The sequence below is a fragment of the Xiphophorus maculatus genome, chromosome 12 (genome assembly GCF_002775205.1).
Source record: "Xiphophorus maculatus strain JP 163 A chromosome 12, X_maculatus-5.0-male, whole genome shotgun sequence".
Lineage (NCBI taxonomy): Eukaryota > Metazoa > Chordata > Actinopteri > Cyprinodontiformes > Poeciliidae > Xiphophorus > Xiphophorus maculatus.
In genome coordinates this window covers 12,386,566-12,952,666 of record NC_036454.1, presented here as the reverse complement: position 1 = coordinate 12,952,666, position 566,101 = coordinate 12,386,566, and the positions used below count along the sequence as shown (strand labels likewise).

Sequence of the window (566,101 nt, the reverse complement as noted above, 5' to 3'; positions counted from 1 at the left end):
CCCTTTGGCATATTGGGATTTCACTAAAGAGTGTCCTCATTGCTGGACTTATTTGCTGTGATTGAACAGCTCTTGTTTTCCATCTGAACAGGAAACAAACTGAAGCTGTTGAGCTGTGATAAGAAGTTATGAAGTTTGATCTTTACACCGCTCAGATGAGACGCTGAGAGCAGGACATCATAAACATGTTGATTGCCGTCATTCTGATTTGAGGATAAAGCCAGTGGATTTTCTTAAGGATGTGTCACTCAACCATACAAACGTTAGCTGTCGCCCTACAGGTTATTGCTCCATCTGACTCCTTTATGGTGCCAGGGGTCACTGCTGGCGTTATTCAATGTGTTGGTAATAGTCAAATCCTTTTTTCTAAAAAATGAGTTAGCATGAAAATGATAAGGGACATTGCAAAATGATGTTTTAATATAACCATGTAATTAAAAAAAGTCTTTTAAATCACATTTGTAAAGTTCTTAAAAACATGTTGGCTATGAAGTTCTGGTTACTGTTTCACCTGAATGTTTATGCTGAAGTGAACCGTCAGGCGTTTTGGACCTAAACGACCTGTCTGGTGCTCGTGACAGACATACGCACAGAAATGGTGTGACATTTGAAGGAGATATAATTAAATAGATACAATTCATGAGACACTTCCTGAAGTTTCTTAACAAACTCTGCTGAGCTGCGGTGTCCTGTTGACATACTAGTTAATCTTTTCTTTGTTTTTATAATGTTGTGGTTGCAACCTTTGACTTGAATAACTTAACTAAACAATATAGTCATAGTCATTTTGTGGGACTATTCATTAACAAAATGATCTTTTTTTGCTCCCCAATTTTCCCTTCAGCTGAACTCTGAGAAGAATGATCTGAGAAGTTTCAGATCATTTCCCTGGATTGCTTGGTTCACTTGGTCTTTTTATGTTTTCTAAAAGCAACTGGTTGAAAACAGTTATCTGTATTGTTACTGAATTTTTTAATAACACTAAGTGCAATCAATAGGAAGAGAGAAAAAGATGGATATGTGTTAAGTATTGTGTTTTGTTTTGGGATGTATTGTTTGTTTTACTTACTCAGAGGTTAGTTTGGTGTAACTTAATTTAGTTGTAGCCTAAATAAGGTAGTTCATTTGTTTTAATTAAAGTAACTTCAGGTTTAACATAAAACAGGATTTATTAAAGACAATTTAACTGTTTTTAGTGTGTTGCAACATAAAAATTTGAAAAATAAATATAAAAACGTCGACAATATTGAGCCTTGATAAAAGACCATCTGAGGAACAAAATATACATTATTACACAAGCAGAACGACAGTGTGCAATATCTTTAGGAAATATTTTGATCTTACTCTGTAAAACGTCTCAAATATAACAGAGGTGTTATTCAGTTCTCTGACTTACTTGTTACACAACCGAACAGTCCAACGTGCACTGAGGATGGACTGCTAAAAGAGCAAAAAAAGCTTTTTGATCCAGAAGCAAAATCATTCAAGTAACTTAAACACACATTTCAGTTTCAACGCAACAGGTTTTTACCCAGTAAAGTCCCAGAAAACCGTGTCCACTGAGACAGTGCAGATTGGGTGTTGATACAGCAGCTGATGTCATTTTGCAGTAAAGCAAAGTCACAAAATTAGTGATGACCATAATTTTTTAGGAACCTTCTCCTAGTTAGTAGTCTTTGCTCTTAGGGAGTTGATTAAAAACCCATTTGTCCTTTGGTGTTGGATGGAACATCTCTTCACATGCGTCCATCTATCTGTGTTCAGTATGGACCACCACGCTGTATCGAGGTGGTTGTTCCCAGCTCCACCTGCAGTCTGGACTCTCTGAACTGTTCTGGGTGTACAGTGGAGGTGCAACATCCAAAACCATGGGAACTCCATCAACTGATACAACCGCCTCATGCATGCTGCCTGGACTGACGTAGCAGGGACTCTGGGACTCTTCGTACGGAGGAGGAAAGGTGCTTGGCCTGCTGAAGATAAGATCTAGGTTCAGATAGAATGGGTTTATCAAAGACATTAACAATTTTAACAATTTTCTTTTACATGCAAGTGTGATCACGTAAAGATTGAGAAAAAAAAATCAGTGCAAGCATTTACAGACTGCTTCACCTTTCAACTGCGAAGATCTGGATGTCACTGTCGTGTCTTCTTCTGTGGTACATCTTGCTCCTCATGGTGTGGCAGAGGCTCCAGAACACCCCGAAGAGCATGGCCAGGAAGCCGAAGGCGATCATGATGTAAACAGGGACCATACTGTGATCAAAGCCTTGCCTGTTCTGCTGGAACACCAGGTAGGCTCCGATGCACGTGAACACAAATCCCACAGAAGGTAAGAACATGCGGGCAAAGGACAACAGCTGTTTCTTCAAATCCATGATTGATCTTCTGAATGTTGCTTCTTCAGTGCAAGTTGGAGATGTCCTCTAAATGACTACGGTGCATTCACATCTCAGATAAATGAATGTGCTCAAAAATGTCTCGGCACCGCTTAGACGCACGTCTCGGTGAGCAGCTATGCCTCCTCAGTTGTAAAAGGAAGTGGCGGCAATGTTCCTCCCAGCTGGGCTGTATATTAACGCAGGGAGGTCACAAGTATGAGAGAGATGTTGTCTGTGGTTTGGCAAAAGCACAAGGGGAAATAAACCCAATAATGCTAGTGCTAAAGGCTAAAGTTTGCTGATGATATGGTATTTATTCTGTAATTTCTTTTATATCTGTGAAGCACTTAAGTGCCCTGATTCTAATGACTTTGAGTCTCATTAGTCATTTAGCATTATTCTTATCCTTTGGTATTCCTTAGCTTGGTAATTTTTTTTATCATTTGAAAACTGCTTTTTATTTACTCAGGTTATCCTTTACTGATATTAAAAGGCTAACAAGTGTGACTGTGGCTCAGTGTGCATGTGAGGTAGTGGGGAGCAAGAGGCAATGAAGGTCTCATGTTTTTTTGACTTGGTAGATGTTATGAATCTTCATTTTTGCCAATTTTGTTAAGAAGGATAAAGTGCTTAATATCTTTTCTTATTGCAATATTTCATCTTAAGCTTTCAGTTGCTAATAACCTGCTGGTTTTATAACACCTGAAATGTATCGGTCAGTAGCGTCGCAAAACAGGTAAGCTAAATATTACAATACAAATAAAGAAACTGAAATACATTTATTAATCTAGTTTATAAACTCATGGTACAAGGTCCAAGTTCAATAAACAGAACTTGGACTGATTTTTTTCTGTCCCCTCAGCTCCACAGCTACCACAAAGCTGTCAGGTTGAGACATTCGGTGCTTAAAGCATTGCACAACATTTTTTCTCAAAGAACTTTAACACAACATTTTGCACAGGTCATGGGTAATATTTCCATAAACATGTTTTCATTAACCAAAGAAAGACACATTTTCCATCTTCTCTGACGACTGCGAAGACACTTGGTTTATCTGTCAGCATACATTTGAGGCTGGATTGTAGGTGCTTATGCTAAAGATCTTTAACCTTTTTGTGAATGTATTTTTTTTTTGTTACTTTTTTTTTTTTTATTGCACTCTGCGTATTCATAATTGCATCCTTAAATAAAGTTACTCAAACCCAACATGTTCTATGAAGTCCTCGGGACGCTTTGGTCTCGATGCTTGTTACATGTTCCATTTGAAACTCTTCTAACTTTCTTGTCATACAAAAAAATGACAGTACTAAACATTTAAATGGGATATGTGGCAGAAAAATGAAGTCAGTTTAACAGGTTTTATGTTGCTCTCATGAGTCTCTGCAGAAATATGAATACACCGTGCAGTGCTTATGGGGTTTGTTATTTGGGACCTTTTTGGGGATAACATTTTTGTAAAGCATCACATATTTGACACAGATCACTTTTTCATTTCTTGTCATTTTTCAGTAGAGCCCTTTGCTCTTGGTATGTTGCACAATATTATCATGGGATCATTTCAAGCACTTATAAATAGTTCCATATTTATGAATGAAATGTGCCACCCTCCTCCATCCTCATCGAGGTTGATTGCTCAATAAACTTTATCAATCATATCAGAGTGCAGTCCAGCTTGAAAAATATCTTGATTTTGCATCAGTGCAATGTCATTCTAGTCAACACACCCCAGTGTTTCAGGACCGTGACATTCAGTGACATGTAAGCGCATTCAGACCACTCAAACCTTTGAATTTTCTCACATAGCAACAGCAAACATAATGTGTTTCATACAATGGATTAAGAAAAAGCAGGCCATTCTTGTGAAGTGGGAGGAAAATTAGACAACTAATCAGACAATCTGAAAATGTGTGGCAAGTGTTATTTCATCTGTGCATTAATCCAGCTGTTCTGTGAAGGTCTCACAGATTTATTAGAAAACGATGATGAAACGGTTTCACAAAGACTGAGGAAGACTGAAGACGTTTCAGAAATCAGATTATGGAGAAGTTTAAAGTGGAGTTAGGTTATAAAACGATTTCTAAGCCTTGAGCATCATATTGAGCAATCCTCAGTTAATCATCTGAAAATGGAAACCATTAGACACAAGTCCAAACCCTCTAATTTGGGCTGCATAATATAAGGAAAACATGTAAATACCGTAGCATTGCTGAACATTGTGACGATGATGCAGATGACAATGAAAAATCCACACAACAGGACAAATATATCACTGGCATGGAGAAATGGTGTGCAGGGCACTTGAAATATATCAACCCATCAAATATTGTATCCAAGCAATCATTTCTGATTGTGATATTGCACACATTGATGCAATGATGAGCATGACTTGTACTCTGTTGTGATTGATGTGAGAGACACACATAAAGGAATGCATAAATAGTAAAGTGGAAGAAAATTGTTTTAAATGGGTATTGTTTTTACAATTTATACTTATTCATCCTCCTATACTCTGATGTTTCAAAATAAATATACATTGCAACCAATTGTGCATGTGTGCTTATGTGTGTGTGTGCACGCCCCCGCACACACACCCACTCACACCTGTTTGCGCACCCCATCTTTGCGGGGACTTTCCATTGATTTCCATTCATTTCTATAGCCTAAACCTTACCCTTACCTTTACCCTGACCCTACCCATTACATACCCAACCCAAAACTCAATTCACACCTTAGTCCTAAATCTGACCCCTGACCCAAAAACAGCATTTCCCCTTGTGGGGACCAGGCTTTGGTCCCCACAAGGAGCAGTGTGTCCCCACAATGTAGTATATGTCAGGAAAATGGTCCCCACAAGGTATTAGAAACAAATGTGCGTGTGTGTGTGTTGTTATCTCAGTATAAATCCATCTGTTCTTTGTAGCTCTGAGATTTGTTGGAGATCATTAGTGCATCATGAAACCCACACAGCAAACAAGTCAGGAATGAAGTAGAGAAGTTTAAGGTGGTGTTGAATCAAAAAACTATATCCACGCTCTGGCACAAGTGTAAACCTACCAACACACCTGTCCCTACGTAAACTGGCAGATTGTCGAAGAAAACTTGTTCGAGATGAGAAAAGACTTGAGATAGGGGTGGAGAAATATCTTTCTGCAGGACAGCATACAGCCACAATGGACAGATATAGATCAAAACCCATTTATGTGTTCCTGTGCCACAGTCACAATTCAATTGAGTACATCTGGAAAGAGTTCAAAACTGCTGTCTTTCCAAACTGAGTTTGAACTGTTTTTCAAAGAAAACCGGGGAAAAATGTGTTTCTAGTTGTGCAAAATTGCTGCCTGGAGCCATTGCAAAAAGATACAGTGCAGAGTGTACTTCATGTGACACACATTTAGTGACGGTGTGTCACATGAAGTCAAAGCAATTTTATTTGTATATCAAATTTGAGCAACAAGGCAATTCACAGTGCTTTACATGACTAAAAAAACAACAACAAACAAACAAGGAAAAAGTGGTAAAATGAAACCTCTTATGAACCCATTATTGGTTATAACAGGAAAACATTGGAAAAGTTCAAGGAGCTTGAATACTTTTGACAGGACACTCTACACAGTACCAGATTATGCAGAAGCTGCCAAACATTAAGTCTGAATCAAGGCATTAATTATTGCTAAGGAAGCCATACATCACTGCTGATGCACACATCCTGCAGCCTGGTGCAGCATATAAAATCATGACAGATGCGATACTGAGCTGCGTTTAACAGCCCAGGAACTTTACAGTGCTTTGAAGGTGATGACGACTTATTTTATCTTGAGCACAGCTATCACACAGAGTCTGGTCTGGTCTGTTGCCCTATGATCATAAATAGAGTCTTTGAATCATGCTGCAGTTTTCTGCTTGTGCATACCACAGATTAAGCTCATATTCAGAGGCAAGTTTCTTCTGATTTCTCCTGGGAATTCATTGGTCTTCAGAGGGACTTCAGTCTGAATCATTACAACAGTTTTACTACAGGTGAGAAATCCTATCCCATAGTGAAATTATTTTACATATTTGGAAAAGTTCTGATTTGGAGCTTTTGTTTTTAAGGCTTTGATGGCCACTTTGAATCGGTGAGATATCATAAAGCACATTAAGTTATAAAATTATGTAAAGGGTGCGTCAGTGGCGCAAAGGGTAGAGTGTACGATTCATGCACGGGCTCTAATAAAGGACACTAGAGCCAAAACTGTCGTGTTCCGTGTTTTTCTGTGTGTTTATTTCGAGTTTTCTGTGTCTCTGTGTTGTCCTGTTCTCCCCTCGATTACTCCCAGGTGTTTCTCGTTCCCTAATTACCTCCTGTGTATTTAGTGTCACCTGTGTGTCTGTGTCTTTGTCGGGTCCTTGTCGCTTGTTCCGTTTTTCTGTTTGCCTGTTCATTTGCCACTCTTATATTCTGTTGCTACCGGTGTGAGCCCTGGCTTCCGCTCAGCCGTGCCGCCAGAATCTTTGTGGACTATGTTGAACATTATTTATTATTAAAATTACCATCTCTACTTCAACCTGGGTCTACAGCGTTTGCCTCACCACCATCTACACCGCACCTCATGACAAAAACAATCCTTAAAAAATAAGTAAATGAATAAATAAAACCATGACCATACAATGTACATACAGTCATATTCGAAAAACAGAAGTATTATTGAAAAATGTGTCTATTTCAGTAGCTCCTTATCATAATAAGAATTTTCTCCTCCAGCTACTGAAAGTAGAGAAAGCAATGTTAATTGTTTTAACATTTAAAGCAATTTTTCAAACATTTAAGACTGGAAAGTTGCATCAAAACAATAAAGAAAAAAAAATAATACAGAAAAGTGGGCTTTAAAAACTAAGTTTAATACCTGCTTAAAGGATCATATTTAAAAAATGTACTTTAATCTGACAAATAAGGAACATCTGAATGTATATTTTAATCGACTGCACTGGAGAAACATTTTGTCTCAGCACTGCTTTTGTTGTCAATTCCTGACCATTTTTCTTTTTGCTTGTTTAGCATCTGAGCACAATTATAAGGAGGGTGTTTAAGTCATTACACATTCAATTTTACTTTTTTAAAAAAAACTAAATTAAGACAATTACCAAATCGAACAAAATTAATACATTAATCAATTACTTCAACCTGTTCTCTCACAGGACATCACAAAGGCACATGAGAAACAGTGCCACAGTTTGTGGACTGTGGGAAGAAACCGGAATACCCAGAGAAAATCCATACGTGTACAGCGAGAACATGGAGGCTCCACAGAGAAAGACTCCAACTCAGCATCTGAACCCAGGACCTTCTTGCTGCAACGCAACACTGCTAACAATTCTTCCACTGTGTGGCCCTGCCCTCTGGAGTATTGTGTTTTAAAAATTAACTTCCTCTGAGTTTGTTTATTTACTCTGAATGCATTTACCTATCGAGGGTTGATGCATTCTCAGTGCTGGAATGAACTAATGCACAAATTTAGGGTGCTCCTTTAAAATACTTTCCCTACTTGGTGACTTGTGTTCCCTCAGTATTCAGCCTTTTTTAAAACAGTGAACTTTTAAATAAATATCTAAAACATCAATTTTGCACATAGCTGTGAAATGATCTAATTTATTCGCATGTTCTAATACAAAAGTGGATGCATGTACACTGCTTAGAAATTCAATGCACAACACACAACTACACACACACATACCTTCTTTTAGATCTCATTATTGAATGATAATAATAGACAGGATGAAGCAGGGAGCCATTAGTAGCGAGGAAAGGAGTGAAGGGCCGGATATTAATCAGATGGACCCTGATGAGGACCTGCCACCCCCCGTTATCAATCAGGGTCAGACTGCATGCTCAGCAGAACACAACTTCACTTGTTATATGGCCACTAACTCAATACATATCAGCAATTTGATTGTTTAGCCGATGGTGTTGTATTTATGCACATAAATCACAGTGTGTGCAAGACTGGTGGAGAGGTACAGATGTAGTTGCACTGATGCTCCACTTGTGGCAGTGTTGGATTATCTTTTTTTTTCCCCGACCACTGCTGCCAATGCAAGAGAGAAAGTTTGCTGTGCTGCTTGGTAATCATGTAGTTTGGGATGTTTTGAAGCAACTGTCTGAAACACACAGTTTCCCCCACAGCAAACAGCTTGATGAGCTCATTTTGAGGTGCTAAAATATACCTGATGCCTTCAGTTATGTATGTAAGTTAATATGAGCCAGCCTGAGGAATAGTGAAGTTTCCAGCCTGCCTGGTTTCAATAACCACCATGATGCTCCTTCACTCTGAAAACTGTGGCCAAGTGTTTTCCTGCCCATTTTGTCACAGATTATAAATCTTCTCAGCTTTAAGAGAACATCTTTATAATGGTGAAACCTTCCACTCCAGTCTCTATCAGCAGTGTCACTATATGGATCTGGAGATGATTTCAGATAGCAGCTTTATAAAATCAGAGCCATGTGTGATGAAGGAAGAAATATTTTAGAAAATTTTCTTAAAGAAAGGAAAGGAAGGGAGGAGATTGGGAGACAACAAAAGAGGAAATGAGGGTTTAAAACATTACATTTACAAACTTCAACATATCTCCAAATTAGCTAATAACTGTAAAGTGGAAAGAAATTGATACTTGGTTTTCAAACCTTGTTTTTTTTGTTTGTTTTTTTTACAAATGCACCCTGAATCATTTGCTGTAATCACATTGGGAGGTCTCTCCAGGTCTCATTTTTGCATATTCTTTGCAAATTAGCTGAAGCTCAGTCAGCCTATCGACTGAGGATGGAGGAGAGCATAATGTGAACATATATTTTCAAACATGAAACAAATCCTCAAATGGATCTAGGGCTGTGCTTTGACTAAGCCATTCTAACACTTGAATTGTGCCTGGTTTCACTTATACCATTTCATTGTACCGTGGCATTATGTTTAGGGGTTTTGTCCTGGTTGACGTTTTGAGCTGCCTCTGAACAGCTCTGTATTTTCCTCCATCCATCTTCCCATTAACTCTTAACAGCTTCCCTGTTCGGTGGAATAAAGTACAACCCCAACATGATAAAACAGCCATGTTTTATTGTGAAAATGATTTGTTCATGGTCTCACTTTATCTTACTACACGTAATGTTTTGTGCATGTAAGGAAATTTTATTCAGCTTTGAACCTGCTTCCTCCACATGTTTTATGTGTTCTCTACGTGGCCTGTGGATAATTTCAAACAGAACTTCTTATGTTGTTTTTTTTCACTATTCAGCATATAAATGCCAGGTATCGTGCAGCTCTCTCAACAGATTCTCCCACCTGAGCTATGAATCTCAGCAGCTCTAACAAACCTCTGAGTCCTTCACAGAACGGCTGGATTTATATTGAGATTAAACAGGCAACTTCTCAAGGCTGTTGGTTGCAGTGGATATTTATTTAGGAGTATCTCAACAGAGGGGGTTGAATATGTATTTTATTTGTAAAAAACCATTGAAAACCATTAATCATTCTCCTCCCACTTCATAATTATGGATTGGTTTATATGGATTGCTCACATAAAATTTCAATAGAGTACAACTGATGGTTTTAATGACAACTTAGCAAAATGTTAAAAAGTTCAGGGGGCGTGAATACATTTCACGCTCCCTGAACAGATAACTTTCAAGCCTCACTTAATATTTCTTCAGCTGCTCCTTGTGCTCTTGTCTGTAGTGCTTCATGGCTCTTTCAGATGGTAGCCGTGTGAGCCCACATGCTTGTCTGGATCGGCCAAGGCAGGAGGGGATCAATGAGGAGATCGATAGGGTCCCTGGGAGTTCTAATAGCCCTGTTACTGCACCCTGACTCCCTGCCTGACTACCTGATATAGCACCACCATGGGGGGGGAGACGACGGGGTGTGCATGTGTGTGTGTGTGTGTGTGTGGGCCATCCTAAATAATGGCTATGAACCCCGCTGAGTCTGTACTTACACTTTGGCCATGATACAGCACAACACGTTGGGTAATTGTACTCACTGATGGAGGTGATTGCCTTGTGAGTGCAGCAAAGCACCATATTGAGCTCAGTTTCATCTTTATTACAAGTAAACATGATGATAAAGGCCCTGTAAAAAGAAAGTTACAGAAGACGAACCTCACACAACTTTGATGAACAAAAGAAACATATTTGTGGAGGAATACAAATCACTTATTATGATAAGTGATCTGCTATTCTACTCTCATATATGAAAATAAGCTGACAGAATGTGTGGTATGCATTATTAAAGGAAGCGTCCAAACCTTTTGGACACTCATGTGGGCCAAAATTGTCAAGTCAAAAGTATTTGTGAACCAAGAATATGTTAAGCATTAAAATGAGGCAGATAAAATAGTCCGACATATATTTTTTATTCAAAAGGAAAGAGATGCTATTAATTATAGATCCAAAATTTTAAAAGGATTTTGCACATTTATTAAAAGACAGGCATATGGTTTTTAAGTTATTTTGGGCTCCATTGAACAAATTTATTTTTAATTATAAAAAAGACTTGGGTTACTTCCTTTAAGATGCTTGCTATATTTAGCCAAGTTTAATAATGTTAATAAAAGCTGATTTGTGTGTGAAAGTTGGCTTTTCAATAAAAGTGTCTCGATAAACATGGTTCTACCTTTTGAAAAATATATATAAAAACATGTGTTTCACTTAATATTTTCCATTGCTAGAAATTATGTCGGTTATAGTTTGACGATTACAAATGGGTAGTTTAAGATGACGATCCACACAGTGCTGAGCTTTGGACTGACATCTAGTGGTATAAACTTCAATTTACAACTGCCAACTGCAGTTTGCAAATTGGCAGATAAGATAAGCAGATAAGCAGATTTATTGTCATTTTATGTTTAGGATAATACAATGAAATTACGTTGACAACGGTCAGTCCAACAGCTGAGAAACAGCAAAGTACTTATAGAAAAGTTTTCAAATATTAAGTAAGATAAAAGATTAAAAACGATCATTATGTCATTCTATACATGAAAGTCACACATAAATTAAGCAGGATGCACATATTTGAGAGTTACAGCAAGTCTGCCCTCTGTTTCTCACTCATCCACTTTCAAAGTGGTTGATTTAACAGAGTATCTTCCATCTAAAAGCCGTTTCTGAGCCGGGTTGTGTGTGTCCTGTGAGCCCTCATTCTGCCGGATGGGAGGCCGGAAGAGTGGGAGCATCCTGGGTGTGTGGGGTCCTTTAGGATGCTATTTGCATGCTTGTGCAGGCGTGCTGAGTAGATGTTCTCAATGCCAGGCTGTGGGGATCTGATGATCCACTGGGTCATTTTAGTCACTCACTGCAGGCTCTTCTTCACCACCACAGTGCAGTCAGAGTAACACACTGTGCAACAGGAAGTCAGTCTCTGTTGTGCATCAGTGGAATCTAGTCAGGAGCTTCTTTGCTAATAAAACAGGCAGCTTCGTTGAAGCTAGAACTTTTTTTTATCAGGTGTGAAGTGTTAAGGCTCAGTCAAGATGTGGACCCCAACATTAATGCATGCGGACTCTTTCCACTTGCTGGCTGTTTATGCTCAATCCTGGATGGATTGTCCTCATTTTCTTGAAGTCCCTGAAGATCATCTACTTTGTCTTTAGTAATCAGGATCAGGTTGTCCTTCCTGCACCAGACTGCCAGCCACCTCCTCTCTGCAGGCCCCAACTTTGTGATCATTGATGAGGCCTGTCATGTTGCTGTTGCGGTTGCCCTGCAATCATGGGTAAACAGAGAGCAGAGGCCACGACTGAGCACTTGGATGTTTCCTGTGCTGAGTGTGAGGTTGGAAGAGGTGGGGTAACCTATGTGGATGTACTGGTGCCTGTTTGTTAAAGTCTCTGATCCACCAGCTTGTTGAGGTTGAGGAGTTAAAGGCCAAACTGAAATCCACAAATGCCATCCTCACACAAGTTTTTGGTAAATGTTGTATCATAAAGACTTTCATTGACCTCTCACCCTTTAAGCGGTGGACGGATGTTGTCATTAAGAACAACTGTCTATTCAAATAGCCGTTCAGTTAACCACATTTTCATACAGATTTTTGTCAATCGTTTAATCCATAAACATAGTTTTAGGTCCTAATTGAGTTGCATTGTCCTAAAATGCTTCTTCAGCATTCATTTACAGAAAAAAATAAGGTATAAAAGGTTAGGGAACACAACATATGTACTTTTTTTTCTTTTTTTTTTTTTTTACATATGATGAATACATTCAGGTTAAATATATTAATCCTTTAGATCACTGGAGCTGCAACACTTACAAATCCAGCTGGATGACATTTTTCCATGTGGAAAAGCAAATACAAGCACACTCAGAGTTGCACCAGGTGTGTTTTCAAACCTCTCGAGGCACACAGTTTTTGATCCTGTTTGTCTTACATTACATTGACATGTGTAAGACAAATCTTCACCTAGGGATGTATTTCTGGTACCTCGCCTTGATATTGAAGTCTACCGCATTGTCCGTGTCATCTAGTCTTTGACAGCTACCCCCCTCTCTGTGTCTGCATTGATATGTGCTCCATGATACAACACTGATTCTCTCAGGGTGCCCACTCAAAAGATGAGTTGTGAAAAGTACACTATATCAGGACCGCCAGAGCTCGCTGCTCACTGAACACCCCGCTGATTTCTCACATTATCAGACTTCACACAGGCTCCTCAGTAGTGGAAACAAATATGAGGGAAGGAGCAACAAGAACATGAGTCCAGACCTTCTGATTTTGCACCATTTACATCACAGTTGCACAGTTTCTTAAATTCTTCACAAATAGGAACAAGATTTTTAGTTTTTCAGCCAGATTTCTTTGGAGTTGGATCATCGCTGCATTTCTCTCATAAACATCAAAACCAGATGAGAATAAAAAAACTGCAAACAGGCATGGAAGTCGCTGTGGGTCCAAGTGGAAAATATCTCACAAAACAAAGTCTATGCAGTGCTTTTAAAAACTACCCATACCACTTAAACCTTTTTCACATTGTGCGTCTTTACAACAAACTGCAATGCATTTGTTCCTCAATGCTTTTTTTTGAGTGTGAAGTTGAAGAAACAAATATGTGATTAATGTGTGTTTGAATTAAAAAATCAACATGCATTGTATTGAGCCTCCTTCCCCATAAATAAAAGTCACCTAATTAGTAAATACCTACTTAGTTCACCTGTGCGTAATTTAATCTCTGTATAAATCCAGCTGTTCTGTGAAGGTCCCAGTGGGTTTGTTAGACAACATCAGTGAACAAACAGCATCATGAAGACAGGGAAGCACTGCATGTTTTTGTATACCATCCTGAACCACATGCAGAATGGTGAGAACACACCAGGATGAGAAAAATAACAAACAAACAAAAGTTTATTTACAGAGATAAAACAATAGGTACAGTGAAAGGAGGCTTGGATCAAAGTTCAGCGTTGTTGTTTCAAAGAAGTGATGTTAAGGGGTGAGTGGAGATCCTGGCTGAGACCTCAATGGCTTTGAGCATACAATGCTGGAGAGTAGGCAGGCAGGTGGACGTTGAGGAAGATGGAGTTGTAGCAGATGGCCACAGAGTGGGTAAGCATTCAGGGGAGATCTGATGTTGAGAGGTTTGTTGGAGGGTCCGAGGGTTTTGATTTGGAAAAGACGTCGTCTGGCAGCCCCTCAAATCCTCTGCAGGCAATGAGGTCGTTGCAGATAGGCATGGAGTCTGCAGCAGGCAGGCCACGCCCTCCAGCAGAGATCATCGGTTCAGAAAAAGAGTCTCACGAACACACAAAACACACACTCAACCAGGATCTTGACAAACACAGCAGAAAGATCAGAATTGTAACAGGTTTAACAGAAAATAGTTTTTACTTTTAAAAAATTGTTCTTTAGAAAACATAAGGAAGAAGTGTTTGAAAGAGAGCTATAAAAAGTAATGTTTGCAATAATTGAAACATGTGACCAGGTGTTCTGGCCAAATAAAAAGAAAACTAAAGTTTTGGCCCACCCTTATGGCACACAACCCGAAACACAACAGCTACATGGTGATGCCTGGTGGTGGCAGCATCATTCCTTGAAAAAGCTCTTTATTATACAAGAGAGATGATGAGTAGATTGGTGGATGGATGGAGCTTAATACAGTACAGTCATGGATGAAGACCTAGAGCCTGGAAAAGACTTCTGACCGGTGAGAGGTTTACTTTACTGCAGAACAACAACTGGAAACATACAACCAGAGATACAAATCCAGTTATATTGATGTGACCCAGTCAAGCTAGATCTAATGGAGAATTTGTGCAAAAAAAGTGATGTGGGCAACTTTGTTTGAGACACAACACTAAAGTAAGTGAAGCAGAAATAGCAACAGAAAAATATTTCTAAATACTACTGACTCAGGGGCACTGAGTACAAACCATGTGTCATCATTTCACAACTATACATTACATTTGTCTTATTTTATCACATAAAATCCTAAGAAAATACATTGACGTTTCTGGATGTGAGATTAAAATGTGATTAAAAAAAACAGTCTACAATGGGTGCGAGTACTTTTTCAAGCGACTCTAAGGTAGGAACTGGATACAATTTCCTCTGAGGTACGGTGACGATCATAGAGAGCTGTGGAACAACTTTGGATGGTTTTACACTTCAGCACCAGGGAGCAAAACTTCAGATTTCCAGTCATGTGGGGATCTGTTTAACCCATAGATTATACACAGCAGTGAGTCCCACACCCGCATCAGAAATTTGCCTCTGCAGCCCAATATAGCTTTCTGTAAATAAACCCTTGCCAGTCATGCACCCCCATACATCACATGCTGTGGATGTAAGCCTGTAAAGTTCAAAGAAACACAACGGAGTCATGTTGAAGGCAGATGTTGTGTTATATATCCATAGCTGGGTGCGTTATGTTCCTCCTGGGTAAGATGATAAGACGATAAGGCCAGGGTCGGTCTGCATAGACCAGGGGGAGAGGTAATAATCACAGCGTATAATTCAGGGTAATGAAGGCTCCGCCACTACATCGGCCATAAAGAATGATAGGAGAGGCAGACGGGAAGCCGTTCACGCATTTGACCTCCGCTGGCTTTCCTCCACCCCCTATAAATTTTTTGGTGTGCTCTGTCTGCAGGCAAAAAAAGAGAGAAGTGATGGTGGAGGAAAGAAGAGGAGGAAGATGGACAGATGTGAAGGAAGGGGGCAGAAAAGAGATGAGTGACAGAGGAAAACAGAGAGAAAAAGAGCAGATGATTTAGCCTTGGCAAAGACGCAAAGGTCAAATCTCTCTCTCTCTCTGATCTTCTGAAAAATATACAGCACCCCTCATGTCCTGTGAGACCTCCGGAGCCAGAACAGTTCACCGTAATGTGTCAGAGTAACAGATCAAAAGAAAAGTCTGTCAAATTTCCAGTGATTGCAGCAGGATTCTATCATATGTGATTGACGTAAGAAAACAACCACATAAATAAACAATGGCGTCCATTACCACCGAGCAGGGAAACGCTCACACTCCTACTCAGGGCATCCCACCTCTTAGCTTTCCTTCCAGTTCATCGGTATGCAGGCGGCGTGGCGATATACTGTGGGCACACTGGGCTGCACTGTTCTCCTCTACATGTCTGCTAAATGACAGTAATTATTTTCCTGGGCTGCAGGCAACTCATGCATGTTTTATTTCCACCTCCACCTCCCCCATCTGCCTTCACGGCGATGCATGGCGCACATTGTGGTGGAATGAAAAGAGTGGAACGGAAAAAGGCAGCAGATTATTTTATTTCTCTCCCTACCGTCGTATGGGTCCCCACTGGGTTCTCCAGTCTCGGTTCTCTCGCTGAGGAGGCTCGGTTTTTTATGGTGCCAGGGGAGTTTTTGCAGGGACTGACAGATGCTGTAGGACTGGTGTCACGATGGTCTGGGCACAGATAAAGACGCCTAATGGTGGTGTGCCTACACTGGCTTATGTTGTAAGCATCGTGCTTCGAAATGGCTATCATGTTTCAGTTTAGAGCCTGCCTGCGGCCTGAGTAATGACACTGTGTTTTTTAGGGCACAAAATGTGTTTGCATCAACAACAAAGCCTTTTAGATTACAACCTGTGTACTCTGAGTACACAATTTTTAAAAAAAGCAAATACAGCATATACACACACACACACACACACACACGCACACACACACACACACACACACACACATATATATATATATATATATATATATATATATATATATATATATATATATATATATATATATATACTGTATATGGGAATTTTCTCTGGTATCATCAAAAGGACTTTTAACTGTAGGGACAATATGCTGGGGAATATTAATCGTTTATAGTATTATAAGACTTTGGTTGACACCCCATTACTTTGTTTTAATATTCCTTGTGTTTGTGTTCTGTACTTTAATATTTCTCACCACTTGTCTCTCAGTCTTCTGCTGTACAGTATTTGTGTTTTGGTGTATTCTTATGTTTGCATCTCTGTTTACTTCTCTTATTATGTTGTTCATTTTGTTTTTCAGTGTTCCCTGATCTACGCGGCAGCTTCCTTCAGAGTCTCAGCTGCCTGCACTCCCCAGCTGTCTCCCATCCGCTTGTTAACCCACCTCTCTTGCATTCCTCTTATCATGTTGCCGAGCTCAAATGCTACTTGGTTCTCATTCACATCCTCTTGGTGTTACCACCAGGCTATTCCTTGTATTCCTGAGACTTAACTTTTTTTTAAAAATTTAAAAAAATAAAAAATTTAATCTGCTTGCTCCCTGGATTTGGGTTCTGCTCTTCACCATTTCATGACAAAATGACCCATACCTAATACCCCAGGCAGCCTTATTGTGCTTTGAGGTCCAAAACATCAGATTTTTTGCATCAGGATACAAAATTCAGGGTACAAACCCTGCCATTAGCAAATAGAATTTGCATGAGTAAGAAGGTTAATGTGAGTGCGGCATAATCCAAAGTCCAGGAAAGTCTTCCAACGGAAATAAAATGCAGCATAAACTCTGTTCAAGGATTTAAAGTATACTTGATTTGATTTCAACTCACAACAGCCCATGTGGAGTGTGAAACCACATGACTTTCCAAATGGCCACGATAAATATTCAGCCCTGACATAACAGTTGATCATCATCGAAACAATAGAAAACCAACCCTGTCAGAGCTCAGTCAAGGTCTTCTGATGAATGCATCCTATTAAAACCAGTGGAGGCTGTGATTTTTTTTCACTTCCTCCCCATCATGGCGCCGTGTTGTGTGTCACAGCGTCCTGTGACATGCAGCTCGTTTGGCACGACTCTGGGGATCTCTAATACCCCTGCAGCTTTCATAATGAACATGTGGCTTTTCTCTCTTGGGCACAATTTAGCGTAATTCATAAGCAGAGGACGGGGCATTAGCCAGATGGTGCTGTGGGTGGCATCCTTTCTCTGGCCATCCATTAGGACTGCGTTGGTGACAAGATTCCAATAAGGAAAGACAGACAAGGTTTCCACTTTCAGAATTCATCCTACTGTGTATAGGTGTGTGTGCGCGTGCGTGGGCGTGTGTGCGTGTGTGTGTGTGTGTGTGTGTGTAGGTGTGTGTGTGTGTGTGTGTGTGTGTGAGTGGCTTGACAGCATTAAATGTGGATAACTGGGATGTGTACCACAAATGCAGTCTTTGGGGACAGATGTAGTGTAATGAATATACATAGATTTTGTAAAAGAAATAAATAAAAATACTAAATGTTATAAACACAATTCCTCTGGGATCTGCACATTAGTTAACAGATTCTCTGTTTAACTACAAAATGTCCTTTTTTCAACAACTAAACATGTTTGGATTGCTTAATGTTGCCTTCATTCACAGGAACAGCTGCATTCTCAAAAAAGCTTGAGTTTATTCAGGGGCATCAGAGGAAAGGGAGCTGAACACAAATACACGCTAATTGCTTGAAAAAAATGAATCTTTATGCAAGCAACAGATCTGAAAGATTCAAAGTAAACATTAAATTTTATGTAAATAGTAGTATAAGACCAAAGATTGCTATTTTTTGAAACCTTCTAGAAATGTAGCATTTTTTCCATCTATTGATCCACTTTCACTACTTTCACAGTTTCTTGGACAGATATCAGATATGTAGTGTGAGGTATGCCCAGTTACTGCAGACCCAGGTTCCTGAGGCAGACTGATGAAGGTTAATAAATAAAAATTTGATTCAATAAAACTCTTAAGGAATGACAGGAAGAGAGTCCACAAAATAAAACAGGACATGGTCACAAAATATCACAACATGAAAATCAGACCAGAAGGAAATCACCAAAATGAGACCAAAAAAAAAAAAAAAAACTGGGATAATCAAGACAATAACTGTAGACAATAACCCCAAAATCCCATCACACATTTATTGTGCTGCAAAGCTCATAGCTATGATCCGTGGTGGATCCTCTACAAATGATACCCAGACAAACTCCTCCTCCTGACCCCACCTATCCGACCATCAAAATCTATCTTCATACAATCCAGTTTAATCCAACTCATGTTATAATGCACTCAGATTTGCTTAATGACGCCAACTGATAAAGTTTTTTTTTTATCTAAGGAAGCTGAGCCAACTGCATCATGTCACTGACTTTGCAGCAATCCTTCATTCTGATCAAGCAAGTGGTGAAAGTGGAAATAAACAACTTCAGTTTGTGCTTTTTAATCCACGCATAGTTATACTTTTGTGACCAAATGCTTGGCGATTGTTATGTTCTGTGTTTTTCTGTGTATTTATTTCGAGTTTCTGTGTCTCTGAGTCTCCATGTTGTCCTGTCTCCCCTTGATTGTTTCCCAGGTGTGTCTCGTTTCCTTGATTACCCTCTGTGTATTTAACCCCACCTGTGTCCTTTGTTCCTCTTCGGTTTCTCGTCTGATGTTCCTCAGGCTGTCGTCTCAGTCCAATCATGTGCCATGTTGCTACCTGCGTAGAGCCCTGGATTCCGCTTAGCAGTGTTGCCTTGGTTTTTGGACTATTTGGATTATTTTGTGTCTAGTTTTTGTTAATTAAAACCACCACTTCACTCCATACCTGGGTCTACGGCGTCTGCCTCACCACCACACCCAGCACTTCATGACAGCGATATTATGTGGCTTCAGCTGCCTGCTGTCAGTCTAGAATTTAAACGTACTGCTATAATAATGGCAGGACTCAAAGTGTGACATCTCTATGAAAAATAATATATTTCAGTGGGATTTTCATTGATTTTCCTGTTGCATATCATAAAATGTCAAACCTAAATAGTTGCGCTTTAAAACAAAACAGTCTTGAATGACATTATGTGAATAAAATGGGTTTTGATGAGGCAGTAGCATATTATATTAATGCGTGAGAAATGGATGTATGAATCAGAAAGGAGCAACTGATTCTAGTCTATTCCGAACTGAGTGATATCTACAGACACACACTTCTTCTGAGTGATTGCAACTGACACAAACCCACGTACGCTGTCACACACTTTCACACACTTTCTGATCAGCGGCTCTGTCTTGCGTGGCTCTCGCTTCGTCAGTGGAGGTGTCAGGGTCCCCATGGCAACAGCATAATGGGCCAGGCCTAATTCAATCCCAGGGGCGATCTGTGGGTCTGGCGGGGGAGATGCAGGAGGAGGAATCGGTCTGGGTCTGAAACCCATTCGAGTCAGGGCTGATGTGTTTTCAGCTGTTATGCTGGGTCACTGAAGAGAAAACATTGTGTCTGCGCTCAACTTTCACATCCACTCTTGATCTCGCCTTTGTTCTCCTCTACGTCCGTTCACGCTCTAATTTATTTTTCCACCACGCTCTGCTTCTGTTTATGCACTCACTTTTCAGTTCCCTCTTCTCGGACTCTCGTTCCCCCATCATTTCCCCCTATCTTGGTCCAGCTTTGGTCTCCGCACGATCAATACTCTCTCAGTCTTCACGCTTCTCGGTATCTCTCATTTTCTCCCACATTCAGGAACCCTGCAGGACTTCATTAGGAGCTCTGGATCTTGTTGCATTATCGTTATCCCTCCCCGAAGAAGGCAGGGATTAGTAGCAGGACTGGAGACAACTTAAAGTAATAAGTTTGGATTGGAACGTCGGCAATCGCAAAAATGCAAGCGCTGTTACGGCTGCAGAAGGTGTGCGGGGAAAGGAAAGATCTAAATGCGAAAGGGCGGAGGCAGCAATCCCACAATTCCTGTGTTGTTATTTCCGTGCAAAACCAATCACACGCGGCTTCGTGTGTGCCGCCCAGAGAGAGTCGGGCTTGCAGCTTGTTATGGAAGGAGCAGTTTGTTACCCGGGGAGAACAGTGCATAACTCCTGTCACTGGTTCTGCATATAGAAAGGCCTGGGACTGGCCTGGGGCTATCTGCTTGCAGATGGGGGAGGGCGAGGGTGGGAGGAAGGATGTGGGTAGATTTGCATCCCTTTGACTGTATATCTCTGAGCACCAGAGGAAGAGGAGAGGAAGAGGTGAGGAAAGAGTGTGCGACTGCACCAGAAAATACACGGAGGAAGCTGCTAGCTGTAGCCGAGGTTCTGCAACTCATGCCATCTATTTAATCCAATCTGATTTACATACTGTAGTGCTCACCACAGTTGCACTTGACATAGAGTGTTTTTCACTAACACAAGCCACAGTCATGAGAGGGAAACTGTTGAGGCAAAGCAGCACTGTTCACACAGCCGTGCACAGGCTCACAGACTGGCCATTACGCTGACTTGAATGGATTTCTTGTGTGCATGAATAGCTCAGTGAGAAGGGGGGAAAAAAGGTCTATGTTTCCTCTCCATGGGTTCATATTGATATTCATAGGGCCTCTCCGCACCGAGAGCACAAATGTCAGTGAAAGCGGCCTTGATATATGCTCTCATTCTCTCCTCTTCCTGTCGCTCCATCCTTCTTTTTCCCCCCCCCATCCCTCTTCCTTCTTCTTTGTTCCCTTTTTGCTGGACACATGCTGCCAGCTGCTGCCGGAAAGAAAGGAAGAAGAAGGCGCGAGGAGATGATGGAGTGAGCGGGGGACATTATGTTGCTTCCCATTTAGGCTTTTAATCAACCAGCACTGGAATGTTAGGACTTTCTCTTCCTGTGGAGCCTTCCCACCTTGACCCTGATGGCTATTAATGCTGCAGTAAGCAGTCTCAGGTCATATTAAATATGAAGTTTTGGTCAACAATACAAAAATTAATGTCCTGCAACCAGTTCCACACTTATGTTTTGTATCTAAGGAACATTTTACAGGAGAGGGAAAAAGGAGTCAAGTGGGTTTTTCCTCCATTTTTCAGCTTTTAGTGTGACAATATATAAACACAGGCAAATAGATTTAGGGTCTTTGGACAGCCATCCGGCAAGATGTTGGCAACAACAGCAAGATATGAAAAATATTTTTGGGTTGGGAGCAGGCAAGGTGCATAAATCTTTCCATATTTGCTAATTGCCATTGGAAACGCTTGGGTGTTGAAATTATTGGCACGGTTTTCTTTCTAGGTGCAGGAGAATGTGAAGCTTGACAGAAGGGATATTTTTGGATTTTTGACATGAGGTTCTGTTAGGTTAGTATCTTACAAGCAGAAAACAAGGCTTCACTTAGTATAACCTGGTACCGGAGGATGAAACTAATGGTCTTCTGCTGCCTTCAGACTAAAAACTCCAGAAGCACCTAATAAGAGCAGTCTGAATCTGCCTGCTCAGTTTCAGACTGAGCAGTCAGGTAAGACATCGTAAAAAATTAACTGAAGAAACAAAGTATACATAATGTGGCATATCATTTTTGCCTTTTAAATTTTTTTTTATATCAGACAGTTTCTATGTTTCACTCTCAGCATGTTTCACAAACAAAGTGTATGTTTGCCTAGGCAAAGTTGAACAACACAGCTACCGGTACTTTAAGCTCTTATATTTGGACTGTCAGTTTTTAATATACTTATCTTTAAAACTGTACTCATCTTCTCTTTCATCCATCATTACAACAAGAACAAAACTCTCTTGTTCAGCCTGAGATTAATCTTGCAATACAGTAGGTTGCAAAGGATACACCAGACGCATTTTTAATATTTAGGGAATGCATTTGTACTATGCATTTTGAAGAGCCTTGGAATTTGGACAGTCTTTGTCATATCTATTTGATGTCAGCAGCTAATTATCTATATTAAAAGTGCACTTACACTTCTGAATTTGAACAAAGTTACAAAACAGTCCCTAAAAAATGTTCACTCTAAGTTTTTAGCCATTTAGCAAATAGAAATAATTTAGGTCATTCTAAATGACCTTAAAACAATAAAAGTTTAGTCTGGTTAAACGACAGACATTTAAAAAAGTGTGTTTGTCTTTTTTGTTTGGCGTGTCTAAATATCTGGTTTCAACCTTATTAATTACATATGGGCTGATATTTTCAGTCATTTATTTTTTTTTAATAATGATGGTTACGACTGTTCTTACTTCACCAGAAAAAATTGCGGTAGGAGGCCACTGTAGCAATTGTTCAGACAGACTTCTCTTGAACAAGAAATTTAATGGCAGTTTATTATTGCGCCAAGTGTTATAGTCACTCCTCACTTTAAAAAATCCTAAAAAATTTCCTTTAAAGCACTTTCTGAAATAAAGCTTTGTTCAAGCTAATTATGGCTCTTCAATCCAAACAAAACTCTGTTTGCCTCAAGTTTGACTATAAAAGGAGACAAATTTTATCATTCAGGAAAGTTGAGTGGAGATAAGACAAGCTGACACGCATGAAACAAAAACTAGATGAGGCTCTTCAGAGTAGCAGCATATTCCAGGCCAAGCCTCACATAATACAAGAGCAGTTCCAGTGACTTTTGGCTGACTTGTCACACAAAGCTCTGTGTATTCCAGTAGCTTATAATAATTACCAATACTGGAACCAGTAAAACATTTGTGGGCCAGAAATTGTGAAAGAATAAAATTAAATGACGTGTGTAAGTTTGTTCTGAGATTTTATGTCCCTCTGAGGCTCGTTGTGCTCTGGCTTAAAATGGTGAGAATGTCAGAAGAGGTAAAAAAAAAAAAGATGGCACCGCAGTGTGTGCTCAGGGTGTAAGTTATGGCCGTAACTTTCTCACTCTGTCAGGCGCTTTAACCGTCTGTCCTGGAGGACACATTAACTTGGTATCCTTAAATAAAGTCCTTTAAATAAAGCTGGGGGAGTTAAATAATGAGAAAGCTGCTCCCACTGTCCTTTCTGCTTTTAAATGAACCTCTGCCTTTCTTATTAATGTCCTCTTATCGCTCATCACGGCCACTGACCCGCTGCTGTAACCCCTTCCCACTCGAGCGCACGAGCAGCTCCGGCAAGTGGTCGGCACAGAAGTAATTGAGGGCAATTTTCAAATTAAAATTTAAACCCCTCGTCCATCTTCGTGCGACGGGTTGGGGCGTAGGGAGAAAGGGTTTTGGGGGGGCTGATGACTTGATCAGGTTTTGCAAGGCGGGCAGGTACTCGGGCTGGGAGAGGTAGGATGATGAACGAGGGGCATTAATCTCTGTGACAGAGAGAGGGGAGTTAGCAGCGGTGATAGCAGCGCTAACGGCTTTAATTAGCATTTAATCAGACGCCTCGGGGCCAATGGAGGGAAGAGAGAGGAGATCAAACTCTAGCGGCCTTCTGCGTGAAGAGATGGGAAGAGAGACGGTCCCTGTGGTGGCTGAGCCGATGCTGGAGGCTGTGCTGAAGAACACATGTCTATGATCCTCTTTTTGTACTCCTGTAATGATAGCAAGCTCGAAGCACCGTTAAGGCCCTGGACCTTTTGTCGACAGAGGCAGAGTTGGATGAACATAGACTGCACTCGCAGATACTGTTCTGGCTGAGAGCTTTTCCTAGCTAGACTCCAGTAGATCAGTGAATGAGCAGTGATAAGGATAAAACTCTGGAGGATTTGGTGGTAATAAAGCTTATTCTTAAACCCTTGTGCTTGAAAATCCCTCTGATTTTGCATAAACCATTGAATGCTTGTGAAATGAAGTGAGTTATCAAGATCCTGGGCATTTAATATCACAATTTGCTTATTGTTTTTCTGTATGTCTGTTTTTCGTAGGTTTCTGAACCTCTCCATTAAAGTGCAATCATCTATCAATGAATCCATTTCTTAACTTGATAATCCTATTCAACTGTGTGGCCCTGAAGAATATCCTAGAAGCAATTGTGGAAAAACATGTTACACCCTGTACTGGTCACCAGTTAATGCACATTCATACTCACACTTAAAGTCAATTCAATGTCACAAATTCACCACTAATACCTGCATGCTTAATTGAAAGGAGAGTTTGCACTCATCTGTGTTGAGAAAAGGTAGAATATATTTTATGTTTTTTGAAGAACCAGCTCAGAATCTCACAACTTCTAAGATTTTAACTAGTTTGGGACCACAGACGTTGGAGCTACTCCTACTCCAATGTCTGTGGGACATTGGAGTAGGAGTAGGTAGGCCTACTCCTACTCCAAAAGGTAGGAGTAGGCCTACCTCTTGGAGTAGGAGTAGGTAGGCCTTCTCCTACTCCAAGAGGTAGGAGTATGCCTACCTCTTGAGTATGCCTACTCAAGAGGTAGGCCTACTTGTGCTTGACATGCCATTCATGTAAGTACCACTACTGAGAGGAAACAACAGTGTGTCATGTTTAAGGAGAACATCAATCATCATTACTGAACTAACAACTTATTTATGTCATCCAAATTCAAACCTTTATGCCATGTACATCCAGCATAACCTCTCAGGTTTCCAGGTAATTTCCTGACAAGCAGGTCTCAGAAAGAGAGTAATGCTTATTTAAAATAACATCCACAACAAAGGAAAATTTGGGTCTCTGTTTGGTGGGATCTGGAGGAAGAGAAGAGTGGTTATAAATGGCAACAATGATATGGAGATGAATGGCTCCTAGTGTTGGAAAGGTGATCTGATGTTAAGGGGGAAAGGAGATCTTGGCAGAAGGTATTTGGTGAAAGTTTGCGTTCCACAAGCAAAGCAGATGATATGTGAGATTCTGAAGGTTACTGAACAGAGTATGTTGGAAAGTGGGCAGGTAAATGGTAGCTGAGGATAAAAAAAGTTGCTGTGGATAGCCGTGAAGGGGATGATGATCTGGCACAGAGAGATTTGGCACAGTTAGCATGGGGGATAAACTGGAGCAAGGAGAGAAGAAGCTTAAGGATGGTAAACTTCTCAAGAGGTAGGCATACTTGTGCTTGACTACAGCAGAAAGACTGATCATCTGGTGAAGACAAGTTGTCTCATAGCTCCTCCAGTCCTCAGCAGACAATGAGAAGATTGCAGACAGGTGGGGAGTGGTAGCAGAATAGTCACGGTTTTCAACCAAAATCTGTTGACATTTGAAATATGAAGGTTAACAAGTTTTATTTTTGAAATTATCTGAAAGATCTGCAGTTGTAAACACGACAATGCAGCTTGTCCCCTGTTGGTTTGGGGGCCCTGAGCACATGGTTTTTTTGGCTGGCCTTCCTATAAGGCTTTTCTTTGTCAACTTTGTATATATCCATCAGGCACATTTTGAACACAGATGTCAATAATCCTAATTAATTCTCCATCAATTAGATGGCGGGCAGTATATGAAAGGAAGCATAAAATTTTCTTTGATTTTATGTGTCAGAAGCAAGAAATAAAATAGCTTAGGAAGAATTGTGATAATTACAAGGTCAAAGTGCTGCAGACATTTAAAGTCTCACTGAACTGGACCTAATATTTTCAGGATTGCAGCTGGTCCGAGGGCTTCCTCCTCAGAATGCATGACTTCCTCCTGCAACAACAAACAGCGATTTTGTAACCCTCTGATTTCTGCTGTTTGCCTGCAATGATGAAAGGTTTGTCAGAGGCAGAAAGCACTTTAGAATCTAAAATCTAAACTGCTTCTCATAGCTGCAGCCTGGAAAATGGAGTTAAGGCATGCTTCAGTGAAAAGAGTAAGAAGGAGAGCATCGCAAAGGGCAAAAAAACATCTGAAAATCAAAACTGTTTTCTCTTGCTGTATGATTAGTTGGGTAATGCAAATGCTGAACTTCACCTGTCCTGTGGGACTCACTCTCAGTTAGGTTTCGAACTATTTTCTTTTTTTTTTTTTTTTTTTACAATTTTTCTGTTTATTACTTATTTATATGGAAAAATATATATATTTAACAAGTAACAGTTTTATACAGCTGTTTCCTCAGGTTTATTACAGTGCAGTTTAACTTTGGCACCATAGTAAACATTGAGGCTTTTTATGCTTTTCATGCAGGATAAGACGCCACGAACACTTCAATGTCAAATGCATCAAATGCATTTTATGAGTCTTTTTTCAAAGCATCTCAAAGAACACTTCACTGTCTTTCTCTTAGAAAAGGCGACCTTATCTGTCATGTAGTTCTGGATGGAGAGTGCCTTGCAAAATTATTCAAACCCCTGGAACTTTTACACATTTTCACACACTGCAACCACAGACTTCAATGAGATTCTACTTTACAGATTGGCAAAAAGTAGAAAATGTTTTGTGGTAGCAGGCCTGAAAGTCTTTTGGGACATGCTTTTACCAATTCCGCTTTGAAAAATTGCTTGTTGTTTTTTGAGTAATAGTCCTGCTGAAAGATGAGCCTCTGCCTGAGTCTAGAGTCATTTGCAGGTTTTTGTTCCAATACTGTCCTAAATTTACCTCTGGCCATCTTCTATTCTACACTGGCCAGTTTGTTCCTGTCTCTGCTTTATAAAAGCATTTCCACAGCATGATGCTGCTATTTTTTCATGTTCATCTTTCTAACAATCTTTACATTTTTATATGATGAATTGTGTGATACATCTTTCGGTTATTGCTTATGACCCTTAACCCTAGCTTAAACCTCTCCACATCTTTATCCCCGATCTGTCTGCAGTGTTCCTTGGTCTTCTTGATGCTGTTTTATCACTAATGTTCTCTAACAAAAAACATCAGATGCTTCCACAGAACCGCTGGATTTATACTGATTAGATTACACACAAATACATTAAACCGTTTAGCCGATTTCTCAAAGCAGTTGATTGTTACCATTTCCAGACTGATAGACGTTAATGAAAGAATTTTTTAATAGTTCTTTCATTTTTTTAGATAAATTTTAGTCTACTTCAGGTTGTCACGTAGGTTCTAGTTAAGTGTTTTCTTGGTTGCTATGGTAAGACAGTAAAGCTACTGAAATTGAATGAAGCTTTCCAAAAGTTTGCTAATCACAGTAAATTCATGATTTAACACAAGAGAAATTTTTGCATAGGCTGGTTAATAAAAGAAACTAACATTTAAAAACTGTACTTCATCCTAACCCACGTTTTACTATTTGTTTGATGATCTCAAACATTTCAATGCAACAAAAAGGCAAAAGGAAGTTGTATGGGGCCAAACTCTTTTCCATAGCGCAGCATAGGAACTCTAAACAATGGATGCTTTCTACAGTATGTATGGAAGCATGCAACATAAAGGACCTACTATATGAGAAAATGTCAAGACCATGATGTAGAGTCATGGTGCAGTGAGAGTGTATGTCAAAGAGAAGCGACGATGAGTGCTCCACATAGAAGAAGTTTTGATGGTGATGGTGAGGAAGAGGGCTTTTGTCATGAAAGGGCCCAGTGTGTGATCATGATGTCATTAGAAGTATAGAATAAGACAGACTGGAGGAGGCTGCTGTACTGTGCTGCACCCAGGGGACGTCATTACCAACTGGAAGTGAGCAGGGACCTGAGTACAGGTCAGACACACAGGAAGTAGGCTAAGACACACACACACACACATAAAGTAAGTGTATGCTTACTCACATCAATACACACAGAGAATTTCTCACAGGCAGGCATCCGTCACATAAGAAATGGACAGTCCTGTCTGGCGTCCGACAGCAGACTCCTGCTTTTGTTACTAAACCTGACAAATTCTTCAATATCTGAGTGGACACCTCTGTAGACAAATGTACCTCATTAATGAGTACCCACAGATGGACAGCACACACACACACATACACGCATGCAGGCAAACCCACAGTCGCAGGCTCGTGCTGCGCTAAGTTGCAGTGTGTACACCGGTGTAGCCGTCTGCGCTTCATTACTGTTCACACACAGACAGTTGCAGTGTTTTTGTGTCAATGTTTAATGAGGGGCTGGGAGTCTGGGGACCTTGCTGCTGTCAGGAGCTCCCTTAGTCTGGAGCTACCACCTGTTCCCACTGGTTCCCTAAAGACCTAAACACACAGACTCACACACACATCATATTAAACCATACACAGACATACAGAGGCATGCAAACAAGAAAACAGCACACAAAAAGCATGTCTACACAAGCGGGCACACACTTGACAAACTGCATACACTGATTTAGTCATCCTGTGGCACCACTGTCAGTGCTGGAAACGTGTAAACAGGTTATTGTGGTTGGCTGAGTCTGGCTGCCTGACAGAAGCTACAAAGACCATGGGAATATCAATTGATACATTTCATATTCCTCATGAGCTCGGCTGAGATGACAGTGTGAAAGCTGCTGCCAGAGGGAGTGATCCATCTCTGCCTTTCTTTCTGACACGGCTGTGTGATGGAGACCTGACCAGCTCTGGCTTCAGCGTGAGCCTGTGGGTTCAAAGGCCGCGTCCCATAATTCTCCGTGACAAACATTCTGAAACAAAATGTTACAGTGTTGATTAGAAATTTATAGATCTTCATTAATTCCATGAATGATGAATAAATTATGTATCTGAATGCACAAGCTGAAATCTATTGTGGCTTTCATCTAATCCACAAAAGGTTCAGAATTACTCCAGAATTTGAGGATATATTCCGCTCCACCCGTAATATTTCAAACAAGCCATGCATAATTACCAATTTAGACATACGCTAGTTTTGTATTATATACTTGTGCTGAAACAAAATGTGAGTGCAGGAAAATGTGCCCAACATATACCAACAGAACTCAAATACTCTCTAAAACTGCCTTTTTCTCTATTCCTACTCTCTTGAAGAAAAAAACTGCATGTCAAATAAAACCTTTAAAATAATCTAAAATATCTCAAGATGACCAAAATCAATCCATCTCTAACTTTTACATAATACTTAAAAAATATCCCCTCACAGCTTCCATCATCTTCTCAAGGCCTCTGGCTTTTGGTTTGGGGTTGATATCTACTCGTTTTGCACCAAATCGGTTCATCTCTGGGACACAGAATTCATCTCCTCCATGAACTTTCTCTTGCAGTTAATTGTTTGAACAGATGAACTTGAAAACTTCAGTTGTCTGGAAGTTTAACCCAAGGAGGAACCAGAATTGTGGAGGTCCACAATTCTCTTGCTTGATCTTTTTGCTGCATTTTTCAATAGTGTCGCACAAGAAAGCAATGGGAATGAACTGTTGCCTTAAAACACATGCTAAAGCATGCCTCCAATTAACTCAAATTTGGTGAATCAGCCCATTGTCACCTGGGCTTAACTAAATTATCTTAAGCTATAGTAAATAACCAGTTTCCAGCTGCAGATATGCAAAGCGGCTTACTGCCGGTATTTTACTGTAAATTAGAGACATTTTTCTTTTAACAGTGTGTTGACAACATAAAATGCTTTAAAACAATTTACAGTTCAAAAAACTAACTTTTATTAAAACAAAAAACAAATCAATTATTGACTCATTAACAAGATTATAAAACAGTGATTTAGTTACATAAATAAATTGATATCGGTGTATCAAATCTTAATTTCATAAGCATGTATACATGGGTCATTGTAATAAATAAAATGAGAGCGCAGAAGATTCCTACACAAACCAAAACAGTAGAAAATAAAAAAATAAAATAAAAAACAGCTAGACGACTCAAGAGGAAACTGTTTCCAAAGAGAACAAGAGACACTGGACGACGTTTTTTTTTTTCCCATCAAACACGCGTGAGGAATTGCTTTGTTAAAGCATGGAGTTACACAGCCATTCACTTACTAATTAAGGACACTAAAGCTGGGACCAAAAAGTTGGTTGTCTCTCACCTCTTTCGAACGCGTTTGGTTGTTAGATACTGTAGATCTTCTGTTTGGTTACTTTAAAGCGTTAAGACAAGGCAAGAGAAAAGGCTGCTTTTTATCTTTAATCAACACAACACAGACAAGACAAAAATGGAAAAACAGAAAAATCAGAAGTACGGTTAAAAAGAAAAAAAAAAGACTAGTTATGGGACAAGAGCGGCGAACTTTGCAGAGGAGACTCTGGAAATTCTGCTGCAACTGAAGGGAGAACTGAGGAGACTCCATTTTCTAAAAGCTAGATTTGTGATACTGAAGCTCTGAACCTGTGTACGATTACAGACAGGGATCCTAATACTTTTTCTTTTGACAAAACTGCTCTGGCAATTGTTAAATTTTTCCAAAATGAGATGGAGATGAGAAATATTCTGAAATGCATGGACAAAAACATTATGCCATTTTCGTTTTTCCAAAAGAATTTCATGGTACAACAGCAAAAATGCGTCAGTATCTTCACGACCTCTTGGTTGTGCCGACCAGTAACCTGAAGCAGTCTGCCTCCCTCCCCTTTCTATGCATCGATCAGCAGGAATGAAGTACAGTCATCCTCTCTGAGAGAAATCTTGCAGTTCTGATAAAAATCCAGGGTCTCAAACATGAACACTTGTGGCTTTGTAAGTCAAAAAAAATACCTTCAAGGAGGTCATGCTAGTCTTTCTGATATGTTAATTTGAACAAAAGAGGAACAAAACAGAAAAAAAGAAGACAAAAAAGAAAAAGCGATGGAGAGCCAGAGAGCGAGAGAGAAAGAGAAAGAGAGCAAACTACAGCGGCTTCAAGTATTTCACATTACATAGAATACTCTGTATAAATTAGTTAACATATACTTTCAGATCCTCCATATTCAGACATATACTATGGCATATATACAGAGTACAATAAATGCTTGCTCATGTCGTGTTTCTTTTTTTTTTTTCCTTTTTCATCCTCGAAGTTCGATTTGTTCCACCTGTTTTTTTTTTGTTTTTTTTGTTTTTTTTTCCTGCGTAGAGAAAATCCCTGAGAACGTTCCGGTTGCTGAATGTTCCACGTGACGAAATATAACAGTAGAAAGTCTAAATGGTTGTGATTCACATGCACAGAGCGGAGTGACACTGGCCTCGGCTGAAAACAACTTACAGTGAGGGCTGCGAGGAAGAGGAACGGGCAGCAGAGCATAGAAGGGACTTCAGGAGGATTCTGACTCTTTGTTTCCGTTTAACGCTGGATTTCAACATTTTTTTTGTTATTAACACTGTCAGCTATCATAGTGAATAAATATTATGACAGCAAAAACTGGGAGCAGGTTTAATACCGCATCATGAGGTAGTCTTCTCCCCCCAGGAATTTCTTGCGCAAAATAACCGCAACTGCAGCTGCTTACAAAAGGATTCATACCCTTTGACTCCGAGTCTCAAAAGTGTGGCGTGCATATGTATTCAACCCCTCTTCACTCAGTGCCAGAGAACAGTGTTGAACAAAGAGTATAGTGAAGACCTAGGAACACACAAGGCATGTCAGGGATAAAATTCTGGAAAGTCAAGATTCCAAGCTTCAAACACCTGAAAAGAGGGGGAAAAAATATGGTGTAGCTGCAGCCCTGCCAAGTTATCACCATCCACCTAAACGGACAGGCCAGATAAGGAGAGGGTTACTCAGAGAATCACTCAAGATGCCCATGGAAACTCTGGAGGAGATACAGAGATCCACAGCTCAGGTGGGAGACAAGACAACTACCATTCTTCCTTATATTTTTGTTCTAATTCAAGTCTCTGCTTTTAAACATTTTTTTACCATTTCCCTGATGTGTCCGGCATACAGTTTCAGTAGTTACATGTCTGACTTTTGAAAAACTTTGGTACAACATTCCTATTTAAATACTTTATGTAAAACTGACCTTGACCTAGTTGTGCACTCCAAAAGTAAGGCTTCTAAGGAAGAGTGCCAAGAAGGAAGCCAGTGTTGAAAGAATGGCATAAAAACAAAATCCCAGCTGCAATCTGCCACAAACCATGGAGGAACACCCAAAACATGTGGTCAGATGAGGTCAAAATCAAACATTCAGCTTGCAATCTAAAACACTATCTCTGGCAGAAAACTAACAATGAACAATATCCTGGCAAGAACTCTGCTATAATGAAACAGTGTTTGCAGTGTCATGCTGTGGGGCTGCGCTTATTGAGCAGGGAAAGAAAACTGACAGAGTGAATAAGATTGACCAAGATTAATGGAGGACAATCCTGGAAGAAATAAAGGGTGGAGACTTGGGTTGAGGTTCACCCTCCAGCAGAAGAAAGATCTTAAGCATGCTGCTAAAGCAACACCAATAGTTCAATTCAAATCCAAATTAAAATCCAGACATAAATCTAATTGATAATTTGTGGCGAAACTTTCAAATGGCTGTTCAGACATGCTTCCTTCAATCTGACGGAGTTTGAGATATTTTGCAAAGAAGAAACATCTCCAGATGTGTAAAATCTGGTAGAGCCACAGCCCAAAACAACTCTGCAAAGTATTGACTCAGGGGGGCTGAATACATGCATATGACTGGCACACTTTTCAGATATTTGTTTCGGAAAAGATGTGAAAATCACGTATCATTTTCTTTTCACTTCACAAATATGCCCAACTTTGTGTTGGGCCAAAAACCATGAAATCACACATTGATGTTTGTGTCTCTAACACTACCCAAATGTGAGAAAGCTCAGGGAGGCATAAATTCTTTTGAAAAGCGCCACAATTCAGTCCGGTTTCAGCAATAAAGAACCCCGCCTGCACCGCGTTGCATTAATGTAGATATAATACTTCACTTTTTGATGTGTCATCACTGGGCGCGTGGGTAAAATGGTACGACGACAACAATAATAACAATAATTAGAACGACAAGAGTTAGCTAAGAGCATTGTTGTGTGGAAGTGACCCAGAGGAAGCTAATGGCTGCTCAAGTGCTGCTGCTGTGGGATAGGAAATGCTGATGGTGCCTTTTTTAAGTCAGTGCTAACCCAAGCTGTGCCGAGCTGAGCGAAGCTGTGCAATGCTGCCCAGTGCCCATCAGCAGGGGCCTAGACCAAGGGAGGTGCTCTGTGTCATTTTAAAGCCTTAGTTTCTCTTTGAGGATACCGAGACGTTGAAATCGGTCTGTTTGTGTTTTGTTTTTTTCTTGATTTTTTGTTGGGTTTTTTTGTGTTTTTTTTTAAACATGAGCGCTATTGTACAAAGGCTTCAGCCACTCATTAACATAAAACTCAATATACACTGAGAATGGGGGCGGGGGAGCAAAAAGATGCTTGAAAATCATAAAAATATAGAAAACAAAAAGCCATTTCACGTTTCATTTTCATCTCGCACACATGTAGAGAAGTACACACAACATTCACAATGTGACAAATTTCCTCTCTCCTTAAAAATAAAAAAACGCTTCTGTACACATAGTAGTAATAATAATAATAATAATAATAATAATAATAATAATAGCAATAATGTTTATAACAATAACAACAGCAAGAACAATAATACCGCATGTGGCTCTTGATTTTTTTGTCATCTTTTCCGTTCTCTTTTTGCTTCATTCTACAAGTCACATCCCTCTTACCTGTCTATTAGTCCAAAAGAAGTTCAAAAGGCAGACTCAAGTTAATAGAAAAGTACTAGAGTGGAAGAGGAGCCGCACCCTCAGCCAAACCGCTCCCGAACTAGCATCATCAGTTTCTTTTTGCCCTTGTAAATCTGTTTCAGGTTGTCTATGAACTGGGTGAACTGGATGTGTCCGTCGTGAGCCATCATGAACGTCTCCCGGGCCTTCCCCAGGAACTCGATGAACTCGCTGTAGTGCCGAGGGCTGATGTGCGTGAGCCTCGAGTGCGTAGTGTTAATGTAGGCCCCAATGGTTGCGTCCAGCAGCTGCCTGAGCGGCGCCTTGTCCAGCGACATCAGCTTCCCAGAGTTCCTGCGGCTGTGCAGCGCCGACACCATGCCCGGGGTGGTCAGCGTGCACCGCCGCAAAATGTCAGACAAAACGGTGGCGCACTTCACACTTTTGACCACCAGCGGGATGACGGCGGCCAGCTCGTTCTTGCCCAGCGAGTGGCTGAGCGCGCAGGCCCACAGTACGTCGTTAATGGCCGGATGAGTGTCCTGGTTGTAGCTGAGGTTCAGGTGAGCCATGGCTAACGTCGCCAGCTTGTACGCTCGCATCGGATAGCCGCGGTGCTCCATGTAGCGCGCAATGGTGAACAGCTGCGTGTAGCTCATTCCCGTTGCTGCAGCGTCCAGTACAATCTGGTAGGCTGTCTCGAAGGCAATGTGGTCTTTTTCACAGAGTGTGAGAGCGGAGAGGGCGCAGTTCTGGGGGTCCTTCATGGCACACTGCAGGGCGAGCGTACGGGCGGACGAGGCCAGGTTCTCCTGCTGGTGGCAGTCCAGGTGCAGGCGAACTATGGTGCTGTTGGACATGACAGTGGTCGCCACAATACTGGTGGCTTCTGTGGGAGTGAAGAGTGTGAACCAGCTCTGCATGATACTGTCCAGTGCATAGACGCCTGGGGGACACATTTTGAGGGACAAATAAAAATGATAGATGAGGTTAAATTTGGAGAACAATGGCAGATCTAGCTCGTGACGGATTAAGACTCACCAACTTCAGTGGCGCACGTGACCAACCAGCGAACCATCTCTCTCCTCCTCCAGTTCAACGTGGACAGAGTTATTCTCATGACCTAAAGAAGGCAAGAAGTGATGAGAGGGAAGTGACAGGTGAGTTAATTCATTATCTGAAGGGCTGAACTTTTTTCTTTCCAGTTCATATTAATTCTGCAGCAGACTGTCGAGCAGACACAGATGGATTTATAAAATGCCAAAACACATAAGAACATTGCAAGCAGAAAAACATTTCTGCTTGCAATGTTACCGTTTGTCCAAACTAATCTCATTAAAAACCTTGATTAAGTTCATAGAGGTCAATGGAAATTTCGTTGAATTCTGTTCAATGACAATAAATGCTATCTATCTATCTATCTATCTATCTATCTATCTATCTATCTATCTATCTATCTATCTATCTATCTATCTATCTATCTATCTATGTCAGCGATACTGACGTCTTGGACTTTGATTTAGATATTGCAACACTTTGTTGCTATGATCTTTGCTTAATTTTTCAGGCATTATTTCATAGATTTTCTTTCAGCAAAATACATAAACACATTTAAAACAGAACAGGCTCATAAAATAAATATTTGTAGAAATTTTTATAAAAAATAATTCATGGTGCAAGAATGCTATTGTTCATTTGAGGCAGGAATTAAATAATTTAAATGAAACATATTGAGGGTAAAATTAAATAAAATAGAAAAGTATTTGCTTAGTTATGATTAGAAGCTTATGGTCCAGGAAGACTGTGTTGGTAGAATTTCTAGAACAAATGTTATTCCTAAAAGCAAAACAAATCAGTGCAGAATTTGCATGATTACATCATTCACAGCAACTGGTGAATGTAAGATGCAGCAATGCAACAAATTAGTACTACAAAAAAGAACAGTGATTAAATAACTGAATCAACACACAGAATTTTAAAAACTTGCAAGAACATGTCCAGACATTGAAAAAATAACCTTTCATAATGTGTGTGTGTACAAATGAATTTTAGCTTACAGGAGATGGATTTAAACAAAAAAATTTGAGAGAGAGAGAGAGAACTACGGGAATTACAGGAAACCAGAACTTTTAGGAAGATAAAACCCCTTTCACCTGCTTATCAGTCACTAGCCTCAGGTGCCAAACACAAGTGAGCCACCAAACGTCTGATTTGTGATTACTGCTAGGAGCGGGTGGCCATTTCTACCACCAGTGACGATGTGTTTGCACACCTGCAGTCCGAGCTCCAGAGAAACCTTAAGAAGAGTGATGTCCGGCAGGCTGTCCATGAGAGTGGCGATCTTGAAAGCATCCTGTGCCAGTTTGAAGATGTGAGACGAGGAGTGGATGTTTTTCTGGATGGACTCCAGGACCGTCTCCAACCTGCGACTGTCACCTACGAGGATACAAGCAGAGAAATAAGTTAGAGTAAGGTCATCACTTAATCAACTTAAATCTAAACTTTAAACGGACTGTTATTTAACTTTCATTTGGTAGGGGACAAAAGATTGAGAAGTAATTGTCAGCACAATTAGCTGTGCCACAATTATTGGTACCGCTAATCTAATTCAGGCATTTTTGCAATTTGTGTCTAAATTTTTATTGGTTCCAAAGGTGTAGAAGCTTTTAATTAGCAATGCTTTACTTTCTCTTTTCCTGGGGTATAGTTTTGATGTAACACAGAAGTTCCATATTTCTTAAAATGGGAAAGGCAAGAGAAGTTGGCCTTCAAGTAAGCTAGGTGTGTCTTTATCTTAGTAAATAAAGAAATGCCTACAAGAAAGTAAGCCTGTTTTTTTAAGCAAGTGAATTTGCACCTTTAGCTGCAGTGAGCATGGTGGAGGCCAGCTCACACTGCTGAGACTCTATATGGCTCAGGGTGAACCAGCGCGGGTAGCGGTTGGGAACTACAGACACAATGTGGTGAGGTCGCGAGAGGTCACCGGACGATGCCGTGGACTCCAACACCGGCAACCTGAGGGAGAGACGCATTTAAAAAAAAAGAAAAGGGTGTTCTTTGTGAGATACTTTTTCCATTTTAAAAATATGACATTACTTTTAAAGTTTTCCTGCTACTTTAATAATTAGAAACTTTCACAAAATGATGGGGACAAAAAAAAATACTTTGGATATGAAAAAGCAGAAGAAGGATAAATGAGGGTTGGTGATCAGAGAGAACCACATTAAAGTTGCCCAAATGATCAACATCATAATGAAATCACCTCTTTCTTTCTAGTGTAACAAGCAGTCAGCCAGGAATACTGCATAGACAGAAAAAGTCTTCATTATGGCGCTCTGAGTGTGACTTCAAAATGAAAATGACTCAAGTCGCCACCGGGGGGATTTCAGTTACCCTATCCCTGCAATTTACTTTCAACCTACCATTTAATCACCTAGAAACTAAAGTATAATTAGTATTTTCTTCACTCTAATTGGTCATAATGAAGTCAGAGTTGTGCAACACCTGCTGGAGGATGGAAGAGCTTCTCAGGTTTCTGTCTCTTATTATAATAATCCAGACGGGGCCGAGGCTTCTGGAGCATCAGGAGCCCCATACGATTACCACTGTGGCCTGCTCATCTCCTATTCTACTTCACTTTTTTTTTCTTTCCTGTCTCCGCTCCCACCTCAGTTTCAAAGGTCTTCTTTCCTTCAGAAGACGGCACAACCTGGCCTTCTCTCAGCCAATCACAAAGCTAATTGAGTCCGTGGGGAAATTAAGGAATTCACCTTCCAGCCCTGTAAGGCTGGACACACATCAAACAAATACCAACACACATGAGTGAAAAGAGACCCACATCGCACACGCACACACACACACACACACACCTGCCCTTTTGAAAACACATCAAAGCTGCCTGGTAAAAGCAACGTGATGCTAAATGCCAGTTTCAATTTCAGAGCAAAGTGCATGTGATCTTGCTGCCACGTGAGTGAAAGCATGTACAAGAACAAAAAAACAACAAAACAGTCTTGTCTTTTGCTCACTTTTGCCCACAAGAGCACAAGGGGAAGGTTGAGCTCTCAGACAGCAAAAGTGCTAAAAAGAAACAAAAAACAAAAGTGTGAACACCAGCACTTGCTGCAAAATGGAGATGCTTGCGAGCTCCAGCAACGGCAGAGTTCACGCCACATACAACTGAGGAGCTGCTAAAAGCTTCTACCACACTGGGGCCTTCAGAAAGATTCCTGGGGTGCAGAACTGCAAAGCAAAGCAGAGTTTTAAAAAAAAGGGCCTTGAGTAAAGATGGAGGCCTCATCAACATTCCTGTCTTTGTTTGGTTTTCACCAGAGAGCCAGAGGCCTCCATTGGATAAGAACTTGAGAGGACTGAAAAATAGTTTCCTCAAAAGGTTTGGGAGGAAAAAGCTGTACCAGGTTATTGTTCAGGAGAAAACAAAAGAAAAAAAATGATTACAAAAAGGACTTAACCCTCTATGGCATGGCGTTGCCCTCAGGCAACAAACCACATAGCTGTACCTCACATTGCTCCTTTATTTTATTTTTTGGGGGGCATGATTTTTGACATATTTTTGTCCAAAAAAAAGTTTTTTTATGAATATAGTTTTTGTTTGATTTGTATTTCATTTCTCATAATCAGTGTAGACAATCTTGGTGTTCTAGACCAATGTTACCCTGAGGCAACAAACCCAAATCTGGTTCCAGGAGGTGTCAGAGTCCGATTTTATGATTGACATGTAATTAGGGACCACCAAGCTCCCAAAGAATGCAGGAAAATAATTCTTCCCCACAAAAATAAAAAGTCATGCCATAGAGGGTTAAACAGTCTTTGTGGGCTGCTTGATAAAATAGCACAAGGACAGTTTATTCAGTGATCTATTCTCACTGAGCATGTTGCACCCCCTGCCAGACAGTGCGCACACGTTTTAAACGCTGGGACATTGCCAAACAAACTCTCAAGTCATTGACAAGTGTGATGAAAACAAATTAAATCCGCTTTTCTTTACAACCATGCTGAAATAGAAATGTGTCATCAATAACTATAAAGACTATGGAAGCAATATTAAAGTGCTACGCTATTTTGTCAAAGTGACGTTTGCTAGCACATAACATCATCTGCTGAATTAAATCCAAGTAAATGGAAATGTGCTTTAATCCTAAAACTCTGTATTGTGACTGAGTAATATTTTAGCAGCTAACAATGCTAACGTTATCATCTGTCAGAGGACTTTTTAAAAGGCTGAACAAACACCAAGAACAGATTATCTAAAACCGCCTGTGTCTATGTTTTATACACATGTTGAATTGTTGCCCTGTTGTGTTGATGAAGTCAGCAAATAATAACTTTGGTTTGGTCAACAATACTAAGTTACTGTATTTATCAATCTGTAAGTAAAAAGAAATGATAGAGTGACATACAAGCTAAAAAATGTTTTGGCATCAGAGTTTCCATCGTTACTAAACTAAAGGGCTGATTTAACAGCAAACAGATTCTTTAAAGACTTGATACATTGCATCTATGAGACACTTATTTTGAAGGACAAAAAGTAGCATTTTTTGAGTTATATCCCTGTTGCTTTGACAAAATTGTCTAATAAATATGCTGACAATGCTTGTTAATATATTTATCTGGCAGCATTTGGGTATTCAGTGAAAGAAATTAAAAAGCAACAGAATGAGAAGCAAACTACGAATGATTTGTGGAGCACTAAAAATATGGCGAGTAGATAACTGTTAGGTGCTAACAACGTGAGAATCTGCTTCTTAGCTCCTAAACAATGATGTGAACTTGACAATATTTTTGAAATATCTTTGTTGAGATTAATCAGATCAGTTCAATTCAAAAATACTTTATTGATCCCAGAGGGAATATACAGTACATACTACACAATTACCTTCAAAGAGCGGTCAGTATTACAGTGGTTCTGAAGAAGCCTCCGACTGAAGACAATGTTGTTGTGTAGCAGTCTCATGAAGAGAATGACCAGTACTGCCTTGACTAATTTTCCTGATTTTATGTAAAATCCTTCTTCGCACCATCATCTCCAAAGCTTCCACAGTCGTCCCGAGAACAGAACCAGCCTTCTTTATCAGGTTGTTGAGCCTTTTTAAGTCCCTGACTCTGATGCAGCTGCTCCAACAGATAATGACAGCAGAGATTACACTCTCCACAAGAGACATGTAGAGAATTTCATAGCAACTTACTACAAATCTTGAAGCACATATGCTTTCTCAAGAAGTAAACTGTGCTCAGTCACTTCATGCAGATTCAGCTTGTTCCGAGGCATTTATGCTCCACCACCTCAACCTTTTCTCTCATCATAGAAACAAAGTTTGACCCTGGTGTCTGCTAACAATGCTAAAAGTTAGCATCTGCTTCAGAGGTTCCTATTGGTGCTAAGCTGAAGGACTAACCTGACTCTATGATTTTAAATTAATGAATAATGTGAAATTCAACATTTTACTCACAGGGACCACTTCAGAATTAGAAACAAAACATAGAATAGCCAAATCTGCACAAGAATATCAAACAGCCATTGTTGATTTCTTAAAACAAAGTGGAATATTTTCTCTGTCTGTGAGACAAACAGAAATGTTCAACCTCTGGTATTTGTGAGCTGGATGTATGATTAGACCCCTAGTAAAGACATAAGCAGTCCCTGGACAAGGATACACACGTTAATTAAACATTTCATAAACAGTTCTGTAGGAGAATAGCAGGCGAAATAGTAAACCTGCTGATGGCCAAAGTTTATTTATGGACACAAACAGGACGAGCTATAAAGAAAATCTGTAGCAAAGAGGCTCAACTGAGATGATGAGAAAAAGCAGTCCTGATAGGTTTTACCTAAATCCTGAGGCCCTTTGAGTTTCTGCTCTGCATCACCATGACGACTGACCTCTTTACCTCATGCTGCGTTTCCCCCTCCGACTGTAAACAGCCTTCACTTTCACCATTCATCAAACGCACATCTATCAGCTACCTGCGACACATCCGGAAGAAGACCTCAACTGTATACACAAACTCTTTCAAGGGGAGAATTTCAAGAAGGACCAAGTCGTACATGACCAAACACGGAATATCTTTCTTTTGTTTTTTAAAAGTGTATGTGATGATTAAAACGACAATTTGCCATCAGCGTTTCATTCAAGGACTAAAAAGCCTTTTCAAAGTTTCTGGAAAAGTAGAAGGACAACACATACAGCATAAGTGGTTATTTCAGCAAGAATGTGCAGAAACTGCTGGTTCCTTCAAATAAGGACTGAAAACCGTTTACCACAACTTTCCCAAAAGAATCAGATGATAATTCATCAGATATATAAATTAGCTATACCCTTTTTGTCCCAAAGTGGGAAAATATCAGTGCAACAGCAGCAAATTGACAGGTAATTAAAGAAAAAAATGAAATCAGCATTAAGAATAACATGCTGTATAGGAAGTGAAAAATTACAGCATAAAATACTGTAGTTATTAAAAATAGTACTTCAATTCCAAGAAATGAGCAACCGAGTAGGGTAATTGAAAAAAAAATGTACAAAATGTGTATGTGTAATTGCACATTTAAAACAACAAACTATTTACCACAAGGGACAAAAAACTCTGCAAATGAAATAACAGCAGAAATGTTATTTGAAATGACAAAAACTGTGCAAATTTCAAAATTAAACATCTATTGAGTTCGTTGGAAGCAGTGATAGTTATAGAGCCCAACAGCTGCTGGGAGGAAGGATCTATGCTAACGCTTCTTTACGCAATGAGGATGTAACAGTCTGTCACTGGAGGAGCTTTCCAGTTCAACAACAGCTTTATGCATGGAAGCATAAAGCTGTTATGGTGGGAGACTGTTGGTGAATTTGACAGACTGCTTCATGAGAGCTGCTGTAACAGGCTGCTATGCTCGCATGGCACTGGACTGCAGTTTTCTTTAACTTTGCTTATTTATTTTTCTGCAAAGCACTTTTAAAGAACCTTGTTTATGGATGGTGCAAAACAAATAGACATATCACACATGTAGAAGAGTAAAGATGGATGAATACAAATGCATGGAATTAAATGCGTGCATTTTTTTTTTAATTAAATACATTAATATTTGCGGTTGTAAAGGAAGAAAGTGCAGGATGAAATCACGTGACTGCATGCTCATGTAGCCATAGTTCAGTGGCTATGCTTCTATGCAAGGCAGCGTATGTATTTAGGATGAACTACAAATCTTGGCAAAGTGTTGATACATTCCTGGCAAACATGCAAAAGCATTCTGATTGTTCCATTTAATATAGCAAATATTTGGCCAAAACTGGAACAAGATCAAATTATTTAAAATTAGTAAACATTTAAGTAGGCCTAAGATATCTGGCTTTAGAATTCTGGCAATTTGTAGTAAATATTCCCCCTGCTTAAAGACCATGTATTATGCAGTAAAAATCTAGCACTATTAGATCTGGAAAACTTGCATCTCATTTGGACTTCTCCCACGATAACAGCAGGTCTCGTCTCTTTGGCTCACAAACAGTTAAGATGAGCACAGTCTGAAGAGGCAGTGACTTTTTTCTTCTGTTTCTCTGGCGGAAATCAAATTGTGGGCAGCCTGTGAACCAGCAGGCAGATCCTCTTTTCATTTATTTATTTATTTATTTTAATGCTGGTCACTCGCACCAAGCCATCGGCCGGCATATGCTGGTGTCACACCGACTAATTAACCTCATCCAAGACGCAGCAACACACACAGCGCTTTGAATAATCCGCATACTTTGCCAGTCCGACTTCTCATTTAAAAAGACAGTTACTTGTGGAGCAAGTGCGACAGAGAAGACAAATTTAAAAAAGCGAGGAGAGAGGGGGGGGGAGAAAAAACAATGTGAGGGCGGAAGAGCCCGACTCTTTTGTCTCCTCTTTTATCAATGATAGTATTATAATAGGTCCATTAAAAGAGACCTGGTTACTTTACCTCCTCCTCTATATTTAACTGTCCGCTGTCCCGTGGGAGCGAGGAGGTATATGCTATCACATTACACTACGCTACATTACACACATTCATTATGTGCTGAGTAGACACCTCTGGTTCCCAGGAGCGCCCGTAAGTGGCTGTATTATTCTAAATCGCCGGTTTCACACCGGAGGAGTGAGGATGGAGGAGCCAAGGGGACAAAAAGGAAAAGGTGAGGGGAAGTGGTGAGGATGGAAAGAGAGCAACAGACTCACTAAAAACAGGTTGGGAACTCTGGTTTGGAGGCAAGCAGCTGGATAAAACACAGAGCCTGTCAGCCTGCTATAAGGAGGCTATTTTCTATATACTAACATGTTTAGAAGTGTCTGTCATCCTTCTGCTACATTTCAAGACACTCACCTCCTGATCCAGAGTTGATAATTCCTCAGCTGCACAAAAGTCGCTAAATAACATCATCACGTAATTTGCATAATGTTCCAATTTCATATAACTGCAATGGTAACACTTTATTTGATGGGTTGTGAATAAGACTGTCATGACGCCGTCATAAGCATGACATAACACCTGTCATGAACATGAGTAAGTCTTCATAGATATTTATGACTGTCATAAACTTTAAACTTTTAAAATGATGTAGCTTTATGTTATTAAAGCTAAAGTTTAATCAGTAATACTTTTATAACAAATTTATGTCAGATTATGATTTCTTGGTTAATGTCAAGTTGTCATAACGAAGACATTTTGAATAATATCAACTTTGTATTAAAAGTGTCATAATTTACCAAATGATACTTTATGACAATAGTCATAAATATTCATGAAGACTTACTCATGTTCATGAGTAAGTTATGTCATGTTTATGATGGTGTCATGACAGTCTTATTCACAACTCGTCAAATAAAGTGTTACCACTGCAATGATCTTTGCCAACAGGTGGAGAATGGGGGGGTTAATGTTCTTAAGAGTTTTAAAGCCTTTTAAAACTACAAAGTAAAAATTCCCCAAGAGAAAAAGGTTAGCACTTTTTGAACACATTCATTTTGTGTCCTTTTTAGCTTTTTGTTATATTTTTCTCTCTATACTGGCTTTGTTTTTAACATGTTGCAGTAAGACGTCAATGTTTTTTGTTCTATATATTTCACAAAAATAGAAAACAACTGTCAATAGCAGTGTGGGGAAAGTGACGCAACTGCCTTGAAGGGATGAGCCAGCAGTGATTCAAGCGCTCATTACGTGTGGAGAGGTGAACACCACCTGTCCGCTACCGCTGGGATGGACACGATTTGGCCGGCTGTGAGTCCCCGCTCATTGGGAGGAGCGAGAAGAACAACAAACGAATTTGCACTAACGTCAGAATCTCCAATCACACCAGAAAAGACCGTTAAAATGATCGCTTTTTTTTCTCTCCATTATCCTGATCAGCTTAGCCTCACAGAAAGACAAACATTCCCCCTCCACACCCCACTTCCTCTCCCCCGTCGCCTCGACGTGTGTACTCGAGTACATGTGTGTGTGATTCCTCCTCATTACAGCTGCGCTAATTACACTCTCATTAATGTAATTAATATTCACGGATCCAGCTCCCACAAGTCACAACATCAAAACAGAGCAGCGCAGGGCGATTAGCGCGCGCGCGCACACATGCTCCGCACGCCGTCCACAGCTGAGAGCGCGAGCTAAAAACATGGAGAGATCAGACGGACATCGTGCGGACACGTTAGGCAAGAGGAGCGTTCCTGGAGGAAAGGCTGCTCTGATGTGAGGAGCTCAACTTCAACATGGGGAGGAGAGGTTGCACTTATCTTGGTCGTAGCAAGGGTATTAGGACTGTACCAAGCAACTTTTCTCTTCCTATTTGATCAAACCTATTTGAGCAAACAATGGACTTCAAAAAAATGAAATACGTTTTTATACTATTTACACAAAAACTAAATATATGTGTTGTTTAATTTGGGTTTTAGTACGTTTAGTTTTGATTGTATTTTAATTATTTTTCACATTAGGTTTTAAAAACCCCAGCAGGACCCTGTTTAAGGAGTTCACTCCAACTTTGAAGTCTTAAAGAACCTTCACAGGGATTAACGTCATTTACAAGGAGACCTACCGCATGGCTCTCAGTGCAATTTTGTACGCCAGTTCAGCGTCATGAGGTAGCAGAGAGGTGAAGAGATAGCGAGCGAAGGTGTGCATGGGGACACTCTCTCGATGGACGATCTCTCCGAGGCCAGAGTACGGACCAGCTGTGAAGAAGAACCGACATAACGCAACACGCTGATGAACAAATGTGTTTGCGGTAAACCAAGACTAAAGGAATTTAAACTTTTCATGCTGATAAAAAGACTGAGTCATGATTTCCTGTGGCATGCTGTGGAGTGACGCTCCCTTCCAGACAGGAAGCAGGGCAGCCACGCGGCATTTAAACAAAACTGTGACGTCAAAACACATATGGTCGTGTGTGCGGATTTGGCCTCGTGCCCTCCTCCTTCCCTCTGCATCTTCCTACGCGCCCCCTCATCTCTGGTGGGTTATTTTAAACCCCCACGGGCCTCTAAGCTGCAGACCACATCACAGAGTGGCGCGGCTGCAGGCCTCCTGGGGCCCCCGCAGCGGCCTCAGACCCGAGCTGCTCTATTAGCGAAGGAGCCAGAGGTGGGTGGTCGCGCCGCGCCGGGGACGAGGCAGGGCTGGGATTTGGGTGGGGACTGCAGCCGAGTCTGACTCGGTCGGTTCCACCACCACCACCACCACCTCTGTCCCTCCTTCCTCTTCCCCACAACCCACTCGCTCTCTTCCAGCTCCAGCTCCTGTAAACGCACACACACTTTTGTGTGTACCGGCATATGTGTGCTGACACAATACCCCTGGCGTTGCTGTGTAAAGAGCTCATTTTGGTCTGGCCCAGGACGGCTCAGCCTCTATTTGCGCCACAAAATGAAAGGATAATAAATAGTGAGACAGAGTCAAATGTGTTTTTCCTGTTTTAGCAGGAATGCCTTGGCTCTCCGTGTGTGGGTAGGTTATGAAATGACAGGGAGGAGGCGTTGCTGTGTATATATTTGTGTGCATTTGTACCAGAGCGGACTGCAGGGAAATTTAGGGAAATAAAAGTCAACAGACGGCAAAAGCTGAAAGAATCAATCTGTGGGTCTCCTTACCCTCGAGCAGAAACACAGCCTGTTTACGGAAGATTTTGACCAGGGAGTCATCCAGTTCCACTTCCTGCAGCTTGGCCAACAGCTGCTCCTCGTTGCGACACACCTTTTCCTGAGCGTACAGCCCGTCGGGCATCACCCGCTGCTGGCCCAGGCCGATCAGAGCCGTCTCCACCGCCAGCGCCATGTACGACTCGCCGTCTCCCAGCAGCCGCTGCACGGGCATCCGCTGAAGATCGGCTCGGCTCACGACGCTGGAGCAATCTGCGAACACAACGCCGTGATGTCTGTGTCACTCCCTGGGGTTTTGGATGCTAGATGACTCTAGTCTACATGAACGTTCCCTGCAGATCCTACGAAAGCAGCTCTAAGTGGGCATCTAAAATGCATATGAACACATTAGGAGGGATTCTGTGCTAACTGCTCCTCTTTAGTGTAGAGGGCTATTTCTGTTAGCAGAGGAGGCAACGAGGGACTGAACAACCACACGCGTAGGAAAGGAGAGTTTTAGTACCCAGAACAGACATAAAGATGAAACAATACAGAAACTATTACTACTGTATCGCTTTTCATTTCTGTGATACATTTCTTATCATGATAAGGATCTAAGTTTATTGTTGCCAAGTTAAATTCCAATTATTGCTTTATTACCTACCGACTGTCTATATTGTTTCTGCAATGAGAGTATCAATACATTTGAAAGTATGATTAAATGCAGTTAGTGTGAGCAGTTTAGTGATAAAGCTCACATCAATTTATGTGACTGGAGTCCGAAAGAACCATATTACAAATGGATATGTTTTTCGAGAGCAGTATTTGTGTTTGTGGAACTAAAATAGAAAACCTCAATAGAAATCATACATTTTTCGTAATGCACATGGTCTTATATACCCTTCCATAATAGTAGATGTATTATGGATCCATTATGGAAACTAGTGTTTAATTCTGTTCATGTGACTCATCAGTACCTGAGAGGTCTAAGCAGGTGTTGGAGCCTTCCTCACCCGCTCGTCCCGACTCCGTCAGGGTGCTGAACAAGGTGCCGATGGGATCCAGAGGGTGTCCCACCCAGCCCTCCATGTTCGTTATGGAAGTGTGGCCTTTATGGAGCAACTCTGTGAACAGACATTCAAGCAATTGTTGAATGACTGGGATTTATTTTATAAAGTGATACAAGATCTACTTGAAATCCATACATCCACTCCAAATTGACATCATCCAGATCATTCCATTGTCCAAGCCCAGAAGGGATATATAGTCTATCCAGAGAGGTTGAGGCCTACTATACCGGGTCTCTTTTCTTTATTATTTTTACAGTTGGAAAATCCCCTAACATCCTGATCAGATGCCTGAATCACCTCAGATGACTCATGTTGATGCCTAGGAGCTTTGCTCTGATGTCCTCACCTTATCTCAAAGGGTAAGTCCAACCAGCCCAGAGTGAAAGCTAATTTCAGCTGCTCTTATCAGGTATCTCGTTCTTTTGGGCATCCAAAGATTGCAGATGAACTGAGAAAACGAGAGCTTAGCTCTTTTTTTTTTCAGGTCTTTTTTTATACCACCAAAGAGCGGAGGAGCAACAGAAGAGGGAATTGCGATCCGCGTATGCATCTTTTTCTCTGTCCTAATACAAGTCATCAGCTTCGATTCTACTCATCACTTGGTGTTATAGCATGAAACCACACACAAATCAAAAACAATCCTTTCAGCAGGTTTCTTCAGAAGAGAAGCTTTACATTTCTGCTTAGCTAGTTTAGAGACGGGTATAAATGTGAATTTTTAGAGCAGCTTTGACGTTTTCAACCTATAAACAAAGTGCCACAGCTAACCTTTTTTGTGTCGTCGAAAGTGCTCCAGCTGCCTCTGCTGCTGCCTCCGTAACGTGTTCACCACGGCGATGGCCAGACGGAGGGCTTCTCTGGGGTAACCGTGTGAGCGCAGGGCGTCCACCCGAGCGCAGGCCGTAGGGACATGTTCTGAGGAAAAGACAAGTCCCACCTTAATAATCCGGCTCCTGCCGTTTGATGGTCAGAGCCCAATTTCAGTGTTTAAATAAGTCATTTGAAACCTACATATGTATGCAGACTCACCATGCCACAGAGGCCAGCCGCGTGAGTCGAAGAGGGAGCCCTCCTGGTTGTCATGGTAACAGTAGTTGGCATAGAGGTCACTGGCGATGATGTGTTGGAGGTGTCGGTCCTGCCAGTGCAGGTCGCAGGCCTCGATGGCTCGCGTGAACACAGTCCGGTGGGGACGCATCTCTGCAGAGGAAGGAGACAGTTTGAGCTCAAACATTTTCAAAACTATTTTAAAATCTGCTTATTTATGCCGTTATGCATTTATCCATTTCTAGGGAGAATGGCTAAATTTGTATGAGCATAAAATAAAATACGATGTTAACGGACTAGTTTTTCAGCATCACTCCTGGACAGGATATTTGTGATTTTGGTCATATTTTGAGGGTGAAAGAAGAAAATCTCAGAGACCCGTTTAATATGAGATTTAAATGAGTTGGAGTTGTATGTGTGGTTGAACTGAATTGACGCTTCATAAATAAATTGAATTAAATTTAATAACCTGGTTGATTAACTTGGTGGTTAAACTAAAGCTGAACAATAACTCCTTTAATTTCAATGGAAAGTATTTATTTCCATTGAACAAAAAAGTGATCATTTTAAAAAAAAATATCCAAATAAAAGGGCAAATGCATGCCACGCGTTTTAAGATTTTGGAAGTAATTTGTCGCTTTTTTTTTTGTTTTTTTCTTATTTCACAAAAAGATGCCACTCTCTGTTGGTATATAACACAAAATCCCAAGGTAATATTTTGAAGTTTGTGATCAAATGTCTACCAATCTTGTGACAATGTGACACATGATATTTCTAACCTTGGTTACCGTGAGCGCCTTGGGGCAGTGAGTGGGTGAGGTTGGGCAGCTCATTGACGTGGTTGCCGTCCTCCCAGGGGCAGACGTCCACGCTGTTCCACCGGCGCAGCTGCCGCAACCACGACGACTTCTGCTCAGGCTTGCAGTGGGGGTTCAGCACGATGCACATCCACAGGGCGCCTGTACATGCAGCGAACGCGCAGACTTAATTTAATGTATATGAGGATGATGTCGGCATCAGTGGAAAAGTGTGCCTTTTGAGCTTTAAAACGCAGCTATCGTGTAAGGTAAAAGCAGTATTTTTATTTTTTTTTTGCTTTTCAGGAAAAAAACAGTGGATCTGATCCTTTAGAACTCTTTCTCTTTGCTGCCGCCATTTTCTGCTCTGATAGAACGAGACTTGGCTATCCAGAGGCAACGCTGCTTGCACACACATCATTTTGGAGTAAATTGGAACAAACAGAATGTGAAAAACGGCAGTCTCCGGGGAAGCAAGAACATTCAGGGATTTTACTCTCAAGAGTGCTACGGATGCGTACGCTCTACGGTGAGTGTGTGATTGTGATACAGATGCGCGGATGAACAGACAGAAACATTTTGGGGAGAAAAACCCAAAACAAGGGCAAGAGAAGGGATGTGAAGGCTGAAACCGACGGAACAGAATGTGCAGACTATGACGACAGAATAGCACAAGAAACAAGAGTGGAAGTGATTTGCAGCACAAAAAAGCAAAATGAATAAATATCATGGAGACATGGGCAAGGACAAGTGGTTGTGGCTCAGCTGAGACTCAAAAGAAAAGAAAGACAATAGCGGGGATAGCAGTGCCGAGAGGCAGTATTCACACATCAGGTGGAGTGATAAGGACTCTGGAAGAAAGGTTTGAAGTGCGGACTTCAAAGAGTCCAAAAATACGTGGGACTGAAACAGACGAGATCACTGCGCTGTCTTCACAGAGTGTAGAGGACAAACACCATCTTCATCATCAACGGCGATAACAGGAGCGCTAGGGGAGAGCAGCAATGATGGGAGACGCTGCGGCTGCCGTCCCACTGACGGGCTTGTAGGGTTCAAACCGTGTCGGCTTGTGCCGAGCGGCTCTCTGTCACATCTACCACAAATATAATGAGAGATGTTTGAAAACACTGCAGAGGTGAGGCTCTGTGTGCTGCATTAAACGGCTTTTAATTCAAGAAGATCTCATCTAGAGCTGCCAGAGCTACAGTCACAGCGAGGGAGGGAGAGGAACCGGGCTGTCAGCGACGAGTCAGCGCATCGGAGACTGTGGGCTTTCTTGGACATAAAAGCACAAGAAAACAAACAGAAATAAAAACATGCCTGTGTGCCTTTGTGTCAACGTCTGGGTTCGATCACCCATCTTGCTATATCTGTCAGTTCCTGTGTATACAGGGGGAAAGGTGTGTGTGTGTATGTTGTTGTCGTCTCCCCCTGGCCCCCCTCACCGAGCTCGTCCCAGAGCTGTCTGTACTTGTCGGTCATGGTGGTGCCCTGCTGTCTCCATAGCGCCAGCCGAGGGTCGGCCATGAACTGCTCTGTGATCAGTGTTAACATCCTCGCTCCGTTGGAGTCGCGCATCTTCAGCATCTCCCTCACCTACACAGGGAGGGATGGGACAGAAACACACACACACACACGCACAGTTTATACCAGGACATGCACAACAAGCAGCGGACATGATAGCTGAACATAGTCATGCTTCAGCTACAATGACTAAATTTAGAATATGAAAACAATGGTGCAACATTTACTTCATTTATTGACTTTGTAAAGGTTTGCAGCCATTTATAAGCTCCCTCTTCCTCTGAGGTTTCTCTTCTATGGTGGGTTCATGGTACGTTGCTGCGTATAATTTTTGAAATATTCCAATGAATAGCAACAACAATACAGACTTTATCCAAAGGTTCAACTAATCCTAATTTACTTTGAATCTAGAGGGGCTGGTATTAGATTATCATGGTGTGATGACATGAAAAAATAGGTTATTATTGTATTTCAGCTAAAGGGTAGAAATACCATTGGAGGCTTGTTAGTTGTGACAAGAAGCATTTGACTGTTTTAATGCCAACAAACAGCTATCCCACTAGAACACTTGACAATTTTTTTTTTTTTTTTACGTTCTTGTTAGACAGAATATTTGAAATTTTGAGTGTCACTGGCAATATTTCCAAACGGCCCATTTCAGTCTTTTTTCAAAGCAAAAAATCGTAGCAGGTCTCGTTCAACCAGCTGACCGGCAGTGCTCAACAAGGAGGGGCTGTGTTGCTTCAGATAGCTGGAGAAATCTCCTCATCAGACACTTTCTCTGTTCTCTGACTACTGGGGCATAAATCTGCCAGAATGCAGTTTTAAAACATTTTAAAATCCTGAAAACACTGTATGCCTAATCCACATGTAAAACATGAACGTATGAAGCTTCACGTGTTAAAAAGTGGTACTTTTGTTTGCTGTTGCTCAGTAGTAGAAAATGGGTGCTATTTTGTGTGTGTTTTTTCAAGGCCCAATAAAATAAAGTTTGCCAGTCTTGAACAAAATCGGTGCGAAATTTGCATCAAATACATGCCAGCTTTCATGACCACCACCTTTCATGGTCAACTCAATAAATGATTCCACAAAATAAAAAACTGTTCAACGAATCTCGTGACGAAATTCTTCTCATTTTGTGTAACTTGGGTTTGCTCTGAAGTATTCATAAGAGCTCTTTAACCTTGTCCTTGCCTTTTCCTTTCTGCTTTACTTGAAATAAGCCTCAAACACCTTTTCAAATTTACTTGAATAGTTGGGTTTTTTTTTGTTTGTTTGTTTGTTTTTTGCAATTTCTCAAAGAGTTTGTATATTCTTTAAAACAAAAGATCACAGAAAAAAGGTGTGGGATAAAAAAAAAGAGAACAGACTCTTAACTTTTGCTACTCACTTATTTGTTTGGGGAGGATGCTGTTGAATTGCAAGTGTGCAGACGCAGCTCTGTGTGGGCGCTTAAGGATCTGTGCAAGGTGGCTGAGAAAACGTGCCTGTCATTGTGTGTGCAGGGGTGTGTGTGTGTGTGTGTGTGTGTGTGTTATATTAAAGAAGATAACTGGCTTCAAAGTGCATGAAGCTGAGAGACATTCTAAAAGCCAGGCGAGCTGGATGATAATGGCCTTGGCTTGCGGTCTTTACATAGCACACAATGCATTAATGCTGGCCTTGCTCAGCCACTGTAATAGCAGGCAACTGAGTGAGGCAAACATCTCTCATGTAAGCGTTTAATATACAGTGTGTAGTGCAAGGCTTCCCACTTTCTATACCTTGTTTTTTTCTCCCTTTATCTTCTGTTCCCTCACTCCACTCCTACAATTAGCCTGAGCTAAGACACGGCCTGCCCTTTAATGTATGTACATTATGTGCTCTCTTTTATTCCCATTTCTTGAGGGAGTAAAGGATGATGCAAATGCACAAGAGAGTGGGAGAAAATGTCTGTTGAAAGGACCCAAGAAAGCTCAAAAGGAGGGACGTAAACCTACGCAGGCTGTGTGTGAGTGTGTTTTCTGTTCTGATTCTGCTTGAATCAATGTGAACACGGCTCCAACCTTGCTAAAGAGCAGGTTGAGCTGCTTTCCTGAGCCGTGGTAGCCTCCCTGGGACAGGAAGAGCTTGACTTGTTCCTGAACCTGCTCCTCGTCCAGGTGCCAGCAGTTCTCGTCATCCACGCTGGCTCCAGCTGTAGGGTCCGGGGCCCCTACACGAGCAAAAAAACACACACACTTAAAGCACATAGGACCTGGATTTCCCTGATATCCTTTTGTTTTGGTTGACAAATATAGCTTCAGAGGTGGAGAGTAAGTTATTTCACCCCATGGCAGGATATCTGTTGCATATTTTTTGTTTGATCTTAAAGACAACCCCCTACCCATCAACAACCTAGAAACAAAATGTTTTCCTGAATGGACTTTACTTCACCAGCATTGATCTCTATGATCATGCCATCCCTGGTGAAGATGTGTAAAACTTGCAAAATATAATTTTGTTACAAAATATAATTTTGTTACGGAGACTTGGCGATGTCAAGCTTATTCATTTCTTTAGACTTTATTTGATCAATTTATAAAACAATGCAACATTCATGAAAAAAACATTATCCTCTGTCTGAAGTCTAGTTCACATCCTTGGCGAGTTTTGAAACTACAATAAAAAGAAACATCTTTAAAACTAGAAGTACAATACAACTTAAGAATAATACAAACATGTATTCATCTGATTTAAAATTACAGCAGCATAAAATAATCCACAAAACTGTTAACTGTTGCTTCAGTGTCTCTGTTTAAAGCCATTTTGTTCACCTGGGACCCTCCTATCTGCTGCACCTCTCCAACAGTGACCTGAATGTTTTTGCCTCCTTTAGCATTTTGTCCAGGCTTGCTTGTCACAAACCTAGTTGTTTTAAAACAACCTACTTGTTTTCTGCTTCTTTGTCTTTCCCATCTGAAGAGTAAGTGGAAGAAGTGGGACTCTTTGTCATCTCACATTTACAACCCAGAGAAACAGGAAGTCATTTATTACAAGGCTACTTGATTCTCTGGTCCATCTATATTTATTTAACAGGAATGTTTAGGGGCACCAATAAATATGGTGCTCGCATTCTTGTAAAAAAGCCGACAACAACAAAACAAAACAAAAAGACAAACTAATGTGGGACTTTTTTTAACAATGTACTCATTTTAAGAGTTTGATTTTTCTAATTTTATTGAAAATATGTTTAATCCACTGACTGGACATTACTCTGGCAGCTTCCAAGTACAAAATGTTGGTAGTTTCCTCTATGTGAATTTGTAGAATGCTAATAAAGTGTTTATTAGCATTTAAGAAGTTAATAAATATGTACAGTACAGTGCTAGATTGTAGATGTTGAAGCAATTAAAAGTGCGTACTGCAGAGCATCATGTGGGATCCTGGATTTTCTTCTGACGAGAAGACAGATTGTTTCTAGCTTGCAGAATGCATTTGAACTAAACAATCTCCTAATCCCTTGCACATGTGTGACAGGGCAGCTCTGGGCCCTGACAGAAACTGATTCTCCAGACTGTGAAAAAGCCTTTGGTTTGCATTTGCAGAGATTTTCTCAGAAGGTTAAAAGGTTTCTTTGGTCTCGCTGATCTCTTTGCTCATGTTGTTTCTTCCTCTCACAACTCTTTTCTTCATGGCCCCTCCCTCGGTTTCCTCATATTTCCTTCCTCCAAGTCAGTTTCCTGTGTCTTTATTTCTGATGTCTCTTTTTTTCTCGTCAGAGCTACTCAGCAGTAGCTCATCTTCTTTCTTAGTAGTCTTATGTTTCCTGCCCCTGTGGGTTTCTCTTTCTATCTTTTGCTTTGCTTTTTATTTTCCTCATCTTCCTCTCAGACCTAAATTGGTCTACAGTGTTGATTACAGTCTCTGCTCTGCTACACGGCTCTCATTAATAAGTAACATTGATCCTGACACACTTTACCTTCATCAGACAATCAATATCTATGACTGTAGGGGCAGGAAGGTACACGTCAACTGCAGATGGGCATGTTATCCTAACCATCCTCCAACACACACTGGTTTCCTCACCATGAACCTGGTTGATCTCAGAGTTCTGCGACAGGATCTCGTCGGCCAGCTTCTGCGCCGTGGGCAACACCTCGGTGTGGTGGACCGATATCAGGTACTGGACGAACTTCTGCAGCTGGTCTCTGCTCATCTGGAACAGCGTTTCCGAGATGGGCAGGTGCAGCTTCACCTGCTCAGGCTTGCGCACCCTGTAAAGTGACAGCGCCACGACGTGGGCGCAGTAGAAGATGTCCTTGTTGCCACAGGTGCACGTCACGGCGGTGATCTTGCAGCGGTCGAAGCTGACGCTGACGCTGCAGACGAGCTCCGGGGACGAGGGCGTGGCGGGATCTGTCACCGTGCCGCTCAGGTGGAAACCTGGAGGAGAATCGGAAAAGGGAGAAGAATTTTTATAGAAATTATTTTTTTCAATAGAAGGGGGGTTGTTGTTATTATTATTATTATTATTATTATAAGTGATTTTCAGGACTAGTTTCTACTCCTACTGCTGCCTTTGCTGCTTGAACCAATCATTTCCAGGCAGAAGCTCGATAATGTCAGGAGCTCTGTGTCCGCACAGCATCCAGAATCAGTTACCTGCAAATTGAATCGCTTGATCAACTCAATGAATGTGTCCTTTTTTAAGTGACATTATTGAAGACCAAACACTCTCAGGGTGTTAATACAGGTGCAGCTCAACAATGTTGAATACACTGAAAAGTTATGACATACAGAGTTCTATAATTCAGGTCTTTATTTTGATTCATTCTGGTGATTAATGACCAAAACATTTTAGAAGAAAATTAGAATATTGCATAATATTACAGATTGTTAAGATATGGACTGCTGGCTGTCCAAATGTTCAGCAGACAGTTATTGACACTCTTCCCAACGGGAGCAAATCACTAAAGGGCATTGCTAAAGAAGCTGACTGTTCTCAAACTGTTACATCCTAAGACTTGGGTGGAAAGTTAGATGGAAGAAAAAAGTTCACAAGCAGCAAGTATGACTGTAGACTTAAGGTGATTGTGTAGTAAAGCCATTCAAAAGTTTGGGGAGCTTTACAAAGTGTGGACTGGACTGGACTGGAATCAGAGCTTCAAAAGCCACCACACACATTTGTGTCCCATTGATTTTTGGTGTTAAACAACTCCTGAACCAGAGGCATCAGCAACATCTCATTTGAAAAAAAAAAATCCTTTGTTCAGTGATCCAAAGTCTTGTTTTCAGCTTAGTCTATTGTTTGCAATTCATTTGGAAACTATAAGTTCCTTAAGAGGCACACAGTCTGCATTGCATTAGACTCAATGAGAATTTTCCACAAACAGTAACGATTTTTGGAGCCATTTCATCTCCTGATGTTGGTCCAATGTGTTTTATCAAGCTCGGTGCCCATTAATCACAGCTTGACAAAATGTGCGCTATTAGTTCATCTGTTGAACTAATAGCTCAACGTTTTGTTAATATTTAGATTATAATATGATGCACCTGTATATGACAATCAAGATTCATCTGACAGAAATCCACCCAGATGGATGAAACTTCTGATGAACGACAAGTGGAATTGGGAAAAGAAGCGAAGCGGTGAGAACGTCTGTACCAGCATGAATTATACACACTCTTGTTCGAAAATGTTGTTTGATCTCATTTTGACTGCGTTATCTGAAGGTGTGGCTACTCACTATGCAGGGATGAATATGAATGAGCCAGGTGGGGTCCCCCGGCTGTGTCGTAAAACACACACTCGTGAGCACATGAAAGATGGAGGCGTGCACCCAAGTGCCGGGACGCAGTGTGAGATCATGACTTATTAATAATGGGAGGGGTTTGGTGCGGCTTTATGAATGCATTTATGTACTCAGGAGAAACATGTGCAATTCATGTGCACCAGGCAAAGACACACATATCTTTAATGTGTTTATCAAAGGGCTGAGCGCTGACTAGCCTCGATGTAAAGCATGTGTTAATGCATCTACATCAAAGGGGTTTTTTTTCTGGTGAGAGGGGAGGAGCAAGGGTTGAATTTTTCATGGGTTATAGATGGAAATGATTGCACAAGCAAGCTAAACGGAGGTCAGGTCAACGTGGCTCTCCATCCTCTGTGCTTTAGAGATGCAGTCAGAACGCAGGTGGATGTGAAGAATGAGAAAAAGGATAGTAAACAAAAGATCATAACCCTTGCTTATGCCCTCAGGATGCATGTAAAAATAAAGCAAGGCGTTGAGGGAAACATCTGCACATATTGTAATCTTAAAAACCAAAACCTTTAACATATTTTATTGCTAGAAGGAAAAACATACGTGGATATTTTACGAAGAAAAACCCCACCAAACCTCCCCAAAAGTGGTTGTACGCTTATTTTAGCCCATTTTACTCTGATTTTACCCTGAAATCTACCAATGCTTAGATGAGCCACTTGTGAGTAATTCAGTCCGAGTTTAATTGCAGCTGTTCTATTAAGAATGTTGACGTTTTAAGAAACCATAAGTGAACCAACAACGTCATGAAGACCAAGGAACACAGCAAACAGGACTGGGATAACCTTCTGGAGAAATTTAAGCAAGGTTAGGTTATAAAACAACTTCTCACTAAGCACTGTTCCATCCACCATCTGAAAACAGAAAGAGCGTGCTCCTCCTGCAAACCTACCAAGACATGGCTTTCAATCCAAAGCAACAGGCCATGCAAGAAGACTGTTAATCTGGGAAGAAGCCATTGCATGAACATTGTGGAGGAGCTGTACAGAGGTCCATGTTAGGTATGAGAATCTGTTGACAGGAAAACTATTAGGGGTAGACTTCATAGATTTGGCCTTTATGGGAGAATGACTAGAAGAAAGCATTGGTTGATAGACCAAAATAAGTTCCACCCTTGCGGTTTGCAACAAGAGAGCAAAAATGTGGAACTAGGTATTCTGGTTGTAGCCTACATGCAAAGTACTATGAATAGAAATTCTAGCAATGTACATCTAAATGTATAAAGCTGATCAAAATAAACTAAAATAAAATAATAGACTATAACAACAAAAAAAATGTGGTTCTACGAAGTATCCATCTCGGGATGCTCAATAGAAAAACCACACCACAACTTTCTGACTTGTAATAATAAAAAACTAAAAGCCAATACTAATTTTCTTTGACTTCAAAACTGCATTCTCCTTTGTGTTGGTTTCACATAAAATGATCCCAGAATAGAAACTTTGGGCAACAAAAAGTGGTCAAGGATCCCAATTACTTTTGCAAGAGTTTGTGTATCTTCTGAATGTTTTCACTGAGTTTTCTACTAAGCAGTAAAAAAAATTACAACACACTGTTGGAGCAGAGTTTGTATGTCTCTCTGGGCATCCATGCATCTTCTCTGGATACTCCAGCTTCCTCCCCAAGTCCCACAATGTATCTCTTCAGTTATCTGCTCCAAGCATATCTGGAGAGTAAACTCCCTCTTGTTCACTGTGCCAGAACTGCAAGGACTTAGTGACTATTGGAAAAATGGCTGAATAAATGGATGGATCATATATAAATTGCACTGTCACAGAATATGCCAGTTAGCCTGGTTGTTAATTCTTTATCCGCAGAACTATAAAGTGTTGGCTGCAAATATGACACAAGGCAGAGCTGCAAAACATTGCCACAGAGATATGCATTCCCCTTCTGAAAGCCAGCTGGCAGAGGAAGCACATGTTCGTTAACAATATCCACACAAGAGGGGTGTGGATCGAATATGGCAGCTCCTCGCATGTGCTGTGATCAAAGCCTGGATGTCTACAGCTGCGGGAGACGGAGGGAAACAAGGAGCCGCACTGAAACAATCCTAAACGAGACAAAAAGGTTCACATGCCGCAGCTGGCCCATGGAGGAGAGAAAAAAACAACAACTTATTTTACTGCGACGCGACTCACAAATGAGAAAATGAGCGTTTGATAATCAGTGATACCTTTCGTATGGATATGTGTGTGTTTGCAAGTGCGTGTTTGTTTGTGTGAAGAGAATTTCAAGAGTGGCCCCTGGTTGAGAGGAAAAAAGAAACAGAGAACATCAAAAACATGTGGGAGCTGAGAGAGCTCAAAGAAAAATCACCCTCAGATGCAAGCAAACACACACACACACACGCACACACACATTCTGAGCAGAAGGTTACAAAGGCAGCTGCACTTTCTTTTGCAAATGTTTTCTTTCTCAAAGGGAAAATTAACGGCGATGCACTGTAAAATTCAAAACACATGGAAACTCTACCCGGTGATAAAAGACTCGCAGGTTTGAAGCTGGAGGTGGGGGGGGGTGATTCTGTCATGTTTCCCTCTCCTTTATCGGACATTTTCACTCTTTCACCTTCCAAGCCCTTTGTATCTCCCCCTCCCTGCTCTAGCCCTCCCTCCGTCAGTCCACATTCCCACAGCTCTTTCACTCTCACTCTCTGACAGATGGGTAGGTAATGAGTTTCGCCTTTCCCCGTCCAATCGTCTGGGCACCAAAAAATGCCCCTTGTGCCAGAAATGCCCTTTTAATTTAGCCAAGCGCTGAGTACAGGGATATTACTGCTTAGGCGCGCGCACACATGCACACACCTCCCATAACTCCTGGATGGGTGGCTATGAAACCTTCAGTGTCTCATGTGCTAGCTATTAGAGAGCCTGGTTTCCCCCTTACCCAATCCACCCAGCTCCCTTCCCAGAGTGGCGCTCTCGGCTCTTTTCAGCACATGTTCAAGAGGCCAGAGTTGGCTTTCAAAGTAACCATGGTGGCCATTTTTAGAACGAGGCCTCTGTGAGGTTGCCCTAGAAACCCCTTCTGACCGCCCTGGTGAAATCACACTTGGCACAAAGCACACTGCAAGGTTGCAAGAACAGCGTGTGACCGAGGGAGCGAGATGGAGAAGATGTGGACTATACATTGTGATGCTAAGGTTTTGAGTCATGCCACATCATTTTGTGTTTTTAGTTAAGAGATCCATACTTCTCTTATTTTCATGTTTCTTCAAACCCTCTGATGATCTTTTTGAAAAAATATCTTCGAAATCTGGCTTCCTTTTCACCCAATATGAAAAGTTGGAGCTTAAATCCTGGTCAATTCTCCTCTTTACCATATTGTGCTCCCTTTGTGACATTTGTCACCCATGAAATATTGTTCGCCATTCAACATACCTCAATTTCTCTTGGTAGTTCAACGTTTTAAATATTACAGGGCTAAAACTGTTCACATAAAAAATAATCTATTTTAAATGGCTTTTTGAGAGAGATTCTTATATTGTATTGCTCATTGTTTTAAATTTCAACCAATAGTGACTTTTATTATATATAACATTATAATTCCTGATCAATCTAAAAAAAAAAAGACTGCAAATATCCCACTGCAAAATGCCAATGGATTCATAATGACATCCTTAAGTACATTGTAGTAAATCTGGAAAGGCTGACACTCAAGTTGAGTGGCTTCTAGTTCCAAGTTGGAAAATAGCTGGGATTTTCTGATTAGTCTGGTGCTAACTGCTATTATCAGTGCAACTCAAAGACAATGTATTTTGTCATTTTTATCCATTCAAATAATAATAATAATAATAATAATATGCACATAAATAAATACAAAACAGTTGGTGTGTCACTCGTGTAAAAAGATGCGCAAACTGTCAAAAGTGCTAATAAATACTTTATACAGTGTTTTATTTAAGTAGCAGTTATAAGAGATATTAAGGTTGAAGCAGAGACCTCTAACTTTTCCAGTTTTGATTACAACTTCAGGCCATGTTTTCACTCCTTTTCAGACTTGGAGCACGCACAAAAAAACCTGACTTCCAAGTACACGTAATAAATAACAGAAATAACTGATTTTCAAGGTCTGTATGAAATGTTCCTTTGCAAACTGCTTCTTTTTGCACTCAAAGAAAAGAGGCACAAGACAACCAGAAGTATAAAAGTTCAAATTCTCAGGGAGATGAAATGACTAGCACCAAGTAATACTTTTTTTTTTTTTTTTCAAAATTCTGTATATGAAACCTTTTTCAAAAGTGCCACAGCTTGACAGAGAGAAACAAATATATTCTCTCCAAGAAGGTCATTCCCAAAGGGCTATTAACTGAAAACTTGGCATACAGTTGACAATAGGCATGATGAATCTCTTCAGCGTTGTCTCGGGTCTTTGCTGTATTATTTCCTCAGTCAAAAAGACATGACTTTCATGAATATGAAATGAGTTATTTTGTTCACAACGTGTTCAAAACACTGTGAAAAACTCTGAAAGTCCTAAAGAAGGCCTGAAGAATATTGGTTAGACCACTTCAAAAGATTACAAGAAAGCCAGGCACCTCTAAAGCAAAGTATTAAAATGTTAGGGGTGGCCTAATTATTTTTGCACAGTATTTTGTGTGTCCGTGTGCAGATTCCACAAATACCAGTGGCCCACTGACTTCTTAAGGGACCCTCATGAGAGAAATCTTACAAATGAGTGTTTACTGCAGTTTTGTACTGCACCCACAAATTGCTTAAAGCACTTGAGTCCATTCAGCACAAAAAGCTCTAGAAATGCTGGATTCCTCCTATTGTTAACAGGAAGAGAAGGACCCGAAACCTGCAAGTTCAACACCGGTATCAGAGTATGACTTTCATAATATCCCAATAAAACAAGATTATGCTTCCCACATGAAGGCAGACGGCAGGAATCAGGGCCTGGCTTCAGAGGTTTGCTCACGAGTGCAGCAAAATCACTGAACTAAATTAGATTCTGCAACATACATATATTTCCACAATCACATTAAGATTCCAAGTCAATGGAGAAAATTCAGCCCTAACAGTGGGAAGGTCATTTAGTTTATTGGCTGTACTGGTTTATGAGTGACTGTCACCTAAATCTAATATGGCACCCTGTGGCTCAGATAGCATTCATTTACTGGATTTGTGCTTGATAGAATAAAAATACACAACGGTTATCTGTGAAGCTAAGAAGTTGAGACAAAAAGCCTGTTTTAAAAGCAAGCCAAGGAAAATTGAAAGAGGATATTGGAGAAAATACACTCACTCGCCGATTTGTCAGTAATGGGTCAGTCCCCCTCCGGAACTTCTTTGAGACATATATTCAGAAAGGCGTTTAATGAAATCCTCACAGATTTTGGTCCTTATTAACATGACGGCATTAAAGAGTTCCTGCTTTTGTACTAATGACTGTGGAGGTCACAGTGAACCCATCATCGTGTTTTGGAAACCACTTTGAGAAGATTTAAGCATTGTGTCATGGTTCATTATCCTGCTGGAAGTAGCCATCAGAAGGTGGGTACACTGTGGTCATAAAGAAACAGACATGGTCAGCAACAATTCTGAGGAAGAGTGAAAACGTTGTTCAGTTGGTACAAAGCCCTCTCCATGGTCGGGCAGAAGTGCCAAAATCAATTCTCACATCTTTGCAGCTGCGTGACAAAATTTGCATCATTTTGTTCTCAGCCTCATGTCGCCCTTACTTGTCACAAAGCTCTGGCAAACTTTCCACCTCCTTCGTGCAAAACTATTGAGTGATTGGTGAGAATTTTGTGGGTATGTTTAAAAACAGTCCCAATTACACGACTTCAAGAAACCGGCTTTTCAGCATGGATAGTTTTGAAAAATAATTGTCCGAGGCCATGAGGAAGTACACAGTGTTAGATCGAAACACTGAACTGTCTCCACTCAATTCTCGTATGAGGCAGCAAGCTTGGAGCCAACCGATGCTTTCTGTTCTTTTTTTGTAGGTTTGCCAAAAAAAAGAACAGAATCATTATTTCGTTCGAAGTTGAGAACTCATCAGAGTCGTTCCTCTCTGCTGTGGTCGCTGTGTTTACAATACTGTTGTAAATTGCATATATGACAAAACACCATGGCATATACTGGAGCAGGAGCGGGTTCACAGGAGCATGGCTCGGTATGTCTTGTGAACCTTGAAGAGTGTGTATGTAAACAAATGTTCTGCAACTGCTTGACTACGCGTCAACAGTTCGATTTTGGCCCGAGCATGCTGGGTGCTTAACCTCACCATCTGAATGTCCAAACTTAACTCGAAACTTGTTAGACCAGGCAACATTTTTCCAAATAGTTATTGCTCAACTATGGCGAGTTAATGTCAATTGCGGCTTTGATTTATTGTTCTTAACTAACAGAAGTGACACCTGGTGTGGATTTCTGCTGCTGTGACCCATCAAGGTTTAACACGTTCTACATTCAGAGATGGTATTCTGCATAACTTAGTTGTAATCAGTGGTTATTTGTGCAAGTGTAATTCTATCAAAGTAAACGAATCTGTCCATTCTTCTCTGACTTCTCAACTGAACGAGGCACTTACATCTAAACAACTTCATCCCAATTGATAGGTTTTTGGTACAATTTTGTAAACTCTGCATGAAAATCAAAGTACATGAACAGTTTCTGAAAGCAGCCAGTCTGGCACAAACAATGATGCTATTTAAAGTCAGTCCTCTTTTCTCCTCAACTTTGGTGCTTGATCTGAACTACAGCAAGTTGCCTTGCATTGCTGCCATGTGATTGTTTGATTTTCATTTTTTTCTGTGACTAAATAAACAACTATGCCCAATATACTGACTGGTAAGTGTTTATATTTAGGACTTATTCACCTGCAAGGATTAAATGTAACTTTCTGCCTAAATCAAGTTACCCTATGAGCTTCAGAAAAACGGATCAACCCCTAAATCTGACTGATTCCCTGATCCAAAGGGGACCACCTGCGGAAGCTGGAGCGTTAACATTGGATCCCACTCTCTGTTGACCAAAGACAGCCTGCTAAAACCTCACAGAGGGAAGGCTATTGGACTGGAATCCAATCCATTTGGCTGGATTGAACTGAGAGGCCCCAGTGAAAGCCGATCTGAACCACAATTGAAGAAAAGCAATGCTCCAGTGTAGGTCGAGGTAGGGTCAAGAACTGTTTGGCAGCCCAACACTCACCCCCAATAACCACCTCCAAAGCTCCATCCCACCCACAGCTAAAGAGAGCATTTCCTGCATGGCAGCTCCTTGAACTGTCCCAATTATTAAGGGTACAAAGGCAAGACAAGGCCTTTCAGCATCTTGGAGGATAGGCCTGTATGAGCAACAATACATGCATGCGTGTGTGGTCCTATAAGGAAGAACTCATACAGAGACCATAAACAGAGATCAGTGCTTTTCTGCAGGAGACCTTGCTTCAGGCGTATGTGTGCATGTGTGTCCTAGGTGTGGGACAGGCTGGAATAACACCGGCAAGCTCCAGGGGCTGCTGTATTAATGCCTTGAACCCACTGGTGGAGTGATACGTTTTTTCCCCTTTGTGGGTGCATTCTTATCACCCATACAGACACACACATGCCCACACATACACACACACGCCCACCCCCACTCTCACAGTTATCCTGACAGACAGAGGCAAGCATAAATTAATGTTTTGAGATATTCTATGAATTTCAATGCTTTTACTTCCGCTTGAGATTCTGACAGCAAAAAAAAAAAAAAAGTCTGAATGCAATTCACAGAGATGGCAGGGAATATTCAAATGTGTGTATGTGTCTGTGTGTGCACTGATGGATGTGTGGGTGATTGGAGTTGTCATCAGCTGGCGGTTAAAATGACAGTCAACTGCTTGGCTGCTGCCACTTAGTTGCCATGCAGTACATGAGGAATGACTTGCAATTTTCCCAACTATCACTTTCAAAATAGACTCTAATTTTGCTGGATTGGGCTTGTCAGGCAGGGGTGGTGTTACTGCTTGGCTGATGGATCACAAAGCCTGTCGAAAGCTGACCAGTATAGAAAGTCAATAACATCAGGGACTTGGGCTACTGAGGGACCTGTAAGGACCTGTTTAACAATTTCATCTCATTTTACCGTTTAGGTCCAAATGTCTTTGGCTTGTGTCACTCTAGGTCGCAGCTCAACAAATTTCTGACACTGGAGAAGCCAGATGCCTGCTAATTTCATCTCCTGTATGTGCATTAACTATACATTATGCCCGTCTGTGTCCAAGGTTCATTAGTGTGAATGAAATTATAGCTGGCTGGAAATAAATGTGTGCAATTAGCAAAGGTTGGTCCCAGTAGAGCTACGCATCCTATACACCGAGGTAATGGGATCCATCGAAAAGCCATTGTCTGCTACTTCAGGGATAGGTTATGCATTTAATGACAAACCTATGCAGCTGATGCCGTGCAGGGATGAACTCATCTGGTCAAAATACAAAATGCACAAAGTCGTTAGTTTTGGAATGTGCTTTCGTTGGATCTTTCGCATAATTCTTTGAATTTTTACAAATAAATTCTTCAATTTGTCGTCTCAGAGTGAAATTTGTAAAGTTGTAAGATGCCATCAGCTGATACAGAGTATCACAGCATACAAATATTTCATTTCAAACCTGCTTAAATTTTACATCGTGTCCTGTGGTTTAAATTCCTTCTAATTACATGCCACCAGAAAAGATCAAACTCACCACATCTCTCTCCATCTTTCTGAATGTACGTTCCTCTGCTGAAAGCAGTTAGCTGACATGCTAACATTGCCCGACACCCCAATGTTAACATGCTAGCTAATAACAAGTAAGATGCTGTGACAATGGTAGCCGAAGTAAATTAGCATTAACTAACATGCTAATATTACCACTGTAACATAGCATAATGCCGTTGTTAGCAGAGCAGACTGTGTTAGCTAGTTAGCTGTGATGGTACCGATATATAGTCAAAGATAGAGGAAGTGTCTTTAAAAGAAAGTAAAGACTAAGCAAGAAAAAAATCTGATAATTATTATATTAAAAATATATTCTGACCCTCAATTATTTATACAGTAATCACGTTTATTGTTGCCAAAGTATACCAATGAAACAAAGTTTTTTGCCGCTGATCTTGCTTTCAAATGGTTGGACCAAAGTGAAAGTAGTCCCGGTCAGTTGGACTTCAGCATCTGCCATTTTTGGATTTCTACTGCTCCTGCTATTGACCAGGCTTCGGCTATACTTATTTAAAACATTTCTTAAAAGATTTATTTTCCTTTTATCATTTCTATGAGTTTCTGCTTCAATTTAGCTTCTTCATCATGTTTCTGCTTCAGCTTCTTCTGAGCTGTATATTTTGCTAACAGATTTTTTTTTTCTATCCATTTTTGTTTTTCTAATATTTCTCTAATATGTCTACTCTCCAGAAGTGTTTTGGCACCGGCTCAGCTCCTTCAGAACATCAGCTTACAGCATTCATATCACATTTACAAGGTAGATCCGTGTTTTAGCAAGTCAGAGTGGTGTCAATACACCAACCCCTTTCCTTGTACTCTCCAAATATCAAATCAAAATAACAAAAAATGTAATATTAGTATAGCTGTAAAAAAAAAAGTTATTTTAGAAGCCTTACACATACAGCCTCATGCCAAAGATCTAAAAAAAAATGTCACACCGTAACAAGATCCAGTAAAATACATCAGTTAAGTTAACACAGCACAAAAAAGGACACTAAAGGTACACAGTAGCTTACTAGATAATAACATGCCAGGCCACTAACAACAATGGTCTCATGCACATATGAAATATTGTGCACTTTTTCACGTCTACTTTTCCATGCCGGGGAAATAACCTTACATTCTTTACCCTTCCCATTTCATTTGGAAAGTCACTTGACACACTCCACCAGACACACACACACACACACACGGCTCCACCCTTTGATACACACTCACGGTGCCTTCATGCATGCACACATACTGGCCTCAGTGACTCCCTGCAGTCAGCCTCCTTCTGCTCACAAACCGTGCCACCTCTTTCCTTTTTCTCTCTCCAGTAACAGACTCCCCCCCAACCAAACCCCCATGACACACACACGCACACACACACACACACACAGAATGCTGCCTAGCCCTAAGCTGACCCGTTGTGTGTACTGACGTCACACAGTAGACAAGGGGAGGCATCATTCCAGACAGACACACACACACACAAATGCAAGGCCCCAGCCGAGGGGGAAGCTGCATTCCTGCACAGGCACACAGACACACAAACACACATCACCACGCCTGGCGGTGGGAAGCATGGGGAGCGCTCAGCTGTAGCGAGGAGGCGGGGAGGACGTGGGGGGGAGGGTGGTTGTGTGGTGGGGAGGAGGGGAGTTTCAGAGTAGGGAGGGAGGGATGGCTCTGAGCCAGTGTTTCTCTGAGCTCAGCACTTCCCCTTTCAGCTCCAGCCAGCCGCCAGTTTGCGTAACGCAGCGATGCCGACTCGTGTTTAACCCTTCCCTCTCTGGAGTCAACGAGGTCACACTTACTGTTGTTTGTTCTCAATGTACAAAGAAAGGCAAAAGTGGTGTCACCACCTTTTTTTATTATATTCTGGCAAATCTAGGGGAGTAATTGTGAAGTAATGAGATATGCGTATGCCAATTTCAGGTCTGACGTCAATTTTGCCCAATTCTACCTTTTCCCCAGGTCTGCCTTTCAGATGTTCGGGTTAGCAAGCTACAAATCGCATTCAGCTGCTCCTGTGTTGATTTACTGTAGACTAAATTGTCCCTTCCACAAAGGCGTGAGGCCTTGTGCATCAGATGTGGCACCTCTTTCCCTGCAAAGCCCCAGTGAAAAGTGTCATAGCTCACACTAACCATGGCAGACATAGCAAGAGGATGGAGTGGGGGGCGCAGGGGCATTCAATGAGGGAGGAGGAAAGGTTTAATATCGCTTGACATGCGTCATATAACATCTCACAGCGAGCCGCTCAGCCTCGTTTCAAAGCCATGGTGGCCCCGTCAGAAATCCCTCGCACGTGTACGCAGGACGCACCTCACCAGAACAAGTGGACAAAGTCAGCAAACAACAGAAAAGCCGCGTCGTCAAGCAGAAAACAGGATGATGAAGACGAGTGAGGCTTGGAAGAGAGGGGAAAGGAGGGGGAGCGGGCAAAAGGTTGAACGTGTCTCTGCTGAATGGAGGTGGTCGATTTGCTTGCCTGCGGGCGATTCCTGTAAATATTGACGTTGATGTTAGCATCACTCTCCAAAGGATAAGTTATAAAGCAAGAGGGTTAGATTCGCTCAGTGCAAACAGCAAGCGCCTGAAATTACACGTAACGCCTGGCCCCTCTTCTAGTGCATCGAAGGGAAACAATGAGAGACTTTCAGGGGTGAAGAGCAGCAGACGCACAAGGGAAGCAAGCCGTTTCGGTAGGTTTACAGCTCTTACTCCTCTCCTTCACTGGATGGTTAGGGTTTCCACTCTCAAGCTAAAAGCAGGCAGCTGACATCAAAACCTTCAGAGAGACCTCGATTTCCCAGAAACAGCTCTCGTTTCATGTAAATAGCTGCCTTCCATGGGCTACATTAAGATAAATTGCACCCTGCTGGACAAGAGGGAGGCAATAATTCCCCCTCCCCTCTTTTGTTATCATCTGTACATGTTACCATGACTACACATATCTGCCTGGGGTGATTCTGTATATACATGAGTTTGTTTGCATTCATATGTTTTTATTTGTTGATGCTCCTATTGTGCGTACATGTTAGAGTACCAAGTAGAGCAGGCAGGTCCATGCCGAGTCAGAAATACAAATTCCTTTTTTTTTTCCTTTTCGGACACAGAACTAGTTTGGCTGCACAAGGCCAGGAAGAAGTTACCTGTGTTTAAGCGAAACAGATTTGGGCTCCCTTGTTTTTGAAAACATCTATACAATCTCTGGAATTGTAGTCAAAAATTGCACAACACTTATCTTGCGCTTACAAGAGGCAATGATGCTGATATTAAATACACCATGATAACAAACAGCTGAAACAGAGTTAGGTCTCCCTGAGTCAATTCTCTCCTATATTTATTTTGCACCAATCTTGCCACTTCCATTTCTTACTTGTGCACAAAACCTTTCACATCAATATGTTTAAACCACAGTTTATCATATTTTTTATAGACAATTATTTTCATGAATCTTAGATGTAATTTGGTAAAATGAAATGTTAATATCTTGTACATAATTTAGATATACAAAATACACTGAATCCTAATTGCTATATTAGGATTCAGCTACCTTATAAGACATACCTTATATCTTATAAGGTAGCCTTAGAAGATATAAGGCTACCTTATGTCTTATACCATCCATTTAAACAGAGCTTGCAAATAGTGAATTTTGTTAGCTGGATTTAGGCTGTCTTTTATTGCCACACTTGGTAAAGGTGACAAAAATGCTAAAACTCTTTGAGATTGGTTAGTTCATTGTGGTCTGTGTGGATTAATTCCAGAATACATTGCTATCCAATAGGCATTAAGAATACTTCAGTGCTTTTATTTTATTTGTGCAGTATGTGACTTCCTTTAGACCTTATTTTACAGTCAAAGATGTAGTTTTTCTTCAGCAGCATAACAGCTTCACTGTTGGTGTAGATTCCAGCACAGTAAGCAATAGTGGGAAGGTTTAGGGCTTTGGGTTGTATTTCATTAGTTTTCAACAGGTTTTCTTATGGTTTTATATATAAAAAAGCAGGGGTTGAGAGGAATACTCCATCTGTGATGACTTTCCAACAAAAATAAGAAAACTCCAGAAATTTAACATGTCCATTCTACTGAGAATTGAGATGAAATGACCCACAAATTAATTTCTAAGCAGTTAAAAAGTCAACCCTCCAAAGGGATTACCATGTCTGATAGATAGTCTTTACACTTCCAACTTCATAAAAGAATTACCTCAATTGTAACTGTACCCTCGAATGCTCTCAAGACTGTTTCATTAAATTTGTTCAAATTAGCATTTGCACAGATGACCGGTGAATAATCACATCCTTACACAATTATGCTGATTATGTCTCATGGGTGACTCATGAAGTGAAGGACTATGTCACCTCTGAGACCTTCCGAAACAAAAGTCAAATACTTTCTTTATTTTTATGATGTGCTTGGACTTTTAGATCCTCATTACATCCATTTGGGAAGGCAGATTGCTCAGGGAACAGTGCAGATGAAATTTGAACAGGAGGGTGTGTTTAAGCACACAAATTGCCCTGTACTAGAGCATTCGCAACAGGAGGTTGAGGGGCCGCATGATAATCATGAGGAGGGAGAATAGTAAGTGTGAATGTGAGTGAGAGAATCACCTCCCGCTGCAAGTCAGCATTCACCCATGAAGTAGGTCAGTCAAATTTGCCCAAATTAGGTCAGCGGCAGTCAATGGGTACCATCCTGAGCAAGAGACGGCATAAAAAGGGAAGACAGAGGGAAAGTCTATAAGGTTAGAAGAGCGTGACCAAGCGGCTTAGTTCATGTTGGCTTTTACACCAAGGTAATTAATGTTCCACTGGTCCGTAAAACATCCTTGGCATCAGAATAGGAGCACATCTGAAGCCAATGAGAAAGTTTGCATTCCCCTGTCTGATTTGGGCTATTAGGAATACAACAACATCTTATCATAGTAAAATGACACAATATTTAGTTGTTGTCAGCATAAAAGTTTGCCAAATGTAGTGTATGAGATGCTCTAAGCCTGGCACCATGTATATGTTTAAGACTTTTATTTTGTAATGAAGAATCAGGGTTTCCCCCAGAAACCTTGCGAAGCCTGGTATTAGAGGCACTAGGGCAGTCATCCAGCAGCCTACATTTGAAGTTGACAGAAAATGTGAAAATATCTCTAGGTAATTATGTGGTATTGACAGACATTATTATGAATACCCAAATAACAACTATAAAAAACTTGAAATAAACCAACAATGCGTAGCCTGGTGGTTAAGAAAAACCTGGTGGCCCACCAGACTTGTAATATACTGATGGAAACCCTGAAGAAAAAGCTGTTCCAGAATTGTTAATTGACAATACGGTTAGTTAATAAACGTTGCTAATCATGGCTGTCAATAACATTTAGTTACGAAGCACTGAAGAAGCCTTCACCACTTTGAAATCTTTTCTGTGAAGTAAAAGAAAACTGAGTGAAAGAAAAGATATGAATGGTTTGTAAGAACTGGGAGAATATCAAAACTGCCTATTAGCTGCTAGCAAAGCAAGCATCAAAGTAAATAGCTATTTTATTTTTTTTAAGGAATCTGGACTAAATTTGTTGAATATTTTGTTAAAAAGCTGAACTGGACAATTCAAAACTGAATAGAAATTCTCAAACATATTTGAGCCTTATGAAACCTTTATTATACTTGTTTAAATGCAAGAAGTTAGTATTTTCACTTGCTTTTATCTGGTCCCAATAGCTCCAAATTCTCAACCTCCTGGTCGAACTAAGGCCTTATTACTTTCATTGACCACCACCAACCAAAAAGATGAGCTAATCAAGCACACCGATCTTTGTTTTGTGTGAAACCTTTTCAAAGAGATTTTGAGAAATTTCAAAATGAACTCAAGCTAATTGCAGCAGACCAAAAACAAGCAAGCTGGTTATGCAGGGTTTCATTTACTTCATAATGTCTGAATTTGAGAATGACATTGTAATCTTATTCTGGTGCCAAGTATGAATACCAGGAAATGTTCTATTTACTCATGTCAGCAGTCCAACTACCTACTGCAACATAAGGTCCTAAAAAGCAGTATTTCTAAGAATTTTTCCAACTTTCGACTTGCAAATTTTAAGTTCACATTAACTATTCCCAGTCCCCCCCCCCCACCAAAAACAAAAGACTCAAATCCTGCAACGTCTTGATGTACCGTTATACCTCAGATTATTGTGCATCCTTGTTAATAAATGTTGAAACACAGGAATGTTTGAAGTCAGTGTCATGCTGCGGTTTGCTTTCATTTTCCCATATCTGTCAGTCGAAGAGAAAAAAAAAGGTGACACCAAAGGAAAATTGTTTACTGCTTCCAAGTTTCTTCTCCACAAACCTACTGTATGTAGAACCAAAACACAGCAACAAAAAGTAGCAACACGGGTAAGGAAAAGCCGTGCCAGGCATTAGACAGATGGGAAGAAGCTGAACTCCAATCTGTGAGTAGCCGAGAGGTTTTCAATGGAAGATTCTGATGAGGTTCAGCTTGTGCCAACTGAATGTATCTTCTCGCCTGAGCTCGGCTGTCCCACTTTCAATCAAAGGGAACATGCATCCCAGCGTAGCTAAAGGGGCTTACTCTGAACCTTAGTCTGTCAAACCTCAGTCAGTCATCTCAGAGCAGTTGGACGTCAGAGAGAAGGAAGGGCTCTGACATGTGTCTTTCATCCAAGGTGTCTGTTCGCAAGCATGATGGCAGAACCTGGGCCTGCACCTAATCACACGAGCCTGCTCCGTTTGCTCTGACAGCCGCAGAGGTTGGGGAGGAGGGACAAAGGCTCACTTCCCAGGGCAGCGATCAAACTCAAGCCCGCGGCTTGTCTGGAGAAGTGACAAGGCCCATTTCCCCTTTTCACTGCTCGTCCCCGTCCTCCCCCTGCTGCCAATCATGTGTCATATGCTTTGCACTCTCGCTGGATGCATGCTTCTGTGCCTGTGCTGGGGCTGAGCCTGTCTGCTCGAGTTAAAGAGATGCAGAGACACAAGATCGGAGAAAACAAAGAGATGCGTAGAGAGTCGGGAAGCTCTTCGGGGTAATGCAGAGCCAGAATTAACCAAATGCGCAAGCTGAGTGCTGCTTAGAGTAAAGCAACGAGCTACAGTGGTTAGCCAGAGAGAGAAAGATGCTTGGCTACAGTGGCTAACTGTTGGAGCCAGAGAACACAACTGCTGCCAGCCTGGAGGAGGCCTAGGTCCAGATATGTTGGGACAGTACCAGGGGCCCCAGCTACAGCCTGTCAGAGCAGGAAGCAGAGGGTAGGGAGAGCAAATGAAGTACAAAAAAGTAGGAAGTGGGGACAAAAATGAGGACAGGTTCAAAGGATAAAGGGTTTTGAGGTTTCTTAGCCACAAGGTGGGACAGAGGGGGCTGGTTGGAGAGAACTGCTAAGAGCTGGAGTCGAAGCTCAGAGGCAGGGCCAGGGCTGAGCAGGGGCTGCGGAGAGGAGCCAGGGCTGTAGGCCAGAGGTGGAGGGGGAGTGGAGCTGGGGCCGGAGCCCAGGCCAGAGCCGGGGCCCCCAAGCTTTAGATTTAGTCAGCTGTTCCCCTGGCCAACAGCTGGACGGACGCAAAAAGAGGCTGAACGGGAGGGGAGGCAGCACACAGACTGCATGCGAGAAATCAAGCTGGCAAAGGAGATGGGGAGGAATAAGGAAGAAAACAGTCCAGCACTAGAAAAAGGAGGAGGAGAAGAGGGAGGTGGAGGTTTGGAAAGGGGACAGTGGAAAAGCCATTAGATTCCTATGAGAGAGAAAACAGCGCTGAGAGCAGACAGGCTGACAGAAGGTGGTTAGGGCTCAGTGGCTTTGCAACCGCTCTTCTCTTTCCTCTGTGATTCTCCGGTTCCCTCATTCCTTTCCTCCCTTTCTGCATCCAGCCTCCTCCTCTTCCTCCTCACGTTCCGTCACTGGTGAGCTATTCTCTGGCTGCTGCCTTTTCAGCCAGTTGTGCCTCAACAACAGCCCTGCTATTCATTACGCATGACCCGCAGGCATGACCCTAAACACACACATACACACTAAGATCTCGAACAGGTGCCTGCGTTCAAACACATGTGCACAAGCCAGCAGAGAGAAGATCGAAAGGGGTGTGCAGAATGAAGAAGAATGAAGAAAAAGTGCAAACAACAGATGTCATTACAACAGAAAAAATACACACCATGCTTCCATAAAAGTGATAAAATGAGGTTTGGAGCAGGGCTCAAGAGAGTGAAAGTCGAGGGTTAGCCATGAGGCGAGCAGTCACTGCTTACAAAGCACTTTACAGCCTATTATATTCCATTGAGATGGACTATGCATCTGGCAGAGAAGCATTAAGTCTTCACCTTCGTAAGTGACTCAGCACTTAGAGCCTCGCAGGTGGATCCTCTGATAACTGCACAATGCATATCAACCAAGTGGCCCACTCATTGCATACAGTCCATGCACTCCTGCTTCTCTGCCTCATTTTTTTCCATCTGCTGGTCCAACTCCGCCTTCCTTGTTCCGCCTCCATCTTTATAGTATCCACTTGTAAATGCCAAGTGCTCCTTTTAGTTTCCAGGCCGGCTGTCACACCTGGAATCACTTCCATAACATAATTCAATAACAGGTGTCACACCCTGTTATTGAATGTTGAATTCAAATGTGTATGAGGGTTCTTGTGGTATCACAGTCTCACCCTTTATTTATGCAGGAAAAACAAAGATGTAAAACTTGACCTTGCTTTTAGCTAGAAATACTCCTTGTGTTATTAAAACATTATAACACATTCATTGATGCAGCATCAATAATATTCAGTTGTTATTTTGACACAATGACTTCAGCAAAAAATAAATAAATAAAAAAAATCACCAGCTAAATTTAGAAGTATTTTTTCCACTCATGGAACTGAGGTGGCCGACTCCAGCCCTCAAGGGCCTGGTCCAACATTCTGCTTGTTTTATGTTTTCCTGCTCCAACAAAGGCAATTCAAATGACTGAATTACCCTTTAACATGTCTTCACATTCTGCAGGAGCCCGCTAATAAGCCATTCAATTGATACAGATGTGTTGGACAAGAAAAGCGTCTAAAACATGCAGCCAACTGGGTCTCGAGGATTGGAGTTGGCCACCGTGTGCATGGAATATTATCCTTCTTTTACTCTATAAAAGAGGCATGACTAGCTAATTTCAGTTTTTAAATTAGTCACGCTATCTGCTGAGGTAGCCAGCTTGCAGTCAAGCATGCTGTTTGTAGCTTGCCAACTGTAGTTTCAAACAAAAAGCCACCAATCAATCAGCCAGATGTCGGAATCAGGCAATTTTCTTTCGATTGTCTCTAATCCGTTAAGATCAAACACAAAAAAAGATTTATCTCATGCATCAAAACGTACTGTAGAATTTATAACATTTTCACATAATAAACAAATCAACTAACAGGATGTGATTTGATGCAATTTCTTTTGAGTTAATTTTTTTGTTAGTTTTTTTTAACAGATTAGGGAGATAAAAATGCTAATGAGCTTGTATTTCCTTCATTTTCCACTGGGTTCAAATCTATTTCCTATATCAAAAAACCTAAAAACAAGTCTTCTTTTATATCTGATATTCACAGGAACCAACAAAACAGAAATTGGTCAAAATGAAAATCTGTAGATCAAACAAAAAATAAATAAAAATAAATCTGTTTTGCCCTGATTTTATTAAAAACCACCATATACTCTGTATGTTATAATTAGAAAGAAACATATGAAGAAGTCACATAAAATGGTCATCTGTAATGAACTCAAGCATGACACCAGTTAGAATGAATGATGGCATGTGTTGCTTTGGTTTGTATACCTCAACGATCCATTTTCTTTGGGACCGACAGTATTTCTATAATGTCAAATTTGCCTTATTTATATGTGAGAGAAATGTGTAGTAACCTTTTGTTCCTGGTGGCTGACTGGCATGTGTGTCAACAGGTGGAGGAGGGGCAATGCCATGTTACTCTATGTTCCATATAGTCTCAAAAACGTCCTTCCTTTCTCTGGCTTCTCACTAACTACATTACACCCGAGGAGCAGGATAACACATAACTGCAATGGTTTAGAAAAAAATCTTTGAATGATTGGATAATGGTAACCCGACCATGCCTAAAAAACACTTAAGATTGGCTTCAGGTTGTAATTTCACCTGCTCCTTCGTACACAATGAGGCAGCATTCCCTCCCAGGCTGGAAATAGGATTTTAATGCTTTAAAAACGCAACCGAGTACACTATTTTTGCACAGACATGTCCTTAATATTAGGAGTAAAGGTTTCCTCCACAACTGGAATAGCTTTTTCTTCTCATTTAGTGTTGAGATGGAAGACAGCTCCCCTCCTCCTTCTATAGTTTCCTCTCCATCACTCTCTTGTCTCTCTGCGGCTCTACCTCCACCCATCTGCCCTTTCCTCTGTGCTCTACCTCTCTGCGGCTCCATCTTCCCCCTCGGTGGTGGTTAATGGCACAGGGATCCAGCGTGGAATATAGATCAGTGCGAGATGGATGGGGCACCAGGAGCTCCGGCCAGTCCCGTAGGTCCCAGACCAAAGATTAACTAAATATTAGCTGACAGGAAGAGAGGCAGAGAGGGGCAGGGACACAGCTGCAGCTGCTAGTGCCACTGCTGGCTGAACAAACGGCGGAGGCTGTTTTTAACCCCCTTCGCTCTTGGGATGAGAGACAGACACATGTGATAAACTCACGAGAGATGTAAAAATACACAAAACGCATCGGGGCAAACGTACTGCTGCAGATGCACACGCTATCAGAGGCACCCTGGGAGAAGAAGTCCACTAATCACATTCTCTCCTCCCCCTCTCAGCCCTGCCAAGGCGAATGGCGAGGGGGACAAAAAGAAATAAATCTTTATTAGGCAATGTGTCCCTGCTTTATCGATCGCTTGGATCCTTCCCTCCCCTTCTTCCCACTCAACCCCCCCTTTTTCCTTCCTCTCCTTTTGTTATTTTAGGCGTGTGTCTGCCATCCAGTTCAATTGAGTCAGGGTGTACATCAGAGAGGACCATTACCCATGTCTCCCTGGGCTGAGGCTGTCACTGGCTGTGGAGGAGGGTATGGGGTTGGGGGGTGGTAAATGATGTAGCCACCCAGGAGGGACAGCAGCAAGCCACCTCATGGCTAGAAAGACAGCCAGGCCAGGATAGTGAGGTTTGGGCAAAAATGCAGACAAAGTGGTAATGACACATTGTGGCAGAGAGTCTTTCTTTCCAAAGCCAAGCTAAAACATCAGTTTATTCCACCATAATGGAAATTACTTACTCTTCAGGACATGGCACAGATTCAACTTGATGTATTTCCACATGAACCACCGAGGGGAGAAAGTGGCCTCCGCCCTTTTTTGGTTACGTATACCTCAAATTTTAAGCAACTACTATATTATAACTCACTGAAAAAGTAGCTGAACTATGCACTTGAGGTAAAAAAAAAAATAAAGAGCTTTAGGAAAGTTAGAGAGGCACCAGAGAAATATGCTGGTGACAGGAATTGGGAGGTTTTGGTGATTAGCTGGTTTGAAACTCAAACATTTGATTATTTTCCAACCAGTGAACACACTAGAACTGCTATATCAATCAAATCCCAATCATCATCAGAATCTTAGTGCATGTTAAATTACAATCTCAAAAGGCTGTTTGGACACAGTTTTTCATACTCAGACATTCACGCTTGAATGCATATTGATGATATTTGGCCCGTCGGAGTGGCTCTGACTGTCTTTAACAGCCCAACCTGAGTTCTATCTTAATGGAGACGCTAAAACAGAAGCAGATGCTGTGAAACAATGAACAAAGGAGAGTCTCAGTAAAATGTTGGTCAATCATAATATTATTATTTCAATTTTCAGCATTAATATTGCAATTAGATATTTTCCTGAGTGTATGCAGCCCTTGATCCTACCATACTTGTGGTCTACCAGGTAGCACTGATAACAACCCTATTAGGTACGGAAGAGCTTAGTGAGGGAGGAAGACTGGAAATTAGATATTTTCAGTCTAAATGAGGTATTTTAAAATGAAGTAATAGGAATCAGAAATTCTAAGAAGAAATTTCAAAAGGAAACTGGTCAGAAAATGTTGAAAATACACGTTTTCTAATTAGTGCATGCACAATAGATAAGCTCTGCCAGATGGCAATGACATTTTAGTGTTGAAGTTGTGACAGATAGACGACTCAAACTTACCTTTTGAACTATCCATGAACTATGTAAAAATTGAGTCAGCAGTGGCATCCACCCTACTGCTCTTTCTTTCTGCTCTCTATTTCTATACTGTCACACCTGTCACGTTGACAGAACTTGATTAGTGGCTTATAAGCTGTTTATTGTTTTGATATTAACTGCATTGTTATAGCCTGATTTGTGAGTCAATGTGAATAAGAGCGTCTGGGAAATCCACAAACATAAAGATAAAAACATTTATTTTCGGGCGTAAGAAACCATTTAAAAGGAAACCACATTTTCTACAAGCTGTTGTGAAAGAAAGCTAGATTCAACTAAGTTCTAGTCATTTCGCTCTTTTGCCATTTTGTGCTTTGTGATTTCGATTGTTTCATACTGTTCATTTTGTAGAACTGTCAAAGGAGCAAACTGACCCAATGCGAATTTTAGCAGATAACAAAGTCTTAACGTTTTACAGTAAAAGGTTGTATTCAGTTAAAAATCAAACCCTTTTTCCGATCATTGTAACCACCATACCTAAAAACGACTAGGTCACACTGATAACACTCTTCCATATGGACGCTAATAAATGCCTATTACAGTCAGGCGTTTAAAAACTAAGTCATAGAAAGCACAAATGGGATATAAAGCAGTTGAACGGGAAGATTTATTTTCTATGGCATGACAAGGCAGCTGACAGGAAGAGAGGTGGTTCATTCAGGATGGGAGAGACCAAGAGAGAGCAAAATCTGTAACAGATAACATGAAGGGTGAACAACTACTCTTTTTCTCTTTCTCTCTCTCTCTCTCTATCTCTCAAACACACACAGACACAGTATGACATCATTTTTGCTCATAAAAATTGATGACTTACAACAGGAAGACTAGACAGACATATTTTTTGTGCTATGAATGACACTCCCTGAACAGAAATCAAGATCCCTGGACTATCTGTATTGGCATGTTCAAGAAACTCAGCCACAAATTTTAAAGGAAAACAGTAATTTCAGAATTATTAAATAAAGCTGGAGAAATAAAAAAAAAAAAAAACACCATACAAGTCTAAGTATGTTTATCTCATAAGTGTACCCACAGCTAAATCTAGCTTCTGAATAAGATAACAGAAGCAGCTTCTGAGGTCTGGATACAGACTAGGACTGAGAGCAGGAGTTAACGAGGCCACTAACCTGGTTTGGGAAGTGCAGACGGAAGACAGAGTGTGGAAACATGCTTTGTCTAGATGCTAACATGCTAACACACTGAGTTTTTGTTTCACAGTTTCGAAAATAAAAGTGGAAAATCAAAAAGGAGGATGAACAGCAAGCATGAGAACTTGTAAACACAAGGAGGCGATGCAAGAGAGGGTAGGAAGGGTGGGAATGAAGTAATCAGGAGAAGAAAAGGCAGGAACATGACAAGAGGATTAAAGAGCCCAAAAAAATCCAAGTACGAAAGCAAATGACTAAAGAATTTTTTGTAGAAAGTCCTTAAAGGTGAAACTCTTTAGAAAGGCAAACTAAATTCCCTCATCAGTTGAAATCCTAGACCTCATTCTTGTTGAATCCCTCTCTTTCTTTTTGTCTCCATTGCTCTCATGCCTGGAGAGCCTTTCCAGCTCTATTCAGCCTGGCTCTGCAATGGGGTAATGAATGCATGTCTCACATGCCACACAGCCACGACATCGTTGGACCAGGCACAGCCAGAGGCACCTTCCACTCCCAGGCCCTCCTCCTCTTCAGTCTACAGTACATAGCTCACATGGCACTTGAGCTTGCTGAGCAAAAAAGAGAAGGGGGGTGAAACACCCCTTACTCTCTCTCTCTCCACTTCAATCTGGCTTAGATTCCAGAGTGCTCCACAAACGGAGGGGCCATACTCATTGTCCTTTGCCAGTTTGAACTCTCAGGTGAAGAACTGCTTATTGGGATGTGCAAAGCACAACATTCAATCATGCAAGTGATCTTTGCCTTCGGTCATGTGCTATTCATTGGAAAACAATAATGGAAGCACAGGCCTGTCTTTCAGGCAGAGTAATCAGCCACTGAAGGGACAGTCTGACCAGCTTGACCTTTGACTTCAGTAAATCCCTATGGGTCAAGTGAGGAGGTCAGCACTGGGCCAACTCAATAACTGGGGGAGAGGCCAGTCAATGAGTGAACACCTCCATCAAAGAGTGAGGGTCAGTGGCAGGTAAACCCATGGCCTCAGCCGGTGTTTATTCTGAGGCGCCTCGTTGGTGTGTGTCTTAAAGCCTTTTGGAACAAGAGTGTGCACACAAGGGTGGAAATGAGATAGGGTGGGAATGATGACAGACGGGAATGTCATCCACCCTCTTATCATTAACATGCTTCACCTTTATTCAGTCTGACACACTCACGGCCATAAACACCTCCACCGAGCCATTAACACAGACTCATACGCTCACATGCTCGTATTCAGGTAAAATAAACAGTAAGAGTCTAACTTTACTCAGCTGGGTGAGTCTTTGAAAGAGTTTATTTGGGTACAAAATGAATCCACCCACATATACAAACATTGATATTTTGTGTAAAGATATTACCTTACTTAGGAAATTATTGTCCTAAATGGGACAAAACTTTAAATTCCTCAATTCTAGACTGTTTCACACTGAAGTAGTTCAGAGGAATAGTTTTGATATGCAGGAATGATTGCCAAAAAATGTCATGCCTTCATTTGGTTTGGTTCACTTTGACACTGCACTTTTGAAAGGAATCAATCTGCCTGGATGGTTTAATGCAGTTAAAACTGCTGCAATCACAAAAAGCTGCCCAGCATGAGCAGTAGACAGGTATGACAATCTGTTTAGGATTTAGTGATAATAAAGAACTAGAACTCTTATCTTAATTTTAAAGTCACACCTGAAATGAAAGTTTCTCCTTTTAATAATTTAGTTTCATCTAATGACAATGATAATACTAATTCTTGAGGTAGCTGAAATGGTAATTGGGCATCGGAAGAAAACAATTCTGAAAATATGAAATGTTGATTTCCACCACCAGAAAATAGAATGATAGATAATTGGTTTATCCTTCCTACCCATTAAATGTTAAAATCACTGAGCAACTATTTAATTTTTCCAGCTCATATATACTGTATGTTCATAAATCGCACTGTACGTCTAGGAGACGTCACCTACTCAAAGCAAATTACGTCACGTTTTGGTTCAAGCGAAATGCGACCAACATTTTCAGTTGGACTAGAGTTTATTAGTTTTTGTCTCAACCAGAGTTCAGATGAGCTTTGATCCTGACCCACAATAACCAAATGCCCAAACAGCTCTGGTATAATAGTGGTAAGCACACTACTTCTAATTCATTTTCTTACTGCGTATTTTTATGAGTGTTTTGTGATTTAAGAAGATCATAAACATACTTGAATCTCTTCCATCCATCCACCCTTTATAACAACTTATCCATGCAGGGTCATGAGGGGGACGGGTGAGGGGTTTGAACAGTGGTTATCTCAAACAGTCATTGGACTAGAGGCAGAATACACCCTGGGCATGTTGCCAGTGCTCAAATCTCATGTATAATTGAACTGAATTTAATATTATTTTTGTAAGCTTAATAATATTGCACATTCCCTTTCATTGATGTTTGGGCCAGTTGACGTTTATGAAATATGAAAGATTATAGCCCCCGATCACAAAAGTGACCTACTGCTGACAGATATTTATTGGAATCAAATGCCTGCATTTCCTTACAATGAACCGTAAGTACATTTCTTTTAAATTATTTTTAAATCATTGCTTATCAAACTTGGTACAAAAAGTCCCTCTGGCAGATTTGAACTGATGCATTAATAGTAGAAGGATAAATTTCACACAGAAGTAGGTGGAAACAAAACAATAGAGGTTATGGGAACCCTTTAAATATTATCTACCAGCAAGAGGCCGTCAAAGGTATTTTGGTTTGATTAGGCTTACTTTGAGTTCATTGAGTCAAGCACATTGCTAATAGGACATACTTCAGAAATGTACAATTAAATAATAATATACAAACAAATAAAGTCATATGCAATTGCCAAGTAAATGTGCACAAAATGGTTTACCTATGGACAAGAAAAGCAAAGAGATTGGGATGTCATTTTAAAATATAGGTAAAAAATTCAAGCAACATTTTGGGGGGTTTTCTGCCTCCTCAGGTAAAATAGCTAAACCAAGTAGAGAGGATGTTTATTGGTAATGGTTAAAGAATATGAGGTGTTTACTGTTTGACATATACTGTCATCATGTGCATACATATAAAGTTTTTAAAAATGCAAGAATCCTCCGCTGCAGTGAGTAGAGTATTGGGCGTTTGTGCTTATTTCAGCATCCCATTGGTGCAAAGAGGAATTCATTAAAATAAAATAAAAGCAAATGGCAGAATCAGATAGGAGAATGCTGAGAGCTGCATTCCCTTGTTGTTATTATTGCCAAATCGAAGAGAGAGGGGCGGCTAGTAATAAAAGTCATTAAATGAAATAGAAAAAACGTCTTTTAATAGGGCCCTTGTCATTGTGAATTTAGTAGCCTTTCTATCCTCTGTTCCCTGTGCCTCAATGCCTGGCGGAGACTAGAGGTGCAGCAGCTCTGTGGAAGCAGGACTGGATTCCTAGACAGACTCAGCCAGCCGAAGAGCTGTGCTGACGCACACCCAGCAGCCACAGTCTGGGACAGGAGACAAGTAAGGCTGGATTGGGGTAGGGGACGTGGGCAGACATTACAGAGATCAGGCTGGAACTTTATTACTTTAGCTGGTTTAGTTAAATAGGGCCTAATGCATGCAACTCTTGTAGTGTGTGTTTGGAGAGGTCCTTAAGCATTGGTTGCGAAAGCCATGCAGTGTGGCAGATTCGAGGAAGATAGGCTTGGTCTTCAGAGTGATGATTTAAGAGGGGAAGGGAGGCAATGACTATGTCTGGGACCAGGAATAGTGCTGGGACAGAGGTTGGCTCCAGTCAGGTAGACTGGCTGGAAAAATAAGGGATCGTTGGTCCCTGTGGATGATGCCAGGGCTGTCTAAATGTATGTCTTGGGTAGAGTATTGCTGAAAATACAAACAGGAGGAAAAGATTGTAGAACAGTGATAAGGCACTCTACAGGATAATACATTTTGCCATAGGAAGGATATATCCAGAGGCGTTTCTGAGGTGCACCGACCAAAGGTTTCTAGCAAGTTTCTATCTCTGCTTTTTGTAAAGCCATCTACCTATCCATCTATCCATCCATCCATCATTGAGAGAAAGGCAATGATAGATCCATCATTTGGGTTTTTATAAAAGCAACCGATTAAAAAAAAAGTACATACTAAAATCCAGAGTGAAAATAAAATGACTTAAAAATCTCAAAGAACAAAAATAAAACAGTTATGTACATATATTTACAGGTAACAATAATGAATAATATACAGGTCTGCCTTTCTCCTGGAAACATCACCAGTTCATCACAGCTGCCTAAACCAATTTTAGTGCATTCTGATTAGTTATTTAGAAATACAACATAATATATTAGTCACAATATTTTTGCCTTCCTTTTTTCAAATTGTGTTATACCTTATATTGGCATTAGCATGGCAAGAACAATTAAACTCCACTCTCTGTGTAAATACTTAAAAGTTGAGATTTCCAAACAACTGCCAGCATTTCCAAAATTCAGCATGTCCCATGATGGAGGCTGAAAGTTCAAAAAGATTAAACAGAAACACTTTGCTGCACGCTGTTCAGCCTTCATGTTTTCTACTGAAAATCATGCTCTCTCTTGTATACCGTCAGGCTGACTGAACTACTGGCTACTTATTATGGATCAGTGTTTACCAATTTACGTATGAAGTTCCTCACTGACACTGAAAATAGCTAATCCAGAGTTTCTGACCAGTGAGTCCACAGATAGGGTTCACTGAGTTTAAAGTCTCTTGATCATGAGGCAGTTTCTCTAATGTATGCATTTTGAGGTTGTTGGATGTGGGGACAAAGCAGAGAAAGCTTGGTATGTTCTAGAAAATGTATCCTCAATATATGCACTGTGGCATTGTCATAAAATGCTTAATGTTATGAAGAGTTAAGAAGGACAGTCAAACTGATTTTATGCAACAGAACTAAATTTTAAACATAGATTTTTAGATTTATAGACACTCCTAGATGCCTTTCTTTTTGGATTGGAAATATTTAATTTCCTTTTGAATGAATGAAATACTTTATTACATATAAGATATTTGTGCAAAGCAATGTTTTCTAAACAATAATTATGTTAAACTAGAACTAAATACTAAAAGCTAAAGCACTAATTCACAGATAGCATACACAGGACACACTTTGTTTAACATTTACACAGCCACATGTGCAGGATCCGACAGGCCGACACAAAGCCAGGCTGGGCTAATGTGTTTCCATTACACAACAGCTGAAAGGTATCCCCTCGTCTTTCCATTCAGCCAACCCAAGGGGACAAAGGCCTGGAATCTGTTTCTCCCGTCCACTAAGATACACAGAGCCAGACAGAGAGGACATTTTCTCTAAAGAAACTTCGCTTGCATTTATTTGCTGCCCCTTGCTATTGGACGGCCAGATGTTTATAGTTGCTCTGGGCTAAGCCATGTTTCCATGAGGATACAAGCTCAGAGTTAGTCACATGCCTAAGGGAAGACCAGAGGCGCCAGATCCTGGACCAAATTGCTACGTCCACAGGCTCACTATGGACTTGTGTCCAAAGGTTATATCTGTTCTCATGACTATAGGATATTTAAGATCCAATTAGGGTTGTCAATATTTTTCCGAACCATACGTCATAGCATGCCAGTATTTCTTTATCTCCAAAGTCACAAGTTTTGTCCCTGAAAAACATGGTTTCCCTCATGACAACAGCATGTTTTAAAGCATTCTGTATCCTTGTCGTCAGTGGTAGGCATGTGGGCTCATTCTCAATGGGCATTGTAAAAAGATAAAAGAACTGCTCCAGTCCAATAGCAAAACAAAACCAGATCCACCCACTTACAAAGAAACAGCCCACACACAAACAGGGAGAATAAGCCCTCAGATACACACAAAAAAAATCTCTGCAGAGCCTGCCCGTGTTATGTAGAAGACATGTTCATGCAAGATTCAAGTTTTGGATCTCAAATTCTGCACCTTCGTGAGCAAAATGCTTCAGAAGTCAATATGGGTCCTCAAGAAGCCCTTTGAAAGCCTTGCTAGGGAAATTGAGTGTGTTCTTTCACAAAAGAGCTCAATGTTGCTTTAACTCTGGAAGCCAAATTTCTCCTTGGCATTTGGCTTAGAGCTTTTTCTCACAAACAATAACCAAGTAGTTTGCGCAATGTTCTTTATCGCTCCTTTGTTTTGTTGTCTTTCTGCATGCTGTATTACAATGTCAGAAACTGTCATATATCTTCAGAAGAATGCTGAATGCCAAAGCTGGCATGTGTTCTCACAGCTTTCCTTCGAGATGAATAAGAGTTTTATGTTGAATCCCATTTCACCCATTGTCCGTCATTCTTAGTCTTCAACCCTACATTTCTAAAGGGCATACTTTTGCAATTGTTTCTGCAAAGAGGGGGGGTGAAGGGAAATATCTTTGTTGGCCCTAATCAAGGATTTTCAGAAGTAAGAGCTGTACTCACAAAAATCCTTTCAAATATAAATATTTTCTGAATTAACTTTTAGGTAACAAAATAACGTATTTGGTGTCACAGTTATTTACTGTTAATCAGTAAAAACACACAAAAAACAAACTGACTATACCTTAGTATAAAATATTTTATTGTCATAACAGCCATGATTATCATTCAGTTCTTCTTAAAAACAATAGAACTGAAAAAAAATTAAAAAATAAATAAATAAAACCGTATTTCTCTGTCTCAAATATCTTGTCGGTAGGCCAAGGCTGATTATTGGTGTCAACTTGTTGCTGCACCCTGCCATTCAGCTAGCTGAAAGAAAATGTTTCAGCTAGACTACAAAATGTTTTCTATGCTTTTATCCACAACCCTATTGTGCAACTGACTTGCATTTTAATGCTGAATTACATTATGGTATCAATTCTATTACGACTGTGTTACTGACGGCATGACCTACTTTCTGATTAGCTCAACTAATAGTTAACCGACCAATTGTGTACACTCACAGAACATTGAGATTTAATTAGAAATTTTAGGGGGGGGGAAAGACATGAGGATACAAGAGGGCAGTGCCTTTTCTAGGTGGAGCACTTTATATTTATTACCTGAATTAAATGCCGTGGGATAAGTGGAGGAGAAGGGCTTAGATGAGGACAACCCTAAGAAATGAAATCCAACCAAAGAGAAGTCTACGTGATGATCGACTTTAAAAACAAACTGTCTGAAAAAAAGAGAAGCATCCTTGTGCTTGTTATTTCACAATCCCGTTGACATCATGATGAAAAGGGGGTGAACTGGAGTAGATGACGCTGAAACCTAATTAAGATTCTCCAGAGCGTGAACAAATTAACCTGAGTTATGAGCATGCAGACGCAAAAGACAGATCTGCTCACACACAACACACACACACACCAATTTGTCTCTGAAATAGGTGGAGCAGAGGAGGATGACATTCACACTCAAACAGGCATGACCGCCATGGACATCCAGCGATATTTTAGGCAGGGGAGAAGCAAATTATTACAGGCTATCTTTTCCAGCAACAACACCGTGGAAAACGCACCAAAAATAGTCGACAGGATATGCGACTCTGCTCTCCGTTCTACTTGAATTTAAAGCAGCCTCAAAGTGTCCACCTCATCACTCTGATTTGGGGCAGCGGCGTGATAAAAATGACATGCAGCCTCATGTGAAAAATTAGCTTAACGGGGAAAACTGGATAAATAGGCTGTAGCATGTAGCCTATGCTAATGATATAGCAGAGAGCGACATATGCCAGGCATCAGTATGTCACTCCTTGGGGACATGGGGCTTACCGTAACAGGATAGTAAGGGTGTGTGTGTAGGCGTGAGTGTGTGTGTGTGATGCTTGGCATTATGGGGTTTTTTTTAACCTCTTAGAACAAAGAAGGTGGGAGGGGGTTAGGGATATGAAGATGAAGGGTCAAAAGGAGGTGGAGCGGGGATGTCTATGTTCTGAATAAATGAGACAAGAGGAGATGAACTTGACCCTGACTGGAGGGCTGAAACAGGAAGGAAGGTAATGAAGTGCAAACATGCTTTGTCATGCCATGCTAGAGCCATAGGATTAGAATTCTATAATTAGAGGATGGGGCTCCGTAATGCTAGCCTTTCCTTTCAAGCACGATGAGCTGTTGACTCTAAACTGCACAAAGGAAGAGGAGAACAGATGCTGCGATCAGAACAGGCAGGTCTTGAAGTATTGCTTTAACAGTGGGTTGATGCTCGGCTGCCACAGTGATCAGACTGACTGATAAGTTCAAAGAAGGTGAAACTCAGCGAGAAACAGTAGCACATTTCTGATCACCTCATAATAATTCCTCCTACATGGTGGCCTGGTAGGTCCAGGTGCGATGTGGGTCACTAGTGTTAAAGTACATGAAAAAGTTTTAAAGTTACGGACTCAAAAATGTTCAAAAGTTTACACGACATCGTGCCAGAGAAAATGCAGGAGTGATCATTTTCTATAGTTGTGTAGAGCTTAGAATAATGGATCACTGCCCCTCCCTCATCCGTTGCTGTGCGCTGCTGGTCAGCTGGCTGAAAGCAGAATACTAAACTTTTTCCTCGCTTAGAAGATATACTACTTTGGCTTTTTGAAAATGTTTCACGACACAAAATAGCAAGAAAGACATGGCATGGCAGTAAAGCATCCCTGTTCATCACTCCTACTGATGTAACACTGCTGCAAAAATACAACTGGCAACTGCTGTGTGAGCAGACAACTAGATAACTAGCCAAAGAAGATTCTTAATCAGTAAACTGGACACAATAACTGCATTTCATCATGTTTTTTTGTTTTTCAAATTAATGATATTTATTTACGCTCTCATGGAATCAACAGTGGAGAAAATGGTTAAAGTAACAATCCCGACAACACCGTTAGTTTTGGGGGTTTTCAGACATGTATTTAAAGTTCTCACAATGACTAAAAATGCCCAATACTATTGAACTTCATACATACAGTATACATACTGGTATAAATAAATGCTGCTAAAAGTAGCTTAGCTCTGGTTTCCAACTAGAACATGCTAGGTGGGTTGGGTATGGTGACATTTGTGAGGTAAATAAGTTGTTCACCATCACTTGCTCCTTCTTCACTGTTATCTCCTTTCAGTTTATACTGAGAGATCTGGAAATATTGTCCCCTGCAGCTCTCTTTTGAGACGTTTCTCTTTAAAGAAAAGGTGAATGTGCTGCACAACTCATCTTTTTGGCTTTTAATTAGATTTGATTTATCTTAATTTCTTCTGATTATAGTTAAAGACAACCCAAGTTTGTCCAGAGGGACTTGTACCACAGTTGGATAATCATGGGTGTAATGCATGCCTTTCTCCCTATAAAAGATGGCTCATGCCCAAAGCATCCAAACTGCAAGTTGTGCCTGCACAGTATTTGTAATTGTTCTGTGTGGGAGCCTGCTTCTGACAGAGAGACAGAGAGTGAGTCAAGCTGTAAGTTTGCAGAGGCTAGCACAGGAACAAACCTGCACTTTAACGCATTCATATTCCTCTGAGTTTTCTCTCTGACAATCGCACAGGTAAATAAGGGCCAAAAAAAAAATACCTCCGATGTTGCTGTGAACATTTTGTCAGCTTGTTAAAATGCAATCAGGACTCTATTTAAGAGGAGCACCAACCTTGTAGTGCTTTACGGGAGGCTGCAAATAGTCTGATCTGCCAAACGTATACTATAATTTCAGACTTAATATGCCTTCTGACAACTCAAGGATGTAAATATGTGGATGAGAACAGCTTTATTGAGAATCTGCCCAAATTAATACAGTTTCAGTGATGAAGGAGAGCAGCAGAAAGGTCAGCAGAAAAAGTAAACTGGAAAAGCCTAGCGTTCAGATGCAAGCTGTCAGTTTTAAATGTGTACATTTACAAACAACAAATGTGGACCAAAGTGCTTTGCAGTCAAATGACTTATTAAACATGCTAGTAAGTGATTAATGTATATTTGTAGAGAAAAGAAAACAGGAATAAACATGAATTATTTTATGTTTAGGCTCCAGAAATGTTTGGCTGGTGAACTATGAACAAGAGTTAAATCTGTTTTAGAACCAGGTCTTGTTAAGGTTGAGCTTCCACAACTCGGCACTTGGCAGGTGACAAATTCATCAGTGATCTGACAGTCGGAAGAGTGGGTTGGAGGTGCGGACTGAAGCTGGCTTGTATGAGCCCGTTATAAACGAGGAGCAGCGGATTGCTAGATAACACTTTGCATTCATATATGAATATTTATCCCGAAGGCTGGCATTGGAACAGATGAGCTCGCATGGGAGAAGGAACAAGCTATCTATCTCACTCTCTCCCCATTTCTGAGCCTCATTCTTTACTTTCATACATTCCCTTCACTTGCAATCACCATTTCAATGCCTCTGTTTCCTCTTTTGCATTTTCCACCCACATTTTCCCTCTAGGCTTCCCCTCTTTTTCTTGATATCACCCGATCTATTGCTCTTCTCCTTAAAAAATAAAAAAAGCTACCCCCTCCAATCTCTTCTCTTTGCGGCACCAATGCATGGAAAGAGATGGAGCAAAAGAAAAGGGGAGAAGAAAAAGAAAAAGAAAAAGCGTGTGATTAATGTCGCTGAGAAAAAAGATAAATAATCACAGGAGACTGGGGGCTGGTAGTTGGCCTTAGGGGAGTAAATATGGAGAGTTTTATAGCTGCTCACTTGGGAGCAAGGGGAGGCAGAGGAGGAGGAGACTGGAGAGGAAGGAGAGCAATACGGCGACAGCAGATCCATTCAAGTATATTAGTTCCCCCCTCCCACCTCCGTACACAATAACCTCTTCGTCTATTCTATTGCGCTACTGTCTTTCATCATCAGTGCTGAACCCCATCCCAGTGACAGCACAAACACACAGAAGGAACCGCACAAAGCCACGCATGCACCAACGCTCGCCTGCACACACCCTCGCAATCAGCCCATGCTTCTTTTACAGGCCAGACCCACTGGATGTGTTTGATGGGGCCAATACATGTGGTGTGTGATGTGGCTGACATCCACACACACACACAGCCCTCCTCCTCACCCCCTCCCGTCCCCCAGTCCCCACCCTCCCGAACTCGTCCTGCTTTTAAGCCCTCATCCTCCAGTGGCTGCCTGTCCCCTGGAGTAGATTGCATCTTTTATTTATCATTTGCTCTTCCTTGGCTTTATCTTTCCCCAGCTAGTAAAAAATAAAAAATAAAAAATAAAATAGAGAGAGTGAGTGTAAGAAATTCTGGGGCAAAAAATCGCAATCAGCATAACATGCCCTCCTCCCTGCTGTGTTCTCGCCTGTCATTCTCCACTCTCTGTGAGCATGCGGGATAAGACTGACAGCCCGCACAGATGAAGACAAACACGTGCGCGTGTGTGAGTGTGTGCGCAACCTCTTACTGTGTTTTTTTTTAAACCCCCTACACACAGTCACCAAGAATGCTAAAAAAAGAAGAACCACACAGACGGCCACAGAAAACAGAGTTGCACCGATCCGGCCCCTCCTGACCGATACCGATGTTCTCTTCGATCTGACCTGCTGAACCTGATAGATGTCTATTAATTGTAGTTTTGAATCAAACTGATAGTTAAGGAATTACAATATAATCACTCATGATTTAAAGCACATATGTCCCTAACCTTTATCGGTTTTTATTGACCTCAAAAACAGGCCGTCAACACCAATGCTACGGGTTGATGAGTTTATAAACCAAAAACAGTGAGAGTTTCTAGTTCTGATAGGCTATAACGTTATGGGGAAAAAAGGCTGATTTTTTCAGCATTTTATCTGCCAATCACCAATTAAAGCTGAAATATATGGGTGGGGGGAAGCTGATTAAAGTCTCTGGACGATCAAACGGAGTGTCGTCAATGTTTTTTCCTCTCTTGTGACAAATACTGCTGGCAGGACTGGCTCTGAATTGAAAAAAGTCAAAGGAAAGAAAAATACATCCAAACTGAGAACTCATTGAGGTGCAATGCTAAAAGCTTTATTAACTTACAATTAACAAAACGAGCCGTCGAGATTCTTTTTTGTTTTCCCCCACTTAGTTTCATAATCCTAAAGAAGTGACAAAGCAATAGGTAGACGACGATGCTGGACTGATCAGGATGGTTTTCTTTGACTTATCTATTCCGATTTTATTTGTTTCTTCTTTATCTGAAGACTATGACACATGGGCAAAGTCATGTGTAGAGGTGGTAGTTCTGAAACCAACAGAAAATAAAGAAATTAGAAAATTCTCCCTCTGTGTATGTATCAAAACACATCATCAGTCTTTACTAGGTTTTATTTTGCTATTTTCCACAAACAGACGTGGTCGATGCATTTAAAGAGCACAATAGGTGGGAATTCTTAGCTTTGATGCATTAATTAGAAACCAGAAATATGTCGTTGTTGTTGTTGATGTTTTTTACCTGCCAAACAGGGAAAACTTGGCTGATTCCAACCTCTGGACGACGCTTCGGTGGATCTCTAGATGCAAATGACCTCGTTCCCCTCTTTCTGACTACTTAACCCAAAGCACACACACTTATCTACTTAGTGATGCCTCATACTTTTTTATTTCACCCCGGGCTGAGTGTTCAGCTTCCTCAAGCCCCAAAAAGAGTGAGCACATAAATGAGCCTAATGCTGGGGAATCTGGTAAACAGGCCAGCGAGAGAAAGGGAGAGAGAGGAGGGAGAGCTGCCTGCCTGTCTGTCTGCTCCATGGCTACTATTGTGCACTGCACATTCTCTGAGCCCACAAGAGCTGAAGCCATCTCCACAGATTCTTTAGGGGGGAGATAGTAAGCCAAGAAGTGAGATAGGAAGGGAAGGGGGGAACAAGGGGAGAGAGAGAGAGATGGAGATGGTGAGAGAGGCAGGGAGGGAGGAAGATCATGCATAAAATCTTGTTTACAGAATGCATTAAGATTCAGATGAACTGGGGAGGGTAATGGGATTAGAATCCTGAACCGCTTCCAAGGGTGGGGAGTCAGATTGACAGCTGAGTCTATTGCACTGACGAATCTAGTGAAATATTCGGGCTCTGGCAAAGACAAGCCAGCTAGCCAAGAGGGGCAGGGAATCAGAGGGGGTTTGCTGAGCCTGGAGCACCTCTGTTTACTCCTAGCTGTACCACAAATAATGCAGCTGGAAGACAAAAACAACAACAACAACAACATATCGTTGTCTGTGTAGGTGCATGCAGCTTGGGCTTCAGATAAATGTTGGAGAAGCTGGGGGGAAAGGGGGGAAAAAAAGCTTCAGTGTGTCTCACAAAGATGTTTGGCAAACAAAATAGAAGCACTGTGGCTTTAAATCGCCGTCCCTCCCCAGCCTTTCTAAATATCGTCTATTTAGCCAGCGGTGAAAAGATATAGGGGGCTTTTGTCTGCGTACCCATTGGTGGGGGCATGGAGAGCTGGAAAGACACAAAAATAGGAACAAAGTCCTGAGCTTCCAATTGGAATTGCTCGGGGGCCATTCAATGCGCACAGCTCAGTGGTTAGAAACAAGGAGAAGTGGGCTAAAATTACGGGCTTATCTGAAAATAGGCTTTTCTCACACAGCTATAGGGTAGACTGGTGTGGAAATACCCTGCATTGTTTATAATAGGCACGGTTGTGGAAAAGAAACACAGGACCCCGTGGAAGGTCCACGGGAAAAAGCAAACAGGGCGAGTGAGATATGTTTTCTTTCTTACAGTCTGTTTTTCCTGCATTATTGTGACGCTTTAATCCACTCACCGACTTGCAATACGTTGTCCACCCAGCCACCCTCCAGCAGAGTGACACCCCGCAGAAAAGGCAGCTGGGTCTCGTCATTATTGTCCCCGCTAGATCCACTTTCCTCTCCCCCGGCGTTGAAAGAAGAGTACATACAGATCTCCTTCTCGCTTCTCGGGAATGACCAGTAAACGATCCTCCGCTGGACGGGCTCCGGGATCCTCTCGAACCGCTCCTCCACCCGCTGGAACGGCCACTTTTCCGCGACTCTGCGCGCCGCGATGTCGAGCAGCGACTCGGGGTTGTGCGTTTTCCCGTTCCCGGACCCTCCCGGAGCGGACCCCGCGCCGCCGCACGGGACTCCTCCAGCCCGCTGCCCCTGCCTGCATGCCGGGTTGTAGCCGGGCCGGCAGCAGAGCCGCTTGGCTGGGGGCTGCTGGACTCGCTCGGCCATGATCGCACCGCTTCCAACCTGAAGCGCAGTTCCTCTCCGATCATATAAACGGGATAAGGAAGAGAAAAGGGCAATCTCGAACCGATTGTTTGCCGTACATGGAGAGGCTGCCCTTATTTGGAGAGGTGGGCGGACCTTGTGAGTTCCGTGAAGTCCTTTGTGTTGTCAAAGTAACGAGGATGGGCGGGGCCCTGGAAGGCAGCCAGCGCACGAGTGGCGCTATAAAAGGAACTGGAGGCGGAATTCCCGAACGTCGGCAAATCCTTTGTGAAGCCGTCCGGGAGCGCGAGGGCGGAGCCCCGGCGGCCGACGGCCTTTGAAGTTTCCTTTTTATTTGAGTTTAAAGGCGGGGACTTAATCCAGGGGCGGCCTCGCAGTTTCCCACAGGGGTAAAAGGGGCCAAGAAAACTGACTTTCTTTCCCCCATCTTTGGAGGATAAGCTATCACCCAGAGCTCCAGTTTCTTCAATAACTGACGGTTGATTTTGTAGCTTAGGTTTAAAAGGACTTTCAGCTGTCAGAGATAGAAGGGCCGTAGGAGGAGGAGGAGGAGGAGGAACATTAAGATATGAAGCGGACATGCCTGTCCACTTTGGTCACATCACTCACATATAGGTCAGCTGTTTGGTACACTGTTATTTCCATTTGCAAAAAGTTAAAGTTAAAAAGTTATTGCCAAGAAACCAAGAAAGAGAGAGATTCTCATTGCGACTGTTTGCTTTAAAACAGTGACTTAAATAAGAGGAAGAGTTCAACAGCTACTCTCCATGTGAGAACATATTTGTTTTGAATGGAGTCACCATTCTATCTTCAGAAACCAAAATGGGTTTGACATTGACGGTTTTAAAGATCAGTGCATATATATGAATATTCACACACCTTGAAATTTTTCACATTTCATTCTGTTTCAACCACAATCTTCAATATATTTTGTTTGGATATTATTTCATAAACAAGCACAAAGTATGAAATACACGGGAAGTGAAAGAAAAAGGTGATGTCCCTAAATAAAATCAAGTTAATCAACTGGCTTTCACAAGTCACCTTATTCATAAATAGAGATACTGAACCTCAGCAAAGCTACATCTACTCTATGAGAGTAGATGTAGCTTTACTGCTAGAGAACATCAGTGAACAAGCAGCTTTGTTAAAACGAAGAAACGGGACAGGCCAGGAATAAAGCTCTAGAGAACGTTAAAGTAAAGCTATAAAGGTTATAAAACAATATCACTTTAAGCATATCAAAGAGCACAGTTTGATCCGTTATTTGAAAATGGAGAAAGTATTTCAAACCATTCCAGTCCGAAGCTTTTCAACTGAACTGACAAGGCAAGCAGGAGAAGTATTTATCAGAATAACCACTAAGAGACTCGTAGTAACTCTGCAAGGTCAGAAGAGACAATATGTTGATAAAGGTCATCATTATTTATGCACAAAACTGCCTATTATGCAAGAGATGGGAAAAGACAGCCATTGTCCCAAAAGAAGTTGCATTCACACAAGTCATGTAGGGGAATATTGGTAAAAAAAGGTGCTCTGGGTTAATAAGACCAAAACTTACATGCAAAGTGCTACATGTAGTGGAGGAAAACTAACACAGTACATCACTCTAAATAAAGTATCCCCATAATAAACCCTGGTGGTGGCAGCACCATCCCGTGGAATGATTGTCCTTAGTAAAATTGACCTGTCTACTCTGGAGGCAAACCTGTTTGAGGCAGCAAAAGACTTAAGGCTGAGGCAGAGGTTCGCCTTACAGGTCAGCAGCAACCCTATAGCCAGAACTACAAAGGAAAGATTCAGATCAATGCATTTGTTCTTCAGAATGGAAAAATTCAGGCCTGAATTCAATTGTGCTTCTTTTGTGGGAAGAAATTTAAGTTCAACGAATCTCTCCATCCAATCTGAGTGATCTATATGTAATGTGCAAAAACAATGGGTGAAGATAAGAGTTTCTAGATGAAGATCTGTAGTTGCAATTGCCATGAAAGGTGGTCTTCAAAGTCTTGACTAAGAAGGGCAAAACACAAATGTGAACCACATATTTCAGGTTTCTACTCATGAAAAACTTAGTAAATCACAAACTGTTTTCCTTTAACTTCTGAATCAATTACTACTTTATGTTGGTCAATTTCAGTTATTCAATTTATTGGTTTATTTGACAAGGACATTGTACAATAACAATGATTTCTGCAAATAAAACGGTTACAGGAGTTCAAGTACTCTTTGCAAGGCAGCTTAAATGCATTATGTTTTGCAATTCAAAGTGCAGCATTTCCACTTACCCATACATTAGGTCCAGTAATCCAAACATGAACACTTAATTTTAATTATTAAAATGATGTTGATAGTGTAAAGAGCCTCACTTTTGTTTGAATAACACACTAACCCGCATCTGTAGGGAGGGGCGGCTTTGCATTGCTTACCTTCTGGATCTTACTGTGTGGCTAGACATGTGAAGCTAAAAGGAATGCAACTTTAAAAACAATAAAAAAGTAACCACCTTGGGGATGTTTTTCTAAATTGTCTATAAACTTGGCCAAAACTATGCTGGTAAACCAGGATGTGTGCATGCAGAACCTCTATCTCGTGCATGCGTTCTCAGCTGCCCCTCTCCATCCTCTGTGAGTAAGTCTAAAAAGGCTGGCCTTTGAACTGCTCTGAAAGTGATCCATGCCGTATGGACAGAGCAGATGTGGCCTAACCTGATTTGGTTTCAATACTTCCCCACAGGAAGTTCACAAAGCCAGCAGGTCCTCCTTTGTTATGTTAGTAATTTTTCTCAGAGGGCCACTGGAGTCTTATGTTTTTTTCCCTTACAGTTGTTGCTATATAATTAGCTTTTTTCAATTTTACCTAAACTGTTTCACAGATTATTCAATGTTTCAGCAGCAGATAAATGTCATCCTGTTCAGTATCCTGCAGGAAAATTCACTTGTCTGTTATTCAAGTCCATTAGACTGTAATCATCCTGTTTTCGCAGCGATTTTGCCACACTTATGGTCTACATAATGAAGTATATTGACCACAAAAAAAGCACAATTTGTGTTTTATTTCACAGATGTTCAAATTCTTCATTTTTTCCTGAAAGGAAATTAAACAAAACACTTTTGATTTCCTTTATTCATAGCCTTTTGGTTCTAAAATTCAGAAGTGAGATGGTGTTCCAGTGATTGCTAGTAAATCAGAGCTCCTGATATTCTATATCGACAAAACAAAAACAACAACAAAACCCTGATTCTTTCATTTACCATATTCTGAAAAAGCTTATTTTATTAGACCCAACATCTGGGTTTATTGCTAACTTCTAACATTTGAAGTGGGCGTAAAAGTTGTTCTTTATAAGCTCTAAAATAAATGAACGCTTTATTTACAGGAATTTAAAGTATTGGTTCGACAGAATGTGATGATCAAAGGCTAAAACTCTGAAAAAAGGTGAAATTAGGGTTGCTTGTTAATATTTTTAGTTTTCAAAGCTAATAGACTACATTGCCCATCAGCCAAGGTATACGTCATATCCTATCACGAGTGAAGACTTGTGCTGCATTCAGGGCCTCTTTGGTATACTGTAGCACGGATTTCCTAAAATTGAAGTCGTTCACAAAATTTTGACACTAACGCAGCACCTCTGTTAAAGCTCACAACATTTCCATTGATACATGTTACAAAGTTACGGAAGGCATACGTAAGCGCACATTATCAACCAAAATACAAGAAATGCTCATAATTTAAAAAAAAGTAAAGACGAGTTGCTTTTTTCCCTTTTTGGGGAAATTTCTTGAACGCCTCAAATGTTGAAACGGTTTAAGTGAAACAGGGAGGAGCTGGTGGTTATTATCGCGGATGTGAACACACATTTATGCACTTTGGTGAGTTAATTTATTTATTGTATTGGATTTTAAACCATTATTACCAATGTAAAGTCTTAAATAGATCATATTTTCTCATGTTGCAATGCTTCTTGACCGAAAGTCAGTGATTTTGCTTTCGAAAGATGGGGCCTTGCAGATTGGCCTTATTAGCTTCGATAGTAGCCGCAGTGCAAGTGTGAAACAATTTTTCATCAAATCAATAAAATCCATAGTCAGTCTATATAACGGAGATTATTTTTTTCGGTTTTGGGTTGTTGGTTGGAGATTTAATCCAGTGTAATAGAACCGCTCGGCCTTTGATAAGTAAATGCTAGCAGCCACGTAGGATCATGCTAGTTAGCAAATGGTCATCATGTGTTTTCTGAACATTAGCAGGAAGCTGGTGGATAAAAATTGCATGCATACATATACTAAGGCCCGGTCAGGTTCAATAAGCAAAGTTATTCAACTTCTCTTTAGGAAGACTCATTTTTCCTGATTTTACGGTAGTATCATGATAATACAAACTATTAGCTATGCATTCTTCTTTAATATTTATTTGAATAAGCTGTAAATAAAAGCAGCTAGAAGTAAAAGAAAATGGCTTAGTCCAACTTAATTGACATTGTTAGAGGGACGGAAGTAAAGCACAGAATACATAAAATAATAATCATTACGAAGGTAAAATAAAAAAAAAAAACGAACAACATAGAATATGAACAAGGCGTGATTTTAAATCAGACAGTGAAGTAGCCTGTTTGATGTGCAGCTTTAAGTCGTTCCACATTTTAAAAGCATCCTCCCCGCTAGCTTCCGCTTGTTTCAGGCAGACTCAGCAGCTGCTTATCAGCTGACATGGATGAGCAGGAGGGAGTGTTAATAGTTCAGCAGCTCGGAAAGGTAGCAAGGGGCAAGACCACGGAGAGCTTTGAAAACAAATACAACAATTTTAAAATGTAGGAGTGAGGCTAAAATGAGAGGAATATTCTCATATTATCACCAGCAAATAATAATAGTAATAAGAAGAAAAAAAAAACCCATCCCACAGCAATTTGTACTCTCTGTAGCTGGGTAATATAGGAATCGCTAACCCACACATAAAGTGCCTGTAAAGTAATCCAGTCACCTATGAAAGCATAGATTACTGTCTCAAAGTCCTTCCTAGATACAGCTTTCTTTATTTTGGCCAACTCCCTTAACTGATTAAAAAAGTGGACTTCACAACCATCCTCATCTGACCGTCAAATTCAAGGTCAGCCTCCACTTCAACCCCAAGTTTACTAATGTACTGTTGCACCTTGACTTGCTTATCAAAACTGCTTTCTAAATGTTAGGTTAGGTGTGATGAATATCTCTGTTTTCTGTTTAATCCTGTTCAGAATCAGATGGAGGAACAGGGCCTGTGGTTAGGGGTGTGAGGGTGAGCTGTGCAGCACACCTGACTCAGTTTGCCTGTCCCTCATAGTGGGACAAACTTCTAATTACTACTAATTCTAGGTTAAAAACTGACATTCTTTCAAATTTGACATTTTTAATTTTTGTAAAGTCATAGTCTGGAAGCAGTAAGGCTTTATTGCTCTTTTTATTACGTCATATTATGTTATTGATAAAATTTTACTGACTGCCTCTCATTGAGGATTAGAACAAAGAACCTGTTAATCCTCGTTTCTTTCTTTTTTTTTCACAAAGACGTTTCTCAAATCTAAATTCACTTAAACTGGTTGACAACATGTGTAACTTTGCCAGCTTGATTCTCAGGTGAAACCAAACATTTGAGCACACAGACCGACACTATTTAATTTGCAATTAATCTCAACAAGATACAGATTATAAACATATTTCTAGTCATGCTTTGTGTGTAGATTTCCTGTTAATGAATAAATCACGGTTCTGCTTATCTATAAACTGCTTTTCATTTATTTTGTTGAGCATATTTGGTCGTTATACAGAGTCCTGGAAAAAAGTGTCCATAAAACAGTTTAAGATTTTTGTTATGACACTAACATTGACTTCAATGTGTTTTACTGGAATTTAATGTGACAAACCAGCACAAAATGGTGCATAATTGTGAAGCGAAAGCAAAAGGTTCCATGGTTTTCAAACATTACAACAAAACAAAAGTCTGAAAAGTGAGGCTTGCATTTGTATTCATCCTCTGTAAATTAACATCTGCAAGTCTTTGTAAGCATGCCTTTTAATAGCTTTGCATATCTAAAGAGTGATATTTTTGCATATTTTTCTTTGCAAAACAGCCTGAGCTCAGCCAGGCTGAAAGGACATGCTCACACACAAATCAGGGCTTTCCAACTCCAGTCTCCTAGGAAGCTGCTGTGTGAAAACTTTTAGGTGCTTCGCTGCTCCGGTGCTTAATTGATTACTGCGGATAATGAGTCGGTTATTTGATTCAGGTGGATTGGGACAGGGATGCATCTGAAAATTGCATTCGGTGTTAAATTTGGTGTCATCTAAGATCACCTTCTTCCACATGCTTGCATGACTGAACTGAGCACTGAGCTCGGCATATTGCTTTATAATCTAATCCTGCTTTAAACTTCATTTGTGAACAAATTTTTATTTTATTTTTTTTTTCAATTTTTGATTTTACTCCTCTTCTTAGTGATGTGGTACTTCATATTTGTCTATTAATGAAATCCCAGTAAAATATATTAAAGTTTGTTGTGGAAAGCTGGTTATGTGTATTTGTTGCTCTCAGCTGCTCACGGTCGTCTCTGTTTCAGGTTTGAGTTGACGCTGGCCGTTGCTGAGCAGGATGATTGATGTGCGAGCATGGGCAGAGTATGTTGTGGAGTGGGCTGCCAAAGACCCCTACGGTTTCCTCACCACCGTCATATTGGCTCTGACCCCTCTGTTCATCGCCAGCGCGCTGCTGTCCTGGAAACTGGCCAAGATGATCGAGGCACGTGACCGCGAACAAAAGAGAAAGCAGAAGCGTCAGGAAAACATAAACAAGGCCAAGAGGAAGAAAGACTGAAGGCGCCGGAGGAACGGGGGGGTCGCGATGGGGGGATGAAGGAACCGAGCGAGCTCGTCCCAGCCCTACTGTCAACATCGGGCTGCTACGCCTCATGTCCAAGAGGAAGGACGCTGGCCCCTTGGACTTGACAGTGGACAGTGCTGTCCCTGTGGGACTCTGGTCAGCAGGAGCCCGGTGGTCCTCTGGTTCACTTTTTCTACAGAGATCTCTGGTTTTATCTGTGCAGCAGCTAAAACGTTGCATTCCATATTAACATCCCTGGTCTCCTGAATTAACCTGATAATAATAATGGTGATGATGATGATTTTTGGAAGATATCTTGTATGAGTTACTTGCTACCAAAACTCAAACTTTCTGATCAATAAAATGTTCATGGTTAATACAATTAAATGCCTTTAATAATTGGTTCTTTTGATCCTGTACGTCACAGATCTGAATGAAGATATACTTTGAAAAATATTTCTAAATAAATCCAGGTGGAGATAAAATCGAGAGGAGCTTCCTGTATGTGTTTGATGACGGAGATAATTTTATTTCTGACTTTTAAAGGTTCTGATACTGTGTTTGCGTTAACTGCCCTGACCACTCTATTTTTATTTTATTTTCTTAAGGAGAATATAAAAAGAAAACCGTTTTGTACCAAAGGATAGTGAATGAATTAAATTATCCCCATTTATGCATCAAAATAAATATCTTTAACCTTTACCTGAATATCAAACTAAAAAAAGAGGTTCTTACTTAAAAGCTGTAGAAGTGTTTGACAGAAAGCGATGGCAGTTTTTAGTTTTGATATATGAAAAAGGAAAGAGCTTACATTTGTTGTATTGTCTGACCTGTGGCAATTAGCAGAAAATATTTTGATTTCTGTATTTTGAGTTTTAATTGAGCTAAATTTGGCCTGTTGTTAAAACCCTGTGAACTCTCCCTTCAATATTTGTATCACAACAGCTATTGTCTAAAAAGTAAACCAGAAAACATCTTGAAGATTGAATATGAAAAACTATGGAATTTTAAAACAGAAGATTTATAAGAACCTGTCCAGATGGCTTCAGGACAAGCAGCTGTAATGGATGGATGGATGAAAATCTTTCAAACAATGAATATTGGAGAAATCTAAACCTAACAATATTTAGTAAGACCACCCTTTGCCTTCAAAACAGAATCAGTTCTACATTTTTGCACGGCTTTTGGTTGTTCCAAAACCTCATTCAGACGATTCCAGTTCAGCAAAACACTTTGTTAATCAGCTATCAATTAAAATCAGGTTTGCTGAAACCTTCATGGCACTTTGTCTTGAGGACCAGCGCTGAAAAACTCTGCAATATTTCATGAATTGTTCAGCTAAAGTTGAATTTACTTAATTCTAAATTTTTTAACCCATAATATCTTGATATAAGCAATTATTAAAACATTCATGTTTTTATAAATTGAACTGTCCATTTCATGCTTTTAGCACATTCATTTTGCACATCAGCTGCTTTATTTTCGTGATATTTATTTGTATTAATTGCCCCTGTCCTTTTTGTCATTATAGCACAGAACCCTATCAGTTATGATAAAAAAGGGGAAACCAGACAATGTTTAAAACAATTTTATTTTAAAAATCCAAACCTTTTTTAAAATAATTATTTCTTGCACTTGTCTTTAGAAACCAAAACAGCGAGGTGTGTATCTGTCGTCAGTTTTTAAGTTGGCAAACTTTATTTTTGTATCTTTAGGCAACATTTCTAAAAGAATACATGCATCTCCAACTGCAGTTATTTTTCCAATTGGATTCTCTGTTGAATTTTGACAGAAATCTGCTGGAATGAATGAAAGGATTGCTCATGAAATTATAATGAAATATTATTGTATGTTCTGGTAGTAGAAATGTGGAGACCATTTGTTTAAATCAGATTCATCAAGATAATTATACAACTCCACTTGCCCTGATTTGATCACTTTGATAAATCTCATTGTGTCTGTTGTGGTTCGCTGTCCCTTCTTTCTGTTTTTTAACATCTATAAAGCATTGTGTTGCACCTGAGTGTAAGAAAAGTGCTCTATAAATAAAGTCTGATAGAATGACTGATTCTATCAACCAGTTTTAAAGTAAAATCACACTATTTTTTTTCAGGCTTTCGTTAAACCTAAAAACAGATCATTCTATATTTAGTTAAAGTCTTCAATTTGATAACAGAAACTCTTCCATAGAAGAGTTTCAATCCTAAACAAAGTACTCACTGCTAACGTTTGGACTGTATTTTACTTTGCACTGCCTCATGTCTCAGTCTCTGTGGAGGTCTCGAGCTATTTCTTTGACGTGGGCAACCAGGAACCGGGCTGGAACTTGTTTGCAGTGCTGGTTGGCTCCTCGCTGAGCTCCTCCTTGCCAAAGACGGCGGCGGATGCGTGGCCCCTGGCCACAGTCCTGGCAGGAGTCGCCACTAGGCCTTCCTCGTAGTCTTTAGCCTGTAGTGCCAGATCTTTCTCCTCCAGCTCCATCGCCTTCAGCTTGACCTCGTTCCTCTGGGACTCGTGCATCATCAGCTCCTGAGTAACAAACCACATACGTTTACGTTCTTTACACTGTTCATCAGGAACGTTTAAACACTTCTAAAATCTTATAGAAATAAAAAGCAACGTAAAATCACTTTCACCGTCTCGGAATGTAATGACGTCTCAGCTGATAATGACAGGTCAGGCAAAACATTATGACCACTGACAGACGTGTGACATGAATTAGACCGATTCATCTTGACACCTGTTAGTGGATGGAATATATAGGGCAGTAATGTTGTGCTCAAAGTTTCTGTGTTAGAAGGTAAAACAGGGAATGGGAAGGAGGGGAGCTGATATGGAGGGTGGAGAGTTCGCAGTCTGCAGCGATTTGTATCTATCGAGAGTAAAGTCCAAACCTTGAGACCTGGGCTGCTTTAGCAGCAAACCTGGGACCTATATTCGACAAAGTCATAATCTCATGCTTCATAGGTGCATAATAAATACATTCAGACTGATTAAATGAGGAAATTGTGAAGTAATTTTGATTTATTTTTTTTAGTCTGTGGGTTAGCAGACTAACCCACAGACTAGGGTTAGTCTGCTAACCCACAGACTAACCCACAGACTTGCGGGCAGAAGCAATCCCAATTACTTAGAACGTTACTACTTTAAATAGGATACAAGGCTATCCAAGATGTTTACGTCTCTATTTTAGGAACAAAACTAAAGTTTAATAATCTGAACATTTAAAAAAAAAATCTTATAACTTTTTGTTGTATGACTTGGAAAAAAATATTCATTAAATGCAAAAATAACACATTATAAAATAAATGTAATGTTCCTTGAAATTTTCTTTTGACATGACTCAACAAGTGCTACTATTTATTTTAGCTTTAATTCCCATTATCATTCTTCTTATAAGAGCAAAACAAAAAACTCAAGCATCTGGCATATGTATCTTGACACTATTCATTCATTTTCATCATAAAACAAATATCTGGGTTGGTTAAAGTGCTGAGCTTCCAACTTCTAAGAAAATGAGAGCACAAAAACGCTGCAGAAAATCAGAATAGTGACCACAAGATAACTGGCCAGAACATTCAAATGAAAGCAATGATAGTTTCCCTCCTTAATGAAGAACCTCTCTTTATTGTTGGAGCATCTGATTCGCACTTGTCCAAATCAGAGGAGAAATAAAGTTTTAATCCAGTCCTTGCATGAACAGCTGTTTCTGTTGAGCCAGAAGTGCAACTTTCCATTAACCTGCAGCGACATAATAACCGCTGCTTAAAACTGTAGCACTTGGAACAGATTGGTAAACTGAAAGGACAGGAGGCATTTATACTGCATTATCGGAAACCAATTTAAATCCTGGAAACGCTTATAAAATGAACAGTCCACTGGTGGAATAGTTACCCACTTGAGCCCTGCATCTAGTGTTCACAGTGATGTTAGCCTTGCCCTGGCTGCGGGAGCCAAAGAGGAAGGGAGGACTGGGCATGATGCTGTTGTGTGCTGGCAAAACTGAAGGACTGGAAAATTAAAAAAAAGAAGAAAACAGGGAGATCTATGGCCAAAAAGACCTGCTTTGGGGAGGGAGACAAACATACTGAGCTGCTTTTCCAGCCTGTTAATGACAGGATTTAATCCAATCAATTTATGTCAATTTGGACCAGGAAAAGAGGGAGCGTGACAAGGGGCAGGGTAATGTGCTGGGAGTGGAGCCTTGGCCGCATTGCCGCCGTCCAGCTGTCGATGGCAGCTATTGGGCAGAAGTAAGGCAGAAAATTGGAAGAGAATGTTCTGGCAAAAAGAAAGGCAGGAGATGGCACCGGCTACTGGCAGGGACAGAGGACGGGGGGGACAGAGAGAGTGCCTGAGCACCGGCCTTCCAAGGGATTTCCTATAGGCCCACATTTTCCCAGCCAAATAATTTCCAGCATTCTCGCATTTAAAGAGCAATAAACCCAGAGAGAGGAGCAGGAGTGTGTGTGTGTGTGTGGGGGGGGGGGGCAAAAACTGCACGCTTTCACCATTCCCGTCTCAGAGAGTGCCAGAAATAAAATACAAAAAGCCGAGATGGAGGCTTCTGTTGGAAAAAGAGAACGTAAACTGGGACACGGTGTCAGTGAGCCTCCTTGTTCGGAGGCTGTTTCTGCTCTCAGTCTCACCATCAAGGCACTTCAGCTGCTGTTTATTTTAACACCTGTCCCCTAAAGTTCCTGGATTCAGTACGATAAAACAAATCAAAGCTTTTTCTTTCCAGCTTTGCTTCGTTCGTTCCCTTGGAACTAGTCCCCCAGAGTCCAACCATCAGCACAGCGGGGAAACTGTGGGGTGGGAGGAGTGGGGAGAGTGTACCTCGATGGAGGGAGGCTCCTTCCGTCTACCTCGGATCCAAGCTGCAAGGAGAGAAGAGAGGAAGAAGGAAAAAAAAACACAAGAGTGAGAACACCCACACGAACATACGCTGCACAAACAAAACCTGCAGTCATATTTAAAGGCTGCAGCTCTGGCATCACTGAGGAAGCCTCCATGCTTGCTGGGGACTGATACACAGCTTTTGATTTACTTGGTCTCGTTTTATCTGACTTTGTAAACCCGAAGCGCCCAGAACTACTGTGCCTTGCAACAAGATTCTTCTTATCGCTTGAATGTTTTTTTCACATTTAGTGGACAACAAATGTCTGCGTTTCATTGGGATTAGATAAGACGTTCCAACACAAAGTGGCTCATAATTGTGAAGTGGAGGGGAATTTATAAGCTTAAACTTTTACAAATAAAAATCTGAAGTATGTTGTGCAATTGCATTCAGACTTCTTTGAATCAACACTTTGGAGAATCATCTTTTGTTGTAATTTACATAATGCTCTCCTGTCCTAGCCGGCTAGTTTAGGGTGGCCATGTCTTGTTAGGTTTGACGTTGTACTGTTTTGGATGATGAACTGATCAAACCTTTGAAACAAGTTCAAAGTTTAACATTTATAACATATTCCTGCCTTAGATGTCACCAGAGCTCCATCCCTGAAACAGTCTGCTCCTGTTTCTCCACATTGCTGTTATTCACAGATGGACTTTATGTACTATGAAGTTGATTTTTGAATGCAGTTGGTTGAACTGTTTTTCTATTCAGCTGCGTCAGAGTAAAAGGGAAGTGAACACAAACACATACCACACTGTCCAGATCTCATAAAAAAAAAAAAAACATTAATCCATGTTTATCAGCCACAAAAACTCCCCAACCAACAACATGAAAATTTGTAGATGTAAAGTGGTGCAATGTGGAAAATTATTAAACTTTTTAAAGAAGTTTATAGTTCATGATAAATACAAGACATCCGTTCGGATTTTGTGTTGGCAGAACCGGGTCAGCGAGACATGTCCATCGTCCTTGATCTTCAGATTTTAAAGCACATGCTGTGTCACTCCTCATACACACCTCCATCCCTCCCTCCACTCCTGAGCAGAACTCTCTCCATCACATCTCTTTTCCCTCCCTCTGTTGAGGAAGAGCTATTCAGGCTGAGCTGGCTGCACAGCAGAGCAGGTTAAAGGGAGCCAGAAAAAGAGAGAGAGAGAAGGAGAAAGAGAGAGGGAGAGAGATTTTGCAACTCTTGCTCCAGCTAGCATGGGGATTCTGGGCCTCTTTTATCCATTTCTTATTTGCATCCTGATGAAAATGCATGAGGGATGGAGCGAGGCAGGATGAGGGGGTTTAAGGTGGATAAAGCCAGTCTGAGACACAGGGAACAGTTTGTATCCAGTTGTAAGAAACACTTTTTTATGGTACGGTTGTATAACGCCGGCAGAAGGCATCTTTGATAAACTCATTCCCAGCCCCCATTCCATCTTGCAAGATGAAGGGAGAGAAAAAAAAAGAAAACTATTGGATTAGCCAAGGTCCCAGAAGATGAAGCCATGGATCTGTCATTCTCTTTTATTTTAGCTCCTTTTTTTGTTTAAAATTAGTGATAAGTACAATATGCGGCACAGATTCTGCAGCCCAAACGTACCTTCCCACTCTATCGGAATGCTGCCCTCCATATATTCATACTCTGCAGGATTGGCTGCCTCCACCATCCGCTTGGCACGGATCTGCCTCCCTGGAAAGGGAAAAAAAAAAGTATATAAAAAATAAAAAGACAGCAAGTGTGATTTGATGGAGGCGCTCGCCAATGTTGCACACCAAATGCAAAGGGAAATAAACACAAAGTAGTCCAGACACAATGTTCTCCAGACACACAGACAAATCCACGCGGGGATGACAGCGCTGTGACAGGCCATGGATGATTACCTCGCGGCCCTCGGGCCCTTCTCCTCAGATCTCGCTGAGTGGCTCCAAATCTGGGCTAAGCCTTTATGCAAATGGGCTTTTCCTTTAACCCAACCAACCACGGCCCCCCTCCACCGGCTACCTCTTCCAATCACAGCGCCCTGGCTAACAATGCCCTCCAAAATCAACATCAAGCACAGCAGGAGACAAAAGAGGTCAGATATCAGAGGGAACAGCAGAGGCACGAGCTGCTTGGAATATTAAGCGTTCCTTCTCCCTATCTGTATACAGCACGACGCTCGCTGGCAGCAAGGCCACTGCCAATTATTTTGGTCAAATCTGCTGATTAGACAAGTTTGGCTGGCACACAGTGACATGGAGACGGTGACCGAAGGAGGGGAGGGGGAACCACAGAGAGACAGGAGAAGAAAGAGCCCACTTTTTGCCGTGTCGTCTTCACATGAGTTGTGTTCAGAAATAACAAGTTCTGTGTTTCCATAGTTTCTCTCCTCACAGGTAGTCAGATGTCTATCTGAGAAAGGACGAGGCGATGAGGGAGGAGGAAGAAGCAGGGAGGCAGCAAGAGTGAGAAAGAGAGAGAGCGTGATGATGCATGGCAAACATGGCTTGAAGAAGAAAAATGTATGGGCAAAGAAAACAACACGCTCCAAAACACAGACAATCTGTCAGGATTCCATCACAGTCTCTCCGCAGCTCACTGGACACGGACAAATGGATGCAAGCAGCGCCATGCGCACCGCAGACTGATGGCCTTAATGTTTACTTCAGCCATAACATATGGCTCTGGCACTGGGATGGATAAACGATGGCCCTCCAAAGTGACAAAGCGAGTTCTGTTCACGGCCCTTGGTTCCCCATTGAAAATCAGCGCCTGTGTGCTGTTCTGTAATTATGTCTTGTGAGGATGATTCTTTTCCACACTCCATCCAGTCCGTACAGTAATCAGGTCAGCTAATTAGGCTAGTAATGCTTCAGTTCTGCCTTGGTTCCCACTAGGTTGTCACAAAAGGCCCCTCGCAGGCTCCGGCTCAGCACGCAGATGGATTTTCCGATATCCAAACACCAGATTTCACCTGTTCTGCTAAACTACAGCAAAAAGGAGAAAAATGAACAATGTGATCCTTCAATTAGCTAGCAAAACCCAATCTTAGATGTCTCTCGGGAAAATGCTTCCTTGAAATTCTCCCAAGATGGCACGGCAAAGACTGCAAACAAAAGGCTGCGATTCTCTAGGCAATACTAACTAAGGCGTTTAACAGGTATGCTAATTATAAACAGATCATATCCATATTTGCATCAGGAGTGGGTGGCAGCAGAATGAAATGGAAAATTGCATTAAAGTCCCCACATGCAATGTGCTTAGCGAGCTAATGCCTAAATAATAAGCATAAAGAGAGGAGCTTACCTTTCTCTGTCTCCTCTGTGTTTCTCCCTCCCCTCCCATCCCTCCCTTCCTGTTTGACGCCGACATGCTTCCACTCCTGTAGCGATGATTTTGCAGCATGACTAAACCCCACTTCCAGTACAGGTTTTATCCCTGGATTTTAGTGACAAATACTGTTTGTACATCCATTCTGGATCCTCCCATCATGTTTGTGATGGACAAACAGTGCTGTACAAACAGTATTTATTTGGATTTGCATTTTCCCCAACCACAAAGCTCTGAGTTGGGAAAGGCTTAATACAGAGTTGGGTTTATAAAACAATATTGGGTGCTTTCATATCTTGAGCTCAACCAGCAGTGTCTATAGTTGAAAATAAACAGGAAAAGGTTTTCACAAAAGTCATGTAAGGGACACGGCAAACATGTGGGAGACGGTTCTCTAATCAGATGAGACCAAGACTGCTCTTTTTGTCCTTTCATGCAATCCCCCCCCCCAAAAAAGACCCATAAACACTATACATCAACCTGAAAAATTTGTCACAATGGAACATGGTGGAGGATGCGCCATGCTGTGTAAAAGGTAGGCATAGTTTAAACAAAGATAAGTGTAGCTAAACTGGATTGGAGGGCTAAACTGTCTTGCTGGAAGGTAATCCAGCAAGACAACCGGCCAAAACATCCTGAGAATCTTTGCTAAGTCATAAAACTGAAGTTCATAGAAGCTCACCATTCAACCTGCCTGACCTTCAGATGTTCTGCAAAAGAAAGACTTTGCAAAAAACTTTTTTTCCAGATGTGCAACGCTGATAAAGACGAACCTGAAAAGACTTGCAGTTGTAACTGCAGCCAAAGGTGGTTCTACAAAAATAATGACGCAGGGGACTGAATACAAATGTACACTTGTTTCAGATTTATTTGTGAAACTTCTTTTTCACAGCTGAGAACTACTTTCTGTTGGTCTGTCACACTAAATCCCAGTGAAAATCCCAGTGAAATACACTGCCATAGCTTGTAAAGTGAGTAAGTTAAAGGAGAAGTTAAAGTGAGTGCAAAGGGTTTTGCACATCTTTTCATCTATCCACAACTTAAAAAGTTACTAAGGTCAGACCATACTGTAACGAGTTTTTTCAAGGTTGCTTCCCAGAACCAGTGAATTTGCATTTAAAGGTTTTAAAAACAGCATATTACAGATTTCATTTTAAATGCAATTACAGAGGAAGTTGTGCCCAGGATTTTTAAATGTGACTCACTGAGTTTTGCCTCTTCATGTTTCTGGATCACATCTGATTAATCAAAAGAATCCAAAATCTAATAAATGAATAAATCTTAATACCTAAATATTAATATTGCATGTTTTGATGGTAGAATAACTTCTTCCTGCCACATCCAGTCATCAGTATGTAATCTGTCTGCTCCACAGTTCTTTCTCCACCTTGAGTAAGACACCCAGAGAGGTATGAAGGGTGTTAGGAGCTCACAATCTCAGCGGGCCCCCTTGTGACACGTCTGCCTTCTCATCACTCACTAGGGGAAAGCCTATTTACTAGTCAAATACACACCTGTACACACACACTCCAACACACAACTGGCTAGAGAGCAAGGCAGATTAACCTGAGGGACAGGAGCGAGGACGCTGCCTCTTTACCGTGAAGGACAAACGCAGCACCGCCTTGGAGAGGAGGGGGAGGGTCCAGCGGCAGGGAGGAATGAAATCCCACGGCATAAATATTCATGAGCCATCTCACCTGTCTGAGCACAACTCATCTGTGAGGCTGGCTGTGAATCCTGGGGGAGGGGAGAGGAAAAGGAAGGCAGGGATGGAGGAAAGAAGGAAGGATGGAAGCGGAGGAGCAGGATGGGTGAGGGGGTTGCCGTGGCAGCCGTACCTCAACCCTTCCCAATCGTTAAAATAAAACATGATGCGCTCCGAGGGCTGCTCTTTGAACCCTGAACACACCCCACTAAACTCCATCACCTGCTTCAACACGCAAACCCCTCACTCCCCCTTTCTCCCCCCAACAATCTCACACATCAGCTCCCAGGTGAGTACCGCTGGGGGCGGCCCGAGAGGTTGTTCACCTCCACAATGTCATCCCCGGCATCTTCATGCCATCTCTTTTGCTGCGTCTTGGTTTTTTTTTTTTTTTTTTTCTGGCAGAGAAAGATGTCAGGGGAAAACACGTCGCTCAACAACGGCGGAAGACATTCCTTAAAACACACTCTGCAGCAGACCACAACAGGTGGACTCTGTCACACCCTCCCTTTATCACCGCACTGACATCTACAGCTTAAAAACACCGTGTTCATTTGTGTTGTACCAGAATGCAACATCCCACTCCAATCAGACCTTGCTCACCTAGTCTTTATACCCTTGTCATCGTCCAACTGGCACAGCTCTCAGACATAACCTTTACCAGATACATAAATTACCTTTTGGATGCAAATGACCACTTCTACAGAGGAACACAAACAACTCGATAAGAAATTTTCTTGCGGGACAGAAAATTTCCTGCAAGAATTTATGTCCTGAAAACTGCAAGACAGAAAATGTCTTGCAGGGAAATTTCCTGCAAGAAATTTATGTGTAGGAATTTGCACAGCTGGAATTCCGTACAAATTCCTATATAGCTCACAGGAAGAAAAACATGAAAAAAAAAACTACAATAAGGGACTGTTTTTAAGGAAACTTTGTTGTAAGTACAGGAGTTCATGATGCTTCCAAAAAGCGTGGTTTGTTCCTGTTGCTTCTTCTTACACCATAAAGCTCATCAGCACGGCCACTTTGGCGTTTCACAGGCAGTTGTGATAGTTTCCATACCAAATGGAGATATGAGCGGTCCTTTCCAATTTGTCAACAAAAAAAAAAAAAAAACAGTAAGGAGAAAACATTGGTGGGGCTGAAAAACTTTGGGATAAAAGAGCAAAATAATTACTGCAGGACTTGGCAAGTTGCATCAAATTAACAGATACTTTCTGTGATGAAGGGGGCAAGGTCAGAGACAAAACTAGAAACAAGCAGCATGATTGTCAAGCACTGCTTACATGACAGTCAATCTGTCACAAACTTGGGATGTTATGTGTTAACATTTTAAAGTCAAAGGATTGTGGTCCAAACTTTATGACATCTAAAACTGTCTAAAAACCTATAATTTCCCTTAATAAATTAAATAGGTCTGTATAACTTTAGGAATTATTTGTTCCCCAAGATTTGCTTTGATTTTTATAAGCTGCTTCCTTAATAAACTTTTGTTGACTCATGTTTATTTTTAATTCTGTCATTAAACACAAACACGGTGACGTTACTGTGTGGTAATTAACATATTGCTTAGTTTGACACATTTTTCTGAATGGGCTTGCACGCTTTTTAGTTTTACTTGTCGTAGTTTTTCTGACTCACCCCGTCTCGTACCCGCTCACTTTTCTCGGACTCCGGTTAGTTGAAATGGCGCTATTTATAACCTCGGTGGAGAGGGACGGGCCAAGGAGAACCGAGGGATTTAATTGGATAAGTCCAATGTCCGCCAATGAAATCAACCAATGGGCTGTCGCGGTCGATAAAAACTATATTTGATGTATATTTTTTGTTAAATTATAACAGGCTAGGTCCATCCTATATGCATCAGTCTGTAGTCCAGTCAGCCACTGCTACCCTGGACAGAAGTTCAAACTGAATGCAGCTTTTTTGCTCAAATTGTCAACCCGCCACAGTGTCGGGTACGTTGCTCCAATTTACACGCCACTTCATACTTTTACCCGCATTTGGCCAGTGGCGGGTGCCAATTTCGACCCCTGGATTAAAGGCCTCTCCAAACCAAGCTCCTGGGCTGAATTTCAACCCCGGCTTGCTCTTGACTAAGTATAATTTCTGGATCTAGACTCCTCTGAATCCACTGATTGAGTTATTTTGACCATCTGGATTTCCTGAAACTGTAAGCAGCAATTTCCAAAGTGAAGAATGAGGCAGCAGTTTTAGTGCATGTTTGTTATAATACAGTTGCATGATATGAAGAAAACATGCAATTGTGATATTGCAAGGACCATATTGGTTGTGATAAACCCACATTTTTCTCACTTGGCCCCTGCTCAGGTCCGGTTGTCCAGAGCAGTCAAAGCTCATCCAATAGACTAGATAGACCCTAGTGGTATGCCGAGCGTGAATATGTTAAATTGCTTGCTGATTGTGATTACTAATGGACACAGTGATCTAGAGATAAGCACTGATTTTAAATATTGTGCAACTTTTTTTTTTAAAAAAAGGGGAGAAAAGTCTAAATAAGAACGTTTAATGTTAAAAGCATCCATCTGCAATGTCACCATCTCTCAATAGAGAACAGCATTCTCAACCAGACGGGGAAGGTTTTGGGCTCACAGTGTTGGGACAAAAAGAAAAGCAAAAATAAAAATAAGCCTCCTTGACAGAGCGGGCCTGTCAGGTCGCATTCAGCCAAGTATATTTATCTCCAGCTGAGCCTTGTGTGGGGAATGGGTGAATGCCTGTATCATAACAGACAGCCTTATGAAGATGGAGAGATCCAATGAGCATCACTGATACATAGGGGTGACGATGCACCGATAAGGACACCCTCTTTTCTCCCTCCCAATCTCTTTTCCAGGAGGGGAAAAAAAATAATCATGGAAGGCATGTGTGAAGCCTGTAACCATGGTTACCCATTATACTGAAGCCTAGTGATGTGGGATGAGGTTTAGAAGGAAAATGCCAGTCATTGTTTTCTGCCAGTTCTACAGAGAGGAGGAGCTTGAGCGTAAAGTAATGATCAGTTTAATTTATCAGACGCTTTCCTGTTTCCAAAGAGGTTTGAGCAATTTATGATAGAATGTAGGAGAACTGTTAATTTAAAATACAAACACCAATTTAATCTGTTTGTTACCGTATACCTAAAGGCGGGCAGACATAAAGGTGGCAGTGATCCTTTGGCTCGCTCTGTCTGAGACCACCCATCCTTACTAAGTTACTCACCAACTCCTAAATGGCTTGTAAAAGGAACTACGGTAAGGCAGGAAGTCAGAATCCTTTGTGGGGCTTTGGAGCAGTCTGGAACCCCCTTTCCTTTCCTTTCCTCCCTCCACCTCCTCTGAGGCCCATGTGCATGTTGTTCACAAACCTAGCTGTCCACCCCTTTCTGTTCACCTCCAATCCTCCATGCTCCCTCCATTCCTTTTCCTCCATTACATCTTCAAAAACCACCACTCTCTCACCATTAACCTATCGCTACCACCTCCCTTTCCCCCTCCACATATCTACCTACTCATTTTACCCTGTCAGAAATCCTCCTTTCACTTTTACTCCATCCATTCTTCCCTCCACTCCACTCTATAATTTCACCCCAATATGTCAGCACCTTCTTTGTTCTTTGTCACTCATTCCATGTACGCCATCTTCTTTCTTCCACCCTCCAATAGTTTCCCCTGGTCTTATCTTTTCTCCTTTCCTTTTCCACTTTGCCTGATTTCTCTCTGCCTGTCTGCTTTATTAAAATATTCTGACTTGAATAAGCAGTGGCAGGCTCCAGGAGCCGTCTGCTGCTGTGCCTTACCTGTCTGTCAGTCTTCCAGGTTGAGTTTCTGACCGACAAAGAGTCCTCGGGTGTCAAAACACATCTAGGCTAGCAGAATATGATTATTTTTACATTAACGCTCTGGTTCCTTTCTTTGTAAATCATTCAGTAAACATAGGATAGAAAAAAGAACAAAAAAAAACTTAATAAATTACATTTCTGAGTATCTTATCTGGATTTTATATGATATACTGACACAAAGTAGACTATATGTCAGTATATATATTAGATTAAAGTAGGCTGACTAAGTTCAAGCCCAGTCAGCCTAATTGGAGAGCATATGTAAATATCAATTTTCAATTGGCTTTACCTTCATCAGTATTAAACTTGCTATTGCCTTTAAAAGGTTTTCTTTATAACTGCTATGTATTCACCTCTATCTGTTTTCTCAACAACTATGATCGGTTTCCCTGATTCCTCTGAATAAATCCACCCAAACACCATGTTGCTACACCTGCCATGTTTCACAGTAAAGATGGAGATGTCAAGGCGTAGAGTTAGTTTTTTTTTTTTTCAAATAGCATTTTGCTTAAAGGTTTAGTATTCAGTTCAGGAAAACTGGACAGTGGAACTGTTGGTAACGGTGCTGCCTTGCCAGGTCCTGGATTCGAATCCCAGTCTTTCTGGGATGTGTTGTTCTTTCCAGAAATTCTGACTTTCCCCCACAGTCCACAAACATGACTGTTAGTTAATTGGTCTCTCCAAATTGCCCTTAAATAAGAGTGTGTTGTTGTTTGTCCTGTGTGTCTCTCTGTTGTCCTGTGATGGATTTTCGACCTGTCCAGGGTGTGCCCTGCCTTTCTCTCAACAATAACTTTTTTTTTCTTCCCACCCTTTCATAAAGACATAAAGATTTCTGGACTGGACATTTAACAGACTGATTCAATTTTGTTGTGCTTTCTTGCTAAATGACGATATAGAAATTCTAATTCTATCAGTATAAGCATACAGTGATGTCTTGATAGGCAATGTCAGACTCTTTACATTTTAAGATGACAGATTGAACAGTGCGGTGTGAGACATTCAAAGCGTAGCACTTTGCTTATAGCATAACCCAGCTTTAACCTTCACCACAAATTTATCCCTGACCCTTGTCTTAGTGATGACCTTTGTGGCCCTCTCAGACTATTTGGGCAATCAGAGGAAGCCTGAAGGCAGTTGGTTGCACTGGATTTTATTTAGAGTTTCTAAGAGTAAATAGGGCTTTTTTTTTTGCTTTTTTCTTGGGGAAAATAATATTTGAAAGCCATGCATGGTTTTACATTAACTTCACCCTTTCGCACAACTTTATGTTGATCCTATTACATGAAATCTTAATAAGTTCCATTGACATTTGTTGTTCTAGGGTGAGAAAATGTAGAAAAGTTCCAACGAGAATGGAAACTCCTGCAAGGCACTGTGTATCTCCAGCTGCACTGCAGATAGGCAGCAGTTAATGGACCTCCAAAACACTTGAACCCCCATTGCTGGATCAGAGCCCACTTGGGTTGTTCCGCCATTGAAAATAAATGCGGCCACTCTCTCATTTTCAGCATCTATTTCTTCAAATGCCTTTTTAATGAACAAGCGAAGTCACTCCATGATGAGCCACAAGACACGCATGCAAATACGCTCTTGGCAGGGCGCACAGAGCTAGATGAGCTAGACCCTATAATGATTAAAGAACCTTCATTTAAACCCCCACACGTTGCATCGCCGCTGATCAATTAGCATGATTTACAGTGGCGGTTCTGGACACTGACGCTCCTGTAAACACTGACTCGGTGTCCTATGGCGGGATAGACCTTCCTTCATCACACCCAGGGGATGACTTGTGGCAGAATGAACAGCCATTTGGACCCTCGTCTCTTTCCGCTGTGAGTCTTTGGGTGGAAATATGAGGCTTGAATCAACGCTCTGATGACACACAGCCATCTGTTGTTGTGTTAAGTGTGTTAGGGCATGAAGTGGGGAGAAAACACACAGCAAATGATATTTTTCCCCTCCCTCCCCTCTACTTTCTTTAAAAATACAAATTTGAGGTGTGCAGCTGTCATGGTGCATTAACAGATGCACTAATGCCAAAGAACACACCTCCTTCCTCGGCCCCCAAGAGTCGCCCCGTCCTGAAAATAGCAGAACTGAGTACTTTTTCACTTCATAGAACCAAGCTGGGGACACTAATAAATAATAGACAAAGAGAGAGAGAGGAGATAGTGATAGGACGACAAGTCAATGCTTCTTTTCTCTCCAGCCTGCGTGGCACACCTCTGAAGAACCTCTGAATCTCTTCCATTCTCCACACAGCAAAAGAGGACCAATAGATTAAAACTGCATGGCACACACACACACACACTCACATACACACACACACAGCTAAAACGAACAGCGCTAAAAATACATCCCTTTCACTGAGACATGAAAGGAAACTGCCTTTCCCCTGTCCGGTATTGAGCAGCCATTGATTCCAAGACAAAGGCTACACCTCCTCAAAGAGGTAAGAAAAAATAGCAATCATACAGGCAATTATTTTCAAATGTGCCTGCAGCAGCCGATAATGTCAGCGTGCCTCTCACTTCCCTAAATAAAAAAAAGGGAAGGGAAGGGAAGGCGGGCGTCGGGGCTCCGGGTCTGGCTGCTGAAGACGAATGAGCCCATCCAGAGAGCGCTCAGGCTTTCATCTGGGCAGCGTGACACGGTGCCCCCATGCAGAGTGAGGCAGAGCTGGGCCTGGGGGACAGACGCGCACGTAAAAAAAGACGGGGGAGAATATAGATTCTCAGCTCAGCACAGTGAAAACGGCGACAAGGCAAAGACCTTCTAAGACCAGTGGCCACATTGTCAGCAGCTCTCTTGTAGGCGAGACTCACAGGAACCCCGCAGCCTGCAGAGCAGCTCTTTCTGTGAGCTCTTTAAAGCTGCTGGACCAGAAGCCGAGATTCGCTTTCCTTCACTCTCTCTCCCGCTATAAGTCCCCGTTATACCCATGCCCTTTCATTTTGATGAGGAGCAACATCTGAGGATAGGGATTTAGAAGGCTCTCTGCTGGGTCTATCTCTCTGTGCTAGTGTTTTGAATAGAATCTTTGCTGGACTTACTTCAAAGGGGGAAAAAATGTAGAGGCAGAAGTACAAGGGGAAGGGCAACAAATAAAAGCACAACCCAAATAGAAGTTGTTGAAATCAAATCAGACAAATGCACATAAAACAAACAGAAAAACGTTTTCCTATCATGGCAGCCATTATAGTCCTAACACGCAGTCTACCTCTGGCTCATAGAATTGCTTACGCCCCAGTTTTCAAAAGTTAACGGATGGAGAGAGGTAGAAAATGGAAGCAGCTAAGCATGGATAAATGTGGAGAGATGGACAAATGGGTAGACAGAGCAGGGAGACAAAAGAGAGAGAGAAACTCCTCACCTATTTCGAGCAAAACTTATGCGCTTGAGTGAAAAGCCCTGTGGTCTGTGCCTCCAGGCCCTGAGCCCATGCTTGGCCTATCAGTTTGAGATCAAAAGCTAGCTGCTGCAAGACATATGGACTGAATAATGCATATGATTTAGTTCCACAAGGTTGAATGTAGACAAAAGGATGCAACACTTGCTTTCTATGTTTATTATAAATGCAAATACAAGCATTTATTTGTGCCCGCCTGCTGCTTAGACTTGTGTTTATCTCAACAGTTTTTTTTATTATTATTATTTTACATAGACCAGCTAGCCTATCAGCAGTTGTGAGTCTTAGCGATGGGACAGTGCATACATTACCTGGTAAGCATGCTAGAGAGCAGCTTTTCTGATGTCTCATTTGAATAGGTTGACAGGCAGAGGTGGAGGAGCTGCCTTGTAATGAATTATAAATACGATGCGGGTGAAAGATTCCCCCGCAAAAACTGCTGAGAAAAGGTGAACCAAAAAAATAAATTAAATTAAATAAAGTCACGTTCAGGCAGAAGAAAAAAAAAAGCAGAAGCTTAACCTGCAAGAGGTGAATCCTTCCACAGCAAAACAGACGATGCAAAGATAATGGCTTCATTTCTTCTGCAGGGAATGCATTCATGTCATTCTCTGTTGCTCTGACAACAGAGCAAACTCCACTCAGTCATATTAATTATGGCAACAACATTTTCTTCTAAACTGGCTAGAAATGGGTGACTGAAAGATACAAAAGCCCTGCTCTTTCACTTGGGATTTAAAGAGTATGTACAGTGCCTTGCAAAATCATTTTTATGTGATAAAGCAACACAGAGTTGTGCAGAATTTTGAATCAGAAGAAAAATAAGATATTGCTTTCCATATTTATTTATAAAACCAGGACTGGTATGCATGGGCATCCGGCCATATTTCGTAGATTCTGTTGTGATCACAGCGGCATGTTCTTTGGGGTGTATCTCTACTAGGTTTGCACATTTGGAGATGGAAATTTTCTCATTTTTCTTTGAAAAATAAACAAACCTGTGTCAGATTGGATGAAGACCGTGAACATCCATGTTCAAGACTCGCAACAGACTCTCAAACAGGAAGTTTGAGAATCTATAGTTCCTGAATTTTATTGAGGGATTTTTTTTTTACATTAATATGCATTAAACCATTTCATTATAGCTTTGAGTTTATGTTTAGAGTTGTTGTCTTTGCACCTCTTTTGAAATATCTAAAAGTTGCTGCCCTGCACCTGAAGAGGAAAGCACTCCCAAAGCATGACACTCCAACTACTGTGTTTCACACTAGAACTAGTGTGTACTAGCTAATGTACAGTGCTGTTTTTCTGTAACACAAATTGTTCTGAATGTTTAATTTTGGCTTCACTTGACCGCGGCACCTTCATCCACACGTTTGCCTTGATAGAACAGCTGTATTTATGCAGCTGTATCTATACTGACACTGAGTGACTTTCTGAAGGCCAATGGTTGTGCTGGATTTGATCTAAACCAAAATGGAGTGGATTGCAATTGTATGCTACTTTTAACATTCGTCATTTATGGATTGTTTTGATAAGCACATAACATTGTCCTTCCATTTTGCAAATTTAGCACAACTCTGTGTTGGTTAGTCACATAACATTCCAATAAAATCCATGTTTTCAAGAGGAATGAATAGTTTTGCCAGCCACAGTGGATATCCAGTAACTTTTAAATGCATTGTCTTGTTTGTGAAAATAATGTAACAGTCTAAGCTGCAACATATCTCAAACTACAACAAAGAACTCTATTAATGCCAACAAACATTCAATCACTGTGTTGTGGTTGGCATGATCAGTGTCTTTAAACTCAATTTCAGTTTGGAAAGACTCACCCTACTTCTAGCAATAGAGTTTGGAAGCCCTGTCATATTCCAATGGACACAGTTCTCCTGAATGGAGTGAGTGATACCAGGTTTCAGTAGGGCCTCCTTATAAATAATAATCAGACGCAGAACTGCCGCTTGGCTGCTATTTGGACTGTTCCACCATCTAGCGGCGATAATTGAGTACTACAAAGGTAAAACGGTAAGGACAGAACGATTCAGGGCAAAGGAAATGTCATAATCTACAGTAAACAAGAGAACAATGCCACATTAATGCGAATGAAGAACTCAGAGATATCTACAATTGTTGTTTCTAACTTCGTAAGAATTAATTGAAAGTTGGATAATAAAAATGGAGCAGAAACTACAGAAGCTTAGGTAACAGACCACGACCTACATTGTATGATTCAGTGTCAGGGCGTATTAAAAACTTTACCGAACGGTTTCCAAAGTTGACTTCATATGTCTGCATGTGTAAGTTTTACACTAATTTTAACAAAAGTGTTGATACCTGTCCACGTCTTCTGTTCGGGAATAGAGTAATATTTATTCCCCAAGTGATCTGTCCCGACATGTTCACGTACTATTCCAAAGCTTCGCCGTAGGAGGCCAGCAATCCTGCTCATTTTTGGAGGACACCCCGAGAATTCTGGAGAGCAATGGTTTATCTGGTGACAGTTTTCTGCCTTCTCCTACAGCTTCACTTTACGGCAAGCATCCCGTTTCGTGATTGGTCAGCCACATTGCTCCAACCAATCACAGCAGCTATTGTTGTTTTTGCGTCACCAGGCAATATGGCGGCTTATTGTTTGGAACCGATGTGAAGCTAGTTAGGATTCGTTCAAAAATAACAATAAAAATGCAATAATAGCACTTTACAGTACTTAGACGTTTTTTAAATGCATAAAATGGTTTAACTCAAATCGTTTTGCTATAAAATGCTTTATATAATTCGCATATATTCCGCATGGATTGTAAACTCACCTTAGCTTCGTGGACATGCTAGCCTTTAAGCTATTTTAGATACCACTGGTGGAAATAAATTTGAGTTTTTATTTCTACAACCAAATTTCTTCAAGTTGATGCAATGCTGGGATTCTTATCAGCAAGACAGGCCGGTGTGGATGACCCTTTGCGACTTAGACGTGCTGAGTCAACGAGAAGGTGAGGGAAAATATACGGTGGATATTAAATATGCTGATGTATTCTCTGATAGAGTTGAAGTGTTTGTAAATCGTTTGTAGCTGGTTAAGTTAAATGTTTTGCGACACTGTTGTACGGGAAAGTTCTAATGACTCAAGATTAATATAAATTAGATTTTCCAATTCAAGTATTTGCCGTGATATTTAGTGGTTATTTAGACATCTTGTTAATCATCATGCTAAATACATTTTTATATACTAACTGGAATATTTCAAAGGAAGCATACCAAAATGGTATATTCAATTAAATTATTCTTTGCTACTTTATTGAAATAATTTTGCTCTTTTACCCTCGAGGGTCATGACCCTGATACATTTTTCATTTTGTAGGTCAGAAACAGACAGGCGAGGGAACCTCTTGTCTAAAGAGAGAGGCTGTACTGATCGAAGATGAATTAAGTTCAAAAATACTTAATTCATCTTGAAGCAAAATTAAATGAGATCTTCAAAAAGTCATTGTGGAAAGTGATGATGTGAATCAAATATCTATTAGATGATTAGATTATTATAATCATCTTGCTTTACAACTATAACGTGTACTATTAGTATATGTGTAAAGAATACTAAGAAGCATGCATGGACTAGAATCGCACATCTTGTGGCAAATATTTATAGCTTTGCCTTTAACCTGATAACCTTGTAGCTTTTTTCTGTACCCCAATGTTTCTTCGGCAGGTTGTTTTCAAAATCTGTCATCTTAATATCAGGTTTTATGCAATTTGACTCTTTCTCTATCTGTCAGAGTCCTCAGTTTGAAGCTAAATCCCGACAGAGATGTGGACCGGATCCATGGAAATGGGATTAATACCATTGACATTGATGCGATTGAAGGCAGATAGTAAGTTTTCTCAGTCATCATTTTACTACAGTAATACTGTACAGGTTTAATGTTGTTGTAGTTCAAGTTTATGTTTTATCATTATACTGTTACACTTGCACATATTACTAAGACTTGGGTTTGTAGTTAACTAGTGCTGTCTGCTAATGTAATTGAAAAGATTCTTGGAAAAAGTGATAAGATCTCAATAGGGCAACATGTTTGCAGTCTATTTTTAAATGTCATTTTACAAGCAGTAAATTATGTTAAAGAATGGGAGTCATGTAAAAATCATACATATTTAGACAAAGTAATTTGTTTTGAGAATTAATATTTTATCATTTGTTAGTATGTTGTCTGGAGGGGCAGATGGCGTTATTGTCATCTATGACCTGGAGAACCACAGTGGGAAACAACAGTACACCTGCCGACCTGTCCGGACTGTTGGAAGGTAAATGTCAACTTATTTATTTCGTCCGCTAGAGGGCAGCAATCTATCATTGTTCTGTTTTCAAGTTGCTCACTAGGTTTTTTGCAAGGATGTAACACAACACAGTAATTCATTTTCATTTCTTACCAATACTAAAACATGAACAGAAAACACCATTTAGTGTAGTTATGTCAGGAGGGTTTGACTATGATTTTTGTTTTCACAGGTCAAGTCGACATGTCCACAAATTCAGTGTGGAGACAGTTCAGTGGTATCCTTATGACACAGGAATGTTTGTCTCTAGTTCCTTTGACAAGACCATGAAAGTGTGGGACACAGAGACTTTAAAGGTAAGCCATGATGTCTACAAACCTTATTTACTACAATACCTTATAGCTTTTGCTATGGTCTGCACAAAGCTTCCAATGCATCAAAGAGATCTCATTGTCTGAATGTATCAGTCCCCACAAGAGTTAAAGCCAAAACTACAAAAAAATATATACATGTTGCATTTAAAATAGAAAAACCTTCTAAAAAACAGACCAGCCCTACACTGTATTGATGGTTAAGTCAAGCAAAAAAGGCTGAGCTTTTCACTTGTTGATGTTAGTATTTCTTTTTAGCTGTAGATGCATACTTAGCTACAAATAATCAAGTTTTCACTAAATGGAAACTTGATTATTTCATTGCTTAACATTAATAAGCAATGTTTTGCTTATTAAAAAAATAACAGAATTATTTGCAATTTTTATGTATTTTTGAATTGTGTGAATCTTACGTGATTACCGTAAATCTGCAGATGTGCCGATGTTTATGTCCGATTCATTGTTAAAATAATTGATAGAATAATAGATTACTAAAATAATTGTTATCAGCTGCCCTATCTTTAGGGCAGTTGTTTTTCAGCTTGTCTTGGTGCCTCAGTGAAAGTGGAGGGATTTATGAATGTCGGGCCACATAATCAAAAAACCTCCAGGCCTCTTCTAGAAAACTAAATGTTTAGAGGAACTTTATCTGTGATCACAAGAATTATTTGGAGCATCAAATCACCAAATCAGTGAACAAATGGCACAGTAGATGTCTGTAGATGCCTGCACAATCTGACATATTGTTACCTTCCTAAAATAATAATAATAATAAGTCATTTTGTGCCACAATTGATACTGGCAAAAAAAATCACTTTTGACTTTGGCCATTATTTTAGAAGTTGACAAATTGGATTATTTTTACAAAGAAAATTGGCCAAATATCAATATCATGGACAACTATGCAACAACAACAGTACTTTACTTTTTTTATTTTTCACCTTAAACATCTGTTTGATTTTGAACTTAGTTGTCCGGGTTATAGATCACATACATTTTCTGAATTGATTTCTTTTGCTATGTCACAAATTTTCTCCTTATGGGAGAAAATTTATAGGGTGTGTAAGCTTTTTATATTCACAGTCTACCTCTTACGTTAATAAGTTCAGCATATTGAGTCCCCCATTTTTGCACTTCCCTCCACCTCTCGATCTGTCTTTCTTCTTTTCTGCTTCATGCGTCCCACCATTCTACGTCCCATATGGCAGGCCCAGAGCTGTGCTAGAATTACGCTGGCACCACGGTTGCCTCTAAAGGTCACAGAAGGGACAGAAAAGAACCCACTAACCTTTTTAAGTAGTTTACTCTATTTGTGTGTGCGTGCCACACAAATGCACACTCTGTCCTTTTTCAAATATGTTGTGTGTTTTGCATTGTTGTTCTCTTTGTCTTTTTTATTTTTGTGTGTGACATTTGTATGCAAACAGAACCTCCTCTGTATGTGTGTGACTGAGTGTTTGTGCAACCAACCCCCCATCTCCTCCTCCCACTGGCACAGCCCATGCTCGTGCTGGCACTCACTGACAGATGGAGCACAGAGAAGCTTTTCATGTTTGCAGAAGAATTTGCATTGTAACCACCAGTGGCTGCCCGAGTGAGCGCTGAGCTGCTGTGCCTTCTCTCTTTTCCCTCTTATATTCAATTTTTTCAATGATTTTTTTTTTTATCATTTTCTGCTGACATTTATCCACACTAAACCATAAGGCTTCTGTTGTTCAATTAATCTTCATATTGTATTTTCACTCGACATACTTACACAGACCCGATTATAAATTGCTCCTTTTTTCTTTTTTTTCTTTTTTTTTTTTAGCCAGCTGAAGCGTTTGAGTTTGAGGGGAATGTCTACAGTCACCACCTATCACCCATTGCCAGGAAGCACAGTCTCATCGCAGGTGTGTTTTCTCTCACCGTGACTTGTTGCTCATCCTATTAACACAAAACATCCTCAGAATTTTCTTGGACTCTTTGCATTGTGTTCAAACACAAAACCAAGGGCAGAAATCCCGTTAGTTTGTCTGTCTCTCTTCAGTTTTTGTGCTACATGTTGCTCCACAAAACAACACAGACAGAACGCCTCACAACGCACCTCAGGCTGTAAAATGACATCAACCTGGAGGGGACAGAATAGGATCCGAAACTGATTACATATGAGCACACTTCAGGGGAGAAGCATTGTCGGAATCTCGGTGTTCCCGGGTAACGAAGCAGGACCAGCAGGTTCGTCGGGCCTGCTGAGTGTGTGCTCTCACAAACACACGGATAAGTTCCTTGTCACATACAGAAACCAGTTCCTTCAGCCTGCCTCCTGCTTTAAGACCAAAGGTGTTCCAAAGGTGACAGGCCTGTCAAACAGGTTACATGCATCCCCCACACTATGGCTTTGTTTCCATGGAAGCAAAGGTTTTTAAGGGAAACTTCCTGAAAAGCAATTTGATCTTATATATTTAATGTTATGTATCAAGTTATATCTAAATCAGTAGTTGGTTTTGTGAATGTTGTATATCTACATTTCCCTTTTTCATGACTTCAAAGGAAGAGGGCGTGTGAGTCTGTCGCTTATCATCAGTTGTTTTAACCAAATCTTATCTGTAAGATTCTAGAATTTAATGTTGTGACAAATATTCTGACAGAATTTACACGAGGGTAATTGCTGGATGCTAATCGGAAGAAATGTTATTTTGAAACTATGTAAACAAACTTTGATTGACATCATATACTTTGAGGGTTGTGCTTATCATCTGTTTCTCTTTTATCACTGTTGTAATTTAAGACAAACCTGTGTGTGTCTGTGCTTCCAGTTGGTACCAAAAACCCTAAAATTCAACTTTGTGACCTGAAGTCTGGTTCACGGATCCACGTTCTTCAGGGTTTGTGTTCTTTTGTACAATAACTTTTGACAATTTTAAAATTTTTAAAATACGGTTCATCTTTTTGTGCATAAAACAAAGGCATAGCTACAACATAGAATGCAATTGTTTTGTTAAAACTGATGTAATCATCTGGGCTTCCTTAAATGGATACCTTTTACCTGTTGGCATTAAATCATCAAATGAATTTGACTTCACTGTTATAGTTATATTTGGGATCAAATGAGACTACATGTAATTGGATCTAAATCAGACTAAATATTTGGAGTGATCGGAACTGAATGTGACCGCACTGGATATGGTTTTAATTTGTATGTTCTGTGAATAGCCTTGAGATTTTTTTTGTGACTTTGCTCTGTGTAAATAAACAGAACTGTATTAAAATAGATTTAGCAGTCAGAATTGGTAAAATGTTATATTTTGTGAACTCTTGCAGTAGAAATTCAAGAAAGCAAATAGTTGAAAGTCCTGAATAATAAACTTCTTAAAGTTGAATGATGATTGTTTTTCTCAGAGTTGACATTCTTTTACATAGATTAGTGACATAGACTAAATTCAGGATAATAAAGAAAATGCTTTCATTTTTATCGGACCTTAAAGAAGTCCTGTTAGACACAAATTTGCATTTCAGAAAGGCAGAAGAACCAGTCTTGCTCAAACCCCAGTGGGAGGAACCACCAGAGAAAAATGTGTTCATGACGATAAAACTGAGGCTGCTGTTCTTGTTAGCAGAGCTTTAACCAGGCACATGGCTAAAGGTTTATCTAAATGCCTTCACAAAAAAGGGATCCATCTATTAGGTTTTTCCTGACTAGTTCAAATTTCTCTCTCTTTTAATTTTTTTCCCAGTTTTGACTGATTCCGATTCTTTTTTTCCTAAAAGCTGTTAACATATAAAAGAAAAAAATAAATGCACTGCAAATTCTTTGATACAGGCAACGGTTTTGAAATAATAAAGAAGTAGGAATTCTAAGGTTATGCCCATAAATTCACCAAAGGTTATGTGTCCGATTTACCGTGAACACAGAAAACATTTATCAAAGCGCAGGCTATTGGTTATTGATTTAGAAACTCAAAATGGTTGGAGTTTGTTTTGATGTATTTGACGAATAAAGTTTAAAATCAGTATGGGACTTGGCAATCACAGATCAGTCAACCTAGAGGAAATTCACCATCATTTCAAATCTCTGAAAAAATGATCGATGTATCTATAATGGACATTTTCTGAAGCTTTGTAAGCTGTCTATTTGCACAGTATGTGTGGGTGCGTCCATATTTATGTGTTAACCAGTATAATATTTGCATATCCAGGTCACAGAGCAGAAGTACTGGCCGTGCGGTGGTCGCCAAGATACGAGAACATCTTAGCAACTGCCAGGTAAGCTCTGCTTTGCAGCAGTATATATATATATATTTTTAATTGAACCTAGTTTGCAGTATGAGCATCGTATAAAGACAACGCTAATTTAAATTGTCCCGATCTCCACTATGTTGTGGCCCAGCTGATTGTGGCATATGACATCCCAGCCATCTGGCCACGTTTAGAGTCAAGGATAATGGTAACACATCCCTACCAGACAGGCAATGCGGTGGTTTAGTGGCGCTGTCAGTTTAGCATATGGTGGATACAGTCCCCACCTATTTTCATGCCACATTAGACCTGCTAATTAACCCACTGGGATCGGTGCACCACTCTGCCTTTGGATTGTAAGTGATTTTGAAAACTACTGGCACAGCGGAGAGCCTAGAGTAATGTACGGATGTTATAATGAGCCAGCTTGGTAATTCCAAACAGAAAATTGACCTTTAAAAGCAAGAATTAGGTTACAAACACTGTTGTAAATAAACAATATTGAGCTTCTTCTCTTTCTTGCAGATGCCAGCTGAAATTAAAACACACTGGCTTCTGTCATGTATTAACAAGGAGAAAGTAAATGTGCAAATAATGTCTTTTATTCCTTCCTCTAAGTGCAGACAGCAAGGTGAACATTTGGGATGTGCGGCGAGCTTCAGGTAGTCTTTTCACTTTGGATCAGCACAACGGAGAGAAGTCGAAAGCTTCATCACAAGCAGGTTCGTTTCCCAAGTATTCAGACCTTTATAGTAAATTATTATGATCTTAGACACCTTTAAGAATTATCATACCTATTTTCACTGTCCAGTGATTTTTGACCATCAGTCGTACAATCTAGTACATAAATGTTACAAAAATATAGCATAAACACATAGAAATAATAGGAAAATGACTGGATAGTTGTAATAATGAAAGGACTGTGGATGCACACATGACTGAACCCATAAAGATACCTAAAGGCCTCGACTCCTTTTTGTGTTTGAACCCCATTAACTTGATGCATGCCTCAGCTGGCGCCTTGTGTTAATTTCTGTGAGGTATGTGTTTCTGTTAAACAGAATTTCTACACAATATAGAAATTGTGGATTTAATTTATTAGTATTTTAATAATTCTGGATAAATATGGAAGAGAAATAAATTGTAATATGTAGAAAGATTATTTTTTCTGAAGAAAAAAATAGTTCTCTATTGAAACAAGTTTACGCATGCTAATACCTTTTGAAATAAAAATAACTTTGTTGTACATTTCCAGCAGAAGTGGAGGAAAATGTTAAAATCTAAATGTTTTTGCATGTTTCTGATTAGAAAACACAGCCCATAACGGCAGAGTGAATGGTCTGTGTTTTACTTCTGATGGCCTTTACCTCCTAACCACCGGCACAGATGACCGCATGAGGCTATGGAATAGCGCCACAGGGGCAAACACACTGGTAAGGTTCACGCAACCTGATTTTATTCTCATAGCCAACCTTGGATTTAGATTTCGAAAGATACAGCTGCAGAAAAAAACCAGTTTTACTAGCTGAACATCTTCTCGAAAGATGTGCAAACGGCAAGAAAAATATACAAACATACTACATTCCTTTTCTTTTTCTGAGAACCTGGCTACTAAATGCTAAAATGTAAAATAAAAGTATGTGATATATAGATACCACAGTTAATAAGCTTATGAAACTGAGTGACAGCCTTTACTTAAAGACACAAAAAAAACATATTTTGGGGTCAAATGTCAAACTTCAGTAACGATTGTGTAATAGGACACCTTGAACCACCTGAGCCAGATGTCAAAGGAGTAATCAGAGCTACAGTAAGTAAGAATCTGACCCAAAGAGAAAAGGTGATGATGTAATATGCAGATTTGTATATAATTTTTCTAGTTTATGTGCAGTGACATTTTTAACCATTTAGCAATGAGAATTATTTAGTTTCATAATCAGTGTATAATATTTCAACCATCCCACACATCCAGTTTCTTTTCTTGTTTCTCTCAGGTGAATTATGGGAAGGTATGCAATGAGAGCCGTAAACGGCTGCAGTTCTCCGTGTCTCACGGCTGCAGCCCAGAGTTTGTGTTTGTGCCATGCGGCAGCTCGGTGGCAGTGTACGCGCTGCACACAGGAGAACTGATCACTATGCTGCGGGGTCACTACAACAACGTGGATTGCTGCGAGTTTCACCCAGACTACCAGGTGAGACTCTCCAAAGTACCAGGCGACACGAAGCCTCGTATCAGCAGCACTCATTTGTTCCGGATCGGTCTGACGTTTCTCTCCTGTATGCTTGGAAAATTCACGTCAGGTTGTCTGCCTTCTTATTCCATAAACCCATCAACTCGGCTCTCAATGTGACTGCCACTCCCTTTGACAGATAAGATTGCCGTGTCAACATTTGCATCCATAAATTTCAATGCAGATGTTCTTGTGGAGCTGAAGAAGCAGTTACTCCCAGGCTGCTTGTCGTTTGTTCCCGTTTGTTCATAATTCCCACAGTTAGACCATGTCTACACACATTAAGTTTAGTGCTACATTTTTAATAAGTCAGGACAGCGAGGACTGTTTTATTTTAGTCTGTAACATCACTACTAAGATCTGCAGCTGACATCTCCTTGAACTGGCTGACAGTTCAGGATTGTACAGCAGAATGAATGGAGCATCGACGTGACTGATACTTCATGATTTTCTTGATTGTGTTATTTTAAAATTCCTGTTGTGCCATTTAAAAGTAAATGAACGCAGTTCTGGACTTATAGGCAAAAATGTTAATTATGAATTATTTTCAGTTTTTAGCTTTGCTGCGAAACACTTTCTTGAAATTGAAACAAAAAGCTCATTTTCACGTCTGTCCGTTTGAAAATGATTCTTTTTAAAAAAAATTTTTAAAAAACTGGAACTTGATAGTTTGACCCTTCTGTAGTAAGTAATTGTTTGTGATGGATGCATTGTTCCAGGCTGTTGTGATTCAAAATAAATGTTAATGTGCTTTCACAAACTTTATTTTCTGTCAAATAGCCCCAAAATTGTTAACTTTATGTTTCCCTTCCTCACTTTATCACTTCCTTTCGACATTTCTATCTTTTGTCCTTTTTTGTTTCTCTTTCTTCTCCTTTCTTTTATTTCCGTCTGTTTTTTGTGCTCCACATTTAAAGTCTTTTGAATGTAGAAATATCTCCCCTAAATTCTTTGTGAAATTTTGTCTGTATATTTTAAAAATCAGCAAAAAGGAAAAAGATAACACAACTCTGACGCTGTTAAATATTTTCATGAATGCTGCGTAATAGTCGTATATTTTATGGTACAAAACCTCTAAAACTGCATGGCACGTTGGTAAACATTAAGTTTTCTGCTGACTTTTATGTACATTAAATGTCAATAAAGTTTTGTTTTGGAGATGGACCAGTTCAGATGTAGGCTTGTTACCATGTAGAACTTTTAAACAAACGGACATGTATTACTGACAAATGATCAAAAGAGCAACTAGATCGCTAATCTTCTGTTTGAAGCTAAATATATTTTAACAATGAAGTCAGATGATAGTTATCTGTCCTTACTTTTATGTTTACATAACACAGACAGACTTATTAGTTGTCTTTAAGGAGGGGCGCAGACTGAGTGTCATTCAACTCATGCCAGCCTTATTTGGTAGTTTGTGCATCCGGTGACACAGACACATTTTCAACGTGTGACGAATAATAAGAATGTTGCTTGGCAGCTAGTCGACTCAGAGATCCAGGAAAGGATATTTAGTCCTGAAAACGTACTTTTTTTGCTTCCTGTTCAATTACATTGAACTCAATCATTCCCAAAGCTACCTCAATGTCTCTCAGGAGACATCTTGCTTGAATGGATGTTTCTACGTCCTTTAATTACTGTACACTTGGCCCCAAACGCTGAATTTAAGGCTGGTGCCATTTTGAAGTTGTTGTGGGGACTTTAAGGTGACGCGTAGAGATGCTGTTTGTGTGCAGGAGCTGTACAGCGGAGGTAAAGACGGTAACTTGCTGGCGTGGGTACCCGTCGTCCGTACCGCAGACGTGGAAGAAGAGCCCAATGGTGAAAATAAGGTACAGGCCGTTAAAAACTGAAAGTATCACCAGAAGAAAGAATTCTGAAAATTAAAGAAACGTCCAAGATAGAGCTGACTTTAATGACTGCTTTTGTTTTCACTATTAACAAGAGCAGAGATTTGAGCTCAATGGAAAATCTCCACCCTTTTAAAGGATAGGCTGTAGGTCTGGTTTCAAAACTCGGATGAGAATACTCAAACAGGTTTTTGCTGCTTTTGAATGCTCTCCCTCTTCATATTTGCCTTTAAACAGATCTTTCCAAATCAGCTTCCAGTGTGCGTAATTTAAAAAACAAACCCCTAAACACTTCACGTGTATTTAGTACACAACGTGCCTGAATCAATTTGTGTAACTTACTTTGATTGATGCTATACAGTTTTTGTATCCCATAAAAAAATCCAACTGCGTTTGTTTGCCATTTAGTCAATGCCTAAACAGTAACTACATTTCAACTCGAAACATCAACAATATCAACACTCCCTTTGCAGACATGGTTTGCCTACTGCCAATATTTTAATTTAAAAAAATTAAGTGTATCCAAAGAAAAGCCTATAAGAGTCTCAGTGCTTTGGATTTAATTCTGCGGGTGTCCTAATTTATCTCTTAAATTGCATTTCAAGTTTGATATTACAAAGATTTTTATTATATCCATTATTTTCATAGAATTTTTTTTAACCATTATTGTGTGCAGAATGGTGATAAAGGCAGAAAATAGAGTTCAGAAGTGCTCTGAAGTTCAGAAACGTGCTGGTGTGGTTGTGTTGTTCCAGTAACAGGAATGAAACCACAGATGTCATCCTGGGAATTTAAATTATGTCAAGTCAGCCTTATCTGGAACACAGTGACACTTGTTAGTTGTAATATACCACAAATATCCGCTGTGTTAATGTAAGTTATATGTATAGTTTATTTGATGTAAATGTCTTATTTTTGTAAAGGCTCTACTCAGAGAAATGCGTCGTCTTCGCATGTGAAGCTGATGTAGGTATTTTAATTCCTCGCAGGTTGCTGCCAGCCTGTCTGCTGTGAACCCTGCCTTTCAAGACAATTGGAGCAGCGATGAAGATTAATAAGAAGGATCGGAATGTGTGGACAGCCGAGGCATGCCAGATAAACTTGCACTTAATTAAAAGCTAGTGTAAGGAATTCTCTTTTTGGGTTTATGTATACTGCTGCTGTCAGATCTTTGACAGCAGAGACGGGAGCCTTCAAAACTCGTAGAAATATGTAAATATTTGTTTGTTGTTTTGTAGAACTATAATCAGTCCTATGTTTAGAAACATTTGATACTAAATTATACATTTTCCGTTGCTGTGCTATTTTAAAGTGGCACCAAAGGGACCTTCTACAAGTAGAGCTCATTTTCAAACTTTTTTTTTTTTACATCAATAAAAGGTTATTTTCAAAAGTAATTTGATTTCGTTTTCAGTGTTGCATCTACTTGTATTTTGAAAACCAGTGGTGCTTTGTAACACTATTTAAAAGCCTTGAACTTTTTTTTCATTTTATCATGTTAAAACCACCAACCTCAATGTATTTTATGATCATTTTCGATGATACGACAACACAAAGCAGTGCCTAACTGAAGTAGAAGGAAAGTGATGCATAGATTTCTAATTTTTTACAAATAAAAATCTCTAACATGCAGTGTGCATTTGAGTCAGTACAACATGTAGAACCACCTTTTGCTGCTGTCAGAGCTGCAGGTATTTTTCAGATTATGTTTCTACTGTTTTTGGACAACTACAGACTTAATTTTTTGTCTTTGCAGTAAGATTGAATGTTTAATCTCCTGTTAATATACATTTTCAAGTCTTGGCACAAACTGTCTATTGGGCTTTGACCAGGCTATTCTAACATGAAAATAATTTGATATAAACAATTTAATGAAGTTTACATGATCATGCTGCAAAGTGAAGCTCCAGCCATCTTCCTGTGACCTTTGACATGCTTCTATGTCTCTTCTGAAGAAAAGCATCCCAACAGCATGATGCTGCCACTACCATGTTTCACCACGGTGTGTTCAGAGAGATGTTCAATGGTACATATTTCACTTAGAGTTTTGTGTATAGAGAAGAAAGTTTAAATTTAGTATCAATTCACCTGAGGACTTTTTTTTTTTTTTTTTTTTTTTACATATTTGGAGTATCCCCTACATGGCTTGGGACAAACTGCAAACAAGACTTCTTTCAACAATGGCTACTCTTGACATTCTTTTATTAAAACCAGTGCAATTTTGGCAGCAATTAGACACAGAAACATCCACTTATTTTATCAGTAAATGTTGAAAACGTTACTCTTCACAATTATGCTCTATTTTGTGTTTGTCTCTCACATAAAATCCCTAATAAACATGACAAAATGTGAAAAAAGTCACTCTAAATGCATCTTTCTTGTCAGTGTATTTCTTTTTTCCCAAGTCGGACAGATTTGTGTGTATTTTGTTGGGTGACTTATCGCCAACGAATGGGTAAGAGGATACACTGTGACTATCTGGACAGGTCAATGGTTCACCAGAAGAAACCACGAACCATCTGATGATGTCACACCTGAGGGCAAAATAGGGGGATCAATAACTCTAGAGGTCTTTTCAGATAATGACTTTTTTTGCAGGTGATTTTTGAAAAGACTTAACCATTCATTGAAAGCACCGAGTCTCCCTTTGTCCTTCTAGGGGAAATTTACATCTGTTTGTAAGATTCTTTTGTTAACCCCCTCTAGAAACTAGGAGCAAGGAGGGACACTGAAACCTCTCATTTGGGCAACACGCCTTTCAGTATTACACTTTGTCTTAAGTGACCGTGTAAACATCTAACCCAAACTGCTGATAGGAATATTTGCTCTGATCAGATATTGTGACATTTTAGCGCATCTTCTTCAGTCTCATCTTGTCATCTTGCTGTGACAAAAAAGAAGGCGGTGGAAAATACCGGCACTAAGCACTTTCTCTCTCTCTCTTCCCTTTTCTCGTGTTTTCTCAAGCCAGACTCGACGTGTTTTGAAGATGCATTGTTCTTCCACTAAATCGTACATAGTTTTCTATGAGACACCACTCAAGAATGGCCCTGTTGGACTACAAATTGACCAATCAAAAAATTAAGGGGCGTCGCTTAACAGGTAGTCCCGCCCCTTTCCTCCGGATCAAAAGGACCGTGCAGCCAGACTGAGGCAGAGGGCAGCGCATTTGCCAAGAGGCAACAGGTGGAAAGATAACTCGACGGGATTCAGCGTTGGTTCGGCAGTAGCGACATTAAAGGTGTGTACTTTTAAAAAAAAAACTTTTTCAATTTATGAAAATTAAAAAGTGTGTGTAAAAAGTAAGTTTGGTATTGACGCGACATCATAGGTACCATCCATTAAACATGTATGTTTAATGGATGTGAATAGTTGCTCGGTTCAGTAGCTACAGTGTTTGAGGAGCACCGTGGAAACGTGAGGAGCTACGAGTGAATTCACTGTTTGGATGCTGGGCATGTATGTTTATCATATGTTTTTGCGAAAGCACACCCGAATTGTGGCGTTCATATGTCGGTTGGACACCGTTTGACTATGTTTTGCAGACTTTCTGCATCAAATTGAAATGTTTTCTTTTTCTGGTGAACTTTGTACACAGCTTAGTTATTAGGCGCGTCATGGCAGCAGGAGCATTTTGCATCATCATCATCATCATCCATGAAAAGAAAGGGAGGGAGGGGGGAAACGTGAATTGGCGTGTCACGACATGTCATTGGGTTCGTTAAGGATGAGACTCAGGCTTTTTTTTTTTCTTTTGCAATCAAGGAGGCACACCTTGAGAAACCTGTCCAGAAGGGTGTTTCATGGGATGTTTGCTTTTTCAGTGATTTTACAGTTTCCTCAACCGCTGACAAACACACACACACTTCATTAGACCATAGTAAATAAGTTGCTATGGAGTTTCGTTTAAACCCCTGCTGTGGCACTGACCTGTCTTGACACAAGTTCAGTGTTGGTATAATTTATTATTGGAATAATGTATAAACCTGTCAGGATAAACTTGAAGTACAGGTGTTTTCCTCACTGACCCTGGTCTTTATGCCAGGCTGCTGACACTCGTGAAAACTATTTTTCTTACTGCTACTGACCTAATTGACAGAATTGTTGTATTTATGGATATAAAAATAAACACAAACTAGAGGATATTTACTTAGGGATATGATTCACTTCGCTTTTAAAGAAATACTACAAATGCATTTTGTCTGTAAATGAATTGTTTTCTAATTGTAAAGATGAAGGATGCCCCTTTCCTACACATTAATTGTTTGTATTTTTCCATTCCTTTATGTGTGACTAATGGGGTACTAAACAGAATTCAGGTCTTGCCAGATTCCTAAAATACTTCCTGAAACGTCTTCGTTACATTAAACGAAAGAAACCCATCAGTGTTCGGTATATGTCTGACTTCTTATATCTTCACTGTTCAGCATAGTCAGTGTAGCTGTCTTTTCCTCCTCACTTGCAGAGATGTCCTTGCATATTCTAATGCTGTGAAATGAAAATAGTTTCTTTCTTCTTTTTTTTTTTTTGTAGGTGGAAGAAAATTTTCACTAGCATATGCTGTACCCTTTCTCTAAATGTCAGTGAACTTGAGGGAAACAAACTGACACTGTAACCTTTTGCCTTTCTTCCTCTAGGTTGCTGGGATCTTGCCTGAAATGGAGTTTTTTAATCTGAAGACCTCTGTTGCACGCATTTATGATGAGTTCATCCAAAATGCGGGTGAGTCTTGCTGATAAATATTCCCTTTTCTCCATAGTCTAATCTTCAGTCGGCTCGTTTTATGTAAACCTCGCTAATCTCTCTATTCTGTTGCAGATTCGCGGACAGAACAATGGCTGCTCATGTCGTCTCCTCTTCCCCAAACCATCATCATCGCAGCTTACATCTACTTCGTCACGTCACTGGGCCCTCGACTGATGGAGAACCGGAAAGGCTTTGACCTGAAAGGAGTCCTTATTGTCTACAACTTCAGTGTGGTGGCTTTGTCACTCTACATGTGCTATGAGGTGTGTTTGGGCTTCTGTTTCTCTTCACGTGGCACGATCCTGGAACTTTACTGCTACTAAATTGCTCTTGAATCTTGGATGTCAAGTCAGAGTTTGTAGTACTGGTCTGAATGATGAGTAAACATGAGTATGTCCTCATCTTTTATTTCTGAGTCATTGTTGGGGAGTTGGTTTTAACTGTTAACCAGATAAGGTAGTGCTTTTATCTTTCTTGAAAATGCTGCTTTGCAACCTGTCAATATTTTTCTTACTTTTTTTTCAAATTAACTTGTGTTATTGCTTTTTTTTTTTTTTAATACAAAATGAGTTTCACATATTTCTTAGCTCATCTCTTGCTGGTTTTTTTTTTTTCCCCTTCAGTTTGTGATGTCAGGATGGGGAACTGGATATTCATTTCACTGTGACCTTGTTGACTACTCTAACTCACCGCAGGCTATCAGGGTAAGCTCACTTTTTTACACCGACTAGCTTAACTCCCTTTTTTTTTTCCAGTTATTCTAAGCTCCTCATCAATGTAAAACTGTATTCCTGTAATAAGTGTTTAAATCTGAACTTTCTCCTCCAGATGGCAGCAACGTGCTGGCTTTACTATTTCTCAAAGTTCATCGAGATGCTTGACACGGTAAAGGAGACAGCTGTTCACTGCATAGCAAGATTAATGTTTCTTTATGCTGTTATTAAACTGGATCTCGTTCTGCAGATCTTCTTTGTGCTGAGGAAAAAGAACAGTCAGGTGACATTTCTTCATGTCTATCATCATTCTATCATGCCCTTCACCTGGTGGTTTGGTGTTCGTTTTGCTGCAGGTAAAACTTGTTTCCCTGTGATGTCACAGTAAGAGTATTTGTGATATTGTGATGTTAATCCAGACGCACTCCTTGTTTCAGGTGGACTGGGAACTTTCCACGCCTTTCTGAACTGTGTTGTCCATGTTATCATGTATACATACTACGGGCTGACTGCCTTGGGCCCCAACTACCAGAAGTACCTCTGGTGGAAGAAGTACCTCACTACTATTCAGCTGGTGTGTACCCTGAACGTTTGTTAAAATAGTCAGTTTTTAAATTCTCTTTAACCAGTTTACTGATGCCAACTTTATTTTCTTTGCTTTTCCTCAGATCCAGTTTGTCATGGTTACCACCCACATTTCTCAATACTTCTTCATGAGAGACTGCCCATACCAGTTCCCCATCTTCATCTACATCATTGGTTCGTACGGCCTGATTTTCCTGTTCCTTTTCCTCAACTTCTGGTACCACGCCTACACCAAGGGCAAGAGGTTGCCTAAAGTGCTGCAGGCTCAGACATGGGGTCACCACACCAACGGAGTCATGAATGGGAATGTAGATCATGACAAATACCAGTGATGCATTCTTATGGTGATTTTTGGAGTTGACTTCCTTCACACAAGCAAATCACTGTGGTGAAGTGAGATTCCTCCCAAATTATTATTGTTGTTGTTGTTTTTGGACTATTTATGTTGGCTGTTTTCTATATCTGTTGTTAAAGACAATCTTTCAATTATAGCCAAACCTGACCTTTACCTACAATATTGAAAGGCTAAAAGCTTTTACTTGACCTCTGTTTATATTGAAGGTGATATTTTGCTACAGAGACTTTAAATACATGTTTGTTTTTTTATTATGCAAGTCTCAAACTGACCATAAAGCTGCTGAAGGTGAAATTGGATGACCCTCAGTTGTACATATCACCTGGAGTTTGTTAAAATTTTACTCCTATTTTTTTTTTTTTGTTTTGTTCATCTCCATTTCTTCCCAGACTTCAATTATCTTTGTTCTTAAGTGGTTCACTGAGATGTTAAAGTTTGTTTAGTTTACTTGCTCTGACAACAATGTCAGCATGCTACACACTGTTTACTTTTGGTGATGCACGTATGGTCACTTCTCCACAGCAGCTGCCGATGGTACAGACATGCAGTGAAAAGCCAAGTCTGATTGCAGTGGCATCAGTTTTCATTCCTGCCTCCGTTGTCCTATGAAGCAACGTTGTGAATCCCCAGTGTAAACCTAATGGACTGCCGTGGTTCTTATAGAATCCAGAACAGACCCATCAAACCACAGTTGCAGTCTTTACCGAGGCATATTGCACAATAACGGTTCATTTTTAAGCCGAACACTCTTACTTTTGAGCGGTGTGCTAATGAGGTTTTCCATAGTTGGTGCCTTTGACTGTCAGTTTTATATCTACTGATTTTAACTGCGACCATGAATATAACACTATGGTGACTGAGGACACAGGATTGAGTTTTGTGTGGAAGGGGTTCCACCTTTTAATGAAGCACAAACCATCCCAAAAGGTTTACAGATGAGTAAATTTTTTTGTTGTTGTTTTTCAGATCCATTTATACCAATGAACAATACTGTAAAACTTTATATTGTATTTTATATGTATTTATGTAAAAAAAATAAACAATGATTGTACTTTGAAGCTGTTTCTGAATTCATGTATTCAAATTATACATTACCTGAAGTCCTGCCATCCGTTAAATTTGGCCACATTTTAGGTTGCAGCGTTTAACAACTTTAAAATTTAAGTTCGACTTTCTACCTGGTGCAGAACAGTGAAGTGCACATATCCGTTTTATCAATCTGTCCAAATAATCTTTTCCAAAGGGCTTTCACTTCATGAGAAAAAGAACTCATGACCATTTCAGTTTTGAACTGATCCGACACTAAAATAACCAGTTTTGGTTCTTTTCAGAACTAAATGAGTTCTGAAAGGATTGGTGAATATCCAATGATTTTTTTCCTTTTTTTTTTTTTTTCTTTCTTGGCTAATAACCGATCTAACCTATGTCCTGAATAGGTAAATTTAATCTTGGTTTCAATGTGCATAAAGATTTCCCGCATTACTGTCTGCTGTCTGAGGGAAAAGTCTGGGAGAATTTTGCCTTTGCCTCACATCCACAGCTTAGGTGTGAAAAATGTACCTTTATGGAAGAGTGGCAAAAACAAAGTAATTGTTGAGGGAAAATCTGTTTTTAAAAGTTCACTGGCGCTCTTTAGGGGACACAATGAATGGAAGGTGCTCTCATCAGATGAGTCCAAAGCTGTGCCCTTTCAGCTCTACACTATTAATGTTCTTTTGTTATAGTGTTTATATCACTATTTATTAAAATTAATACAGTGCATCACTCTGGAAACAAAATAGCCTAAATGAAACATAATGGTGGCAGCATCATTTCTAGAAGCTTTCGTAAAGCATTTATTTTTCTTATGTGGAAGTAAACAATTTCTGTTAAATCTCTATGACATATATTACAGTCTGTGACAATATTCTGGCAAAATTTGTAAAAGTCAAGACATAAAACCAGTTTAAAGTTAAAACTGACTTGGTAAAATTTTAAATATTTGCTTTCCACAAATGCAGCTTAGTTGTCACTGTAATAAACTCTTGTCACCAGTAGGGGGTGTTGTAGGACTAAACTTGGTTTCATTCAATACCCTTTACAACCGTAATGAAGAAAAGCTTAAATAAATAAAGCTTCAATTTCTTATCTTGGCTAAAACCTGCTGCAATGCAATGTATTTTGCTATACGTACAAATTCAAATGCATTTTAATGTTTGAATTATTAGCAATAACTGTAATACACATTAAATAGGGTATTTTTCATTTCAACCTTTCACTAACAATAAGATTACAGACTTATTTTCTGTCAGATGTTTACACTAAACGATAGCTGAACAAGAATCAAACTTGTCCATATGTCTGCATGTTTTTTTACAGTCAAAACAGATTTGTTTCCATGCAACCTTATGAGTACCGAAAGCCCACCAGTGCAGAAAGTGGTTTGAAAGATTTTAATGACATTTATTATTGATCACATTTAAATATATCTCATTAAGTAGTGTTCTAAGTCAAATATTTAAAGAACGACACTTTACACGCATGGTCTTCTACTGCAACAGAGCAACACAAAAACCTGCCCTTTAAACTTGAGCTTCCCTTCATGCATGAAAAGAACTCATAGTAACACCAGACCCACCTTGTTTTTCATGTTAAATATGTATAAACATTGAGTTTGAGTGCAGAGGTTAAAGGATTCAAACCATGGGATGAGAACCGACAGCAGGACAACTCAGCCCTATAAGGGCATGGATGATCGCGCCGTAAAATGATGAGTTTCAACAACGGCTGTCTGTCTTCGAGCGACCCTTGCAGCTCCTCTCCTGGTTTTAGTGCAAGAGAACTGGGTCATTATCACAGCGACTCTGTAGAAAGGCCCACAGAAGAGGCAATGAGCACGACTTCTTACTGTTTTTCACCTCAAAATGTTGTTACAGTTTCTTAATGAATGTTTTGTCTGTTTGGTTTTTTTTCCCATTTGGGACAGAATTAAATGGCATTTGACCATTTCAGTGCTTTCACAAATCAAATCCTGTAATGATTACCAGACCAGCTCTTGACTAAAACTGACTTTGACACTTGTAAAAAAAACAACAACAAAAAAAAAACATCTCTTGTCAGACTTCAGTAGGGTTTCAATAGCAGCAAAAATAAACATTCAAGTTAGCTTTATTTTCTGTCTGTTGAACCGATTGCTTTAATAAGTGCCACTAGCTCTAATTGTATTTGTTCAGTGACATTTTTGTCTCATCTAATTGTCAGAGGCTTCAAGTTAATTGCTTGATGAGTAGCTGCAGCCAGATGAACTGTCACCTTCTCTGCACATTAGAGCTGGAGAAGGCAGCAAAATTATAAAAAAGTCTTCAGAATGATAGTGAAATGTAAATAAAATCTCTAGTAATAAAGAGACAGTTTCTAATTGTGTTATAAAGGGATTCTCTGAAACTGTCTGGTCAGATTAACCTAGGGGGGAATTTCATATTACTTACAGATTTGGTTTACTTGAATCTGTATTGGGTCACTTACTGGATCTAGAGTTCAAGTATTCATACCTTATTTCCCATATTTTAACAGTCTCTGATTTGAATGTATCTTATTGTGATTTTATGTTATGGACCAACACAAATTAGTGCATAATTGTGAAATGGAAGAAAAAGTGATTAGTGGTTTTCAAAATTAATAACAGATACAATTCTGAGAATTGTATTTGCATTCAGCAGTGCTGAGTCGGTATTCAGAGAACTTTCACTGTAAGCTATAGTTGCATGTTAGGGTATATTTCAGCTTTTCAATTTTTGCCAAACATTCTCAATTGGTTTTGATTTTTATTGGATAATTCTGACACATGAACTTGCTTTGATATACACACTGGCACTGGCAGTATGTTTAATGCTATTTGAACCTGTGCCCCATTTTCATGTCTTTTGCTTTGTTTTCTGTCAGTTTCACTTTTTATTTTAGCTTTAGCCATTTTCCTATAAATCCTTACCAGCTATATGTTTCTCTGGTGAAGAAAAGCATAGCCACAGCATGACACTGCCACCACCATGTTTAACTGAGAAGATGGTACTCATTTTCTCAGTTGAAGATGAATACTGAGAAGATGAAGATGATGGTATACAAGCCAGATTTATCTGGCTTAAATCTGTCTTGTATCTGGTTCAAACAACTTCTTTCGCATGCTTGTTGTGCCTCCTGAGTGGTTTGTGGCTAACCAAAAACTTCTCATGGCTTTCTTTCAACAATGACTTTGTTTCTGCCCCTCTGGTAGTTTTGGAAAGTGCATTTGCAGTATTACAGTTTTCCTGTCAACATATTCTACCTTAGCTGAGGATCCCTGATGCTTCTGCAGAGTGACCATGGATGAACATATGTGCTGCTTCTCTGATGGCTGTTGTTAGATTGGGACTAGCACCTCTGCACAACCTTTCCCTTTTGACCTGTGTGCTGTGCTCCTTGGACCTCATGATTCTGTTTTTTCGCTAAGGATTCTCCAACAAACATCTTTATTAGATTAAACACAGGTGGACTCCATTTATTAAGTAGGCAACTTGTGAATGTAGTTAACTAAACTGGATTTTACCAAGGGGCATTAGAGTAAAAGGGGCTCAGAACAGCTGTATGCAACATTTTTAGAAGTCATGTATCTCTTTTTCTTCCACTGTATAATTATAGTATGTACTAATACGTTTTGGTCTATCACATATCATAATAGAATAAAGATATTCAATAATTTCTGTGCATTTTACGGCAAATGTTTTTTTCCTCTGATGACAGTGGGGTTGCGATATTAAATGTCAGAGTTGTAGCTCTGAGGAAGAAGTGATTGCAGATAAGAGAGAAAAAGAAAAGCAGAGAGTAATTGTTGCCTTTGTGGACTCTGTAATTTACCAGATCACGATTCTTCGAGGCAGTGCCACCCTCAGGAGCTCGGCTCCTTTTGTGATTTAGAACAAATCGTGACCACTTTTTTTTTCTTTTTTTCGGATGGAGTATGTCTGTGTGCCTTTTGATCCTCTATCTTAGGGGTTGACAGCACCCTGTAAAAGTACAAGCCAGGGAGAACAATGAACATTGAGAAGTATCAAGTATGTGGGAGAGAACAGCAGCTGCTGGAGACTGCAAAGAGTAAAAAGGTTTAAACAATAAAAATGGAGGTCAAACTAAGGATCTTCTTAAGCTCCAGGGACTTGCTGAACTGAAACATAGGAACATGGATGTGACAGTAATTGTTGATATTTTTAGATAATCATAGGTTCCAGGTGCTTTAACAAATGCTAACCTGGCCTTCTTCTTCTTCTTCTTCTTGTATAAACCAACCTTCAATGTAGTTTGGCTTATTAGAGGTAAGGGATATCTGTGGTGGGAGCGTGAAACACTGCCAGTACGGCTTGCACCACTCTAACAGAATCTGCTTTCTTTTATAATGTCTATCAATTGGAGAGGTTGCAGTGCATGGCTTATGTGATTACTGCATGACATTCTCAGTACAAAAAAGCCTGAACTTTTTCCTTTTTATTTCAACTTCGTGCTAATGTTTGATATTCTAATGTGCGCCACCTCTTAAATACCACCTACAGCGGTGACGTTAGACCCCGGCGTTACATGCACAACGTTCTTTTTTATTCGCCCAAGCTTTCCAAACAGTGTGGGTTCTGCAGGCCTCACAAGCATTAACTGCTTACCACCACTTTTACATCGTTAGATGCAATAATTGTATGTGTTTGCTCCTCTGGGCAGGATTTTCCAGAACACGGTGTCCTCTCACCTGGCATCATGAAGAACACCTCTCTCCCCTCCTCGGAGGTGGTTGCTGTCAACAACTTCTGCAGGCTCTCTGAGTGCAGAGCAGTGGAATAAACGTGATGTGTTCTGGCCCAATGGACGGAGTCCACTTCTGCAGCACCAGCCATGTATTATGAGTCCCATAGGAGACTTATTGATCAGTCTTGAAAGCTTCAGTTGAGTGACTCTGGTCTCCAAGCATTTCTTGTAATAAAAGTTTATTTTTCATTCAAGTAACCTTTCACCCAGCTTGGATCCCCATTATTGTGAACTTCAATCAAGTTAGAATAATATCTATTTCTTGGTGTTTACACATATAGCGCATAAAAAGGAACAAGTTGTACCCTATTTGAATATTGCAGGCATAATACCCATTCCGCTCCTGTGAGTTTGACAAACCTTAGGGCCAGACAGGCTGGTGCAGCAGCACTCTGCTTGCTTGCTTTGCTTTTGCCCATTTGCCTGGTTGCTCCCTGATGACCTACCAACTCTGCTGCCTGAATAACTGAATTGAGTGAGAAATTAACTCAATTTCTCACTCAAACTTCACCATTGACTTTATTTATCTTTATTCTTGCAAGGGGAGACTTTTCTGTGCACTATGTTCTCAGTCATCCAATCTTGCCTTTATTCATCCACCTGTCGGTTGATGCGCTCGTCTGTCCATATTCCAACACTCACTTATGGTCACGAGATATGGAACATGAGCGAAAGCATAAAATACAAATGAGCCCCTCCTGCAGGGTGCTGGAGTTTGAAGCTGAGCCTCTGCTTTTCAGGGTTGAAAGGTTGAGAGGTGTGAGCTGAGGGGGTTCTGGCATCTAATCAGTGTCCCTGCGGTGCTCCTCTCTTTGAAGGCTTTCCAGACACTTCCCCCTAGAAGGGGGACGCCAGGACAGACTCAGTATGTCTATTCCAGCTTGGGAACACCTTTGGATCCCCCAACATGAAGTGTCATGGAAACCAGGAATATCTACGTCCTGGACCCGTGATCACTGTGACCCGTTCTCGGTTGCACAGAAGACAATTAACGGACAAATATTGTTCAGTAAAATTCTGAGTTGAAAGTGGGATTTGATACAAAATACCAAATTAACTACTATGAGATTTTCTGTTTGTATGGGTGACAAGAATAACCTAAAACTCTTGCAGACGTACAACAGGACAGCTCACAAGACTGGATCCTGCTGCCTACAGGGTGCACTCTTCATGAGATTGAATTATTTCTGATGTCCACTATGCATATATTATGTGCTGCTTTGTTTGCACTCTCTGCAACATCATTATACATCCTATTATGGTGTGACTGAAGTTCTTTATTTAAAGAACTTCTATGTTGCACATAGTTATTATTTGCAATGCGTTCAGCCCTTATATGAAAGTTTATGTTCCTAACGTAAAATGTACTGCCCCTGTGAGGGGAAATTGGTCTACATTCATAAATATAGAGGTGAAAATGTGTCTTAGAAAGTAAAAAAAAAGTGCTCTTGTACTTTGAAAGCAAAAAACAAAGATGTCTCACTTTGCATGGCTGCGTTGGTGGAGTTACCAGTGGAGGCTTTTATGGCTAAATAAATACGACAGATCCTGTTTCAGCATTACGCAAGAGGAGGATAACTTGGTTCAACAAGACAAGCCAAAATGTGTCAATGTATTGCCGAGAACAATCTGTTTGTGGCACTTTTCGGGAAGCAAAGTTTTCCCCGCAGATTGTTCAAGGTACTCTTTATCTCTGGAATGTGTGAGAAGCATCTGTGATATGAGAGAATAATGTCAAACTAGATTCAAGGTTTGTAATTTTGTTTGTTTTATCAAAACAGGTCTGTGTTGTAAATGAGATGTTGGGTCTCAACGAGACCATTTGTATACATAAAGGTAAAAAAACAAATAAAAATCTACGCTTAAGTTATGAGTTATTTCCTGGTGGTGAAAGACACACTTGGAAATCCCGACAGGATTCAATGAGTTTTTGCTGTCTCCTAAAGTAATCCCCTATCATCCCTACTTTAATATAATCCCATACTTTTAATGTCTGATACTGGCAGCTAGTAAGCAGGGATTTGTCAACACTTACATTGAGAAAGAGAACAGTTTTTTAACATAAACCGCTGTATAAATCACCTCTTCACAAAGAAACTTGAACATGTAAAACACTCCCAGTCTCATTTTCTCACCTTGTCTCATTTTCCGTTTGCACAATCGTTGCATTGTCGTATTAGCCTGTAAATGTTGCAGCAGTTCATCTCAGTTTTGAGAGATTTTGGGTTTGTCCACCACAATGTGAACTCCCAGCACCAGCAGGAGGAGCTGGAGGAGGCAAAAGAGGAGGAGGGGTGAGAGGGTGGAGCAGGAGAGGCACACGATTGGCCAAGAAGAGGAAAGCAATGTGACGTTATTGGCTGCAAACCTGGCAGCTGTGAGCAAAGTTCCCTCCTTACTTTAGAGAGCATCAGTGAGCAGCAGAGTGGGACTTGCTGTGTATGAGATGCACACCAGATACTTTTGTTTGTTTGGCGAGTTTTAATTAGGACTCTTGGAAACACACAGGGGGAGACTTGACAAGAGCTGGAGGTGGATAAATAATCTCCCAGGATATTTTTGAAGTGCTTAAGGTGAGTTGCTTCAGTCTCTCGTTTTGTCATTGGGAAAAATGATATCCAGTTGTAGTGCTGTATTTCAACACCACAGTGGCTTCATAAAATGTTCCGACAAAGCAACAATCAATAACATATGGGGGACCGACGTCAAATCTGCAAAACACAAAGTCAAAACATTACCTCTGTACAGTTTTAATCAGCTTGTGTGCTTGCACGTGGAGTGTGCGAGGGAATGTTTTTGTTCATGCCTGCATGCATAGGCATGCACACACCGGAGTGTATGAGCTGCGTGTGTGTTTATGTTGTGGGTGTAAAGCATACACTTGGAGTAGTCTTCTTCAGCTGAGGGATGGGGTTGTGAGAGGGGACCGGTGCAGTGCGACTTCCCAGTCACCAACCTCATCAGCAAACTTGTCACTGCAATGCCTCGCACTGACAGAGGAGCTCAAGGACTTCCCCCTCCCAAAACCATCCCGGTGTGACTTTCAGGCTGCAGGGTGCTGGTGGCGGATGTTGCTGGTATATAGTTGACTATAAATAGGCCTGCTCCAAATTGTGCTGCAGTCCCACATAAATTCAGAGTGGACAAGAAACAACCCACCTGGTGTTTGCTTTATAGTTTAGAGTGATTTAATCCTCTGCATGTAACAGAGCGATTGACTCTTTGGTAAACACTAGCAGAATATAGATAATACTCTATAATACAGATGATGTGAGTGAGTTGATCTAGCTGTGAAAATGAAGTTTTCTTTCGTTAGGCTGCCATAAGTGAAAAAGGTGAATCTGTCTTGTCTCTTGAGTTTCCGTAGATGTTGGTATTTAAAAGGGCTATATTATGTGTTTTTCCAGGCACATAAAGCCATTTTGTAGCATGACCAAGTACATATGCCACCCTCAGTTGTTGTTATAAAAATAGTACATATATGAAATATGACTTAAAAGAAATCTTACTTCCTGCTTTAATGCCTTGAAATTTGGCCTCTGTCTCTTTAAAAACCCCTGCCCTTTTTGAAACTCCACTTTCAAGAATTCATCACAGCATCGTCTCTGTATTAACCCTTTAGCAACACGTTTAAAGGCATTGCACTGAGAAGTCGCTCATATAATGAGCTCAGCAAATGCACAATTCCATCAGGTGTTTTCTAATTACTGCTGGTGAGTCTGACAGAGCTGAGTAGAGGAGCTGCAGGGGAGGAATGCTCTGAGAGACAAAAGCTCGAAAGCTTGGAAACTGCGGGTCTGAGGAGGAGCTGTGCCTGGAAGGTGGTACTTGGTCCAGCTAGGCATTTTGAACAGCTGAATAGTTGCCATGGGAGATTTAATGATTTATCAAACAGAAATGAAAGAATACCATTTTAACATGATGTAAAGCTAAAAAAAAAGTTGATCTTACATGATACTGCCCCTTTAGATAGCAGAACTTTTAGAGGAAAAGTAAAATAAATAAATAAAACAACCTTGACTTAAAATACAATATGTCTGACTAGTAAAAGTAAAAAGCAGTTTGAACTTCTTAAGTTTTATACTTCCATGAGTTTTTCACATGCATTGTAGAAGACCACTTCAAGGGGGAAAAATCCACTGTCATTTGCTTATTACTTAGCCTGGTCACTTGGCATTTTACTTAGCAAATTCCACTGTTTTTTAGAGCTGAGGTTAAAGATATTAGTTTATATTATTTAAAGCAAGGTATGTTATATTGTGGCTACTTTGTAGAAAGGTAAAGAAGTCCACAGAGCGATGGAAGGGAGAGAGCAGACTCCCTTCACAATCTTGATTGTAGCAAGATTCTGAATATTTGCTCTGATCGTTGTGAAGTGTGCAATCCCTTCTACCATCATTTGTTCAGGCTAGCTTCATCAGAACCAGTGACTTTAGCTGATAAAGAAGGCTGGTTCTGTTCTGAAGACTTTGCTGGAAACTCTGGAGATGATTGAAAAGAAAAATAATTTTTGAAATGAAGAAAATTACAGACAATCCAGAGCAATCTCTTAATCAGTTTGCCATAAAATAGTAGTGTTTTCAGACAGAGGCTTTGTCAGACTGACTGCTACTGGAGAACCTTTCTACTCCTGTCAGAACTTACACAAAATCTAATACTTTATTTCCTATTTGGATTAAAAAGGTGTTTTTTTGTATTTTGAAATTAAGTGCATTGTCAAGTTTTCTCTTGACAATTTAAGCTGTGCCTCATTAAAAGTTAAACCAATTGATGGTGTCAACTGTTTCAGTCCACCTTATAAGCTGGGACCTTTTCCAAAGAACTGAGACCTAGAAAAAGGACCAGAGCATACCATCTTTGTTTTAGTTACACAAATGGTAGCGTGTTGGAAAATCTGAAAGTGTACACCACTCTTGACAGACTTAGAGCAGACTGACGATTTGCAGATGATCAGGTGGACTGATGCTGTCCACAGAGTCAAGCAACCTAAAGTTTGCATGGCAGCATGGAAGTCGTCCTGTTGAAGAACTCTATCTGCTAATATAATATCTAACATTTACAGTTTGAGCTGTTTTAATAGCCAAATTTGATTAAAGTTTGGTCTATTTGACTATCTTTTAGCAATTCACCAGGCTCAGTTTTTTTTAAACCTTTGATAAGTACATCTTTATTTGGCGTCGGTCTAATGCAGGTAAGGGAACCATACGGACCTGTTTCTGTTTTAAATCCCAGCCAGCTCTCAAATGTGAAGACCGCAGACTCATGACATATCTGTGGCATTCTTCTGAGATCATCCAAACTTTTATCTCACATTTTAATTTAAGACCAACTCCACAAGAGAAGTTGAGTTCATAGTCATGTTTATGACAACAAACAAAGCACTTTGTTTAGTCTGGTGTTGGTATGAGAATCTCACAGACAGCCTTGATTAAAAATAGCGCTGGGTCACTGTAATCACTCTGGAAATTTAAACAAACACACATAGCATGATCTGATGGCTTCTATTTAAAACAAAAATGAATTAATGCGCTGATTGTTTAAACTGCAGCAAAAATGTTGTTTTTGATTCTTACAGCTGTAAGAATCTACTATTAAGCTTATTTATTATCATTTTGGATTTTGATCCTAGATTTATTAGTTTTCATTTCTGTATTTTGCAGATTATAACTTTTTAGCATTCTGCTTTAATTGCAAGTAATTATTTGGTCTGTTTGTTTGGTTGTGGCCTGCAGTCGGCTAAGATCTGCCACAGGTAGCTTTCCAATTGTTTTTAAACAGCGATACCTTAATGAGAGTTATGTGTGGTGTTTCTCTAGATTTTTTCAGGGACAGAAACTATTTCAAACTGCAGAATTAAGCTTCCTTGCAACAAAGCAAAAAAGTGTTGGAACCTTTTTTTTCACTCAGATGAACAGAGCACAGCAACAGGTGGAGCACCGATATGTTACACCCTCCTCACTATTACACACCAGTCTGAGGAAATAAGGCTTCAGCATCAAACTCCTATATATTTGTAGCATTAACAACTTGATGTCCAGCAGACACCTAAGGCCTTTTCAAGACATATCAAAATATTTTGACTCCGAACTCTAAGATATATATACAGTAGCTTGCTCAGGAGCCACTGCTGTTAGTTGACATCACAGTCTGACATAAACATCCTCTTTGTAAATATCCAAAAATGGACATTTTCAGGAAATGAAAATGTCCATTTTTAAAAATATAAATGTAAGTTCATCCTGCTTGGGCAAAGTTATGTGCTCTTTTTATTCTTTTGACTGGTTATGTATCAATGAGACCACATCTAATATTGATATGATGTGAAGACTGATCAACATTATTAATATTCACAAAAAATAAAATACAAAGCTTCTGTCTGAAAAAGATGAAGTATTACACAAATGTGGCAGCAGCTACCCAACAATAAGATTGTTTAACTCATGATATGCTTTGCAGACACTCTGTCTGCACTGAGGAAGATTTACCTACTTCAACTTGCTGAATTTTTTAACTGAGTGAAGGTTGAACTACTTTCTGATTAACTGAGCTAATTATTATGTAAGCTTTTGGGGGTCCTCGCAGCTGATTTGACATTAATTTCTATATGGTCAATTGATCTATAAATGTGGAGAAAACAAGATGGTGACATCACGGTGAAGAGCCACATCCTCATACAGCAAAACATGATCAGTACTACAACTTTCATCCCAATACATACTTGACAGAAAACATGGAGAGCATCACATGAAGACTTGGAAGAGAAGTTACATCACTTAATGCTCCACAAAAATGACTCTTATTTTATCATATTTAGAGCCATGTAGCATGTAGCACACATGGCAAGCTGGAATGCAATGTGATGGTTTATTTCATCATCCATATTGCTGGAAATAAAATTCTAGTCACTCCAACAATTTTTATGGTATCTGAAGAATAAAACTTTAAATCATGAGAATAGAATGATGGAAAATTTTACTGGCTTGAGCAATACCTTCTTAAAGGTTTAAAACCTAAGTGTACTTGACAACATACAGTACCAAGCCTGTTGTACCTCTCCAGCAGGTGAGTTAGCCTACAGTTTGCAATACCTACAAGTCTGTTAGCCAGATTGCCTTTAACTGCAGTGAGAAACACAGAAAGCCCTTTGTTGTGACTGACCTCTACTATGCAAATATATACCGTGAGATAACTGTGCTGCACTCCACCTCCACGTGGGTGAATCAATGAGGTGCAAGCAGCACAATAAGCTCTTTGTTTAAGGTGTGTACACCTGACCTGAGCGCTGTGGCTATTAGACCTGTTGTGCAGTGGCTACACAACAGGAGTGCTCACACCCCCCTCTGCTCCTATGCTCCTTAAAAACCAGGTTACATCAGAGTAAATTATTAGGAAGCAGACATTTATTTCTTACTCTTACAACTCCTTCCAGAGTGTTGCTGCTTGTCAGCGAAAGGCCTGATGTAAATCTATGTAACTTACATGAATGTAAAATGCCTCAGCAAAGCTTTGCGTTATTTTTCCAAAGAGGATTCTCTGTGGATTGTTTTCTTGAACGTCTCCACATATACGCCGTGTGCACAAATCTGATCTTCTGCATGACCTTAACTTAAAGTGACAGTGTCGACTCAAATGTTTGTCAAAATTTGTTGTACTGAGATGACTCTTTTTGAGGGAAAAAAATATATAAATGAGTTGGGGCTCGTATTGTGAGCGAGGATTTTCCAGAGGTGAGGGTTCAAGGGTCAAGCAGCAGTGGAAGACTGCAGTGTTTGGTGCCAACAAAGTGAAATGTCACAGGTTTCCCTTAGCCTTTCTTGGTATTTTATGAGTGTTTTGCAGGGGATGAGGGGGGCAGCGGGGGTTAATGGAAAATTAAACCGTTTGCTTCCCAAAGCATATTCATTACTATAATAAAGACACTGTTTGTTTTCCTCAAATTTTCTGGCAAGGCAGAGCATGCATAAGTCTTCCAAAGCTCTCACGCAGATGCACTGCATAATGCATACACACACACACACACACGCACAGATGTTACACACACGCACACGCAAACATTTATTCAAGCCTCTTTTTATTGGAGAGGCTGTTCTCATAACAATAAGAGGGGGAATCTCTGTGTACTCAGTGATCTTAGGTCATTCTTGGACCATTGAGCTCCACTAACTTTTACTAGGCATGTATGGAAATCTGATTCCGATTATCAAAAGCCTGTTAGGGTTATGCCTATTTTTCAGTTTTAGAGCGAGGAAAAACGTTGTTTTGGCAATTGCGGATGATTAGTTGCTTAGGTAAAGAAGTTCCCTGACTCCAGATGTTTGGTTTCCTTGTCATAAATTCGGTGCAGTGTGTGCTGCTTAAATTTTTAACTCCTGAAGGAGTCTTTCCTATTTGCACGCCCATAAAAGGCAAGCATCTTAGGCACACTCCACGACAGAGCGACTTACGCAGACATGGAAATCAGAGCAGATAAAAAGATAAAACGTGATTGCCTCCCAGTCTTTCTTCCCTCTCTTTCTCCATCTGCAGTGCAATAAATACAGATCTAGGGTCCAGCTGGATGGCATCAACAGAACCACAACATTACATCTTTAGCTGCATTGTTATAACCAGCAGAAGTGAACTGTATGTAAACATGCTCAAAGGCTGATGAAACAGAAAAGTATTTGAGAAGACTTCTGGCCATGCAGAAGCAGCAGTATCCGTGTGTGTTGACTTTGTAATGTTACGCAGGAAGAGTGACCTCCAAGGGACAGGGCAGAGAAGAAGAAGAGAGGAACAGCTGTGGATACAATTCCCTCTTCCTCTGTTGGTTTGGATGTCCTGTCATTGTGTTTGTGAGCTTCTTTAAAAAAACAAATTGCAATGACTAAAAATGTTTCTTTATATGCACAGTTATGGGTTTTAACAATCTGGCCTGGATGGCTTGAACTGTAGAGGGAGTGGGTGGGGAGGGGCTTGATGAGGTCCCTGGAGAGAAGTGGTATGATGTTTGGTCATCTCGAATCCTGGCCCTTTAACAAATTAAAAAATAATAATAATACAGTTTTTTCCTAAACTGTAAAAAAAAAAAAAAAAAAAAAAAACTTTCCATAAACAATTGTGAAATTTAACCCAGATTTATTTGATCTGTAGAGTTGATCTCTGTGAGATAAGTCCCACAAGACCAGGAAGGCTTTGAGTTTCTGTAGGCTGATTCCCCCTGATTAACATTACTATAAATAGAAATAGACTCGATTTTATTTTAGTTGCATATCTGTGAAACATCAGTTCCAATGGAATAATTGCTTACATATCCCAGAAAATGTTCCACATATCTAGAGAAACCCTGCAAAGATCCTGTATTTTCCCCCTGCTCTTAATTTGCTTTTGTGTTTTAGCTGTGAAACATATTTCAAATAAAGTGGAGATTATGAATTTGAAAATTTCACAAATCTATTTTTGCACATTTATGATATTATACAAATTAGTGACATTAGGTGCAACTTGGTCTTAAACCACTTAAACAAATATTCCAGTCCCAGGTATGTAGATTATTTTAATGATGATGCAGACAGAGATTTGATACTCAGAGACAAAATGCCATTCTATTCCATAGTCACAATATTTATAAAAATCCTTCATAATTAATCACAACTGGATATCTGAGCCAGCTGACAGTTTACCTTCATTTGAAATTAGGACTTTAGACAGCAGAGTAACTGTCCAGTTCTTTTTCTTGGGCCAGGTATGACACTTCTGGTGTCTCTGGTCCAGGAGGGGCCTAACACAATGACTGCTAAGAATATTCCTGTGTTTTCATTGTTCTCATAGTTTTCCTGTTTTATCCTAGTCTTGCCATTCGAGCTCCCACTCTGTCTATTTCCATTGCTGTGTCCTTGGGAGAGACATTTTACCTGCCTTGCTTGCTGGTGATGGTCAGAGACCCTGGTGCATGGCAGCCTCACGTCTGTCAGACTGCTCCAGGACAGCTCTGGCTATGATCTAGGAGCTTGCCACCATCAGTGTGTCTATATGTGCGTGAATGACCGAATGTTGTGTGAAACGCTTTGAGTCCTCTGGAGTTGATAAAGTGCTACACTAGTACACAACATTTTCCATGTACTTTTAGGCTGCTGTGGTCTGTCTTTGGCCGGACCATAACATGAAGATGATCCACCTCGTCAGACTTCAAGCAGCCAGAACAACTTACAATAATCTATTTGCAAGATGTTTATTTATATGAGACTACAAGGTCTTTGTAGGAGATGACTAAATGTGTGTGAAAGGCTAAATGTTATCAAATGAGATGTTTGCCACCATTACACAAATTACTAGGCCATATATACAAACACAGACTATGTATGCAAAATTTAAGGAGTTCATTGAGCCTTTAATAAAGATTCCAAGCCTGACTACAGAGTTTCCAGCAGACACAGATGGATAGAGTTACCCTGCACCATATTAGCTGAACTTTTGCTATGTTATAACTTCATTCCCTGGACTAAATAAAATCAGAGGAAGTGCAGTTCAGACCGATCCAGCTAAAAGAAAGAAGTACTTCTTTCTTTTAGCGTTAGTACTTCTGACAGTACTAAGTACTTCTGACAGCAAAAATTTGGCTGAATGTATTTTAAGAATTGGACACTGATTATCTCATGCATTTCTCCCGAAACAGAACCATAATGATAATTGCAAAGAGCCTCCACCCTCTGAATCCTTTTTGGTGTATACGTTTTTTTCAAACCAGCAGGCCCAGGAGTTATACAAAAACAAGACCATTCTGTGTTCTTGTTAGGTCAGGGCCTGCTATGAATTATCAACTAGTTGCATGGTTTCTTGTTACTCCAGATTCAAGCCTGATTTCAGCCTAGCTATTTTTGAAATGGTATCATTATGCTGTGAAAAAGTATTTGCCTGTTTCACAGATTTCTTCTGTTTTGCTTTTCTGTAACACTTAAATATTTCAAATGACCAAAATAATTTTAACATCTGACACAGATGTCACAGACCTGAGTGAACTGTAAATTAGCCTCTAGTTTGTGGTCGGCTAAGCTTTATTCTAACTATTCAGTACCAGAAAATAAATTATCTGACCCAAAATTTCTTGAATTTCCTTTTTACTTACATACCTTTAGCGAGATCAGTGAATATCATGGTTGTTTATTTTTACTTTGTTTAATCTTCTGAGATCAGGAAACTGTTATGAAACTATTAAAAAAATTAATCAAACACTATGTTGTCAATTGAATTTATCATTGACCTACTATGTTCAATTGCTCAAGTTTTGTTCCTCAAAATATTAAACCATGAATCAGGGATGTTATTCTGGTTATAAAAGGAAACTCCTCATTTAACGTTAGCACAAGTCGAATCTCAAGCCAATGACTTCATTGATTTACTCACAGATTGGACTTTACTTGACCCTCAAATTTTTCAATGCACACCATTTTATAAGTAAATAGCAGTAATTTACTTCTGAAGACAAGGCTGTTTGTTTGTAGGCATATCGTTTATTAACATGACAGCAAATTTTGACATCTGGATTCTGAGTGAGAAATTGGTTGGTTGGGTTGGTTCTTGAGGAACCACTTAGTTTCTTTGCTTTGGGCAAGCTCTTTAAAAATGATTATTCTTACTATCCAGTACGACATGCTTTGGTAAAGGCAACTTGTTCACCACCTGTCACAATATTTATGCTGTCAACTAATAGTAAAATATGAAGATGATTTTGATTCTTAGTGCAAAAGAAAATAGCAATATGAAATTTTTTTTACTGTATTGCTTACCCACTCTCACCTACTTTTTCTTTATACAGTGGCTGTAAAAGTGTCCAGTAAAATCCCAGGTTCTAATTCGATGTGATCACCAAGGGATGTTGGCTCAATAGCCTCAGGAAAACCAAAAGTGAATTTGAAGCATCGCACCATGCTGACTTCGACTATGTGGATCAGTGTGTTTTTATAGGTTGGCCTTACAAATTGTTATGAATAAAATGTAGTTTAAGAGAGATTCAAGATGGATTATTAAATGATACCAGGCTATTACAGTGGGCTTTTTTTTTTTTTTAAATCTATACGAGTTTTGAATTTTGAGTGATAGAAAACAAAGGAATAATAATAGATTATATTATCTGGTGGGAAACATGTTTCTCGCTCCTCTGGTTCTCAAACTTTTTTCAGTGATGTACCCCCTTAAAAATATAATTTTAGTCAAGTACCCCCTGACACGGGCAAAACATTTTTGGAATAAAAAAGAGGTACAGTGCTGTAAATACCCTGTAAATACTGAATATAAAATTCAGTGTATGAACACACATTTATATTTTATCGAACTTTTTACAAAATCATTTTTCCCAAGACTTAATATGAGGAGCCTACTGATTTTTTAAAGATATTTTGAAAAGCTTCACGTACCCCCTGCAGTACCTCCAAGTACCCCCAGGGGTACGCGTACCCCCATTTGAGAACCACTGCTCTAGACCACACACTTGAACTATGCTCTCCATACTCCCCAATCTGTTCATATCACTTTGGTAGTCAGAACCGCTTTGCGTTTTTGCCACTAGAAATGTTTCTATAAAAATAAGATTACGGAGGTTTAATCAGGTTCACATCTCTTCTCGTTTAATCCTAAGCCAACCTAAGCCTCAGGGCCCGGCTCTTCCTTACGTAATACGAAGGGGAGTCTGAGATAATAAATCACCTGAAAGCAGCAAGGTTTCATGTGTACTGTATATTTTCTCTGGTGACAGAGCAGAAAATCAATTTTCAACAATTGCAACTGCAAAAGTACGCATGGACATTTATTGTTTCTCTTTGGACTTCTTTACTCTTGGCTCTAGAGGGCATGAAGTCACATTCAAGACACCAGAGGCAAGAGGGAGGTTGATAAACTGAAAATGAAGTTCTACTTGAAACAAACAATAGTCACACAAGTGATGAAAGCAGGAATGACACAAATCACAAATTTGAAACAAACACAAAACTTGACAACAGGAGACAAAGAAACCACCAGCAGCAAAAGCAGAAGCTCTTAAACCCTACAGTATCACACAAATGTCTTACATTTTTCCAAATTCTTTTACAAATAAAATCTGTAAAGTGGGTCATTTGTACCCTCCTAGACTCAAGATTTTACCAAACATTTTTCATGATATTTTCAAGTGCTGATTATTGGTAAGATTTGGATCTGGACTTTGACTGGGCCATTATCTGGCTATATGTTTGGAGCTCTTGTCTTGCTGAAAGGTAAACCCAGTCTCAAATCTATTCTTGCAGCCTGTAACCGGTTTTCCTCAAGGTTTGCCTTGTTTTTAGCTCAGTCCAACTTCCTATCGACTCGTTTCCCTTTTCCTCCTGAAAGAAAATCCTCCCTCCAGCATGGTGCTGATGCCTCCATTTGTTATGGTGTGTTCAGACTGCTTTGTTAGTTTTCCTTCACACTTAAAGTTTTGCATATTGTCTAAAATATTTAGCTTTGCTCTGCTATGACAAGAGCACCTTCCTCCACAGGCTTGCTGTGTCCTCTGTGCTGCTTTGGGCAAACTGCCAGTGGGACTGTTGTATCATTTAATTTAATCAGTGACTTTCTTCTTTGATTCAGGCCAAATGTTTTTGTTATTGTTCTGTGGTGTTTGGGTTTCGGCTTTCTTTTGTTATTGTTCTTTTTGATAATTTCCTTGTGGTTTATTTATGTCCAATATGTCTTGCCATACATAGTTCATTATCCTGTTCTCATTATTGTTAGGATGGTTTGCCATATACGTTTATTTCTTTGGATTCAGTTTCTTTGTTTGTTTTTGTGTTCTGTTCTTTGTGCATTTGTATTTAGTTGTCTTCAATCATCTCTGTGGTTTGATCTTTATCTTTTCTTCTTGGTTTGTAGTTTGAGTCTTAGTTCAGCTCCCTCTCTAGTAATTAGTCTCTTTTCCTCAATTTCCCTGCTCTCATTCTGTCGTAACCGTCCCACATCTCTTCTGATTAGCTCATCTGGTTCCTTTCTCTTTTCCACCTCTGCCTCAGTATATTCTCACCAGTTCTCTTTGTTCTTTCCTGGGTTCTTCTGGTACCGTCTGTGTCACACTCATGCAGCTTCCACTTCCTGTTAAAACTCTTTATTTCACCTCTCAACTTCAGTGCTGACAGCATTTGGGTTCAAATGAAAAACAAACATGACACTCGTCTTGATAGCTTTTTCAATTTTCACATTGTGGGTTAAACACGGCAGACATTCTAACGCTGGGGAAATTGTTTCATAAACTAATCCAGATTCACACTTTGCCACGTTTTTCTTGATCTGTCAGACCAGTGATTGCCCTGGATAAAGTGTAAAAGGGGCTAAATGCAAGTAAACAGCAACATTGTCAATATTATTTGTAAAATAGGTTGTGACAGCATGTCTTATTTTCCTTTCAGTTCACTAAGGTATGATATTTTAAATTAATAGATGACAATGTAACAGTCTAATCTGCAGAACTTCAAACACAAAGGAAATCTCAGGAAGAAAGTCTCCCTGATAAACAAGGAAACACAAGAACAAACTGTGTAACACTGACACAGCAGACATTCACAGGATCTGAAGTTATTGTACTAAAGGAAAAAGCATGTCAGGCTTTGGGCGAGAGTTTATAAATGTGCTTGGACACGGTGTGGGGCTTTTTCCCCTTTACCTGCAGGTGTGCATGACTCTACAATTAGCCTCACAGTGAATGCAACTGTGTTGTGGATTATATTACACATAAAACACTCTAATGCAAGCTTTTTATCGGAGGCGGAGGACGAGGCACACATTTTTTTAATGTAAAACTTTTACATAAATGCAAAAAGCTATGATTTTCCAAACATATGGCAGTGCTTTATTATGTGAGTATTTGTCTTCTACTCTCTCTTCAGATGAGTATGTATGAGGACCTAACCAGACTCTGTGACCTTGATGTTGGGCAGAACTGCAGTGTTCAGTCATTCATCATTGTGAATATTGAATCACAACATGATGAGAGAGATGCAGGCCAAGATTTAGCTCGCACCATGTGCCTGCTGTTTTCTGCTGGGCTGTATGGTCAGGAGTGACTCATCAGCAGCTCTGCGGGGCTTCACTGATGCCTCGGGTCGGTGAAGTCATTAAGCCAAGGTGCCATGTGTGTCAGAGTGAGCCGACAATGCCTTGTGCAAGAGTGCTTCGGTTTGGGATGGATGATTGCAACTTTTTGAATAAATGTGAGAAAACAAAAGGTAAATTTAAAACAGTACCTGCGCAATGATTTCACTGTACTATGAAACTGGAGGCTAGAAAATGTAACAATGATTTATTGTGAGTTGTTAAACACCCAAACAACTGTGGCTCTCTAGAGCCCTCTGGTGGAGGTATAAAACAAAGCAGCAATTTCCTCCGTAAAATGTATCAACGGAGAATGTTAAAAATTAGTATGGACTATTTACAAACTGTTACAATTTCAATCGGATTCATTTAAATGTTTGTCTGCACAATGTGATTTGTGTCAAAAACGGAAACAGAATATCTGCAGACTAATAAATACAAATCTAATATTTGAGATATACATCAAATTTTATATCCCGTAGTTTAGAATTTCTGTCATAGAATTGATCAGTAGGACTGTCAGTCTGCTTTGTTTGGCCCCACTTAGAATGTCTGCTATGAATCCACTCTTGCAACATCATTTAGGGTACGTTGTTTATTTCAACCACATGGGGGCAGCAGAGCAAATGGTAAACAAGCACTAGCAGACCTCTTGGATTAGTCAAAGCAATCTGCTATACCCTTTACAATAAAAATAAATAGGACATTTTAAATCATATTCTGTGAAATTTCTAAAAAAAAAAAAAAAAAGAGAGAGAGAAAAGTGCAGACCGTTATGAATGAAGGTCTTGAGAGAAGAGTCAGGTAACTGAAAAATAAAACTCTGAATTAAGGCAGCAAGGTGAAATGCAAACGTTAATTTAGTAATAATAAAGGACTTATTTAAGTCAGTGTTATATTTGACCATTCTTCTTTGCACAGTCTTTCTAGATTACCCAGAGTCCTAGGATCTTTTCTTTGCTCCTCTATTCGACTGATCTTCAAAGTTATCTTCGGGATTTAGGTCTCATGACTGAGATAGCCATGTAAAAAGGTTAACTTTGTATTCAGTAAACTTTTAATGTAGCTCTATGTAGCTCTGTAGAAGGACATGTTAGTATTAACCATTTTCAATTTTCTGTCATTATCCATCACAATTTTATCAAAATTGTACTTTGTGTTTTTTGCTTTAATAAGGTTTTCAGACAGTTCAGAACAGATGCAATCCCACAGGATCGACTTCTGACATACATAACAATGAGCATAAGGTGCTTTACCACATGGTCATCGTTTTGTAGCCCACTGGACATAACACTGTTGGAAGTTCAAAAATCCTTTCAACTCAGCAAAGCACAGAATTCCTGTTAAAATCTCTTAGGAGTTTCCATTTTATTCCATTTTATGTTTGTGATGGTAGGACAGAAAAGTTTTTTTTTTAATATTTGTTATGCTTTCTAAACAACCAGTCGGTTATGTGGAAGGCGTCCACTGGTTTTTGTGGAATTCCTACAGGTGCCACGGTGTGTGCAAATTTTAAGTGTACAAATTATGGATTTTTCTGCATCTTATATCTAAAACATAATCACTACCGATACATTTTAATAGACTCTGTGTATGTGGATTATATCACATCACGTGAAAGAACTAAAATCCCATGTGTTTATCCTCATATTTTATTACTTTCTTTTGCCAATGCAGTAAAAGATTGTTGTTCTGAAACTGTTGAACATCCATTGTCTCTGGTTAGTGTTTATTAATAAATAATAATTATGCCCTTTTTTGTGACAAGTGATCAAATCAATTTTTTTTATCTATTGCATAAATAAAAGCACTGAGATTTTCTATTGCTTTGCTATTGATTTTCAGACTGTTTTCAAAAATACTCCACTCCCGATGGCACCGATTTCACACACAAAAAGAAAACAATGAACTCACCCTTGGGTCTGGTAGACAATGAGCTGAATATAAGACCATTATTTTCAAGGAGCTTGAGGTGTGAGAGCTAATTTACATTTTTAAGCAAATGTTATTTTATTATCATCCCTGCTTGGCTTGCGGTGAAATGGTTTAAAGCTTGTTCCCACCAACAAAATGCTCAGAGGAGCAAAGAAAATAATAAATAAAAAGTGGGTGTTTTGCAGTCGTGCTCAGTTTGCCAATCTACGCAGCAGCAAACTTTTGTTATTGCAAAGCAGTGAATCTATATATTTTTGAAGTACTGACCTTTGTAATTTTCTGAAATGGAGAGTGTATGAAATGATAGCAGTAATATTCCACATGCATAATGTGTTCCTAGGGTTGTGCAGCTGGCTGGCTTGACTCAGACTTTTGCATAAGCAAAACAGCACTGCAGCAGTTTGGAAGGTCAGAAAAACACATTATTTTGAAATTAAACCAGCTTATTATTTCGAGAATGAAAGTTAATTATTGGCAATTTCACTTTTTTCACTTCTGCCCACTTCATTCAGAAGTGGGCAGAAGAAGAAATGGTCTTTGTACATGAAAAGTCAAACTCCAACCGTCGCTTGATGCTAAAAATGTATCTCTGTGGAAGTTAATGGTAGGCAGGGTCAGCAAGAGTTATAAGTAAAGGTTGTGGCTGTGTGGGCCTCTTTTTGCCTGGGGGTCCAAAAACATCTAGAATTCACCCAGGGCTGGTTCAGTCATACTGGTGGTGCACATGCTGTAGAAAAAAACCCTCCAAAGTTCGTTAGCAATTTTTTTTTCTGTCATAACTGTAATAACTATGTTTGTGAGGGCAGCTTTTATTGCCAGTTTACTGAAAGGGGGTGAATCCACTGCTGCTGTTAAATCTCTAAATCCCTTCACATGTTCACATGGAAACCCCAGTTCTGACTTTGTAAAACACATGCAGTTGTTATGGTTTCAATTGCATTTTAAAATAAAGTTATATTTGTTTATGTTACATGCTTTTTAATTATAGTGTAGCAGAGAAAACCTATTTTGACTTGAATAACATGATAATGATAAATAATCAGATTATTTCATAATCACATTTTTATGCATTATAATGACGTAGGAGGAGAAGTTATCATAGGTAAAAAGTTGTTCAGCATCCCCATTTAAAACTGTAGCAAATATAATCTGATCATCATCTAAATTGATTTATTTTTTAAATTTTTTTTGGACATGGCAGAAAACGTTGCTCCAGGATCCCGGTAATGCTACGTACAGCATTGTATCTTGCTCTAACACAGTTTAACAATATGAATTCCTTCATCCTAGCAAACACACACGGTGCAAACAGTGAGCATCAAACATCAAAGGCAACAGATTTATTTCAAACACAGACCTGGAGTCAGAGAATTCATCTTCCACAGAATTCCCTTTATTTCCTCGTGTTCAGATCTGTGTAACATATTTCTCTTTGTGCTAACACACATGCCAAAACAAGCTAACCATGTTTTGCAATAGTTTCCAGACAAAGACAAAACATTTTATCCAATAGTACAGCTTTTCATGTCACTTCACTTTCTTTTGAAAGCTATGATAATTCTTTTTTAATAAGTGCTTAGAAGAATCTTAGACCTCTTGATTGGAAACTTTACTAATTTTTCACACTTGAATACTCAACCTCAGTGATGCTTGATGGTCTCCGTATCGAAACTACCAAACATTTTCAATTTGGTTTGAACCTGGAGACAGAAGACCAAACTAGAACGCTCCAGGATCTTTTTCTCGCACACCCTGGGAGACTTAGACGTGTGCTTGGAATCGTTATCTTCTTGGGAAGCCTATTAATCACCAAGTTTTTAATATCGCAACAGAAAGTTGAGCCTCTTTCAAGTAACCTGATATTTCTGTGAATCCACGTTGATTTCCAATTTTTTGAATGTTCAATGATGGGTAAAAATAGCCTCTTCCCACTTCATTGCATTTCAAATTTTGCAGCATCACCTGGAGGAGCCACTGCTTAGTTTCAGTTCCCGCTTTGAGTCAGTGGTAGTTGAGACTGATGTCTGTTCATGAACACCGGCTCCTTTACTGTTTGTTAATAATCCAGGTCAGTCCCCAGCTTACTTTAGACTTGGTTCAGCAGCAGCCCTAAAGCTGCAATCAGTGACTAAAATAAAGTCAGTCTGAATCAGAGAGGCTGATGATTTGTGTTTTGAATGATCTCCACAAGGTGAAAGAATTCCACTTCAGTCAACCAGACTGATAATTGGAAGGTACGTGGGGGAGTTCTCAGATAAGTGTCACTGCCTCTTTACTAAAACACTGTGATGTAGCATGTAATGAACTGTAATTTATTCTAATTGGATAAAATCTTAGATGGAACTTTGCGGCAGCTTTAAAAGATATGTTTCCCCAATTCGACATCCTAGTTTGAATATTGATGTCTGTAATGTACAATCTTCCTGTGGCTTGTCACCAAATAATTAGTTTGATCAATTAAACAGAGGTACTGTTATTCATTAATGTGGCATGCACTGTTCTGCCAAACGGAATAAAAGTGACGGGCTGCTTCAACACAGCCATGGAGGCCGGCTCATCTCATTGGATTGAATGGGCACAATAAAAGGCTGAGATACTTTTGACCGATTATTCAATAAGCAGCTGTGAGTTCTCAACAAGAGAAAGAAGACGTTTCAAACGGCAGCGGAAATTTAGAGCAGCCGCGACCTTCTGCTGCTGGATGAGGAGAAGCCATAGCTCAGCTCCCTTTTCCTCCCTCACCTTTAATGTGATCAAATAGGATAAACTCTCATCACTCTCCAAAAAATGTCAGGAAGTTAATTGAAAACCCCATCGTATCAAAGGGACAGAGGACGAAATCACATTTATGGAGGGCAGTTTTCATTTTTCCTCTGATGGGAGAAGAAAAGGTCCACCTGCCCTTAACCGCTGACACATTCTGGCAAATTAAATGCATTTTAAATGCATTGTTAATGGTTACATATTGGAATATGGACACATTGTCTAGCATAATATCAACTTAACTTATTTTTAAGAAACTTTATAAGCTAAACAAGCAATATTGTTGCTTTTTGAACAGTACACTTACAAGATCAGACTTCATAGTAAAAACTATATACTATATGAGATGATAAAGGAGAAAAGCAGGGGATAAGGAAGAGATGTCATTGATGGATGTGTATTCTTCATGTCATCTAAATGAATGTTTTTTCATATATCTTTGGCAGTTTTTTTCATAACAATATTTTTTTTTTTTACCAAAAAATCTCTAGTAATTGTTGGGTAGCTTTAGGGACAACTTTGTTTTTCCACTATTAGAAATCTTACAGTTATTTGTGGTTATCCTTTCAGAAGATCAATCAGTCAATCAAGTTTATTTGTATAACACATTTCAGCAGCAAGGCAGAAAATTACAAACTTTACAAGATGGCCTTGCCTTCGGTACTTTGCAAATTAGTTTGATTTTATTAAAAAGATAATTTATTAGTTTATGTCTGCCATTTGAAACTCCCTATGCATGACTATTATATATCTTTTGTCTTCTTACAGGGATAAAGATATTTTTAATTTTAAAAGCACAAAGATGTTTTTTTTTTCATTTCTAAGCAAAACAGCACAACACAAAACAATAGAATTAGCATTTTCTTTCTCTGTCGGTACTCTAACTGCTGTGATTACACTTCCAGCAATGTCAGTGATTCTGACCAGGATTGAAGTCTGTGAGCTCAGACCGAAATCAGCCTCCTGTGGTTCGACTCCTGTGGTTCCTGTGATGATCTACTTCACACACACACACACACACGCACACACACACGCACACACACACGCACACACACACACACACACACACACACACACACACACACACACACACACACACACACACACACACACACACACACACACACACACACACACACACACATGCACTCCCGTACACCGCTGCTCACACACAGCTACCAAATGCTTTGTGTCTTCTAAATATCAAAATCAAAAACGCTGTAAGAAAATGTAGGTACTGGAATCGCTTTTTTCTTCTCCTGAGTGCAGTTTTCAGTGACACGTCTAGGACAGTGAATAATGGCGGCTGACTAAGATGAGGAGTGTAATGCTTTCCACTTTCCCTCCTCTGTACACTTTCAGACTCATAGCTGCTGTTGATTCCATTTGTGCTAAATTAGCCTTGTGCTTTCAAGGTTGATGTTCTTCGAATACCAATGAAAATTAGGAGAATTTATTTCATTCATCTTTAACAGCTTTCTTCCAATTCATGCCATGGCCAGACCTTTATTTGCCAAGTGCTAGCAGAGAAAAGCAGTTCCAGCTGATGAAAGGCTTTTCGTTTTTTTCAGAATGAACACATCTAAAATATTTGGCTGGTTTTTCAGCTCCTATAGGCCAACAAAAAGAGCAACTGAGCAGAATCTGCAAAGCACGACAAATCTACCAACATCTGGCAGTTGTATCGTAATTCAGTCAACACAGATGGAGACTGAATTAAAACATTACTTTTTTTTATCAATCAATTAATGAAAAAAAGATAAATGAAAGATAAATGGAAAAAAAAATCGAACGCAACCAGCTGCCTTCTGATGTTATTGCCTGTGGAGAAAATCTGGTACAACTGCAAACCTACCGAGACTCTCTCATTCACCAAAGCTGACTGGCCAGGCAAGGAGATAAATTAATCAGAGAGCAGCCAAAATCACAAGCTAACTCTGGCAGAGCTGCAGTGATTAACCAATACAGACAAAAGCAAGCGAAATGTTAATTGGGTGCCTTTTGAATGCCTCCTCTCTGGAAATGTTGAGAACGAAACAATTGCTATAAGAAACATTTACATTGCTTTCAAAGTTTGCCACAAGTAATCTAAGGACCACAGTAAATAAATGGGAGAAGATGCTCTGGTCAGGGGAAGAAAAGTGACACATCATGACTGACATGGAAAGCCGCATCTATAACAGGAAGCTAACACTAGACATCACCTTGAACACACCTTACACATGTCGAAGCATGGTGGTGGCAGCATAGTGATGTGGGGAAACTTTTTTTTTTCTCAGCAGGAACAGAGAAACTTTGGCCTGTTGTTGTCTCTGATCTGCTGGTTGTAATTGCCAGAGACATACTTACATATGTTGCCATGTATGGACCAAGCATAATAAAGTCATTGCGTGCCAAGATAATATGAATGTGAAAGATTCTGAATGTGGCTGCAGGACAAAACGTTTTGTTTCCACAACCACCACAGACGTATTGGTTGGACAAAAGTTGTTACAGGCACTGTTCCCAAAGTTTCTGCTCAGATTTTGTTATTTACAGAGCATAAATTGGAATTGAATATTTCTTTTCTTTGAAGCTTTTGCAGGATCACAACACCTTCCGCTCAGTAAATGGAGTTGCAGATGCATTTCAACACCGCTGGCCTTGGCTAAGTGCATGTGCGTGTGTGTGTGTATGTGGACAGCAGATAAAGAAGACAGACATGGGGCAGGTTTAGGCTCTGGGTTATTAGGCCAGGTAAACAGAAGACGCTTGTGTAACTCTGGCTGATAATTCACTGACCTTTACCTTTTACACTCTAATGCATTCTAATAGGCCAGCAGATCCCAGCATGTCTCCTTTGTTACCAACACACACACACACACACACACACACACACACACACACACACACACACACACACACACACACACACACACACACACACACACACACACACACACACACACACACACGCCCCCACACGCTTTATGATGGCCATTCATCACAATGACACACATACACATGTACACACACCTATCTGGTTGTCTGGGAGATCAAAGCGTTTATATTCCTCTACCTAAAAGCCCCTGAGAGAAGGAAGAATCCTCAATCTGTTAAACACGCACTAACTTCCTGAAAAGGACGCAAAGTGAGGAAACAATAAATGTTCATGTTTAAAATGTATTATTTTCCTTGACCGATTAAGAAAATGAATGGCACTCCTGGATTGTCAGTTTTACAAATGCCAGCTAATGGCATGTCAAGTAATACTGCACCTAGGTATGTTGCCATTCCAAGCTGCATTGTTTTTAGAATGATTGAGGAAAAACATCAGAGAATAATTTGGAGTTACATTACACAGAAAATCCACGAAACGAGGAAATTTGCAAAAGGGAAGGTGGGGAGGATCCACAACAAAAAATACAGAAATATTCATTTACAAAAATAATAATAATCACCTGCAGTGTTAGTTGTTGCCCTTAGAATCCTTTTAAAATAAAAAATAACTCAAGTATTTTTTTTAGTTCATTCCTTATATTTCTTAATTGAGTCAAGTTTGCATGAACTTTAAATTAGAAAGCCCTGTCTTTATGTTTATCTGGAATATAAGGGCCCTTCCATCCTTTATTCATACTCTTATAAGTATGAATATAAGTGAGTATTTAAATAAGATGTAATTTACATAGAAAACTGGTATTTTCTGAAGGACACTGATTCAAATCACCCCAACAATGGTGCGTCATTGTTGGGGATGACCGGTTCTTTTATGGCCATTTCATTCCCTCGGCATAAACCATGTAGAAAATCAGTGGGGTGAGCTGCAGAGAGGACAACTCATCCCAGCTGGGACTCAGGGGCCACCCTGCAACTTTTAGTAGCAGGGATCTTGGATACAGATCCCCAGTCCAACACACCTGAATCAAATGGCTGAATTAGCTCCTCAGCACGCAGTAAACCTCCACAGAGTTCTGCTAACGAGCTACTTACTGATGCATTTGTGCTGAAGCAGACGTAACATCAAAACTTTGCAGGAGACCCATCCTCTCAACGACTGGAGTTTGGGACCCCTGAGTTAAAGTGACTGTGCAAAAAGGAATAATCAAAGATCTCTCTTTCTGTATGAGTGAGGCATCATACTGGGGACAAATTACACCCAGCAGGAAAGTCAATAAATGAGCCACTGGGGATTTGGTCTAAAACCTCTTTTTCTTAACTTGTGAAGTTCTCCTCTAGTAAATAAATGTGCTCAGATGAAAGGTTGGCTTTCTCTAGAAATGTTCCATGATAAATTATATTTCTGCATTAAATTAAAGGCTCCTTACACATCTTTACCAGGGGTGCCAATAGATATGTAGACAGCGTGTGAATTGCTCACTAATTTGTAGAATATTTTTTTCTGGTTTTAAAGTGTTGCATCTGTATACAGTTTCTTGTGTTTGCTCTTTGCTAGGTCCCTCTCTAGGTGACTGTGAGGGACACAGGCCTGCCAGAGGTGGCCCCTCAACATGCAAAAGGATGACCGGTCCGGGGACGACAGCCAGCGGGAAAGTGTAAGCTAACACCAGTTTTTATAGTTTTCAAAATATGCTTCAGGATAGATCAGATTTCAGTTATGCTTTTGGGATTTATTAGTTTTAGAGTAACCCATTAAGGGCCACAGTTAACATCTAAAGTGGTACGGTGAGATTGCATTGAAACCCAATAGCTGTGATGCATGTCGTAGCAGGAAGATTGAAATTCTGAGCATGCTTTTCAGAGTCGATAGTTTGACTCTGCCATTTAGCCGAAAGGTCTTTTACTTGAATATTTTACATGAACATCCCTGAATACTGATGCTCAATTTATATGTTGAGTGAATTGTTTATTTTCTATTTTCCAAAACAATGTTCCACATGATATTCACAAATTTCTCTGCTGGGTGATATAGTTGCGCTTGTATCTGGTACAAACCTTATATATGAACATACACTCTATTATGCCACGATAGCCCTATTTTACGCTTCACATAAAATTGTTGATTTCTCTAAATAGCAAAGTCTCATTTTTTTATTCATCTGTCCTAATTTCTGATGTCTAAGATAAAGATAAAAGGTTAATTGTGGTCATTTGTATTTAAATATCAGAAAATCTTCATCAGTAGGAGTAGCTCAATGCAGTATATTAGTCCATAGTGGTCATCATCGATATCAACTATAAACAACAGTATTATGATTAAATATTTTTCAAAATATATTTTCCTTTTATCTTAAGGCCTTGTGCCTACTCAAGCAAATAAACCGTCTGATTTGTCTGGATTTTTTATATGTTGATGGCCACCTTGACATTTTTTTTCCAGAAAATTCATACTCTCTTTTGAAGAATTAGTAGTCCACAAACAATATGATTAGAGATTTTTCCTTGTTTCCTCATAATAAGTGAGTGTTGTATTCAAATAGGAGAAGCAATAATTAAATCTATTTTGTGTAAAACCTTACCTGAATATTTATTCAAGTGTTTCACTTCCAAGGTTGTGAATTGCAGAAAAATTGTTTTTGTGGAATCAGGAGTTCCTGATGGAGCTGGCTTCACCAGTGATAAAAAACAAACTAACATATTTTAATGCACAATACCACAGTGTATATAAAAGTAATTATCCTAGCTGTAATAATTTTCCTGTGCTGCTGCAGTGAACAAAGGCTATTATTGAGCTACTTCTACTTTGAAACATAAGTAGAGCTGCAAACTGTAATGATTAAAGTCTTTATTGCTGAAGAGACATAAATATTTCAAGTATATACAATTCAATGGAATGTTTGTTTGACTAAAACATACAGAACATAATAATTAGAGTGATTTCATCTGTCACGTATTTGTCTTTTCAGTTGGTAAGATTCTACCAAGTGGAAAAATGTATAGCTCAAAATTGCAAATATTTAACAGAAGTGCAAAGCTGGTATTTTCATTCTCTTCATCACGTCCTCCCATCCCCCACAACAGCTTCACTGCACCGTCTCTCGCACGATGTTGTCAGAGTTGTGTGCAAGCTGTCCATCACCCACCTCTATCCATCTGGATGGACGAGGCAGGTTCCCAGCAAATCCTCACAAAAACAACACAGATAGGAGTAGAAGGATGTTGATCAGATACAGCAGCAGCAGCCTCTGTCAGGATTAATCTAACAGACATAAATAAGATATCCAGTCATCCTCCTGACCTTTAGTTCAAGTCCAAATGTAGGTCTACTGCATGAGACGATTTCAGAGAGAAGGACAATAAGATAAAGGCAGATCTGTATCTTATTTGTCTGACCAAATAAGATAAAGATATTTAAAGATGTTTATTAAAATGTCTTTCAACAGATCTGCTGCTGTTTGACACTTGTTTCATATTTTAACATGTATATATAAAACAGCCTTTAAATTGAGCGTTTCTGTTCAATCTTCTGTGTGTAGAGGGACATTAACATATTATCACACTATCTGTAGTTTATTTAAGGATGTATTGAAATAATATGTGAAGACAGTGCCAGTGTAAAGTTAACATCCACTCCTTATCAGCATTAATATTGATTTCGGCTTTTAAATAGATTATTTGAACTGTGCCTTTTCAAGGTGGAAGAAAAATACAATTTTGGTAATTTTTGAGAAAGGAATTGAGTGTATTAGCCTTCTTTCTCCATTCTTAAACCAGTTCAGATGTGTGTTTGGGATCATGGTTCTGCTGAAACACATCATTCTGCCTCAAATTCAACCTGCATGATGATCTGAGGTGAGGTAGAATAATTTGGAGACAAGTTGCTGTCTTCATTATTCCACTGGGAGTAAAACAGCCCCACAGCATGATGTTGCCACCACCATGCTGGGCAGTTGGTGTTTTGACATTTTCCAGCCCCACCTAGTTTCTCACAAACACAGAGCCATACTAGAAACTTCATTCCAAAATTACTTGGGCATAAGTGCCTTTACACCTCCTCCCAGTAACATGTGACATGGAGGTGGAATTGAACTCACAACCTTCTAAGTGCAAGAGAATTACACACTTAACCACAGTGGTCCTACATGTCTGGTGTGTGAGATGTGTGTTTTGTTTTAATGTCCTCCTTTAGAACCCAAGCAAATTTTGCCTGGCCTTTGATTTGATATGGAGTTGAAATATTTGGTTATACTGTAGTTTTGTCTTAATAATAATAATTTCAAGTAATTTATATAATGTGTTCTTACGAAAAAAAAAAACAAAAGAACAACTCCAAAGCATGATGCTTCCACCACCATGCATGACAGCTGGCTTGGTATCTACTGTAGGTTAATAATCTCACCAATAGCTGATTTCCTTCCAAATCAGCTATCTGCTAATTTGACGCACACAAATTTTGCAGCCACATTTATACTGAGGATAGTTTATTTACACTTTATTAGGAGCATTTCAGTCATAAGGGAAAAATATTCTAACAAGTACTTGTTATTAATATCCATTTGGTTGATCCTGAGGTGAATGCGGTTGTGGAGTACGCCACAAGGGGGCAGTATAGTGTGAAGGCAGTAGGTCCACCAGTGTGTTGCTGCTTCCGCTCACACTATGAAGCGAGGCTGCATCAAGCCAGGACACAGGTTGTTTTTGAAGATCCTAACTTTTTTTCCATCAGTGACTGCAACTTAGTAATAGAGATGAAACCCAGATATAGGTTGCCAAGGATCCAAAATAAACATAAAACATAGTTTTGGAGTGGATGAAGGATCTTTATATCAAGCTTTCTGGATTACATTTTCTACACCTTGACTTGAACTGAATTGTAAATCTGTGAAACCTTGTTCTACTTCAGGAAACCTAACCAATCTAAAAAAAAAAGCACATACCAAGACTTCCAAGAATTGTGAACAAGCCTGTATCAAAACCTGGTGCTGATACAATAGGATCTAAGTATAAATTAAATGTAAGTGGTGGTGTATAGATATTTTCAACCTGTGTGTGTATTTTTTTTCCTATTTCAGTTGAATAATAAGAATTCCACAAAAAAAAATTAAACCTGTCTGCCTTTTTGCATTGCATGTAAACATCGGACTGAAAATGTAGTCAGATAAACTTCAAAAACATGGATGACTATAATTTCTCCAAATCTACTCCCAGAAAGGAAAGCCAAAGGTCAGCTGTTTGGAAAAAAAAAATCAAATGGCATCTTTGCCTCTAAGAATTGCTCAAACTGATTCATGCCAGTTTGCTAAGACAAAAATAGATACTCCTATTGGCAGAACAGAGCAGACTGTACAAACAGAAAAGGTTGCTGCAAAAACTGTTGGAGACAAGAGCAAATGACCTTTAAAATGGAATAAAACAGCACCAATGGAGCGAAAATTGTTTGATGATTCACATTTGATGTCTCAGAAGGGGCTTTAGAAGAGAATGTTCTGAAAGACAGTGTCCTGGGGAATAGTTATTGAATATCTCTGAAATTTACCATTCATTTGTGCTGTGAAATAGCAAGGATGATGAATGATTAAATTAGCCAAGAAAGTAATAGCTCATGTCAGACGTGGATGTGATTGGTGACCTCATCGGCGTGAGGCAGTGCAGGTCATTGGGTTGCAGCTATGAGACTTGACCTCCCACCGGTGGGAGAGAATGGGTGGGACAGCTAATTAGAGAGACGGGAGGAAAGCTAGAGGAAGCGATTAAGACAAGAGGTGAGTGTGAAAAACAAACAGAAAGCAGCAGAGAGGCTTCCTCACCGTTCCAAGGGGCACATTAAGGTGGAGCGGGGACACAGGCTGCGCTGATGAATACGCTTCCCAAGGCTCCCGGGGGCTGTCCAATCAGGCGGTGCCATTGATGAATAGTCATGAGTCACCTTATCAGCATTGCCATGGTTACGCAGATGTGACTGTGGCCCCGTGAATGTGATGAGGGAACAGAAATGGGCAAAAGGCTCCTCTGTCTCCTTTCCTGTGCACATCTTGATCACCAATTAGAGCCTGGCAGGGAAGCGTTCAGACCAAGTGTTTTGCTTGGTGGATCAGGTGAATGGCGTGGAAAAAGGCAAGTCAACAGAGGGAAATGAGGAAAAATGACAGTAAGACAGCAGGTGAATGTGCTTGGTAAGAGCAGGGAGACGGGAGATTTTGATCCGTCTTGACTTAAAATCATATTAATTAACGATAAAGCCAGTTGCCAAACAACACGTGCAGGTGAGGGCTGGCAGGAAGAGGAGATGGGAAGTGGATGACAAGATATTTAATGAAAGAGCAACGAAATTAGATTGGGCAGTTCAGCAGAGAGAAGCGTTATATGAAAAGGGGAGAAGACGCTGAGGGTGAGCAGTAAAAGAACAGCTGGAGAAAACAAAATGAAGAAAATAGACAACAATATACTAGAGTGAATGTCTTCTGCTTTCTGTAACGCGCTAAAATGTAAAGAAATTTCTTATATTGTTAAAAAAAGTTGTTTTAAAGTGCAGTTTTATGAGCATGATGAAATGTGAAAGAAGCAAAACAGCTTTAAACCTGTTGACACACTTGATCATTTGATTTTAATTTAACTACTTACAGAATCTTTTTTTTTTTTTTTTTTTTTTTACAATCAAATGGTTTGTTTGTGAATGATCTTGGCGTCAGAGTCCAGGGAATTGCTAGTTCTTCTTCAAGTTTATTGCAAGAATTTAAATATCTGGTGAAAATTCTGGAGACTGGGCTAACTGTAAGTAGGTGTTTCAAAATTGTTTTTCATGTAATTTACTACTAACTGTTATTTTTGTGAGCATCAGAATTGAACTGCCTTGTCTAAGTCCTGTTTGCAAATGTTTTCAACGGAACAGGCCTGGTCTAATGAAGAAAATTAATTTTAAAAAATGGTTGATGAAGTATTTATTTGGGACAGTTTATTTGGTTTAATAGTTTTGTGATCCCTGAGCATTGCCACAAATCTTTCTCAAAAGTTTTACTGCACAATACACAGAACAGGTCAGTGACATGATACTGTCGATAAGAACCGTCTACTTACCGCTCATTTGTGGGGGCTACAGAAAACATTGTCAATTGCTTTTCAGCCTCTGCTTATCCGCGTGCTTATTCATGAGTCAGTGGAGCAATCTGCAGCAATTTCAAAACATGTAATTGGATTTGCATCACCAACCAATGGGGATGTCCTCAGGCACTCAAAAATCTCTCTGGGCCAAATAAATATATTTTTTTTATCAGTGTGGTCTTCACGCAGTTTTCTGTGTTGAGCCTGCACATAAATGTTGCTTAATTCTCGACTCGGATAAGTAAAGGGTTACGCGGAGTCTGATTTGTATTTAATCTTCTAATTTACACCGTGTGTGGAGAAACATTATTGCCCACTAACCGTTCTCATTTCACTGCCTGTTGACTGTGTTTAAAGCGTGATTAATCTTGCATGAGATGTTTGGCGGTGTGCTCGTTCCGCGACCGGAGGTTGATGAATGAAGAGTGATGCTTAAACAATTGCCTGCAAAGGTCGTTTGTGAGGATGCAAAGATGTTTGTTGAACTCTTAGAGTGAAGTTTTACCTCTATTTACTTCAGGAAGTGGCATCTTTCTGGCTTTTCCTTCTGTTGAAGCAGAGCAGGTTCTAATTGTTTGTCTTTATAACACCTTTATTAAAACTGCTACCAGGCTCAGCTATACATCTTGAAGTTTCCACATTACAGCACAGTGATAATGACCTTCTGCCCAGATGATGAAATAAAAGAAAATGTACTTTGTCTAGTTTAATAGCTTCAGCCAAGAAATCAGGCTAATTTTCTTTTCTTTTTTTCCCCCTCCCGTCTGCTTCTGATGCTAAGATTATCCTCTCCCTAATGTTTGCAGGCATTTTATCTCATTTTTATTTTGTTATGCATCAAGCAACACACAGTAATGCCTGAAGCTGCAGAAAACTCTAGGTCATGTCCCTGCCATTTACCATGATCGGACTGATGAGTGACCCCTGATTCTTGCCTTGTAATATTACACAGCTTTGTAATAGCAAGACAGGGGAAATCCCTCCAGGAAAACACACCGCCAATGACTCTTTTTTGTCTTCAGCGTGTTTACACTGCAGATTATGTTACCGCTATTCAGAGGGCAGAACTTGGAAGAAAAATCATCCCATAATCTCCCAATCAAATAGAAGCTCATTTCACCACTAGCTTTACTTTGTGCTTTGTTTAGGATTAGGAGGCGAAAGTCAGGAATTGCTTCACACTCTTTGAGCAATATAGTATTTTGGGGGGAAGTCCGTTTAGTGATGCTCTTATCTTGCAGTAGTGGTTAAATTTTAGCGTACAAATAATTTTGGTAGTTATTATTGTGGCTTCTTATTCTCTTCCCAGATTTGTTTCATTTGGTGGTGCATTCAGTAGCAGCTTCTTTTACTCCCACGTGCCTCGGTTGATTTGATCCCCAGAGCATTCTCAAACTATTTTTGTCATGTTGAAGGCCACATTATCCTTTAGGAAGGAACACTGTCATTTTTTTATGTAGGTGGTTCATGTCACTGTAACCTCCTAGTGAATAGCACGTTCCTTTGAGTCCAGGCAAAACATTACCCAAAGAGTTGTACTGTCACTGCTGGTTTCACTATTCCACACACAGTACCTTGTTTATTAAGCTATTTATTAATGTATTACAATTTTATGCGATACATCAAGACAAATAAGAGTGTAATTATGAATTGGAACAATCTTTTGAATTTTTTTATGTTTTTTTTAATAAATAAAAACTCCTCATGAGTAAATGCTTTGTTAAACCACCTTTTGTTGCCATTATGGCTGCATATATGTCAGTCTGGGCTGCCAATGTAGAGGCTACTGGCTTTGCCCATTCTCCTTTGGAGAAATAGTTCAAATTCAATGAAATTGGAATAAAAATATCTGAGCATAGTTTTTCATAGGTTGCCATGGATTCTCAGTAGACCTGGATTTTGACTGCCCCATTCTAACACATGAACATGCTTTGTTCTAAGCCCTCACTGGCTTTATGTTTGCAGATCATGTCTTTTCTGAGGTCGTATGTAATTTCTAACTGGCTTTCTTCTGGGATTTCCCTGTATCTTTCTCCAGCCAACTTTTTCAAACAGGAAACAAGTAAGAGGTGACCTGTTGCTCTAAGGAGGTGGGAAAAAGAACTGACAATAATTGTGATTTTATTAAATTTGTTCACTCTTGTGCATACTCATTGTTTATTTTATACCAGTCGGTACAGATTTGGCCTCTGAAAGCAGAGAATATTCTACAACAGCTGCAGAAGGTGCAACAACTCACTTCTCTAGCCAGCACTGTTTGTTCATTCTGAAATACACTTAAATCGTTATGCATATTGCATATTTTTGTTTCTTTTAACTGAAATTTGAAAATTTTCCCAGCTACCGTTTTTTCTGATTGTTCTTCTGTAATGAGGATGCATAGAGTATTTTATTTCACATTCAGGGATTGATAACACACTGACCGCATGACTCTTATAAAAGACATCAAATCCCCAGCCTGGAATGTCACACATTTCCTGCCATTATTTCTCATGTCACATTTTCCCCAAATAACACCAGCGTAAGAAAAAAAAAGAGGAGAGTTTTCTGCTGTGGTGTCCACGGTTTTGCTTTGCCTTTGAAACATACATTGCAGAGCTACCATGCTGTGAGCCTTGATGTTCTGCAACCTTGATGGGAGCATATACATGTGCACAAAGAACCACATCAAAATCAGAATATGCATGAACATTCAAATGCTGTCTACAAATTGACGAAGGATCTGCAGGAGACTTACTTAAGAAGAAGAAGTTGGTAAAATATTATGGCTTTATATATGTATATGGTAGGATGAGGCTAAAAATACAGAGGGAACTTGATATGATAGTACCAGCAGACTCATAACAGGCTCAAGGAAATGTTTGAAAGAGGATTATACAGGTGAGCTTAAAGAAAAGGTTTGAACCGATAGATAGATAGATAGATAGATAGATAGATAGATAGATAGATAGATAGATAGATAGATAGATAGATAGATAGATAGATAGATAGATAGATAGATAGATAGATAGATAGATAGATAGATAGATATGTAACCTGTTGGGTTCCCAGCTAGGAGGGTTTGTAAACTCTTTTAACACATAGAGTTGTCTGATGGGGACATCCAGACATTTAACCCGGGGAGGGTGTAACCCTCTGGGTTCCCAGAAATGTGTGTGTTATTGTTGTTTTAAAAATGACAAGGTTAACAAATTTACTGTATGTAAATTAATATCTTAAAGTAAGATATAATTCCCAAGTCTTATGGTGGGAGGTGAAATGAGTATGAGTTCATTAAAAAGAACTTAAACAGACGTAAAAGACTTAATATGTGTTGTTAAAATGTGGTGTTCTGTTACTTTAAGAACGAACCATACGGTATAGTTTATATGAAAAGTAGAGTTCAACACGAGGAGTGACAGACAAGAGTGCTGTGTATACGTTTGCTATTGGGTGATTGCTATTCTCCTGAAATCTGATTGACTGGGGGGCGGGACAAGAGGAGAGAGCGAAAAAGAAAAAAAGAAGAGAGAGGACGTCAAGGATGAGACTCGGTGAAGAGTCGCTGGAACTTTGGGTGAGGAGTCGTGGAGGAAACGCTTGCTCGTCGGTGAAACCATGAGTCGTTGGACAACCGCCTAAGGACCGCGAATGGACCGAGAGTGACGCGTTCGGTGAGCTGAAGGCCGGGGTTTTTACCAAGGAGACGGTGGACCCGGAGAGACCTGCTGCACCTGCGTTGGGTCGCGGTTTGGATTTTCCTCACCTTCGTGGATAACGTAGTGCGGGGTTCGACTGCTTTCAGGAGACAGGAGTCGTCGGGAACTTACCTACATCCGTCGCTGTGGGTTGAGGACCCGGGGTGAGTGGAGTCAATATCAGGCCTGCAACGGGGTGTTTTAATGACTATTTTGCCGGCTTTTATTTGTTTTATTTTGTTTGGTGGACCCACTCATTAACACTGGCTGTTATTGTATGTACATGGTTATAAAAAGTAAGAACTCATATGTGTTCCGGAATGTTCTAAATAAGTTACTTCAGAACTCTTGAGGTGTTTAACACAGAGGGAGAGTCCCTATTTATCAACCTATAGGTTGATAAAGCCTTGTGTACTTTTATTTGTCATTTGTGTTAATATTTCTAAGGGTAAGGTCTAGATACGGTTCCCACAGTGATACCTGTGGTGTATTTTCATTTCCATTCTTGAGTTAGTAAATAAATTCTTTATCCTTATCAAGTGTCCTTATTAATGGGTCAGACCTACTCAGTTTCACTGGCTGGACCGTGGGGTGTTACAGTAAGCTTTACGAACCCTGAGCGTTAAATCTAGCATAGATGACAGAAAGCGCTACATAAATGGAGGCACCGCTGGGATTAAAACACATAAAACAATAAAAATAAGTAAGTAAACAATAAAATAAACTTGTATGTGAAAGCTAGACCCCAAGGTTTATTTAGTTAAGCTGTTTTTTATGTTAATGTCTGACCCACATTACTATCTTAGTTAATTTGAATCTGTAGTCTGAAAAAGGAAAAATAAGAATTAATTAGGACTTTCCAAAGCAGAAATAAGTAAGTAAACCATTATCTACAGAATGTCATTGTTGGAAAATTGGTGTACAGGGGAGGGCTTAGATGCGTCCCATGCACTTGTAGTGAAACAGGTCCCTGTCGAGACCACAGTTAGGCACATTGAAGAAACTTTAATGACTATCAAAGCCCTAGGACGAGTTAGGGTGAGAGGACGTATGTTTAACCCTCAATCACAGTCATTGATAGTTTTATGCGAGTGTAGTGAAAGAGTACACACAAAAACTATACCTCTGGATGTGCCACCTATTGAAGGAGGTGAGCTGTGGACATTGCACGGGCCTGCAGATGAAGAAAATGTCAACCCGGAAAAGAGACAAACAGATCCTCTCTCACAAGGAAGTTCCACATCAACTGAAGAAGCAGCAGCACCAGAAATGCTGTCAGCAAATCCTATGCCAGGAAACTCTGCAGAGTCAATCATAAGAGCAGTTGGTGAACTGCTAGCAAAGACAATGAGGCCTGCCCAAGAAAGTAATGTCTTCAGGCGTCTCCGAGCATATTCTGGCATAAGTCCCACACCTCCAGGAGAGGAGAGTTTGGATACATGGATGGAGCAAGCACAGCTAATGGTGGATGAGAGTGACTGTTCCATTCGAGAAAAACGGAAAAGGATCGTAGAAAGCTTGAAAGGACCTGCTCTGGAAATTGCTCAAGCCGTACGGACTGATGATCCAGATGCATCCCCAGAGGAATATATTGAAGCTCTGGAAAGAGCGTTTGGATCACCAGAGAGTCCTGAGGATCTCTACTTCTCCTTCAGAGCCTTACGTCAAAGCGCAGGTGAAAGTCTTTCAGATTTTTTACGGAGAGTGGAGCGAAAGCTAACAAAAGTTGTTCAGCGAGGAGGGATAACTCCCAACCTGAGGGACAGTGCACGTGTGGAACAGCTCCTTCGTGGAGCCACAGAGTCTGAAATACTGCTACTACAGTTACGCCTAAGAGAAAGAAAGCGTAATCCTCCTCCCTTCCTGACACTGTTGAATGAAATCAGAGAAGAAGAGTTTCAACAATCAGTGAGGAAGAAAAATATGGCTCCTTCAGCTAGATCGATTGTCAGGCAGGTGAGGGTGGAAGATGAAAATAAGTCAGAATCTGAAGTTCAGGAGCTGCAGGCTCAAGTCAAAATGCTGCAGTCCCAAGTGGCTGAACTCACAACTGAACAGTTGAAAGCCACCTCGAATGCTCAAAAAGTATTCCACACAGATGAAATTAAACCCAGAGAAAATTATGAAGTTCAGGCTTTAAGAAAACAAGTTGAGGATGTGCAACATCATCTCAATATGATGACTGTGACACACACAAATCCTCCTCAGTCTAAAGTTGCAAGGTGGAGACCGGAAAACCAAGCAAATAAAGTGAATAAAGCTCCCTCTCACCTCAGTAGCCCAAGAACTACTCACACCAACCATGACGAAGAGGATTTCTTCTGTTACAGATGTGGGGAAGGAGGACATGTGTCTACTCATTGTACAGCCCCTGAAGACAATGGCAAAGTCATTCAGAAACTGATTCGTTCTCTGAGAAGGCAAAAAAGAAATAATGAGATAAACAAACAGGAAAAAGAGACCTCAAGTACCAACTGCTCTGTCAAAAGAAATGCAGTTGAGACCCAACATGCTACAGGCATCCCTAAGGGACTAGTAGGAGAGGCCTCGCTCAGTAAAGTAATCATTGAAGGTCAACCAACCAATGCCCTGATGGACAGTGGTTCTAGTGTTACCATAATATTTGAAAGCTGGTACACAGACCATTTGTCCCACTTACCTCTTCATCCTATTTCCAGCTTGGCACTTTGGGGACTCAGTGAATCCTGCTATCCATACAAGGGCTATATAGCTATGAATGTTGAGTTCTTGGAGGATGGTCTTCACACAGAGCCAACGACAGTGTTAGCCCTAGTCTGCCCCGACCTTAAGGGTCCAGACCAGGCCCCAGTAATCATGGGAACCAACGCCTGTCGTTTTCATCACCAGCCTAAGACTCCAGGTGAAGCTGAATGCCATGGACAGGCTCAGTCATGGCGAGTTTCTGTCAGTACACCAAAGACCTTTAAACAGAAACACCCCTCACGCCAGCTGGATGATAATATTGGACACATAAAATGGATGGGTCCTGGACCTCTTAAGATCCCCCCTGGTGGTTCAGCCCTGGCAGCCTGTAAAGTCATTGCAAAAGTGTCTTGGGAGCAGGATATGTTGGTGGTTGAGCCTCCTGAGCAGCCCTCTCTCCCAGATGGAATACTGGTGCCGCCATGTGTTCTCTTACCATCTGACATGAATGTAAACAACTTCTCACTGGTGCTAAAAAACGAGTCAATCAAGCCCAAAGCCATCCCTAAGGGCACCATTGTGGCATGTATTCATAAAGCCAACGTTGTGACCGAGTTACACAAAGGCCAAGAGTCAAGTCAAACAATAGATCCTGGATTGTTTGATTTTGGTGACTCTCCAATCCCAAGTGCCTGGAAGGAGAGGCTTGCTCATAAGCTATCAGAGAAAGCAGGAGTGTTCTCCCTTGAGGAATGGGATGTTGGACTGGCCAGAGGAGTCGAACATACCATCCGCCTCAGTGACTCACGACCTTTTCGAGAAAGATCAAGACGTCTTGCCCCTGCAGATATCGATGACGTGCGAAGCCATCTGCAGAAACTGCTGGCAGCAGGAATAATAAAGGAGTCACGTAGTCCTTATGCTTCGCCCATCGTGGTTGCAAGAAAAAAGAATGGCTCGATCAGGATGTGTATTGATTACCGCACCTTGAATGCACGAACAATCCCTGATCAATACACCGTTCCTAGGATTGATGAAGCCTTGGATTGTATGACAGGAAGCCGGTGGTTTTCTGTATTGGATCTTCGAAATGGCTATTACCAGATTGGTATGGCTGACCAAGACAAGGAGAAGACAGCCTTTATCTGCCCCCTAGGGTTCTTCCAGTTTGAGCGTATGCCCCAAGGCATTACAGGAGCCCCGGCTACCTTTCAACGGTTAATGGAAAAGGCTGTTGGAGACATGAACCTCCTGCAATGTTTAGTATACCTGGATGACCTAATAGTGTTCGGCCGGACACTAGAGGAACATGAGGAACGTCTCCTCAAAGTATTGGACCGACTACAAGAATATGGTCTGAAGTTGTCTATTAATAAGTGTCAGTTCTGTCAACCTCAGGTCAAGTATGTTGGCCACATTGTGTCTGCTTCAGGAATTTCTACTGACCCAGAAAAAATTAAAGCAGTCCTTAACTGGGAGCAGCCTACGGATCTTAAGAGTCTTCAGTCGTTTTTGGGTTTCTGTGGCTACTACAGAAGATTCATTGCCAACTACTCTTCCATTGTGAGACCCCTGACAGACTTAACCAAAGGCTACCCTCCTGTTAACAAAGGACAGAAAGCAGTTGACTCCAATTCAGTCTACCTTAAAAAATCTGAACCCTTTGGAGACAGGTGGACTTTGGCCTGTACTACTGCTTTTAAGAAAGTAATACAGTGCCTTACAAATGCGCCGGTCCTGGCATTTGCCGATCCAACTAAGCCCTACATATTGCATGTAGATGCCAGCTTTGATGGGCTAGGTGCTGTGCTCAACCAGGAACATCCAGAAGGATTGCGTCCTGTAGCCTTTGCCAGTCGAAAGCTGAGAAACTCTGAGAGAAACTATCCGGTCCATCAACTCGAGTTCCTCGCACTCAAGTGGGCTGTGGTCGATAAGTTACACGATTACTTGTACGGAGCCAAGTTCACTGTGAGAACCGACAACAACCCACTGACCTATGTCCTTACTACGGCCAAACTTAGTGCTGCAGGTCATAGATGGTTGGCTGCCCTGTCCACCTATGATTTTGGCATTCAGTACCGACCAGGCAGGGAGAATATTGATGCCGACCTGCTTTCCAGAAATGCAAACTCTGAAGAGGAGGGGTGGATACCCCCATCTGGAGTGAAAGCCCTATGCAAAACTGTAAGTGTTGCTGGGGTCTCTGAAAACATGCGGTGTGTGGATCAACTGGGTGTATCTCCATCCGCTATTCCTGATCTGTATGTGTACCCCATCTCTCTTGGTGAGAACCCAGTGCAACAGTTCAGTATGACAGACCTAAAAAATGAACAAGACTCAGACAAAGCTATTGGAAAGATTAAAAATGAGATAAAATCTGGAAATTGGCCCTGTAGCTTCCAGACAGATCATCAGGAGGCCATTCTGCTACAGCGAGAAAAGGAAAAGTTGCAGATAAAGAATGGACTGATGTATAGGAGAACTTTAAGGCCTACAGGGAAGGAAGTGTTCCAGTTGGTGCTTCCACCAAAACATCGGCTTCAAGTATTAAAGCAGTTGCATGATGACTTTGGGCACCTCGGTATTGAAAAAACAACCGAGTTGGTGCGGGATCGGTTCTATTGGCCGAAAATGGCACACGACATTGAGCATTATGTCAAGACCTGTGGGGTATGCGTGGCTCACAAGACCTTGCCTCGCAAAACCAGTCCCCTACACCAGATCACAAGTCGGGGCCCATTAGACTTGGTCTGTATAGACTTCCTGTCAATCGAGCCAGATTCTCGTGGGGTGGCCAATGTTCTCATTATTACTGACCATTTTACTCGGTATGCTCAGGCCATACCCACCAGCAACCAAAGAGCTACTACAGTTGCTAAAGCTCTGCTAGAAAAGTTCTTTGTGCACTATGGTCTGCCATGCCGAATCCACTCTGACCAAGGTCGTGATTTTGAGAGTTTACTGATCAAAGAGCTCCTTAATATGCTGGGGATAAAGAAATCAAGAACTACACCCTATCATCCCCAGGGAGATCCCCAGCCAGAGCGCTTTAATCGTACTCTCTTGTCTATGTTGGGCACTCTCGAGCCAAAGGACAAACAAAAATGGAGTCAGCATGTGGCCTCTATGGTTCATGCTTATAACTGTACTCGTAATGAGGCCACAGGATATTCACCATACTTCCTGATGTTTGGCCGGGAGGCTCGCCTGCCTGTGGATGTGTGTTTTGGTTTGTCTCAAGCTGGAGAAGAAGTCATGAAACATCATCAATATGTGAACAAACTGAGAAAAGAGCTACGTCATGCTTGCCAGCTTGCGACTGAGGCTTCCAACAAGAATCATCAGAAAAACAAGAGAAGCTATGATAGCAGGGTACGTGCTCAGAACCTGGAGGAAGGAGATCGGGTTCTTATTCGAGCCTTGGGAATCCCTGGAAAACACAAGTTAAAGGAGAAGTGGAATCTGCAACCTTATGTGGTTGTTGGGAAGCTCCCTAACTTACCTGTTTATCGGGTAAAACCCGAAAGTGGACGAGGTGTAGTAAAGACTCTCCACAGAGACCATCTGCTACCAATAGGGTTTCTGGTGAGGATTCCAGAAATCCCTGAAAGAAGCTGCCTGCCTCAGAGACCTTCCACCAGATCCACTGATGTATCTACAGCAAAGTATGAGGTGCAGCATTCCGCAGAGGAAGTGAGAGATGAAGATTCTGAAGAGGAGGAAGACGTCTCTCAGCAGTTCTGCAGAGGAGTTGTCCAGGATGCCTGGTTAACACGTCCTCCAACGGTCCAGTTATTGACCCTTGCTAATGACAGATCTGATGTCATCTCGGAAGGAGATCTTGGTGGACCAACTCTGTCATGCAATGAGGAGGGATTGCTTGATCACTCCGCAGTTGTAGAAGAGGACCCTGTGGCGGACACAGGGCTGGAGGTGGGAGACGTCCCAACATCTAGTGTGTCTGATGATGAAATTAACTCTACCAGTGTTCCTGCTACTAAACGACTGGTTAAGCCTGTCATCCGTCTGAGCTACGACGAGCCGGGAAAGCCCACGGACAAGCCATTGGTCATTGTGCACAGGGGGGTGAGGATATACATAACCAGAGATCCTGAGGAAGATCCTACAATTTTCTGTCCTCCGCCCTGCAATGTCCCAGTTCATAGAGTAGCAAGCTGCAGCTTTGTGAGTTTGTAGCATACAGAACTGTCTGATGGGGACATCAAGACATTTAACCCGGGGAGGGTGTAACCTGTTGGGTTCCCAGCTAGGAGGGTTTGTAAACTCTTTTAACACATAGAGTTGTCTGATGGGGACATCCAGACATTTAACCCGGGGAGGGTGTAACCCTCTGGGTTCCCAGAAATGTGTGTGTTATTGTTGTTTTAAAAATGACAAGGTTAACAAATTTACTGTATGTAAATTAATATCTTAAAGTAAGATATAATTCCCAAGTCTTATGGTGGGAGGTGAAATGAGTATGAGTTCATTAAAAAGAACTTAAACAGACGTAAAAGACTTAATATGTGTTGTTAAAATGTGGTGTTCTGTTACTTTAAGAACGAACCATACGGTATAGTTTATATGAAAAGTAGAGTTCAACACGAGGAGTGACAGACAAGAGTGCTGTGTATACGTTTGCTATTGGGTGATTGCTATTCTCCTGAAATCTGATTGACTGGGGGGCGGGACAAGAGGAGAGAGCGAAAAAGAAAAAAAGAAGAGAGAGGACGTCAAGGATGAGACTCGGTGAAGAGTCGCTGGAACTTTGGGTGAGGAGTCGTGGAGGAAACGCTTGCTCGTCGGTGAAACCATGAGTCGTTGGACAACCGCCTAAGGACCGCGAATGGACCGAGAGTGACGCGTTCGGTGAGCTGAAGGCCGGGGTTTTTACCAAGGAGACGGTGGACCCGGAGAGACCTGCTGCACCTGCGTTGGGTCGCGGTTTGGATTTTCCTCACCTTCGTGGATAACGTAGTGCGGGGTTCGACTGCTTTCAGGAGACAGGAGTCGTCGGGAACTTACCTACATCCGTCGCTGTGGGTTGAGGACCCGGGGTGAGTGGAGTCAATATCAGGCCTGCAACGGGGTGTTTTAATGACTATTTTGCCGGCTTTTATTTGTTTTATTTTGTTTGGTGGACCCACTCATTAACACTGGCTGTTATTGTATGTACATGGTTATAAAAAGTAAGAACTCATATGTGTTCCGGAATGTTCTAAATAAGTTACTTCAGAACTCTTGAGGTGTTTAACACAGAGGGAGAGTCCCTATTTATCAACCTATAGGTTGATAAAGCCTTGTGTACTTTTATTTGTCATTTGTGTTAATATTTCTAAGGGTAAGGTCTAGATACGGTTCCCACAGTGATACCTGTGGTGTATTTTCATTTCCATTCTTGAGTTAGTAAATAAATTCTTTATCCTTATCAAGTGTCCTTATTAATGGGTCAGACCTACTCAGTTTCACTGGCTGGACCGTGGGGTGTTACAGTAAGCTTTACGAACCCTGAGCGTTAAATCTAGCATAGATGACAGAAAGCGCTACAGATAGATAGATAGATAGATAGATAGATAGATAGATAGATAGATAGATAGATAGATAGATAGATAGATAGATAGATAGATAGATAGATAGATAGATAGATAGATAGGCAGACAGACGGTAATGTAATTTGCTGGTAAGCCTTGCGACCTGTCTAATGTAGAAGACAAAAGAAGCTCTTCTTTTATCACCCCACAGTTTTACAGCTTTGTTTTTGCAGTAAAGATGCTTACACTGGTTGTAAATACCAGAAACTCTCACCATGGAATAAAGCTGAAGTCTTGACATTGCCTGCATAAAATTCAAGAAAATCCAGGTTTTATGAGAAATTATTCCTATTACAGCAGAGTAAAATTAACAATTGTGAATTAATTACTCTCTGCAGTTTCAGGGATTCTAAAACAGAAAAAGACTAAAAATTTGAGAAAAAAAAAGCCACCTATACAATAACCCTGAAATAAAATGTTCTGGTTTGTTACCAATACAGTCACAGCTTTTAGAAAAAAATGAAGTGAGAACTGCCAATGAACTCTCAGACAAACAGGAGTACTAAATGCCTTTTTCAGCCTGGTGATTCACTGCACTTCCTTCAAACCAGTTTTTTTTTAAATTACCTCGCTTGTTTCCTTGACATCTTTCTTTCTTTTTCGTGTTAACTTCTTTTTGCTTCTGTCACTCCTCTTCTACTCTTGCCTCAGGGTGTTCCCCAGAATCCATTTAAGTTTCTCCACTGATAAAAAAAAAATCTATTGCAGCAGTAAAATCAGAGAACAGAGATGAATGATGATTCTGATCATGAAGTTGCACAGACTGAGCTGACTCTGCCCTCTGGGCGGAAATTAAAAGAGTGCATTCCTGTTTTTTAATCCAACCCTTGAAGCATCTCATGATAACAGATATTTTGTAAAGTAGCTTATGGAAGAAAGACAGTGTGTGAATATTTTTGCTGTCTAAGTGGTTTCTGTGACCTAGAATTTTAACTTTCATGAGGAAATAGTTCTGTTTTTTAAACGTATGATGTATACAGTCTAAAATATATAAATTCATGAAGTTATTGTGATAAGGTGAAGGTCGAAAAGGTAATGATATTTGTTTCTGCGAGGAGGTGAGAGAATGCCTTTTAGCTTTGCCTCAGGTTTCACTCAGACATTCTTAGCAGATACTGTTGATAATGTAAGCTTAAAAAAGCATAGAGGGAAAGCTGCAGGGAAACAACTTCTTGCAGCGTGCACACACCGCATACTAATAATTCGCCAACTCTGTGTCTGTGAGAGTAATTGTCATAAAAACCAAACAAAGCCACGGAATTGAGACATTGTCCAGATATCATCCAAAAAGTCAAGCAACACCATTTGAAATTTGTTGGCCTATTAATCTCTGAAAAGGTCAAAAGAAGATAGACAGCACTTTCGAACCAATCTCATAAAAGATTCAACTGACGCATTTCCCATTCGCTGGAATCTAAGTGAAATGAATTCATTCATCGATCGTGAACACAAGAGTGAGTAACTTGAAAAGATTCACATGTAAAAAGCCTTTTGGATCTCGAGTGGCTGAGCCTGGAAACGGCACTGCATTATGAAAAGAAATGAGTAATGTGTGGTGTGCAGCAGGACCATTAAAATGTGAAATCCTGAGAAGGAGTTCATATCAAGTCAGTTCATCAGATTGTATGTGGAAGGCAAGAAGTGGACCGAATGGAGAGGGAATAATATTCTAAAATGAAGGATAATAAGGCAGGATTTCAGCCCTCAGATAAGGAAGAGCTTGATGTGGGGGAAAATACCTGAATGGTGCCAGTAGCCAGTATTGAACCACCTGCATCTCTGTGAAGCCTCACATCAAGAGTTTTCATCAAAGGCTACAACCCCCTACAGAAACAGCGGATGAATTATTTTTTCTTTTTGTCTCATAAATTTGATTCCACATCCATTTTTAACCACTTCCATAATAAAAGCGTAAATCAAAGCAGAGGGTGAGCTGTCTTTTTTTTTTTTTTTCAGCTGCTGCCCCTTACGATGCATTTTCATATTGGTGGCAGATATTAAAATGAGTGATTCAAGCAGTCGTGTCCGGGTGTGCATGCAAACTTTCAGTCAAACAAGACTACTTCCATGAAATACGACTCAGATTATCTTTAGGAATCTTGCAAGGTAAGAGCTCAATTTAGAGTCTGACCCATTTTACATCGATTTCTTAAACTGCCTGTTCCCCTAAAATTAGATCAACTGGATTAGATACTTTTTCACTGAGACCAAAAGAGAGTTTCACTGTGTCGCAGAGCTAATGACCTGAAGTATCACTTTATCTGGATCTTATAAACTGTTAGCCTTTGCAGAAAAGCTGATTGGGATGGATTTCCTGAAAGGAAGATAAATTGCCATCATAAAACAGCTAACCTTCAATTTGCCAAAAATTAAGCACTTTACTAATAGACGATTGCAAAATATTTGCTTCAAAATTGTGTTTTTCTCATACACGACTCTTAAAGAGCTCATCTTGCTAATTAAATTGGTAACAGGGCACATTTAAAAAGAACAACTAAAGCTGTCCACATTATTATCATCTGTCAGACTTTGAGATTTATTTTATTTGAGCTCTGTTCTTGGAGTTGTTCCTGTGGTTTACATTATATAGCTTCTACTTTTGTTCTGTTTGGATGGTGTTCCATGGATTTTTCTGCCATATTAACCTCCTTCAGTTGCATCACATTGGGTGACTCACCTGATTGTCCATGCACTTCCAGTGAAAGACAGCATTGCAACATAGAATAAAGAATGAAAATCAACTCTTCAAAACTTATTTCAGTGTTACTCCCCGTCATAATGCTAACCCTACCATTAAAGTTCATGGTTCATGGTGACAGCATCTGGCTACGAATGTCAAATATGTGGTGCATGTATTCTCAAATGTTCTCTAAACAATCAGCACTGTTTATGCAATTTTAACAAAAGTAGCTAATCACATATAAACGCTAGTATTTAAGTGTGCTCTTTGACAATAAAAAAGTCTCAAAAATATTGGGCTAATATCATTTATAAACACACATTTATTTCTAGAATAGTAGTTCATGAATCATTCCCTCTGGGTGAGAGGATGGGAATAGTACAACAGATCATCACTGGGCAACACAGAGGCACACAAAACTAACAATCATGCACACTCTTATTCTCAGTTAAGGGCAAATTAGTGAGACCAAGTAACCTCACACTCATACAACCTCCATGCAGAAGTCCATGCAAACCAAGACTTGAAGCTAGGAACTTCTGGCTGCAAGCCAATAATGCCACCCACTGCTTTATCATGTTCACTTGTGAGATATACATTTTTTTTTTTAGAATATATTTTCAACATGTTACAGGGATGTATGTTTTAACTCAGACCTGAACATTTAAGAGAACTGGATGGCTGATGCATACATTAATACCAACTGAGTCTATGTTGTCAAGCTGCAAATAGTGAACTAACCTTCTGATTAGAATAGAAATTGTGCATTAATTTCATGGTAAAAGGGTAAAGATTTTGCAAACTTAGCTGATAAAATCTGTTCCACAAACAAGGTTGACAATCACTTCCCACGATCTCATTTGTCTGTTTCAAACTTTTAAAAAATAACTGCAATTTCTTTGCAGTAAATATTCTACAACTGTTGTGCTGTACCATGACCCTGCAAGGAAAGTGGGTATAGGCAATGAATAGATGGATAGAAAATGTTTGCATTTTTCATATTGAAAAATACAAATGTCTAAATATTTACCCATATGCTTCAGACCATGCTCTTGCTTTCCTTCATATATTATCAATCTTCCTCTTATTTTAAATGCTTTCCCCACAAATTAAAGTTTGTTTGCTGTTTATTGAAAATATATACACAGGGGAATCATGTAATTGGCCACACTGGAACAGGTCAACCTGACAACACAGATTATAATATGAAGTCCACTGAGAGCACAAGAGAGTCATTGCAGACCAATTAACCTTTCCCTGATCCCACTTATCATAGAGAAACACTTGAGGCATTAGGAGGGACAGCCAAAGTGAGTGAAAATGAAGTGATCATGTGCATAATCATGATACAATAGGAACACACATGTATGCTGAGTATCCAAATGATAAAAACAGAGATGAAACAAATAACTGATCATTTTATTCATTCTTCTGCTGAAAAAATAAAAACAGGGATCCAAACTCTGATGCCACTTTCAGATTGTCATATAACACTTTGAACTGCCTTATTGCTAAAATGTACAATACAAATAAACCTAACTTGACTTGCCTAAACAATGGAATAAACTGGAAAGTCATAACTTCTTGAACCTGATTATTATACTTTTTGCATTGCTGTAGGACACCAAGTAGCATTCGGTGTGCAGAAGACCGATGTTGCACTGAAGGGTCCACCAGACACACCTCAGAGGTCCAGTATGTCTAACTCAAGGAGTTTGGTAAATCTCCATGTACCATACAGTGTATGCCCTGATACGTTCTGCCTCAGCTACTGCAAAAGCCATATTGAGGTGATCAACCTGTGGTTCCACTGAGGTCTTTAGCAAGCTCAAGTTGTTTAAAAAGTGACCTTTATCTCATCGGCATTGTTGGATCTGGTGCATCTCCTGTTCTTCTTAACAATACCCTAGAGTATCTATGGATTTCAGGTCCATAGATACTCCCTAGATTATCTATGGACTTCAGGTCAAAGAAATTTGCTGCAATTGAATTGAGTAATTGTTATCAAACCTGGCTGTGTTTGCCCAGTCCTACTGGAAACTCAAATCAGCATCTCTATAAACCTTACCATCAGAAGGAAGCATAACATGCTCTCAAATGACATGTTAGCTGCTCTTACAGTGAACCAACACTGTGGTACCTCCTCACTGGCCCTTCAGTAGATTCTGCTCACCCTTCTTCCAGATTCTGGGAGTTTGATTTCTATCCAATAGCCAGGTTTACCTTCATTTGACCTTAGACTGCGTTATGAAAATTTCATTTATCAAAGAATGAGAATCTGTTTCAATAATTAGATAAAGATTCATCTTTGTCTCTAAGTTTCTTTATTCGAAGGCAAAAGCGTTTGAAGACTCGTCTCACTGAACGCAGTCAGGAGAAGAGCCCTGAACGACACACATCACGTCGTTATATAGTCACAGCAAGGAAAAGACCCACCCAAAGTCTGATCTTATCTCTATTGCCAGATGGACCACAAGGCAATCCTTACCCCCACCTCATGAACTATACCTCGCCTCTTGAAGGGGATGATTTTATGGCAGGAAAGAGAGCTGATACGGATTTCAGGAGAAACTTCTAATTCTTCTTTGTCAGTTAGTCATGAGTGCAGGATCAAACAAGTTTACAAACTACATTCCACACGTCAGTCCTTTGAGACAATTGCCAGGTTAAGTATTTTACCCAAGATGTCTACAGGTCTCTTTTACTATCACATCTGTGGAAACATCTAAACATTATCTAGAAACTTCTTTAATGGAAAAAACACATCTTGCAGAAATACAAAAACACAGCAGATATAATCAGTAAATAAATGGTAAAAAAAAAAAGTGTCATCAGTTCCATCAAAGATGAAATAAGGATAAAAATGACATTTTCTATTAAAACTGCCAAGTAACTGTCCAGTTCTTCTTCTTGGACCAGGTACGACAATGTCTCTGGTTCAAGAGTGGCCTAACGCAATGAATGCTACGGTTATAGCTAATTGCTTGGATGATCTTGCATGTAGTGATTCTCAAGTTGAAGTTTAGACTTTAAAACCTTCCCTCAAACTATTTTATGTATTTTGCTTCACAATATTTGATCCTTTTGCTTGTGAACCACTTTCTACCACATGTTTTTTTCCTTCCCTCTAAACCTTCCATTGTTATACTTGGATGCAACACTGAAAACAATGAAAACCCAATGCTAAAGGTCGTTTCTCCTCTAGCAATGCCCTTTTGAAGCTTCACCTTCTTGGGGGGAATGTGTCAAGAACTGTCAGCTGGACATCTGTCATGTCTAAAAAGTAGAAATAATTAACTAAAAAAGAAAAAAAACATCACTTTGTATTGGTGTCATGTAAGATTAAAATTTTCAAGTGCCTGTAGTTTGGGTTTTATTTTTGCTAGACGTCATGAGCATCAAAGTTAACTCAGTGACAATTAAGTGTTTATTTCTGCGTAGCAAATCTACGCAATCAGTTAAACTTTTTGGCTGACATTCTAATTTACTGAGCTGCACCAGTTTGAATGCTCACTTTTTTAAGTATGCAAATATTTCCCCTTGTTAATTAATATCATAGCTGCTGAAGGAGAGACACTGGGGAATTTAATGAGAGTTTTACAGAGGATTAGAGCCAGCTGAAGGGCAAGTGGGAGCATAACCGAGGGGAGAGAGGGATCAGCTGGCCGTTACATAAGTTCATTCTGTGGTCTGTGATTGTGTCATGAAAGGAATTTAAGATTAGTACTAATTGAATCTCAATGAGTCATTAGCTCCACCTCCCACCTGCTTTACCTACAGCCCACTGAAAAGTGATGGGAAATCATGTTGGCTCCCCCGTTCCTCTCTGTAAGCCACCGTCTGCCAATGAGTCTAATGCAGGTAATTATGTGGGAATGAAAGGCTGCTTGACTTTCTGGATGAAGATTGGCATCTTGATGCATGCAGGGGTGGACGGGTGGGGGTGCGGGTGAGGTGTGTCGGCTGTAAGTGGTGAGACAGAACTGTCGTGACATAAAGGGGAGGGATGATAAAGCCACACATACACATACGTAAGTCGGTACTTTAGGGCAATTTTCTTGGCTGATAGAGACATATGTTGCAGTGAGGAGCAGGGAATAGTGGAACACAAACTACTGAGGAAATGCATTTGTTTACAGCCGAAGGGGTTTTTATTTGGCAGCTTGCTGCAGGGCATACATGAACTATTCAGACCAGAGCTGCTGTTAGTGCCTTGAAACATGGGCTGTTTAACCTACCTCAGAAATCTTTAGCTCTGACATCTTAATAATCAGAAGTGCTTTATAACGCCTGTCTTTATTTCAGCGAAATAAAACCAAAATAATACAGTCTGACTCATTTAGTTTTATTATCATTGGTATTGTGTTGGGCAGCAGAAAACACTACTACTGTAAGCCTTGGGAATGTCATTGCTATTAATGTTATCGGTACAAAAATGTAAAATCTTTTTAGCTTGCTAAAACCCTAATTAATTTCAGAGTTTCTGCTCCTCTTTTTGTATGCTCCTCTAGTATCTTACATCTAAGCTTCAAAAACTCAGCATTATCTTTGTTGACTGACATTCAATTTTTCTTAGCAAGACCAGATCGGAATTTCGTTCTTTCATTTTCCACCTCTATGCATATAAATGATGTCTAATCTTGCTCTAGTAAATAACTAAAATCAGTTTTCATTCATTTGTGTTAGTTCTTTGATGTTGCCAATTACGTATTTCATTATATCGGAACAAATTGTATACATGGCTTGCTATTTTACAAGAATTTGTTGAATCGCTTGACGTGGAATACCCAAATAATTTCAGTTCAGTCCAATTCAGTTCAATTGATTTGTGTTTTATTCAGTTTGCCTCAGTTTGTTTCAATTCTCTTCAGTTCAAGGTAATTCAGATTGTGTTGAAGTAGTTCAGATATTTTTGAGTCAATTTGATTTTATTAGTAATTTCTTCTCAAGTACAAGAGAAATTCAAAGGAACAAAATCAAGGCAAAAACAAGCAGAAGTTGTCATAAAGGTGTATAGACTTATACATTTGCAAGAGGTTTATGGATTCAAAACTAACATGTGCTGATGAGTCAGTTCAGTAAAATCTGCAATCATTTTTCCATTTTGTTTTTTGCTTTGCCTTTTCCATTTCTAATTTTTCATGCTCTCTGCTGAAGCGCTTTGGATTTTGTTTTATAGATGTGAAAGGTGCAATCAAATTTAATTACTGTCGATGCATAATAAGGAATATATCTTTCAAATGGGTGATCCAGGAAACTGATTCCCAAGCAAAGAGGGTGAAATCCAGTGTAGTTCTTGGCAAAATGTCTCCTCTGAGCCTGAGGAGCATCATTCTACTGCTGCAGTAACAGCAAGTACTTTGGCGTGGCCATAAATTACCTTTTGTTTAAACTTCTCCAGTCATACCTGCACCTCACAGGAAATAATCCCCTAAACGTTTAGCTGTCTAGGGGGCTAGCTGTGGTCTCCTGATCCTGTTGTCCTAATCCATACGGCTCAAAAGACACTCGCAGCTACAAGCCTCAGGCTTAAAATGTCTTCTGTGAGCAAATCTTTTTCACATAAATAGATATGTCTTGAATCTGACATCTTATCATGATTGTAGCCTGGAGATTAGTTGGAGAAGCTACAAAGCAAGAAAACAAACAAACAAAATCAACAAAACAAACTTTTAAAGTAAAGCCAAAGAGTGTCCACTTGAGAATATTCCTTCTGTTTTCCAGCACATCTGCAGATATTTATGTTGCTGTTGGACTTCCTTTCAGTAGAGCAGTGCCATGACTGTACTGTTTTTACTGTACTACTTGCACTTTGTGTCAGGATGTGCAGAAATAAAAGAAACATTGACTCTCTGAAAACGTCCATGATGTTGCGGCACTCAGCCATTTAAAAACGCTCTGAGTAGAATATGAATGTTAACGGTTGACCCAACTCTTAACAAGAAATCATTTTTCATTCATGCAGAACAATGACTCTGTGTAGTTTCCAGGAAGATTAATAGCACATGATCAGTTTATCATGCTGCCTCACTAGTACACCTTGGTGTGCTGGTGTATTGATGTTTGTCCTAAATCCTGAAAGATACTGTCGGAGCCATTCATTGTCAAAAAAACCTATTACCTTTGTGGTTTACCCCAAGGACAATGCACCACAAAATTGACATGACATTGAACTTCTGTTTGGTGTTGACATCATTCCCTTCAATGTTCACTGAAGATGGCTCACTGAAGATGGGTGGAATTAACTTCAGCTGACTGGCATTAAGTTTGCAGAAGCTTGTTAACGAGCCAATCACTGAATAAAGAGAGTGTTGTGGCAGTATTTTATGATATTGAGAGAGCATATGATATGATGTGGAGGGAAGGGTTATTAATTAAAATTAGAAGAATGGGTATAAATGGTCATATGTTTAGATGGTTTAAAAATTTTCTAGAAGAAAGACAAATACAAGTGAGGATGGGGAAGGATTATTCTGAAAGTTTGAATATAGAAAATGGGACACCACAGGGAAGTATAGTAAGTCTGTTATTATTTTCAGTGGTAGTTAATGATATGTTTAAAGAAGTAGAGGGTGGAATGGGATTTTCACTCTTTGCTGATGATGGAGCAATGTGGGAAAGAGGAAGAAATTTAGACTTCATTGTAAAGAAGCTTCAGGGAGCAAATTCAGTTGTAGAAAAATGGTCATATAAATGGGATTTTAAACTTTCTGCAGAGAAAACTAAAATAATGTTTTTTACAAGGAAAAGAGTTGATAAAAAAATTTACTTAAAATTATATGGTCAGAATTTGGAAAGAGTTAAACAATAAAGATTTCTTGGGATGTGGTTTGATGAAAGAATGACATGGGGGTGTGCACAAGAAAATAATCGATAAATCTAGGAAGGTATTAAATATAATGAGGTGTTTAGTTGGAACAGAGTGGGAAGCTGATAGAAATTCATTAAAAGCAATTTATACTGGGTTAATTAGGTCAGTCTTAGATTATGGATGTATAGTTTATAACTCAGCAGCAGATACAAACCTCCATAAGTTAAATATTATCCAACATCAGGCTTTAAGAATATGTACTGCCGCTTTTAAAACATCTTCAACAGCAGCATTACAGGTTGAAATAGGAAAAATGCCTCTTAAAGTTAGAAGGGATCAATTATCTTTAAACTACTGGTTAAATTTACAGGGACAAAGAAATGATCATCCAACATTCGAGGTGCTTAAACCTGGATGGGAAAAGGAAAAGAAACAGTTAAAGAGATTTGGATGGATAATAAACTCTAAGGTTAATGAAAATAATTTAAATCGGTTAAATATATGTCAGACAGTTCCATTACCTGCAGTACCACCTTGGATACTCCCTGATGCTGAAGTTGATTTTTCATTATTAGAAAAGAACAAAGATAAATATCACATTATGAATAAATATATAGTACAAGAATACTTAAATAAATATTATAACTATATGCAAATATACACAGATGCATAAAAAATACAGTTAATATCGTGGGGATAGCATTTATTGTGCCAAAGTTTCAAATTAAGGTAGGAAAAAGGATTAGTGATGGAGTATCGCTGTATACAGGAGAAATGCTAGCTTTGCTTGCATTAGCAAAGCTAGTTCAATCTATCATTTGCTCAGATTCTAGTTCTTCATTAGTCAGTTTGCAAAATTCAAAGTCAGAATTCTGACTTTAATCTTAGAATTCTGAGATTTTTTCTTGTTTTGTTTTTTTTTAATTTTTTGTTGTCATGTGTTCCACACTCCTTACCAGTTGGTGGGGGTGATTCTCACCCAACGTTTTTTGCCAACCGCCAATAAATTTCAACAACAACAACAACAAAAAGAAGAAGAAGAAGAGGGAGAAGAACAACGAGCCAATCATTTGATTCAGGTGTGTTGAAGCAGGGAAACAGCCGCTGACCTTACCACAGGGGCTACACAGTCTTACGTTAGCTAAACAGATCAATATGCAATGTGTCTGTATCTGACATACACTAAAGATTTTATTTTAGCAGAAAAGGCTTTGGACTAAACTGTTACTCGTGTTAGCCACTCTAGCGCCAAGTACAGCTAGTCAATCAACCATCGCTGTGTTCAGGGAAGCGCTGGTTAATAATCGAGAAATAAATATCTGGCCTGGAAACTTGATATCGTAACGGACTGAATGTTATGTTTTTAACGTAATCTTTGCTCGTCTTGCGGGGCGCAGGCGGTTGCCACGGTAACAGGTGTGCTTAAACTACAAAGAGAGAGAGAGAGTAAAAAGGTAGGAGTGGTTTTGAGTTGATCACCTGTTCGGGTTATTTTACCTTTGTTTACCTTTGCCGTGGCGCATTACAGCCGCTGTAGTTTCTAAACGTTGGACTAATTACCTCGTTCGTTTGTGAGTAAATGTCATTCACAACAAACATCAAATAGAACAAATATATTTCATAAAATTTTAACAAACAAATGGCTTCTACCATGGTAATTATGTGAAATTAAATTAATTGTATCCCAGCTTCAGAAGATTTGCCTTTACCTTTACAGAGCTCTTTGGTTCCTCCCATCAGTCTGTAGCTTCTCATATTGACGTCATCAAACCAAATGTCAGATCTACCATAACTGACTGACACCTGCTGGCCTCAGGTTTGCAACCAGCTTGTGACTGAGAAACCAGTAACCTCCTCCGAGATGATGACATGAACTTGTTAGTTCCTCTGTCCATTGTAGTAGCTGATATATTGTGAAAATCCGGTAGAAATGATGCACTAATCAGTCATGTTTACATAGAAACTTTGTTTGTGAGACTTGCGGTCATGTGGGTCGGTTGTGGGCGGAGCTTGGTAAGGTCCATACACCTGAAACTGCCAGTAAGTGTCTATTTGATTTGAGTGAATGAGGATAATAATTCAGTCATTTAATTCAGGTATGTTGGTTTCTAGGGACACATCCACCAATTGCAGTTTTACCAGCCCTTGAGAAGTGACTTTGTACACCACAGATCTAAACTACTCAAATAGGTTTTCTCATTTTATAACACCGATTCAATTTACTACATAACTTTATCCCTTTCTTGTCTGCCATGTTGCTTGGTTTTTATGATGCTGTTTGTTCGTCAGTGTTCTCCAACAAACCTCCAGGGCTTTTCATAGAACAGTTAGATTTATACCGAGGCTAGAATACACACAGGATGGCTGTGTGTATTCTAGCTGGTCAATCTAATCGATTGACCAGTTAGACAACTTCTCAAGGCAATTGGTTGCTCTAGACTTTGGTTTTAGGATATCAGAGTAAACAGACTGAATACAAATGCATGCCAGACTTTCCAGCTTTTAATTGGAAAAGATTTTATAAACATTTATCATTTCTTTCCACTTTAAAATCCATTTCAAAAGAAGCTTGTGGTTCTAAGGAGAGAAAATGTGAAAAACATTCAGAGGGTCCGAATAATTTTGCAAACCCTTGAAAGCATAAGGAATAGAAAGTTGTATTCAATAAGTTTACTTCTGAATATAAAATATTTAATTCATTTACAAAAGTAGCATCCAAAAGAGTTGCATTAAATTGTAAACAAGGCTAACGTTGCTTCAGATGAATGTTTTGAGAGGGAAGGCTCTGCTGCAGCCATTACTGCACCAGAATCAACTTTTCTGATAACCACTTAATGGTTTATTGACCACCCGATGTCTTTCCTCCAGGTTAACTTGCCACTGTAAAATGAGTTTCTGTCTTCTCACTCTCGTCTCATCTCAGATGTTTAAAGTCTTCATTTTTTCAGGCGGCTGTCTCTGCCCTCAGCTGGAGCTCTTATCCATATTTTTTTCCCACTCTCCTCCTCTCTTGTCTGTACAGTGTCATTTTCACTTTGAGCTTCTACTTCTTCTCAAGTGAATCACTTTGTGTTTGAATCTTTTGTCAAGTAAAAATGGGGTATGATGTTCTCATTCATGATGTGTAATTTTTCTTATTAGCTGTTTATTTGATAAAACACACTATCAGGTGTGTATTCCTAAATGCACAACTACTCTATTTGCATTTGCTGGGAACCATAGCTGCAAGGTTATTGATGCAGCAAAGAGAAACTTTTCTTAATTAAATTCCAAATAGGCAGACTTGCTCTAGTGGTTTCCTGTACGACTTTGAGTAAAAGCACAAACTTATCCATATTGAAAATTCAACAATGCTCTTGCAAGCATTCTGAGAATTACTCCTGCAATTTGGTGTTCATTTCACTCTGTATACTTTTGTTTATGTAGTAGTAATGGGATTTTGCTGACTTTCTTTTGTGAGAGATCAACACAAAGTAATTTAAAATCGAGAGATGACAGGGAAATTATACATAATTTTCTAAATATCTTACTATTAAAATAATAAAGTTGTGAATAAGTTTGAATCAGGGTTTGGTAATAAATGTATGCTTTCAGCTTTTAACATTTCTCAGAGCACTATTCAATCCAGCAACAAAAACTACAAGAGTATGGAACAACTGCACATTGAGCCATGTGACAAATGTATATTTTACATCAATGAAAGTTATCATTCCCCCGAATAAATATCTGGTTGCTAAAGCCCTTAGAAACCTGCCTGATGCGTTTGTGGGTTAACCAAATATTCAACATAATGTGAATTGGTGAGGTTTCGATTAGATATTGGTAATATTGTGTGAACAAGAGGCAGCACAATATAAAAATAACTGGTGTTTTATAATATTCCATCCAGGGTTGTTTCCAGCCTTTATAGATCCAGACTTTTTTTATAATTACAAGTCTGCCCCCCACTTCCTCAATGTCAGATTTTAACAGCCATGTCTTTTCCCACAGGTGTCGGATGAGTCATCTGACTCCCCAGAACCAGGGCCCGTAACCTGCATGGAGCCCTTTATGGTACGGAGGCTCTCCTGCCGGACAGTTCAGCTACCCCCCTTGGCCTTTAGACAGGCTGAACAGTACTACTTCGATCGGAAGCCCGACCCGGACACAGTAACAGTTCCACCTCGGCCCACAACACTGCCATTACGAGCACCTCCGCTCATCGCCATCACATCTGCTGACACCACCAGGTAGGAGGATATTGACAAGTGGGCATCAAACAACTACATGGCATAGAATGAATAAAACCTGAAAAGCTTAGTCAGTTACAGAATAACCAATCTGCACCAATAAGTGGTGCCCACTGATGTCACATGACCAAAACCAGCAGATAAATCTCTCATATGGATTAATTACACACATAATAATGTTTTAAAACCTTTGCTTTGTTAACTCTGATAATTTTCTGTTCCCATCTAATGTAAACATAACATTTATATAAATTATATTACAGCACACAAGTCAAAAACTATTTTAATACAGAAATATGGGCTTAAAAAGCAAGTCTAGAACCTGCTTAAAGATTTTTATTTTCAAAAGGTATGATTAATCTGACAAGTGGGCCTCTTGTAAAAAGAAACCACACCAGTTTTACAAAGGACTCAGTAATTTGTCAAAATCAGTAAAAAAAAAAAACGGTATTATGAAGACCAAGAAACACAGCAGGGGGGTCGAGAATTAAGATGTGGGAGCAAAACTCTGATTAAAGCATCCTTAAGTTGCAAAACAATATCCTGAGCTTTGGGCAGGTTAATGTGCTGTTGCAATTATCAGTAGTTAGAATTCTTTTTGTAAATAAATCAAAAAGCAATGTCTCATTTTATTTTCTATTTCGGTGGAACACTTATGCATTATTTTGTGTGGGTCTGTTGAAGACTGAAGTTGGCAGCTGCAAGGTGACAAAATGTAAACAAATTCAAGATGTGAGTTTTTTTTGTCACTCTCTGAACTGCAGTACAGATACAGAAGTTATGTTCTTTTGCAGAGCATGTGCAGGCTTTTTACCATAAAATCCTAACTAGACTGATGAATTCTGTGGACGTCATTCTGCTGAACAGAAACTTAATCGGTTGTATTCAAAACTCTCCCAGACAGAAGTGAAAACACAATCAAAAATATCGATATGTCAAGTTCTATTCAGGGAGACAGAGAAAAGCCTGGTTGTCAAAGATACTGACTTCAATGTACAAAGAATGCTGGATTTTATACTGTTGGTATTCAGAGAGGTCAGTGATACAAAATTCATCACCCATCTTTTGTCTTCTGGATGAGAAAATAACATTGTTGCCTAATTTTAGTACAGAGTACCATCCATTGGCCTCTATGTGTTCTAAAATTGTCATGACTATGACTTTGGTCTGTGCTGTCTTCAGATCAGCAACATACCTAATTCCCCATCTTTCTCAAAATTCTCACTGCTTGAGACAAATTCTTGAACAGAGCTTCAAATTAAGCGGAACCGTCATTTAATATTTCTTCCATTTTCCAATGATTGCAAAAAAACCTCTCACCTTTTCACCAAGAAAGTCTTCAGCCTCACTGCAGCTCTTTGTCTTTGGTATGCTTTACACACAGAGCCATTGATTGATCTGGTTGCCAAAGGAGAAGACAGTGACTAAATAAGTATTTTAGTTATGACATGCAAATCAGTTTTAACTTTGATGTTATGTTTATTTCTGGATTTTTAGCTAATATTCTGCCTCTTCACATTGTAATGAAACTGTCATGTAAATTTGAGAGCATTTTGTAAGAGTGCAAACTTACAAAATGAGTTAACATATTTTCTTTTCCTTTGCTCCCTTATTCAAATGTTTGATCCACATTTTCTTCAGCAAAAGCTGGAATAAATACAAAACTGTAATCATAAATATAAGCATTTCAGCTCTGACATAAGATTTTAGGGAGACTTCTACTTTCATTAAGTAACAACTTGAGATATAAAATAATTTAACAACTCCAGACACTTAGTTTGTACCGTAAAATATACTATTTTCTGCTGTGTTAAATACATAAATATGTCTTAAAACAAATAATAAAGAGTATAGCATATTGAGCTGATCGTAAAGCATGACACATTTTACTCCCAAAATAAAAGATGTTTTGCTGACAAAAAAGAAATATATTGGATTCTTTCCAGCACTTTACAGTATTTCTGCTCAGCCTTTTTAAATAAAGAGATATTGCAGACATTCCTTGTTGAGGAAGCTCAGGTCCTTCAGTGTTTGCAGCAAGATGTTCTGTATAATCTTTAGGTCTGTTGTGGAGAGTGCAGGCTCATCTAGAGCCATCTGTTAGGGTATTGGCATCAGAGCAAGCTACTTCAAAAAGCTGATAAATAAGACTGCTTTGTTCTAAAGACCACCCAACACCCTCTGGAGCTGAATTTTGAAAAAGGGTGCTTATTCAAATGAAAATCAATATGGAAAACCTTAACCAGCCACTTCATAAAACTGTAACTCCACAACACAACATGTCTGGCTATAACAGCTTCAAAACCCACAGAGCACAACAGGAGATCCTTCCTGTCCATCTATAATAACTGAAGAAACTTAGATAATGAGAGCTCCTACAACTATCTACTTTCCCTTTGATAATTTTCAAACCTGTGGCAGCCTGGCTGAGCTCGAAACCAAATTGTCTTTGCAACAGTTTCAGATGTGTATAAAAGCAACGCTACTGAGGTGTTTAAAGCTATAGATTTTTGGAAAGTATTAGTGTCATGTACTTGATATTTGACTTTCATTTGTGCTTATTCTTCATTTAGATGGCTGAAAATAGTTTTTTTTTTCTAATTACTGTAATATTTAAGATTTTTAATCAAGAAGCAAGAAGTTTTCGAATTCAAATCCCAAACAGGAGTATTTGGAGTTTGTATGGCTTTTCCATGTACTTGTGTGGGATTGTTCAAGGTACTCTGAGAATCCAGAATCTACTAGGGAAGCTTAGGAATGTGATCTCTCTGTAGCTGGAAAAAACTCTGGTCCCCCTTTTTTGGGTAGGGGACCGCATTCAAAAAGGGGGACCGGTCTGCCAATCTAGGAGAACTGCCTCTAGTGTCCATGAAATATTACGTGGTCAATAACTAATCAGCAGAAAAGTTTATTTACTGGCTACAATCCTTCAGAAGCTCCTCATGCTGTGCACTGATGCTTGTTCAGATGAGTCCTAGTCCACTCCTGTTAAAATTCATGAACCTATTCATTTGAGTTTAAACTCTATTTATATGCGATTAGCATTTAGACAGAAACTTGATGCAATAAAAGATGAAATATTATGATTTGAGGCAGAAGGTTTGATTGTTGTGTTTCTCTGGCAGTCATGAGTGATAACTAAGAGTTCCCCACATTAAATTTGTTTTCCAATTAAATTCCAAAAAATTAAGTTAATTATTCCTTTAATCAGAGTTGGTGTCTGTGTTTGCTTAGAGAACTAACTGATGACGATGTGGAGCAGTAGTGATGGATAACCCAAATATATGGGATGGGATGATTGAATTAAAGCAGGAGTTTTTAATAGATTCCTTGCAGAAGGTTGATGACATTACACAGGGATTGTAACAGGACACGTAGCTAAAGGCTTATGAATAGGCCGGAAGAAACAACAAAAATAACAATATTTTATGAATGATCAACAGCTAGTGGGGAAATATCCAACACTTCTCTGAGTCACGCTTGCTGTTATTTCAACAATGTTTCATCAACTCCCCATTTTACAAGACTTCACTGTAAAGTGGCAGAAGAAAAAAACAAAAGATCCCACTAGTTGAAACACATTCTATATCGATGGTAATACCAGAACTGCATGTACAATAAGTCAAACAGAACAGAAAATAATAGTGGTGGTCAGACTGGAGGTGTTGTTTTTGTACAGGATTTTTCCACTGAATCACCTTGACCCTGACTCAATCTGCAGCACAATGATGAGACCAAAACATGCATTGAAGTTCTGACTGAAGAAGAACATGGAGTCATTGACCATAGTTAATTAAACCCAACTCCACTGAACACTGAAGAGGGCACTTGAAAACAGACAAGACAAAACGAAGAAGGTGTTACAACGAGCTGGAATTGTGTTGCTCAGGTTTTCAGCATGGGCACATTGTGTGTTCACAATGTTCTGTGCAGGAGAAGTTTTTTTGTGCATGTGTGTGTGTTGTTTCTCTTGTTTTTCCTCTCGAGAGGTGTCACTTGCACTTGTGATCTAGCTGGAATACATGTGACCAAAATTACGAAGGAGTATTTAGAAGAGCGGTTTCCCTGAAGTAGATGACAAATGGTTTTCTCGGATTTGTGATGATCCTTTCTTGACTTTTGTTGTACTGCATATTTTGTAAATAGGCGGTTACTCGTTCGCTCTTCCTCTTTGCTGTCTGGGTAATTCCTGATGATAACATCAGGAATTACCTGGACAAGCTCCAGGGTCTCCTTCGACCTCTCCAGATTCTCCGTTGTACATCTCCACACCGGTCTTCATCATGCATCTACCTTCCTGTTCACCCTCCAGTATTCATTCAGTGCTGCTAGTACTGGAACAGAGAACGGATAAAAATCACTACTCAAACGAGTCATCCACTTACCACAAACTCTTCTGTGGATATACTTAACTCTCCTCAGATTTTCATCTCTCCTCCCAAACAGTAAGAAACTCCATTCTCCATTGTCCATCTCCTTCTCCTGCAAAATCTCAAAGATCAAAGACTTGCTTCTTTCCTCCAGTGGGGATCCAGCTCCTCCTGCCAAACCATCTATGATCTCAATAAACCTGTACAAACTACTAAGAGTGTCCGCAATTGCTGCATGCACCAAAGTCTTCAGCAAACCAAACACAGCAAAGTACTGAGGGAGCTTCAATCAAGAGGCCAGTCTGTTTTGTAAAATGTGGGGTTTGATGGCAATGAGAATCGCACATTAATCAAAATCTGTGAGATTTAAATTGGTTATATTAAAAATAGTGCTTTTTCCTGAGTTCTTTAATCAACAGAAGGTTGTCATTTTGGCAAATTGAAGAATCTCTTTGTTGGCAGCATGACTGTCCGTCTAGTTGTGAAGCAGCACACCGCATTTTAAATTGGATCTATTTGTTTTGATGCAGTTTACCTGAATTTAAGTGGGTTATTTTGCAAACCATTTCTGAGACTTGTTTTTATAAATTACTGATATTTTTTCTAAATGACCAGAGATATCCACATCACACAGATTCTATTAAAAACATCATCTACTGAAAGGTGGCGGTAGTTTGGATGCAAAAGAAGAAAACAAACAAGGCTTGCTGCTCCAACTGCTTTACAGAAATAACATAGTAGTGATGTCTCCAAAGGTAAAATTCATTCCTTTGTGAGGTGTTTTAGTCAGTAATGTCTCAAAAGAGATAAATTGTGCAAAAGGTGTTGTAAGTCAATTGTTTTCTCGTTTGTAAATTCAGAAAATTGACCTTCTGGTTTTGAAATGCTCCAAGAGCTGCTTTGCAATTACAGGGACATAAACAAAGCTTACTTTAATTACCTCCATAAAAAATATGTCCACTGAGGCGTTTGTCATTTATAATTCATCTAAGAATGAATTACTGAACGGGAAGAATCAATCCATCATCTTTCACATCCCTTAAACAGCCAATATTTAAATCCACATTAATTGATTTTGGCAAAATCAATTAGTGCAACTGTACCTGCAAGCGATGCTCTTGCAGTTATGACAAGGAGCAGAAGTCTTAGTTTAGTTTTTACATCTGCACTTTCTGTTTTAGTCCTAAAGAGAGAGTGGTATAAAAAGGTGACAGAATGTCTGTTGTCACAGAATGTCAGCTTCGTAACAAATTGGGTGTCCTTGCTCAGGAGCAGAGAGCATCATAAAGGGCAGAAAGCAAAATATGAAATCAGTCTGCAGCAAAGGAAAGTATCCTTGCTGTTAATGGCTTAATAACACGCAAAGCATTGGTATTTAAATGTTCCCCATCTGGCTTCAGACAGTGTGACTCATCAAACATTTGAGGTCTAACAGATTTCTGTTCCTCACCTCTGTGACTTACTAATCCTAACAGTGAAAGAGGGAACATTACAGACGTAACAAGCTAAGGCAACCAGAAATCAGTAGAATTTATTTCAAAGTAAAACACAAAGCAGTTTTATACATACTGTCTGTGAACCTTGGATGTGTTGGAAAACAAATCTAGGGAAATAATCAGCTTCTGTCTGGAGATTCTTGCTAGCACAGCGCTGTGGATAAAGTCAGTTTTGGCAAAGGAAAACACAATTTCTCCTACTTGCTATTTTTCCCTGAAGGGTTATATATACCCACCAGCCTTCTGTATTGGAGCTGGCGGTCCAGTGGGGAAGTCATGATGCAGTTTGGAAATCGAAGTACAGCCAGTAAGTTTAAAGCAGCCCATGAAGTCAGTGGTCAAAGCTGTCTGTCAAATCTAAAATCCCACATTGTCTCCGTTGAAACATGACAGAATCCTCTCATTTACCCAGGGGACGATGATGGTCCTCTCTGACTTGACTTTGATCTTGATGGCAGTCTTCAAAAGGGCTCTGAATCTTACTTACACACACAGTGCTACCTGCATACCTCTGTACAGTGGCTGCTAATATGCCAGATGAGAAGAAAAATACACCAACTTCATCCTTCACATTTCTAGCTCTCCCTCTGTGCTTTTACCATAGATCATAGGACCTTAGGTACAGCAAATGAGCTGTTTCTGCTTAATATAGCAAAATGCTGTTTCAATTCCACAATTTAAAAAAACATGATACAGTTCTGTAAATGTATTTTAAATGGATATAAAGCATGACAAAAACTTAGAAAAACAACATAAAACAAGTTGCCAGTAGTTAAGTTTTAAGCAGGCAAAGCTATTTTCATGGTAAATCTGTGGAAACTGTCTGCTGTTCATTGTAATTGCTGTTTGATTTACAAGAACATGTACTCTCAATTCGGCAATTTTGCCTGTCACATAGATGCATTGAACATCTACATTGTTCAGTCACCTGTATCTATGACAGAGCCTGCCACTCATAATGAAGAAACATTGTCAACACTGAATAATTCATCTTGCTGTTCTGATAATGTGAAAAAAGGCATAGGGCATTTGATGTAGAGGCAGCTCAGCCTCCATCCGACTGTCGGTGAACTTTGATGGGTTGATCAGAAATCGGCAACCTTTCCTAACATGGGTTACAGAGCACTCTTTGGAGATTAAGTTGTATTAGCTGAATTAGCATTTTATCATTTTAAAGAGTTCTCTCATATTTACAGAAATACCTAGATATAATGTGGATCTTTTAGAGGCTTTAGTTTTAAATATACGCAATAGATTTTTTTCAGTGATTTTTAAAGCTGGTTTGGATTTTGTCATCTCTTTAGACACGTTCACTGCCTGGAATACAAACGAACAGGTGCGACATGCCAGGCAAAAGTGTTTGAGTATTGAGGTGTTGATTTTTTTAAAAAACAGTTTTTCCACAACCCTTCACCATATGTGCAACATGATAGTAGTCCATTATCCATAGTTTTAAATTTTTTGGGCAGATAAAATCTGAAAAATATGACATGAATTTACGTTCAGCCCTGGTAAGTCTATTTGTTTCAAAATTACCTTTCACTCCTATTGCATGAGAAAATATCTCGGGTATGTCTATGCCAGTTTTCCATATCTAGGCATTGAACTCTTTTGATCATTCTTCTTTGCAACATAGTTCAAACTCTGTCAGCTTGGATGGAGAGTATCTTTAAACATTATTTTTTAGGTCCAGATTTTCATTAAGCTTTTGTATCCAAAGTCATCACCTAAAATCAATCTATTTGCAAATATCTAAAATATTGAAAAGAAACTGCATCTTGGGAAACTGAAATACCTGGAATAGCACATGACATGCTGCTAACCGGTAGTAAGAATGTTTCCACTGTGGATATTTATGCATATCAAGATATATTTGTTGCTTGGACAATTAAAATAGGCAGATATAAGCTTTCTGAGAGGAGGGCTCAAACTTTTGTGGGTTTTAGCTATTCACAGGCAGATGAAATCCAAATGTATTTCGCTGTTTGTGCTTGAGACATAACAAAATCCAAAAGCTAAAGGAGTGTGAATACTTTTGCAAGGATAATCTCTGTTGTTCTACTGGTTTTCTGCAACCACCACCACCTTTAGATTTCTGTGAAAGATCACTCACTGCTTTTGGACTTGTAGCATAGTCCCACATAAACATCGGCCGACTCCGCTGCCAGCCACGAGTCCCAAGAGACCGTGATTCGCTGGCACAACAAATGATGCAGCGCTGATAAACAGTAGATGAAACGTTGCTCCGTTTACATATACATGAACGTTTTTGTGTTCGGAAAGCCGTGACTCTGCATTTGCATCCTAGACAAGTTTCATCAAATAAACCAAGAAAAAAGTACTTATGCAAAACTATGTGTTAAGACTGTCTGATCCAAATGAACAGCCAAGGACTATGACAGATTAATCTCATCTTAATGCAGTATAAATTTCCTAAAAATGAAAAAGTTGTCATGTGGATTGTATGTTTTATACTAGGAATCAATTTGAAGAGAACAATTTCACGATCATTCAGATTCAGACGTACAAATCTTTCTTCCCCCCCGATACCAGTCAAATACAAGCTCTTTCCCCCGCCCCTCTCTTCTTAATTAAAATTCTGCACTGCTCAGTGTGAGGAACTGATTAGGTTCATTTTTCTGTGTGTAAAGGAACATAAAGCAGCAAATAAGCATAATTTATGCTGCAAAAATATTTATGCACAAATATTTTTTTTCTGACTTGTGCCAATCATAATTATGTCTGTGAATGTCCACTAAATTGTTGCAACCAAACAACTTGCTTATTTGAGTTAGTCAAGCTTTGCTGATAACCCCAGTGAGTATAATGAGATCAGTATTGGAGCAGTCAGGGGAAATCGCTAATTATTGACTGTACCATACTTACCACAGGGACTACCTTGTGTCTTCAATACAACAGTCAAACACAACATAAACAAAGAAAAACTCCTGATAAAATATATTGCACAAAAAAGGACTTAAAGATGATGTTTCAAAAATCACTAAACCTATTTATGTGTCATTTACTTAGATATGTTTCTTTTTCTGCAGTAAATAACAAAAAAGAAATGCCTACACAAATTCAGTTACTGAAGTGTTCGTTCTTAGTGTAAATGTTGCTACAGCAAGCGGACGTTTGACTTTAAAGCACATAGCAGGTGCGTATCCTTTTTATTTATTTATTTATTTATTTTTTAACCAACAAATCAATTAGAAAAGAAAAATGGCAGATTAATAATACTTTGATTTTCTAAAGAAGGATTAAAAACACTAACCAAATTTTAAAAGTGCACAAAAATATTTCTGCAAAGTAAACCTTTTAGTAGCCAGCGGGTGTTAGATGGCAAAATTTCAAATCAACCGGGACTGATGCAAAGAAGGAACTTTCAAGGTGATCAGTTGGCTTTAGTGAGCAGCATGCAGAGAGAGTGACTTATGACACATTCCCAGATGGATTCTGAAGCACTTTTTCCCCGAGGAATTGCCACTCAGACGGAGATGAACAAAATAAAAATCAGACAGAGGAAGATCCGAGGGTATGTCTGAGAAAGAATATATTTCTGAAAACCTATAGATGCTGAAGTCTAACTCGGTTGGTGAAACTGAAACAGCAGTAAGGATGAATTTCTTTAGCACTCAACCTGGGATCAATCTATATCTGTTTCTTCCCAGAGTTTAGCATGTTGTTGATTTCTGTTTATGGTCGCCACACATAAACATTGCATTCTGATGCCATAGTCTCAGTTATCTTGCATGCCAATACAGCAGCCATAGGAATCCAAAACATTATGCATTAGACATGCTACAAAGTGCATAAAGAGAGCAAAGGATCTACCTTTATCATTCTTGATCATCAAGAGATCATTTTTGGCAGTCATTGCATAATTATTCAGCAATTTTGCAAGCTGCAGCAGGATAGCTGGTATTTGAAACTCAAATCTGAGGAATTTTATTCAGCCTTTTGCTCACTATGCAATGTTCTCACAAGTTGCTCGATAGTTTTGCTGCAGGCATCCAGAACGCAAGAAAAGTTCACTGAAGGACTGCTATTTTGCTACAAATGGGTTGGAATCCATATAACGTGATTCTGTCTGGGAGTTTTAACATGGAGTCCACCTGCACGCTATGCTTGTGCTCACATTCTTTGTGTGCTTTGTGCCGTCCTGTCACCATTACACATACCTGCCACTTCCGTTATCCCTCATCTTGTTCCTGGAGGATTACATTTCTGCTGCTAGAACATGTGCGACTGCATTGCCAACAGCGTTATAGCTTCCAGGATGATGGGCTCGATCTGCACCGTGAGCGTAAGGGGAGGGCGAAATGAAGCAAAGATGAGTCCACCTTTGCCCTGGAATTGATGGCAAACAGCAAAGGAGGGGAGGTTTAACGAGATGGACTGGATGTTTGCACTCCTGTAACGTGCAGTGATGGACACATATCATGCACAGTCTTTGTTTAATTATTTACTCTGATCAGCTTTTTTTAAATATATATATATGTGTTACCTGTATGATGGAACACATAAGCTCAGCATTTTACTTTCTATCCAATTTTGCAACACCAAAAAAAAAAAGAGCCTGCTATTGTTGGGAGAAACGTGTTCATCTTCTAACCACCTGGCTCCATGCCCGATCCCACATCCTGCTTTACTCGGGATGATTTTAGGGGAGGTACCTCGGGGTGGGTCCCTCATGTTTAATGTATTTTCCTGTTGCATATATTCCGGTCGGCTGTTCGTTCATGCAAGACAAACCTAGAAGCAGGAACAATGGTGACACGTCCGGATGGCTTCACCCTCAGAAGTTTTGCACGTTTCTTGGGGACTACTGTCCTGCACTGAACATCTGCCGCATGACCATATGCACTTTGCAGAGATGCACGGACAATGCGGGGAGCACATGGACACCGGGCTCAGCTGTGAATTCCTTTCTGTAAGCTTACTCTGGGACAGTTTCCCCCTGTCCTAACTGCAGCCAAAGAGCTTTGCCTCGTAATTTGTAAATGGATTCATTTTGGGCTCCTTCTGTCCCGTTTGCGCGTGGTTTTAAGGACAAAGTTGATGGAGTTAAACTCAAAACATACTGGACGTAAAACCGAGGAACATTGTTTTTACTTTGCTGCTTCTATGTCCTTCTTTAATAAAAGGGAGAAAAACCTGACCTGAGGAAAATCTCTCACAATATTATTTTACTTCTTCCGATTTCATGTTTAGAAAGTGTTTATTTTAACTTGAAAAAAATATATAGATAGATTTTTTTTTATTTTTTAAACCAACGGGATCAGGGAGGATGGAACCTGCTTGCGGGACGGTGGGGACGGCTCCTTTGGTTGCCGCCGGCGGAGCAGGCGTGAGTGCAAAGGCGCCCAAACATCTGTGGAGGCAGCAGAACCAGGCGTCGCTCTCTCCGCTCCGCCACGCGCTGGCAGTGCGCAAGAACGACCGCGTGAGACAAAGAGGCTTTTCGGACACCGAGCGGTACCTCAGCGCGAGGAACATGGACCGGACTTACGCCGTGGACACAGGGCACCGACCCGGGCTGAAGAAATCCAGGATGTCGTGGCCGTCCTCCTTTCAAGGTCTTCGACGGTAAGGAGCAACAACAACAAAAGAGGAAACAGCTTTTCCTCAGCTTGTTTCTCTTTAATCTCCGGCGGTGGAGATGGGCGTTGTGGACCTAAAATGATGCGCTTGTATTTAGTAGCAACTTTTAGAGGATTAGGTTTGGCTTTGTTTCTTTTTACGCACCCTTAGTTTTACATGACTTTTTTTAATGCACTAAGCAAAAAATATTTGCACATCCTTGATGAGGACGCAGGGACAAAGGTTAAACTAGTAAATGTCACATGCAGTTCGGTCGATAGCATAAGGAATAATGCAAAAAAAAAAAAAGAAAACTGCTACAGTATTATCAAACCAAACCCAATTAAAATGATTATAAATTAAGCTCATCTCCCTTTTGAAGTATTCTAAGCATTGAAGCTTTCAAATGCTTAGCTGGCCGTTTGATTTAGGTCAGGCAAGACGTGCCAGCCTTATGAGGAATGGATTATAACAAGAAAACATACATAATTAATTAAGAATTATAACAACCTTATATGTAGATGTGTTCACAGACTTTTGTCCCTGTAAAAATTCAGAGTCTTAAACAAGGGAATGTTGAAATTGAATAGATTTTCTTTGAGAATCTTGCACTGACCGGTCACTGACTGATAACCTATTTCAGATTTTTTAAAAATGTTTTTTATTTTTGGAAGACTCAACTAATGATTCAAAATTTGACTGATTTAGATTTTATTTCTTAATGACTACAACATTATAGCTTACAAAATTAAATGCATTGTGGATAGTTTTATACATGCACTTTAAAGACTGGAAATTAGTTCCCTCTAAAAATGATGACAATTTTTGGTCCATAAAACCAACCAATCAATAGCATGTACTTTGAAGTGCATGTTTCTTTTACATCCATCATAGTACACACAAAAAATAGACGGTCCTCCAACCTTTTTCTCATGAAAGAAGCTGCAGCAGCTTTTCCTCTTTATGTTAGTCCTTAAGAAAAAAAATGAACTTGTCAAAATATGAACCAACAGGCAAACCGTAAAGAAAGCTACAGTTAAGTATCGGCCAAGAAGAAGCTTGATTGAGGCATCTCTATCTCGGATCATCATCTAATTTTTATTTTAATAAAAAAGTACATCAGAGCACATAGTGCTGGCAAGTATGTTCACAAACAAAATAATTGGAGTTCAAAAACAAGGGGTGAAAAAACTATATATATTTAGCAATTTGCTTACAGATCTCAAATCAATTTACTTACTGATCTCAAATGAACCAAAGACATCAATAAATATCTTTGGTTCATTTAATGATGCCTCTCTCTTGCTTTTTCATCTGGAGTGACAAAGACCTGTTGGAGTAATTGTCTGGCTTTGAAAAGTAAAAGGTCAGAGGAAAGATTAAAATGGGCTGGCACCTGAACCCATCACATTTTGTCACCTTTCTCTGTAAAAATAATGATGTTAAAATGTGTTGTGCGATTGACTTAGGTTTAGTATCTCTATGCAGCCAAATGTTACTTAGTCCCTTGGCTGCCACTATGCGCTATAAAGAGAGGCGTTATTGCTTCCTTAATTACGCAATGACCACAACCTCTCCTGAGAGGGCACACTGACTATATATGACAGTATGGATTAGAACAGCACACCTATAATATATGCTGGGTCTTTCCATGCAGTTACAGCTTATAGTGAAACTGTCTGCATATACAGGCTGACACAAAAGACAGCCTGGGTGTGTGGGGAAAAATTTTCTGCTCTAATTACTCACTTGTTCTGGGAAAGAAGGAAGAGTGGGAGAGAAAGGAGGGAGGAAAAAAAAGACAAAATGTAATGAAATCTGAGAAGGTCACCTCAAGCTCATTGGCTGAAGTGAACACTACTGATGGAAGTTTGTCAGATGGCTCGTCGCTTCCTGCGGTTGCTCTTTCTTCCATAAATGCAGGTTTCGATGAGTGATGCCTGCCCGCCGGTCCAGTCACCTTCGAAGTCAGCTATAGGAAGCGTGTCGCTGGCTTCTCTTGCATCTCTGGCTGTCAGACAAAACATCTACTGCCACAGAGGCAGAACAGCTACACAGGGAGCGGACGCCTGGGACACAGGGTGGAAGCGCAAATTGGTGTGCTGAACTAAAAACACCCATGTGATCTTAAAATTGATTCAGCTATTTCTAAAATAAGGAATGCAGTTCATCTGCAGTGTGGATCACTGAAACAACATTCACATTTGCTTCACGAGGTAAATTAGGCTTCAATTAGATTAGCCCAAGCAAATCAGATTTCACACAGGACGCTAATTGTGTAACAGGCACACATTGCTCTCCAGTACTAAGACCAGGCTAAATTCAAACCATGGGCCCTGTGTACCACACCTTTCTTCGCTGTTAAAACAGACATTTAATTAGTTGTTTTATGTGCATCAGTTAGGTGTTTATCTTTCATTAGTTCTAGTACTGCCACAAATAAACTTTACATTACTAGGTAAACTGTTGGCGAGCCAGTTCTCATTTACCAACACGACCTTGCCAAAGGTCCTTTAAAGAAATGGTACATAAACATGTGAACGCATAGAAATGTAAATAGATAAGTACGCAACATAGAACAATCATAAAATTATGAGGAAAATCAAACAGTAGGGGTAAGTTAAGGAAGATTTCAACTGGCAGTTATGGGAAAGAGGTGACACATAATGTGTGGGTACCCGACAGTCTAAATGGTGCAGCTAAAGATTCATTGGACCAGGAAAAACATTTCCACTTAGCTCTTGTCCAACTTTGGTGTCTGTGTAAATTGTCGTCTCTGTTTTCTTAGATGATATGATCTGCCTCTGCTGTAGTCAAACAGTTTCTAAGTATTAAATGATGGAGGTTTGGAGAGGGTGTTTTGCATACCTTGGTTGTAACAGGAAGTTTATTTGAGCTACAGTTGCCTTTCTACCATTTAAAACCAGTCTGCATCAACAGGACTTTGTTTGCCCACAAACTGATGCTCACTAGATGTGATACAAAGAAAAGACTTTGTTTAGTCTTTTCTCTGACAAAACAAACTAACAAAAAAAAACATTTGTGGGAAATCCCTGGAACCAGTTCACAGTTGATCAGCAGTTTTTAAAAGACTCAGACCAGCCTATCTGTCACCAACAACCATGCTATGTTTAACTCCGTAACCGTTCGTTATGACATTGGCCTCCTTATGGACCCATTGACTTGCATGTAAGCATTTAGAGGGTGACAGTTAATGGGTTCCATTTAGCTATTGTCTGAGACAAGAGCTAAATGTTCTTTATTCCCTATTTTAATCCTTCTACGAGTCATCTTCACCAGGCCTAAATAAATAAAATTACTCTGATATTATTGGATTATTTATTATTTGTCTCAAAAAATGGCCAGTAAGTGCAAATATTAACATAAAATGCACATTTTGTTTAAATCCTGCCATTAAAAACAGAACACAAAAACAAGACTGTGTTTATAAGAGAAAGGAAGCTTCTTTCTCTTCCTTAAAGGGCTTGAAATCCTTATTCCTAAACCTACACACTGCTGGTGTGTGATGCATGTGTTGTTTACATTAAAATCCAGTTTCTGACCGACTGCTGCAATTAAAAAGACATCAGAAGGTCACACGTCTTCACATGCAAGCCTCTGCAATCGAGTTATAGCTTCAAGTCATCCTAACAAGACAAATACGCTGATTATAACAGGCAGATACAAACAACTTCTGAGGCTGGACCCTGGTAGAAAGCTAATGAGAAGTGCCAGCTACTTGTTTAGCACATGCTGTTGATATTTGCTTAACCTATAGGGAGAGACAGTTAATTTTTGCCTGGAAGGTACTTGTGTTGTTGCCGGTGAAGTAGCTGGTGTGGTGCAAAGATCGGCAGTCCTGAGGTCTAAGGACTGACATGTCACAGTCGGGCCACGCTTCTGCTCCAGGCTTCCTGTGAGATCTCAGCTGAAAATCTGGATCATCATTTGATTTGGAGGTGGCATCTTTCCCATTCCTGTCCTGCTACTTGAGTGCTCCTGCCATGGGGAAGCTGCAGGGGGTTTCATTATCTTTGGAGATGTCAGTGAAGAGGAAGATTATGGTGCTTTCCTTTTTGTCCAGTCACATCTCAAGATGGGGTGATTCAGTGGGAGGCAAAATATCAAAACAAAAATGATGTAAGCATCTAAAAGGAGAAGAGGTGATGGATAACGTTTACTGTATTTGGATATTTGTATCCCTTCACATAAAGATTGGAATTCACTCCGCCACTCTCTGAGTCTGTACTGTACTTGTCAGCCTCTGAATTTCCTTTTTTTTTCACTTCAGCCAGTCCTCCTACTCTGAATGGCATTTGCAGAGTGAAGCTTTTAACCAGTACGAAGAATAACCCCTGGCTATGTCATTAGATCCCTAGGGTGTTCATGAGCGAGGCAGGAACTGCTATTGGGTACAAAGCTATAAATATCTGTAGTCACTGCCTTAATCACAGACACAGTGCACAGGCTTCTGCAGCACTGCAGTTCTGATACATTGTATGGCCGCACTTGGAGTGAAGCAAGTTCAAAAGGTCTAATGAACCCATTGCGGTCATAAACTTTCCATTAGTTCAGCTCATCAGCAAACATTATGTAGCCTGGGTAATGAGCTGAAGAGCTATTATTTTCATACTTTGTGAGGTTTTCTGCCAGAGAACTAAAGAATTTAAGACAAGGAAGCTAATTATTATAGTATTTCTGCATCCTGTAAGATTTTTTTATTTGTGCTTATGGAGGATTTTTCCAGGGAACAGGTTCCAGTGCTTAACCAGTGCTGGTACTAAAGCAAACATTTTCTCAGATCAAAGAGCCAACTTGAAGTCGCATCATAACAGGAGAGTAAAAACACCTCACTAAGTAAAGGTTTGATTGTTCCTTCCTTTTCTTCTGAATAAATAATGTGGAGGATGTAAGTGGAAGATGACAATGCCTTGATAAAAGAATTTATACCCCTTGGACTTTTTCAAATTTTGTCCCATAACACCCACAATTTATCTTTAGATAAACCACCTCATGATTTCTGTTGTATACCCAGATGGGCATTTATTCCACATGTATCACAGAAGCAACTTTTTGGAATTTCATTAGCCATTTTGTGTTAGACCAGCAATGTACCACTGACAGCTTTATCCTTGTCAGAATGGCAGATGTAATTTATAAAATAAGACATCTTGAATCTTATGTGCATGCTGTTCACTCACTGTCGACATAAGCATTTTCTTAATTTTTAAATTGTGCAAAACAAATTACATCTTAAATTGATGTGACTTTAAGCATCTAATAGCTTAACTTTCACAGCTCATCATACACCAAATAAGTCTTAGAGCAGCAATTACATGTAATGTCAAGTCAGTTGTGTATTTCTTTGACTATTTGAGCAGCACGGTGCTACACCAGGTGTTGCCAATCTTAAACTCTTCTGCTTAAATCTACAATCAGAGCTGTCTAGCCCCCTTTTGTGCATGAGCTGCTCACACTCGTACGCGTGTACATATCCCCCGGTCAGTCACCGTACAGTCTTCATGCCTTTGTCCAAAGGTGATTTGTCAATATGTCGTTAGCAGCAAGTTTTGTTTATTATTAGTAGTTTATGTTTTTTTTTTCTGGCAGGTAAGAAAATAACCCCAAACTTTTAGTTTATCTTTGAGTGCAGCAGTATGTCTATTGATAATTTTAAATGGCTCTTTTGAAAATATTTCTTTAAAACCAAATTAGCTGGGATATATAGAGGGTCCTCACGCGTATATATTCTAAGATGCTGTGATTTCTTTGTGAGAATGTGTCAGCATTCCTAGCAGTCACCATTTCCTCTTCGACATTGTGAAAAATCAGGCTCATACAAATGCTGAGAGCCACTGAACTGTTCAGTCTGTGGGGAACATTGTTACAGGTCCTTGTGTGAAATTTGTCTAACTCACGCCTGTACTCCAGTGTCTGCATAATGATTCGGGACACTGCACCTCTTTTTTGCTTTAGTTGTGAAAATTGATTTTGTCCAAGGGTAACAACATTTCAAGTATCAGAAGTGCATCTGTCTGCAAAATTACATGCTCATATTTTGCTATTGTGCTTAAGCTAATTCGACTTGCTGTGTAGTTTATTTTGTTTCATATTTGTGACTTTCTAGACTTATTTTCTTTTTTTTCATTGATTTTCTTAAAATCTCCCATATTTTATTAGCTGTCTTGGTATAAATGGAAACATGAATAATAAACACAGTACCTTCATCCCTGAAACGGTGAATACCTGAACAGCATGCCATTATGTGAGTGAGTGAAAGTTTTTGAAAGATCTTTGTAACTTTTGCAATTTGGAACTTTTAGAAACTATTTCAGGCCTGGTACCTTGTTTCCTTTGATCCATGACTGAAGTTTCCCTGACTTATACTGAATTATTAAAAGAAATTGAATTAGTTTTCTAAATTACTGATTGCAGTCATTCTCATTAGAAATTTTATTGTGCACATAGAATGGCATAATTAGTATACATCTAACACACAACTTGTCATTGAAAATTGACTGCTATTATTTAAACACAGTGTAGACTGACATTTGTGCTCTTGTTATTTAATATTACAGTTTGAGCTGCATGTAATCTCTGAGCAAATGATGGATTTGTGGATCACCTGAAGGTTTGGCTTGTGTTAGTGAAAGGTCTCAGAAATCTGTTAAGGACAGCACAGAACGTGAACAAGTCTGACATTGAAGAAAAGTCAGTAACTATTGTGCATATGTGACCCAAATATAGATATGATATACACAACACATACCAAATGCATGTCCTACTTTTATATTCTAGGATGGTAGCATGGGACTCTTTTCCTTTAATTAAGCTGTTGTATTGTTCCTTATATGCTTAGACAGAAATTAACACAAAAGTAAGATGGAAAGACCTCCTGATACAGTAAACAATAACCACAGCATTAAGGCCAGATGAAAATCTTCTCACCATTTATCTTGCAAAATGAAAGAGTGAGATAATCTACCAATAATGTTCCCATTTGCGCTCTTACTTCTCTGAATGGCTGTCTAAGAAATGCTGTTGTTGCTTTCTTCCCTTGCTTACTGCAAATTGGGGTCTGTTCTACTGCTTGATATTGATTTCAACACAAAAACAGCCATTGGAAAGCTTCACTTGGTTTTCTTCAGCTAACCTGACTGGAAATGGCTGCAGTTTAACTGTTATTATTAATCTGCATTTATATTGGGCTATGTCATCATGAGGAGTTTTTGGTTTCACTGATATAACAGTTACTGATGGGGTAGCTGATTTTTCTTTTTTTTTTTCCATGGTCAGTTACAGTCTAGATGGTTTCTTTCAAATGGAGCGCAACCAGCTTGAGTGACACATGCCTGACCTAGAAATAGCACATGTCATCCACTTATTTTTCTGGGTTAGATGTTACATCAATACTTCACTCCTGGTTGACATCTAAGGTGTTACAAGTCGAGTGGTTGTTCACAATTTCTTTGGTACTTAGAGGCTTTTTATCATCTCTTAAACTTGAACACATTTGATCAATAAACTGTGTTGAAAAACTGACTCCACAGCTTTAGCTTGAACTCTTGTGCCTTTATGTAATGGGCAAGTTGCTTATGATACATGTTTGTGAAGCAGTAATTGAAACAAATTTTGTTCATTATCCAGCAGTTTCGGTGTCAGAAAGGTGCCATATTAATTGGCTTCTTTTCAGTCAGTGAAAGAGGTCATGCACAACATGTTTTATTTAATAAACAATTAATATGTCCATGCAAATCTGCATAAATGTGAAACAAACCTACTTTGCATGACTGGAAAAGTGTGGCTGCTCACTAAATAGCTGTCATCTTTTACCAAACCAAATAAATCTGAAATCAGGGTCAACAAGTAGGAAAATTAATGTTTAATGCATGCAGCAACCGTTTATAGCTGTGCTGATGGATGGAGCAGGTGAATTCTGCCTGGGGAACAAATCCATTAAATGTCAAAACTACACAATGTCCAGCACCTAACACAATCTACTGTGTAACAGGTTCTGGGAAACATTATTGTGTGTTAGAAGAGAGGAACTGTGCAGAAATGGTGAAATCTCACATCTCCGACAGTGTATGTGAAGCAGAGAGGACATTTTTACCAGCAGGAACAGGCATTTACTTTTCATAGCTCTCTCCTGGCGCTCTCTCTCTCTCACTGGTCATCTGTTGGGCTAATAAAATGCATGAAAACCATTTTTGAAGGACAGCCTTTCTTGTAAGCGGCTGTGAGCCAAAGGCTTTGTAGACTACCCTCTTGATGCCGGGTAATTCCCTTAGCTCTTGGCTGGCTGTGATGCTCTGATCATATTACACTCAACAGGGCGATAAAGACTGGAGCTGAGTGGGCAACTGGTCTGTTGTGAGGTCTGCTAATTGCTTTGAGACAGATAAGACTTATATTTTTTTCAGGATATCTGAATGAGATGCACCATTTCTGATTTTGTAGCTAATCTAGTTTTTGTGAGGCTTGAACCTTCTGATACCGATTTTGACTGATTCACATTTGTCTTTGTGGTGATTTATGTGGTAGAAATTTGCAAAACAAGTTCTCTCACCCTCCTTCACCACTGAGTGGTTTCAGCACAACCCAGCTCTTGCTCCCCATTCTGATTAGAAAAAAAAAGTTCAACATGATCTCTTCATTCAGAAGTCTAACAGTAAGAGAGATTGTCAAATGAACACAATGCAATTGAGTTTTTAAGCACTATAAGACTGGTGCATTTATCTCACTCACTGGAATGCCATGTAATAAAGCGCAGCAGCCTTCAAACAGTATTTCAAACTGAATATAAGCAACATACATTGGCTTATTCAATCAGTATTTATCCAAAACAACAACAATTGATGACAATTAGCCCTAAGATTCCAGGGTTTATGTATTAATATTATTCTGTCTTTAGGATGAAGACAGAATAATGGGATTCAAATAGCTGGTTGGGATGTAAATAGCTGAATGTTCCTCTTTTTTTCTTTTGTGAAGTGGTAATGCTTTTGTGTGAAGTGTTCATTAAGAAATTAAAAAATTAGGTTTCAAATGGCTGGTCACCATTGAAGGCCGATCAAACTATAAAGGGTAAATTTTTCATAATCAGTCAACTTGTTTTAATATTGTACGTCTTTAGATATTTGTAATAAAGATGCTGAGAACTGAGAATAGTCTTGCTCTGTCTGACTCTTTCAGTGCCATTAAAGTAGAACTCACTAGAAGTGATTTAATCACTCACATCAATTAATGGTGCGTTTAAAGCATATAATCTAAATCAGTGGTTGGAATAATTTAGTGACCTTACTATACATATTAGCTAAATGGCATAAACATGCAATAACTAGCCTCAGAGCAAGTGCGAAGGTTTTTGTACAATAGGAGAGTTTTATATTAAAGTGTAATGAAGGATGAAAAGGTGGTCAGCTGTAAACAGCTTCACACTTTATGCATCGTGAGTAATCTGTAATATAATTACCTCAGCTTTTAAATATTTGTTCAGCTTTTAATTCTTCCTTTTTTACCCCCAACAACAAATTGTTCTGTCTCTCGTTCTCCGTCTCTTTTAATCATTTTGCTCCCCTGATGCATTTTTTTCATTTCTTGATTTATTGACTCATACTTGCAAATAACTGGTTGATGCACATCACTCCATGCCAACAGAGTTATTCCCTATTAACATATTCTCTTTCAAGCTATTTTTCTTCATTTCCTTCTGATCTCACATGTTTATACCTAGAGATTCCTCGTCCTTCTCCGGTGCATTTCTGCTGAATGCTTTCCTGCTGAGGGCCTCATGTCTCCTGTCATATCTGTCTCTTCTCATTTCAAACACTGCCATACACACTCATGTCAACTGGCCCTCTCTGGTCATGAAAACAGCCCTGCAGTGGATGCTCATCTCCTGAACATCTGTTTCTGTTAAGTTTTGCTTATATGTTAACAAAGCCAAATAAATTGGCCTCATTTTTCACAACTGCTTTTATATTTCACCAAGCATTATTGTTACTATTTTTACATTAAAACATTTTTTTTCAGAACCAAATCAATTTTGCATTTGCAAACCCTGTTATTACTCATATATTCTTTTGTTTTGATGTTTTTAGTACTAGTGGACTGATTTTGAAGGATAGAAGGAAGATGGGAGGAAAGTGGACCCACACATCTGGGACTCTGTTTTGCTGAATTAATCTCCCTCTTTGCACCATTGTCTGACAGCCTGTTATGCTCTTGCTGATCTCTTTTGTAAATATTGAGGTTTATTATTTCTAACAACATTCAGTAGATGGTTGAGTGCTGGTAGACTGCAGGCAGTGATGATGCAAAACCTTTCATGAATTAAGACTGGCTAAAGATTATTGCAAACAGTGAGCAGAAATGCATAGATGCAGCTTTCAAAAACAAACCAGAGGGCTAAAGAAGTGCTTCAGTTGCAAATGAACAGATCTGACTGATTTTTTTATCTTTTATTTTTATTAAGCTTTGATACCGATTACAGTTGACTCAAGTGTCTCTTTGAGGGCTACATTATAAAAATAAATAAATTAAAAAAATAATAATAATCTTTCCTTTTTGGCATCTGCAGTAAATAATTTGTATTTGGAGTAAAGGTTACTTTACACTGCTGTGTGAGAGCAGTTGCTAGAGGATTTTACTATTATTTCAAAACATAGACCAAATGATTCCATTGTTGGTTTGTTTTTGTTAACACAGTGTATCTCTACTTTAATGTTGTGCCTGGCCAACCACTATGCCTTGCGACCTGGTAAGTTGTCATTTTAAACTGGCTTAAGCATACTCTATTAGATATTAACACAGTTTGTGGGTATTGCTAGTATTACAGAAGGGCATTTCTGTGTATATCACAGAGAATTAACATTTTCAATATAATCTATATTACTTTGAGACTCAAGAAAAAACTGATATTTCTAAATTAAGCTTGAGCCATGACAGACATTGGTTGAAACCTCCAAATGTTGATACCTATACTGTATTTTACTCAGCCTTCCTGTTATCCACCAAATGTTTCACTCTCTTGCTCTCTCATAGCCTGACTTAAACTGCAGATATGTCTTGCCGTGTCAGAGAAAGTACAGTTTAATGTACTTCCCTGACAAATTTTTTAAACATCTAACTCAAAAAGGCTAACTTTGCATCATCTTCCATCATTGACATCTTCCACTCTGAAGATTATCTGCATGTTTCCTACAGAGTAATGTGGTAGACTGAAGAGATGATCTTATCTGTGTATAATCTTTTGACTAAAGTGAGATAGAATAAGATGGATGGAAGGATGAATAAATCATTTAATCACTGTATAAATACTTCTCTTTGCTGACTGAAACCATAATACAGAACCTGTTAACAATTAACTAAACACTTTGCTGGTGTATGTATGGTGCAAACTTTTGGGATCTGTTGATTTTAGTTATAAATCTTAAGGTTTCTAGGCCCTGGTTGATGTCCTGCGTTGTCCACTATATTTACATCACACAGCGCATTATGGCTATGTGGGAACAATTATTTAACAATTGTTAATTATGAAGCTTTAGTGCTTTAAAAGCAACATTGAATAAAAAAAAAATCTAATTACGGAATAAATCTCACTTGAAGATAATCATGTTGGCAGAATTATACATAACTGAATGCCAGCCATTGCCAGCAGTTATGCCAAATCTTCTGTGGTGTACAGTATACTCCCCAAAAGAAACAGGGCCATCTTTAATTTGCATGTTGGATACTTTCATTGAGATGTGTGTTTGTGTGTGTGGATGTCATGTGTGTGTGTATGGATGTGGTCGGCTGGGTGGGAGGTGAATAGCTAATCTCATAGAGCATGCATAATTCATTGTGCATCAGTAATGTTGAGGTTCAGTGGGACAAATGGAATATAACATTATGTATAAGAATTATGGAAAATCTTCTTTTTTCATTCTGAATTTATCAGTCATATTAATATCTGTTTTACTCTACATTAATTACTTTAATGTCAATAACCAATGCAGCTTTTTATTTGCAGTTTAGGATTAAACGTTATTGCATTGAGGCAATCAAAGGGATACTCCAAAAATTATTTTTTTTTGTTTCTCATTCAGGGACTTACAGGATAACTACTTCATCAAATTGACTGGATTCAAGCAACTCATATATAAATTGATAAATTTGACTGTGGCAGGCCAAAGTTATGCTAATATACTATTCTGTGAAGTTAATAGACCTTACTCAATACTATTTCTAAGGGGGGCACTGTGGAACCACGAGCCAAGACGGTAGCTTAAAGTGGATGCTCCGTGTGACCTGCTTCAAAACTTTGGAAAAACTCAGGATTAGAAACGTAAACTGGATCCAAAAATGTCAAAATCGACCAAACTCAAGGACTGATATTTTCACACGAAAACATGGTTCACAAAAACCAGCTAAAGCTGATATTTCAGTAACATATCAAGACAAAGAGGGGACTGCTAGCACTGATGGCATGTGTGACCCTCGCGCGGTGCTAGCTGAACTTCAGTCGTTGCATTCAGAGTTCGGTGGATTTGGAAACAAACTGGACAGCATAGATAACCGCATGGGTGAAATGACGAAGTCAATCGCCTCTTTGGAGAAAAACATAGCGGAGGTGAAGAAAATGTTGCTGCAAATGCTTCTAGACTTGGAGGAAGCTGAAAACAGAATCATGTCAGCGGATGAACTTTTAGAAACTAGTACGGCTAATCTTACCAAAACTCTGAAGCGAATATCCTACTTGGAAGCTAAGACCGACGAACTGGAGAATCGAGGCTGAAGGGAGAACCCACGCCTTTTTGGCCTCCACGAGCGCGCTGAGGGTCAGCGGCGGCTGCTGGAGTTTATACAGGAGATGCTGCCGCGCTGGCTGGAGATCGATAGATCTTTCACCATTGAGAGGGCCTACCCGCACCCTGGCACCTCCAAAAACGAACCAGCACAGAGCCATCCTCATTCGTACAGTCAGTCCTGTCCAGTGCGTGTGCGGAGGAAATCCCCGGCTTCCTTAGGATATGAAAACAGTTGTATCTTCCCATTGTGGAGGATCCTTATTTTTCATGGAATATATTGAAACCCGCGGAACATTCCTTTTTCAGCGAATGCTTCCCTGATGTTGAACTCGGTTCACTGTCAGATAGTCTCTCCTGAAAGATCCTGAATGAAAAAAAGTTTATTTCCATCGTATTCAATGTTCCGTGGTTTTGTACTCCTTTTCACTGTGTATGGGAGTATCCAAAATTACAGCAATATTGGAACTCAGTTATGCAAACTTTGTCAAAGATTGTTGGAGTGAATACATCTGCTGAGGCTAAAATGTGTGTTTTAGGTATTTACCCAGAGAACTGTTTTTATTTCCAGACAGTTAAAATTGATTGACTTTGGATGCATGCGTCATTTTAACACTGCCAGCAGTTTTGCTAATTATAAGGCAGCAAGCAGAGAGATACTTTAGCTATGGACCACAGGTCAGGGGTGAATAGCTCTTAGCCTTCTGCATGTTTGTAAAGTGGTCTTAAATCATGTGTATATGCTTGCATGTGTGTGATGAAATGAATGTGGCCTCTTCCTTGCCTTTTGCAATGTCAAAGTGAGGGCTAGAGGTTATCTCAAAAATCCCCAAATTACGCAAAACGACAGACACAAAAAATGCAGAAAACACATGGCTACTTGTAAACTACTGTTGAATTATTTGAGGTAGCAATCACATTCTCTAATTCTTTTTTATTAAAAGCAAATGTTAGAATTTACTGAAAAAAAAGAAGAAATACTGTTTCTAATTTTTTCTCTGCTGGGGCACTACCGATTCAGAAACATTACCATGAGCTCTATAAAGAAAACTAAGTTGCTGAAGTTTTTGTGGTAAATGTGATGAACTTGAATACTTGAATTCAAAATGACTAAGTCATGCTTTCTGTAAAGGTTTCAATTTCCCTTTTTATTAACCCTTCAAACCAAAGGGAAGTGTTAATTTCAAAAGGGTTTCTCTGTTGGAGAAGCAGTTAAATATTATAACTGATGAGTAAGATTCATGTCACAATGGAGATATGGCTGACTAATATATTGGCATAGCTTTATAGTCTTATTAACAGGAAATAGATTTCATCTATTGTAATGAGTGAATGAAGAATTGGTCTTGATGGATACTGCCACTCTGCCGTTAGTTAATCTATTCATATTGTATCACTGCCTTTTTCTAGACTTTATCATCATCATCAGAGACAATAAAATTGAATGTGACCTGCAAGGGACATCCGAATTTGGTTGGTTGATCTGGTATATAGTAAGAGAGAGAGAGACCTGAAGTGATGTTGGAAATGAAACCAAACAAAAGTCAACTTTTGACATTTACAGTCCAGATGTTGCAGCAACAAAGGAAATCTTTGTTATATATACAAATCAAGTTCTCTATTTTTTATAAGAAGTGTCTTTCTGGCACTAGTGGCCTTTATTTGCAGGAGATCTCATTGGAAATGGGTAGAGAGAGACAGGGGGAAAGCAAACAAAGGTCTCAGAGTTGGAAATTGAATGGATGACTGCATTTTGAACTAATTGCCACTATATGGGGTGGTCACTCTACCTCCCATGCTGCTCGTTACTGCAGATCCTCATTTAATTTTTTTCCATGTCCTCAAATGAGTTTCTGTTTGACTATTCACAGCATTGAATTTCTTTACTTTTAACAGCAGGAATTGATTATGTCTGCAGGTTTTGCCATTTTAACAATCAGAAATGCACCATCTGCAATATTCTTCTTGTAACGCTAGCCCCTTCGTTTCCTTCCTCCATCACATTCAATCTAAAAAGAACCATGTTGTGTGAATGCAATACCACCTATGAAACATGTAACAAGGTAAAAATGATGACTGCTGAGCAATGTAAGCTTAAAAGAAAGCACAGAGCCAGAGATTCTACCTTGAGAATTGTAACCAGGTTTGTCAAGGAATCATTTGAGACATGTGTCTGATTCATCTGTTTATTTAATCAGTCCATACATGGCTTGAAGTTGACAATGTGGTTGGTGATGGAGCAAAGTAAGATTGAAGGTCTTTTTTTAGGGGGGTATGAAAAATTGTCAGGAGCTGGGTTGTCAGATTTAGGGGCTGGGATCTCTTAAGTACACTCATGACACTTTGCTGCACTGCATCATAAAGTTGGCAAATGAAATTGTAGCTTTAAAGTTTGTTTTTTTTTCTTCATTATTTTAACATGACTTCAATAATTATGGACAGTGTCTTTGCACAAGATATTTTGCTGTTGAGTTCCAGGATCTTTAAGCTTCAATTAATTGAGTACTACAAGTGAAAATTATGCTATTGTTTGTACTTTTATGTTTCACATATGCAGTTGGTGTGTTGGGTATGTGCTAAAGTAAATGTGACACATTAATAATGACACTGTATCTCCTTACTAAGTATAACTCTGAAGATAGACATCTGCCACCAATGGCAAATGTCAGTTTCTTTCCTGCTGACTGCCTAAAAACCCCAAATGTCTGAGATTGAAGCTTTCCCCCTTCACAGATTGTGACACTTGACAATACACCATCAACCGCCTTCAAAAATGTCCAGAACATGATTCCCCATCTGTCAATCTCATAGAATTGAAGATGTCTTGATGGGGGGGGGAGTGTAGAAATTGCCCCAGCCTGGAAGTAACCATTAGATAAATTACTGACAGTAGTTCCCCTCCAGGAACTCCAGACCTTGACTTGTACTGCTGATGTGCTGTTTACAGAAGGGGGCTGATATTATGTTAAAATAGATTCATTAGTAAAAAAATTATGTAGCTATGTCAAGTTACAGGGGAATCATAATCTGTTGGAATTCCCCTAAATGAATTCACAGAAGGTCACCTTGCTCATTTAAGGAATGGTTACCATAGCCACCTTGAGTTGAGGGGTGCATTAATTTCTTGACGAGATCTCATGAGGATGCTTGAAGGATAGGGAAGAACGTGCACTAAGAAGGATATTTGCAGAGAGTTGGCAAAATGGAAACACACTTGCATAGAGTAGTTTCCATCTCTGTTAAGTAGGTGCTCACATTTTCAGGGCATACTTTTTTAAAACTTTGAGGCCTAATGGGAATGGTTTATAAATTTATAATTTAAGTGCTTGTGGCCTACTTTGAGCTGATCTGCTGTGGGAATTCTTTTTTTGAAGCGGCAGAAAAAAATATTGACCATTAGCTTTAGAATGGTACATTTTTCTCAAGGCTCCACTCTGTTTTAAGATAAGAGTAATGCCTCACAAAGGAGACAAAGCTATCTTTTTCTAAAACTGAACCATTATGGGAATTTGTCATGCATGGGCCACCTTGTGTTGCTTTTAATTTAAACAGAGAAGCAACTATCATTATTACTGCAAAAGTAATGCAATATATTGGTTATTACATTTATTCATCTTGCCAGCAATGGCAAGATGCCTAGGTCATTGTTTCTGCACTTTTGATCCAGTAATGGGATGTTTTAGGTCTGCAGTTCTCAGTATCATGCGCTTTTATCAGCGCATGATACTTAAAATCGAACCCTTGATAAATGAAAATATTCTATCAATGTATAGTAATGGATAATTTTCTCATTTTTTTAAAAAGCCCAAGATGTACTGTGCAAGGACAGTAATTCGTCAGTGAAGATGTGTGATGTGTTGGGCGAAAACGTTTTGTTCATATGTGCTTTATTTTGACATCCATTTTTTACCTGAAAATTGTAGCTGATCAAGGTTGCCAACGGGAATTCCCAAATGACAGAAGCTTCTTCCAGCTGCATGATGCTCCCTAAGACACTGTTAAAATGCTGCAGGAGTGCTTTGGGCAACACAACACATAGTGTCAATTGCTAACTTGACCTAAAAATTCTCTGGATGTCATTTCTATAGAGACTATGTGGGATGTATAGGGCAAAAAAATGCCTACTAGGAGAGTCCCAACAGTAGGAACTGGGGAAATGTTGGCTGATATAAGGAAAGTAATAGATCATGAAGGATTAGACTATGCTGACAATCTGCCAAAGAAGTGAGACTTTGGTATTGTTTTTATGCATCCTGTTATAATTTCTTATTTTACCAATAGCTCCATAAACTAGTTCTTATGTAACAAGAGTACACCTTGTGCTTGTGGTGCTTTATCCTTAAAACACATATTTATATTTCTCAAAAAATAATAAAATAATGCAGATTGCATTTTGATTTTTATTTACATTTTAGAAAAAAATGTGTCAAATTATTTATTCTCTACTCAATGAAGTCTTTATAAACAGTTCAGTAATAAAATTGTTCCTTAAACTTAATAGTTACTATGAGAGAATGTTTTTGCACTATCCCCTACACATAGATCTTGTACTGATGGCTTGGTACGAGGTTGCTATAGGATTCTTATTGTATGATTGTCATGGGTACAAGGATTTCATGGTATAAAACTAACAAAGAAAAATTATTTTTATTATTATGTTAATGCCTTCATTTATAATCACCTACCGACTAGATTAGATTAACAGTTGGGGCTTCTTTAGTTTTTGCTCCTGGAATGTTTGTGTTTTTTGCATGAAAAAGTATTTCTGGGTGTGCAGGAGCGGGTGAAGAGTGGTTGCACCATGTCACTCTACCCTTCATACAGCTGGAGAAATCTCTGCTTACTAATTCCTTTTTTTGGCATGTCGCGAAAAGGACCTTGAACTGTTAAAATGGTATGATGCAGATTTTTTAGTTTGGAGACCTCAACTATATTTTAAGAGTTGTTTATGTGGTTAACCACTAAACCATGCCTAGAGTCACGTCTGAAGGACCTTTGACTCTGAAGGATCAGGACTGATGGTGATGGAGCTCATTAAAATTAAGTGGTGCATTCCTAAGCTGCACTGGGGGTTGCATCTTTACAGCAGCACATATTACTGTACTTTCTCTCTGAGTTCAATGCTCTGCTACAAATGTTTCACTTAGTTTTGAGAGTAACGAGGCCTAGAAAGCAACAGAAATACACAAAATAGGATTATTTCAGTTATTCTGAAAAATGCAAATGTTTTATGTGCATTACTAACTACTGTACTATCTTAACACCCGAGGCACCAATATACAACCAGATCCAGGGTGGGAAAAAATGAGTTGTAGATAAGATTTCCTTTCTAAAAATGTCTATTATTGGAGTTCTTGTTGAATTGTAGTCTTCCTGACTTTCCTGGCAGTTTAAGTTGAGATGACAGAGTGTACCAAACTGAAGACTGACAATACACAGTATGTACTGTTCCAAACAGTTCCGCACAAATCAGCCCAGTTTTGGTGATACTCCCAAAGCACTCAACTGAGATGAGCTGACACATCAGTCAAAGTTGGAAAAGTTACAGGAGAACATTATACAACAGCCATGTCATGATGACAAACTAATACCACAACTTCTTCCATCACTGCTTTTAACTGTCAAAGAGGTTCACATAAATGTTTATTAACAAAGGATTAAAATGAAATAATCCCCAAGAGATTAGTAATTAGAAGGTTTGTGCCATTATTATTTTCTGTAGCTGGTTTTCAATTTGCTTATTTTTCTTTGCTAACAAAACTTTAGCTTCCGGAAAGCTTAACTGTTCTGTACACAGTCTTCCAACTATTTATACCCTTTTTTAAATTTTTTGTCATGTTACAACCACAAACTGAAATGAGAATTACTCATTGCTACTTCTACATATAAAAATCTGCAAAATATGGCATTCTTTTGTATTTGTCCTCCTTTATTATGAGATCCATAAATGTAAAGCAGCGCAGCCTATTAATTTGTTATTCTCAATATAAAACTAGCTGTTCAATGAAGGCCTTAGACTTTTGTTAGAGAACATACGTAAACAAACAGCATCACAAAGCGTAAGGAACACAACTCTATTAAAATGCCAATGCTAATGTAGACTGACAATACATTCCTTGCACTATCAATAGTGTGTACATGCATAACATGGCTCAGCTTGGGGTTTGCACAACTTGTTCTCTACACCATAAAACCCTGAACTCCCACCAGTATCTTGACTCATTTATCTTCTCACATCCGACTTTGTTCATCACACGTCAACTTTTGTTTTAGCTACAAACTGCAGAGCCTGTACTACAGAGAATTTTTTATTCCAGCCATTGTTATAAATTCTACACCTGCTATCAAATTGCATGACAACTTTGTCATAAAATCCAAAATGGGAATGATTCCCAACATTTCCTTCTCCTTGCACCACAATATGGCTGTAAGGTGATGAGCAGCACAGTTTTCTAACATTTCACATGCTCTGCTCCATATTGGGTGAGGTATGCAAGCAAGCTTATTTCCCCTGAGTCACTGTTTAATGAGACTGTCCTTCATATTGGGGCAGTATGTCTTTCTTTTCTTGCCCTCTGGCATCAGCAGAAACGAGTCTCTGAAAGACTGTAACTTTCTGTTGTCTGTCCCTTATGTTGAAACAGATTATGACAAGCGGTGTGGGTTGTCTGTGTGTAATTTGCATGAACAAATATATTATTGCTAACTTGAGTAAAAAACTTGAGTTCTTCCACTCACATTTTTTGCAAGTTTTGTCCTTGCCTGTTTGTGGCGGCGTCCTTATCACAAGGACGTTGCATGATGCAGATAATGAGTCTCTGCTTTCTACCATGGCTTGTGACTGCTGATCTAGCAGGGATTTAAAGGTTTTAAAGGTGGTGAGATAAATGTAGTTACTTTCTTAAAGTAGTAACTCCTTATCACCTTTGTTACTGTAGCTATTTCTATGAATAGAGCACCTTTCAGTGTCTGGCTTTCAATCATGTGTGCAAAATGATTATCCCTATCCTATTTGTCTTTCGTTGTAGTGATTGTTGTAGCTTTGCGACCTCACATTTATTCAGTCAGACTAGTTTCTTGATGAAAGAATGACCTTCAAATTGTTACATAGCTGTGTTTTCAAAGTTTTATTGATCTAAATTCTTGCATACACAAATGTTTCCCCCTGTATAAATAGGCCATTTTATTAGGTACATATTGCAAGTCTTGGGTTGAATTTGAGTTGAACCATTTTTCACCCTAAGAACTGTCTTGATTCAATAAGGTACTGGATTTATTCTTCAGAGATTTTGGTCCATACAAATGTAATTGGATAACAACATTGCTACAGATTTTTTGGCTGCACATAAATGATGCCAATCTCCATTTTTCTACAACCTAACGGTGCTCTGTTGGACTGAGATGTGGGACTGTGGAGACTGTTGGAGTAAAGGGAACAAATTTCCATGTTCAGGAAACCAGATTGAGAATATTTGAGTTTCATAGCAAAGTGTATTATCTTGCTGGAAGTAGCTATCAAATGAAGGGTATGTTGTAGTAATGAAATGATGAACATGGTCAGCAGCAATTCAAGTAAGCTATGGGGTTTAAAAGATGCTTAGATGACAGTAAGCGGGCATAGACAATGGATGGATGGATATGTTGGTTATGTTTTTCTTTTTGTTTTTGCATACCTTTACTTTATGTAGGTAAAATTTTCCTTCATCTTATGTTGCAGGAGATTGGGGTCTTTGGTCCAGTTAAATACTTTTACTGAAGACGCCATTATTAATCTCTCCTTAAGCGGTTAACTTTTCCCCACCATCTCTTGCTCTTGCTTTCAAAGTCTCCCCTAACCTCCCTTTGAGCAGAAGCATTATATTTATATATACAGTGAACCCTCGCTATGTCGCGGTTCACCTTTCATGGTCTCGCTGCGTCACAGATTTGCATCGTGCATTGTGTTCTGCATTCTGATTGGCTAAACAGTCTCTCACTTCTCTACCTGTGTGTCAATAACGTTGCGGTTTAATATGTACACATACGTAAACCAGCTTGCCAATTTCAAAAATCTTTTTGCCAGAAGAAAAAAGAGCAACAACAACTACCGATAACTATGTTCTTCTCTCAAAAAAACACGCCTGCACCGCGGGCTTTAGAAGAAAAAACGCTACAGAGCGGAGTCAGGATGCAGCGGCTCAGTCAGAAGAGCAGTGAAATACACGTGATTCACTATTTGTCCTCCTGTACTTTGTATTTTTTTTCATAGTCATTTTTCATTTTCTCCCGTTCTAATCCAATGACTCTGGTCGCTGTGGGGCGGTGCTGATCTCCGCAATTTGAAGCCTTCAGTTTCGTATTGATGATTAAAATGATTATTTTACAGTACAGTAGTTATTTGTAAAAAACAAAACAAAAACATTTATACAGTACTTTTCTTTGTTAAACAAATGCTTGGGCCTGTAAAAAGGTTTTGTTCTTTGGTTTCAATGTATTATGGAGTATTTCATTGTATAATAATTGTAAAAAAAATAAAGGTTACTACTTCACGGATTTTGCATATCACGGGTTCTTTTTGGAACGTAACCCCCGCAAAAAATGAGGGTTCACTGTGTGTATATATATATATGTATGTATATATATATATGTATATATATATATATATATATATATATATATATATATATATATATATATATATATATATATATATATATATATACAGGGGTTGGACAATGAAACTGAAACACCTGGTTTTAGACCACAATAACTTACAGGGGTTGGACAATGAAACTGAAACACCTCTCAAAAGGAGGCCCTACACCATACTAATATGTTATTGTGGTCTAAAACCAGGTGTTTCAGTTTCATTGTCCAACCCCTGTATATATATATCATTGGTTTTGTATGTGTGCTCCCTGGAGATTCATAATATCCTGTGGTGATGAAGTGAGTTCCATGGGTATGAGAGAGATGAGAATTCAAAGTGCAGCAAATGTGCAGAGGGCATAAACCACCATCGATGGCTAAACTGCAACATGGGCTTGAGAGTCTGTCTTAATAGAGTTTATATAAATATAATTCAGGTACTAGAGGTTTCTAAGAGATTTTTTTTTTAATCTTATTTTGCCGATGGTGCAGGTTGGACCCTTTTGTTGAGGTTGTGTTCATATGTTCAAATTTTAGATGTAGAAGATAGAAAAGGTTTACCTGAAATAAAGTTTGTTCTTCCATACATAAACATTTAAATAACTACAAAGAAATACAAAAGTGAAATAATTATTATTGCACTAATCACCACACAAGAATATTTCAGTTATAATAATATCTTTTACTTTTTTCATTTCTATAATATTTGAATTTAAGATTTGATACATATCTCTAAAATTTGAGTTATATTTGCTTTTTGGAGTCCAGGTAAAAAGAATGTTTCACAATACAAGTTTTCCTTTCATTTAAGTGCCTTTTTACTTTCAGACAAAACAAGCCTAAAAGTAACATTTTCCATTCTGGAGCAACGGAAGAACAGAGCTGCTTTCAGACTAATCCTGTAAACTGTCACTTGGCTGCACTTCTGGTCAGGTCAAAGAAAATAAGAACAAGCTTCAATAATGGGAAAAAAATGAAAAGAACCAACAGTCACTAAGACTGGAGCCTTTTTAAGAAGTAAGCTACAGGAGAATATTTTAAGGACATCCAGTAGGATTCATTAAAAGAACAAGAAACTGATAAATTCCCCAAATCACTTAAAGCTGCAGTATGTAACTTGAATAAAAAAATATGTCTTTAAATGCTTGTTGAAACTGTCACTGTGTTGTGGCAGTACAGAATGAGTTAGATGATCTGTGAAAAAATCGAACTAGAAACAATCAATCAGAACCTGGACAGGGGTCTTAGTGCTGGCAATCACAATCTTGTGTGGCTCTGCTCATCTCCCCCCCTTCACCTGTTGTGAATACTCAGTCTAGTTAGCATGGCCACTGACGACGGCGGATAAATGGTTTTCCTGTAACGCTGTCTCATAACTTACTGTCACGACCTGGTGACAGTTTAACAAATATGTAAAAAAACATTCTTTATGAAAGTTGCAAACTGCAGCTTTAAAGAAACTGAATACTTTAAAAGAAAATCAAGAATAATTGCTGAGATAACAGCGTTGAAGCCAGTAAATTTGTGGCTTTGTGATGGCAAAGTGAAGTTGCCCCTGGAGTCTCTGAGTGAACAGTGAAACTTGCCTCTCTTCATGAGTGTATGGTTGCTATAATTGGAAACTGTCTTGTCAGTGGTTGTTGTTGAACAGAAGCATGTAGACAGACTTGACAAAAGATAGTGTTGCTCTTGGTAAAGCTTTTCTTTCTTGTGCGTCTTTATTGTGCAACTTGGTGACTCATGGCTTGTGAGACAAAGAAAAGAAAAAGGACGGTTCTTATGACAAGGTATGTAATCATCTGAGCCAGTACGCTATAAAGGTCATGAACTACAAATTTGCTCTGATAAAATGTAAGAAGTATGGACAAGCATTTCTCTAGATACAAAAAATACATTTAAAACTTTTTTTTATTTTCTCCATATATTATCAATAGTGAAGATAAGAGTTCCTCTTGCTGATATTTTAGTATGTGGCTTGATAGTTTTGATCTGTGAGGAGTGATTTCTCTCAAGACAAACTCTAAAGACAAACTTATTAAAGAACCATTGTTGATCATGAATAAATCAATTTGGTCTTTTTTTAAAAAAACAAAAGGGTATTGATACTGACAAAAATAAAACAATTTTACAAATTTCTAAAAGTTTGGAATAACCCTCAGATTTACCTCCGTTTTTTGACCAAACACAGAATGAATCTGACTTGCTGGATAGCAACTAAAGGTGTAAGCCTGCAAGTTGGCAGTTCATTTTGAGAGGCAATCTCTTCCTCCTGTTTCCCACTTTTACCTCGTCTATTTCCTGCTGGTTTATATATATATATATATATATATATATATATATATATATATATACACTGCTCAAAAAAATAAAGGGAACACTTAACACAATATAACTCCAAGTAAATCAAACTTCTGTGAAATCAAACTGTCCACTTAGGAAGCAACACTGATTGACAATCAATGTCACCTGCTGTTGTGCAAATGGAACTTTGTACAGAACAAAGTATTCAATGAGAATATTTCTTTCATTCAGATCTAGGATGTGTTATTTGAGTGTTCCCTTTATTTTTTTGAGCAGTATATATATATATATATATATAAAGAACAGAAAAGTCAGATTCTAGAGCTTTGTACCCAGTAAACCCTTAGAAAAGACAAAATCTGTTTAGGAGTTTAAAACTAAGAAAAGCTGCTTTTCAGTGCTTGAGGTTTTTGTTAAAGAAACCCAGTTATCTCATCTACTATAGACTGTTTTAATGCTTGTACAGTAGCAGATGCATAATAATGGAAAATCATGTGATGAGGCTATTTTTCATAAAAAAAAGTAATGATATTGTGTTAGAATTTTGATCACCCCTCTCTTCCTGTGTGTGTTCCCAATACTTTCTCTGGCCTTTAGCAGCATGGGTGAGGCATGGCCGTCTACTGTGATGAGACTACATCCAGCAGAATGAGCACATTAATAATATGCAAGCTGGGTTTTAATCTTGTTTTAAAGAAACACTGTGCTTCAGTTTTGCAGTTTTCTGGAAGTTCAAAGAAGACGTTTTTTTTTTTTTTTACTAACAGCCTGATTTCTAAGATTATTATGTTGACTGCACATTTTTATGGAAACAGGATTGAACAGGCTGGTGTAATTGCTCACACTAAAGTCTCATCACTTTCTCAACAGCTGAGAGCCCAGACCCTTTGTACGAAACAAGTAGCGTAGAACAGGAGGATTGTTTTTACCAGTCTAGTGATAGACCATCACGTGTTTTTTATTCTCAAAATATTTCATTCTCTTTTAGATAGGATGGAGGACACCTTTTTTCCATTCAATTTATTCTGAACATGTAATTAGGCAAGTTCAACACATGAAGAAGCCATAAAAACATCCCAATAGATTTCTGTTTGCATGTTTATGGTCACTGTCCTGCTGGATGGTGAAAATTCATCTCCAGTCTTGCACCATAAGCATCCTCTTACAACTTTTTCTTTCAAGATTGACAATTGTCCTAGCTTCCATCACTTTTGACCAGCTTCCCTATTGAACAAAAGCATCCCCACATGGACACCTCAAAAAGAAATCTGGCTAACAAACAAAACAACCGAAAATTGTGTTTTGTTTGATTTCAAAACAGCTGCATTTGCATTGAAATTAAATCAATTATTATTTTTCTAACTAACAAAAATCCTTTAGGTGAGTTAAAACTAACTTTTGTTTTATAGAAACCACCTCAGGGTGAACCATATTCTGACAACTTTGCAACTTCATTCAATCCAAAATGTTACATGTAAAAAAAACCTTCTAAAAAATTGTCTCATCTACTCTACCTCTTACCTCAATGATAAATATTTATCTTCTGTTTTAATAATCACATAATTCCAGAATAATGTGAGCGCCCATATGATGAGGTTTGTCGAAGATTTCACTCAAGGTTTTGTTATTTAGCATTTTTCTTTTACATTAGTCCTGAGAATCACATTTCATTTAGCTTTGTGTTAAATCACTATGCAAACCCAGTGATTGCTTGCTTGCTTGATTTTTACAGAGGAATATTGTTGATTGTGTTGTATGCTCGATGGGTACCTAAGAGGGCCGTAGTTTCAGATTAAAGCTGCTCTGAGACACGATTGGTAAATGTCATCAAAAGCAGCTGTGGAACTGAAAGCATTCAGGCTTCTGAAAGCTTGAGCTCTCCTAGCAAACAACATTGTAATTAGTTTCTCTGTTTCCCCCTGACCAATGTTGAAGAAAGAAGTGCATTAAAATCAAATGAATGATTTTTTTTAATGCACTGCAGTGAAAAACATTGCACAACACTCGCATTGAATTTTGCTTTGAAAAGATGATAATTAACATGAGTGACAAAGCATCCAAATCTCTGTGGACAAATGTCTGCTATAGTTCCTACAGTTGTTAGAAGCAAATACCCCATTAGTATTTTGATTCATTGCATAAATCCTGCAGGAAGTGATTAGTTTATTGGGTCTTTTTGTATTGTTGATTGAGCTAAATATTTGCTGTTGGTTATGTCATTAAAAAATCATGGAGGAAGCTTCTATCATAAAAAAAAAATCCCCTATGCTGATTTAATGAGTTTTGCCCTCACTCGTTTGACTTCACTCTGTGCTACTTGTTTTTAGAGTGTGGCTGACATTCTTAAATGTTAAATGTTAAAGGAAAAATGGATGCAAAGAGGAGAAGTAGTCGAAGAAGCTGGAAGGTGAAACTAGATATGCAAGCTACTAGGATTTTGTCCAAGGGTATTTTGCAGTGTTAAAATGCTTTGTTTCAGTGAAGAAACCTGGGAGTAGTGATGGACTCTGACCTGAACCTCCAGAGCCACATAAAGACAGTTACAAAGTCGGCCTTCTATCACCTGAAGAACATTTCCAGGATTAAAGGACTAATGTCTCAGCCAGATCTAGAGAAACTCATCCATGCATTCATCTTCAGTCGTATTGATTATTGCAACAGCGTCTTCACAGGTCTGTCCAACAAATCAATCAAACAGCTGCAGCTGATCCAGAATGCTGCTGCTCGCGTTCTCACTAAAACCAGGAAGATAGAGCACATAACACCAGTTTTAAAGTCCCTCCACTGGCTCCCTGTAGCTCAAAGAATAGACTTTAAAATACTGCTGTTAGTTTATAAATCACTGAACGGCTTAGCACCACAATACATTAAAGATCTGCTGTTGTTGTATCAGCCTTCCAGACCTCTCAGGTCTTCCGGTTCTGGTCTGCTCTGCATCCCCAGAACCAGAACCAAACGAAGAGAAGCAGCTTTCAGCATCTATGCACCACAAATTTGGAACAAACTTCCAGAAAACTGTAAAACAGCTGAAACACTGACTTCTTTTAAATCTCAACTAAAAACCCACCTGTTTAGAATTGTATTTGAAATGTAATCAATTACAAATTTATGGATGGAACTTGACTTAATGCTTTGTTTTGATTATTGATTCTATATTGCATTGTGTTTCTGTGTTTGTAATGATGTAAAGCACTTTGAAATGTCTTGCTGCTGAAATGTGCTATACAAATAAAATTTGATTGATTGATTGATTGAAGAAACATATGGTTACATATGTCTTCACTCCCATGATGATTAACACTGGCCAGTTACTTGTTTGCTCATGTTAAACTAAAATCTCCAGCATGGGGAAGTGGGATGAGCTCGGATTTTCTTGACACCCCCTCCACGAGGTCAGACCTTTCACATGCTGGGAGTCCATCACCCTCCTGCAGTTCGCCGTCCTCATCCCCTGGAAAGAGAAGAGGTTCGTCTGGGATGTGAAGATGCAGATTCTTCATCCTCAGTTGTCACAGAGGGCTCAGTGTAGTCATCAAAACTCCACTTCTCTTGACACCCCCTCCTTGGAGTTTTGATTTCCCCCATGAGGTGATGAATGTCGAAGAAAACTTGGATCGCTCTGATTCTTCTACAGGAACCTTCGCTGGATGAACTGTCGGTTCTTCAGGATGTGGAATGATTCTTTAGGGAAGGGAAGATGGGCTGAGACAGAAGGCCTCAAAAAAAAAAAAAATTCTGACTGTTCAGCAGAGCAAAGCAAAAAGCATAAGCATCATGACACTTTATCCGTAATCATGATCCTTTGCCATTTTAATCCATCAGGTTGTGACAGGAGTTCTTCTTTAGCATAGTCCAATTTCTTCACGGCCCTCCCAGTCCAAAGCCTTGAAGTTGTTCTTTGAACGGCAACCTTCCTGTAATAGTGGCCAGTCTACTGTAGGATGGCATGGTGCTTGATTCTCTGGCCATCTTCTCGTAATGTTCTGGTTTGCTGTAGCTAAGAACTGGCTTGAGCACTGCTTCCTCATGGACCCCTTTCTTCATCAGTAGTACTGTGTTGAAGTTCAGTACTCACTTTACAAAATCTTGGGCGTTGAATCTCAGCTTGATCCCCGTAGTTGCAGGCCGATCTTGAGCTTTAATCCAAACTCTCTGCCCTGCTTTCAGTGACACTTCGAGCTGCAACTTCCCTTTTTCTTCTCTGAGCAAAAAGGAGAAGTGTCTTCGCCTCCCTGCTTTCTGTGACGTGAACGGAGTTCCTCTGCAGGGGAAGACCTGCTCTTCTAGCAGTTGTCACTGTGTCCATCAGCACCAAGAGGTACTTCTCACCTCTCTTTCCTGTTGTCCCCATTGGTTCTGCTACATCCATGCAGACTGAACCCCATGGGACTGTGCTCTTGATGAACAAACCTTCCATCCGCTGTCCTGGGTGCCCTGGGTAGCTGTGCAGAAAGTTGATGCAGTTCTGTTGAGGTCTCCTCCTTTTCCAAACGATCTGGACGGCCGGCTTCCTCCGGTTTCTTCCCCAGATTTTCCTCCTCGAAGTGATCATCCATCACTCCGTCTCTCCGCCCCACGTTGGGCGCCACTTGTTGTTGCGCAACACCCCCCCCCTCCTTTCTGTCTCTACTCTCTCACTCTCGTACTTCCTCTTCTGAGAGGGGAGATGTGCTACCAGCTCTCCATCTAACGGGTTAATTGAGTTTCCTAAATCTGCCGGGATTTACCCTGTCCAGAACTGAAGTAAACTCTGTTTAAGCTGGTTTCGAGAAACGATTCACCTGATTTTTAACGGCCTACATCCAGGTGTCTCACCCTTCTTCCCTCTGTGAATTAGCCAGACTGAGCAGCCTACAGCCAACTAGTTTCACAGAGCACACCTGTTAACGGTCGCTCGTTCTCTATTTTACAACTTGCATTTGTTATTGAACCAGGTAGGTTTTAGTGACTCGGGCGAGTCCCAAGGATGACGTTTTAAATTTGGGCTACCAGCAACCTATAAAACATTTTCCACCTCTTCCTCTCCAGAATCAAACATCACAGCTATTTTACAACCATCAAAGAACTTTAAGGTGACTCATTAACTGAATGTCCACAACATCTTTTAGATTTTCTTTATGCTAAATATTTTATTAGTAAGGCATTTTTGCAAGGGTCAGTACAGCTTAATTCAGTAGCAGAAATAATCAAATAAGTAAAATCAATCATCTAGTCTATCTTTCCCTACTGCTGACACTGAAAACTAAAAAAGGAACCTTTGAGAGAGACGGACGGAGCCTGGCGCCTCGAACCCCAGACCTGGCACGACGACGAAGAAGGTGCTGCAGCAGGAGGAAGACGCCGATCGATGAAGGCCAGGATCTCCGCAGGTCTGATGATGAAGAAGGTGTTGCAGCAGGAGGAAGATGTTGATCAGCGAAGGCAGGAATCTCTGTAGGTCTGATGAACCTCCTCTCCGCATGGATGGTGAGGTCACACAGGACTTGGTGCTGGCAGGAAGGAAGGCACCAGTTCTTCTTCTTTGTCTTTGCCTTTGTCTTCATCTTTGTCTTTGGGGTCTGAACCCAGCCGATGAGAGAAGTGCGATTTGAAGCCACAGGTTGTGGGGCTGACGGGTTGGTCCCCATGGCCGGACAGTCTTCGGCTCCGTGGCCCCGGCTCTTCTTCAGCTGCAGAGTTCTTTGTCCATCTCTTGGCTCGAAGCTGCCCGGAGGATCCAACGAACGGTTCCTCTTTTGCACTCACCTTTTATAGGGTTTCTGACTGCTTAGACAGATGATCTCATATCCATCACTGTCTTACAGACATTTCCTGATGTCTGTGCTAATGTCTCAGGGTTGCTCAACCTCCTATGTCCATTGCCTGCACAACCTTTCACCTACTCTCTAAATAAGGCGTTGATCATCTCTGCTCTCCTGTTAGTTCCTTGCCTTTCACCTTTCACCTACTCTCTACCTCCAACATATCAGTGATGTTTAATTGCAGTTACACCTTTTACACCATTTCAAGTTCAATGTCAAAATCACATTTATATCACATTTATTTTCTTTAGCTTCTCTGATTTAGCATTCATTTATAATTTTATAACCATAACTTATATCACATTTATTTTCTTCAGCTTCTCTGATTTATCATTAATTTATGATTTTATAACCATAACTTATTAATTATACTTATTATAATCCTAATGTGAGTTATTACAGATGTTTTTCTGAAAAGAAACCAAGAATAATACATGATTCTAATTATTTGATACCAAAGTTACAGTTACTTGTTTTTCTTGTAAGTGTTCCCACAAATGTAAGTGTAAGTATTATTACAAGTAAACCAATATTAATATAAGTATTTTACTTTGAATCTTATCCAATTACTCAAAAATGTTTAGATTTCATTCTTTAAAACTTTCATGATTTAAAATAAGAAATAGTCTCAGCTATTTTTTATAAATCTGCAGGCTGGAACTTACTTCCACTTTTTCCAGGAAACCTGCTTTTCCTGTTTAATGACTCTTTCTGACTGACTATGATTTCTTATGATTAGATAGAAAAAAGTAGAACTAAAGCAAAGTTTGCATGAGACAAAAACAACACACACAACCAGATTTATTTTATTGACACTTAAGTCTACTGTTGGGCCTAGATATCACTTGAGTGATTCATTTTAAAGATAACTTTATTTATTATTACTGTTAAACTAACTTTATTGACACTTAAGTCTACTGTTGGGCCTTGATGTCACTTGAGTGATTCATTTTAAAGATAACTTTATTTATTATTACTGTTAAACTAAAATCTCCAGCATGGGGAAGTGGGATGAGCTCGGATTTTCTTGACACTCACTATTTAAACTTTGCTGCAATGTGCAGAGATTTTTATTTTTATTATTTAACAACAGTTTAAGTATCAGGTATTGAAGCATATTGTTTAAAATAAATTCATACAGTTTTGTAGAAATACTAAGATTAATTTGCAGTGAAATATAGATGTATTGTTAGTAATGAAATGATGGAAAGTGTATTTGATTAACTTGAATCTAGTGCGAGACAGTGAACAACAATTATATAACTGACAGGAACCCACTTTTTTGGGCTACTTTGAAGATACATGGGCACTGTACGGCTCAGTAAGTAGAGTGGGCACAGCATGAGCAGAGACCACATGTTATCCTCAGAGTTCCCCATCACATTACTGCTCAATAAAGCCCACTAATGCCCAAAAGTAGAAAAAACTGAAGCGTGATTTGACTCGGTCAGGGAGGTTTTTATTATTGAGGTTTTATTTAGTGGGTAAGCATATTGTTAAACTAATAATTAGAGTATGGACATGTCAAGAGTGAGATACAAATGATCTCCTGTGCCATATCTTTGACGTCATAAAGTAAAGCAAATATGAAGTGATGATGTAAGGAGTTGTCCCACTGTGATCAGTGGGTTGCCTGTTCGAACCTGCTCCATCTGTCTGTCATGTCCTTGAGCAAGATACTTCATCATCAGCTTTGGCTGCTGGTGGTGGGTGATCAAAGGGCCTGGTGGTGCTGGCATGGCATCCACTCCTCTGTCAGACTGCCTCAGGACAGCTGTGGCTACAGTGTAGCTCACCACCACCACTATGTGAATGTGTGTGTGTGAATCTTAAACATTACTTCAAAAGTAGTATTAGCACTGGGATAACACGAGTTTATAGTATCCCTGTAAATAGTTTATTTTATTATCAGAAATCCCTGTCTGCTTTTATATAGTGTAACTTCTAGGTTAATGTTCTTTGGACAAATGAGTATGCTTTGGAATATTTGGACACCAGAAGAGAAAACGCATATGTGGCATCAACTAAATACAGCATTCGGTAAAATAAGCTCATACCTATTGTAAGTCCTAACAGATCACCTCCACAGACTACCCTGTATCAGAGGATGTCTGAGAAAAATGTAGGACCATCTGTAAAAAAAAAAAAAGATCTATCTATCGATCTATCGATCTATCGTATATATATGATATACAGTATATATTATTATTCAACATTATTATATATATAATAATGATAAGTGGAACTTACAACATTACAGCAATCCCAAAATGTAACAGTAAATCCACCAAGGACTGGAAAGAAGAAATGGAAAGTCAATATGAATAAATGGCCTTGAGGAGTAAGACAAGCTATTGGATGACAAGATGTTCTAACCTTTACGTTAGTGACAGAACATCATTGTTTTTGATGGGGGTTTGTCAGGTCTGGTTGGGGTGGTAATAAATTCACTGAGCTGGCAAGGAAGAAAGAAGTTTAAATGTGCATATGTATTCACAAGTGCTGTGGTCTTCTGTCTCCTTGAAAAGGACACCCAATCAGATAATCAGCAATACAACCACACAACCAATTCCCCAGCCAAAGAAGCAAGCACAAACAGAAAGCTGCAACCACACAGTTGTAAGCTTTGTAAGCAGACTGCAGCTCAGGTGATTCAACATGTACTTAGCACCTGAGCTTTCCAGTAGATCCTCCAGATTGTTTTCTTCCTCCTTATACTGGTCTGGTTGATTAAACTAACCACCTGAAAGGATAAGCCTCAGTTGGGTTCTTTTTGTCAGACCAGGAATCAAATAATTAATCCAATTTTGGAACCTGCAAAATTGGATTTTTTCCCCCTGTTTTATTATGAATGTACAAAGATTTAGCTTCTTGTATGATCAAATATTTCTCATATGCTTTAAAGCTAGGAGTTTTAGTCATGAGGCGAGGCTGTAGAGCAAAATTAAATGACTAATTCCCACATATGTTCTTATTGACAGACTAGAATTGCCTAAGTTGAGTCTGATCTGAAAGCCAAACAGTGTTTCGTACTTTCAGTTGATCAAAGACAATTTCATTTAGTGTGCTTATTGCAAATATTTCACTACTGAATGGATAGTTTTATACAAATGAAAACTGTATATTCACAAAGGGGCTTAAGAGCAAATAAATGAATAAGTTATGACCCTATTATTACTTGTACATGAATGCACCAACAAGTAGAACATCAGAGGGGTAGAGAAAAGCTCAATCACAGCCTCAGTTTGAAGTATTGAGAGAAAGCGTAAATGCCTCATAGCTTTACATTGAATGAGACGAAAGTGGAGCAGATGTCAGAGTTGTAAGTAATTGGGGTGGGAGGGGAGAAAAAGCACTGTACGTCTAAACAAGCTCTGGTGAGTACGTTTATATTTCAGTGTGAGAGACAGGTAAACAGAAACAATTTGCAGAAAGTTAAACTTACAACTTTATCCAGTTTAATCTGAATATCCAGAAAGTTTGTCATTTTAGGACTTTGAATCTCAAATGTATATAATATTTTGCATGGAACATAAAGCTTAACATGCTTTAAGTAGTTTTTGAAAGTCTGTATTGCCAGTTAGACATCTCCAAAGAAGGAATACAAAACTGGTCCCTGAAATGGCCCCTTAAGGATCAAATGAAATGGGCTTTAATAAATGGAGCTGGATAAGGGAGTCTCTCCGCCACATGAGGCATAATATAGATGTACAAAGAAAACTCTAAGCCAGCTACTGCCTTTGTCTATATTAATGTCTGTAATGGATCAACTGATGGGTCTGAGGCAGCTGCTCATTCTTCATTTCAGATGGAGCCCTATTCTGACATGAGTTTCATCCAATAAAGGCTTCATCAGTCTGTAATTGGTTATTACACAGCGAAGTAGGTACTAAAAGGGAGCAAGTACCACACAATCATCACTAATGGAAAACCCTAACAACCAAGTAGAATCGATCTGCGCTGACTATGTACTTGTAGAAAAGGTTAATAAAACTACTTTAATGCATCATTGATAATAATACATTGACTTGTCATGTATATCACAATTTATTTTTAAATATTATTTTAAAGGTATTATGAGGTGGTGAATTGTTTCTCGTCCAAATACAAACTTATAATGAAAACTCAGCTGCTTATTCTGCTGTGTTAGTAATTGGGTCAATGACATGACAGAGGTGTGACAAGTGACTTTTTAACTATTTTGAGAGACATTAAGAATTTGAGTTGAAAACAGTTTAGATGTTTGAGTTATAGTTTAAGTGAGGACCCGCCAGGCCACAAACCATTTTTGGATAGCATAATGATCTCACAGCATAGTGACACTGCATGAGGTCTCAACTGATACTATTGGGGTTAACCCAAAAAAAGCTTATCTCTTCCAGACTGCTGAGCAATAGGTTTTTCTGAGTTCTTCTCTCTGATGTTTACTAATGATATACTGTAGAGAGAGCAGCACTGAACCTGGATTCATTTTATGGCTAGCTGGTAGGGTGAGGCTCATAGTAAGTCTGTCTACCTGGCGATTATTTTTGGCAGAGCTGTAGGGGTGATGCAGCAGTCCAACAATAATGATTGGTGGGATTTGGAAACTGTGATGGAAAGCATCATTCAGATACACAGTTCTTTTCAAAACAGTCACTCAAGATATATTTGGTGATGAAATTTAGTTATTAAACTCTGCTCACATTTTTTTCCTTAAAGACAACGTCCATGTGTTTCACTCCTTCCAAATCTCTCTGAAATCCATGCAGTCTTCTCAGATATGGCTTAAACATTTAGCTGTAAAGAATAAAAGTGCAAAGGTTTTAAGTGCTAGGGTGTGAATACATTTAGGCTTAACTATAGATTGGATGTTAAAACCCTACTTGCTGTGTTATGGCTCTTTGACTTGAATGTGAGAACTGTTCCTTGATGGCTTGAACCAGTGGTTGGAACAAAAATTAGATTATTACATTACCGTGTTAGTATCACACCTCCAGTCCCATGAATTTTCACCAGAGCTCTTTTTAAAGAACATTTACTCTCCAGTTACCTTTGCATAAAATTCTCCATTACCAACAGATGAGACAACTTGTCAAAACATGTTAAGCATAAAAGACAGAGTTGATCTGCTTGTATTGATTTCACTGCAACAAGGTTCAACCTGTGGGAGCTGTGATTCTTAGATCATGTGAGTCTCTCATGCACAGCCCTGAACTTTAGCTGAAAGAGATCCGTCATAAATAAGAACAGGATAATCAGATAATACTGAGGCTCTGCAGTGTGCTTAATGGCTACAGTTTTTCTTTTATCGATACTGTGGTTTCAGTGTAATATCTAATCCTACAATGAACCTTGAAATGTTGGTTTATTTTTACGTTTACCTTAAAATGTTCACATAGATTTGTGAACATTTTATGTTACAAGTTTGTTACGTATTCTCTATCTAGAGCATCACCCATGTTTTTAATCATGCAAAAATGTATTCTTATCTTTCTAGAAATGTAAAGTAAATAAAGCTCAAATATTAAACTACAGCAGGTATTAAGCACAGTAATTACTGCCTTGTTGCTGATGGTTTGGTTACATGTGAGAGCAGATATGTGCATCAAGTCTCTGAATTTGACCTTGCCTTAAGGTAACAATAGAGGAGGAAATAAGGATAAATATCCCTCTCCTCCTCCCCACCCCTCTTCTTTTTTTTTACTATCATGAGGTTCAGATAGGGTCAGGCCCACCACATCATCTGCAACCACAGCAGTGGCAGAGCACATGGTAAGAGGAGAGCAAATAAAGGACGCAGTAGATGAGCAGTGGGAGGTGGAGAGGTAAATGTTGCTGCTCTCCAAGGAGTCGGTCACTGACATTGTATTTTTTTGCGGAAAGAAAAACAAAAAGTAGGACATTTGCATCTGTAAAGGAACATGATGATGAGGGACTAACGGGCAACTGCAGTGAGTGAGTATGTGTGTTCCTGGAATGAGATTAAAACCTTTATCTACAATACTATTATACAGTAAATCCAGTATAGTAGTATGTCCTTGAAGGGCTAACGCTCAATAATTCGACAGATGAACATTACATATGTTATCATATTTCTGCCTCAGGAGGAATACAATGATTTAAAGTGGGCGGAAGAAAATCTTTTTTTCTTCCAAGCGTCCCAGTTGTCTCATTCATTTTATGAATTATCCTGTCATGGCAGCTGGCGTAACTCACACTCTTAGCTACCACTTGGCGCCCTCCTCCCATTCACACATCCCCAGTTCAATGCTAAGCCTCTTTTGTCTTTTTCCCATGCGCTTGTAGATTGTCTTGATCTCTTAATGGTGCCTAAAGGTGGACAGGTAGAACCATCTTGCAATTAGTGGACAAACTAATTATTTAAATATTTTACATATTTAAATAATTAAATGCTAAGTATTTTGATAATTAAATGTAGCCTGAATTCAAACCTTATAGTTTCACATAAAATGAAATCTTCAGTTAAACAGTGAGTTGATGTCTGCTGTTCATTTTTACTGTGCTCTTCTGGGCTTGATAAGATCAGCAGACATAAATCTCTCAGCTTTAATGTTCAGCTCTCTTTTATTCCCATCACTTAGTAGTTCACATGTTTTACCACTGTGCTCTTTGTTCCAATGGTGTAAAATCTGATAGAAGCGCTTGTTAAAAAAAAAAAAAGTGGCAAAGAGTTTTTGCCCGTTTCTGCGACTTTGCTGAACTTGTAAAATTATGATAAAGCTTACTCCTGGAAGAGTCAGTCATGTGTATCCCAATGATCCTGAGTTTAGCGTGAGTGCAGACGTTAAGATCACAGCAAGTTGACCTGCAAAGTTGCGTGACATGATTTGCAATAAACACAAACAGTTACACAATGGAAGACATTTTGTCATTTGGGGTAATCCTGGTTTGCTGTATTTTCTTGTCAGCACAAAAACATATACACTCTGAAATTGGACCACTTTGTTGATTTTCCTAATAGCTCAGAATACGCTCAGTCACTGTTTTCAGTTTTTACCAATGATGAGTTCAGTTCTTGAAACCAGTAACGCCTCCTAATCAATCAGTGACTAGCAGTTTTCTGAAGTAGAACTTTAAGAGACTTCAATGCTTCTCTTGTATTGTCACTGCAAAAAAGGATAACTTCAGTTATCAGTTTGTAATCTCAAGTTCACGTGCACTTGCATACTGCACCGAGAAAATAATGTGACGAAACTCTGAGTAGTTTCAGAAAGGAAGGTTGTTTTGTATTTACTCAAATTTTTCATGTTCTATAGCATTTTTGAAGATCTGAAAAGTGTGACCAGAAATGCTAAAGACTCAGATACTTTAGTAAAACAAGTACATTTTCTATCTAGAAGTGTTTTTATTTAAAATAAATGTGAAGTTTTATTCATCTCCATAGTCATATATATGGAAAGATGTTTCTTGATGATAATGTAACACTCTGAATACAGATTTATTTTTTCTTTTTTTAAATTGCATACATGTGTTTTGGAAATATCAGCTGTTTGTCTTTTGTTTTATTCGTTGTGCAGTTTCTGCATGTCTCGGAAAGGCAGGGTTTTTTGTTGTTGTGTGGTTACAGTGGGAAATCTTTATATGATGACTTTTGGTTGACTTGGTTCTCTGTATTATTAACCTTTGTTATTACACATCTGAAATTTTAAGTTTGACCTTCGTATTAAACAACAAAGAAGATTAGACCATTGTAATTTAAGACATCACTGAATTCTGCCTTAGAGCAACCAATTGAAAACTCCTTATAGAAATACAACTAACAAATTGCCTTGCCATCATGGGATAGGCAGGAGTGTAACTAACAGCATTAACACATCCCTGGTCACAGAGACTGCTTCACAATACCTTAGCCGCGAGCTCCACACAAAAATACATAATAGAAAAACCCAACATGGCCATTCTTGATGTTTTATTCACTCTCTGTATGTCTCTCCAGAGGGGCCTCTGTTCAGTCTGATAACTTTTTGATGTGACTGCAGGCGGTTTTTGCTATTTTGGACTGCTGTAGGCTAGTGGCTATTATTTGCACAGAAATAGTTGAATTTGACTGAAATACCCATTGGTACGTTAAAACATTGATAAAATATATTTGGAGTTAATCAAAAAAGCAAATTTGAATATAAATGAAATGTTCATTGCTATGAATATGTGAGGATCACAGTACCAATTATGAGGGTGCTTATTCCTTGTCTGAATGGATTACACTTATTAAAACATACGATTGTGTATGTTAACTACTGTTGCATATTTTTGGATCTTATAAATCAGCTATGTATCCCAGCTTGTGTAGAGTTCCAGTTAAGGACTTTTTTGTTTACAACAAAGGATAAACATATTTAAAATATCTATTTTTTGTTGTTGAAAGCATTTATTTTAATCTTGCCATTTTTAGTCTCTTACTCTGAACTTATAGGGACCTCAAATACTGTATTAATGAATTTGAGGTGGGTGTGGCGCAGATATAAAGTGCAACATTCATGCCATGAACAGCACATTATTATCATGTAAAACATGTCCTTTCTGGAAGCATGTTGATGAACCAATCAATCATTGCTGAAACAAAAAATCTGTATTGTTCTGACTAAAGATGTATTGATCAGTCTTTTTCTAGCTGATTGTAGATTTCAGGCTGTTTCAGGACAAGTTGTTTACATAGCTTTGAAAAAAGAGAGTCATCTGTTTTGAAAGTCATAGTAAGGAAACTACAGGAGCACCACCCATCTCTCTTATTAGGCAAATGCTTTTTTTGTCTGTCATTTTAACCAGCTTTAATCTCCGAGCACTGTTTGAAAATGAGCAGAACAACTACAACAAAAAATAACATTTTGTGCAATATTCACATTCACTTATAAAAGCTGCTGCTTAAGTCTGCAGGATCAAAGCATCCCTCCCTAACCTTAATCTGATTTTCCACATACTCAAAACAAAAAGCATCAAAAAATGAGAAAAAAGCAGGAATTCATAGTGATTTTTATGAGCAGGGGAAGAACAACAACACTTTTCAGTATTTGACCTGCTGATCACCAGTAAGACATTATTAATAGAAAATTGACCAAGTTCCATTTCTTTATAATAGACTGATGTGGCACCAAATCTGACCTTTTAAGGTCATGATAAGCAACAACTACTGCCTGATTCACCACATTAAATAGTACTGTGCTGTTTCTTGTACTGCATTGTTTAGAAAGATCAAATCTAGCGGTAGGTGCAGAAACACACAGGACATTATATTAATCTATTTCTGAAGCCATGTTAAACTCCATGTTTTCTTGAACCTGTTATTAGTTGGTTCAATTTGATTATCCACACACATGGCTGATTACAGCCTGACCTATTGAATTAGGACAGGAATTCAGGTGGAGTATTATGTATTTTTTGTTTTCAGGCACAAACAAAACATACATACAACAGAAGGTTTCATAGCACCTTCTGTTGCTATGAAAATGGTGCATATATCAAGAACAACTTGATATATGCACAAGTCATGTTCATATGAACAACCATGTTTGACTTCAAATCATGTCCGCATCTGACACCTTGAAATAGGCCTCTGTCACTTTAAGGACCTCCTACACTTTCTGACTCTCCACCTTCAGCACATCATCCCAACATTGTTTCTCCATGCTGTCCTTCCATGCTGTTTACAAGCGTTGTAGTTTGTATAATAAGCTCAGCAGGGGCGCAGTTCCAATAGGTGTTTGCTAATTGCTGCTACAGCTAGTCTGGGGAGCTGTGTGTGAGTTGAGGGAGTGTGGATTTATGTGGAGCAGGAAAAGGACTGGTGACTCTAAATAAAATCTGTTTGCATCTTTACAAAATTATTTACATCAGGCCACAAACTACAGAGATACCTGTCAGTCTTGACTGAAATGCTTAGTCCCTTATTCACCACATTAATTACTACTATGCTGTTTCCTGCATGTGAATTGTCCAGTATATGTCCAGTGCTACGTAAGGCAAATATTCATTTTCAGAACTTCCATCCTTCCAGGAACTACTGTGTTTAACACCATGAGTTATTTTCAAAGCCACCGTGGTCTTCTTGTGTTTTCTTCAACCCTTGCTCCCTCTCAATCCCAGTTCCATGTCCCTGTGGTCATTTGTATTCATCCACTTTCATTTGCTGTCACCCCGCTTCAGTTACAACGTGCTCTGAGCTCCCCTCTCACTTGGCAAGCTGTTCTGCTACTTTTCCACCCTCGCCCCCCTCAGTCCCCTTCAGTTCTTTCCCCAGCCCTGCCCATTTTCTCTCATCATGGCTGGCTGGTCCATCACTGCACTGTGTCACTCACTAAATAACAACTCTCACCGTCCTCTAAAACAAGCATGACTGAACCTGAGACACCATTCAGCACACAGAGATTTTGGTGAATCCTTTGAATCAATCCCCGTCAGGCTCTTTATTGTTTCTTCATTTTCTCCTGGCAGTGAAGCCTGAAATACTTCCTGAAGGTTTTAGCTTAGTGGGTGATTATTCAGTCTTGATGCACACTCACTTTGAGTGGGCATGCTTTACATTAGTAATAGTTTTTCTTTCCCTTCTCTGGCAATTCATGGATGACTTACAGATTTGGCTAATTAAGGACAAAGCTGGAAATTTGCACTCTAAAATGCAGTTTTGGAAATCAGAGCAACAAATGATGCCATCACTGCTACATAATTATTTTGGTAGACATGAACCTCTTTGCACATCTGCCAAAATGCATGTGTGTGTTTTAAGCCTGCGGAGACAAAGGGTGTGACCTTTAACTGTCAATGGGCGAGGGACCACACCACTGTCCCTCTGAGGGCTGGGTACTGCTGCTCCAGCCAAAAATCTGTCCAAAAAATATTCTCGTTGGGCCAGAGGTACCAACAGCATAGACTAGTAGCTCTCTGTTTAACAGAGATGAAGGCATAGAAAGCAGAAATGAAAAAAGTGTAAAAAATAAGATATATTCATGTATTAAAAGTAACCTGCAAAATACCTTTTGGGTATGGAGTTTCAGACCTAGAAAGAGACAATCAGTTCCTTCATAGGAATAAAAGTGAAAATGATGGCAGTTCTCACATTCTCTTTGCTTTCAGGTGACATTTTGTGCAATTGCACCTAACATAATCTTGATAAAATTTAGCTTCTTTTTTCTGCTAGGCAGTTTATCTGGGGTAGAGATGCAAAGCTGCTATAATTCATTTATAATCCAGTATCCTGGAGATTATTATTTTCCGCATGAAACCCTTGGGAGCTGCTGATAATTATTGTGGCACGGTTTGTCATTTGCAGTATCCCCCCTCTTCCACTTGAAAGAAAACAAGTAAATTTTTCAGTTGTGGTTAAAATTTCTTAAATGAACCCCATTTAAATGTGTAGACATTTTCACACTATTTCCAAAATTAACAGGAAACAGTGGCACTGTTTGTTCATGTTTATGTTAAATAATGAGTTGCCATTTTATAGTGGTGCTACTACATTTCTCTGTATAAAATAGCAGGTATGGCTGGTCAAGGTCTAAATAGGGCAGCATTTTGACATGACAAAGAGTAACAGAAGTTGCAATAGTATAAACATCCACCTAATTGCTGGGCGCAGCAGATGGGGGACAGCTTGCCTCGACATGGATGAGAAGTTTTGCTGTACATGTTTCTGATAACTTTTGAACAACTGCTGCCATCTGTTGGCCAAAGATAGAAACTAAATCAAGACATTAAAAAGTGATTTCTCTGGTACTGTCTAATTTGCTGCACTTAATCAGCTGAGAGGGTTTCATCATCAAATAATAATGATCTCATTCACTGAAATTTTACTTTTCTGTTATCTGAAATAAAATGCTGGGACCTAACAGAATTTTACCTCTTCTATGTACTGATAATTTTCTGTAGTAGACCTATTTCACAGGAAGTGTGGCTTCTGAAGTGGTTGATTCTCTTCATAAAGAATTTGACTTTTAATGTATTTTTTAAGAAAAGATTTAGCAGCAATGTAGTGTTTTCAAATGTAACAAATAATTTTATTTGCTTATATGCAGACATTTATCAGCTGCAACATAACTTTCATGTCATCATCCACAGCTCAGTGATAATCTGTTACTTTTGTGTTTTGTTTTCAGAAAATATAATAAATAATTATAGCATTTTGCTGATGCTGCATGGTGTTGCAGTGGTTTTCACTGTTGCAAGTAGCTCTGGGTTTGTATGGCAGCTTGTGGTTTTGCTGCAAGGAGTTTGCATCTTCTCTTGCATGCATGGATTTTGATTTATGCATCAAAATCCATGCATTTTGATCTCTAGCAAAATATATAAAAATAATATCTGAAGTATCAGTTTGAAAAAAAGAATTTTTTTATTTTAATAAAAAAAATAGCTAGGCAAAAATTATGTATTGGCTAATATTAAAATGACTTGGCTTATAATAAATGTTAACATCAAGTCTTTAAGTTTTAAAGTGACTCATGAGCTTTAACTAGTTGGAACAATGATGGTAATTTGTTTCACATTTTAAAAATTTTCTGCCTCCAAAATATGATGATATGTGGCCTATTTTTAGTCTGTGGCTTTCAACTTCAGTGGAGCTTTAATTATAATAAAATTGTATTTCTTAAATTAATGTAATATTTGCAAAATTATTTTTTTCCCCTAAAATGTTTTGCTGTGTTTCCTGAATTTACTTCCATCCATCCATCCATCCATCCATCCATCCATCCATCCATCCATCCATCCATTTGGTGCCTATCTCCAGCCAGGCGGAGTACAACCTGGACAGGTTGCCAGTCCATTGCAGTGCAGCACAGAGACGGGACAAACGACCATGCACGCACACACTCACACCTAAGGAGAATTTATGCAGACCAATTAACCTGACATTTTTGGACTGTCGGAGGCAGCCAGAGTACCCGGAGAGAACCCACCCATTCACAGGGAGAACATGCAAACTCCATGCAGAAAGACCTCGGGCCAGGAAACGATCCCAGGACCTTCTAAAAATAGAGAAAAAAAATAAAAAAAATAACTATAATTGTGTCTGAATGCATCATTCCAGTTTCCTGGATAGGGAGTTTTTTTAAAGATGTCCACTTGAGGGAGACAAAGCTACATCAGGACAGTTGATGTATTTTATCTGTAAGTGATATTATATTAGGTCCTGCAGTAACCTGCAGTAGCCCTTACCTGTCAAGTGATACTTGTTAAAATTGAATTTCTAGTGATATCCTCAGTGTGATTTTAAAGTGTGTGACACAGTTTATACTTATTCATCAGCACTGTCACATAACCCATCATATGTCTGTATGCTGTAAATGGTAACTATAGCAACAGGTAAACGTAGTAAATCTTAGTCATCCTTGACAGCCTCATGTGAGTGAACTCTGCCAGTAGCGAACCAGACTTCAGGCTGTGCTCACTGAGGTGACGGCATGCTGTGTGCTGCCAAAAGAGAGCCGCCCAATCTGTTGAGGTTAAACAATATTTTGCACAGCACTTGTGGAATACGCATGCAGATTTCATGTATTAGTTGAACACTGAAGTGTTGCGGTTTTTTGTTTAGTTTACACACCCAAGAGAGGGAGATAAAATTGAATCAAAGGCAAGATGAGTACATATTGGGAATTTCAGGGGGGGGGGGTTTAGGGGTAGAGGGTGGGGTAGGGGGGTTCTTAAATGACTAAAAAAGTTAACAGTTATAATATTTGCAAATGCAATTTCTTTACCACATAAGATGCTGCATTGGTGAAATTAGTTTTGTTGTTCAGAGACGTTGGCAGTTGTTTTTCTCCCTAAGGTTTTTTATCTTGCCTTGATCTGAATTTCTGTCAAATTATGTTACTGCTGACCTGAAATTGATGAATAGAATTGGTCTATGGAAGATTTTTGACCCACTGTGCTAATTTGCATTATTCCATCTTTATAGCAGCATTTATTTAACTTCAGTCCCATAGCAGAAGTAATTAAACTAAGGGAACTAAACTTAGTTTTTTAGTCCATAGCACCAAGAAATTATTTCTTCTGTACAGCTATGTTTGAGTGTATGGATCTACTTCACTTTCTGCAGATTGGCTTTTCTCTTCTTCCTTTTGTTCTTCCAGCCTTCAGTTCTTGACAAATCCACTTGGCCGTCTCCATCTATGTTGCCCTTGGTAACCAGAGGGAAATGCTCATGGACGTCATGCACAGCAACAAGCTGCGGTTATGAGAAATATTTTATAAAGCAGAGGAGGGGAAGAGAAAATCAGTCAGGAAGCAGAAGCCAAATGGGAAAGTGTGGAAAGGAAGTGCAAAAATAATCTGAGAAACATTATGTCTAGTGATGGATGTTTTCTGGCTGATAAAGAGTAATAGACATAAGTAGCTGTGGAAAAAAGGGTGGTAATTTTTTGGATTGTCATTGGGTTTTAATGTAACATTTTGGTGTGATTATGTTGACCAATAAATTTACAAAAAAGTCAATATTAATTTGGATTGGGAGATTATAGTATGAGCTGCCATACTATAATCATCAGTGTTTACTCAGATTACAAGTGAAAACTATCCATATTTCTGTGTAGCTTAGGTTATCTAAGAGACGGTTGCATGTGAGCTCATTGCCAACAGTGACTCACTCTTTATGGAGATTAGAGAGTCATGTGAGTCTGTCTTTCACAGCTCCTCCTACAAATTTCTCCTTTAGTGACACTGAGGAGCTTATCGTACTCACCTTACTCAGATTCCATTTACGGTTCCACAGTCTCACTGATGTAGCTTGAAAGTGAGATCCTACAGAATGTCCACATTATGGCTAAAGTTCACAAACACAGCTTTGACTATGTGAAACTTCCCTCATGTGTCAAATAAAACTGCAGTTGTTGTGGAGTAATTAATAGTTAAACAGTTAGGTAAATAGGGAAGGATTTTTAACCAGCATTATGCCAAAGGAAAAAAGTATAAATCTAGATAGAATTATTTATTAAATAGGTGTAATGTCAGTGTCAGCTTGAGAGTATGGGATTTCTGTAGACCTGGTTTTAATATTATAAATATTGCAGATGAAACAAGGTAAAAGACTCCAACACAACTCAGAACATATAGCTTCTTAATTTAAGAGTCATTTTAAAATAAATATCTACTATAACAGTGGAAGCATCACAAACTTTTAATAGCTTTATAACTACCAAAGCTCTCTATTGATGTAGAAAACCTGCAATCTGATGCTTATCAGACCCCCGCTCTATTTTCCACGTCATTTCGACATTCTTTCTTCTAAATGACAAATACAAAACAGACTACTAGTGCAGTAAAGCGTGTAAGAGAAGACTTTACTTTTTGAAGTTAATCAGTCTCTTGGACCTGATGATTAGTAATCCATGACTCCCTGTCTCCCTAAAGTATCAGTATGACATGACTTAGAAGCCTCTGTCTTTTACCCAATTTTCAGTAGGCTGAACGAGGACTTTGTTTTTTTATCTTGCTGCTACACATGGAGGATGTAAGGAGAATGTTAGGGGATATAACTTCATCTGCAAAAAACACTGTAAGAAGCCTGCACCATTGAGCATCTTGGATGTTACCAATAGTATAAAAACTAAATGCTATACTTACCCAGTTGTTTAGGAGTGATGGCAAATGTGATCTTTAAGGTCTATTTTGTCTTACCTTTCAAAACTTTGGATTTCAAAGAAAATGCAAATTTAGCTAAAGGAGAGACTTTCAAGGTCCCCCTCCTTCAAACTACATCACTAATATTATTTATGCAAACTTTTTGGTATTGCTTTGCTTAATGACCCATGCATGTCTTGTTGATACTGTGGAGTTTACCTGGTTTAGATATGTGTAGCACCACATGTTGTAATGTTTCAGTTGCCTTGTCATTTAAAATGCTAAAAGTGTGAACTATGTTCTGCTTTGAGAGTAGCCCACTGTAAAAAGAAAAACAAAGAAAAACAAAACAAAAAAGCCTCCCGGAGCTTTGCAGATAACACTGACGCTGTGGAGCATATTTGGATCCAGCCCATGACAGTCTGAGCTCTAAATATTCATGGTCATACTTCCTTCTTTTTTCTTTTGTTTTTGTTTTTTGTTTGTTTGACTCAGACTCTGTCTCTGTCTGTCTCCGTCAGGACCTTGGGGTTTAATTCACTGATTCTAGTTTCATTATTATTCTGTGTTCTTTAGTCTATCTGATTAGATTAACTGTGTTTCTGTTTTACTTTAGTTCAGTCTGTCTTAGTGATTTTAGTTTATCATGTTTCTTTCTTGTGTCTAGATATTCTAGTACTATATTATGTTCTTTATTTCAACTCATTACATTGATTTCTTAGTCCCCTGTGTACTCTCTTTATCTCTCTCGTGCTTTCTGGTATGTTTTTTCCCTCATGGCACAAACTCCCATGAGAAGTTCTGGTGCACCCCACGGCCCTTTTGAGGGCCCCTCAGAACACACCCCACATTTTGAGAAGCCCTGAGCTAAAGCCTACTTGGACTTGATCTGGGAACCTACAGCTTTGAGAACCGTTCATGTAGCCTACTGTAAAACAAAAAACAAAACAAACAAGCCTCCCAGACCAAAGCCACAATGTGTCTTATTAAATATGCTAGCATATTGAAAAATGCATGTTTCACTGTAAACACAAGAAAATAAGAAATATTTTGTGAACCATAAACTACATGTCTCCATTGTTGTGTTCCTGGTTTAATGTGTGTGTAGTAGGATCAAAGAAATGCAATTCAGTGTTTTTTTTGTGTCAGGGCAGATATATTTTGTTGTAATGTCACTACCTTGTTTTATTTTTCTTTTTATATTTAAAGCTAAACTTAGTGTTTGGAAATTAAATTTTAGTGTTGTGAGTGCTCGCAGGTGGTCAGATAATAAGTAGCTGAATTAATTATAAAATTCAAGCCTTTCAGATCTTCATAACCACAGATTTATGTGGTGATTAAATTACTTAGGCTACAGTGTTAATGCTGAGAAAGGTGATGCTGGAACATTATTTATTACGTGTTGCTTTTTTTTGTTTGTTTTTTTAGCCTGAAAACACTTTGTGTCAGACTTACTGTATGTTAAAATATAAATACACCTTTTACCTACTGTTAAGTGTGGTGGAGAATCTGTAACCGTAAGCACATGTTTGCTTCCAAACTATACAGTACAAGGCATTATGAACTATTTTTGGAATTACCATTACCATTTGATTTATAAAACTCTACCAGTAATATTAGAGTAGAGCTTTCAGTGGGAGAGTTCTCTAAAACATAAAGAGAAATCAAGAAAGAAATGTCATAAGTTACGAGACCAACCTTCTTCTATGGCTATCTAAGTTGTCAGACTTAAGTTCTTTGCAGCTTGTTTAAACCACTGAGGAGAAGAGAGCATATGAGAGAATGGTGTGTATGACCTCTCCCTCTGTAGTCACCATTCTTAAATTAAATCAGGGCAGTACTCCGATGTTGTTTAGTTACTCATTCTGTTGCAAGTTGTCTCAATTTTGACGCGCAAGACGTAACCGGTAAAATCCGGTTTAGGATTTTCAAAATAAAACATCCGGAAGTAGGTCATTATTTCTTGCGCGGACCGGTACCGGGCCGCGGCCCGGTGGTTGGGAACCACTGGTCTACAATATTGCCAATATATCTTTTGCCAATATTGTAGTATTACCAAAGTGTGTTGGATGTTTTAGAAATCACCCTTTCTAAGTGTGTTCCTAGTTCAGCTCGGTGTTCATATCTAATATTATCTTTATATTGCATAAAAATGTATTTAATATTGAATCTACCGAACATTAAACTGGTAGGCATTGTCCCCCAGACTAATGATGATGTAATGTTATGAGAAATTCCAGGTTTTTGTTCAACTTTTCACTATTTCAAACATTCTTGCGTGTTATGTTATACAAACAGAAGTTTTAGCTTATAAAATCTAAGCTTACCTAAAATTTTAACTCACTGTTTTACTGCATAACTACTTTTTAGAAGTGAGAATATTTCAGCATGTATCACATGGATCAAATAGGTTTTCCTTTCCTTATACAGCCTCTAAATATGTTGTTTGCAAATTTCAGAAAAATTCTAGATGCTGCACCCTCATCATTTATTAATAAAGTAGGATACCCATGAACAGGCTGAGAGCTATTAGTCACAGAAAAGGAATCCTTTGATGTTGGCGAGTGTCATCTATAATATCATGTTTAATCACTTGTGCAAATTCTAAATCAGTCAGGGAAATATCTCCATATGAATTGGTGCAATATTTAAGGTGTTCTAGAGGGCAGATTCTGAACCTTGGCTCACTTCTTGATTCCTCAGTTTGTTGCATAAACTGGTTGAAGAGAAGTGCCTCCAAAGCTAATTTCCCACTGACATCAGCTGAACTATTTTAATGCTTCCGGATGTGAACATTTTAACACGCTGAACTACATTTGTGAACACAAACATAAGTAAATTGCAGTGCATTAACATTGTTGTGAGCATGTAAACACCAGCGCTGATGGCGTAGAGGTCGTTCCATATCACCACTGTGAGCAAAAGGAATGCATTAGTCTTGTTTCCATAAAGCCTAGGAATGCAAATGGTATTCAGTGAGATTCAGTGTTTATGTTTTTATATCTGTATTTTTAGTTCTTTCTGGAATGCTTCATTGGGAGTTGCTTTTACTCATCAAGCAATATCTGACAGCTTCCCAAAAATACTGCAAAGAGTAGGACTAAGCAGAAAGTAGCATCGTGCTGCTCTATTGAAAAGCCAAAGGGTAACATATTCATTTGAACTGGATGCTTTTTCTCTACAAAACTTGCAACCTTGATAACAAGACGTTAAAACAGGACACCAGTTTTGATAGTTTTGGTTATTGAAACTTGACATATAAATGAGCAAATATTTTTGATCACGATTACATTTTTCTAACATTACAATTATACAAAGTCTCCATAACTATAATTGAACTTTTACATTTTACATTCTAAAACATATGACTGTTGTTCTACATCCGTTAAGCCAGTTGGGGTCCAGCTAATTCTCCAAATAAATATATTACTGTAACTCTTGAACTGTAATATTCTATCAAATATTGCCATTCAGCAGTTGTTTGTGATCATGATCTTCTGTCAATTTACATTTTTAATTGTCTTTGGAAGGTTATACTTCTTTAGTGTAGTTAGCACCATAAACATAGCTAAAGCCATAATTTCCCTAAATCAATATTTTAACTCAAACATTTTGAAAATGCTTCAAATATTTACAAAGGTTGAAACCTCAAAAGATAAAGAAAGGGCAACTCCATTCTAATACAGTCAGCCTTCTTGTTATCTACTGAAAATTCCGCTCTCTCCAGTTGTCTTGCACCTGAATTCAGAAAATCTGAACATGTCACAGAAGAAGCAGTTTAATTTTTAATAGCGTCTTACATCTCTGTCCTTGATTTGATCTCATTTTAATATGACTTTTTCCTGCTGTAATACAGTATCTGTACCTTTCTAATATCCAAAGGAGACTCTTGCAGTTTTACTGTGTAACAATTTGGTAAGATCCAAACCTTCACAGTAAAGTTTGTCATGTCAATTCTATATTTGTATGCCTTCCATAAAAAAATAAATTTTTTAAGGATGTAAAAAGTTTCAAAAAGTTAGAATAATGACGGACGCTCTATGGATATCAAGACACCAAGTTTAAGGGAGAATAGGATCTAATTTACATTTATAGAAGCCATAAAATGTTCTCAGACATTTTATATGCAACTGGAAAACACTTTGAGGGAGTAGCAGAAGAAGACGGGTGGGTGTCACTTTTGTTTTTGGTAGATCATTTGCATGTGTTCTTGTTTTCTGTACTGTGTGCAAATACTGATTCAAATGAAATGGTAAATTGTGAATATACAGGTAGTCCTGGCTCTCACACAAGGAATCTTGTGTGGGGTTACTGAACTGAATTCAGTGAAGAAAGCATGCTTTTAAAGATGCATCCACCTCTTGCATACAATATCTTTTCAAACTGTCACTCATGCCCACCATCTCTTCATCCTTCCATCCATGTTCCTCACGGCTTCCCTTCTCTCTGCATACACACACAAGTGCCCTCTGACGCTCTCTCTCTTTTTCTCACTCCCTCCCTCTCTGAAAAACTCACACACGCTCATGCTCTGCTCAGCTCTAAAGGAGCAGTAGCTTATAAACTGGCTGCAGTAAGCAGTCATTCTCTCAGTGAAGGGAGAGAAGGGAGGGAAAGAGAAATTGCTTTGACTGAACGGACCAGAACTCTGCTGACCTAACTGGACTGGGTCATACTGGGATGTGTTTTTTCCTTTCCTGTTGTTTTTTCTTTCCTGTTTAAGGCATGTGTTTCTATTGAATTTTGCCAGACAGCTCTGGGCTCAAATAGACTGAATTAGCAAAGTTCAACTCTTTCTGGGCTTTATGTTGTTGGATTGGGAGGAGTTCTCCTGCAGGTCTGGAGGATAAAGAGCTGGACATGGAATTCCCTTCTTTTTTGCATCCCACCCTTTCTCTCAGTTTTTTTTCATCATGCGTTCATCTTCTCTCTTACACTTTCACTGCAGACATCCAGTGTTGAGCAGACAAAGGCAGCTGGCTTCTGTGCTTCTTTTTTGTTCATGGGGAACAAGGGAGGAAAGGGAGCTCCCCTTCTCTTTTAATTCATTTGCCTTTGGAAAAAAGGAGATGCCGGTTTGAGAAAATACCAGCAGATTTCCCCCCCCCCACTTTATCAGAGAGAGGACTTTTGGAATATGGCTGTTTATATTATTTAAACTGACACTTTCTTAGAAAACGCACGCCTCTAGTGCATTTGTTCTTTATTTTTGTCATTTTTCTCAACGGTCCCTACGACCCATCGGCATTTCTGCTGGTGGAGGCCGTGGTGGTGAAGCCGGGGTAGGCATGGCGCAGCAGGGAGGCACAGGGGTGGCCCACCAGGACACCCTGGCAGTGCCGCCCATGCCCAAACACTCCGGCCTGAACGAAGACCTGGTGAAGATCCTGCGGGAGAACCTGCTGCAGCCGGAGAGGCCGCGGGGACACCGGCGGTCGCCGTCCTCCATCTCCCCACGCCTTTCTCCACGCAACTCGCCGCGACTGCTCCGCCGCATGTTGCTCAACAACAACATTCACAAGCAGAGGCGCTTCACTGTTGCACATACATGGTGAGAGTTAAATGTCCAGCATGGTGGCTGCATGCAGAGTTCCATGAGTCTGTTCTTTATTTGGCAAAATGTGTTGTTTTAGCTGCACCCATTGCAAACTTCCAAGCATATAACTTTGCGTAATACTATGTGATTGGGAAGTTACTGTGGAATAACCCCTATGAGTCATTAAACTTTGTTTGCAGTTTAACTTGAATGCAGGGAGGAATGAAAGAATACTGTGTTGGCAAATACCTCTTCAAAATTCCTTTTTTTGAAATCTCCTTGGAAACCCTCTTCTCACCTTTAGATAATGAGTTTCTGCTTTGCTCTTTCTCACCTCATTTCTATTCCAGTGTCTCTCCCTCTCTCTGCTCTGTGTGTCTATTAGCCATTCGTACTTGTCTTTCCCTTTTTACGTCTTACCCCGCTCCCCATTCCTGTACTTTCTCTGCAGTTGTGGTCTCTTTCAGTCAAAATAAAAAAAAATCTGCCTTATTATAGTAAATAATGGAAACCTACTACATGTATTCCCCCTTGCTGTGGTTTTCTCTCCACACCTGCCTGCCTGCATTTTTTGACTATTAATTAGTCCTGGCCGTCTGTCAGCCTCTGTTGCATTCGCCCACACGTCATCCTTTTCTTCAAGTCATATTTGTTCCTCTCTGCACTCTTCCCCTCCTCCCAGCTCTGATTTCCCCCCTTCTAGCCAATTATGTCTCCTCCTTTCCCTCCAAAACACCTTTCATTTTCATCATCCGTCTTCATTTTTCATCTCCTTTTCCTCTCCATTTTTACCACCTCTCTCATTTACTGTACATCTTGTGTTCCACTTCTTCCTCTGCCAGAAGAAGACGACTTCCTTCTGGCATCTGTATCAGACGTGATGCAATTCAGAAATTCCTATCTTCACAGACACATCAGGAACTCAGTTATTTCAGCCCAGTGATCAAATTGAAATGTATAATTGGTAGTTATGTCCACAGCACAAATGGAGGTAATTTAATTATAAATGCACTCAAAAATGAGCTGGTTAGGTATTATTTCTGTTTTCTCTTCATTCTTGATTTTAGGTTACAGACCACCAACTGTTTTCTGTTAAGTATAAGGGATGTTTTGTTGTTACCCTTTTTACAAATACATTTTTAAAAAGACTAGCATGCATTACAGTCAGATCCCCTAAGACAATTTATAGAAGCACCTTTTCATGAACTTGCAGCTGCAGGTTTTTTAGGGTATTTCTGTACACCTCAAACCGAGTCTGATTTAAAATAGTCTCTAGACTTAAAAGAAAAATTATAAGTCTTAAAACAGATTGCCAATATGAGGTCCAGACTTTGGTTGGGCCACTTTAACACATAAATATTCATCCAAACATTTGTAATTCTGGTTGCATGATGAGAGCCTCTTGTAAGGAGAACCTCCACTTAGTCGTTTGCGAACTCTAAATGGTTTTCTTCCTATATTATTAATATTTTCTAAGCCCATTTGATTGGCCTGAGTTGCAAGATCCAGCAGCTGGAAGAAAGCCTATTTAGGGTCTTGTACAGTACCATTTTTCTACCTCATATAGGTTGGCATGAAGGTCAAGCAGCCCAATGTTGTTTTTATCTGACCTGAGCACCTTTTACATATTTTTTTTTCTATTTGTGGAAAACTTCAAACAGTGCTTCTTTTAGTTCTTTCTCAACACTAGTGTAGCTAAAAAGTTACACTTTGTTCAATTTTGTTCTCTAACAAAATGGCACATAATAGCTTTCATGTGTCTGGTTGCTTTATGTTTGATGCTTTTATGATGTTTGTTTAGCACGTTGGTCAGTCTTGCTGTTTTAAAAGTGCTTGTAAGTAGAGTTGGATTGGTTGTAAATATGGAGAATAAATTACACATTGGTGAATGGTGAAATATTTGTAAAAAATAATCTTAAAACAATTGGTTGCACTAGACTTTGTGTGAGGGTATCAGAGTACAGGGGCTAACAATTTTGCAATATGCACTATTCTAAAATCTAAAATAAAATGAAAGAAGTGTCTTTAACACGACATGCTAAAAATATAAATATTTTCCCATTGTGTTCAAATCATCACTATGTCATTTAATTCTTAAATAATGACAGACTCAGTGAGGGATAAAATGAAAGAAAAAAGACAATTGAATTAAATCAATTCAAGAATAGAAAAGAAAACTGGCAACTCACTTAGAGCATCTAATACCACCAGCAAAATACAAAATATTTATATTTCACTTTTTTTCTGAAGAAAAGAAGCGTATAACAGTCAGATATAAATAGCATTCAAGATATAAAAAAAAAGAAATTAACCTACACCTTCCACTGCGACTGCGACATCTTACACAGAGCACCAATAAAGCTGTGAAAAATTTGTCACAAGAGTCATTTTCGAGGTTTATCTGCCATTTTTATCTCGGCACACCTTCTGTCCGATAGAATGTCCTATTTCAGTCACAATCTCAATCATACACAGGTTTTTTCTTATATTTTATATTATGAGTGTTTTCTCCACATTTTTATCTTACTTCCATCTATCTCCAAATTTCAGGGAAATTTCAGTACACAAGATCATGAAAATGTAATTTTATTTATTTATACTAGCAGGTTTGGTTTAGGAATGTGCTGAGATATGAATAATGTCTTGATTAACTGCATTTTGAAACCACTCCATTCCATTTGGCATTTCTTCTCAAGTCAAAAACATACTTAGTTCATAGTCTTATAAAAGTGTTTACTTTAGCCTTCACTTGCTCTTCCTGAAAAAATGACCTTTGTACTTGAGACAGGGACAATTGCCATATATATGCTACCGTATGTTTATGGCAAACCTATATGTTTCCATAGGCAGATATAGATATATTTTTAGATAGTACTTTTCTAAAGGTTGTTGCAAAAAGGACAATATGTGAGAGAGGGCACAGTAGGAAATGAGTAATAAGAAAGTAGAAAGAGCACTTAATCAGAGAGTGACGTGGTCATGCCCTTGTGTTGTCTCTTGACATTTGAAAAATGTGACTGAGTGAATGTCACAGAGAGAAAAAGTAGGTGTAGGAGGTTAGAAGAAAACTAGCCTGTACACGTGTAAGCCAGGGGTAAAAGACAGAAACAATTTGTAAGAGGAAAAAAAAATCCACTGTGAGACGCCAGTGAGTGGTGTGGATGTTGACAACTGCAGCGTAATTTACTCCAATCACATCCTCATTGTTTTACAGCTGCAGGGAATCACAAGACCACTGTGGTGTAAATCTGGTGACATACACTGTCCTCAGTGGCTCTGCTCCACACTTCATTAACAAGAAAATCCTTCTCCATGGGCCGATTGGCCTCATGTACAGCTTTATGGATTCAACTCCCTGAAAACCATTCACAAATTGCATTACAGCTCCTCTGAGAATGCTTTGGAGAAAGCATCTCTAAGACTAATTGGCTCCTTTCCCCCTAAATAAATTAATTGCATGTAATTGTTAGCATTGATGCAACAAAGATATGTTGCATACTTAAATATACTATTTAAAAGTGATGATAGGAAGTTTATTTCCAACATCATCATTTCATGTTTTGTTTTTTTTCAAATGCATATTTTTGTGATAGACAGAAGCTCAATGTCAAGTTTTTAGTCTCTACAAAACACCTTAGCTTCTGCCCAAACTTGACAAGGCTTGCTCCCATCAAAGACAACCCGGACCAACTCTTCTCAGTGTCATCTTTTTATTTTATTTCTCTTTCTTTTCTTTAAATCACTGTTCTTTCATGACACCTGAGCAGGTTGAAAACCTACAAACACACAAAGTACAAATTACTTTTTGAGTCATCAAAAGAAAATAAACAAAATGAACTACTTTCATAAATCCATTTTGTAAAGCCAGCAAGGTCCTCTGAATACAGATTTAAAGTTCAGTTCCTACCAGTGGTGTTCTGCAGGAGCTTGAAGATGAGGTCTTTGTTTGTAGAGATTATCTCAAACACAGGTGTGCTGAGTTGCTTTATAGGCTCCTGAAGGCCTGAGTGGGAGAGACGGGTGTGCTTGATTTTCTGTGAGCCACGTGCCAGCTGGGTGGAGATGGTATTGCACTCACACAACTACACCATTTGCTGTTTTAACTTGACACCTCCCACTTGAGCTCCTGGTTTTTTGAACCCAAGGAGATCACACCTCTCTCTCTTCACCAGATCTTGTCCCAGCAGGGTTTTCTTGCTCTTCTATTGGCAATAACACAATGCGTCTTACATCCCTGTGAAGTATTGTTGAGGGTATCTTCATTTGAAGTTTCTTCCTCATCTTCCTCGTTTGTCCTCCAGCTCTCACAAGTGGTACAGGGTAACTTGGATAAGTTCGTATATATACATCTCTTACAATCCCCTTCCCGTCACTGTTTACACTGATCACTCTGCCAAGTTTGTACTGACTTCTTAAAGCATTTTGGTCTGCAAGCCAAATAATGTCTCCGACAGCAACATTTCGCTTCTTTGAACGCCATTTACTTCTGACAAACAAATTTGGTCCAGCTAGTTGACTCCATTTTCTCCAGAATCTGTCCACTTCTGTTTGAATGAACTTTAATCTCTTGAGTGGATAACTTTTAAAGTCAAATCCACAGTTATCACTTTTTAGATCAGTTCTTCCAAGCAGCAGAGAGTTTGGTGTGATGTAGCTTATGCAATCTTCTCGACTTTGAGTTCTTGCATCTATTGGTCTTTCATTAGCCAGATTAGCTGCCATATACAGGAATGTTTGAAATTCACTCCATGTAAAAACTCCATCTGATCCTAGATTGTGCAATGCTTGCTTGAGTATCTTTACAGCTGCTTCTGCTGCCCCATTCCTATGGGGGGAGTCTGCAGGGTGTATTTTCCAGCTCCATTCAGTTCCATGTTCCAAAGCTTCATGTTGAATTTTCTCTTTGTTTAGTCGGTCCAAAAACAGATAAAGATCAACCAGGACAGGTTTAGCTCCAATAAAGTTTTTTCCGCCATCTGACCATAACTTCCTTGGATGTCCTCTTAAGGCTGTAAATCTTTGGTATGCTAACAAAAAGCCTTCACTTGACTGATCGCTTACAAGATCTGTGTGAATAGCTCTAGATGACATGCAACAGAAGATGATGCCCCACACTTTCAGTTTAACTCTTTTCCGGACCTCATCCCTCACTTCATAAGGTCCAAATAGATCAATAGTAGTAAACTCAAATGGTCTGGCAGGCAGTGTTCGTTCTGGTGGAAGGTCACCCATTATCTGTTCACATCTTTTTGCCCTGATTTTCCGGCACGTCACACAGTTATCCACAACTTTTTTAGCCAATCTTCTGCCTCTCACCACCCATGCTTTTTTCCTCATCTGCAGTAATGTTCCAGCAATGCCTTCATGATTTACTTCATGAGCTTCAAGAGCAACCAACATGGATACCCATGAGTCATAAGGTAAAATGGGAACAGCTCTTTTGTCTTCATTAAAGGATTGAATACGACCCCCACATACCTGAAGTCCAGAATCTTGTTCTTTAAACACAACTAGTCTGTTTAAAGTTGTGTCATGGAATGAGGTATTCTCTTGTGCAGCCAGAAAAACCTCTCTCAGTGCATTCTCACACTCTTTAACACTAAGCCCGGGATGGATGGTTGATTGTTTGATGTCTGTTGAAATTTTTTCTTTCACTTTTCTGCCACTATGGTGACTTTCTAAAGTGAGTTTCCAGTTTTCAACAGCTCTTCTCACCCATGCAATAACTCTGACTAGTTTAGAAAGACTGCTGTATCTCCTCTCTTGAATTAACTGCTTGGCAATGAATGTAAGAGGTGAGATTTTGAGCTCCCTGTCCCTTTCTTTACACTTTGTAGCTTTTAGAGCATTCTTTGTCACCTCCTCATCACACAATTTTTCTTCAGTTTGCTTAGACTGTGCTCTAGTTATTACTGCTGAGAAAGCTTTTCTTTGGAGTTTTTCAACCCCTTCCTTTGCACTTATAGCAATGTCTTTGGCAGATCTTTTCGGCCACTGGTCAATAGGTTGCAACAAAAATTTTGGTCCATTTTGCCACTGTGAGTCCTCTTGGAGGTGCTCAGGACATGCTCCTCTTGATGTAATGTCTGCAACATTTAGCTCACCTGGAATCCACCACCAATCTGCGACAGGCCCAGTTTTCTGTATTTCACCAATTCTGTTAGCAAAGAAAGTTTGGTACCCATAGCTGTCACACTGAATGGCTCCTAGCACAGTTTGGCTGTCTAGAAGATGGTACCAGCCTCCAATTTCCATCCTACTGTGCTTTTCAACATACTTCCTCAGACGAGCTGCAAACACAGCACCACAAATTTCTGCTTTTACAGGTTCTCCTTTCTGATCGAGTGGAGTAAGTTTTGCTTTGGATTCTACAAGTCTCACTTGGATCCCTTGCTCTGTCTCCCATCTGAAGTATAGAACTGCCCCATAACTTTTGTCACTCCCATCAGAGAAAGTTATTCCAATGGGCTTTCTAATCCAACTGATTGGTGTTAAACTCCTGTGAAATTTAATTTGGCCCAGGCGAACATAATCCTGGAATAATTCAATGGCTTCATTTCTTAGCCCATCAGAAAGTGGTTGATCCCAAGTATCACCTGCTTTGCCTGCAGTTCTGGTTTCTTGAAAAGCCTTTCTCACTAGAATGGCTCCTTTTTGTTTGGTGGGTGTGACTAGCCCAATGGGATCAAAAAGACTAGCTACTTGGCTAAGGAGTTCTCTCCTAGTGAGAGGATTTGGAGTATTTATTCTCACTTCTCCTTCTTCTAGGTTTTGTCCCATCTTCATTTTTTTCCTCCTTTTTGAGAAGTTAATTGATGTCATCACATATAATTTATCCTCCTCCACCAGATATCCCACTCCCAAAGCCTTATTATCATCCTCTTTCAACTGATTAGGGAGTGTAAGGATTTTGTCTCTGCTAGGTAAGGACATGTTTTGCCTCCCACTTTGACCTGATAGGACCCATGGTTTCAAACAGAATCCCCCAGCTTGTAAGATCTCTTCCACCTTCTTAATGTGTTTATGCAAAAGTTCTGGGTCATTGTCAGATGTTAAAATATCATCGACATAACAGTCTTCTTCCAGGATCCTACGCTCCTCTTTACAGCTGTCAAACATGGGCAGTTTTGCCGTCTCTCGCATTGCTACTTGGGCAATACATCCAGCAGGTCGATCCCCAATGTTAACTCTGGTAATGGCAAACTCACCGATCTCCTCTTCTGAGCCGTCTCTCCAGAGGAACCTGTGAAGATGTCTCTCCAGGTCCTCTAGCCAAACAGAGTTATACATTTTTTTAATGTCTCCCAGGGCAGCATGCAGTCCCCTTCTGAACCTGAGTAGAACAGCACGAATGGGATTTAAAACATCAGGACCTTTCAGCAGAATATCATTCATACTTAGACCTTCAAATCTTTGACTGCTGTTCCATACTAAACGCACAGGAGTGGTCACAGAATGAGGATTTGGCGCCACCTGATGGTTTACATACCATACTGGTCCTTTCCAGTTGTTTAGAGTGTCTTCTGTTAGTTTTATTGCTGCTTTCCTCTCCACCATTTCATGCACCTGGTTTGCATAGACAGTTTTCCATTCAGGCTCTTTATTTAATCGTCTTTCTGTTCTTAAGAAAGTTGATTCAACACTTTTCCTGTTATTGGGAAGACAAGCGGGTTCTACAATCCAAGGATACTTTGCATCCCAGTGGGGAGCATCACTGTGGTTATCTGCTTGCACATAGGTAAGACCTTGTTTAATTATTTCAAGTTCTTTCTCCTCCATTAATGTCATATCTTTCCCACCTGGTTGACATGTTCCGCAGCGACATCCACCACACTTTGGTTCACAAGCTGCTCCTATGCTCTCCCACTTCCACCAATCAATAAACTCTTTATTGGTAGTTGTGTTTTTGCTTTCTGCTTTAACTTCTTCGAAACTGCAGACTTCTTTATACTTTACAGCAGCAATGCGCATAGAACGAGCAAAGTGCGTTTCTGACCTGTGTGCTGCCACGTCGACGTCTTCACAAAGATCCGGATGAGCTCCTCCCACGGTCATGCCGAGTGGACTGTTCCACAGGACCAGGTCTCCAACAACCTTGACTCTTTGAGGGGCCAGTCTGCCTTCTCTGTGGCTTATTAGCAGCTCAATGGTATCTGGTCTTTTAAGGTCTTCCAGGCCAACATCTGGGAAAAACTTTTGCAGCTGCAGTGGTTGAATGACTTTATGCACTTTAGCAATTTCACTAAGTCCATAACAAATGAGTTGGTGAGCTTTCACTGTGCCTTTGGGGGTCTTAACTCTCACTCTTAACAGGTATCTCTTTGTTCTAACTTTGACTGACATTCCCCCAACACCATGAACAACTAATGTTATGTTTTCACCTTCTAGGCTCAACCTTTTAGCTGCTTGATGAGTAATGTAATTAGTATCAGAAGCCAAGTCAATCAAAGTGCCTATTTTCTGGCCTGCGTTCGTAGTGACTTCCAATAGCATTAGAATGACAGGTTGCTCTTTTAGTCCATATGACTCCATAAGCCCAGAGGCTTCACACTTTGTGTTTTTTGTTGAAGCAGTCACATTTGAAAAGGCTTTTCTGCATTCTTCTGCTAGTTCTGGTGAAAGTCCAGCTATGAATTTTTCCTGCTCTTCTGTCAGTCTATTTTCCCTTCTTGGTTTAACAGTCTCAACCTTTGTAAGCTCACCCTTTGGGCAAAGGAGGAAATGGTGATCTGAAAAGCTTCTTTTCTTACAATCTTTATTTCTACAAAGGTAAGTATTGATGCAATCAGCATCTCCATGCTTTCTCAAACACCTTTTGCATGTGTCCAACGTCTTTACAATGTTGAGCTTTTCAGGTAAATTCATTGCTTTGAACTGTTTGCAGAAGAATATTTTATCTCCATGTCTTGCGTCTCCACACACAATACAGACATGATTCTTTCTTGTGGATCGAGTAAAAGCATGTCGTTTCTCAAACTTCTTCTCAACCTTTTCACTCACTCCAAGTTGCTCCAATTTCTCTAGAACTTCCTCCTGTGTCTTTAAAAATTTGAGAAGACTATCAAAATGGTTATCTGGTGTAACTGCATTGGCAGGATTAACCATAAAAACTAGCCAGTCTCTCTTTATAACATCAGGTAGTTTACTCTCTAGAGATTTAATAACCAAAGGATTTTTCATTGCTCCAATGTTACCTAACTCTGTTAAGTCAGCTAGAGCCTTTTCAATTGCTTGAATAAGATCTATCACTTTCCTTGGCTGGTTTGCTTTCAGGGGTGGAGTCTTCTCAAGCTCTTCAATAATTTCTAAAGCAATGCTTAACTTGTCGCCATACCTATTTTCCATCACTCGGAACATATCTGCGGCAGTATCATAAGCAGACAGATGTAATTCATTACAGATTCTTTCATCCACACTATCCAACAACTGAAACTTTTTCACTTCCACTGAGCCACTTGGTTCTCCCTGCTTCTGCAGGCTTTCCCAGTCTTTTCTCCATCTGTGAAAGTTTCTTTTACAGCCATGAAATTTTGGTAGACAAATGGGTCTAATCTTTACACTGGGTGCAGGTTGAGCTAGTATAGGAAAAGACGTAAGGTCTGATTGCGCATCATCTGATTTCTTCTTCTCCTCTGCAATTGTTTGTGCTATGGCAAACTGTGATTTTCTTGTTTGAAGTTTATTTTTCATCAATTTCATTTGTTTTACTCTGTCTTCTAAGTTGTCCCTTTCTTCTACTGGAATCCACATTTCCCAGGTCAAAAAACTTTTAATAGATTCCTGGATCACATTCTCCACGAAGGACAGCTGCACTTCATATGCGTTTTTGTACACAGTTAAAACTTTTATGTCAGAAGCATCATTACATGCCTTCTCAGCCTCTTGAATTGCAGTATAGAGTTCATCCTGACCATATTTTTTCCACAAATTAGACTGAACTATTTGTTTGACTTCTTCTAATTTTAATTCACAGTCAATAATAGTCTTTTCCAAATCAGCTTTTTGCTGTTCATCAAGTTCATCAGCTTCATCTCCCACCTCTGCCAATAGTCCAGCTTTGTAATCATCATTTGAGTCACTTACATGTCTGGCATCAGAAGTTAGCTTTTTAAACTCCTCTCGCAGTTCCATCTCTGTCATGTTGGAAGCTTTTCTGCTCAGGAAGTTTGCTTGCTTGGTGAAGGAAGACTTTGCCATGGTGCGATCCAGCTTCAATTGTTTCACTGACTTTCCAAACATTTCTTCAGCCATTGTGGACTGTATAGATGAAATGACCTGATGTTCCTCCTTGAGTTGATTCGTCAAAGCTCTTTCCTCAGGACTTCTCTTTCATCTGATCTTCACAGTGGTTTTCAACTGTCAAGTTTTTAGTCTCTACAAAACACCTTAGCTTCTGCCCAAACTTGACAAGGCTTGCTCCCATCAAAGACAACCCGGACCAACTCTTCTCAGTGTCATCTTTTTATTTTATTTCTCTTTCTTTTCTTTAAATCACTGTTCTTTCATGACACCTGAGCAGGTTGAAAACCTACAAACACACAAAGTACAAATTACTTTTTGAGTCATCAAAAGAAAATAAACAAAATGAACTACTTTCATAAATCCATTTTGTAAAGCCAGCAAGGTCCTCTGAATACAGATTTAAAGTTCAGTTCCTACCAGTGGTGTTCTGCAGGAGCTTGAAGATGAGGTCTTTGTTTGTAGAGATTATCTCAAACACAGGTGTGCTGAGTTGCTTTATAGGCTCCTGAAGGCCTGAGTGGGAGAGACGGGTGTGCTTGATTTTCTGTGAGCCACGTGCCAGCTGGGTGGAGATGGTATTGCACTCACACAACTACACCATTTGCTGTTTTAACTTGACACTCAAACATAATTGTTGAGCTACAGGGAAACTGATGAATGGCTTTGAAATGTTTTACAAATTAAAATATAGGTATTCAGTCATAGACTTAACAGTTACTGGAAGGTGTACAGAAGTGTGAACTTTGGCATTGTATGTTCTAGCTTTTTCAAATATCAACACTGAACTCTTTGGACATTCTTTCTCAGCAAAACCCATCTTAGTCAGATTGCATGGACATGGAAAATTGATGAACAACAATTTTCAAGTTTTATCAGAAATTCTGAATTGAACTTGGGTCAATCAAAGACACATATGCTTTTATCTAAACCATTATGTTATAGCTCTGTCTTTGTATTTAGGAATGTTGTCCCCTTGGAAGATAAACCTCTTCTCCCAATTTCAAGTTTTCTGCTCCCACCAACAAATTTTCTTTCAGTGTTTGTCATTTTTACCTCCCATTAACTGACCAGCCTCCTGTTCCCTGCTAATAAAAGCGTGCCCAAGGTATGACGCGGCCACCACACTATTTTATGTTATGGGGTGTCCATCATGTTAGTGTTGTGCATGTAGGCCAGAATGTTTAATTTTGATCTCATCTTAGTGGAGCATCTTTATCATACATGCTTGTGGCAAACTGCTAATATCTGCAGCTCCTCCAGAGCTACCTGGGCCTCTTGGCTTCTTCTCTGATTTAAGCTGTCCTTGCCTGAGCAGTTGGTTTGTGGGCAGCCATGTCTTGGCATGTCAGCAGTGGTGCCATGATTTTGTCATGATCAGACAGTGTATTAAAAAGGAATCCAAGAGATGCTTAAAGATTTTGATATTGTTTTCTTGCCTGATCCTACTTCTGACTCTGACACTTCACACACACCTGCAGTTCAATCATCTCAATTGCAGCCAATGAAACTGATGTTATCTTGTCCAGCTCTCAGCAGCCTGCACTAGCTGTGCGGTCTGTTGTTGTAGGTAACCAGGAAAACACGGAGTAGAGTTTTAGCCATATGAATATTCTCTTGTCAATCAAGTGGAATAGTTTCCTTCACAAACCAATAGAAGCAGTGCTGAGGGAAGTAAGGTTTTATGGTAAATATGAGGGGGTCCAAATGAATATTTTTGAAAGGGAGGGGGACACTTTCCCTTCATACACAGTTACTGCAACCCCCATGAAACATACAGATATATTCCCTAGTAATTTTCCTTGTGTCTTTTTCATCAGGATGGTATTTCTGAGTTGTGGTGACTTATGGTGATAGAATTATGGTTTAAATAACACTTTCTTTCAAATGAATTCTGTCAAATCTGAAAGCATTCAAAAAGACATAAAGAAGGCAGTAATTTTAAATTTTATATTTTTGTATGCATCTGTATCACTGAATTTATTTTCTTAAACATAAAAATAACGTTCTGTCTTCACATATGCTCGTTGTTCTCCCACATCTTTTTTTCCCTACATGTTTGATATTCATTTTAGCTATGTCAACAGATAGCTGTTATTGACTTTGCCTATTTAGAAAGACAGGATTGAAAAAAAAAGTCTTCACACTGAAAGCTATTGACTTATCTCTAAGCTTTTTAGTGGCAGTATGCATACAATGCCGAGGCTGAACAGCGCATTTTAATTTTTTTTTTTTTTACCTTCAAATCACAGTTCCTCACGACTCCATTCTCTCCACTGGAATAACTCAGATATTATGTTTTCAACTTTCCTCCTCACCGACCCTGAGGTATTTTTAATGTTGTTGCACAACAGTGCCTGATGGTGCATTGCAACATTGCAATGTCTGTTTATGTAAGAGGAAAGGGGAAGATTCACAAAGGGGGGAGAACAGGTGGATCCAACTGGTGAATGAAGTGGGTCTGCTGTAACTAAGTGATCCAAGTACAGCACTTTTGTTAAAGGCTAAAGGTTGAATTAAGAAATAATTCAAAGATTGTGGAATAACAGACAGATGTAGAAAGAGTGGAATGATGTGAGATAGCTTTTGTAAGAGTGTGGGAGTAGAGGACCTAAAGCTAAATGCGGTAATGCTAATCTAAGCAGAGCATGAATCTCTTCACTTTTTTACTTGGTTATATCATCTCTGTTGAGTGGTATGTCTGCACTGGTTTCACTTTTGTTTCTACTGTTTTTGTTACTTTTATTAAATCTCATAAAAAACTCCTCGCAGTCGCTGTTCAAGATCTCTTATATGCACATTAAAAACAATGTAGCATTTGATTGACATGTTTGATAAAAGCATTTAAATCCATTTGAAGGGAATCATTGGACCAGTGAAACAATTCACTCCTCTACTGCCACAATCTGCTACAGCTACAGGCTGGTTGTTTTTTGAGCATTTCTGTAACTTTTTGGAAAAAACACTTTTTAAGTGATGAACAAAAATGCACATATTAAATCTGAAACCCTGATTGAGTTGAGCAGTGTGGCTGCCATGATCCATGGGTCTTTGTGTTTGGGGTTTAACTGGTTCTCATATTTGGAATACTTTTAGTAGTTGATGATTGTTACTAATGAAGTTCTATGTCAATTCATTGATTTGAGTTGATATTCTTAGTTCTTCGTTATTATCTGTTCTTTGTGTATTGATTTAGATTTAGAGTGTCACATTTAAAAACAGTTTACACATTTAAAAGTTCTTTCAAATTAAATTTAGGTTAGCAATTTTATTTGATATTACAATAACCTACTCTAAGTTTTTAAATTGGTGTTTTAAGGAAGATTTTTAACATTATGGTATCCTGTATTTTCTTTTAGCAATTCTTGAATTATTTTTTCTTACTATAACAGGAATCGATGAACTGATATATAGAATGTTTTCTGGAAAAAAAACAAAAAAGGAATAATATTTTCCTATAAGGTTTAAATGGCATGCTTGCATATTTAAAATAAACATATCTATGACACATCTGTACCAAAATACCCTTTAGAAAACCTCTCAAGGCTCAATAACTGCTGCAGAATCTCAAATAGATTCCAGTTTGGTTAATGCAAATGAAATATGTGCAGGTTCAGAAACTCCATTTCTCTCTACCCTGAAGCACAGATTTGTTCATCAGTGTGTTCACCTGTTACAAATGAAAATCTCATACGGTCTCTCTAACATGAGTCCACAGTAAGTTTTCAGCCACTGCTAACTGGGCCTTCAGGTTAAAGAAAACTTCTATTTATAAATAATTTCTCATATATGAATTATTATATCAGTCCTGTATTAATATTTTATGTTTTGGTCATTTCACTTTCCTTGACTTGCAGTAGTATTACGATGGGGTTTCTGTTCTGCAATGCCGTAAGCTGGGTTCTCCTACTTTTTAACATCCAAAACACTCCTCTCCAGCCGCCAGAATGGAATGCCTCTGATTTGCATACATATGAGCTTTGTGCTGTGCTGCCTGTGCACTGCTGGTGCAATCTTCACAATACATCTGCACAGCAGAGACTTTATTTGCAAAGAAAAAATTCACGCTAATTAAAGGCATGCAAATGCATCTGATACAGACCCTCAGTGTTTTATCCGATAACAGATTGGATGAGATTCTGGTGATGTGACTCAGATTTGTCTTTGTGTTTTGAGGTAATGGCAGAGTCAGAGATGGATGACATGAGCAAGAAAGTGATTATGTAACTGTGTGACAGCATGTGTGAAACAAAGATGGATGAATAAGGACGAGGGGGTATTACTTTATGGTAATTGACTGGAAATTTTTTTTTATCAAATTACACGAACAATATTTTTAAACTTAAGTCTATCTATTTAGACTCAATTCTGTTGCTCAGTAATTCTTACACATATGACATGTAGCTTATGGAACTGGAAAAAAACATGTTTCATATATGTAGCACCCCTTACAATTAACTGAATCACTGATAAAGATTTGTCTGAAAGAATACTTTAGACCGAGTAAGATGCCATTCTTTTTATTCATTTGAATTCAGTTCAACTACTAGGCAGAAATATGCAATTCATATTTAAGCATGTACAATACAATACAGTATTGTACATGTTTATTCGATAAGATAAACAATGCATCTATTTTAAGCCTTTTTCTACATTACCAGGAGTTATCAACACACTGTGGAAGTGAGACTTCTGCTGGTAAATTTCATTTTAGGTTTCATAAGCCTAATGCATTAAAGTCTGATAATAAACTACATCACAAGTGGATAATTTTGAAATTTAAAAATGCAAGAACTTTTCTCTCCCAGACTCTCCTTCCATGCAAGATGATAGTTTTCTAATTTATTCAATGTTTCAACATAAGGTATAAAAGCTATCTGAACAACAAACATTGATGTTGACTTTACTGCCGTTACTCATTATGTTGCTTTCCTTAATTTGGAAAAGGGGAAATTCCTACAAAATGTTTCAAGATTTATACATCCCAGTTATGCCAAGCTTCTGTGAAGTATTTATTTATTTTGCCTTCAGTAATCCTCCTTCTGCTTTTTATTTTCCTTACAACATAATCATCAATCCTGGCGCTTTGCCAGAGGTTGTCAAGCTCACATCTACTAAATGCCAGATCCTATAATGCTGTGAATAGCTGCAGTGATGTACGCTGCCTCCAGTTTGTTTGTAGATATGAAGACCATCCAGTCTGAATGTTCCCGTTCCTGATCTATGATACAATTCCCTCAGCTCGCCTTGTCAGGTCTGCCAGTGAGCTGAATTAAGAGAGCTTATGTGCATTTTGATGAGCATTTTCATCCAACAGGTCCAGACACACGAAAGTGTATTTTAGCGGTAGATACTGCACTTTCAGATTTAATTAAACAAGCAGAATTAATCTTTTCTGAAGAGGCTGCAGCTGCAGTGTATCATCAAAGGCCTTTTGATATGCTGATATGTTTTTGATTGAGCAAAATGCCTGGAAGATTCTGCTTGTACTTGCGCAACATGTCCAACATTCACGAACCTGTTTGTCTAATTGTGTTATTCACTTCTTATTTGTACGTCTCCAATTTTATTGGCAGCTTTTTGTTAAAGTGGTCACTCTGTGGGATTTTTCCCTTTACACCTTTGCTTCAGTCTTTAGTCGTATTGCTTGTATCCTTTCTCTGCAAACCTCATCTCATTACACCAACCAGACCTTTTGACTTCATTACTAAAGAAGAACTCAGTGACCTATTAGCAGGCAGCAGAATAGCCTGAGGATGGATAGGAGGTGTAAGGATAAGCCTTTAATGGTTCCAGAATCTTTGTAGTGGATTTCAGACAGCTGGTTTCTGTCCTTTTTTTTTACCGCTCTAGAAGTTCCTCAGGAAGACATGAAGACATAAGAACTTTTTCCCCTTGATTTAAAGAGTCTTAGATGTATTCCAAAGCTCTCACTATCTTTTTTTCTGGCAAGAGTCTCATTAGCCTGAGGTAAGATCCATTAATGTTGCAAAACTGTGATAAATTCATTGGTCGTACATGATTATAGTTGGCAGACTCAGCAGTAATTAAAAGTAATATCCTCTGAAGTCTTAATGCTTTACTGGAACAGAAACGCTCCTCAGTTAGGGTTCTGTTTGGGTTTCTTAAAATTATGCACATTTAAAAACGAAAACTTTTCGATTTTTTTAGTTTTGTTTTTTGGAAATGGCAATGCTACATTTTAGAAGTTGATCATATAGACTCATAAAAGATGGCAGGAACAACCACTACAAGTAACTTAAAATAACTCAAGACAAACTGTACAAAGAGAAATATAAATGTTCCCTAGTGAAAAAGGCAATAAACTTAATCAATTCTAATACTAACTATTATACTATAATATCTTTGAAAGTAACCCATCTCTACCTTTGGGAGGTTGGCCTCTTCTCGGCAATAATTTTTCAGGTTCTGTAGAAATATACCTCAGGTCTGTGCAGCAGATCCAAAGTTGATTTATTTTTTTAATTTTTATTTTCTCCACAGTGTTTTCTCGCTTCAGTTTTCTTAGGTTTTTCAGGCAGTAATTTTTATGTGTTGGTCTGTAATTAAATAGCCATATACAAAATCTTCCACCATCTAAAAATGTCCTCTAGAAACTCATTCTGCAGCAATGTAAAGATGTTGAAACTGCATCTTATAAAACATGATGTTATGAAGAATAAAAGAGGAACTGTAAACCCCACAACAGACATTGCTGTTCCTTATTGTTATTGCACAAAATACATCACCACACAAATAGGGAAAGTGTCATTGAAAAGTTTACTTATTTCATAAATTCAATTTTAAAAGCAAAACTCATCTCTTGTTTCATTACAAACAATTCAAGCATTCAGGTCTGTTAATAGAGAAGATTAACAGTTATGCTCCTACCTACAGAACTATGAGGTAGGCATAACATGTTTCCAGCAGACAGTCGTTCTCCACAAGGAAAGTAAGGCCTCCTTGTGGAGAGGGCCTGCTAAAGAAACTGGCTGTTCACAGTGCTGTATCCAAGCAGCTCAAAGAAAAATTGAGAGGAAGGGAAAAGTGTGGTAGTAGACACAGTGTTCTTGTTTTATCAAGTCCAAAGTTTTTCTCACCCAGGTAATTTAGGTACTCTTAATGCTGATTTCTGCTGACAAGAAATTGATTTATTTTTCCAAAACCGTCTCACACTGCCAAAAATACCAAAACTGGGCTAGAAAATCATCATTGCCTGCTGCTAGATCAAAGTTCTGACTTACCGAGTATAGGGTCTAGGTATTCTGACGTATATGGGCATACTTTTCAGTAGGTCTATATTTCTGCATCAGAACACACTTCTTATTACTCTTAAGCAACACTGAAATTTTCTGACACGATGATTTTTTGGATTTTCATTCACGTCAACATTCATTAACATCAAAACTAATAAACAATGCTTGAAAATGTCACTGTGTTTAGTGACATATGTTTCACGTTTTGATATTTAAATTTTTTAGGATACCTCCGTTGAACATATGGGGTAAAAACATTATCTTTGCTTTAGTGCTCACAGTGATTGATATTCAACTATTTAACATTCCCTTCATCCAACTAAGCCATCTTCTCCAATCCAACCTTGTGTTGTGCGTCTGAATGGAACCACTCTAAAGAGACAATATCTGCTAAGAGCAATTCTAATGGGGTGCCTGTCCAATTAATATGCAGCTGCCTCCTGTGTTGTGTGCACTGTCCTGTTATTGATGTCACCCCTTGATCATTTTTCACAGCTGCTTCCAATATCCTGCTCTTTATGAGAGTCGGTTTTCATCTTTTATGTACCAGCATTCGTGTGCGTTATGCATGTGCAAATATAAACAGTGCAAATACATCTGGTGGCTCTGGCGGTGTCTCTGTGTGTGTCCTTTACATAAATACACACATAAATTTGAATGCATATGAGCTCCTGGCTTTTTGTGTGGGTGTTTTAAAAAAAACATTTTTATTGTTCTTTACAACTACGTGTGTTCTTGTTTGTATCATCCATTCTGATTATCTTTCTTCTGCTGTCTGTCTGACCACTGGGGTTGTCTCCTTTGATTGCATTGATTTAGTACTGCCGCATGCAGTAATGAAAGATGAAAAATGAACAGCATGGTCTGAGTGTGAGGTAATTGGTCTGCACCCAGTTTCCCATGACTATCGGAAGCCACGGGGTGAGGAAGATGGAAGAAATGTAGGCAGTGTGAGACAGAATTCCCCGTTGCTCTTTGTCAAGAATTGAAACTGTTTGTGGTTTTCCCTGGCTATTATTTAAGTCAGCATGCAAAACTCCATGGTAGGCATGGACTGGTGACTATATCAAAGTATACCAGGAGGTCAGAAAGGAGATAACTTAAAAATCCTTTGAAATTTCCATCATGCATTTCTTATAGTTCAATATAGGAATGGTAAATGGCGTTGTACTTATTATAGTGCCATTTACCTATCAATGGTGCTATACAAGCTCCATTTATAGGTAAATTTATAGGTAAATGGCCATTTATAGGTAAATGGTTAGCGCCCCATTTATCTTGATAACTTTGCTTACTTAACTTGATTTAACTTGATAACCTATATCAAGTGGTTTTACATATAAAAAAATCTAAATATTATTTATATTATTTAGAAGTAATATCTGTATTTATAAATACATATCTATTTATAAATATGCATTTATTTGTTTACTTATTTATATGCATAGATAATGTCCAATAAGACATATATGTAGAATTTACTTGCTAACTATAGAATTTCACATTTGAAAGGTAAATCATAATGTCTTTCTTATCGAACTTTAAATGGTTTGATTTTCTGGGATGTACGCTCTAATGAGGGCTAAAAGACTTACAGTATGGTGTACACACACACATTTATTGTTTCATGAGTTGAAATATGCCTGTTATCTTTTTTCATTGCTGTTATGATAACATCCCCAAATTCTCAGCAGACAGTGGTAACCTTTACTTTGATAGATGAACTTACTCATGTAGATTATCAGTTAATTAGGCATGTCTAAGAAGCAGACCTAGTTTCTACCTAACCTCTTATTTACTATGCAAGGGTAGCCTAGGTTCTCTACAGTTCTTTCGCTTGACTGATGATTTGGTTTTCTTCACTCATCGCAGTATGAAACCTTTAGTTGTTAATTTAAGATTTATTTACCTCATTTTATGACATGTTTATAACGAGATAATTTATTTTTCAGTGTTTATATATTCTGAAGTGTATTTTATTAGATACACTTCTTGCTACTACCATACATTGCTACTACATACATTGTGGCTATTTAAGTGGCTATTTATGTTAATTTATATAGTCTTAAACCACTCTGACAACACAGGTTTTCCCATGTTGCTCACTTGTTACAGTATTTTTATGTTTTCAGACCGTTCTCTATAACCCTGAGAGATGGCTGAGTATGAAAATTTCAGCAGATCACAAGATTGTAAAATCCTCAGATTAACCTATCAAGCACCAACAACCATTATGAAATTCAAAGCTGCTTATTTCCCTTTTCATCCCTATCAGATCACCTTCGCAACTATGGAGAAAAATAGATGAAGTTGCTGCCATGTTATTAGTTGTTCCTGCTGTAGACAAGCAATTAATCGATGTACCAGATGACGTGACTACTGAGTGTATGCAATCCTGGGATTTAAAGGGGGTTTACATACCCTTTTGAATGACCTGCAGCTATCAAACCACTACATCTACATAATATAAAGAGACTGATATTTGTTTTGCAGTCAGTTTGCTGTGTGCCATATGGTTGACTGGCTGTTTTATTTGTGAACTAGGCGACTGTTTGAAGAACAGGTCTTCAACAGGTGGTTAGCATGAATTTAGTGATTACTTTCACACCGCAGAACAACAATTTGTCCAGATGTTCAGCCTGATTAGGTTCAAGCCACAGTAACCCTTTGTTGGGAAGTACAAGAAGAAAATGCTTTCATTTTTATGGAGGATGTATTTTTGGAATTTTAAAGCAAGCATTTTTATACAAACTTTAATAATTGCCAGATAGTAGCAAAAAAAAAAATAATACTTGAAAATTTTGAAACGATTCCAAATTTTACTGATTTAGAAAGTTGACAGATGTACTCTGTAAGGGACTAAGAGGACATGCACCATTGTGAATATGTGTCAGCAACAGCTGTGTTTAGTGTCTGTCAGCTGCTTTAACAAAGCCTTTTTTTGTTAGCTTTCAAGGAGTGTCAGTTTGTTGACCTCGAGTGGAGGGATTAGCACAGGTGCTTTAAACGTATCACAGCTTCAGAGTGTCTCTCATGGCTTTAAATGGATGCTCTGGCCTAGAGCAGCCGCCGGACTGCTCTGCAAAGAAAAGATTGTCTCTGGATGTGACAACGGGATAGGTCATGTTCTGGTTTGCTATATTGTTGTTCCACAAATTGTAGACTATTGTCTCTTTTTTTTCCCAAAAATTGTTTGTACTTGAGCCTACAAACCTTTTAGATAATAGATTAATATTCACATAATTTAACAAAAAAAGAAAAATCTGAGAACATTTCTTAATTCTAGAAATGTTTGTTCAACCATCCATCACTTCTTTTTTGCAGCAAATAGATAAATGTGTTCTGCATTCTCGGAGGCACTGCAGTTAGGCAACACATACGCCATTAATGCCCACACACAGTGTAAACAGGGAAACAGGAAAGACATGGGGAAACCGTTGCATCACACTTCCCCCACAACACACTCAACTACAAGCACACATTCAGCATTCAGGCATGACTCTGCAAAGGTACTTTTCGTTTTAATTCCCCCCAAATGTGTATATAGTGGCACAATCAAAATTTCTTCACACTAATATTTGGAATACAAACCCTTGGTTCTGTCAATAATCTCAAATATTGCCTTTACTTTCAATTTGACTTAGGGGTGCTTTGAATTGTTTTATTATTGCTATGCTATTTGTATGTGGAAAATTGAGAAGCAGTAAGCAAAGTAGATAAATGATGAAAAGATTGCATATCCCTGTTGATTTAATGACAGGTACAAAGCTCAGTGTTTGAAGTTATTTCTGTGCTGTTCTTTGCAAATCTGTCTTTCTGTGACTCTGGTTCTATAAATACCCACACAGAAGCATCAACATAACATTTTCTGTTGTCCAGGACAGAAAAAAGGTTTGTCAGATGGAGTGGCACACGCTTAAGCAAACCTATTTTAGAATATTTTATAAGCATATTTTATTTAAATGGAACTTGACATTCAAAATCTTGGTACTTTGTTCTCTGGACATCATAGGCCCCCTGCTGGACATACTGGTTTCCCAATTCAGAGTCTAACACAAACAGATATAAATCGGATCTTAAATATATTTAAGTGACTTCTGTTATGGTCTGTTCCTATATAGATAACTTGACTAACTTGAGCTTCAAGTGAGTGATCTTTGGAAAGTTTTGAGGGGAAAGATGAATGTGTGATGAGATGAGTAAATCCACAAACAAACTGAACCACACAGTGGCAGTACAGTTGCTGGGGCTTTAATTTTATTTATTTTTTCATCTTTGCATTTACATTTATACATTAAGACCATTTTTGTAATGCATGTTTGATCCACACTCTGACATTAATAGCCTTTGTGATGATACTCTTTCAAGCCGTCCCGGAGATGCGTTGATTGGTTGGGTTTGAAGTCGACCTGCTTCTGTTTTTCCTCTGAAAGGAATCATGTTGCGAAACAGGGAGTAAGTGAGAAAAGGAAACAATAATGCTGCCACAATTCTGGTGTCATTTGTGTAAGGACACAATGACATAAAGTTGTTGGCATTTGAAACGCTAAGGTGGCTTAAACAGGGGCTCATTTCTATGGCCCACTGTCTACTTAAAAGGCCTTAAGCCATTGTTTCTTTGGGCAAAATAAATATGGTTGGCATGAGTGAGCTCTTTGTGAATTTCTACTTTGAATTATTTCAGTATTTTTTTTCCTGGGCTTTTAAAACATACCCCCATACAGATACACATGTAAGCAGGGGTGGGCAATCCTGGTCCTCGAGGGCCGGTGTCCTGCAACTCTTAGATGTCTCCATGATCCAAAACACTTGAATCCAATAGCTGAATCAGCTCCTAAGTGCAGTCAGGTTCTCCAGAGTCCTGCTAATGACCTCATTATTTGACTCAGGTGTGTTGAAGTAGAGATACATCTAAAAGTTGCAGGATACCGGCCCTCGATGCCTGGAGTTGCCAACCCCTGCTCTACAGCATAAATTTGTGGCAACATTTAACATCCCTTAGTCTAGAACAATTGAATATATTTTACTATTTTAAAAATTTACTGGGATAAATCTAATTTTGATAACTTTCAGTTGTAAAAAATGCAGCATTTAAGGTGGTTACTTTTTCAGTGTCATGTTGGATCAGATTCTGTCGTGCAGATAACAATCTAGCATGTGTAAATATTTTTAGAAAGCAAACAGACATCTTAATATATTCTTAAGCAAGCATAGGAAAAACTGATTTTCCTCCAGGGCAGACTTTTACAAGAACCCATGCTTTCTTAAAAAGTACAGTCTGGTCTGTCCTCCCGAAAATTTTCACCCGGGTGGCACAACTAATATACTGTATATATACTCTTCCCTCACCTTCACTTCCTCACTCATCTCCCTTCTTTTGTTTTCCTTCAGTATCAGATGTGCATTAATAACAACTTGGGATTGACAAATTCTGTTGAGTATTATGTCTTTAGAAAATGGAGATGGAGACAAACATGTATACATGAGCTTGAAGTTGCTGACAGAAATCCGGATTTTTTATTTTAAATGTCATGCACTTTGAGGTAGATACAATTTTGATCCAGTTGCCACTGAACGTCAAAGTACTCATTAGTTTCCGTGACAACAAGCACGTAGTCTTGATATGAACTCTTCATACCAACAGAGCCTCGAGGTAACATCAGGCATGCTGGAAGGCTTGGAGATCAAAACACCTCTTGGCTTTCCTGTGATTTGTGAATAGATTATGTTTGTGTGCCTTTGCCTTTCTTGTCTTGAGACTTGATACCTTATTTAATCAACGTAATTTTATGAGTACCTGTGGATCAATTTCAAAGCTCAGGCACGCCCACTGTGGACCTTGATTACATGCATTTTCTGAAGTCTTACTGTGAAGAGATTATATTTAGGCTGCGTCTAGGTTGTTTTGTTGACACGTGGATACATTTTTCGGTGATTTTAAATATTTGCACACAGATTTCCAGTGTTCCTCAACTCCTGAGCTGTGTTGCCCATACAAAAAAAAGCCAGTCAGCATACTGGATTTTAACGTCTGCATGTTGTATCCTGTTCTAAGATGGATGCCAGGAACTAATTAATTGATGTCTAAATAAATAATAGCCATGCGACACAATGCCAGCTAATTATCTCTGTTGTGTTCCTGATTAGGGCGAAATGACGCCATTCTCTGAGGAAGAGATGTTTGCTGGCACCTCGAGTCTGCAGACTTTGTCATTTGTATGTGTATATGAATTTGTCACCATGTTACATTACAAGGGTGAAATTGATTTGATGGGCAAATCTGCTAAATCCTGTCTTGACATTGATGTATGACAGACAGATTATTTCAAACCTGAAGCAAGGAGGAAGAAAACAAAAACAGGAGGAATAATGTACAGAAGCGAATGCAAATGGACAGACCAGATTTTGAGCTAACTTTATGGTTAATTTGCTGGACCAGTCTTGAGACTTGCCTTAGGGTTTGCCAAAAAGCTAACCTCAGCAGGCTATCCCTTTAGCTATTTTAGCACCCACGTTTAATGGCACCATTTGTAAAGGTATGAAGAAAAGTCTTAAATTAACCTATTGTTGCACTAGTATAATCGAACACTGCACATTTTAGAAAAGTCCAGCCATTAAGTTAATCTATTAAGAGGTGAAAACATCCCATATTAAGAAATAAATGTCGTTAACAAACTCTTTATTGGCATCAACCCCTTTAGTGGCATCAATCCCAAATTTTTTAATAAACTTTCTGTTTCACTGGCGTAGAAAACATGACATGAAAGGGCCTTATTCCTTTTAGTCTTGACGAGAACCCTTTTTTAAATTGCCACAGAGGAGCATAATAAAAAAAGTGGCATCTTGGTGTCACCAATTTTCCCTCAGATCTCGTTTATGTTCCAGCTAGCTGTTTAGGTGTGACACCAGTAATGATAATTACTTAGTAGTAAGTGACTTCTTGATTCTATAGGTCAGAGAGTAAATAGGCCTGACTTATGCAAATACTTTTTCATGGCACTTTATATTGTAAATGCTGATATTAAGCAAAGTTTCATCAAGTATTTAGATGTAAACAAGATAACCATTTTCATTCATCTCCCATAAGGGCTGAGGTAGCAAGTGATGGAGGATCCACCATAAATCTGTTTATTTTTCCAAGCGTCAGCAGGTTCCACTGCATTAGGCTATTTTCTTATAAGCTGCTGACCTGCATGTTTTGGTGTGATGCAGCAAAAAAAAAAAAAAAAAAAAAAAAAAAAGCCTGCATACTGGGAGCCATGCAGTCTGATGAAAGAAGTGCCAAGAAGCCATCTATTCTGGATTTTGTTTATTCCCAATTTCATGTTCTAAAACAACACTGTTCATCTTTACAAAAACATTCATGAAGATGAAGTGTACATTTAGAAACTGTTATGAAGAGCTTTAGTTTTTTTTTTCTCCCCAGTGTGTGCTTTATCTTGTGAGCGTGTCGGCAGTTTGTTGTGGGAGGGTAAACATATCTGCGATGCTTGCCAAGGGCGGCAAGGCTTCTATTAGTGGTTTCCCAATTGTAGACAAAGTCACTGCGGATAAGCTCCTACAGTTAGTTTATCAGCCGCCATCACCTACCTTTGTTTACTTTCCAGCTTAAGTGCTTGTGTATATCTTACAAGTGAAACCTCAAATGTGAATTCCATGTGGTAATCTTTTGAGTTTAAGATATTTTTCTCTCATGGTTAAGAACATTGAGTAAAACAACTGAAGACATGTAAATTCACCTAAGTAAAGAGAATGTTTTTCACTTTGTGGTACAGTGGGCTGTGGCTGTGGAATCACTTGCGCCACACTTTCTTGTTTGGTGCATTCATATTGGAATTATCCTTGGAACAGTATTTTGTGGTGAGGTGTTGCTGGTACATACACTTTGGCTCCTTGTTGATTTTTCTCCCTCATTACTGTGGCACAGTTTCACTCAGAGATGCACTCTAAAACAATAATAAGCAGTTAGGCACATTTTGTGGATATAAAACACACAGAGCTTAGCCTAAAGATCTTCAGCTTCGCAGACTTGCAGCCTCCTGCTGGGGGCTGCTGATTAAAAGCCATCATTATCTTGCTTCGGCTGTACCTAGAGTTGCACACACCTGTTTTCCACATCTGCTCCCGATCACAAGCTGTCGTCCTTCACTCTATTACCAGAAGTTTCAGAGTTTATGACTGTGTGATGCCATAAATCACCTGCTGAAAGTTCAGCCACCACTGAAACATGCCTCATTAGAAACGGTGAACTGAAGAGAGTTCTGCTTTTCCTCCTGCTCTAAATAACCTCGAGCAGAAGAATCTTCAATCTCTAACAGTTTTATTCACCTATAATTTTAAGATTTGATACTAAATGTATGCAGTGTGATTCCACTGTGCATTCTTGCATCCCTGCTGAGATGCAAGAATTCAAATGATAACATGGCTGCTGAAAAAAAGCATACAAGATTCACCTATTCTGGAAAGTTTTTATAGTTCAATCATTAGACTGTAGTTAAGGCTTATCATTTTTATATGCAGTTAACTACACCAAACCATATACCAATTGCAAAATGCTATCTAGTGTGGAAAAAAAAGCTAATTTGATTTTATCTAATAGCAAAAAATTACAATAATAATAATAAAGTTACGCTAATTCTGTAAGACAGGCAATAGATGTGACTCATCATCAGGCAGTATGTGGAGCCACTATTCCTTAATTATTTATAATAAATCTCCTTTGTTATTTATAATAATTATTTTTATTTGAGTTCAGTATCATAAATAATTAATAGTGGATTGATACCTTAAAATTGTGTTGTGGTAATTTTCAAAATCATTCAGCATTTTTTTGCTCAGCTCTGTTTATATCTGTAACAATTTTACCAAATAGTTAATTTTAATAATCAAGAACATTAAAAATATACAAAGATATTAGTTCTAAATGATTAAAATCATCTATGTTAGAACCAACACTTGACAAAGAACCTCCCCAATAAAGAAACATGTTTTCATCTTGCAAATATCCAACCAGAACATTGTTTTTCAACTTGTGGCATAGGGTTTCCAAGATTTTTGCATGTTCACATTAAGTAATTGTATAATGAAGGAGAATACAATTTGAGAAGCTTTTTTTTTACTTTGTAGGAAGTTTATCCCACATAAACAGGAAATAAGCCACTGCATTCAGAAATGGAAGGAGTGTTTTAGTTAATGAAAAATAATGCCTGGTAAGCCTTTTTGAGAAACCAATGGTATATCTTTTCTTAATTTTGTTCACACAAGTTTAGTGTGATTATTTCTGGAGACAAGTTTATGCATGATATATGCATAAACTTTATGCAAGCCTAGCTAATATGCTCACTTTTGAATTACTTTGACAGTAGCAGCTTATACTTTTTGACCATTATATGTTAGAGACTGAGGTTCATTTCCTGATATCACTGTGCTTGTTTAAAAGTGAATACTGATGTTGTGTAAACTCAAAGACCTCTACTCTAGATGTTATACTTGGCACTTTCTGCATCAAACACTCAGCCCAGGCTTTCCATATTGAAGAACAGATCTGAGAACCTGTGTAACCTTAACCTCATTTCAGCGGCTTTCTTCCCTTCTTGTAAATCTGCTATATCTCTATAAATGTCGCCGCTGACGGTTTGGATGGTGAAACATCTCTACTGCCTTCTACTGTTAAGCGGCTCTTTGCCCCTTGATATTGACAATTCAAAGACATTTCTGAATAATGACTGATGCTGGGGACGAAAAAGGCAATGAAAGAATTATTGATCTATTTATAAATTTTGAGAAATCTGTCAGCAGAATTAGTCTTTGAAACATAGAAAACAGTGTGACAATTTATTAGTCCGTTTTATTAGAAAACAATCTAATAATGTAGCCTATTGATAAAAGGAAATTCTCTTGTATTGACTGTCAATAATCAAAAGTAGATCAGGTTTCCATTGTATTGACCATATGTGTCAAACTCGAGGCCTGAGGGACAAATCTGTGCCTGTCAACTTTTGTGTCCCTCTATACTACAGAAGGACATATGAATAGAGCCTCCAACGTAACAATTATTGAATATTTTATTAATCAAATCAAGGACCTTTTTATCTTTATGCTGCCAAATTACATAAATGTGAAAAGTTGATTGATGTCAAACTTTAAGAAGCACTTATCAGAAGTAGAGGCTGCTATTTATTCATATTTTAGCTAACAGTTTGTTAGCAGGTAGTTTTATCAGTACATTCTCATTCTACAACAATGGGCCCTTTCAAGACATTCATGATCTTGACATGGCCCAAAATGAAAATATGTTGGACATCCATAGTATAAACCAAAGTATTCATGTCATTGTTAAAGTTGATTTATTTTTCTCATTGGATAATGTAAGGTAACTCCTATAAAGAAGTCATTTTAAATCAAAAGTTAACGTCCACATTTTTTTTAAAGATTGTATGGTGACTGGAAAGTGTGCTGAGAGAGAAGAGGAAGATGTACAGTATCTGCAAAAGCTGCATTAAGGACTATTATCTCTATACCACTTAACCTTAAGGCGCCCCCTATTGGCCACTTATTTTTACCCCCATTGGAGTTCAGTCAGTATGTATTGCTGTTGGAGATGTCCAGATCAGGATTTCTCCTTTCCGAGTCTGACTCATCAATAAAATCAATTCCGTATAAGGGATTTACAACTCAATTGTTCTGAAGTATAGTAAAGCACTATGCTGCATTTCATTAATAAACTTAATTCATTCCTCAGTAATTTTCAGATTCTGCAGTGTGTGTTTTTCTGGACAGTGCCAGATATTTTGTTGACACCCCCCCCCCCTTCCCCCCCACACACACCCCTGCAGACTTAAAGAAACTCGTGTCTTCCTGTGAGTGTAATCTTTTAACAGAGCAATTTGCTGATGTGCTAGTCTGTAGCTTGCATGTTTATTCTGTGTTTTGAAATAACTAACTGAGAAGAAGTTCTCCATCTTTATAAAATCAAAGCTTTGCTTTGAATGTCAACTGTAGTGACTAGTTCTTCAGCTGTTCTCTGTGCAGTTCGCACAGCGAGCAGAGAAAATCATGTTACAGAGAGTAAGTGAACCTTACAGTAAATATTAAAGAAAAAATCGTGAGGAAATTTTTTTTTAATGTTAATTAATTAGATCAACAAAAAAAGTTATTAAAAATCTTTTAAATCGTCTCAGCTAATGAGCGATGGACATAGTTACAGAGACTGAACACCAACAACAAACTAAACCAGGTTAGGATTAGTTAATCTATACCAATTATTTAACAAATTCCTCAATCAGCAACTACCTCAGTCTCTGTTTCTTTATTTTCCTCTTTTTAATGTATCTATCATTTTGTTCTCACCTTTTTGCTAGGTGGTGTTGTAAAAGACAGGGCTTTTTTATTCAATTCCCCCCACTTTCTCTGCCTACATGATATTTTGGTCTGAGCATACTACAATGCATCAGAACAGCAATAGAAGTAGAAAATAGAAACGGGGGAAGTGGGTGTTTATTCAGCTTCATAGAATGCTGAGTTTTGTAACAGTATTGATTTTTTACTGTATGATGATAGATCAGATGTTCTTCTGGATGAAATCAGAATATTAATCCTTATTATATAATGCAAAAAAAATGGGTAATTTAAATGATTTATTATGTCAGATTCATAAATAAGGTAATATGGAGACAGTGAATATAAAATAGTGCAACAATTGCAAAATTTCAAATTTTTGTCTTCCCTCTTCAGATTTGACTACATTTTTTTAAATTCTGTGTTTCTATAACAGCATTAAGGCTGATCTAAAGCTTCCTAGCCTGACTTAATAAGCATAGTGATAATGAAAGTTGTGTGGACTACAACCCCCCATTGGTCCAAGAAGTGCTGGTTATCTGGATGGATATAGAAAATACACTTATTTCTGAGACAAATCCTTCTGGGGGTCAGTGGGGTCCAGTGATGTGACAGGATCTACCTACTTTGATCCAAAGGGCTGTTTTAGCTCCTGACATTTGATAGAAGATATAACTTCACTGACAAAATCGTACCAAAACACATGTATTGTTTCATTGTATATCTTACAATAAAATATACAGTACTCAATAATTTTGTGTCGTGAAAATAGTTACAATTATTTTTACTTAAAATTGTCTTTTGTGTTTCTCTAACTGGGAGTAATGGATCCAGTGAAGCTGAAAAGTACATGCATCTTCTATCCAAAAAGCCAAGGCAAACAGAAAAAGGGACTGCTCTCCTTCTAGCCATGTTTACTGAGCCACTGCAGCACTCCAGAGTTGTTCTTTATGCTCTGGCCTTGTCACATTCTTCTCTCTGACTGTCAGCTTTGCCGCATCCCTCTCCATATTGTGCCAGTTTCAGATGTTCTTTGAGAGACTGTCATAAATTTGCAGACATTTTTTTTTCCTTAGGGAGGAGGTTCCAGGCCTATGTCAACAGATAAGAAAGAGTACACAGTGTGTTGGAGTGTGAAGTTGAGCTGAATATTGGAGACTTGGCATGGATCAATAGGCTTGCATTGAGATGCACCAAGGAGATATAGAAGGGGTGCTTTTCTTACCACTGCAGTGTATTGATAACCATTCCTTGCCAAATAAACCCTTTCAAGTGTTTATGCATGCATTTTGCTAAAGAGGCTGCCTTAAGAGAAAGCATGATTGGAATACTGTTTCTAATTGTCATTTTCTTTTACTAAAATTACAACTCTCTGTTTTTGTCTCCCCTCACCCTTTGTCTTTCTGTATCTCTCCATTTCTTGTCTTTTTCTAGGTAAGTGACAAATCAGCTGAGATTGTATCAGAAAATATGATGAATCTCCCAAAAGGTAATGTTGAATCTCATGATTTAAGAAGATAACGCCTCAAAGAACACACCTCCCTGCCCTGCGACTCACCCACTCTGCTCCTTCAGACTAGGTTGCAGCAATTAGCAGCAACTGCACACCAGCTGAGCTTAATATATGATCTTCCTCTCAATGTAACACAAATTCTTATGACTTTCTTTGAATAATGTCTTTCTTCTAACACTGTCATAAAAAACAGACTTGTAGAGTGAATAGTGACAAATTTTCCCATTTGAGATGTGGATCGCTGCAGCTTGTCCAGACTTGATATGGACTGCTTAGTTATTCTCTCAGTGATTCTCTGGTTGCCTCGTCTGTCCATTGAGGTGGTTTAGCCATAATATTTTGTAGTAGGGCCATACTCTTTAAGTTGTCAGTTAAAATGCTCAAGCAGTTCCCTGTGGTGTTCAAAGCTTTATAATTGTTTATTACCTTTAAGCTCTCCCAGAACTTTATTCATAGTCCGCATAGTGTGTTCTATAGTTTTTATGCTGCTTGTTCATTAAAGTTCTTAAAGGGGCCGTCAAACAAGCGTAGCTGAAAAAATGCATGCCTCACTTTTTAGAGCAATTGTTCATTAAATTAATTACATTGAGGTCAATGGTTTAAGGTATGCGAGTACTAACTGTATATTCACTGAGATTTCCAGTATCATTACTGTCTTGTCAGATGTTCCTATGAGTGAGATTATGCGTCTGTGGATTGCGGAAATTAATTAAGTAGTTTACTACAAATCATTATCTCCATTGCCTTTTCTTTAGTATTACTGCATGTTAGCACTTCTTCCGTAATATTTAGCCGGTCTAAATACACATATTTCAGGCTGCAACAGAAATCTTATTAATTTATCTTAAGTTAATCGCAAACCATAAGGTTGCGTGTCTGTATAATGACCCCATCATAAGCAGCATGTGCTTGTGCTGCTTTCACCTAATGGCAATGTTGTGTTTCACTGCTAATCTGTTTATCTAATCAGATGGCTAGGGTGGGGGGTCTATCTCATTAACTTGCAGGATATTGATTTCCTGTGCTGGAGCTGAGCACGTTACAGTTGCCCGTTTCCACATTCCTAGATGGGAAGAATGCTCGTTGCCTTCCTCATAGCTCATCAATCGATCCCGCCTCGCCTCAGCTCGAGGTTGTTGTGTTCTGCGTGTGAGGGTTTGTATGCCCGCAGTCATGCCAGGATGTGAAAATAGCTACTAAAAGAGATTGATTGCTAGAGGGGCATGTTTTGCATTTAAAGGCCGGTTGACAGAAAGACAAAGATTGATAGTGTTGAAAGAGTTTTACTTGCCACCGCTCTTTTTTTGTCTTTTTTTTTTTTTTTTGCTCTCTTGTTTCAGGCAGGCTATGAAGCACCTCTCATTTTGCAGCTTGCAGCATTCCACCTTATTGTTCTTCAACAACTGCGTAATTGTATATGCATGACAAAGTTGGAGTTTTTGTCAGATATTTACTTTCAACCTTTCATTGCTGCAAAGTTTAAAAATCCACTAATAAACATTTAGCAACAAGCTGCATGGGGAAGCAAACAGAAACTCTTGTGGGGGGAAAAGTTATAACATCATTGCAGTAGTCTACACGAAAGAAACAAAACAAACAAAAAAAACATCCTAAACTGCTTATTAGCTTAGCTGCACATGATTGCTATTGCTTCTGATCCCAGCAGAGTTCATAAACCATATTGACAAAACTGTTGTATGTCTTCTCTTCTGCTGCCAACTGTGTTGTCAGTCCTGTGTTTTTTGGAGTTTAACTGTGACAAAGGTGTGGGAGTGGCCTCTTTGGTATAAAGTACATCAGTGTCACTGTGTGACTGCAATGAAGGTGGCATATGTGCGTGTGTGTTAAGTGTGTGATAGCAATGCGTCATTCTGCAACTTGCAAAGGCCCCGGAGCTCCCCTTTGGTATCTCCCATGCTGCTGCTGTTATGCAACTATGCTATTCTCTCACCACTGTCCCCTCTCTCACTCTCCATCTTTCTGTCTTCGTCTCTCACGACTTTGTTTTGTTTTTGCGTGTGTGTATGCGTGCTGTAACTGGAGAGAGTATAGATATTTTTGGAGCCGTGTTGTTTGAGTGGGATTTAAGGGATTATTTGTGCCGATGCAGAGCTCAGCGTGATGTTCCAGCAGGCCAGCAGGTTCCAGATCTCTCTAGTCGAACATTTTCACTTTTTTATTCTGATGTTTTATGTTCTGTTCTATCTGTACCTTCTTTCTGTATAATTGTGCCCTCTCAGTGCATTGATCCCCACCCACTCCTTCTCTGCAGTATGCCTTCCTCCCAGTGATATAGCTGCCGCATAGTTATAGAGGCTTATTAGTACTCCCTCCACACCAGTCACTTATAAACAGCTCAGTTCTACACTTTGCAGCTACTCTGTTGCCTGTTTTATGAGGAATATGTCAGACAAAAAAAACTACAAGCTTTAGAAGTTGTAGAAAGAAAATTTATTGTATAATCTCATTGCTGGGTCATCACAATAAATTATTATTGAACGATAGTTATTTTGGTGTTTAATTCTATAATCTCTAATTATTCAAAGTCACTAAAAATAAAGCCTTATTATATATTTTTACTCCATATATAATAAATTTCTATATTACTTGTGTCTCAGTTTAAGAAATTACTTCCAAAAAGTATAGAATTTTTTTGACCATGTTCAAATATTTTGAGATGTACCTAAAGATCTTGTGAGTTTCCTGGCTACATAAACCTGGTGCACCTGCAAATCTTTTCGTTCCACAGTTTTTTCTTCCACACAACTGTTCAATAATATACTCCACTCTATGAACAGTCTGCTTCTTTAGCAATTACATTTTATTGGTTAGTATCTTTGACTGTCATTAATTATCTGTTGAAAAACGGTCAATAATTATAGATGCCATATTATAACATTTCTGGATTTATTGTATGTATTGGGCTTATGTAATCATATTTTCTGAGATGGTGAATTTAGACTTATAAAAATGCTTTAAGCCATGATCCATGTTAATATAAATGACATATCTCTTTGTGAAAAGAAATCTTTAGATGAGATTTCATTCTTCAAATGGATTTTGTTGCATTTAAAGGTGACCCACAGATTTTCTATGCAGTATATTTTAATCCTAAAAGACATCTATTTTGCATAATTTGAGTAAATTTATTAAACAGCAGCTGCCTAAAGTCTCCTTCATAAATGTGCAGGTTTTTTTTATTCATTGAGCAGTAGGTACAGGTATACCAAAGCTGCAGCCACATCACCACAAACTCACAACTGAATGACTCAAGGCCATTATTTTCACAGCCTGAACCGTTGTCTGTCTTACAATGGCTCAAGAAAACTTTCTCTTATTTACAACAGCTGACTGACGTCTGCAGCAAGCTATCCTTGCTCTATACTGTAGATGAAATGACTTTCTTACAGTAATGGCAGATTTGCATTTGGAAGAGGTGCATGTATCCATTATTACCGCTGACACTTTTAATAATGCCTCTAACCTGACATTTAAATGATCTTGGTGTCAAAGGTTCATTGTTCATTTGCCCATTTCTGCTGCTCTCACTTTGCAGAGATGTGTGCTTTTCTGAGAGGAAATTTGGAACAGTGACTGACATAAAAAGGTTTAAATTACACTAAAAAGCATTGGTGTCTAACCGTTGGAAAATATCCCATATGCAAATCTTGTCTGGTATCTTAGTTATCTGTTTTCAGTACATAATATTATGTGGTATAGTCTTAAAATATATTTGCAGAATGATTTGGAAAAGCTAGACAATTTTAGGGTTTTGAAAAGCAAGCCCATTAGTTTGCATCAGTAGGCCAGTGATGTCTCTAATGCAATAGAGACTAATTTACACTTTCAAGGTCATATGAACAGATAATGCACAGTGCCGCCAATGCATATTGTTATTTCACCAGCATATGTTGCAGTACACTTTCAAAAACAGACTTGACTGAATGTATTCATGCTTTAAAAATGTGGAAGTTTAATATTATATATATTTGAACTCAATTTAAATGTACTTTTCTATATTTTTATGACATGTACGAGTAATTTATTTAAATCTTAATTTTCATGTTGCCACTAAAACAAATTTTATAACACAGATAGAGAACCTTTATTATACTTTGCCCTTTGACAAATGACAATTAACTCCAGCTCAATTCCTATTTCACATTTGATATTTTTTCATATTACATAGAACATATCAAGCAAACCCTCAAAGATAGACTCTGGAGAGTCTATATCTGGGAGCACGCATACTGAAGCAGAAGCTTCAGTATGCATTTAATGAATTACCACTGCTTCTGTTCCTGCCCCTCCAACATCCCAGCATCCACCCATGGGTTACGAGTTCAGAGACACGTCTGTACTCCCTGCCAGGTGGGAGATGTGTTGCAGAGGCTGAGGCAGTAGATATACAATTATCAATGTTACTCAGTAACAATTGAGCAACAAAGGCGTAGAATTATAATATCAGAATCATAATATCAGAATCAGGTGGCCAAACTTCAACTAAACCTTAATACCTAAAATGTTTTACACTTAGGCATCTACACTGTAGTTGTCTGACTCATGTATGAAAGACTCTGAAGGATTCGTCAGTGATTTAAATGTTGATAAGTATGCAGAAGTGACATTTTGTGGCCAATTGAACTGATGGGATTCACAGTAGATTAAGGCCTAAGTGTCCTGTGCAGCATCAGTCGCAATTAAATTGGGTTAACTGTTAACAATGGACATGATTTAAAAACTCTCCAATATTTGTAAAAGTATTATTATAGTATTATCGTGATAGTAATACTATTTTTTCTGTGCAAATTAAATGTGTTTCAAAGTATGTTGAGGATAATCCATGGAGCCACTGCTTAGCTGGCATTCTGTCTTCTGACGTCAAGGAGTCCCAGCTTTTCTATGACTTGTAAAATCCTAGTATAAATATTTTGGTGAGTACGTCACGCTTCGGAATGGCTCCTCCTTTTCCCAGGCAGTAGTACTCTGCAGCATGAGTGTCTTTGCTGAATACCACAAATAGAGAATTCTCAAACAGGATGGCACAAAAGGTGTAATTTTTTCCACTTTAGATGGCATTCAGTTCAAAGGTGTGCTTTATTTAGACTGCCATGAAACAAACTAGATCTTTAATATTTTCATGTTTCACTCCTTTAAACCTCTTTCTCTGTTTTTCAACTTGGAATTTTTTTTCTCGTACTGATTTTTCTAAGGGCTTTTCTATGTTGTCTGTAATTAACTTTTCCTGTAGTTGTTTATTTTTAAACTTTTTAAATCTCCATCTGTTGTGTGATTTAAAAAAAACCCTACAACAAATATTTATTTTGGTAGAATAATTCTCCATCATACATTTCATACTGCTGTTTTCATGTGTTTGATGTTACCTTTGGCGTCAATTATATCACTATTTCCGAGTTAGTTCACACTCAGCGGGGCTGAAAATTGTGTCCTCAGTGTGATTCATCCAATTATAGCTGCTGATTGTAGTTTCAGGCATAGACGTGGAAGTCATTGCTTTCACAATATCGGTAGATTGAAAGTAGAACAACTGTAATTTTTCCCCTTTGATGAAAGTCTGAGTGAAACCTTTGAGTTATTTCCAGTAGGTAGGTTCATACCTATTACTTTGACAGGAAAAACATTTAAAGATTATTTTTAATGACTTAACTCAAAATAAGCTGAAAATTTAAACATTTTAAAAACACAGTAAAAATAGTTAAATTACTGAAGATTCTAACAGATGTATTATCTGCTGATATTGACCATATGTCTATATTGTTATTGATTTCTTGTCCATACCTAGTCTGCCTAAATTTGAAGAAATTAGCATTTTGTGGTACGTGAAATCCCGTCACGTCTTTAAATGAGGTATTTTTGAAATGCTGCCTTTGTTTTTTGTCTTTTATATACTTTATAATCTATAATGAAGCTTAAATTCTCTATGGATAATCCAATTATTTCACATTCCTGGTTAAATATGTGACAGAGTACATCAGATGGAGCTTTGCGCTATGAGATCATTTACATTTTTCTTATTGGATCACTGATTGGATCAAGTGCACTTATGGGTAGTACAGCTAATGTCGCAGAGCTGTGATTCTATTGCTGTGAAATATTTTATAATGTTAAAAAAATCTGTGGCAGCCTGTGACACACAAATGGCATGTAAATAGACATGCCTCACTTGACACACTGGACATCCCCTGGTGAAACATGCAGGGACAGAAACTGTTTTACATCTAATGTAGACAGTTTCATCAGGGTCGCTGGGAGCCATCGTGCCCTGGAGCATCAACATCTGCTGGTGGGAATAATTGAACAAAAATATGTGAATATATTTTTACGCAGGTCTTATCAGCTCTAGCTATTCTTTGAGTTTGATTAAAAACAGATTCATCTAGATATTAACACCATCTATACCTTTTTTGGGGCTGGATGAAGTGAAACTGAACAATAACACGCATTAACAGTTTATACGCTATGAGCTACTGTTTCTACATGGTGATGTTGGTCACAACACCCAGACGACTCCTCATACATATATCAGTTTGGTGGAAAACAGTTATAAGTTTTGCTAAAAACAAAAACTTAAGACAAATAAAAATAATTTAAACAAATTATTTCTTGATTAAAAATATGTGTTATTACACAGATAGATCACAGTAGCCTCCTATAGAATTAGTTTACTCTTCTGTCTGTCTGAGTTTTCTGGTAAATTTTTTTCAACAAAGATAATGTGGCAGATATTATACAACTTTAGAAATAGTGATGGATTCATGATCCCATCTTGTTTTTTAACTGTCCTGTTTCTTTGCTTTATCATGTGAAACACACAGGTGCATAACAAGAAATGAGCACATGTGCGCACGTGTAAGCCTGTTGTGGGCTACATACCCAGTACTACTCACATGCTTTTAACCACAGTTACGCATACGCTAAACCGAAAGGCGTAGACCTAGTCATCTCAAACGACTCTCCTTCCTTCTGTGCTTAACATCCGTTTATGTTTGAGTGTGAACTATTCTTCACTTCAGTAGTCGGCTCACTTGACAAACCTCCACCAAAATGTCTTTGATTTCACAGCAGACTGTTTGTGAGAACTGCTTTCTTTTTCTGTCTAGCATGATGTCAGAAGTTCATCCCACCGACCTTAATTGCCCCCAGCCTCCCACAGATTTCACATGCATATAATGAACCTCACACACACACAGCCTCTCACCCACTCTCTGACTTTTAAAGGCTCTTAACACATCTTAAAACTCTGTAGTTGCAACACTGTCTCTTTAAAATATTTAGGGGAACTGACTCAATTAAATGCTCCTTCATTCTTCAACCTGCAGTAAAAATGTTCCATGTGATGTCTCGGGCTCACAGCAGTCCCCTCCTGCCTGGGGGTTCTGCTGTGCTGACAGGTTTCGTGTGGTGATGGTGAGATTTAACTGAAAGTTTGGCTTTTAAATGTCACAAGGCCCGCTGCAGCAGACAATGGTGGCATGGTCACAGCTGTCTAATCCTTGACCATGTCTGTCGGCTTCACTCAGGTGTACAATCTCCTCCGACATATCACACATAAAATTAGGATTGTTTGTTTATAAATGCTATTTTAAAAATCAAAGTATTTTCTTTTTTTAAATTTGACTCTTTCAGGATAAAATATTATGTTGGCACACAGCTTTAGTGTTAAATAAATATTTTAGTATTTTTATGCCTGTAAAGGTTATGAATTAATTATCGTTGAATAAATGACACTTGAAGTGAATATACTTACTCTAGAACACTGTAATTATAAGCCTACTTCTGATTGCGGAAGTCAATTTTACAGTTTACTTCACAGTGATTCATCACTTTGGCAGGCGTTTTATTCATGCTCTATTGTTCTGGTTATTAAACTGAAACCAGATTTACCCACAAATGCTTTTTTTCTTTTTTTCTTGACAAAAATGTTCTGTGTTGATCCTTCCTACACACAAAAAGTATTAAATGAATGACAGTTTTTCAGAAAATAATGAAACCTACCAAAAGAGTTAACTTGTTTCTCATGATTATCCACACATTTGGAAAACTTTGAAACACTTTCATGGCTTGACACAATTTGTAACACTGAGTCTCTCCTTCTCTTCATACATTGTCATGCTCTATAACAGTGGCCCAGAGTGCCTCCCTCAGTCTAAACACCTCCATATTACCACCTCTTACACAGTACAGGTCATGGTTTCAACAACAGACCTTTTTGGCTTAATTCTTTGTCCTTGTTAGAAACATTTATCAGTAAGTTAGGTGTTTAATCACATGATAGCGTGACACAGTTGCTCCAGATGTGTCTGCTGCATATTTATGATGCAAATCTCCTGTTTCATTATATCCTAAAGTATCTCGGTTAGATTGAAATCTGGTGACTGCCGTAGCCTCTGGGATACACTGAACTTGTTAGGCTGAAGAAACCAGTATGGGATGATTTGAACTCAGTAACATGGCTAATTATCCTGCTGGAAGTTGCCAGCAGAACACAGGCACACTGTGGTCATAAAGGGATGGATCAGTGTATCAGTTCTCCTCCACGCTCCAACATCAACAAGGCATTTATATCCACACAACATTCACTCACAAGATGCTATAGTCTCCTCTTCAGACCACAGTCTTTATAGCTAAGAGATGACAGTGAAGAATTGAAAATCCCAAAGATCAGCACTTTCTGAAACACTCAATATGTCTCCTCTGGCACCAACAACAATGCCTCACCTTTGTTTCAAGCTGATTCTCATTTGAAAATCAGCAAATAGTATTTTCCACATAGAAACTATTAAAAGGCTAAAATTGCTGCAATGTGATTGGTTGATTCACTATTAATGTTGGAGCAGTTGAACAGGCATAACTAATGAGGTGGTTGATGGATCTTTTGCATTTGGAATTGGAAACGGGCCTCATAAGGGCATAATAAAACTATATTCATACAACAAGAGTCTTGTATTATTCTTAAGGTTCCTCAAACCTCAAGAATAATACAGGATTGGTGAAGGCAAGGAAAAGCCAATATGCAAACGACAACTTAGGCAAGACATGGTGAAAATGTATTTAAACTTACATCAGACTTTTAACACTTGACATGAGGGCTCACCAAACTAACAGACATAGAAACTCCTCAAATGAAACTAAAGAATCACTGATTCTACAACATTCTACAACATAACAGGACTGAAGCATGCGGATAATCAAGGCTAAAACAAAACCAAGACCAGGAAAATAATGAATATGTACAAGACCAGACATGAGAACTAGTTGAGACAAACGGAAACAAAACAGTAATCTAATTGAAATAAAACATGACACCAGGACAACTAAGAACCCAAACCCACAGACAAAGCAACGAATAGCAGAAACCTGTGGAACAAGATTGAACATAAAACCTCATGAGAGAAACACCAAACACCCAGCCACCATGACACAAAATAAACAGCAACAACTCTGTAAACAAATGTGGGCATGGTCATCATATTGCAACATAAATATTTCCAGGTGTCTTAACAAAGCTTTTGGATTCTCATTGGGACTTTGTACAAGAAATTATTCTGTGCCTTAAAAACAGACCACGGTAAATGGTAAAACCATGTGTTACAAATGTGTGCATCTCATCATGCATTCTCTCTTGATCGCCTGCTGAAAATTTTCTCAGCTTGGTGGTGTTTGATGGACAACCCTTTTACGCAGCCAAATCTCCAGACAGTGAATGCAGCGTGTGAAAACATAGATGAATCTATTCAAGACCGGATTTGACACGCTGAAGGATTCGTTGCTCATTACTTGGTGAGAGAAAGGATTGCCTGTCAAGTAGCTGAACTCATGGAGGTTGTTGTGCTGTGGTTTTGCTTTTCTACATACGTTTGGAAAACTGTAGGAATCTGATTGTGCGGTAGTTTTTCTTTTTATGCACTGGATAATTTTGTTCAATTAGAGCACTTCCTGTGTATGAGAACAAAGGAAGAGAGAAATATACTGAATTAAATGTAATGGAAATCTGAAAATTAGTCACACACAGTTAAAGATTAAGCAGAAAGTCTCCACATTCATATCTCAAACTTTGCACAGTTCTTTTTAAAATTAGTTTAAAGTTGTTTTTTCCAATTGTTTTTCTTCAATTTGTTTTAATGTGTCTCTCCTCCAATGTTATAAATATCTGTGTCCCAGCAGTTTGATATCTGATTTGCATGCACTTCCATTACATGCCGTGTATTTGCTTGTTTTATGGCCACATACAAACTGAAATGTGAGACAAATATCTACATATTTGTAGAAGTGTTTGTATAAGCTCTCCAGTTTGCTGAGTGAATGAGTTGCTTTCAGGGGAAGCTCTTTTGACATTCTGCAAACCTCCCTATAACATGTAATTACTTCACCAGGTTAATGTCAGACAAATCCCCCACAGAGCTCTTTCCTACATGCTGCTCCTTCTTTATAATTCATACCCCTTAATGAGATTTAGGGCAGCCTCAGAAAAATAAAGAAAACTTGATGTAGTCACTCACATGATTTCTTCATCCAGATAAGTGACTTTTGTACTTCTTTCTCTCACAACCATAATATTCAGTCTCTTATCTCTTTGTTTGATTTGTTTATTTGGTTTGAGCCACAGTAACTGCTTCACTTTAAAATTTGTCCAGACTGAACATGGGACATTTCTGCATGACAGAAATGTCCCATGTTGTGTACATGACAGGAAATTAATATGACTTTTGTTATATCTACTGCCTGACATTATTTTTATTTACAAAATTTTACGTCCACAATCCCAATCAACATGCAGGGTACAAAACAGAAGTCAGGACTCTGCATGTTTCAGAAAATTATTGAGTGATGTTTGGATACATCGGAAACATGTTTATAGAAAGAAGAAACAATTGTCGACAAGGGCAATTTACTTTTGCTTTTTTAAAAACACAAAATAGGTATCCCCGTTTGTATGAAAGAAATCGGTCTAGCTTTTTATATGCTCTCAAGACAAAGGCCTCAGACATTTCAAACTTTTATTTGTGGTTGAATTATTCTCCAATGAGTGAGGCAGACTCTTGTTTTCTACTCATAGATGTTAGATATTTATCGGGGTCTTAAGAGCAGAGTGATGGAGGTTGCTTACTAGTTCTGCTCAACATACAACTAATAAAACATCTGTTTTTACTCAGTGAAGTGGCATACTGACCGTTTTTCTGCATCCAGAGCTCAGTGTTCAAAAGGTGTAGCTCAAATTCCTCAAAGGGAAAATAGACGTGAAGGAGCTGCATTACATAACTGCTGTATTAGGAACTTTGTGTATCTATTAAACAGTGTCTTTATTATTTTAAATAACCATATGTCTTATGATTTTTAACGTAAGGGTGTAATTAGTTGGTAACCCATTTAGCATTTTTATTCACCAGTTTGGAACTATAATTTATGAAGATTTGGATTTTTTTTATTATTATTATTTTTTTTTTTTGAGAGTGAAAATAAGTAATTGTGTCACTGGGAAGAATTAATCCACAAATGCTGAAAGCTTTAGTGCCACTTGGCCCTCCAGTGAAACAAAATGATTAAGTGCATAAATCATTATAAGTTAATAATAACTGCTCCAGACATTTTTCTGTCTAACTTAAATAAATGTGTCTTATGTCAAAAGAAATAAAACATTCAATGTGCTTTCTGTGTAGTAGAATAAATAAATAAATAAGAATTCCTGGTAATGAATGCATCAGTTTTATGCCAAAGCTTGTAAAATGAAAAAAATTTTCAAATCACAAGGTAATCTTTAGCATTTACTTTTTATTGCTCCAGGTCTTAATGACAAATAACAAAACCTAAATCTAAAAACCGGCAACTCAGAGCAGGATCCTAACGGTCTTCTGCTTTAGTCACTGCAACCCACAGGCTCATCTTTTCCCTTGAGCCAATGATAATCAATTAATCACTGCAGGTCATCATTGGGTCATATAAATTCTCAGAGGAACAGCTAATCACACCCAAATATGTACTGGGTTCATCCAGTCCTGTGATTAAGGTTCAGACTAGTCAGACAGTCCAGAGGGAGCCAGTCAAGCGCTTTGGCAGCAACAGTGACACGGCGATGGTGCAATGCAGGAAAAGTCTATTTTTGGAGCTGTTGAGCAACAGAGCTGAGACCATGGTTAGAAATGGAGGGTGTGTAGATTATTTAACCGGTTGCTTTCAGTTGTTGATTATGCCTTCGACAGGTTTATACACACCTTAGTTTGTGCAGCACATTAATAAAATGAATGTATCCAGTCATTTCTTTATCTCTGTTGGATCTAATTGGCTTGAAGCAATGTTGTCAAATATGAAACATGACAACTACAACAAATGAAACATGAGGGTATTAGACTGAAACTGTTTACAAAACACCATTATAGAGGTGATTAATATGTCCCAGGACAATTAATGGGCCAGAAAATTAAATCTGATCTTGTTTTAATCTGGTACATTTATCATAAGTTTGTTCCAGCAAAATAAATTTCCATTAGACCTCTTTTTTTTATAGCATATTAGATTCACTGACATTTGTGAAAGCTAAAAATGCATTCTTCTTTAAAATAATCAAAAGAGGCTATAGGTTTTTTTTTAAAACTTATAGTGAAACAGATTAATATCTTCTATGATATAAAGATGTTGAAATACTGTACATCAAGCATCAAAAATGTGTGATGTATTTCAAGCATTTTTTCTGCTAATTTTAAAGAAGCTCTAATATTACATTAGACCAGCAAAAAACCAAAGTCACATTTTTGGTTTGTTCAAACAGTCTTGAGCAATGAAGCTATTCTGATTTTGAGTTTGAGAAAATACTTTGAATATAGGGAAATATCAGTCTACTGTACTGTATGGTATATAAATGTATTATTTGATCTAGGCTACTATTGCATAAATAATTGAATGCTAATGAAGCCTTGTTGTCTTAGCTTCATGACCGGCTAATAAAAGAAATGGGAAAGTTGCAGCCCTTGTTCTACAGGTGACTTTTGTTAGCGCTGTCTCCAGCCGCAGTCCATACATTGTGAAGCCCTACAAAATTTGAATCAACTTTGTTTCACAGTCCAGTCAAGGCTTGGCTTATTCCTGTAGCTTGTGCATACATTTTGTCCTACATTTTTCCATCACGTTCCTTGGCTAGATCACTAGCAATGACTGCTTGTGGCTAACACCCCTTGTTGTTAGTGTCATTGATGGAAAACTCAACTTAGCATAACTTTGATGAACTTTTATGTGAAATATCCTTTATTGGTTTTGCCTTATTCTAAATGCTCGAAATACCTTACTCTCTATTTAACGAATCTATGTATTATCTAGGTTCTCCATTTTGAACTGAAACACTTAAATAAATCAACTTTCAGGATTTTTCTCATTTGAGATGGATCTGTATTCTTTTTTTTTTATTTACTTATTTTTGCTACGTCAGCAACAGGCTGTTGAAGGAGTGAAGAAACTTTAAATTATAAAGTAGACAAAAACTGGCGAGAAGTGAAATTTTATGACACTTTAACTAGAGTGCTCCCAGAGTGTCAAGCTTCCAAAATGCACTCACCCCTACCGCGTGAGTGGCTGAGTTTAATTTGATGGCCCAGGCACAAAGCTCTCATTCAAGTGTGCAGAGGAGCATTTACGCTCTGATGGCAGCAGATCCTCAGCACAATGCTGGCAATTGACAGAACACTTGATAATCATTGTCATCTTTAGCCCATACCCGCATATTCACAGGTCTCTGAAAGCTTGTAAACGAGGAGCAGGGTCACTGTCCGATCCCATTCAGAGGACGTGTTGCCAAAAAGTCAATGAGGCTGAACAAAATTTCGACAAATGCTTCACTGCGTAAGAACTGAACACATGTCCCGCTGTGCTGCACAGAGCCAAAACAATTATAGATTTGAAAGGTAAAATATAAAATTATATGTAATCTGCATGATGATGCTCAGAGTGGCATTAAAAATGGGTAATTAATGCCAGATAAAATGTTTGTATCTTAACTGCCAAATTTCCTCCTTAGAACCCTTAACTAATCAGAGACAGGCACAAATAAAAGATGCAGCACTGCTGTATTGTTTCGCTTGTAAAACTCATTAAAGCACAGTTTTCGTTCAGCAATGAAAATTCAAAAGTTAGACTTTGTGGCTTGTGGCTTTTCAGTGTGCGTCACATGTCAACACACCTCCGAGTGCTGTGACGTCAAACTGTGGAATACCGGCAATGCAATAATTCCTGTCTGCAGTCACTGTTTTGAAAACATGCTCAGGAAGTTTTTACCAACTCCATACAGAAAGGGATAAACAAATTGAGCTCAGATTGACATTTTGAGGCACATTTACAGTAAACCAGCACAGCAAAGTCATGCAGAATGACTCAAATTAATAGATTATTTTTGTTAAATTTGGTATGATACTGACCACGACAACTCATCTTTCCTACGCACTCTCTGTTACAACTCTTTCAAGAAGCATGCATAAAATGAGTAATAACCATATTAATCTCCCTTTGGGACGGATAAAGAATATGTTGGTTGAATTTAAATGTTGGATTTTATCATTAGCACAGTTGTAATGTCATGTCAACATGACATGACATTACATAAGAGTTTCCTGAAATGTGTCATTGATTAATGTATTTATTTTAACTGGAAATGGCAAATGGTTGTCTCTGCAACTTCAGTTTTACTGAATAACTAAACAAGTAACAACTGCAGCCCGTAACTAATGACATCCTGTTTTGAAAACTTGTTTTCAGGAGGTTCTTGCCAACTTCATAAATAAAGTGATAAACTAAAGGAGCAATGGGTGACAGAACAAGTTTGAATAGCTGAAGGATTTTTATAGGTGTATATATAATGCAAATGAAAAAACTTTTTTCCAAAATCCAGAAATTGAGTATATTTAGTGTATTGTACATGGAAATGCCATTTCTGTAGGCATACAGCATTGTATTATAATTAATTATTTATTTTTTTATTATATTTATGGTTAGGTTTTCTTTTCCTATGAGCTAAAATCATCAAAATGGTCAGAAGTTAACACTAACATCTCTGTCCTACTTAATTTGTAATGTTTGTTACTATAAAATAGCTTCACATATTATTTTCTGTTAAGGACACCATGGGTTAATCATGTTAATATTTTACATTATTTTAAAACATAGGAAACACTTTTCAGCCACGTCTCTAGAAGTTATGACGTCTAACTGTGGAATACCAAAGATACCTACCTAAAGGCTATTATGCTAAAACTTCCTGGGGAATTCACACTAGACTTCGCACCAACCAAAAAAGAAAAAAGTAGAGCACAGAGAAAAATATGTCTACACAGTTCTAAAAGTTCATACATTAATCTTGGTTTTCAGTTTTTGTGCATTGTTACTCAACAACCTACCTTTTGTGTAGAACACACAAGATTTTTTCACCTGTTATTGTCAGCTTATTAGGGGACAAGTTATGATTCCTGAACCTATATAATCTGGTAATTAAGGTATCATAAAGAAGAATGAAACTGATCGTTCCAACTGTTAGTGAGAGTCACCGTTACCAGATGGGGTTAGAGTAAAAATTGCTTGTGGTAATGGACCACTGATATTTCAGTACATTCCCATCTGTACCTGCTTTGGGGGGAAAAAACTGCTTTGTGAAGCATTCACAGCAGACATTGCCATTTGGAGTTGTGGTTTTTAACTTTGTATTAATGATGCTATTAAGCACAGATGGTGGCCTATAATCCAGTTGAGCTGATTGATGAATGGTTGCAGATTTGTCTTTTTTTTCTATGCTGTGAACATTGAAAAGGGGAGATTTGGAGGTTTTTTATATTCCATTCACATTGACTGTGGTATTATATCTTAGTTGTTTATTTTAAAAAAATCTTAAAGAAACTTACATGATTTACACATCTATGTGTGGAAATATTTATATAAAATTATTCTTTGTTTTTTGTTAACTGTTACTGTAGTAAACTAAATAGATTTTAATTTCAGTTTACTCATTCTTTTATCGAAAAAGCAATGCAAATGAGATAACTATAGAAAGATATTCTTCCAGGCAATAGACAATGTAAAAAGCATGGCACATACATTTTGTGTTGATGATGGGATTTGTGCTTCCAGTCACTTTCAGATTTAGTCTCATTCTTTCCCTAACAGTTAACACCTGATTTGAACACCCAGTCTTTTCGTTGCTCTAATTTAGACCTAAAAATCTCTTGTAAATTTGGGGCACATTTAGAAAGCTTTGTCACCTTGACTATCATGTTTTATAACGCACACGCAATCACCGCAAATTTTGAATTAAATTTAAATCTAGCCCATTCTAACACACGAGTCTCCTTTTATTTAGCCGTTTCAATTTCAGAGCTGGTGGTATGTTTAGGGCTTATTTTGCATGTTGGCCAAAATTGTTCAGGGTTGTCTCATTTAAGGAAAACACCATCAGACCTACTTTTGCACATTCTTTGTGTTTCCTCCATCTGTGGCGACAGACTGCAAAGGGGTATTCTTATAGCCTTCTTTAGAAAATGTAACAATCTTCTTGCCACTCTGCTGTAAAAGGTTATATTTATGGGGTATATTATTACTTGTTTCATTTATGATTCTCCAATGTCCGTCTGAATGTGCACAGCTTATGTTCTGTAGCTACACCACTCACAGCTCACACTGAGCTTTAATGTACCAGTTTTTTTTATGAATTAATCCCCTCCTTCACTGTCTTTTGGCCCACTTTAAAATCAAAGTGTCAGAAAAGCCTCTCAACTCAATGAGTGAGTAATTTTTTTTCTCTACTTAAACATTCTTCACATTTTACAGAATGGCCCTTGAAGCCACCATGTTCCTATTAGATGTGGGGATCTAATTACAAATATCTGATTTGAAAAGGGGGGAATGAGTTAACCTTTTGCTGAAATGCCACTGCATTACCATCTGTGAATGGCAAGGAGGAGGACCAGGCCCAAGGCATTTCCACAGCAACATGCTGACTGATAGGCAGTTTTTCTATCTCAGGGGAATAATTGCACGAGGTTTAGTTTTGTGTCAGTCTGTGAGACTTTCTTGGTTGTTCAGTAGCTAAATATGTAAGATTTTTATTCTAATGTGACATGAATTGACTACAGTTTCTAAGTGCATTTGTTGTGATTGATTTATTCTCTGGTTAATCTGCTAATGAACAGCAATTTGATAATGTGATTAGTTTTCGTAGTAGCTGTAACAATTTTGTGTTGCCAGTTTTATGTGCCTTGAAAGCTTTTGTCATGTAAAGCATTGCATACATAATGTTTTTGTTTTGCAAGCAGCAGGAGTTGCAGCTGTCATGGTATTGCTGCAGGGCTTAGCTGGACCCATTTCTGCAGAGGGCGTTCAGCCTGTGTTCTCAGGACAATCGATCTGCAGAAAAATGAAGAAAAGTACTTTGCTAAATGTCAGTACACATGAAATCGATGTATACTTGTGCCGCTGTGTAATCCGGCCCCCTCCCCCTGAGTCCGAGCTACACAGAAAGAGTGGTAATGTAATGGAAAGGACTGCCCTGATTGGAGTATGATGTGATATTTTTTGGATGGAAACTATCTGTGTGCTTACAAGCTGGGGTCACAGATGTTGATAGGTTAATGCTGTTCTACGACTTTATGGTTGCTATAAGTTACGATGTTAGCTGTGTTGGGGAACATATTGTTGTTTCAAGGCTGCTGTGTCCTTCCATCACAGCTGCATTTACTTTTATTGTTCATAAATCTTCCCCTTGTTCTGCTGCTTCTACACTGTCGCTCCTCCACCTCCTCCTTGTCTTTACTGATTTTTATCTTGCTCAAAAGACTCATGAACAACCTCCAACTCTTTCGCTCTCCATTTCTCCCTCATCTCCCTGATGCTTTCTTTCTTTATCCTTTGTTTGTTTGGAAGCTCAGATTTTTCCTCAGTTGACTTTTTCCTCTATTCTTTGGTCTCACGCAGGTTGCAGGATGAGTTGTGACAGCTTACAAGTGTTGAGCAGCACAAGGGGCAACAGCAGTTATGCAATACCACCCACTGGCACATACAGTTGCACTGAAACATACTGTGTGCACTCAGCTTGTATGCGAGATGGTTTTAATAATATGGTCTAGGAAACAAACGAAGAATTTTTTGCTACATTTTTAAAGGGATGTTCTGATAAAGATGTTCTCTCATCTTAATCAGATGACAGATTAAGATGAGATCTACTGTGGATGCAGAGTCCTTGTCTGAGTCTTCATTCAAGTGTTTTTATTTATTTATCCTTTTAATGTTTCCTTAGAATATTATCCCAATTTGAGTTACACCCCATCCTCATGTCAACCCTGTTTATAACCTGAGAGCCTACCTGAAGAGTTTAGTTATTGTGTGCATGTTTGTTGACTTCCAGTTAATCATGTGTAGATAAAACTTCCAGAAAGATTTGTTCCCCTGCTTAGTCATTTGCTTTTAAGGTTGTAACATATAAAACTAGTACTAAAGGCTGCTGTACTAAAGCTAAGTGCAGCTTCATTTGCTACACAGAGCTGAAGCAGTATATGCAAGTCCAACTGTCAAAGTAGGTCAAATGACAGAAAGAAAACAACTGTACCATGAACATCCGGAAACGATGAAAAAACATCCAGCCAGATTTGGAAAACCCAGAACAAAGTGATCTATACAGAATCAATGATCACTTTATTAGATCTCCATTTGTCATCATTTGTTAGCACAAATAGAGAATCGGCAAGTCGCAGTACTCAATGTGGTTAGGTCTCTTCAAGTACTCAGAACAACTTGTAGTTTGAGCCGAGGATCAAGATGACTTAAGTGACATTGCGTGTGGCATAGTTGTTGCTGCCAGACAGGGTGGTCTGAATATTTTATAGGCTGCTGTTCTTCTCAGATTTTCATGGACAAGCATCTATTGGGTTTCCAGAGCATGGTCTGTATAAGAGGAGATATCTAGGGAGTTGCGGTCATGTAAATTCCATGTCAGATATTTGAGGAGAATGACTAAACTAGTTTGCGATGATGAAATGGCAACAGTAGCTCAAATAATTGCTCTAACCAATACCATCTCAGAACATACAACATGTTGAATGCTGAATGGACAACAGCAGCAGTTTACCACACTGAGTACTACCTCTGACAGTCAAGAGCAGGAAAGTGAGGCTCTAATGTAATCCTGCTCACACAAACTGGAGAATGTCAGATAATAAAACTGCAGCCTGGTCTGATAATTATTTCAGCTTCAACATTCAGATGTTAGGTTCAAGGTTGGGATTAAACTACAACCCTGTTCTCAACCCTCTTTATAACCAGAGAGCCTATCTGAAGAGTTTAGTTATTGAGTGCATATAACTAAATAATAAGGAATTTTATTCCTTATTATAATCCTTAAGCATCTGGTTCTTCCTTATTATAAGGAAGCACCATCTGGCCTTATAATAATCGCTCAGACTGGTACATGTGGTATAATGGTGTAGGAGATTTTTTTTTTGGTACACGTTAGGCCCCTTAGTACCAATTGAGCTTCATTTAATCACCACAGCCAACCATGACCCTTCCTTTTTGACAGTTCCAGCAGAATAATACTCTATCCTACAAAACTCCATGTAAATACAGACCAAAATCTTGGAAGAATGTTTCAGAGAACATGTTGAACCTGTACCACAAGTAATTAAGGCAGGTCTGCAGGTAGAAGGGGTCCAACTTGATACTAAACAGGTGTATCTAGTAAAATGTCTTTTAGACATGTAATAGTTGTGAAAGGAAAAGGAAAAAGACAGTGACTGTAAAAATGCTCACATATCAGCATCTTGCATCTTGTCGGTATGGCTGACTTGATTGCAAACATAAAACCAACAACAGATATCAAGATCTCACTTTTGTTAAAGGTTTTGTTTTATCAGTGAACTCAGTTTACCTTGTATTTTCTTATGCCTGAGGTGTGAAGTCCAGTGACTTAACTGCATACCTCCCACCCAAACTGACTCATTCCTGTCTTAAGTTACCACACAGTTTACCTCTCTGATGTCTGCCACTCATGGTGGTTTAACTGAAAGGTGCCAGTTTATACAGAGGGTGGTGAGGTGGCTGGACATTTTGGCAGCAGTTAAGAAGTTGATGACGTGTGTGCTAGGCAGGATGTGTGCAAGAAGCAGCGCTGGATCCTGTTTTTCAGACCACAAAGACTGGAACTTTGGCTTTAAATAAGAAACACGCACACTCAGACACAACCTGGGAGTGGTAACTCCAACCTCGACTCTTAGCATCGTTGCCAATTCCAGTCTCATTCTACACACATGCTTAGAAAGGAGTGAAAAGTCAGATATGCAAAAACAGATTCCAACATATGCACAGTCATCATGTGTAAAAGCAGAATTATTCATGAGGCTGCTGCAAGTAAAAAAGGCATCCAGTTTAACTGGTTTTGAGAAGCAAACGTGCCTTCATAAAACCCCCGCTTGCTTTCATCACACATGCGTCAACTATATGTTTTACACTCGGATGCATTTACTGGAACAAAAAAAAAAAAAGAAAAATTTTGCATTGTGTGGTTTGAAATTTCATGGTTCACAGACTGGCATGCAGAAGCCAGAGACAGACTAGTTCTGCCCAGAGTCATAAAAACAAGACAGACTAACATAATGAACAGGAGAAGTTGTTGTCATGACAATGGAAGGCTGTTAGAAAGAGCAGGAAAGTCTGTTCTTATTACCGTATACACTCTTCTGTTTAGGCAAATTGTGTTTGTGCAGACCTGTTCCTCTGAATGAAGCCTTAAGAGGATCATTAGGTTTAGCCTACTGAGTACAACAGGCATACCTATTACAGAGTCAGGACATCCCACTAGGGTGAGGGAGGAGGGAGGAAAGGCGAGAAAGACGATCAGCAGCAAGTCAAGAGAGAGTAAGAGAGAAACTGAAGAGACGCTATACTGTTTTCTTTTTTTATACTCCCTTCCTCCATCCTGAATTTCCTCCCTGGGCAGAACAGACAGGCAGAGAGAAACAAGAGAGACAAAGAAAGAAGGGGTGGTGAGGTGGCAGAGCTGAGAGTGTGAAAGCGAACCTGTGAGTGTGACTGACTCTCTGTGTGCAACATGCTCTGTCATGCTGCTGCGACTGTGGCTGCCTTCTCCTACCGGCGTCATCGGCTTTCAGGAAAAGGAATGTTTACGCTAAGAATGAGTCCCTGAACCAGTTCACCATGTGGATGTGGGACAGTAATTTCCAAGCCTTTGCAGGAAGAATCCCACGGAAAAAAGAGCAGCGGCCGGAGAGCTTAGTTGGTCCTGCCGGGTGGCCGCCTGCCTGTTGGCACTGCTGACACTTTCACTTAGAAACTGACTTCATGCAAGGCTCAAGTCTTCATACTTCAACTTCAGCTTTTTTTCTCACTTCTTTATGGATTCTGCTGTGCGTTATTATTACTTTTTTTAAAGATTGCCTTTTGAGAGACAAGTAGGAACTTCTTCTAATGATGATAGGACCAAACAAAAGAAGCAAGAAGTTCTGTACTCAAGGACAGGTCTGAATGCATCACATAGGAGGACTTCACACAACTATGGAACACTTTATCATGTTTAGGGGTCTGCAGATAGCATGGGGCATGATCTATAGATAGAAAACTTTAATTTGTAGAAGAGGGGCTCCAAGGGTGCAGGGCATTCCTGACACAGCTCTGGAATGAAGCCGGGACAATCTCCAGGTCTTCGCTGTGACAGGTCCATGATGCACCTCAGTCAGTTTCCGGTCAGACGACACTCGTGGATATGGTAAGTTTACAGCAACAAGTGAAATACTTTTTGTGGGACTCTATGGCGATTTCTTGTTTTAATTGTATGTGAAGCGCTCCCTCGTGACTTGCCCATCCCTGTTCTCCTTTTATGTTTTTCCCAAGCTCAGCTCACATGTATTCAAGGAAATTTATTGTTAAATGGGCCAGACATTTCCTGTCATTTTCTCCCACACTAAATGCTCTAGTTGATCCATAAACTTAAAGGCAGTTCAGAAATAGCAAGCAAAAGCACACCGTGGTGTTGTAATGCAACAGCACACTGCTGTTATGGGGAGGGAGGATATTTAGTTAATGTGTTTTCACACTGTTTTGACTGTCCTGTGTTGGTTTTTCTTCTTAAGGCTGGTACATACATACTGGGAGTAGCTGTCTTTCAGCTGTGTTGTAAACTGGGCGGGACGCAAAGCAGCCAGTGACGTCAGATGGAGGGGATGCTGGGACATGGATATTGTTTGTATTCCTAACATGGTTTTTCCAGTGAGTTGAGTTTTTGCAAAGGGTTTCCAGCCAAGTGTCATTTCCTTAAACAAGTTGATGCTGTTGCTGTCTCACACAGCTGTCAGCTTTTTATCCTAACTGCAGTAAACTTCCTTTACCTGTTATGACTGTCCCTAAGCCTTGTGCTATAATTTCCTGTTATGTTTCTCCTTAGACTCACACTCATCTCTTGTTAAAGTACACCATGTGATGCAGATTTTCTTTCCTGATTTGGTTGGGGCATCTGTTCATATTGCAGAGAAGGGCATGTACAGTTTTGCCAGTTATTGGTTTGAAGTCTTTCTATCAAGCTGAGCAGATTGCGGCTTTAATATTTTATACGGCATTGTTTATTGAATTTTCCACCACTGAGCTATAGTAGGAAGAGTGGAAAGCATAAGCATGGCCAGCCAGACCTACTACAGCACACAGAGACAGACAGAAAGAGAACTGACCTTTTATTATGGAAGTAGAGTGCAAGGAAACTTTTAATTCATAAACATGGAATTATTTTATTTCAACATGTAGGTTTGCTCTTGCAGATATAACCATTGATTAAAGTCACCAATAACAACTCTAAGATGTAGTTACCAGTCAGCAGATATGTAGTTAAGGTGGGGGATGAGAGGAGGGAGAGGTTATTATGTGAAATTGACTTTTTTGAGCTTTACATCATGTTATAATGACATCCTCTCATCAGAAACATGCCTAGAGTGTTGCCTTATGTGTTTGAGGAATCCTTGACTATCCCATGGCAGCCATTCAGAGGTGCCTAAAGTCTTGCTCCCACAAACCGCCTCAGATGTCTGCAAAGCTCCTTGAAGTTGCAGTCTCCAGCCAAGCTTCTACATCTCCCCTCCCCTACACCTTCCCCACTCAGCTCCACCAGACTAGCTCTAGCAGCAATTAGCACCTGGTGGAACTGAGCGCATCAAACAAACTACTTCTCCATCCAACGCTCCTAAGAATGGTTATAAACGACCTAATGGAGGAGCATTGTTTTGATAGTTAGAAAGAGCAGGAACTTTAAAAAGAGACAGATGCCAAATTTCAAAGTCAAATTTCTTGTAAGTTATGTTTGATATATACATATATTTTTATACAACTGAAAGTAACATAGTTACTTGATGATGCTATAAAATGTGCCTGGAAAATACATAGTATCCCCATTTTAGTAGCTGAGTTAGAAGAATTTTAACTCAGAATTCTTCTAACTCAGAAGAATTCTGAGTTCTGCAAATAACTGCAGTAGTTATTTGCAGCCTAGTTGCAAATAACTATTCAGTCCTGTTTAAAAATTTCAGATGCAAGCATTAGACTGAGAAACTGAAGATCGGGCTCTCAGACTTTCTTTCAGACCTTGGAATGATTTTTTTTCTACACAGTAAATCTATTAGCCTTGTGACTTTTAGATGTGTGTGTGCAAGTGAAAAAAGAGCTCTCAGGAAGACTTGTATTATTCATTGCACCTTGATAATGGACCCATCCTTTACTCTCTGTCAGACCTGTGTTGTTCTGTGTGGCACTAAAAGGAAAGAGATCATAAGGATTACAGTAAGATAGAATTTATTTCAGTTTAAAGTATGCTTTTGTATATGCACTCTTCTGCACATAAATATGCAAGGTAAAGCTTTTGAAGGCTAAAAAAAGAAACCATTGCAGGGGCTGCAAAGTTCAGATGGTCACAACAGTTGTCTCTGAAACGCGTTGCCCTCTATGTGTCTCAACAAGCCTCACAACAGTAGAGCATTGTAGTTATTTTTACACTCAGCTTTGAATTTACTTTATCTAAATTTGACCTTTTAAGCCACTCCAAAGCTTAAAACGGGTACATTGAAGTGAACAAAATCAAAATATTTACACACTAGTCAGCTGATCCCAACTGGGTTGTTTACATTGTATTTTGTCATATCTAATTAACAAGGTTTGTGGATTAGCTAAAATATATTATACATTCCCAGTATTTGATGCAGACATTTTTATGTGAGTTCTAGATTAAAAGTTTACTTACATTTGGTTACCTCTTATTTAAAATCTAAAATAACACAAAGATAAACATGATCCTTCATTATACTATGAATACAGAATATTTGTAACAGCTTCAGATTTACAAACATTTACTCCTAAAACAAATAAAAACATTACATCAGCAAAAGGACTGCTAATGCTCTTTTATATGCATGCAGTTAGCATGCACATAAACTGCATGTAATCTTAGTAATTCACATGTTATTAGGGATAGTAGCATGTAAACAGCTAAGTGCTGGCTAATTTGGGTCAAATTTAATTAAAAAGCTATTTTTTAAAAACCACCATGCAATGGGAAATAAAATTAGGCAAAGCCTGATAACTTCTAAAAACAGAACAAAATAACTATGATATATAAGCCCTTTTGGATTTCATCTGGGAACTTGAAGACTTCTGGTCATTGTTTTATGCTCCCCATGTACACAAAGAAACATGCTTTGGGGACTCCAGTGGTTAGTTTGGACCATGCGAATACCAAGTGGAAAGAAAAAGGCCCATTTTGGGAAAAGCCAATGTTATTTAAAGGTTTCTAACAAGCAAATGTTTTATGCTCCAATCTAAGACAAGTATCTGTTCTTGTTTTTGTATGTTTGTTCTGGCTGCAGCATCTACAATAGTTTTCTAGGCAGCCTTCAGTGAATTTTATAAATAAGTAATTTAGAAATAAACTGCCTATTTTTTTTTACAATTCTAAACTTTATTTCAAAGAATCTCTGCTTAATGGCTTGATGTAGGGTTATATGTATATGAACCATAGACTCTGTATTTGTTGCTGCTCTGTGGCCACCGACTTTCCCTGTTGGAGTTCAGACTTTACAGAAATTCTGACTTTTTGTTGTATTTATATATGGCAACTTGAGATATCTGATTTCTTATTACTAAGAAAATACACCATTAGCCATCGAGATTAGTAGGAAAAAGAAGAAGTTCCTGATTAGCATCCAACTATTAGCCACTCAGTGTATTCTCATTGCCACTGTCAAACCATTTGTACTTTGTCTGTCACTTGATACCCTAAAATACTTAAATTCCTGCCAAGCAAAGTTTGGAGATAGATTTTTAGTGTTGATCAGGCAGCCCGTTGAGATGTTTTATTTGTAGATACTTTCAAAACCACAGTACTACTTCCTTTCTTACTACAAAATAAGAGTTCCAAACATATGCTCCAATCTAAGATTACACAAAATCATGTTGACAACAATTAAGTAGCTTTTATGAGACTGAATCCCCTTTCATAAAAGCTATCATGATGTTTTAGTCTTGCAAAGCCTTATTCTACAAGCTCCCATTACACTCCTAGAACAGAGAACTGGTATTTAGTTTACAGGCTTCATCAGACACAGGAGCAGTTACCTTCTGTAATGCACTGATTTCATTTCATCACTACGTAAATGTACAGCTGTTTATTAGTAGGATGAAAATGGAAAGGCTGATGCTTAATAATATTAATAAAGATTCCGAGTTACTACAGTCTCCATGAATAATGCAGATGCACACTGGCTTTTAGTTATGTTGTAACAGTTCAACCCACATTCTGACACTGGGTGTTGCCTCCAGCTGAGCAATGAACAAACTGAGATGTATGATTGCCTAAACTTCATTAAACACTAACCAGAAAGGAGATGAAAAGTCTGTGTAGTAAATCCACTTAAGTGAATCCAGCGCCTCAGAGAGCGGGGAGAGGGAAAAGGAGAGGCTATATTTAGAACAAAGATTGCAGATGCTCTGCTGCACGATTCCTCTCTCTTCCCGTCCTCTACTATTTACTACAGTCTTGTAGCATGAGTGGATTCAGTGGAAATATGACGGTTTGGGATGTGATAATCTGCTGTATGCAAGGTGTTTAAGAACTTCAGATTTTATTCTCTCTACTTCATTTCTCCCTCACCCTTCCTTGTTTCTGGTGGCCCCAGCAGTCGCTACCTCAGATGTATTTTATCTATTAGATAACAAGACACATGGAATTTTTATCTCATTTCTTTGACGCTTCTCCCATGGTGCGTTGTCATTGATTCCAGCTCCGATGGGTTAGTCTCAGCTGGGTTTTAGATTGCTTTCTATCGCTCCGACTCATTGTGTCGTAACCGAGGCAGAGATTCTAAAATGTGCTGTTTGGGGACGGCAGAGACTTCCTGTCAGTTTTCGGGAGATGCATTCATCAGTCACCGTTGTCCCTTCACTCCATGAGCTATGAGCAAGGGGGTGTGCATGTGTGGGTATGAAATACAGGTCTGCTGCTCACTTCCAGCATCAATCTCTGCCAGCCTGCTGTGCAGGGGAGATTCTGCCTTACACAGTCTTATTAAGGGTGCTAGCAATTCACCTCACCTGAAAAGGCCACACAGTCTAACACTCCTTTCTTCTCCACACATTCCTTTTTTTAACACTTCGTTTTCTCACATTAGCCCTGCTGCTTTGCTCATGTTCACAATGAATGAAAGAGCTGTGCTTGTACATGTTGAACAAGGTACTCGTGCACTTTACAGTGAAAATTAGACTACAGGAACAAAACCTGACTGAAAAACTTGCAGTAACTACCTTCCTTTGATAATTGAGTTTTGAGATTCTGTATATGGCTTATATATATATATATATATATATATATATATATATATATATATATATATATATATATATATATATATATATATATATACCACCCTTGAAGCAAACCACCCTTGAAGCCAACTGCAAACCACTTGCACAAGTGTCCATCAAATGTGGCATATACCAAGGAGATGCTCTGTCCCCGCTACTGTTCTGCATAGGCCTGAACCCCCTCAGCCAAATTATCAACAAGACTGGCTACGGATACCGACTCAAAAATGGGGCCAACATCAGCCACCTTCTCTATATGGATGACATCAAGCTGTATGCCAAGAGTGAGCGAGACATCGACTCACTGATCCACACCACCAGGATCTACAGCACGGACATTGGGATGTCATTCGGACTAGAGAAGTGTGGTCGGCTGATCACAAAGAGGGGGAAGGTCATCCGCACAGAAGGGGTCTCACTCCCAGAAGGAACAATAGCAGACATAGAGGACAGTTACAAGTACCTAGGTATACCACAAGCAAATGGCAACCTCGATGAGGTCACAAGGAAAGGAGCCACAGCTAAATACCTCCAACGAATAAGGCAAGTCCTGAGAAGCCAGCTCAATGGCAAGAACAAAATCCGCGCAATAAACAGCTATGCCCTGCCAGTAATCAGATACCCTGCTGGAATAATTAGCTGGCCAAAGGAGGAGATAAAAGCCACTGATATTAAGACTAGAAAACTACTAACAATGCATGGAGGATTCCATCCCAAATCCAGCACCCTGAGACTGTACACGAGCCGCAAGGAAGGAGGCAGAGGACTAGTGAGTGTGAGAACCACAGTCCAGGACGAAACAACTAAGATCCATAAATACATCAGGGACAAAGCCTCAACAGACAATGTGCTCAGTGAATATCTCAGACAACAGGGAACGGAGGTTGAGGTGCCAGAGATACCATCATGGCAGGACAAGCCCCTACATGGGATGTACCACCAGCAAATAACCCAAGTGGCTGATATCAGTAAATCCTACCAATGGCTGGAAAAAGCTGGACTCAAGGACAGCACAGAGGCCCTCATCCTGGCCGCCCAGGAACAGGCCCTAAACACCAGAGCAATAGAGGCCCAGATATACCACACCAGACAAGACCCAAGGTGTAGGTTGTGCAAGGAGGCCCCTGAGACAGTCCAGCACATAACAGCAGGGTGCAAGATACTGGCAGGGAAAGCGTACATGGAACGACATAACCAAGTTGCAGGCATAGTGTACAGAAACATCTGTGCAGAATATGGACTGGAAACCCCGGGATCAAAGTGGGAAACACCCCCAAAGGTGGCGGAGAACGCCAGAGCTAAGATCCTGTGGGACTTCCAGATCCAGACAGACAAAATGGTAATGGCGAACCAACCAGACATTGTCGTAGTGGATAAACAACAGAGGAAAGCCGTTGTGATAGATGTAGCAATACCAAGCGACTGCAACATCAGGAAAAAGGAGCACGAGAAACTAGAGAAATACCAGGGCCTCAGGGAGGAACTGGAGAGGGCCTGGAAGGTGAAGACCACAGTGGTGCCTGTGGTCATCGGGGCCCTCGGGGCAGTCACCCCCAAACTGGACCAATGGCTACAACAGATCCCAGGAACAACATCAGACATCTCAGTCCAGAAATGTGCAGTCCTTGGCACAGCCAAGATACTGCGCAGAACCCTCAAGCTCCCAGGCCTCTGGTAGAGGACCCGAGCTCAGAGGATAAGAACCACCCGCGGTGGGTGAGAAGGGAATTTTATATATATATATATATATATATATTACCAGATTTTTATTAACCTCAGAAAAGTGCTTCAATATAAATGCAGTTGGTTGATTAACACACTATAAATGGTGGGAGATTTTAGTTTTGATGCATCTTGTAAATAATAATAAAAAGGATGTTTCAATATTTGATCTGCTGATTACGAGTCAGAGCTTATTAAAGGGAATTGAACATCTTCCAATTTTTCCTGACAGGTTGGGGATCTTAATTATTGTCAAAGTCTATTTTATTTTACAACATAAGTGGGTCTGGTGCTGATTAATTATTAAAGCATGTCAAGTGACCACCCTTTCAAAATAATATTTGTAAGTTGTTTCAGCGTCAGTCAGTGAGATTTTTTATTCAGTAAGGCAAAGAAAGCTCTTGTTGGTTTGTTTTTCCTCAAAGCATTGCAGTGTTAAATTGATTTAGAAAATACTTGAAGCATATCAGGCATGCCCCTGTTGATGTGCTTGCAGTTCAATAGTCACTTCTGTTCAGATTGTAACCTTTTTTTTCCTTTTGGACTTTGATTCATTCCCTTCTTTGAACTAATAAACAATCAGCTCACCATTTCACACTTAGTTCTTCACTCCCACTGATGGTCATTTCTTTGTTTGTCCAGTGTTATTTATTTCTATTTTAATTCATACAAGTAGTGAGTCAGTTATTACTGGCATGCTTATCCTTCCTCTCTGTCCCAGCCTTCTGCTAGCTTCATCATCCAATTTGTGTGTCACACATTGCTTCTCTTGGATTTCACATTGTGTTTTTGTGCCACCTATTTACACTACAGAAGATTTCCCTTGTTTTTCATCTTTCTCACTTCTCATGTGTTCCATGAAACCTATCAGATGAGCTACAGTGCAGAATGAGGATTGTCCTCATTCTCTGTTATCCTCGCTCGGTGTGCCAAAAACAAGCTTTGGCAGACCAGTGTAGTCCAAACACACGCAGCTTTTGGATTATGAAGATAACTGAGCGTATTAGAGATAACCGAGCATATTATTTTATTCAGTCGTCTGAATAAAATAAGTTAACCTTTGTGCATATTTGTCATCAACTCAGTGATGCAGCTGGCATTTAGAAATATTTACTTTTACATTACTTGTTTTGCTTGAAATGAAAGAAAAGTGCATAGGTTGTTTCCTTTGAATTCACTTTGGAGCGCACTTTAACTCTTACAGCCATTCTGTCTTTACCTATCATAATTAATAAACACAAAACAGAAAGACCTAAGTTGGATGTGCTATAGCAGTGTGAGTGGTGCTAATGGGCATAACTATGTGGCACTATAGTTACATAACTGCCTCACTGGAATGCATATGAAATGAACACAAGGGCTTCGGTTCCAGACAAAGACCCTCAGGGGGCTTTGGGATCATTTTAAATATCAATTTCATTCCAATTTTAGTCACCTAAGTTGCCACTGTCTCTGTCTGCACAGCAGCTGCTGGGCAGGGTATTCAATCATGGTCTTATCTGCAGGACGGAGGCAACAAGATGGACAGATCAATAAGAACACAGTGTGGAAACCAGACGCTGGAGGCTAGGGGGTTAGCTGGTGGTCCGTCTGATAGCTCGGTAGAAATTGAAAGTAGGTGTTACAAGTGTTGCTGTTGATTAAAGGAGAAAGTTAAAAACTTGAATGTTATATACACTTCTTTGGCACCTTCTTTGGTAAATCTGTACATTTGCTTGTTAACGCAAACATTGAATTAATCAGTCACAGGGCAGCAACACATTTAGACATCGAGATGTGATAAAGATGACTTTAGAACTGATTTTCAGAATGGGAAGAAAGGGGATTTAAGCCACTTTAAACATGGCACATTTATTGGATAGAGCTGAGTAGTTCAGATACTTTTGGGATTTTCACATCAATCATCTCTCAGAATGGTCTGAGAAAGAGAAAATATCCATCGAGTGGCAGTTGTGCGAATAATGCCTCAATGTCAGAGGAAAATGGGCGGACTGATTCAAGATGATTGAAAGGCAACAGTAGGATAAGTGGTATAGACAATGCATGGATGGAAATACCATAAAAGTATCACAACACATGGTTTCAAAATTTGTAATCAGTATACAACAATCCAGTCCAAGTTTGATGAGTACATAGATTGTGTTTTCATTGCCAAAATGTGATCTTAATGTCCCACAACAAAATCAAATGCTTCCTTTTGGAATTTATTTTTTGACGGATTAAATGTTTCATTAATCACAAACTGTCTTAAAGACCATATCCAATGACTGGACAGTGCTAAACCAAACATACACCACTTCCTTAGTTGAGAAATATTATTGTGCTACACCCCTTTTTTGTTAGAAATATCCCTTGCAAAAGGTATTTTACCTGTAATATATTTTTATGTAGTTGTTAACCTACTTTTATTGGTTAAAAACAACAGTTTCTTTGTTATCTGACTAAAAGGGATCAAATTTTCCTGACATTTAAGTGTGCTGATGGAAAATCAAAAGAAGCCATGAGATATCCTTACAGTGCAGCACTGTCCGTCCCCATTTGTCCTGAACCCAGATGGTTTCAGGTTCCTTCCAGGTATAAAACCAAGCAGTTTCCTGTGGTTAGATGTTTTATTTCAGTTGTAAAGAAATGAAAATATGTTTGTTTTTTTGTGTTTGTTTTATTTTTTAAAGTAGTGCAAAGGCCTAGGTCCTGGGGCTTTCATTAACATAAACTTTGTATGATTGGTGTCTGTGTCACTCCCTGCTTTTTGTAAGAAGGTGAAATGGAGAGGTTGGACCTGCTTTGATTTATTTTTTTATAGAAGCCTCAAGCTTGAACAGCAACCCCCTCAAATGCCGATTTCTAAACAGTTGGCTTGTCCAAGAAATTGACTGATTCAACACATATTTAGTCACCTGTTTTCTTCTTTGTTCTGCCACCTCCCTTGTGATGCAAGTTTCAGACATGAAGCCCAGAGCATCACAAATGTAAGGGGAATTATCTCTTACAAGAAGAAAAACACCAACATGACGCTGTTCATTTTCATGAGGGAATTGTTTTTGACGAAGGTGGGGATTAGGATTGCCATGATGACGACAGCATGTACGAGGAGGCATAGAAAGAGACTTAAAAGGCTTAGGCTTGTAGAGGGTGTCCCCTCAAATACACACACATACTTCACCGGATTTAGAAATATTATGGACTTTTGCTAGCTTATAACTTCAGCTTATGCTCATACACAAAATTGGATGGTTTGACTTTGAATTTAGCTGATTCCACTGATCATCATTGGTCCATTCCATTTAAGTGCAGTAGATTTGATCTTTTATGGCCGATTTCTACATGATTTTCCTTATCGTTGCAGCCTTGCTTGACTGATCCTAATTGTGATCTCCTGTACAGTAGGAGAGACTCTCACATCACACGGTGTTGTGCGCTACATAATATGGATGGATGGACACTGAACAACTTAATTCATTAGTTTAACCAGATAAACACACAGATATAAATACATGTTTTTCATTGCAGTATTTTTGCACTCTTTTCGGCTTCTTGTTCTCCAAAATTGAACAGCATTGGATTGAAAACATAACAGCTGATTGATTCTCAATGTTGCTCATTTTTTCTGTGTGCCTACACATTATTCTCAATCCCTCCAGCATAATGCAGATAATGAATATGAAATAACTAAAATGATTATATTACAAGTGTGCATGGAATATATTAAATATTCCAGCTCCTCGGGTATTCTCAGTCTAGTTTGCCACATTATGGTTTACTAAATATTACCAAAATGAACACTGTAACAGGGTTTTAATAGACTTTGCTGACTACTTCTGCAGTATTTTTTTTCTGCCCACGCAAAGCGCAATTAAGTCCTGATGAGTCTCTTGCAAGCTTCTTATTGAGTGTCACGGGATGTCCCTCAATAAGAAGGGGGACATGCCTTCTTATTTTATGTAATGTTGGAGTATTATTCAGACATGTTTTCAGTCAAGGCAACCTCTAATTTCTTCTGATAAAGATCATTCTGTAATGGGTCAATTTTATCATCTGATGTAATTTTCTGCTAGAAAACCCTGAGCTTGTTGATGTTAGTTTGATGTTGTCCACATACCAAAATACTGTTGCAAACTACTGTACGTGCACTCTGACATAGAAACAGTATTCGCTGATGGCTGTAGCCTCATTCAGAATAACGCTCCCTGACTCACAGCAGAAAAGGTTGAGATAGGTTTAGGTAGAATAATGGGTCAAATTTCAGGTCCTTTTCAGTGCGTACAAACCCATTCAACATAGTAGAATATCCATTCCTGTGAGAACACAGCATTTACTCTGTCCATCTGTCTATCCATCCATCCATCCACCCACTCTCTCCGCAGGACGGGTCGTGGGCAGCAGCCTAAGCAAAGGCCCAGACTTCTTTCTCCCCAGCCACTTTGGCCTGTTCCTCTGTTTCATGCTCTCATGTCAAATGTTGTATTGTTTTTTCTTTTCATTTGAAAGCATTGAATACATCAATACGTCTCTGTGTAATTAATCGGTACAATGTGTTACACTTATTGAGTTGAGCTACTGAAATGAATGAACTTTTTAATATTATTCTAATGTATTAAATATGAATGTATATCTGCAATCTTCACTGTTAGTTTTAGTTCACATACTTATTACTTAAGGTGGACAAATATCAAATCGACCCATTCCACTTGCCTCCTCACTGATGGGGTACTGCTGTTTACGCAACTGCAGAGTCATACTTATTAAATTGCATATCAGACCCCAGAATATTTCATAAAATTGCTGTGACACTGGTACACTCTGCATGTGTTTTGAAGAACAGCCTGATCTGGATTACATGTTCAGGGCATTCTTTGTGCAAGGTGGCAGGGCATCCCCCTCCACACGGCCTGTAAATATGTGGCCATATGCAGGTTTCACACGCCGAGCAGCCCAATGATGTCATCACAGTTTTAATGAAGGATTACTCTGACATCACAGGGACCGCTGCCAACTTAAACCTATTAACTTCACCATGTGCTTGAGGTGCACTGGAGCTGCAGCTATGTGTGCATGTGTGCGATGGAAAAGCCTCTTGGGCAAAGTGCTCAAGTCCACGACTGTCTGCTTCCTGCTTTCACAAGTTTCTGATTTTTCTAAAATTTTACTATTTAAATATGTATTTAAATATATTATTTAAAGTTTAGAAGCTGTCACTTTGATTAGAAAATAAGTTAAATACAGAAACACATGGCCAATACATCCATTTTCTAACACCCTTGTCCCTGGTGGGGTCGGGACAAGGGTGTCCTGGGGTCTCCAGGACACCCTGGAGGTAGTGCTGGTGCCTATCTCCAGCGAACATTCCGGGCGAGAGGCAGGGTACACCCTGGACAGGTCGCCAGTCTGTCATACATGGCCAATACATAAAGGTGATATTTAAAAAAATATATAAAGTTATCTTGCCAGAATCCAATAAACTGATTTTTAAAAGTGGAATTTCTGACAAATATACCTGGCATTTGGCTTTTAAGTAATCAGAGGTATTTCTTTAATTTTCTGTTAAATATTAATATGATTTTATTCACTTTGTTTTGATTTTAGTGCTTTTAGAGAAGCAAGCAGACATGGGATTGGAAAGAGTTAAACTGTTCCAGATTATAAAACCACCAAATGTCATTAAAGTAGATTATAAAGCCTTATGCTTTCAGATTCGGTGGTGTGTGTGACTTCTGTTGGTGTACCACTGTTTAAACTTTAAAATGGCTGTGGGATATCAACACCCTCCTGCTTACACATTAACAGCAGTAACCCACCAGTAAGAAGAGACGCATTTCTTCTTTTGACCCAGGGGACACAAATCCTCAAGTCTGTGGGGGGATTTGCTTTTGTATTCCAGAACATTGCCTTTCGAGTACATTCTGTACTGAGGTGCCTCGCTAGAGTGACTATAAATTGCAGCCCTTTGGGTTTTGTTTCTGAATAACGATCACACATAATGCTGGATTATCAAAAATAAAATCGTCAAGCTGGTTTTGTTATTTCTGCTGTGGATTTCACTCTGAGGTCTATCCTGACACAAGTGGTTTTGTGCGTGTAGCACTGATTTCTTCATGCCGGTCACACTACATGCTTTTCTAATTCATTCAGTCCAGCATCTCTTCAGCTTTAACTCATCACGACACTCGCTCTCTTCTACTCTCACTCTCACCCTCTCTGTCATTCTCTTTCTCTCTGTCTCTTTCTCTTTGTATTGCCGTATTCTCAGCAATTGCAGCAAAATGTGTAAGCACTCCAAGAATACACATGTGCGCCATGACTAAGAGCTTTCGTTGGTTTGATATTCAGAACTCCGCACTTCTCTACACTTCTCATTCTGCAGTAAAGGTGCTTTCTATTCTTCTTTGTGCTCGGCTGAGTCTATGAGACGAACAGCTTAAAACCGCTCTGTGGCCTTTGAGTCAGCGTGATGTATAAATAGAGTTCAGGTAAGTCATGGACTCTGTGCAATATTAGATGAATGTTGTTAATAACTAATTTCTTGGCCAAAACCAATGTGAAATCCTGCCCCACAATGCTTTGCATTATCATAAACAAATTTCCCTCCACAGTCAGCCCTGATTGTATAACTTCAGTTGTTCCATCCTTGACCCTGTCATTCTCAATCTCTCATAACACAATCTTCCCTCGTGTCCTTAGCAACTGAGGGCTCATTGGTTGTAACTTCCTACCTGTCCCTTTTGAATTCTGCCATAGCAACCACATTATAAACATGAATCCAGCAGAGGGACTATGCTGGAAGACAGGCATGGAGCATGACTCTATCTGAGAAATTGCTCATTGACATACATATTAGCAGCCCATATCAAAGTGACAAAACTTTAAATGAGAGCAGGTCCTATTTTAAGTAAATGCAGTTCCCCTTGAATTTCAATTAACTTTCTATTGTTCCCCCTCTTTAATCACATCACATTGGCTTATTTACATACTCAACAGACAAACATGCAATCACTGTAATCATATTCAGGCTTCTTGCAGTGCCTGCAGCGTTGCGAAGAGCTCTGAGCCTCTAAACAGTAGTTATTTTACCTATTTCAAATAGTTCAATGTGGTATTTTCAAAATTAAGAATTTATAATCCTGCACACATCTATCATTCATGTAATTTGAATAGTGTGTAACCTTTCGTCTAAGCTGCTCAGCTGGTGTGAAAAGGTTTCAGTTTTCAAATCCAGTTGTTCTGCTTTCATGGCTTTAACCCTGGGGGAGTCTGAGTGACGACAGTCGCCTGGCACTGCGTCTCGGCGCGTCAGTACAACCACCAGTGTGTGGCCGACTCGGCAGCAGAGCAAACATAGGCGTGTGTCCCAGAGTGTGTTTGTGTGATGATCTGTGTGCATTTAACATGCTGCAGCAAGGTTTTGTCTAATTCTTGCTGTTTACCAACTGGCGTGTCTTTGTGTGTGTGTGTGGTGAGCTGATGTGTTCAGATGTTCAGGAAGTATGGAGAGGGTTGTCATCATCTGTCTGAGTATCTTTGACTTTGACAGCCTTCCCTGTCCACGCAGGAGTTGTTGTCACATGCTGGTTGCTTCTGTCAGAGCTGAGGAGGAGCTGGAGCTCCGAGGAGATTTGCTGCTCTGCGTGTTTGTGCTGCTCCTGGTTTGGGCTGTTGCTCACCTACACCTGAGTTTTCTCTATGGAAAAGATTGCCACCTGCTGGCAGTTTAGAATGAAACTCTTCAGGATCTATCAGTTTAGGATGGATGCATGGATGCAACTGTGACAAATAAGACCATTTGCCATAAAGCAGTTATGATATTACTTAGAGAAAAAATCTCCCTCCTGATCATGTATTATTACTTATACCTCTTAATTTGACTAATTTTATGCAACACATTTTCCTAATCAAAATTTAAGCGTGTGATCTAAATCTGAAAAGCTCTGATGTCAAATCAAATTATTCTGACATGCTTAATGGAGCTATATTGCCCCCTGAAGGTACAAAAAAGCTATTACCGGCTCATCTGAGACGCTTCATTTCATGTATGTAAAAGCTGACTTGTTTTCTTGGATCTTAAATATATTTTAACCCTCATCATAAAATAAGAATTTAAGATGGTTTTTTATTAAACATTGTGAATAAATTAATCATCTATATGGACTAAAAAAGCTAATTATCTCCTATTTAAGATGCTAGAGAAATTATTTTAAATCTTCAAAAAGATAACACCAGACAGAAAGACAGAATTACTATTAGAAGATTTAATTCAAAGAACTTTAGATTTAACCCCCCCCCCCCAAAAAAAAACCTTAGGTTTCTCAGTTTGTCTACGGAATACAATATTAAACGCAAAAGGAGATTTATAAAAGTATGTTATGATTTTTTTATGATGGGGGAAGTCGTTTCAGTCTTTTGATTTGCACCCATTGCTGTTTTACTCAATCTTTAATTTAAAAAATAATCACTATTAAATTCTCACAGTCCAATAAACTTCTAAAACATAAATATCTAACATGATCTACTGTAATTGCATTTTGTTAAAGTAGAAAAGCAATATTTACCTTCCATCCTAGATTTCCTAGTACAGTTTTATTTTAATTTTTACTCATAAATCTTAAGCAAGAATATTTTTTAAGACCTTTTAAAATTAGAATTATTTTTAAATGCTGTTTGCTCATTGTACACCTTTTTGAAGTTCTGTTTTTTATAAAGTAACACAAGTATAATCAGTGGATATAAGCGGGTCACTTATTCAGACTATTTGAGTAAAACCTGGAGTCAGCTGCTTCCTGCTGATAGCCATAAGGTTTTAAATCTCTTATTCTCACAAGCCATCATTTCCAAACAGCCAAATATGTCTTTCTTATAAGTGAGGGAAAGATGTAGGAACTTTTTAAGATACCTGACAAACGGTGTATTTGACTGTGATATTTGTAGAAGTGCTGGCGCTAAAGCAACTGCATGCATCATAAAGCACTCTGATCACTCTGGGACATCCTCAGGTATATCAGACAAAGGTGCTTAAAATAGTTACAAAGGGGTGATTTTATAGGTTAACTTTAAATTTTTTCAAATTTATTTTTGCTTTCGTATCTGGAACCAGTCAACATTTAGCACACATCTAATTTTAGAAACATGACTAACTTTTAGTTTGGGCTTTCAAAACCTTTTTTGTTTTTGTAATTAATTTCATTTTCATACCCCTGTAACAATTATCATGCTGATAAAGCCTTGTAAGCAGAAGATTCCACTGAATATGTTAACTTTGTACCAAATCTATAGTACACCACTGAATATGATTTCTTTGTCAACAAGTACTCTTAGTGGCTGTGTGAGAGAAAATCTAAATTAGTTTGCTTTGCCTCTGCACTTTGCTCCTCCCTTGTCTGCATCTTTCTCTCTCACTCTCCATATTTCTCCTTTTTTTCTGTTTCAAGTCACACCCATTCGGATCCCTCTCTTCTCCTCCTGTCCTCACACACCTCCCTCCTATCTAGTTAGGTGGCTTTATCAGCCTTCTCACTCCATCTATTCTTCCTCTTTTGTCTGAGCCTACACACAAGTGCATGTGCGATATAACTCATTTAAGAAAAAACATGAGTTTGCCTGTGAACTCGGATTATCTGTCATTGGAAAAGATAGCTCGGTACCGCCACGCCTGCTCCAATGGTTCACCCTACGCCACGAACAAGCCCATCGACATCAAACCTCGTTCTAGGAGAGGGTATGGCTCCTCACCAAAACTATTTGCAGGAAGGTGTGTCAGTAAACAAACTTTAATCTGATTTCTATATGCTGTTAAGCTATTTCCTATAACTTCCTATAACATTCTTCAAATAACTGGCTTTGTATGTGCAGTATAGTTGGAATTGGGCTTTTGGTTGCATGTGACAAGTTGAGATTTGGTAACTGAAATAAAAGAGGAATGAGAATCGAAGAACTCACTCTTATCGCTTTGTGCTTGTATTCTTTCGGTTCATACTGTGCCCAAAACAGATTTGTGTGTTTGTATTACTGGTATTTATGTGCACAGTGTGTGTGTTTATGTGTGCTCTGTCTTATCAGAAAATATGCTGATAAATAGTTCTACCTGGACAACACAGAACTGGAACGGAGAGTTGTGTAAACGGCTGTTGCTTGGTGGCTGCAGCTCTGCAGTTTTGCTGTTTGCTTTATAAAACTCATAGTGTTGGCCTGAAGTGTAGGTCATTTTGTCCAGGGTTACGTTTGTGTTCCTTAGTGCTTTGTGAGGAAAACAAAGTATTCTCCAAGCTTTTGATAAAGCACAGCCAAATATGTAATAATTGAGAGATAAGCAGGTTCCATCAAGTGACCATGTGTTCACTAATGAGCAGAGGCCAGGCTAATCATCAGACCACTCTGTGTCCATTAAAGCTCAAAGATACATTTTAGGAGCTCATTATGCTTGATTTTCCTTCATCATTTCTCTAACATGTTGTCCACAGTCCCAGTAAGTGGCTGTCATTCGATGTTCCTTCTTGCCTGTTTTCTATGTCTGACATGAATAATCACCAGTATATGCACCTGCATAGTATTTGGATGCTGCTTTATTGGCAGGCGGTTCCATACATACAAATATGGATGTAACCTGGTCAATAATGTTTACCAGCCATCTGTGCTGTCCCCTTTCTAAGTGCTATTTATTTCAACCTTTAATGGATATCTGTGTGTCTGGCTCTTGGAGGAGAAAAAAATCTATAACTTTCTCAATTACTCTGTTAACTTAGCCCATGTCTCTAGGTTTATAACAATAACTAATTGGAACAGTAGGTGGCAGTAATGCGTTTATGTTTTAACAAGAAAAAAACTGTTGTCTCTAAAGCATTTTAAACTCATTAGGTTTTACTTATGAGATTTTGTGAAATTATTTCTACACTATAATTAGCTTATAATGTACCTAAAGATTTTCTGAAGGCTCTGTTGAAAAGTTGTACATATAGTAAAGTACAGTGAGCATGATTTAAAAATGATGTGTTATACTTGATGTTATGTGTTTCTTTTGGATTTAACATTTCAGAATTGCTAAGAATTTAAGATGGGTAATTTTAAAAAGCGAAAATATTAATATGTTCAGGTTTCTGGACACCACCTGATGGAATAAGAGATTATCTTTGCATGGCCTAAAAGCTCCAGCAAAAATATTTCATAACTGATCTGAAGGAAACAGAGAGGAGGAAAAGTCAAATCTAGTGTTCACAAGCACTTGAAATGAGATAAAGAACAATTAATGTCTAATGGCAAAGGTGTTTATTGCTCATAGCAGCATCAAATGTAAAAAAAAAAAAAGTTGTATTTTTTTACTTCATGAGGTATTTTATGGTGAATTCATTTCTAGAGACAATATTACATTTCAGCATGTACAAAACGTAGATCCATCTAATAACCCAGCAACCAGTAGGTGGCAGTAAAGCAGCTTCAGTGTTAAAACATGCTTTATGTGAATGTCCCTGTGTTGAAAAGTTTGAAGAGTGTTGTTTTTACTGTATTGCTTCAAATTAAATGCAGATTACATGTTCAATTTTGAATTGTACTCCTAGGATTTTAGACCCCTGTTTCTGAGCTGTATTTAAAGGTACTTGTTTAATCTTAGTAAAGCGCTGTTGCTATTTCAGAAAACAGCTATACTGCTCATTCAGACATATTAACATTTATTTTCAGTCTGAAGAAAGATGAACCTGAGTTTATGAAGCTATATTTTTTTGCTTCGTGGACCTATTTTATCAATACCAACTATGCTTCTGACTGTGATCCGTAGTCAGAAACTACGTTCATTCATTAGGTTTATTTAATTCACTGTAAAACAACAGGCTGCCATTTTGCTCAGTTTATACCAGAGATTAGTTCTTCACAGTTGTCATTTCACTGAACACATGGAATTCGCAGACTGGTAATAGGATTAGTTTCCCCCTTGTCACCAATTTCTAAACTGCATCAGTCTGCCTTACTTCACCGTAAGCATTATGACTGCTTGCATAACTTACTTTTTAATATGCGCCACTTACACCTGGGCTTTTTGTGCCTGAAGCCCTGGATGTTTTTTGAATGGCCAAAGAAGAAGTAGTAAAATTCTTATCTACTAAAAAACTGCTCCCAGATCCTGAAATATCAATTAAACTCCAAATATTTACTTTAAAATAAGCAGATTTGTTTATTTTTTCTTTTGTATTTCATGCAGTAAGCCCACTGCATGAAACTTCTCTCTATCAAGTCTTGAAAAATCCAGGTCATTTGTGCTGAACTGATCTGCTGCCTCAACAGAATCAGGTTGGATTGATTTTACATTGTTCACTTTATTAAAGCAGTTTGAAATGTTTATATCATCATCTGATGTATAAGTAAACATGAGGGAATAATGGGTAATACAAAAGTAAAAAAAAGTCAGTGATCTTTTGTGATTTCATTTAGGTTTTTTGGTTGTGCTAAATTGACCTCAAATAGTTTTCCATTTGAGGTCAATTTCCACCAGTAAACAGTTCTCCAGCCATTTCTCTGAGCACGTGGAGCTTCCAGTCTGTGGTGATAGGATTAGTTTCCCCCTTTTCACAAAACTCTAATCTACATCAGTTGGCTATTGTGCACTGTAAGCAATACATTAGCTTGTGCAATTGACTTTATATCATCTTGAGTGGGTAACATTTAGACATTTTTACTGTGTAAACATAATACATTAGGCCTGTTTGTGTGGAGTTTCTCTGGCATGCACGAGTTTCCTTCAATGACATTGAGTTTTGTTGTCCAAATTGGCCATTATGGTGTAAGTGTGGATTACCTTGTGATGAACATGTCAACTTGTCCAAGTGAAGATTGGCTAATGATTCTTGGGATAGTCACCAGTTTGGTTAATCCTGGTTCTTAATCCGAACAGAATTATGCAGTATAAAAAAGTGATGTATGTATGGATGTGTAGTAATGGAAGTCTGCTGGCTTTTAACTACCGGTACACATTTTTAGAGGCTGTGCAGTCTGTCAGTATTTGCCAAACTTCTTTCCTAGTGCAATTCTTTCCTTTAAACCCTTGTAAGCTTTTTCTTTTTCTGCCTTCAGTCTGCTGAATTCACACACTCATTATTCCTCCTCTCAAAACAACTGCTGTTAATGACAAGTATTTTCACTGCTTTCAAAATAAGAGGACAGAAATATATTTTTCTTAAAATATCTGTTTCTATTTGTTTTGATCTGGAGCTGACATGCCTTATATTTTTGTAGCAAAATGTTTTTTTTGTTCAGTAAGAAAACTTAGGATTATTTTTTATCTTGTTTATAGGGAGAAAGTTCTGATCCGGGTTTGGACTAAATTGTTATTCCAGATCAAACCAAAACAAATCCAAGTCACCTGTGTTTGGTAGACATGATTTCTTGGAGTCCTATAACCACATATCCTAAAAGTAGACTAGGGCTGAATATGGAAAATTGCTTTAAAATCATTGGTTGTCAAAAATACATCACGGGTGATGACCAACAAATTTATGGAATTATAAATTAACCCTCCAAGAATACATAAAAAAACAGAACTCAAGCCTGCTTTTAAGATTAGCCAGTTTTCCAGACTTTAACAAATTACATCTTTGGTTGAACATTATGAAATAGTCCTAAAATGTACTTTCTTACCCTAATTCAAAACAAAAATAAATAACTGAATCTCGAAGGAGATGAGTAGGTTGATTTCTGAGTTTTCTTGGCTGCTTTTTAAAGACACTGCACACTTGAAAATGTGAAGCATAAATGGCCTCAAAAATTGTGCTAGACTCTTTGTTGCCTTTTCTAAGAGGCTTATCTCAGCAGAAAACAGGTCCTCTGCCTCAAACGTTTAATGGTTTGCACAGAGACATGTTTAGCTCTAAAGAAAATATGTATTAAAACAATTTAAAGATGGAGGATTTTGTGTTCTTGTTTTACTTTTAAATGGCTGGTAATTTCTCACCATCGACAACTATTGTATTGTTTCATATTGTCTTTTCCTCCTGTGGCTAATCCTTAGTTCGCTTCTGCTAGCCTAGATCACTATGCTGCACAGAGTTGTTACTCTACCAAAAAAAGGGGGGGGGGGGGAAGGACACTTGTTTTAATATTTTAATGTAATTCACTGCTTCTGTTATGCTATCTTTGCCACGGCTCTAAAGAATGTTAGAATGCTTGGCGCTTGGGTTACAGCAGTTGCCGAGTGACTGACGCATGAGATGATTGTTAAGACTGCTCACGGATAAGAGAAGGCCCGCCCTTTAAACAATTACTACTACCAAAACAACCCTTCCCCACTCAGTCATTCTCAGGCAGCAGCTCAGGGGAAACAGAGGGACAGAAAGACCGTCACGTACGTCCTGAGAAACTGGAATCTTATTTCAGCCCTTCGGTGGGGGGGGGGGGGGGGGGAAATAAGCACATGGACTTGAAAGGGAGGCACAGACTAAGGAAGGAGAGCAGCAGTGTGAGTGAGTGCATGGCTGGATTAGGAAAGAGGAAGATCACATGCTGCTCTGGCATGATAGATAAATGCAAGTGAGTGAGAGGGAGAGCCGGGTAACAAACCGACCTGCTGCCGAACCACCAGAGTTTCAGGAGGAGCAGCAGTGTGAAGAACTGTTTGGTCTGCACCACTCTGCTAAACTGGGGGAAGGACGCTCCATCCGGATCGCTTCAGATCAGCGGCGGCCGGTCAGTGGGATCCCGGTGGCTCACTGGAGAAGGTGTTTGCGACTCTATGCACACAAGGAGTTTACACATGTCTGTGTGGATGTGGAAGGAAAAATCAGAAGATGAGTATCATTCTTAAGCCTCGGTCTCGCTCCACTAGCTCTTTGAAGAACACAGAGGGGATATGGTAAATTGATAAGAAACTTTATCTTCTAACTCTATTTTTCTTTTTTTTTTTACTATTTTTTTCTATTTGTTGTTAATTGTAGTTACTTTTATTCACATTCTTTTCAGTTTAGGTATAAATGCTGTCATCCAGCTCCTGTTTACTTCAATAGTGTTTTGTTTTTTTCTTTGCAAGGCACTACTCATTCTTTTGTCAGAGGATGAGATTGCCTTTGACATCACCATACACTTGCTTTGATGACCCAAGCGTTTCTATCAGCAGGTGAAGCAAAATAGGTTGAGAAAAATAGAGATGCTCCAATCAGAGTGTGGCTGACTTCTGATCCCTGTTATTTGTAAAGACTTAACAAATCACATCCAATTTTAGCTAATTCTGATTTCTTTTCAAAAACTAAAATAACTTGTCATTCAGTCAAAATGTTTTCTGGTATTTGTTCTGTTAGTGGTCATTGTCTTTGGATTGGAGGCTTTATGTTAGAAGCACATGCCTTGTGTTTTAAGAGAGCAGCAAAAGTATTTTATTATTTTTAAACAAAGACAAAACAATTATTGAGATGACATTTGAAATTCCAGCATTTTATTTTATTGCTATGCAGTAATGCTAACTCAGCTAGCATTACTGATACAGCAGCCTCTGTGTATTTCCAAACTTATGTACATCTTCGTCTTTAAAACTTTCCAGTTATGAAATGATTTACAAATCCACCTTGATGCGTGATGCATGGAAACAAAAACGATAAAATCACAACTTTTCTCTACTTTATTAAACCTTATTGTTTTCTGTTGAAAGTTTTGGTGTCTGAAAACCTGAACCAATGTCTAGACATATCTATAGTTCTTTTTAAATAATGTCTTTAATCTCTGTTCTTCATCTGGCCTATTTATTGTACTCCTTACAGATGCTTTAAATAGCTTGCTTTTAATATTCTCACCATTGTAGTGACATTGTTTGCACTGCTGCTAGTATACACAGGTGTTGTTAGTTCACTGAAAATGAAAGCAAAGTACAAATGTAGACTTTCCAACCAGAACGTCACAGCTTGAGTTTGGTGAAGTTGAAAATCCTCTGAGTCCAGACAGTTTTTGCATATCTACTGAAAAGCTAAATTTTTCTGTAGTTGACTTCAGGATGCTATACGTATCCCCAGGGGCAGAACTTGCCTTGCCCTTCCCCTCTTGTCTCCTATTCCCTCCTGTTGCAGCTTGTTCTTGCTTGTCAGTAAAAAAATATGAATTGCAGCTCCAACATTGAAGATGTCGACCCACATATTTTAGATTACTCTCTTTCAGAAGGATGGTGACTGAGTACAACTGTGGTTTGTACTCAATTAAAATACAATTAATAATACAATGCTCATAAAGTTGTGGGTTTTTTACAAGAGACCTGGTAGAGTCTTATAGTCTCATGTCAGTTTACCAGTCTGCTCTGCAACCTACTCAGCTTTTGTAAAATGAAGACATAGTAACCAGGTCTCACGCTGTTATAGTGCTTCTGCAGGTGTGACATATAACTGTACGTACAGTAAAGTGAGTGGTTATAAAACTGGTTTTAGTAAAAGAGCTGACTGCAAAATGTCTCTTTTATTTTGCTCTTAGTAAAAGCTGAGAATCTGTCAGTGTTTGGTTCGTATGAGCCATCTTTTTGAATGTCTACCAAAAGCAATACTCAGCTGGACAAGGCATACCGCCTACTCCATCTGTCCTGCCCTCCTTTATGCCATTTACTGTTTTGTGGAGGCTTTCATTTAATTCTAACATTGCCTTTTTTCTGTCAGGACAGATATCTGAGTGTTTTTAAGATGAAAAATACATCACTGATGCAGTATTATGAAGAGGATCCAAATATATGTGCTCAAATCCAGTAAAAACATAAGTATGTTGTATCACGATGGCTTATATTATGCCCTTACATGCCACATTAGATGTCTTCAGGTTAACTTGTTTTTGTTTTTTTGCACAAACTCCCTGAACAGCTGTGTGAGGCTGTGCATAGCTATGTAAGACAATGACAAAATTCAGCATAAAGAAATCCAAACAGACCTGTTTGTCTCAACTAGGCAAATAGATGTTTTACAATTACAGACTGTTGGTGTCCATCATTGTGTTTGCAGAATGAACATAGATCAAATCATTAGAAGATGTAAATAGGGAGAAATAAGCGAGAAAAGATGGAAGAAGTATTCATTTTAATGCTACTGCATCTGACTTTTTTCTAGCCAGTGTTACACTTTCAGAAATTTTAAGGTATAATAAACATTATTTAAATTATATTAAATTATTGCCGATATAAAGTTAATGAGGAACATATAATTTGAATGTAAAGTTCAACACTTTAAATTAGTAGCGAATACAAAACCCATTTTTGCAAGAATTCAAAGATGTTAGCTAAGTCAAATGTTAGTTATTCTTGTTTGTCTTGAGTTGTGTCCTGTGAAGGACGCTTTTCTATAATTAGATTTTTTTCTTATTAAAATAACTCCTTAAGTTAAAAGTAATATAGGTCAGTATAAAAATTGCCCTTAGTCTTGTGGTTTAGAAACTTTCTGTGCTGGAGCAAAAAGCTCTAAAGTCAACAGAGCTAGTGAGCTGAACATTTTAACCTTGGGGCTGAAGTTGTGATTAGCACATCTTAACTGAGGTTCTCAGAGAAAAGGTTTCAAACATGACCAATCTTTGTAAAATATATTTCAAATTTTATTACTCTTTCAGTAACTGTTTATGATGTAGTGAATCCAGTTGTTTAGGGTTCTCTTTCTTCCTAATATGTGGAATAATACAGAAAACATTTGAGAGAAGGTGATTGCTGGAAAGGATACAACTAAGGAAGACCGAGGAGAAGTGACTTAGAATAGAGATGGCATAGCACAAAATAATTAACTAAATTAAATAAGTTGAGTAAAATTATCTAAAAAGTTATCAGCCACTTATGTTTAACTTTCTTCATTTCAACTCAGAAATATTGTTTAAAGCGTATCCCCAAAAAATGTTTGCAAACTGTTGCATTAATTTTATGCTAGCGATTTGTTTTAACAGTTTTGACAGTTTTTGGCAATGACTGAACATAAGGTCAGGCTTTTCATAAGGCATGACAGCATGTAGGTTATTTAATATTTCTTCTAAATTTACCATTTAAGTAACCCACTCCTAAGATGATAAATAGAATGAAAAATAGGTTCACAGATAAGATAAGTGGACCTCCGGTGTGTATTGGAGCTGAAGTGGCTTGCTTTGCTTTTACCCATATGAACCAAGATGACGGCGCATTACCATGGTGACCTCTTGTGCCTCTATGTGTCTCATGATTGACTAACTTTTGTCAGTGTTGCAGCTGCAACAGTAGGTGCTAGAGCAGTGTTACGACTGAAGACAAAGATTCATATTATTTATATCTCACAGAGTCTGAAGGAAAGAGAGGGAAAGCAAGCCAGGGAATGAAACACTGCCATTAATAATTGATTTGATTGCATCTTGCTATGCAAAAAAGGTCAACTGAGTAGTACACGTCCTCCAAGCAGTAAAAATTCCTACCAACGTTCCAAGAATTATGGCAAGATGTTTTAAGGTGATTTTTTTCAGTAAGATTTGCATGAATGATTTTCAGCTGCCAAATATTTATGAATTTATGGTTAGATTTCTCTCCTAATTTTTGAGCCAAAGACAAATTTGGCTATTGCTTCCTGTTGGGTATTGGCAAATCCACATATATCTGCCTTGACTTTTTTTTTTTTACTTCTGTGAATACATGTGTGTTTGTGTGGGTGGTCAGTGCAGATAAAGGAAACAGGCGTTGTAGTTATCAGTGAATGGTCAGTCCTTATCTGCTTGGTCAGGTCTGCTTTGTGGTTGATGGCCTTGTCAGAAATTCTTTGCCTCCTCCCCCAGTGTTTTCAAACCAGATGGTAAAAGAAGAGAAGTATTTGCCCTGACATGAATGGACATGGACATGCCACAGGACGCAGGGCAACACCTTGCTCATGTCCTTTCCTTCTGTATCCATCTATTTTTCACAGTTCACTCACCTCTTCGTTTTTCCTTGTTCTCTTCTTACACCAAAACAGAAAATGGTTAGTTCACTGATTCACTTCCAGCTCCGAGCTGTTACACATAACTACAGGCTGATGGGACAAAGTATAGTGTATCTTTTTAAGCAGATCAGCAAGGATGAGGATAGATGGGATTCTGCTCCACCTGAGGGTGTAGCCATGAGAACAGTGTTGGCCACATTACATAACACGAATGTAGTTATGTGTCTCTTTTAAATGTGCAACCAAGTGCAAAGAGTGTGAGGTTTATATAGAACTCAACAGAGAGCATTAAAACAAATAAAAAAAGATCCTATAAACCTGGAATCCCAAATGTTTACAAGCTGTGTGTTAAAGCAGACAGAGGGAAGACGACTCTTGCTTTATTTTTTAGAAAGCTATGGACACAAAAGGAAGCAGGCTAGTGAGAAACAGTAAAGAGAAATATTTATCTCCTCACTGTTAAGCTAACCTCAGAAAGTTTTAACCTTTCTAAGGTTAAAGCTGTAAAAAGAGGATTAATGAATATATATTAATATGTATTTCATGCAGTTTGATTCCCTGCCTGGTTGGGGAACATAATACTGAAATTCTTTGTTTTTTCCATGTTAAAGCCACAATAAGTAGCATATTAATTTTTTTGTCACTTAGTTCTCTATGAATGGTTTCTGTAAGTGTAAAATATGCATGTTTTTCCTACAGAAGGCTCTGCTCCTGAACTAGAACTCAAAAAGATGTCAAAGTCCTGTTCTTACGTAGTGGAATCATTAAGAGCCACATTTGCAGAATGGCTGTTAAATGTAGGTCGTGTCCCAGAATAATTTGACAGCAGTACCCCACTTCGCCGTTTTTAACTAAGTGGATCATTCAGAGTAGACTCAGCGTTTTGGAAGTAAGGAGATAAACTAATTCAGTGTTTGAGAGCAAATGTGTGAGGGGGTGATGGAACTATGAAAAGGAATAAAAATGTGAAATTTAACAGCATTGTTAATCCTGAAGAGTCACACAGGAGCTACATTGAAATGTGCAGTTGTTCCCTGTTGTTGTGTAGTTGTTTTTTAATAATAATTTTATCATTTTTGATGTGCTCATAACTGGGAACTCCACCTTGAAATTTGTTACTTAAAACAAACAAAAAAACATCTGCATCGAACCCTGTACCTGCTTTGGGCTGTTTGGTAGAACAACAATCAATAAACAAGAATTTCATAGAATACAAAGTTTTTCATTCAAAATGTTTACAGTAAAGTAAAGAAACTGTCTGACATTTTTGTTTTAAAAATAAATCTTTTGCAGAGTCAAACTACAAAAAATAATTATTATTGTTGTACTGTAGTTGGAATAAGAAGACAGAAAACCTCTAATGAAAATGTTTGAATGGACTGTGATACTTATATTTTCAGGGTCAGTGCATCAGTTGTATTTTAGTCAATTTCTTCTTTGTGAGACATACCATCTATATGCTATTGGTTATTAATCAGGCTTTAACCATGGCAAATGTCACTGTCGGACATCGGGAAAGTGGGGGGGATGTCCTGTCAGCCCACCAGTTCTCAAAACTACACACAAAAATAACTCATAAAAGCCCACACAGGGTCAGTGTGACCTGGTTGGACCGCGCAGAGAAAAAAAATTAATAGAGTCCAAATGACCCAATTACTTAAGACCACGGGAGGGTTGAAGGGTTAAAAGTGATGGAGAATGTTCCCATGGTTCAAAATCTTTTAAAAGGGATAAAGACAGTCTTAGAGTTTTTCCCACTCGCTGAAGTACTAAATAATGTAGCTTTCAGATAGCAGCCTACACATATTTTGGCTTGGTGAGCTCCCAGGAACCATGAATGGATTCTGTAAATTAAAAGTTTGATTGAGTGGATTACAAAACAAGAAGAGTATTGGCTATGTTTATTACGACAACTACAGTTCGATCAGCTCTCATTATGGATTTGTTATGCTAAAGCCAACAACAGAATAATGACATTGGATGATCTTAACAGTTTTAGGATGTTTTTGAAATAACTCAGCACAGTTTTTGAATTTAGATGGTTTTCTTTTTTGGTATCATAATTGATATATTGACACCAAAATTTAGCAACATATTTATTTAAGACTGACAACTTTTGACAAAAACACCAAGTTTTTAAAGAGGTAGCGATCTCAGAAACACTTACTACCTGACATCCATCCATCCATTTATTGTCTATACCTGTTATATATATATATATATATATATATATATATATATATATATATATATATATATATATTATTATTATTTTTTTTACAATTTTTTTATATTGACGTCCAGTGGTATTTTTTATTATAGATTACAACATCAAAGTAATGCTGGATTTGCTGACCTAGTTCAAAAGTATTTTTCTTTAAAAGACACTCACTGAGTCTTCTGTTTATTTCTACTATATAGCCATACAAGTGTTTGCCTTCTTTTCTCTCTTTTTTTCTTTATCGACTGCTGTCTCAAAGATTTGCTCTATTGGGAGAAGAAAAAACCAGGTATTCCAACTATGATGTCAATGTTGGTGCAATACTATGCTAACTTTGCTCCAAAATGTATTTGTTATTCCAGAGGAGGGAGGGTATGTCTATAGAGTAAAACCACACATGCAGTTTAGGTGAGACTTGAGCGTGGGCTTTGACGTCAGAGTGCGATCAGATGTTAAACATATGCTAGAGGCTCTGTGTCGACTCTTTCTCTGTCTCAGTTTGAGATCTTTTCCTTGTTCACATACAGGATGTACTCATTCGTGTGTACTTACCACACAGAGCAGCTGCATGACAAGCTGACCTGTGTTAGCAGTGATGACTTATCTTTCACTGGTGTGAGTTGGGGCTCTCACGCTTGCAGTAAAGACAGCAGAAGGATTACTTGGCTTGATAAGCTTGATAAGAGTGTGAAGATGGGTGATATGAGGGAGGTTCAGACTGATGGGTGCTCTTTGAGAGGGTGGAGAGCAACTTTTGAGAAAAGTTACCAGAGTCATTTTGACTGCAGCACTTTTGTGTGTCTTTTTTTTGTCTAAGAAGAACTTGGAGAGGAGGGCAAGGACAATACAATTGCCCTTTGTTCCAGGCAGGCAGCCAAACTATCCTATTCCCCAACAAAAGCTCACTCTCAGTCAGTTTCTGACATCAGTTATATCACAGGAAAAAGGTAGATCATTTAGCCCTTCAAGTATTCTGGAAAATATGCTTGGCATGTCCTGTGTTGCAGTGTGGCTTTCGAGGAGCTTGATAAGATGTGACTGCAGCTAGATATTTTACAGATTGCACCAATCACAATTCTGTGGCTAATTTTTGATCTCCAGTGTTTATAAAGAGGACAGTGATATAATCAGATACAAGAAGAGCATTGACTGTGTTCACATGTTAAACTGTATTTAACATATGTTAGAGATTGGTGTGTTTGGTGTGGCTAACATGGCAAAACATCAGTTTTCAGATTCATATGCTACAGAATGTAGACATTAACACTGAGTAAAAAGTTGACAAATCCAGGAATTTTTATGACAAGAACACATTTAAAGCTCATGAGGAGAACAGAGCAACTTTGCTGTACTCTGCTTGACCTCCTTAATTTCTCAATTTATTTCTTGTTAGATAATATGTCAGTTGTACTGTTGGAACTTATCAAGACATACATTTAAGAATGTATCCGTGGATACATTGGCTTTACTTAAAGACTGGCTTTACGTAAAACCCATACTCTCGATTCTCTGCTTTCTCATACAAAGTAGGCAACATATTTCCAAATTTGTGGGTCTTAATTGCCAACTCTTGTTCTATCGTCTGAACAAACCAAGCCAGGGTTTACGTTACCTGCAGGCATTCTGTAACTTTATCTGAAGGAGTCAGGTTTTAACTTGGAATTAAAGGAAAGGAGCCAGTTTACTTTGAATGAATTCTTTTATTTACACAAGTACATTTATTATTGGGGGACCTTTAACAACATATAACCTGTCTATACACCATCAAATTTTAAAAAGATTTAATTTCAACAAGTGTTCACTCTACATATTTTAGGCTGTCACACGTTCACAGGCTTGCACATTCTCTAACAGTATTAGAAGTGAAAAAATGCTGGATTAAAACTTTTGTTTTTATTTGTTATGTATTGCTATGATAGCTATGATAGGATAAGGAGACGTCACCCTCCTGGGTATTACGCATTGTGTTGAGGGGAATCCCACACTGACCTTAGCATCCTCCCCAGACCAGATTATAGGATTGCGTCCCAGCCTTTTCGATGAAGCAGATGTCTCTGTAGATATGCATTAGTCATCACTTGGGTGCACAATCACCTTGGAGACTAAGGAGCTCAGCATGACATCCCAATAGGAAGTGGTGTCACTGGTTAAAAAACACTGCTTAGCTGTGAGTCAGTAGCAGCATCAGAACTGAGGTATTCCCTGTAGCACTGAGGAGAGTTGGAATAAAGCATGCTGAGTGTGGTTCTGTGTGAACAGATTTCTATGTTCCGGGACTAGTGAGGAAACCTGCTGTGATAAATTATAAGCCTAAGTGATTGAAAATAGAGTAGGAGCCCACTTTTGGAAGCACATTGCCATGATTTGATACCAGCACTTTATACAACATCATAGATAAGTCACACTCAACACTTAAATTCCAGACATATTCAAAATGTTGAACAATATTGAACAGTGCTGCCATATAAAGACAACTACAATGCTTTGTGAAATATTTATGCCCAATGACCAATGGATTGCAAATTTTACTGTTTTTAGTTAATTGTTTACACACCCACTAAAAAAATAAAAAAACTGTTCATATTTTAATACCCTTTTTCCTTCTTCTTTTTTTGTGCCTGCAGTTTTGATGTGGACAATGGCACGTCATCAGGTCGAAGCCCCCTGGACCCAATGGCCAGCCCAGGCTCAGGCCTCATCCTGCAGGCCAACTTTGTCCACAGCCAGCGGAGAGAGTCGTTCCTCTACCGCTCGGACAGCGACTACGACCTCTCCCCCAAGTCCATGTCCCGAAACTCCTCCATTGCCAGTGACATGTGAGTGGCACAAAGATGTTCCTTTCATTTATAACACTTAGACAATCCACCCAAATAAAATGTACATCTGTTAATCTCAGCGGGGGCTTTTGTGTTTTGGTGAATCTGTCACAGCTGGATGTTTTAAGGACCCGTTCTAGACCTCAGGGGAAGAGTGCACGAGCTGCAGATGGTTGTGTGGTGTCACATATCCTAACACTAACTCATGCCCATTTAATTGAGTAAGCATGTGGCGCAAACACATTTTGATGATATGCAGCATCTTTCTGAAATAATGGCCTAAGTAATTTTTTGCCAAAATATGATTTAGGCAAAAAAGGAAAAGAAAAAGTGACCCTTTTGGCAAAATATGACTTAAACCATTATTTTAGGAAGTTGACAATATGAACTTTGTACTAAAGTAGTTTTATTTTAAGTTTTTGAATGGTCTTACACAAGATATCAGGCTTTTTTAAGTTCATTTAGCTAAATCTCTTTATTTTTTGTGTTTTAGGAGCACAGGAAAAGCTATCATCTCATTTGATTTTTATCCCACAAATACCAGTTCACATGCTGAAAGTACAAATGAATGAAATGTTGTAGCTGTGGTGTTTTTGCAACAGGATAGCCATTGTCATAGTAACACACACCTGTTCCCCTGCACGTGTTGCCAGTCCGTGTGTATCTTTGTCTTCAGTTTATTGGTTACATCAGTAGTAGCTATAGTTTCCCTTTTGGGTTGGTATCAACTTTAATCAAGGCTTTTCAGCTTAACCTTATTGAGCCTCAAACTTTAGGTAACCACTTGACACCCAAGGCAATCAATGCAGTTAAATCAAACATGTGTGATATTAATATTTAATCTGTAAAGTTAAATTTCAACCAAAAGTTGAAAGTGCACCAAAAGTGCTTAAGCCTTGAAGTCAAAGTCACATTTTTTCAATAGCACATTTAAAAACAACAGTTGATCAAAGTGCTGGGCAGCTAACGTAACAAAATAATTGAGTAATTGATAATAGTCAATTGTTGTCTGATTAAGACATCTCAGCGAAAAAGAACTTGAAATAATCAGAACTTTTCCTTTAAAAGAAGAGAAGGAAAGCAATAGTAAAACGTTTAGGAATGTTTTCACAGGTGCATAGAAGCTAGCATTCTTCACAGCAGCCTTGCTGTGATTAAGCACAAAAAGTCGGTTCTGATGATATTTTCTCTGATAACTTTTTCTGATATTTTCCAATATATTTGATATTTTTCTTAATGTATTTTCACTCTGCTTGCTCCCCCTCCATTCCAGAATACATTTTAAGCTTTCATTATTTGTTTTTAAAACAAAGTTATTTATCAAAGTTATTGAGCTTTTCTGTTTGCAGCAGGTCTTTGAGCTCAGACAGTTACTTACTGTTCCACACTACAAACATTGGGGTGACAGAGCTTTTTCCTATCCCATATCTACAGCTCAATAGGTTCCAGAGCACAACATATTGTCAAATTTCAGCAATATGGGAGTTTCCACTAATATATACTCCACTTTCTTTATTTCTTTCAGTCATGGTGACGATATGATTGTAACGCCATTTGCACAGGTATGTGAATTTGTCTTTTCTTATTTCATATTTTGTGATGCCTGATTAAATCCTAATCAATCGTATCCCGCTCTCAGGTTCTTGCAAGCTTGAGGACCGTACGGAACAACTTTGGTGCATTAACCAATCTACAGCAAGACAGAGCATCTAATAAGTAAGTTGCTTTCATTACTTATGATTACTGAGATAAAACGAGTGGCATGGCATGATTCAGCCCCTAATTTCTAGATGATTCCAACCTTAAATTGAACATGTAGGAGATATTTTACTAGCTTCTAAACATGTGAATAAGTTATCCAGCGCATTTATATTCTACAAAAAGTTGACCAGTTTGTTTAGTCGGGGATGTTGTAGAAATACAGTAGAGAAGTGAGGTGATTCACAGGGGTTATTATTTTCATAGGATTATAAAACACTGAAGGCACAGTTATTAAATTCATGTTGTATTTCAGCCAGTGGATCCCTCAAACACACTCGTCTTGTACAGTTGGCTGTGTCTGCCCTCTGCTGTTCATTTTTAGTATTGCAATAGCTCCTTGAGTGATTTCTTTACAGTAGCTCCAAACAGTCAAGGTTCTTTGCATTTACTGAGCCAATGCTAGATGTTGTTTTTCTTTGTTATGGATTTTGTTTCAATATTCTGCAAAATGTTAGAATTTTAAAGTGACATAATATTATGTGCCTGTTTATGACAGGAGATCACCCATCTGTAACCCACCCCCTATCACCAAGACCACCTTTACAGGTAAGAAATTTAAACAAGAAATGTAATGAGAAAAATGTTATTTCAATGTTATACACTATACTTATTTTCACGAGCAGATCTTCTCATCTTTTGTTTCCATCCTTATAAATATTCAGGTTTCATTTGAAAAAGAGATTTCCTTTTTTTTTTTTTTACTATTGATTTACTTTTTCAAATTCTAAGAACTGCTTAGACACATGACAAGACCATTCATATTCATGGTGATCAAGTATAATTTTTTTCCAGACATAGACATATCCATGCCAACATAAAAGAGTCATTAGTTATTGAATGTGTATTCACAGCTGTCCTTTAGACAGTCATCTTTCACTGCACAACCTGTCTGGTCTCTTCTGAATGGGTTTTCTGAGGATGGCATTGTGCAAACTGTATCAGATGGCTAGAAAAGATTTACCCTTGACAGTACAACACTTTCAGTAGCTGCTCATGTTTGCCAAGACTCTCCATATGACTTTCAAAACCGATAAACCCTTCACATTTCCCATTTAGTATAAGGATCATGATAGCAAAGACATCCTCAGAACCCAAAAAAAAGCACTTTTACATAAAAGTGAAAATATTTACTGGTTTTAGTACAAAAGTAAAAAACAGGGTACTCAAAATAGAGAATGTGTCACGTTTCCCTTCAACATTAAAAATATATCTAAAGCAGTTCTCCGAGTGTCACATCTGAAATCATTCATGACCTGCCTATATATCGGGGTCCCAGTGACATTGTGCTATATTTAGCACACAATCCTATTGCTGCAAGCCATTATTGCTCCTGCCATAAAGTGGTGACAGCTGTGAGTCATGGGCATCATTACATCAGAGTATTGACCGATCGTCATGTCCAAAAGCATACTGACTTTGCAACAAGCCAGCTTGCAGAGCAAAGCAATATAAGAGCATAATTAATATTATCTCAATGATTTTCCCAGGAGCAATAAAGTTGCAATTTGATTTGAGGATCTTGGGGTTTTCTAGTTTTATTAGATTTACTTGTTGAAATACATTAGGAAATTTAAAAAACTATCTACCTAAGTCTGAACTAACCTAAATTATGATAATATATGTACCTCTGTATGTTTTTGGAAGGTGTTTCCATAATAAATTCATAGAAAGTGGCAGGATTATGTAGAGGAAGAGAAACAATGCATGGTTTGCAAATCTTTTTGCAAATAAAAATCTGAAAAGTGTGCTTTGCATTTATATTCAGCACCCTACAAAATGTTGGTAAAAGAAAAAACTGTGTTTTATTTTCCTTCATTATTCAGCACAGTGAAGTTTGTGGTTAAAATGTGTGAGAGTTCACATGCTTTTACCTTGATCAAGGGTCAGGGTTCCTCCTTTTCTTGGCTTGTCCCTTTCCTCCCCTCCTGTTACTCTTTGAATGTCATTCCTTTCCATTGCCAGTCCATCTCTGCTGTTAAGCTGTTCCATAGTTTGGCTCCAGCCCTGCGTCTGTGCAGCAGAGTGGCCTCTCCGAGCGCCGGTGTCTGATGTCGCACTAAGCATGAGAAGAATGTCATTGACGTCAGTGCAGTTGCTGTCAGAAAGAGTAGCACCCGAGCCACTGACACCACACTGGGGGAGAAAGACGGTGACACAAAAAAAGGGAGGCTGAAAGGTTGAAAGAAGAGAGGCAAAAAAAGGGGGGGCCAAAAGGAAGGATGAGCAGTGGAGGAAGCATAAAATGCAAGAAAGGGAAAGAGAATGTGTTAAAGGCAGTGAAGCAGGAGAGACTGGACTTTTGCATATGAGATGATAAAGATTTAGAGGTAGAGTCAAGAGTAACAAAAAATGGTCCTTTCAAAAATGCGTAAGGATGCAGCAGTCCTTTCTGAACATATTGTATAATCTAAAAACACATTTCAGATTAATTAAACCAAAATTGTTCTTATAATTCAAAATATTCATGAGATAAAATGTACACATGCAATTGCAGCAACAAGACATCAGTAATTCAGTGTAAAAAAAGCAACAGAAATTCCACATGTTTAGCACTGCTGCTACATTTAGGCATACAAATAAATGTTGGCTGCAATGCTGAAATAATACATCTCCCAACCTCTTAACCACCACCTCCTTTCACAAAGTATCCTTTGCTTTCTTCTTTATGACGGGAATCAGTACAAACTGGTGTCTGGTAAGGTGACATTTTCTCTTCTGTTTTGAGACAAAATGAAAACAGAAAAATTTGTCATGTGGAAAGCTTGTGATGCTGAGACTCTCATCATATTGTTGTCAACTACCTCTCTGTTGTTCCTGGTGTTTGTATGCTGAGCACATATATGCGTGCACGCACACAGAGCATTTGGAGCTGCAAGCTCTGACTCCTCTTCTTATTTTTATTTTTATCCACTCCATGTTTTGTGTGCCTCCCTTCCCCGTCCACGGCGCAGTCCTCTCAGGCTTTAGGTACAGCTTGGGGAGAGCAGCACGTTTGGCTACCAGGGACGCCGAAGCAACAGCAGCCCACCCTTCTTACCACCCCCCCCCCACCCCCCACCTACTTACACAGCATCTGTAGGATACACCATCCGGCACAGACACACAGCTCCAGCTTGTACCCACTTGCTTCTTGGATACTGTGGATGTTTTTTTTGTTTTTTTTTATTGGCAGAGGGGCAAAGGAGACAAAACCAGGATGTGTTATGGGTAGCTTTTCAGCTGGTGTGAGTGTGTATGTGTATACATGTGTGTCTGCTTGCTTCCGAGTGTATGTGTTTGTGTGAAATGTCTTTGTACTGTTTGACCATGTCTTGGTGCAGTGGACATGCTTGGTCTGTACTGGACCATTGGACTCTTGTGGACGCTGACTGACTCTGAGGTGCTCACCGGATCATCTTCTTCCCATCATCCCTGTCTCCTCTCTGTCCATCTGATAGCAGACATGGGCCTGCTAAACAGACTGTTGTTCATCCTGCTACATGACTGGAATTACACATCCTCTAAAAATGAGAGAATACACTCTCTACATCTCGCTGTGTACGGCTGATCATGAATGAGTCTGACAAGTTTCTATATTCCTACTGCTGTTGCATTTAGGCCGTGTCAACATCTGCTGAGGCTTAACATCTGGGCAAAGAACTAACAGGGTGGCAAATCGCCACCCGTCGACAACCACAACACTCCAGGGGACTGTAGCTGAGTTTGCATTTAAGGAAAAATCCAAGGTTGAGAGTGCAGAACTGAACTTTTTGCAAAAAGTCAGCAAAGTTTGCTCCAGCTGTGCTGCAAGGTGGCATACAAAGGCAGAGAAGGCCCCTCTCCCAGGCCGTCACAGCTGGCTCACCTGTTCCATTATGAAGAGTCACCCATATGTTTACTCGGGGTATCCCAGCTTAACCGTTTGTAGGGTGGGAGACCCTGGACCGGCCTCTCGTCCTCTGAAGCGGGCCCTCACTGACCCGTTGCCCTCCTGTCTTGCCCCCGCAGAGGAGGCCTACCAGAAACTGGCCACCGAGACCCTGGAGGAGCTGGACTGGTGCCTGGACCAGCTGGAGACGCTGCAGACAAGACACTCGGTCAGCGAGATGGCCTCAAACAAGGTAAGGATGTGAAAAATGTTATTCCGCTGTTTGATATTTATCTCTTTGCAATGTCTGTTGATAAGATCAAATAATAATTTTAAAATTAATATGCTAAGTTGTTCAAAACATGGACAAGCTGCTCAAAGAGTTAACTAAAATATTTTTGTTTGTTATTGGTCATCAAGATGCCTATCTGAACTTGTCCACTGAAGTTTGTAAGTTGGGTGTGATGGTATATATAGATGGTATTCAGGATTCTATATGTGTGTTCCATACTATGCGTCTATTAAAGTTGCACTGTTGCAAATATCTGTACCAAGGTCTGCTACAAAGATCCAATGATCAAATTTGACTGGCCAAAATTTGCTGACTTTAATTTAGTAAAGTTTTGACCTCTGGATACAGATTTTAAATGATTCCAATTTCTTTTTAGGCACTAAAATAATATGTTAGAACAGCATTATACAAATTTTCTGTAAAGAAAGATTTTATTACTACTTTATAACAAGGGTGAAGTGATTAAAAGTTGGCATTTTAAATTTTAAAGTTATACAATTATTATGACTCCCTTAAGTTCAAGGTTTCCCAAAAGAAACCAACATTTCAACATTCCTGCTTGTTCCATAACTCATAGAGGCTATCAGCCTTCCTGTTGTCCACCGAAAGTATTGCTCACTCTCTTGTAGCCTTAATAAACCTCAGACATGTCTCTGTATGTCGTAGAAATTTTATTTCCCTTTTTAAATATTATGTAATATCTCTGTGGTTTCTCTTTATTTTAAATCACTCAAATCTCCACCCTGCAGTGTGTAGCCAGACTAGTGATGTCTAGTTGTTATGTTTGCTGATAGGAAAAAGATTGGATTTCTGAGTTTCTGACTGTCAATTGACCCTAAAATTAGACTGTTTTTCTGTACTAGATAACTGTATGCTGAGGTTGCTCAAACTGAGGGTGATCTCAATCCTCTTCAAATAATTTATGAAGGAAAATTCATTTTTTATTTGCTGTCAGTCCGACATCTTTTCCAAGGACACTCCTCTTACATATACTCTGTTGAGTGCTGCATATGCTGGTATGTTGTCATAGACAATAATGTAGTTGTTCAATTGCTCTCATGCAGTGTTTCTGTTAGCATAATGCTCATGATCAGCACATCTTGATAAATAAAGAAAAGAACAGAAAGCTCCGGTACATCATGCACTGTTGATTTTATTGACTGTAGTATACGTGGTGGCTATCAGTGCAGTATTACTTAAATAATGTCCCCCTGTTTGAGTGTTAGCCTCTTAGGTAGAGATTGAACATGCTCAAGCTGCCATGAGCTGCTTCTGCTGTGTACTCTGTAGCGCATCAGCATCAAAAGTTAAATTGTTTGTGTTGTTTTCATGTATCTTAGTGATAGCATTGTCATGCAGGCAGGGAGTCCAGGTATGAGCATGCTCAGTTGCCTCCTGTGTGTGTGTGTGTGTGTGTGTGTGTGCGTGGGTGTGTGTGTGTGTGTGTGGGGGTGTGCGTGTGTGTGTGTGTGTGTGTGTGTGTGTGTGTGTGTGTGCGTGTGTGTGTGTGTGTGCGTGTGTGCGTGTGTGTGTGTGTGTGTGTGTGTGTGTGTGTGGAAGGAGGTTGCTGCGTCGCTTTGAATGCTGATGAGCACTGGGTCCTCGTGATGTCACGCACCGTGATGTCACAAGACCAGAGATGAGGAGAGATGGCGAGTCAGACAAGACAAAGGACTTGCACAGTGTTCACCTCTAATATTAGCCCATCCACAACTTGGCCTCATTTAGACATGAGATTTCTAAAAGAGATGAGAAATCAAGAGTACAGCTCTGCCTCACTGTCGCTCACCAACAGAGCTATCTCCAGTTGTCATGGTAACAGCCACAGGCCCGGCCGCCCTGCTATCTCTCCACTAACTCACATACATACACAAACATCACAGGTAGCGAATGCATCTTTAGTGATCACCTGGTGTCTGAGACCCGCAAACTTTTTATTTTTATTTTTATTTTTTTGTTTCCCAACATAACTCTTCAGACATTTATGAAGGAACGTTAGAGATTGAAAGAAAACAATCAACCTGAATTCCCTTAAAATAAATGGATACAATTGCAGCAAAACTAGCCTTCATTTTCTTGAATTTCGAATCTTTAACTATATTAATAAAAAACCTGCATGATGATGCAAGTTGTGCCCTAAAACTGTTGCGTTACTTAACGGCAGACTGTATTCACGAAGGGCATGCTTCCTGTAGTTTTTCACATTTCAAACACTAGCTTTACATTCATGTTGTATTTATTTTAAAGTATTCAATCAATCGTTTTAATTGATGAGGGCTCTGTTTTAGAGTGATCCTTTGTGTTTGTCTCTAAATCTTTTTCTGCCTGTGCTGAGAGAACACTGTGTGCTGCTTAAGTCTGATCATCAGTTTTGGAGGTCACTGTAGATAAAAGGGGAGAGACTTTAGAAAGTGTCACTTTGACCTATTTTAAAGGATAAATAGGGATTTTCACTGAATGCTTGGTTTCTCTTTTTTCATAATTGGTGATGCATATGAGCATGAAGCCCAGAAACCAATGTTTTGAATGAAAATTTAACATTTTCTAGGGATGACCCTCTTCAGATTTCTTTAATATCATCTGAGTTCTTGAAAAATATTTGAAAATATTATTGTCCATTTTTCATTTAAATTTTCATCTAATAGTTCAAAAATAAGGGAATAATGCCTTTATCTGCTGTTTTGCACTTCTCTTGAGTTTTTGACCAGCTCATTGATTATTTTGCTTTTTATGTTATTAACAAATTAACACCCACAGTCAAACTTCAAAAAGGGAATTTAACCCTTTTAGATCCTTCTTACTTCTGTTTATATTGTCTGAATTGAGATGCCAAAGAAGCAACAGTTTCTATTTTGTCAATTTGTGAAAATTAAGTGTAAAAACCATTTTGATTGTTAGGATTTTTTTTATTTATTGATAAAGTTACTCCATAAAAACAAGAAGGACTGAAATTAGACTGAGTATACCAACATTTCAACTAAATCCAATAAACAGAGGTGCAGTGACAACACCGCTTTAACATCCAATATATTGCTTATATTTGTTTGTGTTTATGTCTCTCTAGCTCTTCTAATTTTTAAAGAATAGTGCTTGAGCATACTCATTTTCATTTTGTGAAATTCTTTAAGTATATCTCAAAAACATTTGTTTATTTCAGACCCAAGGTGTGGTTTCCATCACAACTTCGTAAGCTGCAATCAATAAAGCTGGTTCTAATGGGTTCTTCCTAACTGTTTGGATCCTTTGGACAATAAATGACCAACAACAGCTATCTGTAGACGATTTAGCAGGGACACTGATACTGAACATTTAAAAATCTGCTAATTGGGACTGATTAATTATTTAGGATTGTCTCAAACCTTATTATTTTTCAAATGAAAGTATTTTTCAAATGAAAGTACCCGAGAATCCACTTGTTCTACTCATTTTTTTGGCTGTAGGTTGTATCATTCACTTTAAGGACATGATGCCAAATACAGCTTTCAGCTTTGTTAGTTGAATTTTACTGTAATTGTATGGTATTGTTCTCAAGTCCCATAATATCAATGAAGCAGCCTCTAAAACAGGCCTTTACTGTGTTCCTTAGTGACTATTCTTACATCTAAAACTCACTCTACAGCAGCGGAACTTCTTGTGCTTTCTCTCTTTTAAGGTTGGTCAGACGTAGTTTTTTTTTTTTCTCAATGTATGTCCTCATGTTTCCTCTTTATAACAACTGTGTGGAATGGAGTACAAACTGACTGCTGTATTTTCATTGAAGACAGGGACTGCAGTTTGTCTGTGTTGTGAAGAGAGGGGGTGTCTGCTGCCAGATTAAATGCTGAATGTGAGAAGAAAAAATCAACAGAGACACGAAGGTGTTGAGGGCTATATACAGCAGGGAATGGATATTTTTGGCTGCTCCTCTGAGGAACAAATTACACACAAGTTACAACTAAGATAGGTGTGACACTTTCCAATTTTTACCCAATAGTGTGTGTTCACACCTCTTGACTAAGGCTTTTGTACGTGTGTGTTTGTGACAGTAAAAGTGAGTTACACAGGGAGGGGTGTCTCTGAGCACCATTTCTGTATTATTCACCCTGAGATAAATTGCAAGCGTATTAGTGTGTGTCGGTGTGTTTGTGTGTGGAGAGCTTGTGCTGGCCTGCTTGGCTCAGAGTTAGTCAAATACTCTGGATGTCAGTTAGCAGGTGGTCTCATCTGCTCCAGCGTAGCTGTAAATTACTCACAGTACCAGGCCGGCTGCTGAGTCTGGGTGTAAAGTAAGCAGAGACATGCTCGGTCTCTTTTCAATCCATGCAACCGCTGTGCCCTCACTAAGATAATGCATGTATGCACACATATAAAGAAGAAAAAAAGACTTCCTTCTTATACGTGTTCAGTGTCTGTAGGAGTATCGCTCAAGATCGATGTTTACAAGTATATTCATGATATGACACTTCCAATGTAAAGGAGGTTTTAAGTCAAGTATAGTAGCGATAGACAATTAAACCCTCCGTAATGTGACATAAATAATAATGTGAAATACTGTATTTTAGCAATTCTTCTGTTTATTTCTACATCTTTAGTTTTTTGTTTTTTCAATTTTCTTAGTATTTATTTGTAAAATCATACTATTAAATCATATTTTACCTAAAGTCTGAATATTTTGGATAAATATATAATTCTAGTGCAGTTAGTAGGCATATTTTTTTAGTAGCACCAGCCTTAATTGAAAAAAAAAACAAAAAAATCTTTTGACCAATATTCTTAAAAATTAGTTGATCAATCTAGAATGTTGTTAAATACTGTTGTCTTCTTCTGGAACAAGCCGTTAAGAAGAAATAGGATAAGCTCAGCACCAGAAAAAAATTCACATTAAACAGTTAATCTGGGTTTTCCAAACAATTTATAGTGCTAGCTTGAAATATGATGTCCTTCCATTCAGTTATAATGTTTATGAGAAATAAATGTTAACAGCTTGAAGATAAAGGGCATATATTACTATGTTTTCAATGCAGTTCATGCTAGTTCTATTGAGTTTTATTTCAGAAATTAAGAAATGTAGATATACAAAAAAAACGGAGTAAAGAATTACTGTTCTTGTAGCACTTGTGGAAAAACTGTATACTCAGTCTTTACTAAGACTGCCTCAATACATTTATGTTGGTGCATATTAGCAGTTTTTCTTTGAAATCTCCCCTGAAATTGTTTCCCAGTACTGTACAAAGAACAGCCCTTCTCTGCTTTCTGTTCTACAGTCCTGCCTTGGATGATGTAGTTAGGTTTCGACACTAATTTAATGTCCCTTATTCTCTGATATTAAACAGCACACATTTATTTGCAATGTACAAAAAAAGCTGTCCCTTTCTCAAGAATTTTGATCTGAAAATTTTCTGTCAGCTACTCGGTCAGAAGAATAAAACACATTTATGTTAATATTACAAATATATGTTATTTAACCTCCTTGGTTTTGTGCACTTCTCAGGAAAATGTTCATCCATATTTTAAAAGGTCTACATCTGTTTGAAATTAAGCCTTTTGAGTTCAGTGAAAAACACATTGGGCAGTTTCTGTACTATTGAGCCCACTTCAGATAACTGACGCTCATTCTTTTTGTAAAATTGATGTGTCTTTTTTCCCATATTTACATCATCACATCATTGATGCTGGCGTGATTCACCGCCCATGGATACTCGGGTGGAGGGTGACCTCAGATTTTTTATTATTACTGCAACATGTCAGATGAGGTAACCCATACTTTTACATCATGCTGCACAAAAGGTGAGGCTATTCATTTGTAATCACAAGCACACATACTGTTTTAACAGGATTAACACAATATGGATGCACTTTTTACACATTACATGCACAAAACAACATCCTGCTGCACCGTAGGAATTAGAGGAAAAAGAAAAAGCGTAGATTTTTCCACTGACTTCAGTTGTGGCCAATCAAACAGCAGGTAGTCTGAAGTCTGTTCCAATCCAAGCCAATCAGAGGTGATGATGAGCTCAGACTCTCTACCCTGATTTGCTGCCATTGTGTGACATAGTGAGAGAGGCAGCCTGTGCTCTTCACATGGGAGAGTGTGTCATACACACAGAAGCAGGCAACCCGTCCTGTTTGGGAGGAGTTCATAGAATTTTATTTTTTTTTTACTGTCCTGTTGCTTTGGCATATACCAAGCTTCCGCACCATCATCAATTATTCAGAGCCCCAGCAGTGTGTCCCTATATCCAAGAGTTTGTGTATGTGTGTGTGATCTCAGTATGCTGTGTTTGGACCTTCTGAGAGCCACGTCCCTGCTGTTCATCATCCAAAATCTGCGTTTCTTCTCTGCTTTCTGGGACATTGGCACATTTTTGTGGATATACACAGGACTGGAACATGAAGCTTCGTTTGTGGACCCTGTTCAAATGCTTAACTCTGAACTGAGCTCTGAGGGCTCCTAAGGTTAACATTTGGTGGAGGAAAGAAGTCTGGGCTGCTTTTGTTTTTCTATTTTGTCTGTGAGCACTTCACAAGGACATACAGTATATTCGTGCCCTCTCTGTTTCTGGATCTACTTTGTCAAAATGCCTGAAGCAAATTATCTCCTTTCTGTTTCCTGGGGTTACATAAAGGTAAGAATTGTTCCCCTGATGTAGATTTTTTAGGTTCAATGTTTGGTCTTTTACACCAACATTAGCGCTATACGTGTGAAAGAGAGCTTGATTTTTTTTTTTTTATTCAAGCTTTAGACAGATTTGGATGATGCTTTTAATGAACACATAATCTGCTATATTTAGAACTGCACCAACATGTCGACCACAGAATAATTTTTCGTAGGTGTGTCTGTTCTGGATCCCTTATCAATTGGGACGTATCTTTGAACAGAACAAATGACGATGTATGAGAGGTTTACATGTAAAGCTCTGAAAACACACATAAGATTTAGATTCTAGGCCACAGAGAATCTATCTCTCTTTGTTCATTTATAAGTATTTGGTTATTTTTTCTTCCTCTAATGAATGACAGGTCAGCAGTACTCAGGATGGTTAGGTTCGTCTGTATTTTTTTAAGTAATAATTTTCTTTCTTTTTTTTTTACACAGTAGAATCTCAAAACTCGAGCGCTTTTTTGATTTAGTTTAGTAGTCATGATTTAGTTGATTTGCATAGTTATGACATTCTTTTAGAAAGACCAATAAATTATATGAATATTTTTGTGCCTGGTTAGAGAGACCGTTGTTTAATATAACATCTCAGTTCTGCGATTGATTTTTGAGATCTGCAGAGCTCTTCATTCACATCCTTTTATCATTTGCTTCTCAATTTTGCAGCTACGCTATAAAATCTGTAGATTAAAACGTTGTCATCTAGATCTAAATGTCTGTTGGGTCTCCAGATCAAAAGCCATGGTTAAATTTGGGTTTGTGTTTATAGATAGGCATAGCCCTGGGAAGAGAAGAGGGAATGAGGATTCAGAGGAGCAAGATGAAGAGGCTGGCAGTGGGGAAAAAAAAAAAAGGGAATCTGGGTTACTGTTCGTTTGTGTTTGTTGCAGTAGTCCTCTATGATCCCCCTGTGTGCGTGTTTGTTTGTGTGTGTGTTAAACCAAAAAAAGATGATTCCTGGAAGCTGCTTCTCTGATGAAACTAGACATTTCTAAAATTTTAACATTTCCAACTGAAACTGATTTATCTAACTAGCACTCCACGGTTTCTGTGCACTTAAATGGCAAGTGACTCAAACATCTGTGAAGCTAAATACATAAACTCTATTGGACTATTCAACGCTATTTTCAGTCCCTTAGTTCTTATTAATGAGATCTGTATTTCAATATAGGTGAGCATGTTGGGGGATTTAATTTCTAAATTTTTTTTCTTTCTTTTTGCATATTCATTTTCTCGGAAAATTAGAAAAATGACATTGTACCAATGGAAAGTGATTTTATTACCCATGCTAATATGTTATGCTGCGCTTTACGGAGGTCCAGCAGGCAGTCAATGACACCCTGCCCAGGGAGGTTAAAACGCAAAAATTCATTGCTAAAGAAGCGGTCAGTTCAGACAGCTCTGTATCAATCTAATTTAATGGAAAGTGTAGTGGAAGAAAAACAATAACTGATAGGTATTTTCCTTTCGAACCTAAATAAAAGAAAGAACCACAGACAACGTATATGAATTTTACGTGGAGCTTTTGCAAAAGGGAAGGCTCTATCAAACTTCTCCTCCGATCAGTTCCACAGAGCGTTCTGATCTGCCCTCACAAGGACTCCCGTTTTTATTGTCAAAGAAGAACAGGCAAGGGGGCAGTCAGGAAACACAACAGAGGTCGTAAAGCTTCTAACCCAAACATCTAACAACCCAGTTCCAGATGTGATATCTGATCAAAGGTCTGAGCCCGGTTCAAATCTCGGTCAGTACTGTCAATAAAACAAAATACGACTGTTCACAGGTAGTTACTAAATTAGGAGGTGCGTAAAGTTGAACCGACAGTAGTGACCTCCATACACACGTAAGGAAGAGAACACTTTTAACAGAAAATCACAATGATCTATAGGCTGAATGTGAACTAAAGTAAGAATAATAATACCAAAAAATCTCTAACAATAACAGTGGAAAAAGATACCAAAGCAATGAAAATCAGTCAAAATCATTTTTATTGGATTTATGTAAAATTCTGCCTTTCCAAGAAGTGTAAGCCACAATCTTTAAAATTAACTTATGTCTGTATAATACGGTTTCAATGTTGCAAATGAAATCTGTGAAGTAAGTAAACTTTTTTTGGGCTTGTTTATCGAGATGCACCTGACTGATTTTGAGCAGCTGGAAAAGCAATTACCTTTGATGCTTTTTTTCTGTATTATAAGCTGTCAAAACCATCATGTTTGCGTGTGTGTCCTCGTTTCAGTTTAAGAGGATGTTGAATCGGGAGCTGACTCACCTGTCAGAGATGAGCCGATCTGGGAACCAAGTGTCTGAATTCATCTCCAGCACGTTTCTCGGTGAGTGATGACTCAGGAGTTACTTAGATAAAAATAAAAAAAAACAACCTTAATAGTTGTTCTCACAATCAACTCACTTACGGCGCAGACAAACAACATGAGGTGGAGATGCCGTCCCCGCAGACACAGAAAGAGAAGGAGAAGAAGAACAAGCCCATGTCTCAGATCAGCGGAGTGAAAAAACTGCAACACTCTTCCAGCCTCACAAACTCAAACATCCCTCGCTTCGGCGTCAAGACGGAGACTGAGGATGAGCTGGCAAAGGTGTGTTTGCATGTTCACAGAAACTGGTGGAAACAGCCCCGGCATGGCACACACTTAAACATGTTCTGATTGTGTCTCTAAATCTTTCTGTAGGAGCTGGAACATGTGAACAAATGGGGCCTTAATGTTTTTAAAATCTCAGAATTCTCTGGGAATCGGCCACTGACAGTAATGATGTACACAATATTTCAGGTAAATATTCTGATACTTGCCCAAGAATATGAGAAATTCTCATATTTTAGAATATGAGAATTTACTCATATTCTAATGAGAAATGAACATACATTTCTCACATAAACATACACAGTCTTAGTCCCTTTAAAAGAAATGCTTTCTGCTTCTTGATCTTTTTTTTTTTACTTTCAGGAGAGAGACTTGTTAAAAACGTTCAAAATTCCACTCGACACCTTTATAACATACCTGATGACCTTAGAAGACCATTATCATGCCGATGTGGCCTACCATAACAACATCCATGCTGCTGACGTCACCCAGTCAACTCACGTGCTGCTATCCACCCCTGCCCTTGAGGTAAAACTCGCGTGCACAGACGTTTTCAGATGTCTGCTCATAAACACACATCGCATGCTTTTTAGAGTCGGCTTCAATCAAACCCCTCTCTACTCGAAGTCTAATCAATGTTCTCTCCTTCCCCCTGCCTGTGCTCCGCTTTTTCTCCACTCAGGCTGTGTTCACAGACCTTGAGATCCTCGCTGCCATCTTCGCCAGTGCAATTCATGATGTGGACCATCCCGGAGTCTCAAACCAGTTCCTCATCAACACCAGTAAGTGTAAATATGAGCTTCTGTCAGCAAAATCAGGTTAACAAATATAGAAATTCAAACAGGATTTTCTACAATTTAAAATAATCCTTACAGTATCTGGTGAAGGTATTGATGCTGAATGAACTTTTTTTTTTTTTTTTTTTTGCATTTTGTGAAGCAAAGAATAGAAACCTTAACGTGTTATATTATGATTTTTATATGATAGATCATCCCAAAATTGGGTATAATTCTGAAGTGGAAAGAAAATGATACTTCACCTTTAATTTTCTTTTTTACAAATAAAAATCAGAAGCATAAGTTCAATATTTCTGGTGTCTTCCAGTAGAAACTGGCTTAAATCACAAAAAGAATGTCTCTAAACCCAGAAGAGTAAAAGCTTGACTCAGTGCAACAAAATGTTGAGAAAGGGTAAGCTGAGCTTCAAACCTGACATAGAGGACTAATGGTGTTGTGTTACTAAATGTGTCCTTGAGCAACAATCTCAACCCTGGCTATGCCTCTTTAACTGACTCACCCTCATCATGGCTCCAGGGGACGCCGCTTTAATTTGGCGATTTATACCAAAAACACAGAGTTTATATCCACTGGGCGGCATCGCTTTAAATGACCATCCTCCAGGCAAATGTTGCAAAAGACTGTTTCTAATCAGTGCAGAATAGACACAATCCAGTCTCGTACACCTCACATAAACATACACAAACTGTGCAGCGTTTCCCTGAAAGCCCAAATAGGGAATCCCTGCAGTAAAGATGGTATGAGTCATCCTAGTTAGGAGTCACCCGACCGATCTTCTGTCAACCAAAAGAGCAACAGATAAGGATCCCCTTTCTTCTCTCTGATCCTCTTTCACATGATTGCGCTCCAACAGTCAGAGCAGCTAAAGCTGGTAAAGGAAAGCTATCTGTATGAAACGTGATGGTGCTCGTTTCACAGAGCATAAGACACATTTTTCTACTTAAACGTAACACCTAAAATAATTGATTCTGTCTTCCCTGCAGATTCAGAGCTAGCCTTGATGTACAATGACTCATCAGTGTTGGAGAACCACCACTTAGCAGTTGGTTTCAAGCTACTGCAAGAGGAGAACTGTGACATCTTCCAAAACTTGACCAAAAAACAGCGACAATCACTGCGAAAGATGGTCATTGACATTGTAAGTTCCATGATCACAAAAGAAGTTGTTGTTTTGTTGCCAAAAACAAAACATTGAGCTGAGTGTGCTCTGTTTTCTTTTTTCTTCTTCTGGGGGTTCCTAGGTGCTAGCAACAGACATGTCCAAACATATGAATCTGCTGGCTGACCTGAAGACGATGGTGGAAACAAAGAAAGTGACCAGCTCCGGTGTGTTGCTGCTGGACAATTACTCCGACAGGATACAGGTGAGCTTCAATGTCCAGAAAAAAAGTAAAATAAAACAATAATAATCTAGTTTTTTCTATTATTATTATTATTTCTGACAGGATCGGTCTTATAGTATGTTCAAGTCTATTAACTCAAGCAATATAAATGGTTGAAAACTTGATGCCTGTAAAAACAATAAAATAACGATATTGCTTGCTTTAGATTAGTATTGTATTAGATTAGTATTTTGTCTTGCGTTATTCACTCACCAGTGATATTCAGATATCTATTTTCTATCCAAAACCAGGTCTTCTTCAAGATAGTCAATTCCCATCATGGGTTATTGTGGTTATGAAAGCTAAAATGATGTTCTGACAGCTTCATCCCTTACTTCTAAACCAATATCTAACTCAAACCAAACAGCTACAGCCATCAATTAACTTCTGTCTTGCTTATGCTGTGATTTAAGCTAAAGCTTGCATATTCACTCTTTGTTTTGTTGTGGTATGACTCGTTGATACTTCTGCTCATGTTTTATTTCAGTTCTGCTAATTGCCTGCATGTAAAACTTAGAAAAGAAGCTCTCCTGCATTGTAAATGTGGGCATTTTTGAGTTTTAGATGCAGAGCAGATCACAGGACAAACCAAACCGACTGCAACACCCAATACATCCTCTACCTCTTTATAAATGTCACTCTGAAGGCTGCAAACCATCTAAATGGTTTGGGGGATAACTCCACTTTACTCACTTAGCAAAATGCCTCAATTTGCTAAGTGTTACTTAGTGAATCATTTCATACTTCCCCTGTAAACATGTAGGATCATGGCTGTTAAGAAGCTTTAATTCTCGCAATGCATAATGGAAAATAGTCCACTCTGGTTTTAATCTATTTAATGAATGCGTTGGACCTGGTGATCATCAGTCAGAGCCTATCAGGGGGGAAACTGACAGATTTTGTCTGGGTTCAGGTTCTCCAGAACATGGTCCACTGTGCTGACCTAAGCAACCCCACCAAGCCTCTTCAGCTGTACCGACAGTGGACGGACCGCATCATGGAGGAGTTCTTCAGCCAAGGGGACAGAGAGAGGGAGAGGGGGATGGAGATCAGCCCCATGTGTGACAAACACAACGCCTCTGTAGAAAAGAGCCAGGTGAGGATTCCAGGATTGCAAAAAAAAAAAAAAGATGTTCCCTACATGCATAGCAATTCAACACTGACTGAGCCTCATTTCTATTGCAGGTTGGGTTCATAGACTATATCGTCCACCCCCTGTGGGAGACGTGGGCTGACCTTGTCCATCCGGACGCACAAGACATCTTGGACACATTGGAGGACAATAGAGAGTGGTACCAAAGCACTATCCCCCAAAGTCCATCTCCAGCTTTAGACGAGCCAGAGGACGGCACTCGACCCCCAGGAGCAGACAAGTTCCAGTTTGAGCTGACCTTGGAGGAGGACGGGGAGTCCGACACTGAAAAGGACAGTGGCAGCCAGCCGGAGGAGGAGGAGGAGGAAGAAGAGGAAAACAGCTGTACTGACTCTAAAACACTCTGTACGCAGGACTCCGAATCAACAGAGATACCTTTGGACGAACAGGTGGGCGAGGACGATGATGATGACGATGAAGAGGGGGATGCAGAAGAGGAGGGGGAGACCCCCTGCTCAGAGCCGTGTGTTGCAGATGAAGAGGTGGCAGAGGACGAAGAGGAGAAGAAATCCCCCGACACATAGCAGTTATAGACAGCCTTCGATTAACTGCTCCTCTTAGTAATGACAGATTATTATTTATAGAATAAATATTTTTTGAGTTTTGTGAAATCTGTTTTTTATACGTCTGTGTTTCCAAAGCGTGCGCTGCTCCTCACCCTGGGTTACTCCTCTCGTCTCCTTTATTTAGACACGCCCATTGGTACTACTTCAAGTTTTTTTGCACTCAGGAAGAACTCCCTTTCATTCCCATTCGTACTGAAGTGGTGTGTCTTTACTTCCACCTCCTCCTTACAGTCTTTAGTTGTAGACGCGGACGGTCTCCTCAGTGCTGCTCATACATCACATCTGTTTTTGTTTTGTTTTGTTTGGTTTTTTTTGCTTCCGTCTCAGCCTCACCAGAAAGTTCACCTGTGTCTTTATGTTTTATGAAGTGCCAATAACTCCAAAGGGTCAGTTATTGGTGAGAGTCTCCCTTTTATTTTTATATTTCTCCTTGTTCATGTTCTCCCCTTCCACAATAAATTAGAAAGAATGTTTTTGCTCAAAACCCGACAGGTCGCTGCAGCACATTTGGGAGCTTTTTGAACCACATTTGCCATGTGGAAGTCTTCCTCCATAACCTGACTGACAAAAACTAAAATCCGAACCACCATGATGCTGTCCTAAACCTCTAGTTTTTTGTTTTGTTTTGTTTTTTGGTATTGTATGTAAGATTCAGATATTTTCTATTTCTAGAGTTTAATTTTGCTGTCAGAGAAGTTGAGGAACCTTGTAGAAACGTAGAGGGAGACATGTGTCAGATGTAAAGCTTTTGGAAGCTGTTCAAAAGAGCTCCAACAGCATTTATACTCCTATACCACTATACTTGTATTCAATTAGTTCTGTGTCTTAAAATCTGTATTTTCTTTTTGGTAACTCTTATTTTTGGAGAAAATCTTCTCTGAGAAGGAAGCAGAAACCTGAGGTCTTGTGCTTTGCTTCTCATGGGAGTCGTTTATAACCTGGAGTAAGCCCTTAAATGTTTTTATTGTTGCCTATAGTTCTTTTGAACACATCCTGAGACAATGCAATGCTTTGTAGTTATTACAAAAAGCACCTTTTTTAGAGGTTTGACTAGTGCTCCAAATGTTTAGAAATAGTAATGGTGTTGAAAATGACTGGGGTGATTTTATAACAAAGTAAAGAGAAATTAGTTTTATTTTCTTAGCTGTTTGACTTGGTTTATACATCGGCACCTGCTGCTTATCTTTAGCCTTCAGCGATTCATTTTTCATCAGATTCCTGCCATTAACTCCAGTTTACTGTCTTTGCTTTCAACAAGACAATCAGCTGTACAGCATAAATATCAGATAAGACAATTCTCTACATTGATACAGGTGCATCTCCGTAAATTACTGTATCACTGAAAAGTTCATTTATTTCAGCAATTCACTTCAAAATGTGAAACAGTAATGAGCTTAATGTATTTATTTCAGTTTATTTTGTTGATTATTATAGGAAAATCCTAACTCAGTTTGTAGAAAAATCAGCATACTAAATTAGATAAATAAAAATAGGAGTAATAAATAGAGAAATGTTATATTAATTTTTACACTATTGTGGGGAAGCAGACATCCGGTGATATCCACAAGGACGTTATGCCGCGCTGTGTCGGTTTTAAATAAGCTGGCTCACCACAGAGAGCCAGAGAGAATATTGATAGAAAATTCAAGTGGAAGGAAAAACTGCACAAGTCACAGGGATACATTTTTGAGAAGCTTGGATTGGAATTAACTGTAAAGCATATTCAGCTAAATTAGCTGAAATTTTGATTTTATTTATTGTTTAATAAATCAAAATGATTTTTTGAAAATTATTTTTAAATAATTTTCTTAATGATATTCTAATTTATTGAGATTCCCTTGTATTCAAATGCACTAATACATTTGCATACCATCTCCTTAAATATTTTTAACCCATTCAAACACTGACTCCTTGTTGAATGCAGGCTTAACGTCATTGTCTCCTCTTTTACGTTTCAAACTACGTTTTTTTTCTCATTCTAACTCGAAGCTGTTATTTATTGCTATATATTTTTCCATTTGTTACAGTTGTTTTTGAAATATAAAGGTGGTACAGTCGATATTTCACTGTAGCATAGATAACACAAGCTTGCCAGTTATTACACCTAAATTCACTTTTTTCGTTTCCCCTTGTACAAAAAAAGATATTTTGGAAAATATTAACTAATTTAAGAAAAAATAAAAGGTAAAAAAAAAAATTAAATACTGCACACTGCTTTTTCAAAGAGGGTCTTGGGTTACTGATATGCCATTTAAGAGAAAAAATATTTAACTTTTATTTTGTGCCAATGTTTTATTTTATTTTATTCTTTTCATCCTCACCCAATGCCCTTACCTGTAATAAGAATTTCTGGTTTATTGCTGTTTACAAACATATATTTATTGTGCTGTATATAATATATAATTATTAATGTTATTACTATCATAATGCAGTTTGCTGTAAATGGTTGATTCTTATCATCCCTTTTGGTGATGGCGTGGCTGTATTATGTACCTCTTGTTGAGAGAATGTTTATTAACACGAGCTTTGGTGAAAAAAAAAGAAGGAAAGAATAGAAAAAGCTCCATCGACTTGTTGCTCACCTGAGAACTAGCTCAGAAAGAAGAGACAGAGAGAGAGGGGAAAGCCAAATTGTTTTTTTAAAAAAGAAGCTGTTCCTTGGCCCATGGGCTGTGCCTTAAAATTTAACACATCATACACTTTTTAGCCTTTTTAATTTTTTTATTCTCTAGTTCTCCTTTGCTGCATTTGGTGAATTGCTTGGCTTTGGTTGGCCTGACGACTTGTGGAGAAAAGATGCCTTTTTTTTTTTTCATCAGTCACACTTAGGGGCAGAGGTTTGTTGAGGCGTTCAGGTTAACCACAAGCCATACATTCACTGCATGAGTGATTGTGGCCTGTAGCTGGATGTCAAAGACTCGTATTTTGCTGTAGACCTGGTCTGAACGGCTCACACTGTACTTACGCTCTGCCTCTACACTCAAAAGACAAGACTCAAGCTGTCGAATGACTCTCTCTATATATATATATATATAAATCCATATGTCAGATTTCTGATTGAATCACAGCTTAAATTTTTACCAAACACTGAATGGGGCGTTACAGCAGTGTGTAGTTGGTGCTCGACTACGGCCATCCGAAGCACAGAGGCTTTGGGACACATCTGCACGTTCAGCCACTGCTGCATTAATTCTGGCTGAAACACTTGACGATGTGTTGCTCATCCATGCTCGGCTCACACTTCCACTCACGTGATCTGCAATATCCAGAACCACTGACATGTTTCTGCCTGGACAGAAGAGGGGTCTGTTATATTTCTGTACTGGAGAAAATGGGTGGGGGGTTGGGGGGACTGCAGCATTGTCCTGAAAGCGGGACTCTTATTTTGACACACATACTGTAGATTTTAAACAGCCCTGGACCAATGGAAATAGTGGGTTCTTTTCTCATTATGTGTTCTATTTTTTTAAGGTGTGCAAGGAAAACACAAACTGTAACTTCAGAAAACAAGAAATGGTCTTCAGGACAATTATTTTTTGGGGTTTTGTCTTTAGAATGCCAACTTGTCTGGACGTTTCACGGGACAATTAAAATGTTATTTTAATGGATTCCTTGTTAATCGCAGTCTATTGGATAGCACTGTAGATCATACGACTTTATCTACAAAACAAACAAAAAAGAATGAAAAAAGTTTTTATATGCAATGGAATAAATAAAAGCATGGGTTGATTCTGCCTACTCACTGGTTGCTTGTTATTGTTTCAAATGTTTTTATTTTATTTTAGGCCGCCTGAGACACAGGAGCAAATTTCTGTATCAATTCAAGAGATGTCTTATGTATAAATAAGTAAGTTTAGTTACTTTCCTTATAAATTTAAACATGTTTTCTTCAAGTTTACACTTTATAAGAATTTGATTTATTTTATGGATACAAGAGATGCATAGCAAACCTTCAGGGTTAAAGGTTTAACCCTAGAGTTAGGGTTAAAGAGATACTTTATTACTTTATTACAGGTTATGATTACATTTGATAAAGTAAGACCTAGTAACTAGTAAGAACTATTTGCAGCCGGGTTTTTATTGTCCTATACAAAGTTGTGCTGTTCTGACTGTCCATTTTGGCTGACTCATTTTCTTTTGACTATAGTAAACATTGGCATTAATTTTTTATTAAAAATGGTCCTATATACCTTTTATTTTTGGTTTGGAAGCTTAATTTTCCCAAACTTTATTATTGTTATTTTGACCAAAACTCTTCATCTTCGTTGCTGGTGAACATGAAAATCTTTTGAAGGAGGGTGCTGCCATGGTGCGGCGGCGACGAATCACCCATGTATGGAGGCCATAGTCCTCTATGTGGGCGTCACAGGTTTGAGTCCCAGGTTTGAGTCCCAGGCTGATGACTTTTGCTGCACGTCTTCTCGCTCTCTCATTATCCACTTTCTTGTCTGATCTCTCAAATAAAGGCCACTAGTGACAATAAAAAATCTTTTCAAGTAGGTCATTAGGATTGTTCATGTTGACAGCTGCATACTTTAGTATTGAAAGAGTGGGTATCTGGAGCAGGGGCCTATTTCTTTGTTGTAAAGTATAGAAAATATGCTTTATGGTGAACTGTGACGCCAATGTATCAGTATCCTGTTGCTTTTGATTGGATTGAACCTGGTTGTTGCTGAGCACCCGAACCATTTTGGTGTCACCTGAAGAGAAATACTTTGAGTCTGGTGGGAAAATCTTTAGATAGACTGTTGTAATAGTTTTGTCATAAAGATGTGAAAATGCTTTAGAATGAATAATAGTGTCTAACAATAAGCTTATTTAATTACCTCCCCATAGGCCTTTCCTTAAAGATCAGAGGATTGGGTTACCATGAAATCAACCTATTTTAATGAGCTTTTCCACTTTAGAGAATAGCCAGTTATAAGTAGAAGATGCCAGAAGCTAGCTGAAGGTTACAAATGTGAATATTTTTCATATATCAACGTATGTATGCATGTATTTGAGCATGTGTTATAATTTTGACTGATGAAAATGTCTGACGGGAAGAGCAAATACAAGAGATTGTAGAGATCTCATTTTAACACTAGGTGGCACACTTTGTCTTGAAAAAGGCCACTTCCACTGCATCAACTGAATAAAGCTGCTGAGACAGAGGTCTGCACACTGTTCACTAGCCTCCAGCGCCCCCTATCATGCTTTATCACAGTCAGTGACGACAGATGAAACGGAGACCCCGTCATAGAATCTGAATTTATTTCCTATAATCTCAAAAACATACAATTTCATTTTTGCTTGCACTCCAAGAAATATATTCAGTTATATGTAAAGGTTTCTAAAATGAGATTTTATTTTTCCGATTGACTGTTTTTCTCTATGAAATGAATCTTTTCTTGGGATCTACTATAATTTATTCCAACATGTTATAAGACGTACACATATGTTAACAAACACACTTTGTGTGTAAGTTTAAGTGTATCCCTTTTCTTGTGTTAACAGTACAGCATATGGCATCGACTAGGTTATCTCCCTGACTATTTGCACAACAACACTGCATTTTGACATAACAGAAGTTCAGTCAACACCCAACAGTTAGCAGGAACAGCATACAGTACGCAAATACAATTGTACAAAAAGGTATACACAAACAATACACTATAGAGCTCTAATTCGTCTCTTCAATATGGCAGACAGACATATATACACACACACGCACATGTACGCCCATCCACACACTAAAAGTAAATATGAAAGGTCTACACCCCTGTTAAAGTGGGAGGTTTTTGTGATGTCAAGATAGATAATTTCAGAATGTTTACCCCTATAATGTGACCTCTGACCTTAAAAACCAAACACAATCTGACTCCCATAATCTGGCTGCACCAGTCTGCTCACTTTCGCAAAACACTGGACGCGGCTGTGCTCGGAATTAGTGGCCACATTCCAGCCCACATTAAATTGGAATCAATACACATCTGCCACCATTTAAAGTCTGATCCACATCAAATAAAGTTCAGCCTTTCTTTTAGACTTTTCCACAGAAAACCACACGCGTTGCAAACAGCTTCCAAAGCATCAGATGGATCTCATTGTCAAACAGCATGAGTTCCAAGAAGAATTTGCAAAACATTAAATATGATCAAAAACTGGATGTACCGCCAAAATAATAAAAAGAAAAGTTCTTAGGCAGGCTATTAAGAGAACTATATAAAGTGTAAAGAATATGCTAAAGAACTGTCTGCTATGCGTGTAGCAACACAGAGACATCGGATAGGGTGGCAGGACATAAAGCATTTTTTTAAACCATCCCAGTCAATATAAATTTAGCACAAAAAAAACATTTAAATGTCCCCAAAAATATGTTGGAAAATGTGTTATGATCTTTTGGTTGAACTTTCTGTATGGCACAAAATATCAATGCACATCACCAAAATAAGATACCCACAGTAGCGCATGGTGGTGGCAGCACAATGCTTTGGGATGTTTGTTTTCAGCTGAAACTGGGTTCTAGTGGAACGTTCTGAAAGGATTTATCTTGATCTCATCATCTCAGATCAAAAATCAGACATTTTAAACAGGGTCTGCAGTCCTTTATGTCCACTATACACATGACACCAAACGTTCAGTGGCTGCAGGTTTTCAGTGAAGCTCCCACTCATTTCAGAGAGCACACAGCATGTTCAAAACTACGCCATCCCATTTTCTCTCTCAAACTGCAGATTGAGCTGTTGGACAAGATGACAGAAGGAAACTATTTACAGGGTTTCATCCATAAAATATTGCACTTGTTGGCCCATTGCATTTCACAGCGAGTGCCATGACAATGCTCCTAAATCTGTAAGACAGAGTGATATTTACAGTGTCTCAGAGTATAATTCTACACCGATACGTCAGGACTGACTTCATGCATTTTTTTTTTTTTTTTTTACATTTTTGTAGTTTTGTTTCCTTATGCAACAAGCAACCAACAATGTTTAAACCCCTTAACTGTCATGAGGACACCAGTCTCCTCACGGACTCACTAACTTATATGTAAGTATTTTGAGCGTGACAGTTAAGAGGTTAGTTGAACCGTAATGTTTTTGGCACTTTTTTTTATGAATTTATGAGATGAACTCCAAACTTTGAATTTTTGAACTACTTCCGACTTTTACACGGCACAGATTTATTAAAGACAAAGGTGGTGTATATTTCTGATTTTTTTTTTTTTTTTTTAAGCAACATACATCTTGTTTTCCTCTTTTTAAAGAAGGGGTTCAATTTTACAGCACAAGTCATGCTGAATAAGAAATTATGGCTGTTTATTCCATGCCAGGACGCATCCTCTGCTTTTATCAGAATGCTTTACTTTGCTTCAATGAAATGGAGTTGAGGATGAGGAGCTTTGGGTAAGGCCTATCTTCAGATAAAACTGCACACATGTTTGACCTTTTGGCAGCATGCTCTTTGCATCAAACATTTAAAGGCTGAGGATAATGATTGAGTTGCTTTTCAGATACTTATTAAAGAATCCACACATCTACATACAGCAAAAGGGTGAAACTGTACTCCCATCAGTTACACAGACTCAGTTCATTCCAACAGGAAGCAGGACTTACAGAGGGACTAACAGAGGCCGAGTTGGAGATGCTGAAAGGCCACTTTTTTCCCCAAAAGGTAGTTGATTAATCAATGGCAACATGACATGACACACTCATGCAAATCCACACTCACTTACTGCACAGTCACAGCCAGTGGCTTATTATGACAGTTGTTACACAAAGGAAAGCCGCTACATCGCCTAGTGCGCTAAATCCTAGATTTGGCCGCTCTAGGAGTCAAAATTACCCAGAAAAAAAGGACGACTTGCACCATACAGAAAACTTCATAGACATATTAAAGCACTCACTGATTCTATTTCTTGTATAGGTATTCATAAAGATATTAAAGGTCTGAAGGACAACCTGTGTAAGTTTAAGAGTTGAACTATTTCAAGTCCTGCCAGACAGGATTGGTTTATTATCAAACTAACTAGCTGAAGGATGCTGATTCCCTATAGTCTAGATAACCTGTGATGTTATATGTTTTACATTAGTAATGACTGTACTTGCTTATTATATAAGGTGATAACGTTTGGGAGATAAAGCAGCAGCCTTTGCAATTTTTACTACTAAACAGGCTTTGAACTGCAGTCCGGTGAGGGCGGTTCTGGCAGAGCGCGGACCTCCTGCACTCTCCTGCCCCGACAGCTTTCTACTGCCGGCCACTAACAGTTGCATCCAGGCTGCTGGAGGGGTGGAGCGCTGTCTGTCAGTTTGGCGGTGGGGGCTCCCGTGGTGACAGCCGGATCAGTGTCCAAGCTCTCAGACATTTTGTCACAAATTAGGTCGACGAGACGTTCGAACGTCTGCTTGACGTTGATGTTGTCTTTTGCACTCGTCTCAAAGAACTCAAAACCTACAGAAAAGAAAACAAAGAGTTATCCGCACTTTACAGACTTTTTTGGAAACCATTGATCATCTTTCTCTCAGCATCTTAAATGATAAATTGTATATGTATGTAGGTTTATCCAATTGTTTTCTAATAATGTACGCTAAGGTTTGTCATAATAACATGGCAGAATGTGAGAAAGTTCAAAACGGACGTAAACGTCTGCAGGGTGGTGCATACAGTTTGTATGCAACTCTTTCATTGTGTTGCCTAATAATTTAAAATACCTGTAGCTGAGGATGTTGTTGTACAACCTACCCAATTGTTCAGCCAGCAGGCGGCCACTATCCACCGAGACCACTCTCTCTTCCTCCATATCACACTTATTTCCAGCCAGTACTACCTGAGCATTATCCCAAGAGTATGTTTTTATCTGGGTCGACCTGCACAGAATCAGAAACAAACACACAGAGAGACCAATCATCTTCATGGGGTCTGCTGCAAGAGAAACGGACAGATATGTGTTGTTGTGCCTCTGTTTGTTTGACAGGACCCTTCAAAAATGGAAAGATGGAGGAAGAAGGCATATGATGTAATGTTTGTCCGCCATTTGGAGCGGTCATGAACAGCGATTACGTTCATGTTCTTTGGCTCATCCCATTTTGTGAGTCACTGACGGTGTTATCAGAAAAGTGGGTCAATTTCAAATATGTGAAGCCAAAATATGCTGCCACTTCATGTTCAAATATAGGTCATTATTTACCCCTTGCACATTACGCAATTTTTAGGATAAGGTATCAACAAACACTGTGCAACTGAAATTCACCATAATCACCAACCCTAATTATCATTCCTATAATTAACATCCTCATTTTTATCAAATGACATAATTCGCATCATTATCCTATACATTACTCTCCCTCTGCATCATCATATTATTTATCCTGCTTACCATCATCATCATCATCATCATCATCATCATCACCAATATGGTAGCAATCCTCATTCATGTCCAGAATTTAGGTGTAAAAATACTCCCTTATGTGTATTGGAATAACTATAAATGTGTAAAATGACACTAGTATGAACAAAAAAGAAAATTTGTTTGTCAAAAAGATATTTTCGACTCAAATTATTGTTAAAAGGAGCACTTTATAGCGAATGTGAAGATTTTTACATTAACACTCAAAACTTGCTCGTGCTGAAGTGTTAACGCCATTCATTTTAAAATGATTTTTCTATGTGGAACAAAAATGATAATTACTGTTAATTACTGTTTTTATTTTTTATTTTTTTTAATCCCCGGCTTAAGGTTATTATTAAGGTCTGCTCTATTCTAACCTCTCTGAACTCTGGAAAATAAGCAGGAATTTAAGGAACGTGCTGCTGCAGGGTTTGCAGTCTTACTGAAAGTAGGGCAGCAAACACGCCATGAGCAGAAAACAGGAGTGAGAGAAGCAGGAGACAAAAAGAAAGACTGAGTAACAAAGAGAGATGGCAACAAGATGTTAGAGCTTGCCCTCTCACTGCTAGTTCACAAGTAGAAAACAAAATCTGAAATGACTGTTTATTAATTTCTTTTCAATTCAACATTTAGTTTCAGTGCTACAATATTTCTTTGGGTTGTCTCTGACTCAGGCATGAATTGAGCTTGTCAAAAGACTAGCAGAGAGACAGTTTAGGATGGAGCCATTGCCATGGTAACCTCCTTTTTCCCTCCCTTTTTTCACAAGGAACAAGAGAAAGTAGAACTAAAGCTGGCGGCAAAGACAAAAGAGGAGCGCTGCATTTATGTATTTTACTCCATTGTCCTCTTTCTGCTAAGTAAGCTCTCAGGTAACCAAGGCCTGTTGTAAGCAGGGCTCCCTTTCATCAGACAGCCATCACAGTCAGTGCTCAGACTGCAGTAAACCTTCAAAGAGTCAGAGGGTCCTGAAACAATCACAAGTGGACCAACAGGAAAAACCTGTCTGGTTCACAGGGATTTGATTAAAATCTGGCTGCTTATATTAGGGTAAATCAACCATTGACCTACAGTGTTGCATCTGCAATATGGATAGTGAGACTGATAGTGAACATGTGTACTCTTAAGTAGCTGTAAAATTGACTAATCTAAAAGTGAGAAAGTGAGGTGAGACATGGTGGTCTTTTGGAGGACATTTCAAAGTTCATGGATGTTTTCTTTTCTCTCTAATTCTCTGTCGAGTCCTAGCATCATGCTATGGTGATACTTTTCTTCAGTAGGACAGGTTATAGCTGATTAAAATATCAGCTCTAACATATTTCAATCAGAAATATTGAAATATATATTGAAATATTTCATATTTCCCCCTGTTTTTTTACTGGGGGAAAAACTGAAAAAGATATGAAACTGGGGCAGAAGTTCACCTTCCAGCAGGATAGCAGCCATAAACCATAAACAAGCAACTGGAGCAACAATGAAACGGTTTAGTTCAAAGTGTTGTCTCAATCAGACTGCATACATAAACCAATAGACAGCCTGGCATAAGACATGACGATGAATGCTTACAGACACTTCCCATGCACTCATAAGGTATGTTTTAATACAGAACGGGCAAAAATGTCAGTCTCTTGACGGTAATTTACAGATTATCATGTGAAAACCATATGACCTTTCATCCTGCACTGAATAATTTAACTGCTTTCTGTTGGTCAATCACATGATATCTGAAAGTAAAACATTTGTAATTTATTAATAGTTTTGAAAGGCAATGTATCTGACAGGACATTTGAGATGAATAAATGTTGAGTTTGTCTTTGACTCTGTACTAATTTTCAAGCCTGTCTTTGGAGATCACATTTATATCAGAATACCATTTTGTGTTTGACAAACTTGTATTTTTCGCACCTTTATCTAAAGAAATAACAGATTTTGTGTTGGGAAGAGAGTAGTAATAAAGAGTTTAAAGTTCTACATTTTGAAGGCATAAATACATGTTTCATAGAAAACTCCAGGACAAGTTAAAACTTTGAACCAGTTTTGCATAGTAGTCCAAACATCTCTCGGAGGTTAGGATGACTTTTGAGTCCTTAAAAGCTAAATATACAAATGCGGGGTGGCTCATTATGAAGGTCATATCAAATGATGTAATCTTACTTAATGCAGAATGCACAGAATTACATAATTTCCTCTAGCAAAATGCCAATTCTGAGCTGGCAAAACCTTTGGCTTGTCAGAAACACCTCACAATTTGACACCTGATTAGTAAACATTAAAATACATTCTGTTTCTGGCATCCCGGCTTTGTGTTATTTCCAAAGTAAGAACACTAACCCAGAAACCTAATTTCTGTGACTAGTTGAATGTTGCTATCCCAGTTCTAGACACGAATGCGTCAACAGAACAGACGTTTGGCTCAGAGTTACGGTTCAGCCTGCAAAGGTTTCTATGAAACCTTTGAACACGCAAGCTGCAGAGGGAGTCTGTCAGATTTCACACAAAGTATTCAGAAGCAGATAAAATGGGAGAGCGCTTTTCAAACATCACTGTACTGATGACCATAACTTGATCCACATTAGATAATAACTTAAAAAATGTATGAAATGTCAATATTCAGTGTACTGTGTTTAGTGAGTGAATATAAATCAAGAAAACAAGACAAACTCACCAGTCCTGCACAGCGCCAAAGGACTCTTCGTTGGTGATGTCATACATGAGGATGAAGCCCATGGCACCACGGTAGTAGGCTGTAGTGATGGTCCTGTAGCGCTCCTGGCCTGCAGTGTCCTACACACAGACATCATGATTCGGTGTCACTGACCCAACCCTGCACAGCTGAAGCTGCACACAGCGGAGCACAGTGTTCATGAGCCGGCATTTACATTATTAATGCACTGCTATTAATACACATAAAGCCTGATCTGCTTGGTGTCATGGCTGCAATTTTCAAAGTTTCCTCTTCTTTTGTGCTCATTATTTGGAACTAATCATTATACCAATAGCTGAACTGGCTTTTGCAGTGATAGGGTGCCAGGAGCAACACCTCAGTTTTAGCTGATGAAATTGATTTAGTTCTTTCCAAGAGAATCAATCAGCGATGTTCAGTGAGGCAAAGAACATCACATGCATTTCATCAAAAAAGTTCCAAATATAGAAATAAGACCATTTCAATTTGAGAGAGTGTTTGTGTACACACAGTGATCCATGTATCACAGTCAAAAGATGTTCAGGAAGCAAATGGAAATGTAAAAAGTGTATTTACAGTTAGGAGCTGATTACCAAATTTGTACAGTAGTTTTGTTGTTTTATGGGTTACATAATGAGAAATCACTCCTGTTCCTCCTGCTGATTTTGTATGTTTACAGCTTTGTTCTTACACCCACAAGTGTGTTTCCATGCTGTCTGTGAATCATGGCAGAGGAATACTGGCTGCTCTACTTGGCTCTTGACGAACAGACGGCAAACAGGGAGCTCGGGATTGTGTTTGCCACGGTAATCTGGCGTTCTGTTTGCCTGCACACCATCACAACAGTGGGCCTGTTATAGCCAGAGGACACATCTGACCTTCACTCTGCAGAGACGCTGCTCACAGCCGGTCAGCTCTGTTTCCAGGTCCCTCGCTGCAGCTGGGACTCTCTGTCAGATTATGCAGAGACCAAAACCAGCACCAGCCTGTAATGTTCACTAATGTTCTGTACAACAAACAGTGACTTGAAAAAGAACTTTTTCTCTTTTAGTCAAATTATTATCACAAACTTTAATGTATTTGGACATATAAAAGTAGATCATAATTGCTAAGTGGGGAATTGGTTATAAAAGAATCTCTCCAAGCATTGAACATCTTAGAACAATATTTAATCTGTTACCCAAGAGAAATATGGGGAATCTAGGGCAATCCTTAGTTCAGGGGGAAGAGAATCATTGAGCACATTATTTGTTCTTATCCTCCACAAACCTTGCTTTTATAGAAGAGAGTGACAAAAGAAAGCCATTGGTAAAAGAAGGCTATAACAAATTGTGTTTTAAATTCTCCATAACCTATGTAGGAGACACAAGAAATGTGCAAAACTTGCACTGGTCTGATGAGACAAAACTACTTAACCTACATGCAAAACAAAGCTTTTGGCAGAAAAAATAACACTGATAATTTCCTAATTTGAAATGTAGTGGTGACAGCATAATTCTGTGGGCAATGTTTTTTTATTTCAGCACAGACAGAGAAGCTGATCAGTGTTGATGGAAAGATAGATGAAGACTTAAACAGGGCCATCCTGGAACAAAACCTGTTTGAAGATCTAAAGACTTGACTGAGAGCAAAGTCCATCCTCCAGGAGGATAAGGAATCTTTATCCAGAAATAATATGGAATGGTTTAGATAATAGATTTTTTGTGATAGAATGGTCCAATTAAAGTCCACACCTAAATCTAATTGACAAAGTGAATGAGTCTGAGATATATTGCCAAACCTAGTAGAGACATACACTAATAGCCCTCCCCCATTTCTAACTCAGGAAGAGTGAGGAACGGTCGGACATTGGGGAAGCACTGAGGGAGTACCGTCAGCTCATCAGTTCCCGAAACCACAGGGGAAAAAAACTCTCATAAAAGTTCAGTGTGACAGTTTTAAACAACTTGTAGAAGTAATTCAACTTCAACAATTACTAAGTAAAGTACTAAGTAAAAATAAATGTCACACAAAAAAATTTAAAACTATATAGCCTTTTCCCTCCACTTGCACATTTTACCCCAGTCTGTGTTTCTGTCTGAAATTTGCGTCTTTGAGATTTTAGTTGAAAACTTAACAATTACCCAATAGCTTGAAGTGTTTTTCTTTCACTGGACATAGTTAAAAAATAGAGTGAAACAGAGAAAAAAAATCTGCTTAAGTCCATGGAATTTGAGCACTTTAAAAAGCTTTTCTTTTCGTCTGGTGCTCAGCAGAAATCAATCAAAGCGGCTGACTTCTACAAGGCAGCGAGCAGAAACATGCTGTGTGCAAAAGCCTTCTTGTTCTGCATGTGTCCATTTTTTCTGATAGTGCCATCAGTCAGTTTCATTCACCACAGTCTCACACATTTGCAGCGAGAAGTCCAAATGTATTATGACGTGTGACAAGTGCAAAGACTTTAGCCAATACACATCACGTTAAAAGCTCCCTTTACTTTATGTCTCAGCTCTTTTTAGGCCAATTAAAAGAGACAGGCCAATTATCTGGATGCAAGGGCAATCCTTTTTCCTCCCAGAATATGCTTGTCTTTGCTGCTGATGAAAACACATTATCCCGATTAGCTTTCATCTTCCTGTTCAAACAAAATTTTTCACTTTCTAAGAATGGATAATTGCTGCAGAAGCTGCCTACTGCTCCCCAAAATGGGCAAAGCCTCCACATGGAAAAAAGAGAAGAGAGAGAGGCAGGACGTCTTTTGGATTTTTAATTTTTTTTTTTATGTTTACAGTCTGAGGTAAAGGGAGACAATCTGCTTTTGCACCTCAGATAAATTCCTAATTAAACACATTCAAATTCTTCAGTTTCCCACACGTTCCGAGCAAGGTGTCGCTTCTGCGTTCCTCCCTGCAATGTGCCACGTTAACACTTACTAGTCTGCTGTCAGTATTGCTGCGATTTCCATCTGCCTACACACTTAGATCAGTGTTAGAAAGCACAACAAAGCCGTTTGGTGAATACTTTTTAAGGAAATGCATCATCCTCTATGTCTGCTGTATGCATGAATTTATAGAACACTAGAGATTATGACCCTTATTTGAGCTTTTACTACAACGTTTTTATGTGGGCATTATAGTTTTTTTTTTATCTTAGTCCTATATTTATCAATTAGTGGATTATTCATAAAAAAACATGCAAAATGCAAATCCTGTTGTCAAAAGATGCAAGGCTGAGATTTTTCTCTGTATGTAAGCAATCTCTATTTGCCCTACAAGCCAAAAAGCTGACTCGAACTGTCCAAGTGCACTTTTCTTATTTCTCATTGACGTATCAGGCATCTATGAAATATGTGGGCAGAGAATGGGACAAACATGGATCAAATGGACTCTTGATATAGAACAACAACCTTTCTGCGACAGGAATCACATTGCAAGAGCAACCAAACAAAATCTAAGCTCTCCAAGAGACCTTGGAGGCCACTGGGATATAAATTACACTGAATCTAAAAATACCAGATTAAAAATGAGACCAAGGTAAATTATTTAAAAAATGTTTCCACTTTGGAAGGAGTGTGTCTCCTCTACAATTCAACTGAACAACCCTGTTAAAGGGAAAAATCTAAAACAAAACAGATGCAAAGGCCTGGTTGCATCGCATACACAACTTAAAATTGATCCTTGCCAAAGAATAGTTTTTACTGTTAGGATTCTTTAGTAGGAGTCTGTCAGCATCCCATATATTGTCTTGGCAATATGTGCTCACTGTACCTCACACACATGATCTGAATAAATTCAGCAGTAAGGATAATTCCTGTCTGCAGCTTTATTCTGATGAACATCTAGTTCGGGTTGTTTTGAATATAAGGCTGTGATGCTGGAATTTAAATCCCTCTTCATCCTCAGTCGTCTATCTGACACCTGAAGGCTTTGGGTCGGAAATGACTGTTTATAACTGCATCCCCTTTAACAAAATCCGAAATCATATCTAGCAGGCCCACGTCATGAGGCTGCTACTACCATGTTCTGCTGCAAGCCATCTCCCTAACATGTGGAATAGAATATGGAATAACATGAAATAGTTTTCACCTGTAAAACACAAACCAGTACCAACCAGAATTTCCTACAGCTCCTTCGGTGTTTCTATCAGCCTTTCAGCAGCCTCCATGACCAATTGAATATTTTCTTTCTATCAGATTTGAGGAAAATCCAGGTTTTTTACTGGCTCTCTTGTTGCATATTTTTTTCCTGTTAGTAATGACAATCTTCACCATGCCATATTATGTATGTATGAATCTACTGATGTTTTCGTACACTTCTCTGGTGTAATATATTTGTGCCAGAGCTTGTTTTGATCCTCTACAACTTCTGCGTTCCACACTTCTGTGGAAGTTCTGCCATCCTAAAAAATGCATATGAGCAATTTATTTATAAATATATGCTTAGTTAGGTGCATTTTTGACATGCAAGTAGGAAATCCAGAATATTAAAAGTTGAAATAAAATCTAAGGTGCCTCAACAAAGGATTGCTTTACTTTGATTTGGTCAGTTGAATTGTACAGCAAACATATGAAGATAAAATGTCTTGAAATTCAAAAGAGAAACCTGATGTTTAAGAGGTGTCTATTCCTTTTTTAGCCACCTTTATCACAGATCTTTATAAAATGACATCTAATAAACAATCCCAAAAGGAAATATTACACTGTAAAACTGAAACAGGAATTTGTTTGGATAAAATAATCCAAAAAAAGAGATGCGAACACATCCAGAACGTGGCTTTGTGGTCTCTTTGCTTGTCCGCAGAAATCAGCTATAAAACATTTTGTGGCTTCTGAAAGTTTAATGTCAGTGTTGGTGAATATTTCCTACCCAGATCTGCAGTTTGATCCTCTTGTCATTCTTGTATACAGTCTTAACTTTGAAGTCGATGCCCACTGTGCTGACGAAGGCTGACGTGAAGGCATCATCTGCATAGCGGAACAGGAAGGATGTCTTCCCTACGCTGCTGTTGCCGATGATGAGCAACTTGAACATGTAGTCGAAATTTTGGTCTCCTCCTTCTCCTTTCCCCTTGACATCCTGAGTGGCAGCCATCTGCCAAAACAAAAACAACAGGAATGAAAACTTCATACACTGTACATGTGAACACATTTTATAAAATAATTTGCTGGCAAGTCATCAAAACAGCAATAACCAGTTTGTATGTAGTTGCAGGAAAGGAGAAGGGACAACTATAAGATCTACATGTTGGTTGCATTGTACAGTTTTACAGGATACAGACAAGAGATGACAGAAGGCTGCGTCAGGAAAACCAGCATGACCAACACAGCAAGCTGTTGGGTTAATGAGTATTAGATAACAAGCTGAATTCTTTCCACCATAGAAAATCTCTATAAATAAAGCAGTAGTCTTTATTCATATTATTACTAAAAGGGCAACATTTGGCTCATAAAATATTACTAATGAATTTTTCAGAGTACTGGAAATTGGATATTAAAATGATGTAAATTTTACCCAAGAACATAAGCTTCTTCATAAGGGAGTGAATTAAAAAATATCAGATTCTTTATTTGGACAAATATCAAGAACTTTTATTGTGAAAGATTTTGGTTTTCAGTAACTTTACATTTCTATTTTGCAACAGAAAAAGGCCAAATTCAAACTAAGTCTTAACTCTGAGGCAGCCATTGCTAATTAATCTGAGCTACAATGTGCTAGGGGAAGGTCAAAAATGCCACCTCAATAAAACAGATTTTGAAATTTTTATATCCAACTTAAGTTAATTTAGCAGTAGTGCTAATGCTAAAGTCTGCTAGCAAGCTGAGTGAATTAATCTTGAGAAAGCTTCTTACAATAAACGACACATATCAGGTGTTCGAACCTTTTTCGTGAACCAATTCCTATTTTGTACCCTGGAGGAGAAAACTGATAAGCAAAAATTGAAGCAGGATTTACCTAGAGCAGATTTTAGAAGCTAGCAGGCAGTTGACTAATTGATTTTAGCTGTTAAATATGATTAATTTACCATCTGTGGCAACCTGAGCGAAATGACAGATTAGTTGTTCAGCAGAGAAAACAGCAACACACTTAACAATGGTCTCTTCTGAAAAAAAAAAAAAATCCGCTGATACTTTTATTTCTCAGATTTTTCAACCAAGAACAAGACAACTATTTATAACTTCACCTGAAAAAAATGGGACTATGCCTTTAAACTCATAAAAAATTATTAAAATCTAACCCAATTAAATTGAATATGTCGCTTTGATTCTATTTGTTTACAATTGTACACAGAGTACTGAAAGCTCACACTCTGACATAAGCTTTGCCATGCCAGCAGTCAGCAGTCAGCCACCTCAGAGGATGCACGTTGCACTGGGGAGATGACAGGAGAGCGGTCATCGCTCCCTCCAAGGTGAATGTTTGGACCGGGCAGTCCAGCTTCCGTCCCTAAACATGTGCGACCATCTTTCCCTGCAGCCTAAATAAAAGATGCCGGACCTCCATCATGCCCGTCCTGCACTCGCTCTCTACTCGCCTCCGTGTGTGTGTGCGTGTGTCTGTGTTTGCAAGGACACCGTTTTCACGACATAATAAGCCGGTTATGCAAATAATAATAATAATAATAATAATAATAATAATCAAGCGCTGCTAAGCAAAGAAGCCGCATGCCAGATAACTACATAGACTGGCTGTTCTGAGCAGGAGGATGTCATTCTATCGTTTCACAAAATTCTTCCACATATGTGAAACTAAAAGGACATTGTGTGGACAAACCTGTTTCGAAGGCCTCGTTTCGACCTGTATTTGCCCCTGATAAGCAGGATAGAGGTTTATTTCTCTGAATCTATACCGCAGACGCTGATTTTATGGTATTTTTCTCCCCCTCTCTCTCTGTCTCCGAACCAGTTTCAGCACCTGGGAGCTGTCCCCTCCGCTTCCGATCTGGAGGCTGCTGCTGCTGCTGATGATGATGATGATGGTGATGGTGGTGGTGGTGATGATGATGCTGCTGGCTAGGCTGAGCGAAAGGAAGCGCGTGTCATGTGTATCAGCTACGTCACGGGAACAAAGAACACGGGTCTTGTAGTTTTTTTTTTGTTGTTTTTTTTTTTTGTTTTTTTTTACACAGTTTGGAAAGCGCATGGAGGCAGCAGCTCCAGCGTGGAGCGTCTCCAAGCTGTGAACAGCTGGATGAGACGCTGCTTCAGTTTATCTGAGACACGCCCTCTCATTGTAAAAAAAACAAACAAAAAAACAAGCCCTGTCTAATAGTTTTCCCCATTCTTAGTTTCTAGTTACCTGAATTTAGCAACCTTACCTTCCCATACAAGTCCATTTGATCCTCAGTAGCCTAATATTCCACCTGTATGTCTTTTATTTTTTTCCCCAGTGAACATCAACTCCAACCTGGCCAGGATTTTTTTTCAACCCCTTTTCTTTCAGGAAGCAAAATATAATAGGCTCTCGCTCTTTGCGTCACTCACCCTGTTTTGCTGACGTGCCCACGCCCCTGAATCAGGCAGCGCCGCTTCAGAGAAACAGAGAAAATAGAGCGACCTGAGTGCTGATGAATATTAATATTATGGGCTTTACAATGGCGGCAGGAGGAAGAGCTTCCTAGATAAATAAATGTCCATGTTTTGCAATTAAAATTAGACTTTAGGATTTTGTATGCAGATTAGAAAATTGAATATAAAACCAATGCTGTGATTTAATAACGACATATTAAATGCTGTTTAATATGGGGAGATGACATATTAAACATCTGTGCATTAATGCACAGACCTGACACTACGTGGACTTTAATGACCTTAAGAATCACAGTACATCAGATATTACGTAACTGCAGACTGGAGATTAAATATACACTTCATCTTGCCAGACAGAGAGTATCCGTTACTTGGCAAACAACTGATAGGACCTGTTAGTTGTCACAGGGCGGGATTATTGTGACTGACTGGCCTTTGGACGACCCGTGTGCAGCAGGCTGTAGACCAGGGGTGCCCAAAGTCGGTCCTCGAGGGCCAACATCCTGCTTCTTTTAATTTTCTCCCTGGTTTAACGCACCTGGATCCAATGATGACTCGTTAGAAGGCACTAAGAAGTATACTGACATGGCGAAAAGGTTGTTACTGCCACCAGGGAGAGAACTAAAGCATGCAGGATGCCGGCTGTCGAGCACCGACTTTGGGCACCCCTGCGACTGTGAAGCAGCGGAAAGAGGGGCGGGGCAGGTAGGCAGCTCAGACATGTGTTCACAATTTCATGCACTTTATGCTGTGTTTTACAAAAATCCCCTTACTTAGAAGAGTGCTTCTGTGTGCATTCTGCACTGCTATTGCATGTAGAACTTCTTCAGCTTATTCCGCATCGATCGGCTACCTCTAGCGAGTCCTGATCCTAAACGTTTCACTTTGTTTACAAGCTACTTCTGCGAAAATCCGACCATGTTGCTCTATATTTCGCTAAGAGGTAACATATATGCGAGCATAAAAGTCGATATTTTATATTATTTTTAAGCCAAACTTTTCTAGAAGGTTTCTAGGGGAACCAAAGGTCGCTGTAGCTCCATAAACTGCCCTGTCCGTTGTTTTCTGTGGACACGCCAATGAAACAAAAATAAACAGTGAATACAGTTCCGGGATGTGTAATTTATCCACAGCGTAAATACAAAGGTTTGTTAGAGAACATTACAGAACTGAAAGTGTCAAGAAGGCACCAGGGGACATTGTTGTGGAAAATGTTTAAAGCAGGACAATATTATAAAAAATAAAGCAATAAAGCATTCACATTATTTGACAGCATCAACGTTGCGTTCATCTTATTGTTGCTTTTCTCTAATGCTTGCAGAACCTTATGCAACAATGGCAGCATCTGCCTATCATCTACTGTTGAGAGCCTTCTTTGTATGTTATTCAGCACTTCCCTTCTATTGACAAAACTCTTTTGGGCCTACAGGAGTTCGGTAATCTTTTCAATGAAATTTCCTCTCTTCAGAAATGTTCAATATTATCTGGGTCAACCCTCAATTGCAGCCAATTTGAGATAACACTTTTCCCTTTTTCCACTCATTCTACCCCGGATGTTTGTTCCAGCTTTTTGTCCTTAAAAGAAATAAGTCTGTTACGTCACTCTGGGGAAAAAAACCCCCAAACATAATAACACCTTTTATTCAATGTTATCCCAGTTATTTTGAAATCTCAAATTTTCTTTGAAATTCAATGGCTTCATTTCCAGAGCCAGTAAGACAGGCTTACACTGTCCTAGTAGGTTTATGTTTTTAAAAGCCTGGCCACACATTTTTCAACTTAAAAATAGAAATAAATGTATGATTTAATCATATATATATATAATTTGGATGAGTTTGGACAAGTTTAAATATTAAGAAAATATATTTACCATATTGTGAACTCTGTCGAAAGCACTTGCTGCTATGTATGAGTGGTGATGTTATGTTTTTAATTTCATCTTCCTACTTCTGTTTAACCAAAACATTTGCCAATCACATCAATAAGCTCTAAGATTGTATTAAGTTGCTGAAAATCCTTTGTTACTTTTTGTTTTAAAGTCCCTGAATCGAAAAAAAGAAAGTGCAGATGACCATCATCTTTGAAAATATTATTTATTTTGCTAATTTAATCAAAACAAAGAAGTCGAAGCCTTTTTGGCTGCTGTTATTCTTATGAAACTCTACTGTTGTAATAAGTGTTTAAATATAGAAGACATTTTTGATTATTTTCTGTACAGGCGTTCACACTGTTTTTGCAATGGAGGACTCAATCGAGCTGCTCATTCAGGACTACTGTGGGGTCTTTCCCACCAGCAGACCCCATCCCACTGTGACGACCTGCACAGGCGCTGTCCTCACAGGTCTTTATGGATTATGGAGTGTTTTCACCATGCCTGGCTTCCGCAAAATCCCATGGCATCTTAAGGTACAAAATATTGCTTCTTTTATTTTTTTTCTTTTGCCTTGCGTGCTTTTTCCCCTTAAATCTATTAAATATTGCATGCTTGAAACAATAATAATAAAAAAATTTAACAGACACACACTTTGACTTGTTGATTAACAATAATTTGCTTATTTTGGAGCATAGTGCTCCATGCCAGCATCAATTGTGGGAAAAGAAAAAAACTGGTAAGTCTGTAACTGTAATTATTAATTTTGTTATTGGTAATTGCACCACCAACCAAAAAAAGTTTATCTGTAATTCATTTATGGCTTCTATTTTCAAAGCTAAATGTTAAAACTTGTTGTTATTTTTAAATTTTATACTTATGCAGCGCTCACTTGATTTTTACATTACCAGCTATCCTGCCTAAAGAATTTGCTCGTCTGCCTTTACACATAGATGACCTTGATGGACATCATATTCTCAGTCCATAGGCTTTAATGTGATTTTGACTCACCCTTTTGCAGCTTCAGTTCTTCTAGGAAGCCTTTTCACATGGTTTAGAAATCTGAGGTCAGACACTCATGATGATGAGCTTTGTGATTTTAAGTGACCTTCTTACTTCTTACTACACTGAGGTTTTCAATCACTTCGACTTTGTTATATTACCATAATATTTAGTACATTTAGTAGTGAGGAATTCACTGAGCGCCCGTTCTTTAACAAATCTTTGTAATTGCATAAGTTCACTCATGCTTTTCAAGATTCTACCCGGGGAATGATGGGTCTGTGACCACTTGCTCTACCACTATGAACCGATGCAACTCCTCTTTTGAAAATATAGAGTAAGACGGTGTATTAAAAAAATCAAGACAAACAAAAAGAGAAGAGGATTTTCCCAGTGACAGATTAAACTGAGTTTACTAGGTAAAAACTAAAGAGAATTCATCTGAAGATTTGCTGTTATTTCATAGACAGACGAAAGTCAGTCAAGATTGTTAACAACACAGAGAGAGCTTACTGAAAGCAGAAATATATTTAATATGAAGCATTTTCAGTAAGTTAACAAAAAAAAAGAAAATACAAAAGAAATTTGTATTTCACACTGGGAAGATTTAAACAGCCACACTGCAACACTTAAGCTCTGTAGAGTTTATTTACCATAATGTGACAAAAGAATCTTATGTTCTTACTTGTTCTCACCACTGGAAAAGCAAAGTAGCATTTACAGTAATTACAGCTCAGGCAGGCAATGTTGACTCACCACACGCTGTGTCCACTATGGCTCAGGTTCCATATTTGCCCTCCAGTAAAGACCAAGCACAGAATGTTATGAAGCTGCTCCAAGGGAGAAGAGGTCGCTTGGCAGATCTTGGAGCTGGAGATGGAAGATTGGTAAGTGAAGAGAGGCTCTCTGAAACAAGTTTATCAAAATGTGCAATGGCAACAGAATAGGCACTTTTCTTGTTGCCTTGTTTGCTGTGGTTGACTTTTACACGATGCTGTGCTTTTTCCAGGTATTTGCAGCCTCTTCTGCTGGTTTTCAGTGCACAGGGTTTGAGATCAACTCAATTCTAGTGGCTTATGCAAGGAGCAAAGCCTATTGGAGAAGAATCCCCTCCAGCCAAGTAACCTTTGTTAAGAAGGACTTCTGGAAGGTAAGGCTTGGACAAAAACAGTCTTCTTGTGCCTTTCAAAAGTAGCCATCACAATACCTGAGAAACGGTCAAGAGGCCAAGTCTGTAACTCTGGAAGAGCTGCAGAGATTCACAGCTACAATGTATCTGTTGTCAGGACAACTGTTAGGCCCTAAATTAATCTAGCTTCTATGAACGATTACTGAAAAAAAACTCATTCTTGATGCCCAGCAGCAAGAAGTCATATTTAAAGTTTGTCCACATGTTTTGGAGAAGTCCCAACAAACATGTGAAAGGAAGTGTTTTGGTCAAATAAGACCAAACTATAATTTTGTTTTACTTGCAATAAACTTAGTAGAGGAAAACTATCACTGCACATCACCCTGAACATGTTGGCCCACACTGTGAAAGATGGTGGTGGCAGCATTACGCTGTCAGGGACATGACAGCTGATACAGGGTCTATGAAAACATATTCACCAGCTTTTGTAAAAATAAATTGTGATTTTGGCTGTAATCACAGCATGGAGTTTGTGTGGACAGGTCTCGGGTCATTGGAGAACACTATTGTAGGTAGTTTGACTCATGTGCACCATGTAGCATTTCCCTTTTATTTTAAAATTATGCCCAACCTTGATTTGGTGTGTCACTAAAATTCAAATAAAATCTATTAAACTTTGTGGTTGCAATATTCCTAAATATGAAAAAAGAATCCAGAAAGTCACAATATGTGATCAAAGTCCTAAGTGTCTTAATCTTTTGTCTTAGACTGATTTGTCTTCGTACAACAATGTGACCGCTTTCCTTGCTCCAGGAGTGGTAAGCCATTTCTCTATTGAAAATCTTCTCTTTACTTCATTTTTGCTACCATATTATTATATTGTTATTGTATTCCTATGACTGTTAACAGATGGAGGTGCTGGGAGAGAAGCTGCTGAAGGAGCTTCCTCAAGATGCGCTGGTCATTTCTTGCCGTTTTCCTTTCCCTAACTGGCCCCAAAAATCAGCTGTCGGCTCTGGACTTGACCAGACGTTTGCTTATGAGATCAGCTCTGTGCGCTCACACTTGAGAAATCCACCAAAGCCATCAATGAAATGAGTCGGATGCTGTGGCAGATACTGCACTAAATCATTGTTGATTCTGATAATCATCCTTGATTTAGTGCTCTAACTGTATGAAGAATGCTGAATATTATGATTTATTTGTTGTTCAGTATTTCATAAAACATTGAACCTATTTTACTCTGTTGATGATTTGCGAAAATCTGGAAAGATCTTTTTTTACATTGGAGAACACTTAAAACCTAATTGAAAATTATACATTTTCAGGCAACACTGATTATCTATGCAGCACACTGTCTAAATATTAATAAAACAAGTTCTTAAACGTCAATATGGCTTGACTTTGTTCTACCTCTAAGGCTATCAGAAGACATTTGTATTTGCCTTTTATCACTAAATGTCAAGAAAGTGAATTTCAAGAAGTTGGACATTTTTCTGTAAATTGTGTTAACTGTGGAAGCGGGGTCTGTTAGAGTCAAATCATGGAGTCCACTCCCTTGAAGCTGTGCTAACATATTAGCAGCAGATCTTTCAAGGTAAGGCCTCCATGATTCTCACTTGTTTGCCAAGCGCATCCCACAGATTCTTGACCAAGATCTTGGGAGAATTGTGAGGCCAAGTCAACATCTTAACCATGTTATTGTGTTCCCCAAACTTTTCCTGAACCATTTTATCTACTGGAAGAGGCTTCATCCATCAAGAAGTATTGTTTCATTGAAATGGTTTATGGTCTGCCATTGGGCTACAAGGAAGTTGGTACCTGTCAAACTATCATCTATGTGGATAGTAGGATATTGGGTATCCCAGCTGATCATTACCCAAATCAAAACGCCTGTGGCTTATCTTTTTCCCAGACTGTATCTAGGTGCCATGTGTTTGTGACAAACACAACAACCAATTAATGGTTGTTGTGTGGAGCAATGTTCTATTGCTCCATAGTCCAGTTCTGATGCTCACACTATTGATGTCTTTGACAGTGAGCATGGGTTAGCTTAGGCACCCTGACTGCTCTGTCCATGCAACAAACTACATTACTATATCCTGGCACCTTTCTGTCAGAATCAGTCTCTGCAGCAGTTGTCTGATTGTCTGATGGATCAAGATTGTTTCTTCCTTAGACCACTTTTGATAGATGAAGACCACTGTAAGCACCTCTTCAGCTCTGCAGTTTTGGATATGTACATGTGAAATATGCTCAAACTCTTTCTCTTGGGCATTTTTCCTGCTTCTAACACATTCATTTTGAAGACAACAGGTTCTCTAGCTACTTAATATATCCCACCCGGACAGTGAGAGCCATGTACTTCACCTGTCTGTGGTCATACATCTGATACTGTATGTGTATTATGCTGACACATTTTTCCGACCTGACTCAAAATTATCCACCTGAGGGCGCTATAGCTCTAAACTGGCCTTGGTTCTCCACAGCCTAACACCAGGCTGTACGGAATGCAGATTGGTTTGGTTTTGTGTGCCATGCAGACTTTTTGGATTAGACCCACGGATTAGATGTCCTTTTTATTTTGCCATAATGATCATAACATTTTACTTTACTGTCTCCGTGATCAAATCTTTTTTTCAAACATTTTTTCATTGATCAGTGTGTAAATGTGTGCATGAATGATTGAACGTAGTGAGAAGCGCTTTGGGGTCCTCTGGACTTGATAAATCGCAATGTAAATAAATGCCATTTACCATTTTTTCCATTTCTAATAAACAATTGGGGTCATAATGTAGCAATTAAAATAAATCAATCAAAACACGCGGTTTTATTAAATTCGTATTTTACATCTGTGTCACCATCAACGGGCAGTCTCTCTGTCTGGTAGGGAATCGATAAAAGTCAGACCTCCTGCTCCCGTTTCCTACAATGACGTTAGAGATGGAGAGAGAGAGAGTGTGTGTCCGATAGTGTGTGTGCGTGAGTGAGACAGAGAGAGAGAGAAGGAGTTTGGTAGGTGAGGGGGATAGGGGAGGGAGACTGGGAGAGCACAAGGAGGGAGGGAGAGAGAGAGGGTATAAAAGCTTACAGAGCGCCTCTCTGGGATGCATTCTGTATGCGGGAAGAGAATCAGTCCTCCAATGGAAGTACATAAAAGCACCGTCCTCCAACAGACTAACAGCAGCAGCATGTGCGAATCGACGCAGAGGTCCTGCGAGCCTCGGCGGAAGAGAACGGAGGAGCGCAGCGCTCCGTCAGAGATGGCTAGGATCATCACCGACCCGGCCACGGGGAAGTGCTACTGCCGGGGGAAAGTTTTGGGAAAGGTAGCGCACAGCTCGGCCTCTGCCCTCGACTCGTTGGAATTTACTTCTCATCCCGACGGCACGGCGTTTTAACAATGTTGTTTCCCCTCTTTCATCCAGGGAGGATTTGCTAAATGTTATGAGATGACAGACCTCTCCACCGGCAAAGTTTACGCAGCGAAGATTATCCCACATGCGCGCGTATCCAAGCCTCACCAGCGGGAGAAGGTAAGCGCGCTGCTGCGGTGTCTGTGCGCACCCACGGGCATGTTGTCACTCAAATGTCTTTGGTTACAGACGTGACCGTGTTGTCCTTTCTCTGTGTGCAGATCGACCGAGAAATTGAGCTGCACAGAGTCCTGCACCACAAAAATATCGTGCATTTTTATCATCATTTTGAGGACAAAGAGAACATCTACATCTTGCTAGAATACTGCAGTCGAAAAGTGAGTGCAATTATAAGAAAAATAAAGAAGACATTGCATAGAAAGTAAATATATCAACCAGTTATTTATATTTTATTGCATGATATAGTAACCTTCGACTTCTTAATGAAGCCTACAGAGTTGCATTTATGATGGAGCATGTCTTAAAGTAGGTGAATATATTTAAATATTTTCTATTTTGTCTTTCCATAGTCCCTGGCCCACATTCTGAAGGCGCGCAAAGTGCTTACCGAGCCAGAAGTGCGGTATTACCTGAGACAGATTGTTTCTGGACTAAAGTATCTGCATGAACAAGAAATTCTTCACAGGGACCTTAAATTGGGTAAGAAATTTTTATCCACAAAAGTTACGCAACAGTTTTTTTTATTTTGCAATACTTTGCAAATCTGCACATGTATGTGTGATTTAGTTACCAAACATCTTTTCTCTTCAAATCCATAGTAATTGTGCAGTACCATGCCTTTGATCTTTGGTTGGCTTAGCAAGTGTTCATATTGTTACTGTCTTTTTTCCCCCAAAGGGAACTTTTTTGTCAGTGAGTCGATGGAACTGAAGGTCGGAGACTTTGGTCTCGCTGCCAAGTTGGAGCCAGCGGGAAACAGGAGGAAGACGATCTGCGGGACTCCAAACTACTTGTCCCCTGAGGTCCTCAACAAGCAGGGTCATGGCTGTGAATCAGATATCTGGGCTCTGGGCTGTGTAATGTGAGTTGGGTTCCTATTATTCTACTGTTAGGGACTGCAAAAAGCTTCAGTAAAATTTGTCATCATCAAAAATTGCAAGTGAATACCGCTTGAAGATAGAAGATATGTTTTCTAAACCATATACTCTTGGATTCTGTTTCAGGTACACTATGCTTTTGGGCCGACCTCCATTTGAAACCACCAACTTGAAGGAGACCTACCGGTGTATAAGAGAAGCACGGTACTCGCTCCCTTCCTCGTTGTCACCGCAGGCGAAGCAGCTCATTGCCAATCTGCTGGCCAAGATTCCAGAAGACAGACCCAATCTAGACCATATTCTGAGACACGACTTCTTCACCCAGGTTAGACCTCTATTCGGCTTGCTCTGGCATTCAGTCTGCAAATGCCACTTTGTGGGAGTTCAGAGATGACCCTTCCAGCCCTGTAATTATCTGTCCACACACTGACCCACTTTCCTCATTTCTCCACAGGGCTTTAGTCCAGAGCGTCTGTCGCCTAACTGCTGCCATTCACCACCAGACTTTCATGTCTCCAGTCCTGCAAAGAGCTTCTTTAAAAAAGCTGCTGCTGCACTGTTCGGTGGGAAGAGAGATAAGGTCAAATACTACGAGACCCTCAGTGAGTATAATAATAAAAAAAGAAAAACTGCTTAGTTGACTCAGTTTGTCAACTAACCTGTCAGTTTGTGCAGCTTCAAGGATTAATGTTTGCTGTTTTCTTGCAGACAAGTTAACTAAGGAGGAGGAGGAGATCTACAAACTACAGCACGACTTGGAGAGGACGGTCATCAGTCAACAGCAGAGCAGAAAGATGTCTGAGGTAAGAAAGCAACAGCCCAATATTTACAAGGGCGTGGGTAGGCTACTTTTGCAGGTGCATTAGTCACACAGCAGTTAAAACTTGTGTGGATTTGAGATACCCCACTGTGGAGAATCCAATGAATCACCCTTTGTAGCTGCAGCAAAACTTTCTAACAAGCACAGTTTCTGAACTAGTTGAAAACACTTTAATCTCAACCTTTAAAGCCAGGCACTTTGAAATCTGTGGGTGACCACTGAGTCATAGTAGGAAGAGATGATCTAAACTCGCAGAATCTAAGCCTTGTCGTCACTCGTTCCCACCTCAGAATGGAAGTCTACTTCCGCCATCTGCCGGGAGCCCCGTTGCCTTAGCAACAGAGAGTCAGTCGCCAGCAACGCAAGACACCATTCGTCTGATCGTCAGGGGGAGTCTGGGCAGCTGTAGCAGCAGCAGTGAATGTAAGTTACATCATGAGTGAAAAGATTATGTGTAATAAATCTTGAGTGTATGTGGGGTTTTTTTTTCGGGGGATGGGGGGTTTGTGTTTTTTTTTACATCTGATCTATATAAATGGTTCTCTGTCTTTGTTTCCAAAGGTCTTGAAGACAACACAACAGGGAGCGTGGCTGAGACTGTTGCCAGTGTGTTAAGAGGATGCTTAGAAAATATGCCTAAAGGTGAGTAAATTACTGAGTAATTCAAATCTTAGTCCTTTAGCTTTTCCCTTGCGTACTTTCATGCATGAGTCTTGCCCAAGGTCTTCCGTGTACTTGTATTCTGATCCTGACTTTTCTTCTCTCTTTGCAGCAAATGACACTCCTCAGACGTTAAACAGCTGCAGTCTTCAGTGGGTCACCAAATGGGTGGACTACTCCAATAAGTACGGCTTCGGCTACCAGTTGTCTGATCACACCGTTGGCGTTCTCTTCAACAATGGCACCCACATGAGCCTCCTGCCTGATAGAAAGTACGCAGTAGTCTGTGCTATCATAACACTTATACTTTGTTGTTAAAGCTGTTGGCTTAGTGGTACAGTCAGGTTTACAAAAAGAAAAAGGAGTTACCTTAAAGATTGGGTTATTTTTGACATATTCAGCTCCTGTTTTCACAAAGGAATGTTTAAAAAAGTCAAAATGTGCTATATGTTTTTGTTTATTTTATCTAGTGTTGGTTTTACAAATTAGATGTGTAACACCCTGTGTTGTCTTCCTTCTCAGGACCATTCATTACTATGCAGAGTTAGGCCAGCGCTCTGTCTTTCCCACTTGTGAGGTTCCTGAGCACTTTGTGGGCCAAGTGACTGTGCTGAAGTACTTTTCCCACTACATGGAGGAAAACCTCATGGATGTAAGTGAAAATACCAGTCTCTCAAGCTAAGCTGCATCTCTTTTGCTGTTATTTTTTCTCCTCGATTCTCCACACCCTAGAACATTAGAAATGTTCAAGTTGCAGCCTGTCTAATCCCGAGGTATTTGTCTTTTTGCTTTCTCAGGGTGGGGACCTTGGTACTACAACAGATTCACACATGCCCCGTCTCTACCTGCTGCAGTGGCTCAAGTCAGACCGCGCCCTCATGATGCTCTTTAACGACGGCACCTTCCAGGTAAACACACCCACGGCTGTTGCTGGGCATGTTGAGAGGAACTGTTTGAGTGCAAGCCATGACGTTTTCTCTCCTCTGAATTACACGTCAAATATAGATAAAAAGGTAAAATATTTTAATGTGTTTGTGTTTATTTTTCCCTCCAAAGGTTAACTTTTACCATGATCACACCAAGATCATCCTGTGCTGCCAGAAGGATGAGTACATGCTGACGTACATCAACGAGGAACGAGTCTCTAAAACGTTCAAGCTCAGCTCCCTGCTGACGTCTGGCTGCCCCAACGACCTGCGCCAGCGCTTGGTGTACTCCCTCAATATGCTCCTTCAGAGATGCAGCTAAACCCACAAAAATTGCGTTAGACTGAAATAGTGAAAATTCCACCCACTGTGTTACTGCAGTGCTGCAGAGGAACAGGAAACCTGCGAGAGAACGGGCGGATATTCAGGCTGGGCTTGAGCAAAATATATGAACATCCCTGCACCGTTTCACTGTCATGACTCAGCGTTGGTGCAGGTGAAAGTGTAATGCAGAGAGAGACTGAAAGAGCCTGGGAAAACGAAATGTAGCACAATGAATGTTGACGGGAAATAAAGGGCTGATTTGTACTGTTGGGAAAGAGAGAGAGGACCGTGGATGTTGGTACGAATGTGAATCCTACATGTTGGGCTTTCGGGCATGTAATGAGACTAAAGCTGGGCTGGCACCAGCTTAGGTGTGTACAGAACAGTTGGTTTTATTCCAGAAGCATAAAACGAAGCTCTGAACTTTAACAGAGCTCGACTGTGAGATACTGTAAATGATGTACAGTGTGTGTCCAAGCCATCTCAGCCGTGGAAAGAAATGACTGGTGTGGATGTTGAAGGGTTTAAATGAGTACATGTTTGTCTGAGCAGGGAGGGGTGTAACATTACGCTAACTTCTAAAAACTGTGATTTGTTTCTTATTGTCTTTATTTGACAGATGGTCTCGGCACTCTGAGCGAGAGGTTATGTAGAATGACATTACACCAGGACTTTATAGAACCATTTAAGAGCCATTATCACCTAGGTAACAATGTCTTAAATAACTTATTGTGTGATAAAGTGCAGTATTTATTTATTTAATAAACAAGAGTGTTTTCTAAAAAAAAAGTTGATTGTTCTTTTCATTTGAGTTTTTCTGTACTAATTTTCATTAACAAAAACACTTGGAAGGCATTGAGGTCTATTGAATACTTTCCAAGGTATGAACTCTTAATAGAAGAGTTTTTAGAGTAAAGCTCTGTTAGGATCTTATAATGTGGGTGGTTAACATCTCACCTCCAGTAGATTACTGTACTAGAGTACAGTAATCTCTGTTTCGCATAAATCAAGATCAGAATTAAGGTAACTGCTACTCCTAGACAGACCCAAGTGGATTTGAATTCAAATGGTATTTTATGAACATATAATCTGTGAATATGTTTGCAAAAGTTGGGAATTTACCAAGAAGCCAATGATTATTTACACAGAAAATGGAGATAGGAGGCAACGCGCCATTCTTCCTGTGTGAAGCAAATACTGAGAACAGAACATGCAAAGCAATAAAAAAAAAAAAAAAAAAATACAGTAATTTAACATTTCACATATGTTATCATTTTTACTTCATTTTTAGTGTCTTACTTTTCTATTCTGTTTTTAGTACGTTTCAAACAAGACATTTACTGGTTGCACTCAACCTCCTACCTCCATTTCTCTTGTAAATAATCAGAAGCTTCAGTCTCATTGAATAATGTTTTAAGGCTTCATAAAATTGCATTTGCATAAATAACTATAACATTTTGGAGACTGGAGTTTTAAGACTGTAGAAGTACAAAGTAATGGTTCTTTTGGGAGACATTAGCTTTACCCTCCAGCATCAACTAATTTGTATTTGTATTAAGACACTGTCAAAAGTAACAGGGATGTTTGCAAAATGCGTTTTCTGCATTGCTTGCCATTTGTGCTGAGAGAAAAGTAGATTTCCATGAAGAGCCCGAACCTGGAGATGCTTTTAAACTATGTGGTTTGTTAAGCTATTACAGGTTTTATTAAAAACTATGACGCAGAGGCCCACTTTGATTATGCCCACTACTATATTCTGTTTAAGAAACCATGTTAGTGAAAATTTTCCCTCATATTTAAAAATGCATGTTACCTAAAACATTTAGCCTAGAAAAAGAAGCAGACTATGTGGACCATAGCGTCTTGTCATGTCTTTGAAGCCACTTTTTTTTAATTAATTTATAGTTTGAACTGAGTGCGTGTTAAGATTGAAGGTGTGCAACTCACAGTTTCCAGTTGCATTAAGATGGAGTATGTTGCTTCAGCTGCAACACCCACTGTCTTGTCTTATTTTGTCTTAATTTTCTTTCAAGGATCATTGAAACAAACTATATGTGCACATACTGTAAGTGGCATAAGTGTAATTATTAGCTGAATTAATCAAAAGGTGCCACTTTCGTTTTCAGTTTTAGACATCCTTGTGTGAGAATATCTCCATCAGTGCAGTTTTTGCATGGTTTTGAGGTTAAGTATTGCTATTATTGAGTCATTGTCTGGACATTTGATAGGTAGTTGTGGAAATTTTATATCAATTTTGCATATGCGATATACATAACATTTGAGCGCTACAACGTTTATGCTGCAGAGTTTTAAACATGTCTATAAGACCTGAGGTAGTTTTGTTTAGCTGATGATTAAATAGTGTTTGCTACATTGTTAATTGGTTAGAAATTTCATGCTGGAGTGTTGCTTATCTATTACCTATTCCAAATAGTATAGTTGAAGCTTGCATAAAGATGTAAGAAAAGGTACATCATACAGGTAAGATAATAACTACTCAAACCTTTCAACAGAATCTCACTTGAACTAAGCTTATAGTCTGTTTGATTAAATCTTAAAACTCTCAGTGATTTAAGCCATGCACTGGTCTGGGTACTTTACCTTGCAATTACAACAGGAAATGATAGAGCGATGGATAGATGAGAAAACCTTTTTACAGGGAAGTAGTTTATACTGCAGTTCAAGGCTCCCTATTCCTTCAGCTTAGCTTTCTTTTGCAGCAGTAAATAATAGATTGCAAAAATGGACGTCTGTGCAATGTGGCTGACCCTGTGCCACAAACACACAGGAGGTCATTATTTCTCATACAAACAGGCGCACTGATTAGCAGATACGTGGGCAGGGCGGGTGGCTCAGAAATGTGGAAAGAAAAGCCTGCTGGACACAGACACACTATCACAGTGACAGACTTTGCCAAACTATGTCATTGATTACATCACAGCATTTCAGGGAAAGTCACTACACTCATTCTTGAACATCTTTTCGCATTCACTCTCCGTGGCCATGGAAACAAGCAACCCGCTGACCAACGTGATGAGAGCTTGAAATTAACAAACCCTGCGTAACGGATGTGTGACGTTGCTTCTCTTCGCTGATCCCCTGCACTGAAAATCACAACCACGGGCCGCTAGGCTGCTGGAATGAGAATCACCCTTCATCCCCAGCCAGTGTTTGATTCACCCGTCTGTTGCCAAACACCTTTCCACCTCTCTCATGCTTATGTAATGGTGGAAGTTGAAGACGGATGTTTGAGTCATCCCCTATCTTTAGTTGTTCACTCAGAAAATATCTGTGTACTTCAGAGTTCAATTATGAATATCTCATGCATAAACATACCCACACAGAAAAGAAACAAGAGCAGGAAGTAGCCTACAGGAGAAGTGATTGGGAATTATTCATGACAACACCACCAGGTCTGTGGGCGTGTGTTTGTGTGTGTGTGTGTGTGTGTGCACGTGTTCAGACAGTAATGACCCCTGGAATGGCTGCTTCAGCCCGACAGGAATAGACCCTGCTGCTGATGGGAAGTTTTCAGTCCTTCAAGGACATCTTTACTACTGGATAGAAGTGCAGCATCTTCATCGCATGGATGCAATGGTAGCTATTTCTGAGGAGGCAGCTCGGAAAATGGCTCTTACCCTTAGGCTTTTAGTGTGAGAACTCTCTATGGTTGAATATAGATTCAGCTTTTATACAGACACACACACACTCAGAAATTCAGGTCACATCAGGAGTCAGCGAATGTTTGCTGATCAACTTGTCCGGCCACATAGGAATCTGCTTGTGTCAAAAAAATGTAATAAATGGGAATAGCTTTTGGTGTTTGGCATCCTATGGCGCTGTAGTTCTCAAACTTTTTCTAACAATACCATCTCACTTAAACAACTTGATATATGGTTTACAACAGTACCATAACAGGAATTACATGTTGGCCAGTTTGTTATTCCATACAAAACAACAGAAAAACCTATTTTGGCTATTTTCCTTTGGAAGTTAAATTACCGTGACTCAGTTGCTATTTAAAGTTTTTTTTACATTTTGTCCTATTACAAACACAAACTGTAATGTAGTTCTTTGAGATTTTGTCCAACATAGCTCTAATTGTGAAGTGAAAGGAAAACACAACATGATTTTCCAAATGTTTTACAAGTAAAAGTCCAAAAAGTATTGCTTATATTTGACTCAGTCCCCCCACCATCCACTGGCACACCCTCAGGCAATACTTTGTAGATCCACCTTTCATCATCATAACATCTGCAAGGTTGCTTGTTCCTGTTTGCAAATCAACTCTGACCAGCTTACCAGTGCCTGCAGAAGATAGATAGATAGATAGATAGATAGATAGATAGATAGATAGATAGATAGATAGATAGATAGATAGATCGATAGATCGATAGATCAGATAGATAGATAGATAGATAGATAGATAGATAGATAGATAGATAGATAGATAGACACAGACAGTCAGTCTAACATTGTGGTCTATGCCATATATGCACTTACAATAAGTTTAGTTTGATGTCATTTCAAGTTGTAAGTTGACAACAGCTTGTCATTTTGGCTTTCAATGACTTTAATCCTACAATTAATCTGTATATGCCTTGCTAATAATTTATGTTTAACATTTCTTCTATGCACCCCTAAAAGTGATACTTCTCACACAGCTTGAGAAGCACTGCTATGGTGCAATCTCCCATTAAATTTTTAGCAAAATATGGTCGTTTTCCGTTTCGAAACCCACAAAGCTGTTGCCTCGAAATGTCATATTGTGTAAGGATTTGGTTGTTTCTGTGTTTATTTAGGTTTCTGTGTTCTGTAGAGTCTCTGTGTTGTCCCATTTACCCCTTGATTAGTTACACCTGTTCCTTGTTTCTCCTGATTGTCTCCCTGTGTATTTAATCCCACCTGTGTTCCTTGTTATTTGTTGGATCCTTGTCTTATCTGTCTTGCTGTCAAGCTGTTTTGTCTAGTCTGTTGTCAGATGTCCTTTGGTTACCAGTTGCTACTAGTTTTGAGCTTAAGCCTTCTGCTCATTCTGTGCTGCCTGGATTTTTGACATCCATTCTTCATTAAATCATCATCTCCTTCACACCAGCCTGGGTCCTCTGCGTCTGCATCACCACCTCTCTACTGCAAATCGTGACATATTGACGATTTGCAAAAGGTATTGTTCCACCAAGCAGGCTTGGTATGAAATGAGTTTCTTTATTGCTAAAGCTCTATTAGAAAGTTCTCTGCAGGCAGAACAATGAGTCAGTTTGGTATCACAAAGAGAATTTAGTTGAGTTGAGTTTTGAAAGGGAACAAAAAGCTTTGAAGCACACACATACTGGGATGTACTTGGGGAATTTGAAGGCCTTTGCATATATCAAATGTCAGCACTCCTCCTACTCTGTGGACTAAAACAGAAAAAGAGCTGGGATGAGTGCAACTTAGCCCTTCCACTACTCCAGCAGTAGCCTATTGACTGGAAAGATCAGAACATCACAAAATTACCTAGGGCCGAAATGTTCTTGTTCATAAAAGAAATATGTTTATTGAGTGTCTAAATAAGATTGTAGATATTCAAGTGTATTTGCAGCATGTCATCTTTGGTTTCCCTCCAGGTGTTCAGTGATATTTAGAGTTGCGAATGAGTCATCGGGTAAGACGCGGTGGATACTTTGTGTGACGCTCTGATTCCGGCAATTTCCTACAATCAGCCCTCTGAAGAGATCCTTTCTGACAAACTAAAAATAGAAGCTTGCATGTTATAAAAATAGGCTTGAGTCCAGTTGTGGATCAAAGAATTGTGCCAAATCTATCTTATTATACCTCAGTGGGAAAGCACAAAAGGAGCAAAGACTGATTCCAAATGAAACACCCTCTCAAACACACCTTCATGTAAATTTTTCACCACTTCTATTCCCTTCCTGTGAACTTTTGGAGCAGGGGTGGGCACTCCTGGTCCTCGAGGGCCGGTGTCCTGCAACTCTTAGATGTCTCCCTGGTCCAACACACCTGAATCCAACAGCTGAATCTCCTCCTAAGTGCAGTCAAGTTCTCCAGAGTCCTGTTAACGACCTCATTATTTGACTCAGGTGTGTTGAAGTAGAGATGCATCTAAAAGTTGCAGGACACCGGCCCTCGAGGACCAGGAGTGCCCACCCCTGTTTTGGAGGTTTAATCCCTTCTTTCTTTTTACTTTTTAAATTTTTTTAGAAGTCTTCATCTGCAGTTTTTTCTAGTCTTCTTAAGCCTTTATTTTTACTTCGACTGTTCACTAATTGTCAATTCTATCTGGAATGGCGTATTAAAGAATACGTGGCTAAAATTCTGACACTAGAAAAGTTGAGTGCAAAAGAACAAGTCTATTATATACATATACCTAAAGTGATAGGCATATTACATTTCTGGTGAATTAAAGTGTGTTATTTTGATAAATTCAATAGAAATGTGAAGGAATCACATGTTTGGACAATCAGCAACAAATTACCTGAAAATAAAATTATAAAGTGATTATTTTTTGTGTGTGTGAAATCTGTTTTATGTAGACACGGTGTTCTCGTGAGATTTTAAGTCTTTTCAAAACCTTACTATAGGTCAGAGTTAAGAGGCTAAACCAGGGGGAAAAAAAGGTTGTATGAAAATGCCGAGTTCTGAATTACAAACAATTAAAGAGGTAGGCAAAGCCTAAGAAAAACCCTAAAAGTCCTTTCAAACAATTTTCAGAAGATTTTATCAATTCCACTTTAAAACAACACAACAGTTTGGCAAAATATCCCCATTTACCAACATGACTAGAGACTGATGCATGTTCTGAATCCAGATCACTCTGCACAGAGAAGCTGAATAAGTATAGCTTTAATCTTACTCTTCTTGTGTAATTCATTCTGTCTCCCTTGTTTCCAGTTGTCCAGCTCCTAATTAAGCTGCCATTACTAAATACTTGGGCTTCATGTTTTATTGAACATGTCTCATTAAGACAGAACAACATTTTTATTCAGACATTAATCACATGTGCCAGACTGACTGAACTCAGATGAACCCTCTCAGACTGCATACGTCAAGTCGCTGCGTTACCGTCTCAGATGCTGTCACATGCAGATGAGCATCACAAGCTGATTACTGTATTGAAGTGACGGATGATTTTTGTTCTGTTTCTAATAGATTTTCTTACGTCCTTTCTGACTGGAACAGCCCTCCTCCGTGAGGTCTGAGGAGAATCTGGTTTCCTTGAAAAACGGGGTGATGACCTGCAGACGTGCTGTTAAAGCATCACATGATTGTGTGTGTGGGCAGACTTATGACTAAGGGTAATGAAAGGCCATTTTCTGTTCTCTCACCAGGACACCATATAGAGCAATTTTCAAATTAACAAGCTTCTCTTTTAAAAATTAAAGTAAAACAAACTTGGTATCAGAAAAGGTTTTGACAAATCTGCAATAGCAAGCTGAAGCAATGCAAACCTTTCACTGTTTTATGACCACAATCCTTGACCTCCACCAACTCATTGAGAAAATGTTATGTTTTTTTCTCTTTCAGGATGGACGATATGATACTTGATTACTTAGACCAGTTCAAACTGCTTTGCACTCTGAAATCCAAAATAAACATACATAAACAGGAAAAGGCCAAAAGAAGATAATGAAATGTTTTGAGGTAGAAGTTTCCTCTGTGCCTTTTTCTTTTTTTTTCATATGTTTCCGCTTTTGTTGTCAGGACATGGCAACCATCAGGAATAGTCGTCAAATCTGGAGTGTGGAAAACAGTGAAAACATGTTCGCTGCAGTTTTACAAAGCCATACTGAAGATTTGTTTTGTTTTTGCATAAAGCGTATTTATTTACAGAACAAAAAGACAACAATCAGGAGAGCACCAAGGAGTGGATAATGGTGACTGAACACACACTTATTCAAGCAACGGGTGAGTTTAATAACCTGAATAACCTGCAGGGGTGGAGAACTAAGGAAAACCAAACAAAGTTGATATGGCAGAAAAAGAAAGGAAAATGACACTAAAGGATGCTCTGTATAACTGACATAAACAACAAAAGCAATTCAGATTAAACTAAACTCAAACTCTATCAAAACAAGGCAATTACATATTTTGACTGTTCCTACACCGCCTGCTTTTGCTTTAACTTGCAGCAGTAATTTCAGTGGGATCGAAACCTTGCCTAAAAGCTCCACACAGTCAGTCCTGTCATTATAACACGGTAGTTTCACTGTAAATCACCAAAATGTGCTGGACAGGGGTATAATTATTGTTCAAGCTCTTCTCATGAATAGTTTCAACTAAGAATAAAAAAATTCCCAAATTCCAGGCATAGCAACCAATAGGGTGTGAGAACCCCTGCTCTAATTCCTTTGTGCAGAGTTTCAACAAGTATGCATGTAAAAGCTGATACAGAAGATGATTCATTCATGTGTTATTTGTTCAAAAACTTTGCTTCCAAAAGACTGCCTTTGAATAAGTTTACACAATTCAAACCTGCTTTGCGACAATCTGCTATGAATCATTCTAAAAAATGTTACATTATGAAAATGTATTAACTTGTATAAGTTAACATTTGGAGTCATAAACAAAAAAAGCCACATGGTCTTTTAATCAGCCACACAAGCTACTGAAGTCTGTTCAAAGCCTGTTTTAGGTTGACTGTCGGTATCAGTAATTGTGCAGAAAAGATCTGTGAAGTGTGGCCAGTGTTTAAACATGGCCATGTCTTCCGTGGGGAGGAAAGCCCTGAGGCATCAGAGCAGCATTTCAGTCCTGTGATTCACACAGATAGGAAACAAAGAAAATCCTTCAGCACACACTCCTGTACACGCAGGTGGGGCCATGTTGCTCAATAAGGGAACCCTTTAATCTTAATGTTTCTTTCTAACTTCATGCTGGCACTTCACAATCTATTCAAGTCTCAACAGATGCACTGAGCTGGTAGCTACACAAAATATTTTATGTTCAAGTCATTTTAATGTAAAACTGCTGATTCAGCTAAATTTGTTTAACCCTGTCACACATACATGCACACTTTGTATGAGTTAAACAGCTGTAGTGGTCCACTTTTAACATTTTTCGTCCCTTACAAGAAAGTATTTTTTCTTAATTTGTTTAGTGACAGCCCTCAAAAACAGGTGGATTCTTGTTCTAACATCTCATTTAAAGGACTTAACTAGTTCCTCAGCAGTGCATGAGGTTTTGCATGGGGCCTGCCCAAGACACTCATATTTAATTAAGGTGTGTTGAAACAGGGAAATGTCTCCAACATGCCAGGCTCTGATCCTTTATTGCTAACTTTGGACTTTGCTGCTCTGTGGAAGGCAAATGTATTTATTTTGTACTTAAAACCTGCTGCTAAATGTAGTGGGTTCATTCTGTCTTTGCTCAAGACAGCAAAATCGAAATGAATAGATGTTAAACATAACCTTATTTCATTAATCATTATTCTCATGTCACACAGAATAAGTTCAGGTAATTCTAAAAGTAGATTTTATTTTAGCTTTATGTGTAATGTTATTCCTCGGAGTAGCTTGCCAACATCAGCACATGTGTGAATGACTGAATGTAGTGTGAAGCGCTTTGGGGTCCTCTGGACTTGATTAAGCGCTGTTCCAGTGTAGGTCACTTACCATTTTTACCATTCGATTTTTTTCATTAATATTTGAGGAATCCTTGTATCTCCCATGGCAACCATTTTGGGGTGCCTAAAAGCTTGCTAACAGAAAGCTCCTCTTTGGAGCTGCAGGCAGCAGCTGAGTTTCTGCCTGATAGAGGATCCCTTCTCAGGTCTCCCCCAACAGACTACTTTGACGTGAAATGGACATGTCAGAAAGAACTTCTTAAAGAGACAGAGACCCAATCCCAAAGTGTTAGATTTGAAAGTCAAATATATTTTAAGTTATGTTTGATAAAGACAGCATTTTTTTTATAACAACTGAAGACAATTGTGCTCTAAAATGGCACTATGCGCCTGAAACATACATAATACCCCCACTTTAACAGAGCTTTCTAGTCAGCTGCTGCCCCCCAGGCCTGCCTTATTGTTTTCATTCATGAAGAATCAATTTGTGCTCAGGCATTCATAGACAGTGAAAGAGAGCTGTAAAATGTCAGGCGAAAGTGGAAACAAGAGAAGCTGACATCAGAAGAGAGCCGTCAATAGAAGTGTTCCTGTATGCCTGTTGGACAGCCACATCAATGAACCAATCAGCACATCATCTCAGATAATAGACTGGCATCCTCCACTTGCACTAGAGTGGGAGACAATGCTGTTTCCATGGCAAACAGTTTTCTCACATTTGCCCGCATGTAAACATCCAGCTGCAGTTCGGTGTTAGTCATCCTGTATTGCTTACACACCTCCTTGTATCTGATTAGGTTAAATCAATAGAAGTGGAGTGTGACTGTTATGTTCTTTATTTGACTCTGTTTTATGGAGCACTCAGTCTTAAGGACACATTGACCTTTTAAGGGAGAAATCAGGACAAATGAGGGCAAGTGGTCAATTAACAGTTCCAGTGAAAAATCTACTTAAGACACAAATGCATGAAACAGGTGGCACTTTTTGTATCAACAACCTCTTTATTAGTTACACCTATTACATTGTTTGTTGACACAAAATGTAAATCAGCCATTCATATCTAGACATCTAGCGGTGGGAACAACGACTCACTGAAGATAAATCTGAGCTTCAGATAGAGAAAAAGTGGATTTAGGGGACTTTAAATACGGCACTGTTGTTGTCAGATGTCTGAATGTGTCAGACACCTCTGATCTACTAGATTTTCAATAGACAAATATTGGGTGAGTGGCATTTATGTGGATGAGGGTAACAGATGAATGAAACCAATAACTGATAGAAAACAGCATTGCCTAGACTGATAAGTCTCAACATCTACAAAATACAGATAGTTGGGTAAAATCTGGTTGTTATTTGCATAAAACTTTGCCTTGTATCAACAGTTCAAACTGCTAGTAGTAGTAAAATATGCATCTCTGTATAACTACAGGGTATGTTTTTTTTATGGCTACATCCAGCAGGATAATGCACCTCATCACAAAGTTCAAATAATCTCAAAATGGTTTCCTGAACATGACAATGAGCTCCATGACTGTACTCCAGTGACCTACATGTAAATCAGATCTCTCCAATAGAACAGTTTTGAGATGTGGTGAAATGGAGGAGTCACAAAAATATATGTCACAAGAAACTACAGCACTTCTGAAGCCAAAAAGGTCTGAGTCAGGTGTACCTAATTTGAGTTTGAAAATATTAGGCTAAAATCTAATCTTAAGTAAACAAAACAGGGATTATTTTTAGACATGTTTTGGAGGTTTTATTTCCAAAACTAATTTGCTTTATCGGTGTAATCTCATTTCTATCAAGAATCCCTATTTAAAACTCACTTTGGTGTTATCTTTCTGATATCCCCAGGAAGTGTCCACCCAGATAAGCCTGTGTAAACACAGTTGTTTATCTCAAACATGGTTATCTCATCATTTGCTTTGACCACTTCTCTTTAGTTTTCAGAAGTGTTGAATTCAAGCATTTTAAAACTAACAAGTGCAACATGTAAGGATATCAGCTGTTTCAGCAACACTTTTTACCATCAAGGGAAGTAGCTTGTTGGAAAGATTCATTGTACTAGTTGCAACAATAGGATGCAGCTGCTGCCACTGTTCAGAAAATAATTTCTAAGATTGACGTAGGACTGATAAACAGTGACAGCCGCTGAGGTACATGCTTTTTTTGAATAAACCCTCGACTTTAGCCAGAAGTGACAGAATAACTGCTGACGAACTGTCATGTCACTTACTGTTAACCAGGCAGCAAGACAATAGCTGTTGTCACTGTTTGTATTGCTTCTGGGAGAAGGGAACAGGAACACATCCGACTGGATATCCTCTGTTTGGTTCAATGGATGAAATCAGAACAATAAGCCAGATGAGTTTAGCCCTGGGAGGAAAACATGGAGGAGGTGGGTGAAAATCTCTAGAAGACAGTTTTTTAATAATAGAACAAGAAATGTGATGATATAATAGCCATTTTCAAATCCTCAAAGGCAAATCAGGTACAAGGAAAATGAAGGCAACTTCCTAGAAAACATTTTAATGTACTCTGAAATGTAATTCCAAAGTCAAAATTTTAATTTAAATGACAGTTAATATTACGTTATCTAATATCACATCTCATATTAAAAGACAACTGGTTCCTCTAGGCTGTGCCGAAAGATTTAACTGTACTTGTACCTGAGGGCATGCTTTATTAAATTAAGTTAAATTATAAATGGAATGTAATAAACCATCAGCTAGAATTTATGTGTTGATCCCTTTATTTTCAGAATTACACGCATTAAACCATAGGATACTAAGCAGGCAAATTATAGAACACAAAGCCAATGAAAATCTATTTAAACACTGCAGTAACATGCTGACAAGACAAAGGTTGTGCTATACTATGTGGGCAAATTGTTTTGTGAAATGGAATCCTCAAGAAGGATAGAGTTTGATTCGAGCTGTCATGACTTGTATGCTCAGCATATTGGCTCATTGGGTTTTGATGAAGCGGTTGCCTTGAAAACTCCAACAATCAGAGTTGGAATTTTTAAGAGATGCTCTAATTCAGAGTTTCCCAGAACCTGCTCCTCAAGGTCCACTGTCCTGCATGCTCCCTGTTGCTGCACACATCACTTAAAAGAATGGAGCACTTGATGGGGACTTCTCTGTGGTAAAAATAGTTTCTGATTGTTTCAATTAGGTGACTCTAAGTTTTAGACAATAATAAATTCAGTGGTTGCACTGAGACATAAATGTTTTCTAATTCTGTTACAAATAAAACTCATTAATTCATTCCAGCCCAAAGCAATGTTCACTTTTTTCATAAAAGTTTATTTTTATGCTCTTTTAGTTGACAAGTTTGCACAATGCTTTCTGTATTCAGCTATCATGGAACAAAGCCTATACTTTAGCTTGTCTTGTGTCCTTCCAAGGAGCCGTAACTTTCCAAATAGCCTGCAAGCTACATGTAGCTTTTTGTGCCCAAGGGGAAGTTTTTATAGGATTCTGTGAGGCTCTGTTGACTTCATCTGTGTGTGACTTACACTGACTGAAAGCAACAACACAGACAAACAGAGTTACTCACCCTCTTATCAGAGTAACGTGATGAAAGTAATTGTTACTTTATGTCTGTACATCTGTGTGTGTGTGTGTGTGTCAGCTGAAAGACCACCTGCAGACCAAAAGTTACATTTAACTATTGAAAGAAGCAGGTACATTTGCTTTCACATACTATTAAGCACAAGCTATGAAGGAATGAAAACAACTGCAGAAAATTTTAGGGATAACCTTATGTTTATTCCAGATGGAGGTTTTGTTTAAGCCTGAACCAAAATCATGTAGAAAGAAAATGTTTTGATATTTATTCTGTCAGGGTTGTTTGGCAAAAATTGTAAAAAAAATTAAATAAATAAATAACACTGTCCTTGATAACCTTTCATGTTAAGGTACAATGAAAAATTTAATTACTAAGCAATCTTTTGTGCCAGTATGAGCGAGTCCAGGCATGCTTCAAAATCCTCAACTCTCCCTTATTAAGAACGAGAAAAATAATCTATTTGTTAACGGGGTAATCTTTGTGATTTATTGGAAATCTTTTGTCAATTATTTCTTATGTTTCTTTCTGTGAAGACGCATTGTCCAAATGCCATTGTCTCCAGTCTCCACCTTATGTGGAGACTGGAGACTCATATCTCTACTGAAATTTGCCAGGTGCCAGCTATCTTCTTTCAAATGTGGGAAAAAAATGTGCGCAAAAAAAAAATGAAAGCAGCAGCGGAGTAATTATTGTGTGTGTTTATTTTAATTGTCATGGCTGAAACACAACTCTCCGTGTGACATCATCTTAGTTTCAACATGTGGGAATAACAGCTGCCATTAAGAATGTTCTGCAACTCAAAGAATACCTGCCAGGTAATATTACTTTTTTCCTTATCATCTGTCTCTGGATTTCTTGGTCTTACGTCAGCCCTCATTTGCTCGTCCTTGAAAGCTTGATGATGTTATGATAACGCTGGTCAAACGGCACATCTTGTCTGCTACTGCTTTCAGATGATGTCATGGCTTACCAGTCATAGACACAAAATCAGATCAAATGTTTTCACATCTATTCACGAGTGGCAGACAAAATGAGATCACCCGCCACTTACTCTGTAAAACTGAAATCATCTTAACATGTTCTGGTAGACCGTAAAAAATGACATCAGCATCATTCTTTTTTTTAAAGATTTTTACTGCCACGTTCCCCTGAAGACTGCTGTTTACACCAGGCTTATGGAAGATTATATAACAAATTGGAGACAGGTGTTATGTTTTCACCTCTTAAAATGACGGTTTGGTTATTTTGAACACGATAGTGTGAAGTTGTTAGTGTGGTAAGTAAGTCTTAAATACGTCAATATTTTTCGCAGTAAATATATATCTAATTGACATTAGATATACACAACACAAGGTACAGAAAAATAACTCAAGTAATCCACAAAGAAACATTGGTGTAGTGTTTTAAGGTAGCGGAGCAACATTTTTAAAGATGTGTGAAATGTAACACTTAGAGTTCAATTTTGGTCTCATTTCATCACAATACACTTGCAGGGTTTGTGTGGCTTGTCCAAATCTTTTGCAGGAAACCTTAAACAATAACTTGTTTTTCTTAAACTGTGCAGTCCTGTGAATGAATGCACATAAAGGCCAATCAGGGTGAATTCATTTCTCAAAGTGGCCTTTGCTGCTTGAACAACTTATGTGATTAGTACTTTGAAATGCTTCAAGGAGCATCTGGTCACGGCTGGTTAATGGTGACTTTACGTTCTTTCAATTTCTGGGTTATGGTCCGAGCAAGGACATCAATTAGGACTAGACGAGGTATATTAACTTGTACTGATAGGAGGCACGCTTGTTTTGGGCTATTTTGAAGCTTTCTGTGCCTTATTACAGCCTCCTTTTTCTGTATGTTCACCTCATGTTGTTGTAGTGACGACGGACCCAAATGTAGCAAGGCTGAGACGGTGAGTACATATTGGTGTTTTAGTAAGAAAAATGATCAAAAATGTACAAAAAAACACAGAGACCTCTGGGAGTCAAAGAAGAACGAAAACCACTCAACACTTAGGATCATCAACCAGATGAAAGATTTTAAAGGTAAACTTTTTCAACTGGTCATTGATATCACAAAATTAAAGTCAAACTTCAGAGTCAGCACACAATTGTGAATGAAAATCATGAGTAGAAAAGAAGGGTTATAAAGAACAGAGCTAAAAATAAGGATATAAACCAGAGGAGGCTATAGGAAGGTATGTGGATGAGTGGGGTGTCTTTTTGGTGTGTAGAAGACTGGAATGATGATGAGCTACTAAACAGCCTCACAGAGGGACCTTTGCTTTCAGTCCATTAGCAATCAGCTGTCGCAGTGTTGAGAAAACTGCCAGCTTCACATGTGGATCAACAACAATGTGGGAAAACCATGCATACTTGTGAGAGTGGTTATGTTTCTTTGTGGAAAAGTTGGTGAGAAAATGAAAAAAGCAACCAGAAAATGCTAACATTTAAAGTAATCTTTAAGGTAAAACAAGAAGTAATGGGATTCTTTTAAAAATACTAGAATCTTGAACTGCAAATGGCAGTTTGGGATGCGCTGAGCCCATAGGTAAATACAACCAAATGACATTCAAGCTGCCATTTGATTGCCAAATCTTCCCTGCAGGGGATTGTCAAACAATGAAGTATTAGAGTCGAGGTAGATTTCATCTAAGAGATTGAAAGTATATCTTTCGTTTTGCACAGATTCACAGAAACTGTTTATTGTACAAGTAAAAGGACTGAGTTTATAAAGGAAATTTAAACTTGGTATAGAGCTTTTCTATTCATACTGACCACTTAAAGTGTTTTACATTTATCCAGCTTTGCTAAGTACGAAGGCTGGATACACTGATATCCAGAAAGGCAGCTCAGGGTTAAATGCCTTGTGGTGGCATAGTGATGTGGCGAGAGAAGAAGCTGCATTTGAACATAAAACCTTCTGATTGCAAGTAAACTCTTCCCACTGAACCACCGCACACTCATGAGTAAACGTATGTATTTTTATATACATTTGCTTTGAACTTCTCACAGAGCTAGAGGCTGAAGAAAATACAAGCCACACCGTTTACTTTATTTTCTTGTGAAAAACAAGAAAATAAGAAACATTCATCCTTTTCCTTTTTGGTCTTTCATATTCTGACAGATTCTCCCCTCTTTATTTACCGGTACTTTTTACGCACAACATTAATTTAACTTATACATCAATTTTTTTTATTATTTGTGCTGATCCAACTGGAAGGATTTAAACCTGGTTGATTAGTTTATTAATTTAGTGTTAAGCTGTATTTCTCATCACTCTCTTCTTCTCATTCAGGTCACATGTTCACATTTTGCCATGGAAATGCACCCATGAGCAGTACTGACAAGAAACTGGTGTGTTCAATCAACCTCACTGAGGAAATAACACACTGACTAGAGTTAAGGAACCAGGTTAGGGTCATTGGAGATGCCAGCTCATGTTAAGTCAAACAACTAACTGATTGAAACATTTTCATTAACCAAAGCATAAACAAAAATTACCACCAGCTAGTAAATTAAAATGATAAACTGTTTAAAAAAAATACATATCAGTGATTGCATGATTAATGACCATCATTATCTCAATAGTTTCGCAGTGGTAAGTAATTGAAAGAAAGCTTTCACTGCATGAAAGCCAGCAGCATGTTTTAAAATCTTAAATGGCCCCAAACTTGAACTCCCTTTATCTGCTGTTCACACATCTTATATTGGACTGTATTTACATAGAATGTTGTAACCCGGGGGGAAATTTTAACCTTTATTTCCTCCTCCGATTTTCCAGTCTTTTAACCTTTTTATATCTCAAACCCCGCGATGCTTTTAATAGAATGATTGGCGATTCTCGCGAGACTATTAATTGGCCAATTGCGGTTGAGTATTGGGGTCACGCTGCAGTGTTACCTGCTAGGTATATTAGCTGGGGCGGGGAGGCATGAAGGCTAGGACATGTTGGCAGGAGTAGAGCTGAAGGTGGCGGTAATGCACCTAAAAGTTGTTTGCCAACCGCCATAAAAAAAAAACAAGAAGAAGAAGAAGAAGAAGAAGGAGTAGAGCTGCAGGTCAGTTGAGTGTGGTGTTATTCATTTCCCGTAAATTTGTACGATGCTCACTTAATGTGCTAAACCATTGGAGCCAACTGGTGTGAGCCAGAAGGGAGATGGAAAAAATAAACCCCGGAAGGGTGAGTTAAAACGGCGGAGCTGGTGAGTGTTTTCGTCAGTGACTTGGCGTTGGCTTATAATCGCTGTTGTTGTGTAGCCGCTAAATTATTAATTGTACACTCCTTTTGATAAGCAAAAAGGTGGCTTAAATATTTATTAAACACTGGTTTAAATTAGATTTTACATTTCATGTTGATTATATGGTGTATATTTATTGAATATTTCATGAATGTAATTTATACTGAATTTTAGATTTATTGCAAAAACATGATTGTTTAGAATTATTTATAGTATAAAGAGTGCTATTTATTGAATTGTGTATACACTAGATCACAGGTGTCAAACTCCAGTCCTCAAGGGCCGCTGTCCTGCAGTTTTTAGATGTGCCACAGGTACAAAACACTGGAATGAAATGGCTTAATTACCTCCTCCTTGTGTAGATCAGTTCTCCAGAGCCTTAATGACCTAATTATTCCATTCAGGTGTGGTGCAGCAGAGGCACATCTAAAAGTTGCAGGACACCGGCCCTTGAGGACTGGAGCTTGACACCCCTGCACTAGATGTTTTGTTTAGATTATATATATATTAAGGAAATGGTCCTGCTTTGTTATTCAGGCCAGGTTGATGGCGAGCTAGAAGACCGGGCATAGAGCCAAAGAAAGAATTCACTCTTTTAGGGTGATTGAAGACTTCAGTTTCCTACCAGGATTTGAACCAAGCAAAGCATAATTACCTTGTTGAGAGCCCTAATTGATCCCAATTTGGGATGAATGGACTAACGGGTGTGGCCTCTCAATTGTGAAACTTTGGGAACAACTGATTGATTTAGTTTCCTTTGTTGTTTTCTTTCTTTTTTTCCCCTTATGTTTGCTAATGGCCATTTGGATGTTCCCATTGATATTGTAAATATGTATATCTATTATTCACATTGCAAATATAAACAACTTGCAACTGCAATTTCCAGCCTATCTGCTCTTTTTGAGTCGTACTTGCTTCTGAGGAAAAAAATAGCCATTTACCTTATTGGTCAAAATCCAATTATATTGAATAGCAATATAGAATATTGTTGTTCTTGTAAATATGCTACAATGTACAAAAACCTCTAATTTTGATTTAAATATTAGAAAAACTGTCAGTCTATTCATGATGCAATGGGACTCATTAATTGTTTTGCAAACATCTCTCACAATAGAATGTTAGCTGATTCTAACTAGGCCTGTAACTGCAGATCGTCGAGTGCGAAAGGGATCACACCTTTCCTTCCAGCAGGAAAGACATGGCTGTCCAAGCAAATGGCTTCCTGTACCATGAATTAACCCAACAGTTCTTTTCCTGCCAGACCTGCTTCCTGAGTTACTGAACCATCACTGACCTCCTACAATGGGCAAATGCAGCTGTTATGTTAAGTTGTATTCATGCCCATTGATTAAGAAAGCTATATTTTAATTTTACCAAAACCACTGTTGGTAAAATTACACCAGTGTTGCTTTGTAGCTATATAAACAAATCTTGCTGCACTACACAACATTTAGCCTCTAGGTGGTGGGTGGAGTGGATTCAGTCTCACTTCCTGCACAACAGGAAATGGGGATCAGCACAAGAGAGCTGGGAAGGCCTCCAAGGAGTTGATGGACGAGCTTATTTTACTCCATTGTCTTTGCTTTCCTCAGCAGGTGTGTGAAGCACTTAATACTGTAAAACAAAGTGAGTTTTGTGCCTGTTTATAAAAGAACTGACATACAACAGAGGTTAAAGAAAATGTATATAAAATGGTGTCCTCTGAAAGTTTCTCAGAAAGAAAATGAAAACGGATAAATTAAAATGACTTTCTACTACTTCTATTGAGGCTTTAGAAAACTTAAACTCAATAAATGACTTAAGTCATTTATTGAGTTGCTAAACTTTGATTCATAAAATAAATCTTAATTTACTTATACTGAAGTGAAGAAAGTAACCAATTTAATAAAATGAATAATCTAAATTCCAAAATTTAACAGAAAATGGTGGATAACGGTTAGTATGTGTGGTCAATCATCCAAAAGAGTCATCTTACACCATCAGAATTATCTGTTAAATGGAAGCTATTGCTTGCTCAGTACCTCTAAACAAAGTCATGCAAGAAAAGATTTAAAGTGTATCCCTTTAAGTTATGATGAACTTAAAATTGTTAAATATTGGGTTATCAAGATGGCATTTACACAGACACGCCTTCATGTGACTGACTGTGTTTACTTGTTCCAACTCATCAAGAACTGGCAGGTTGTTTTCGATATAATGCTCACACGTGCAAAGTTCTCTGTTTTTTCCTGTCATAACAGGAGCCTGCGTTCTGAGCTTCAGTTACAGAATCTGTCTGAACTTGTTTGAAATGCCACGTAATGCAGGACAGGCCTGTTTCAAAGCAAGCCACAGTTCTCAAACTGTTTATATTGTTCATGACTTGAGTATAATTCATCTCAAAAACTAACAACCAGCAAATCTTGAGGAGTAAAGTCAATGAACTGGTGTCTTGGGAGTTTGGACTTGCTGTGGATTTAATGCTGGTTACCCAGTAGCATACCATCTTTGTTTATGTCTATGTAATGAACCGCTGTGTTTGATCAGATTGCCTCAGTACTTTTGAATTAAGTTTTACTTATCTTTCTGTAGCATTGTGTTAGTTAAAAATGTAATTAAATGGCCCTGCACTAAAATGAAACTCCAAATCATCACTGTAATTTAGGCCAGCACTGCATGTCCGGCTTGATGCAAGCTCTGTGTAACCCATAGGATTCAGACAGAGGATAACTCAGTGTGATTTGTCTCAGAATGTCAATGAACCCTCATGTGCCTCAGCTTGAAATAAACTCGCTGTGCTTGGTTGTCTTGGTGAGATAGAGTCTAAAAAGGTCTCCTTCTTTGGAGGAGGTTTGATTGTCAAGTGTTTGCCAAATTAATAAACTCTCTAAAAAGAACCATTGAGGTCACCAGTGAAAGGAGGCAGGTGGTGTAATTCTGCTGGTGACGTGGGTGCTCCTTTTGCCTGATCCTTGTTTTGTGACTACCTGGAAGACAAGATCTTGTATCTAAGAGGGATCTGACAAAAACTAAAAATAGAATTAAATCTTTTACAAGTGCACTTCTCCATCTTCACAACAAAACACTTAATGCACAGGCAGAAGAGAAACACAAAAGCAAGGCAATAGAGCTCATTCTGGTGTATTGATTTCTAGCAGTAGCACAAGAAGAAGGTCAGTAGACCAATGGCAGCTAAGTGATGTGGTTGGTTTGATAAAGGCCCTCTGTGTGAAGACAAGGCAAACAAGTAAAATGAGAGGTGATCAAAATTTCCTTATTATTTTGAATTAATTCAATGGGTGGTGACAGCAGAAACCTCTCGGAGCTATTGAAAAAAATAAAAGAAATGTACAGCCTCTGGTCAATATATTATTGCTTTTTATCTCTTTTACCTTGCTGTGTCTTTGTTGTTATATAAGGTATGCTTCTGCAAAAGAAAGCAGAAAAGATAGGATTTAAATACTTCTGTCAGTGAATTTATTTGGGATTAGCAAAAGTTTCTCTTTAGATTTTCATTTTTCTGATGTTAGCTTGACCACTTGATACTAATTTTCCCGTCTTGTAAGTTCCCACCAGGGCCTTCTGCAGAAACTTGTACTGTGCCTGAAATCTCAGTATACTGTTGATGATGGGTTTTCTGAAGTTTCATGTAGACTGCAGGCAAATAGACTGGGTGAAATTTATCTTTACAAAAATAAAACTTGGAATACTGATGTCACAGTGCTAGAGACGTCATATAATCCTACCTGGAGTCCATATTTATGATCTGTAAATATCGCTATCTAGGTGTTAATACCCCACTCTTTATTGTTCTTGAGAATTTTAACAGTACAAACATCTTTAACAAACCTCCAAAATACATAATATCAAGTATTCAGCCAGAGTCACTAGCATATAAGAGGACTACCTGGTCCCCTGCCCAACAACAACTCTGTATTCCCCCTCCCTCCCTTTTTAATCTGACTTCCTGCTTGCACTAAAGACATCTGAGGAAGATATGAATGGACTCTTCCAGCATCAGAAGACAGGAAAGCATCACAACCAGGAGGTGTGTCCCCTTCCTGCTTATGAGCGTGCTGACCAACTGGCTCCCAGTTTCACTCTGATCTTTAACTCAGAATTTGAATGTATGTGTGATTGAATCAAATTTAATTTATTTTTGGCAAAGGTCCTCAAGATATAATTTGTTGTGAATTGGCATTATATTAATACATTGCATTTTTAACATGTCTCTAAAGCTGTGTGAGTTTTTCTCCTGCTTTAAATCATCATCCTGATCTAAAACAGGCACAGGCACTGGATTATACCTTATCTGACTTTAGATTAAACCCCCTTAACTACACAAGAGCCAGTGTCAGAACTAGACTTTTACACAACAGGTGGCAATGAGGCTGCTTTTCTGATATGCTGTCTTTACCCAGCCTATCAGTTTAGATAGACAGTTGTGCCACAATCCATGAAATTTCAGATTCCATCACAGATCAGATTTCAGATTCCATCACAAGAAGTATTTTCCTTCTTATTGTTAAAACCATTTCTTCATTAGTATTATCTGACAATCCACTTCATAAAAGTGAAGATAACATTTCAAACGTGGACTAATTGTGTAACTTTTGAAGGCAAATGGTTGGGCTAGATTTTATGTAGGCATGTCAGAGTTTAGGGGCTGGAAACAAATCCACACATTTCAGATGTAATGGATCCAAATACAATCCTAAGGACTGTGGTACTTTTATAAGATACATCTTGTGCCACATGGTTCTCAAGCAGCAACCCTTTGAATCTTTTATGTCAATATAACTCATCAGTACTGAGCCAGGAAAGCTGGCATGAAGATTTTGTACTATATTAAGGTTTCTGTATTACAGCCCTGCTGTCAGGGCTTTAGTAAGATGAGGGATTGGCACAATTTATGGTGAGCCACTGTCAGCCTTAAATGAACATTTACATGATACAGACTGCACACTTCATTATGGATGCTTCAGGTAGAAAGCACACATAATGGAAAGGGGTGGGTAATTTGTTCCTCAAGACAGCATGGGGGTGTTTACTTCTGCATTTTTAAACCTTAGATATTGCTAAATTGTCTCATCCAAGTGGTCAGAAATCACTTCCTACTGCTTCATTTGTTCAAATGTGCGTCAATCCAAAGATGATGCACACATCTACATGTGTGCAGCAGCAAAGGTGTGGGATTTTTTGTACGTCATCCACTTGACGTAAAAATCCCCCACTGATGGTCCCACATGCCCTCTTCACCTGTAATTTTCTTCTAGCCTGGCAACTGTGCAATCAGGGATATGACACACAACAGCTGTTCTTTTAAGTTCGAGCTATGTTTCAGACTCAGCGGTCCATAACAATGTAGAAAAGGTAATAAAAAGACCTGAGATGAAAGCAAGTTCTTGAGAATTTGATGTAAAACAGACAATAATGTGTAGAGTAGGGTTTTTTTTTCTGAGCCTTGCTGAGTTCCCTGCTGAGCTGGATAAAGCATCTGCAGCATTGTTCTCTGACTCATCTAAACACAAAAATATTTAAAAAACAAATAGTACATAGAACATCATAGGGAGAAAGCACATTCACATGTTGAAAATAAGATGTACACAAGTGATATCCTTTAAGAGCAGATCAAAATTCATTCATTTGGGACACATGAAAACAAAAATGTATGTATTCCACACACTGACGTGTTTTTCAACAAAAGTTAAATTTAAAGAGCTCAGTTTAAGGTTTTTATTCAATGACTAAATAACATAAATTGATATTCATCCTTGTTATCTAGATGCTGTGCACAATTCACAAAAGGCAGACTCCAATTCTCTGAATGGTCTCTGTGGCAACTTCACAATTGCAAAATTCTGTGTGTGTTGACCACAGATGGCCCTGGCTGAAAGTAAAAACATGGCCCTGCATACAAAAATTATACCACAGAAAGCTGAAGCAGCAATATTCTTCAGTATGAGTCTGTCTAGGTACAGATATTTACTTATGAATTACATTATTTTACCATCTTCAGGGATAGTAAAAGGTTCTCCAAAGAACAAGAATGACATATTTTTGCAGAGCATCGTAAGTATACTTCACCTGTCATCTGGTGAAGTCATCGCCTTAAATGGCCTGAGTCATCCTGTGCTTATTTTTTTAAGAAACAAGAAGACTCACCAAATTTCTCATTTATTAAATGGAGTTGTCAGATTAGGTTTTTTTCCCCTCCATGCTCATCTTTTTTCTTCCCTTCGCTTTGTCGTGCTGCATCTTGCTGTGCTTTTCTAAATGCATTGTTGGGTGCTGAGCTGTGTCGTGATGTCTCAGGTCTGCGTTGTCCTGAAGGACGTAGTGAGGCAGGCGAGACAGGCTGCATTACAGCTCTAATGAAATCTGTCAGCTCAGACTGCACTCAGGGGCAGCCTGAAGTGCAGCAGCACTACTTACTACCGCACTGGAGAGGAGAGGGATTGTGAGGTGGGTGTCAGGGGGTGGGGTGGGGGGTTGCTGGATGAGATACAAAGATTGATGTGATTTTGGCAGTGTTTTTTTGTGATGCCGTGTGTGTGTGTGCATAGGAGAGAAATTAAAAACTGATTTAAATGGTATTCTGTCATACTAGGCTATCTCACGCCATTGGCTCCAAAGCATAGGAGCAGCCAGCCAACTACTACCTTCATAGACAGGCTGGGACTGAACAGAATACTAATGGTGGCAGGAGGCATGGTGAAAGAGAGATAACGGAGGAAGAGGGATGAAGCAGATAGAGAGAGAGAGTGCTGACGACTGTGTGTGACAAGACATCCTCAAAACGATTAAAGAACCGATTGTACAAGAGAGCCTTGGGATTCATGTAAATTTCTCATAAAACATGAATCGCATAAAACTGACCAACCAAGAGCGAATTCAGGATTTATCACAGCGACACCATGCAATGTGTTCGAAGGCCAAACAGCAGCAACAGAGCAAGCTGCTGTTCAATGAGACTAGGTATACTGAAGGACAGAAAATGCAGAGCTTCTGTTTTTTTCTCTCTTTGCATTCAGACAGCAAAGTAATGAAGCAGCCATTCAGAAATTATTACTAGCAACTATAACTCCTCCTTTGGAGTGTTGTCACAGTGCTCACAGGGCTCGGTTATAGCTGTTTTTTTATTATTATTATTTTATTTCTTCTGGATCTGTTATTTGTCTATTGCATCATGAAAAAAGAATGTGCAGCCTGAATAAGCTGTGTGAAGAAAGGTTTATAAATCAACCACTGTCACAATCTGATCAAAAATACATACAAATTCAGCGGTCTCTATTAGAAAAAAAATATGCAATATTTCTGTGACGTCTCTAGTACTTGGATTTTTTATTTTTTTATTTTTGACCAGCGTTAAAATTGTTACAATTTTAAAATGGGAAGACTGCTAATAAAGATACAATAAGAACAATAAAGTGGTACTCAAAATTAATTAATTTATTTTATTTAATTTTTTGATTTGTTTATTTTTTTGATTTATTGATACTGAGGAGACACCAAAACCGACAAATGTAGAAAACAATAGTAGTATTGGCATTGGTTTCTCACATCAATGCCAATACTACTCTCAGCTACTACTACAGGGTAAAATAGGAAGCTGGGTTATGAGAGAACTGAACATTTAAATATTTTAACATTTATCACCACTTTTAGTCAATCAAGAGAATAAGGAAGGAGGCGTTTGGGTTTATTTTTGAGTTTTAGTACACAACAGCAGGGAAGAAAGGGGAAATGATGGCCAGAGTTCTTCCAGCACCAGAACCTACTTATCCACTGTGTTACCCTGAATCGGGCTGTTGACTCATTCACTGGGCAGATCAGCCTTCTCCACTGCTCCGGGTCTCAACTTACTCAAATCTCAGCACAAACAGCTGTTGATTTGTCTGGAAGGTAAATCAGACCGGCATGTGTCAATTCTGACAAGGTTTGATGTGTTGGTGGTTTCTCACTTTTGATTGGATTAAACCAGGGGTGTCAAACTCCAGTCCTCAAGGGCCGGTGTCCTGCAGTTTTTAGCTGTGCCACAGCTACAAAACACTGGAATAAAATGGCTTAATTACCTGATCCTTGAGTTTATAAGTTCTTCAGAGCCTTGCTAATTACCTAATTATTCTATTCTGGTGTGGTGCAGCAGAGGCACATCTAAAAGTTGCAGGACACCAGCCCTTGAGAACTGGAGTTTGACACCCCTGGATTAAACTAAAAAAAAAAGTTACTACGCAACACCAAATAGTATTGATGGAGTCTAATCTGAAGTGTTTGTGAACACTTCATCACATGGATCAAATTTTATTCTTGTCCACATGCTCCACAACTCCACATGTGCTGGCTGTCAACCATGTTGCAACAGTCTTTTCAGCATTTTACCTGTCCACTTGTGCCACCTTACTACTCTGTGTTATTTTTTTTATGTCCTTTTGTATTTAAAAATGTTACAAAACAGTCTGTATGCATAAATTGCTTGTTTGTGCAGGTACACTCCCTACCCAGAAAACGGGCTGTGTAATAAATACAACTATGAAAGGTTCTAAAATGTCAAAGTAGTTCTAAAATGTCAAAGTAGTTCTAAAATGTCAATGTTCCATTGCAAATTTCTGGAGCATCTTTGAACCAATTTATTTAATAAAGTCAAATGTGCATTACTATCCAGAGTAAGAATTAATGAAAATATTATGGCTTTATAGATAGTTCAGAGTCCTACATTATTCAGCATATTTCCTATGAACCTAAAATAATGTTAAAGCCCTTAGCAGAAGAAAGAACTCTTTCTGTCATGATCTGATAGAATTTGAGTGTTGTTTGATTCGCTTAGAGACAAATGAAGCAGACAAAAAGAAACATAGCCCACTGGCACTCTTCCCTTTTTTGCAATATTTTTCGCATTTATGCTTCAGACAATTTAAAGCTAAATCATAAGGCATGGCAGAGTCTGTGGCGGAGTAAAAGAAATACAATAAAACTCATAAGCAAAGCATATGAGTCTGCATAATACAATGAACCATTGCAAGGACAAGTGAAAACACTGTGACAGTCTCACTTTCTGCCCCAACTTCCCAGACAGCCAATGAATGAAATACTAGCTTTAAATTCAGGGTCATTAAACAAATGGGTTCTTCAAATTATTTCTAGCTGTGTAATGTGACCACATTCTGTCGACTCATACCACAACCACTTTTGCGTGGCATTCATTTTCAAGATTTTTAATAATTGTTGACATGAAATTATGTAAAGTGGAGATACAGCATTTCCTTCAACAACTGGAGTTTCTATTGGTCACTAATAATGTTACTTGACATTCACTTGCCTGATTTTCTTGACATGACGGTTTCAGAGTCCTTGGCAAAGTTTCTTTGTGTTGTGGGGGTTCACCTCTTGGCTATTTTGACATTTCATGCTCTTGATATCAAAACCAGCCTTTTATTTTTGATTAAATGTATGTGACTGGGTTTACACTGCTGGCCTTGACTTTATTTTTTTTTTTATTTTGCTATTGTGGACTTTGTCTGAGCTGCATATTTTGCCCGTAAAGCAACATTGCTTTTGACACACACTGAATACTGAAAATAACAAGGTCAACAGAGCAATAAAAGGAGGAGGAAAATGGCTCTCTGATGAAATGTCCAGCTTCACCTTTGAAATTAAAATTCACATTGATCACAGGAAACTTTGAATTCTAGTTATTCACCCTAATCAAAACTTGTTGTTACATGAGTAAGATGAAGTACAAAATTAGAATTTTTGTTATAAAAATTGAATTTTTTTTTGTCTGAGCCACCTCCTCCATCCAAATATTTTAAGTACTTTGCTCATTATGCCAGGTGTATGTTTTAGGGACAAGTGAACATGAACATAAGTTAGAATATTTTAAAGCTACAAGTGGACAAGATGTGACAAGAAACAACAAACAGAATAAAGAAGAGTACACAAAAACATGACTGTTTTTTTTTTTAAACATTTCTCATGTATAATTAGACATTCTTACTTTTTATGTTGGATCTAATTTTGTTACAATAATCAGAAACTCTATTTATTGCCAAGATAATTAAAATTTATTTAGTTATTTGGATTCATAAATATAATGACTCATTTATCAAATACCTCAGTACATGTATATGTCTAGGAAATAAAAGTACAGCATGTTCTCTAAATGCTTCAGGTAGGAAATGAGAGATACCAGCTATCATTTAAACTGGCTGGAAGGATGGACTTGAATCTGGCTATTTTGAGTTCTGTGGGCTTATTGTGACATTACATTGACTGAGGCTTTTATTGGATTGAAATAGTATCTGCTAAAAAAAATGAGGTAAATATAACCACAAGCACTAGTACAGACTGTCTGGCTCAACAAAGCCAAACAAATGCATCACATCTTTTCCGGGTACATTGCACAATGTCATAAATTAGCTGAATCAGAATTGGTCGAAGTCAATTTCCTTTACAGACCCAATCTTTTTTTTTTCCAATCTTGTCAGACCAAATATCCAGACCTGTCTTTCATATAAAATCTGTATCACAGGTCTTCAGTTTTTATCTGAAAGTGTTTTCATTTCCCACCTTCAACCATTTTTTTGTCTTGTCAAAAATGGCAACACAAACTAAAATGTTTCATTGACTCTTTATGCTAAACAGTTCAAACTCACGCTGTGGAAATATTTAATATGCACATTGCTTTTGCAAGTTAAGCTCCTTAGGATTAAAGGTTACCTTTTGAAATTTACTGAATTGTATTTTTTTTACCAACCATAAACAGTTTGCAATCAGTGATAAACTGAGTTATGACAGAAGTACCAACAAGACTGATGCTTATGATTAACAAATAACTAAACTGAAAATGACTGTGATTCACCACAAAACAAGGTGAGTCTGTGTTAAGTTTAGAAACATGGTAACGGTAATATCTTTATTGAGTAGAGGAGCTGAGAGAGGGATTACTTTTAACAAGTCTTACATTAGAGGTTATGAAATGGGCTTAATTTAGACCCTACTGGGCACCAGACAGCACCTAGCTGAGACAGATCAGCCTTACTTTTTCAATGTGCAACCGGAACTGCTGAGTTTGGCTGACATAGAGAACAGTTCCCCTCACCCTGCCACAGACTTCTGGTCTCGGGTTGATTGCGGGTTTCTGCCAGCTTCTGTCAAAATGCAGGTACGCCTGGAGGATTCAAAAAATATTCTATTAAGCTCATACTTTGGAAAATTATCGGAAGTCAAACAACTTCCTTTTAAAGTCTTATAGAAACTTGTGCACTGAGACTGTGACTAAGGAAAAAGGTTAGATTACGCACAGTTCAGAAAAAACAGAAATTAGACAAATAAATTCTTAAACTTCCTTAGAAATGTGACCTTTTAGTTATATGGATTTATGACCAAGAGGATCTTTCGGGGATGCCTTAATGCATATACTGCCTGTCGCAAAGCTCTGTCTTGAAAACTTCAATAGATAGTGGAGAGAAGCATTGTTGTAATGACATGTTGAGGTGAGAGTGTCAGAAAGGGTACGAAATTCTTAAAGAGACAGATGCCAATTTCAAGGCATTAAATATTACGAGCTGAATTGATATTTCTTCTAAGTTTTATTTTTTTATATACACAGCATGTTCATACCAACTGAAGGCAACAAAGTTACTTCACTGTTATAAAATGGCACTATGTGTCTGTAAAATATATTATTCCTCTTTAACAGGAATTACCTGTGAATTAATTTCAGCCAGCTTAAATCTTAATTAGTTAATGTATATAGGTTCACCAGCTACCAAATCCAAAATATGCTCTTCATTTTAACATGGATTTCTCGTTTTTAACCTCATTTATCATACTGACAATATTCAATAGTATCAGTCACATCACAGTGAAATATAATATATAAAACCTGTTGTGGTATCCATGGTGACATGTACAGACAATGCATTAAGACATTTCTTCTTAGGTTCTGCTCTGTCAACTACAGCTTCTTGAGCCTTGATGAGTCACTGTCTGCACTGCAGCATTTCAACACTCAAATCAAACTAGCATGCAATGTCTGCTTGACAAATATTAAACTAACAGCATGATGTTGAGAGAACAGACCGGTCAGATTAAGAAGATTGTTTAATGTTTAAAAATATCTTATTGTAGTGAAAAGTAGAATGCAAATGATGCATACATTGCTAAAATAAATGGAGATAATCAGAGAATCATTGCAGCTTTTCCTATTTCATTGCTGAAGAGAAAGTGAACATGAACAAGTGAAAGCCAAAGCATTGCTGAGGTCAATTTTCAGACCAGGATGCTGCCAGTTACAGCCGTCACCAGTGCATCCTCCGTGCTTCAAGCAGCACACAAACAAAAACTCACACAGACACTTTATCAGGATTCATCATGTCCTACCACCAAGCAACACTCACCACCCTTGCCCCATGTGGCCGTTTCTTAACACTTTCTGGCTGACGTATAAACACACAAGCACAGATGTACGCTGGCATTCACACATGCCTGGATCCAGCGTCAGCTCACTGATGCACACTGAACTCGCACACAAACATCTAGGGTCTTTTCCTTCTCAGTGTTGCCAAAGCGCTAGGAAAGGTGCTTGTTGTCCCACGGAGCAAAGTGCAGGTGAGGAGATGCACCTGGTCACAATGTGGGCAATTCTAAACAACTAGTTATGTAAGATGCAATCCTACACTTAATACACTAATAAATTACACAATTTATTAGTGCATTTAAAAGTAATACAGAAATATGAATCAGCTTGGCAGTTTGACACTTTAGCGCTTATGCGTTGTGTTAAATGTGCGTTTCAGTGTCCATGTTGGCCTCAGTTAACCTTTGTCTCATAAAAAGCATATGTGTTCCGGTATTGTTTTGATTTAAAAATTAATCAAACTAAATCAAAAATTTGATAAACCATAAGCACAGTCAGCAAAGTGAGACTCTTTCCTGGCTGTGATTGGTTATTTCTGACTATGAGTGGTGTATTTTCTGCAGGAGGCAATAGCTAACTATAATTACTGAGCATAATAAATAACTTAGGCAACAACTATCAAAGATAAAATGAGAATGAGGCAGAGCAGGATAGACTCTTCCTTCTATAAAGATGAGCTTGGAGAAAAAGTTTGAACAAAGGATATATTGGGATGCTATTCCAAGCAGACCAGGATATTGTTAATACAAAGTGTTAACTTGAACTTCACTGTCCAGGAGCTCAATTAAACATTAATTCGATTTAGAATGAGCACTTTGACATTTTGTCCTTGCCTTAAAAGCCTTTTAATCCCCAAATTGAATTGTGCACACAAACGCACACACACCCACATGCACGCCCACTGTGAAGCTACGCCTATTCTCTGGCCCTCTCTGCCTGCTCTCTACTCTCATCCAACGGGACTAACATCTAATTACGGAGAGTCAGGCTCACAGAATCCTCTTCGTCTCCTGAAAAGGCCTGAAGAGAGTGTGCTGCTCTTTTTTAAGACCACAGTCTTCTAAAGGTCAAACATTTTGTATTCCTTCCTCTGTCCTTCGCACAGCTGTCCCCAGAACACTTTGTGCATAAACAAGTCTGCAGCTGGCAATTTCTTTCCAGGTAAAACTTGAAGTGCAATCCTTACTATCAATGTTGAAGTAAGAATTGTGCATGTGCATTTTCTTAGCAGTCATGATGTGATTGACAGATTGGGTTTTCTTAACCGAGTCTGTGGTTTTCGTGATGTGCTGACCTTTTCCCTCAGCGACCCTCAAAGTTCAGCCCACCAAGTCACTGTGAGTTGTCTAGCCAGCAGCACAACACTTTTTAATGAGGATACATGTAGCGGGGTAAACAGGACTGAGAGCCAGTTGATGGCTTCATATTAAAGATACTCAAGTACATGAGTAAACACGATGAGAAGCATGTCATGAAGGCCCCCAGGAGACTAATATTTACAAACATGAGCCGCCTCGATGATGAAAGAAATGCGTTTGCAGTGGGATGGTAAAATTACATTTTAAAGTAGAAATCAGTTTTTAGAATGTCTCAGGATCAAATGTTTATGGCTAGTAAGTTTGATTAAGTTTTCTATTGAGATTATTCAAAATAATGTATAAAGGGTGCTTGCTACATGTCTTCTGATGTAGTAGACTTCAGACTCCAGGAAAGTTCCAGGAAAGTTAGACCAGCATTTGTCAACCCTGGTCCTCTGAGCACACTGCTCTGCATGTTTTAGGCCCTTCCCTGCTTCAGCACACTTGATTTCAATTGATGGCTGATAGGTATTTTCCTTTCGAACCTATATAAAACAAAGAACCACAGACAACGTATATGAATTTTATAGCCAAGCTTTTGCAAAAGGAGAAAACACAGAGAACTGCTCCTCTGACCAGTTCACCATGTGTTCTGAAACTCTGCAGTAGAGCTTGTCTTTTTATTAACACAAAACAAAAGCAAAGGGGGCTGGTGCTGATAAGATTAGGAGCCCCCGAAACGAACACAATCAAACACAGTTTTACGACTAAGGAATTTCTACCTAGGGGACAGTCAGGAAAAACAACAAAGGTCGTAAAACTTCTGATACAATCAACTAGCAACCCAGTTCCTAGGTGTGATAACTAATCAAAGGTCTGAGAAACACATTGTTAACTGTTTCACATGAAGATAAACAGACAGTAGTGACTTCCAGGTCATTTAAAGAAGAGAACTTTTTAAACAGAAAATCACTTTAAACAGAAGATCACTTTAAACAGAAAATCACTAAGATCTATAGACTTAAGGTGAACCAGAGTAAGAATGAAATGATAATACCAAAAAATCTCTAACATTCCCCCCTTATTATCATTTCATTATACGCTTAAACCTTATGCAAAAGCTATGCACAGAAAAGAAAAGAAAAGAAAAGAAAAGAACCAATAAATGCAAGAATTTTTTTTTTTTTTTTTTTTTTAGCGAAACACAGAAAATACACAATGAATAATAGGAAAATAATGCAATAAATGAAAAAAAATAAAATAAAAGAAACAGCAAAAAATCAAAAGCAGTTTTCTCATCCTTAACACCACTTGTTTAACATTTTCAGTGTAGGAATCATTCAGCAAATGAATTTTTCTGTTTATTTATTACAGGACTTCATCATTGTTCAGAAAATTGTCAGAAACTTGAAACAGGTCATCTTCAGTTGTCTCATATGATGCCTTTGCCAACTAATAGCTGATAACAGTTGTGTTAATTGTTTTAAACATCATTTTTGGTAGACAAGGAATAATGCAACCCGTAAAAAGGCAGAACAGAACTAAAACAACCAGAATAGGTGTCACAAGCTTTAACAGCAAAGTCCACCATGGTCCAGATGTAAGCCATGAAAACAAATCAAAAGAAGTTGAGCCGCGTGTTCCACTTTCTACATATTGCTTTAGATCTTCCAGCTCATATAGAGCATCAGAAATAGTTCCTCCAGTACCTGTTTCATCAGGTACAAAAGTACAGCACGTTGGGCCAATGATTTTACAGACCCCTCCCTGAGGGGCCGTGAGGAAATCCAGGATAACACGATTTTGCATAACCATGTTTCTCAGTTCAGTCAGTTCTTCCATGGTGCCATTGGCCAGCTGGTATGTGATGTTGATTAATCGCAGTAATCCGTACCTGTTTATCTCAACGTGGTCCCGAATCTCACCTATTCCAACCCATGGAAACAGGCTTTGCATAAATTTTTCTCCGCCGTTCCAAATCCTGAATTCCCATGGAACTCCAGTATGTGTTGTGAGGCCTCCCCATCTTTTGACCTCTGACATAACTGTTCGTTTGGAGCGGGTGTGTGAATCATCCTGTGCTTTCCTGATGAATGCAATCGGGTTGATCAAGGGAACCACAGCACACAGTCCTCCCCAATTTTTCGGCAAGAACATGTACGCTTCATTTCCACATATGAAGTACCAATCTGATAACATCCTTGAGCCATAATCTCCTGGCACTATGGCGCTGCACAGTGTTGTCTCTTGTCTCCTCTTCATCTTATGCGTGATGTTGAAACTCCTCTCCTGAAGCAAGTTGTCACAGTCTGGGTTTTCCTTCCAGCCTTTGCAGTGTGGAGCCATCCTTTGACCCCTGCAGGCTACGCAGGTGATGTAATCCTGTGTCGGTTCGCAGTAGGTGTAAACTCTGTTACACAAGTTCCAGGGCAATGTCCCTAGAAAAACATTTCCATTATTATAAACACAGTTCCCCAGAGATCCTGGTTTAGCTCCTGCTAACGAAATGATCTCTGGTATTTTCCATACAGTTTGTTGAGATGACGAAAAAGGAAGTACATCCTCTGCAAGTGAACAATTCAAAGATTGAAACAGTCCTTGCACAGCCTCACCCATCCGGAGGTCAGCTGAATAATCCTTCTCACGTGGTCTGTCTCCCCTTAGGGGCGGGACGCGCCGTGGTCTGGTGCTTAGAACATAGAGACACATCTGTTTGTCGTCTGTAATGTTACCTGGTCGGAGACCTGAGTTGTGTATGGAAACCGGCAGCTGCGCACATACGTAGCAGTTCACAGCATGTCCTTCATAAGCAGTTCTATTCATCAGTTTCCACCACAGGTTGGTGCTGTAGTCGTGTGGGTGGAACTCAGGCTCACTTCCTTCTCCAAACATCAAACATACAGTAGTCACAGCACAGTAGAAGATCCATCTTGCATATGGAGTCCCCATTACTGCTCGGCGTGCAGAGATGTCAGAACCCCCAAACTAAAAGAGTGAGAATCTTAGCAGTTCTTCACTGGGTTTGAGACAAACTAATACTAAAAATTAGAATGCCTGTGTAGCCCAGAGGCTAAAAGCCCACCTTCCTCCCTACTCCGAATTAGGGGTCCAACACTCTCTGCCGCTTACAGTGACTAAGATGTATCCAGCTGGGTCTTTCAGCGATCTTTACAGCTGTTGGTGTGGTCATCAGCACTTGGAACGGTCCTTCCCACCGTGGACTCGTCCAGTTCTTTCGTTTGATGACCTTTATGTAGACCCAGTCACCTGGCTCAAGTGGAATGGCTTCCTGTATAGGAGGAGAATCAGAAGGCAGTAAATTCGCACTGGACACTTCCTTCAGTTTAAGAGTCCTGATCATATAATCTGCTAATGTCTGTTCTTCATCAGCTTTTTGTATGTCTGGAGCAAACAGAGGCAATCTGTAAGCTCTCCCATGAATTATTTCAAAAGGTGTTAGACCATCAGCTGTTGATGTGATTCTCATATAGAGCTTCACCAAGTCTAAGCATTCTGGCCAGGATCGGCCAGTGTCTGCCATGCACTTTCTTAATCTACTTTTCACAGTAGCATTTGTTCTTTCCACCAGCCCTGCACTCTGTGGCCGATAGGCACAGTGATTCTTTAATGTCATTCCCAAGTGTGTAGCCATGTTTTGTATCACTCGGTTTACAAAATGTGGTCCATTGTCACTATAAACAGTCTGTGGGATGCCATGTGTTGGGATGATAGTTTTACAAATAGCCTTAGCTACTGTTAAAGCATCTGCATGCTTTGCTGGAACTATTTCAACCCATTTAGAAAAAGCATCAATCATCACCAGACAATATTTATATGGCCCACTTTGTGAAAGTTCGATAAAATCCATGTGCATAGTTTGAAAGGGATAAGATGATTTTGGGAACCTGCCTCGTTTTGGCCTTATGTTTCCCTGAGGATTGTATTTCACACAGACTGGACATGCAGTACAAAAAGATTTTAAGTAAGAATTTAAACCATACGTTGTGAAATGCTGTTTTATTATGCATTCCATCCCCCCAGTTGACACATGGCAGCGCCCATGTGACACAATTGCTGCTGCTTTAAATAAAGACTTAGGAAGCACTGGTTTGTCATTAACCTCAAAAATATTCCCGACATTCATCTTCGCACCTTTAGTTATCCACAGCCTTTTCTCAGCCTGTGGTGCATTGTCCTGCATGTCTTTTAGTACTGTTTTGTCTATCATTTGTTGTTCCCCTTCAGTCTGTGCTGAGAAAATACCTTTCCCATGCTTCCCTGCTGCAGCTTCTTTAGCGATTTTATCAGCTAGTCTGTTTCCATTTGAAACTTCATCTTTGCTTTTTGTGTGAGCTGCGCATTTACATACAGCTAGTTTAGTTGGGAGTTGTATTGCTTGTAAAAGATCTTTAAGCAAAGATGCATGTGTTATTGGTCTCCCAGTAGAGGTTGTCATTCCTCTACGCTCCCATTGTTTCGCAAAATAAAACAGTGTAGAGAAAACATACTGGCTATCTGTGTACACTGTCAGGTGCTTGTCCTTAGCCAGTTCGCATGCCCTAGTCAAAGCAATCAATTCTGCTGCTTGTGCAGAATGAGTGCTAGAAATTCTTTCTGCTTCTATTATTTTGTTCGGCAAAGCAACAACAGAATAACCTGTCTGGTTTTTACCCATAGGGTCCTTTGAACATGACCCATCAACAAACCAGACTTCTCCTATTGCTAGTGGGGTGTCCTGTAGGTCTGGCCTAGGAAGCTGCAAATGCTCTGTAGCTTCTAGGCAGCTATGCGGCGTTCCATCACTTGGTAATGGAAGCAAAGTAGCTGGATTCAGGATCGTACACCGTTTTATTACAATGTGTGGTTGTGACAAAAGTGTCGCCGTGTACGAAAGGTGTCGTGCTGGTGAGAGCAAATTCATTTTGCTCTGCAAAAGTAGAACATCTACAGCATGTGGAACTAACAGCTCCATTTTGTGAAACAAAACTATGTCAGCCGACATGTTTACAGCTAACGCCGCAGCACAAATTGCTTGCACACAGCCTGGCAGAGACTGTGCTACTGGATCCAGCCTTTTTGAGTAGAAAGCCAATGGTTTTAGCTTATCACCATGATTCTGTAGTAATACGGAAGTCATAAATCCATTCCTGCAGTCTACAGTTTGAACAAAAGTTTTTTTATAGTTTGGAAGAATCAAAGTTGTTGCCTGCATTAATGCTTGTTTAAGTTCAGCAAATCTTTTTTCAGCTTCAGGATTCCAAGTTATTTTGTCAGTCATGGCCATTGGGGTGCCATGAATCAAATCCTGTAAAGCCTGTGTTTTTTCAGCATAGTGTGGAATCCAGGCTCTGCAGTAATTGCAGAGTCCGAGAAATGACATCATTTGCTTCTTAATTTCTGGTTTAGGAGCTTCAGAAACTGTCTCTTTTCTCGCTTTTTGTATCTGCTTCCCCTCAGCAGAAAGTGTATGTCCCAAATAATTTACTTCTGCTCTGACCCACTGTAGCTTATCCTTGTTTACTTTGTTCCCTGTCTGACAGAGATGGTGCAGCAGAGCGAGTGAATCTGCTCTGCATGCTTCCTCGCTTTCAGATGCTATTAACAGGTCATCAACATAAATCAAAAGTTGACTTTTTTCCGATATTTGAAAATCAGACAAGCAGGCCATAATTGCTTCACAAAATATGCTTGGACTGTCCGCAAAACCTTGGGGTAATCTAGTATAAGTATACCCCTGACCTCTGTAGGTAAATGCGAACCAAAACTGGGAGTCTGGATGAATGGGTACAGAGAAAAAAGCATTGCTGAGGTCAATTACTGTGAAGAATTTATTGCTTGGTCTTAGCGAGTTTAACAACGTGTGTGGGTCTGGAACATTTGGTGCTCTCGTTTGTACTGCTTCATTGACTGATCGTAAATCTTGAATCATGCGCCAGTCTTTTTTGTTTGCCTTTTGAACAGGAAAAATAGGTGTGTTACAAGGAGAATCTGAACACTTTTTAATGATTCCTCCTTTTAACAAACCTTCGATTACTGGTTCAATCCCATCCAGTGCTTCCGTCTTTATAGGGTACTGTCTTACTCTAGGTCTCCAACTAGATTTTGCTTTAATTTGCACTGGAGGAATTGAACCAAGTAACCCAACATCAGAGGGACCTTTTGTCCACATGTGTTCTGGAAGCTTAGCTAATTCAGCTTCTTCTTTTTCTGTCAAAAATATGTTCATGTGTCACTCAAATGCATGAACTTGAGCTGTCCCTGTAACAACTTCACAAAGTGATTGTTTCCAGACATCACAGCTAGGACTGTAGCTCCAGCCATCTTCACCTTCTTTGAAATCTGTGGCTTCAACAGCCATTTTGGTTTTGTTACCCACATCTGCCCATGTAATATTATGCGGCTTATAAAGTGAAATGTATGGGTTTGCAGGTAACTTATACAGCTTTGTTTGACTAGTCGGAAGGAGCACAGTCACAGCTGCATAAGACCTTCGGTCTGTGAACATTTCAGTCACAGCAAGTGTCACAGGATTTGTTTCTAAAAACGTTTGCACATAATCATCCTGTGGATCATTTAGGATGTTCATTTTTACATGCAACTGATTATAGTTCATTTCTGTTTCAGGTGAGTCCAGCTGTCCTCGAGCTTCTCTAAGAAGCTTTCCTGGGACATGAGGATTGTCAGCTGGCTTTAGATCATATGAACAGTAGATTTTTTCATCCTTGTGAACTGTGTACAGATCAGAATGTTTTAGTCTGACAGCTCTCATGCCATCTTGTACAGGGACTACTGCTATCCCTAATTTTGTCATTAGGTCTCTACCTAATAAATTTGTCGGACATTTAAGTGACATTACAACAGAAGCTTTTATTTTAATTTCTGTCTCAGGATCTTTAAAAGATGTGCCTTTTGACATATGTTCTCTATGTGTTTGTCCATCGGCAGATTTCACCCAAATGGACTCATTTGTGGGGTTTACACCTTCTATTTTAGTTTTTAAAACTGTTTTGCATGCACCGGTGTCACATAAAAATTCAACTTTTTCCCCGCAAACAATCAGTGTGATATAAGGTTTTTCTTTTAATGCATTTAACATCTCCCAAGCTGCACATACATCCACTATTTCATCAATTTGATCTGGTGTTAAGTTTTGTTTGGTTGTGGAAAAGTCTAGTCATGCTGAGGAGTTATATTTTTGTTTTTTCTCCCATCTGCCACCCTTCCGGTGATTTATTTTGTTTTCTGGGCAATGTCTTGCCCAGTGGTCAGGATGACCACAAGTCCAACATCCATCTGGACGTTGTGGTTTTTGAGGGGTATAGTTTCGGGGTGGCTGCCCATAGCGACCTCCTCTGCTGCTGTTTTTCCCTCGGCCTCTTGAGGAGCCGCGGGAAAAGACAGAGGTGTCTACTTCTCCAAAATCCTCCAGATGAAACACATCTGATCCTGTTTTTGGTTTTTTAACTACTTTTTCTGCATGACGTGCCCATGTCATCAGCTGTGGGACTGAGGCAGCATCATATTCAACTAGGTGTTTTTTAATCCAGCCCTCAATTTCAGGGCGGAAACTTGACATTAAAGCGTTTTTTAACTGTTGTTGATATACACCCTCTGCTCCTGCATCATAAGTAATCCCACTGTGAACTTTGAACTCCTTCTCAAACCGCAGACGAAAATCGTCTACGTCTTCTCCAACTTTTTGTTTAATCCCTGCCAAATGACTATAATTCGCCCTTTTACGGAAATTTACTCTAACTCTCTCACACAATGGATCCCATTGTGCTTTAAATGCATTAGAGAGAGCAGGGTTAGCTCCTGGAGGGTATGAAATTGGAACTAACATATTATTATTAGTTTCTTTCCCTGTATAATTTCCCCTCACTTTTGCCCAATCTTTTCCTAATGAGGACATGGCTGCTTCTCCTGCTTCCACTCCATTTAGTCTATATGAATGGATTAATCCAGTCATATCTTCTACCCACTTATCGGGGTCCTCTGATGCAGGTGTTATTCCTTCTACCGCCTTTCTGGCCTCTTTCAAGGTCCAGGGTCTAAAAACATAAATATGTGGCAACTGGGCATCTCTAGGATTAGGATTTGGGACCTGGATCATTGGATATTGTTCTGCCCCTTCAGAACTGTACATAACTCGAGGAGTTCTGTACTTTCTCAGATCATATGAATGTCCCAGACCACTTGGACCTGCACTTTCTTCATTATATAATGGGGGTGGAGAGACTGGAAGAGGAGGGTAAATTTTGGTAGGTGTGTGAACTGACACTGGGTCTGTGGTCAGTTTGATACTTGGGGCTCTTGCTGGAGTGAGAGTTGGAGGAGCTGAGGGTGGTGGAGGCTGCATATTTGGAGGAGGGGTTTGAACTGCACTAAATATGGGCTCATTATCTTCTGGTCTTACAAATAAGATAGTGGCTTCCTCACTGATATTAAAAGGTGCACTCGGCTGTCTATCCACCGAGCTTGGTGACACTGAGACAAGGGCAGACGAATCTGTCGCAGCGGTTGGGGGAGGAGCAGTCGGCCGTACCTGCTCTCCCCGTCCCACTGAGGCATTCCGCCTGTCAATATCTGCTGGCCTTTTGTCTTTTACCTTTTTAATTTGTTCTTTCCGGTCTATGGCTGCTTTTAACCATAATTTGGCACACTTTAGTTCATCTTCCTTTTTAACCTTTTTTATTCCCTTTTTTCTTGCTACACTACTCTCCAAAATTCCCACAATTGTTTGCCATTGATCAATTTTTAGCTTCCCATCTATTTTATATTTCTTTTTCCATTTTTTTATATGTACAATGCTGCCAGGAAATCTGGATATCATGTACTTTTCATCCCCTTCGGGGCCCTCAATAAGTGAGGAATTACAGGAATTTGTGTTTCCCATTGTTTAAAGTTGTAGCTTAAAAATACTAGTATCGCGTGCTCTCTCAGAGAAAGTGCTGTAAGTCAGCGCTCAGTGCCTCCTGAAAAACAGGCTTCTACTTGGAGCTGAGCTCCAAGCGGTTTTTCACTTTGGATTCTAATTCCGAAGGCAGAGAGTTTTACTCCCAGAGAGAGAAACACCATTCACTCCTTCATGCACACACAGCAACAAAACAGCAAACAAAACCAATAGCAGCACAGCAAATAACAAACTTTCTATCTAAGTGAGGACTTTCCCTTAAGAAGTGTCCTCTAAATAAGGACGCTCTAAGAGCCTATCCTTTTGCCTTTAGTTGAAACTCTCTGTCAACTGGGACTCTAACCCTTCATTATTCTTTAGTCAAATTGAAATATTAATATTTGACAAGGACTCAAACCTATATTTCTTTAGTCAAACTAATATTTGACAAGGACTCAAACCTGTATTTCTTTAGTCAAATTAATATTTGACAAGGACTCAAACCTGTATTTCTTTAGTCAAATTAATATTTGACAAGGACTCAAACCTATATGACTTAAAATTCACCTACGTTTCTGTAGTTTTCGGGTTGTCCAGTCGGATCTCGTCACTCCGCCGTTAGCAGACAAAGTCGGATACGTCGCTGGCCCAGCGAAGAATTTGCTTCCTGGGTTTTCCTTTCCAGGTCCAATTGACTCTGGCCGTGCACGGATTCAGCGCGTCTTCCTCTGCCTGACAGCGGGGGAGGTGAGAGATCCCGGGTTTCGGCACCAAATAATGATAGGTATTTTCCTTTCGAACCTATATAAAACAAAGAACCACAGACAACGTATATGAATTTTATAGCCAAGCTTTTGCAAAAGGAGAAAACACAGAGAACTGCTCCTCTGACCAGTTCACCATGTGTTCTGAAACTCTGCAGTAGAGCTTGTCTTTTTATTAACACAAAACAAAAGCAAAGGGGGCTGGTGCTGATAAGATTAGGAGCCCCCGAAACGAACACAATCAAACACAGTTTTACGACTAAGGAATTTCTACCTAGGGGACAGTCAGGAAAAACAACAAAGGTCGTAAAACTTCTGATACAATCAACTAGCAACCCAGTTCCTAGGTGTGATAACTAATCAAAGGTCTGAGAAACACATTGTTAACTGTTTCACATGAAGATAAACAGACAGTAGTGACTTCCAGGTCATTTAAAGAAGAGAACTTTTTAAACAGAAAATCACTTTAAACAGAAGATCACTTTAAACAGAAAATCACTAAGATCTATAGACTTAAGGTGAACCAGAGTAAGAATGAAATGATAATACCAAAAAATCTCTAACAATGGCTGATTAACAGACGTTTACTGAACTGCAGTCATCTGAATCAGGTGTGCAGGGATGGTTTATATATTTCCCTGTCAGGAAAATATCTAAAACATGAAGGGCAGTATCCCTTGAGGACCAGGGTTAGAGAAACGGTGAGTTAAACAACCCTTGTCTAATCCAGGAAGTCATAATTTTAGTTCCATCAGTTCTGATGCTGAAGGCTGGTTCTGAATCTTGGCTTTACCATCATTTTTAGTTTTCCCTCTTGAAATAAGGTAGGTGTAAAATCTCACAATAAAACCAAAAAACCCTTTATTTTAGGTCTCTAGTAGTCTGACAGATAATTCATAAATGTTAGAGTTATGAACAGTTAAGATGGTAACACTCTGAAATTCATACCCTAGTTTAAATATCTCTTTTAATTTCAAATATAGATTGATTAGCTGATCATTAGGTATTGATGTTTATTTTTATTTTTTGCTTAATTACTCATTAGAAACTAGCTTAATAACAAGTTTAGTCCTTGATTCTTAATTCTTGGCAATTCTAAAAATTTAGACTTGTGAAAAGTCCCAACGAACTGAAGAACAGCAAAGTAACGTAGCTGGTAAATTAGCCCCTCCTGAAAGATGCAACAGAGAAACCCTCCCTTCCATCATTCCCCCTCGTCTCTTGTTTTCTCTCTCCATGCTTATCCCCGGTGAGTCACAGTATACCAAAAGCTCAGCGGTATCCCGAGGCATAATGATGAGAACAATGATTGTTAATGAGCTTGATTTCAGCTGCTTGTGATTTCCCTGAAACGTTCAGTTCAATCACTATGAAAAACTAAACTCATATGGCTGGTGTGCATGCAGAAATACCAATAGCTCTGTTTTTGGCAGCTTATTTACATTTTCACTCAATATAATGGGCTTTCTCTCCAGAGGTCTCCACTGCTTCAACTCTCTCAGTCTCTTCTTGGGCATGGCAATGCTTTCAGTTAAATGCAAACAGGACGCTTCTATGCAGCCTGGAAACCATGATGAGACAACAGTTGTTTTTGCTTTCAAAACATTAGGAGTCATCAGAAACAAAGTCCAAATGTGAACAACAATAATCAGTTTTGAAATAAAAGATGCCCAACATAGAGATGCACAATGCAAATGTTTAAGTGACGTTAGCTTTAGCTGAGTATCGGGCAGAAAACTGCACTCCAAAGAGATCAGAACAGGGTGAATTTTGGCTCTATGCTGGATTAATCTGTTATCCAACCATTCCTGTCATATTCGTTTATAAATAGCAACAATAAATTAAAGTGGCTAACAGAGGCCAACATCATTAAGCTTAGATTTTGTAGGTTAATGTTCAGGTTATTAAAGACAATAAACACTTGAATTATTTCATTCAGTGGCACTAAATTGAAATTTATTTTCCAAAGCTGTAAACTACATAGAGAAATATATAATGAAAAAGTTTAAGTGTTATGTTTAAGTGGTGTCAATGGCATTCAGTGCCATTGACACCCAAACCATGTCACCCAGGCTGCTTAATGAGTGAAATTTGCACCATATTCTCAGGAGTTTGACTTTTCTGGATTTCGAGGTCATGTCATTAATTGGTGCTTGTGCCTAGTCACAAGCTGTTGTGTTTTTCTCCAAGGTATCAGGAGTGCTTTGCTGAGAGAGTGCTTGTTTTTGCCAGTTGTTTTTCATGACATTATTGTTTTGCTTCTGCAGCTGCACTTTGTGGGAGAAAAGGCTGCAGAGTTCTCCACTTCCTCTCTCCCTTCCCACCTCCCTCTCCAAACTTTTCCATCCATTTTTACAGTTGACTTCCTTCTGCATTGAAATCATCCCTGGAAAGAGTTTGCCCCTGAGGGTTCCCCCGTCTATTGTTTCTGAGCTCATTCTGCACTGTTAAACATTGGCACACATGATGACGTCTACCTCGCAAACTGCAGTGCTGCAATGGCCACCGTTGAACCTCTTTAAAAATATGCAAACACAGAAGAAATGTCTGTGTTTACGCGTCTTAATTCCAGTGTGCACTTATGATGCTTTTACTTCTTATATATCTCTTCCATTTATCTCACAACCTGTCGAGGAATGTTTTGTTTTAGCCACTGAGTCTGACCTATGAGTCATTCAAGTATGAAAGACACTTAAACTCAAGGGTAAAACCCCAATTGTGTCTCCACATAATAGACAACTTAGCAAAACATTTCTACATTGTATATAGGATGAATTGCAAGAAGAAGCCTGCCACAAAACTCAGTTTGTTTTAAATGTACTTTCAAATCATATAGTGTGACATAAAACAGTATGTTTAGAAAAACAAGGTCAGGGGTGTCAAACTCCAGTCCTCGAGGGCCGGTGTCCTGCAGTTTTTAGATGTGTCACAGGTACAAAACACTGGAATGAAATGGCTTAATTTCCTCCTCCTTGTGTAGATCAGTTCTCCAGAGCCTTAATGACCTAATTATTCTATTCAGGTGTGGTGCAGCAGAGGCACATCTAAAAGTTGCAGGACAGCGCCCCTCGAGGACTGGAGTTTGACACCTGTGAACAAGGTGAACTCCAAAAAGCATTGGGTCAGAAACTTGGTATGTCTTAGGCATTTCTGCAGTATATCTGCATAGATACTGCAATATAAACAATTCACAGATGTGTGTGTGTGCGTGTGCGTGTGTGTGTGTATATAAGCAAATGAGCAGAACTGGATGCTTAAAGTTCCAGATTTATGGTGGGGCTGAAAAATTTATTATCCCTCAGTTAATTAATCTGCTGCTTGCCAATTTTATAATTGCTCCTTGCTTATTGTTTGTCATTGTTTGTTGTAAGATGCTAGTTTATGTCTGTCACACTGTGTTATCTTTGGTATTTTTGCAAATTTGGGAAAATGAAATGGAATGTTATTTTGCCGAAGGCTGTAAGTAATAAAGGGTCTAAAGATCTAATTACTTTTGTTAGTTGTGTATCATGTGTAGACATAATACTTGCAAAACAAAAATATGAATTAAATTTAAATTGTGGACTTGTGAGTCGTACTCCGGATTCCTCCCACAGTCCAAAAACATGACTGTTAGGATAATTGGTCTCTCTAAAATTCTCCCTAGGTGCGAGTGTGAGTGTGTGTGTGCATGGTTGTTTGTCCTGTCTGCCTCTGTGTTGCCCTGCGACAGACTGGCAACCTGTCCAGGGTGACCCCGCCTCTCGCCCGGAACATAGCTGGAGATAGACACCAACAGCCCTCCTGACCCCAATAGGGACAAAGGAGTAGACTTGTGAGTCAACAGGCAGCCATCATCAAGAGAAAAATGTTTAAAGACCTTCATGTCTGGTAAAACATGAAGGTAAAATTTAATTGCAAAGAATTTTTATTTTTAGGGTAAAATGTAAAGAAGTGAGGAAGTAAAGGGACCTTTCAACACAACTAGCATCCATGACTATTTTAACCCTTATAGTTCATGTAAAATAGCCTTATCTACTCAGTATTAAAGCATCACAAGTTTGAGTAGACTTTAATAGTTTAGAGACTTTCTATGCCATTATTATTCAAACCTCAGGTTGCAGAAATCCCCATGGATCCACCAAAGCAAAGGCCTCAAAGGAATTGTTAGCTCTTGTCGGAGAGCATTCATCGTGATGGAAGTGCAACGAGAACATTAGTGAACAGCAACCAAGCCGAGTGGCATTAATGGAGTTGCATAATCTCTAAAAGCAAGTTCCCCTTTGATGAAAGTAAACCAACCTCCACTGAGAGATCACAGCTGAAAACAGATTAACAGTTCTAATATTTGCAGCGCAGAAAGCAAATAGCCACATGTTGCCATTTGCTACATTACCTCATCCTGGGTGTCCCGAACATTTTGGGTTGTGCAATTTTTATTTCACTTTGTTTCTGCTCAAAAATAATCACAAAGATGAATAAATGAATCAATTTACCATAATTGTATTTCCCTTTGCAAGTATACTATTAAATGCTATATAAATGTTGAGGCTTTCCAAGCTAAAAATGTTGAACAACCTTTTTTCCTTTCTCATAAAAGACTTGATTACCATTTTGATTTGTACGATGGGAGAATTAAGTCCATAAAAGGAGCATATTTAAATCTTTTCAGCAGTTACACTTTTTCAGCCTTAAGGGATTGCTGGAACTCATTATCCTTGTTGTGACTTGATTCCATGTACTTGTTGCAAATAGATTTGCTTTTGCATTTATTATTCTGCAAGTTTAAGAGGTAATGTCTACATCTCCTTTGTTTTTAGTTTTGAAAAATAAAGCTTTGGCGTTGTCATGACACCTCACTTTGACACAGCCCAAGAGCTGCTTTGAGGCACGCTTATTATATCCTAGAACTAATCTTGCTTCGGCATTTAACTGATTCAATCTGACGATATTTTGGTGGAAAACTGAGTACTTCCCACCATTCCCCAGAGGACTGCAAATAACCACAGCTGGCTGGTGCTCCACCTTGTCCAGTTTTGACAAGCTCTTCCCAGCAACAGTAATTGTCCTAAATTACCGGCTGGCATTATGTATATGTGCAGCGTTTTGCAGAAGAATGTTTTAGTAATGTGAAAATGAAGTCATAAATAAATTTGTCCTTTTAGTCCCTAATTACTTTCTAAATTGGCCTCTATTTTATCCTGATTGAATATAGCTGTTAAATATCCTCAATTTTTGCATTTTCTTTATAATTACCAAAAACTTATGACAGACTAATTAGAAGACTTAATGCCACTGTTGACTTCATTAGCTAATGAGCTCATTGTCCCAAACATAAACTCTTCATTCACCATTTTATTCACAGTGTTTTTGAAGTTGTAAAAATGATTATATATGTCAAACAAACAGTGTTGTTCTTTATTGAACACCTGGTTTTATTTTAACAGTTGTATGTATTCAATTTTTTGCATAAACCATAAAATTATATTGCAATTTTGGAAGAGGCATCGAATCATAGCTCAGTTCCAGGTGGTTCAACAGTCTGCAGCCATGCGGAACATGAGCTGCTGGAGGGAGGCAGTCCTCACACACTGCAAACTGCACTTTCCAGTCTATCAGAAATCACACAAACCAACCTGCAACATCTGGCACTTTCTCAACAAGATTTCTTTTTATTTCTCCAGAATGATGTAGATTTCACTCCTGACATCTGTTACTTTTCTTAGGTGTTTGCAATTTCATACCAACACTTTGACATTTTCCTCAATTCTGTTGTTTCCTGCTGAATCCTCATCATGAGTAATCAGTTGACAAGTGTGTTGAAATCTTAAGAGTCTTTTCACTGACTCTTTCATCTATTGGATTCAGTGAAAGCTGCTAATGACATAAGAGCCTTTTTTTTTCTTTACAAATTTTGGCTTGCGTCGCTACCCAGGTGTTCACACGTTTTGCTTTCACAGATGTAGTTGTGTAAGTCCACCCACGTTCACTAGGACATTTCCACCCAATAATGGGAAGGAAAAAGAGACATGCAAACATTTCATAAATATCCAGAAATATGCGGTGAAGTTGTTCCAGAAATGTGGTTGTGCAGCTCTCGAAGAATAGGATAAATGTATCCAAGCTTTAATTTTTCTTTGCAGAGAGAAGGATATTGCTGAAAGCAGTAGTTTTCCTCCCTGTATAAATATATTCTAACAACCTCTAATAATTGAGAATCACGGACTAGTTTGCCTGGAGTGACCCTAATTTCTTTTCCTGTTGGGCTTCATGTTCCCTGCCTGTGATTGGAGGTTTCCTGGCTCTCATCTATTCACCTGTGGGAGAGTCTTCCTCCAGAGCTCTTAAGAGGGAGGCTTGTGTGCCTTGTGCGCACGTGGAATCCCAGTGATGATTCACAGAGCTTCCTTCGTCTAGAGAAACATATCCTCGGCTCGCTCCGCTTGATCCGAGCAATATTTCGCCCTCCTCCACCTCCTCTCTCACCTTAGTCAGAGAGCTGTTCCTTTTAACACAATGAGTCACAAGCAAATCCACAGATATAGATGGCCCGTGTGGGCAGATGGTGCCCCCCATGCTCAGCTGCAGCAACTGCAACTTTAAAGCCTATGCAGCCATCTTTAAAGGCTATGAAACAGAAGACTCCCCCACATTGTCCTCGTTTTAACTCTGATGTGTTTCACTTCTATGCCGTGAAGTGATTTCAGAGGTTATTGCTTTTTTTTTAAACAATGGTTTGCTAAGACCATACACTTAAACAGTTTGATATACCTGCGAGTAACAGTGGGATGTTGACTGAATAAGTTGATTGCTTTCCAGTTACATCAGCTGCTGCATACAAATAAAAAAAAATGATGCAATAAATTCAAAATCAACAGATACACACCCATAATGAGTAGAAAATGTTCCGTACAAAGGTGATTGCCGCATTTGCCCCTTTGTATTCCACATTTTCATGTAATCAGGGCCTGGTGTGTGAAAACGTCACACCCTATCCGGACCTCACTGCTCTGCCTGGCTGAGCCAAGGGTCGAAAGAAAGGAAAGGGTGGAACCCTCAAAGAGGAGGAGGAGGTGTTAGTGGCATCCTCCATAAAGGAAACATATGTTTGATTTTTAGGAAGAAACCAGCTTCTCCTCTGGGTGAAACAAAGGATGCAGCGAGGAAGCCTTAATAAGAGAGAATGTGTGGCATGCATTAACATTCCTTGGGTCAACAAACATGCATGTATCTTCACTCAGGTCATGTGTGTTAGGAGCAATAAATACTTAAAGTTATGTTTTCACAAATGTAACCAACTCCCAAATCAAGACAAATATGTGATGGCTGAAGGCTTATTTGCTTGCAGTTCTATTGTGATTTTTTTCCACCTGAAGTATAACAATAATAATTTTAGGAAACTTTTCGCTCTGTATTTATGTCTTGTGTCGCTTAGTATTTGAAAGAATATATGAAAGAAAGTGAGAGTTAATTTTCTCGCTTTTTCTTGTAAATATAAGTTCCTATTATTTCTGAGGGGGTGGCTGGGTGATTTTAAAAAATGTAGTGAAAGATAATGTTTCCAGGTTTAAAAAAATCAGCAACTTTCTTGTCATTGAATTATTTATAATATGAGAGGAAAGAGCTTTTTATTGCTGTCGTGATAGGTCATATTTAATTTGGCTGACTGCATTTGCCAGTTCTTTTCATGTGGGCAGAACAGGGTAACAAGAGCCCTATGAGCATAATGTGTGGTTCTTTTATCCTGACAAAAAAAAGGATAATTCACATTGTAAACATACAAAAAAAGATTTACAGGTTTGTTCTCATGTGATCAATGGTCAAACATGGCTAACACTAGATCATTTTTGTACCTACAGCTGAGGAGCCAATTTAGAATTTTTAAAGTATGTAAAAAGTCTCGAGGCCCCCAGTCTTGTTATGGCTTAGCTGCATACCTTTTTTTCTCCTCCCACACATTAAATCAGAAAGACTGGAGTCTAAATTGCCCAGAGGTTGATGAGATGGAGTTTTATTCTATCTGATGCATTAACAAGTTGTCCAGGGTATTTTCCTGCCTCCCACCTGTTGTGTTCACAGACAATGTTCAGCCACCGGCGATGGGAACCTAAAGTGGGCTAAGTGAGGACCACAGCTATTATTAATGTGGCAATCGGTCATAAGAGCTGAAGGCAACATAGCCGTGCTCTAGCACACAATTAACTTTTTTCAAGTTAAGTACTTTTTACTTGAGCAATAATGAAAACATTTGCTTCCATCGACATTGAAATCTGACTTTTACTGAGATTATTCCTGGGGAAAAAAGTGATTTCTATGTCTAAGGCCTGACTTTGTTAAGCTTGTCATCACAAGATACTTTCTGGATGCGTTGCTAAATAGTCAAACATCCTGTTGAGCAACATTAACAACAAGTATGACCTTGTGTATTATCTAGAGTATACAGTAATTTCATTTTTGCCATCATAAAGCCAGCATCTATTCCCTTTTTAAATGTAAACATGAATCAAACCAGATAAACATGAATCAAAGTATTTGCTGTTTACAGTTGTTTAATTTGTGGAACAAATGTTTAATTAATTTGCATGTTTGCTGGTTCTAGAATCTGAACATTTCAATCATTTATTTTCTGTTCCGGTTTTTTTTTTTTTTTTTTTGTGATATCTTGCTCAGAATGTTGAAACTTGCTGAAAATTACAATATCCTTTCAGCTCCTTTGTTACACGTACAGCTGACGCAAAAGCGCCGGTTTTGTCTTGAAAAGGAAAGTATGCACACGCTCGACTGCTTCCCATCTTCCTTAGGGGTCATCTTCACATCAGAGAGTGGCATCCTGGACTCAGGCTGAGGGGAAGCACAAAGGAAGAGGATAAATGTTGCTTTATGTTTTTTTTTTCCTTTTGTGTGTGTGTGTGTGTGTGTGTGTTTGTGTGTATGAATGTCAATGCTTGTTCAAGCTCTTTAGTTCACGGTCCTGGGAACAGCTGCAGGCAGGACTTCCTGTTCTGCACAGGAAACAAAATGGTGGAGTATGGCAGGTCTGGAACAATGCTGTGAAAGTCAGCCTCCACCCAGGTCAGTGGGGCGAGGTGCTCGTGAATCAGAAGGTGGAGAGGTGAGCCATCCACGTCCCCTAGCAACCTGTGGGAACACCTTGCCTGATTTGGCATTAATGGAGGATTCAGGTTTGTCCATTTCCATTATAGAAAGGTAACAGAATGACCTGTTTAAAACTTAAAACAATCTTCACTTAACAGGCAGTGTGGGAGTAAATTAGTGTTTAAATATAAAAAGGATTTCAAAATTAGATAACAATGGATAATCTTTTTCTTCACTTCTGAACGTTGTATAGAAACCTTGCTCACAGAACAACCTAATCCATAAGTTTAAAAAATAATCATGTGATTTTTCCCCCATTTCCTGTTACTACAACCTTGTGTCACTGTGAATTTGGGCTTGGTGCCAAAGTGACATCTGTCGTGCACATTCTCACGTTGCAAACCTGATCAGAATAGCACGGAGGATGGAAGTTTTCAGCTGCACCTTTGTTTTCAGGATGTTTCCCAGGCGCTATATTTAGTCTCCTTGGGATTTAACAATGTACCTGCTTTATATGCAGATTTCCTATCAGTCTCTTTATACTGAATGGAAATTTGTTTTTGAAAACAGGGATGAATGTAAGATGAGATTTTAAAAAGGAGAATCAAATTACAGTAATTTCCACTAGTATTAATACCTCAGATATTTTTTTAAAACATTTAAAATTCTACAATTATAAAGTTTAAAGTTTGACTGGGCTTTTTTGTGATAAGCCAACAAAGAAATATTGCCTGATTGTGAAGTAGGTCATACATAATTTTTATTTTTCTATCTCAAAACAAAAATCTGGAAATTGTGGTGTGCATAAGTATTCAACCCATAAGTACAATCCATTGCGATGACTTCTGTGGAGATCTGACCTAATTAGATTGCATGGCACAAGTGTATAGTCTTGTGCCATGTGGGTCACAAAGGTCAAGGTAAGAGGAATGAGAGCCACAAAATATTTTTTAAGAAATTGGAAATGCATAAATCTTAATCTCAGCTTTGCTCAAGGATGATCATAGGAAAAGCCTGTTTGTCACAAGGCACATTTAGGACCCAGCAAACATGTGAAAGAAGGTTTGCTGGGTATATAAAACCCAAATGAAACTTTTTGACTAAAATGCAAAACGTTGTGTGGTGAAAAAACTCTACATAACTCTCATAACACTACACCCACCTAGAAAATAATTAGTGATAGCATAATGTTGCAAAGACATCAATATTAAACATTGATTTTAATGGACCAGTTAAAATCTAGATGTCCAATCCAATTGAGGATCTGTGGCAAAACTTGAAAGTTAGTGTTGACAAATCTGACTGAGCCTCAGCTACTTTACAAACAAATGGATGAAAAAATGCAGTATCTAGATGTACAAAGCTGCATAGACATACCTCCATGTGATAGCAGCTAAAGATTATTCTGCAAAGCATTGACTTAAGACGAATAGAAAAACATGGCCCATGTATCGCATTTGATTTACAACAACATTTAAACGTCTATCATTTTCCTCTGCTTTGTGTTGGCATCCTAGTAAAATACACTAGTGGTTGTGAAATGACCAAGTGTGAAAAACCTGAAGTGGTTTCAAGACGTTTGAAACTGTGTACCTCTTTGCAACAGTGGTGAGGTAGAGGAAAAACATGAAAGCAGTGAAGAATTCAAGACAATAGAAACATGTAGGCCAAGTAACATACCAGTTATGCAGATGGGAAAAGTGAGCGATTATGTAATGTAACATTAAATGCTACCCCACCAGAGAGTTCCTTTCTTCATTTTCCTTTTCCAGTCTATCCACCTACGGTCTTCTGATAGCATTTGCAAATATAGAGGTGTGATTAGAGCAGAACTGAAACGCTCAAGGGATGCCAAAACATTTTTAACACTGTTTGGAACTTCATGAAGCATATCAGTAAATTGCCGCTTAAAAAATATGAATTTTACTGCAGAACACTTTTCTTTTGTAGTTATGAAGTTTTTGGAAGTTTGAGACCATGGAGTCTGCACAGAATTACTCTCCCTTAAAATTTCTTTGGATTATTTGCTCTTTCACAAAGTGTGAAGCTCCATCTCAGTCTCTGACAATTAACTCTAAATATTTATTTTCATATACTGATCAAATGTGTGCATTAGTATAATTTTTCAACACATATCTTACTGAAATGAAGCACAAAATCTAATGCACTGCAAACTAAACACAATTTAGCCAAAACCTTCATTCCTAAAAGTAATGTGTTATGAAAGCCTTTTGTCTGCTTATCACTGTTCACAGAGAGCTTTTGCTTCCAGGCAGGCATCTGTGGAAACAGCTGGGCTGTCTTTACATGTCAGGGCTCAGACTTAAAAAGGAAAAAAAGATGATGACATAAAGCTCCCTCTCTGCAGGTCACTGGGAAGATAAGGCTGGTCCCTTTTGAAGGTTACATTTATTCTGAAAGTTACATTTATGCAACTGTCAAGTTTATTAAGCATAAACTTATTCCAGTTTAGGAGACTGATATTTATGCTTAAATAATTTATTTTCTAATAAGACCGTTTTTGTTCATTCCGCCATATGAACAACAGGAAGAATAACTGCACATATAAACTTAAAGCTGCGGGCAAAAGGCATCTTGTTGCTAAAAATAGGTCCTACTGTTCTTTCTCAACTTTAGCTTGGATAAAACAACAGGAAATTGAGTTCTTTGTGTTTATAAGATTAAATGTTACAGGATGGTTCAGATCCCCCAAGACTGATAAAAGAACTGAGATAGCTGCAGCCCAGATCAGTTTAGAAATATAATTTTCAGATTGCTGGTTTTATCTCCACTAGCAATCGTTTAATTGACTCTCTTATTAACTTAAACATAACTCCAATCCCTTGCAAAAAATGTTCAATCTCTCTGCACTCTTTCTCCATTGTCAAATTATAACCCCAATGTACATGTATCTATTTTAATGGGATTTTATGCTGCAATTTAAAGTAGTGTTTAATTTTTTAAGTGGAAAGAAACTGATACTTTTTTTAAAATTGTTATCATAAAATTGCATTCAACCCCTCGGTCAACTCTTTTCAGAATCCTCTTGATCAGTGAAAAACAGCTTCAGATTTTTTGATGCATGGCTCTACCAGCTGGGCACATTTGACCTTTTTGCTCATCCTCTGTCCAAAGTAGCTCCAGCTGTGTCAGACTGGGCAAATTGCTGCTCACCAACACAAGGCACAGTTTTCCAGTTATGACAACAATTTTCAACTTGACTTTACGTGTTTACTTTTTTAGTGTGCAGATGTAATCCATGGATTATGCTTTGATCCTGCTAAAAGTTGAACTTCCCTTTCAGTCTCAAGTCTTTTACACCCTCTAAAGCCTGACACACACACTGCACTGTTCCAAATATCTGACAGGATCTCAACGTGACACACTGTACACAGCACGATGGAATATGAGAGACTGCACAACTTGTTGCTGCAGAAGAATCGTGTCCACCTCACCACCACTAACGCTGCTGCAGAGTCAGACATAGGCACACACACGCCAACACACATTAAACAGGTCACAACTGTAAACGCAGAGTTTTTAATCTCTAACTAAAGCAGCAGTTTTAGCTTTACAAAGCTAATCACCCAGTTAGCAGCAGGTGAGTGATAAACAGCACAATAGCTCTGCCAGATATGTGAACTATCTGCATTGACAGCTCACAAAGCAATGACACCCAAAGCAAATCACTAAGAGTTTCTCTTAATTCAGAGACGCACCTAACTCAGTTATCACTGGTCAGACCAAGTAATAAGAATTGAACGAATCAACATAAAAATCAACTGAAAACATATCTTCATATGGGGAACAAATCTGTTCCCAGGAAATATCAAATACAACTTGACGTGTGTCGTAGGTCCTCTTTGTTTGTGGGGGCCTTGAATCAGCAGGCGGTGCCTCTGTCATGCTGAGCAGTCATATTTTAGATCACTGACAACAATTTTTTTTTTCAAAAGCATGATGCTGCCACAACCAAACTTCATAATGAAAAGAGTATGTTTAAAACAAGTTTTCCTTTTTTCTAACATACTTGTAAATGCACGAAGGCCAAAAGGTTCAATTTGGTTTCACATAACCAGAACAACTTCTCTCACATATGCAATATGTTCCCTGCAGTGTTATGGGATTTCTTCATGCAACTCTTCCACAAAGGTCAGATTTGTGAAGTGAACAACTAATGCGTCGTCCCCAAACACTAGTAAAGCAACTTCTGAAGGGATTTAGTTGCTCTTCATTTTATTTAGCTATATCAGACTAAAGGATGATGAATAGAAATACATGCCACACTTTAGATTTTAAAGTGTAATGTTTTATAAACCCTATATCATTTTTCACTTTAACATTATGTGCAACCTTGTGCAGGTCCATCGATTAAAATATCAAGAAAGGACATTGAAAGTTGTGGATAGAACGCGACTGTTCTGATTACATAATTGCTCGAAAAAGTATTTTCTCTAAATTGCCAAATCTCAACTCAAAACTCTATTTATGTCAGTATTTATTTGCACAGGATTTAGCTTTTTGTATTGATAAAAAAAAATCCACACATATATTATTTATTTGAGGTTATCATATGTCTACAAGTCAAATATCAGCAACTATGAGCTAATTTTCCCCATGGCAGATAATGATTCCTTCCTCTTCACTTGTCCTCTCAATCAGAAAAGAAAAGAGCCACTCTTCTTAAGTGTGCCACAACTGTCTTCTTTTTCCCAAGGCATGCAAATTGTAAGGCCTAGCTCATTTTTGTTAATAGCTTTGAGAGCCGGTGTGTAGGTGGCTCAAGCTGATATTTCCTTTTTGTGTTTTAGCAACTGTGAGAATGGCTGTTAAAGAATGGGAGGTGTGTATGTGAAACATGAATTAATTTACATTCCAAAGAACAAAAGAAAGAAATAGAACATTTCCCAAGTTTTCACTCTCCATCCTCTGTTCCTCTTTGCTTCACAAACTGTTCTTGTGGCAGAATCTTAGGTTCCCATGGAGACAGGATCACCCACGTGTCTCGTCATGAGGAGCCTCTTATCCATGACAACACAGCTGTTTCCTCTTTCCTTCACATTTGGTGCATTGCTCATCACTTTGCATATTCTTCACAGGATTCGAATCAAAGGAGCTTTTGGAGCCCAGCATCCTGCCTAAACTGCTAAAGACCTTCACCATTGCTGCCATGATAAGTGCCTCTCTGAACTGTCATTCCTGTAAGCAGATGCATCTGAATGAATGTGTTCAAAGGGAGCATTGATGTGTGAAAAGAAACAACATTTGATCTGTTGGTATTGGAACAAACACATCTTTTTTTTTTTTTGGCAATTTGAGCACATCTTTTAACCTTTGTTGGTGTTGGGTTAATAAATGATTATCTTGCTTTAAAAGGAATAGAAAGGCTCACATCGCCTTTCCTAGCCACTGACATGTTGTGTCACATTCACAAATATGGGAATTTCCGCAGTTGATTCTTAAAGAAATAATCATTCAGAGAAGTAATCTTACGTGAAACGTGAGCGCCCGGAGTGACGCAGGTGGTGATTAGAAATACAAACACCTACACAAATAGATACTACGTCTGAGCACAGAAAGAAAGGAAATTGCGTTGCCCACTCTCTGTTTCTCCTCCTTGTGGAGCTGCAAATATTTACAAAAAGGAATCAGAGCACAGGCAGAAGCGGCAGGTTTTTCAAGATTTAGACCCTTTTACATAAACTTTAAGCTGATACATTTTCTAGGAATTGGAAGGGTTTACTTCTCATGAAGTGGAAACTGAGCCTAGTCTTGTGATGTTCTACAGTGCTGTGAAAATGTTTTTGCCCTCTTAAGAATTTCTTCTGCTTTAGTGTTTTTGTCACACTTAAATGTTTCAGTTAATCAGTTGAAGGCTAATATAAGGATCAGAATAGAATATTGAATATTGATCAAGATTGTGAACACAAACAAAGAATGTGACTTTGGTTTAATGGGGGTCAGCGTGTACAGACTTTAAAGATGCAGTATGTAACTTTTTTAGCAATATGTGTTTTCTACATATTTCTTAAAACCATCACTATATCGTGACAGTGTAATAAGAGACAGATAATTTGTGAGAAGATTAATCTCCTCCACCTCCTCCCTGGGCTATTATTGGTGTCTGAAGAAATGCACCACTCCTGACCAAAAGCAACCAATCAGAACCGTGAGAAGTGTCTTAGCGCTGTCAATCATCCATGTGTACTCGCTGTTCAAGGTGCTAATAGTTACTTATAGGAACACAATGACTGTTTGTCCACAGTCATTGGTGGTCATGGTAGCTAGCCTAGCATTCATGACAGGCTCTGCTAACAGGAAGAAGAGGGGAAAGAGTAAGCGTAATCACCCTTACATCACAGGCAATGCAAGGGGGATTAACTGGGCTAAGACACACCTCCTAATTCTGATTGGTTGTTTCTAGGTAGCACTTAGCGGAGTCAGAGAAGCTCAATTTTTTCCATAGATTATCTGTCTCATACCATTCTGTCACGACATAGAGACAGTTAGTTTCAAAGCAGAGTACCTGTCTACCCGGATGGTGTCCAGTGTGTTCATCAGAGAGGCATCCTGTTTTCTGCTTTTCCTTAAAGCAGATTTAATGGAACACATACCTTCCAAAAAGTTCCACTTTTGTCTTGCCAATCCACATAAAACTTGTAGTCTTGGGGATCTTCCAAATGTTAGGGAAATGTGAGATTAGCCTGTGTTTCGCTTTTGGTCAAGAGTGATTTATACCATGGCAGCCATGTTTGCTAAGTGAATGAACTTTCTGTGCCTTTTCTTATTCTGTATCTCTATGAGAGAGAGGGGGCAACTAGACGTTTTCTCTAGCAGTTCTTATAGTTTCAAGATTGTTTTTCCTTCTCAAAGTCATTCAGTGTGTGCTCAGCTAAAATTATTGTCTTTGTGCCTTGTCTTTGTGTTTACTTTTGTAGTTTTATTCTTTACACGAATTACTTTTTGGTAAAGAGTGTGTCAGGTATTTTCTGTTAGCTTGTTTTCTCTTGGTATGCTTTAGGAATAATATGATTATGTGACTCTAATATTTAATATCTACGAGCAGGAGATGACTCTGAGTAATTTTGTCACAATAGGTGGAAACAGAGTTTGATAAAAAATTTTCAGAAAAAAAATCCACAATTCAGTTAAATTATGTAAGATTTTAGCATATTTATAATTTTTTAGCTGGTTCACCAAAGTGATGCATCACAGAATAATGAATTACTAACGGGAAGAAACTGGTACAAAAAAGTTAAACACAAATACATATGAAATAATTTACAAATGGAACTTTGTTCTGATCCTACGTAACTACTTCTAATTACCCGAGATTAAATATCAAAACCTTTGGTCCGTCATGCACATGTATCTTACACACATTACATGAAGGCAGCCAGTGAAATATTGAATCTGCTGTGCAGCGCTTCAGAGCTCAGTGAGGGGCCGAGTTCAGAAGCAGCCTTGCTAATTCCCACACACATGGTTGATGCATGCTTCAAACTCCCTAACCTCACCAGCTACTGAGGAGACACAACAGATTCCTCACAGACTGCAGACAATCGTGTATCAGCTCACAATGGCTGCATTAAAATGAAGTTAGATAGGTGCATTAGGAGGTGATTTAATAAAGAAACAGCTCTTGACTTTTTGATTGTTGGGATTGGTACACTTAGCAGGAGATAAATGCACCAAGGGTCCTCAACTAGTCAGCAATTTAATACAGAGTAAATGTAAAATACAGGAAGAAGCACAATATTGCCCGATTATGGTTACACCAAAGACTGTAACCTTAACCAGGCAATGTTTTCATCAGTGAATTATTCTGGCCTGTCCTTTATCTATGCTTTTACATGTGTCTTTTTATTCAGTGAGGGGTATGCTCTGTCTTAGAATGGGCCAAAAAAGGTTGGTTAGATAATGTCAATTTATATTCAACAATAACAGAAACAACTGTTCTTCCCTCCAAAAGCTGCAAGAACAAGATCATGTTTTTCTCTTCCTTCACCTCTGCATTGGGGGTTCTTGCAGCTTGTGCATTAAGCATAAGAAATGTTTTCTTGTGTGGTGTCTGAGAAATAAGAAGTGGGTGTGATGCAATAGGATAGAACAGAATAGAATAGAGTAGAATAGAATAGAAACTTAAGCCAAATTAATGTGGAAGCTCAACTTCAATAGAAAATTACTACAGAAGGTAAGAACGGCAATAAAAAGCTGCCATGCTGTGGAACTGAGGATCAGCATGGCATAAGCTGTTACCTAACTTCCACCAAATGTGGATTAGACATGAGCAGACACAATTAAAAACTGTACAAATGTTTCAAAATACAACAACGTTCTAAACCTAGATCTGGCCTAAGATGGCACAAGTTATATGCAGAAGCTTGCAAAGAGAGGCAAAAAAATTGAATGTACAAGGCCAACCAAAGAGAGATTTAAAACGTGATCAAAGATGCATATGAACAAAATTAGCATAAAAGAATTATGTAATACAAGCTGGAACATCGTATGACTACTGTACATTGTAAGGAATAATGGGGTGCACAAAAACATATTTATATGGTATTTATAACCTGAAATTATGTGCATGACTTATGTTTGTTTTGTCTGCTTCTGTTGAGGTGTCCTTTTATCATGGCGGAAATAGTTGTGTTTTTTTTTATTCTGTTCCCCTTGCCCAGATCTGTTCAGATGAGCTCTTAAGAAGTACTTCAGCACCTTCATCCAGTAGAATCATACATAGGAAAAATAATGACTCTTCCACTGCAGCTCTTGCTTCATAAGAGCTTCAGTGTATGAACACATGGTTGCTAATGTACCCTTAAAAATAAAACAACCCCTCCTGAGAGACTACTGTAGATGGGTGCATTTCAGAACCAAAATATTAGAGATGTTTTATTTTTGATCTCACTAACAATTTTTTTCTTACAACAAACCACTTTTGTCCCTGAGCCACTGCTTATTTTTCAGTAAAAACATCACAAATAATTAATAAAACACACAAGACCTGTATTAGGAAAACCTTTCCTGTTTAACCATCTTGTCATATTTGTATGCTGAGGAAAAAGCCAGAGAACATACACATGCAAAAAAAACTTTTGAACTTAAAAAATGAATTGTGTTTATTTTCTCCTATAGATTATGTGACACTGTACAATCCCTCTGCAACTAGAAGGAATGTGTCACAAAACTATCAAGATACAGCATCTCAGTCAACCTGACAGGCTGGACTAGGAGAGCTTTTACTATAGAAACAGGACAAATATTGGTAATGCATTCCACAATGCGTCAAAGGTCTATTTACACTTTCTAAGATAGTGAGTGGTTCTGCTGTGAACATAATAAATATTTGAAATATATTCAGGTAATATTCAAGTAACTCCAATTATCTGTTTTCATTCATAAAAAATATTATATGCACTGTAGGAACTCTTAGAGCTATCACAAAATGCCTAAATCCAGCTTGCATGTGTTTCTCATCAACTAATTCAATCTTGATCAAAGCTTGCCGACAGAGGCTGCTTTCGTGGTTGTATTTACCTTCTTTGTAAACTGTTTACTTGCATCTATTTCCAGTTCATTTCACGGGCCAATGCAAATAGTGAGACATACGATCACTTTTCATGAGTTTCGTGGAAATTACTTTGTTACCAAAAAAAGTACAACGCCATGTTTATGCTTAGGATGAATAATATAAACTTCCAAATGGCAAAGTCCTTCAGAGGAGTTTGGAAACTGCTCTGCAGCTGCTCACTGTTTATGGTGGACTGAAATGCTCTGCTTGATAAAAACAGACCTGTGTCATTGCACATGTTGGAGTTTACAGGGTTCATCCAAACATAACACAATGATAATGTACTTTGTGTGTGTGTGTGTGTGTGTGTGTGTGTGTGTGTGTGTGTGTGTGTGTGTGTGTGTGTGTGTGTGTGTGTGTGTGTGTGTGTGCGTGTGTGTGTGTGTTTTTGTGTTGTGTTGTTGTTGTTTTTTTGTTTTTGTTGTTGTTTGTTTGCTGCAGCACTCACTGCTAACGATGGTGTATTAGCAACACAGAGAAAATGAAAAAATGCTTTAGCTGAGTCATCTCGAACCCAAAGCATCCACACACTGCCACCTGGTGGTCAGTTATTTTATGGAAAGCGAGTACCCAGGTGTTCATGGAAAGTACACGGTGAACTTAAAAAGCGTAAAATGGGAACATATTCAGCAGGATTCAGCAATGTTACTATTTTGTCACTTTTCTATCCCACTAAACAGCTCAGCTAATAAGCGATTTAATTGCACAGATTAATAGATTTTCCTTTATCTAAAAGTATTTTAGTCATGGTGACTGATTTTTTTCTATAGTATTAATGACATTTAATTTTCCTCATTGTATGTTTTACAAAAACGTCTTATTTATTGTTCTTAATTAAATTAATTTTTATTTTATTCAACATAAAAATATTATATTATATTATATTATATTATATTATATTATATTATATTATATTATATACATATGCATGTAGACAAGCTGAGTTGCCACTTTAATTGTTATAGTCTATCAGTTTTTACATTTCAGTCAGTGTGCCATTCCTAAACGATGCGTGATATTTAGCTTAATCTACATGCAGTGAATGTCTCCATTTATCCCGGATCATAATAGATCATTATCAAGTTATTAGTGTAACAATGCATTATGAGGTACATCAGCTGAGTGGGTAGTTGCCGGACCACTGCAGATTCAGTGTAGGTGTGGGCCTGTGTTAATCATGCGCTTCCGGTTTGCAGTATAACAATGGATCGGTGACCCTTTCTAACCCGCCTCTCCACAACCTACGTCAGAGGATAACTTGTTGACCTGGCAATTTCACTCATTAAGTAAGGGCCCACATATCTTCCTGACAACATTGTTCTGTGAAAGTAGGTATTTAAAGTGCTTTTAAATGAGTAATTATATATTTGCTAGAGAGGGAGGGATGAAGGGGAACAAAACAGGTAGAAAATGTTGCGTTTATTTTACTGTGCTTATCACAAGGGATGCACCAGCTAAGAAATCCAACAAAAATTATGTTTGATGTAAACTAGCCAACTTCCATAATAGATTATTCTTTCTTCCATCTTCCATCCATTTTTCTGTACACCCTTGTCCCTAGTGGGGTCGGGAGGGGTGCTGTTGTCTATCTCCAGTGAACGTTTCGGGCGAGAGGAGGGTACACCCTGGAAAGGTTACCAGTTTGTAGCAGTTATAACTTGTTTTCTTCTTCAATTCTTATTATTTGCTTATATAACTTAAAATGTTTACGAGTATTAAAATTGATATTAACCCCTTTACTGCCATGATTAAAGTACGTACTTACATGTACAAAATACTCCCTGGGGTACCTTAGAAAAAAGACAAGCTTTCATAGGGTGCCCTAGTTGTTTCTCTGGAATGTATGGGAAGTGGTATGAAAGGTAGTACATAATCTTTACCTGCTAAAACCCACTTGCATATGGTTCAAGTATAACCTGTGGAGGGAGGCTCCTCTGGATAGTCTGGAACCGTGACTCATAAGTCCTCCAATGCAGCCCACACTGTTTGTCCTTCACTGGGGATTCCACTTTTCAGATTTAGAGATATTAATTTCCTGTGACGGCGAAACAAAACAACAACAAAAAAAGACTAAATAAATACTACATTGCATTGGATAAAATAATGGGGAAACTGTGTTTAATGTAGCAATGCCAAAGCACTGATGATTTAGGAAACAATAACATTGTCCTGGATCATAATAGATAATTATCAAGTTATTAGTGTTACAATGCATTATGAGGTACATCAGCTTACAGAGTAAATCATCAGCTACAGAGTAAAATTAACATTTGTTTACGTAATTGTAAAATTGCACAGCAGTTTTATACATGACTGGATCATAGCTTTCTTGAGCAAGACAAAATTTCAGAAACAAAAACAAAAACAATGGGTCACAAAAATATCTGATCTATTTTTTTTCTGTCTTTGCTCTTCTATTAAGCAGAATTTATGCAGCTCCCATCCTGATTCTCATCTTACCTGAATCAGGGAAATGTTATCCCTTTGAAAAGAATCTTTCCCTGCACTTATTTTGCCTCCTGCTGGCCATTGTACAAGAAACAGATTGCTTAAATCTCTTTGAAGGCAATGTTGTAGAGTCAAATAACATTTTAAGGTGACTCTACTTTTGATATTTCTACATCTACTATGAATATTTGTTTATTTTTAAATAGCTAACTACCGATGACAAATTTAGGATTGAAAGCTGAACTAAAATATCTGATTACGAATTTATAAAACATTTACCATGATTTTAAAATATACAAATTGTATATAAAAATTAGGTGTAAAAGGAAGTGTTTGCCCAGTGCACAACTAATAGAACGCTACTCTGTTGTTTCGATGATCGGCTTACGCGTGTGAAAAACTCTTTAAGAGAGTTTATTATGAAAATGTCACATTTTTTGCCACCCTTAAATGTGATTGAAAACACTTGAGAAGAAAAACTTTGGTAAATTTAATGCATTAGGAAAGAGTCATATTGACAACTAATGCTTTTACATTACAGACTGAAAAGGTTCAATAATTTGCCTATGGCCATTTTCTTAGCAGGGTTACAAAATATTTCTTATACTGCAAGTATAACGGAACAAAATTAATGATCATGTCCATAATAGAGCTTTGGAAATGAGATAGCTACACTATGTAATAGGAAGAACAGGAAATAAGCTAGTATGTTCTGAGACCGTACCAGGAATGTTCTAGCAAACTGCTGGAACTGCTGGTTCGTGAGGCATTATTAGAGTCGATGACATGACCTCTATTATGTTCTGTATAGAAAACTGATTTGACTTGGGTTTTTTCACGTTTTCCTGAAATGCCGTCTGTCAATTTAACATTTACTGATCATTGCCGTTACTCTGATCAGTGGTTGGTTTGACCGGCGTCACGACTACAGCCGTCACCTGGACCTCTGATTGGTTCAGAGCTCTCATCCGGGTATTGCGCTAGGACGAGCTCATTAGCTAAAGGTACCAATATGGCGGAGGTAAGAGGGAAAACAGGGGAGAAGCTCCTGGTCTTTAATCGATATTTTTTGTACTCACGTATTTTAGTTTTAATCTTTATGTTATCGATTGAGGAGAAAAACGTTTTTGCTGCATGTATAGGGTGTTTTATGCCATAAATGTCATTTTTATTCCTATAAAATATGCTTGAATGTCTGAAGTGATCCTTCACTAGGAGGCCTCTGCGCCTTCGCTCTCAGCTGCTTCGCAGTAGCGGCTGTGTAAATTGATACGTAAATTTAACGCCAGTCGGCTCCTTAAGGAAAATAACAGAGTATTTCGAGTTTATTATAGTCTAAGTTTTAGTTGAACGGCTTGAGCTAATTTTACAACACCTTTACGGAAAAGAACATCTTTCCCCATCGATGACGGCGCGATGCAAACCAAATTAGTGTTTACATTTCTCGATGCAGAGCGTTAACATTAAGCTTTTAGGGTTAGCTTGGCGGCTAGCAAACTGTTTCGGGAGCAGATTCAGTTCAAATCTTGCTGTTGTCTTTTACACAGGGGCCTGATTTATTTGGATGTAGTGAAGAGTCCCAATTCCTTGCTTCAAATCTGAAATTGCAATATGACTTGCGGCTCATGTCAAATTAGCTACCTATAGCAGGTAACCATAACGGTATTTCTGACTATGTATCCCCCATTGTGGATTGTTAACATGTATTCTGGATGACTGCATGGTGCTGTTTGGAGCAGAGACATTTAAAATAAATGTATACCTACATTTGGCTCATCATAATGACTATTTTAGGTTTTAGGTCATTTTTGTTTTTTGTTTTTTTCAGTGATACTATTTTGATCAAATTACGAATTTTTGGAGCTTATTTCACGAGTTTGCTTCATTTTTATTACTGCAGCTGTAAAAACGCCATGCAGTTTTTTTGCATACAGGTATGTTAGTAAAATTATGAAGAGGGGAAATGTTAACTCAACCAGTTTCATCTGAAAGGGCATTAAATCATTTTATGCTAGGATTGCATTTGTAGTTTAATACTTCAGACAAGTGCAGTGTTTTAGCAGCTGAATTTCTGGTGTCATTTATGCCTATGAATTTTCAATAAAACATTTTGGGGGGGAAAAATCTTTTAAAAAATTCTTAGTTTCAAAAATGTTTTAAATATTGCTATGCTATGAGAAGTGTGATAATTTCTTATATATTAGCGCTATGATTTAAAATATATGTTTGCCGTTAAAAATGGTGACATTATGCTGTCTTGAAATGAAAATGCGTTCATCTTATATATTTTTTTAAAGTGAAACATTATAGTTGAGACCTAAATTTTAGTTGAAAAGTATGTCAGCATTTTAATACAGCCTGGTGTGTGGTTGTGTGTGTGTGCCTGGGAGAGACCTAATTACACATGTTGTAACCTATAAAATTGTTAGATCTTTTAGTCTTTCAGTATTTGAAAATGTCAACCAACAGCCAAACCTTTAAAAAAACATCAGCTTGTTTTCAGGTGAATCAAACACAGTTTTGTTAAACCAAAACATTCTGAGTAACTATTGATGCAACACAATCACAAATTTGACAGTTCTTAGCATTTGTGATCATATTTTTACATGTATGCATTTCTTTTAATTGCATCTGATGTAAAGATGTGTCAATGAAAGTTACATTAATGGACAAAATGTTTATTAGCTTATAGATTCATATGCATCGCAAATTTTCCATATTCGTCCATGACTGTTTTTTGTTTTAGAGATTTTTTTTTTCTCATAATGACAAATGTATGTTGTTTTTTTTTTTCATATTGTATAAATTTTTTGCTCTTTTTTACTTTCAGGCTTCTCTAGGAAGTTCAAGTCCAGGTAATTAATTCACCATGAATTATTGTTTTTATGTTTAATTTGCCTAAGTCATTTTTAAAGAAATGTATTGTATTACTTAACTATTAGAAGGATACTGACTATTTTAATTGCAATGAAATCTGAACAATCTAGTCTTGTGCTCTCTTGTGATTGTGTGATCTTCCTAAAACAATTTTTGTGCTATGCCACTAAGATATTTCCGTTTTGTTTGTTCAGTTGGCTCTTTATCTTCAGAGGACCATGACTTTGACCCAACTGCAGAAATGTTAGTTCATGAATACGATGACGAGAGGACCCTTGAAGAGGAGGAGTCTTTAGATGGCGGGAGGAACTTCAGCTCTGAACTTGCAGATTTGGAAAGGGTAAACTAGTCCTCATTTCATTTGCCTTCAAATTTCATACTTATTCAATACAATTTAGAAAAGACCAATTCACAACAAATAAAAAGAAGTCAATTCATTAAAACATTCAGTATGTTCCAATTTAATCTTAATTACTAAATTTAGCCAATTCAAGTTTATTATTGAAATTGGTAGAAAGGTTTTCCATCTAATGCAGCCATCAGATCACAGAAAAATTATTGACACTGTTGGGTTTTTTTTTCATCAGGAAGGGAACATGCCTTTAGAAGAACTTTTGGCTATTTATCGCTATGAGGCGTCAGCAGGCTCCAGTATAGACAGTTCCTCTGGGGACCTGACGGATGAGCTTCCTGACATGACATTGGATAAGGTAAAGACCTGCAAATATACACACACATTAAACATATTAAAAGTTTATATATAGGACAGAATAACTAGTTGTGGGCTATCTAATTGTTTATTCTGGTCTCATCAGGAGGAAATAGCGAAAGATCTGTTATCTGGTGATTATGAGGAGGAGACCCAATCTTCAGCTGATGATCTGACCCCATCAGTTACGTCTCATGAGACCACAGACTTCTTTCCAAGAACACTTCGATGTAAGTTTACAGATTTGTGTCTGCTGGTGTTAAAGTTTTATGTATAGCATACTGAGTGAAAAATTACATTTTTGCATTAGAATTGTGACTGAGTGACTTTGCACAAACAATGGACTTTCCATCCATTTATTTTATTATAACATTTTGTGTCACATTTTGGCATGGTTGATGATGTGTCCTTCAATATTTAACATGGTGATGATCAAAGTTAGAGTGTTTACCCTGAAAAAGAAAACTATGAACAGGAGATCAACAATATGTCAAAGTCATGGGAAAATAGTCAAATCCTTTAGGTGACATGTAAAATGTTTGCCAATTTACACTAAATTCTGACACTATTTGTGTATTCTGCAAAATTTTAGAGACAAATGAGATGACCTTGTAGATTCCCCAAATTATTTGAAGGTTTAAACCTCACGCTTCTGCATCAGAAAGTAAAGGAGTGTGTTTATTAATGTGATTTTGAAAAAAAAATTTTTTTTAGCCAATGCCATTTCTGATGGGGATAAAGAATCAGAGTGTGACGATCTTGGGCCTAGCCCTGACGACTCTGGAAAAGTGAGTGATACATTGTATTATATATTGCGTAATAATAAACTTCATGTCACATGAAGCCAGACCTTTTGTATTTACTTTCATCATGGTGTTTATTCTCTTTTTTTCAAGGAAATCATGGTGGGGGCAGAGTACCAAGCAGAGGTGCCATCTGGCCTCTGTCACTACAAAGACGAGGAGAAAGGTGAGCGCTGCTTTTTGCATCTGTACATGCTGTTTAGCCAATTCCTAACAACACCAAGAGGAATTAAGCAGCAGCTCTAACTCTAAATCATCTTCTCTTTTAAACAGTGTATGAAGATGATGATGAGTTACTGTGGAGCCCAGACATTCTGTCAGAAAACAAGGTTAGGAGTTATCTCTCTGAAGTATTGTTAAGGACAACAGATGAAAGCACAGGATACGACAAACCAGGGATGCATGTTAGAGATGACGAGCAGGTAGGTCACATCTCCTTGACAATCCTTTGATGTAACACATTGAAAAAAAAATCAAGATTTCGATGGGTAGTTTTTATCTGATGTGTTTTCTCCAATACTTCATTATTTCCAACTTAGGCTTTGTATGAGCTTGTGAAATGCAACTACAACATCCGCGAAGCACTAGAAAGATACTGCAACCATGTGAAATCCTCTAAAGGTAAGCAAACAAGGAAATGATCACATTATTCCTTATGTCAGTAGCTCCTTCATTTATAAATATGCAAGTTTTTTCAGATGAGGTATAATACTGTAGTAAATCATGGAATATCCTAAGTTTGTCTTGTCAGATGTTGGATCAATTAATAAACATAATTCTTTAACCTCAGTTATTTGGACTGACTCTCTGGTTAAGACATCCTTTACTTTTCAGATGATTCCAGGAATCACTGTTTAATATTTATTGTGTTTTGTTTTAGAAAAATCTCCTCCATGGTCGGAGGAAGAATGCAGGAACTTTGAACACGCTCTCCAGATGTACGACAAGAACTTTCACCTTATTCAGAAACACAAAGTGAGACTTATTTCATGTTTTTATTATAGTACTTATGCAAAAGTTTAAAAAAAAATTTTTTTAATTGAATTTTAATGTTTTTGTCCTCAGGTAACAACACGGACAGTAGCAGAATGTGTAGCGTTTTATTACATGTGGAAGAAGTCTGAGCGCTTCGACCTGTTTGTGCAGCAGAATCGGTTTGGGAAGAAGAAGTACAGCAGCTATCCTGGTGTAACGTAAGTGACCGGAACAAGTTGGTTTGACCTGTTTGCTCCATGTCACACACACGCTAGGAAAAAAAAAACGATGCCTGATGTTAAAGAAATTGTCTCGGTTGTGATTTTATTGCGCAGCGACCTGATGGACAGGCTGGTGGATGAAGCAGAGGGGTTGGCGGTGGACAGCTCGTCATCTGTGTGTTCAGGCGCGGGTGGAGGGGGAAGGATGGAGGCCACAACAGAGCAGCAGCTCAGTCTGCTCAACTCCATCACTGCAAGCGATCTCACAGGTTTGTATGGGAATAATGTGAAATTCTTCATAGCAGATGATTTTCTGACTTGTCCTATTTTTTTTATTTATTTTTTTTTAATCGCAGTTGTCATCTTTAGGTTTTCCATGCTAACACAGTTCTGTCTCCTCACAGCTTTAAGCAACACTGTAGCCACAGTATGCGCCCCTGGAGAGGTGAGTTGCTTGGACTCCTACAGCTTTCCTCCTCTGGAAAGTCTCCACCGTGGATCCCTGAACCACGACGAATCCCTTGGGTTCCCTTCCAACGGCGCCGACCCCGACTGCCTCAACATGCTCGACGCCGGCTTCTACTCCGACCTGGGCCAGCTCGGAGGAGTGTGCGTCAGCAAGGACTGCGAGCGGCCCTCTAAGAGACTCAAGATGACACTGCCTGACTCATTTATCAACGACGTTTCCGTCGCTAACCTCGGTGTGGACTTTGAAGCCCGACGGACAACGACGCACCACCACCGAATCACCGGCGCCAAAATGGCCGTGTCTGTCACAGACTTTGGGAGCTTAGCTGGCAGCGGCGAGCCCAACGGGTTTCTGGGAGCGCACGCACGGCACCACACACAGCATACTGCAGCACTTCAGTCAGAGTGATCTTCCTCGTCTTCTTCCTCTGTTCTTCCCTTTTGAAACCTTTTTTTCTTGCTTGTACATAAGACTGACCTCACTGGAAAATCTGATTTGTTTAAATTCTATTATATAAATATATACATATCTATATATATGTATATGAATATACTTTTTGTTTTCATTTTTGTGTAATATGACATCAGTGATGTCTACCATATAGAACTAAAATCTTGATTTCTCTCAAGAGTTTATATAGCCATTTATTTTATTTTTGTTTGCGTTTATGAGATGTGTAACGTCCATGTACCGTGGGGCCCAGCAGCTGCAGTAGGAGAGTTGTGAATCTTCTTCCCTGACACATATAAGCATCTTCAGCGCTGCAGTCTGTTATTCTGCCATTCTTTTCTGCCAAAACAGATTGTTTTCTGCCTCTAGTGTTAGTAGTTGCCTGTCTTTATTTGATGTGGTACTTATATTTAATTATTTTTTTTGAAATTGTGTTTGGTTTACAGGTACTTTTCAGTAATCAGAATGGTGCAGATGGTGTTGTTGACCCCCCACCAACTCCAAAAACCTGAGTGGAAGTAACACTAGCATGCGGATTCGCTCAGAGGCCAGGAAGTGTTTTGACTTGCTGTAAAGGTTCTTCAATTTGAGTTAGTTTATAGGGATGCACCAATCAGAATCTTTGTTAGAATTTTTTTTGGTAGCACTTTAACCTATTAATATAGTTTTTATTTTTTTTATTTATTTTTTTTCTCCGAAGAGATTTTGCAGCGCTAGTGGCTTGTATTTTTTTCTACAGTAGGCAGACAGGAAGGAGGGAGAGGAGAGGGGGGAAGACATGCGGCCAAGGTCGTCGGGACCGGGAGTAGAACCCACGACGTCCGCGTCGAGGACTAAGGCAGGGGTCTCAAACTCCAGTCCTCGAGGGCCGCAGTCCTGCAACTTTTAGATGTGCCTCTGCTGCACCACACCTGAACAGAATAATTAGGTCATTAAGGCTCTGGAGAATTGATCTACACAAGATCAATTAAGTCATTTCATTCCAGTGTTTTGTACCTGTGGCACATCTAAAAACTGCAGGACTTCGGCCCTCAAGGACTGGAGTTTGAGACCCCTGGACTAAGGCCTCCAAACGTGGGGCGTGCTAACCCCCTGCGCCACCACATATAATATAGTTTTTTTTTTTAAATTTTGACTTCTCTTGAAGAGGCAAAATTTAGCCCTTGTTTGTATTTGATAAAGAATGCAGATTAATTAAGTTTTCAAAAAGGCAAATCTGGCATGTTCTATTACTCACAGCACTTAAAGGAAAAAGAAAAACAGTACTTTAGCCGATTCAAGTCTTGCTCTCTCTTGCTCTTTTGCAGCCTAATTTATACGTAGATCATACATAGTGTTTGAAAATTATACAAGTTTAAACACTTTTCAAACACTTTGTTGATACTAAAATAATTAGCTTCCAGTCTTTTTCGCTCAGTTTCAGCAAACTGTGCGATATGGAGTGCGATGCACAAAACACGTCTTGATTTGAGGCCGTCTCTTGGTGCATCTCATCTTTAAGTTCAGATTGACTTAACTTGACATGTTTGAACCTTTGCAGCATCCTAATTGTTTTTTTTCTCCTCATGTCAAACTTAAATTTCTGGCCCTGGTTTGTTTTATCATCGTGCTTCTAAACAGCTGGTGAAGAAAACGGTTTGCAGCCTCACGTAATCAGAGTCGCATTGTTTTCCTTTTCTCCCTGTTGTGAAATCTTCTTTGGAGCAAACTGTAACAGCAATATAGCAATGCAAAGATTTTGGTTGGGTTAATAGCCATGTAAACACTGACACAGTAAAGTTCTGTATTTATTGAGTATACTTTGACTTTGTAAGACTTAATTTAATACTTTTATGTTTGTTCATGCTGCTCTTTGGCAGGTTTACCTGTATATGACCTTGTTATTGTTAAATATGGTAGAATTTGTTCCTCAATCAAGTAGCTCCATTTTTTTTTTCATTACTAGCAAGCTTTGGCAAACCTGCTGGTGGTGTTATGTTTATTTAAAGCCTCTGAGTTGTAACCTCTGCTTAGCCTGTACTGACGAGAGATGCCTTTTAAAACCCGATTGACAATTTCATGGGAGTAACGTAGCAGAAAAGGAGCGGTTTTTACTTGACTGAATTCCGTAATTGTAAAACTAAAACAAAAAAAACAACAAAAAAAAAAAGGTTCAGCGGATCGGCATCAGTGAATTGGATGCAGTAGTAGTGTTTACTTAATTTATCTATGCATTGTGCTATGAGTGTTTAGTTTGTTTCAGGGGAACATCATGTCTTGTCTTGCATTTCTCCCATAATGTTTGTGTAAAGATCAAATTCACGCCCACTAATCATCACTAAGTTCCATCATGTAAATTCAGTTCGGAAGCCCAGCATCAGAGAGAGGTTCTTTACATCTGCATTTCATGTAAATAATTAGCAAATAGCCTTTAAAACGCCTATTAACTGACCTCTTACACTTGTGAGTTTGTGTTGATACAAAGGTTTCAAATTTGGTTCTCTGTCAGAAAGGCAATAATTTGTAGATATGTACAGTCATGGGTTATTTTTTTTGTTTTTCCTGCTTTTAAACATTTGACTTGTTCAAATCTCATTTCTCTGTTTGGATAGTCACGATACCCAAAAACTCCAGGCGGCAGCTGAAACCACGCATGCCAGCTGCGCCTGCCTCTCTAGTGTGCCACAGAAAACGGCTTTACCTGAAGACGTGCTGGTATTGCTCAATGTTGCGGTTTTTGCAGCCATGTGTAAAAGACACTCATCTTTCTTTCCTAAATCTTTTTACTCGTCGATATTTTGTCTTGATGGTTAAGGGATGGCTGCTGATTCTAAGTATGCGAAGAGCTCGTTTCTCTTTTAATGCAATGTGCATAATGCAGTAGGTCCTCCAAGCTCTTCTAGCTTTAGCAGTGCAGTGCTATTTATTTCACCTGTGGTTTGTACAAAGACTAAAAACTGTCAGAATGTAAAGGCCATTAAGTAGTTTGAGTAGGTTCTCACCTCCCTGTGAACTCGAAAATGTGATATTTTATTGATCTCTCTGGCTTGAGATTTGTGTGTGCAGGAAAGCACTAAACAAATTTATTTTATATTTTGTATTGTGTTTAGAAGTTTAAAAGTTAAAACAGAATATAGCAGTCGTGTTTTGAAACTGAAAATTCACATCCTTTAAAACCGAAAAACACCTTTGTGAATAAAAAAAAAAACCCCTACAAAACCTAAAAATGTATATCCAGAAATATAGACAATCAAAAACTTCACTATGAGAAATGTTCAAGAAGCTATCTTTATTGTTTATAAGAATTGTACATAAACATTGCTGTTTTTTTTTTTCTTTTGTTAAAACATTATTTTGTATTTTCTGTTGTACTTTAATACCTTGTGTACAGATCCAGAAATAAAGCTCTGGAAAAACTTCAGAGATGATTGCATACTTTTTTTGTCTTTAGTAATATTACAGTAAGGCCAGCATATTCAAGGCAGGTGTAGGTGATGAAATGTGAAAGGAAAAAACAACACAGCTGTAGAAGAAAAGTTAACATCCCTGAAAAATGGGTGTCAAACTAATGGTCACAACTTAACCCTATTGTAGATGAATACTTTTTAAAACAATTTTTCAGGTTTGTACGATTCATCTGACAGAAACTGGGAATTTTGAAAAAGGCATGAAAAAATAAATAAATGCAGATAAGTTACCAAAGCATGATTAAGCATCAATAACTTTTACTAAAGATGAAAACAGTGATAGAAAGCTCTCTGTTCCTCAAATGTAAATACCTGAGGTGAAAGTTTTACAGGGAGATTTGTCCAGCAAGTAGAAGAAAGTGAGAACCGTTATCTTAAAGATAAATATTGAACATCTAATAAAACACTCCTACACTTCAGGTTTATTAAAAGCCCAATCCTCCAAGCGGTCGTTTGTCAATAGCTGGGGGTCCAGACTTACTGTAGAACAAGGAGCTGGTTTTTAATCAGGTTAACCTAGTGGAAGTTTCCTAATGTCCTCAACTTGCATGCTGCATTAAACAATTGTCATTATATACTTGAGTTATTAGCAAGCATTTACTGCAATACAGACAGTTAACCTTCATTTGTTATCAAACAGAACCTGCTGGAGGACGTGAATAATTAGCTTTACTTGACTTTAAAGAAAGTTGAGAAAAAAAAGCATTATAAGAAAAGCTTTAGTGTGTATTGGTATATCTGGGTGAAATTTTTTATTTTATAGTGAACAAGGAAATGAAAGTCAGTGATCTTGAGAACTAAATTACACACGTCAAATTAATCATATCCACTTGCATCAAACCTTAACTGGACGGTTGTCTTATGAGGGGAATGGGGATAGTCATAAAGTCCTCTGCCAGAATCACCTCTACCCCAGTGTCCTGTAAAGCCTGGTCAGCTTGCTTCTTGAGCTCCGAGACCTTGTCCTCGTCTCCCTCCTTCTGTAGGGAACTGGGTTTGTAGCGCTGACTGAAATGATAAAGGACCAGCCTCCGTGCGGAGCAAGTCCGAGCCACGGCCGCTGCCATCTCAGGCGTGCTGTGTCCGTGGTCCACAGCTTTCTCCCGGTGCTCGTTCCCAAGGGTGGCCTCGTGGACCAGAACGTCCGCCCTGTCGCACAGACGGAAAGCTCCTTCACCGATCACCGAGCTACAGTCTCCGAACACACAGACTTTCCTCCCGGGAATATCTGCTTCCAGAACCTCACTGGGATGCAGTAAACGTCCACTGTCAAGAACCAGAGACTCGCCAGCTTTGAGACGGCCATACAGAGGGCCTGGTTTAAGACCTAAAGTTGAGAAAATACATCAATCATTAAAAATATATATATAATAATTTTAAGTCTTTAACTGTCTAGCTCATAATCTTAAAAAAATAAATAAATTTATAAGTTTTATTTATTTTTTTATTTGAATAGCCAACATGTTGAATGTAGACTTGGCTGGGTGGGGGGGGGGGGGGGGGGGGGGAACAGAAAACACTTATTGGTGAACTTCACATCAAGTATTTTTTTCTTGGGATTTCAGCCTTTTAAATACAAATATATTCACAAAGTTCCGGTTTAAATTTTCACACTTTGACTACTAGACCGAAATTGGACCAATGATTTCAAATTCAGTTCGAAAATTTGAACAAAATATAAGCTGGCTAAAATTAAAATTAAAAAGTTATACACTTAATTCTTTTCCATTTTGTTTTCCTAAAATATTTTAGGCACACTCACACTTTTTGGGGTAAGTGTGTAAAATTTCCTCATGGAAATTTTCTTTCAACATAACAAAGAAAGTTGAAAAATACAGAAATGACCGTCCAAAGAGGTCCCTCATGTCTTAAAAGCTCAAGAAATTGTGATGTTCACCAACAGTACAAGGAGTAAATGATCTATTAAAAAAAATTGTAATTTATTTTTTGTTTGTGGTAAAAAGTGTTTTTTTCTATGGGAAATTCAAAATACAGTCCAATCCTTTCTCAGGTTCATACTAAATCAGGTGGTATTTGTTACCGAGCTCCTTCAGTAGTTCTTTTTTCAGTTTTCCGGGACGACCATGTTCCTGGATGCAGAAGCCAAAGGAAGGGATGCGGTGAAACAGCCTGAAGGCCTTGACAACAAACTTGTTGTCTTGGAAAAGGAGGTAACAGTCGTCGGAAACGTCCAGAGGAATCGTCCTGCCAGGCTGCTCCTGTGGATGGGGAGGACTGGAGTTCACAGTCATCTGTAATGTTAGACAAATGTTAGAGCAAATCGGACACCTACGAGCAGCACTCAAACAAAAATAATAAGCATTAGATATTGATATAATGATTCAAAGCATCCATTTTTAAAGAAATGTAAACAAATATAGGGAAGCTGAAATAATCTTTATGCATTTAGATGCTGGAGGAAGTTCATCTCTACAGCTTGTACCTACATTTCTCATGAACAACATAGAACAATAAATAAAAAGGTTGGTTTTTTTTGTTTGGCTTATCATTTTTTTCATTATTAACTCCTTCAAACAGAAAAACATACCTCCAGACTCAGCTGTCCATCTTCTGGACTCTGGTCTGGCGTGGACTCCAGCTCATGCACTACAGCAGCAACAAGAGGCAAGGTATGCGTTCATGTTTTCAATTCGGTCCTGAGTTTTAGCAACAGAAGGTTTGCGTTGCACCTGCCTGCATATGAGAAGAGCAACTGTGACCCTGTGAGCCCAAGAGTCACTCTGAGAAACTTCCTGAGGCCCCGGGGCCCGTAGATGTCCACACATTTCAGGCTCTGCTCCATGTCGGGGTTGGTGTTGAGGCTCACGGTGCAGAGGAGACCAGGCAAACCGAACAGGTGATCGCCATGCAGGTGGGAGATGAAAACCTTAGTGATGCGCCCTGTGTGGACACCATGACGTGACATGACAACGCTCTACCAACAGCGAAGAAGTACAGATTGAAAGAAATCTGGTTTATTACCATCTCAAAACTTTCAGCAAAAATACTTAAAGACCTTCTTTTTTTTTTTTTTTTTACTTCAAAATACTTAGAGGGGTTCGGCTGGTTCCTCACCGGCTCTGAGCTGGCTCTTCATCAGTTGGGTCTGGGTTCCCTCTCCGCAGTCAAACAGCCAGGACTCCCCGTCCGTCCGCAGCACCACGGCCGTGGCGCCGCGTTGAGGAGACGGATAAGCCGACCCGGTTCCGAGGAAAGTCATATCCATGGTCATTCTCCCGGCGTTACAGGAGATCAGTCAAAAGTATCGAAACTTCCACAAACAGTGACTTGAGGCACATTGCCTGTCAGAACAGGTCACACAGTGATGACGCAAAATGTGAGGCGGGGCGGCGCTGGAAGACGACGCGCCAGAAACACAGGGTTTAAATTTTCTTGGCGTGTGTAACGCTTTAATTTTGACGACAACCCGACATTTTTTCCCAGTAATGTTTATGAAATAAAAGCATAGTGATTAAAATACTTTTAATACTAGAAGTCCCCATTTAAGCAACAGAGTAGTAGTAACATATCTCTATAAGGATAAAAGATGATCAAAGACCAAAAAGGAAACTACAAGACAAGCGAGTCAATATACAATAGAATTTATTATGTAGCAGTACATCAACTAGGTTGGGCGATATGACTATGTCAGCGTATTCATATCAATTGACAATTGATTAGTTTTTTTGTTTTAAATATCTGAAATACTGCCAAACTGGTGATGGGACCTGTACTCTCAATTTCCTTTTAAGCTGTTGCCTTCATTTTATCACTCTACGTTGTTCTAAGAAGTTGAGGCACGGTGGCGAAACACAAAACTGCTGCTGCGCAAGTTACTCGCTGCTACCTCCGAGTTAGTTGCCACCCACCTTGCTTAGCTGGGTAGGAGACTGAGTGGATAAAGCCTTTCCTCTACCTACATTTCCCAGAATGCAGTGCAGTTTGGTATAAGAGTTCAGTAAAATTACCAACATATTAAATAAAATAAAGTAGCACAAATACTAAAAAAAAAAAAAAATCAGCAACACAACATTGGACAAATACTGCCAGGAAACGACGGAGGGTCTGAGTTCAGATTAATTTAATTTGTGCATGTATATATTTACAAATATAAATAACACTTTCCCTTTAGCAACACATCACATCATAAAGCTGCACAGAGAAAAAGCTGCACACTGAATATTGAAAACCATTCGATACTAAAACCAAAGTCGCTTTTTGTTCCATCAGACCATTTCTCAGCTGTCAACAGTATGTTGTAAGCAATTTTGGTAAAATGCATGACAATAATATTACCTAAAACAATAGGTAATATTGTTTACCTATTGTAAAACAATAGGTAATATTGTTTTAGGTAATTTAACAACACAACTGACACTTTGTTTTATAATAAACAAGGTTTATTATATTTGTACTTGTGTGTATTTGTACAGTTATTCCATCTGTGAAAATCTGGATATTTGTTTATGTATTTCATAAGTGGTAAATCATCTTTATCATTTTGACTTTTAGCAATACTATATATATTTTTCTGCTGTATTTAGCTGAAAAATAAATTGCTGTGAGCTGCAATTTTAATCTCTGTGGCCATCTCTGGGGTTAAAAAAAAGCCTAGATTCTCAACTTGCTCGATTGTATGTGAACAAAAAAGAGAGATATTAAAGTTTAAAAAGAAATGATCATAAATATGGAGTCAAAAAGTGCACATTACCTTAAGAAAATAATGTATATTCTATAATGTTATACTAATACGGGTAATATATTTTCTTCAAGGAAATGTTTTAAGATGATGGATAATTTAATATAAAATTACTAAAGGAGTGTTAACACAACATTGGTTGAAATATCTGCATGCAGTTAAAAAGTTTGAACGAAATTTGTGCTTAATAAATAGTTGTTCATTTGGAGTGCAGACAACAATTGGGTTACATTTATTCTGTCAGATACCTGGTGAAATCTGTTTTCATAGAATTAGGGCAATTACTCAGTAGCCAATGTATTCTTATGTTTAAAAAAAAGGATGTATTGAAAACAATAACTATATGTCTAACCGTTTTGTTAAAGATTCACATTTTAAACTAAAATAGTTGCAGTATTTCTTGTTTTCTCTTACAAAATTGCTATCGAGGTGTTTAAAGTGTTTGATCAAAGTTTTGCGGGACATAAAATGTAAATAAACAAAAATAACACTATCACATTTTTTCTACTTTCAAACGAAGAAAAAATGTAAAGGGTATTTAAATTTCACTAGGTATCACACACTGCACCTTTCCACCACCAGGTGGCCCTCTAGTTGACATTAAAACAGTATTAACTTGTGAAGAGAAGCCGTGGCTCCTTCTACAGTCTGTCTCTAGTCTCCAGTTCTCACAGATCCAGTGCAACAGCTTTGACACAAACTAATGTTTGCATCAGCAACTGTTTCAGTGAAAAAAAAAATTGGGGTGAAAAATGAAAGAAGGGGAAGGGGGTCCACCATGACACTGGCCACTTTGAGGATGTGTAGATGTAGACTTCTATTTGATAGGACTGAAGCTAACACCTGGCCAATCATAAGTATCTGGCAGTAAGGAGTCGTAGTCTGTGTTCCACGCAGTGGCACGCACAAAGCCGTTCTTGTCTAGAGGTTCAGGGTAACGGAACGCCATGCCTTTGGCATAGACGAACTCCATCACCTGCAATGAAGAAGAAACACATCAGGGAGACATGCAGTGCTGGAGACGTTTTTAAAACTTTGATATCACCACATTTAGTTATGTTCAGTTTGACATTCAAAGCATAATTTTTTATTTACAAAGTTATATCTAGTTTCTTCAGACAAGACAAATGATCAGGAATTATTAGAAACTGATAGAATTCAGATTCTATCAGGACAAAATAAGCCTCTATTACATCTGAAATATTTGACTAAATTAAATGACTTTATAAACGGAATTACCAGCAGTCGAAACATCAACTAATAATGATTTAGCAAGTGACAAACGAGTATTGTTCCAGGATTTACCTTGACAGCAATCTGAAGAGAAACTTCTCTGATGTTGGAAAGAGGAGGATAGAGCCTTCCCTCTGCAAGCTCTTTATCTGATAGCTGCTCAGCAAGCGTCTGCAACGGATATGAAAATACTTTAACGTTATATTTCTTCAACCTATCAAAAAATATATACAGTACTATAATCATTTGTCAGTAATTTATTCTGCTTGCCAATCATGTCTTATTGCAGGCATTAATTTAAAGTGATCGAGTAATAAAATAGACATTAAACTAAAACTGTGCAGAACAAGTTCTACCATTGCAATACAGACACCTATTTCAACATGAAAGCATTGTTAATCATTTGCAGTGATGAGGGTTAATCGAAATGTATCCCAGCAAAAGAAGGAAGCGCACAGATGGATCAGCCTTTTAAAAGCTCTTCATCTGATAGCTGTTATGCCAGAGTCTAGAGAGAAGGAAAAGGACACATCAAAGGGTTAAACAAGGTTGAGAGAAGCATACACACAAGACAGTCAGCAACAAAAGGAAAGCTGGAGAGAGTGTGAAGTTAAGGAGAGGTTCAGCAGGTCTGAAAAATGATTTGAGAACTTTTCTTTTTTTTTTTTTTACCTTGGCAGCCTCCAAGAATACAGTATCACAGATATGCCTCACTCCACTCAGGACCACAGCCATAGCAACACCTGAAGCAAAAAATAGGATGAGTAGGATGAGCTTTAGTACACACTGTAGGGTCATCAGTCATCTTGATTAAGTGAAAACAAAGTATAAGTTATCTTTTTTTATCTCACAAGTTCATGAAATGTGCAGATAATTTATATTCTCTTAGGCTCAAGTAAGTACATAATAAATATCCATAATCATTTTTATTATAACCTGGGAAGATGTAAGCATTGTTCCCTTGTCCTGGTATAAACACACGACCATCGCTCAGTGTGACTGCATCAAACGGGCTGCCACTAGCAAACAAACATCTACCCTGTGAGACACAAACACAGAGGACTAAGCATTGGGGTAGCCAGCAGACTGGATGTATGATGCACATGGTTTACTCATGTAAACCATGTGAACTGTTGTAGTTTAAACTTAACTACAACAGTTCAAAAAGTAAGCAAGTTAATTAATAAATAGAGGGCAAAAAAAATTTAAAAATCAAAAAAAATGCCTACATTAGTTATCGTGTAGGCTTCCTCTGCTGTGCACTCTGCTTTATTCGTTGGATTACTCAAGGCAAATATAATTGGCCGCTCATTTAAGGATCCCATGGCTTTGATGACATCATGGGTAAAGAGAGGCCCGGCTCCTGCCACACCTGGAAAAAAAACAAAAAAAAACACCAGACCTTATTCCTTATGCTGAGTTGAAAATAAAAAAAAAGTTTTTTTTTGTTTTTTTTTTGTAAAAACAAGACAGAAAAAACAAACTTGTGACTGAAACCTCAAATAAAGGCCATGTGTTTTACATCCAAGAAGTAAAAAGATAGACTGTAATCACCAATGATAGCAGTGGGTTTGATAGTGTTAACAGCATCTAGGAAGGTCTGTACTGTCCCCGGACTGTCGTGAAGAAAGACCTCCTGGTTGGCATCTGTTTTGTGTGCTCTGTCCTGAAGGTTCACAAGGAGGAAGCAGCCATGCTGGTCAAAAAGACGCTGTGTGCACACAGAAGGCTTTTGTTCTGCTCACTAACCTTCACGAGTAAACCATGAGCGTCATACATCCAGATCTTTTCTCTGGCCTCTGCTTGGGTAAGTCCCAACTCCATCATGGCCATCACAATCAGACTGGCAATACCAAGAGCAGCCTGGAGGGAAAGTATTCAGACATTGTATATTGAAACTGTTCCTTTTTAATCACATTAACTGAGCAAATCCATGTCTTACTGTGTTTCTTTTCCGTAAAACCAGCTATTGTCAGTGTGGGGCAGAGTGACTCTCATAGAGAAGCTGAGTTTTAAAAACTTGGGAAATGTCGACTTACCTCTCCGGCTCCCAGGAAGAGAACACGGTGTTCGGTGAGGGGTTTGCCAATGGCCCTCTGAGCTGCTAACAGACCAGCCAGTGCTACAGATGCAGTCCCTGGAAACACACAAACGTACAGAGCTTACAGAAAACAACCAATACAATAATAATACTTTCGTCTGTTTATTATTTTTTTTTCTTAAGTTGTTACCAGTGTACAAGACTAAAATATTACCATAAGTTGATTTTTTACTAACTGATTCAGATGAGTTAGCCAAAACACCAATATGCTAGTGCTAGGATTGGTGTACCTTGAATATCATCGTTAAAGGTGCAGTATTTTTCCCTGTACTTCCGAAGGAAGCGGAATGCGTTGTGATTCCCAAAGTCCTCAAACTGAATCAGTGTGTCCTGTCCATATTTTTCCACAACTGCTTCCATGAACTCATCAATTAGGTCATCATATGCTTGAGACCGATCCCGTCGCTGATACAGGCCCATGTAGAAGGGGTCTTTGAGAAGAGTCTGACAGAAGCGCAAAGATAAAAAGAAGGAATACTGTTACAAATCTGCTGTAACTGAAATAATGATCATAAATGGAGCAAACACAGTACTGTATGCACAGTCTGCCTTCCTACCTCATTGTCTGTGCCAACATCTATCACCACAGGAAGACATTTCTCAGGTCTAATGCCAGCACAGGCGGTGTAAAGACAGAGTTTCCCAACAGGTATGCCCATTCCATAACAACCCAGGTCTCCCAAGCCTAAAATACGTTCTCCATCAGTTACTACTACGGCCTTTAGAAAGACAGCAAGAGAAGGCAGAGAGAAAAATTGACATTAAATCATTTTGCCATTCATCTAAACGCTCCTGAATCAAATATAAACAGCAGCGTTACAGGTATCGATCTTAAATATCCTCCAAAACTTTGTGAAAACACTTGTTTGTGGATGGAGCAAAGAATAATGCATTATTAGTGATTTTTAAGGTGTTCTATTAGTACTATCTGAAATGAATTTGTGTGGTCAGGTACTCACTGCTACACTTGTTTCTGGCCAGTTATCTAGGATGGAGCGGACATGTCCTCTATCCAGAATTGAAATAAACAAACCCCTGAGGAAAGAAAACACACATTGGTTTTAAGCCTTTTTAGGACTAATTCACAACTAAAACAGTACAATAAATCTATTTTCTAAATTAAAACATGTTTCTCTTCCTGCCTCAATGAAATCAGAGAGAACAAAGTAACTAATATTTCTACAATTTATCAGTACATTAAATGTGCAAAGATTTATTAGTTATTCCTACTTACTTTGGTTTCCTAAATATGTGTCCATACTGTGTGCAAGCCAATCCCACAGTAGGAGTATAAACAATGGGCATTAGTTCCTCAATGTCTTCCATCAACACCCTATAGAAAAGCCTCTCATTCCTTTCTTGGATCCCCATCAGGTAGATGTACCTGTGCATTAAGGGAAACAAATAAGAAAAAAAGAAAAACTAATCCAAATACTCCCACCCTGACAAGTTTTAAGGAAAATATGTTATTACTTTTCCAGGGGATCTGTCATCTTCTTGAGATTCTTCTGAAAGCGCATAGCCTGAATGTCCTGAGACTCCACTTTGGGAGGCAACATACCATGAATCCCCAGAATCTGTCGCTCCTGCAGGGTGAAGGCCATACCCTGTGGAGTAACATACAAAATGCAAGAAGAGTATGATCAGAATGAATAAGTATTGAAGAATCTCTGGAAAAAAAAAAAAGTAAACTTAGTTTTGCTGGAAACTAATATTTGAATTTGTCCACTTTTTCCCCCCATACACTGTGCAATGTTAACCATCCAGCTTTTACCATATTCAGGACATTACCGGTTACGTCTTTTGATTAAACCGTATCATAGGGTTTATGAAAAATTCAGCTTGGTGTGATCATCTTGGGCCCCACTGAAATGAAGGTAACATCCTATAATTTCTAAAAAAAAAAAAATACTGCTAAAAACTTTGCGCTCTGTCACAGCTAACTACTTCCACAAACTTTCACATAGAAACTTTAAAATGTAGTCATATGCTTCAACTGCTTCTACTTATTTCAGCTTTTTTATATCTTTTACATATTTCAATAAATCCATCTTCAAATGTTTCAAATAATGCTTGCATTATGCTCAGTTTTCAGGAAAAAAAAAAATCACTGACCCGTTAGCTCGGAGGGTTCCAAACCTAACCCTTTCATCCCTCCTTCCACCCCTAGCTCCAACGTTTCGTCCAACCCTAGTCCCAACCATCCTTTCAACCTTAACCCCAACTTTCCTTTGAACCTTAATTCCAACCCTAATCTGATCACTCCTTCCAATCTAAATCCCAACCATCCTTTCAACCCTCGTTCCAACCCTAATTTCGAACCTAATCCTAACCTTCCTTCCAACCTTAATTCGTCCTGGGTTGTTAAATACAACACAACTAGGCTTCAATTATTTGCACTTTCTTGCAGTAACATTGTTGTGTTCCAATAATGCGTTTATTGGAACTCATTATTGAAAGTGATTTTAGATATGCTTCTATGGCAGGTTAGTCAATTTAGTATTTTAGACATTTTATCTTTCCAGATGAAAACTGTATACCATTTGGCTTCTATGTTTGCTGTAAAATTTAAAATGTTGATCTTGTTGAAATGATTATTAAAATTTTTCTGAATGTTTTTTTTTGGATGCCAAGTGGCATCAAAAAATGTCAGCACAGTATCTTGTGCTGACATTCTATCACTAGAGGGCACCCTATGTGGGTTTATAGGGTTGACCTATGGACTCCTGACAGCAGAATGGGAGACAAGAGAGAAGACTGAAGAAAGCAATTTGCCCACAGGAAAATAAAACATGGAGTCACTTTAAAGGAGCCAATGAGGGACACGGTTTTTAGAAACACCCCCTATAAAAGATGGGGCTCTTGTTGTTAGTGTTCCTGTAGCATATGTGAACATGTGTGCATGTGTAGTTACAGGAATGGGTGGAAAACAAAAAAAGGCACTGAGTGAGGGGCTGCATAGGGGGCTGATTGTGCTGTAACAGTCATATGGAAAAGGGGCTGCTTCACAAAAAGATGCCAAGTCATGCTGAGTGAGCATTTTCTTCACTTAGCTCCAACATGAGCTGCTCTCAGCATAAGATAACAGCGTTGTAAACATCTGATAGTATTTCTGTTCACATAATTGTAGATGCTTAGAAAGCATCAGTTCTTCTGAGGTGTTTAAGCTAAACCGTATAAACAAAAATATTAATATTTTCTTTTTACTTGCATGATGTGTCCAATTCCATAAACATAATCAGCATCAATTACATTATATAATACTCCTTGACGACATGTTGCTTCCCCCACAAAAACAAAGTTTACAGCATATTCCCCTTACTGTTGACAACACAGTTTTGATGTTGACTCTAAAAGACTGCAACGTTTGACTGTCTAACATATACAAGACAAAACTTGATCTGTTTAAGGTCAATAGGAATGATCAGTTACTTCTCTTTTGTACCTAACGTGCCAAAATAAAGAAAGGAAATTTTGTATTATTGTCTTCACCATACATTTTTTACATATACTAAAATAAATATATCTTAAAACAATTTGGAAAATCCAAATTACATTACATTATTTGTCAACTGGAGGCACACCTGTGGATTTTTTAAGGCAACATGTCAAACACACTACTTTCTAGTGTAACAGGAAAAGTGTGTTTGAAATAAAACAAGCAATCATAGATGAAATTCAAATGTCAGCTTTTCATAAATATGGACATTGATTAATTAATTGATTCATTTGAAATTTTTCGCTGGAATAAGAAGGGAACATTGGAAGAACAACAAGCAGCTGAGAAACTGCAATTAATTGTGAAAGTTTTATATTCATTAAAATAAAATATACTGAAATTCTAGATTACAGTATGGCTAACAATATGGCTTACAATTTTCTATTTTAAGCAGCACAGCAATTCCACTACATCTGGGACCAGGCAGCTCCCTGCTTTCACACATTCATGTATGTTGTCATGTCTATATTTAACAGAACATATTACCACTAGGCTGTACTTAGCACCGACTCCAAACATGTTACAGGAAGCAGCTAAAGCTTCATGTTGCACTCGTCAGCTGGAACCTTACATCACTGGGAATCGTCAGGAAATCCCTGCTGTCCAAATTCATCAAACTATGTCACACTTGACTTCAGGATGAAGATGAGGATATACGGACAGCAAGGAGGAATTAGTATATATATATATATATATATATATATATATATATATATATATAAAGAGTAAAAAAAATGTACTCTTTTGTGCCCCATCACCTGTTCTCCTGACTCTGGGATCTGAATTTCTAAATAAAATGGAAATTCTTTTTCTCCTCAGTAAGACCCTTGTGGTCCCTGTGTGGGATTTGTCTGTTTAGTGGCTCTTGATATGTCGATTCAAGCCTCAGTCCACTCTGTTTGAAGCTTTCTCAAATTCTCAAATGAACGTTGCCCAAAAATCCTCCCTAGGTCGCGGTTTTCCCTATAGCTAGTGAATCTTTTCCTACCACACATTTTCCTTCCACTGAACACTCTGTTCTTGGTCACAGTACTCTAAACAACCAGACCCTTTAGCAATATGTTTTGTGGCTTGCCCTCCTTCTGGCACATGTACATGACATGCCTTCTAATCATCAAAATTACAAAAGAAATACAGGCTTGAAATATCCCACTCTATGTCTAATAAATCTATAAAAAATAAGCATTCCAGTCTGTGCAATGATCGATAAAAACATTGAATTTTGATTTTTCCAGGAGTAATTTTAGTTATTATTGGGAATACATTATTTAGTAAAGAACTATACTTAGGTGCCATGCCTTAGGAAATCACACCACTAATACACTGTTTTAGATTAACATCATTACTGTAATACTTTAGATCTTTTTTCATAGCTTGGTCATAATATAGCAAACTGTGAAAAAATATGGCATTGCAAATTTCTTAATTCATTACTCACAATTGAGTAATGAATCATATAAAATTAAACCTACGAAGGCAGTGGGTTGAAACTGAGCACGAACACACAGAAACAGTACAGGAAGGACTGAATCCTGCCTTGGAAACCAGACTCGGTGCACCTGCTTTCTCCCTCAGTAATGGCCTCTGGTGTTCTCAGTAAATTACACAGGTTTGATTTATAAGACTATAAAAATGCCAATAGCCTTGAGTTTTCACAGCTGCAGTCTCATAGCAAGCTTTATATATCTCAGCTGTTTCACCTCTTTTAGGCCTGCAACTACAGCACTAAGATTCTTATTGTATTTTAGCCTCAATGTTTATCTAAAAGGAACCATTTTCAAATTGTTACACACCAATACATTTCAACATTATCTGTAATGTCTGTAATGCTTTAGCAACATGTTTTTATTTTATTTTTTTACAAAAACTAAAACCCAAAACAGACACAACTAATGTGAGGGACTGATACCATCTATTGCACAGTGGACCTTACCAAGCTCCGCCCACAACCGACCTAGAAAATCCCACGTGGCCGCAAGTCTCACAAACAAAGCCTCGCAGAGCGTTGTTTCTATGTAAACATGGCGTCTTCCACTTCGACTGATTCTCTGCAGTGTATTTCTGTCTCGATTAGTGCATCATTTCTACCGGATTTTTACAATATATCCGCTACTACAATGGACAGAGGAACTAAGACGTTCATGTCATCTTTTTTGGATGAGATCAAGGTGTTTGAGCCGCGCGATGCCTCCAACATTGTGCACGTCACAGCAAAATGCTTTCGCTCGATGAGGAAAACGGCAGATCCACACACCCTCTACATCAATATAGTTGTGGACAAGATCACTGATGCCTATTGTTCTTGCAAGGCTGGGTAAGTTGCGCATTCATCGTTTTGTAGGTTACTTTTGAAATCAGTGGGTGATTCCTGTAGTTTGTTGGCAAATGTTTGAGTGTGCCTATGCCTGATACACTGTACTTGGCACTAGAGTGGCTAACACGAGTAACAGTTTAGTCCAAAGCCTTTTCTGCTAAAATAAAATCTTTAGTGTATGTCAGATACAACACACATTGCATATTGATCTGTTTATCTAACGTAAGACTGTGTAGCAGACAGGCTTCAAGGTGTACAAGTTGTATCAGTACTGCAATTATGCTGTACTTAGTTAACGGGAAGCGTGTGTTTGTGAGACGGCCACACACGTGGTAGCCGCGCTACTACGTAGAATGGGCATCAGCCAATGGAAAGCGGCCCCTGTGGTCTTTAATCTGAATAGTACAATAGGTGTGGGCTGCACCTATTTGTTTATTATAGAAGCAATAAAAAATATATATTTCTTCTTCCTGTCAATAAATATTCTCCTACATAACTGATGCAAAGACCAGAATAATTTAACATTACTGCCTGGTTTTACTATTATCATACATTGTGAGCTTAATTGTGCTTCTCCATTCTTTCTCTGACTTTTTTGTTTCATTTTTCCATTGCTGTCTTTGTGGATGTGAGCTTTCCTATCTATATACCACATAGCTTCCTGGAATTCCAATAATTGGGATCTGATCAGAAGAAATCCTAAAAATAAATTAATCCAAGAAGAATGGAGTTACTGCTTCAGGTCCTGATATTATTATTCCTGTGCATAGTCCTGAATAAATATATAAACTCAAACTCCACTAGTTTGTCTGTAGCCTCATAATTTAGAACAAAGGTGCACTAGCTGAACATGGATGCATGAAAACCATGAAAAGGAGAAACATTTTCTAGATACTCAACATTTATTTTGTCTAGTGTTCAGTTTCGCTCTAAAGTTCTTCTTTTGTGGACTGTGGCTTAACAAAAGAACAGGTTTCTTGCTGAGCAATGCATTTTTCACAACACATAGATCAGACCACAGTTTCTCAAAGCAAACCTAGACATTTATGGATAAATCTTGACACTTGAAGGCAAAGTCAGACATAGTCTACCTTGTTGGTGCGAGGATTAAGCATTAGGGGTCTTCCCTTTACTTTGGTGTATGCCCATCTGCAAACGGAGACACGGGGCCTCAGGGACCAGGATGTCCTCAACCTTGACAACATGGTGGACTGTCAATGATCTCGGAAGGAGCACTGACGGAAACTTTCTGTGGTTAAAAAAAAGACAAAGTTTACCAGACGGATCCATTGTTTTCTTTAACAATTATAAAAATCGTCAGCAAATGAAAGCAGTTCTGATGTAAACAAAATCTTTTTGGCTGACAATGCATACATGGCTTGTGAGAAAACAAATGCCATCATAATCATTGTTCTGCAGCCATCGCAATCTGAGGTTTGTTTAGTTTGTTAATTACATGCAGATCATCAATTTACAAACCAACAAAGCCAGCTTATGCTTGTAGTGTGTGCAGACAGTCCCTCCACCAGGGATTACAAATGATCAGTGTCTTTAATCTGAATTCTGGTTTTAAGCAGTTTAGTGAGAGCCTGATGAATACAAAGCTTTCAAAGATTATCATAATCCTTTTTGAGAAGAAAACAACGGAAGACACACGACAACAATAAAAATCTTGAAAAAGAATCAACCAAAGCACAGAAACAAATTTTAATATTTTAGGCTAATGTGCACTACATGCTGGACATCAAACTCTAGTTGATTAAAAATAACAATCTCAACAGATTATATTAAAAAAAAATTACTATTACTGTAACAGTATCATCACAGTCAAAGGAAGGTCATGCATGTTACTAGAATGTATTTTGTTGGATCCAGAAGCAACGCTGGAAAATGTATCTTGTATTTTCTACAGTACAGTAGTCATTATTGTTTTAATAGCAAACAATAATGACTAAATTTATTACATTAAAAAAGCAATAGTTACTAAAAAATACAAGTCACATGGGTAAGGTGTCAATTAGTCTAGTTAGAGCAACAGTGTTTAGGAACTTGTGGCTAAAGAGTTGCACATGTTTAAAGTACACAGTATTTAGTTTAAAAAATAAATTTAATTAATTAAAAAATTGTATTTTTTCTGCTTAAGAATAAACATGCAATATTCTAATGAAGCAATCAAAGAAGTCTAGTTTTGTTCAAAAGGGTGATGAGTAGATCTAAGAACATCTAATAAAAGAAGTACATTTTCCCAATTCTTTTGATCAACTACTTTCCATCTTGGTCTTCAAAAGTTTGGGGTTTTTAGGGTGTTTTCACATCTGAGACGTAGGTTACGTTTTTTTGTTGAATCCTCTTTATATCTTATGTAACTTTACTAGAAACTGAATTTGTAAACCATAATCCACAATTAACAGAAATAAATTCCTGAGATATATCAAAGTGTGTTACAAACCTATGCAATAAATGAGTTTAAACTTGAAACAAATAACTGACAAATTGGCAATATTCTTAGTTACATAGTACGTACTTGTATTTCTGCAACATTGTTCAAATCTGTCTTCATGTTTGAACTGGAAAAAAGTCAATACAGTTTGGAAGTGCTTGGTTGCAAAACCGTGAAGAACAACAAACAGCACCTTGGAGATGTGCATTTAGATTTCATCAGTTGTGCTTTAAATGATGATCAATTAGTCACTCCCGTATATTACTAAGTTGTGCTGAAACTTAGTATGCTGTCAAATATGACAGCATATTTGTTGGAATTTGACAATACTGTACAGCTTAAATAAAATCTTGATCTACTGTCAAAATTGATGTTTGACAGTAGAAACAAATTAAGTGCACATAAGACAAACCTCATGCATCCAATTTATTGGTTTTTGGAGACGAGGGAACCCCAAATAATTATGTACTAATAAAAGTTATAATAAATAATAGAGCAATTGGTGTATTTTAGTGGATGCACCTTTGCTTAGCTGAACAAGCTAAAAGTCCTCTTCACGTGCCTTAATGTGTGTACATTTTATGAAAGGATATATTTCTCTTCATTATCCTTTTTTTTTAAAAGAAATTTATTTAAAGAATGTTTTCATTGTTCTATCGACGGAAGTGTGGCTATATAGGATAAATCAATTATATAAATATGCCAATGACCAATGCAGAACAATGGAAGCTCTGTTCACACCTAATTTTATGTTGCCACCGCTGTTTAATGAGTTACTAGTCAAACTTAGAAACAAGTTTCGGCTCAGCAGTCAGTAGCTGGTAATAAATGAAAACGTGGGAGGACGAAGAGAAAATATAACGGTACTGTCAACATGAACATGGGAAAAACAACTAGATAAATAAATATATGGCAATCTTTAAAAAAAATACCTCAGTCAATAAAACAGGTAGCTAACAGGTGCTACAAGCTAGCAACTTGCTAGTCTAACAGTCCTGTCTTTACGTGTTTATTACCCCAGATTTCACACCAAATGTCATCAACGGAAACGCACACAGAATGAACTTTTGAAATATCTAAAACTGCCGCTGTTCATTCCAGCACAAGTTATCATAACCACAGCATAATTTTAATACTTGACCACTTCCTACCCATCATCAACAAGCCCCTTGCACGCTAATTTAGTCTCGGAAACGGGAAGTTCTCCGTTAGTGGCACGGAGCTCTCTGTTCTTTAACAGCGACTTGGTTTACCTGCTTTCGGGTGTGGAAAATAGCGCTTTCCTTCTGCTGGACAGCCTAATGTTTACTCAGCATGTTTCTTCGGTGTAACTTTCGAGGTCTGACACCCTGGAGTGGGCTGGAGTGTCCTCGGACAAGAGCTACCGCTACAGACGGAACCAGCTGAATGACTGGAAACAGGGGAGGAACTGTTGTACGCGAGAGGTTGGCAGCTCGTCCAATCACATGCTGGGATTCCCTTCTTGGTTGCCGTAGAGACGGTCGCGCGCGTGACAGAAGCAAAGCATCATTCCTTTTTACGGTAAGGTTGCAAAAATATTTCTCAAACTTTGGTAGATTTTTCTACTAAAAAAAACAAAAACTGACATGGTTCAACCTCCACAACATTAGTCCTTTGTTCATCACAATAGCAGTTTGTGATTACTTACAAACAAATAGCAAATGTTTATTACCATGCAATTCTCTAATCCTTTATAACATTATTTATTTTGTCAAGTCAGTCAAAATGAACTATGCTTATCAATGCGCAATAGTTATAGATACAATTTAAAGTCCCCTATGTTAAAATCTGTCACTGTTATGCATTTATTTTTTTCTTTTCTGAAAATTTTGTCCAAATTGAACCATTTCACAGAGAACTTCACCTATGACACCAGCACACTTGCTTTGGCATGAATGTGGAACTTTTGAGAAATCAATTCCTCATTTTGATATAGTGACACAAAATGTCCTTTCTGTCCTACATGGGAATTCAATTTGCAGCAGGGGATTAACACTATGCCTAGATAGATATTAGGACAGACAGATCTTTTTCCAACATTATTTTATTAATTTTCCAACAAAGGTTGACACTCAAAAGAGATGCTATCAATCCAATACAATAAAATTCCCACAAATTTTCTCAAATGAAAGGCTGAGATCCCCCTGAAGCATAAGTATGGTAAATATGGAATAAGAAACCAGATAATTTGTTACTGTTTCACAAAGACATACACCGTTAAGACATGGATTAAGCTACCTGCATAGCCATACAGAGATGAGGGCATATTTTACATTCAGCAAGCTGGAAGCATCGAGGTGTACTGAGGCACATTTTCAAGATTGCTTCATAGAATAAGCAATGTTCTATCTATTTTTACTTTTGGCTCAGTAACCATATGTGTTACAGTGTGTTTGTGTCACTCAATAATGGCATTATTGCTGGCTTAGGTTGCCTTTGAAATAAGGCAACCTAAGCCTTATAGTCTACATTTGTGCAACAAATGTAGACTATAAGACATGGTAAAAGTCAGACTGTATACCAACTTATCTATTATTGTATCAGAAACGTGCAGTTTTTACTTTCTTTGAGTGCTCTAAATAGGCCAAGGTTTTTGTTCTTATTGAGAGAGGTACATTACTGACAAAAGAAGACAATACAGAGTTGTAATGTTGATGGTGACCAAATGCTGCCTTTTTAATGTGCTTCATATTCTACATGTGCTTTACTGTAAATTTAACAACAGAAATGTGATTTGACTGCTGTTTCACTGGGTTGTACTGATAGTATATCTTGTGTTAGTATCCTTTGGAAATACTCGACTACTTGTAGGTTACAGTGTGCATAAAATAAGCAGATTGATACGAAACTCAATGATTGATAGCAATATCACTGTGGTTTATAACGTGGTCATTCAGTGAAAGACAAAAATATGACTAAACATGCTTGTTTTGCAGTATTGCTGGCAGTGTATTATGAACTCAGAGTTTTACCTCTGGTACTCTCTACAGCGTTACTCCAGGACAGGTGCAACTGCACTCTGCATACAGATAAAGATAACTTCACAGCAAGGCGTTGCATTTCAACTTGTTACAACCGTTGTCAGAGGATGTATGAAAAATTAATTGAACTTAGCTGGCTTTTTCAACAGCCATACAGCACATCTCAGCAGCACCACCCTCCACAATTATTGGCCCCAAGCATATTAACATTTCCTACTGTAAAATTATAGCTGAAACACTTAAATAAAAAAATAATTAAAGAAAAATATTTTTAGGGGGTTGCCAGTAAGTGTGCAGTCCAGTAGACTTGGCTGAGAGAAATAAAAGAGCCAAAATGCTATAAAAAACAAACAAACAAACAAACGAAACAGAAGCATCTACTGTAACAACCTAATAAATACAAAAGGGTTCTGAAAAAATTGTACATTATAAATAGAGCTACTTGGCGGTAGCCATGGAAAAAAACTGTGTTTTCATTGTGGAACAGATTTGGTACATCAAACAGGAAACAAATTACATGTGATGTGTCCAGCTGGCAGAAGAATCATAGAGCGCTACCATAGATTAGCTCAGTCCTAATTCAAAAAACATCCCAGCTAACTTCAAAATCATTAAAAAGATCATATTTTCTAATATTTATAAAATATTGCAGAACTATTTTAGACACAAAAATGACTAGTGACTTTAAAATCCAATATGAACATAACTTTATACAAGATTCTATTATTAAAACTTAGTAAGTCATTTGGGGAGTGTTAAAACAGCAATAAATAAAACTGAACACACTCTGTCTGGCTAACAGGAAACTAACAGTTACTTCTTAGTTAATACATTCAAATGCTTAGAAAAACCTTTTGCTGCGTCACTTATTGTCATCATTTGGTAAATGTTATTGGAAGACTGACAGATTCTTTCAAGAGTTAACAGGATGGAGTTTAGAAAGCTAATTACAGCAGGTTTTAAGCACATAATAAGAGCCTAAGATTGCTGTTATCAGTGACAAATATTTTGTGACATGTATATGGTGCATTGGATTAAGTTGGAGCTTGAACCTTGGCACTATGTCACATCCCTACAAGCTGGTAACAATTTAATTTTCTCTCTTGAATGCATTTAAATAGCAAAGGAGCATGTTCAAAATCAGAGGTTGTGCATTAGCATGTGTCAGGTTTCATTAGACACAAGCGGACAGAAGTGTTAATAGCTTATTCCTGAAACCTTCACTGTTTTATATATATTTTATATAACTTTGACAGTGGAGACTGAACTCGAGGCTGCTCCGATTGTGACTTGTTTTTGTACTCTACAGTAAAGTCAGATTTTCCAGAATTCCCAGTCGGATATACAACAGCCAGGGAAAATTCTGGAGGTAAAATTCTGACTGGGTAAGTTGTAATTCTCCAAACATCCCAGAGTTCAGTATCTTACTGAAAGAGAGAGAAGGAGACAAAGAGAGTATCCAACATGGCGGTCATGTGTGTTAAACGCAGTGAAAGTTGCATGCATCTTGGTCAACTGATAACATGCATGATGCTGTGCCACCTCTAATTTTGACTATATATACCTTTAGAGTTTGAAGGCATAAAATAGAAAAAAAACCTTTTATTGCCTTTAAGTTGTGATAGCGGTTGGAACTAAAACAGTTAGCAAACCTCACAGATTTTCTGATTTGCTAATATATTGTGCTCAGTTTGTCTTGGAGACCTGAGACTTATTTGAGAGAGTTGTAGCCTTAAGTCAGAAAACTGGTGTGACTGGCTATTTGTCTTTGGAGCTGCTGATATGTTTTTGGTTTTCATGTTTTGCATTAAAACGCTATTCTCCAACAGTTTCACAGGTAGAATTTTGACATTCTTGTTGCATTTCAACTGGGAATTCAGAAAATCTAACTTCTTATCGATAAGAGAACACACCAATGGAATGTACAAAACCCAGGTGTAGTGTCATTTTCTGATCAGTGTCAACGTGAGAGAAAAACTAACAGGAAACCTCTAACCTTCTTAGTCATAGTTTTAACTTTAGCGGACATTCTTGTTTACCCGACTCGTGTGCGATGTTGTTCTCAGATCAGAGCTTTGACTTCCTAAAACAAATTAAACATATCAAGAGACCACTCACTTTACTGACAAGAGATGTGACTTCAGGGGACATTTATGTTGTATTTCCAACTGGGAACTCATTAAATCCAAGTTTTAGGGCAAAGACAATGCATCATTAGCGATCATCAAGTCTTGAACGATTGATAGTTAGCTTTACTACCTATAGAAACAGGCATAAAGCAGAACTACTCACATTGAGTAAATGTTTAGTATTTATAGAGCCAAGTGTGTTGATTTATATTTTACTCAAGTTTTTTCCTAGCTTGTATTGCCTGAGAACCAAAGCTGCACAACTGCTGTTTCTAAACTGAAGGTTTGTCTTGAAGCCAATTCAGGGCTAAAAAGACAAGCTGCTACTGTAGAATGCAGAACATCCCTCATTTGCAGTATATTTTGAAGTGTGACTATTTTTATAGTTATCTTACGCTAACCCTGGAACTGAGATTAGGAGTTGGGAGTCTGTGATGGGGAAGTCCTATGCTCTGAAAGCTGGGGCACCTTTCCTTTAATGCTTGCTGCTTTGCTCTCCTCCATCCAGCCTTCATCTTTTACTTTCTTCACTTGAACTTTTTCTTTATTCTGCCGGACCAGCTTCAGAGCTCGGGATATGAACACATCAAGGTCAAACAAGCGCTCTTTTTGCTTGACTGGTAGAGACTCTGTGGAGTCTGCATTAGGGGACTGAGATACAGAGGAGGTAGAGGACAGCGGTTGAGATTCTGGGAGCTGCACAAGTGGAGTAGATGGTGGCGATGCTGTTTGAGGTGAAAATATAGCTGTGGGCGATGATGGGAAGAGAAAGGGGAGGGTATTAGAGGAAGATGTGCTGGAAGGAAGGGGACTCAGTCTGTCCTCATCATAGTCAACCGATGGAGGGCAGATGTGTTCGTTGTAGTGGAAGACAGGAGCTGGGAGGTCCGTGGGAGACAGCGGAAGAGGGGGAGAGGAGGTGTAGCAGGAGGGTGAGCAGTGGTCCATTAATGGACTGGTACTGGGCGAGTGCAGACGAGAATGAGCACTCTCCACCCAGCGAGTGATTTCCTGGAACAAATCCCCAGTTTCCTCCTCTTCTTCCTCTGCTTCCTCCACCCTCACCTCTCCTAGGTCCTCCATGCTGCCACCAATGGGCTCGGCAGGCACAGGGAGTCTGCCAGTGTTACGCTTCCAGTGAGACAGATCCAGAATCAGCTTAGGCTCCGAGTAGTGCTGGGGCTTTCCCTCTCGCCATGCAATTTTATCCAGATATGAAGGAGAGCCCACTTTGTAATCGCAGGAGCGACCACAGTCAAGCTCCCCATATCCTAAAGCACAGACCCGCTCCAGAGACGAGTGAGAGCTCTCCAGGAAACGCTCAGCTGAACTGCTATGGGAATATTTGCGGGGGTCAACCTGTGAAGGCGGGTGAAGAGAAGAGAGATAAAAATCAGGTCAATCCTTTCGAAAAATATCTTTCTGCCTTCCTTAATCATATGCTTTGTCATTTTAAGACCACAAACATTATAGCATTTTACTGATTTTATATTGCATAGTAGAATGCAAGTGACACATGGTTTATAAAATTTCTTTTTATGAATAAAAATCTTTTTTTTTTACTCTTTTTTTTAAAGAGAAACCTATAAACAGTTATCTGTTTCCTTCCACTGCACACTTACACACAACCATGTGTTGGTCTACCCTATAAAATCTACCTAGAATGCATTTCATTTGCAATTCCAATGTAAAGAGGTTCAAAAAATGTGTGACAACATTTCGAAGGTTATTGCATTAGCATCATCACTGTTGTTTAACAGAGTTTATCCTCAAGCCTCAACCACGAACAAATGCATGAGCCCAAAAAATCATTACCAGCAAACTCATTGCTGATTAAGTAAGGAGAGCATTGATATGAGGAGCGTATTAATGAGAAGTTGGCAAACAGCACATCCAACCTGCGCCTCTTCTGTCAGAGAGCTGGAACTGGCCCTGGGGTCCCGCTGCACCTCTTCATTATCCATGGTGTCTCCCAGGTCAGCTGGAATAGGACCAGAGGGCAAGCACCGACACATCTCGCCTGAGTATGGCGCCCATATGTTGGTTGCTAAATTGTTATCGTACCTACAGGCAAAGGATATTTTTTTATTCAATCCGATAATCGACACTTGCACAGAAATATTCTCATCGCTTGTTTTAGTACATGTTTTAGTGTTTTATCTGTTATGGCAGTACCCAATAACACTTACAAGCTCAGACCAAAGGCATGCCAGTTGCACACACACATTCATTTTGTCACTTGTAAATCTGAATGAATTACAGTCATATTTTTTTCTGTGTGTTGTAAAGAAAAACAAACAAAAAAAACAACATAGAATGTTCAGCTGAAGATGATCAGGAACAGGACACACCCACTGCTGAATACACCTACAAACCAACAAGACTTTCTTTTTCCTTCCATTCAGATTTATGGAATGTGCATCATAGAATGCTTTTATCTGCTTTTAGCATTTATATCGACTGTCAACGTCAGAACAACACGTTACACTAGTTTATAATACATACGCTTTTTCCTCTTGTAAACAATTTCAGAAGACAAATTTATTTATTCCCTGCTCCTCTTAAGCAAAACATAAAAAAATAAATGAGTTTAGTTTAATTGAGTTTGTTTTTAAAAAAATGAATTTAAATTCAATAAACTTGATCAAGAGTCATGAGTGTCTTCATTGACAATAGCATGAATGTCCTCCCTTGTGAAATTAAAATCTTTACCTTTCCCAGTGAAAGCTGGAGGTCTGACTGTCGCTGCTGCTCACGCTCTGCTTGGTGAGGTGGCTGTCCAGCTCGTCCTCAATGTGGAAAGGGTGTGAGGAGACAGGCTCATCCTCAGGACAGGAGTACTGCTGAAGGAAAGGGTGGGACAGAGCTTCTTCTGCTGTCAAACGGTCCATGGGGTTAAATGTCAAGATGCGCTCAAGAAAATCCACCGCTGAGAGGAAAAACAAGGAGAAACTGGTGAAGGAGAAACAACAGGTGAATGCGAATACTGCATTCCTCTGTCTGTCTGAAGATTAATTTAAAGGCTGTTTATATTAATTTGTGTAAAAAACATTTAAATCAAACCTTCAATCTAAGTCTATTTATTCCAAGGGGGGAAATCTTTTTTTTTTGTTTTGTTTTTTAAGCTAAAGTAATAAAAGCCATTTTGTAAAAATTTCAGGAGTATAAAAAAATGAAAACAATGCTGCATATTTTACTGCTTCTCTGCCTCTTTGTACTCAGTACTCAATTAACTCCACTCACCCCAATGATCCACTTCAGGCAGCAACTCAGAGAAGGGTTTCTTGATTCTCCATCCATGACTGACATATGAAGGCATCACCTAAGAAGAGCAACATGAAAATACAGAAATATTTTTTTAAAACTGATGTTGTTGTTCACTGGTTGTTTCCATCAAGTCAGCAACCAGCAGTAATCTATGAAGAGACTGTGGAGCCGCAGTTCCGTTTGCAATGTTTTATATTGGCTTCATTAAGTTGTGTACATCTGGTAAAATAGTATTAGCCCATTTGTCATTCTGTCTTTTCTTTGTTTTGTTTTAATATGGAATCAGTTTAAATCAGTCAAAATATATAACAAAGCCTATTAAATCAGTTTAAATAAGCAACATGCTTTCCAAATAGAGGGTTATTAAACAATAATTAAAGCAATATGTATATATATACACACACAATATAATACCACCAAAATATATAGCAAAAGTAAAATGTGGTGCATTTTAAACAGGGTGTTGAAACAGAGGGGCAACCAAGAAAAACGAAAGAGTTGTTACATGCTCTAACTTATTTGTTAGATTTATGTTTATTTTGGTTTAATCCAGTCCATTTAATCCATTTATCCATTTTGAAAAACATATATTTATCTGTTTTATCTGAATTCCTATTACCATAATGGCATGCTAATTCATTTTTATACCATTCTCAATAGTCAACCTAAAATCTTTATTGACATTAAAGCACAAAGTCCTTCTTCTAACTGCTAATCTGCTTTTTGCATGTTTCCATTTGTCATCTTTGGTGGTTATCTCCAAGTCTTAGAAGACCACATAATTCTTTTTCAAAGTTAAGTTGAGGCTCTGGCTGTATCAGTCCAAAACTTTAGTATCAATTTCACTCAGACAAAACATGTCAGTAAAATTAAAAGACTACTTGAAGCATGACCCTTCCAGGAGTATAAAAGGTTTTGGGCTAAGCTGTATACAAAAATGGCAGCAATCTAATGTGATGTTAGTTGTATATTTGTTCAGATACTTTGTGATAATAGGTTGGTTTGGCTTTTGCTTTAGAGTTGGTTTCTAGTTCTTCTCAGTCTAAAATTAAACCATTTCTTTTCTGCTTCTTGAATATTCAGCAGACGAAACAACATCAGCGCAAATCTACTAAAAAATGTATGGGCAGATTTTTTAAAAATCTCTGTGGGACTCGGATGTGAAATTGATTCACTTTGATATTACCACAGATATGGATGTGGGAAGATCTCAAAGTTCATCTGTGACATACAAGTTTAAACTGCTTTTAATTTTTGCTTCTTTAGAAAGGACTATAAATTGGTCCAAAATGCCCTCAGAGATGTTGTGTTTGCAGACATTCACAAATGTCAGATTGCAGTTTTGTGGTTTGCATCGCCCTGTGAGGTGTCACCTGTAGGAGATCCTGCCTGTCCTCCTCTCTCAGCACTGGCACTGTGTCGAGAATCAGCTGCATCTGTTCCAGCTCGTGAGCTCCTGGGAGGGAGGGAGAGCCAATCAGGGAAAGGCAGAGAGGAGAAAAAGGTTTGGTTACATAAGCATAAAAAAAAAACATAAAGTCAAACGAGGATAACCCAGAGGTGTGAGCTGACAGGAAACAGAAGACGATTCGATCTAAATGAAGCAGACAGGCTGCAGTACTTTGTAACAAGCCTTCTCGGAGATTTTACTGCTCCAACTCCAGATTTTATAGATTTTTAATGTTCCGAGCTTGTTTGTAGAATCACATGGTCTTAGTCACTGAATTAGAGACAGAGCCAATGTTTTGTGTAGCAACACAAATGTCTGAACTTGAAATACAAATACTTCAAGGACAACAGCAGGTGGTGCTACACAAACTGTTGGATGTAAGTAATCAGTATATTTGTATGTGGGTGTATGATTTCCCCCCCCCCATAAACAAAAACCGAGCGAGTCCACTGCTTTTCTGCTTCTTAGGAGAAAGTTGCAGCAAACAGCTCCGACACCTGATGTGTGAAAGTCTCACATAACACGAACAGCGGGGGAAGGAAGATGACCTTTCTGAGTTTCTGTGGTCGGCCCTGTGGCGCAGAGGATCCAGTGGAGGTCAGAATCAGCTGGTCAGCTGGAACTACGTCTGCTTCAGACAGACAGCATTTCTCCATTATCATTGTTATTCTGCTCAGGCAAAGAAGCGGCCCACATGGAGGGAGAGAAGTGTCTTTGGTGGAGGACAGAAAATTTAAAAAATAGCTCCTGTTTGTGGAAGCCACCAAAACTATGATAAAATCTAAAAAAAACTTTTGGAAGGAAGCTAGAGACTGGTTATAAAATAATCCAAATTCATTCATGAATATGATTCTGTTAAATTATTAGTGGTGCAACTTTGACTGTATTGCTGTTTTATTGAAGTCACAACAGTCCTTTGATAAAGATTTCATCACAGTACCTGCAAAGAGCATGCGTCCAGTGAGCATCTCAGCCAGTATGCAGCCAGCAGCCCACATGTCTATGGCCTTCGTGTAATTGTTGGGTGATAGGAGCAGACGGGGGGAACGATACCACTTAGTCACCAAACCCTCAGACAGATAGCCCTGGGGGGAGAAGTTGGACCAAATTGGAACAGAGAGAGAAATAAAGAAGTTTGAGTTATACAACAGTAGAATATAAATACACTGAGTTTAAACATTTCCACATGTTCTAACATTGCGGCAACAAACTTCATCATAACTGAGTAGAATTTATGTGACAAAAACAGGGCAAAATTATGAATACGGTGTAAAAGGAAAGCTTTCAAAACCTGAAAAACTGAACAGTGTGGAGTGATTTTGTAACCAGACCCTTTTACCCTGATACCCTACATTAAAAACCACTGGACATCAAATGCCCCCTAATATTTATTAGTAAATAGAGTCCATCTGTGTATGATTTACACTCTGTATAAATCCAGCTGTTCTCTCAAAGTTTCAGAGGTTTGTTAGATAACCTTACAGAAAAAAACAGCATCATGAAGGAACACAGTCATGTCAGGGAAGAATTCGTTGTGGAAAAATGTAAAGCAGCAACAGAGAGCCAATTTTCAAAACATTTTTTGGTATGTATATTTACTGATCAACATCATCAACTCTGACAACATTCTTCTTAATTGAATGGGCCATTTTGTAATGGATCAATTTTCATTATGAAAGCAAAATATTTAATCATTTTAATAACAATTAAGCATTTCTTTTTGTATTTGTATTGTTTGTTTGTTGTATTCTTGATGGTGAAGAATTTTAGTGATTGGTCTAGACAGCATGGAGGTCAGTTAACTACCTGTACATCAGTTTTCGTGAAAAGTACATCTAGGAGGCCCTTTTAAATTTCAGAATCTAAACATGTTTCTAAATGTTTCTACAAACTTTTTACAGATATGTTGGGCTCTTCGAGTTGTAAACAAAAAAGAAATTGTTTTTCAAAATGTATTTGTCAAACGAACAGTTAATTATAAGCCATTTATTGCAGGTCACTCACACGGTTCCCTAACCTTTACTCTCAGAACCTCTACAGAACTCAGCCTGACTCAAAGTTGTTCTGCAAGGTTTTCCGGGCCAGATTCTCTCTGTGTGAAAGTAAATCTTAGAGAGACATTGGTGTTAAATCTTCCTTTCCCAGTCGTGGAGAACAACTTAACAGCTGTAAATAAGTAACTACAGGTATATTTGACAGGTCTTTTATTTGCCTATCACATCTTACTGCTCTCTTTTAGCACCACTTTCTCTTGTGCCACCTTTGATCCTTCTTTTTTCCCCTCTGGGACACTAGTCCATTTATTCCTGTTATTATTCTGTCTCTACTTCACATCTCTTTTCTCCTGTCTTTCCCCTCCCTCCTGTCTGTTCTTATCTTTGCTGGAGCAGATAGCCACACTGCGCACTCTTTGACCTTGTCTCTCTCAACCCCCTGTGTTGATCTCTGTCTTTATCTGAGCTCTCACTGCTGCTTCCTGTCAGGCATATACTACATGTTGTAAATTTTAAGGAGATACTAAAATGAATAAAGGTGATCCCAAAGCAAAGACCAAAGTAAAAAACACAGTGGTTTAAAAAAAAAAAAAAAATCATTATTTTCACATTATTTCAGAATACAGCTAAATTTGGTGTATATTTCAAGAATAAATATTTGAAAATAGTGATGTGCACATTTACTTAGCTCTCAACTCTACAGAACAAACTTTCAATGTAGTTGCAGCAAATGTAGAGACTGAAATCTATTCTTTACACAGCAGCATAAGTTGAGCCAGAGAGGTATTGCTACATATTTCCAACTAGATTTAGGTCCGGACTTTAATGTGGACATTCTAACAGATGAATACCGTTCCATTGTAGCTTTGTCAGTATGTGTATGGTCATTGTCCTGCTGGAAGATGAACCACAGTCTAAAAATATTTCTCACAAGATTTTTCTGAGCTCTGTCAATTTTGTCATCAACTCTAACTAGACACCTGTCCCTGCCCAAAGCATGATGGTATGAGAAAGTTTTAGTTTTCAAGCATTTGCAGTTCGACCTGAAGTTTCATATCGGTCCCATCTGACCAGAGCATCTACTTCTGTATGTGTGCTGTGTCCCTATGCAATTTTTTGTGCGTGATTTCATAAATGGGTATCGGAATAAAGAGGGATAAATATAAATTTCATCTATTAAAATTACATTTATTTGTTTTTTTCTGCCACTCACCTTTATAATATTTTGTTTTGATATGTCACATAAAAGTTTGTGTAAAAACGTTCTAATGCTTTTGTAAAATCACTGTTTCCTGTGTACAAAGTGTAATCATCTTTTATGCTCAGGCTGTTTAAAACACTGTTGAAAGTGCCTCACAGCTACTCAGTAACAAACCTTTTTTCATATTTTCTCCTTCACCTCCTACTTTCCTCTCATTTAATTTGCTGCGACTGTTTTCTCAGTTCTTCCTCTTTGTCTTCACATTCAGCAGGATCTCACTGTTGTTTTTTACAGCTCTGCTTCCTTCCTCACCTGCATCTTCTTTGGTTGTCTTGCACCCAACATGTGAAAAACTGCTTTTTATTTTTTTAGACCTTTTTCCAACTTCCTTCTTTCTGTCTTTCATTCAAGTTATGAACAATTTCTGGGCATCTTCAACACTCACTCAGCGTGTGACGTTAACACACCCACCTTCACAGAAGCACCAAGTTCTTTACAGTGTAGGATGTAAATAGGATCCCAATTCATCTGCTTTTTATTTCTGTCCTCCATGTTAGCTGCCTAAACAGACTGTTTTCTAACAAAACATGCAGTAGAACAGAGGGAACCTTGTTTCTACTCCCTTGCATAACCAAATAAATTGAATTTCAATCAATTTTTCTCTCTGTTTGAGTGTTTTTGAGCCTTTTTCATTTTCCTGTTTGTTCATGTTGAAGGATTTGTTCCCCCACTGCCTCTGCACTTTTCACCTCCCTTTTCCCCAACCCCCTTTGGTTTAAAATTTCCCATCCTTGCTTCTCATGTACTCAGCATACCTTCCTCCTCTGCTGCCCCCTCCATCCTCTCCCTCATTGCTCTCCCAATGCACCCCTGTGTCTGCACCCAACTGATCCCGAAGTCCCGAGCCCTCAGTTGACAAAGATTTCCTTTCAGGAGAGCACCTCTTCACACGCAAAGGCCCGAGTCAAACCTCGCAGAGACACAAACGAACACACATGCAGACTTGCTAGTGTTACAGTGCTGCTATGGGACCTTTGAACATAACAAAGCTGGACAATGGAGTTGTGAATTGTCCCATTAATCTTTCAGGTGTTTTTATGTACAGTTGACAGCCTAATTACGGAGCTTGATTAGTGCAAAACTTGACACCATCTCTGGAGTAGGAGTGGGGTTTGGCAATAAGAGGAAGCTTCATTTGAAGGACTTAGAGATAAGTAATCTGAGAGAGCAGAAATAATGGTGCCAGTAAATAATACAGCTTTGCCTGCACATCATTTGATACGAAAGTATTCTGGAAATGATGACTGGAATCAAAGTCTTTGTCCTTCTAAAAGGCAGAATCAATCCAGTGACATCTTGATACCACTAGACTAAAGAGAACAATGAGTTACATTCAGTACTTTGTAGAAATATTAAGTTGCCCTATGTTGTCTGTTTACAATCAGATTTGTGTCATTTATGCTTTGCAAAAGTTCAGACTCAGTGACATTAGAGGGACAGTGTTTGTTAACTTCAATTTTCTGAACTTTGACTGGACCAAAATGACACATGAATATTCTTTGATCTAAACTTTTCCATCCTTGCTCTGACTTAAGGGTCATGTTCCCGGAAGATAAGCCTCCTCCTCATTCTCAATTCTTTTTTAGCTAAGTTGTCTTTCAGGATTGGATCCATGCATTTCCACATAAATTATGACCACTGTCCCCGCTAAAGAAAACATTTCCCAAGGATGGTGCTACCACCTTTTTTCACCATGGGGACAGTGTATACAGGTTTGTGCGCAGTTTCCATTCATTCATTCTGTTAAAAAGCGTCCATCCATTATTTTCTGAGTCAATAAATAGTAAAGCAGAACTTCCTCGGCAACAGCCAATTGTCGTTCTTCAGACACTCTAATGCCTGTGGCAGTGGAGTGTTTTTAACTCCACAGCCACAGAAAATCACAGAACATAAAAAGTCCTCCTGGCCCTGCAGTAAATGTATTCTGGTTCTCATTGGTAAACAAGCCCTGAAGAATTACATACTGATACTTGACAGCTTCAACTGATGTTTGTCCAACAATAGATCCTTCATCTAATGGTTTTCTATGAACAACTTTATTTTTGTCACTCTTTGCAATGTACTGCAAAGTTTATGTTGTCAGAGAATTATGAGGGGGATAGAATGTTTGTGCAACCACGAAAGCAGTACAGTTTATGCCCTGCTACATAGAGAAAAATGTTAATATGATTCTGTCTAAAAATTGCACAGCCCCAGAGGAATTATTGTCAGTTTTTTGATAGCAACCCGCTCTAATTGAAGTGGAGAAGAGATAACATACATAAGTATTACAATTATCTCTTTTAATTTATTCAACAGCTGCAGAGAGCATAAAAGCAATGAGAATACAAAAAAAAACAATCCTTAAATTTACTGACTTGTATATATATGTAATAAACTATTCTGCAACAGGAATGATATAAATATAACACTTATAAACATTACACATTCAAAGGAGATAGTAGAAAGATCCAGTGTTTTGATGTTCTTGTTCCATCCATGTAGAGATGGTTGATTTACATAATTATTCCACAAGATTCAAAAATAGCTAAAAGCAAGATGATTACAGGCATTATCTGGCATCCAAACTTACCATTTTCTATCTGACCTACACTTGCATTCCTCTTAAAGTAAGTATGTGATGTTTTGACGTGAACAAATCAACATCCATCAAATGCTATCCAACTATAGGTAAAACCAAATGGTAAAAGGGCTACATTTAGTTGTGCTTTACCCTTCAGAAACAAGAAACACAATAATATGCAAATCTGGGACACCGAAAGAGATAAGTGTCTTATCAGAGAGCAGTTCAGTATGTGGAGGTAAAGATGGAGTTATGCTAACAACCTCTTAACTGGTAAATGTCTGTTTTACCTCCAGAGCAACAGCTGCCTCGTTTTAGAGATACAATTATAAGTTTCCATCTTATAGTGAAGGATAGAAATATGAAGATCTACTGCAAGGTATTTTGAAACATCTCAGAAGTAAACCCTCATCAGAATGTGTGGGAGTGGTTCTCTTTGCTTGTTTAACACTCACCTTATGAGAATAATGGGGATCCACTATTCTGGCAAGTCCAAAGTCTCCGATCTTGAGCAGCATTTGGTCTGTGTTGATGAAGATGTTGGCAGGTTTCAGGTCTCGGTGGAGGACATTGGCTGAGTGGATGAACTTTAGGCCCCTTAGCAGCTGATAAAACAGCAGGGTGGCATGACCTGTTTAACGATAAAAGTTAGATAATTTAACAACACAGCATCTAAAACTAAGGTAGATCATTTCCACTTTTTAAATTAGATTGATTTATTTACATATCACCTTTTGTGGATGAATTTATCTGAACATGATCCATATAACCTATGCAAAACTAAATTATGGAATTATATATATATATGTGCTTTATGCATCAATGTAAATCTTATAGAATAAATGTGTCATGGTGTGTAGATTGAAGAGGACACAAATGCAGAGGGGCTAAAATGAGGAGTAGTTTTGAAGTTTGGTAACACTTTATTTGACGGGTTGTGAATAAGACTGTCATGACACAGGCATAAACATGACATAACACCTGTTATGAACATGAGTAAGTCTTCATGAATATTTATGACTGTTGTCATAAAGTGTCATTCCGTAAATAATGACATTTTTAATACAAAGTTGACATTATTCAAAATATCTTCATTATGACAAGTTGACATTAACCAAGAAGTCATGATCTGACATAAATTTGTTATAAAAGTATTACTGATTAAACTTTAAAAAATTATGTAGCTTTATGTTATTAAAGCTAAAGTTTAACCAGTAATACTTTTATAACAAATTTATGTCAGTTACCTGAAGTTTTAATAAATAAAAGATTAACAAATTTTTTAAAATATCACAGGGAGCCAAAGCAAACAAAAAGCAGGGACCCAGGGAAAAAAAGATAGCAAGGAGCTGACAGGGAGGAACCAGTGAAGGGAGAGAGGAGAAGAGGTGTTTAAATACTGGGAGTGTGAATGCTGGAACAATAGACCCGGCTGATTGTGAGCCGGGTGTGAGGGGAGGGAGCAGAAGACAGGTTGATGAGAGAGAGAGAAAATGGCACAGATGGCGAGGGAGAGTCCACAGCAGGGGAAATAAATCTAACATTAAAAAATATCTAAACCTAAAACTAACAAAGAATAACTAGACACAAGAAATAAACATAAAAAACTAGAATCACTAAGGAAGGGCTGAGCTAAAGTAAAACAGAAACAAAACTGATCTAATCAAATAAAGAGACTAAGGAAGAAATAATAATAATGAAACTAGAATCAATAAATCAAACCCCCAAAACATCTCAAAACAACCCAGGTACAGATGAAGAAATATGTATAGTTGTAAAGGTGTCACTGAAGAAAACACCTGCAGGTAAAACAACTTATTTGAAGGTTAGTTCCACATCTTTTTCTCATGTCTGATGGTACATCCTGAGAATTTATCTGACACGTTATTGGCTACCATCTATAACTCCTGTATTTTGTCACTTGGTTTTACAAAGCTTGTACTGAGTATAATGGGTTCTTGTTGACCAAGGGTTAAAATCCACATTAAATTTGTCACTTAAATTAACACAGAAGCTCCTACACCAGGGGTGGGCAACTCCAGGCCTTGAGGGCCGGTCTCCTGCAACTTTTAGATGTATCTCTACTTCATCACACCTGAGTCAAATAATGAGGTCATCAGCAGGACTCTGGAGAACCTGACTGCACTTAGGAGGTGATTCAGCTGTTGGATTCAAGCGTGTTGGACCAGGGAGACATCTAAGAGTTGCAGGACACCGGCCCTCGAGGACCAGGATTGCCCACCCCTGTCCTACACCCTGGTACCCAGGTGGACTACCCATATGGGCTTCAGAAAGTCTGTTAATGGGAAAGGCATGAATGAACATACAAAGGGAAACAGGAGATGAGACCATTTGACTTTCACAAATCAAAGTGCAAGCACATACGGGAGCCTGATCCCAACTAGTTTAATATGCACGGGATTCACAACTACCATGGTGACAGGTTTAGCAGAAAACCCTCTGTTAGACGAGCCTTTATTTTATTCTACCAACATGGACAAAACATACACATTTTATTGTTTTAATCTGTACAAACAATAAACTTAATAAACAACTATTATGTTACTAGACCTCTACTTTATTATTAAAGTATTTCAACAATCAGAGTTGTTATCTCTGCTGGCCTTTTAAATGCAACCGAAGGTTTAGCAAAAGTTTCAAAATCAAAATATTATATATTATAAAACTGATCTAGTTGTAATAGTCAGCAGCTTTTAAACAGAAGTAGAATTAACTGTTGCAATTTTTTTTTAAATTTTAAATAAAAATGCTTTTACATCATAGTATTGCTTGAATCCATGTTTTTTTTCCTTATGGTTATTAGGCAAAGTCATTTGCCACCCTACGACTTGTCTCAGATTACTTATTTTCATTAAACCCATTAATTAAATGAACAATTGATCGTTCTCTCTTACTTGTAGGTAGTGGTCCCTGGTCCAGCAACCGGGCCAGATCGGTCTCCATGCACTCCTGGATGATGTACAGGGCACTAAGCTGGGATGGGTCCTGGGGCAGCGGCCATCCATATGGTGCTAAGACCTCATGGACACTTACTACGTTCTCGTGGTGCAGTCGTTGGGTGATTTTTACCTCCCGCAGGGCATGCTTCACTGTGATTGCATCTCGCATTGACAGCTTTTTAATAGCTACTCGCTGTCCAGTGCGCTGGTCGACAGCAGACAGTACCAGCCCGGTGACACCGGTGCCAAGAGGTCGAGGGTCAACAAAGTGACCGCTGAGTTCGAAGCCGTGGAGAAACAATGGGGTGGCCTGGCTGGCCATTGCAGCTCAGTTTGAGGGGATAGGATTGTTCTTGTTTTATACAGAAGATGTTACATTTTGCTGGTGAATCGTCATCTGCACTTTCTTTAGGAACCTACGGTGTGCAAATGTATTTCTTGTTGTTAAGGCCTCATATACTCCAAAATATATTGGAAAAGTCACATCTGGTTTACATCCTCATGAAAAGAGATGTGCTGCAGCAAAAATAAGACATATCTTTATCTCCTTCCGGCAATTCTCACATCAGATCTGTTACTCATCTTAAACAACAAAGCAATAGGAATATTTCTTTGTTGTTGTTGATGTGATCAAAAACAAGAAGAGCTTGAGCTAAAAACAGAACTTCTGAACTTAAAGGAATCAAAGGTGTGGTTTTATCAGTCATCCTTCAGTCTCGTGTGTAAGCCTGTGGTGGTAAGGCATCCACAGCAAAGGTTTAAAAATATCACTTTCTCTTCAGCATCCTCCTCTTGACACTTGATGGTTTTTTTTTTTGCTATGGCTGCAGGATAAAAAAAAAACCTGAAGCTTTCTCTGTATCTCTCAAATGTGAATGTCAGCTAGTCTTTTTTTAAATAAATCAGGGCAGGTGTAGGCAGATATATGCAAGCAATATGTGAGGCTAATTCTACTGCTAAGCATCAATACAGTCAGAGGGGGGACAGTCAGCTTTGCAATTTAAAGCTTTCCAAGCCTTTGATGGTGAGACAGGTGGAAAGAAGGTGGGGTCAGCGGCAGTACATTCAGTGAGCCTCTGTTGGCTCCTCCTCTTCTTCCATGATGCCTGTAGAGTCTCTCAGTCAGTCAGGGAAGTTCATTCAGATCAGTTGGATGGAAGTTAAATCCCGGAACCGTAGTACCCCCCTGCGTTTGCATGTGCACACGTGTGCATGTGTTTAATCCCCCAGTAATCTTCTTTCTGTTGCCTTCTCATGAATGTAGGGCTTTCAGCAGCAGGCCGTGGTCAAACAGAGAACATCCTGCACAACACATCTGCTACTTCTTCCTCTTCTGCTGGTGGGTAGAAAGAGGAGAAACGGGGTGAATGGAAAGCCGAGACTCACGGACGATAGATGAAAGTTAAACAGCGAGTGGGTCTGTTAGAGAGTAACTGTTACATAACATCGAACAGCACCGTAACCTAATCCACGCAAGTAACTTGGTGTTCTCAGTCAGGAAGTACAGTCATGTCAGATGCAAGCTGAAGATGCATCAATCAGACTTTTGCAGCCAATTTCTGATCTCTGTTCTTTTTTTTGTTTTGTTTTGTAAAACTGTGCCGAGATGCAGATTTTTTTTAAATGTAATGAAGAGCATTCACATTTTTCAATAATTCATTGAAAAATGTCTTCTTGCAATGAAAGTCGTTAAATTATTTACATTAAGAATAGGGGTGATGCAATAAAAACTCAAGAACCTGGAGAAAACAGAGCAACTTTGCTCTAAAACGTTGCGTTTTTCTGTTATCTGGGAGCATCCCTTCATAGTTTCTAGACGTCCCTTACACGTTTTTCTTCCTCTTACTTCATAGCATCTAATTGGTCCTAAAGATACAATCTTTACAAGACATTTTTACCCAGTTTAGACATATACACCAAACAGCTTTGGTCGTGTATATCATTTAGTTGGAGTGCATTCACTGACTGGGAAATTATTTGATTTTTCTGTTTCCTGCTTACCAATCATAAGTCAGGGCCAGACGAGCTGAAAATTAGCTGATTTTAGTCAACAGAGGATTTCGTTTTGGTGCATCTCCATTTTTTCCTACTGTTTACACTTAAAAGCAACACTTCAGTTTGACAAGATGGAACAGATCACACAGCTTGTTTATTTAGTTTCAACTTGGCTGCATTTTAAATCTATCAGATACTTTTGTGTTTCTTCCTGTTTCTGGAATCTGTGTTGTCCTTTTTTTCCCCTCCATCTTCCGATTCCTTTGCTATAACAGATCTAACTTCTTTAGCTTGAGTGCAACTGCCTCTGCCTCTGTTTGGAAGACGAGGGTCAGGTCACATCAGTCTTTTTTATTTTCTAACAACAGTTTCTCTCAGATCGTGCTCACTCAGGCAGACTGCAAGAGGCTGCAAAATTGTAAGGTGAGAACAGAGAGTAGAGATGGAGGCAATGGAGCTGGGTGGGAAGTGCAGCACTGGGGTAACTTTATAAATAATGCATAATCACTTGCAACAGCGGCTCCTGCTCTCTTTAAGCATTTACTCTCCCTGATTCGTCATGTTACTCAGCAGCTAAACCCATTTTAATTTGTGCAGAATCTGAAAGCAGATCAAAAATGCTCCGTGTTAGTCCAGAAACAGCAAAATCGGAACAAGTAAACTGGCTTTAAATGACATTCAGAGTCTGCTTAAAAGCAGGAAATGAAACCCCACTTGCCAATATCCTTAATATATTTGATAGCGGGATGAGCAAAACAATGCTTTATGTGTTGCTCTCTCGGCTGCATTTTCTTTTCTTTCTCCCCCCCACTCTGTTTACTTTCCATGCTGCGCTAATGCAGATTTACTTCAGTTGATAAAAACGCCGCATCTCCTCTGAACACTGGCTCTGTGCAGCTGCGTTTGTGTCCACATAGTAACGCCCCTCTGACGAAACAAAACCACTGAAAGTGCATAATAAAACAAAGAGCCTCATTTCCCAGAAAGAGCAGAAACAGGCCATGTGCATCGTTTCACTATTTTAAGCGTCTAGAAATCTTACCCAAGTGAGTGTTTTGGTGGCTGTCTTCTTTTTTTTATTTTATTTTATTTTTGCTCTTTTAAAAGAGTGGGGGGGAAATAGAATCGAAAGATAAATCAACAGCAACCATCTGTACTCACAGAGGCATTACGCAGCCGCAGCCTCCCGTCCAGAAACAAAGATCCGGAGGAAAAGATGTGATAGAGACGGATCCTTGTGAGCGAAGAAAGTGAAACACTTGTCCATCTCTCTTTTTGTCGCTCGGGTGAAAAGTGAGATATGGGCGATTTATGAGAGGAACCGTCAGCGGGCGCTGGACTGGCACCGGAGGGAGCGATCCGATCCTCCGAGAGGAGATAAGCCAGTGGCTGCTACAGAGCCGGTTACTGTGGGCGAGTGTCCGCTCTCTGTCAGCGCTTCAGAGGGATGATCTGAGAGGGGAGGGGGGTTGAGTGCGAGAGGGATCCCCCACCAGAGTCAGGCAGCAGCCTTAAGATGCTTCAAACTCACACACACTGCAGTATGAAGAGCTTCCTTCATATTAACAGCAATTATTATAATATAATAATGACTCCCGCCCGCCCCTTTCATTGTAACTAACCATCGTGAAGTTAAGATTTTGAAACCACCCAAGAACTCCAGACGGACCGCGGGTAAACCTGCAGGTTTCTTTATCTGGTTCAAACTCGTTGAGGTCTACAGATTGAACACTGGAACTAAATAGAAACACACATCCCCACATGGCTAAAAATACCCACTCCTTTACAATTTGTAAAACACTTTCCTACTTCTGATCAAATAATTTGTCAAAACTATCAACGACTGAGACATATTAAGATGTTCAGTGCTAGTTTTGTAGTTTACAAAAATGTTTTATGACTTACCCAACTAAACATTTTATTCATCTTTTTTTCCTCAATTTAAGGAGGTCTCAATGTAAAAGAAACCTTAAATCTATTTTTTTGTACCTCCATCTATAGAATAAAGGTTTCTTGAATATTCAATTTTACTTTAAGAAAAAAGTTTTGGTTTGGCTAAAGTACTTTGGATTTAGATGATCAAATGTGGTCCTGATTTTTAATTTTACATTTTTTTATGTGAAAAGTCAATATTTCTTACAATCCTTACATCAGGGGTCTCAAACTCCAGGCCTCAAGGGCCGCAGTCCTGCAGTTTTTAGATGTGCCACAGGTACAAAACACTGGAATGAAATGACTTAATGACCTCCTCCTTGTGTAGATCAGTTTTCCAAAGCCTTAATGACCTAATTATTCTGTTCAGGTGTAGTGCAGCAGAGGTACATCTAAAAGTTGCAGGACTGCGGCCCTCGAGGACTGGAGTTTGAGACCCCTGCCTTACATGGTGCAAAAGATGAAGGAAGGGCACAGCTTCACATGATTTGAACATGCAAACAGTAGAAACCTCCTGAATAATGGAATATAACTTAAAAAAACAGAGTTCTAATGGCACTACCCATGGACATTATGCCACTCTGTTTGAAGAGCCGTGTTGCCCACATTTTTCACATATGGGTTTTAGAGTTCCCATTGGGGATTCGCAAAGGTGACTGAGAATCCCTAATCCCAAATGATCTTATTCTTCTTATCTTGCAATAAGTTAAGATGGGGTCTTACTGGTTGAGAAACACAACAGTCGTAACAAACCTTTACCCATTAATTCTGTTACCCCTACATAAAATCCAGAGCAACTAGTTGCAATCTGAAGTCACTAACTAATTACGTACTACATTATTCCACAAATCTTGACACATTATTGAGCGGCAAGAAGACAGATCAAAAAATAACAAGTCTATTTAATGTTTGCCACAAATCACGTAGAGAGCACAGCAGGTCATTTCAATTCAGTCATGCACACATTCCAAATGACCCAGTTATCAAACAGTTGATCGAGTTCAGTTTAGTGTTCAAATTGGTTTAAAAAGATTTATTAAGATATTTTATCTAAATTATCGAGTCACTGACTTGCTGCAGCATTCATGCTTCCTGGATGAACATGTTGTGAACCTTCAGCAGGACCTGGCTCAGTGTGAGCAGCCATCTGCCACAACCGACTCGGGGGTTTAGAAGACACCGAATCTTAGCCTACAGCCGGAACTGCAATGGAATGGTTTGTAGGAAAGTATGTTATGTCAGTTCTTATGTGCTCCTAAACACCCCTCATCCAATCTGACAGAATTTAATGCTGTTTTGCAAAGAGCAATGGGCAAACATTTCAGTTTCAAGATGTACAAAAGTAGTGAAGACATGCATCTTCAAAGTATCGACTAAGGGAGACTGACTACATATGCACATTGTACAGTTATACATTATAATGCGTTGGTCTGTCACAAAAACACAGAGGTTTGTCATTGTGACAGGACAACATCTTATTTATCTGTGATCACCACTTTTCTGGTAATAAAGTGGTGAATCCACTCAATGTGCTTCAGTGTGTGGATATGCCATTGAAATTGCACAAGTCAAAATTTTTATGAATACACCTGGCTATAAATTATTTTAATTTTTCGTTTTTAGTCATAGCAAAAGACACTTACTACACCCAGTGATCTGCAGCCTCCTCGGTTTAAACATTGTCTGTTTTAAATAATTATTTCAGACTCATGACTTTGTCATTTCCCATGTTGATTGTGCATTACTTTGTGTTTTCTTACTTTTGTTTAAGCACTCCTGAAAACTCTTAAGACATCGCCTGGAATTCTCTGCTGAGGTTGAAGGAAGAGCAACAGGCGAACAGCAGAAAGCTTTGCCAATGTTTGTTGTGTCTCACTGTCACACCGATCTGGTGATTTCTGTGTTTGGTGGGTTGGGATTTAAATGAGCTTCATCATTGAGGAGACAAAAGAAAAAAAGGAGGTCATGCTGAATATAAAAATGTTTCCCAAACGATGTTACATCCTCAGGGATTGAGGAAGAAGGTTTCACTTTGGCTGTTTCAGTGTGTGCGTGCTGCTTTTTATTTTGAAATGACTGACAGCAAACAGATACACCAAGAAAAATTTAATTATTATTTGTTGACTCTGGTCAGCAGAGCAAAAACGGTTCTGATTATGTTTGCTCACCCTTCAGCTTAATAATGTGCCACAATGATCTAATGAATGTTAAAACAATGCTAAGGCGGGACTGGTCAGTGGATTTGTTCTGATCTTGTTGTTTTGTTTGCAGAGGAGAGGGTTGAAAATATAGATATTGTTCATAAGCAGGTGTGACTGCTTCTAATCCACACAATATCCCTACTCTTCATCAGATGTGCTCAGAGAAAAGCTGGTTGGATGATAATTCTCCCGCAGTGCAGCTTCTTTTAGATCTTTGTATCAGGAAGACATAAAGCAGGTTTAGAAATGGAATGTAGTTTTAAAGTCATTAAATGCTTCTGTTGATATCAGTTTATTCTCATCTTCTATGACAGCAAGAGAGTCACAAAACCTCTCTCTCCCCAAAAGATAAATTCAAAATGAAAGATTGCTGCATTCTTTCACTTAATTTACAGTGAAGATTAAAAGTGTGCATGCCTCTATAAAAAAAAGTCAGTTTTCTCTGGTTATGAAACCACAATAAATCTTTTCAAAGCATTTTTTAACATCTACTCATGATTTTTTTTTTAACTAAAATCTGCTAGGGTTAAAAATTAGAATAGGTAAAAATGTCCATGTTTGTACTCATTGAAACATTCTTACAACTTCTAAGTATTCACTTAAGTTTTTTCAGAGTGGAGGAAATGATGAATAGTTCAAAAATTTAAGTTAAAAGTGCTTTGCATGATGGAAAAAAAAACAATTAGCAAAATACAAACAAAGAAAATCATGGATATAAATCAACAAAAGAAATAGAAAAAAACGGTAAATTAGGAACTGAAAAAGAAAATAGACCAGAGAGAACTGAAAAGGTAATAGGGAATAAAGCATAAATGAGACATGAGGTCGTATCTAAAGGTTAGAAGGTTGGTGCTGCTGGAGGAAATGTGGATGATACTGTGACTCCGGTCTGTTTCAGTCTTTGTTCTCAGTGTCTCTGGTGTAGCTCTGTTCCTCTTTTGTGGCTGCCCTCTCTAATTAACACTGATAGCGTCTGACAAATGGAAACATCACAGTGTCAGCTGTGGGTGGCTATTTCCAGAAACAGACTCACACTGGCTGCATATAACAGGAGGGACTTGTTCCAGGTCTTGGCAGTGTGTGATTATTACTTTGCGTACATCTCCTTAAAATAACCAAAGAGGAAGAAAAAATTAAACACTTATCAAAAATGCCATTGCTATGCTCTTTTGAATAAAAAAACCAAACAAAACAGGCGCAATATTTTTACGCCAAATATGTCAAAAACAAGATCACAAGGTGATGCTCTTCAATCTGTTTGTCCAGAGCGAGGATTTCGACGCTTGTTTGATCTAAAAGCTTGGAGATTTACAACAAAACTAGCAGGTTTGACACAAATCCAGGAAAGGCATTCAGTGCAGCTGTGCGTGCCACAAAGGAATTCTGAATATGAACGTGCTCAGATGTGTGCAAAGACACACAAAGCTGTGATCCTGCCCTTTTGTTTATCTCCCTTCGGCACAAAGTGTGCAGCAGCGATGCAGTCGTTCCCTCCTCGGGTTACTTCCCTTCACAAGATCCCAGCGTAAGTGGGAACAGAAATAAATAAATTAGAGGTCGGTGATGGCATCTGCCTCAGTCTGTGCATGTCTGTGAAGAGCATTTTTCCCTGTGAGCTGATGGCACAAAGTGGGAAGGAAAAGGGGCCACATCTGTAGGTGTGCAGAACTGAATCATAAGGGAATAAAAAGAGCTACAATGGCAAATTCAATGCCTGAACCATGTTGCCGTAAAACAAATCCTAAATCTGTTCATTTCTAGCTGTAAGACATGTTTTGTTCTAAAACATTTTCAAGATTGGAAATGGCTGAAGTGATAAATAAAAAAAATAAAAATAAAAAACACAAAAAAGTAGAAACCCAAGAAGCTCCAGGGGTAAATATAGAAAAAGCAAATCAAGTATCAAATGAATATGAAGCTTGATTAAAATCACTATCAGCATGGTTTTACTGCTAGAGATTCCCTTTCAAGTCAGTATAGTCGATTTACATTTAATTTGGGAAGCTATTTTGGTTTTCCGTAAGATGATTTTAAGACATATAAAATATAGATTGTACACAAAGGAATAGTTTATAAATGAAATCCCCAAATTCACAAAGATTCTCTCAAAATTTGAATTTTTCTTAACACTGATTTGAAAAGATATTTTTAAAACAGAGATGTTAGCCTGTAAAAACAATATCTGTCCTGTGCAGCATCAGCAATCAATATTTGACAGTTTTTTTTTCTGCATTAATTACTTCATCAGTGCAGCATGACCCCAGGGCCACCAACTTGTGGCCTTGCTGAGGTGTTCAGAAAGTCATGATAAACTTCAGCTGATCTGCATCAGTGGGCCTGTGGCATTTCTCATCTGGTCAAGCGGTCAGTTGGGCAGGCATGAAATCTTTTGGAAGTGAGGGGACTCTCATGAACTCTTCTATTTACTTTATTTTACAATCCCCTCAAACTTTGAGAAATTTTAATGTTTACTCCTTTTTATGAAAATGTTTTAATCCTATTTTATTGAGTCAGTTTTAAGCATTTTCTTTTATTTGATCTTTTAAGACCCTAACCCTGAAAAATAAGCACAGACTCAATAGCTTTGTAAAGATGTAAAGTAAATTGGGATAAGTCTTGTAGTGCTTCCCCAGCTCCGCAGTACTAGATTCACAGGGAAAGTTAAGCTTGACCTAGCTTACCTAAAACGGCTTCTTAAGTGTAATTACAGGTTGCTGCTACTTGCAGAAACAAAAATGATAACGTGGAATAGAAAAAGGTTCAAATATTATCAATATAAGAAGCACTCCCAGTAACAATTTTCCTAATAGTCCCAAATGAAGGTTGTGGTAGCCTATGTTTGTATTCTGGTTGTGTCATGTATATTGTGGTTATTTTTGTATTTCAATCTGTTGTATTTGTCATTTTCTTAGCATTTGTTCTAATGGATAATAAAGTTTCTCTTATCTCTTCATGTTGAGTTCATCAACTCTCCCCTCTTACTGAATGAAAGAGGGGAGTATATACTTATGTATGTAAATATTGTTTACCTTTCATGTTAATTCCATTGAAGTTTATGAATATATAAATACAAAAATATGTTATAAAAATAGACATATTTGATGTCTCTACGCTGAGTGAAATGTCTTGCCTGTGCACACAATCTTATAAAGCTGATTGTGAAAAAATCAGCAGGTAGCTGACACATATCATTCGATGCAAACACGTATGTTACTTTGCAAAATAAATATGTAAAACTGTATATTCGTAGTCTGTTTTGTTGAAGAAAACAAGCTTACATTTTGTGTTGTCATATTCCGTTTAATTGACTTCAGAGTCCATTAGGCACAGCCCTACAGGCTCTATGTCAGCGTTTCTCAACGGGGGGGGCGTTCAGAGGACGGCAGGGGGCGCTGGCGGAAATGTTTACAAAAGGGGGGCGATGAAATTCCTGTGAGGGGCGTTTGCTCGAAGGCAAACTTTACAACTTATATGCACAACAATGCCAGTTTAGACTTTGAGCAACTTGCTAAAACTGTTTTGTGTAACATTAAAAGATGCTTGGCTGCAACTGTATCGATGGCAGCTCTCCTTCTCTTCAGTGTTTGTTAGTTTCTCCTGCTGCTGGTAGCGTCACCGCATCAGTTCAGTGTTACACCGGCCGATGACGTCGCTGTGATTCACGTGTCTGTCTGGTGTCTGATTTTCAAATATTTCATGTTTTATTGAGGATTTTTGCACATATGTTTTGTCAGTGCTGTGATCACGTCAAAGCAGCAACTTATATTAAAACGTGTTTTATTGTCCGTCTGGATGCCGCCCGCTTCCATGGAAGGAAATATCGCTCTTATGTAACTAAAATCACGATACACTCACTGTGTATTCCTCAGAAAAATGAACCGATAACGAATAAATGAACCAATAAAGAACTCCCTCCATGGGTGAGACCACGATATGGAGAGCGTTTATTTTATAGAGTTAACACCGGTGCTAAAAGTGAGCCGGTATGAAACGCTAGTACCACAGCACTTTTGAATTTTAATCATAAGGATTTTTTCCGGTGTTTTAAAAGGCTTACGTCAGTCTGCGTCAGTCTCCGCACGGTAGGGGTAAAAACAAACAAACAACAACAGGAGAAAAAAAACGACGCGCACGTTGAGCAAAACTCGGAAACATCAGAACCAGGACGTAGAATGGAGCAACGAACTAGATCTGAATCGGGTTCAGATCTAGTTCTGATCTGAACTAGATCCGTTCAAGAGAATCCGACGCTGAACAGTGAAGAATCAATATGAGTGGCAAATCGACACATGATCTGAAACACATGATGATGAGGCGGCGCAGCAGGTGAATGGCATGAAGAGTGAAGATGACTGGTGGTGAGCGTTAATAAAAACAATAAAATAAAACTAGCAACAGGAAAGAAACTAAAGAGGATATAATAAACCAAGAGAGGATACTACTAATCAAAGAAAACTAAATGGAAATGAATGAAGAACAAACTGCAAGAATAAACAAGTAAATGCAGCGGAATAAACTTGTATGGCAAGTTTATTGCCATGCAAGTTCTCAAGACCTTTTGAGCAATAATTAATACAGAGAAGACAGTATGGCAAGAAAAAACAGACACTATTTTCAGATAAAAGGTAAGATAATATTGTTAAAGTGCCATGGGTTTGTTGGGACCACATCTAGTACTAAGAAGAAATATATTTTACAGACAAAAACAGTAAGGACCTTATCGCTTATTTATGTTTTTAATTAGATTTTAGTTTATATATTTATTTCTTCAGTATTATTTTTCATGACAGTGTTAATGTCATGAGGCTGTTCAGTGACTCCATGATACTTTCAATCTGACTCATTAGGATTTAAGGAAGAACCAGCCTTGGTCTTTGTAATTTCTGTCCAGCAAAACTATTAACCTATGAATCAATAGTCAGGTCTATATAAAGATATAATCCATATTTCTGTCCCATATTTGTATGGCATTAAAAGGATCTGGAACTTTTGTTTTTCCACTGAAAGCTCTGGTTTGCACAGTAAATGCCATGTGGGTGAAATTTTACAGATGATAAAAATGGATGTCCCATTCTCCTGAAGGCAGCACAGAGATGCAGCACCAGAAATTGACAGAAACACTGAAGAGAAGAAAAGTTATGATTGATATGATTGCAGTTCTATCCATGTTTTAATGTTGCAGAGCACCGTTTTTTTTTTTTTTGCAAATAGTTTAAAGTTTAACTGGCATTGTTGTGCATCTTTCATCTGGTCATTTTGTGAAAGATTTAACATCAGAAAATGGCACAGAACAAGAATACTTTTTTCCACTGTGGCTGCTGTTAGGCCACCGATTTTAACTTGACTGTCCATTCATTGCATTTTTCACCGACGCCTGTAAAAATAACTTCTTTTCACATGGCTTTTTTGTTCTCTGGGAAATGATTTTTGATGATAAATACAGAAACAACCATACAAATGAAAACAACAATGGTAATAGTAATATTACCAATGAAATAATATTCAGTGCAAAGAAGCCTACAAATTTTTTGATGGGGGTCCTGGATAATGGACAGGGAAGCGGTGCCCCCCAAAAAAGGTTGAGGAACACTGCTCTAAGTGATAGTTTTGGCTCGGCTGCACCTCCTACTGGATTTTCTTTGTTACTGCAACTTATTTCAAAACTGGTGAGATTTTAAATTTCTTTTTAAGCTTTACGATTCATGACTAGTCTAATGTTAAGTGATAGCATGGGTTAAATGCTTTTATGAAAAATAATAATAAAACTCATCCTATTCAAGCTATTCTGTTTAATAGAGTCAATTTACAAAATCCTCATCAATGCACAAATTTAAAGACTGACAACAGGAAGTGAAATCAAAATCAAAGAAGAGCAAGACTAAAAGTTAGAGATCAATAATTCATGTAATGTACTGAATAGAGGGATGTTACCACATGGTCCTGTAAATTTGAGTGGGATACAACACAGTGACAGTCTGCACATCCAAATGAATATGAGCTTAAGACCACAAAATTGACATTTTGCTTTAGTTCTGAACTAAAGCTTGCTGAACTCTTACACTGACAGCCCTCTAATTGGCTGACTTGTGCTTCCAATGAAGTCTGGCTGTGGACTGCTCAGGAAGTTCCAAGAATGCCAAGTTCTAGAATGTAACTTGCAGGTTGTTTTTTTTTTTTATCTTTGTAAACAGTGACAAAGTTCATGTAAGATGAATAGTCATCATCCCTCTCCGCCACCATGTGGGCCTCTTATCAGCCGAGTCAGGAGGTTACAGATAAACACGGTGGGTCACCCTTAAGAAACTCGGTGTGCATACTCTTATTTTTTTCAAGCAACAAGTTTTCTTTTTTTAATACACGTCATTCAATGGTAACGTGTTACAATTTTTAAGGAAAATCTATAGCCATTTAGTGGAGACAAAACAACAACAAAAAAAATCAATAACATTGTGAAATATTTACCCTTTTAATTTAGAAATATAATAAACATAAAGATTCTCCATACAGTTAACTGACCAGAGAAAGACATGGGTTTTCCCCCCAATTTAGTTTGCTTTAAGATCCCTAAATAAGGCAATAAACACTTTGGTTAACTATCGCAAACAACTCCAAAGATATAATGACGTCATTTACTAAGGTACATTCACAGAATAATGTCCTTTGAAGGATTATCTACACGATGCAGAAAAGCGAGAAGGGTTAAAGATAAACAAGTAAAAGAAGAGGCCTCAACGTCAGAGAGTTTTCTTTACATCACATCTAATGGGAGAGTCTGCATCGGGCAAGTAAGGCTTTCAGTAAACAGTTCAAACAAATTCAAGCATTTCAGACAGACTCCATTTCTTAATTTGTTTGCAAAGAGACATATAGACAGCACAAGTAGCTCTACTTCATGGAAAGTTGACTGAAAGTAGATGCACTCAAAACGATAAATCTACCTGGACGGAGCTACATATAATTTTGTTACAGTCTGAGGAGGCATGCTGTCATATGATCCCCTTCAGAATATGACTTGCAGGTACAATTATTGAGATAAACTTTAGATTTGTAGAAGGAACTGATTGTTGTTTACAGTGCAGAGGAATCAGTCTGCAGACCCCTTTGAGGAAAATGAGCAGGGACTTCCAGGAAGCGTCTCAGGCATAAAGAGGCTCATAGCCACTCCTCCGACTGCCGCTTCTACAGGTTATCACACAGACGCTCAGCATCCCAAAGAACTGCAACAACACAGGATACATAATCTTCAATCTACTGTACTTTATAAGTACAATTTAATACAGATATTTACATACAGTGAAAAACATTTACTGAAATAAGATGAGACAAAACAACAAGAGATTTTTTAAAGTATATATATATATATATATATATATATATATATATATATATATATACACAGTAAATACACATTTTTAGACTTAAATGTCTAACAAATTTTTTATGTATTTTATAGAATTGCCTACTAAGCTAAGGCGAAGTTCGGGGTTTTTTTTTTGGGGGGGGGGGGGGGGGTATTTGTGTATTAGAAGAACATAATAAAACATTGTGTAAAATGTTTTATTGCTCATTATTAAAGCATTTAGCAAGTGGAAATGATTTTGGCAATCCTATCTTACCACATTAAAACTAACAACATGCAGTGTAATAAAGAGAACATTTCATTCAGATCTTTTATGTTTGAGGTAATTGGAGTTTGCCTTTCTTAGAAAAAGAATCTCCTTGAAAAGCATAATCTGATCAGTGGCGTGTGTAACTGCCGTAAATGACTGGGAGAATGCCACAATGGCCCCTTTTTGTTTTAAGAGATGTTGACACAGCTGGTATTGTACATGAGGCTTTTGAGATGCGTACTATTTAAATTGCTGACTTCCATTCTGGAGTACTTCCAATATGGATGGTGTACAACACGGACAAGCTGACATCTGAAATCGTCATTAATAAGGTAACAAATCAAAGTACTTAAAAGGCGCAATATTGATTTGCCCTTGTTTGTGTGTAAACATGCCGTACACCGGTATGCATAATAAAGCTTATATCACAGATGAACTGTTGGTTACCTTGATGATGGCAAACCCAAGGATGACCAGCATGGCATAATTCAACGCATCGTGCAGGAACTTCTCCAGTTTTACCACACAACCCTATAAAACCAAAGACAATGAGTTCGTATTAGAATCTACCCAAAGAGAGTCATAGATACCTCAAAAGAAATCTTCACAGATAAATGAGCTGGAGACTCAAATCAGATACTTTTCAACCAACCCTGATTGTCGACTGGCTGGACAGAAACTCAAAATCAGTTTTTGTGGGGGTATATTTGGAGAAAACGAAACATATCCAAGTGCTTGTAGTCTATGGTGACACCTACATATTTGGAGGTGTCACCTCCAAATATGTATACAGAGGTTGTCTCTGTATACAGACAACCTCATACAGAGTTGTCTGTATGAGGTGTTCCAAAATGAAGTTGGAAGAACAGAAATGTAAGAACCTATTTAAAAGGAAATTATATTTTCTAAGACAGAGCATACTATTGTGTGGAGGCCTGTCTTTTAGAGAGAGCAAAACATTCAATAGATAACAAGAAGGTTGAACAAGTACGATCTGAAACTATTGGCTGTAAATATAAGGCTCAACATTCTGTAGAGAATACACAGCCATTTGTTTTACTGATGCTAACTTCATTAATCACATACAACAGTTGAATATGTAAAGCAGTTTTTTTTAGCAACTGTGCTTTTAAGAGAAGCCTGAATCATCATCAGTGGGTCATAGCTTTACAAAAAAAACAAAAAAAACCCCCAGACAAACACAGAAGTCAGAAATCAACTTCAAAACTGACTGTTGCGACTCTAGTAGCAGGTTTAGTTATTTTATGTTAAAGTATACAGCTACTGAAATATACTTTTTCAAAATACAAGATAAAGTCTGGTCTAATCTGCAATGTCAAAAATAAAATAGAGAAAAAAAATGCGTAATTCAGAGAGAGGCAAGGGCACAATCAGGAATGACTGCATCCTGGTGGATAGAAACGTTTGTGTTTGATTTACCTCTTGATAAAACTGGCTGGTTTGGCCGGTACACTGAGTTGTGTTTATGCAGCAAGACGGAGGTATAGTTTTGTTTCTTTCGTACCAGGGGGTGTTGTACCAGCTGGTGTAGTTGATGACTCCACAGCACTTCAACTGCAACGACAAAAAAAAAAATTATTTACATGTACTTACTTCTCCTATGTAAACAAAAATTCCATAGGTCATGTATTACTGTTTTTGACAAACAACTGAGATAAGTATTGCAAATGGGACACAAATATTTGTCTGCCTATATTAACACAATTGCACAGCAATAGAGACATTATCAGTCAAGTCATTTATTTTTGATCGTTGCATCCTTACATCTTGCTTGCCTAAATACCTAATCTGGACAAAAATTCCAGATAAGGTATTCTGGGGAGGCTCAATAATAACAATAATTATTCATGAACACTAATATGGCTTCCCAGAAGAAGGAAATGCAAACAGAGAAAACCAAGGGAGGAAATGAAACCACACGGGTGGGAGAGAGAACGCAGAGCAAAAAAGTTGTTGATGTGTGTGAAAGTAGAGCTGAGAAAACAAGTCTATTGGTGTGGACAGGAAGACAAACCTGAGACTGCAGATCATCCACAGCTCTGGAGTTAACATCGGTTCCATCATACTTTATAAAGGTCTCATTCATCGAGTGCTCCAGCTCCTGATTTATCTGCGCTGACTGCAAGACACAAAGTAGAAAAATTAATCTCAACTATAGGAAGTAAAGTGAAATACATTTATAAAATAGAAAATTAGGCACACAAATGTGGTCATTAGTGAGATTGCATTATTTTTGACTCACTTTGCTTTGGTAAATGAAGATAAACACCAAAGCAGTCACTTCAGCTGCAAAGACTATCACGATAACCAGAAAGAACTGCAAGAAAGGGGAAACAGTTGAAAGAAATTAGAACGTCGAAATTGTTAAAACAAGGTGAAAAATGAACTGTGCAAGAAATGAGCAAAACATGCATTTAAAAATCTATTCCCTTCCAGCCGAGTGAACAAACGCTGAGAAGATCCAGAGAAGGACAAATGCTTACACAGCCAAGGCCAAATTTGGACTCTCTGAGCGTGGCGCAGCATCCCACCAGGCCGATGACGACCATCACCACGCTGGCAATGATGACGATGCTCGCGGGGATCAGAGACTGCTTGTCCGCCACAAAACTGTCAAAGGTTCTATAGCTCATGATTATGTAGGCACCAACGTAGGCCAATGCTGCTCCAGCACCCTGCGAGGCAAAGAAAACATTTTGTGGCACAGTTTAGTAAAACCAGAGTAGCATTAGACAAGAAAACATGCTGTTGTTATTATGTTAAATATCGAAATAGCAATTAATTTAAAATTATTCTGAATGTTATTTTATTCTTCCACCGTCACGATATTCCCACTGGTCTCTATGAGCTTTTGGAACTTATAAGTCTGCCATGAATACCTGAGGCATCAATGAAAGTCCATCAAACTGGCCAAATATATTATTAGAAGGGAGAATATAAATTATGGCTGCACAATAGCCATAATTGCACATTTATCATTCACGAGATTACACACATTAATATGTTGCAATGAAAACTGTAGTTCAGTATTTTGTGCAGCTCAAGTGGGATGTCTTTCAATTCAATTTAGGCTCAGTTCAATTTTAAAAAAATACTTTATTTATCCTATTGGGAAATTAAGTGATGTCATAACTCCCTTCAAAGAGTCATTGTCTATGGCTGTGGGCAGGAAGTCACTCCGGCAGCAGTCAGACCTGCCATATGTCCCAATAAGTGTCTGTCTAAAGACTGCTGCTGTATGATAATCTCATGACTGTATGCTAACAGCTGATACCATGACAGTCAGAGGAGACAATATTTCATAGTAACATATCTTGTACGACACAGTCAGCTGTTGGATAGGACAACTAATCCACCTCGTTTGCTTTGGTAGCTCTTTTTTTTTTTACATCTCTGTTTGGCAGTATTCTTTAAAGGCCAGACATAGTTCAGGTATTGCTTAAGTTTGAGATAATAATCAACTTCTCTCGCTTAAAAAAAGCAATACCTTGTTGCCACATTTACGCATAAAAGCAACTACTTGACAGTAAGAGTAAATCTAACTTCTACAAAAAAAAAAGCACAAACCTAACACAGTACTTACTCTAACGTCCTGCAGCCATGAGCACAGTTTAATATTTAAAAGCCTACATTATTACAGTCTGTCAGATACAACACACTGCATCTAAGCTTTGTAAGGCCAACTTGCTTAAAAGTCCAGTCTGTCCAAACTTTGCATTTATGATTGAATACTCGTTTGCTCCTCACACTACCCAATAAACCATATATTTGAGACAAAATCTGCTGTATTTGAAAGGACTAACAGAGTATGGTGCAGTCTCTCTCCTCTTTGCATGTCAGATAAATGATTATACAGATACTAGGCAAAACTATAAGGCACTGTTGTCCACTAGACTAGAGACAGAGAGGCAGAGGAAGGCAGATGAGAAAACTGGGTCAATCTGTGGATGAGAAAAACTCCCTGTGACGTGGAACCTGGACTTTGTAGCTTTATTGATTGCTTGTAAACATAGCTACAGCGAAAGGAAAAAAAGCTCAGACCTTAAAAAGACAATATGATACATTCTAAGAAGATGAACAATAGTCACTCACATCTTTCTGTTTGACAGGTCAATATGTCAAAGATTTAACCTTTTTTTAAGTGTTTGTCCTGATTTAATTAATAAGTCACAATAAGAAATGTAGCAAAAGTTTAAAAAATAATAATAAATAAATAAATAAAAACTACTAAAGTCATTTGTTCCGTCTACATAACTGTGAAAAATATTACAGATTTAACACACATATGCATTTGGTTGTAAAATAAGAGCAAAGCAGTAAAGTTTTCTTAGAAAAGATTTTCTTTTGTTGTATATCATGTGATATGAAATCATGTGATCACTCCAGGGTTAAAAGGTACACCAAGTCACAACCTTATCATTGTTTAGCACTGACATCACCAATCATAAGACACCATGCATGAGTCAGTCCTTTGCATATACGAAACCATTTCATATCTCTTTATGTAAACATGCTTTGCTTGTATAATTTCAATGTGAGTTAAACCTAAATTTAAAAAAGTGGGTCAGCTCTAGAGACAAAGGTAAAGCATTTATCTTTTTATTGACACGCTCAATTTCCCTTTGCCCCTTGAGATTGAGTTGATTTTAAATCTGAGTCACTGATAAAAGAAGTCCAATAGCAGTAGAAGAAAGTAAACAAACTGAAGTGTGGCGTTTCTTAAGCAATAACTCTGGTCATATGAAAAATAACTATGAGTGATTGGCTCTTTTTGACTTTGCGTGTTAAAAATCATGCAGTCATGCAAAAGGCAAGACGGTAATGAAGTCGTTTATAACACAACAACAAAACTAAAATCAAACTTGCTTTTCATGTGTTTGCAAAATTAGAGCTGCTTTCAGTATTACGTCCTCTTTAACTTTACAGCTCTTTTAATGTTTGGCTATTTTTTTTTTTATATGTACAGATGTGTGTTATCTGTAGTCTAACAATAATTTACATGGACTTAGGTCTCATGACTCAGTTCTCTAATCACTCCCCAGTCACAAGATCCCTGATCCCTGTTCCCCTGCACCTCTTCCTGTGCTTCTCAACCCCTAATTTCCCCAGAAAATCTGATCTTGTGTCTATGATGCAGCACAAAGAGGCTTACACAACGTACAGCGTTCACACGCCGCGTCGCCTCGCTGGAATTTGAGAAAGCCTGTCGGAGGTTATGTTTCTTAATCTGTGGTGATGATTTTTTGGAGAGTTCCTTGCAGAACCTGTTGGATCTGTACTCACTGGACCACATTCCACATGCATGCTTTTAAAATTAGAAGAGCAGCTGATCACTTCAGCTCTTGTCCTTGCAAAACTTTGACTTAATGTTTAACTTTGGTCTCATAAAAACACTAAAATTAGATGTGTCTGTATGACATTGTATTATTTCATGAAGCCATTTTAAGTGACACTGTTAACAACATTTTAAATCAAGTCTTGGACAGTAGTTAATGTTTTGTGTAAGTTTTTGATTTTTTTTGCATCTTGAACAAATCCCAACTCTTGGACAACCTCAAATGAAACTGCGTTGTTGCTGATTCTTGGAAACAGCTGACAAAACAAAAGCAAGTTTGACTGATTCCCTAATAGGACTTCCAGTTTTTTGAAAGTAAAAAACTGGAAGTCCTATTAGGTCATAGAAAACACAGTTATCATAGAAAAACTGTCCTATTTTTATACTTTTGAGCTCTCAACCTGTGTCCGTCATGGAATATGCTGAAGGGGATACTCAAAAAAACTGTTACAAATGACTGTTTCATTTGCTTGAGGGCTAAATTAAAGACATTTTTGCTCCATATACAGAGATGACAGTTGCTGATTTGTAACAACAAAACAGAAAAACAGGACCCTCTTATGTAGGCATTGAACAGAATTTTGAGGCCAAATGTTGAGCTGGTGACTCCACTCACAGCTTATGTTTGTAAGTAGAGTGGTTAGCATGGCTACTGAAACAGTCATTTGTAACAGTTTTTTTGAGTATCCCCTTTATTGTAACCCTGAAGCTGCCAGAGTTTCTAAATTCAGCAGATTCCATGACAGACACAGGTTGAGAGCTCAAAAGTATAAAAATAGGACAATTTTTCTATGATGTTAACTGTGTTTTCTGACTGTATTTTTTGTGTGTTTTTATGACGTAAAGCACTTTGAACTGCCTTGTTACTGAAATGTGCTATACAAATAAATTTGATTGATTGATTGATTCTCTTCTCAGCCTCCCCTTTATTTGCCAAGTGTTGAGCTTGTTCTCACTCTTCATGAGCTAAAATTAAACGAATATGTCCCCACATAGAAAAGGCGGCTTCCTTTTAAATAGCTTCTTATATTTCCGTAACGTTATGAACATTTCACCTAACTTTGAGTCTTCTTCCCTTAGTGACAGTGTCCACACGGAAAAGGGTTTTAATCAGCGCAATGTCGCAGTGGTTATCTATGGAAAATACACTGAGACAAATCAAGTTTTCAAGTTTTCAGTCGCTGGTAAACCTTTTGTTACGTCGCTTCTACATGCAGGCTGAGTTAAGACTTCAGCAAAGGGCCTACAGCACCAGGGCAGCAATCTGGAGCAAACCGAAACGGACAGATTAGGAAGTCACAACATGGAGATTGGTATTAAGATAAAAGCAGGCAGTATCAGTGTTTTCTCCCCCACAGACGGGCAAATCAGACAGTAATGTAATTACACGGACCTCCGTTGCAAATTGTCCCAAAAATCTATTTAGTTTGCTCAAAAAAAAGAAGAAGAAAAACACAGCGGGGGAGCTAGTCAGCTCGGACCAAAGTGTTTACGTTAAAACAAAACGTAGAAACGGCCTGGAAAATGTGTCACAGGAGAAGCAGAATTACTGGAAATGTTAGAAGGGGTGGGGGGTTTCATAAGTTCTTCTAAATCTCCCCATGAAAAAAAAAAGCCCCACATCCGGCCTTTGTGAGCTACATAGGAAGGACAACATAGAAATAAGGAAGTTACTGTCCACTAAAGCTGACTCCCTTCTGTGATGTTTATCAAAGCAACTTTAATTTCTGTAAACGCGTAGTCTACCTAATGATAATTACATTAATAATAATAAAACGCGGCAGTTGTAAAGTAAATAGACTCGGTTCATATTTGCTTCTGGTTTCTCCCCGAATAGTCCGCAATCAAATCTCAGCAGGTGCAAATTTATCTCCCTCCCCCCAACACACACACACACTTACCCAGAACAGCAAGCTGAGGAAGAGCAGGATGGTCTTGGACGTACAAATGCCGCAGTCCATGTTGCCAGATTGAGCTGAGGAGACTGAAGCAGAGCTGTCCTGTAAATTCTTTCCCTTTTCTTTAATCTCGCAGTGAGAGGCCACGCTCCAGCTGCTTCTGCCGCAGTCACAAGTTTCCTTCTCACTGGCTGACTGCGCTGACTGTGATCACATGGTCACATGACTGCTGTAACTGGATTCAACAGTAGGGGAGGGGTCACTGACGGTACTGTTCGAGATTTAGCAGCAGAGCATTGTTACAATCCAGGGCAAACATTTTGTTAGTGAATTAACTTTATTTATCTTTATAAAAAAAAAAAAAAAAAAAAAAACAGCAACAAGTCAGAAATCTTCAACAGAAATGCCCTAGAGTGGTCGTTGTTAATGCTTCTTGTGAGATGATACTTCACAGTAAGTTTTATTAATTAGGCAAATGAAACTGGTACCACACAATGCTCACCAGTGATGATTCTGATGAGTATTGTGTGGTACAGTTATGACATCAAAAGACTAATTCACTGGAATTAGGACTTAATGACCTTTTGTCTGGTTTTAACTCCCAAATCTTCAGTCCATGGTCAGTGTTAGTATCTACTCAAGGGTTTTTTCCACTTCAAAATGCCATACTTTTCCAGGGTAAATTTTCTAGATTTTTAATGATATTTTTTTCAGCTTTTACTACATTTTTGACGTAAGCAGTTGTCTTATCTGCATATTCTACAGATCACAAAGCAGTTCACTCCTACAGTAAATCTAGCGATTCAGCATGTGGTTAATGTAGCTTGGGGGGGCTTAGCACGTGGGCTAACTTATCTGTACATATCAAACAATGATCGCATGGTGGGACAGTCAATAACTCCTTTCTCTTGTAAAAGTTCTACCATGACAACACTGATTATGATTAACCCATGTTTTCCACATTATTCATTTTATTTTTTTTATAAACACTTTGTCCTCACTGAGCTCCCTTAGCTTTAGGATCTTGACCTATATGACATGTGAGCAGAAGAGACAGTCAAACTCTATCCAACTAGTCAAATGTCTTATTGACTTGCAAAATTTAATACAGGGCACCTGAAATATGATACACCACTAAACCAGTTCTTGCGCTGTCGTGATATTGCTCCTACTGATATGAAGTAAAAGAAAATTGCGAGGGTGTTAGTCATTAAACAATAGCATCATAAAGATGATTTTATACAGCTGTGGTTATTATGTCAGTCATGATGGCATGAGGCTCTAAGTTGAAAGTGTTAAAAACTGTAAAATATGTTGGCTTTGTCAGGAAGACAAATCACGTCAGACAGGCTGGACAAAGTTAATTTTAATTCTTACAGTTTTGTGAGAAATAAATTAGGGAAGTAAATGGCCTGACCTATTTTATCTCTGAACAAATGTTGCCATGGGCATTCAAACTCTGGATGTGATTTCTATCTACCTTTTGTAATTAATAGAACATTTTATACATAAACTAATTTGTAGAATGACCTTCAAGCCATGTTAAACACTTGATTGATTGGTGTGGTGCATTCAGGACAACATACCCTGATAGCTTTGGTATCCTATCCCCAAAATTATATTTTATTAATACAACATACAGTAGATTGACAACTGAGAAGATCTGCATGTCGGGTCAAAATGTCCCCGTGTAGATGGCTCTATGTCTTTCCTGAGAAATTGTCAATAAAATCCTGGAGGTCCAATAAACCAGTAGTCTTTATTTAAATATTTTCATCTATTATTGTATTTTTTAACTAAGCCTGACTTGTTTGCTTGGTACAATTGATTGTATCGAGCAGCACCACGGAGATGCGGAGTGCGCACATAAATCTTGCCATTATTGCATCTGACTTTTTGGGTTTGCTCAGATTGGGGGTCTATCACATCATAATCTTCAAATAATTTAGTGTTGTTCATATTCACAAAAAAACACTGTGTAAACACATTTGCAAAATTTTCATTTCTGTTCAAAAGTATAGATGAAAAAAAACAACCTTTGCCCAATTTCTGAATTTATACTATGTTTTATACAAGGACTAAATGATACACAGGTAGACTCCATTTACTAAACCTCTGGTAAAAAGAACTTTGATGATGAAGCAGGGCTTGTTTAGTCAGATATTGTTTGTCCATTGTTTCATTTTTTCTAAGATAAAAATGAGATTTTAAAATAAATGTCTACTTTTAACTTGAACTTGTAAGACCACATTCACTTGTTTTTGCACAGTTACATATTCTGTAACTAAACACCTGTCATTGTCAGTGACTATTTTGCTCCAACGCCAGCACTGAGTCGCCACTGCCAGGAATAAAGCTGAATTGCAGTCTGACGCTGGACTTTTTCGTGCATGCACCTTTCAATGCAACTGCAGGAGGCGCTATCAGTGCACCACAGGAGGCAGCAGGATATTTGCCAATCTTCTCCCTCATGCACACACATGCAAACTTGTTATCTCTCAGCAGTACAGAAAAAGAAATGATAGAGCGGGAGAATACATATCTGTTTGGTTTGAGCGGTATGAATGGGAAAAACATTTAGTATCTGTTGCTTCTAGTGAGTTTATCTGTTAATGATCTCTATTTTAATATAATCTGTCACTTGAGAAACAGTCGTGATAAAAGCATAATTTTCACAGTTTGCAGAAAAAATGCTTTGACTTATTAAAACAATCATTTTCAATAAAAGTGTTTCAGGATGAGGAAAAAAACAACTTTTTTTCCACAATATAAAGCAGTCACTGCTTATATTTAATTAAATTAAATACTGGCAATTACAATAAATAGGAAGGGTATTTCCACTGCATTTTTAAAAGGCTTTGTGCCTGTTGTGTTACTATTATTATTTTCTGGTTTTAAAAAAAATCTGGAAAGGATAAGTAATTATTCAGATGAGTCTGTTGCATTTGATTTAACAGTTGTATTTACATCCAGAATTAAATAAGAATTCAAAAGTGCAAAGGTCACTTTAAACTGTTGAGGTTCTAGTGAACTGAAAGATCAGGACATGAGAAAACACACTGATGCTTGGGACAAGAAAGCGGAAAAAGGAATTGTGTTCAATCAATTTGTTTACACCTCTGATTAAATTGGTTGGGGAGGGAGAACCCGGGAAAATAATCTTAAATTCGTTTTTCTACCCTCCCTTCATTGCTGGCTGATAATGTTATTCTGGCTCAGATCCACTTCCCTCCAAAAGACACATATTATACTTTTCCTGCATAACATATTTATTTATTATGGTGTTTACAGTATTTTTTTATATATTAAATTGAATTAATCAGGCAAATAAAACTGGAATTGAACGACTACCTAAAACTATATGTCAAAAACATTAAACTGTTCAACACGACCTAATAGTCGTTTATTTTTGATTATTTAGAGGTCAAACTCCTTATAAGAGGTACACAATGCACATCTGAAATGATGTCTAACAACTACCAGCTTGCAAAGATACAGCAAAACTGTGACATATTTTAACAAATTTAAAAAACAAATGTAGATGGAAAAAATTTGAAATTTTAATGTTCTTGTATGCGAGTACTCAAATATTTTTTTCTGAATCTGGGAGAAGGAAACCAAATCTTATTGTCAGTAAAGATGAAGAATGTCCCTCCTGTGGTGCTGAGACTGTCTCTATATGGTTCTCATTTGAGATTTTTTCACAAAACAATATTTACACAGCATTAAGGGTTTTTTGTCACCAAGCATCATACTGCCCTTTCAAAAGCATTTTCATTTGGGCATGAGTACAATTTTCTTATCTGCAAAGAAGTGACTTAGTTTTGTCATAATTTAAGCTTACTGAGGAAACAATTGTGCTACTTTGATCATTTTTCAAAGCATTTACTCAGCAAATAATAATTAAATAAACCACACATTTTACAACAACATACAAAGAAGATCACAAGATTAAAGATTATTTTGTTTGTTTTTTTTCTACATGATTATTTTGAGGTCAAAAACCTTAAGTGATTAAAATACATGTCTGAAATGGCATTAGGTAGCTGCCAGCTTATATAGAATCAAGACACATTTTCTATTTTCAAATAGGTTTTTGATAAAATTATGGATTTATGAAGTAGAGATTGTATGGAATTTTTACTATGTACTTTTAAGAAGATACACAAAGTTTTTTCTCAAATTTCACAGAAAAATCCAATTGAAGAAAACACACTCCTTATGTTAGAGAGCTGCCACTTGGAGCTGTGGTGGGATTGCTTCTATATGGTCCTCATCATGTTTTTTGTTTTTTTGCATAACACATAATTTTTCATTTATCACTTATTTTATTCACCTATTCTTTATTTATTTTTCACATAATCCAATCGCAAAAACATGTTTATTTCCGATTGTTTGAGATGTTATCTGTGAAAAACACTCTTCATTTCTTCACCTTACAGGGTTCAACTGTGTTTCTTTGATCATCTTTCAATCAATCCATTAAGCAAAAAATGCTGAAAGAAAACTGAAATTGTGGGACAATATAACAAACACATCACACCCTTCAAGATGGTTTTATTACAAGTCTTTCTATTTGATCGGTTAGAGGTAATAAACCTTAGAAATGGTCCAAAATGAACGTCTAAATACACTTGTGAAAACCGCCACCTTATGAAAACACCAAAAAATTGGGATAAACCACAATAAGTCTTTATCAAAAATAGATATTAATGAAGTAAACATTGAGTGAAGTTTTTGAAATGTGTTTTTATGTGCATATGCAACCTGTTTCTCAGAATTTTTTATGAAAAATCCAGCTAAAGAAAACACAAACCTTATCTTGTCAGACAGGGTGGGGAAGATGCCCGCCATGGTGCTGGGACTGTCTCCATAGAGTTCTCATCAGGGTTTCATCTGCTATATTGAGTTAAATAGTATTAAGGTATTTTCTTTTTTCTTTTGTCATTGCCCATTTAAACTCTATCCTTGGAAACCCATTTCTGTTTATGTTGGCGTAATAACTTCTCTCTGAAGAAGTTTGACTTTTTCTATCATCACTGTAATACACCCGGGAGGCAACTGTGTTTCTTTGGCCATCTTTTAATGTGTTAATTACGCAAATGAAACTGAAATAAACAATAATTTTTAGGAAAATATATAAAAAACACCCGGCACTTTTAGATGCTTTAGTCATATATTTTTGTAACCTATTATTCAGAGGTTATAAACTTTATATAATGTAGAAAATCCACATTTCGAATGACATCAGACAACTGCCAGCTTCTAAAGAGGGACGAAAACAGCAAGAAATATAAACAATTCTACTGTAAGGATTAATATATATGCAGTAGATGTTATGAGCAGTTTTTTAAACATTCAATTATGCAGATATTCAACTATTTTCTTTATATTTTTACAGAAAAATCCAGCAGAAGAAAACACAATCCTTATCATGCCAGAGAGGGTGGGGAAGGTGCCCGCCGTAGTGGTGAGACTGTCTCTATAGGGTTCTCATCATGGTTTTATAAAGCCTGACTTTCGGATGCAGACAAGCAGAAGGATTTCTCCAATCTATCCTGTGTTTGATCTCAACTGACCTGAGCCTGCAGGTGGAGCGCCACAATGTCTTCTCCTGCGATTGCTTTGCCGGGGGCACTGCCGGCAAAAAAGAAAGCCAAATCCAAGAAGAAGTCAGGTCCTTCAGTGTCTGACCTGATCCTGAAGGCTGTGTCTGCCTCTGCACAGCGTGGTGGCGTGTCCCTGGCCGCCGTGAAGAAGGCTCTTAAAGCCGGAGGATACGATGTGGTGAAGAACAAGGCAAGGATCTCTGTTGCCATCAAGCGTCTGGTGAACAAGAAAGTCTTGATCCGGACCAAGGGCTCCTTAAAGGTTAACAAAAAACCTCCTAAGCCCAGAAAGAGGAAGGTGGTGAAGAAGAAGAAGCCAAAGACCAAGAAGAAGGCAAAGAAGGCCACCAAAAAAGCAGCCAAAAAGTCACCAAAGAAGAAGAGGAAGGCCAAGAGTCCAAAGAAAGCCAAAAAACCTGCTGGGGCCAAAAAGGCAAAGAAGCCAAAGAGCCCCAAGAAGGTGAAGAGGCCCAAAGCTAAAAGGACCAAGGCGGCAGCCAAGAAGTGAGGGCTCCCATGGAACCAAAAGGCTCTTCTTCTGAGCTTTCACTCGGTGTGGACTAAGATGCATTCAACAAAACTGAGTTTGCTTTACTGAACTTGCTATTTTCTTACATTTCTTATTTCTTCTCTTTTTTCTCATCTGTCACAGTCTGTTATAGACTGAACTGCATTGTTGGAAATAAAAATATATATATTCTTATTTAAGAAGTGTGATGTAGTTACTTTATATACGTACTTGCTTAGTAATATAATAAAGGTGTGTTGTTCAGGTAGAATTATGCAATATTACCATTTTGTCTTAAAAAGTAAACAAAACAGTTTGTTAGACTCACTGAGAATACCTTTTGTTTGCTTCAGTTTAGGAGGCTTCCTTGTTGGGTTTAAGATTACCGGTAGTTTGCTTAATTCTCAGAATTAATATTTTCTGGAGTTGCACTTTTTCTGAACTGAAAATCAAAAGCACACATGAATCAAATGTAAGCAGGAATGCCAAAGTTTTAGTATATTTAACTTTTATTTGTAAAGTAAAGTTCTCATCAATACACCTTCCGATGTAACCTGATACAAATGTCAACCTGTTTTACATTCAGCTGGTAAGCTGACAAAACTAGATAAAATAATGTCTGAACTCAATTATCTGCTGTTAAGGAAATTTGTGGAGATTAAAAGAGAGGGTGTGACTCCACGAAACGCTCCACTGGCCAAGAGTCAAGAGGTTTATTTTCCAAACACACTGCCTCGTTGTCACAACGCTGTCATTCTGTTCATACTGGCCTTGGCTGTTCTTAACCATAATCTTCGGTTTATAAGTTTCAGTCGTAAAAAATAGGTTGAGTCGTGTTATCTCAACATTATGACGAGTTTAGCTTCACTGCAAAAGATTTTTAAAAAAGTGGCATGGGGTTTCTTTCTTTTTTTTTTTTTTTTTTTGCTTTCATTCTTTTGTCAAACCAGACTCAAAATTAGAAAGCTTTATGTGTGTGAGTACTGTCGCCATCTGCTGGTCACAATTGGGTACAGAAGTGAAGCCTTCAAAGAAAAATCTCAACCGTATGTTGGGATGTCATATAGTGTTGAACCCATCAGACAGGTCAAGGACAGAGTTGAGATGAAGCTCAACACAGCTAATAAAACAACCTATTACATTTTATTGTTGTTGTGACAATGACAATAAAGATTTATCTTATCTTATAACAAATTACTTTTCAAGAAAATGGAAAGAGTGCGACACAATTGCAGACCCACCATGGCATGGTGCCCACCTAAAATGACTGGCCGAGTAAAGAGAGCATTAATCAAGGAAGCAATGAAGTGGCCCAATTCTAACTCTGGAGGAGGTACAGATGCAACAAAAGTCTGGGATGGACCTGGGATGGAGGTTCACCTTCCAGCAAGACAACAACCAGACTTACAAAGGAATCCTTTACTGTAGATTAAATATCTAACTCTACGATAAAAGTGTTAACTCAGTAGGTTGGATTAGACTTATAACTGATGGGATGCTGGTTTGAATGATTGCTCCATCTGTCCTCAGACTTGATGAAGTGCTGTACAAATGTACGACATTTACCATTTAAAATGGGCCACTCAAAGTCAATACCAAAGTAGAATAGAGAATCGACCAACTCTTTAGAATTACTAACTCAAGATTTGCAGCTGTAGCTGCAACAGCAAGTGAGAGGTGAAGTATTGATTTGGGAATGGGGAGGGCAGGGCTGTTGAGTGTACAAGACATATTAATGCAACACTCTTCTCACATCTAAGTGTGAAATATTCTGAAAACCATGTACAGTGTTTTCTTCACATCCCAATTATACATCACCTTGTGCAGTAAAATGCATCAAAATTTATTGCTGTACCATGACAGAGTGCAGAAATGTTCAAAACGTAGGAAAACTTTTGTGAGGCATGGTAATTTATTGTGCTACTTTTACAATAAAAGTGATGGCAAAGTGAGAGGGGATGAGAGAGGTTTTCAACTCGGTTTGAATTTTGCTGCTGTGATCTTTCTGCAACAAAGACAGGGGAATAACCGAACCTTGCCAAACTGGAAGTGCTTTTCCAAATGTGTTGCTAACTCGGTGGGTCGTTCCTCACAAACACCTGGACGTTTACCTGAGCCTCTTGTCTGTACCAAAACAGGTTCAGACATGAATGCTGGAATGTGACTCAGAAAGTCACTGGGTTTCCCCAGTGATGCACTCTCATGTGATGTAGACCATTATTTCCCCTTATCCTCTTTCTGTTCCCTTTTTAAATGAGGAAGACTGTAAATACTTATCTCAAGGTATAGATAAAGCATCAGTATAGATAAAGTCTTCTATTTCATTTTCTGAACTGCACGCAAAGAAGATTTAAATCTCTTCTCCTTTTATAGTCAAAAGTTTGGACTGTTTGAATAACAACCTGCCTGTCCTGCAAGGGAGATTTGTTTTTTATGTTAAACCATTATATTAAACAGATTGTCCTGCTTCTTGTTGATTGTTCTGCTTCTGTTCTGTTATGGTTCTCTAAAAATCACTCTTTTTAGAGAACCATGTAAAACAGAAAATGGCACATTAGGTTAAGGAATTTTCTTCATATTATTCTGTATCAATTTATCAGTGACAAAAGTTTCACTTAATTGTTTATGATAGTTATATTTCACTGAGCAGAACTTTTCTGTCACAATGAAATTGTAATCCTTTTATTGCTGTGTGTTAAACATTTACAATAGTGATGGGGAGTAGAGTTAGTGGTGTTTATTTAACCTTGAGATTTGTTTCCTCTTTGCAATTCTCATGGGATAAATGTTGTTTTAGTTCTGGACAAATAAATGAGAAATTGCAAATGTCTGCAAAATAAGCAGTTGTTAAATCATAAGATTATTATTGTTTTAAAATTTGATCAAACTTTTTACAGGCTTTTCTTGTCAGCCTGTACAAACAAACAAAAAAGACCTAAGAAAAATGGAAGTGAAACCAAACCAACTCTCAGTGTTTCTTGTTTGTCATGTGATCAAGACATTAGAGGCGGGACTGAATGAACTTCAATATAGCTGCCTCAGATTTCACTTCAGACTGAGGCATCATGAAGTCTGCCCTGACACTTCTTGCTGCTCTTAATTTTTTTCAAATCTGCTGCTCTGGTCCCGTGAGCCGTCCGACCAACTGGCTCAGACAATGCCGGGCCTCCACCAACATTTCCCTCACAGCCCTGGAAGTCCTGCCAGGAGGAGGCTGGGACAACCTCCGGAACCTGGACATGGGCCGAGTGATGAACCTCAGCTACTTCCAGTGCCAAACCACCGAGGATGGACTTTACCTCATTCCAGATGAGGTGTTTGTCATCCCTCAGAAGCAGACAGGCGTGGAGACCAACTCAGAGATAATCAGCTCCTGGCTGGAGCAGAAAAGCACCACATCTCACTCCATCAATGCTGATGCATCATTTTTCTCAGTTCTGAATGGCAAGTTTTCCTATGAGAACACAAGGATGAAATCACATCAGGTCAAGGATTCTTCGACTACAGCCAGAGTACAGGTATTTTGAATATTTAAGAAACATTCATGTCCTATTATTTGGGAGAAAAAAAACTTTTTATAAATATTTAGAGACATCTGTGCAAAAGTTTTCAGACCCCTTGATCTTTCACACATTTATTTTTGTATTCTCGAAAATTTATGCAATAGACAAGTTTCTGTGTGATTATGAAGTGAAAAGGAGAATGATCAACGGTCTTTTAAACATTTAATCTTTTCAAATCAAATTTTGAAAATGTAGCTAGAATTCATATTTATGTGCTGCTTTGGAGCAACACTGATGTCACCAAGTTATTTGGGATTTCTACCAGATTTGCACAGCAGATTTGCACACCCTTTTTTTTTTTTTAGCTCAAACTTTCACATATTTGATTTGGGACCATTTATGAACAGCAAATATCGTTTTCTACAAGGTCTATGTTTAGTAGATCTCTAGACTTTGACTGTGTTTAACACAGATGTTTGGATCTAAACCAATGGTGTCGCAGGTTAATCTTCAAAGGGCAACAACATGATTTGAGTGTTGTCTCTAGGCAGTTGTAGAATACAATGACGTTCTTTGTTAGCAGGTAAAAAAATAAATTTTTGATTGTCTATGCCAGTAAACAGCTATGCAATAAAATGTTTGTTTTCATTATTGGCACATGCTCAGATTTATAGAAATATAAAGGAAAAGTTACATATCACAAAACTGAATATAGTCTATATTTTAATTCTATCAACAGGTTCGCAACTTCATCTACACCGTCAAAGCTTACCCAGACTTCACTTTGGATTCTCGCTTTGCTCAGCAAGTCAAAGAAATTGTTGATGCAATTGCAAACAATCAGACAAGGAATGCAGAGTACCTTTCAGAGAAGATGGTGCTGGACTATGGAACCCATGTTATCACCAGTGTAGATGCCGGGGCATCTCTGGTGCAGGAAGACTATCTCCGTTCCTCTTATGTGTCAGACAGTTCTTCAGATACCTCCACTGTTAAAGCTCAGGCTGGGTTAAACTTTTTTGACAAACTAAAATTTGATATCAGCAGTCAGTCTAGCCAACAAAGCTCATCACTTAAAACATACCAGTCCAATATTCAGTACTCCCTCATCCAAAGCCATGGGGGCATACCTTTTTATCCTGGAATCACTTTGCAGAAGTGGCAAGAAAATACCAGGAATAATCTGGTTTCTATTGATCGTTCTGGGTTCCCCATCCACTATTTTATAAACTCAAATACTTTTCCTGATCTGCCACAGCCTACAGTTGGCAAAGTGGCTCATACAGTGAGCATGGCAATAGAACGCTACTACAAGGTCAACACCCGCCCTGGTTGTGTGGACATTGGTTCCAAGAACTTCAACTTTCAGGCTAACGTTGATGACGACTCATGCGAGGGTCCAGCCACCAACCTCAGTTTTGGAGGAGTCTACCAGCAGTGTACAAAACTTACCAAAGATGCAGATCCACTTTGCGAAACCCTTGCCCAGAAAAATATTGCAACAGGTGATTACTCCTGTCGCTCACCTTACACTCCAACTTTATTACGATCAGAAGTGAGACAGCAGGGTTACACAGAAAATTACTGCTATGACGTTAGCTATGGATGTGGGTTTTTGTGGTTGTCCACTTGTCATCGGAAAAACTGTCAAAATCTCTATCGTGTTCGCTCTGCTCGAATAAATACGTACTGGTGCTCTGTCAATGGAAAAGCTCCAGAAAACTCAGGATATCTGTTTGGAGGAATCTACGGCACCTCTTTCGAGAACCCCGTCACCAAGTCCAAAAGCTGCCCTGCAAACTTCATTCCAGTGAAGTTTCTATCAGATGGCCAAATGATCTGCTTGAGTGATGACTATGAGACTGGCACCAGATACTCCATCCCATTTGGAGGTCTCTTCAGCTGTGAGTCTGGTAACCCACTGGCTAAAAACCAACGTAGATGCCCTCCCAAATTCAGCCAACACCTCGCCACAGTTAGCGATGGCTGTGAAATTCTTTACTGCGTCCAGTCTGGCCTGTTTACAGGGGGTGACCTGAAACCAATCCTCCTCCCTCCTTTTACTAAATCTCCTCTTGTGAGCATGCAAGCTACCAACACAGTTATGGTGATGACAGAAGGAGAACAGAGCTGGGTCAGGGTGGGGCCCACTAAATCATGGAAACTTGTCAAACCCGAGGAAATGCCAGACCTCATTCGAAAGTTCAACCCAGAAATGAATCAGATGTCAAGTGGGGAAAAGGCAGGAGTGGCATTTTTAGTGATGGGTTTGATAGCGTTGGTGGTCGTAGTGGCAGTGATTGTTAGGAGAAAGAGGAGGTACTCTCGACCTAGTTCAGATGGATATGAGGAAATAGCTGAAGAGCCAGAGAGGGAGACAACCCAGGAGGAGGCGTAAAACGGCTCTAGATCGGGTGATTTTCCTTTGATTCTTAAAACAATTTTTCCACAAATTTAAAGATTTATTTTGTGAAAGAGAATATTACTTTTTTACACATAAAACTTTGTATTATGAATTATGAAACTTAAAAGAGAACTGTATTTGCTTTGCAATATAAAGCGCACACGGATGAAAGCAAAACTGACTTTTAAACTCTGTAAAGCACCACTGCTGCCCCCATGTGCCAAGTGCACATGGAAAATAGCACATTTACTGTATATTATTATTATTACTCTACTTGGTATGCTTTGATGCTGTGTTTAGTTAGATTTTTCTTTGTTAAAAGCTCATAAAAATGATTAAAACAACTCAAGTTCACTTTGATTTGTGTCGTGTAATCCAGGTTAAGAGCTTACTTTTTGTATACTGCCAATAAGACACTCTTAATGTATGCTTGCTTATCTGACAGCAATAACAACAATAAAACTAGTAAATGTGTGTGTGTGTTTTGTGTTGTACTCATGAATGTTAAGTATCTGATCAAATAAAATCTTTATAAAACAACAGCGAGAGAGCCACATCAAACCCAACGGAGAAGCTGTTTCTGAGTAATTGATCATATTGAGGTAATATCTGACTTAATCCGAAGGATGCTTTGTTTAAAGTTTATTTTAAAACAAAGTCATATAATGAGTGTCTAACGTCCTCTAATGATCTGTTTTAGAGGAGGTACACTGTTTTTTTGTGTACAGAACATTTTTCAAAGCTTCAAGGGTGTGTGAAGTAGCATCTAGTTCAGCGTTTCTATAATTTGACCCTGGTTCAAAGTCAAAGCACATTTGTTTCAGTCTCACGTGTGCATAAGTGTTCCGAAACTGCTTTGAATAAAACACAACATTTAGCAGTGAGGCTTCTGCTTATTTTTATGTCATTAAAGTACACAAGATCCTATAACTTGAGCCTTGCAAGTAACATACACACTCCTCTCTCAAAATCTACATCTCTCTAAAACGACATATATAATAAAGCAACAAAACAGTGAAGCTGTAAATAAATCCTTGAAGAACCTTCGGCCATTGATCACATGAAAGGATTCACTTAAAAAAGTATTCAATCATAGAGGCAGCATATGGCAGTTCATTAGACTGACGGAGCCTGCTGCTCAGGCAATTCTCCAAAATCAACATACCTACTAGCTGATGGGTCTTCTTTTTGAGAGTTTCTATTGGTGTATAAAACCTTTTGTAAAATGTCTTCAGATCTTTCGTGACTTCAAGAAGAAAACCCATACACATTCCACTGGCATCCACAAATAGACGTGTTTGGTTTTTTTTCTTCCCCTGTGCACAACCAGGGCAGCTCAAAGGTTTTAAACAAACACATATGCAGTCCAACAGACATAAAACTACATAGCCTACGGTATACACACATGGCAGCATCTACACACTCAGACACACATTTCCCGGAAAGTCCTTAAATCAGTGTTGGTCTCCTCTGCTGTGACAACACAAAATCTCTCCCTCCCCCACACATCCACATGCCAACACACATACTGCACACGGCTGGCTGGGATTTACAGAACTGGGTCTTGACCATGAAAACAAACCTACTCATGCAGAGGAAATGTGTAAATCTGCAGGGAAAGAGAGACAGGAAAATAAGGATGGGCAAGAGACAGCCTTGGATAGATAGTTCAAACATTTGGAAACTCCCTCCTTTTCAATATGCAGAGGACATAGTGAAGACTGAACTCTGCAGGCTTTCAGTACAGCTTGCCAGAGACGCCACAGCTCTCTACAGCTGCAACTTCAGGATTTAAGTGTCTCTGTACTTCATCATTTAATCAAACGTACCATGAATGGAAATCTTAAAGAAGAAAACCCAAAGTAGTAGTTTATTCCAAAGAGAAAGTCGCCACTTCACCGCTGCTAAGAAGAAAAATATCTGTAGGAACAAAAAAGGAAAAGCAAGTCAGTAAGAGGTGAGTTTGCATGATTTCTTTCTAACATCTGAGGCAGGATTATTGCAGTTTACAACAGGCTCCTGTGATACCAGGGATTTAAAGCTCATCTAAAACTAAAATCAAACAAATTCTTTTAGACTCTCCTTATAAAAGAGAGTGTTTTTAACAGCAAATATGTGTCTCTGGCCTCTTTGTTTTCTGTCACATTTAGGTAACCATGCAAGCAGGAGGAAACCAGCGGAGAAACTTTGTCCTGTTTGTGTTGAGACTGTCAGTTACTTTGGAAGTCTGCAGGGTCCTGGGTTGTCGGATTGGCACCGGACCAGAGTGTGAGAAGGCTCCTTTTGTCCCAGGTCACAACCTGGCAGGGGAGGGTTTTGATGTGGTGCGTCTGCGCCGCACAGGGGCGTACGTCATCAATGTCAAAGCTCATCTGGATGACAACAGTACCTGCACACTGTGTCCAAACAGGTTCCAAGGCGGGCAGGTGATAACTGTAAAATCTGCAGCTTGAGCTTCTGTTTCCACTCCTCTCAAAATGATTTCACTTTAATAGAAATATTTAGTTTCTTTTCCTCAGCATGACTCTAACCCTAACGCTAAATCATTTGTTTCTCCTCCTTCCACTTTGCTTAGATTCAGAGGCTCCCAGCTGCAGTGTTGGACTGGCGTCTCTTCAGCCGCTGCAGTAAGCAGCTGTCTAGTGCACTCCACCATTCTGTGGACTCCCTGCTGCGTAGCTCCAACTCGCTGGTGAACAACAACTGGGGTTTGGGTTTGAGCTTAGAGAAAATAGGCCAGGCGGTGATAGGAGGAAGCCGCTCAGATTTGGCCAAGTTTGCACGCTCGCAGCACAGTGTGGACAAAGCTACGTTTGCCATGCATGAAATCAGTTGCTCCTACTACAGGTAAGATAAAAAAAATTAGGCTTACTTTGGCTGAATGCAGTGCATTGTTTCATACAATAAAGAAGCTTAATTTCTCTATAAAACTGGAAATATAGGTCAAATAGGTCATTCAGTATAACAGGTCAATTTTATTAATTCATTGTTTAAGTAAAACTATAAAGGTTAAACAATAAATTTGGTACAAAGCACCAATTAGTTACTGTTTCTGTGCCGGTGAGCACCACCATACGAAAAGGATTTACTATTATGTCTTTAGTACAGGGGCCAGGACCAGTTTTACAGGGGCACTGCAATGTTTGGCCCCGTCTACAATCGCCCATTCTCCAAATACTTCTTAATTAGTAAAAGAGAGTGAATTAATGTCATTTCATTTTCTAAGCCTTTTTTTAAAAAACATCCACCAAATAAGTAGAAAATATCTGGAATTGAGAGAAGGTAGCACTAAAGTATATTTTTAGATAAAAATGCAGCTTAATAATAAATAAATCAGTCAGTCTCAGCATAATATACTGCTCAAAAAAATAAAGGGAACACTTTAAGTGTTAAACACCTGTTTAAGTGTTCCCTTTATTTTTTTGAGCAGTGAATATGCAAAATGTATTTGAAAATGTGTTCCTTACTGTTCTATTGAATGAGATTGATCACAAATATGAAGTGGGAAATTTTCAAATTTGTAGTTCTCAGATTATTTGGCACCAATATAATTCAACACCACCCATAAGGTACTAATAAATAACATTATCAACACAGTGTGGGAATTTTCCCGATAATTTAAATACAAAGAAACACTAAACACTCTTTTATAAAAAGCTCCTGTATTCTCAGAATTTAGACGGAAGATGCTGCACATTTGTTTTGTTTTGTGTACCTACATCTATTCTAATCAAAAAGGGGAGAGGAAGTAAAGAAAGGAACTTGGAAAGTTTCAGAACCTTTATCTGCCAACGTTTCACACCAGAAAAGCCACAAGAGGACAGCAATAGAGTTTTGCTTCCCCTTCGACTTTTTCCGCGTGCCTATATTTGGTCATGATAAACTGTTTGGTGGGTCATGGAACTGATTAGAGAAGCGTTTCTCTCAGATGTCTGACAGAATGTCTAAATATTACATCCGTTATCTCACCCAAAACTTCATTCAAACTGGAAAACTGTCAATTCTGGTTTAGGATGTACGGATGCTTTTATGTTCCTGGTCTTTGATTTGAGACTACCATACATGAAAACTTTCACATTTTGAAGTTTTCAGGATGCCATCAGCAGGGTATAACAGATTGTTTTTGACCAAATCAATGGTCTCACAAGGACATTATGAAATGACTTGGCAATAACAGGTTAAAACGTCAGTGTTCTGTCCACTACAAGAATATTACCAACAACCAGAGAGTAAAATGCACTTTAAACTGCATTGCATAATTCACTACAGAGAAATATACTGAGAAAAACAATATGCGAAACATGACAAGGACGGCATAAAAGTTTTATTTTAAACTGCCATCTAGAAAATATCCAAAAATATTTTATAAAAGCTAAGAAATGCAAAGTGTTTACTAACAGGCTCTCATATCAATAATACTGTACAAGCTTGTAAACTTTTTTTGTTGCAGAAAGATGAACATTATGTTGGTGATTGTCTTACAGCCTTCTGTTTTTGCAGCTATAGGCTGGCCGATCATCCCCACCTGAGCTCAGAGTTCACAAAGCATCTGAGGAGACTCCCTCAGAGCTTAAGCACAATCCAGAACAAAGCCCTGTACAGACGCCTCATAGACACCTACGGAACACATTACATACACCAGGTTTTTAGCTTCTTTATTCTTGTACAAATGCAAAACATCCCTCCCTTTGCTCAAACAGTTCTGTGCTCAAGTAAAGCTAAATCTACCATTTAAAGTTCTATGTTTCATTTACTTTTTGTTTCTAGGTGCAGCTTGGGGGTAAGGTGAGGCGGATCACTGCTTTCAGGACTTGTCTGGCCACACTGAAGGGCTTCTCGGAGTCAGAGATCAAAAACTGCCTGAATCTTGAACTCCGGATGGCTCTTGGTTTTCTTCCTGCTAATGCAACTTTCTCCAACAAGTGTGACAATCTTCTGAAGGGTAACATGAGCATGGGCTTCTACCAGGGCTTCATGACGCACAAGATTGAGGTAATAGGAGGGGAGCAGTATTTCCCCGACATTCTCTACCAACAAGACCCCTCAGAGGCATACCACAGCTGGATGAACAGCCTCCACAACAACCCAGATGTGGTTTCCTATGCCATCTTTCCTCTGCATCATTTGGTGGAGGACAATCAGATCAGTGAAAATCTGAGAAGCATGGTCACACAGTATATAAATGAGAACCAGCTGGACGAGGAGCAGCTTGGCCCAAAGAACTGCTCCCCGACTCCCAACTTGGATCATAACTGCTGTCCTTTACGGGCCGGCAGAGGAACTCTGAGTCTGGAAATCCACAGAGCCGCAGGATTGAGGGCCGACACTTTCACAAAAACAGATGCATACGTGAAGATCTTCTACAGCAGCATGTATGAGGAGACTGAGACTGTGATGGACAACAACGACCCAGTTTGGAACGCCACATATGACTTTGGCTCAGTGGAGTTGGGTCAGGAGTTGAGGTTCGAAGTCTGGGATAGGGACGTTCTTTACAATGACATGGCAGGAATATGCATCGTCTATCCTGAGAAAGGAACGCACTCTTTAAGCTGTCAGCTGCGCAAAGGAGTTCTCTATTTTACCTACACCATTAGCTGCGACGCACATTTGACAGGGTTTAGATGTGGCAGATATTCTCCACATGCTGAGTAAATAAGATAAGTATTTAGCCTCTCTATCTAGTTCTTCATTTTTCAAAGAGCACTTCTAACCTATGTTCTACATAGTAATTTGCACTAATACAGATGGTAAGAGACTTCAGGAATTTTTTATACCATCACCTATTAACAGTAGCTGTTTTAAGTTGTAAAAGACTATAATTATTAGTTAAAGTCCAAGTAAGCTCCCTTTGTAATACACAAGAAATTTATGCAGTGTCAGAATCCTTTTTCATTATTTGTACAAAATAAAAATCTTTGACACTATAACATTCTTCATTCTGCTTGTGTTTTTTTCTTAAGAGTCTAAATATTGATATATTTTATTCATTGATCATGTTAATCTGGGCCCATTTTTTTTAAACATTAACATTAATCACTAATATGTTATCTACCTTATATAACCCCAGATGTAAAATTTATTGTAAAATGTTTTCAAAAAATGCCAAAGACAAATGTTTATTGCTTATGTTACATACTAAATTGCATAAAATACAGTAGATTTTCCCAACAGATGTGGAAGGCCCTGGGCTGCATGTACTCAACAGAGCATAACTTGACAGATGTGGCCACCATGTGGCAGGAATGGGAATTACTAAGAAAATGACAAATTTCATTCCTCTTATTTGAGGTCATTTATCACATTTGCAGCCATTCCTATAAATCACAGGTGTCAAACTCCAGTCCTCGAGGGCCGCAGTCCTGCAGTTTTTAGATGTGCCACAGCTACAAAACACTGACATGAAATGTCTTAATTACCTCCTCCTTGTGTAGATCAGTTCTCCCAGCCTTGCTAATGACCTAATTATTCTATTCAGGTGTGGTGCAGCAGAGGCACATCTAAAAGTTGCAGGACAGCGGCCCTTGAGGACTGGAGTTTGACACCCCTGCTATAAATCAACAACTTTCCTCAGAAAGAAAGTAAACATTTGTTCATTATGAGAGGGTCCACTGACACCAGCTGGTCAGCAGTTGTAGTTTTATTGTCTCCTCTTAACTTCTGCCAATTGCAGATAGAGAAATAATCCTCTGGTCAAGACCTCTCCTTACAGCAATGTTAAAAACACTTTCCAGACCCACAACTATCTGATACCTATAAAACATGGATTTCTGTTAAAACATGTTTTTAGTCTAATAGCATTAAGAATTAAATCGATGCTCAAACTTCTGTACAATTCTTTGCAAAAGTATTAATAATGCTTAACCTTTTCACACACGGTCATGTACAACCGTAGATAACTTTTTTGGTGATTTCATGTTATAGAACAACAAAGTATTTTATAACTACAAAGAGAAAAAAACTCCACTAAGTTAATTTAAAATGAAATACAAAATGTGTACAGTTATTTTAAACCCCCTATATAGGATACATATTGTGCTCTACATGATTTTAAAGCACAGCGAACACCATGTAAAAACAAACGATACGTTTACCTTTGTTCTCAACCCATAGCTGTGGAGTGGATGAAAACGGTAAATAAAATTGTAGATGTAGTCAAAGTCAGGTTCATCAGGTCCAAATATGTGAAAAATAAAGATCTAGCTATGACCTTATTGTTCAGCTTTAAAGTGTACTGTTTATATCCATATTTACTCTGTGAGAGTTTGGTTACATTGTAGAAAGCCGACTTGAGCTGAATTTAGACAAAGCATCACAATTTTAAGAATAAGGTGGAAAAGAAAACATTTCTTCAACTAAATCTTAATGACGCCAAAAACTGATATTTATTCCAATGATATTTATATATTTTATTATTAAGTCCAAACATGAACCTTGAAACATACAAAGGACTTAAAAAAGAACTTTTACAGTAACTCCTGTACATTTCCAATGCATTGGCCCCAAATACAGTACATGAAGAGCTGCCTTGTGAGAGTATCAGAATCTCTTACCTGATGGTACTTTTTACATGCAGCATACTTTCAAAATGGTTCTAGCTTTTGGTAAGTGTACTTTATATAGAAACTCAAACCAAAATATATGAAAGTTTATATATGAATAATTATGAACATGACATGTGAAATGAAGTGATTCATTTTTGCTTCTCTTGTAATACTGAACCCTTTGTGACAGCTGGTTAACCCAGCAAAACATGTACAGAGCCTGGAAACGCAAAGGCAGTTCACATGTGTGGAGAAAAACAGAGCAGGTAAAGTTTGTGATTTAGGCACAGTTATCGTGCTACAGCTTGTTTCAAGGCAGAATATTGTTGGCAGCAGCCTGCCCAAAGTCACATGTCTTCATCAGTTCAGACGAGTTTCAAGGCTGATGTTCTTCACAGTCCCAGAGAGGCTTTGAGTAAAGAGGCCATGTCGTCAGGAATGCTTCCTTCATCATCTATAGAACAATGCATAAGCAATTCAGCAACCCACAAATTAACAGAGTACCTAATAAAAATATACATCTCCTTTATCAAATATCTTTTCCACACCATATTGGTGAAAATATTGTAGTAATGGCAAGAAAAACTGTAAAATGTTGTGTCAAAGTCTCTGGTTCTATCACAAATTACAGTCTTGCTTATTCTAAAATGCATTTTCAAGTTAAGTGCATTCTCTTTAACTGTTGCATTGAAGTATTGCAGAACCAGAGAGCAATTACATAATCTATGTGCGCAGAGTCCCTTACCTTGGTCAGCAGCAGTCATGTCCTGTTCCAACTTTAGCTTCTTCTGACCGAGCTGCAGGATGCAGTCCTCTATGCTGTCCTTACTGATCAGCTTTATCACCTGTACAGTCCTGCCAGTTACAAGGATGTAAATAAATCAATAAATAAAGTCGTCTTCTTCAGTAACTGTGTTGATGTACAATCAGATCGAAACAATAAGCTGATGTGCCATTCTAACCTGGTCTGGCCCACGCGGTGACATCTATCCTCTGCCTGTTTGTCGTTGTAGGGATTGTAGTCGATATCGTGCAGGATGACAACGTTAGCAGAGGTGAGGTTGATGCCGAGCCCTCCAGCACGTGTCGATAACAGGAACACGAATATGTCTGGGTCTGTGTTGTACTCATCAATCAAAACAATCCTGCAGGAGAGAAATTCTGAGCAGTTAGAAGATACCGCAATGTTTAGAAGAACACCTTAATGCAGGGATTTATTCAGCAAAATCCTAAGCTAACATCCTGCATGTTTGTTTTTATTAGATAAATCTTTCAACAACAACAAACTTGAAAGTTACTTTGAAGTTATCTTGGAGGGTAAATCTCAATTTTTAACACAGATTCTAAAAAATATGTAGCTTTTTAAAAGACCTCAGACTTTGGTCCACAGTATATTTTTCCAACCTTAAAAATAAACTCAGCTGATGAAGCTGAAAAGGCCAATATTGAACTTTTACTACTATAAGAAATAATGAAAGTATAAAAAGAAGACAATTATTAGTACCCAGAAGGTTAGAGCATCCACGGCTTCTTTAACATTTCAGCCAATCCACCGGCTGATCGCCTCGATGCCACGCTGCAATGATGCACTAATTTGTGCAAAATGATTCTCAAGCAGTAGGCTGTGTGTAACATTAAACAGGTCTTTTGGATTTTCGTACCTCGTAAATTCTAATAATCAAAATTAATTATAAAAAAAAAAAATTGATGACTTTATAAAAACAAAAGTTTTACTCTGCTGAATTTAAGTTTTCCCATTATATAATATCTTGAGATGCACCTGCAGCAGAGATATTACCTGTTTACCAATAGAGGACAATGAAGCGTCCATGTGTAAAATTGTATCAGGTATTTTTTGCAAGATTTTGATTAGACAATATATTTGTTAAGGTGAAAAAAAGATGTTTTAAAGAGAGATTAGTGGATAGTTGTACTACGATGTGAATAGTATTTGGATTTAAGAGAGCAAGGTCAGTGTGTGAAAATACACCGAAACTGCGGCACCAAAAGGTTGATCACTGAATGTTCTTCTGATAACATTCATGGGGGAGAACAACAACTTATCACACAGCACAGAGAGTCTTTACCACTGTGTATTTCTCAGAATAGTGCATGTCTCATATGTCGGCAACTGTTGACATATGAACAGAGGTCCTGTGAGAGGTTAGGTCACCATGTTTATCCAACCAATCATTTCAAGTTTCTGGTATAAAAGTTGTATGGCTGGTATACAACTTTTATACGCATTTCTTATACTCATCAGTTTCATAACACGCTGGTCACAGGCGATGAGTTATCAGTATTAAAACATAAACAAATATCCCTGACCTGTCAGCGATAGGAGTGGATCCATCCAGTCTGACGTAACGATGCTGTAGATGTTTCAGGAGAACTTCCACAATGTCCAGCATCATGGTAAACTGACTGAATAGCACCACTCTGTCTCCCTGCAGAATGAGAGAAAAGCCCAAATATTCAGTGTAAATAAGGATTAAATGTTCTCGGTTGTGCGTCACAGAAACAGTTCAGCAGTACTGACCTGGCTTTTTAGAGAGGCCAGCAGCTCTTTTAGGTGGAGGAATTTCCCAGAGTCGAGAAGGAGACTTGTGTCGAGCTGGAAGGAGCCGATAGAGAAATACTGCTGACACAGACGATGGAGCTCAAAATCTGACATCACCTCCATGTCTTCCTGAATCAGAGCAGCACTGGCATCGTGGTGGGTTGGCTCCTGAGGAGAAAGAAAGAAAATAACAGTGGGAAGAAAACAAGATGTTGCAAAATGAAACATCAATCAAATGAAGGTGGATATTTGCAGGCATCTCAACGTTAGGAGAGTAAAGTTGAGAACATTACAACAGCAGAATTATTTAAGGTTCATAGTTTTAGTTTTAAGAAGAAAAAAGAAATCAAAAGTGAGCTCCAGCAAAGTATCAGGACAGACCTTTAGCATAAGTTGGCTCATAGCCTGTAGCTTTTCTGTGGTGTAGTACTGTCTGTGAAGAAGAGGATGGTTGGCCATCTTCCTCAGTTGCATCATCACATTGCACAGCTCACGCTCTAAAAGAGAAGAGATGTTTGCATTTCATTATGTTATAAATAAAGCCCACATATACAACAGGGAGCCTGCAGTTGAAATGAGTCTTACTCTCTCCAATAGTGGTACTCTTTAGTTTCTTTAGAAGCGCTTCGTAGAGAACCTGCTGTTTCTCACTCATGGAGCAGAACTCGATCTTTTCTTCTTTGGCCGGGAGCTGCTTGAGAACCTGGAAGAATGAGCACACCAATGTGTGTCAATAAATGATTTTTTATAATCCAGCTGCAGGTAAGACACAACAGGGGAGTGTATTTCTTTAGGATAACAGTGAAAATAAAAGTAAGTAATTTTATGTTTTAGGAGAAGCAAATATTTTAAATCCCTTTTTTTGCTAACAGTTTGCTTCATCGGCTCAAGTATAGAGCTGATAAACATTAAGCACATCAAAATGATAGAACTCAAACCATATTCACAATGTAAATCAAAGCAGTGTATTCTCAGAATTTTGCAATGCTGCCGACATCGGTCAATATTGCAATGAAGACATCAGTTGCAATATTTTCATTCTCTGCTTCTATCACTCAGACTTAACTGTTTGTGCAATGTCTGATGTGAACATTGACTAAATGCAAGATTATAACAGTTAAAATACACCAGTCAACAATCATTGCACTGCAGTCATATTCAATATGAATAACGAAATATATTGTGCTGCCTTATTGTAGAAGCACCCTCAACACTTTTACAATTTAATAAGAATCAAAAAACAGGTCAGACCCTATCAGCCAATAGGAGCACATGATGCATCCATATTAACTAACTCATTTAAATTACCATCCCTCTTCTACAAGCCGTCTATAGCTTCAGCCATACACTATGATGATTGCATACAATCACATGGAGTTTGCTTAATGTGTGATAAATATCTGTCATTTCTCCTAAGAAACTCACCTCATTTTTGACTCGTCGCAAGATAAAGGGTTTCATGATGAGTTTGGCTCGAGTAATTCGATCCCTCTCAAATCGACTTTGTTCCTCGTGAGATTTCTAATGAGAAAAAGGAAAAAACGAGTCAAATTTCATAAAACTATTTGATTATAAATTCTACATTTAAACCGGCAGCTGGTATAAGAAGTCATTACAGCTGAACAATAAAATGTGACAAGTAAAACCAGATGCTCTTCATCACTGTGTCCATCATCATCGCATTGGTTAATATACAGCTACTTAACAGGGAAATGTCTTTCCTAAAGAAACTAAACTGGAAACATACCAAGCATGCATGCTGATACTGACCATAGAAAACATCTTGGAGAGCTGCATTGTGGAGTTGGAGAACATGGTAGGCATTATGAAATTCAACAGCGACATCAGCTCTAACAGGTTGTTTTGTAAAGGAGTTCCTGTCAGCAGCAGGCGATGCTCAGCCTGCAGGAGAACACAGAAACCATTAAATCAGATTTCTTTGGTAAGAAATGTAAATTCCACAAAACAGAGGAAAAAATCAACTTACATTAATGGCCATTAGGTGGCGGTAGCGCAGAGTGTTCATGTTCTTTAACATGTGGCCTTCATCAAAGATGGCATATTTGATAGGCAGCTTACGAAAAAGGGATCGATCGCTGTCGTTCCCTATTGCCAAGTTATACCTGTGAATGAAATAAATGGCAAGCAACAGTTAGAAGAAGAATTATGTTAAACGTCCATTAAACTCAAAATCAGCAGCGATTTCCATTCAGCCTGAAAGCGTTTGCTTACGTCGTCACAATCACGTTAAAATGGACTTCCCCGTTGAGGATGTCATGTTTGAGGTAGCGTCGCTCTTCCACAGATCCTATGGAAAAGAACAGCACACAATGATTTTCAGAGGGAAAAGGCATGAAATCTATAGAATATTAGCATAGCATTCTTATATGCAGCATATAAGGGAAAAAAACGATTAATTTATATATTGAAACAGTAGATATGAAAAAGGTGATTTTTCTTCTGCTTACCATAATAAATAAGAACTTCAAGAGCAGGGCACCACAGCCTCAGCTCTCTAACCCAGTTATCTAATAGACGGAAACAATACAAGCAAATTAAATCGCAGGCTAATAATTATTTTTCCGAGGCAATATATGAGAAAACAAGGTATTTAAAACTGATACTTATATATTGTAAGAAACTGTATGAGAAAATGTTGCATTTTATGTGTGAAGGTTCTATACCCAGTGTGGAGGAAGGCACAGTGATGAGATGAGGACCTTCTATTCCGTTCTCATACAGCTGAGCAAGAAATGCTATAGCCTGGATGGTTTTCCCCAAACCCTGAGAGCAAGAAATGTGAACAGGAAATGGACGTGTTGAGAAAAATATACAAAAACACAACATTTAAAGTTCTCCTTTTAGATTACATGAACGTTGGAAAAAAGCATAAACGCCAACAATCTCTGTAATTGTAAATAAAAAACGTTTCTCTTTTCAGATGAGTTTACATCTGTGTAATAAACACACCCATATGTGCTTTAGAGCAATCTCAGTGTCGGGCATCAACTGGATGAGATCTAGTAAGACTTGATGCAACATGTCAAGTATTTTATTAATTCTGTAGATCTTTTCAGAGACATTAAATTAAAAGTTTTATCACAAACTTATGTGGGAAAAGTAACACAAAATAAGAAAATTACAGCAAAAACTAGATGTCCAACACAGTTTTTTTTTTTTTTTTTGAAAACAAAATCACTGATTAGACCTTGACTTGTCAATATTGGTTATTGATGATCACAATCAAAACAAATTGACTGGTGTTTAGTTTGCCCAGACTCTCCTCTCCTTGTGAGGAGAAACCAGGAGAGCTGGGCAGGAGGTCATCATGACATAAATGTTACTTTCCAAAAGTCAACAGGTTCGAGGGTAAAAGATCTAAACAAGTTTATTCCATTGTTGGACAACACGAATACTGGTATGGCACTACATTAAATCCACCAAATGTTTCCATACCATTTCATCAGCAAGGATGCCACTCAGTTTGTGTTCATTCAGAAGCATAAGCCACTTTAGGCCAATCAGCTGATACGGTTTGAGCTGCAACCTGAAAGGGAAGCAATAAGAAAAGTAAGCAAAACTCACTTTTATATGATGTATAAAAGATTTTTACTCATTAAAATGTAGCCAATCCAAATTCATAAGGCAGCTTAAACTACAAACTATTTTTACAAGCTTCTCAACAAAGTCAAGTTTAATTTGCTGCTGCTTGCCATTTCATAAATCGTTACCACATCTTTTGTTTACTTTTATTTTAACTCTAAATGTCTGTCTTTTACAACAGTCTGTGACAGAAAAATAACTTTTTTCTTTTGTACAAGCATTTTACATGAAAAATGAAGTATAAAGAAAAAAAGAAGTCCAAGTTTGGCACAAACTGGTGCAACATTTTTTGTAAATTAATGGTCAGTAGTGAATTTTACTTACTGGCTGTTAAGTAAACTGGGCTGTTTTGTGGAGCCAGTCCCACTCTCCATCACCTCTGTGACCCGTTGCACCATTTTTGTAGAAATTGTTTGACATTTAGACATGAGTCCAAGGATAACCTTCCTCTCTTTGAGGACGACCTTGCAGCCATGCATCAAATCGTCTGAGAGTCCGTTTCCCTTGTGGAAGACATCCCACTGAGGAGGAAGATCATTATTTAATAGCTTGCACATTATAGAGTGTATGCATGCTGTGTTAAATGTATTTATGAACAGTTCATACTTTAAAAGATATTAAAAGTGGACAAAGATTTACAAAAGTAAAAGTTACCGGTTTAAAAGAAAAAATGTATTTGAAACTAAAAATCAGAGGAAACATTGCAGAGTATCATTGGAGATATAGAGACCACCAAGAATACACTTGAGAAAGTTAATGCTATTACCAGTTTCTCACTGGGTAAATGGTTATATACAATCCGGAAATGCAAACTAGAGGAACAATTATGTTTGATCCAGTGGCCAGCCTATAACAAATATTTTACTCAAGACCTAAGATTTAAACAGTGGCTAGAAAGAGGTTTAACAGCGTTATGCGTAGTCCTTAAAGATGGGCACTTCAAAAGTTCCCAGGAACTACAGCAAGAATTTGCTCTAAGAACTCAAGACCATTTTAGATATTTGCAATTAAGGGATTTTTATAACAAAGAGATAAAACGCAGAGTAGACCAAAATGAAAATGGGATTGTCAAAATGCTGATCGAGACCTATAAGGGTAAAAAACACAGAACAGTGTCCTTACTGTATAAACATCTATTGGAAAATAGAGGCACTAATACTTTGGATATTAAAACTAAATGGGAAAGGGAATTGGAAATTCTGCTAACAGAAGACGACTGGTTGAATATCTGGAAGACCCAAACTACGACATCCTCTTCCAGAATTTGGAGAGAACATTGTTGGAAAAATATAATCAGATTTTTTATAACACCCAAAACTACCAGTAAATTCAAATCTACTGTTCAACCGTGTTGGAGAAATTGTGGAGCATTTAAAGTTAATCATGCACATATTTTTGGCTTTGTCCTAGAATTACACAGTTCTGGAACGAAATACACAAAAAGATTGTAATAATATTAGGTTACATAATACCTAAGACCGGTCTGGTTTTATATCTTGGCCTTTTGGAGAATGTTGTTCTTAATAATGACTGTTATTTGTTTAAAATTCTGTTGGTGGCTGCCAAAAAGGTAATAACTAGGAAGTGGTGCCAATCTGATCCTCCCACCACAAAGGAATGGATACAGACTGTGAACTCATTATATGAGATGGAGATTCTAACACATAGACTGAGGACACAAGAAGAGCAATGTCAGGACTAATGGGAAAAATGGATAAACATCACATCAACGTTACAGGACTAATTTTGGATATGAACGGTACCCTTAAATTTTGTAATTCTAGAATAGGAGTCTCCCCCCAGTAGGTTATATTTGTTTTGTTTGTTCTGTATTTTTTGATTTTTCTTTTTGAAAGTATTCTAAAAATTTTCAATAAAAATAAAGTTATAAAAAAAAAAATCAGAGGAAACGTCAAACACTAAATGGATGAGTTTTGTTTTTCTAAAATATTTTTCCACACAACAGCATCAATATATATTGTTACAGTGGGTTTGCACTGCAAATTTAATGACTTAACTACATTAATAGAAAGAAAAAACCATTAATGTAGAATATATACAAGTTGGTATGAAATTTAATCTACTTAGAACTTGCTAAATTTAAAACAAAGACGCACTTTATTGCGTAAAGCCTACAAACTAGCACACACAGGTAATAGTTCCAAGTATTTCCAAATTTGATTGATGCTGAATGATTATGTGCAAGTTAGACGCGATTTCTGTAAGAACCAACCAAAAATAAATCTCACCAGGGATTCCCAGCTATCAAAGGGTCTCAGTTCCACAATCCTCTGGGCCTTTTTAACAGAACAGCCAGAAATCAGGGACAGTTCATCTATTGATGCATCCTGGAAAAACGCAAGTATTTCATCTTTCACATCCTTCTTGACATTGATGCTCTCCAGCTCGTCGTCAGAGTCCTCAAACTCGCTTGTTACTACGTCCTCTTCCTCATCAGAACTGACTTGTTCTTCAGTAGCTCGTGCCTTCTTCTTTCTCTCCGCCGCCTGCTTCTTTGCGAGTCTCGTGTCGCTAGAAAACTTAGACAAAACCTGGGAGGCTGAGGAGGAAGGCGAAGGCTTCGAGGTGGATGAGGTAGAGGTTTGCATACGAGAGCATGATAAAAACGCAATCCGTGAGTGAACATTATGAATGCCAGTACTAAGTTTGGAGACTTTTGTGTCCTCCAGCTCCGACTCGTCTTCACTGTCCTTTGTATTATCTGTACTGTTCCCATCTGCTTTATCAACGTCTCTGTGGTCTTCAAGATCCACATGATGTGCTTCTCTTTTTCTTTCAGTAGACTTCTGACCCTTTGAGTCTTTGTAATCTCTGATTGACGTTTGTTTCCTTTTTGGTTTTGTTTTTTCTGAATTATCAGAGTCAGTAGAACTGTTTTCTGTCAAAAGAAATAGATTGCTCACCAACACATTCTGATTACAAGAAATTATTGAAGAAAAAAAAAATTATATTTAGTTTCAGTCAAAATGTATTCTCTGCACCTGTGTCATCGGTACTCATCCCATTTGTTTCACTGTTGTCCTCTGAGTAGTTCCTGGTTGATTCAGCTTTGCCCTTTGATTTCTGCTCTTTTGGAATAACCAGGCTGGTGCTACTATTATCTATCAATTAAATAAACGAGAAAGTTTCAGTCAGTCCAGGAATTACTGTTGAATATCAAAATTATAAAAAGGTAAAAAAAATTGGTTAGATCCAGACAATTAATTGGATTCGTACCTGATTCTGAGAACATCTGAAGAACCTGCAGAGCTTCTTCCACATCCCAGTTGTGCTCCTGAAGCACCATCCTCAACTCCTACACCAGCAACATCATCAGAAGAGTAACAATAATAATAATCATCATCTTTCAGTTTCTCTCTTTTTTTAAAAAAAACATTTTACTTTGGTACAATTACCGAAGGCATTCAGTGCTTTGGTTCACTTGACCTTATGTGACTAACTAAAGATACATTTAAACTAAAAAGAGACATAAAATGGTTTCAGTTTACCAAGCTAAACTCTGTCAGATTTGCTGTGTGTCTTCACCTCCTTGTCCTGGTCCGGAAACCGTTTCTGGAGTTTTCTCACCATGGCCTCCTGCTTTTCCCAGCTTGGTTCGTCCCCTTCGCCCTCTTCATCAGAGACCTATACAATAAAATTATGCCTAAAAGTCCAAAGCCTTACAATCTACATTAGGTTCTTAAAGTTAATCAAAAAGCTCTCATGTTCTTACCAAAGACGGTTTCCGTCTTTTACTGGGTTGAATATCACCACTGTCCTGAGAATAGCTGGATCCATCCTGCTTTCTCTTCTTGCCATCATTTGGAGCTGAGAGGAAAAACGGGAAGATGTCTCAAAAGAGGTAAAAGGATTGACATCAGAAGCCTTTAGGCAGAGATTTCTATTTTGACCTTTTCTGCATTTAAAATATTTGATGTACTTTTCATGAATCTCCAACATTTTTTCACTCCAAAAATTTGTGATTTCTGCTTAAAATTTGATTTTAAACAAAGAGTGAAAAGCATTTACCTTCTTCATCCCCAAATTTTAAAAGGCAGACAGCTATAGCGCCCTCCAACGTGCTCGTACTCCCAGAGACCTGAAAGCATCAGAGAAACAGTGAGTTGAACAAATCAAAATCAATCATTTTCTTCCGCAAAACTAAATCACAGCAGCATTAAATTACAACAATTTTTGATTTTAAAAGCTGCGTCTTCATGTTGCTCTGGAAAGAAAGAAAGATCCATTTCCAAAAGAAAACGTAATTATTTATTATTGTAATTTCATAAAATGACTGGGATAAGTCAAGTTATATGTGCAATCACTGGTTTAAATAATGCAAAATGTAAAAGAGAGAGATTGAACATCATGACAGAAGAAGACAATATGGAGAATAAAACATATGTATTTTTTGTTTTTATTATTGCTTTACTGAACAGTAACCTTTGACTGAACCTAAAACAAAAATTAACCTCAAGCATTTTCACTAAATAAACAGCTGGACCCGACTCACCTCTATCACTTCAGTTCTTGATAATTGAGGAAACAATTCCAATAGTTTGCTTATCTTCTCATCCATCTCCTCATCCTCATCATCTGTATTTAGTGGTGCTAAATCTTCTGGTAGCTTCTGAACTGAGCTTCTAGAATCAGAAACATCTCTGTCAGTTATGTCAGAGTAATAAAATGCAACATGTCAAATTCATTTGAGTTTACAGGGAATCACATACTTGTTCTTTGTGGTTATTTGTATTTTTGTGTTTGGCTCGGCCATGACATCATCTTCCTCCAAATCTATGGAAATGACTTCTTCAAAAATCACACCTCGTGCGTGGGACTTTGGCGTGGCTTTAAATGATTTCATTTGAGCTGAAAAACAAACGATCACGTTGGCATCTACGTAGTCGGTACATGAGAAACGTTTTTATTTAAAATGTACTGCCACTCACAGGCGGAGTTTACATTTAAAATAACCTCTCATGTAGCATCAGTGCTGACATTAATCTTAACTGTAACTGTACTGTAACTGGAGACTCCTTTGTTGGAATAAACAAACAAACATGATTTTGCACAGACACACAATCCAACATGTGCTTAGATGCATTTTGATCACATCTCTGCTTTGCAACGTGAGAACCACATGGACTTATACTCACGTTGAAAATATTGTAATGTATCTTTTTATGTGTGTCACTAAGATTAATCGTCACAAAGTGTTGGCTAACAACAATGCATGCTAGTTTGCTGCTAGTTACCTGGCTCGTTCTCCTTTTCAGAATCCGGACTTTTGGACACGCAGCCTGGATCTTTGTTTGCTCCCTTCTTCTCGAATCGAAAGCGGTCTAGATTGAACATACTCATTTTAGATAACCTTTAATGTCTATATCGGAACGCGGTAGCCCTTTGTCTAATTTTACTCAGCCAGTATGTTGTCTGTTGCGTCTAGCGCATCATCATCTACGTCCCCGTTAGCTAACGCGATGATCCAGCTAACTAGCGCCAGGTGTTAGCACACGGGCCAGGAAGAAAATTGAGCGCAGGCGGCGAGTTTTGAGCTTTGTCACTGCTCTGTTTTTGACCGCAGCGCTTTAAAACCAAATTATAAGTAGCGCACTTCATAAACAACACGACAAAACAAAATCAATACGCGAATAATCTGCGCTCCACACGGCGGAAAGCCGGTTTCCCGCTTAGTCAGGCAGCTAGTAGGAACTGATGATTGGTCAGGAACACAAGTGGGCGGGTATTACACCATCGGGTCAAGATAATACTCTACATGGTACTTCCGTTTTGCGTCCCTGCATGGATAAGCCAGTTGGATAATGGGTGGATGGATATGGAACATTTTTCCAAATCAATAAGTATGGGTAAAGTATTTCCAGTGACAAAATGCATTGTTTACTGTACATTCACTTGAATTCTAAATGGCGCAAAAGCCTCAGTAGATAGAAAAATAACAGAAGAACCAGCTAGGTGTGTGTCTGTGCCTTATGCATTTTCAGTTAAAAAATATTTCTTCTTCATTTAATGAAGTTACTTACAGTAGACATAGTGTCCAGAATTTTTTTAATGAAGTTACTTACAGTAGACATAGTGTCCAGAATTTTTTTTAATGAAGTAGGATTTGCTCTAGTTAAGGAAACTACTAGACCTTAAAGTACATTTTTTCCCCAAAATTTTCTCAAATAAAAGTAAATAAGTCAATGTGAGTAGTTTACTCCCCACAATATAAGCAATAACTCAATAGCGTTAGGTTAGTGCTTATAACCCAAAGTCAAACAGGCAAGAACAAAACAACTTAACATCAATTCTACAAATCAGGAAGACTTTTTTTCATTTCTTCATGAACATGCGAACGCTTGTTGATATGCAACAAGTCTGATGAATGAAATGTGTCCATCAGATGGCGGTAAACTACCAAAATAGTCTGTTATCCATTCTCTGTTCAAACAAAAGAGGGCAGCAGATTCAACAGGATATGATAGAGTTTACTGCCAAAAATATAAACTACTTTTTAAAATCATGTTAGGGCTGCACTAACTGATGACAGTTGTTAAAGAAAATTATAAAGTTTTTAGGCATTATTTTAAACATTGACCTATGCAGTGTATATGTTGTAGGTCCTAATAACTTCCTCCTGTTCTGCCCATTCCTAGAAACTGAGTCTTTGCCAATTATGTTAATTTAGCCAAACATAAAGAGCATATTTTAAACTGTTCAAACTGCACTGCAGTGGTAAAAATATCTAAAGCTAACTTGAAACGGAACAAACACATAAAATGGTATGATGTGCAGAGATAAGGACTAAAACAATTTTATATTTATTGAAGGGATTGCAGCAGCTGTTAGTGACATATACTTATTTAATATGTCGCATAAGAAATACTTTAAGTCAATATGAGCTTAACACATTTCTGTTGAATGTCAGCTATAGATTTAATTCCCCTGATGTGACTTTCCAAAGTTACCATTACAGGAGGTCAAAACCCAACCCCCTCAAAAATTTAACAAATGTACATGCAAATGCATAGTCACATACTGATTGATTACTTTAAAACTTCACATAATTTTTTTTTTATAAATTGTCATTTGTATTTCTAGGTGCTTTTGATTAAATGTTTGACTCTATTGTGGTGTCTCAATTTTGGAATCTTGCTTAAACCATCCATTGCTATAAATTACCTGAAAATAAGTGCAATATGCAAAATTTCTTCACATAGAAGTGACCACACCAGTACAGTGGCTGAATGATGATGATTAGGTTGGGCCTTTTCATTCGAACGTCGCAGCAGCCACTACAGCCCCTTCCTGCCGCCTTACTGTCGCCCTAACCATTGTCATGGAGACCATGTAAGTTATAGCATAGCGTGTGTGTATATGTGAGCATGTATGTGTGTTAGAGCTCAGGCCCGGACACAATAGGCGGACTGACACAGAGTCTGATAGGGGTCATGACCCCTCGCAGCGGGAAGCTCAAACTGTGGCTCCTTGCTTCTCCTCTGTCTCCCAATCAAGTTCTGTGTGGGTGTATGCATTTGTGTCTTACCTCTAATTTATGATAACGTTTTATTTTTGTTTTTCATGCTAACTTTTTAAACTTTGCTAGATCAAGTTTGTTTTAAACTGTATGCCTGTGTGTTTAGACAAACACACAGATATGCAATCGTGTGTGCAGCATCTCAGATAGATAAATCACAAGGTTGTCCTAAAGCTGTCACTGGTCATTACCATGCACAGACAACACACAAGAACATAAAATAGTACAGTGACCATGTTCATGGATGTTCTTGCCGGTCATATAAGAAAATAAAAGCAACAAGGTATTTATGTGAAGTTTCTTGCTGCTTTAGAAAATGGAGTGTTAGCAGAATTTTGCCACCCAAAGTTCTGCTAACACTTTGGGTGCATATACATATGCATAAAACTACTTCCATAAGAAATAAGCATACATGCTGCATCTAATATTGCCCCCAAATATGTGCATTGTCCCCAAATGCACTAATTTGGGGACAACAGTAGATGCAGCATGTATGCTTATTTCTTATACTGTATGTCTACATGGGGTGGTTTAATCCACACAACATGTAAAAAGGTTGCAAGTGCAAACCTAAATTATTTAATATAATCATGTTTGTAATATTACATGTTAAACTTGGTTTTACATATAACAATAGGGATGTCTGTTTATGTGTGAATTTATAAATGTGACCCATCTATGGTGTCCTAGTGGTGTCGTCACAGTGTCTGTCACCATTCAGCCACCATGGCGCCCAACTTGGCCGAGACCCGACGGCGGCAGGGAGCACCTTGTTGCCGTGGTAACATGTCTGGGATGCAACACCCCTCCCATCCTAAGAAATGCACACATTCAAAAACTCAGAAAAGGTTTCCTTAAGGATAAGTAGTATTTGATGTTAAAACTAACTACTAACTCTTGAGTGGCCAAAAACAGACAAGGAATTTCATGTTGATATCAAATCAGGTCTTCCATTACTCTTGGTCCTTCTGGGACTCTCGGTCAGTCTGGTAACTAAGAAGTTTATTTCTCTTCTAACTAGTACCAGGTTTTCCATGTTTAACCAGTCTCAACTACTTTTTGGAAAATGTAGACCTTCAGATCTTTTTTTTTCTGTGCACTGTACAACATTTCATTGACCTTTTCAAAGGAAAGATGCATAGCACCAGTTTACAGGGAAAAAATGCTTAATTTCAACTTCACATCTGGACAAATTGAAGTATAAGTTCAAAGGGGCTTAACTATTTTTTTCTCATTAAAGCAATTAGTATTTTTCTTTCTGCTTTTTGATGAAGCACAGTTATAGGGTTCACTATTGAAAGTTGCTCTTTGATCCTCTGGCCTTGCAGATATTTAGGCCCCAAGTACAGGCAGGAGGCAGGCACAATCAAGAAGATCGCAAAGAAGAAGATATGTAAAGAGAAATGACAAGGAGCAAATCAGTGAGGCATGGGTATAGAAGCACGTCGATCTAACAGAGACTGCAAGTAAATGAGGAGTACAAGTTTAGTGAATCAGTGAAAAGGTTTCAGATCAACTGAATTTGGAACAGCTGAGGGGGAGCTGAAACTGGGGCAAAGAGGTAGAAGGGCTGGAAATGACAGAGTTTACATAAACACTACAAAGAAACACAGAGAGAAGTCACTGAACAAGATAACCACTGAAAAGTACAAATGTGCATACAGGACATATAGGCAAAAAGAACAAAAAAGAAAATACTAGACTGCAAAATCCCACCAAAATGGCGCAGTAATCAAAAAGTAACTAAACAAAATCCAAGTCCTTCATTTCATGACATAGCTGCTTTACTTGAGAGGCATGTTCTACAGCAAGGGTGTCAAACTCATTTTTATTTTGGGTCATATCAAGATCACAAATATCCTCAAAGGGCTGCTTCTGACAGCTTGTATGGATAAAACTGTCTGTTAACAAGTTGGCTGTCTATGTATTCAATAAGTCCTTCTTCAAAATGAAATAATATTGGACATCTTTTCACATTGATGTAATTTGGCAGTATACAGGAAAAAATCTGCTATGATTTTATTGGTAAGATAATATTTAAACACACAACCATTATAGTATTATATTGAAAGTATTATAGTCTGTAGTCTTTCGCATTTTGAAGAGTGGCTAAGAGACAAGGGTCTTTGTCTCAGAAAAAAAAAATATACAGCAGTAGAACAAGTTATCACATATTGCTAATTAAAAGTTCCCAGACACTGTCATCAAAGTAAAAAAAAATAAAAGTAAAGTATGAATTAAAAAAAATGCTCCGATAGTATTACTGTTCGCGTGTCAGTGTTAGACTTCTTTTACTATGAATCAATACACTCAAATTCTTGTAAAATGTTCAGTATGGGATTATACTATAGAATCATTTATTGTAAAATGTTTCACACGTTTCTATCTGTACTGCCAAAAAGTGTGGACGGCACTGTATCCAATATAATCTAACCCTAATGCCTTACCTTTATAACCTACAGGATGATTGCATTAAGACACACCTCTTGGAAAACTGCTGTCGGAAAACGTATCAACCACTCATTTGACTTCTTTTGTGAAGCTTTTGTTTAGTCATCACTCATGTATCTACTCTTTCTGTCTGCATGCAAAGAGCAACAGCAGCAGGGGAGAATTCCCGTGTTGCAGGAGGTGATGGCACAGAGCAGCCGAGACAACCCACCAATCCTGAGAGAGACAAAGACTGATCCTACTGGCTGCCTTACAGAACATCAGTCAAACTGAGCTTTGTTAGCACTGCATTCCTCCATGCTGTCCTCCTGTTTTCACTCCTTAATCAAAAAAAGTTAATTACTTTTATATCTCAGAACCCCCTCATGTTTGCTTCATGAAATACAATGCTCCTCCTTCCGACTGCCTATTTATTGTAATGGGAACATATTAATTAAGGGGCATCACAATTTAAAAAAGTTGCTTTTTCCTCAGTTGAATTTCTGAATAGTTTAATCATCCATAATGTTTTCAATGAATGTAGAAATTATTGCCATTATTTGGCATTTTTCACACAATCTCAGTGTTTTAATTAGGCTGAAAGAGACACTCAAACAGACAGGAGGACAATGACTGATTCCCAAGCTGCCTAAAAAACATTATTCAAAAAGAACAAGGTTGACTGTGTGTGTCTTTGCACCTTTCTCCAGAAATTATGCTAATTACATATTTGTCAGGCATGTAATATGTTGTGTGATTTATTATTCTACTTTGTAAACTGGCGAGGGTTTGTTTGGCTGGATCATACTTAAACTCTGCTAGATATTTTCAGGTTGAGCATTTTCTTGTGTTTGATTCCACGTTTTAATTTTAAATCAGTCAACTTTGACTTTATTCATGTTCACCAGTTATATGAAGCCCTTTAAATAAATTCCAGTAGTATAATTACTTTTCACTTGATATGGTTAGATGATAGGAAACCCTTTATATCTCTAAAATGTTGCATTTGCTTTGAATAAGAGTACTTAAATGCTCTTGCAAGCTAATTTCTAACACCAGTGTTGGAGTTTAGTTTGCATACAGTTATTCACCAAGCACTTTTTAACTAGCATGTCTAGTTAAAAAACACACACTGACTATGGTCTCAGTAACTGCATATAAACAAGAAAATTAAACGATTGCCTTAAATTATGAGCTATTCATGTGCTGTAGCTTTAATGTATATGTAATCTTACGATTTTCTGGTCTGGATCGGTTGTACTTAATAAAATGTCTCAGGGTTTTGAAGTTGAACTGGTGGATGAATCTGCGATGGGCTGGGATTACAAGTGCCATTTCAGCCAAAGGTTTTAATGGTAAATGTAAATAACATTTCTCCAATTTAAGCAATCAGAAGTCGAAAGGTCTGTGAATGAGGGCATTTCTGCATCTCACTTCCCTACAATAGGAGAAATCCCACAGCAACAAATGCAAGTCCAGTTCCGAGACAATGTGCAAATGAGAATTGTTTTTTTTTTTAATTAAAGGTAAATCTGAGGTAATTATTTTCCTTAGCTTCCTGACTAACACTAATTAGCATCCATTTCCATGAGGATACATATGGGACATCCAAGAAAGAAACTGTTACTCTGTCTGGGGAGATTGCTTCGGCAGTTTTAGCAGAAATTTGATTGACATGATAGTCCCCACCCACTTTTGAAGAGGTACTTCAATCAATGGAAAACAACCAGGATGGGAGTACAATAGGGCCTGGCTAAAGGGGGCCAGTCTGGGCCTGTAGTGCAAAAAGCTCTTGAGTGTTAGAATAAGAAAGTAACTGGATTCTGATGACTGGATGACTTTGAACATGCCGTGGTTGTTGGTGTCAGACATGGTGGTCTGAGTGTGCCAAAAAAAGGTGGTATATTGAGATTTTCATTCCCAAACATCTCTCTGGGTTACATAGATTAGTCTGAAAAAGTGAAAAATAAATATATAAATCCAGTGAGCAGTAATTGTGTGAACAAAAAAGCCTTGTTAGTATCAGACATGATTAGGACGACTGGACTAGGTATCAAAAAGGCATCAAATGGTCAAATAACCACACATTACAGTCAAACTTTGTGGAGTATTATTGATATGGTGATGGCGGTATAATGGTGGGTTGACCTTTTCTCAGTACACTTTGGGCCTCTAAGTTCTAATTCAGCATGATTTAAAAACTAAAGCTTACCCAAGTGTATTTGCTGACAATGTCCTTCTCTTTATGAAGATAAAGAACCAGATTTTCTAATGACTCCAGTAGAATAATGTACCTAATCACAAAGCATAAATAATCCCCAACAGTGAACGCCAGTGGCCTCCAGAGTCACCAGATCTCAATTCAACATGGCACCTTTGGTATGAGGTGCTCCCTGGAGATTAGCAGCAAATTGGCTGAAACTGTGTGACGTTATCATGCCAACATGGACCCAAATCTCTGTTTCTGGCACTTATATGAATCTTTTTCCCAAAGAATTTAAGCCTTTCTGAACGCAACATGCCAAAGTAACATTTTTATGCATACAAGGTCATCCAGAGGGAAGTAAGTTTGGGGGTAAAGAAAACTGAAAAACCTTTCCAATATTAGACGAGTTATGACAGCTATGAAAGTGTAAGTTGGGGCGTGTGTGTGTGTGTATACCATTCAGTTCATTTTCTAAACTGCTTAGGAAGTTTAGAAGGATTAGATGGGAATGTCAGCACAAGATCAGCTCCCCTGCTGGTCGGCACCAGCTGGGGGTCGGACTCCTCAGAGACCCCGATGCATCTAAATACGTGTGTTCGACGAGACTCGGGGAAGGCGTGTGTGTGCATTTTCACTATGTGTCATAACCATGTTTATGTCTGTGTGAAAGTTTGGGGCCATTGACCGTTTCCCTTTTCTAGGGAGGTTATTGGTATGACATCGTCAGCTGTGTTGAATTGTGGGAGAAGAAGAACTGACACGACGGGAGCTGATGTCTGACATGACCTTTCTCAGCATGCACGCCGCGGGGAGCTGGGAGCTGTAAGCTGTAAGCTGACTGTGTGTGTTTGTGTCTTATTCTCTTTAAGTTGGCAATAGTTTCGATTAGAAAGTGAGCAACAAACACAACAAAAGAAAACTTTTTTTTCACTAATCCTGCCTTTCTTTCCTGGTTTTCATTACAATATCTACATGAGCATCACTGTGGACTTTTCAGGATTTGTTACTCAATCCATATTTGATCTTCCTATTTTTGCTTTTGGTGTCCTCCTCCTCCATATCGCATGTCTTTTATAACATAACTTTTTGTTTCATCCTCTGCAAACTCTTCTGAAGATATACTTTGGTTGGTAAAGTAAGCAGCAAGGTGCAATGCCTCCTACTAGTCCAATTTTATTCTACCACTTCATAAATTTCATGGATCTCTACTTGAATCCTTTCTCTTATCTTTTATTCCCCACTGTCCTCCGACTACATAGTCCAACACACACACAGGAACACACACTCCTACATGCCTTTTCTATTCAATGTCTCTCCTCTGTGGGTCCAGAGCTTTGCCATCAGCCTGATAAGTGCCAACAAAGCCTCCACTGTCTAGTGTGACCCTTTATTCTTCTCCCATCTCTTCTCTTTCTCTCTTATTCTTCCTCCATCCTGGAACCCTCAAGTAAAAAAGTAAGAGAAGGGAAATGCTGTCTTTGTACATGCTAAAAGTTATGTCACCTTTTTGAGTTCATCACACCGTGATCCTAAATTATAAAGACATGTAACATGAATTTAGAGAAAACATACTAAAATCTTACTGAACATTAAAATCATGACAGTGATTCTAAAACTGACATTTCATATTCTTCCTACGTTTTTTCTTGCCAAAATCACTTCTGCCAAAAAATACTTAGGCTATTAGGAAGGTTACATTTTACAAAAATCTATAGTATTTTGAAGTTTTTGTTTCTGATAATGCTTCACATTGAAAGACATAAACGTTATTATACAGTATATAAATACATTTAACAACAAAACAATTCCTATGTGACTTTAAGGCCCAAATTAAATTATACTTATTTAAATTGTTGATGTTCTGTGTAATATTACTCTTTTTTATATATTCTTTTAAAAAAAACCTGTTATATATATATATATATATATATATATATATATTTATATATAAATAAATAATCAACCCATTTATTCTCCCCCTTTCCTATTCGTCAGTACATTAGTCACCCATTCAGCCTGTTTTCTAATCACCAATCACAAAGTCAGGGTAGTAATAATAGCACCTGCTTTCCCTCCTTCTCCAGGTATGAGAAGAATAACTCTAAGGAAACTTGTTTCCCACTCCACTGGTCTCACTTATCCTCATATGGCTATCACTGCTGATTAGTGCGCGTGGAGTTAAGTATGTGGCATATCTTCTTCCTTGAGCCGTTATCAAGTTAGATCTGTGTATCTGAGGGTTCTCTTCATCTAGAGGTCATGTTTTCATTTGGCCCCAATCACTTCACTGACTGATAAGACAATTTGTAAAGTTGAAATAAGAGAAGACATTTTTTTTCCATCAGGAGAGGACACAGAAAGAAGTATGATGAGCAAAACACACAGAAAAAGTCAATGGCATCTTAATCAGTAAAATAAGCATAAAAATGTCCACTGTGTTTTTAACAACTCTTACAAGTGAAAGGTAACTTTTTATGTATATATTTAATCCTATGGTATTTTAACACTTTATTAAAGATTATAAGGATTAATCCCTCAATCACTGTCTAGCTTTTACTAAATAACATTAAGGTAAGCCTAAACTACAAAATAAACACATAGTCCATATGAGGAAAAGTCATTTTAAACTTCACTCTGGGCTGAGATTAGAATCAAACAGGAGCTACTCCTCCTCTAACTTTTCACCAGAATGTTGGATCATACAGAAAAACATTTTTCGGTCAATGTTACCTTGAATTTTCAATTATTATTGTGTGTGCCTCTAAATTGATTTAAAGACTCCAGGAATTTTAAAGTTTGTGATGCAATCTAATATGCTGAACTTTTTCACAACAAGTAAACACAACACCACAAATAAACAAGAATGATGAGCTACAAAGCGAACTTTGTTGAACCACTGCTGCACAATCATGAACATGTAATCTGCCAATGTTATTGTCATGTATGATGTGTTTGGGGTTATAGGTCAAGTTAGCGATTGTGCTAACACAACATTTTCACAAAAGAAGCAGGAATACACAAGGACAAGATTTTCAGTCTAAATCTGTTTGGGGTTTTTTTGTTTTTGTTTTTTATTACAAGCTGGGGTCAGTAGATGCTGAGGACTATGGTGTGGCTCCAACAGAGACCTGGCTGGAGAAACATTGTAAATCTCAATTCAAACAGTGCAGTCGTAGGAACACTGCGAAGGACATCAAAGATCCCAAAACTAGAGCTTGAGATGAAACGCCACCATCCCAAATAGGAGAGTAAGAGGTGAATGAGAGAAGAATTACATAGACGGTAAATTCTTCCTCTGAAATGTGGTTCATGAGGGTCAGATTCAGCTGTAAATATTTGCTTTCTTTGGGTTTTAAGAGCAATCCAGGAGAAGAAGTGCATACTTCGAAACAAGCAGATTTCTGAAAAATTTTAAATTGTACTCAGTTTTCTTTGTTTTCTTTAAACTCTAACATACTACATGAAAGGAAAGGAGGTGTTAGTATTCAACTGGCTACTTCTGGACCTTCTCATCAGTATTCTCTCTCCCTCTCGAAGGGCTTCCCACACCAGCACTAGTTAATCTAATCACCTCCTCTGCAGCCTCACATAAAGCCTCCAATAGTCCAGCCATGGCTCCCTAATCGACATGTTATTGGCTGCAATCACATTTACAGCACAGAGGCAAATCTTCACACAATGCAATTGTGTCGGCTGCTAATCCAATCAGGCCTCCCTTGCTTTTCTTTTTACTCTGTGTTTCATCTTCAAAAACAAGGTGACAGTGTTTTAATTTTCATTCTTTGGTTACTCTCCATCAATTCAGCTCGCAGTTGAGTGTGGAGGAGCTTATGGGGCCAGACACATGTAGGTGCTGGTTATTGTACAAGCTTTTCATTTCAGTCCCATAGGAGAATGAAGCATGGGATTTAGGGTTTGGTATTATATGAAAAGAAAACAAAAATTGTTTTGTTTTTGTTATTGTATATTCAGAGCTGCAGTATGTATTGATCAGACTGGGAAGATTTGTTGAAGCCTACTGATGCGGTACTGACTGTATGACTTTAAAAATGGATTCAGCTTCTCTGGTCAGCTTACAGTTAAGAAGTTTTAGACAATAAACAAAACAAAAAACAACTCTGGCATTACAAAAACTACTTTTAAATTAGGACTATGATTTCAATATTTAAACATATTTAAGCTTTTCTGTGGAGTTAACAAGCCTTTCAGGTGTGGCAATGAGTTTAAAAGTGTTATTTTATACTTTGTGTAGTCACTGGTCTGATAAAGAGGACCATAGCAAAAGCTGTGCATTGGGTTCTTACTCCATCACTTGTTCGTCCTTATTTTTATCTCAACCAATCATCTCCAACATCTTATCTTGCTACATACTGTTCCACAAAACGCTCAACTCAAACACAAGCTTTCTAGTGGCAATAATAAATCAGCTTCTCTCAAAGATTATGATTCGTTTGATATGATGTAGAATTGATGGCACATATTCAGTAAGAACATGTCAAGTTATAAAATAAATAATTGAAATCATCTATCAATAAATTCATCAAAACATTTTGTAGTAACCTTGTTTAATTATTAATGAAAGACTGTGAACACAAATAAACACATGACACTGCTCCATACTGCTTAAAGGAGTCGTTGAAGTCAGGTGGCCAATAGACGCTCCTGATTGGACCGTTTCACTCTCTAGGGAAAGAATGTGTGGATGTGTGCTTCAGTGTGTGTTTCCCATCTCCAGCTCTCTCTAGGTCAGAGTTCTTGACACACACTAACACCCAGCGGGGCGACAAAATAATTAACTCAGACTGCGATTGACAGACAGTTCATCACGCTGACATATGCGCACCCAAACGGAGGGTTTTACTTTCCCATAATCAGCAGAAGTGACAAGACAGACGCCTTGCATACTTGGGCATTGTGCAAAAATGGAAATAAGGAAATAGTATGAGATAAAGTTTTGCTAATGAGAAATAAAATGTCCGACAGAGTTTACAGTTCAGCTAAAAACTTAATGATGCAAGGTCGCGTCCAATCATCTATTTCAAGGATGCATTTCTAATAATTTTAATATGTTCCATTTGTTTTCAGATTTGTAGTTAATTATTTTAGATTAGACTTGCCTTTTAATATTCAGATATTAAAAGGTAAGAAGAAATAAAATCTTGCACAAGACAGCAGAGAGTGCAGTGGAAATTTACTGAATTTGTAAAATATAGTACAGAAACATCAATATATTTTCAATACCTACTCAAAGTAAAACAGCTTGTTGTGATATGAAGATTTTCCCCACGACTAAGTCAGCATAATAACCTACTTTAAATTATCAATTCATATAGTGAATCTGTATTTCACTTTCCTACACATAAGTATGAAAACATTTAAAGCTCATAAACACATGATAGAAAGGAATGAAGTCAAAATACATATATAAAGCTGACACACACTAACGCTTTTGTATAAAAGTTTGAAATTATAATATCACTACACTGCAAGTCATTTTGCACACGAATGTTAAGCTTGAAGAGCAACATAACTTATACGTCAGACAACTTTTGCTGTGAGTTAGATAGAAAACATATCTCTAAATATGTAAGCATCTCTTTTTTTGTTTTGTGATAAATAGCTGCATCACCTGGTTCCAGTTTATACAATGTCTGTTCCAAATGAATTAGAGAAAAACATTCTTAAGCATCTAAACTTCAGGTGAAGTATTTTCTCAGCATTCTCAATTGCTCCAGTTCAAAATTAATGTAAACAATGATAGGCAGTTATGACTTTTAAGCCTAAACAGTATGTTTTCCATTTGTAACTACAGTATATCCTTGTTAATTTGCATTCAGATAGTTACAAGAACTTTTAAACAGCTTATAATCTTATGCAGGAGGAAAAAAGGTAAGATTAAAAAGTAGAAAAGAATAAGAAAGGAAAAGGAAGGAGTATCCTGTTCTTGGAGGTACTGTAACACTGGCTGCTCTGTTTCAGAAAGCATGTTCACCTTTGAAGGGTGCACTTAAAAGTGTGGGTGTATGTGGGGGGGGGAGGACGTGGTAAAAGTGGGTCTGAGTGGGTGGACAGGGGGTAACCTGTGGATTGAAATGGTGTGCCTCCCCTCGCTCGCCCTCCATCCCCTTGATTCTGAGAGGCCGTTTTTCTCTACAGCCACAAAGGGAGAGGGGTCGGATTGCGCCGGCACATTCATGAGCCCACTTTGTTTTCAAATGGTTTTGTTTAGTTGTGACACTGTAGACATCCAACACCTTCCAAGAATCTGAACTCTACTGTGGGGGAGTACAGAGGGCAGGTGGGTGGTGCACAGTCGCAAGTTGAAAACGAGATATAGCAAAGGAAATTGTTGGACATGAAAATCAATTTTCTTTCATATCTGGCCTCTCATGCCAGTGTTTGCTGTTAATCCTTTTTGCTCTCATCTTTGCAGCATGTATGAGCGACCTTGTTCCACGTATCGGCCTCCCTTCCTTGAACATCCTTGTGCAGAAAGAAATTTACGCTGCTTAACTTTTTTCATCATGGCTACCTGCTTAAGCTTTTACAACCAATATCAGGATATGAATGACTTACATTTGAGCAGATTTGCACTGAAAACCTAACATAGGATTACATATGGACATTGCTATGACTTTTATATGGCCTTTTCTGCCATTCTGTTGACATAGCTTATTACTGATGCACAAATATCCACACAGTGAAAAGTTATCCAAACATATGATTAAAAACAAAAAAAAAAACACAGTTTTAGTCAAATGATTGTTTTTTTACTGAACTTTGCTTTAGTGCAGATATACTTTGAGACATGTATTTTTCTGAAATTATATTACAATGGACCCCAATATTTGCACAGGTTAGGAAACGCAGCTGCCAGCAGACAGCTAAAATCTGCAATCTTCTACTGCAATCTTCAAACATGTATAGGACTGCCTATTTTAGTAGTTCAAACACCAAATATACCTTGATATGTATTTATGTGCACAATGCAAATCAGCTTAGCACTACCTCTGATACCTCCGAAACCTAATAAATACAGGTCTCTGCTTTCTGCTCTTGGGGGTTCAGCTAATCAGTGCTAAGAAAAATAGAGCTACTCCTCAACTGGCTGATGTGAAAACATCAACCAATAGTAGCATCGCACCTAGTTATTTTAGCTTACCAATATGCATTTTCTTTTGGAAAAAAAATAATATATATATTTTATATTTACGTAGGACTGCAACAGTGAGCACACACACAAATATTTAGAAGCTGTGATGTTTCACACGGAGATCATGAAACAGAACTCAACTCACAGACAAAAAAAAGCTAATATACTGATTTGTTTTGTTATGATGACAAAATTGTGAGACATCAATGGCTTTTGGTTAAAAAAAGGTTTTATTATGTAAAAATGTAAGTAATTATAAAATAGTATGCCTTAGTGCAGAGAGAAGTTGATTCAAACCTTCCTGACTAATTCTTGACATGCTTGAAAAGGCAGTCGTACCTGAGTTCACAGGGCAATACAGTCAATTGCTTCCTATAGGCTGTGTGCTTTCAAGGGCAAGGGTGCGTTCTGTGCTGGGCCGAGGGTGGCTCACACACGCGCACCATCCACTCCACAGCCATTCACCACATCCCAAAGGACAGACGGTGCGGCAGTGGGTTGCAAATGAAGCCTCACTCCCCGCTTTGCAATTGCCCCTTTTACCAACTAAAAACCCAGTGAAGGAGACGTGTTTTTAAGCAAATGAACGACAGCAAGAAAAGAGTCAGAAAAGAGAAAGAGCGTGTCTGAGGGGAAAAGAGTAAAGAGATGAAAAAAGAGCAAGGAAAGACTATCTGCTGCATTAACCTTCCCCTCCACAGTGCCAGCATAGAGTCTTTTCTGCCCTCCTCTTTCAGCAGAGGACCCAGGGGACAGTAATGCTGAGCCCCGCTCCATTCTTCCACCAGAATCTTTGATTTCCTATTAGGTTCCTCCTGATGGAGACTGATGGGGCGCAGAGGAAAACAAAGGCAAAGGAAGAACAGACATGACGATGGAAGTTGGGAGACAGAGAAAAAGGTGGTAAGAGGCCAAAAAGAACTGAAGGAGAATAGTAGAGAAAGGATGCAAAAACAAAACCCAAAGATGCAAATGAGGACAAAAGTGAAGAAGGTAAAAAGTACAGACGGAGGAGGAGTACTGGCTGTCCCTGTCTTTGGTACCAAAAGCATTGTTTACACCTAAGCCCATTTAGAAATGACCTTTCTCAGTTGGCAGACACGCAGACTCAGAGGCAGAAAGGCAGACTCGGAAGCAGACAGGTTGGTATGTAGACAGAAAGGAGTGATAAGACGACTGCAGAAAAATAATAATAAAAAAAAAACAATGCAGAAGAGATTAAAGTAACTGTGGGCATGACAAACAGAAAAATAGATTTTCTTTAATCTCAACGAAGGAATATATTTCATAACCAAACTGTAGCCAAAAACAATAACAAAAATGATCATTGTTCTTATTATTTGATAAACATTCATTTATATGTATCTTGGATACATTTGTAGACTGGATTTTGAGAGCAAAAACACCTTTTATTAGGAATTAGCTAAAGAAGAAAAACTAATCTAATATTATTGGAGTTCTCTTAGCTAATGAACGGACAGTTTAAGAAGTCATCAAGCTTATCCAAGACTTTTTTTAAAAAAACATTTAGAAAACCCAAAATTTAAAAACCCAAAAGCAACCTCAGTAACCTCTGAAACAAAAGTTGAAATTCGACAGTATGAGTGTCCTCAGTGATCTTTCGATTATGCACAGGCACTGACAGTCACATATTATTACCGTAACCCACGTGTCACATGTGACCTGCACTTTGTGTCACTGTGTGACCTCCCATGAGGGCAATGAGCA

At 38.7% G+C, this 566,101-nt stretch overlaps 20 protein-coding genes across 40 annotated transcripts; 10 read left to right on the top strand and 10 right to left on the bottom strand.

The window, feature by feature from the left end:
• Nucleotides 1-1,150: 1,150 nt before the first annotated feature.
• On the bottom strand, nucleotides 1,151-2,566 carry tmem252 (transmembrane protein 252). 2 transcript variants are annotated; one of them, XM_023344010.1, is made up of 2 exons: nucleotides 2,113-2,566; nucleotides 1,151-1,973 (listed from the first exon to the last, which is right to left on the bottom strand). In XM_023344010.1, the coding sequence occupies exons 1-2, from the start codon at nucleotides 2,376-2,378 to the stop codon at nucleotides 1,751-1,753; spliced, it is 489 nt and encodes a 162-aa protein (XP_023199778.1). In that variant the 5' UTR covers nucleotides 2,379-2,566; the 3' UTR covers nucleotides 1,151-1,750. The 2 variants fall into 2 exon arrangements, with proteins under 2 accessions (XP_023199778.1, XP_023199779.1); XM_023344011.1 differs by having other exon boundaries at nucleotides 1,151-1,970; nucleotides 2,113-2,565.
• Nucleotides 2,567-29,933: 27,367 nt separating this feature from the next.
• Nucleotides 29,934-92,740, bottom strand: zswim6 (zinc finger SWIM-type containing 6). 2 transcript variants are annotated; one of them, XM_023343512.1, is made up of 14 exons: nucleotides 91,965-92,740; nucleotides 54,520-54,876; nucleotides 52,518-52,666; nucleotides 50,394-50,544; nucleotides 48,940-49,110; nucleotides 48,134-48,304; nucleotides 47,873-48,019; nucleotides 47,012-47,158; nucleotides 46,047-46,307; nucleotides 44,996-45,131; nucleotides 36,802-36,959; nucleotides 36,217-36,380; nucleotides 34,986-35,067; nucleotides 29,934-34,890 (listed from the first exon to the last, which is right to left on the bottom strand). In XM_023343512.1, the coding sequence occupies exons 1-14, from the start codon at nucleotides 92,395-92,397 to the stop codon at nucleotides 34,025-34,027; spliced, it is 3,393 nt and encodes a 1,130-aa protein (XP_023199280.1). In that variant the 5' UTR covers nucleotides 92,398-92,740; the 3' UTR covers nucleotides 29,934-34,024. The 2 variants fall into 2 exon arrangements, with proteins under 2 accessions (XP_023199280.1, XP_014324146.1); XM_014468660.2 differs by having other exon boundaries at nucleotides 48,931-49,110; nucleotides 91,965-92,739.
• A 3,432-nt stretch (nucleotides 92,741-96,172) lies between these two features.
• smim15 (small integral membrane protein 15) lies at nucleotides 96,173-99,735 on the top strand. Its single transcript, XM_005794898.3, has 2 exons — nucleotides 96,173-96,266; nucleotides 98,987-99,735. The coding sequence occupies exon 2, from the start codon at nucleotides 99,019-99,021 to the stop codon at nucleotides 99,238-99,240; it is 222 nt and encodes a 73-aa protein (XP_005794955.1). The 5' UTR covers nucleotides 96,173-96,266; nucleotides 98,987-99,018; the 3' UTR covers nucleotides 99,241-99,735.
• Nucleotides 99,736-100,818: 1,083 nt separating this feature from the next.
• On the bottom strand, nucleotides 100,819-118,934 carry ndufaf2 (NADH:ubiquinone oxidoreductase complex assembly factor 2). The gene is made up of 4 exons (XM_005795035.2): nucleotides 118,749-118,934; nucleotides 105,738-105,827; nucleotides 104,086-104,126; nucleotides 100,819-101,775 (listed from the first exon to the last, which is right to left on the bottom strand). The coding sequence occupies exons 1-4, from the start codon at nucleotides 118,861-118,863 to the stop codon at nucleotides 101,533-101,535; spliced, it is 489 nt and encodes a 162-aa protein (XP_005795092.1). The 5' UTR covers nucleotides 118,864-118,934; the 3' UTR covers nucleotides 100,819-101,532.
• A 94-nt stretch (nucleotides 118,935-119,028) lies between these two features.
• Nucleotides 119,029-130,982, top strand: ercc8 (ERCC excision repair 8, CSA ubiquitin ligase complex subunit). The gene is made up of 12 exons (XM_005794897.2): nucleotides 119,029-119,401; nucleotides 120,182-120,277; nucleotides 120,606-120,707; nucleotides 120,913-121,036; nucleotides 122,862-122,943; nucleotides 123,850-123,918; nucleotides 125,230-125,296; nucleotides 125,888-125,991; nucleotides 126,578-126,702; nucleotides 127,264-127,461; nucleotides 129,237-129,332; nucleotides 130,340-130,982. Exons 1-12 carry the CDS (start codon nucleotides 119,325-119,327, stop codon nucleotides 130,403-130,405), a joined length of 1,206 nt encoding a protein of 401 aa, XP_005794954.1. The 5' UTR covers nucleotides 119,029-119,324; the 3' UTR covers nucleotides 130,406-130,982.
• A 1,504-nt stretch (nucleotides 130,983-132,486) lies between these two features.
• On the top strand, nucleotides 132,487-136,807 carry elovl7 (ELOVL fatty acid elongase 7). The gene is made up of 8 exons (XM_023343110.1): nucleotides 132,487-132,591; nucleotides 133,988-134,072; nucleotides 134,169-134,359; nucleotides 134,720-134,800; nucleotides 134,925-134,981; nucleotides 135,060-135,165; nucleotides 135,247-135,383; nucleotides 135,478-136,807. Exons 2-8 carry the CDS (start codon nucleotides 134,009-134,011, stop codon nucleotides 135,724-135,726), a joined length of 885 nt encoding a protein of 294 aa, XP_023198878.1. The 5' UTR covers nucleotides 132,487-132,591; nucleotides 133,988-134,008; the 3' UTR covers nucleotides 135,727-136,807.
• Nucleotides 136,808-144,034: 7,227 nt separating this feature from the next.
• Nucleotides 144,035-364,609, top strand: pde4d (phosphodiesterase 4D). Of its 8 annotated transcripts, XM_023343271.1 has the most exons (17): nucleotides 144,035-144,124; nucleotides 165,757-165,856; nucleotides 196,716-196,954; nucleotides 341,650-341,841; nucleotides 343,367-343,403; nucleotides 343,481-343,557; nucleotides 344,099-344,148; nucleotides 347,590-347,702; nucleotides 356,621-356,714; nucleotides 356,803-356,978; nucleotides 357,072-357,170; nucleotides 357,345-357,509; nucleotides 357,664-357,763; nucleotides 358,762-358,916; nucleotides 359,020-359,142; nucleotides 360,074-360,256; nucleotides 360,346-364,609. In XM_023343271.1, the coding sequence occupies exons 2-17, from the start codon at nucleotides 165,812-165,814 to the stop codon at nucleotides 360,835-360,837; spliced, it is 2,340 nt and encodes a 779-aa protein (XP_023199039.1). In that variant the 5' UTR covers nucleotides 144,035-144,124; nucleotides 165,757-165,811; the 3' UTR covers nucleotides 360,838-364,609. The 8 variants fall into 8 exon arrangements, with proteins under 8 accessions (XP_023199039.1, XP_005794953.2, XP_023199040.1 ...); XM_005794896.3 differs by lacking the exons at nucleotides 144,035-144,124; nucleotides 165,757-165,856; nucleotides 196,716-196,954 and adding an exon at nucleotides 208,111-208,409; XM_023343272.1 differs by lacking the exons at nucleotides 144,035-144,124; nucleotides 165,757-165,856; nucleotides 196,716-196,954 and adding an exon at nucleotides 258,034-259,021.
• Nucleotides 262,619-269,862, bottom strand: LOC111610280. 6 transcript variants are annotated; one of them, XM_023343270.1, is made up of 3 exons: nucleotides 267,003-269,862; nucleotides 266,496-266,572; nucleotides 262,619-266,339 (listed from the first exon to the last, which is right to left on the bottom strand). In XM_023343270.1, exons 1-2 carry the CDS (start codon nucleotides 269,255-269,257, stop codon nucleotides 266,539-266,541), a joined length of 2,289 nt encoding a protein of 762 aa, XP_023199038.1. In that variant the 5' UTR covers nucleotides 269,258-269,862; the 3' UTR covers nucleotides 262,619-266,339; nucleotides 266,496-266,538. The 6 variants fall into 6 exon arrangements, 5 of the variants coding, with proteins under 5 accessions (XP_023199038.1, XP_023199035.1, XP_023199037.1 ...); XR_002753566.1 differs by having other exon boundaries at nucleotides 262,619-262,782; nucleotides 262,914-269,862; XM_023343267.1 differs by having other exon boundaries at nucleotides 266,496-269,862.
• A 1,507-nt stretch (nucleotides 364,610-366,116) lies between the features above and the next one.
• On the bottom strand, nucleotides 366,117-380,339 carry rab3c (RAB3C, member RAS oncogene family). Of its 3 annotated transcripts, none has more exons than XM_005794890.3 (5): nucleotides 380,226-380,339; nucleotides 377,777-378,001; nucleotides 372,915-373,033; nucleotides 369,604-369,728; nucleotides 366,117-369,312 (listed from the first exon to the last, which is right to left on the bottom strand). In XM_005794890.3, the coding sequence occupies exons 1-5, from the start codon at nucleotides 380,241-380,243 to the stop codon at nucleotides 369,122-369,124; spliced, it is 678 nt and encodes a 225-aa protein (XP_005794947.1). In that variant the 5' UTR covers nucleotides 380,244-380,339; the 3' UTR covers nucleotides 366,117-369,121. The 3 variants fall into 3 exon arrangements, with proteins under 3 accessions (XP_005794947.1, XP_005794948.1, XP_023199807.1); XM_005794891.2 differs by lacking the exon at nucleotides 380,226-380,339 and adding an exon at nucleotides 379,682-379,922; XM_023344039.1 differs by lacking the exon at nucleotides 380,226-380,339 and adding an exon at nucleotides 379,823-379,908.
• Nucleotides 380,340-380,872: 533 nt separating this feature from the next.
• LOC102235531 (protein FAM173A-like) lies at nucleotides 380,873-385,829 on the top strand. Of its 2 annotated transcripts, none has more exons than XM_014468830.2 (6): nucleotides 380,873-381,141; nucleotides 382,655-382,842; nucleotides 384,091-384,195; nucleotides 384,318-384,458; nucleotides 385,205-385,255; nucleotides 385,347-385,829. In XM_014468830.2, the coding sequence occupies exons 2-6, from the start codon at nucleotides 382,675-382,677 to the stop codon at nucleotides 385,533-385,535; spliced, it is 654 nt and encodes a 217-aa protein (XP_014324316.1). In that variant the 5' UTR covers nucleotides 380,873-381,141; nucleotides 382,655-382,674; the 3' UTR covers nucleotides 385,536-385,829. The 2 variants fall into 2 exon arrangements, with proteins under 2 accessions (XP_014324316.1, XP_023198996.1); XM_023343228.1 differs by lacking the exon at nucleotides 380,873-381,141 and adding an exon at nucleotides 381,153-381,379.
• Nucleotides 385,830-387,529: 1,700 nt separating this feature from the next.
• plk2 (polo like kinase 2) lies at nucleotides 387,530-391,642 on the top strand. The gene is made up of 14 exons (XM_005794887.3): nucleotides 387,530-387,766; nucleotides 387,866-387,973; nucleotides 388,075-388,191; nucleotides 388,384-388,513; nucleotides 388,712-388,895; nucleotides 389,038-389,236; nucleotides 389,366-389,513; nucleotides 389,620-389,714; nucleotides 390,022-390,154; nucleotides 390,293-390,373; nucleotides 390,504-390,663; nucleotides 390,914-391,043; nucleotides 391,189-391,299; nucleotides 391,448-391,642. Exons 1-14 carry the CDS (start codon nucleotides 387,545-387,547, stop codon nucleotides 391,637-391,639), a joined length of 2,010 nt encoding a protein of 669 aa, XP_005794944.2. The 5' UTR covers nucleotides 387,530-387,544; the 3' UTR covers nucleotides 391,640-391,642.
• A 62,807-nt stretch (nucleotides 391,643-454,449) lies between these two features.
• mier3 (MIER family member 3) lies at nucleotides 454,450-460,702 on the top strand. Of its 2 annotated transcripts, none has more exons than XM_023343151.1 (13): nucleotides 454,450-454,483; nucleotides 456,293-456,317; nucleotides 456,534-456,679; nucleotides 456,927-457,049; nucleotides 457,155-457,278; nucleotides 457,763-457,836; nucleotides 457,945-458,017; nucleotides 458,125-458,273; nucleotides 458,391-458,472; nucleotides 458,732-458,826; nucleotides 458,917-459,044; nucleotides 459,162-459,316; nucleotides 459,452-460,702. In XM_023343151.1, the coding sequence occupies exons 1-13, from the start codon at nucleotides 454,475-454,477 to the stop codon at nucleotides 459,922-459,924; spliced, it is 1,656 nt and encodes a 551-aa protein (XP_023198919.1). In that variant the 5' UTR covers nucleotides 454,450-454,474; the 3' UTR covers nucleotides 459,925-460,702. The 2 variants fall into 2 exon arrangements, with proteins under 2 accessions (XP_023198919.1, XP_005794943.1); XM_005794886.3 differs by lacking the exon at nucleotides 454,450-454,483 and adding an exon at nucleotides 454,516-455,112.
• A 379-nt stretch (nucleotides 460,703-461,081) lies between these two features.
• Nucleotides 461,082-466,738, bottom strand: elac1 (elaC ribonuclease Z 1). Of its 2 annotated transcripts, none has more exons than XM_005795033.2 (5): nucleotides 466,488-466,738; nucleotides 466,107-466,313; nucleotides 465,961-466,019; nucleotides 465,454-465,664; nucleotides 461,082-464,739 (listed from the first exon to the last, which is right to left on the bottom strand). In XM_005795033.2, the coding sequence occupies exons 1-5, from the start codon at nucleotides 466,642-466,644 to the stop codon at nucleotides 464,255-464,257; spliced, it is 1,119 nt and encodes a 372-aa protein (XP_005795090.1). In that variant the 5' UTR covers nucleotides 466,645-466,738; the 3' UTR covers nucleotides 461,082-464,254. The 2 variants fall into 2 exon arrangements, with proteins under 2 accessions (XP_005795090.1, XP_023199955.1); XM_023344187.1 differs by having other exon boundaries at nucleotides 466,107-466,347; nucleotides 466,488-466,565.
• Nucleotides 466,739-467,029: 291 nt separating this feature from the next.
• On the bottom strand, nucleotides 467,030-481,131 carry me2 (malic enzyme 2). The gene is made up of 15 exons (XM_005794885.3): nucleotides 480,952-481,131; nucleotides 478,350-478,507; nucleotides 472,919-473,052; nucleotides 472,680-472,829; nucleotides 472,405-472,480; nucleotides 472,003-472,164; nucleotides 471,676-471,889; nucleotides 471,384-471,481; nucleotides 471,094-471,207; nucleotides 470,899-471,010; nucleotides 470,574-470,716; nucleotides 470,281-470,383; nucleotides 470,017-470,087; nucleotides 469,417-469,515; nucleotides 467,030-469,087 (listed from the first exon to the last, which is right to left on the bottom strand). The coding sequence occupies exons 2-15, from the start codon at nucleotides 478,461-478,463 to the stop codon at nucleotides 468,929-468,931; spliced, it is 1,749 nt and encodes a 582-aa protein (XP_005794942.1). The 5' UTR covers nucleotides 478,464-478,507; nucleotides 480,952-481,131; the 3' UTR covers nucleotides 467,030-468,928.
• A 623-nt stretch (nucleotides 481,132-481,754) lies between these two features.
• LOC102227741 (mitogen-activated protein kinase 4) lies at nucleotides 481,755-501,744 on the bottom strand. 2 transcript variants are annotated; one of them, XM_023343656.1, is made up of 9 exons: nucleotides 501,481-501,744; nucleotides 498,280-499,660; nucleotides 495,820-495,995; nucleotides 490,487-490,631; nucleotides 489,470-489,552; nucleotides 488,073-488,151; nucleotides 487,542-487,758; nucleotides 486,728-486,893; nucleotides 481,755-486,188 (listed from the first exon to the last, which is right to left on the bottom strand). In XM_023343656.1, the coding sequence occupies exons 2-9, from the start codon at nucleotides 498,644-498,646 to the stop codon at nucleotides 485,244-485,246; spliced, it is 2,178 nt and encodes a 725-aa protein (XP_023199424.1). In that variant the 5' UTR covers nucleotides 498,647-499,660; nucleotides 501,481-501,744; the 3' UTR covers nucleotides 481,755-485,243. The 2 variants fall into 2 exon arrangements, with proteins under 2 accessions (XP_023199424.1, XP_005795089.1); XM_005795032.2 differs by having other exon boundaries at nucleotides 498,280-499,657.
• Nucleotides 501,745-510,337: 8,593 nt separating this feature from the next.
• Nucleotides 510,338-519,528, bottom strand: LOC102234150 (tetraspanin-3-like). Its single transcript, XM_005794883.3, has 7 exons — nucleotides 519,320-519,528; nucleotides 514,567-514,758; nucleotides 514,326-514,400; nucleotides 514,098-514,202; nucleotides 513,503-513,637; nucleotides 512,510-512,593; nucleotides 510,338-511,669 (listed from the first exon to the last, which is right to left on the bottom strand). The coding sequence occupies exons 1-7, from the start codon at nucleotides 519,377-519,379 to the stop codon at nucleotides 511,589-511,591; spliced, it is 732 nt and encodes a 243-aa protein (XP_005794940.1). The 5' UTR covers nucleotides 519,380-519,528; the 3' UTR covers nucleotides 510,338-511,588.
• Nucleotides 519,529-524,836: 5,308 nt separating this feature from the next.
• On the top strand, nucleotides 524,837-525,631 carry LOC102233888 (histone H1-like). Its single transcript, XM_005794882.3, has one exon. The coding sequence runs from the start codon at nucleotides 524,921-524,923 to the stop codon at nucleotides 525,431-525,433; it is 513 nt and encodes a 170-aa protein (XP_005794939.1). The 5' UTR covers nucleotides 524,837-524,920; the 3' UTR covers nucleotides 525,434-525,631.
• Nucleotides 525,632-528,469: 2,838 nt separating this feature from the next.
• mpeg1 (macrophage expressed 1) lies at nucleotides 528,470-531,814 on the top strand. Its single transcript, XM_005795031.3, has 2 exons — nucleotides 528,470-528,951; nucleotides 529,676-531,814. Exons 1-2 carry the CDS (start codon nucleotides 528,499-528,501, stop codon nucleotides 531,332-531,334), a joined length of 2,112 nt encoding a protein of 703 aa, XP_005795088.1. The 5' UTR covers nucleotides 528,470-528,498; the 3' UTR covers nucleotides 531,335-531,814.
• Nucleotides 531,815-532,855: 1,041 nt separating this feature from the next.
• LOC102227221 (perforin-1-like) lies at nucleotides 532,856-537,272 on the top strand. Its single transcript, XM_005795030.3, has 5 exons — nucleotides 532,856-533,297; nucleotides 533,491-533,766; nucleotides 533,916-534,187; nucleotides 535,841-535,982; nucleotides 536,108-537,272. Exons 2-5 carry the CDS (start codon nucleotides 533,497-533,499, stop codon nucleotides 536,993-536,995), a joined length of 1,572 nt encoding a protein of 523 aa, XP_005795087.1. The 5' UTR covers nucleotides 532,856-533,297; nucleotides 533,491-533,496; the 3' UTR covers nucleotides 536,996-537,272.
• Nucleotides 537,273-538,734: 1,462 nt separating this feature from the next.
• Nucleotides 538,735-550,746, bottom strand: smarcad1 (SWI/SNF-related, matrix-associated actin-dependent regulator of chromatin, subfamily a, containing DEAD/H box 1). The gene is made up of 24 exons (XM_005795029.3): nucleotides 550,303-550,746; nucleotides 549,778-549,916; nucleotides 549,561-549,690; nucleotides 549,077-549,146; nucleotides 548,781-548,875; nucleotides 548,594-548,692; nucleotides 548,285-548,363; nucleotides 548,050-548,169; nucleotides 547,297-547,946; nucleotides 545,372-545,568; nucleotides 544,901-544,991; nucleotides 544,129-544,228; nucleotides 543,913-543,972; nucleotides 543,677-543,752; nucleotides 543,432-543,567; nucleotides 543,215-543,346; nucleotides 542,870-542,965; nucleotides 542,030-542,147; nucleotides 541,826-541,941; nucleotides 541,424-541,612; nucleotides 541,213-541,331; nucleotides 539,847-540,029; nucleotides 539,630-539,739; nucleotides 538,735-539,338 (listed from the first exon to the last, which is right to left on the bottom strand). Exons 1-24 carry the CDS (start codon nucleotides 550,406-550,408, stop codon nucleotides 539,277-539,279), a joined length of 3,273 nt encoding a protein of 1,090 aa, XP_005795086.1. The 5' UTR covers nucleotides 550,409-550,746; the 3' UTR covers nucleotides 538,735-539,276.
• Between the last annotated feature and the right edge of the window lie 15,355 nt (nucleotides 550,747-566,101).

Bases quoted from the DNA above. Each gene is read 5' to 3' on its own strand.
- tmem252 (XM_023344010.1), bottom strand. From the start codon at position 2,378: ATGGATTTGAAGAAACAGCTGTTGTCCTTTGCCCGCATGTTCTTACCT. The intron at 1,974-2,112 runs GTGAAGCAGTCT...TCTTATCTTCAG, and splicing joins CAGATCTTCGCAGTTGAAAG to CAGGCCAAGCACCTTTCCTC.
- zswim6 (XM_014468660.2), bottom strand. From the start codon at position 92,397: ATGGCCGAGCGAGTCCAGCAGCCCCCAGCCAAGCGGCTCTGCTGCCGG. The intron at 36,960-44,995 runs GTAGGTCTCCTT...TCTCTCCCTCAG, and splicing joins ATTGCACTGAGAGCCATGCG to GTTGCCGGTGTTGGAGTCCA. The intron at 34,891-34,985 runs GTGAGTCTTAAT...TGTGTCCCCCAG, and splicing joins CACGTGCGCCACTGAAGTTG to GCGTCTATGCACTGGACAGT.
- smim15 (XM_005794898.3), top strand. From the start codon at position 99,019: ATGATTGATGTGCGAGCATGGGCAGAGTATGTTGTGGAGTGGGCTGCC.
- ndufaf2 (XM_005795035.2), bottom strand. From the start codon at position 118,863: ATGAGCAGGATTGCTGGCCTCCTACGGCGAAGCTTTGGAATAGTACGT. The intron at 105,828-118,748 runs GTATCAACACTT...TTCCCTTTCCAG, and splicing joins CGAACAGAAGACGTGGACAG to GGAGGCAGATCCGTGCCAAG. The intron at 104,127-105,737 runs GTACGTTTGGGC...CTCTCCTTGCAG, and splicing joins CATTCCGATAGAGTGGGAAG to CTTGGATCCGAGGTAGACGG.
- ercc8 (XM_005794897.2), top strand. From the start codon at position 119,325: ATGCTGGGATTCTTATCAGCAAGACAGGCCGGTGTGGATGACCCTTTG. The intron at 122,944-123,849 runs GTGTGTTTTCTC...CTGTGCTTCCAG, and splicing joins GAAGCACAGTCTCATCGCAG to TTGGTACCAAAAACCCTAAA. The intron at 126,703-127,263 runs GTAAGGTTCACG...TGTTTCTCTCAG, and splicing joins CCACAGGGGCAAACACACTG to GTGAATTATGGGAAGGTATG.
- elovl7 (XM_023343110.1), top strand. From the start codon at position 134,009: ATGGAGTTTTTTAATCTGAAGACCTCTGTTGCACGCATTTATGATGAG. The intron at 134,073-134,168 runs GTGAGTCTTGCT...ATTCTGTTGCAG, and splicing joins TGAGTTCATCCAAAATGCGG to ATTCGCGGACAGAACAATGG. The intron at 135,384-135,477 runs GTGTGTACCCTG...GCTTTTCCTCAG, and splicing joins ACCTCACTACTATTCAGCTG to ATCCAGTTTGTCATGGTTAC.
- pde4d (XM_005794896.3), top strand. From the start codon at position 208,111: ATGGAACCTGCTTGCGGGACGGTGGGGACGGCTCCTTTGGTTGCCGCC. The intron at 341,842-343,366 runs GTGAGTGGCACA...TATTTCTTTCAG, and splicing joins TCCTCCATTGCCAGTGACAT to TCATGGTGACGATATGATTG. The intron at 356,979-357,071 runs GTGTGTTTGCAT...ATCTTTCTGTAG, and splicing joins CTGAGGATGAGCTGGCAAAG to GAGCTGGAACATGTGAACAA.
- LOC111610280 (XM_023343266.1), bottom strand. From the start codon at position 269,257: ATGGCTGAAGAAATGTTTGGAAAGTCAGTGAAACAATTGAAGCTGGAT.
- rab3c (XM_005794890.3), bottom strand. The intron at 373,034-377,776 runs GTAGGAAATATT...GTCTGTGTGTAG, and splicing joins GGATCAAACTGCAGATCTGG to GACACTGCAGGCCAGGAGCG. The intron at 369,729-372,914 runs GTGAGTTTGTCT...GATTCTGTGCAG, and splicing joins TTTGGCGCTGTGCAGGACTG to GTCGACCCAGATAAAAACAT.
- LOC102235531 (XM_023343228.1), top strand. From the start codon at position 381,355: ATGTTGCTCTATATTTCGCTAAGAG. The intron at 382,843-384,090 runs GTACAAAATATT...ACTATGGCTCAG, and splicing joins AAATCCCATGGCATCTTAAG to GTTCCATATTTGCCCTCCAG. The intron at 384,459-385,204 runs GTAAGGCTTGGA...CTTTTGTCTTAG, and splicing joins TTAAGAAGGACTTCTGGAAG to ACTGATTTGTCTTCGTACAA.
- plk2 (XM_005794887.3), top strand. From the start codon at position 387,545: ATGCATTCTGTATGCGGGAAGAGAATCAGTCCTCCAATGGAAGTACAT. The intron at 390,374-390,503 runs GTGAGTAAATTA...CTCTCTTTGCAG, and splicing joins CTTAGAAAATATGCCTAAAG to CAAATGACACTCCTCAGACG. The intron at 391,300-391,447 runs GTAAACACACCC...TTCCCTCCAAAG, and splicing joins TTAACGACGGCACCTTCCAG to GTTAACTTTTACCATGATCA.
- mier3 (XM_023343151.1), top strand. The intron at 456,680-456,926 runs GTAAACTAGTCC...TTTTTTCATCAG, and splicing joins AACTTGCAGATTTGGAAAGG to GAAGGGAACATGCCTTTAGA. The intron at 458,274-458,390 runs GTAGGTCACATC...TTTCCAACTTAG, and splicing joins ATGTTAGAGATGACGAGCAG to GCTTTGTATGAGCTTGTGAA.
- elac1 (XM_005795033.2), bottom strand. From the start codon at position 466,644: ATGACCATGGATATGACTTTCCTCGGAACCGGGTCGGCTTATCCGTCT. The intron at 466,314-466,487 runs GTGAGGAACCAG...GTGTCCACACAG, and splicing joins GAAGAGCCAGCTCAGAGCCG to GGCGCATCACTAAGGTTTTC. The intron at 466,020-466,106 runs GCAGGTGCAACG...TTGCTGCTGTAG, and splicing joins GTTGCTCTTCTCATATGCAG to TGCATGAGCTGGAGTCCACG.
- me2 (XM_005794885.3), bottom strand. From the start codon at position 478,463: ATGTTGTCAAGGTTGAGGACATCCTGGTCCCTGAGGCCCCGTGTCTCC. The intron at 471,011-471,093 runs GTTAGTGAGCAG...GTGAACCTTCAG, and splicing joins CTCATGGTTTACTCGTGAAG to GACAGAGCACACAAAACAGA. The intron at 469,516-470,016 runs GTAAAAAAAAAA...TATCCGTTGCAG, and splicing joins TATTCTTGGAGGCTGCCAAG to ACGCTTGCTGAGCAGCTATC.
- LOC102227741 (XM_023343656.1), bottom strand. From the start codon at position 498,646: ATGGCCAGCCAGGCCACCCCATTGTTTCTCCACGGCTTCGAACTCAGC. The intron at 490,632-495,819 runs GTGAGTGTTAAA...TTCTCCCCCCAG, and splicing joins ATCCCCATTATTCTCATAAG to GGCTATCTGTCTGAGGGTTT. The intron at 486,894-487,541 runs GTAAAGATTTTA...CTTTGCCTGTAG, and splicing joins TCCAGCTTTCACTGGGAAAG to GTACGATAACAATTTAGCAA.
- LOC102234150 (XM_005794883.3), bottom strand. From the start codon at position 519,379: ATGGACTGCGGCATTTGTACGTCCAAGACCATCCTGCTCTTCCTCAGC. The intron at 514,759-519,319 runs GTAAGTGTGTGT...TTTGCCTCGCAG, and splicing joins TCCTCAGCTTGCTGTTCTGG to GGTGCTGGAGCAGCATTGGC. The intron at 514,401-514,566 runs GTAAGCATTTGT...CCTTTCTTGCAG, and splicing joins CCAAATTTGGCCTTGGCTGT to TTCTTTCTGGTTATCGTGAT.
- LOC102233888 (XM_005794882.3), top strand. From the start codon at position 524,921: ATGTCTTCTCCTGCGATTGCTTTGCCGGGGGCACTGCCGGCAAAAAAG.
- mpeg1 (XM_005795031.3), top strand. From the start codon at position 528,499: ATGAAGTCTGCCCTGACACTTCTTGCTGCTCTTAATTTTTTTCAAATC. The intron at 528,952-529,675 runs GTATTTTGAATA...TTCTATCAACAG, and splicing joins CGACTACAGCCAGAGTACAG to GTTCGCAACTTCATCTACAC.
- LOC102227221 (XM_005795030.3), top strand. From the start codon at position 533,497: ATGCAAGCAGGAGGAAACCAGCGGAGAAACTTTGTCCTGTTTGTGTTG. The intron at 533,767-533,915 runs GTGATAACTGTA...CACTTTGCTTAG, and splicing joins ACAGGTTCCAAGGCGGGCAG to ATTCAGAGGCTCCCAGCTGC. The intron at 535,983-536,107 runs GTTTTTAGCTTC...TTTTGTTTCTAG, and splicing joins GAACACATTACATACACCAG to GTGCAGCTTGGGGGTAAGGT.
- smarcad1 (XM_005795029.3), bottom strand. From the start codon at position 550,408: ATGAGTATGTTCAATCTAGACCGCTTTCGATTCGAGAAGAAGGGAGCA. The intron at 548,876-549,076 runs GTAAATGCTTTT...TTTTCCTCTCAG, and splicing joins AAAATTTGGGGATGAAGAAG to CTCCAAATGATGGCAAGAAG. The intron at 539,339-539,629 runs GTAAGGGACTCT...ATTGTTCTATAG, and splicing joins CATGACTGCTGCTGACCAAG to ATGATGAAGGAAGCATTCCT.